Here is a 410,908-nt window from a genome sequence, read left to right as displayed (position 1 = left end):
GGGGAGAGTTTCAGCTGCAGAAACTGCTGCTTTACCGCTCTGCGCCACACGAGGTGTTCGCGTGTTCGCACCGTGTTCAAAGTGCCTCCCTTAAGGCTCAGTTTAGGCCATAAGAACATAAGAAGACCAAGGGTCCATCTAGTCCAGCACTCTGTTCACACAGTGGCCATTGATGGTGCTATATAAATAAATAAATAAATAAATAAATAAATAAATAAATAAATAATAATAATAACAACAAAGCAGGACATGGTGCAACAGCGCCCTCCCACCCATGTTCCCCTGCAACTAGTGCACACAGGCTTGCTACCTCGAATACTATCCTTGGTATTTCTCCCAGTCCCCTTTTGCCTTCGATCCCACCCACCGTTGGAATGTAGCCTTTGAAAGCTTCGAAATTGGACCAAGCAGTCGGATTGAAAGAGATTTAATGCCCCTCCGGCATATTCCAATATTTTATCGAAGTGGAGAGGCAGTTTACCATTACTCCTATCAGTGGCTTTTGGGTTGGTGCGGGCACGTCCTTATCAGGGGGAGTTGAGGAGAAGGTCAGTAACCGCAGGCAGGTTCTGAGTTCCAGTCTTCCCCTGCAATGGAAGACCACTTCTGATTTTCACCAGCTGCGTTGGAGTATTCTGGGACACATCTTCAGTTCAGGTGTGGCCAGGGTGAGGCCCAGCTGGGCTGGTTCATGTCCTAGAACAAGGGTGAATAGACTTCAGGCTTGCAAGTTCTGCTTAACTTTTTTTAGCAAAACCCCAAGGTGCACCAGCTGGAGACAGGTCTGAAATCTTGAGTTGGGGAGGCAGAACCAGTGGTGGATTGGGGGGGCAGGGTGAAGCCCATGATCTCCTGCACCCCGTGAGCTAACCCGCCTATACAAATACAGTTACACATCTGCGTTACTAGAGATCAGGAATGCTAACACAGAACTGGAGAAAGACATCTGCTTAAAGACAACTGATTAATAGGCACAATTTTACAGGCGAGGAATACTGAAGCTGGGATGTCAGCAATGAATACGAGGGACAACGTGGCACAATTATATAATATGCAGCAATTTAAGTATTGCAAAGTTGACAGCTGGGAAGGTCCCAAAACTTGTTGATTGATCTGTTGTCACCCTAAAATATGCTCCGTAATCCTCGGTTATTTGCTCCTGTTCTGAAACATGGGCCAGACATACGTGTACTTTACACCGCGTTGGCACGTTTATTCGTTTTATAATGTTGGTTTTATTGTAGCTTTGGTTGTATCTTTAGCATTACTGTAAGACACCTAGAAAAAATTATTTTGAGGCTTTTGAATTAAATAAATAAATAGCAGGCAACTTGTCCTGCGAAGGTAGAAATTTTTGAAAACTACTATCACTGGAAAACCGGGTGTAATGTACTGTACAGAAGTAGAGGCCATTTTTCAGACAATGAAGGGCAGTGGTCTCTTCTTCACACAATGCATCATGAACTTGCGGAATTCACTGCTACATGATGGCCGTAAGCTAACGTGGCTTTAAATGCAGATTGGACACATTTTTATGGCAGCTGCAATGGTGATATGGAGTGTCTAGGTTCAAAGGCAGAAATGCCACTGAATACCAGTTTTTAGGGAGGAATAGGGGAGGGCTATTGCCTTCCATGCCTGCAGGGTTGATAAAAATCAGTGATTTAAAAAAAATATAATTGTGGGGAGCAGGGTTGGTCTGGATTGATTAACGCAGAATGCCACGATGGGATATTTTTATTTCCTTTGTAAGATTACGTGACACAGGTTAGTTACCTGTTAATCTCTATTGTTTTGGTGGTGAGGACATTTCTTAGCTGAGCCAAATTAATATCATTTTAAGAATTCCCACACTTTTCAGCTGCTCGGGGAATGAGCGGTGGCAGTACTTTCGCAGTCCAATTTGGACGAGGGAAGGGGATATTGTTACGTTCGGCTGGGACTGAGTTCTTAAGCAGCCCTTAGGGATATGGGAGTCTATGTAGGAGGAGAATTAGACCATTTCATGCTCCTATGCATGGAGCCGGGGGTTGAACTCGACGGCCTTATAGGTCCCTTCCAACTCTACTATTCTATGATTCTATGAGCGTCATCAGACGGGGAGGGGGGGATTGTGATTCCCTACCGTCACTGCTCCACTCCTGTCCCATGATACTTCCTCTTTCTTCCGAGAGAAGAACGAGTAAGTAAACAAAGACCACGTGGCCCATTCAGGGGCCGTTTTTATTGCGCCACTTTTCCTGCACGCAGCAGGAAATGGCGGCACATTCAGGTTTTTTTTTTAAAAAAAAAAGTCAGATTGAAAGCGGTCCGTTTTGTGACGGAAAACAGACTAGAAGGAGCAGGATGTGGACGTCGTTTAAAGGACGCACGAACATCCGCAAGTGCGCAGTAGTGAGTATGCGATAAAAAGCTAGTCTGATGACGCTTTATAATAATTCACCCTTTCATACAAAGAGATGGCTGACCCCCAGATATGCGCAGCCTGAAGGTCTGCCTAGCCTTGATAGGTGTTTTAAGACAGGCAACATCCCAAATAATTCTGAGGATGCCTTTTATGGAATCAAAAGTGTGCTGGCCTGGTAGGCTAAGATATCCAGCTTTCATGTTGTGCAGAGTTTGTCCCTCAGAGGGGATTTTTCTGGCCCTTTCACTTTGCTTCTCAATTGATGTAGCGTTCCTAGTGTCAAAAGGACCAATTTCGAGTTATAAAACCGGCGGCACCCACTGCTGAGTTGGAATAGATTTGGCCAGCTGGTTATAGGAGGGAAGTCGTTTTCCAACAAATCCCGCCACATATTAAAGCCACTGAGGGTTTTCTTGGCTGAGAGAGCTTTTTGTGTCGGTGTAGATGTAGCCCAAGTGAAATCCAGAAAAGGACCCGGATAGGGGCAGTTCCCCAAAATAAAACACTCTTTTCAAGTCCCTGCGCCACTTCATCTTCCAGGTGCCTCTCGGGCAGATCTGATGGAGCGCCAAAATATATACGGTTGATGTGATGTTGTCTCTTTCTGATGTTATATATGGAAATCCAATATAAGCTGTAACGTGACTCCGTAACTTTCCCTCTTGTTGCTGCTGTGGGCAGGAAATGAATTGTTGCTCCCAACCTTGCTGTGGATGGATTGATTTGGCTACCAAGTTATTGATGTGTGTGTGTGTGTGTGTGTGTGAGAGAGAGAGAGAGAGAGAGAATTCTGTATAATGTGTGTGTGAGTGGTGTGTATATAAAAAAAACCCAGGGGCTGTCTACACGTGGCTGTGGATCTGCGCCCTGTTAGTTAGATGATGTGGCGCTTCGGCCATGTAATGTCTCTCCATGGGCAATCTGGGGCCAGCCCGGGGGCGGAGCCTGGTGGATGGCGAGCAGCGATTGGTCGCCTTCCACCAGGAAGAGGGCGGCACCCCGATGGCCATCCAGAAACCCCGCGCTCCCTCCTCGGCATAGGGATCACCCAACGCTGCCTCGGGAGAAGGAAAGCATAGGGTTGAGGAGGGAGGCGGCGTCCGGTGGCAAATTCCGTAATTTAAATATGTCCCGTGCGAAGAAGTCCTCCTTCAGAATAACGGACACAGAATAACGGGCTCAAGTTAAAGGAAGCCAGATTCCAGCTGGGCATCAGGAAAAACTTCCTGACTGTTAGAGCAGGACGACAATGGAACCAGTGACCTAGGGAGGTTGTGGGCTCTCTCACACTAGAGGCCTTCAAGAGGCAGCTGGGCAACCATCTGTCAGGGATGCTTTAGGGTGGATTCCTGCATTGAGCAGGGGGTTGGACTGGATGGCCTTGTAGGCCCCTTCCAACTCTGCTATTCTATGATTCTATGATTGTTCTATCTTTTCGGAGCCAGTCATGTTGTAGTGTCCGGTCTGCACTGATGTTAACGCTATTCCCGATTTATCTGCAAGCCAGAGTTTGCAACCAGGTTTAGAGGCTGGCGTGCAAACCCTGGCTAAAGCTCACCAGGGTTAGCGTTAACTTCTGTCTCGCTATAACGGAAGAGCGGAGGGGATTCTTTCACGGTGTGCGGTACGGGAGGAAACGTGTGAGCCAGTGGCATGATCCCCGCCTCCTAACCATGGTTGAGGAATGTTACGTCTGCACCAGGCCTTAGAGGTAGCGTATCATTGCCGACGGATTCATTTCAGCCGAAACCCCAGATTCATTTGAAAACCCTTTTTGACTTGTCACCTGCGGGGACCGACGGTTTTCACGCCTGGTGGTGTGAGGGTGTGTGTGCTCTTAATCCCGGGTTTGCAGCTGAGAGACGGGTCCAGCCACGGAGCGCCTGACGGCTGCGGAGATGTACGGGTTAAGCCGGCAAGGTGGCCGCGGCTCATAAATTAACCAGGGACCTGCCCCTTCCCCAGATACAAAAGTGAGCTATTGAACAGGGCTGGCAGGACGACTTGTTGAGCCGCGTGGATGCTGTGCTGTCTCCCGCAGTGGGAAACTAATTGGCGAGGGAGCAGCTGCGTCCCAGCTTTCGGGGTGGGGTGGGGGGGAGCAGAGCCCAACCAATTAAGAACTCAGGGGAGACTTTGCAGTGCAAATCAACCCCCCTCCCACCTTCCCATTTTCCAGTTGCTCGCTTTTTCCGGTCCCTGTGTGTGTGTGTGTGTGTGTGTGTCCTTAACTTTTCTCCACTCACGCTTTTCACTTCGAAGCCCTGTTCTTTATTTCCGTTCCCGTGTCTCCCTGTTTTCCACCCTTTTTTCTAAAAAACGTCTCTTCCTTTGTTCTGTCTTCGAGCCGGTTGAACCGGTGATATCCTATTTATTTATTTGACGTATTTCCAAGCTGCCTTTTCAGGGCAGGAGTCCTTCTAAGGCGGCTTGCAACGGGCTCGTATTGCGACGCTGCGTTGTGGGTGGAGGGTACAAAGGATTCTTCCTTCCAGGGCATGGGTAGGCATGATTGGGCACCAGCCGAGGGCCCGCACCTCAGCAGGGGCCCACTGGCAAGAGCGCCCTGGAGCTGCTCTTCCTCTTCACTATGGCAAACCTGTTTGTTCCAATGCTTCCCTGACCCAGTGGTGGTGACGGTGAGACGGACAAGCAGGAAATGCCACGGCCCTCTTGCGCAGTGGCTTTCTGCCTTCCAAGCAAGCGAGTGGGACCAGAGATGAGAAAGAGGGTGAGGAGCGATGGCGATGAAAAGGCAGGCTCACTGAGGGAGGGGATCTGGGCTAAGGGCCCTCCGAAACCTGGAGCCAGTGTTGTTTATGTCTTCATTCCCTGAGCCGTTCCATCCATCTGTGGCATCAGATTGCCACCATGTACGTTCTAGGTTGACATGGGCCAAGTTTAGACGACTTGGCCCAAGACACTCTGAACTGTGATGTCCTCACCACATCAGGCAACCGGCATGCTCCTTTGCACTGTGATCAGTATGGCTTTGCTTCCTTTCCTCTGGGTTGGGATTTCTAATTTCTTGCACAACTCCGTCCCTAAATCACCTCTCTTTCTCTCTCTCTCTCTCTCTTTCTATCTCTCTGCCAATTCACATGACAGTTTCTGAAATGAAAGGATCCCCCTGAAGTAACTTTTGGCCGTCTGCATTCAAATGTAATTAAACCAACATTGCTGGGGCTATGTCTTTTGAGGTTTCCTGTGGCCTAACATCAGGCCCTTCTCCCAAAATGTTGGTGATCGTTTTCTCTCTGAGGCCGTCCCTCGGCCATTGTCAAGATCAGGGCTGCGTTAACCATCCCACTACGTACTCTACCAAGTGGGACCCAATCCCCAAGGGCCTTTTCCCCCTGGCGTAACTTTCTAGAGTTTCCCAGCGTGGCACGTGGAAGTAAAAGGAAAAAATGTTGCATAGAACCAGGAAGGAACATTGGTTGTTTCATGAACGTAGCAAACTGCCGTATACTGGGTCAAGACCCTTTGTCCATCTACTTCAGTATTGTCTATTCAGCCTCCCAAGATCTCAGGCTAAGATCTTTCCCATCAAGTGATAAAAAAGCCTTGTTAATATATGCAGGCAGGTCTGGGTTAGGGTTAGGGCAGAGCCCACTATATGGACACCTGCCTGCCCACAGCTGTGCCACCCATCACAGCTCAGTTGTGCTGCGGTAGCTAACAATTCAGCCAGCGGCCGCCATTTTGTTTTCCCCACAACGCCCCAGATGTTGTCTCAGTCGAGGGCTGCGGTTTGCAACGTGGTGCCCATGGTGCGCTTCTCAGTGCCTGCCAGACTTCCTGCCCCAGCTGATTTTATTTTATTAAGAGATATGTTTACCTACTTTCTTACTGGGAGCCTGACGTGCTGCAAAGGTATCTCCTCTCTGTTTGGCTTCAAAATTGTGATTGTGTGTTTTGCAGCTCAGAGTCCACCTTTGCCTTGTAATTATGTTCTCGGGTGAGTTACTCTTCTTTTGCTCTCACTAGTTGGCCTTCTGAGAAATGAGTATTTTGTGACCAGGCAAGCAAACTCCATGGTAGCCATTTTGTGAGAGCTCTCATGGCAGCGACCATTCCCAATCCCCCCCAATGCCCTGGACCAATGCAGCATCCAAGTTATTGTGAGGGAAAACAGATTTTTGGATGCTGAGCCCTTAATCCTATCATGCTGTGAATTAAGCCCCTCCCCAGGAAACTGGGTCGGGGCACCAACATAGGAGAAAGAGGTCCATCGGAGAGGGCATTTTGCGAAGTTTCCTAGAACCCAGACCTGACTTTGCATCAAGTGATGCACGTTAAAATGTCCTGAAGAAGAAGAAGAAGAAGATGATGATGATATACTGGGACAGAACAATTCATATGTACAAAACAATGCCCTGCAACCAATCAGTCATAACAGTTACAGGCAAAAAAGCAAAACACACTTACCTCATTGACGTAGCAATACTTAATGACAAAAATGTTGTGGAAAAGAGAAAAATATACCCCACTGGCTGTGGAAGTTAAAGAACTATGGCAACAGGAAAAGTCACAATTATTCCGTCAGCCACATCAATCACTGGCATCACATCAAAAAAACTATACAGAAAACCTTCAGAAACTGGGCCTACCAAAATACATCCACACCAACATCCAGAAAGCAGTCCTACTTGAAACATGCTCAATTGTCAGGAAATTCCTGAATCAGTAAAAGGCAGCAGGACCTGGCAAAGCCCGTTGTGTCTGTCTGCAAGAACCGCGACGAGCGAGAAAAGAGATGGTGATTCTTGGAAAACAGCCCAGCGCTGAACCAGAGAAATGTACAGTAGTTGCCATGCTTAGCTGCTAATTCTTAAGATAACCAAAATCAAGTGGATGTTCTCCAGGGAACAGTGAGTACAGTAGATGCTTGCCTGCGTATGCGGCCGCCTGAGAAAATCGTGTATAAACACCTCCCTCCCTCCCTCGCGAGGTAGGCACATGCTTTGCAGCAATTCGCTCTTGTGCCTCCTTATTCCGCAGAATAAACGTTGTTCGACCCACGCAAGGAGGAGAGACCCACACTCTCCTCCTTGTGTGCTGAATCGGACTTGGTACACCAGGGAACGAGCTATTTTTGCAACATGATGTTGATGGCAAGATCCTTTTACCGCACGTACGGAGAGAGAATCTCACCTTGTAGTGACTCTTCCACCGCCGGCACGTAAATGTGTACTTTCCTTCTTGCACAGACCCTATTTCCGCCCATTTTTTCTCCACTTTCTCTTCCCCCCCCAACCATTATTTTGTGGGATGGGTGTGTCTGTGCCCCCCTCCCTTTGCTGCCCCTCGCTCTGTCTTTGAGCTCCTCGGGAAGAAGACAATTTGAAGACTTTCCGCCCGGCGCTCAGCCGAGAGGTTCTTTCCCCCTCAAGCCAATCAATGGCAGCCTTTTCGGCCCCGGCGGGGCTCAGCAAACACGAGATCAATAAGTTATTAGCACCATTCTGTCAGCTGTAATGTGGAGATTGATCGGGGCTGGGGCTCTTGCACGCCGCTTGGCACTTCCCCGGCCTGATAAAGATGACAGATTAAGGGAATAAGAAAAAGGAATTAAGGAGTCTGGCTGTCAAAGCCTGTCACGGGCCGGTGGGGGCTGAATGAGCGCGAGTCGGACGCTGGAGTGACGCGGAGGGCACGGCTCCTCCTGGCAGCTCCCTGGGAAACGGCTGTCTTTTAGCGGCCGCCTTCAGAAGCGGCGCGGAAAGGCCGAGGCCTTGACAAAACGAAATGGCGATGGTCGCCATGGCATTGTCAGGCCCGGTATCGGAGGATGCATCAGCTCGCCGGCGTAGGCCTCGCACGTCGCCATGGAGACCGAGTTGGTACAGGCCGGGTTTCCTGTCAGGCGGCCTTCTCCAAGCTCTTGCCCTCCAGCTGTGATGGGACTGCAACTCCCAGCATGCATGCTGGGAGTTGCAGTCCCAACACAGCTGGAGGGCAACCCTTGGAGAAGGCCGCTGTACAGCAAGGTTGAGAGCTACTGTTTCACTCTCTAGGTCACAAGAACATAAGAACCGCGCCCGTCAGACCCAGGGTCCATCTAGTCCCACATTGGCCTGGTTCAGACAACACGCTAAACCACGCTGCTTTAACCACAAAATGGATAATGGAATGCGTTAAGGTCAATGCATTCCGTTAACCATTTTGTGGTTAAACAGCGTGGTTTAGCGTGGTGGCTGAACCAGGCTGTTCTGTTCACACGGTGGCCAACCAGCTGCCCGCAGGAAACCCACAAGCTGGTCATGAGTGCATCAGCAACTTCCCACCCATGTTCCCCAGCAACTCAAAGGAAACCAAGGAATCGTGAGGAGATGGCAGAAGGGGTCATCGTCCCTGCTAATCAAAAAGTCCTGGGGCTTCATCCCTGCAAGTCCTGGGTCCACTACTACACTATGTACCAGTGATCGTGTGGATCTGTAAACATATGTGGGCTTACAAACTGTGATCACAAGGCTGATGTGGCACTTGAGGGGGGGTGCTACGGGGGACGCTCCATCCTTCCCTGGAAGGCACTCCGAAATTATGAGAGAAACAGAGATGAGCCCGTTCCAACTGCCTTGGATTAAACAAACTTATAAACATTTGAGACTCAGGAAGTTTTCAGTCATCATCTTTGAGTGAATGTTGAGATTCCAACTGCCTTGATTTATTTATAAACTCTTGACCCTGCAGAAATGAGTTAGTGTTGAAACGCGTCTGGCCAAACAGACGTGGTCTTCTCTCTCTGTTACTTTCATCTTAGTTTTTCTTGGCTTTATTGCAGAGAGTGGCAGCTTCTGGCCTTCCAGATGTTTTGGCTTGCAACTCCCATCTGCCCTACCCAGCGTAGCCAATGATGAGGGATGCTAAAACATCTGGAGGACCACACGTTCCCACCCCACACTTTATTGCTTCTTGGAACATACCGGGAGGAATTCAGGTGCCCCATGGGGTTGGGATGAAAGAGTAAGAATCCTTTATACCAAGAGTACCCACTGTTCTTGGGCCCTTGGGCACATTTGGGAGTTTGAGAAACTGTTGTGGGCACCACCACAAAATGGCTCCCATGGAGGTTGTGGCTAGTAACGTATCGGCAGCCGTTTGGGCCTGGCTAGTCCAAAGGCAGAGCAGGGGGTGGGAAGAGAAATAGCGAGGCTAGAGGATGGGATGGAGGAGGAAATAGCAAGGTTAGAGGGAAGGGAAAGAGAGAGGCTTGGAGGGAGGCGAATTAGCGAAAGACAGAGGTAGGAAGAGAAATCGCAATGCTAGAGGCTGGGAGTGGAGAGAAACAGGAAGATTAAAGGGATGAGTGCAAGAGGAAGGGCAAGGCTAGAAAGGGAGAGAAAGAAGGCTAGGAATAGGGAAAGGCAAGAGAGAGGGCAAGGCTAGAGGCTAGAAAGGGAGAGAAAGAAGGCTAGGGATAGGGAAAGGAGAGAGAGGGCAAGGCTAGAGGCTAGAAAGGGAGAAAAAGAAGGCTAGGGATAGGGAAAGGAGAGAGAGGGCAAGGCTAGAGGCTAGAAAGGGAGAAAAATAAGGCTAGGGATAGGGAAAGGAGAGAGAGGGCAAGGCTAGAGGCTAGAAAGGGAGAGAAAGAAGAAGGATACGGATAGGGAAAGGAGAGAGAGGGCAAGGCTAGAGGCTAGAAAGGGAGAGAAAGAAGGCTAGGTATAGGGAAAGGAGAGAGAGGGCAAGGCTAGAGGCTAGAAAGGGAGAGAAAGAAGGCTAGGGATAGGGAAAGGAGAGAGAGGGCAAGGCTAGAGGCTAGAAAGGGAGAGAAAGAAGAAGGCTAGGGAAAGGAGAAAGAGGGCAAGGCTAGGAGTGGAGAGAGAGAAAGGTCTGTGTGGACGGAAGAAGATTTAGTGGGAGCAGGAAGCAATTCTTTCCTGATCAGCAGCAGGTTCAGGACCAAGAAGGAGACCCTAGTGTCCTTACGTGTTTCAAGTTTTTTTAAAAAAAATAAGAATAAATTTTTGAAGGCGGCAGGGAGCAGAGAGCTTTGCAGTGGCCATCGGCGGGCCCAGTGGGTGCCCGGGACGCCTGCTTTTGCCGTTCGCCCGCCACGCCGAGTAACGAAACAGGTCCGTTGTAAGCCGCCTTGGGAAGGCTCCTGCCCTGAAACCCGGCCTTGTAATATTTAAAATAAAGGAATAATAAGATTTGACATCTGGGGCGGGGAGCCAAATTGTTGTCCTAACCAGCATTTGAAGCAAGTTTGCAAACCCCGGTTGAGGCGGGGGGGGGGGCCGGAAAGGTGTTCATCACAGCTTGCACGGCGTTGGCATCGGTGGTCTCTGTAACGTAGCCCACAGCTGCCCCATAAAACCAACTGGCATAGGAGAGAATCCCACTCTCACCCCTCCAGATGCACGTGCGCGCACAGCCTGCGCGTCAAGCCTGGGTTTCTCCCTTCATCGCACAGAGGAACGTCTCCCCTTGTTTTCCATACTATGAATTTTTACCACCTTTTTATGGTGTAGCACATGCCGTAAAAATGAATCTGACAGGGCACATCTTTGTGGCTCTCCTCGTAACAGCCTTATTACAGGCGAGCGTCGGGAAAGGCGGTGCAGTGACCCGTCCCCTGCCTCCGCCGGGTTCTTTCGAGGGACGTATCCTGACGCTGCTCATGCAATTAAACGAAGCCTTTGGAGTCTAATTGCTGGGGCTTCCTCCCTTGAGGTTGTCTTTGGCATCACAACAGGCCTTTCTCCTGAAATGTTGATGATCGTAGCCATCATTATCAAGATCAGGGCGGCACTAACCTTCCCGCTAAGTGCTCTACTGAATAGCTCCCAAGCCCAGTTGGGCATTTCCCCCTGGTTTAGCTATCTAGAGCGGCGGTGGGTGACCCCATGGCGCATGTGCCCACCCCTGTGCTGCAGAAATTCGTGTTGCGGATTCGTCACCGAAAATCGGCGCAGAAACTGCTATGGAATGCTAGAATGCACGTCCAGTTCTGGGCTCCACAATTCAAGAAGGACGCAGACAAGCTGGAGCGTGTTCAGAGGATGATCAGGGGTCTGGAAACAAAGCCCTATGAGGAGAGACTGAAAGAACTGGGCAGGTTTAGCCTGGAGAAGAGAAGATTGAGGGGAGACATGAGAGCACTCTTCAAATACTTAAAAGGTGGTCACACAGAGCAGGGCCAGGATCTCTTCTCGATCCTCCCTGAGTGCAGGACACGGAATAACGGGCTCAAGTTAAAGGAAGTCAGATTCCAGCTGGACATCAGGAAAAACTTCCTGATTGTTAGAGCAGTACGACAATGGAACCACTTACCTAGGGAGGTGGTGGGCTCTCCCACACTAGAGGCCTTCAAGAGGCAGCTGGACAGCAATGCTTTAGGGTGGATTCCTGCATTGAGCAGGGGGTTGGACTCGATGGCCTTATAGGCCCCTTCCAACTCTGCTATTCTATGATTGGCTAAATCTAGCTTGTTTTCAAGCTAAATTGGACCGTTCTAGCGATCTGTAGTGGTTCCCCCTGGAAATGTGGCAGTTTGAGGTGTACGAGTGCGCGTTGGCGCTGCAGTCCCAGCAAAAATAGCTCTCTTCACACATGGTATTGCATTTAAAAATCAAAAAGACAGGCAGCACAGCGAACTATACATTTAACGTAGTGTGACGGTAGCCCTGTACTCGCTGCAAAAATGGTACAGCCAGTAAAACCAGTGGAGTTAACCTCGGCAGGCAAGTTGGTATATCCAGAAAGAGGCTGTTTAAAAAAAAGGTGGGGGGGAATGAGTGCATATCTGTAAATCAACCCTGATGTGGAATTGTTACACTGGCATCCCTCCAGAAGTAGTGTCCACGTCAAACTTCAATGCGGGAACTTTAAAGAAAATCTGTGCCAAGAAAAATAATAATGAAGTTCTAGAGCAGCCTTTTGCAGTCTAGTGCCCTCTAAATGTTTTGGACTACCATTCCCATAACCCCTGACCATTGGCAAAGCTGGCTGGGGCTGAGGGGAGTTGTAGTCCGACGCATCTGGAAGACACCAGGCTGGGGAACAGCTGATCTACAGCAACCCTGAGCAAGCGTTCCCATCGCTAAAGAAGTCTTCTGTGTCACTGGAAAGTTTGCATGTTCCTGTACCGGCAGAGGTTGGTCAATAAAGATAACATTTCATCTGTTTAGTGATGTCTTTGGCAATCCCTGTGTATTCAGAGCTCCTCAGAGGCGTCTTTGGTGGGAACACAAGGCAGGACCTTCTCGGTGGTTGCTCCCAGGCTTTGGAACTCCCTGATGCAGGAAGCTAGATTGGCTTCCTCTCTCCTCCTTGCTCTGGGATGCAAACACATTTTTATTCAAACAGGCCTGGATGGTGTCTTTTAAATTGGCTAGTGCTGCTTAGCCTCATCGGGGAGATCATTCCATAATTGGGGGGCCACCACCGAAAAGGCCCTCTCCCTTGTTGCCATCCTCCGAGCTTCCCTCGGAGTAGGCACTCGGAGGAGGACCTTGGATGTTGAGCTCAGTATACGGGTAGGTTTGTTGTGATTTTAATTGTGCCTTTAATTAACTGTTTGAATATCGGTTTGATGATTGTTGAGCGCCATTTTTGGCTGGAAAGGCAGAATATAAATCATTTTTAAAAATAAGTTTTGGATCATGGCAATACCGCATGCTACGTACTCGCTGTCCCCTGCAAAAGAAGGAGGCTGGTGTGTGTTTTTAAAACATGTGTTGGTTCACAACCACTTGGAAAATACGCACAGAGCTGTGTGGACGTCACACTAAAATAAACGCATTCTGTGCCCAGGCAAGTGAAATCCCATACCAGGAAAAAAACTCAGTTCTGCATCCTGGATAAATGATCCCAATTGAGCAAATTTACATAAGTGAGCTCGCCTAAATTTTATTCCCTTAAAAAGAAAGATGATTACGTCTGATGTGTTTTTTGGCTTTGTTGGTCGCGGGGAAGAGCGAAGAGGTACGCAGGGCCACACAACTTCTACAAACTTTATTCAGCCACCTTTTTTTTTTGCATTCTGAGATTCCATTGGCCACGAGGACTAGAAACTTGGCTTTTATTTTAAATGAAATCTTCAGGAAACCGAATCCTGCACCCGGATCTGAGCTTTACTTTCCCGTGCCCTTGCACGGTTCTCAGTCTAGATCCAAATAGGGTACTTGTTCATTGTTGCTTTTCGTGGGCTGCGAGCGGGTTGCGGCCTCTTTTACAAGCCTTTTTCCTTCTTTTTTTGGATGGATGAGAATTTGATGCTTGCAAGATGACAAGCCGCCTCTTCTCTCCTGCCGCTATTCAACAACACCCACTTTTCCAGTCCCCTCCCCGGCGTTATTACGGGAGGATATTGATTTTTAAATCTGTACGGGAGGGGGGTGGGTGGCGGAAGATGCTGTAATTGTATATTAGATATTTTGCGTCGGCTTGCTAGGACGGCAGAAATAGAGGCAGAGTGCTTTCCGCACAGTCTAGAGAAGAGCGGATTGCCGGAGGTTTTGAGATCACCAAGAAGATGGGGGTGGAGTGGGGAGAGACCAGACTGCGAAGGAAGGAAGATTGAAGAGCCGCCTGCTTGTGTGTGTAGGGGGTGATCCCTCCCTCCCTCCCTCTTTCTCCCCCACTACCACCCGCCAAGATCCCAGCTGTTTTGCATCAGGGTATGAAAAAGCGAGGACACGCCCGGGGGAACGAAAGGCAGCCGATCAAATGATGCAGTTCAGTAAGGATATAAACTAGATTCCCCCACCCCCCAAAAAAAAATTACGGCTGGAAACGGTGGCCATTGATCAGCGCGGGGAAGGGGTCGCCGTGTCCCTTGGGGGGGGGGGGCTGCATGATTAGGAAAGAATATCGTGAGCGCTCAAGACGGGTTCGCCCTCCGCCTCCCGCGCAGCTGGGTTTTGTGCGCACGCAAAATGCCCCCAAACTCTCCGGATAAAAGGAGGGGGGAGGGGGGGAGAGAGAGAGAGAGAGAATCTGCCTTTTTATCTAATTCCCTTTTCGTCATTCCTTCTCCCCCCCCCCCTTCGTTTCTTCCAGATGAAGTTTTAGGTAAAAGAAGAGCGTGTTCGCCTAACAGCAACAGTGAGTGCCCCCTCGAAAGCAAGAAATCCCGAAGTGAGTCCCCTAAAGGTAGGAGCCTTTTTAAAAATAATAATAATAATTAAATCCCTTCCAGCTTCTGAAGTGTGGGATGGTTGACGTTTGTGGTGGGGAAAACTCAGGCGTTGGAGAGGGGGGGCGGGAGAGTCAGGGCGGGGGGGGGGGGTTGGGGAAGCAGGCAGGATGTTTGAGGCTCTCTGCCCAGTCGCCTTTTCAAAAGCCTTCCTTTCTCAGGCTATGCGCAGCGTCGTTTAATTACAATTACTCTTCATTTAGGCTGACCCTCGTCCGTTCCCCCCCCCCCCCCGGCTTCCCTCTGCCCCCACCTCCCCTGGCCCTGCTCTGTAAGATCTGGGAAAGTTTTCTGCTTTTGAATACCAGATGGGAGCTTCGTTCTATAATGTTTTGCATCTGCTCCTTTTCTTGCATAATAGTTAAGATTAGCCGCGTTTCCTTCCGGGGCATTGGTTTCCTTTCCCCTTCTCCTCCCACCCACAACCCAAGTTTGGCTTTTTAAAAGTAAAGCATTTTTCTACTCTGGTCGGAATACAAAGAACTGTTTTTAGTCAAGGGCAGGGTCTCGGACACGGTCCCTGGGCTTTGATCCCCTCGCGTTTCGCCTTTGATCCTCAGGTCCGTGCCGTATTGCCAGCCACGCTCGAACGCATGTGTGGTTCAAAAGCAGCTTGCCTGATGGTGTATGAATGGGGGTGGGGGAGTGTGGCACAGGCGGCCCCCCCGCAGGGCCAGCTCCTGCGCAGGAGGCCGAAAGACCAACCCAAACCGAGGCCCTCTTGGCCACGCAGAACGCGTCATGCGGCGATCCTGACGACCGGATGGTTTCGAACTCGGTGCTTTGTTTCTGCGCTCCCCTCCGCTCGAGTTGATAAACCAAACTCAACCCTTCCTTACGGCCGGCGTCGGAAAAGGAGGTTATGTGGGTTGCGTGGTATGGGGCTGGCGTGGAACGCAGGGGTGGAAGATGCTGGATTGTGCTGCGTTTAAAGGCTGAAGAAACCACTGGGGGTGAGAAAGGGCGGGGGGTCACAGCTGAAAAGGTCTTGTACCAGGTCAGATGGTCCGTTTAACCCAGCGTGGCCCGCTCTGAGGAAGAACAAGGAAGCGTCTTGTGGCACTTGGAAGACAAACACGTTTGATTCATGGCATGAGCGTTCGTGGACTAGAGCCCACTTTGTCAGATGGGAGGCCATGGTGCAGGGATCGAAGGCCCGCCTGGCGCTTTTTTACTCACAGGGTCGCTGACATCATCCGCTGCCCTCCTCAGACTTCTCTGCTTCCTCTGAGCTTAGCTGCAATCCTCACAGTAGGATGAATTTGGTCAGCCACTAGGTAGAGTTGTAAACCAAGCGTTTTTGGGGGGCTTTGCCTACAGTAGGCAATTGAGCGTGTTCAGAGGAGGGCAACCAGGATGATCAGGGGTCTGGAAACAAAGCCCTATGAGGAGAGACTGAAACAACTGGGCAGGTTTAGCCTGGAGAAGAGAAGACGGAGGGGAGACATGAGAGCACTCTTCAAATACTTGAAAGGTTGCCACACAGAGGAGGGCCAGGATCTCTTTTCGATCCTCCCAGAGTGCAGGATATGGAATAACGGGCTCAAGTTACAGGAAGTCAGATTCCGGCTGGACATCAGGAAAAACTTCCTGACTGTTAGAGCAGTATGACAATGGAACCAGTGACCTAGGGAGGTTGTGGGCTTTCCCACCCTAGAGGCAGCTGGACAAGCATCTGTCAGGGATGCTTTAGGGTGGATTCCTGCATTGAGCAAGGGGTTGGACTCGATGGCCTTATAGGCCCCTTCCGACTCTACTATTCTGTGATTCTACGAGTCCCATTAGCTTTCCGAAAGCCCTTTTCCAGCTGGTTTGTGGATATGGGTCACCTCCACTGCCTGCAATTTTGGACCCCCCTGGGGTGGGTATGGCTACTGGCACTGTCGTGATGAGCACTTGTACTTCAAAAGGGACCACCGTGCCACTGGATTGCACAAGGGATGCCATCCACGGAAACCCATGCCGTAATGAAAAAGTGTTAAACCTTGAAGGTGTTTCAAACCCTTCGCTGGTTTTGCCAGGGTGGTGTAGTGGCTAAAGTGATGGACTGGGAGACAGGAGATCTGGGTTCTAGTCCCCGCTCAGCCTTGAAACTCACTGGCTGACTTTGGGCCGGTCACAGCCTCTCATCCCAGCCTACCTCACAGGGTTGTTGTTGTGAGGATAAAATGGAGAGGAGGAGGATTATGTACACCGCCTTGGGTTCCTTGGAGGAAAAAAGGCAGGATAGAAATGCAATAATAAATAAAATACATCTCTCTGGAAGCCGGGAAGCCCTCTAGCAGAGCTTGGAGGTCGCTGGAGCTGTTTTTACTCTTCTTCTGTTGGGGACGTTCAGTTTCTTGTTATCCTGCATTGAGCAGGCAGTTGGATGTATGGAAAACAAGCCCTATATAGAAAGGTCGAAGGAACTGGGTATGTTTAGCCTGGAGAGTGGACATGACAGCCCTCTTTGGATACCAGAGGAGCTGTCACATAGAGGAAGGCAAAGTCTGCTTCTGTAGTGCTGCACAACAGGGCAGGAGTAGATCTAATGGCCTTAAGCTACAGGAGGGTAGATTTTGGCTGAACATTAGGAGGGACGTCTTGATGATAAGAGCATCTTGACCATGGAATTCGCCCCACCAAGAGGGCTGAAAACACGCTGGAGCTTTCCTAGCAGAAATCAGAGAGCCTTCTCTTGGGGCTGTGCTAGCTCTGGGTATCTTGCACCGAACAGTTGGTTGGACTAGATGTCCTCAAGGTTCCCCGCAAGCATAGGATCCTATAAAAAGCGATAATCCCGTATACACTGGCTCGAACTCCTTGGAAAAACAAAACCCGGTTTTGCTCCGATACGAAGCCGCTTTCAGTATTTCATCGAAAGGTTGGGGTATCCATGTAGGACATTAAATAACGAGATAGGTCAGCCTTCTGCCATGTGTCGGACTGCAACTCCCATTGGCCGCGCTGGCTGAGAAGGATGGGAGTTGCAGTCCAACATAGCTGGAGTGAGCCAGGCTGGGTAAAGCTGAAGAAGAAGATGGTTCTTTCAAAGTTCAAACTAGTCAGCAATCAATAATTGATTGCTTAACCGGCCTTTGGGTTGAGTGGGGCCCGTGCAGCCGAAAAAGTTTGCTTGAGCAGCTGCTGTGCAAATAGTAAACAACACCCCAAACCCTCTGATGCCGTCCTTCTTCTCTGCCCTGCCTGCGGGCCCCGGGATTCTCCTCTGAGCTAGGAAAGTCGCGTCCCCCTCCCTGCCTTCCGCCTCACTCGCCTTTGGCCTTTTTCATGTGCAAGGTCATCTCACGAAATCCTACCCATCTCATATACAGGTGCCTGTGCACAAAAGTGTTCTTGTTTTAGCCCTGTACTTCCTCATAGAATCATAGAATCATAGAATAGCAGAGTTGGAGAGGGCCTACAAGGCCATCGAGTCCAACCCCCTGCTCAATGCAGGAATCCACCCTAAAGCATCCCTGACAGATGCTTGTCCAGCTGCCTCTTGAAGGCCTCTAGTGTGGGAGAGCCCACAACCTCACCAGGCAACTGATTCCATTGTCGTACTGCTTTAACAGTCAGAAAGTTTTTCCTGATGTCCAGATGGAATCTGGCTTCCTTTAACTTGGGCCCGTTATTCCGTGTCCTGCACTCTGGGAGGATCGAGAAGAGATCCTGGCCCTCCTCTGTGACAACCTTTCAAGTCTTTGAAGAGTGCTCTCATGTCTCCCCTCCATCTTCTCTTCTCCAGGCTAAACCTGCCCAGTTCTTTCAGTCTCTCTTCATAGGGCTTTGTTTCCAGACCCCTTGACCAGCCTAGAGATGACTCCTGGTCATTTTGAAGAGGCAGAGGGACGTTTGTGGGGCGGGGAGTGGGGGTGAATCCAGAACACCCCCCCTCTCTATCCACTCTCCTTTCCCTTCTTCCTGCTCAGCCTTCTTGCAGCTTGGTAGATTTTACCCCATACTGCCCTCTTCACAATTATGAGGACTAGAAACTTTCTTTTTTTAAAAAAAAAAAGCAAAAGAACGAAAGATTCCAAACGGAGATTCTCAGAGTCCTCTGTTCTGCACCGCCGTTGCAGCTCCCGGTCCCCTAAATGCCCTGTGATAACATCCCGGAACGGTTTGGCTTGTCAGCCTGCATTCCTGTCCCCCCTGCCCCCCCCCCCCCGGCCTGAAGCCAATACCCTCAGCTTCCTCGTTTCCTGCCCAGTTCCCTCCTCCGTCGCTGCCTCCTTGGCGTTGCAATTAGACAGACGTCAATAGTCCGATAGAGATCCAGGTAAGATGCTGAAATGCATTTTGCTCCCGGAGACGCCGGCTTATCAGAGGGAGGCCAGCGTGGTCTTAACCTGTAAAATGCCGCCTTGCAACAGCACAAAAGTTCTCTTTAGTATGTTAGCTGTATCCGTCTGCAGGCCGTCGCTGACACCCACACCTTCTTCCCCCCCCTTTCTCCCCCCTCCCTCCCACCCCCCAACCACATCCTCTGAAAAATTAATCAAGGTGATAGCAGTTTAATCCATCTCCTGGAGAAGGGCAGCTAAGCTTTAATCAGGCCTTTCCGAGACTTGACTATCGCTTTGGAATCAATGCTGTTTATTCCAGCCCCCAAAGAAGGCCTCCGCCTTCTCCCTCTCCCCCATCTCTGCTGCTGCACAGATTGAAGTCACTGTCTCTCTCTCTCCCCCCCCCCTCTTTTATGCCCAGCCAACCTCTCAGCTAACCATTTAGGCCAAAGCAACAGATTATTCCATCTGACTTGAGATCGGTCGAAATGATCTTCAGACTCCCCGCTTATCTGCAGCGGTTTAAGTGAAATAGATTCTAGGAATTTTCTCCCAGGTGAGGCCGGATAGCGCATTCAGCCGCCGCGTTTGGCTTAGGTTGGCGGCTTGTCTCACCTTCGAGCAGCTGGCTGTGTGCTTACCTGCCTCGCCTTTGTCGAGCGCTGCACGAGGGGGCGACTCGGTGCTGCCTTAGTGTGAGGCACTACATCCAGGTGAGCCTTTTCAACTCCGTGGCAGGTGTTCGCTCTCTGTCTCTCTCTCTCTCTGGTTGCTGCCTTCCTGCTCCGCCGCTGTGAGGTCACACAACGGGTGGCCAATCATGGATCCGGAGGGAGAAATAAGTGTGTGACAGTTAATGCCGCGGCTGTGAGGGAAATGAAGGAGTCAGTTTAGCTGGGGGAAGAGGGGCGAGCGGTGGAACTCAAGGCTTTGGGACACTCGGATGTACTCCTTCAAGCGTTTTTGCTTTCCTACTTGCGTTCTGAAAAAGCAAGCAGCGCAGTACTCATAGAGGTGAGCCGTTGAAACTCGGGATCAAAGTAGGGAACAGGCTGGGAAAAGTTTGGAAAGGCCCTTGCTACATTTGGGAAGGGCCTTTCTCCGAGTCAGGCTTATAGGAAAACAACAAAGGAGAGGACCTTCTTTGTGGTAGCCCCCACCCACCCCCAAATTTGCAATTAGACAATATTCCAATAGGGGTCCAGATAGGATGTTGTCCCCAGTGAGGCTGGCCAGGCACCGACGTTCTCATCTTCATGGCGCCATGTTACGATTGTCCTCGGTTCTCAGGTATTTGAGGGCATACGATGGGTGGTTGAATGAATCAGCCGAATTATTTATGGTTGTTTGATGAAAGCAGTTGTATTTTAACGGATAATTGTTGGGGTTATTTTAAATTTGCATACATTCGTTCTGTTGTAAAGTTGCCTTGGGTCTTGTTTTGATAATGATGGATGATGACGATGATGATAATTCTGCTCAGCGGTGGGAATTTGCCTCCCAGAATCCCTCCCCAAAGAAACAGGCAGGCTGATCAGTACCTCAGCCAGTGTGGCGTAGTGGCTAGAGCGTCGGACTGGGAGCCGGGAGATCCAGGTTCTAGTCCCCACTCGGCCATGGAAGCTCACTGGGTGTCTTTGGCCCAGTCACAGCTTCTCAGCCCAACCTACCTCACAGGGTTGTTGTTGTGAGGATAGAAATGAAGAGAAGAAGGATTATGTATTGGGTTCCTTGGAGGAAAAAATGTGGGATAGAAATGTAATAAAATAAATAAAAATAAATACCTTCCCCACCTTCAGAATAGGAGAAGATTCCTGCTGGGTCAGGCCAAAGGCCCATATCTCGAGCCTCCTGTTTTGTAGAGGGACCAGGCAGGCACCTCTAGGAGGCCCAAAACCAGGTTCTGAAGACAAGAGTTATCTCCCATTGCTTGTCCTCAGCCGCTGCTGTTCAGAGATAAGACAACTTTTGGACAGGGATGGTCAGTATGCCCATTGCGATAGGAAGGTCTTGATTAACTTACCCTCTTCCATTAATTGATCTAATACCCTTTCAGAGCCATGTACGTTAATGGCAGCCACCATCTTTTGGCAAGCAAATTCCATAATAGTCTTACGCGCCATAGGAAGAAGCCTTTTCTTTGGTCTCCCCCTTCCATCGAGAGCAAATTGCCTCTGCCCACGTCAAGATTTATTTTACCCATGGTTGGGAAGAAGGGTGACACCTGCTGCTACTTCTGAACCAGGCCTTGAGCTGAACTTCCAATCTTGCTTCTCTGTTCCTGGACGAGGGATGTGTGTACAAGCAAAACTTGATTTCGGGAAACTTCTCCGAATTTTATTGCTAGGCCTTTTTGTTGTCCTCTCTGTATCAGATTGCAATCTTTGCTTTTCCTCTTGTTGCATGAAAATACGTGCCTATTTTCACGTAAACTTTTTCAAATGCACGCATTTGAAACATGGACATTCTTCTCCAAAGGATCAAAGCGTGTGCGCGTGAATTTTTGCGAATTGAAAGTACGAATGTTTACCTGCGCACGTGGCTTTGTTTTGGTCTGCACATCACAACGCAACCTTGGGAATGTGCATGTTCCGACCACAGATTGCCTTTTCGTCTGTGTTCAGCCCAGAAGATGCAAACTGGGTAAATCCTGATCAAAAATGGACTGAAACGCATTTCTCATCCATCCCTACCTGAATTGTCTCCTCGCCAGTAAACCAGTAAGGGATGTGGAAGGAATCCTTTCATCAGCTTTGGCCCCAGACTTTGGCTCGCTTCCTTGCGAGTCGGGCCAGCATCGAATCGGACCAGCTCGTGGATTTTCAGGAGGGCTTTTTCCCATTAATAGGAAGTTGCGCAAATTACAGCTGCAGCTTGTATGATTTGCGCAAATTCTGACCGTCATTTGCCGATGAAGCAAATTATTCATTTGCAAGCCATTTGCAAATGAAGGCTGGAATTTGTGCAGATTATGTAGATTGCGTAAACTTTCTATTTATATGTGTGTGTGGCGGGGGACCTGAAAAAAGTTCCTGGATTTCGGGAAAACTCTGCGGCTCACCTCACAAGTGCAAGCTGAGCTGGGCAGGCAGTGGGAATCCGGAGGGGCCTCAAAAGGGCTGGATTTGCAAACGACAGACGCCCCTAAAATCCCTCCTCGCCAAGCTTCTGCAGCCCCTTCCCTACCGTCCCGGCGTTATGAATTTTGCCCCTCGCCCATCCTGGCCTCCTCCTCCCCACATGCATTTTCAACGTGCAAGTAGAGAAACGAGGCTTTGAAAAGCAGCCCTGGGGAGAAGTGGTGATCCCGTTATAGCATATTCTGACTGCTTTATATACAGCACTCCGGAGTGTGTTCTGGGAAAGGAAGCCAAGGCAGCGGTGTGAATCGCAATCTCCTCTCTTTCTCTCTTAACCAGGGGCGGGGTGTGTGGGGAAGGCAGGGGAAAATACCTGCAGGGACTGCCAAAGCTTCCAGCAGTGAAGCAGGTAACCTTCCCCCACCTTCCTCCCTGCCATCCCCGGCAGGCGCTCCGGAGATCAAACGCCAGCCCTATCTCGGTGGAAGCGGGGGCTGCCGGAGCGCCCGCTGTCAAGCCGACCGCAACGTTCCTGCGTCTAATATGGAAATACGAGCATATCAGAGGCGCGGGACAAGGGGCTGTGCTGGCAGGTCACGGAGGAAGCGTTCTCCCCGGGAGAAGGTTCCGGCTCTCCGATCCTCCTGCCCTCCAGTAAAATCCTCCGCTCCCAGCGCTGCGGTGTAAAGATTGGCTCCCCCCTTCCTGATACCCTGGAGAAGAGAAATGCATTATTGAAAGGTTGTAGAGGGAGAGAGAGGAAGAAAAATTGTAATGGGGAGGTTTTCTCTCTCTCTCTCTCTCTCTCTGTCTGTGTGTGTCTCTCTCTCTCTGTCTCTCTGTCTGTCTGTCTGTCTCTCTCTCTCTCTCTCTGTCTCTCTCTCTCTGTCTCTCTCTCTCTCTGTGTGTCTCTCTCTCTGTCTCTCTCTCTCTGTCTCTCTCTCTCTCTGTCTGTCTGTCTGTCTCTCTCTCTCTCTCGCTTCCCACCCACCGCTCTCTGGTCTCTTATTTGTGCAGCTGCAAAAATGAATCTAAGAGAACTTTCATCGCTTTGGGGAAATTTTGAGCCAGGCTAATGTAAGCATCGGGAGAGGCAAAGTCAAAGGAGAGATTTTTCATTTCCTGCAAGATGCGATAGGCACCGCTGATTGCACTTTCCGCCCCAGGTGCTGTGTGAGGTGCTGTTTAGGTAGGCAAAGGGCAGGATGGGACGGCTCTGAGCCATTGTAGCTGAAGCCGTTTGCTGACCATGAGGACTAGGAGCGTGAAAGAATCCTGAGTTCTGCTCCAAAAGGAACCGCCGCAGGGAGCCTAGAAGGTCTTCTGTTTGCAAAAGACTGTTCTTTCTTTTCCAGTTGTGGAAACTTTGTTTTAGGAGGCAACGTGCCCAGGCCTGGAGTTGGTTTAACTCCCAAATGTATTTCTAGAGTCCAGGGCTCAGTTCGGGGGTCATGCAAAGTAATATAGAAAGCACCTTTGAGCATGCATTAGAGTATTGTTTGTATACCACTTTTGAGAAGTGAAATGGGTTCGATATCTCCCGTGCTTTGAGTGAAACAGCCTTCACTGAGAGACACTTTGGGCATGTTCCCGTATAAAAATAGGCCAGGAATCCTGGCTTTAATTAACCATGAAATAATGAAGTGCATGATTGTGCATGCAGTTCATTTGTTCCCGCTTTGTGCAAGTGAAAACAAACCAAGATTCCTGCATTGAGCCGGGGGTTGGACTCGGTGGCCTTATAGGCCTTCCAACTCTACTATTCTATGATTCCAAGGGGCGCATTTTCTCGTTACATCTGAACCTGGCCTAGCTAGGATTCATAAACCAACAACAAACCCTGGTTTATAGCTGGCTTACCATCCTGGCTTCTTTGGGAGCCCTTCACTGTGGTCCCGGGTTCAAATGTTGTGTGCAGCTATTCCCTGCCTGGTTTGCTCGCCTGCTTGCTTGAAGTGGTGGGGGGGGGCAACGGTCTGCCTCCTCATGTTCACAGCTCTCGTTCACATCATGGCTTATTAAGCCAGGAATCCTGGCTTATCGTTACACTGCCTCTGTGTTTTCGCTGCCCGTGCCTAGCCTTGAGGTTTTGAAACAGCCGCACAAGCTGACTTTGGGAGTTCACCAGCCATTAGGCAATGGCTTTCCTTGTTACCTGTCTTTGTGGGGGCAGAAATGCTGTAAATAGGGGGTGGGTGGTGATAGGGGAGGAGATGCTAAAGCAGAGGTCGTTAAGAGTCCTGTGAGACTCTCGCTTCAGTGGGAGAAGCACGCGCTTCGCATATAAAAGCTTCCGGTTCAATCCCTGGTAACGCAATGTAGAAAGATCAGGTAGCATGTAATAGGAGAGATCCTTTGCTTCCCCGATTCCATTTGGCCAGAATAAAGAATACTTGCCTAGTCATAGGGATGGCAGGACTACCAATTTTCAACTTCTCCTAAATTCTCCGGAAATCACTCCAAAGCTTGTTTCGGCTTGCTCCCGTTTTCGTTTCTCCCCCGTTCGTCGGCTCGTTCGAACGGGAACAGCGTGCGCATGGGTGCCTGTTTTTCTAAAGCGCCCTTCCCTCCGTCGTCTAAAGTGTGAGAATCCATCTCTCTCTCCTTTTAAGTGCATTTCAGTTCTTTTTTTTTTTTAACACGCCCACAAATTCGGGAATTCGCAAACCTTCCTCGAAAAGAAGCCCTTCCGCTCACGCTCGGGGTTGAAAACAGGACGCGGGACAGACCCCACTGACGGAGCTGAACTTGTGTGCAAAGCGGCAGCGCTGGACCCCTGGCCGGCCTCACGATGGATCAGGGCCCTCGGCAAGGGGCTGACGCTGCTTGTCCGCTGGGATGGGAGGTGAAACGCCGGATAAAGGCCCCGGCAGAGCTCCCCGCGTCGCCCCGCCTGAGCAAGGAAGACGGAACGGCAGGCGACCCGCCTCCCCGTAGCATCTGTGCGCTGAGCGGAGCAGCAGGCCGGGCAGCTGCGGCTGTCTGGCTCGCGCCCTCTGAGCGGCTTCACCGGAGCCCACGTCACACCTGGCGGCGGCTGGGGATTTGACAGGATCAAGCTCCCGCATTAACCCGCCAGCGCTAAAGACCAAAGCAGACAGCAAAGCCACGGCGGCCGAGCAGGAATTGTCAGGGGCTCAGTCGGGCAGATCGCCCCTGTTTTTTAAGTGCAGCAAATCCCCCCCCCTCCCCTCCCCACCCAGCCTTTCTCTGCACCTGAAATCTTCTCCGGGACAGATCAGGAGGCGTTTACAGTCATTAAAAGCGCCATGATCTCCCTATCAGCTGGCTTCCACCACCTCTTTCTCTGGCTTATTGGGGCGGGGGGGGGGGGGAGACGGGGATGGAAACGGAGACCCAGCGATTTTTCCCTTCCTAAATCCCGGCTCTCCTCCCCCCCCTCCCGCCCCCTGGCTCCCCCATCCCTGACAGCTTTGGCTAAGAGTGTCGAGAAAAGGGGGGCTGAGACAGTTGGTGCGTTTGTGATCCCTCTCCAGGGAGGCGGGTGGGCGGCAAGCGTGGGAGGCCCTTGTCAGTCAGCGGCACGGAGTGGCGGCGGTTGCGGGAATAGAAAGGGGGGGGGGAATTCCAAAGCCGTTGCTCCTTCCTTCCCCAGGGCGCGAGCCACCTGCTGCACCGGCTTCGCTTTGTGCGTGCTCTCTCCTTAATTATAACTCCCTCCTCGGAGTCATTGGGACTCAGGGCCTTGTGGGCCAGGAGGGAGCCGATTCCCCCTGCTCCTACCCCGCTGCGGCGAGGTGGGGACGCTTCGTGGCCCTGGCGCGCGGCAAGCACGTCCCTCAGGTCCTCGGGGCGGGATGGGGGAGCTCTCCACCGTTTCCCTGACCCCTTTTCAGAGTGCCCTGACCTGACGGGAGACGAGAGCGATCCTTCCCAGGGAGGCGACCGCCAACCAAGGCGAAGCGCCTCGGCTCATTAGCGCAGAGAGGGAGGCGGCGGAGAAAACCCCACACATCCGCGTCCCCTTTTGAGCCTTGAATCTCCCCTGCCTCAAAAGGGTTTGCGGGCAAGGGAGGGCGCTGGAAAAAGCGATGGTTTTCCAAAACGTCGCGTTTCAAAGAGTTTCGCTGGGGGAGCAGCAAGCCTGAGCGGCGTCCCTTTCTGTTCGTGCCCCACGCCCATAGGGCCGCCACCCCGGCGCTCCCTCGGCTGGTGCTCGCTGTAGGATCTCGGGAAGCAAGCAGCACCATGAGTGGTTCAGCCTTCACCTCGAACGAGCGAGTAAATCACACCAACGGGCATGGCCGGTATAGGGAAGAGGCTACAGTGCCAGACATTGGCCAGGGAGACCTGGGTTCCAATCCTGTCACTTGCCAGGCAAGAAGCTTGCTGGGTGAAGTTTGGCTTCTCTCTTTCTCTTTCTCTTTCTCTTTCTCTTTCTCTCTTTCTCTCTCTCTCTCTCTCTCTCTTTCTCTCTCTTTCTTTCTTTCTTTCTTTCTTTCTTTCTTTCTTTCTTTCTTTCTCAACCTAGCCTACCTGGCAGGGTTGTTGGATCCCGGAGGAGCTGTCACATAGAGGAAGGCAAAGTCTGCTTCTGTAGTGCTGCACAACAGGGCAGAAGTAGATCTAATGGCCTTAAGCTACAGGAAGGTAGATTTTGGCTGAACATTAGGAGGGACGTCTTGATGATAAGAGCAGCTTGACCATGGAATCCGTCCCCCCACCCCACCCCAGAGGGCTCAAAACACGCTGGAGCTTTCCTAGCAGAAATCAGAGAGCCTTCTCTTGGGGCTGTGCTAACTCTGGGTATCTTGCACCGAACAGTTGGTTGGACTAGATGTCCTCAAGGTTCCCCCCCAAGCGTAGGATCCCATAAAAAGCGATAATCCCACATGCACTGACTCGAACGCCTTGGAAAAACAAAACCCGGTTTTGCTCCAATATTAAGCCGCTTTCAGCGTTTCATAGAAAAGTTGAGGTATACTGTTTTATACTGTTTAGGTTTTGGATGGTTTTAAATTTAGTATACTTTTTAATGTTCTCTGTTTTAAACTTTTCTAAACCGCCCAGAGAGCTTCGGCTATGGGGCGGTATATAAATGTAAAAAATCAAATCAAATGAAATCCAAGTAGAAATAGATCAGACTTCCGCCATGTCTCGGACTGCAACTCCTATTGGCCGCGCTGGCCGAAAAGAATGGGAGTTGCAGTCCCACATATAGCTGGAGGGAGGCAAGCTGGGTAAAGCTGCAATAGATGGATAGATAAACCACGGCCCTCCCCGCTGCCAGGGGCTGCCTGACCCTTGCCAAGGGCTGCTGCCCCCCCCCCCCCGACAGCATAAAAGCCCCCTCTGCACGCTCACCGCCACCAAAACGCTTGCACCTGCTCAGCTTTTTGCAGGCAGGGCGAAGATGTGAAAAGCAAGCAAGATTTTTGCCACCCCTTCCCGGGCTTGTCCCTCGAGTGTCGGCCATCTTGATTCTGGACCAGCTCTCGGTGCAGCGGGGGTGGAGGGGGCACTCCTCGAAGCCAGCTGCCTCGGGGTCCAAACGGCCCAGCACGCGCTCGGAGCCGAGAGAGGACCCGAGGCGTATGCAAAGTAGTTTTCCCTAATAGATGGTTATCTAATTCAATTAACGCACCGGCTGTTCCGATGGAACCGTGGCACGGGGGGAGAGAGAGAGAGGGTGTCTGGGGGTCCCTCTCCCCAACTCACTCATTCTGTTTCCCCCCCCCAGCCCCCCCTCCTCGCAATGTTAGCACTGTTGTTGGGAGTTCCTCCGAGTAATGAAAAGCTCTGTCCTGCGGGGATGATCAGAGATAAAACGGCGTCGGAGGAGGCTCTGCCAAAGCCAGAGAACGGTAATTACCGCCAAGCCCTGCTTACAGTAAACAAACGTCGCCCGGCCTGGTTTTTATCTTCCGCCGTGCGCTGCGGCAGGGACCCCAGGGCACCTTCGCAGAGGCGGGGAACAGCCGTTCTCAGTGGTGGCAGAAGTGTTCGAGAGGCAGAAATTGACAGCTGGGGTTTACCACCATTTTTTTAAAAAAAATCCCCCTTCCCTTTCCTCCCAAGGCAGGGGTGCAGAACCTTCTTCTGTCCGAGGCCTGAAGCTCTCGGGGGCCGCATGGCGCTGTGGGCGGGGCCAGGGGCTAAAGTGGGTGTGGCCAAAAAAAAAAAAGCCAGCATGTGGTTGTTTAAAAGCTCTAACTAAGCCGAAGGAGACGCATTTCAACCTTATTAGAATGGGGAGAAACTGCACAAAATCTGGGGACCTCCGAAGGGCCAGATTCACCCCCCGCAACCCAGGCCTGAAGTTGCTCATCCCTGCTCTAAGGAATTCAGAGCAGCATTTACAGGGGGTGATGCCAGGTTTATCCTCGCAGTAACCCTGTGAGGTTAGGCGGAGAGAATTCATTCCCGCCCCCCTCCCAGCTGCTGTGAAGGCTGCAGCTAAAACCAGAGGAACACGAAATTCTTGTGTGATGCAGGGAGGGTGGGGAGTTGGCAGATGACGTGTTGATGTTGTGTCCCCACGAACCCCGGTTCCACTCCACCACTGCTTACGGTCCACATGGCTAGCGTTCCTTGCTATGCAATCCTGCGCATCGTTGCAAACGCATGTGCTCTTTTAGATGCACATCTATTTAAAAGAAAAACAGAGAACGAAAATTAACATCTGGAGTCGGCTGGCGATACGGTCTTGTGCGCCCAGGTTTTGTTTCCACGTCGAGACATTGGAACTTGTTTTCAGGGGTGGGTGTGCGAGTGCCGTGCGCCATGTTGCTGTGATGTTCCCTGCGCCCTGGGAGCATGGCGAGGAGATTCCCACCCCCTCCTCATATCCCTCCATCCCCCCTCATCTTGCTGTGGACGACCTCGATCCTCCCAGAGTGCAGGACGCGGAATAACGGGCTCAAGTTAAAGGAAGCCAGATTCCAGCTGGACATCAGGAAAAACTTCCTGACTGTTAGAGCAGTACGACAACGGAATCAGTTACCTAGGGAGGTTGTGGGCTCTCCCACACTAGAGGCAGCTGGACAAGCATCTGTCAGGGATGCTTTAGGGTGGATTCCTGCATTGAGCAGGGGGTTGGACTCAATGGCCTTGTAGGCGCCTTCCAACTCTGCTATTCTATGATTCAGGAAAAGCTTCCCGACTGTTAGAGCAGTATGACAATGGAACCAATGACGTAGAGAGGTGGTGGGCTCTCCCACACTAGAGGCCTTCAAGAGGCAGCTGGACAACCATCTGTCAGGGATGCTTTAGGGTGGATTCCTGCACTGAGCAGGCGGTTGGACATGATGGCCTTGTAGGACCCTTCCAACTCCGCTATTCTATGATTCTATGATTCTATGATAAGCCCACCTTCATTTTTCACCTTCTGCTCCCCAGAAAACTCGCACACGCCCCTGCTGGAGGGCGCCGTGACTCAGATGACCCCCGAGGAGCATTACAGGCGCATGATGTCGGCCCTCAATGAGCATGGCACCTTTGAGGAGCAGCAACAGCAGCAACAGCGCCTCTACCAGTTGGCCAACAGCATGGCGGTGCCCAGCCACAGCGGTGAGTTTCCTTTCGCCTTCGGACAGGCGATCCAACCTTTTTGGTACGGGGCAAAGCTGCACACGTGATGGGCGGCTGGGGAGAAGGGAAGGGGCGGGGACAGGGGAAGGGGCGGGGCCGTCTAGGGAGGACCTGGTTGGGGCCGCAGAAGTGCCACATTTGCCCCGAGGTTCTACACGCCTGAGCTAGAGGGTGGGAAACCAAGGTGGTGTTAAACTCCACCTCTGTGGGTTCTTCAAATGCTGGAGTTTATCTCCGCCTGCGGGCATCTCTCACAGGCCTTTCGGGTATTGGATGTGGTCTCTTGGAGCAACCTTGGGGGTGGGGGGGAAACCGGAGCCCACAAAAGATTTTTGCTCGCTGTCCTACCCAGACGCACCTACGTTAGATCATTTCGTCCTGTGTGACGAAAGCAGGAGGGAAATTCCCTCCGACTTCGATAAAGCTTTCCTGCTTGATCGCCTGGAAGCAGTTCTTGACTCGCCACAGGCGACCAGGCAAGTCGCGGCTTGGTAGCCTGGCTTTAGGGCAAGACTGGATGCCCAATGAGATCCACCCCACGTCCATCTCTAACCCCCTGGAATCGCAGAAGCTCCTTTGGGGGAGGGGGGGGGAAATGGGCTCGGTTGAGATCAGGGATAAATTCAGTTTCTGCTGGTACAAAGCACTGATTATCTGTGGGCACCAGCTAATGTTTAATAATTGAGGAACCTCTGTGTGCGTGCGCGCTCGTGTGTGTGTGTGTGTGTGCTTAATTGCTTGCCTCTCTCCTCCACCCCTCCGTTCTCTTGCACATGCCGCTCTCCGTCAACATTAATCCTGCATTCTCCGTTCTCCCCGCCTGGAACTGTCATCCCCAGAGCATCCGGGTGTCAATCACTCTTGATTTGCAAACCGTCAGAGAGCGCAGCATTGTAAATAACACATCCTCTGTATGTGTGCGGCCCGGGGGGGGGGGGTTGTTTGCTAGAAGACCGGGGATCGAGGGGGAAGGGTGGGGTGGGTTGTTGCGGTCATCCGAGATCAATACGGCTTCTGCAACTGGCATTGCATCAGGCTTTTAAATTGCACACACACACACCCGGCACAACCGGCCGTTTTCAGATAATTAATTTATAAACATGGAGACATTCAGTCACTGGCTGGAGAGAAACTCTGAGCTTTCAGTGTGTTTTCTGGAAGGGTTGGCTGTTTCTCTCTCTCTCTCTCTCTCTCTTTTGAAAAAAGCAAAACGTTCTCCTTTAAAAATTGCTGAGTAAATCTGTATGCACCTACGTCTTTGCAGAATTCATTCATTTATTTATTAGACTGCTATGCCTCCCAGGAGCCATATCTCTCTGGGTGGTTCACAACAATTAAACCCCCAAAATACCCAAGTAATTTTGCTGCCGGAGGCAAAGGACAAGATGGCAGCCTTCCCGTTTCACCTACAGAAGCCCAACGGTGCAGGCCGGTGAAACTCACTTGGCCAGTGGGGATGGAGCACCATCATCTACCACAGCTGAAAGCAGCAGGCTAGCTTAGAGGATGCAGGGCAGACTGCCTCTAACACTCAGCTCTATTCTCCGATAGACAGGGCTGCCCCCTCCATCTGCCCCTTGAGGCCACTCCCTCACTGTGCCTTATAGGAGGGCCGGCCCTGAAAATGCAACATAATGTAAAATGTTCAAAAGTTTAAAACAAAATAAAACTGTAAAATAGAAAAGTGTGTGTGTGTGTGTGTGTGTGTGTGTGTGTGTGTGTGTGTGTAGTAGGGCTGCAATGTTTAATTGATTAATCAATATTAAAAAAACCTTTTAATCTATGGGAAAATGTGCCACCTATTAATCAGGCAGCTGTGTCTTTAATTAATATTGAATCATTCTTATTAATGCAAGTGCTAATAAAAACAGCATGTCCGTTGTCATCTTAAAAGAGGCATTCTCCCTTCTTGCAGGCCCTGGAAGGGGCGGGGTGCCCCTTCTAAGTAGATGCCTCTTATCGCAGGTGTGCATTACCTGAAATGCAAGGAAGTTGTGCTTTCAAGCAAATGTAATTGAATACAGCTCCTCCGATGAATCCGTTAAATCACAGGATTTCATGAGTGGATCTTTGCCCTTGATGCGCAGACTGTAGGCTGAATGCAGACTTAAGCGTCTTCAGAGTAGACGCATTGAAATCACTGGAACGTAATGTAATAACCAAAGGCCTATCTGGTTAAGCATTCTGTTCTTAGACTTGCTGGGAATGATGTGAGTTGTAGTCTTAACACATCCGGAGCACGTTAGGTTAGGGAAAGCTGCAGTGGAAATTTGGGCTTGCACTTTTCTCCTAGATCTCTCTCTCTCTCTCTCTCTCTCTCTCTCTCTCTCTTTCTCTCTCTCTCTCTCTCTCTCTCTCTCCCCCTCCCTCCCTCCCTCTCAGACACACACACACATTGTTCCAGCAGAAGGATAGAGACATCAAATAGTGTAATAAATAAAGCATCTTCTGCTTCTTCCAAGTGTGGTACAAACAGCCACTAATTAGCACTCACTAATTACCTGGCCATGGAAGGATTAACGCTGCTCCTGGTTTACAGAAGAACGGAAGGGGGAAACAGCTAAGCTATCTCAGCTGGGTTGGATTGAAAACCTCAAATGGAGGGATAGGTACTTACTAATATAAGGTTCATAGCTTTCCTTACAAGAAGCACGGGGGCGGGGGGCGGTTATGACTAAGAGTGCCATTTTGCGGAGCAAGGAGGTAGCGGGATTCACAGAGTCTGGGTTCGCACAATACACTAACCCACACTCAGTGGCTGAATATGGATTGTTTGTTGCATCGTGGGTTCGCGTGTTGCCTGAACCCTGGACATTTTCCGCAGGGTGGCTTGTTAACCATGCAGTATGGGTTACTTTTATCGAACACGCCACCACGACGTCCCACGGTTTGTTATTGGGTTGTTCAGAGTGGTGAAGAAGCCACACTGCATGGTTAACATGCGGGGGAAAGTCCTGGGTTCAGACAACACACTAACCCAGGATTCAACAAACAACCCATGGTTAAGAACATCAGAAGTGCCCTGATGCTGGATCAGACCGAGGGTCCATCTAGTCCAGCACTCTGTTCACGCAGTGGCCAACCAGCCATCGGCCAGGGATGAACCAGCAGGGCATGGTGCAACAGCACCCTCCCACCCATGTTCCCCAGCAACCGGGGCACACAGGCTTACTGCCTCAAATTCTGGAGATAGCACACAACCATCAGGGCTAGTAGCCATTCAACAACAAGACACACTCAACCACTGAGTTTGGGTTAGCGTGTTGTGTGAACATCTCCAGTGTGATTTGTAGGCCTGCTATTGAAGCAATTTCCATACGAAGAGGTACTCTACCTTTCCAAGCTAGTTTTAACAGGGGAGAGCAAATCTTAAATGGACCTTTGACCTGATCCGGTAGGTCTCTCCTTACATTCAAGTTTAATTTTTTAAAAAGCGACGACAATAGAATTAACCCAGTTTGGTGTGGGAAAACTGGTGGCAGAGGGCACAACCGCTTTCCCCATGTTTCCCAGGGATGACCGCTTTGTTTCCGTTTTTACAGACCGGGAAACTGAGGCTGGGCGTGAGCCCACGGCTTGACCGAAGCCGCTCAATGAGTCCCTGTCTTGAGTCGAGTGCAACTTTCAAAAATAAAAAAAACACGCGGTTTTATCTGGTGTCAGTGCTATCTAGAGTAAAGCCGTTGAAATGAATGAACCTCAACGTAGTCGCGACTAACTTAAGCCTCATTCATTTCAATGGGCCTACTCTACGTAGGGTTTAACACTGGACGCTGCTTATAGGCCCGTAAGCTTTGCATTTGCGCAAGTAGGCGATTTCAGGCCACGGATGTCGTGGTCTTACAGGGGTGGGTGCGTTTCGATCGCATTGTGGCTTTTGAGTCCTGTTACAAAACACACAGCTGATATTTCTCTCCGCCCCCCCCCCTGCCCCGCCGTTTTCGCTCCTTTAAAACGCCGTCTGCCTTGAGAATAGAACGGAGCTTTGCTTCTGCACCTGCCGCTCTCTGGGTGGTCATTGGAGGGGGGGGCCCTTTACGTCGGCCCCGAAATCCAACCCTACTGAATCCCCGCACGATCAAACCCCCCTTTGTCTCAGCGAAACATCCACCTTCAGGGCTCCCCCTCCCTGCCTCGTCAAACCCCCCCCCCCCACTTCGCCTCAACTGTTTACCGGCCTCAGGTGCGTGATTCACCGCTTTCCGCTTGCTCGGAATTCCCCGCACATGCCCAGAGGCTAAGCCCCGAGAGCGCTCCCGGCAGTGGCGAGCGGACTGCCCACGCACTAACACCACCGGAGGCAGATGCTTCTCACACTGCCATTAGCAAATGCCAAACCACTGTTGCTCCCTCCTCCCTTTCCTCCCTCCCTCCCTCTCTCCCTCTCTCTCTCTCTCTCTCTCTCTCTTCCCCCCCCCCCAAAGCATCCTCTTCTTTGCAGCTCGAAACTAAAGCCCAGGGAAGGCGACAAGCGTTGGTCAAGACAGACTTAACGTGGCAAGAGCGATATATAAATGGCCCCAGATGAGATATAAATCAATCCCAGGCAGCCAGAGCAAGCCAAGGCGAGTGGAGCGAGGGCTGGGGAAGGGGGGGGGGCGAGGGGTGAGAAAGAGAAACCCCAGCCGGTGCGTGAATTATTGCCAGCCGCTGCCTCTGCATCCTTCTCGCAGCGGGCAGGCGGGGAGGGAGCGGCAGAGAAGAACTTGCGAGAAAGATGGTAGTGGGAGAACGGAAGGATTTGGGTACAGGGCCATAGGCAGGCTATTAAGCAAGCAAGCTGGGGTTAAGGCATGCCGAGGACATTAAAAAAATACCATTAAAAAATAAACCGGGAAAGTGTGTTACATTATAATAGGGAGGTAGTGAAAGGGTACAGCCCAGTGTTAGGAGGTGATTGTAGCTCAGTGTTCCATAGGCTTCTCTGAAGGTAGGTATAAAGGCACTAATAAAGTAAGTTTATTTGAACTTCTTTTGAATCAGCTCTAGTTTGCATTTATTACCACCAATGCTAAAGGCTGCATTGCCACGCTTCCTCTGTATAAGACAACTCTGCTGTAAGTCACCCCGGACTTTCCTACGTATTTAAGCCACAGCGACTCCATCTTCGTTCTCTTACATCTTTGGTATCTCCGGCATAGTTAGAGGCCCTTCATAATACGAGGCCCTATGCCATGGCTTACTTGGCTTGTTCCTAAATCCAGCACTGCGCAGGAGGCACGAATCTCCGGGCAAGCAAGGAGGCAGGTGCCACTAAGGCCATCAAGTCCAACCCCCTGCTCAGTGCAGCAATCCACCCTAAAGCATCCCTGACAGAGGGTTGTCCAGCTGCCTCTTGAAGGTCTCTAGTGTGGGAGAGCCCACAACCTCCCTGGGTAACTGGTTCCATTGTCATACTGCTCTAACAGTCAGGAAGCTTTTCCTGAATCGTAGAATCATAGAATAGTAGAGTTGGAAGGGGCCTACAAGGCCATCGAGTCCAACCCCCTGCTCAATGCAGGAATCCACCCTAAAGCATCCCTGACAGATGGTTGCCCAGCTGCCTCTTGAAGGCCTTTGTTGGTCCCTGGTCAACAGCTGGTTGGCCACTGTGTGAACAGAGTGCTGGACTAGATGGACCCTCGGTCTGGTCCAGCAGGGCTCTTTTGATGCTCTTCTGAGAAAAACAGATGCGCCCCCAGACAGCGGGATTGGCGGCCGCACGTAGATCCATTTTGCCTTTCAAATCCGCTGTCGTCTCCCGTTTCGTGCTCCTCTTCACAGCCACGAGGACCTCCAGAGCTCTTTTCAAAACCGCGATAACGGAAACTGAGAATCCTTTCCGCTGCCGGACGTACGGGGACACATGTGGCCTGCGTGGAAGCTCGACGTGGCTGGGTGGGACGGGGACGCAAACGGAGGGATATCAAATGAGCCGGTTCATTCGGCCAGGGACAGCTGAACGCTTCGCCCACCCCCCCTTCCCGTTTCTCATGATATAGGTCTACAGCTGTTAACTGTGCCCTTTGCTTGAGCCAAATAGCTATTTCTGTACAATCTGCTCCTGCGTTCTCCCACCCTGCTGCTTCTGCCGCTTCTTCTTTTCCTCTTGGGTTGGTTGCACAATTCCCTCTGACTTGCCAAAGCCAAAATCTGGGTGTGGGTGTGCGAAGCCAGGGGAAAGGACGGGACAGGCAAGAGCTAACTGGCTCAACTCAAGCATACGTTCTTTTGCTGCTTAACGGCGTCTAGGAACTCTTTTTAAAGGCCCGGTTTAGGCAGGAAACTTTTGACTGCTCATATGGGAGCCAATAGACACAGCAGCGGGTAGATTACTTGGGCTGCAATCCCACCCCTCTCTCTCTCTCTCTCTCTCTTTCTCTCTCATCCTCAACACCCCACACCTGAGTGTTGACAGGAGGAATCTCCTCTCCGTTGCCCTGTCATTCTCTTAGCTAATCCCGTTTAACGCTCCGAAGGAGCCTGATTTTCATTAGAGCTCAGAGAGAGAGACAGAGAGCAGCTTCCCTTCATAGGCAAAGTTTCTTGGGGAGAGACAGAGAGAGAAAGAAGGGCGTAGGAGACAGAAGGAGAACCAGCCAAGCCTTGGAGTAAGAAGGAGGGGACCCTGTGCCTCTGTAAGGATAGAAATGGACATAGAATCATAGAATAGTAGAGTTGGAAGGGGCCTATAAGGCCATCGAGTCCAACCCCCTGCTCAAGGCAGGAAGCGAGAAAGAGGGGGGCCTCTGAAGACATGAAAGGGGTCGGTCGTGGCTTCCCCACTGAGCTCCCCCCAACCCTCCAGTGTCTCTGATCCAAGGTTGATGGGGCTCTGTTTCTGTTTCTTTTTTAAAATCGGCTGCCATCACCTTCAGATTGGTCTGCACGCCTGCAGAAGGGAGAAAGGCCCCCACGCTTTTTCTGTCACGCCAGGAAGGGGGGAGGAGGAGGAGAGACTAGTAGAGGGTTGGCCCAAGCGCATCCGGCTGTGTGGTCTTTGTGCGGACGCACGCAGGCGAACGGCAGCTTCTTTGCGGCTTCCCTGGCCAGTCCGTTCTGTAGAAGACCGGATGTAACCTGGCTTTTGTTTTTCCTGTGCTAGTCGCTTCCTCGGTTCTGCAAGCCTTTGCCCCTGCTGGCAGCCGTGTGGGGCCTGACTGCAGCTAACGAGCGGCAGAGGAAAGGCACTTTGCACATGCTCAGAGGCCCGCTCGTCCCACGCTAGCCGGCCGTTTCTGGGCCTCAACCCCAGTGGCGATAAACTCCCGGAGGGGTTCCCAGCTCGCCCGCCAGTTGACCCGGGTTTTCCTCCTTCCTTCGCAGATCTCCTCCGAGCGCGACAAGAGGTGGCGGCGGCGGCGGCCCGCAACCCCGGCACCATGGAGGCCCACCTCCCTTCAGCCAGCAACTCGTCCAGTCAGCGCAGAAAGCAGGGGCTCCCCCAGCACCGGGATTCGCACTTCACCGAGAGGTACCTTTTTGGCCTACGGGGTTCCAGGAGGTGTCCCCCGTATGTGGCATTGGGTTTCCACCCACTGATCGACATACCTTTTGCAAAGGGGTGGGAGCGTATCTGACGCCATCCCGACAAGGCCAGGGGTCATCGGCAGCCTGGTTCAGCTCCTCCTGGAATGCGGGCGGGCAGGTTCGCTTGCCCTTTGGCTTGTGTGTCAGTCGCAGGCTGTAGATGGCCGAGCGCATGGCGGGGAACCAGAGTCGGGCTTGAGGGCTGCTGCAGGTGGAACGGGGCTCCGCGCGTGAAGCCGGGGCACAGCACAGGAAGGGGAAACCGCAGGACGATTCTGATCCGCCAGACCAGAGCGGCAATGTGCAGGGATGCAGGCAGATGGACAAAGACGCCCGAAGGCCAGTGGAGCGGAAGGTGGGCGGGCCCAGGAGCACTTCGCGTAACCTTCCCCATCCTGGTGGCCTCCAGATGCATTTGACTGCAATTCCCAGCATGCTTAGGGGATGCTGGGAATAGGAGTCCACACACCCGGAGGCCCCTAGGTTGGGGAAGGGTTCCTTTTTTTATTATTTGGTACCCCCACCCTCCAGAGGGGCTTCCACGGCTTAATAATAAGGCAGTCCCCGCTCTTACGTTTACAAGCTGCAACACAGCACACAAGGAAAGGGGATTGGGAAGGAGGAGGAAAGGAGCAATGCTTAGGCACCGGTACTTTGCTTCAAAGTTCTGGCAGGTGTTCTTTTTGGCAGGGAAGGTCTCCGGCTGATGGACGGGGCCAGCTTGGTCTCCCCTTGGTTAATCCTGGGAGGCGGGCAAATACAGCCTCCCGGTGGCCCTTGGTTCTCTGGCTTGGAGCTAGACTGTGCCAGACTAGCCACCGTCAGGGGTGGGGGGAGCCTTGCTCTGTTGTTGGCACCAAGCACGGAGTTTACCCATCGCCAGAAATTGCTCGTTGCTCTGTAGGGAACTCAGTCTCGGGGGATCCTGGTCATCGAGGGCAGAGGCCCTTCTGATGATCGCAGAATACTTGCTAGCACTATCCGTCTGCTTGGGCCGCCGTCTGTCCGGATTTAGTTCCGTGGGTCATACGGTTCCCCGGTGCCCTGCCGTCGAATTCCAGGTATTTGGGCGACGTGGTTGTTCAAGGGACAAGAAGACACTCTGCAGGTGGTGAGAGGCCTTACTCCTTTTTAATAAGGCCACTTGTCCCAGGAGCAAGTCCTGTTAAGACTTAGGAAGAGAGAGAGAAAGACGTGTTGTTTTGAGGTCCGTCTTCTTCCAATTCTCTTTCCGGTGGTTTGGCTGCGCAGATGGGCCTGAGGCATGCCTGGCATGACTGCCGGGAAAGAGGAGCATGTGTGCGTGTGTGTCTGTAAGGGGGGGGGAATGTACTTCAGTTGACCTGCCCCATAACACACACACACACACACACACAGTGAAGCAAGCGAAGCGTGCTGGAGACAGATCTGTCAGGAATGCGGACATAGGCGGGTTTCATCTCTGACAGTCGGCAAAGCAACCTCGCAGGCTCTGTGTGGCCTGGAAGGCAGCCAGGAGACTGGCGGAAAAATCACTGTGGCGGAGCGGGGCTGGAGGTGGGGCGGCGTGGGGAGGGGTGTGAGGCAAGGGAGCAGGAATGCAGGGAGCAAATGAAACGGCCCTGCCTGCTGCGGGCCGTTGTCAGTCACTGACAAAACTGGTAGGCCGTTCCGTTAAGAGACGATTCTGGTCAGTCGCTTGGCTACCACCATTGGACTGGGTTTGTTTGAGGGTTTGGGGTGGGGGGTTGTACACGCTGTAATGCTTAGGGAAGGACTGCAGTTACCGTAGAATAATAAAGGCACAGAATTATAGAGTTAAGAGAGATCCTTGAAGGACATCTAGTCTGACCCACCAAGGAATTGTAGTGTCACGGTAAATGTGAAAACGTAGGCTCTCCTCAAGACAGTCCCCATAGGCCTCACCACACCAAAGTTGCTGGCAGCTGTGTTGATCCATGCCAACACACCAATTCTAGCAGTTTTCAACTCCACGAGCAGCAGGTCTTTTGTGAAAACACACCTTTTCCAACAGGAGTTCCCAAATACTTGTTTTGTCTCAAGTCTAACATAAGCGATTCATAAATACTGTTCAGTAAATATCTGCTCTCTGCGTTGTGTAGCTTTTCCAAGTGCCCTATGGGTGGATGAGCAGAATTTAAATTACTTACTTTTATGCACTTTCAAAACCTTCTTGAATATATTTTCGTCATGAAGAAACAACCATCAATGTAACTTTATCTTATTTTGGAAGAAAGAAGGGTGGGAGGAGGACACTGGAGCTGGCCAGTCTGTGCTGTGCATAAGTCCCTACAGGTGAAAATGGGTTTCTCCTAAGCTTCATCTGAGGAGGGGGTGGGGTTTGAGGTTGTATGTGTACACATTTTGGGGTCATTGTTGATATGATGGACATCTCTACACATCCTGACATAAGGTGTGTTTCGAGGGGGGGGAGTGAGGCTGGTGGGATCCTTCCCTCAAGCCTATGTGCACCAGTTGCTGGGGAACATGGGTGGGAAGGTGCTGTTGCACCATGTCCTGCTTATGGGTCCCTGGTCGACAACCGGTTGGCCACTATGTGAACAGAGTGCTGGACTAGATGGATCCTTGGTCTGATCCAGCAGGGCTCTTTCTTACGTTCTTAAGTTCCTATGAAATTCCAACATTAAGGGAGACAGCAGACGAGAAGAAGGTAAAGCGTTGCATGGGCAGAAATGTAGTCACACTGCCTCCCTTTCAGGGGTTTATCCAAAGGCAGGCCTTGCAGCGGGATTTGAAAGAGGAGAGAGCGGGGGGGGGGGTCGCATGTAACCATCCTGGGACCATCACTTAAGGGAGCAGAAGAGCTTTGACGATTCCCTCCGCTGCTTTTCCGCGACGGTTCAGTCTGAGGGAAAAGGCACCTTGGAGAGCCACCGAATCGAGACGTTCGCAGCGGTCTGCCTCTCCTTTCCCCCAGGCCTTTCGCGTTCGTATCTGGCTCCTGTAGCCCTTTTTTTAAAATAAATAAATCGGTCAGCAAGGTCAGTCCGAGCTGCTTTTGTGTACGCCTAGATGCTCCGGAGGCCGCGGAGGTTCGAAGAGGCAGGTAGGCTGTGAATGTCCAGGGTTGGCTGGAGCATGTGTGTGTGTGTGTGTGGACAGGGGAGAGATTGCGTGGCATAGCGAGGCTAGGGACGGGAGGGGGGACACGGGTTCTGGCTTGAACAGAGCAAACTGCAGGTAGATTTATGGCGTCTGCCTTTCCCGGGAGTCAGGCAATAATGCATGACGCGGGGGTTGCAGGCAAGGGAGGCAGCTTGGCATGGTGCTAAAATTCCATTTCAGCTTCCTGTCGGGAGCTCCGCGGGGATTAGGTCAGTTCGCGGAGGCAGCGGCAAGAATAATTAGCCACTGAAGAATTCAGCCATTAGCTGGAGGCAGAGAGGCGGGGAAGGGAGGGGAGGGGAGGGGAGGGGAGGAGAGGGCGGCCAGCGACTCGGGGCTTATTTACGGAGGTGGCGCTGCGGAGAGCGGGAGCGACGGAGACCTTTTCCGTCTCGCTCGGGGTGGAGGCAGCCGAGCGCAGCTGCAAAGGCGGCCGGGCGGCGGTCATTCGGAGTGGGTTAGGTTCCCCGGGAGTAAGAAGCAGCGGAGAGGAGGACGCAGCTCGGGCTGGTAGAGCGGGAGGGGTCAGTCCTCGGCCTTGCATTCGGGCGAAAGGATTTTGGGAACGGCCTCTCCTTGCCGAGACTTTTGCAGTGGGTGCAGCGACCCAAGCGCCAGCACGGCTGCTCTGCTTCTCACTGGGGCCGTCTGAAAACGGCGCGATGCTGAAGGGAGGCAGAATTCTGCTTCCGCTTTTTAATTAAAACAAAACAAAACAATGCAAGCTTCCAGACCTTGCAGATACAAGATACATTTGAGACGTTTCGACTCAACATTCGGAAGATCGTCGTCACGTTACACGATCGACAGTGGAACACTCTGCCTCGGATGTTGTGTGTGTGTGGGGGTCTCCTTTCTTAGAGGTTTTCAAGCGGAGGCAGGGTGGCCTCCGCTCAGGGATGCTGTCGCAACAGCGCCCGTTTTCCTGCATTGGCCGGGGGTGGGGTGGACTAGATGTCCTTTGAGGAACCTTCCAGTTCTAGGCCTTGAGGAAAGCCCCTGCTGGATACAGCCAATGATCCATCCCTAGTAGTCCCTCTTCCTGTGCTGCCCAGATATCTCTGGGAATCCCATAAGCATGGCGTGGAGGCAGATACCTTTCCAGAGCTACACGGCCTCTATACACGGAGGTTCCTTCGAACTTAAACAGAGCCCTGTGCTGGATCGGACCAGGGGCCCATCCGGCTGCTTCTGGCATGCAGGACGTGACGGACGCAGGGCCCTTTTAATGGCAGAAATGGGAGAGGAGGAGGGACACTTTCCCAGCCTTCTGCTTCTCGCCCTGCTGTTTTGCTCCCAGCTGATGTAAGCAAGGACTTGGGAACCAAACCGTCTGGAGGACAGGGGTGCAGGGATGGCATGGGGGGCGAGGGGAAGGTTTGACACCTCTTCCCCCCCACCCCACTGTTCCCCCCACCCCAAGTGGGCGGGGCCAAAATCCCCAAAACATGTTTAGACAAAAAACCAGTCCTATAACTCCTATGCATGTCCAGACAGAAAACCAGTCCTATAACTCCTAAACATGTCCAGACAGAAAAACAGTCCTATAACTCTTAAGCAAGTTCAGACAGAAAAACAGTCCTATACTCCTAAGTATGTTCAGACAGAAAAACAGTCCTATAACTCCTAAACATGTCCAGACAGAAAAACAGTCCTATAACTCTTAAGCAAGTTCAGACAGAAAAACAGTCCTATACTCCTAAGTATGTTCAGACAGAAAAACAGTCCTATAACTCCTAAGTATGTTCAGACAGAAAAACAGTCATATAATGCCTAAGCATGTCCAAACAGAAAAACAGTCCTAAAATGCCTAAGCATGTCCAGACAGAAAAACAGTCCTATAACTCCTAAACATGTCCAGACAGAAAAACAGTCCTATAACTCTTAAGCATGTCCAGAGAGAAAAACACTCCTATAACTCCTAAGTATGTTCAGACAGAAAAACAGTCCTATAACTCCTAAGTATGTTCAGACAGAAAAACAGTCATATAATGCCTAAGCATGTCCAAACAGAAAAACAGTCCTATAAGCCCTAAGCACGTCCAGACAGAAAAACAGTCCTAAAATGCCTAAGCATGTCCAGACAGAAAAACAGTCCTATAACTCCTAAACATGTCCAGACAGAAAAACAGTCCTATAACTCGTAAGCGTGTCCAAACAGAAAAACAGTCCTATAACTCGTAAGCATGTCCAAACAGAAAAACAGTCCTATAACTCCTAAGTATATCTAAACAGAAAAACAGTCCTATAACTCCTAAGTATATCTAAACAGAAAAACAGTCCTATAAGCCCTAAGCACGTCCAGACAGAAAAACAGTTCTAAAACGCCTGAGCATGTCCAGACAGAAAAACAGTCCTATAACTCGTAAGTATGTCCAGACAGAAAAACAGTCCTATAACTCCTAAACATGTCCAGACAGAAAAACAGCCCTATAACTCCTAAACATGTCCAGACAGAAAAACAGTCCTAAAACGCCTGAGCACGTCCAGACAGAAAAACGGTCCTAAAACGCCTGAGCATGTCCAGACAGAAAAACAGTCCTATAACTCCCCAGCCAGCAACACATTTCAACCTCTTAAAAGTTTATGCAAAAGCTAGGAAACTATCAAATGTTTGGTGGTTGGAGAAACCGCATTTGGCCCGTGGGACTGAGGTTCAACATCGTATTCAACACTCAACTTCTCCCTCTTCCCCCCCCCCCCCGGCCAGCTGCCCATCAGCCTCCTCCTCTGCCCCCCCGCCCCCCCCCCTTTATAAGAGGCAGCTTGTACGTTAGCGATCGACGCTGGGCTTAAAAATGCACCACATGGTTTTAACCGTATAATGTGTAACCCCGTAATGACTTAAAGTATTGATTATTTGAAGGCCATTAGCGCTTATTGTTAAAGAAAAGTCAATACTTTTAAAGCCTCGTGAACCATTTGTCTCCTCTTAAAGGACGTATCAAATTTAGCAACATGCAGTTAACCCCCCCTAATATCCTTGCGCACAAACCCCTGGGTGGGGTGTGTGTGTGCGTGTGTGTTGCTTGTGTGTGCACACAACACCACATCCATATACACCCGAGCATCTTCTTCCAAATGCCAGTCTGTTTCCTCCGTGCTAATTTGTTAATTTCCTCCGGTGTGCACACAAAAGCCTCCTAGTTTACTCTGGATTAATGAATGGATTCCCTGACGCCCCCAGAGAACAGGACTCAGACCAGTGGGTAGAAATTGCAAGGGAGCAAATTAAGGCAAAGATTTATTTATTTATTTATTTATTTATTCATTACATTTTTATACCGCCCAATAGCCGAAGCTCTCTGGGCGGTTCACAAAAATTAAAACCACAATAAAACAACCAACAGGTTAGAAGCACAAATACAAAATACAGTATATAAAAAGCACAACCAGGATAAAAACCACGCAGCAAAATTAATATAAGAGTAAAATACAGAGCTAAAACAGTAAAATTTAAATTTAAGTTAAAATTAAGTGTTAAAATACTGAGTGAATAAAAAGGTCTTCAGCTGGCGACGAAAGGAGTACAGTGTAGGCGCCAGGCGGACCTCTCTGGGGAGCTCCTTCCACAACCGGGGTGCCACAGCGGAGATGGCAAACCTCCAGCTTGGGGACCCAATCCCGCCATCCTGGGGTCCCACTCTGGTCCTTCCAGTCTTCCCCTAAAGGCTCCGCCTCCTTCTGGCCCCACCCACTTCCTCCCAACCACCAATCGATAGTTTTTGTGCAGCTTCCTCCCATTCTAAAGGTCAAAATGCCCCTCCTAAGGCAATAAGAGCTTTAAGATGCAACAGGCCAATATGTATTTGTAGTTTTGAAAGGCGTTCCTTCCCCCCCCCCCGCACGAGAGGAAACATCCTAGCACCAAGAGGTGTTCGACTGTGGAACGGACCACCTTTGGAGGAGGTGGGCTCTCCTTCACTGTCAGAGTTGGTAGAAGCTGTTTGGGGGTAGATTCGGGACAGATAACAGGAAGGTGCATAGTTGAACTATGGAACTCACTACCACAAGATGTAGTGACGGCCACCCATTTGGATGGCTTTAAAAGGGGGGGGTTGGATAAGGGGGGTTAAAAGGGGGGGTTGGATGGCTTTAAAAGGGGGGTTTGACAGCCTTCTCCTGGAGGAGAAGGCTGTCAAGGGCTACTAGCCCTGATGGCTGTGCGCTACCTCTAGGATCAGAGGCAGCCCGCCTGTGTTGCTGGGGAACATGGGTGGGAGGGTGCTGTTGCAGTCATGCCCTGCTTGTGGGCCCTTAGTTGACAGTTGGTTGGCCATTGTGTGAACAGAGTGCTGGACTAGATGGACCCTTGGTCTGATCCAGCATCAGGAAGCCCGATTCCGGCTGGACATCAGGAAAAACGTCCTGACTGTTAGAGCAGTACGACAATGGAACCAATGACCTAGGGAGGTTGTGGCCTCTCCCACACTGGAGGCCTTCAAGAGGCAGCTGGACAACCCTCTGTCAGGGATGCTTTAGGGTGGATTCCTGCATTGAGCAGGGGGTTGGACTGGATGGCCTTGTAGGCCCCTTCCAACTCTGCTATTCTATGATACTTACGTTCATGCAGCTCCTGCGCTGAGGAGGGGATTGGGTCTAGGCAAGGTCTGTTTCAAACTCCACGATTCTACGAATCGTCGCCCCTTGGTTTTGCCATCATAAAACCACTCTGCCAGGGAAGAAGCCGTCATTCCAATCCCGAACTCTGGCTCCCTAGCTTGGTCTGCTTTAAACCACCCCCACCCACCCCAAAAAAGACCACAGAGAGAGAGAGAGAGAGAGAGAGAATATTTAAATTCTGCACCAAGAAAAGGCTGCGTTCTGCATCCCTGCATAAATTATGCAGATGGTGCAAATTTGCATAATTGCTCTTCCTTTGCATGATTTATTCCGCAACGCCGGCTGCTTTGCATAATTTATACCGGTTTGGGCAATTAACAGGGAGGGTTAAAGGAGTCTGACAAGCTCCCAACGCCTTCCCTCCGGCAGCTGGAGACGCTGTTCGGCCAACCCCTTCATCTGGTGCTATTTCAGCAGGTGTTGACCCGGTCCTCTGTCTTCTATCTTCTCCGCCATCAGGGCTAGAAACTTGTTCGGGATTTTTAAAACCTTTTCACGTTTCCCAAAAACGATCTTTTTTTTTTTAAAAAAAAAAGACTGTCGAATCACCTCTCTCTCTCAAAAAAAAGACCGCAACAGAACCTTTTCTAGCCCTGTGGCTACGACGCCGGCCTTCCCTGCCTCTTACCTTGCTTGCAAACCCGTCGGGGCCTCGAGATCGATGCATCCTCAAAGGCTCTGTTCTACACGGTGTCCGGAGCCAAAAAGTTCACGCAGGAGAAAAGATTGACGTTCGGCCGCAAGAGGAGCCAAGCATTGGATGCCACGCCGACCCCAGCTCCCCCTCGGGGAAGGACATTCACGGCGGTAACTAGCTGGCCCTTGATTTCCGTCCCGTTGTTGGGGAGTGCCGTGTTCATCCGCCAACCCCACTTACAACCTTGGCTCTCCAACCCACCCCCTCCCTGAGTTGCAAAGGGGTTTGTAAACATCCAGATTCAAGGGACATTGTCTTCATCATGGAAACCCAGCACGCGGTGGAGGGTGCGCGCCGCTTGTCCTTTCAGGGCGTGGGCCAGGCTTCTTGCCTCCGGCGAAAGAGGAGCAGGCCTCGGAACGCACGCCGCGCCTCCCCTCCGGATGTGTGATGCAGGGAGGATTGGGAACGGCAGGGAAGCGGCCTTTTGAACTCCGTGAACAGCCCCTTGATAAGATGCCGGGGGACCCCAGGGGTCTCCGGAACACAGGTTGAAAACACTTGGGCAGGGGTGGGGCGCATATGGCACCCGTCACCGCCTGATCTCAGCCCTGAATTCGGGGGCAAAAAGTATATTTTTAAAGGGGAAAAAATGGCACTATAGAGCACTCTAGGGATCATATTTAGCTTGTCTAGGCACCGTGCAGGATGTAGGTAGTCCCCCTGCCTGTGCAGGCAGCTGACACCAGGTGGACAACGCCCGGGTGCGGCGGGGTAGCGTGGAACAAGGGGCGGCGCGCCGACCATTGGTAACGTAGGGTGAATGGAAGTGAATTGGGCTCTAGAAGGAGGTGGCCAAAAAGAGAGGAGAAGCTGGTTCCAGACTGAAGGCATGCTTGGCAAGGAGGCACGGGGACAGGAGCGGGAGATAGTCGGGATCAGGAAGAGTCGGGGTGAATACAGGGCCGGAGCCAAGGGTAGGGATGGTCGGGCACCTGCTGAGAGCCCGCAGCCCAGGAGGGGCCCACTGGCAAGAAGCTGTGGTATTCGCTCCTTGTCTTCAGCATGGCAACGTGCTTGTTCGCCTGCCTCTCACTCCGCTCAGACAACAGCATTGGTGAGAAGGGGAGCAGGAGACGCCCCAGCCTCCTCGCTCCCTGGCTCTCCAGCAAGCAAGTGGGAGCCATGATGAGACAGAGGAGGAGGAGAAAGAGAAGCCGGCGACCACGGCGGCGAGACAGTCGATTCACCGAGGGAGGGGGGGCATTGAAGGGGGCCTTGCCCAAAGGACCCCGAAAATTTGCAGCCAGCACGGGATGAGCAGCAGGGCCGCCCCAGATGGCCGTGTCTCCGCGAATGCACGCATTTCCCCCTCTCGCTGTTCCTCTCCCGCCCCTTCCGCCCCTCGTGTTTATGGGAGGTCGGCGCTGGGGCACCGTTGCCCGCTTGGCCACAAAACGGTTAAACGCCACTTGATTTTCCCTTAAATTGCTCCTCCTGAAACGCGCGGCGCGTCTGCCAGGCCCCGTCTCCCCATGATTACGGCTAATTACGATCGAGCGGACACCTCCCGGCCCCCGCCACGCCGCTTTAATTGTCCGTTATTCATCCGCCCGGCTGTCCGGAGTGGCAGCGCACTTGGCAGCCCGGGCGACCGGGGCCTCGGCTAATTGTGAGGCCTCGGGGATTAGGGCAGGTGATTACACACTTCACGGTGTAATTACATAAGCATCGCTTGGCTGCCGCCCCGGCGCTGGGCCCCGAAGGTCATGGCGCTGCGTTACCTGAGATTAATTGGCGCTGCCACTGAAGTGAGAGGCGCTGGTGGAGCGGTTATACGATTAGCATTAACATTTCAACAGCGACGGATCGATCCGTGGCTCTCCTCCAGACACCGGGAGCTGTGCAATTAGTTTAGAGGAGAGAGCCGGGGAGAGGAGGAGAGAGAAAAGCTGAAAGCTTGGGGAAGGCGGGCCGGGGTGGGGAGGGGAGGGGAGAGGAGGCGGGCAAGAAAAGGGGGGCCGAGGGACGGACAGAAGGGGAGCAGGCCGGGGGCGGGGGGAGGGAGACGGTAAGTTGGGCAGAAGGACAGATGGGAAGAGGACGAGGGGACGGAGAGCTGGGTCGTCCGAGGGGGGGGGATTTTTAATCCGCTCCATTATTATTTCCACTAACCCCCCCTCCCCAGTCTCGTTCTACACACACGTAGCGATTGTAGGGTCTCATTAGAGAGACAATTCTGTCCCTCTGGTTTTTCTATGGCTGTGTGTTGGCTACGGAGAGAGGTTTTCACGGCGATTTTTTGGTCTGTCCGGTGTCCCCAAGAAGATGTCGTTTCGGGAGGGTGGGAGGCAGGGAGGTTCGTATTCCTAGCCGGTTTTGTACCTCTGAGGAAACGGTGGAACGTCACTTCTTCTCCCGTTGTGCCAACTCAACGTAGGTTAGGGCAGCCGCCTCCAACCCCACGTCTTCCAGGTGTTTTGGACTACAACTCCCGACATTCTCAGCCATTGGGCATGCTAGCTAGGGTTGATGGGAGTTGAATTCTAAAACATCTAGATGGCTTGGACTACAACTCCCAGCATTCTCAACCATTGGGCATCCCAGCTGGAGTTGATGGACGTTGGGTTCCAAAAGACCCAGAGGGTACCGACCGGCGGAGGTCTGGGTTAGGAGGTGACAGGGCATTATTATTATTATTTAATACGTTTATATACCGCCCCATAGCCAAAGCTCTCTGGGCGGTTTACAAAAATAAAGAAAAGGACTTCTCTGAGCTGGAAATCTTCAGTTAGTAGGAATAGAATTCCATGTCCTGCACTCTGGGAGGATCAAGAAGAGATCCTGGCCCTCCTCTGCGTGACAGCCTTTCAAGTATTTGAAGAGTGCTCTCATGTCCCCGCTCAGCCGTCGCTTCTCCAGGCATGTTTAGCCTGGAGAAGAGAAGACTGCAAGTCCTTGAAAGGCTGTCACACAGACAAGGGCCAGGAACTCTTCTCGATCATCGCAGAGTGCAGGACACGGAGGAATGGGCTCAAGTGACAGGGAGCCAGATTCCGGCTGGCCATCAGGAAAAACGTCCGAACGGTTAAAGCAGTACATCAATGGGACCAGTGTCTTAGGGGCGGGGGGTGGGGTTGAGGCCTTCAAGAGGCAGCTGGACGCTGTCAGGGATTCCCTAAGGTGGATTCCTGCATTGAGCAGGGGGTTGGACTTGATGGCCTTAGTGGCCCCTTCCAACTCTACTATTCTAAGATTCTATGAATTTTAAAAAGACTCAAGAGGGGTGGGCAGAACGTGCTGGCAAGAGAACAAGGAACCGGCAAGCATGAAAATACATTTCCTTTCCCCAGGAGGCGAGCACAGATCCGCAGCGTTCCCCACATCAGCTCGTTACACACAAGTAACGCAGGCTTTTCTTTTCCATCGTTAGGGGCTCACGGACCTTTTCCCAAGGCCAAATAAAGAGAGTTTTGAGCGGGGAAAAGGCGCTAAGGAAGACTTGCACGGTTGGCCGGCAGTCAGACCCCCAAACGTCAAGGACGCGGAACCCCAGCTCCGGGTGCTCAATCCGGGCCCTCCTGGAGGTCTGAATTTGACCTGTCCGGGTTCTCCCGACGGTCACCACCAATCGCGTGATGCTTTCCTGGCCCTTTGCGCCATTCTTTCCCCTTTCTAAAAGGCTGGAATTCCTCTCCTGAGTCTTAGTGAAGAAGCAATAAGAGCGTCCAGCTACAACGTGCCGGTCGTCTCTGGCCTGAGATGCAGCCCCCTAAGAGCTTTTCCAAAATGAAATTCAGCCCGTGGGCTGGAAGAGATTTTACACCTCTGCTCTACGGGCCTAAACTGGGAAGCAGACCCCTTGAACTCGGGGGGGGGGGGGGGGGCTTACTTCCGCGTGGCCCTCCGCCGGGTCATGCTGTAAGCTTCTTTTCCGAAATCCTGACTTTAGAAGCAGCCGGCCTCTTCAACGGCTTATTAGCCGAGGGATACATTTCGCCCTGGGTGTTTCGCCCGGCGGGAGTTGAAATGAGCTTAGCTAGTTAGTCACATGGCTCCCTGGGGTGCTCTGAACGCCTGTGCTGCAAACTGTCTAGATGGGGGACACCCACAAGCCCCTTGTGAAGCTACCACGAGTTCTTCCATTGAACAGCAAGGTGGAAGGGAGATAAATAGAACGAACCCCTGGCAGTTGAGAGAAGTGTTACTACCCAGAGAGCCAGTGTGGTGTAGTGGTTAGAGCATTGGACTGGGAGTCGGGAGATCTGGGTTCTAGTCCCCACTCGGCCGTGGAAGCCCACTGGGTGACTTTGGGCCAGTTCACAGCTTCTCAGCCCAACCTACCTCACAGGGTTGTTGTTGTGAGGATAAAAATGTGGAGGAGGAGGATTATGTACGCTGGCTTGGGTTCCTTGGAGGAGAAAAGGCGGGATAGAAATGTAATAAAGTAGAAAAAAAATACCCTGGCTCAGAGGATGTGAGTGTGTGTTCCCTTACTGGCTGGCCCGAAAAGAGAGTATTTCCGAATCAAAGCTGAAACCGAGACAACGACGCTGCGTTTGCAGGTGTTTTATACAAAATTCAACTCCGATCTTCATTGTTTTCTGCTGGTGCGTTTGTCCCTGTCGTCCTTTGTGCCCTGGTTCTCCTGGCTCAGCCTATGATATTCTTACTTAGGGAATTGCTGAGTTTGGCACGGCACATCAGGAATAACTCAAAAGTCACGCGTTTGAGCTAGGGACCGGAAACCTTTCTTGTTCCTCTGCTCCTGAGTAGCTTCCTCGGACTTTGGCCAACGCCTTCTTTTCTCCCACGTCCCCAAGCAGAACGTTTAACCTCCTCTTTCTTTTTTTCTCCCCCCTTTTAGGGAGATGTCCCATCCACCCCCTCTTCTGTCGCCTCAAAACGCTCCTCACATTGCATTAGGACCCCACTTGAGACCCCCGTTTTTAGGGGTGCCTTCGGCTTTGTGCCAGACGCCAGGTAAGTGTGCCCAGCTTTGCGGGGGATGAGTCCCGTATGGCTACACCCAGGGCGTTCCATCAATTGAAGGGGCTTTGGATAGGGGTGTCCTTCCTTAGCAGGGCATTCGTATGATTTTAGACTTTTGTATTATTGCGGTGGGTGGGGAGGTCTTCAGATGTTAATGTGTGTTATGCTACTGGCTTCCAAATGTGACACGCTACCCTGCTGTGTTTGTGGGGGACTCTCCTCATTCTGTTGAGTGGGGGGGGGTCTGGACATCTGCCCTGGAGTCTCGCCTTAACGGCACCGTGGTTACTACTTCACAGTCAAAAGGCAGAGCACAGTGGTACCGCACATACATCAAACTGGAGAGGGTCTTTTTTTTGGGGGGGGGGGAAGCGATAGATCTCTTCTGGCAAAAGTGGTTGGGAGTTGGGTGTCAGCATTGGGTGGGACTAAAGCCAAAGAGAACACCCCTTCTCTCTCTCTCTCTCTCTCTCTCTCTCTTTCTGTCTCCCTCTTTAACATTCACACACCATTCTCTCTCCCTGTGACACACTTTTCTGTCTCTTTGACCCCCCCCCCCCCCCGGTCTCTCTAGCCATTTCTACACCTGCCTTTTTTCCAGGGATCATCCCGGGATCATCCCTGTGCACGCAAATGACACACAGAGGATCCCAGGAGCAGGCAGGGACGAACCCTCTATTTTCCTGGGATAACCCTTAGGTGTAGAAAGGGCCGCTGTCTCTCTCTCTCTCTCTCTCTACTACACCATTTTCTCTCTTTGACCCACCCTCTCTCTCTCTCTCTCTCTCTCTCTCTCACACACACACACACACACACACACACCATTCTTTCTCTCTACTACACTGTTTTTTCTCTTTGACCCACCCTCTCTCTCTTTCCATTTCTCTCTCTCTCTCTCTCTCACATACACACACACACCATTCTTTCTCTCTACTACACCGTTTTCTCTTTTTGACCCACCTATCTCTGCCTTTTTCTCTCTTCCCTGTTGTCCTTCATACACAGACACTATTCTCTCTCTCTCTCACTCTCTCTCTCTCTCTCTCACCCCCCATTCTTTCTCTCTACTACACTTTCTCTCTTTGACCCACCCTCTCTCTCTTTCCATTTCTCTCTCTCTCTCTCTCTTTCTCTCACTCACACACACACCATTCTTTCTCTCTACTACACCGTTTTCTCTCTTTGACCCACCCTCTCTCTCTTTCCATCTCTCTCTCTCTCTCTCTCTCTTATTTCTCTCTCTCTCTCATACACCCCCATCTATCCACATACGCACACCCCATCCATTCACACACACACACCCCTCACTCCCCTGCCTCGCTCAGGCATTTACACTGATCACCTAAGTAGCGTGGCATGGGGTAGGGGCCAATGCTAGAGAGGGGAGGTTTAAACCTTGTGATTCTCGTCGCCACCACTGTGCTGCTCAGCTGATCGTCAGGAAACAATACAGCATGGGGGGGGGAAGGGGCTACAGGGCCGCTGCTCAGCAGTGGGGCTCTTGAACCAACTCCCCTCTTTTTTCCTGCTGATCAAAGGGGTGGGAGAGATTTCAGGGAGGAGAGGTTTAACTCTTACCTCGCATCTCTGCTGATCAGCTGATTGGTGTTAAACAGCTGAGCAGCAGAGAAAATGGGGGGGCAAGAAATGGGTGAGGACAGAGGGTTGGGCCTGGGATAGGTGGCCCGTGGGTTGGACGGGGAGGCCACGCAGGCCACCTCTGGCCCCCTTGCTCTCAACTCAGAAGATTCCACGTCTCCAGTAAACGGGAACTTCGACCAAAGAGCTGGGAGAGGTACAGTCCTGGCCTAGAGGCGCCAAATGCCCGACTTCCTTTCTTCTGAGTAGCCTCGTGCAGTTCTGGGTTCACTAACGCCCAGCTCCCTTGCTTTCCCTCCCCAGGTTACGGGTTCCTACAGCCGGCCCAGGCAGAGATATTCGCGCGGCAGCAGGAGATGCTGAGAAAACAGAACCTTGCCAGGTTAGAAGCAGGAGACGGTTGCAAAAGGAGTGTGTGTGCGTGTGTGTTCCCCTCCCTCCCTCCCTCCCCCCCAGTGCCTCTAGCTAGAGCTGCCCGCGCGGCTTGGCCCCGACTCCATCCCTGCGCTCCCTCACATCTCTGTGGAGGAGGAGAGATTAACTGGCCTGCTTCATTGAGCCACAGAGACGAAGGCCGTGCCAGGCACATCATTATCAGTCCGCTCCAACGGCGCTCTCCCGGACAGCTTCTCTCCCTTAAGGGGGAGATGGGAGATTGGGAGGTGGGCGTTTGGACGGGTGTTGCGATTGGACTGCCACGGCCCTCTCTCTCCCTCCCCCGCCATCCCTGGCGGGAAGAGAAGGAGAATGGGCCTTGCAAGGTGCGGCCTGCATTGAGAAAGGGAGCGGATGCAATTCTGGATCAGACCCACTGCCTTCAACAAAGAAACATAATATATCTGGATTCTTTGCTGCGTTCCTGCTAGTCATTTTGTGTAGGCATTACATGCACCCACACCCGCACACAGCCAGTGTGGTGTAAGATGGGGCGACCCTATGGAAAGGAGGACAGGGCTCCTGTATCTTTAACGGTTGTACAGAGAAGGGGATTTTGGCAGGTGCCATTGGTATGCATGCAGCACCGGGTGAGATTTCCTCTTCATCACAACAGTTAAAGCTGCCGGAGCTATACTAGAGTGACCAGATACAAAAGAAGGCAGCTTTAACTGTTGGGATGAAGAGGGGATTTCACCAGGTGCTGCAGGCATACAAAGGACACCTGCTGAAATTCCATTTTCAATACAACTGTTAAAGATACAGGAGCCCTGTCCTCCTTTTCATAGGGTCACTTGATGTAAGAGCCCATGTGGCGTGGCGGTTAGAGGGTTGGACTGAGACTCAGGAGACCCGGGTTCTAGTCCCTACTTGACCATGAAGCTCACTAGGTGACTTTGGGCCAGTCACGGACTCTCCGCGTAATCCATTGGCCAAGGGTGCCGTGTGGATAAAATGGAGAGGAGGAGGAGGACTACGTTAGCCACCTTGGTTTCTTTAAAAGAGGAAAAGAGGGTGGATGTACATGCAATAATCAAAAATAAATCAGGCTTATTTATTTTATTTTATTATTGCATTTATATCCCGCCTTTTTTCCTGCAAGGAACCCAAGGCAGCGTACATAATCCTCCTCCTTCTCTCCATTTTATCCTCACAACAACAACCCTGTGAGGTGGGTTGGGCTGAGAGTCTGTGACTGGCCCAACGTCACCCAGTGGGTTTCCACGGCCGAATGGGGACTAGAACCCGGATCTCCCGACTCCCCGTCCGACACTTTAGCCACTACGCCACACTGGCTGTTTCCGTTGTTGTTGTGGTTTTATCCCATGAGGCAGGCCGCTTCACAGACGCGCCACTAAAACCAGGAGAGAAAGTGACCTGCCGAAAGCCATACAGCAGGTCTGCGGCAGGGATGGACTTGAACTCGGGTCCCCACCCCGTTTCCTCCCCGACCCAACCTTGCTTCCCTTTTCTTCCACTTAGGCTCGAGATGTCGGCCGAGATCATCCGCCAGAAGGAAATGGAGAACCTCCATCGCCAGAGGCTACTGGCCGGCGACCCCATCAACTTGCACCCGGGCCTGCCGCCGGACCACCCGGCCCTGCGCAACGTCCACGACCTCCCCGAGGGACACCCGCTGCGGGACGAGCTCTCACGGAGGAACGCCATGCTGGTGTTGCGGCACAACAACACCCCGCTCCTGTCGCTCAACCCCCACGGGGTCCCCAGCGCCTCCACCACCCCGCCCAAGGAGCCGGGCAGCCGGCGGGGCAGCCGGAAGTCGGCGCACCACCGGGCCGAGGCGCCGGGCCAGAGCGAATCCAAAGAGCTGTCCGAAAGCCGGCCCCCCGACGGCAACGACGAGGAGATGAAGGACTCCGAGAGCGACGCCGACGTGAGCGACGAGAAGCCGGACGGCCTGAAGGTGGAGAGCGGCGGAGGCGGAGGCGGCGAGCCGAAGGAATGCAAGGAGGCGGCGAAAGCCTGCGATGGCACCAAAGAACTGAGTGAACTGTCTGCCGGCCAGAACGCCCCCTGCAGCTCTGCCATTGCCGAGTCGCCCAGCCCTCTCCTTGGCCCGGTCATCAGCAAGCCCGAAGCGAAATACCTCCCACCCGCCTCCCTCCCGCCTCCTCAGCCGCTGCCGTTTGGTTTTCCGTACACCATGAGCCCCTATTTCCATGCAGGTAGGTGAGAGAGCGGCGTGCGAGGGGGGAGCCCAGAGTACGGAAGGGGGTCCCTTTGGGGCATGTTACCAATATGCGGCATTCCGGGTGGACCGTGGCCTCGTCGGTGCAAGGTTTGGCTTCCAGATGGGGAACGAAACACGTAGGGAGGTACGAACGTTTCGTTTTTGCTCGTAAGATGGGCCAGCGGGCCCTGTCCGGCGCTCCGAACGCCGGCACGTGTCCGCCCCCCAAAACTCCGCAAATTGTCGACCACGCGCTCGCGTTCGTCGCGTTTCGGATCCCCGGTTTGATTTGCGCAAATTTCGGCGGTAGGCTGAATCCGCCCCACTTTAGGCTACGGGGGAAATTTGCACAAATCGGGGGAGATTTGCGCAAATCTCCCGTTGGGTCACTGCTCGATTTGCGCGGCTTTCCCGTTCACGCAAAGTGAGCAGCGATCGCGAGCAGGAATTGGGCAGCAGACGAACAGCCTTGAACATCGCTTGTTCAGCCGTCCGAGAAATGCCCCATTTTTCATCCTTTAAATACGACAGCAAACCCGTTCCTTTAGTTTAAGAATCTCTCCGCGCACTTTGGCTCTGGTTCTGTTCTCACAAAAGAAGACATGTATAGTTGCAGAAGAAGCTTTAAAGAGTTATACGTCTCTCTGCTCCTGAACTTGTTCATTCGTGAGAACTTCTCCAGGCTGACTTCTGCCGAAGGCCGGCCCTGCCATAAGGTAGAGTCCTGAGGTGGCCGCCTCAAGCCACCTATTTTAGGCACCATTAAAGGGTGTTGAATATTGTCAGTTATTTAATTATTGATTTTTTTTTTACTGGCGTGAGGTGGGGAGAGCAATTGCCTCTTCTGCCTTGAGTGACCTGACCCCTTGGACTTGCTTTAGGATGCTAACTGTTCCTTCAGATATATTTTAGAAACTTAAGATGGGGAGTGTATAGCCTTCCAGATGTTGTTGGACTGCAAGAGCCAGTCTGGGAGTCGGGAGATCCGGGTTCGAGTCCCCACTCAGCCATGGAAAGCCACTGGGTGACTTTGGGCCAGTCACAGACTCTCAGCCCAGCCTACCTCACAGGGTTGTTGTTGTTGTGAGGATAACATGGAGAGGAGGAGGAGGATTATGTACACTGCCTTGGGTTCCTTGGAGGAGAAAAAGCGAGATAGAAACGCAGCAATAATAATAATAATAATAATAATAATAATAATAATAATAATAAGAAGAAGAAGAAGAAGAAGAAGAAGAAGAAGAAGAAGTTGTTCTCTCAGCTCTAGCCAGCCTGGGTTAGGGAAGATGGGGTCTCCTGCTCAACATCTGGAGGTCCACAAGTTGCCCACCCCTGGGATAGACATTTCATCTCATCCAGCAAGGTAGTTCTTCTGTCCTTCCACCTTAGTGCTCATGCGCTATGCTCACTCACACATGCGCACCGATTGTATGAATGGAGTGTGATGGGATCTTACCACCTATCAATTAAGCTGGGGTGGCCCTCCAAAATGTTGTTGTACTGCAACGCCCATCACACATTTGAGTCAGTGAGCGGTGATGGGAGTCGCAGTCCAACAACTTCTGTAAAGTACATTTCACAGAATCATAGAATAGTAGAGTTGGAAGGGGCCTATAAAGCCATCAAGTCCAACCCCCTGCTCAATGCAGGAATCCACCCTAAAGCATCCCTGACAGATGGTTGCCCAGCTGCCTCTTGAAGGCCTCTAGTGTGGGAGAGCCCACCACCTCCCTAGGTCACTGGTTCCATTGTCGTACTGCTCTAACAGTCAGGAAGTTTTTCCTGATGTCCAGCCGGAATCTGGCTTCCTGTCACTTGAGCCCGTGATTCCGTGTCCTGCACTCTGGGAGGATCGAGAAGAGATCCTGGCCCTCCTCTGTGTGACAACCTTTGAAGTATTTGAAGAGTGCTCTCATGTCCCCATTTCCCCATCTCTGACCCTCCCTTACCCCGAGTTTTGCCCTCCCCTGCCCCGGCCTGATGTTCCCCACCCTCTGATTGACATTTGATGGGGTGGGAGGGTCATGGTGGAATCTGTTGCCCGCCTCACCCTACTGTGTCTGAAGCGAAATCGCCCTGGCCTTGCTTGGAAAGGCTTCCTCAGAGACAGACACTGATAAATTGGAGGGGCGCCGGCGAAGACCAGTAAAGATGATAAAGGGTTTTTTGGACCTTGGCCTCGGGGAGCAAAAGGGAAAAGGCGTCACGTGTGTATCGGCAGGCCAGAAGACGGAGCGGGGGTTAAACAGCAGCTGGGTGGGAAAGTGGTGCGTGTGGGTCAGTATTCCTAGTGGTCTTACGTCTGTCTCGCTCAGATTGCCTTCCACCATCTTCCTTCTTTACCCCTAAGTGTAAGCGCACCCCTTTCTCCCCAGAATGCGGACCCAGGCCCCTTTTTTAGGTTCTAGGAACATAGGGAGCCGCCTCATACATCTAGCATAGTATTGTCGACACTGACTGGCAGCAACGGCTCTCCAGGGTTCCAGGCGGAAATTTCCCCAGCGCTACCTGGAGAGGCCGGGTATCGAACCTGCCACCTTCTGCATGCCCTGGACGCCTGTCCCAGCCGTTACTCTCTCTCTCGGCTGGGTGGCGATCAAGCGGGAAGGACGGGCCCCAATTCTCACCGGTGTCCGTGCCGGTGCAGGAAGAAGCCGCCGGAAAACCGCCTTAATTGCTGGAAGTTTGCCCCGTTCATTTACTCCTTCAATCTGTCTATCTGCATCCCTCCCTCTTCAGCGGGGTCGGATAGCAGCAGTTTTATGGAAAACGGAGGAGCCTGTGCAGTCTAAATACACTTACCCAAAGAGAAAGAGAGAAATGATGGTGGAGCTGGGTGAGAGAGGCGGGTGGGCAGCCGGGACGTAGAAATCATCTCAAGAAGCACAAAAAAGGGGGGGGGGGGCAGGCGAACAGACGGGCTAGGAAAAACATCCCCAGATGCCTAGGAATTATTATTTATTCTTATTATTGTTATTATTATTTATTACACTTCTAGACCGCCCCATAGCTGAAGCTCTCTGGGCGGTTTGCAGAAAAAACGATATACAAAATTTAAAGCCATAAAAAGATACAACAGACAATATATATCAAAAAAACATTCAGCCAAACATTTTAAAAAAACAAAAAACAGATCAGGAATCGATTAAAATCTCATCACATGGGAAATACCTGGGGAAAGAGGGAAGACTTGACCCGGCACTGAAAAGCTGGGGAGATCTTCTTGGGGAGATCATTCCATAATTAGGGGGCCATCGCTGAGAAGGCCCTGTCCCTTGCTGCCGTCTTCTGAGCCTCCCTCGGACTAAGCAACTGGAGGAGGAATTTGAAATAAGTACTCAGACCAGTGCGCATGTCCAGTATGTGGGAATTTAATGGGAATTTAAAATGCTTTCCAGTCCTGTGTAATGGGAGCGATTAATGCTATATGCACCAGTGAGTTACAGTCGTGAGTCGAGCCCTCTGCTTTGCATGCAAAAAGGCTTCAGTTCAAACTGCAGCACCTCCAAGTAGGGCTGGGAAATCTTTCTTAAAATCCCTAGAGAGCCGTTGCTGCCAGTCAGTGTCGACAATACTGGGCCAGATGTACCAAGGGTCTTAGGATCGCTCTAAGACAGCTTCTTGTGTTTAGTTGGGGGAGGAGGAGAGATCATGAGCTGAAATGTGGAGGGGGGGGCGTTCCTTCGTGGGGGAGCCAAGACGGAAGGTAAACACGCCACTTGGGTGATGAAACACACACACCCTCTTTTGAAAAGGAGCGGGTCGGGTCAAGGCGAACGCCGGCGCCGCTAACCGCCGGGGCCTGCCATTCAGTGTGAAGGAAAGGAGCAATTTCTCTCTGACAGACAGATGGTCGGCCGTGATGGATGTCCTCAGCCGCCTCGACAGATGAGACTGCTTGGCAAGAACTATTCCCGTTTAAAAGGGAAATGCGGGGTTTAAAGAGCCCACGGAGGGGTGGGATTCCTCCCAGGTGGTGAGGCGCACGCTGCTCCAAGCCCTTGCTAAGCATCAGCGCAGCTTTTCGTAGGAGTGTCGCTTCACAACCGAATCTTGCAACACTTCGCTCTTGCTGCAATTCGTTGACGCCTTTTCGCGGCTCCCGCCATCGGCCCTTTTTAAGCACAGCTGCCCGGGTGGCTCCGAATGCAGGTTATATCATTTGGGCTTTCCTGTATTGCCTTTGAGCACGTGCTGAGCTTCTAGCAGCTGGGCTGCAGACTGTAGGGAAGGAAAAACCACTGCTGCTAGAATTGCAGTTAAGCCTGCTGTCTGTTTTTCCCCGTTCTCTTTTAAATCAACAAGGAAATCTTTACTTTGGTAGGTTTTGGGGTTACACATGGGGTTTATTCACACACAACGGGGTTTCTTAATGTCTGTACCAAATCCAACGAAGAAAAGACGTGTGATTGCGGGGACAGGAGGCAGTATGTCCATTCTGCTAACAGTGAGCTCCATCACACCAGTGATTTATCGCATTCTCGCCATGTCCGGTATGTGTTTTTGCAGCGCTGTACTCACATGACGTTGTCCCCATCCTGCACTGAGCTCTGCTCTTCCCCTTCCTTTTCCGTCTTATTGTGGAGCGGGGAAAGTCCGTTTTCCCCCCTCTGTGCACAATAAAGCCACTCTTTCGTCCCGTGTATTGCTGTCCTTGCGCTATATTTCGGTCCATCCTGTTTTTTGTTGGGAGCGTCGAAGGGTGGTCTTGCTGACAAAAGAGGAGAGCGGGGCAGTTCTCCACTCAACCGTAAAGGGGGAGGGAGAGAGGGTGCCCCAACATCCCGCGGAGAAGGCGAGCAAGGCTCCCGCCACCCATGCTCGACTCTGTCCCATTCAGCTCTGTGGTTCTTGCTCCTGAGTAGGCATGTCTAGGTTTCCTGATCAGAACAATGCCAACTTTGACCGCAAACTTCTCCCAAAACTAATTTTAATACTTTCTCTTCACTTCTGTTGTTTAATGTGATCTTCGGGGAAAGCAGTGCGTGTTGTTTTACCGTAATGGCGCAGTTTCAGGCTGCTGTACTATCGGATTTGCCCGGAAATAAATAACTGGTGGGGAAAGGAGAACGCCGGGGGCGGAGCGGGCGATTTCGCAGGCACGGTAGCAGCGCTCCAGGTGAAAAGATACATGAGCTGAAAAAGCGCAACAACGCACAGACGTCAAAGTGCGCAGCGCTTGACTTGCTTAGGCAACGGAGGGGGGAACCGCAAAGCGGTGGGGGAAAATGAGGGGTGATGGAGCTCAGGGGCTTGGTCTCCTCTGGATGTGGCCGTTACCGTGCGCGGGTCTGTACGTGTCTCTGTGTTTATGGCCTCGCCACAGCGCTGGGTGGAACATAAATAAATAAGGCAGGAAGATCGAGATAGCAGCTGACTGGAAGACGGAGGGTAGAAAGGGGAAAGGGGAAGATATAATATCCGCGGATGATCCGGCGCACCCGGGGAGAGGCTGGCTGCATTCCAGGGAGGGAAAAAGGCAGGGATGGTGGTGGTGGAGGACACTGGCTCCTCCGGCACTTTGGAGGCAGAGGGCCATTTTCTATCCCCAGTGACAGAAAATTATCGACGCAGCAGCCCGCTGCTGGGTCGATTCCCCGAGCTGCCTTATGAAAACCCGTCCGCTGCCAAATGACCTCATCTCGTCAGGGTTTCGGCTGTGTTCCCTCTCTCCCCCCCCCCCACCGCCCCCGTCCTCTGGAAAAGGTGAAGGATGGAACCTTCCTTCCTTTAGCGAGAGGCTAAAATCTTCGTATCGATCCACAGTCTGGAGAGCAATTAACGGCTGCCTTCCAGGGCCCCTCCGTGACCCCCAGCCCTCCGCGGGGCAGAGAAAGAGAGAGAGAGGGAGCGAAATAACAAGATGGATTAAATCCCCCCCCCCCCCGATGTGGATCAGCAGAGAGGCCCACGTCGGGTTCTTCCTTTTCGCCTCTTGACCCAAAATGGCCAGAGCAAGAAGAGGGGGAAACGTTTGGAACTCGTTGGCAGTGTGAGAAGAAGCCAAGGATAGTGCGATAGTGCACCCAGGGCATGGTGTGTAACGGACGATGCATGCCAATGGAGCGAACTTCCCAGAATCCTCTACATGGGCGACTCACGCAAGCAAGCCCGTCTCCATGCAAAACACAGCGCTTTCTTGGAGGCGTAGGCCAAATCCGTTTCTTTCGAGCAGAGGGCGAAGTCGTAGCGAAGATGAAAAAAGGAGCATCGCGTGGAACTTGAAGGTCCGATCTCTCTTCTCCTCTCGGAGCGCCCCTCCACACGGCTGCCGCCCCCCCCCCCCGGGGCAGACCATGCGCCTGGCCAAGGACGTGAGCTGAGAAGTCTCCGTATGGAGATCCCTCGGTCTCCTCAGACGATGCTTCATGGGCAGCGGGGTGCGAGGCAGCGGTGGAGAGGAACTATTAAATCAGTTTGCGGTGCGGAACTGCCCTGATGTCAACATCCAGGATTCACCTTCACAGCTTCTCTCTCTCTCATCGTGTCCTGGAGGTGAATAGTTGGTAGTTGGTAGCTACTCGTGGAGCTTTCTCAGCCCCGCCTCCATGGCTCAGATCTGGAATCTGCCTTCTGCGCCTTCCGTGGGAACGCGGGGTCCATTTGCGGAAGGCCCCTTTGTCTGATTTTGGGGGATTCCCTCTACACCCCCCCCCACAATTCACTTCTTTCCACAGTCTCTGTATTCTCTCTCTCTCTCTCCCTCTCTGTAGCCTTTTCATGGGGTTGCCGTGCCAAGGAATGACAGAATAGTAGAGCTGGAAGGGGCCTATAAGGCCATCAAGTCCAACCCCCTGCAGCGGGGAAGTCTCCTCTTCTGTCAGCACAGTTGATCCAGAATGAATCTAAATCCAAACCCACTTCCGCCCCCTCGTAGGCCAGGTCCATCCAGTAGCGAGCAGCTCGTCGATGGAAAGCGGGCCCTGGGCATCACTCGAACGCGGGCCCTGACCGCTTCCCTGGAACTGAATTCATCCCTCGGGCTGAAAGGGGTTCCAGACCTAGCAAGGCTATAAATCACAGGCGGGGAGTTTGAGGCATCCAAACCGTGGTGAGAGAGGAGCTGTGAAGAGGCAAGGCAGTGCAGAGTAGTGGTCTTGGCAAGGCGGGAGAGGCCCACTCGAGGCCTCTTAAAGGTCCGCCTCCCTTCACACACACACACACACACACACAAAACCAGGAGCCAACACTGTGTGGGACATTGCTTCGGAATAAACTTCTAGCCCCTTGGGCTTTTAAGGTAGTCGCCCGGCCAGTCTCAAGAGTCCTCTGCGTGAGTAAGGCCCAGCTGTTTCCAATTAATGGGAGCCTGGCGGGGGGAGTGGAGGGGGGGAGGGGATGGAATGCACTCCCCCACAACTCTCTTGGGGCAGGAAGAGTTGATCTGGAGTCAAACCTGTTTCCTCTGGGTGCTGCCTGCTGCGCTCGGTTGTCCTCATGGAAGTTCAGCCAGCGCTGTTTAGTTTGGCAAAATTCGGCGTCTGGCATCTCTCTCTCTCTCTCTTTCTCCCTCCACCCTACCCCACCCACCCCCGCAACTGGCAATAAATCATCCCCAGCCCCCTGCCATCCTTCAGGCCAGAAACATCTACGGCATCGAGACATTCTCTCTGTGTGTGTGTGTTTTCCCGGTGACAGAGAAAGGATGGCAGGTTGCGCTTTCTGGAGATAAAATACTATGGCAAGGGCTGCGTTTGTGTGGCCGTGTGGAAAATACTTGCGGCTTCTTCCAGGCAAGCTCAGATCTCGCGTACCAAAAAAATAAAAATGTGTTTTGGATGTGGGTGTGTTCTAAAAAAAATTTAAGCCCTCTGCTTCACGCTAAATCAATGGAGGAGAATTTGGACTGCTTTCCCAGCCGTCCAAGGATGATCCTGCATCCTTGCCAGTCAGCTCCGGTTTGGAACCTAGGATGCTGTTTTTGTCACTTGAGCCCCTGATTCCGTGTCCTGCACTCTGGGAGGATCGAGAAGAGATCCTGGCCCTCCTCTGTGTGACAACCTTTCAAGAGTTTGAAGAGTGCTCTCATGTCTCCCCTCAACCTTCTCTTCTCCAGGGTAAACAGGCCCAGTTCTTTCAGTCTCTCCTCATAGGGCTTTGTTTCCAGACCCCTGAACAGAGGAGATTGAGGGGAGACATGATAGCACTCTTCAAATACTTAAAAGGTTGTCACACAGAGGAGGGCCAGGATCTCTTCTCGATCCTCCCAAAGTGCAGGACACAGAATCACAGGCTCAAGTCATAGGAAGCCAGATTCCGGTTGGACATCAGGAAAACCTTCCTGACTGTTAGAGCAGTATGACAATGGAACCAGTTACCTAGGGAGGTTGTGGGCTTTCCCACACTGGAGGCCTTCAAGAGGCAGCTGGACAACCTTCTGTCAGGGATGCTTTAGGGTGGATTCCTGCATTGAGCAGGGGTTGGACTCGATGGCCTTATCCAACTCTACTATTCTATGATTCTAAGATTTGGGTGGTGCATGATGGACAGCCCTGGGTGCTTGGCTGGCCCAATGCCCCTGTTGCGCCTCCCCCAAGGTGTAACGGAACATGATCTCGCTCTTTTTCCAAAGCGTTAAGATTCCCCGGATGAGTTAAGTTACCCAAAGAACCCGCAAGCGATGCACTTTTTAATGGGAGCGTCTGAAACAGCGAAAAGATGCTCTTTTGGAAAACGGAAGCGGAGCCGTTGCAGGGAGAAGGCCTGGACGACGGGCAACATGGTGCCCGTCCCCGCATATGTGGCGGAGAACCCTAGGTGGGAGAGCGTGGAGTGAAGGGGTGGGTGTGAGTGAAAGAGAGAGAGTGAAGGGGAAGGATCTTTTCTCCTGTTTGGGGGGCGGTTGTGAGGAATCCCTCTTGTCTTTTTAAGATTTGCTGGCGGGGAGGGACCAGGCCTGAAAATGCGAAGCGATCCAGAGAAGGTGACTCCAAAACACTTTGATCGTTTTGGGTGGGGGAGGCAGGAATCTCAGTGAATCTGGGGTGCGGTGATATCTTTTCGGACACTGGGCGTAAGGGGTCTTCCTCTTTGGATGGTGACGTGTATTATTTCATTGGCTTCTGAATGTGGTAAGCCAGTGTTTGGAGAGAGGGGGACCCGGCACATTTTTCTGAGTAGGGCTGCCAGCTGAGTAGTCCTGCCCCAGCAGCACCTCTGCAGTGAATCGTGGCAAAAAAGGGACTTGTTTTGGGGTGTCGTCTCTTGCGGCGTTCCCTTTGGGAGTTGGGGCTCTGAAATCCCCCCTCCCCAAATGTCACTGGATCTCGGAGACCTAACATGGAACAGAGAGGCTGTCCTTGTTCCGTGAGAAACCAGCTAAAAGAAATTAAAAGTCTCCTAAAAAAACTACAGAGGAGGCTACCCTGTTGCGTCTCTGCGTGAGTTTCCTGCTCTGTGCTTGGCTCTTTTCAGTCAGCTTCCACCCGGGACGGATAATTGTGCCACATCTCTGGGGGACATGGATTCCTTCCTTCCTTTTTACATTCATTCCCTCCGGATGCAAAGAGACCGCACAATTACCAGCGAGGCTGCCTGTTGTGTATCTGAGCGCGTTGCCGTTCTGAGTGTGGCTCCTTCCCTGGAGATGGCTAATTCTTCTTCTTTGGCGCTCAAAGGGGCCGGCGGCAGGAGCCTGCTGCGATGTGAACAGGCTGGGAGTAGCGTGTGTGTGTGTGTGTGTGTGAGAGAGAGAGAGAGAGATCCAAAGGCCAGTAATCAGATTAAGCAGCTGCGTTAAGACGCAGGTAGAGAAACAGCTCACGGAAGGCCTCTCCACCCTGGAAAGTCCCTGGAGATCATCTGGCCCCACGAAACACGGGGATTTTTTAACGCTGCCCTGCTCCCCGGGTCCGGAGTGTGCTCATACCGCTCCGGAGCCAAATACCCAAGGCTCGAGTTGGCCGGCTGAGCAATGGAGGCTCTGTTCCCAGTGGCTCTGCTATCCTTGGCCTGCCTCGGGAAGGAGGAGAAAGTGCATAATTTGAAATCAGTTGGCTGTTACTGCCAGATCCCCTCGGAGGAGACGCTCATGCCGGCTGCAGAGGGAGGCGCCTCGCTGGAGCCTCGGCTTGTGCCTGGAATAATTGAGCTCAACACCGCTTCCTCTGTTTACCGAGTCGCCGCTTCGCTGCCAAGCGGGCTGGTGGAAGCGAGGCGCCTCCCCAGCGCTTGGCATCAACAGCTTCGGGGCCTGGTTATTGAAGCTTGGCAGCCAAATACCTGGCAAGACCCTAAGGCGGGAACAGCGCCGTCGTCTCTCGGGCTAGGTTTACGGGTGCGCCAGCTCTGGGTGTTTGCGTGTCGCCGACCGAGAGTTCTGTGCAGGCGGGAGGTGTGCACACTTGGGTAACCTCAGGGGGGTTCGGTAGTTCCCCATTTGCCATCTGTGGAACCGACAGGATACAGCCGTTTGCGTACTCCGCACGTCGGTCCTTCTGCCATTGCGCAAAATAGTTGTGATGCGCAAGTCCCATGCGCCGAAAGTTTTCTGACCCACCCAGACATCCTTCTGGCCACGGCCAACTCATAGAATCGTAGAGTTGGAAGGGGCCTATAAGGCCATTGAGTCCAACCCCCTGCTCAATGCAGGAATCCACCCTAAAGCATCCCTGACACCCTAAAGCAAACTCCTCTGTTATTTTCCGGATACCCCTAAATCCACCCCTCTGCCTCCATGTCTCCCTCTGCCCTGATACGTACATCTCAGACCACTTCCCATTTTTCTTTCACGTCGTCTCTGGACTGAGGCAGGGAGAAATAAAATCGGTGGGAGGCCGACACAGGGTTCCCAGCGCATACGTTGCGCAGTGTGCCTGGCCAGAGACCACAAAGGCCTCCCTCTCATCTCTAGTGAAGTGGCAGGAGTCCTGTCTCTCTATCCAAAATCATCACCTCCTGGCGAGCATCCTAGAAGCAAGACCATGGTGGTGGGTGGTGGAGGTTAATCACCGTTCCTTGTCCTCCTTGGTAGCCGTTCGCCGTGTCATTCGGGGCAACCGTGTATCAGCAGATAGTAGGCTTAGTTTGAACAAATCCTTGGGCCAGAATTTCCCAGACTCTGTGCTCTGAGAGAACGGCTGGATCAGTGCAGGAAAGCAATGAATGAAAACATTTAAGAGACCCCGTGAGGCTGAAAGGACGTAGTTCTATACAGGAAACGCCTGATACTTTGGACCAATAACCGCCACGCTGTCCACATCAGGAGTGGGCATCTTGTGACCCTCCAAATGCTTGGTCTACAACTCCCATCAGCCAGTGGTGAAGGACCATGGGAGTTACAGGCCCAAATGTCTCGCGGGTCACGAGTTTGCTAACTCCCTGCCCAACGTTGACTAGCAGCGTCTCCCGAGGATTTCAGACCGCATCTTTCCAGTCCTTTCTAGAGATCCCGTGTCACCGTCCTGAGCAGCGTGCCTCCTTCCAGACCACCTCCAGTGGATGGTGGGGTGGAGACCTCATTCCGTTTGCAGAATTGAGTTGTGGAATTCCGAGAGGTGGCGGAATTACCTGCCCACAGAGGAGGTTGCATGTGGCATCTCTGCGTGAGTCACCACTCTGGGATGTTCCTCTTTCCAGCTGGGACGCAAGCCCAGGAAAAGGCGACTTTTAGCGAGGGATGGGTGGGCCCCGGGTGCAGTTAGGCTGTCATAGAATCATAGAATAGTAGTGTTGGAAGGGGCTTCTGAGGCCATTGAGTCCAACCCCCTGCTCAATGCAGGAATCCACCCTAAAGCATCCCTGACAAATGGTTGTCCAGCTGCCTCTTGAAGGCCTCTAGTGTGGGAGAGCCCACAACCTCTCTAGGTAACTGGTTCCTTTGTCGTACCGCTCTAACAGTCAGGACGTTTTTCCTGCTGTCCAACCGGAATCTGGCTTCCTATCACTTGAGCCCGTGATTCCGTGTCCTGCACTCTGGGAGGATCAAGAAGAGATCCTGGCCCTCCTCTGTGTGGCAACCTTTCAAGTGTTTGAAGGGTGCTCTCATGTCTCCCCTCCATCTTCTCTTCTTCTGTCGCTGACCGCAGGAAAGAGAAAGGGCACAGAGGCAGCCAATCAGGGAGGGGCTGTACCACATACAAATTTCAGAGAGGGGAGAACCACATTTGCATTATTCGTGTGCCCCCCTCTGTGGTGAAGGGACTGTTGATGATAATAATCCCAGCAACATTTATATCCTGCCTTTTTTCCCTCTTGCAAAGGATCCCAAGGTGGCTTACACGTCTCTCCTCTTGCCCATTTTATCCTCACAACACCCCTGTGAGGTTGAGCGTCGGTGACTGGCCCAAAGCTACCAGTGAACTAGAACCCGGGTCTCCCAGGTCCCAGTCCAACACTCTAACCACTAACCGCACTGCCTTTCTCTCGCTTTTGTGTGTGCGCGATTGAGAGAAAGGCAAGGGATCTGTCGATGTGCAATTGCTTGCTTGTCTCTTAAGGAACAGAGCAATTAGGGACGCCAGAAAAAGCAAAACTGGAGCTTGCCAGGCCCTGGGTTTCTATTCTGAGCACGTTGCCGGAGGTGAACGGGGGACCCTCGCTGAGTAACTACAGTTCGTTGTGGTTGCTTTGCTTTGGGGGTTTGTAGGCCTTGACGAATGCTCTCCCCACCTCTGCAGCATTAAACACACTGAAGACATTAGTTGAAAAGGGGGACCCTCCCCCCCGACTGTCATTCTTTCAGACCCCGCGCCCCCTCCCCGCCAAAGGCTAGGAACCTCCGGGAGGCTGTGGCCTGCAAATTGACCCTGCCTGGTGTTTTAATTGACAGTTCATTAAAGATGAATGTGTGGCTGGAGGAAAACGCTAGAAGAGGCCGGCGGTGAGGGAGTTTCGTGATTTATGTTCCCTCTCTCACCCCGAATTTCCCAACTCTAAAACCTCTCCTTCCCCCTCTCAATCCATCCCCTTCTTCCAACCCAATCCAGGCACCATGGGAGGCCTCTTTTTGGACGGCGAAGAGAGCCCGGCGCTGGAAGACATCAGCAAGTGGACCGTGGAGGATGTTTGCAGCTTCGTGGCCAACTTGGCTGGCTGTGCAGAGTATGTGCAGGTAAATTCCGGGCCGCTCCCAAATTGGAGGGGGGGGGGGGAAACCTGGACTCCGGTTTCCACAAATCAACGAAGACCCAGGAGTTGATTTTTGTCGTCGTTGTTCAAAAAAGAGAGAGGTGCTGACAATCCCCAGAGGGTCGCCTCCAGAGCTGGTGTGCGCCCAAAGCGAAATAAATAAATCCATTCGTTAAAATTCTGCATCCAGGCATGCTGGATTCTGCAAGCTGAATAGAAATTATGCACAATACATTTCTGCTTCTCCCAGTCACTGGAAGTTTTGGTCAGCGACCCTTTTGGCTTCTGAGATTTTGCCTGGGCTTAACTGTGCAGTTTTAATCATAGGGGCTAGAAACTTGGGCTCTTTTAAAGTTATAGAAATCCGAGTTTCTCGTGAAGATGAATGCCGCGTTCAACACCATACGCTTTGCACGTTTTCTGTCTTTGTACAATTCTGTTGTGAAAATGCTCACAGGCCGGGCTATTCCTATTGTGGTAGAAATTCATGCTCCCTAAATTCCTTCACCGTTCAGTAAACATGGCGTGCCACTACTAAATCCCTGATGTGGAGTGGTTACTGACTGATGAGAAAAGGCCACTCTGCACGTGCTCAGAGCTAACACATTTTCTCTGCACTCATGTCAGCTCCAAAGCCCGTCACTTGAAACAGGACCCAGAAACGTTTTAAACCCCGAACGCTTGCCACCAGAGTTGTTATCTTTCAGGCTTCCCTGTTTGACTCTGAAACTTCCTTTCTAATCGTGTCGATTCTATAGGTAGGATATTTTGTGATCGGAAAATCACTTAGCGTTGTTAACGAGGAGAGATGCATTATATCACTGACGCTCATAAAAATCAAGGGTAGGATGTTGACAGTTTCAGGCAAAACGAAGAAAACCAAGGGAAAATCATCGTATTATAGAGACCGGGGGTGGGTGGGTGACCAGCTTGAAGGCGAAGGAGATCAGGGGAAAATGACTTCCAGTTAAATTTTATCTTTTACAAAATACATTTACAGTGCAACCCTATCTACTCAGAAATAAGCCCCGTTGAGTTCAGTACGACTTACTCCCGGGTACGTGCGTGCATGGGATTGCAGTGTCAATTTATTCCCAGTTCAGTTTCATATTTTAAAATACTAAATAAATCCAGGCAGACCTTCAGCCTGCAGAAGAAGGCTGTCATGCCCACTCCCCCACCACCACCATGGTTAGATTCCGGTCGCCCACCCTGTTATAAAGTTGTAATGTTTAGCATCCCGGCTTTTGGCAAGTTTGTCCAGTAATTGTGAGAAAGCCGCTCAAAGGTCCGCGCTGCGGAACGTAGATCTTGATTAGCTCCGGGGGATTGGGGCGGGGAGGGGTGGTAGTGAGCAGGGAAAACCCCGTAAGCCCAAAAAATGCTCTTGGTGCAAAAGCAACCCATCCATCACTGCTAGGTGGGACCCATGATGTGGCATAGGGTGAGGCCGCAGGTCAGGAGACAAAACCTGCATCTGTTCACTTTAGCTCTTATAAACACCCTATTGAGAGAGAGACAGAGAAAGAGAGAGAGGAGGAACGGATTCCGGAGGCATCTGGGGCAGGGACGAAGAGAGGGTGGCCATGTCCTACGGACGGAGGCAGGGGACGTGATAAAACAGGGAGGGAAGAAGCGGGTGAGAAAGAGACCCAAAGTGCCAGGAAGAGAGGCTAGGAACAATCAATGGCATGCAGGTTTCGTTCCATTCTTTAAAATGGAACGAAATGGAACAAAGCCCTATGAAGAGAGACTGAAAGAACTGGGCAGGTTTAGCCTGGAGAAGAGAAGATTGAGGGGAGACATGAGAGCACTCTTCAAATACTTCAAAGGTTGTCACTCAGAGGAGGGCCAGGATCTCTTCTCGATCCTCCCAGAGTGCAGGACACGGAATAACGGGCTCAAGTTAAAGGAAGCCAGATTCCGGCTGGACATCAGGAAAAACTTCCTGACGGTTAGAGCAGTGCGACAATGGAACCAGTGACCTAGGGAGGTCGTGGGCTCTCCCACACTCGAGACCTTCAAGAGGCAGCTGGACAAGCATCGGTCAGGGATGCTTTAGGGTGGATTCCTGCATTGAGCAGAGGGTTTGACTTGATGGCCTTGTAGGCCCCTTCCAACTCTGCTATTCTATGATTCTATGGTTATTTTTGACCGAGATGGAGACTCATACATCGGCTGCTCTTACCAACAACCATCTTATTATAGCACTGTCAATGTTTTATGGGTGCTTTACTACAGACATGGCCCTGTGCGTATTTACGCAGCACCAAAAAAAGTCCTACAACTCGCAGCATTCTGGGAGGTGTAGGACATTTTTGCGGTCTACACACGCACAGGGTTGCGCCCTAAGTGTCATAAGACACCTCCCTCTCCTCCCTGCAAGGCAGGTCTCTGTCCTCAAGGAGCTTCCAGTCTACGTTTCAGCAGCAGGGGGAAAGGTCTCGTGGGCTGAATAACAGCCAGTGGCCCGGGGTTAGGGATACCTGGCGTCCAGCGATTCTGGAAGGGCGTCCGTGTGCCCCGTCGGACAAGGCCTTGCGCCACGGATGATGCCCGTTTCCTCCCCAACACCCGGCGTGACGCTTCTCGGCTTCGGCCGAGGTCTCCCCGCATCCCAAAGGGAACGGAGACCAACTGTCTCTTTTGGAGCGTGATCCAGAAAAGAAGGTGCACGCAGACACACTTGTCAACGCCTTGGACTGAGCCAGCAAAAGGAGGAGACTCTGGGGGAGGCGGGATGGAGCGACACGGGGCTGGCACGGAGCGAGTTAAAAGGATAGCGCTTCTTTCATTTTTTAAAAAAGTCCACAGCAGGCTCTGACTTTAACAGGTTTTTACGGTGTGAGAAAGCCAGGCCGCCGGGGAGACCCGGAGCTGTCTTGCCTGCTCTCTCTCCTGCAAAAAAAACACACACCCGCAGCTGCCGGGGAGGTCTGGCGGAGAGCTGGGCCAGATCTATACCGACACTTTGAAAACTGTCTATCGAGCGTGTCCTGGGCCCCAACAGTTGTCAATGCTGTTATAAACCGTTTTAAGGCAGTAGTGTAAATCCTGGAAGTTTTCATCGTCACAAGGAGCAGGTCTTGCGTAAAGCAAATGTGCCTTAATTGCCCCCTCAATAAATTGTTGCTGGGAAAATGCATCCCTCCTCCCCAGGTACAATGAAGATGGCAGCTAAGCTCAGTAACAGGGAATCTCAAGGGCAGGAGGCAGATCATAGAATAGTAGAGTTGGAAGGGGCCAGAAGGCCATCAAGTCCAACCCCCTGCTCAATGCTGGAATCCACCCTAAAGCATCCCTGACAGAGGGTTGTCCAGCTGCCTCTTGAAGGCCTCTAGTGTGGGAGAGCCCACCACCTCCCTAGGTAACTGGTTCCATTGTCATACTGCTCTAACAGTCAGGAAGTTTTTCCTGATGTCCAGCTGGAATCTGGCTTCCTTTAACTTGAGTCCGTTATTCCGTGTCCTGCACTCTGGGAGGATCGAGAAGAGATCCTGGCCCTCCTCTGTGTGACAGCCTTTCAAGACTTTGAAGAGTGCTATCATGTCTCCCCTCAATCTTCTCTTCTCCAGGCTAAACATGCCCAGTTCTTTTACTCTGTTTCCAAACCCCTGATCATCCTGGTTGCTCTCCAGGAGATTGGTGTCCCTGCCAATAAAAAAGTCCTGGTGCTTCCATCCCCACGACCCCTGGGTCTGCTACACCACGGCTTGTGAGGCGGGCCCAGAGGGAACTTCAAACTCTGACATTAACAGGTTTTGTACGTGGACGGCAATTCTCCCACTTCCGCCCTGAAAAAGCACACGGGAGAATTCCTGCCCATCCCCACACCCTGTTTTTTGCTCCCCTCTCGTCAGGTCTTCCGGGAACAGGCCATCGATGGCGAGACGTTGCCGCTCTTGACAGAAGAGCACTTACTGAATAACATGGGGCTGAAGTTGGGACCGGCGTTGAAGATAAGGTCACAGGTAAGAGCACTTTTAACGAACACCACAAAACAGAAGATTCCCAAAGACTAGATTCCCTGCTGGTGGTCGTCTTAATAGGGGCAAGGCAGAGGCCGCATCCTGCTCAGACAGCAGGTCCATTAGCGTAGGACCGTCGGCACGGGTGGCGAAGCCACTGCACAGAGAAAAGCAGAGTCAGAGGGTGCTAGAAATGCCACCCCAAACGCCATCTTTGAACTTAAGTTCTTGGGCAAGTGACTTTTCTTTTTATCTCCCCGGTTTCCCTTCTGGGAGATGCATGTTTTCTGACGGGCCATGCGCATCGTGACAGCCGTTTTATGACTGGGCCAGCCTCGCCCACCATTTTGTGAGAGTTCCCACAACACTACCCCGACGTTCCAAACGCGCCCACTGACTCAGGCAGGTTGAGCCTCCCCCCACACACACACCTTAGAGGGACTCCTATGATCCCTTCTTCAGGAAAAAATAAATAAAAAGCAAAACTCCCCGGAAGCAGAAAAGCAGCAGACAAGTGATGAGACTAAGGAAAAACTTCCCTCTGTGATGGGCTAGTTTTCTTTTTAAACAGGGGGACCGAAAACATGCACACACACACACACACACACACACCCGCACGCCCGCATCTCCTGCCTGCAGCCTCGGGTCTTATCCGGCGTGCGCATAATCATTCTCTTGCGTGTGAAGAATTGACCCACGTTGCTGTTTTGCCTCGTGGCTGGCGGTGGTGTCAGGAAGCACACCAGGGTTAGAGTCTTACAATCAGGCAGCTTCTCAGTGGGGGCCCCTTTTCTCCTCAAATTCCTCTCGGCCCAACACTGCGGGAGCAAGGCCTTGAGCCCCCCCTCCCTCCCCCCCCCAGAAAACATGCCCTTGCTTTTTCTATCAAACGTCATTTGTGCCACCGGCAATTTAACTTCAGCCCCCCCCCCCCGGTTCCTCTCCACAGCTGCCTGCCTGCCCCCCCTGTATTCATCGCCTTCTCTCCTGTGCCCCCCCCCCCCCAAATCACCCGTCTTGCTCTCACACCACCACAGCTGGTTTCTGTTAAAGCTTCAATAAAAACAGGGGCTCATATTTAACCCCAAACAACCGGGGTATTATTCGGTTAGCAAACCTTGTGTGTGTGATGGCTTTTGTTATAGAGTCTTTTTTTAATGGCTACCGCCACAGTCTTCCCTCCCGGCCTGCTTTCGGCGCTTGCCGTCCCTCTGCACAACCCAGCAAAAGTCAAAACTTCGCCCCCCCCCCCCCCACGGTGCTCCTGGATTTTGGCTCCTTTCCCTCGCGCCCCCCCCCCCTTTTTATTTTCCTTGAATCAGTTTTATTTCCTGCCGAATTGATCCACAGGGAACAATTGCCCAGAGAACCTTTTTATTAGTCCCCTCGTAAACAGCAAGGGCTGCAGGGAAAGTAATAAAGTCGCCCTTATTGTTTTAACATAATATAACAAATGTATAGGGGCTGGCGGGTGGCGAGGGAGGCCGGCGCATGCCTTGGCAAGGCGGGTTTGTTGCGCTGTGGGGCGCGTCCCAGAGATGGGGGACTAGCACCATAGACACAGAGAGGCTGAGATGAATGGGGTGTGTGTGTGTGTGTGGGATTACCTAAAGCAGGGAGTGCAAACCCGGCGGCGTGAGGAGACGGGTTGCCCAGACCCAGGGGTGACGTAAGGGACGACCCTCCCTGTCATCTGCAGATTTCACATGCCACACTTTTAATTTCCACCGTCCAAGCTGTAGAATACGGGAGGTGCGTGCGGCTTTTCCCTCTGGGAATAACTGGCAGAGATTCACTTCGCACAGAGCGCCTCTGGATGAGATCGCATCCAGGGTTCAGCCGCATCAACTGTGGTGGCAGGAGGGCACTTCCCTGGGCCCTGAAACGTTACACAGGGGACCCTCGAGCTGTGGGGTGGTGTCAAGGGGAGGGGGGGATCCCCCAAAACCAGGCAGAGGGACTTTTCACAAGGGGAGCTCTTTCCCCCGGCGGAAAGCGGATCCTGGACACCCCATCCACGGTGTCTGATGTAAGGAAGCCCCAAACTGCCGTGTGTGTCTGCACGTTCCTTCCCCGGCTTGCTTTCTGATCGCAACGGTGTGTGACAGGCAGCTTGGAGATCTCTCGCTCGTATGGCATAAGTCGCACCCCCATTACAGGGCGAGTGTGTGCATATACGCATTCTGCAATATTCTGTACACGTGTGCAATTTGGGAAGGAGGCACAACTCCACAACATGAAAATCTCCGCTCTTTTCCTTTTTATTTTTAACATCAAGCTTCTCGCCTTCTAGGATGGGAAGGAAGTCATGGGCAGGAACAACCCCAAACCCACCCCAGAAAAGGGCTCTACAGCAAACTTGAGAGCAGCTGTTATTGGTTTCAAGTCTTCCGGAAGTGAACAACTTTTGCAAATATCTGCCCCATTTTCCATAGTTTTCTATACTGGCTACGTTGATGCCGAATTTCCACTTTGCCCAGTGCAGCCGGGGTCATTAGACCTGTACAAATCCTGTTAGTTGGTCAGGCCTAAAATTCGGACGCCCACTCCCCCTTGCCCTCCTGAAAGCAACCCTCTGGCTGCGGCAAGGGCACTGGTGACCCACACAAAAGCTGCCTCGCCCACCGGTTAACCCCACCTCTGCTTGCCCTTTCCATCCGCAGGTAGCCAAGAGAGTTGGCCGCGTCCTGTACGTGGCCGGCTTCCCCATGGCCTTCCCGCTGCAACCCCCGGGCCTGCGACCCCCAGACCGCGACCTGCCTCCCGCCGAGCTCCGCCCGTCCTCCACCGGGAGCGTGGCCTCCTCGCCGTACAACAGCACGCTCATCCCCGCCAGCCGCATCTCGCCAAAGCAGGAAAATGGAAACCCCTTACTGGCTGGGCTCAACGACGCTGCAAAGCCGCCGTCTTAACTGGCGGCTCCGGCCCGGCCCGGCCTCTTGTCTTCGGTCCTCGGGCTCCCGGAACTGAAACCTTCAGTCTGAAGCACGGAGCGCCACGGAAGGGCGCTCCAACGTTTAGGATTTTACAGTGATGGTTGTGGGACGAGGAGGGAAGAGGTGGCGGCGGGGGTGGGTGGGGAAACCAACCCAAAGATTTCTTGGAAGCAATTCGAAAGGGACCCGTGATTTTCGGAGAACAGGGACGTTTGCTCCCCCCCCCCCCTTCGCCTTTACGGAAATGCAACTCTGGAGGCCGTCCGAGGGGGGACCTCTCCCCGCCCCACGACTCTTTCGAAAGGCGTCCCTCGCTGGAACCAGTACACAATTCCTCTTTCAGGGTGTCTATGCATCGCTAACAACTTTCGAAACAATACCAAAGACAGACGAAGTGACCCAGCGCCCACGTTCCGGTCCATGTTTACTTCAGTTTGGATGGTACGGCACAGCTAGCTCTGTGGGGTACAGTGTGTGTTCGTTTTTTAGCGCTCTTCTTTTCTCTCGTTCCGATCGTTTTAAAATTGCCTTTTCAGGGGTTTTGCTGCTTCGACATTGCAGATTGACTGTCAGAGATGCCCGCCTCGCCAGGCCCTGCACGGACTTGTTTTGTGGAAGGAAATAATAATAATAATAATTCTAATTATAATAATATAGCGTTGGGAAAAGGGGAGATCAGGAGCATAGAGCAGGCAGAAGGGGGAAAGAGCGCGGCTGTGACTCTCCCCTTCTTGAAATGCGCGTGTACAGAAGATGTGTGTTCCATTTTTATTTTGTTTTGTGTGCGTGCGTGTGTGTGGATATTTTGTGGGGTGGGGGGGGAGAGCTTCGTTGCAGAAGATACGGAGTTGCACATTGTACCTGGCTGCCATGACCAGGTTAATAGGTACTGGAGAAAAACCCAACAGGGCAGGGGGCTCGCGCCAGCTGTCCCCCCGTCCCCCCACCTCGCGATTTGTACAGTGGTGGAGAAACAATCACGTGAGTGACGCCTGTCCGTCTTTCCCGATTTGCTCTTTCTGTTTTTAAAAACACCTGCACGTTCTTCCTTCCGTTTCTCGTTTGCATTTTCGGAAAAAGGGAAACAAAAGCAAAATGGATGATCAGCTCGCCGGTACCTTCGCTTCTTTTATGATTATATTGTAAATGGTCATGATCCATCGTCGCCTCAAGGCCAAATTGCTTTCCAGCAAATCAATTTAAATAATAATAATAATAATAATAAAAAAAGAAATCACTTAATTTATAAAATGCTTGCTCTTCGGGCTCCCGACTGTGTACTTGGAAACAGCGACCTCTTCCCCTCACCCCCACCAAAGAAAAGAGACTCGCAAAATTGAAAAAAAAACGCTGGAGAAGAGGTGAGCTTTTGCTGGGCGTTCGTGTGACTACATACCGGGGAAAGCAAAATTCCTGACAAAACCCACATTGGCCTGGTTCAGACAACACGCTAAACACAAAACGGTTAAGGGGACCGTTTTGTGGTTCAGCAGCATGGTTTAGCGCGTTGTCTGAACCAGGCCAGTGTTGGTGCACACAGGCTGTGGGACTCGTCCTTTTGGCTAAACAGGACACCTTAAACAGCTCCACACTACACACTAAGTGGCAACTCTGGCTAGTGGCTTCCAAACAAGCCAGGATCAGGAGCCAGCTTTAAAGCGGAGTTTGATCTTGGCTTGTCCGGGAGCACTTAACCATAGGTTCACATCCCTGGTTCACATCCCTGGCAGGAAGCTATGACTTAAATACCGGATCTGGCTTGTTTGTGTCTACGTGAGGCTGCACGCTGCTGGTGCACCGGTTTCAGCAAGGGAACTGGGGGGGGGGGGGATGACAGACGCACACAACTAAACTTCGCACATGGACAGAGGGCAGTCCTCTCCCCCATCCCGGCTATGGAGATCGACCCCTAAACAGTCCTACCTCGTCACCATGAGAGTGACGTCTAGTTACCAAAAGCCCCCCTTCCGGTGCAGGACGCGCTCTGCAGTCCAAAGGCTTCTGTTGCGGCCTTCTGGCGATCCGCAAAACTTTTCTGTAAAGTGGGGGCTGGCACGTGGGGCGGGAGAGAGGGTCATCAGTCAAGTTTGCAAACGACTTGGGGTTTAGGTTAGCTTCCTTGCAGGGGGGGGAAACTTGCCTGCTGCTGTAACGGCAGCCGTCTATGGCGCAAGAAATTCAGGGTCTCCCCGTGTGGGCCCACCACACCATAGAAGTCTCCAGCCCCCCCCCCCCCATGTGGGGCTCGGGATTTGGTGAAGGCGCTACGCGCTGAAGGCTGCTGTCCCCAAGCCACCGACCCCGTGATTCTGAAAACCACAACGCACCACTGCTGCTATGCAGGGCGCTGTTCCCGGCCTGTGCTGGCGGTAGCTGCCCATGTATGGACGTCCCGTTTGTCTCCCGCGTTTGCAACGCACAAACGCAGACGTCTCCGGGGTTGCGCACAAGCCTAAAGATGTGTGTTTGTTTTTTTGCTCCTGACAAGGTAGTTGGCCTCTTTGCTACAAACAAGAGCGCTTCTACGGACAGGAATAAAACGCTGGCTGGCTGTCCGGTAAGGAAGAGAGTATTCCAGCCAAACTCCTCCGATACAATCTGATGTGCTAATAAAAATAAAACGTGGCAGAGGCCGCAAGCCAGGGGTGGGGAGAATGATTTCTACGCACACACAAAAATAGACAAGCGCAGAGCTCTTGACTCTTCATTTGGCAGCAGCATTGCAGCCAAACAAGGACGCCTGGACCCCCCCTGCTCTACGCCAGGGCGGAACGTTTACGGGGCGAAGGAGCTCCCCGGAAAACCCAAGTGGGAAAGTGGTCTCCGTGCCCGTTAAAAACTCACAAGCAGCACTGCAGCCGGCCAGGGGTTGCCAACTGCTGTGAACCGCTTTGTCTTCCGCCCTCAGAGGGGCTTGGGTGCGAGGGAGAAGACGGCGGACCAACTGCTTTGCAGCCCACGGCGCGGAAGGGGAGCTTGGGAAGGTGGCTTTCTAAAGAAAAATACAAAACAGGAACTTGGAGGCGACGGCAGCTCCAACGTTATTTAAAGTGGCAGGTTTTAACGAGGCCCTTTTATTGCTTCGACTGAGCCCGCTTTACTGCCCCCGGCGTAACCACAAATTTTACGGCGCGCCTCCCTAACGCATAAAACTCCGCCGGAGAAGATTTTCACATTCCAAGTGGCGCCCGGGGGCAGCCTCAATGAAGCAACCCCCCCACACACACACTTTGAAAGGACGCACGGTGTGTGGGTGGGGGGAGGCGAACCCTCGCCCAGCCCTGACCCACGCAAACTGCCCGTCCTAACTGTTCGCAAGCGCTGCCGTCAGTCGCTGTCGGAGAAGTCCAGTTCTTCCACGGCATCCTCCGGTCCCTCTGCTAGCCGCTGCAGCTCTGCGCGAGACAGCTGTTTGCTGACCTCCCTGGGCCCGGCTCCTTTGCCTCCCCCTGCGGAAGGAAGAGAGGAGGAGAGAGGTGTAAATCCTGCCTTATCAGGAAGAGGGGAGAGAGAGAGAGAAGACAGGCAGGCAGAAGCGGCTCATTGCTAATTAATCACAAGCGCTAATTAATTTATCGGTGCCGCTGCATCTCCCAGATAGTAGGCAGGGAGGGTGGAGGCGCACCTGTGCCCTTGCAACACAGTTTGTAGGCGAAGAACATTATTAGGTGAGGGGTGGGCAGAGAGAAAAGGGTGCCCTGCCAATCCCATTACTTCCCCACTGTTCTTTTTAGAGTGAGCTCAACACCTGGGAGAAGGTGTGTAGCTCAGGGAGGGACCAGATAATTTGCATGCAGACAGTAAGGAACGTTCACAGTGCGCACCGAATGCAAACCCGTCCCGTTTTGCCGTTTCGAACCACGCTGAGAACTACAACGCAAAGTTCACGCAGCTCCGGCGTTCGCAACGGCATTCTCCCATCAAAAAATAATAATGCATGCCCTCAGCTGTATAGGAGGGGAAACGGCGTTGAAAACGTGCACGGTTATTATGAAAACCGCTCACATAAAATTGTGCGTATTACAGGAGAATTCATAGCATGTATTAGGACAGCCTTCCTCAACCTGGGGCGCTCCAGATGTGTTGGACTGCATCTCCCAGAATGCCCCAGCCAGCTGGCTGGGGCATTCTGAGAGTTGTAGTCCAACACATCTGGAGCGCCCCAGGTTGAGGAAGGCTGTATTAGGAGAAAGGAGCACAAAAACGATTACAAGACTCATTCCCAAAGTTCAGAGTGAACCAAATTTAAGGCTGGAGAAATTCTCTCAAGATTGAGACAAACCAAAGATTGGGAGAATAAGAAACTCCAAGAAACCAGAACTGAGATTCAACCAGCTCTAGCAGAAAGTCTGAGGTTCAGTCCCGGTCAACTCCAGGTAGAATTAAGAAAAAGTCCTGCCTGAAATCTCGGAGACCTGCCGCTGCTGCCGGTCAGTGTTGACAATACTGGCCAGTGGTTAGACTCCACATAAGGCCGCATCCAATGTTCCTATGGGAGTATCTGAATAAGAGTCTTTATCCCTAAGATCTAAGCCAAAGGTCCATCGACCTTTGGGCACATCTGTCAATTCGAGCAAGTGCTGTGGGCACCGCCACAAAGCTGTGGCTATAAACACATTGGCTGCCATGAGGGCTGGCTAGTCACAAGACAAGCAATTCACTCAAGGAATTGATTTCTGGCAGAGGAAGGCGGCAGCCATTTCACATATTCGACTTCACGGAAGCACAACGTTTATGGCTGCAAGGCTATCATACTTACAGGGAGCTGAATGAGGATTACCTCTCTGTAGGAGCCTCTGCAGGGTTGGGCACTCGCCTTTCGCCAGCCCCAAAACAAAGGAAAATGCCCGTAGCCCCAAAAGGAAAGGAGAGTTTTTCTCTACCTTGACCTCAGCCAGCACGGCACTCCTAACCTCGTCTGCCTTTGTAGGTGGTGTGTGTGAGAGAAGGGGGGGGACGACATTGGGGAAAACAGGTACAGGCTGGGATGGGGATGAAATAAGAGAGAGGGAGGACAGGGAGGGGGAGAGAGCAAGACTAGGAGGGAAGAGGCAGTAGTGAGAGAAGGAGCAAGGCCAAAAGGAGGAAGAACCGCAAGGTAGAGGGATGGGGGAAGAGAGTGAGGTTGGAAACGGAAAAAGAGGCCAAAGGGGGAAAGGTCTCCGTGGGAGAAAGCTTGGGAGGAGCCCGGACGCAGCACTTCTATTCCTGTCTGTTTAGCTGGAAGGGGCCTTGAAGGCCATGGAGTCCAACCCCCTGCTCAAGGCAGGGATCCACCTTAAAACATCCCTGACAGGTGGCTGTCCAGCTGCCTCTAGGGCAGGGCTCCTGCAGCTTTAACTGTTGTGATGAAGAGGGGATTTCACCAGGTGCTGCGTGCCTACAAATGACACCTGCTGAAATTCCCTTTTCTATGCAACTGTTAAAGATACAGGAGCCCTGTCCTCCTTTTCAATAAGGTCGCCTTGCTCTAAGGCCATCGAGTCCAACCCCCTGCTCAATGCAGGAATCCACCCTACAGCATCCCTGACAGATGGCTGTCCGGCTGCCTCTTGAAGGCCTCTAGTGTGGGAGAGCCCACAACCTCCCTAGGTAACTGGTTCAGGAACGAGGAAGAGAAACAGGCACCCTAACGCTCTTCAAAGTTTTTATTTAAACTAAATTTCTGAAGGGAGCAGGCAACGGAGAGCTTTGTGGGCGCCAGGGACCCGAGATCTAATCCCGCAACGTTCCTCATCAGCTACTAAATCAAGGGTGACACTGTCTGGCACTTCGTCTACTGGTGCCGAAGCCGATGGTCACTCGGGTTCTATTTACCAGCCCTCCAAACGGGCAGAGTTTGACCCTTGAGGTTTCCAACCACCCCACCCAACCCGCAATGGCTTGTCGTAGGGGATGGTTTGGACGCCACACACACACACACCCATTGCTCACCTCACTGGGTTCGGATGACAAGGCCACCCACACCACAGCGAGGTTCATTAGGGAAATGGTGGGTGTGCAAGCAGCGGGCGCAGGGTGGGGAAAAGAAGCCACGGTGGCTTCTTCGCCTCCACTCATGGTCTGAACGCAGCCACTGGGTCCACCGGTCAACGGTGCAGCTAGGCCCTGGCGTTCACCTATACACTGAGCCTGTGCGTTTTTGCATTTCGCACTCGTGTCATAGAGTCCCACCACGACCCTAGGAATGAAACGGCGTCCGGTTTCCGCTGCCTTGTCTCCCTCATCGCCAGACGCTTTCCGGGCGGTTACTAGTTTTTATTAAAACTCCAGCTGTCTGCTACCCCACAGGCGGGATAAATGCCGATGTTGAACCTGCGACCGGCTGCGCGGAACGCCAGGGTTTTACCACTGAGCTATGGCTGGGTGTGTTGCCCACCCAGAAAACGCCACGGTTCCTGCCCTAAAATGCCTTCCATTGCCAAGCAAGCTTGAAAAGAAACGGAAGAAAACCAACCGCCCCGCTGAACAGCGCGCTGACGCAGCGCCCCCGCCGAGGGATGGAGGGCTCTTTTACCTTCCCGCCTCGCCAAGGCCCAGCGGCCCCAGGGCGAAAGCGTTCCAAGGCCTGGCGAGGAAACGCCGCCAAGCGCTCACAGCCGTTGCCGGCGCTCCGTCTCCGCCGCTCGTCTATTCTGGGCGACGGCAGCGGGGTTCGTTCGTGTGCCAAGGCTCTGCCATCTGCCACAGGGAATCAGTCAGAGCGGGCCGGGCACCTTGCTGGCTGGCGTTTCCGCTTCGCAGCGAGAGAGAAATCGCGTCGGGAGAAGAGAGCCCCTGCGGGCGAGGGGGGCGGGCAGGTGTCTCCCGCTCCCAAATGAGGATTATTCCCTTAAATCTCGGCTTTCGCAAAGAGGGAGAAACAACAGCGAAGACTGGGAACAACGCAGCCAACTCCAGGCCAGGGTGGGGGTGTTTTCGCACAGACAATCAGCCCCGACAGAACCAGGGCTGCAGCCTTTGCCACCTTTGCTCTAGGCTTCGTGCCCCGGCCGGGCCCTCGGCTGACCCGGCTCCTGCCAGGGATGGCACAGCTAGCCCCTCTGGATTTATTCCTGGCCCAGAGGCGGTGGGAACGGGTGACCCCCTCAAAGCAGGGAGGCGGCTCTCGCTCGTACCCTCTTTCCCCGAGTGCCAGCCTCTCCGCTCGGAGGGATTGCCGGGGAGGAGAGGGGGTTGCGCGTGGCAGGAGTCCATGGGCTTGGCAGGACGCCAGCTCGATTTACCAATCGCAATAGAAGAAAGCAGGCAGTGGCTGCCAGTGGTGAGAGCTAACCGCTATGATCTCACAGGGTTATTGTGAGGATAAAATGAAGAGGAGGACCATGTAAGCCACCTTGGATTACTTGCAAAAGGAAAAAGGCAGGGTATAAATGTAATAATATAAATAAATAAATAAATAAATAAATACACAAAGCTGTTCTCTCCAAGGTAGCGCAAAAGGCGCTTCGCTCTTACCCTCTGAGTCACTGGAATCCTCCTCCTTTTCCTCCTCCTCCTCCTCCACTTCGTACTCTCCTTCATCCTCGTCGGCGGCGTCATCTTCACTGTCATCCGAGCTGCCCTTCCTGGACTTCGATTTCTCTATATCAAGGAAAAGAAAACAAACGTGGAATTAGATTGACGGACCTCACTCCGCACTGTTAAGGTGTGTCTGAAACACAGAGAAATCCAAAATACTTTATGCCCGAGACACCGAACACAAAAAGGCAACTGTACAAGTTGCTATGCTTCCCAGCTGGTTTCAAAGAACTCTTCATCAAAGGGAGAGAGAGGGAGAATGAGAAATCTATATTCTTTAATATAAACAGCTTGCAATAAAATTTGTGCTGTGGCATACCGAGACAGACAGAAGATCTAAGGACGCCCTTACCATAGGAGCTCCCCAATAGAGTACAAGACACAAATGTGGCCAGAAGTAGGGGGGTGTAATGAGTCCTCCCCACACTTATGTTAAACCTGTTCCCACCTTTTGTATTTTAAATAAGTGTCAGACTGGAAAAGGGAGGAGAAGCAGCATAAGAATGTAAGAAGAACGCTGATGGATCAGACCAAGGGTCCATCTAGTCCGGCACGCTCTTCACACAGCTGCTGGCCAGGGACCCACAAGTAGGACACAGTGCTACAGTGCAATACCAGCGACTGGTGTATATAGGCTTATGACCTGTGCTACTGGAGGTTGCATTTAGCCATCAGGGCTAGTAGCCATGGATAGCCGCCTCCTCCTCCAGGAATTTATCCAACTCCCCTTCAAAGCCATCCAAATGGGTGGCCCATCACCACGTCTTGTGGTGGTGAGTTCCATAGCTTAATTCTGCGCTGTGTGGAAAAAGTCCTTCCTTTCATCTGTCCCGAATCTCTCATCAACCAGCTCCATGAGATAATGACCCCGCTGGGTTCTAGTATTTTGAGAGAGGGAGAAAAATGTCTCCCTGTCCACCTTCTCCACACCGGGCGTCATTTTGTCCACCTCTTATCATGTCTCCCCTCTGCCTCCTATTTCCAAACTGAACAATCCCAGCTGTTGTAACCTTCCCTCCTAGGCGAGATGCGCCAGATCATTTGAGTGGCCCTTTTCCGCCCCCTTTTCCAGCAGCAGCAGCAGGCAGGAACATGTATATGCTTGGCAGAATGAAAGCTGGACTTGCAAATAATAATAATACAGAGTTCCCCCACCCCACAACAGCTCCTGAATATCCCTCAAAAGGCTACACAGAGTGAAGTGACCCTTCTGAATGGGGCAATCTGTGGTGTAGGGGAAAGGGAAGGAAACCCCCCAAACGGGGGAGAAACCCCCCCAAATGAGGAGGACCTTCCACAAGCACAGTCCTTTCCCTTGTGGGAAGCAGATCCGGGATCCCACCCTTAAGAAACAGCACCCTTTAGTAAGCGTCCCATCATTAGATCGCAAGCTGAATATGAGCCAACAGTGCGATGTGGCTGCAAGAAAGGCCAATGCTATTTGGGGCTGCATTAATAGAAGTAGAGCTTCCAAATCACGTGAGGTCCTGGTTCCTCTCTATTCGGCCCTGGTTAGGCCTCATCTAGAGTATTGCGTCCAGTTCTGGGCTCCACAATTCAAGAAGGATGCAGACAAGCTGGAGGGGGTTCAAAGGAGGGCAACGAGGATGATCAGGGGTCTGGAAACAAAGCCCTATGAAGAGAGACTGAAAGAACTGGGCATGTTTAGCCTGGAGAAGAGAAGGTTGAGGGAAGACATGAGAGCACTCTTCAGATACTTAAAAGGTTGTCCCACAGAGGAGAGCCAGGATCTCTTCTCGATCCTCCCAGAGTGCAGGACACGGAATAACGGGCTCAAGTGACAGGAAGCCAGATTCCAGCTGGACATCAGGAAAAACTTCCTGACTGTTAGAGCAGTGCGATGGTGGAATCAGTTACCTAGGGAGGTGGTGGGCTCTCCCACACTAGAGGCCTTCAAGAGGCAGCTGGACAACCCTCTGTCAGGGATGCTTTAGGGTGGATTCCTGCATTGAGCAGGGGGTTGGACTCGATGGCCTTGTAGGCCCCTTCCAACTCTGCTATTCTATGATTCTATGATTATTACAAATACAAATTAATATCCCAATATGGCAGATCGAAAGAACAGCTTGTCTAAGGCCACCCAGTGAAAAGGTACAGCTAACATTTGCACGTGTGTGTGTGTGTTCCTAACGACACCTCGCCGGCCGCGGGACACACAGGTTAGTGGGGCATTTTTCTTTATCCGCAGTTTATTTATGACATCTCTACGTGGAGGCACACTCCCTCTTTGGCCGGCCCTGGGGTGCTTGCGGGCGGACAGATGTTTCACAGCTGCAGCCTCTATGACAGGCAGCTGGGCTGAGCGCCGTTGATTGCTCCTTGCAGAAGGCAAGCGCTCGCTGCATTTGTATCGACTTTGATACAAGGAACACAGCCAAGAACACGAACGAACTAACACACACACACACCGGATGCCATCTTCTCTGTATCCGACTTATTTCCCAACCCTTCTGTTCTTTCCTGCTTCAGCACAGACCTCTACCAACCACGCAGGGATTGCAAACCCTTCGCCACTTCTGCATATAGCTGCCTTTCCTTTCTTTTTTAAAAAAAATGTTTTAATTGTTGTGAACCGTCCAAGACAGCTTCAGCTATGGGGCAGTTTAGAAATGTAATAAATAAAAACGATGCAAGCACAAAGACCGGAGGAGCTAAAGGAGCCGTCGCGATGAACACAGTAATACCGTAAGTGGCAGATGGCTCTGTACTCCTGAGAACCTGCCACTTTAAAAGTGGTTTTTTTTTTTAAAGTTTCTAGTCCTTACCACAGCAAAGAGATGCTGCCAGAAATCTTAGGAGGGCGGCGGAGGGTTGAAGGTGAGGCCTTCGGACGTCTATGGTTGCTTTTCCCCACCCCAAGGCTACATGTTGGCAGAATAAATTATGCAAAGTCCCCCCCACCCTACGTGCATAATTTAGACGTTATCGATTTTGGCTTCGGTTAGCACAGAATCTGGATCAATTGGGTGCAGCGTTTGCACTTTATTAATTTCTAAGTGCAGGATACGTGCGCACAGGCCGGCAATATCTGTTCTAGAACGGCAGAGGCCATCACAGGTAGGCATGCATTTTTCTTTTTTAAAAAAGTGCTTTTGAATTTAGACTTTTTGAGAGAGGGTCAAGCTCCTTGCCACACAAACTGTCACACTCAGAAGCAGAGAGGGAGGTGTGTGTGTGAGAGAGAGAGAAAGAGAAAGAGAGGAACAGAGAACAGAATTTTGTTCTGTTCACGTGAGGTACTGGTTCCTCTCTATTCGGCCCTGGTTAGGCCTCATCTAGAGTACGGCGTCCAGTTCTGGGCTCCACAATTCAAGAAGGACGCAGACAAGCTGGTGCGTGTTCAGAGGAGGGCAACCAGGATGATCAGGGGTCTGGAAACAAAGCCCTATGAGGAGAGACTGAAAGAACTGGGCAGGTTTAGCCTGGAGAAGAGAAGATGGAGGGGAGACATGAGAGCACTCTTCAAAGACTTGAAAGGTTGTCGCACAGAGGAGGGCCAGGATCTCTTCTCGATCCTCCCAGAGTGCAGGACACGGAATAACGGGCTCAAGTTAAAGGAAGCCAGATTCCAGCTGGACATCAGGAAAAACTTCCTGACTGTTAGAGCAGTACGACAATGGAATCAGTTACCTAGGGAGGTTGTGGGCTGTCCCACACTCGAGGCCTTCAAGAGGCAGCTGGACAAGCATCTGTCAGGGATGCTTTAGGGTGGATTCCTGCATTGAGCAGGGGGTTGGACTCGATGGCCTTGTAGGCCCCTTCCAACTCTGCTATTCTGTGATTCTATGATTTTTTGCCAATTAAAGCCTTTGCATTTAACTCTCTTGCCTCCCAATTCACGTTGGCCCTGACTGGGACGCTGCCTCTGCCCGACTGCTGGCAGTTCCGTTCCATCCCTGCTTCTCCCCAGGGTCGCCCAGACACAAGACGGATGGCAGCGCGGCCTCCCACGGCTGATAAGGCTGACAGCCACCTGAGCAGGCCTATCTCCGCCGGCACAGGAGAAGAGGAAACAAAACGCGTGGCCAGGGCCCCCATTTATCATGCCCGGCTGGCGGGAAGACCGTTATCAGCTCCAGCCACTGCCTTGCGAGAGACGCCCTCTCCAGCGGGGGCCCGGGCGGAGCGCAGCTGCGGCCGGCAATTGCTCAGCCAAGCCCTTGATGAATTCCCATTAGCGCGGAGACCATGGGTGGCAGATGGGCGCCTGGAGAGGCGCTTCTGCTCAAAGCTCTGGGTCCCTGTGTGTGAGATTTTGATTTGATTTATTACGTGCATGTACCACCCTGTAGCCGAAGCTCTCTGGGCGGTTTACAAAAGTAAAAAACAGTGAACAATAACAATAATAATAATAAAAAAATTATTTCTTACCCGCCTCTCCCTTTGGAACATTAAAAAGTATACAAAATTTAAAACCACCAAAAACGTAAACAGTATAAAAACAACGGTGTCCATTTAAACCAGAACACTTCTGGGGTCCGTTAAAAAAGAAAGAAACCTAGCATATGTTGTTAAATGCTGTTAAATGCCTGGGAGAAAAGTCTTGACCTGGTGCCTGAAAGATAACAATGTGGGCGCCAGGCGAGCCTCATCGGGGAGATCATTCCACAATTGAGGGGCCACCACCGAAAAGGCCCTCTGCCTTGTTGCCATCCTCCGAGCTTCCCTCGGAGTAGGCACTCGGAGGAGGACCTTAGATGTTGAGCGCAGTGTAGGGGTAGGTTCATGTCGGGAGAGGCGTTCCGTCAGGTATTGTGGTCCCAAGTCAGTGTGTGTCTCTGTATGCTTTATCTCTGTGTGTGTGTATGTGTGCTTTCTCTCTGTGCATGTGTGCTTCTCTCTCTTCAAGCCTGTGTGTATTTGTGCATGTTTGGCCCCGTTCACGCAACACGCGAAACCACGCTGTTTAACCACAAAATGGTTAATGGAATGCGTTCAGGTCAATGTATTCCGTTAACCGTTTTGTGGTTAAGCAGCCTGGTTTCGCGTGTTGTGTGTGTGGGTGTCTCTCTCCATGTCTATTTCTCTCCATGTCTATTTCTCTCCATGTCTGTGTCTGCCTCTCTCCGAGTCTGTACGTCTGTCTATGTCCCGCTTTCTCTGCGTGTAAACATTAGAACCGCTTCTCTAGGAAAATATTCCCAACACAGCAGCCCCATAGAGTTGCGATGCTAATTTTTTCTCTAATCTTTACATCATCATCATCACGACTACGTTTAGATCCAAATCTTTTTCCCCTCTTGCGAGGAACTCCGAGGTGGCTCACATGGCCTCTCCGTTTTATCCTAACAACAACCCTGTGAGGTAGGTCAGGCTGGGAGTCCGCAACCGCCCCAAAGTGACCCAGTGAGCTTCCTGGCCGAGAGGGGACTAGAACCCGGATCTCCTAAGTCCCAGTCCAACACTCTAACCCCACCACCGCACTGATGATAATGATGATGATAATAATAATAATAAATATGACAGCATTACATTATAAGGGCATTAAAGGATGCTGCTTGTGTTCCCTTGGTGTCCCTTCCATGGGGAACGCTCTCCAGGACACTTCCTTGGCCTCTCTTCAAATCCCTACCCTCCTCTTCCAGGAAAGCCTTCGTTCTCGCTCCCCTCCGCTGAACAACCAAAGAGCCCTGGGGGCTCAGGCCAAAAGGTCCCCCTGGCGCAGTATCTGCTCTGCTGCAGCGCCCGACCAGACGCCTCTGGGAACGCCCGGAGAGGTCAAGTGTGGTGCGCCCACACTTAGAGTCCTGTGTACAGTTCTGGTCACGACACCTAAAAAAGGATATTGTAGAGCCGGAAAAAGTGCAGAGAAGGGCAACTAGAATGATGAAGGGGCTGGAGCATCTCCCCTACGAGGGAAGGTTACATCAACTGGGACTGTTTAGCTTGGAAAAAAGGAGGCTGAGGGGAGACAGGATAGAGGTGTACAAAATGATGCATAGTGTGGAGCATGTGGATAGGGATACATTTTTCTCCCTCTCTCAAACTACTAGAAGCCAGGGTCATCCCATGAAACTGATTGGTGGGAGATCCAGGACAAATAAAAGGAAGGACTTCTTCACACAGCGCAGAGTTGAACGATGGAACTCACTACCCCAGGATGTGGTGATGGCCACCAATCTGGATGGCTTTAAAATGGGGTTGGATAAGTTCCTGGAGGCGAAGGCTATCCATGGCTACTGGCCCTGATGGGTGTGTGCTCTCTCCGGTATTAGAGGCAATAAGCCTGTGTGCAGCAGTTGCTGGGGAACATGGGCGGGAGGGTGCTGTTGCACCATGTCCTGCTTGTTCATCCCTGGCCGACGGCTGGTTGGCCACTGTGCGAACAGAGCCCTGGACTAGATGGACCCTCGGGTCTGATCTAGCATCAGGGCTCTTCTGATGTTCTTTCGTTAACCACCCTCCCTGGTCCATCCCTAGCAGACGGTGTCGGAATACAAGGGATCTATTTAGTCCGCCACGGCTATCGCTCCTTGCCGCCTTCTCCGTCCTCCAAAATTCAGATTGTAAGTGCAGATCAGACAGAGACTTGCATGTGTGCTTTTGTGCGTGTTCGTCTTTCTCGCTCTCTCTGGCTCCTCCGCGTAAAGCCACACCAACGCTGATCCCGCACCATCCACCACGAGCTTTCCAAACACACAAAGTGCTTCATAAAACCCTTATCTCATCTCCATCAAGTTTAAGGCAACAGGCCGCGGGGGGGGTGGGGGTGGCTTGCTCATGGCCACCCAGAAAGCATCACGGCAGCAAAGGAATTTGACCCTTGGCCTTCAGGATTCAACACCCATCTCCTACATCACTCGTGGGAGGAGATGACGAAAGATCGGGGGCATCTACTTATCTTGCAAGGGGGGGGGGAATTGCCACCTACTGTGACGTTTATGCACTTCTCGCCCCTTCTTTCCATCAGCCTCGAGGGTCGCCCCCCCCCCCCCGCAGCCTAGGAAAGAACAGCGCCCCCTCGCACTCAGAGCCAAGAGCATCCTGTTCATACCGGCCACGTCCCACCATGCTTTCTCCCACCGGAATCCCTGCTGGCTACAGCCGGAGATATTAGCCTGACTTTTAATACAATTTGGCCGGGAAGCCAGCGCCCTGGAGGCTGCATTAATCACTTTAACGATGAAGCTATTACTGGAGGGGCAGCAGGAGGGGAGAGGCGAGGATGGGAAATTCTCCACGCCTCCCCCCCTCCCTTTAAACCTCCCCCAGGACTGTTTCCAGTCGCTGTAGGGAACGGGTTATTCCATGCAACGCACGGACCGTGGATGCTGACGGCGAGGGCAAAAGGAGATTGCGATATTTCGTCCCCGCCGATATAAAAATCAAGGCATGCTTGGTACCCCACTCACAGAGGTGTTGGAGAAATCCATTTCAGGGGGCGGGGGCGCTTCGACGAGCTTTCCCAGGCTCGTCCCCCTGGACTTTGGTTCGGTTCACATGGCAGCGGCCGACTCGGCCTTCAGCAAGCCGAGCTAGTTTGTCCATTTTCCAGGGATTTTGAGCATAGAGGGTAGGGGGAACGTTCTGCAATTTGCACACATTTCTGAGTGATTTGCCCAAGCCACGGCCGAGTCTGCACAAATGGCTCGGAAATTTGCGCCAAATGCGGAACCTTGCGCCAAATGCGGAACTTTGCCCCCCCCCAAAAAAAACCCTGCAAAAACATTCCAGAGTTTGGGGAAACGCCTGCAGCTCGGCTTGCAGACCCAAAGCCCGGGTAACTCCACTGAGACCAAAATTAACCGGCAGCAACGGACATCCTTACCCACCTACACCTCAAGAAATGGTTTCGGCAGCATGCCCTTACCTCCACCACCACCCCGGCACCGCAACTGCCCTGAGTAACTCAGCTTCGCATTGCCTTAAGAGTTCCAATCCCTTTTTGAACAATATGTAAATCCATCTCTGGAACTCCCCGCCACAAGATGCAACTGCTAACTTAGGATGGATTTTAAACGAAGACTTAGATGGAGAATATTAAAGTATCAGTGGTTGTTGGAACCACTGTATCTCTCAAGATCAGATAGTGGTGTGTGTGTGGGGGGAAACCGGTGAAGGGGGGGTCTGTTGCCTTTGTGACCTGCTTGTGGCCTTCCCAACAGCATGTCTGTCCACCGTTGGAAACAAGAGGCTGGGCTAAACAGATTTTTGGCCTTATCCAACCCACCACTGGAATGCACCCTCACACACACACACACCCCAGTTCTTCCGAAATGGAATCCGCCCCCCGGGCTGAAAGAGGTCCTGCACCCCTTCTCTTGAGAAACTCTTCGGCCTGTTGGGTTGCACTACAAGCCGAATGCGGTGCAATGACGAGATGGTTGAAGACCCAGGTTCAAAGCCCCCCTCAGCCGTAAAACTCGCAGGGCAAAATCAAATCAGCGTATTTCAGAGAGAGGGAGACGGAGCGGGTCTATTCCTCACAAACTTCAAGACAAGAGTGGGACAATACCTCCCCCCATCCTAGGCACGTCCACGCAGAAGTAAGCCCCACCAAGTCCAATGGGGCTTCTTCTGAGGTACGTAGCATTGTAGCCTAAAACAGACTAAATTGCTGCCCTTACCCTTCATTTTAGCTCTTTTTATAGGTAAGACCGTTGAAACCCTTTCTGTTGTTTTAACCATGTTATAATTTGCCTGGCCTTCATTGTTAAGAAGGTGGGGTTGATGATGGTGGTGATAACTAGTAGTGGGATGGAATTAATAATAATAATAATAATAATAATAATAATAATAATAATAATAATAATAATGGTTTTCTCATGAGCGTGAGCTGGCCCACGTATGCTCCCAGTGACAACGCCGACAAAGAAGAGAAGATGACGATGATGATGATGATAGACATAGAAGTGGTGGGATGGATAGATGAAGATAATAATATAAAAACAACAATTATAAATATCTAGGAATCTCCCATGTGTGTGAGCTGCCCCATCATGCTCCCAGGGATGACAATGAAGAGAAAATAGTAGTAGTAATTATAGTAATAGGAGGAGGAGAGAAAGAGGAGGAGGAGGAGGTGAAGAAGAAGAAGGAGGAGGAGGAGGTGAAGGAGGAGGTGGAGAAGGAGAAGAAACAACCTCATACTAGCAAGACTATGGCTGCATTTCAGACTCCCATAGTATTCACATCCACACCCTATTGAATTATATCTTTCATTTAGTCAAAATGTACAAAGCAAGAGATAAAAACGCACGTTATGAGCGGGAGAGAGAGGAGGCGGCAAAACTCCCCGGAGGGAAAATTTGAGATAATCATCTACGGTTATTACATAATCTATTCTCCCTTCCTCCTCCTCCTCCTCCTCCTCCTCCACCCCCTTCCTTCCCCACTGACATTTGGGGCGACCGGCTAATTATCCGATAAAAGGAACACGTCCCAGCCTCCACCCCACCCCACCCCCCCCCCCGCAAGAACACTGCTCATTATAGATCGGGGCTTGCTAATAACATATGCGCACTCATGCGCTGGGGAACGCGTTCCCGTAACGGACGGGGAAAGCAGCCTGGGCCGCCCCAGCCCGCCCCGCCCGCTCCCCACATTAAATTGGCGTAATATGATTACGCGCCGGATAAATGAAGGAACCCGCTAAAGTTCATTAGAGGTGTGCCGTCTCCTAATGCGGACAGATCACTCATTACGGGCCCAGCCAGGAGAGACGCCGCAGCCGGTGGAGCTGCTCCTCGCCAGCTTTAATTGCCTGATGACAAGGCAATCCACCACCTCTCCCCGAGCCATTAATAACCGCCCGCAGCAGCCGCCTTCCCCTCCCGGAGCTCCGTCAGCCGGTAAATGAGAGGAATGCGTCCGCTGCCGCCTCTCCCCGCTGCGACCGCAGACAGGCCATTGATCAAATCTGGCAGGCGAGGGGGGGGCCCCTCTTGCGCGACCCCGCGTGCTCGGAAACTCGACGCGGCGCTGGCCCGAGGCGTCCGGGCCCCTTGACCTCTCCCCCCCCTCTTGCACTCCGCACAACCACGGCGCCTCGCACCTTTCGCCTCGCTTCCCAACGGCCCTCTATTTCATCGCGATAAGACAGAGAGAGAGATAGAGAGATATAGATGAGAAGGAGATAGATAGATGATTGATAAATAGATAGAATGGATAGATGGATAGATAGATAGATAGAGAGGAGAAGGAGATATAGATAGATAGATGAAAATAGATAGGTAGTGCAGGATGTGGAATAACGGGCTCAAGTGACAGGAAGCCAGATTCCAGCTGGACATCAGGAAAAACTTCCTGACGGTTAGAGCAGTACGACAATGGAACCAGTGACCTAGGGAGGTGGTGGGCTCTCCCACACTAGAGGCCTTCAAGAGGCAGCTGGACAAGCCTCTGTCAGGGATGCTTTAGGGTGGATTCCTGCATTGAGCAGGGGGTTGGACTCGATGGCCTTAGAGGCCCCTTCCAACTCTACTATTCTATGATTCAGGAAAAGCTTCCCGACTGTTAGAGCAGTGCGACAATGGAACCAGTTATGTAGGGAGGTGGTGGGCTCTCCCACACTAGAGGCCTTCAAGAGGCAGCTGGACAACCATCTGTCAGGGATGCTTTAGGGTGAATTCCCGCACTGTTGAACTCAACTCTACTAGTGTATGATTCTATGAAGGAGATGGATGGATGGATAGAGAAGAGGAGATAGACAGATAGATGTTTCATTTATATCCCGCCTTTTTTCCCTCCAAGGAACCCAAGGTGGTGAACATAACCCTCTTCTCCATTTTATGTGTTTCCACGGCCGAGTGGGGACTAGAACCCAGATCTCCCGACGCCCCATCCAACACTTTATTTTATTTATTTATTATTGCATTCATATCCCGCCTGTTTTCCTCCAAGGAACCCAAGGCGGTGAACATAATACTCTTCCTCCTCTCCATTTCTATCTTCACAACAACAACCCTGCGAGGTAGGTTGGGCTGAGAGTCTGTGACTGTGACTAGAACCCGGATCTCCCAACTCCCAGTCCAACACTTTAGCCACTAAACTAGATAGATAGAAAGACAGGCAGTCAAAGAGGAGAGAGAGAGAGAGACAGATAGAAGAGAGGGCAACAGACAGACAGAAATTTATTTATTTAAAGTATTTCTTGGCCGCTTTTCAGGGCTGAGGCCCTCAACAAGGCAGCTTACAACAATAAAATGCCTAAAAAATTAAAAGCAATAAAATATTAAAAGTCATCAAAACGTTCACAATAAAATAGCCATTAAAAGAATAAAACCAGCAGGGACAACAACAGCAGTACACATCATGGAAAGGCCGTAGGAAAATAAATATGATTTTAATGCCTTCTTGGAAGCCTCTCCGGTGTGGACACCCACCTAATTGCTCCCATGGGTGAGCAAATGAGAAGGGCCTCTTTTTCTGATCTTAAAGCACGGGCCGGCTGATATGGGTGAAGGTGGTCCTTCAAGTAACTTGGTCTCGTTTGAGCTTTAAAGGTCAAAACCTGCACTTTGAATTGGGCTCGGAAACACGCAGTGTAACCAGTGCAGCTGGCACAATCAAACCACCTTGCCCATTCCAGTACTGGGGTGGGCGGGCTGCGTACAGGAGAGGCAGACAGACAGACAGAGATAGAGGAGAAGGAGGGAGACAGACAGAGGAGAACGAGACAGAGAAAAGGAAGAGAGCCTGGGTTTAGGGAAACCAGAATTAAATTTCCCCAGCGTTCCTACTGATTCTCCACAAATCGCTCAGGAGGAGGCTTACACGATGGACGTAACGTGGTCCAATCACCACGGATGCTCGGATACTCCGCAAAACAAGAAACCCGAGAGTGATCGGTGTCCAGCCCAAGGGCCTCCGGGCGTTTCGATCCAGCCCGCCAGAGTTTGTCATAAGGCCCCGCCCCCTTCCCCTGGCCCGGCCCCCTTTCTCCCAACCACCAATCACGTGGTTAATCTTAGCCACAGTTTATGAAGCTAGTTTCAACCAAACGTAGTTAAGATTAACCACGGCGGAGGGCATGGGGATTGAAACTCAAACCCGTGGGGCAATTCAGCCTCACGGGGTTTCCCCAGATGGCCACGCCTTCTTCCCTTGGCTCCGCCCCCATTCTCCTAACTACCAATCCGTTTAGTGGTTTCCTGACATTTCGGTAGTTTCCCGCCCCCCCCCCCCCCCCAATTCTGGAAGGCTGAAATGCCTCTCCCAAGGCTTAGTGACTGGAAGTAAGAGCTTTAAGGCTAAAACGCGAAGGTATTTTGGGCCCGCCCCTTTGGCCCTGCCCACTCAGAGAATGTGGTCCTTGAGAAGGGCTAGGTTTTCCTTCGCTCACCCACAAATCCCACTCTCTTGTCTTTTTTCTAAGTACCACTGCCGTGGCTTCGTACTCACAGTCAACAATTGACAGGGGTCAGGCTTTGATGGACCTCCCTGAGGAATAATTCCTGCAATTGAGGGGCCACAGCGGAGAAGGCCCTGTTCTGCTTGAGCTGCGGTAAAGCGGAAGCCCTTCCCGGAAGTGGGAGGTGTATCTCACAATCATCTCTATGTTCCTCAACCACAGCAAGGGTGGGCGACTTGCCACCCTCCAGATGTTTTGGATTACAAATCCAACAGCTGGTTGTCCATTGTGTGAATGCAATGCTGGACTAGATAGACCCCTGGTTTGATCCAGCAGGGCTCTTATGTTCTTAACTCCCATAATCCCTGATCATTGGTCACGCTGCTGCCTGGAGCTCATGGGAGTTGTAGTCCAAAAACACCTAGAGGGCCTCAGAGAAATAATTAAAAAAAAAAACGTTGCTTCAGCAGGTAATCAAGGCAGGTAATCAAAGTCCTTCCTAACAGCGGGCAAGTGGGCGGCCTCAGAGACACACCTGAGCGCCGTCTGGAGGTTCTCATGGAAATCGTCATTTTCACTTTTAAAAACGAAATCAAGCATCTAGTCCTGTTTGCCAAGAGCTTGGAAAATGCAACAGCAAAGATATAAGGAACAGGAACAAAAACACTTCTAAAGTATTTTTTAACCGGAGAAACGTAAGGGCACAACCAGGCAATTCACAAGTTCCCCAGCGTCTTTACGATACCCTCCCTACTTTAAAACACTCCGGAATTCTCCAAGAGAATTTAAAGTCCCGAGTTCAGTTCTTCATACTTTATGTCATCAAAATGTCTAAGGGGGGGGGGGGGGAAACGCACCATAGAATAAAAATGCACCTTCTCTGAGGGGCGTTATTAAGGACAGAAGAAGAGTCGTGCTGAATTAGACCAAAGGTCTGTCTAGTCTAGGCTGTGGTTCCCACAGTGACCATCAGGAAGACTATAACTAGGACATGAGCACAACAGCACCGCCCTGCCCATGTTCCCCAGCAACTAGTGTAACATAGGCATACTGCCTCTGATAGTGGAGGTAGTAGAGAGCTGTGAGGACTGGTGGCCATTGATAACCTTGTCCTCCTGCACAAATTTGTTCAATCGTCTTATTCGGCTGTCCACGTGAGTGGCCATCACTACTTCTTGTAGAAGAGAGAAGTCTATTGTTTTAATTCTGCGCTCTGGGGCGAGAGGTCCTTCCTTTCGTCTGAATCTCCCACCTCTCAGCTTCATGGGACGACCCCGCCAGGTTCTCGTCTCACGAGAGGGGGAGAAAACTGTCTCCCTGCCTTCTTTCTCCACACCACGCATCATTTTCCCACGCCTGTTCCATGTTCCTCCGCACTCGCCTTCCTCCGACGCCAAAGAGCCCCCAAACGTCGCCACCTTCCCGCGGAGTTGCTCCATCCCCGTTGAGCCCGTCGGCTGCTCTTTTCTACTTAGCAGGGATCGGGCCCTCTCTGCTGTGAGCTTTGATTAAACCAGAGGTAACCAGTGGCCACGTTTCCAATGGCTCACGATCAAGAGGAGAGTCTGTTCTCCCAACAAACTTATTCCGACGAGATTACAGTCGCTATAAAACGCTAATGAGCGCTTAACTACTGCAATATTTAATTAAAAAAAAAAAGAGGAAGGAGGAGAGAGGCTGTGAGCTGCTGGTAATTAACAGAAAATTGGTAATTTCCTAGCTATTAACAGCTTATTTTCCACTCATCTGAACACAGGCAAGGAACCAAAGCCGTACTATAAATAGGAAACATGTTTCGTCAACGAGGAGAGATTTGCCTTGAGCGGTGTGGAGCTCTCTGGTTTATCGATGGAGCAGAGAGCCTGCATCCTTCTCCGTCCTATATTTGCTGGGGAGCGTGGGGTGGGGGTGGGGGAGATCTCCCCAGCTAAGCAGATATATTATTCCACTTCCCTGGCTGAGTGTTGAAAATGCAAGCCACCCCTGCCCTCATTTGGGGTGTCTAGGTGAAAGCATCACCCTATGAGGAGAGACTGAAAGAACTGGGCATGTTGAGCCTGGAGAAGAGAAGATTGAGGGGAGACATGAGAGCACTCTTCAAATACTTGAAAGGTGGTCACACAGAGGAGGGCCAGGATCTCGTCTTGATCGTCCCAGAGTGCAGGACATGGAATAACGGGCTCAAGTGACGGGAAGCCAGATTCCGGCTGGACATCAGGAAAAACTTCCTGACTGTTAGAGCGGTACGACAATGGAACCACTTACCTAGGGAGGTTGTGGGCTCTCTCACACTAGAGGCAGCTGGACAGCCACCTGTCAGGGATGCTTTAAGGTGGATTCCTTCCTTGAGCAGGGGGTTGGACTGGATGGCCTTAGAGGCCCCTTCCAACTCTACTATTCCATGATCCTATGCTGCTGCCCATCAGGGCAGAGGTGAGCTGGAAACACCACTGGTCTGACTTCTTACACTTCCAAAAGCAGCTTCCTACGTTCCTATGAAGGAGGCTGTCCCTCAGTGGAGAGACTTAAACTGACTGTGTCATAGCTCCATCGGCCACGGTTCCCCGTGTCCCACCCCCCGCCCCCAAAAATCAGGAACTTGGGGAACTTGCAAGGAGACTGGGTTTTTTAACACCGCTACAGTCAGAGCACAGGTGGCTCGAGAGAGTGAGCCAAACCACATACTACAAGAAAAAGGTTTTTCAAATATCACAGACCAGGATTGTTAGCAGATCTTCGGTTTCACAAATTCTAATGAGTGGAAATGCCTTTTTTTTTTTTTTTTAGTATAATCAAAAGAGAGGCCTCCCAGTGTTCTGTGAAACCTATATGTTCCGCTTAGAACCGTCTCAAGAGCTTCCCTTTTTTTCTTTTGAATTAAAGGAGCCAAGTTTCTAGGCCCTCTTGGACCTTCGAACAAATTTAACGTTTTCGGGGTTCCAAGGGATGAACAAGTAACTGCAGGACACACAAGCGCATACGCAGGCACCTTTTCTGAACGCCTGCCTCCCCATTATCCAAACACCGCACACAAACCCTTGAATGTTTTTCCCCCCCTCGGCTCCACAGATACCGCCGACTGAGACAAACTTGGCACAGAGAGAGAGAGAGACAGACAGACAGAGCAAGAGAGAAAGAAGGGCCGTTTCCAACTGCGACATCTCCTACTGTTCCGTCGGGGAAGGCTCCAAAACGTGTCATTTCATTCCACGTTGCCAGCCTGCCGCACGCCGACAGCAAATCCCTTGCCATTTTCCTCGCAGGGAGAACAGTGTCTCTGGGTTGGCAGCTACTTTAAAAAGCAGGCAGCGGCCCGGCGATGCACATCCTAATCGCCTCTCCGGGGTGCCCGAACACCGTTTCCCTGTTACGACCCGCTGCCCCCAACACACACACACAAACACAGAAAGAAAGCAGCGTTTCTGTCTCTTGGGTGTAGCCGCTGCTCTGCGCTCAACTCGGTCCGGAAAAACGGCTGACTACACGGGCAGCAAAAGCACCCACAGCAAAATCGAAGCAGAGCGATGCCTGGTTTATCCCTCCAACGGCTCTGAGGCAGGCTCTCCGAATCTCCCGCTCCGAAGTAAAAAGATTTTTTTTTAAAAAAAAAAAGGGGGCAGATTTGCACAAAAGGAAAACGCCGCGGCTGACACACAGCCTCTTTTCAAGGCTGTGCCCATCGCTGGTGCTTTTCCAACATACCCGTATTCAGGAGTCAAAATGACAGGGCCTTTTTTGCTATGGCACCCAGAATTTGGAAACTTCCTGACTGTTAGAGCAGAAGGACAATGGAACCAGTTACCTAGGGAGGTTGTGGGCTCTCCCACACTAGAAGCCTTCAAGAGGCAGCTGGACAAGCATCTGTCAGGGATGCTTTAGGATGGATTCCTGCATTGAGCAGGGGGTTGGACTCGATGGCCTTGTAGGCCCCTTCCAACTCTGCTATTCTATGATTCTATGAACAGAGTGTTGGACTAGGCAGACCCTCGATCTGATCCAACAGTGTTCTTCTTATATTCTTAGTGGGAGGGAAACTTCCCTTGTGTGTTCTGGCTGTTGAACACTTAACCCCGAAGCTTCCCCAGAAAGCAAGAGTTCGAATCACATTCTACAACTGACTGCAGACCCCTGGTGGCCAATGGGCAAATTGCACCATTCCCTGCAGCGGGTCCCAAAATTCCTTCCTCCCTTCAAGACCCGCACCCCCACCTGCATACCTTTGACAGACAAGCCCTCGTCGGAATCACTGTCCATCTCGAAAAGGTCCTTAAACTCCCTCGTGTCGTCTTCTTTCTGTTCGCCCGGCTTTTTCCGTTTGATTTCAGGAAGATTCAGATCTTCTAGCTGTAGATGGACAAAGAGAGGGCGGGGGGGAACGTAAATACAAGCCCTTGAAAAGTGGGTTCACCTTGATCTTTTCTGGTGGCAGCAGTGGGCTCCTTCCAATACGAGAGTGAATACTCGACAGCAAAGCATGCTTTTAAAAGGATTTTTAGTAGGCGTGAGAACGAGGAAGTTCACCATTGAGAGAGAGAGAGATGAGATTTTCAGACTTGGTAACAAATAGCAAGTGAGGATTGTTTGCACATGGCAAGTGAGGTTCAGTATAAGCAAGTGCAAATTGATACACACTAGGGGAAACTATCCTATCTTCATGTATAGTCCGATGAGGTCTGAACTGGTAGAGATTATCCAGGAAAGAGATCCTGAGATCACGGTGAAAATGAAAATGTCAAACTCCGCATCCAACAATAATGAAAAAGGCAAACTGAACAATAAATGTTCTGGCCCGCTTGCATTGCCTGCCTATATGTTTCCGAGCCCAACTCAAGGTGCTGGTTTTAACCTATAAAGCCCTACACGGCTTGGGACCGCAATACCTGATGGAACGCCTCTCCCGACATGAACCTACCCATACACTGCGCTCAACATCTAAGGTCCTCCTCCGAGTGCCTCCTCCGAGGGAAGCTCGGAGGATGGCAACAAGGGAAAGGGCCTTTTCAGTGGTGGCCCCCCGACTGTGGAATGATCTCCCCGATGAGGCTCGCCTGGTGCCAACATTGTTATCTTTTCGGCACCAGGTCAAGACTTTTCTCTTCTCCCAGGCATTTTAACAGCATTTAACAACGTTAAGTTTGTTTTTAATGGACCCCAGAATTGTTGTTTTTAAATGGATACTGTTGTTTTTATACTGTTTTTTATGTTTTTGATGGTTTTTAAATTTTGTATACTTTTAATGTTTACCATTTTTAATTGTTGTAAACCGCCCAGAGAGCTTCGGCTGTGGGGTGGTATATAAATGTAATTAAATAAATAAATAAATGAACATAAATCTGACATCGAAAGGGCCGCGTTTGGAAACCAGTGGGGATGCCAAGCTGTTCTCCAAGGACACCCACCTTCTCTGGAAGTTCGTAGAATCTTCCGGCCTGACCCCAGGATCCCCTGTGCATCATCTGGATACACAGGACGGAGACCGGGCCTCACACCGGGCTAAGACCTCGTCTAGCAATGGCCTTAGTTAAGTATGTAATGTTATGTAATGTCTTCCCCCCCCTCTCCTTTTCCCCTTTTGCTTTGCTTTCTGTAGAAAATAATAAAATTGTTAAAACCAATCAATCAATAAAAATAATTTTAAAGTAATAATAAAACCTGCTGCCCCCAATAGTCAGGAGAACATTTTGAAGCCCATGAAAATGTTTTTAAGCAAGTAGGTCTTGCTGATGGATGAACTCATTGACGCAGTCCAAATAATAACCGCCTGGCCCTTACCCGTTCTTTGCCGCTGATCTCCAGCTGTATCTCCTTCTCCCTCAACTTCTTCCAGTGCACGTAATACGTCATCAGCGGTGTCCCTTCTTCCCTAGCCGCCTTCTCCCATTGTTCCTGTCGAGAACGGAAGGCAAGAGAGATGACCTCAAGTGACCAGCTTCGTCATTCTCACAATCCCCTCACTTTCCCCCCTTGGGAGTAAATCACATCTGCATTTCTATGCCCATTTTACAGGTAGAGAAACTGAGGCAGCAAGAGCACGGCATGGCTCAAAGCAACTCCAAGGACGGATTTCTTCACATGACCAATTGGGGTTCTTTCCAGATATAAAGTTCTTGGGTAATATGGCCTGGGACCGGGCTGCCTGAAAAACTGCATTGTCCCATACTAACAGGCCCGGGTTTTAAGATTTCAGGGGAAGTCCTCCTCTCAGACCTGCCACTATCAAAGTTATATGGAATATGCGTGGTGTGGAGAATGCGGATAGGGAGACATTTTTCTCCCTCTCTCAAAATACTAGAACCCGGGGTCATCCCATAAAATTGATTGGAGGGAGATCCAGGACAAATAAAAGGAAGGACTTCTTCACACAGCGCAGAGTTAAACTATGGAACTCACTGCCAAAAGATGGAGTGATGGCCACCAATCTGGATGGCTTTGAAATGGGGTTGGATAAATTCTTGGAGGCGAAGGCTATGGTGTGGTTGTGTGCTATCTCCAGTATTCGGTGCAATAAGCCTGTGTGCCCCAGTTGCTGAGGAACATGGGTGGGAGGGTGCTGTTGCACCATGTCCTGCTTGTTCATCCCTGGCCGATGGCTGGTTGGCCACTGTGCGAACAGAGTGCTGGACTAGATGGACCCTTGGTCTGATCCAGCACGGCACTTGTTCTTATGACTAGAAACACAAGACAGGGCCTTCTCAGTGGCCGCACCCAAGCTCTGGAATTTCCCTCCCAAGAGAGGCAGACTGGCTCCTTCTCTATTGTCCATTTGTCAGCAGGAAAAGATGTTTCTGTTTGGTGTATGAGTTGATCGGTTGCTGATACTGGTTGGGTGCTGTACATTTCTTGTGTTCTTGTCTCTTTAATTTTTTTCCCTTTTATTGTCACACTTTAATTGCAATTTTGTTGTTAATCTCTATTTTATTGTTAGCTACCTTGAGCGTCGTTTTGTGTGTGTGTGTGTGTGTGTGTGTGTGTGTGATAGAAATTAAATAAATAAATGGTCACTCAATCAATCGAAGACACTGTTGACACTGCTTGATCTGCCAACTGTGATTAAAAGATCAAGAGCACCTCAACATTATTATTATTATTTACATTTCTATACTGCCCCATAGCCTAAGCTCTCTGGGGGGTTCGCAACAATTAAAACCATAAAATACAAGACAATAAAGTACAATATAAAGGTTTTAAACTGCAGCATAAAAATTATTATTTCTTGCATTTCTAGACCGCCCCATAGCCGAAGCTCTCTGAACGGTTTCCGTAAGATGAAAACACTTAAAAACAATAGACAAAAATTAAAACCCACAAAAACATGCAATATACACATGCATTTAAAACCACTATAAATAAAATCAGCAAGCACGGAGAACCGAGGAACAGCAGGAAGATTTAAAATAGAGTAACAGATTTAAAACAGAAACTGAAAGAATAAAATGCCTGGGGAAATAAAAAAGGTGTTCTCCTGGCACCAAAAAGAAAACAATGTAGGTGTCAGGCGAGCCTCTCTGTGAAGCCCATTCCACAACCGGGGTGCCACCACTGGTAAGGCCCTCTTCTTGGTAGCCACCCACCTCATTTCTTTTAGGAGGCACTCCCAGAGAAGGAAGATGAACAGGATGAAATTTAATAGGGATAAATGCCAAGTTCTACATTTAGGAAATAGAAACCAAAGGCACAGTTACGAGATGGGGGATACTTGGCTCAGCAATACTACAAACGAGAAGGATCTCGGAATTGTTGTAGATCGCAAGCTGAATAGGAGCCAACAGTGCGATATGGCTGCAAGAAAGGCAAATGCTATTTTGGGCTGCATTAATAGAAGTAGAGCTTCCAAATCACGTGAGGTACTGGTTCCTCTCTATTCGGCCCTGGTTAGGCCTCATCTAGAGTATTGCGTCCAGTTCTGGGCTCCACAATTCAAGAAGGACGCAGACAAGCTGGAGCGTGTTCGGAGGAGGGCAACCAGGATGATCAGGGGTCTGGAAACAAAGCCCTATGAAGAGAGGCTGAAAGAACTGGGCCTGTTTAGACTGGAGAAGAGAAGATGGAGGGGAGACATGATAGCACTCTTCAAATACTTGAAAGGTTGTCACACAGAGGAGGGCCAGGATCTCTTCTCGATCCTCCCAGAGTGCAGGACACGGAATAACAGGCTCAAGTTAAAGGAAGCCAGATTCCAGCTGGACATCAGGAAAAACTTCCTGACTGTTAGAGCAGTACGACAATGGAACCAGTTCCCTAGGGAGGTTTTTGTCTCTTCCACCCTAGAGGCCTTCAAGAGGCAGCTGGACAACCACCTGTCAGGGATGCTTTAGGGTGGATTCCTGCATTGAGCAGGGCGTTGGACTCGATGGCCTTGTAGGCCCCTTCCAACTCTGCTATTCTATGATTCTATGATTCTGTGATGATCTCAGGGTCCAGGCAGGCAGGAATGGGCGTCTTTTGGCCCTGCAACGCCCACCAGTCCTAGCCAGCATAGCCAGTGGTGAGAGATCATGGGAGTTCTGTCCCTCCAGCTGTTTCGGCCACCCCTGAGCCATGGGAATACAAGAAGCTGCCATATTTGTCCATCAAGAATTAACTCAGGCCCTTCCATGCATGGGGCGTTTGCTCAGCTCCAAGCCACAAGTTGTGGCTTGAGAACGCTAAAAACCAAAAAAACAAATGCACACCAGTGCAAACCGAAGGCTTTGCCCCAAAAAATTCAAGGAAGAGGGAGAACTGATAGGCCCACAGGTTGCTTTTGATCTCTTAATTATGTTTCGTTATGGTGATGATTGGTGGTGATGATTTTGTAAGAAATAAATAGTTGAGGCCTCAGTCCTCCATCTGTGAAATGGGAATAACAGAGACCGACGCCTTACAGAGCCGTGGATAACAACGGCCTCTAAAAAGCCCAGAGATCATGCACAATTTCCAAAGGGAATTTTAAAAAAAATTAGCTGGTGCAATGATAAAAGAACGTATGGGGGGTTGTGGGCTGAGCTCTTTTTCGTAAGACATGGCAGAGTTCAAGCGAAGGATAGTGCTGATATCCAACCCTCTGAATCGAACAACCTGAAATCCTCCAGAGCAATGGCTCCAGGGATTTGTTGTTTATTCGTTCAGTCGCTTCCGACTCTTTGTGACTTCATGGACCAGCCCACGCCGGAGCTTTCTGTCAGCCGTCGCCACCCCTAGCTCCCCCAAGGTCAAGTCTGTCACCTCCAGAATATCATCCATCCCTCTTGCCCTTGGTCGGCCCCTCTTCCTTTTGCCTTCCACTTTCCCTAGCATCAGCCTCTTCTCCAGGGTATCCTGTCTTCTCATGATGTGGCCAAAGTCCTTCAGTTTTGCCTTTAAAACCATTCCCTCAAGTGAGCAGTCCGGCTTTATTTCCTGGAGTATGGCCTGGTTTGATCTTCTTGCAGTCCAAGGCACTCTCAGCATTTTCCTCCAACACCACAGTTCAAAAGCGTCTATCTTCCTTCGCTCAGCCTTCCTTATGGTCCAGCTCTCGCATCCGTAGGTTACTACGGGGAATACCATTGCTTTAACTATGCGGTTCTTTGTTGTCAGTGTGGTGTCTCTGCTCTTAACTATTTTATCAAGATTTGTCATTGCTCTCCTCCCAAGAAGTACCGTATTTTCCGGCGTATAAGACGACTGGGCGTATAAGACGACCCCCAACTTTTGAGAAGATTTTCCTGGGTTAAAAAGTAGTCTTATACGCCAGAAAATACAGTAAACGTCTTCTGATTTCCTGGCTGCAGTCAGCGTCTGCAGTAATCTTTGCGCCCAGAAATACAAAGTCTGTCACTGCCTCCACGTTTTCTCCCTCTATTTGCCAGTTACCAATCAAGCTGGTTGCCATAATCTTGGTTTTTTTGAGGTTTAACTGCAACCCGGCGTTTGCACTTTCTTCTTTCACCTTCGTCATAAGGCTCCTCAGCTCCTCCTCGCTTTCAGCCATCAAAGTGGTGTCATCTGCATATCTGAGATTGTTAATGTTTCTTCCTGCGATTTTAACTCCAGCAGGGTTGTATACTCTCACCTTACCTATTCAACTTGTATGCAGAACACATCATGCGACGTGCTGGGCTTGACGAATCCAAGGCCTCCAGGTATACCGACCCACAAAGAGAGAGAGAGAGACAGAGAGAACATAAGAGACTCACCACTGCGTCCCGATTGGCAACGCCGAAGGTCGCTTTCTGACGTTTGGTGGTGATGTAGGCGGAGTTTTCCTGCAACTTCTCCAAGAGCTGACGAATCGTCTTGCAATAGTTGGCAACCTTGCACTCCTTCAGGAAAGATTTGAGCTGCAGGAGGAGGAGGAAGCAGGAGGAACAGGAAAGGAATGAGACGGGAGGAAAAATTCCATGAACTGCTCCCAATTTTATTTTATTTTAAAAAAAATCCTGACTCTATTCCACACAACTTTTTATGTAACGGTTTTCAGACCCAAGCCAGTAAAAGCACAGACACCGGGCCAGGAGGAGTTCAGCATCCTCAAGAACCTCAGCTGTAATTCCAAAAACAGGGCCTACGGAGCGTAACGGCTACGGTCCTCCTGGGCAGAAAAAGTTGGCTAGAGTAGCCTTTTCACAAAAAGAAAAAGAAACACCTTTATTCACAAGCATTGCTTGGGTCACTGTTGAAGGAACGAAAGCGTCAACGGAATCTTGGCAAACATTCCGGCAGTAACGGACGTGAAAGGTCCGTTTGGTTGAGATAAAGCCTAGTCATTATTTAATGGTCCTTAACCTCAGAGGCCTGTAATGCCCGTTTCCGGGGGACAAGACACCCCACTGCTATTCTAACCTGACCCCGACCGAATTGAGCTAAACAAATCGCTCAAAAGCATAATGGCTAGCTGGTTTGCACAACCTCATCCAAATACGTTATGAAGTTAATGTAAAACATTCTCTCTTAGTTCCCTCACTGCTTCTGCCACCTGGCTTTTCCTGCGTCAAGGAGAGCACAGCCAGATGTATTTCCTCTTGCCCCAGATTATCTGAGGCTGCAGTCGTGGATAGAAAAGTCAGAAAGGCTGAGGGGAAACTGAAAGAGCACGTTGGGCCGGGGAGTGTTCCCTTTTTTGCAAAGGAAACGCTCCCGCCTCCAGGCAGAAAACAAGACGTCCGTTTTATTAGCTTATCCCAAACGGATCAAGATGTGTTGTTTTCAGGTTGGAAGCCTCAACGCAGGTCTTTACATGAAGAAAGAAAGAAAGAAAGACAGACAGACAGACAGACAGACAGGGCCATTTTGCACGACACAGCGGCTTACTTTGGGTTAGGAAGGAAAGGAAAGGAACCTCTCGTGCAAGCACTGAGTCATTGCTGACTCTTGGAGGGACGCCAGCTTTCGCTGACGTTTTCTTGGCAGGCCTTATAGCGGGGTGGTTTGCCGTTGCCTTCCCTGGCCGTGATTACCTTTCCCCCAGCTAGCTGGGTACTCATTTTACCGACCTCGGGAGGATGGAAGGCTGAGTCGACCCGAGCCAGCTGCCTGAAACCAGCATCTGCTGGGATCGAACTCAGCGCATGCAACCGCCATTTTGATTGTGTGACCTCCGATCAGGGCGGTTGTGCAAACTTGGCAATCCGCACGTAACCCAACTACTAACCAAGGATTAAGTGTGGGATTAACCCATGATGGCCAGTTCATGCCGCGAACCCCGACTGGAGGTGATATCTTCAAAACAGCACCTGAGTGCACCTGCACTCCCCCAGAAACAGGCATTACAGGTCGCTGAGGTTAAGGATCGTTAATTAATAATTAGGCTTTATCTCAACCAAACAGACCTTTCACGTCCGTTACTGCCGGAATGTTTGCCAAGATTCCGTTGACGCTTTCATTCCTTCAACAGCGACCCAAGCAATGTTTGTGAATAAAGGTGTTCAGTCATTAACCCGCGACAATCCGCCCTGTTGGGTGAAGCGAGGCCAAAGCGAGAAAGAATCTGCCCCCTCCAATTTCAAGCAGACTCTCCCGACATTTGAAGCCCTGTGTTTGAGGCTTAAGCCATTTTTATCGGCCTCCTTCCCAGATGGCGCCACTGGCCATCCAAATCTCCTGTTCGGAATTCCACACTGCCTAAGTCGGCCTGGGCGACGACATGGACCGAGGCCTCGTCAACAGCGGCCTGGAAATTATGCAATCCCCTTCTAAGGGAGATTCGTTTGGCCTCGTCACTCCTTGGCTTTTAAGCAACATGCCTTCTTTTTTCTGCCATCCCATTTTTGTTTCTCTGTGTCTCTTTTTCCCCCTCTGACAAAAGGCCTGTTTGGGGTTCGGGCCAGAGAGGAAGAACTTCCGCCACGTCATTTTTAAAAAAAATCTGCCCCAATTTGCTTCCTGCTTTCCAAGCCAAAAAAACACACGAGAAGACTGTAAACATTAAACATTCGCCCTGGAGCCTGCTAAGCAGCGGTCCAGGAATAAGCCAGACTGAGCTGGGGAGCCAAGCCCCACAGCCATGGGGGTGGGTGGGTGGAATTCCAGGAAGGGCAGGGTCAAAATGGGAAGGAACACCGTAGCCCAGAGAGGCGTCTTTAAAAAAGCGGGGGAAAGGCGTTCCCCAACGGCATAAGCCACCCAGAGAGTGTAGCAAAATGGAACGCTTTGATAAAATTCTAAAATCTTCGACTGTTTCTGTTGGGTTTGAATGAGAAAAGACCTCCTCTGTGCCTCAAAACCGTGACTCTAAGCCAGTGGTTCCCAAAGGGGGTGGTGGGATTGCATAGGGGGGGCGCTCAAGGTGGTCTTTTCCGTACCAGGAGTTTTGGTTACAGAAGGAAATTTCTGGTCGCTCTCCTGCACTACGGAGAGTGGTTCAGAAGCTCCTGGTTGCATTTCCAACATCATATTGGGTGGAACGTGGTTTTAGTGTGGTCTGCCTACTTCTCTCCAAGAAAAGAAATCGACTCCAGATTACTAAACGGGGCGATTTAAGACTCACGTTAAGTGACTTTAAACCGGACATTGGGAAACTGGTCTCACTTCATCAAGCCCATCCATCACATTAAGAATTTACAGAATAGTGAAGTACTCTACCCTAGTTACTAAAGGTGATATCTAATATTCTTGCTAAATGCCTATCAGACTTTGAAAAGATGGTATCACTGGATCAAGTTCGTCAATTATGTTTAATTGAATCAACTAAAAAATGCATTTTGAATAAATATTCAATTAATTGTTACTGTTTTGAATTTTATTGTTATTATCTTCCTTAGTGGGTCGTTGAAAGCCACTATTCTGAGTAATGAATTTTATAGTGTAGGGTAGGGGGGCGCTGGGCATGAGTTTGTGGAACCAAGGGGGCGGTGACCTGAAAAAGTTTGGGAACCACTACTCTAAGCCATGGTTAGAGTCATAGTTTTGAAGTGGTGAAGAGGTGAGGTCTGCTTGTTTTCCCCCACGTCGGTGAGCGTGCGACGATTCTATGAGGGAGGGAAGCCAGGAAATGTCACCATGGGTGGCTCTCTCGGGAAACCAGATCCCATTTTTTTAAAAAAAATAATAAGAATAAAGCTAAACTTCTAGCCCTCGTGGCTGAAAAGCTGCTTGAAAGTGTGCAGGGGGAAGCCTTCAGGAATCTCGTGACGCCACAGAATTACTGAATTAAGATTCTTATAGAAGTAATAAGACATGATTGTTTATATCGTGACACTGGTTGGCATGGCTCTGTACAGTGTACGAAGGCAACGGACACCTGCCCCAAAGAGCTTACAATGTAGAACATTCTTCCCCAATATGGCACCCTCTAGATGTTTCGGACTACCAGGGCCTGGCCTGAAGGCAGGTGAAGCAGCCATCTTGCTGAAGGTAAGCAGGTCAGTACTTGGGAGGGGAGGCCACCCGGGAACTTTCTCCCACAGTGGAAAAAAGCTGGGATATAAATGTAATAAATAGAAATAGAATAGAATGCCCAATGCTGGCTGGAGAGGAGTTAGCCCACACTAATAGGTTGGGGAACCGAATTTCATAGAATCATAGAATCAGAATAGCAGAGTTGGAAGGGGCCTACAAGGACATTGAGTCCAACCCCCTGCTCAATGCAGGAATCCACCCTAAACCATCCCTGACAGATGGTTGCCCAGAATGCTTCTAGTGTGGGAGAGCCCACCACCTCCCTAGGTAACTGGTTCCATTGTCGTACTGCTCTAACAGTCAGGAAGTTTTTCCTGATGTCCATCTGGCTTCCTGTCACTTGAGCCCGTTATTCCGTGTCCTGCACTCTGGGAGGATCGAGAAGAGATCCTGGCCCTCCTCTGTGTGACAACCTTTTAAGTATTTGAAGAGTGCTATCATGTCTCCCCTCAATCTTCTCTTCTCCAGGCTAAACAGGCCCAGTTCTTTCAGTCTCTCTTCATAGGGCTTTGTTTCCAGACCCCTGATCATTCTGGTTGCCCTCCTCTGAACACGCCCATCCAATCTGAGACGCCCATCAGAAATATAGCACTACGAAAGAGGGCACAATGAAGAAATACCTTCGAACCCAAGGTTTTGAAAAGTTTAATGGACGCCCTGCCAAACTCCTTTACCTGAAGGATGGCCGGAAGCGCTAGCTCTGGAAAACCAATCGTGTAGGCGTGGCCGTGGAGGTACTCCAAAGTCAGGTCGTACAGCTGTTCAATAAGACCGTCCTAGCACACACACAAAAACGGAAAACGAATGAATACTTCCACACCTCCAGAAAAAGGGTTGCTGCTCAACGCGGAATTCAGGATTTGCATGCACAAGCTCCCAGGTTCAATCCTGATAGGGCTGGAAATATCCACTCTTGTAACCCCTGAACTGCTGTCAGCTAGCACTAACAGCAGAGGAGACACCAAAATCACGAAGGCGGCTCCCCCAGGGTGAATCTAATCCGATGCTCTGCACACGCAGCGAGCGCTAACTGCCGCAAGCCCTACTTGGCTGTCAAATGTAATCACATTGGCGAGGTGATGTTTGCCCTGTCCTGGACGAGGTTGCACTCTCCCTAAAGGATCGGGTCCATAGTTTGGGGGTGCTCTTGGATCCAGAACTGTCACTTGAGGCACAGGTGAACTCAGTGGCAAAGAGCACCTTTTCTCAGCTTAGGTTGATATACCAACTACGCCCTTATCTGGACAGAGATAGCCTAGCTACAGTTATCCATGCTCTGATAACCTCTCGTTTGGATTACTGCAATGCGTTAAACGTGGGGCTGCCTTTGAAAACGGTCCGGAAACTTCAACTGGTACAAAACAGGGCAGCACGGTTACTAACAGGGACTGGCCGGCGAGACCACATTACGCCAGTCCTTTTACAACTTCATTGGCTGCCAGTCCAGGTCCGGGCCCGATTCAAAGTGCTGGTATTAACATTTAAAGCCCTAAACGGCTTGGGGCCAGGTTATCTGAAGGAACGCCTCCTCCCATATGTACCTTCCTGGACCCTAAGGTCATCCTCAGGGGTCCTTCTCCGTGAGCCCCTGCCAAAGGAAGTGAGGCAGGTGGCTACCAGGAGGAGGGCCTTCTCTGCTGTGGCACCCCAGCTGTGGAATGAGCTCCCTAAGGAGGTTCGCTTGGCACCCACGTTATATGCTTTTAGACGCCAGGTGAAGACCTTTTTATTCTCCCAGCATTTTAACTTGGTGTTTTAAATTTGTAATTTTGCATTGCTGCTGTTTTTATCTGGTTGAGCTTTTATATTGTATTTTGTACTATGGTTTTATACTGTTGTTTTATACTTTGAATGTTTTTAATTTTTGTGAACCGCCCAGAGAGCTCCGGCTATTGGGCGGTATAGAAATGTAATAAATAAATAAATAAATGGAGTCCCCTTTTGGAACGGGCCGTAGCTCAGCAGCCCTGTATGCAAAATGCCCCAGGTTCTAATCCTACCATCTCTCAATAGGGTTGGAGAACACCTTGGAGAGCCACTTGCTAGATGGACTAACTGTCTGACTCAGGATCATAGAATCATAGAATGGTTGAGTTGGAAGGGGCCTACAAGGCCATCAAGTCCAACCCCCTGCTCAATGCAGGAATCCACCTTAAAGCACCCTGACAGATGGCTGTCCGGCTGCATTTTGAATGCCTCTCGTGTGGGAGAGCCCATAACCTCCCTAGGTAATTGGTTCCATTGTCATACCACTCTAACAGTCAGGACGTTTTTCCTGCTGTCCAGCCAGAATCTGGCTTCCTTTAACTTGAGCCCGTTATTCTATGTCCTGTACTCTAGGAGGATCGAGAAGAGATCCTGTCCCTCGTCTGTGTGACAGCCTTTCAAGTATTTGAAGAGGGCTCTCATGTCTCCCCTCAGCCTTCTCTTCTCCAGGCTAAACATGCCCCATTCTGTCACTCTCTCCTCATAGGGCATCTTATGTTCCTAAGATGTGGAGCTGCCTTCTACTCAAGCCGGACCCAGGGAATAGCAGGAGGAGCTGTGGCTCATGGGTACAGGCCCTGCTCTGCATGCAGAAATTCCCAGGTTTAAGCCCTGACATCTCCGGGTAAGGCTGGACAAACTCCAGCCTGGAAATCCAACGAGCCTTTGAAGACGGTTCGGAAGCTGCAGCTCGTACAAAATGCAGCGGCCAGATTGATTTCGGGAACCAGAAGGTTTGACCATGTAACACCTGCTCTGATCCGCTTGCACTGGCTGCCTGTATGTTTCCGAGCCCAATTCAAAGTGCTGGTTTTGACCTATAAAGCCTTACACGGCTTGAGACCACAATACCTGACGGAACGCCTCTCCCGACGTGAATATACCCAGTCACTACGTTCAACATCTAAGGTCCCCCTCCGGGTGCCTACTCCGAGAGAGGCTCGGAGTGCGGCAACGAGGGACAGGGCCTTTTCGGTGGTGGCCCCCAGACTGTGGAACGATCTCCCTGACGAGGCTCGCCCGGCACCAACGCTGCTATCTTTCCGGCGCCAGGTTAAGACTTTCCTCTTTGCCCAGGCATATGGCGGCACATCTTAATCACCCACGTGTTTAGTTTTTTTAACGGTTTTTAATGCTTTATGTGTGTATGTTCTGTGTTTTAGAGTTTTAAATTTTGTATACTCATTTTTATCTTAATTTTAGAACTTTTGTAAACCGCCCAGAGAGCCCCAGCTATGGGAGCGGTAGATAAGTGCAATAAATAAATAAACAAACAAACGGATCAAAAGCCTGACTCAGTTTCTATGTAATGTGTTTCCTAGGCTTCTATGTAATGTGTCAAAAGGGTGCTCAAGCAGGGAAAGGGGCTTCCTTGGTGATGGCAATGCTCTCCCAGGGCGCCTACCCATGTCACTGTAGCACCAAACACCTTTTGCCTTCTTCCAGGCGATTTATCTCCACTGATCGCTTTTGATCCTGGCTCTGCCAGCTGCTGTTTTAGATTTTATTCCATTTCCAACGTGCAGGCTGTGAGCGACGTTGCTCGTGAAGCCAAAACAACACCGCTCACACACAAGGCAAACGCACTGGCAGACTTTAAGGAAGCACACAAAAAATAAACCCGAAAAGAATCAACGAAGACGGGGGGATGGGGGGGGGGATCTCCACCACACACACACCCAACGATGCCCCACAAGATCTCCCAACGACCTGTGTTCCCCCCACCGCCCACCAACCCGGCCCCCTACCCGGAAGGCTTTCTCCTGCAGGTTGGCGTTGGAAAGCTTCAAGACCACGGCGAAGTTTAGGGGCTTGGCACTCATCCGTCCCGGTTTCTTGTTGAAATCGACCTGCTGGAAAATCTACAAGAGAGAAAGATGTGGTAGTTATTTATGCAGCTCCAGTGTATATGTGTGCGTGTGTGTGTGTATATTACTTTATACATCAACGGTGCAGAACCTTGGGCATAGGAGGGCCACGTCCGTCTGACCCGGAGAAGGGCCACGCCTAACCCGTCTGCATATTTATTTTATTTATTATTGCATTTATATCCCACCTTTTTTCCTCCAAAGAACCCAAGGCGGCGTACATAACCCTCCTCCTCTCTATTTCTATCCTCACAACAACAACCCTGTGAGGTAGGTTGGGCTGAGCGTCTGTGACTGGCTCAGTCACCCAGTGGATTTCCATGGCCAAGTGAGGACTAGAACTCGGATCTCCCGACTCCCAGTCCAACACTCTAGCCACTACACCACACTGCCTATCCCAAATGGCCATGCTCATTCCCCTAGGCCCTTTCCCCCCAAGTGCCAATCATGATCCCTCCGGCTTTCGTGCAGCTTTTTCCCCATTCTCAAAAGCTGAAACGCCTCTCCTAAAGCTTAGTTATGGCAGGAAGAGCTTTAAGCTAAAATAGGGTGGTATCTTTCTTTTTTGGGGGGTAGTTTTGGTTCCACCACCACCCCTTTGCCTTTGACCCACTCAAAAATTGAATTTGTCACTTGGTCCGAAAGAGGTTCAAGAAGAAAAGAAAAAGAGACAGCAAAAAAGAGAAAGCAGTCTACGCTCCCAAGGCGCTTACAATCTAAAACAAGCACTAGGAAGGCGGGGAAGGGAAGGAGAAAGCCAGAGAGCGCACACAGCGAGAAGCAGTTATGCCACCTTTGCGTCTCACAACATACTGAAACCGTAAAACTAATCAAAATTTAAAAACTAGACCCTCTACCCACCCCTATATGTGTTTATAGCAACAGCAAAAAATGTTGCCGGAGAAGCAGCTTTAAAACTGCAAACGCATTACATACATCGCATAAGTTAAAACAGCACTAGCTTAAACGCAAAGCAGTAAAACGTGAAATGTTGAGCCCAGTGTTCTTCTAGGAGAAGTTTTGGCTCCAATTATTAGGGGACAGCCCCCATCACCACAACCAAAAAAAGAAAGAAAGAAAACCCTTATGAAATTTTGGGAGCTAAGAAGGCCAGCAGCATCACTCTCCTCTCGCACTCCTTTCTGGAGGGTGTCATTTTCCTATTTCTACAAAATCCCCCCAAAAGTGACAATACGTGAGGATGTAGCGTCCCCCCTGATGGGTGCTTCAGGGGCAGAAGGGAACCTTATTCAATTATATCTGTGATTTTATGAACGTCAGAATGACCCACCCCCAATTTCGGCCTTAACATGGTGGAATGCTCTTTTCACTGATCGCCTAAAACTTCTGTTTCTTGCGTATTTGATACACACACACACCCCAAAATCTATTTAATAAGGGTTTGTCAAAGTCAGCTAACTGTTTAAGGTGTAACACAACTAATGCCTCTTTTAAGCCTATGTTGTAGCTGCCCTTTTTGGGGAGAAGGTTATTATATGGATAAACATTGTATTGGAACGCTATGTTATATTTACTGATGTACGTGCTCTTTTAAATTATCTACCTGCTTCCTGGAAGTTAAAACATCGCCAGCACAAACGGATTCTCCACACCTTTCTGATAGCTAAAAGACTGATATCACAACATTGGAAGGATAAACTTCCTATAATGCAAAGGACTGAAGGCCTTACAACACTTTCAACATTTGAACAGCTACTGTGTAATATCCAACTTGCGAATAGACACCAATTTGGATATTGGGTCTGTTTTTCTTGGAAACCTGTGTTTTCGGATAGATACAGATTCATTCAAACCTATTGGTAAAATTCAACATAAGCCCTACTTAAGAGTAGAACCACTGAAAACAATGGGACTTTAGCTATTCATGACCAACTTAGGTCCTATTCATTTCAATGGGTCTACTTTAAATACATTGGATGTTACCGTATGTAGCCACATTTTTTCTTTCTTTTTCCAAAATTTTATAATCAAAGTCTTTTTAAAAAAAACTTTAGGTAAATATGTTACCTTTGTATCGCTCTCCTATCTTTTTTAAAATATCTGTTTGGCGGTGGCTTGATTCTATTACTAATAAGCAAATCTGATCTGATCACCTATCATTGGGAAAGGAACTGTCTACTAAGCGGAGACTGGACCAAATCCCACGCTCTCGCTTGGCCTCACAAAACGAAATCGCACGGGTCTTTGTATGCTAACCTTCACCTGCTGCATGATGGTGGTAGAATAACATGTGATTGCTCCCCAATTCCTCAGTCTTTATCCCGTCTCTGCGTCCCAAATACCCTCCTGGGAGCCCTAACAATGCAAGCCTCACATATCAGTCAGCGACGAAGCTTCAGCTATTTAAAGTGTCAGCCGCGTGTGTGTTTCTAAGTGTCTCTCCGAGCCTATGAGGGTTAACCCTCTTCCCTTCCCGCAACGCCCTGGGGGGAAAAGGAGATGATTTTTAAATTGGCATGCCAGACTTGTCCCCCACGGGGGCAGGAGTTTGGGGCGGGGGGAAGAGGGGGTTTCCACGTTGTTTACCCACACTTGCCTTTCAGCACTGGAGTTGAACATTGCTACGGATGCGGAGACAAGCGCCTGTCAGCCGCCACCCCCGCTCCCCAAATTATAATAATCGAAACGCACTGTAAGTTGAGCAGAATCCCCCCCCCAAATAAAATGGAATTAAACCCCGCACACGCCGCTCCATTCCGTCACCGCCGCTGGCACTGTCCTCCAACTTGGTCCAGATTATGGGATGGCGCCCACCCACTCTTCTCTTGACACACATCTCCCCCCTCCAAATGAGAGGAGGAGGAGGAGGAGGAGGAGGAGAAAAAGCCACCAGGGGCAGGAGCCCTCCGCACCGGGGAAGCAGAAGCAGCTGTCAAGGCCCATCACGGATCGCGCTCTTATTTTCAGTGGCAGGGGCTTGGGGAATTCCAGCACCTGGAGGGGCCGTGCGAGACGCACGAGCTGTCATCGCGGCCGTGACAAGGGCAGAGAAAAGGGAACCGGGGAAGAGGCCGGGGGGGGGGGGGGGGGAGAGAGAAAGGAGCAGAGAAACGGGGCCGTTTCCTTGGGTTTGCTCAGGATGGGAGCGAGACGGCGGGGAGAGAAAGAGCATCTTACTGAGGACGCATCAATAAAAAAAATCTGTATTATGGAGGAAGGGCTGCAAAGACAAGGGAGCAGTGTTGATTTGCATTGTTTTAAGGGCACGATCCTAGGCGCGCGTCGACAGGAAAAAAAAATTCCTACAATCCCCAGGAATGGTAGGACTTTTCTTTCTGTCTAGGTTGGTGCATTTAGGAGAGTACCCAAAATGTTGACAGTAGGGTAATAACACGATTATTGTTGTTGTTTAGACAGCTTTTCTCGGAAAGGACTCAAGGCAAAAACTTAACTCCTCGCGAATGTAGAATTGTGATTGCCAGTATTGTTCAAGCACTGCCCCGGTGATAGGGGTCTGCAAATCGCAACGGGACGTCAAACGTGCTGTTTTGCCCACTGTTGGGGATAATGGGAGCTGTAGTCCAACACCACGGGAGAAGGGTGCTTTAGCCCAGGACCAAAAGGCAGGCATCAGTGTTGCTAGTTCTTAAGCATCTTCATTTGTTTACCGTTCAGCTTCAGAACACAATTCGAAGTTCTCAACTTTGGAGTTCTGCATGGCAGGGTCCTCGAAGGAAGGGCCACCTTTGCGTTCCTTCCTCCAAGCATCCCTGCCATCAGAAGTCATAGAATCATAGCATCATAGAATAGCAGAGTTGGAAGGGGCTTACAAGGCCATCGAGTCCAACCTCCTGCTCAATGCAGGAACCCACCCTAAAGCATCACTGACAGAGGGTTGTCCAGCTGCCTCTTGAAGGCCTCGAGTGTGGGAGAGCCCACCACCTCCCTAGGTAACTGATTCCATTGTCGTACTGCTCTAACAGTCAGGAAGTTTTTCCTGATGTCCAGGCGGAATCTGGCTTCCTTTATCTTGAGCCCGTTATTCCGTGTCCTGCACTCTGGGAGGATCGAGAAGAGATCCTGGCTCTCCTCTGTGTGACAACCTTTCAAGTATTTGAAGAGTGCTCTCATGTCTCCCCTCAATCTTCTCTTCTCCAGGCTAAACATGCCCAGTTGTTTCAGTCTCCCTTCATAGGGTTTTGTTTCCAGACTCCTGATCATCCTGGTTGCCCTCCTCTGGACACGCTCCAGCTTGTCTGCGTCCTTCTTGAATTGTGGAGCCCAGAACTGGATGCAATAATCTAGATGAGGCTTAACCAGAGAAAAGACCTGCTTCCGGTGGAAATGAAAACTTCTAGAAATGGTTTGTTGATGTGGATCAACACAGCGGCCCTGGATTTGTCAACTCTTCTTGGGGGGCCGTGAAGATGGAGACGGTCAGGATGAGTGACTCCACTTCAAAATTTACCACCACCCCATTGAACAGGTTACCACCCCTAAACCATTAACCTGAGTGTAAATCTCATTGATATGACTTCCATCTTACGTAAGATGATCCTATGAAAAGGAGGACAGGGCTCCTGTATCTTTAATAGTTGCGTAGAAAAGGAGATTTCGGCAGGTGTCACTGTTATGCATGCAGCACCTGGTGAAATTCCCTCTTCATCGTAACAGTTAAAGCCGCAGGAGCTACGCTAGAGTGACCAGATACAAAAGACGGCAGGGTTCCTGCAGCTTTAACTGTTGTGATGAAGAGGGAATCTCACCAGGTGCTGCATGCATACAAATGACACCTGCTGAAATCCCCTTCTCTACACAACTGTTAAAGATACAGGAGCCCTGTCCTCCTTTTCATAGGGTCACCCTATCTTACTTACTTTTGGGACTTACTCTTAAGGAGACATGCATGGGCTTGCATTTCAGAATTGTTTTAAAGCTGTGGGTTTTATCCCTTGTGCTTTGAGGAGTGCTTTGTTTAATTTTATTTAACAGGGTTGGTTTTCATCTTCTTACGTGCTGAAATGAGATGGTTCCATTGCCTCCTTTTTTTATATAAAAAAATCCACTATTTCTGCTTTTTAATTCTATTTACCAACCTTGCTGTGTGCTTGCTTCATTTATTTTTTTAAGACAGCGCGAGCTGCCTTTGAGAACCTTTATATTCTCGGCGGAACTTCTGAAACAAGCGAAGCCAACAACTCACAGCCCAACCTTCCTCGCACGCTTGTTGTGAGGAAGACGTGGGTGTTAAAGAGTCATGAAGCTTTTTGGAGGGAGGGTGGCGGATTAAGAAAACCCACCTCTTAATATATAAAAATAAGAAAGTGGAGATCTTTGAGGGCCTCCCATAGAGGAACAAGCCAGCTATTCATCCACTGAAGCCAAAAGATTTAAGAAGCGGGTGTGTTTTCCGCAGTTTATTCCATCACCACCCCAAAAGGACATAAACGAAGTATTTCAACAGCAACGCGGGTTACCAGTCCCTATCGTTCCCCCACGCCCCAGGTGGGCGAAGCACCGGCCACAGCAGCATCGGATGTGGTCGGTGGAGGAAGCCGGGCGGAAAAGCATGTACAAACCGCTGGAACGCCTGCGTTGATATATGTGGTTTGCCACGGGAAGAAAAACTGTTGTGTGTTTTTTTTGTGTTTTTATTCTACCGGAGGTTGAGAAGAGAAAAGGAAAAACACAGAGCAAAGGAAGGGGAGGTGGGGTGAAAGGTGTTCTGTCGCTCAACCCCAGCGGCAGAACCTCACAAGAGCGAGAACGGAGGGAGGAAACGAGAGACACACGAGAAGGAGGGAGGGAAGCAGCCCCCAAGCCGCAAGGGGCCCGGGAAAGACGGAGAGGCCTCACCGGCTGCTCCGCGGCGGAGAGGATGTGGTTTTACGAACGGACGTTCGCAACGACGTTTTTTAAAAAACCGCAGGAGCCTCTCTCTCTTTTTTTCTCTCACTTCCCTGCGATTAGCAACGGACCAAGGTGGCTTGGCCAATCCCCAAACAGCAGCTGCTCCTGGCTTCCTCCGGTCACACCATCTGCCATCTCTCGCTTCCGTTGGAACAGCACATGCACACAGACCCGGCGCACGGGCTTTGCAGGAAGAGCAAAGCGAGAGGAAGGCGTAGAGGCCAGCCCTTGGGTTGGGCCGGGATACAAGGCAAGGGGCACTCGAGCTGTTGCGCCCATGAGTTGACGGGGCGCCCTCGTTCCCCCACCCCATTCCATGTCACGGGATGGGGGGGTTGACGGAAACACCCTGGTAATGGTGGCCCAGTTGCAAACGAGAAACAAAATACTTCGCAATCCAAGAAGGAGGGAGTGCACGTATTCCCAGAGCTATCGGGGCAGGAGGGGAGTGGGGGTGTCATAGAATCATAGAATTGCAGAGTTGGAAGGGGCCTACAAGGCCATCGAGTCCAACCCCCTGCTCAATGCAGGAATCCACCCTAAAGCATCCCTGACAGATGGTTGTCCAGCTGCCTCTTGAAGGCCTCCAGTGTGGGAGAGCCCACAACCTCACCAGGCAACTGATTCCATTGTCGTACTGCTCTAACAGTGAGGAAGTTTTTCCTGCTGTCCAGCTGGAATCTGACTTCCTGTCACTTGAGCCCATTATTCCATGTCCTGCACTCTGGGAGGATCGAGAAGAGATCCTGGCCCTCCTCTGTGTGACAACCCTTCAAGTCTTTGAAGAGCGCTCTCCTGTCTCCCCTCAATCTTCTCTTCTCCAGGCTAAACCTGCCCAGTTCTTTCAGTCTCTTTTCATAGGGCTTTGTTTCCAGACCCCTGATCATCCTGTCAGCAACTAGAAGCCCCAGAAGTGAATCCGGCCCATCGAAACGCCCCAGAGGGGCTTCCTAAGTGTCAGACTAGCGGCAAAAGAAATGTCTTGAGCAGAACAGGGGAATCTTTTTCAGCCCCAAGGACGGATTCAATTCCGGAGCTTTCAGCACCTGCGTTACAACGGTGTGCAGGGCAAAAAAGCAAAATGGGTGGGACTAAAATACAAGTAAAAATTACCAGGCTACTTTAGCTTTAAAGCTCTTACTGTCGTTATTTAGTTTATTTATTTATCATTGCATTGATATCCCGCCTTTTTTCCTCCAAGGGACCCGAGGCAGCAGCATACATAATCCTCCTCCTCCTCTCCATGTTATCCTCACAACAACCCTGTGAGGTGGGTTGGGCTGAGAGTCTGTGACTGGCCCACAGTCACCCAGTGGGTTTCCATGGCCAATAGAACCTGGTTCTCCTAACTCCTAGTCTGACACTCTAGCCACTACACCACACTACACCATTAAAAAGCCAGGAAACTACCGAATGATCTGGGGATGGGGGGGGGGGAGGGGGCGTGGCCAAGTGGGGAACAGAGATTTGGCTCTGAATTCCCCCACACACCCCAAAATGATCTGGAGGGATGGGCCGGCAATACATCCTGAAAACCCTTGTGGGGCAGGAAGCTCCCTGCTTCACGCCTTCCTCAAAGTGTCCCCCCCACACCTTAAAAAAAAGCTCATGCCAGCCAGCCAGCATCATATGCCAGTTGCCCAGAATGCGATTTGGGAGCCGGCAATGGCTTATCAGAAAACAATTTGGCGGGAAGGTACGACCAGCAGAGATCTCAAGAGATTTACACCTCCGTCTCTCTGGGCCGCAGGGAATGAAAGCTGCAAGGAGCACAGGCTTCGCCCGCCGCTTGAAAATTCCGCCGCGTCGGCAGGATTCTCCCCCCAGCATGGAGGGTTGTCAGAGTGTAAGTGCCAGGATAGGCCTTGCATCTCGAACGGCGGAGTATTAAGTCTCCTAAGGAGTATAAGCGTGGGGCAGCCCCTCTGCCCCAAACAGAGCCTTGCCAAAGGATGACTCGTCAATGCCGTCTGACAACTCCAACGCTGTCCTCTGAGTTTTCAGTACTTTGGAGAGGCTGATACTAAGCAGGCGAGCCGATTCCATCCCCACCCCCAAAAATGCTGGTATCAAGGAAAAGCATTTGCTATAGCAGAGCGGCTTAACGACAATTTCTGGCCAAATCGTGCACATGGCGTGAAATTTGGTATGGCGGCATTTATGACCATGTAGTTTAAAAATGAGATGTAGGGGCATCTTGGGAAATCATCGTAGCGGCCGCCATCTTGGAAAATGGCGGCCAAAATCCAGTCTTCGCCCAATAACTCTATTATTTGTAACCTCACAGGGAAGATGTCGCAATACAAAATTAAAGAGCATAAAATTTGCTACAAAAAAGTCATTAACAATCTTTGCATAGGAGCAACCCTCGTCGAGATATAAAGGTTTTATTCCTACCCATTTGTCTGAGAAGTCAACAAGATGCACTATCTCACCCTCATTCCGATCTTGCACTTCGTGTTGCAAGCCTGAAACTTTCAGAGGTCACATTTTTCAACGTTATCAAAGTAAAGGAAAACCGATCCTCCACAGATGCAAACAGGTGGAATTTTGCAGGGAACAATGGCTTTAGGGGATTTTTTAAAAAAAATCAAGGGATGAACGGATCTGATTCAAGCTTGGCATACCCAAAGTCCTACTTAAAAGCTCTCAGGGTCCCAAGTTTCATCTGTTTATATTTAAAAACAAGGGAGCTGTGGGCAAGGAGGGGGGTAGGGTTGGAGCAGCAAAAGTATGTTAAACTGGCTCAGCCCCTTGGTTTGAAAAGCGTGGAGGAGGAGAACCAAGATGGCGGCCGTCACGATGATTTCCCAAGATGCCCCTATATCTCATTTTAATCTACATGGTCATAAATGCCGCCATACCAAATTTCACATTTGTAATCCCAATGTGCACGATTTTTTGGGTAAGCTGCTCTACTACTAAGGGCCCACAAGCCAGCAGGGCCCCACTGACAAGAGCCTCATGGAATTGGTCCTCCTCTTCCCCATGGCAACCTGCTTGCTCACCTGCCTCTCGCTCTGGCCCAGACAACAGTGATGGTGAGAAGGAGGAGTGAATAGATGCCGCGGCCTCCTCGCTCCCTGGCTCTCTGCCTGCCTAGCAAGCAAGTGGGGCCTGTTGGATCCTGGAATGGATCCTGGTTATGGCTTCCATTGCTTTGTTAATTGCTGAGGATCTGGAAGAACAGAAGACTCAGCAGAAACTTAAAGGTCAACTCTACACCTGGACATTGAGTGTCATAATTGAATAATTGTCTAAGTGATTGTCTTCAGTTAAGGGTTGTAAGGAGTTGCGTCATTGTACAGGTTGTCTATAAAAGTAAATGTGTTTTCATGTTCACCTTAACTTCCATGTCCCTTACCCAACTTGATGTGAGCTGTATTGACTGACCGTTTGTAAGTATTTGTATCTGTACTGCCATAATTAAATTATATATTTATTTGCCAGTAAAAGGTTTATTTTAACCTACATGAATCTCTGTCTTAATTCACGTCTTTGCTGACTTGGCTGAGAACCGCTGCAACCTCTGCTAGTCTCTGGAAGGCCCAGACAGAGACTTAACACAAAAGGTTATGTGCCAGAAACCCAGTCTGTGCCATAACTAATCAGCTTTTAAAGCCATAACTCAACAGAGCCATGATGAGGAAGAGGAAGAGGAACATGACAAGCTGGTCACCATGGCTGTAAGAAAGCAGACTCACGGATGGAGGGGCCCACAGAGAACATCTTGCTCAAAGGCCCTCCAAAACCGGGAGATGCTACCCCCACCCCCATTGTAACCAAGCCCAAGCCAGTGGGACTGAAACGGATGCCTACTCTTCCCTGTTCACCCCTGCCTCCCTTTCACCTGCTATCCCACAACGTGGATTTGTAAACCACAAGCCTCCCAGGGGAGAGACCCGACCTCCCGCCTCTGGTAAAGTGTCACGCACATCAACGGGGCAGAAGACTCACCTCCAAAACGAAGGGCAAGACGGGAATGAACGTCCGGGTGTTCTCCGACAGCAGGGTGAGAGCCCGGACGCAGTGCATGCGCAGGGGGTAGAAACGAGCCGTGGGCACCAGCCTTGCATGGAGAGAGAGAGAGAGGGAGAGATGATTATCACACATATTCCAGAATTCAAATTCTGCTCCTGCTTTAGAGTTTTCTTTCATTGGAATTCGTTCATCCCTTGATTTGTAGAATGACAAATCTGTTCATCCCTTGATTTGTAGAATTTGTAGAATGACTCCAACAAACGTAAGAACATAAGAGGACCCATGTTGGATCAAAACAAGGCTCCGTCTCGTCCAGTATTCTGTTCAGAGGCCAACCAGTGGGAAACCCACAAGGACATGGTGCAACAGCACCCCTCCTGCACATGTTCCCCAAACGGGCCTCGCCAGGGAGATCATTCCATAACTGGGGGGCTACCACTGAGGAAGCCCCCTCCCTTGACGCCAGGGATTGAGCCCGAGAAATTAAGAACGCAAGACGAGCCAAGCTAGATCAGACCAACGGATCATCTAGACCAGCATTCTATTCACACATGGACCAACCAGCTGTCAACCAGGGATCCACAAGGACATGGTGCAACAGCACCCTCCCACCCATGTTCCTCAGCAACCGGTGTATATATTTACTGCCTCTGATACTGGAGGTAGTACAGTCATCTGGATCAGAGTCTGCAAGCCTATATACATCAGTTGCTGGGGAAAATGGATGGGAAGGCACTGTTGCACTGCATTAGTTTCCGAGCAAAGTATAAAGTGTTGGTTATTACCGTTAAAGCCCTACATGGGTTGGGTCCAGGCTACCTGCGGGATGGCCTTCTCCCGTACAACCCGCCCCACACACTCAGGTCCTCTGGGAAGAATCTACTTCTGTTAGCAAAAACTAGATTAACAACTGTTACCCAGAGGACCTGCTCCCAGACTGTGGAATGGCTTGCCAGAGGAGACTCGTCAACTTAACAGTCTACGAGCATTCAAGAAAGCTATAAAGACTGATCTCTTCCGGCAGGCCTATCCAGTGGAATTTTAAGATGTTTTTAGGATGTTTTTAGGATGTTTCTTACAATGTATATTATGTTTTAATTGAGTATCATGTATTTTATCGTTTATCGTTGCTCCCCGCCTCAATCAAAATGGAGAGGCGGGTAAGAAATAATTTTTTATTAATTATTATTATTAGAAAGCAAGAGCTGAGCTCCCGGCGTCACCTGTGCTGGGGGAGATACAAAGCCCCAATATTACCAGTAACACAGGACTTACTGGGAATGTCTAGACAACACAATGGTGTCACTGTACCTCAGTGTGGTCCGAGACCGACAGCAGAAAAGAGTTGCCAGAGAAAAAAGCAGTGGAAAATGAGAGACGGATGCAAGCCAAAGCAGCAAGGTTTACGCCGGCTTCATTTCAGATGGGGAGGAAGACTAAGAGGGTTATGGGTGCGGTCGGACGGTACATGAGGCTGAAGCTAAGCAGGTTTGGGTCTGGTTAGTGCTTGGATGGGAAACCATGTCTGAACCACACCTAGGCCCATTTGAGATCTATTCTCGGGTTAGGTACACATGAAGCAGACGACGATCAAAAAGATCATAGAATCATAGAATAGCAGAGTTGGAAGGGGCCTACAAGGCCATCGAGTCCAACCCCCTGCTCAATGCAGGAATCCACCCTAAAGCATCCCTGACAGAGGGTTGTCCAGCTGCCTCTTGAAGGCCTCGAGTGTGGGAGAGCCCACAACCTCCCTAGGTAACTGGTTCCATTGTCATACTGCTCTAACAGTCAGGAGGTTTTTCCTGATGTCCAGCTGGAATCTGGCTTCCTTTAACTTGAGCCCGTTATTCCGTGTCCTACACTCTGGGAGGATGTTCAGTTTGCATTGGAAAATTTTCTGATGCCCAAGATATATTTAATTTAGCACGTGTATTTGACTTGCATTTAATAAATAACAAAGCTTTGAAAAGTACCCAGTATTAATTTTTGGCCCCAATACACCACTAGTATTTGATCTGAAAAGTGTGTGTGTGGGAAAATAAAGTACACTTAATGTGATTTAAATGTTATGTTATGTAGGCATTTTTATTGGAATAGCATGGCAATAGAGAGCCGGTGTAGTGGCTAAAGTGTTGGATTTGGAGCCAGGAGATCCGGGTTCTAGTCCCCGCTTGAGCATGGAAACCCACTGGGTGACTTTGGGCCAGTCACAGACTCTCAGCCCAACCCACCTCACAGGGTTGTTGTTGTGAGGATAAAATGGAGAGGAGGATTATGTACACCATCTTGGGTTCCTTGGAGGAAAAAAGGCGGGATATAAATGCAATAATAAATAAATATTGTGACATAAAGGTGGAATATATGGGTGTGGGTGTATAATAATGTAACATGGAAAAAAACACAGACAAAGGAGGATAAAACAAGGAAGCGAAGAATCTAAGGATAGCCAACGGTTCATCTCAGCCATGGATTCTCCAGACGGCGATGCCGCCTTCTCCTGGGCCCACTTTAAGCCACAACATGCAGGAATTTCGAGTATTTGGGGGCTCTCTTTGCACCACTGGAATGCAGCCCCCAAAAGCGTCTCTATAAATGGAAGCTGAAGCAAGATCAAGGGTTGCTACCCCAGAATAACTGCTCAGGTTATCCACACTTCAAGAAGGGCGCGGACAAGCCGGAGCGTGTTCAGAGGAGGGCAACCAGGATGATCAGGGGTCTGGAAACAAAGCCCTATGAAGAGAGGCTGAAAGAACTGGGCCTGTTTAGCCTGGAGAAGAGAAGATGGAGGGGAGACATGAGAGCACTCTTCAAAGACTTAAAAGGTTGTCACACAGAGGAGGGCCAGGATCTCTTCTCGATCCTCCCAGAGTGCAGGACACGGAATCATGGGCTCAAGTGACAGGAAGTCAGATTCCGGCTGGACAGCAGGAAAAACTTCCTGACTGTTAGAGCAGTACGACAATGGAACTAGTTACCTAGGGAGGTGGTGGGCTCTCCCACACTAGAGGCATTTAAGAGGCAGTTGGACAACCATCTGTCAGGGATGCTTTAGAGTGGGTTCCTGCATTGAGCAGGGGGTTGGACTCGACGGCCTTGTAGGCCCCTTCCAACTCTACTATTCTACGATTCTAGGTAAAACAGCCGCCGAGAGCTCAGGTAAAGCGCAGCCATTACCTTTCGTTTTTTTACCCCTTTCCCAAGACCCTCATCTTTTCTAACTCATTCCTTGATCACAACCCTGCTGCTGAGAAGCAAATCCCACCGGCGCTGGCCGCCCCCCGCCGAGACGACGGACGATTGCTGAGATCATAAAAACCGAAGAGGGCGAGAAACTGCATCAGCCGCACCGTATAAATCACACACTCCCCCCCCCTTCACCCTAACGCTCCCCCACCAAATAGTGAAATAATTATCACTGGATCCATTATGGAAATAAATCTACTTTCGCGCCCGGGACCTGGCAACCGGCAAAGGGATGACGAAAACCTTCTACAGGAATTAATTGATTGGGGGATAAACCTGTTAAAAGGTATAGATTTACTGTAAAGCATGGCCATTCATTTCAGCGAGCTCAGCCATGTGACAGCTGGGCTTAAAAACTTCCCTGTGGCGAGGGACAGTCCAGGAATGAAGGATGGGTCAGGCCCCCGTACCACCCGCCCGGGTGGACGACCAGCGGAGTCGTGAAACAGAAATAGGAAAGCGTTGGGCCGGTAGCAAGGTCGCTTTCTTGCGCGGGCTGTTCCGGTCGAGACCAGATTAAAAAGACCTGCGTGCTCTCATGTTCTTGAACTCACAACCCCGGAAAGGTACTACAATAAACCCATGCGTGCATCAAAACAAACACACCTGTGCACCGAAGCAAACCCACGCGTGAAGGTGGACAAAAGCGGCCTCTTTTGAAAGGTGCTGAGGTTCTTTTGAAAGGTGCTGAGGTATCAAAACTCTCGATACCTTAGCCTTAGCACCACCAGCATTGGGCAGGCTTAGCAGACGGGAGTCGTGTGTTTTGAGGGCTGCTCCTCTTCACCAAGGCAACCTGCTTGTTCGCCTGCCTCTCACGCTGCTCAGACAACAGCGGTGGTGAAAAGGGGAGCAGGGGACGCCACAGCCTCCTCGCTCCCTGGCTCTTTACCAGTCCAGCAAGCAAGTGGGAGCCATGATGAGAAAGAGGAGGAGGAGGAGCAAGAGAAGCTGGTGACCGTGGCAGTGAGAAGATAGACTCACTGAGGAAGGGGGGTTATTAAGGGTGTCTTGCCCAAAGGCCCCCCAAAACCTGGAGTCAGCACAGAACAGCAGCATTCAGTAAGCTGACCCTCGATGGCCAATCCTGGTTCACCGAGCCCTAGCTAATGGCTTCTCTCCACCTGAACAATGTTTCTCTACCACGAGGACAATTCCTAAGGTAGCCTTCGTCAACCACGCTTCCTCCAGCTGTGTTATATTAAAAGTCCCATCGCTCACAGCTGGATGATGGTGGCTGTGGTCTAACAATTCTGAAGACAACAGGCTGCAGGAAGGGTAGCTGAAGCTCTTCTCCATTATCCCGGATTCCTGTTCTGGACCTTGCAACCTGCCTGAATTGGACCACGTATCCGTTTCTGTTCCACTTCGGCTGACAAATAGTCCCTGCAGGGTCCCGGAACTCAGACCCCTGGACTTCCCAAACTAAGGCCAGAATATGGTTAGAAAAGGAAAGGAACCTCTCGTGCAAGCACTGAGTCATTACTGACTCTTGGAGGGATGCCAGCTTTCGCTGATGTTTTCTTGGCAGGCCTTATATAGTGGGGTGGTTTGCCGTTGCCTTCCCCGGCCGTTATTACCTTTCCCCCAGCTAACTGGGTACTCATTTTACCAACCTCGGAAGGATGGAAGGCTGAGTCGACCTGAGCCGGCTGCCTGAAACCAGCTTCCGCTGGGATCGAACTCAGGCCGTGGGGAGAGTTTCAGCTGCAGAAACTGCTGCTTTACCGCTCTGAAGAAATGGTGCCTTAGTAACTTAACAACGGTGACTTTTCCGAAGGTACTTTATTGCAATAACCCTTGCCACGGCCCTGCAATGTAGGCCAATGCTGTTTTCCCCACATTACAGGCTGAGAGAAGGGCATCTCGCTAGTGAATTCATCGCGAGAGACACGATTTGATGCCGGGACTTGCAAACGGAAAAGGCAGATGGGAAGAACTACCCCACTTTGCTAGGACTCAATTCCATGGAGTACGTAGCACAGTTCTGGGCGTTTCTGTAAACCGCCCAGAGAGCCCTGGCTATGGGAGCGGTATATAGGTTTAATAAATAAATAAATAAATAAAATAAGCTGAACCAGCCCAAACTTTGCTTTCATCCCTGTGCAAATAGATCTACCAGAGCAAAGAGTGGACAGCAGGGTGCCGTGTGGAGAGGAAGTCTCCAAAGCCTTTACAAGAAGTCTTTTAATGAAAGGATTATTTCTACTAGCTCCTCATCTCTCGCTGGCTTGGAAGACCGGACGCGGCCCTAGGTTTCAGCTATGACCGCACTGAAGCCGAACCATAGAGGAAACGGCTGGTAAAGAACTTTTTTTTTAACCCTCCGACTGTCCTCTACAGCGGAAGCACAGCACTCCACCCACATGGATCTCCGAAAGGAAAGAGCCAAAGAGTCAAGGAAAAGGTCACTAGACCTTCAGCACGTGGTGAAGTTGCTAGAGAAAGCAGCCGTAGTTCATCGGCAAAGTACTTGCTTTGCATGCAGAAGGTCTCAGGTTGAATCCCCGGCTCCTCCAGTTTTAAAACATAAAGGTTGGAAATGATGGGAAAACCCAGTTGTAGGTTCAATCCCCAGTATCTCCAGGAAAGATAGGAAAAGATGCTGCCAATCAGAGTAGAAAACACTAGGCCAGATAGGTCAAGCATCTGACCTAATATAAGGCATTTTCCTCAGTTCCTAGAGTGCCAGGAAATACTCAGGGACGAACGTTTTTATTGTTGGTTTCAAATGCACTTTTGTTACTGTAAATCGCTTTAGAAAAAGCAGTACATAACGTATTCTAATAAAATCCCTGTTCAGCCTCGAGCCTTATTCATAACCTTGAGCCAATAAATCACTCTCTCAGCCTAACCCACGTCAAGAGGGCTGAAGTGGGGATAAAACTGAGGGCGGGGCGAAGATCTCTTCCAAGTTCCTCTCTCCTTACATCTGTCCTACTACCATTAAACTGGAGAAATGACTCTCTTCAGCTTCAAGTTCTATTCTTCCCACTCATCCTAATTCCATTAGCCAGAAAATACAATTCTCTTCTTCCCTCGGTCCTAACTCCATCAACATGGAGAGATGACTCTCTTCAGCTTCAAGTTCTCTTCTTCCCTCAGTCCTAACTCCATTAATCTGGAGAGATGATTCTCCTCAGCTTCAACTCCTAATCTTCCCACCGTCCTAATTCCATTAACCTGAAAATACAGTTCTCTTCTTCCCACTGTCCTAACTCCAGTAACGTGGAGAGACAACTCTTTTCAGCTTCCACCTCTCTTCTTCCCTCAGTCCTAACTCCATTAACCTGGAGAGATAACTCTCCTCATCTTCTAGCTCTCTTCTTCCCTCAGTCTTAACTCCACTAACCTGGAAAGACCCACAGCTGTAAACTCTCTTCTTCCCTCAGTCCTAACTCCATTAAACTGGAAAGATGATTCTCCTCAGTTTCAACTCCTAATCTTCCCACCGTCCTAATTCCATTAACCTGAAAATACAATTCTCTTCTTCCCACTGTCGTAACTCCATTAACGTGGAGAGATGACTCTCTTCATCTGCCAACTCTCTTCTTCCCTCAGTCCTAACTCCATTAACTTGAAGAGATGACTCTCCTCATCTTCTAGCTCTCTTCTTCCCTCAGTCCTAACTCCATTAATCTGGATAGATGGTTCTTCTCAGCTTCAACTCCTAATCTTCCCACCGTCCTAATTCCATTAACCTGAAATTAAAATTCTCTTCTTCCCACTGTCCTAACTCCATTAAAGTGGAGAGAGGACTCTCTTCAGCTGCCACCTCTCTTCTTCCCTCAGTCCTAACTCCATTAAAGTGGAGAGAGGACTCTCTTCAGCTGCCACCTCTCTTCTTCCCTCAGTCCTAACTCCATTAACCTGGAGAGATGATTCGCCTCAGCTTCAACTTCTAATCTTCCCACCGTCCTACTTCCATTAACCTGAAAATACAGTTACTTTCTTCCCTCAGTCCTAACTCCATTAACATGGAGAAGTGACTCTCCTCACCTTCAAGTTCTCTTCTTCCCTCACTCCTAACTCCACTAATCTGGAGAAATGATTCTCCTCAGCTTCAACTTCTAATCTTCCCACTGTCCTAATTCCATTAACCTGAAAATACAATTCTCTTCTTCCCTCAGTCCTAACTCCATTAACGTGGAGAGATGACTCTCCTCACCTTCTAGCTCTCCTCTTCCCTCACGCCTAACTCCATTATCTAGAATGGAAGATTCCCCTCCACTACAAATGCTCTTCTTCCCTCAGTCCTAACTCTGCTTGTGCGTGGTGCGCTTGGTGAAGCAATTTAAAAAGAAAAAAAAAACCATTTTGGCAGCCAAACTGTTGTATACACTGTTGTATACTCAGACCAGCTTCTCCCCTCTCCCCAAATAATGGCCTCCACATCCAGCCCCCCTCCCTCCCTATGTACAGCGGAGAGCAGCGGGTGAAAGGAGCCAATTCCAGCTTTCGTCGGCAACCCCTGCGCTGCTAGTTATCTCGCTTAAGCACATTTTAAATTCTGCCCTGGTCTCCGCCTGAAGCAACAGAGCTCCAGCGGATGGAAATCTCCCCCCCCACCGCACCCCGCCCGGCTCCAAACCATCCCATCATTCCCCCCTCAGATCCTTGTTCGGTTCATGAGCCATTATTTTTCTCTCTAGGGCAAAGCGCCACCTTCTGGATGAAGGACATTAAAATAATAATAATTAAAACCCACACCGTGGGTTCCCCCCCCACTTTCAAAAAGACTTTTTTTAAAGAGCAAGCAGGAATCTTGTCTAAAATTAGTTATTTTCCAACCCCCTACCCCTTTTGCACAAATTTAAAGTCGATAACTTAGAATCATAGAATAGTAGAGTTGGAAGGGGCCTCTAAGGCCATCGAGTCAAACCCCCTGCTCAATGCAGGAATCCACCCTAAAGCATCCCTGACAGAGGGTTGTCCAGCTGCCTCTTGAAGACCTCCAGTGTGGGAGAGCCCACCACCTCCCTACATAACTGGTTCCATTGTCGCACTGCTCTAACAGTCGGGAAGCTTTTCCTGAATCATAGAATAGTAGAGTTGGAAGGGGCCTCTAAGGCCATCGAGTCCAACCCCCTGCTCAAGGCAGGAATCCACCCTAAAGCATCCCTGACAGATACTTGTCCAGCTGCCTCTTGAAGACCTCTAGTGTGGGAGAGCCCACGACCTCCCTAGGTAACTGATTCCATTGTCGTACTGCTCTAACAGTCAGGAAGTTTTTCCTGATGTCCAGCCGGAATCTGGCTTCCTGTAACTTCATACTAGACAACCAAGGAGGTTAAGGTGATAAATGAAATAAAATTAAAATAAATAAACATAACCAATAAATAAACAAATCAGAGAGACCCCTATGAATAGCGCTGCAGCTTTTTAATCTTCATACTAAAGATACCAGTTCAATTTTTTTTTAAAAAAAAAAAATGTAAGTTTGCACAAAAGTTATTAGTATGCAGGTGGATTCCTGCATTGAGCAGGGGGTTGGACTAGATGGCCTTATAGGACCCTCCAACTCTACTATTCTATGATTCTAGGTGCAGAATATAGATGGTATAAGAGGGATACAAGCACTCTCCATTCACAGTCTCCTGCACACATAAACGAGGGCCATCATGTATATCTCAGTTGCCAATAATATGTTGCTCCCAGCTCCTGTTCTCTCGGAGACCTGCTGAGCTCACCTTTGCGGGAGGCTTCCAAGGCGGCTGATTTATCTGCCTAGACAGGTGGAAAACTGCCTCATCTCGTCCGCGGGACAATTAAAAGCCCCGCTTAAGTGACGGAGAGGCGTCTCTGGGGGAAGGGGGAGACATTGAAGGAAGGGAAGGGAAGTCAGGGATGGGAATCATTTAAACCTGTTTATCTTCATCCGCACTCAGAGGAGCCTGGGTGGCGTCTTGGGGGGCGGGCGGTGAACCTTACAATCTGGACACGGCGCTAACAGGATTTCAGGAGATTGCTAGGGACTTAGAAAATTTACTGCACGCCCATTAGCCACCGACGGTGCCAAAGCGTGGAATCAGCCGTTGTACGTGCGTGTGTGGTTTTTTATTTTAAAAAAAATAGCAAGAATTTTAGAAGCCTTCATACGGAGGCCGTTCTGCCTGGATACGTGACGCCCTCAGCCAGTGTAACTGGCTGTCAGCAGCTTTTATGGCACAGTGTATAAAACAATGCCCATGCAAAGGCTAATAAGGATTTGGGGGAAGTGGGGCACGCCGGCCAGCACAAGCAGTAAGTCTTTATGGCTTTCTTAAATTCTGGAAGACTGTTAAGTTGACTGTTGGCGTTGAATTGTGGGTTGTTGTTGAAATGTGGATTTTTGTGTTGTCTGAATCCAACCAGGCTAACGAGTCATGGTTTATTAGCCACAAACAACCCACAGTTAACAACTCAATGATAAACCATGGATTCTCTTCATGGGTTGTTCGTGGTTTAACAAACCATGGTTTGTTAGCGCAGCTGGGTTCAAACCCACATTTTCAACAACCCACGATTCAACAACAGCCGCACTCAACCCATACTCAGCGGGTTATCGTGTTGTCTGAGCCCAGACAATATGATGCACACACCTTCGACTGAAAGCAGGGATAGAAGAACCCAGAAGATCACTTAGTCCAACCCCTGCCTGACGAACTATTCCACCCTCAGGTCCTCTTCCCATACACAGACAACATGTTCCCAGGAGTTAATAAAATTATATATATTTGGACTGCCATCAGTTGACAGGAATCTGAGTCAATATGAGCTTGAATCTATTAATTCAGGGGTGAGCAGCACACCATCTATGGGTCCGCTGTGGGCGCCCTGCTCAAGCATGCCTTACCACAGCAACGCCTCCTGCTGCGTTGTAGTTAAATAACAAACAAACTTATAATCAATCCATCGTCATTGTAATAAAAAAAAACAGAAGAGCCTGTATAAGGGTCAATGCAGCCTCAAATCCTCTTCCCAACAGTATCAGGGCAGAACATTCCCAGAAGCTCACACAAACAGGGCATAAAGCGATGGCCTTCCAATCTATGAACGCACACACACACAGAGCTTCAGAGGTACAAGTGAAACCTGCAACGAAATGTTGCAGCGTGAAGTGCTTCTGTTCTGGATTCCAGACACGCCATTCCATCACCTCTTCCTTTTCAACAACAGTCACCATTCAGTGCCCACTGGACATAACCCGTCCTCACTGAGGCTGTTTCTGGGTGTCCACCCCCCTCCGTAATACCCCCCCACCTAAATATTTTGTTCTGCAAACGCTGGGATTTTCCCCAAACCTCCTGATTCCTCCCTCTTGCGTGTGGGTGGAGTGGGGTGCCATTTTGGCTACGTAAGCAACAGCACTCATGCCATGCCTCAGAACTAGAGGGAACAATGAACCACCTCTGAACGCTAGGTCCCATTTGGCTACCCTGGCTAATGGCTGGGTTAAAACGCCTATCTTCCACGAATCTGTTCCTTTCCAAAAGCTGTTCCTCTAAGCTGCTGATTCTCCTATTTTATTTTCGCACTCTTAACTATCTTTTAAGACTCCATTTGATCAGGCGGAAGCCGTAAGTAGTGACAAGGTCTCGTGGCTGAGCTCAGCAGTGCCGAAATAAGCTAGAGATCTGTGATTTTTCTATGGATACAACCACCTGCGTGGGTATTGTCCTGAGATGTCTCTACCTCCAAGGCCAAAGCAAGACCCGCTTAATGGGATTGAATGATTCAGCAGCATTCCTCTGGGAATTTCTACCTCACCCCTTGCTGGGTTGGAAACTCTGCTCCAGCCAGCTTCTGACTGGCTAACAGAGATCTCCTTGGGAGTTGTCAGGGGCTTGAGTATAAAAACAGGGCTGAAGCCACCAAGAAGCCTTCATCTTTCATTTTTGGCTTGTGATTTTGAGCGTCACCTTTTGGGGCCCTGTCCTATTGACGAGCTGTGCCTACGTACGTAGAGACAGGTATAGGTAACTTTTGTTATTTTTTGCCTGAAGGACTGTTTCCAAATGTTACTCTGGTTTTTGTATGTTCCTTTACTCCTTTTTCCCCCTCTGTAAATAAACGTAACGCCAGCCAGGATCTCTTCTCGATCATCCCAGAGTGCAGCACACGGAATCATAGGCTCAAGTGACAGGAAGCCAGTTTCCGTCTGGACAGCAGGAAAAACATCCTGACTGTTAGAGTGGTACAACAATGGAACCAATGACCTAGGGAGGTCGTGGCCTCTCTCACACTAGAGACATTCAAGATGCAGCTGGACAGCCACCTCTCAGGGATGTTTTAAGGTGGATTCCTGCATTGAGCAGGGGGTTGGACTCAATGGCCTTATAGGCCCCTTCCAACTCTACGATTCTATGATTCTATGACCTCAAGAGTTAGCCTTGGTACTAAACCCAGAGCCTTCTGCTTGGTTAATTGCTACTGTTTAATATTTTAGGTTTGGGAACAGGGTGCAGAATTCTGAACCCCTATTCTCTAAGACTCAAATTTGTCCTGCAAAGGTCTTTGAGTCCCCTGGGCGTTAAGGAGTGTTGGTGTCGTGTTTCTCCAAACACTCCTGCTTTCAATGTGAGGCAAATGACTAGGCTTGCTAAGGAATCCACAAAGCTTTTATTACGCAACAACCGTTTCTTCTACCTGAGTAGAGTCTAACCTCTTGGAAAAGTCCCCCTAGGCAAAACTATGCAAACTAAGCAAGACAATTGTCTGTTGAAGAAGAATAGGAAGCCACTTCCCAAACACCGGTAACTTCAGAGCGCCTGGTACGGAGGCAGGTTCTGGCGTAATCAAACTGGCTTTCTCACACCTTCCTTCCACCCCGTGCGTTTGAGCTTCCAGCGGACCCTAGCTTGTCGGGACGCTCACCTCCGGAAGAAACCTCACTTCCCACTGAGTGTGTAGGATTTGACCTTGAGAAGATAAGCTCTGGAGAGGGCTGACTCCCAGCTGGGTCATCGCTCGTGAGAGCTTCTTCCCCCACTGGTACAGGCTGGCTGGTGTCTGGCGCTGCGTCTTCTAGTTCTGAATCTGATTGATTACCTGAAACATCTTCTCCCAAAACAGGGGCAGTAGGGTTAGCCATGACAGTTGGCAGCCTACGTACTAGATGGACCCTTGGTCTGGTCCAGCACAGCTCTTCTTATGCATTGATGAGAGCTAGGACAAAACCCTTCCTCATGAGCAACACAGAGGCCGAGCGCAAGAATTCCCCAGCTACTTACTTAATGCAGCCAATGATGACTTGGGTCAAAGGGTAGATCAACGGCTCCATGACATCACTAGGATAGATGGTGCTGAGGACCCGGCACCAAAAGTAGAGGCAGTGGACGTACTGCCAGTTGTACACTGACTGGTAGTTCTCCTACAAGGAAGGAGGGGCAGGGGAAAGCAAATGTGAAAAACATATCAAAACAGCCCCAAGTCCCCTTAATTAATTATTTCATTGCATTTATTTATTTACAATAAATGTTTAGATTTGAGATCTGTGGGAGGAGCCCTCCTCTGTGTCCCACCGACAGGAGACATACAGTATGGTGGGACATGGGAGAGGGCCTTCTCTGCTGTGGCACCCCGGTTGTGGAACGGCGCCCCCTTGGGGGACCGTCTGGTGCCAACGCTGGCTTCATTTCAGTGTCAAGTTAAAATATGGCTTCTTATCAAAGCCGTTGAGGGCTAATTTGCCTAAAGCTGCACATCGTTGTAATTGTTTAATTACTTTTAAATTTTCTACTGGTTTTAGCTTATTAATGTTTGATATGATTTCAGCTGTGTCCATTAGTTATTGTTTTATACCAGTGGTTCGCAATTAGCTAAGTACTGCAGACCCCTTGTTTTTCAAATGCCAAGCTATGGACCCCCTAATAATAATAATAATAATAATAATAATAATAATAATAATAATAAATTTATTTGTTACCCGCCTCTCCCTCTGGAGCGAGGTGGGGCACAACACAAATAAAAACACTACAACTAATTCAAACATTTAAAACCAGTGCATCATTAAAATCAGCACATCATTAAAAAAGGCATCTTAAAATTCAGCTGGGTAGGCCTGCCGGAAGAAATCAGTCTTTATGGCTTTCTTAAATTCTGGAAGACTGTTAAGTTGATGAATCTCTCCCGGCAAGCTGCCCATTGTGATATTTGTGATATTACCACGCAAAAATGACAATGATTTAGTTAGGAATATAAAGTCGAATTTAACTTTACTAATGTCTAGTTTACAATTGAACAAATTATGACATGTCTAGCAGCTACTAAACCTAAATGTGATGGGAGAAATCATGCCTCTTTTTGTCCCGAACAATCCCTTCCACATCCGGTTCAGTATTTCCTACTTTTAATCTCAAATCTGGATCAACACCGTGCCAATTTCTAGGCTTGTTCTTCACGTAACAACATGTCAAAAATGTTGGTTCACAAAGATATGTGGAACGAAAGGGAACTAGATGTTTCAAAGCTTTTTCACCTAACTTCTTATAATCAGGAAAAACCGTCACCCAGAATTGGTCCAGTCTGTATTCTTTGAAAAATGATTTCAATGAACCATCACAAGTCACGTCAACAAGTGCATCTCGCTCTTCCGCAGAGAGAGTTGTTAGTTGTACATCACCACATTCAAAAGGATTCCTTCTCCATGAGTTTTCAGGATTAGGTGCAAGGAAGTAATCTCTGAAGCTAGTCGCTAAATCACGCAGGTGCTCAGTGATATTATATTTTACTTCTGGTAGGAATTCGTCATCAGTGGACTCCAGAAATGAATGGTGAATATGTGAATGGTGCCACAGACCCCCTGGGTGGGTTACGTGGACCCACTGGGGTCCACGGACCACCAATTGGGAACCCCTGTTTTATACTGTTAGATTTTATCTCTACACTGCCGTGTGATCCAAATGAAAAAGCAGGATACAAATGTTTTTAATAAAACAAATACCATATTTACACAGCTCCACATCTAAAGAGATTTAATTGTAAAATTGCTACTAGCAATCCTACAAACGAACTAAATTCATGTCATTATTTTAGATTATAAGCACATTGGAGCAGGAATCTGTTATTTTTGCATTTCTTAAATAAACTTTAAAAAAGTCCAAAATGTTACCCAAAAAGGGAGGGACTATAGATTTTACTGCCACCTGGGGGCGCTGGTCCTTTTCGTAATAAAGTTCTTTTTTACTTTACCAAAATGAGGTAGAAATCCCTTAATCTCCTCATTCATAACATACCCATGTTGGTAAAGAGTTGCTTTGTCCCAACACCCATCCACAGTCCTACAAGGGGTCATCCCATGAAACTGATTGGTGTGAGATCCAAGACAAATAAAAGGAAGGACTTCTTCACACAGCGCAGAGTTAAATTATGGAACTCACTGCCACAAGATGTAGTGATGGACACCAATCTGGATGGCTTCAAAAGGGGGTTGGATAAATCCCTGGAGGTAAAGGCTATCCATGGCTACTAGCCCTGATGGCTTTGTGCTATCTCCAGTATTCGAGGCAGTAAGCCTGTGTGCCCCAGTTGCTGGGGAACATGGGTGGGAGGGTGCTGTTGCACCATGTCCTGCTTGTTCATTCCTGGCCGATGGCTGGTTGGCCACTGTGTGAACAGAGTGCTGGACTAGGTGGACCCTTGGTCTGATCCAGCATCAGGACACTTCTTATGTTCTTATCTTCATCCACCCATATCTATCCAACTCATAATATGTTCCTAGCCCGAAAAGCAGAAGTACATGTGATAATTTCAATCATATTCTGCCCCTGTTTACTCTTATGTCCAATTCCCCCGGCTCTTCAGCCACTGTCTCTCTTGGATTTATTTTTACACTGTAAACTCCTTGGGGCAGAGACCTGTCAAACCTGTTCTTTGTAAAGTGCCATATACATTGCGCTATGGAAATAACAACAAGAAACAATATTAAGGTCTGGAAAGGGGCTATCCTGAAATCTGGTTAAAGGTACAATCCTATGCATGTTTACACAGATAAAACTGGAGAAAATAAAGACAAACCAGCAATTAAATGGATTACTGAAGTTCTGGTGCACTAGGCTAGGTTACCAAATCAACCCAATGCTAACCTTGTTGAAATCAAAACTTATGTTTGTGTATGGAGGAGAATTATGAGTGTTGTAGGACTTTTTTTCTGCCTAAATGTGCATAGGATCGCACCTTAAGTTCTGTATTGAAATGTGTTACCATCTGGGGTGTCTTACGCCCCAACATTACAAGCTTTTAGGAAGTCCTCAAAGACATGCCTGTTTTCTGCTTTCCCCCAGAATGTTTTACAGGAATGCTCTTGGGCTTTTAGCTGCAATTGTGTTTCAGACTTTACTACCATCTGAGCTGGATGTATTAATGTTGTTGTTGTGTTAATTTCATTATTTTTTTTATGCTTTTATCAATCGATAGGATTTTATTGTAAGAACATAAAAAGTGCCACGCTGGATCAGACCAAGGGTCCATCTAGTCCAGGACTTTGTACACACAGTGGCCAACCAGGGATGAACAAGCAGGACATGGTGCAACAGCACCCTCCCACCCATGTTCCCCAGCAACTGGGGCACACAGGCTCACTGCCTCAAATACTGGAGATAGCACAAAGCCATCAGGGCTAGTAGCCATGGATAGCCTTTGCCTCCAGGAATTTATCCAGCCCCCTTTTAAAGCCATCCACATTAGTGGCCATCACTACATCTTGTGGCAGTGAGTTCCATAATTTAACTATGAACTGGGTGAAGAAGTCCTTCCTTTTATTTGTCCTGAATCTCCCACCAATCAGTTTTACGGGATGTTCCCTTTTGGTTCTAGTATTTTGAGAGAGGGAGAAAAATGTCTCCCTATCCATCCACACCGTGCATAATTTTGTACACCTCAATCGTGTCTCCCCTTAGCCTCCTTTTTTTCCAAGCTAAACAGTCCCGGCTGATGTAACCTTCCCTCGTAGGGGAGATGCCCCAGCCCCTTAATCATTCTAGTTGCCCTTCTCTGCACTTTTTCCAGCTCTACAATATCCGTAGAGGATTTTATCAGGAAGGACGTCTCCACACAGTGCATAGTGAAGCTACGGGATTTGCTGCTTTTATCTAGTACTTATTTAAAACAGTTGTATCCCGCCCTATATCACTAGGATTTCAGGGCAGCGTACAGATAAAATGATACAATATAAAACAATAAATATACACAGCTAAAAACAAATTAAGCCATTAATCAAGCTAAAACCAGGACAGAATTTAAAAGCATTAAAACCAATTAAAACAGTTTAAACAATGTGCAACCTTGGCGAATTTAGCCATCAAAGGCTTTGTTAAAAAAACATGTTTTACTTGGCGTCGGAATAAAGTCAGCGTTGGCGCCGGTCGGGCTTCCAAGGGGAGGGCATTCCACAGCCGGGGTGCTGCCACGGAGAAAGCCCTCTCTCATGTCCCACACCACAGCATATGTCTTGCTATCACAAGATGTGGTGATGGCCACCATTTTGGATGGCTTTAAAAGGGGGTTGGATAAATTCCTGGTGGAGAAGGCTATCCATGGCTACCAGCCCTGAGGGTTATGTGCTACCTCCCGTATCCCAGGCATTAAGCCTGTGTGCACCAGTTGCTGGGGAACATGGGCGGGAGGGTGCTGTTGCACCATGTCCTGCTTTGTTGGTCCCTGGCCGACGGCTGGTTGGCCACTGTGTGATCAGAGAGCTGAACTAGATCCTCCCAGAGTACGGGACACGAAATAACGGGCTCAAGTTAAAGGAAGCCAGATTTCAGCTGGACATCAGGAAAAACTTCCTGACTGTTAGAGCAGTACAACTATGGAATCAGTTACCTAGGGAGGTTGTGGGCTCTCCCACACTAGAGGCCTTCAAGAGACAGCTAGACAAGCATCTGTCGGGGATGCTTTAGGGTGGATTCCTGCACTGAGCAGGGGGTTGGACTCGATGGCCTTGTAGGCCCCTTCCAACTCTGCTATTCTATGATTCTATGACCCTTGGTCTGATCCAGCAGGGCTCTTCTGATGTTCTTAGGTAAGCCGCCTTGTGAGAGCTTTCACACTTAAAAGGTGGTCTACATGATGGCTGGGGAATGCTGGGAGTTTTTTCCCGCTCTACACCTTTTCCTGTCAGTGCCACTTATTTCTCCTATTGCTACGTGTGTGCTTTTAATTGCATTTTTAATCGTTAAGTGTTTTTACGTGACGTTCTAAGGAAGACTGCATTTTCAGCCTGGATTTTATAGTTCGTCCCCCTTGAGCGCCCGTGTTTTGGGGCGGAAAGGTGGCGTATAAATTAAGTAAATGAATGTGTTTCTTTTTCACCTCCCTGTACCTCCCAACCCTGGCCTGGTTTTCATGTATTTATTAGATGAAATAATATATTCATCTATATATTATATTGTATTTTGTACTATGGTTTTATACTGTTGTTTTATACTTCGAATGTTTTTAATTTTTGTGAACCGCCCAGAGCTCCGGCTATTGGGCGGTATAGAAATTAATTAAATAAATAAATAAAACGAACGTATTTACTCTCAGGATGGGTGGATTTGCGTCAGTCGGGGCTGATAAAATCTAATCTGAGGCCACCTCGCTTTAAACCACCCTGTCCTACTGTGGAACTAACTGGATTTGGGTTCTGTCTGGATCAGGGCTGAGGGTATGACAAGCCAAGGTGATCCAATTAAGGGCCCAGACTTTGGCGGTCTCTCCTCAAGCTTATTCACAACGTCGGGACATCTTTGCGGTGGTGTTAGGGGACAGTTTAACAGAGCAACCAACCCCGGCAAGCGTCAGGGGTGTAACCAAACCACTAATCTGTGCAGGTTTTGTTTTCTTTGAACGCACGAAAAGGAGGGGATTAGCTATTTGTCTGGGATTAGTGCGCGTCAGACTGGATGAGACCCAATCTGGAGATTGTGGGGCCGGGGGGGGGGGGATTAATTTCCTGCCCCCCCCATCTCTCTTCTCCTCCAAAAAGAATGGTAACAAGGAATGGGCAGGGTGGAGAAAAACAGGGGCAAACAACAGGTTGAAGAGAAGGAGACAGGAGTGGGGGGGGGAAGTGGGGAGATGTCTAATCTTCTTTGCCAATTTTAGGAATACGATGAAATGCAGATTTCATGGCTGCAGAAGATGGGCTAAAGAAGGAGGCTGTTATCGTGGCGATGGAGATGCAGGGACAGACAAACGAAAAAAACAAATAAACAAAATGGCCGCCTCTCTCCCCTAGAAGGTGGCGGGACGTGGTTTCTCTCTTGCTCAACCACATCCTGAGGAAACAACGATTCTCGTATGTTTGTGTTACACGGGGTCCTTCAATTTATTCTAGGCCCCAGAGAAGAGCAGCCGTAAATGGCCCATTCCTGTTTTTTAAGACTGTTTTAACAGGCTTTCTTGACCAAACCAAAGGTTCATCTAATAGGGTGACCCTATGAAAAGGAGGACTGGGCTCTTGTATCTTTAACAGTTGCATAGAAAAGGGAATTTCAGCAGGTGTCATTTGTATATGTGGAGAACCTGGTGAAATTCCCTCTTTGTCACAACAGTTAAAGCTGCAGAAGCCCTGTCCTCCATTTCATATGGTCACCCTACTCGGTGCGGTTTGCTTCCATCTTAAAAGAGGAATATTGCCTAGGGTGACCATATGGAAAGGAGGACAGTGCTCCTGTATCTTTAACAGTTTTATTGAAAAGGGAATTTCAGCAAGTGTCATTTGTATATGTGGAGAACCTGGTGAAATTCCCTCTTCATCACAACAGTTAAAGCTGCAGGAGCTATACTACAGTGACCAGATTTAAAAGAGGGCAGGGCACCTGCAGCTTTAATTGGTGTGATGAAGAGGGAATTTCACCAGGTTCCCCATATATACAAATGACACCTGTTGAAATTTCCTTTTCAATACAACTGTTAAAGATACAGCAGCCCTGTCCTCCTTTTCATAGGGTCACCCTACATCTAGTCCAGAGTGGGTGACTGCAGGACGTCCGGGAGCCATTTTCGCGCCCCCACCCCACAGGCCACACTTGTTAAGGAGGAAATAAATAAATGAGAGCCAGTATGGTGTAATGGTCAGAGTGTTAGACTGGGAGACCCAGATTCAAGTCTACACTCAGGACGACTTTGGGGCAGTCACTGACTCTCAGCCTCATTTACCTCACAGGGTTGTCGTGAGGATAACATGAAGAAGAGGAGGGTTCTATAAATCACCTGGAGTTCCTTCCAAGAGGAAGGAAGGCAGGATATAAATGGAATCATGAAAGTAATTTAAAAATGAGCGACATTTTAAATAAATAAACGAAATTTTAAAAATGAACAGTAATTCAGCAGCAAACCACCCGGTAGCGCACAGCAGCACTAAAAGGGTGTAATTTAACTTGTTTACAAGCTAAATTTGAGCCTTTTAGTACTCCTTAGCAACCATAGAGCACCACGTTGTCTGTTTGTTTTTAATTAAAATTCGGGGCTTCATGGGTGTGTGTGGGGGAAGCCATGCGTGCAGGTGTGACTTACATGTTGGTTCTAACATCCAAAGCACTAAACAGCTTGGGGCCAGGTTATTTGAAGAAATGCCTCCTCCCATATGTACCTACCCGGACCTTAAGATCATCTACAGGGGCCCTTCTCCGTGAGCCCCTACCAAAGGAAGTGAGGCAGGTGGCTACTAGGAGCAGGGCCTTCTCTGCTGTGGCACCCTGGCTGTGGGACGAGCTCCCCAGAGAGGTCCGCCTGGCGACTACACTGTACTCCTTTCGTCGCCAGCTGAAGACCTTTTTATTCTCTCAGTATATGAACACCTATTATTATTATTATTATTATTATTATTATTAATTTATATAGCACCATCACTGTACATGGTGCTGTACAGAGTAAAACAGTAAATAGCAAGACTCTGCCGCATAGGCTTTAAATTTAACTTAAATTTAAACTTTGCTGCTTTAATTCCATATTTTAACTTATATTAACTTGTTTTATTATGGTTTTAATTTTTGTGAACCCACCCAGAGAGCTTCGGCTATTGGGCGGTATAAAAATGTAATAAATAAATAAATAAATATCCGTTTCTGCTGCGTGGTTTTATCCTGGTTGCGCTTTTAATATTGTATTTTGTATTTGGGTTTTTAGACTGTTGGTTGTTTTGTTGTGCTTTTCATGGTTTTAATTTTTGTGAACCCGCCCAGAGAGCTTCGGCTATTGGGCGGTATAAAAATGTAAAAAATAAGTAAGATGTTGCCCAACCCTGATCTAATCTTTCATCCTGCTCCCAAAAGCAGCCGGCCTCTGGAAAGCCCACAAGCACTGAATTAAAGTACTGCTCTTTCCTGTTCTTTGCTCCGTAACAAATACTATTTAGAGGTATACTACCTTGGGACATGGAGGCTCTACTGAACTACCATGGCTAACAGGAACCTTTGGGTACAGAGACCACGCACGTGCGTCGCTCTCCTAAACTCACCTTCTTCTTCATGGTCATGGCGCTGCGCAGGTGAATAGCCAACTGGCGGATGTAGATGAAGGCGTGCTGGTAGGAGACGCATGGGTCAAGAGCGTACATTTCCGTCAGAGTCCGCTGCATGAAGTTGATCATGGGAAGCGCGTTGGGGGAAGTGAATCTGGAGTTCTTCACGTAGGAAATATACATTTGCTGGAAGGGTAGAGGAAACAAAATGGAAGCAACAATATTTATTCAACGCCGCTGGGCTTCAACAACTCTCCCCTGCCACCATTAGACCCACAGAGACTGGGTTCGCACAACACGCTAACCCACACTCAAGTGATTGAGTGTGGGTTGTTGAACCGTGGGTTGTTTGAACCATGGGTTACTGCGTTGTCTGAAACCAGGACATTGTCCACGTTTATTTATTTATTATTTATTACATTTATATACCGCCCCATAGCCAAAGCTCTCTGGGCTGTTTACAAAAGTTAAAACATTCAAAACAAATATACAAAATTCAAACCATCAAAACAATATCCTTTCAAAACAACTATTCTGGGGTGAGTTAAAAAACAAACTCAGCACATGTTGTTAACTGCCTGGGAGAAAAGTCTTGACCTGGCGCCGAAAAGGTAACAATGTTGGCGCCAGGCGAGCCTCGTTGGGGAGATCATTCCACAATTGGGGGGCCACCACTGAAAAGGCCCTCTCCCTTCTTGCCATCCTCCAAGCTTCCCTCGGAGCAGGCACTCGGAGGAGGACCTTAGATGTTGAGCACAGTGTACGGGTAGGTTTATGTCGGGAGAGGCGATCCATCAGGTATTGTGGTCCCAAGCCGTGTAGGGCTTTATAGGTTAACTTCGAGGCTCGACTTCTGCAATGCCCTCTACATAGGGCTACCTTTGTGCCTAGTCCAGAAACTTCAACTAGTCCAAAATATGGCAGCCAGGTTGGTCACCGGTACACCTAGGGGTGACCACATTACACCAGTCTTAAAAACCCTTCACTGGCTGCCAATTAGTTTCCGGGCAAAGTAGAACGTGTTGGTTATCACCTTTAAAGCCCTACGTGGTTTGGGTCCAGGCTACCTGCGGGATCGCCTTCTCCCATACAATCCGGCCCGCACACTCAGGTCCTCTGGGAAGAATCTACTTCAGTCAGCCAAAATTAGGCTGATGGGTATTACCCAGAGGACCTTCTCTTCTGCTGCTCCCAGACTGTGGAATAGCCTGCCAGAGGAGAATAGTCAGCTTGACAGTCTTTTCGCGTTCAAGAAAGCTATCAAGACTGATCTCTTTCGTCAGGCCTATCCCGTGGAATTTTAGGATACTTTTAAGATGCTTTTAGGATGCTTTTAACAGTGTATACTATGTTTTTAATCAGTATTTTGTGTATTTTATGCTTGTTGTTTCCCGGCTTCGATCCAATCGGAGAGGCGGGTAAGAAATAAATTATTATTATTATTTTATTATTCTTATTAACCATGCAGTGGGGCTCATTTTTCTCCGACAAGCCACCTTCACAGCCCACGGCTTGCTCAGAATGGTAGAACATCGGCTTTGCCTGCAGAAGCTCCAAGGTTTGACCCCCGGCGTGTCCAGAGAAAAGGACCTTGGGAAGCGAAGCGGAGAATCGTTCTCGCACAAGGATTCGTGCACAGGAGCCTGTCAATCGTCAGAGACGATAGAGGGCTGTAATGGGCCGATGGCCCTTCAAGAGCGTGTAAAGCAACTGTACATACTTCATAAGGCTTCCTGGCACCACCTTACCTTGAGGATCGTGTTCAAGTAGATGTCTTTTTTGTGGCGGCAGATCTTATTAAGGACCAGGAAAGCCAGCACCCTTACGGTTTCCTCACCTGTGCTCCAGAGACGGGTGGCTTGCTAAAAGAAGGAGGAGAAAGAAGAGAAGAACAAGAAAGGAGGAGAAGAAAAAGAAGAACCGATAAGAAATGCACACATAGAGCAAACAGGCAGCCCAGCCCACCCAACAGATTCCATCCGACCCCTTTGTACTGCCGTAATAAATAATTTTGTGGCCATTGACCCAGCATCTGAGAATGATCAGGGGTCTGGAAACAAAGCCCTACGAAGAGGGACTGAAGGAACTGGGCAGGTTTAGCCTGAAGAAGAGAAGATTGAGGGGAGACATGAGAGCACTCTTCAAATACTTAAAAGGTTGTCACACAGAGAAGGGCCAGGATCTCTTCTCGATCCTCCCAGATTGCAGGACACGGAATCATGGGCTCAAGTGACAGGAAGCCACATTCTGGCTGGACATCAGGAAAAACGTCCTGACTGTTAGAGCAGTATGACAGTGGAATCAATTACCGAGGGAGGTTGTGGGCTCTCCCACACTAGAAGCCTTCAAGAGGCAGCTGGACAGCCCTCTGTCAGGGATGCTTTCAGGTGGATTCCTTCCAACTCTACAATTCTATGATTTGCTTCTGGGCCCAACTAGAGGAACTCTCATTTACCGTGGAAGGAGGGATGCAGAACCGCTTTCCGCTGAAAGAGGAATAGCTTTCGGCGGGCCACGTTCCAGTGGTGGGCGGGGCCAAGACCGAAGGGGTGTAGCCAAAGCCAAAAGAGGTGGGGCTAACATACAAGCACCCAGCATATTTTAGCTTAAATCTCTTACTGCCAGTAACTAAGCCTTAGAACTCACCTTCAGGAGCATCCGGCACTGCTTTGGGAAAGCCAAATAATAAGGCACAATGGAGTTGACGTGCTGGAGGACGGCAGCTCCCACGGAAGCTTCCGTTAAGCACGACAGGAGCTGAGAAAGAAGGCGGAACCAATATTAAAATCTTCACAGGGCCCAAAGGACTTGGCACCTTTTAAAATCTACCTTAAGAGCCCAATCCTATGCATGTTCAGACAGAAAAAAAGTCCTACAACTCCCAGCACGCCCCAGCCAGCATGCTGGGAATTGTAGGACGTTTTTTCTGTCTGAACATGTATACGACTGCATCCTAAGCTGGTTAGCTCACAGATTCCCGTCCTGCCACAAATACCGGAGTTCATAAAGGCCCCATTCAGAAGACACCTTAAACCATGGCTTTAACCACGGTGAATAAAGCAAAAAGTGGTTAAAGCCGTGGTTTAAGGTGTCTCCTGAACACGGCCCGGCTTTCTGGCTTAACCACCATGGTTATAGCCATAGTTTAAGGTGTCTTCTGAACACGGCCCGGCTTTCTGGCTTAACCACTGTGGTTAAAGCCGTGATTTAAGGTGTCTTCTGAACGGGGCCTTTGTCTGGTGAAGGTATCTCAGATGTTTGTACACATTTTTGGAGTGTCCTTTTGATTGACCTAATGAAGGTATTACGCTAATATGAATTTTGGATTTTTTCTGACAGCCAACACAGCTACCTTTGCTTTCAGTTCCACAAGGGCATCGAGCCAAATCAGACTTTGGGCTTAGCCATAACTGAGATCTCAAACCATGGTTTAAGCTTCCAAACCTACCACAGGCAAACCATGGTTTAGAGCAGAAGTTTTGGACTTCAACTCCCAGCATTCTTGACCATTGGCCATGCTGGCAGGGGCTTCTGGGAGTTGAAGTCCAAAATCAGAACCTACCTTCTGCCCACCCTTGGTTTAGACCTCGAGGTCTGCTTTTGCTTTCTTCCAGAAACCCTAACTATAGTTTATCAATTCAGATATCATGTTAAATTATCGTCAGCCCAAACCATGGTTTGCAAACCTGTTCCAAACCCTAGTTCTGATCCTATCATACCGACCTATCACAAACCACAGTTTGTCAATTCAAAAGACGTTGACCCTGTTCAGATGACACACTAAGCCACAGTGGTTAAGCTTTTTGAGCTAAACATGATGGGTTAGCGTGCCATGTGAACCATGACTTAGCATGTCGGGTGACCCATTCCTAACCATGGTGGCTACATAAGGAAAGGAAAGGAAAGGAAAGGAACCTCCCATGCAAGCACTGAGTCATTACTGACTCTTGGAGGGACGCCAGCTTTCGCTGACGTTTTCTTAGCAGGCCTTATAGCGGGGTGGTTTGCCGTTGCCTTCCCCGGCCATGATTACCTTTCCCCCAGCTAACTGGGTACTCATTTTACCGACCTCGGGAGGATGGAAGGTTGAGTCGACCCGAGCCGGCTGCCTGAAACCAGCTTCCGCTGGGATCGAACTCAGGCCGTGGGGAGAGTTTCAGCTGCAGAAACTGCTGCTTTACCGCTCTGCGCCACACGAGGCTCAGGTGGCTACATAACCACGGCTTAAATATGTTCACTAACCATTTGCTGCAGCCTTGGCCAAGTGTGAACAAGCCTGAACAGGCTCAGTAAGCTAAACTATAATTAAGCTTCCTCCACCATCGTCTCATACGATGCCTCCACTCAGCTACAGATACACAAGCCATAACTTAGGCTCCAAGTCCAAATTTATTAGATATTCCTCTGTTGAACTGGACCTTCTCCACCAGACAGCAGTCCTGAGCACAAATCCCTAGCCTGAACCACTCCAAAACACAGAAAGGCGCTCATGCACCTTGATCAACTTTCTAGCCCTCATGGCTGTGAAGATAAAGCTTCGAACCACGTGAGCGACTCCTTGCAAAATCCCACAATCCAGAAAAGCTGTCTCTGCAACACTATCATTGAGCTGCCTAGTTAATTATCTGGAATATTTATAAACCGCTTTTCAGCTTGGAATTAAAAATAAATAAACAAATAAGGAAAGGAGCAATAGAATTGAAAACAAAACACTAAAAAGCAAAATATGCATTCCATCAGAACTCGACCAGTGGTTTTCCGGTGGGCCATGAGTTACGGCAGGGCTATTACTTGCACCCTGCTCAATGTCTCCGCTAAAAGCGGAGTGTTTTTCCAGGGCAGCAAGGAAGTACTCCAGCTACAGAGCCCCAAAGAAAAACACAGCTACTTTGGGTAGTCCAAAACTTGCCTCCAGATGCAAATGGCACCAAGAGAGAGAGGCTAAGCGATACCCCAGGGGCAGAAACACCGGGAACCGAGTTGCTTACTGAAACAAAGTACACCTGCAATTTTTTTTTACCTGGATGGTGCAGCCAAGGTATGTTTTGATATGCAGCCGCATCTTGCCCCAAAGTGGACTGGAGGAAGGCAAAACCATCCTAAGGAACAAAGAAAGGAAACGCTCTTCAAATACTTGAAAGGCTGTCATACAGAGGAGGGCCAGGATCTCTTCTCGATCCTCCCAGAGTGCAGGACATGGAAGAATGGGCTCAAGTTACAGGAAGCCAGATTCTGCCTGGACATCAGGAAACACTTCCTGACTGTTAGAGCAGTACGACAATGGAATCAGTTACCTAGGGAGGTTGTGGGCTCTCCCACACTAGAGGCCTTCAAGAGGCAGCTGGACAACCCTCTGTCAGGGATGCTGTAGGGTGGATTCCTGCATTGAGCGGGGGGTTGGACTCGATGGCCTTGCAGGCCCCTTCCAACTCTACTATTCTATGTTTCTACATTGTGCATAGTACGGGACTTTATTCAGGCATGGTAGGAAATGTCACACCTGCTATTCCATTTATTTACGTACAGGGCTTGATCCGTAATTGACCTGGACTCTAGGCTTAGAATTAGGTGCCAGAAATCGGCATCTTGAGAATTCTAGCCTGACATTTCTATTCCCACCCACCCTTGATTATTTTTAAAGCAACCTTCTATTTATTTATTTATTTAAAACATTTCTATTCCACCCTATATATCAATAAGATCTCAGGGCGGCGTGCCGATAGAAGCATACAATATAAAACAGTAAATATACACAGCTAAAAGCAAATTAAACCATAAACCAAGTTAAAGCAGTATATATTTTAAAAGCAGTAAATACAATGAAAACGGTTAAAACAATGTGCCAACTTAGTGAATTCAACCATTAAAAGCTTTGTTAAAAAGTCACATTTTCACTTGGCGACGGAATAAAATCAGCGTTGGCACCAGTCGGGCCTCCAAGGGGAGGGCATTCCACAGTCGGGGTGCCACCACAGAGAAGGCCCTCTCCCACGTCCCAACATAGCAAATGTGTTGTGCTGGTGGGATGCGGAGAAGGGCTCCTCCAACAGGTCTCAAGTCTCAGGCAGGCATATTCATTGTATTTCTATCCCGCCTTTTTTTCCTCCAAGGAACCCAAGGCGGCATACATAATCCTCTTCCTCTCCATTTTATCCTCATAACAACCACCCTGCGAGGTAGGTTGGGCTGAGAGTCTGTCACTGGCCCAAAGTCAACCAGTGGGCTTCCATGGCCAAGGGGGGACTAGTACTCATTACTGCTACAAAGGTTAAGTCAGTTCACATACTTATTATAAAATATTTACAGGCAACGTTCCAGTTTAAAAAACACCTGAAAAGGTTTTCAACAAATTATAAATCATAAGACATTAAGCACATCTACATTTAGGCAAAGGAAACCCAGGATAAAGAAGTAAGTTTTTAATAATTGTCGAAAGCACAGGATCATCCATTTCAGACATATGGCAGAGTTAACTCAATAGTATGCAGACAACGCCCAGTGAAATTTTTAGAAGCAAAATTGGGCGTTATCGGGACCTGCCAGTGGGATAGAGTTCTGCATGTTTCCTTACCCTGATCTAAGCAAGTTATTAAAAATAAAATCTGCTAATACATTGAGCAATACATCCATATCCCAAGAGCTTGGGTTTACTTGTTGGTTGGTTGGTTTCATTCATTTCCTGTCTTTCTTCCAAGAATCCCAGGGCCACTAACGTGAGCGTCCCCCTCTCTGTTTTATCTCACAACAACCCTGCGAGGTAGGCTAGGCCAAGAGTCAGTGACTGGCCCAAAGTCACCCAGTGAGCATCATGGACAAACGGGGACAAAACCCAGTATCTCCCAACTCCCAGTCCAACACTTTAACCACTACACCACACTGCCTTCTCCTGGCATGAATTTTAAGGCAATTCTAAAGTACACACTATGCACAACCTTGTCGTAGTGTGCTTCCACGGTTATCTCCTTTGACTTCACGACAGCCCTTGGAGGTGGGGCTGCCTTTGTTCCCATTTTACAGACCAGGACAAGGGGGCTCTGGGACTTGTTAAACGCATAGCCGAACTGAAATTTAAGGTGGTCACACAGAGGAGGGCCAGGATCTCTTCTCGATCATCCCAGAGTGCAGGACACAGAATAACGGGCTCAAGTTACAGGAAGCCAGATTCCGGCTGGACATCAGGAAAAACTTCCTGACTGTTAGAGCAGTACGTCAATGGAACCAGTTACCTAGGGAGGTGGTGGGCTCTCCCACACTAGAGGCCTTCAAGAGGCAGCTGGACAACCATTTGTCAGGTATGCTTTAGGATGGATTCCTGCATTGAGCAGGGGATTGGACTTGATGGCCTTATAGGCCCCTTCCAACTCTACTATTCTATGATTCTATGAAATTTGAACCCTGCTCCTTTTCGGTCCAAGCTGAATTTAGCCGGGTGCTCAGCTCGACCGGCCGGCCGGTGGTTGCTTGCCAAGTATATGCGGGAGTCACGATCATGTGCAGAGCTGTACATGCCAAGAAGACCCACCCCACCCCACCGCTGCCCACGAACCCGGCCATCTCAGATGGCAGCATCAAAGAATGCATCATAGCTGATGCCAGAAACAAGAGATTAATTGTACCCTCTCGCGCTCAGCTGTTCGCCTTGGCTCTGTGTTTGAACCTCAATGTTGACCGGGTCAACCTTGAATAACTCTCATTCTTGGAACATCAGGAGCTAACGCTCCGTGCTTTGGTGGCATTAGGATTCCCGGGTAGGCGTCACACAGGAGAACACCAGGGAACGGTCGTAGCTCAGTGCAGAAGGTCCCGGCATCTCCAAGTAGAGAACGGAAATAATCCTGCCGGAAGAACCGCTGCTGCCAGTCAGTGTTGGCAGTACTGGGCTGGATGAACCAAGGGCAGGTTCTGGTGTTCTTAAAGGTACCACTTAGGCTTTGGTAACCATCAGTTGACCCCCACATACACGCACAGGTCAATCCCTGCACAGCCGGGAAATATAAAATCCGACCTTCGGAGCGGGCCCATAAACCTGAGCAATTCATCGCTATGCCCTTGCCTGTTTGGACCACCCATCCTTAGCTCAGCATCCAGCAACCGGGAGAAGACCTCACGTGAAACCCCAGCCAGATTCAAAACACGGTTCTCCCGCCCGGTAACTTTTGCCCCTGCAAAAGTTAAACGTTTTCGGTCGCTCGCGCTAGAATTTCTGCTCCTTCCTCAACTCCAGAGAACAGGAGTGAGAGTGGAAGAAGATAATTTCTGCTCCTGCTTCTATTCCAAAGAAAAGAATGTAATTTCTGCTCCTGCTTCTATTCTAAAGAAAAACGAAGATAATTTCTGCTCCTGCTTCTATTCCAAAGAAAAGAATGTAATTTCTGCTCATGCTTCTATTCTAAAGAAAAACAAAGATAATTTCTGCTCCTGCTTCTATTCCAAAGAAAAGAATGTAATTTCTGCTCCTGCTTCTAGAAAAACGAAGATAATTTCTGCTTGCTTCTACTCGAAAGAAGAAGATAATTTCTGCTCCTTGTACTCCAAAGAAAAGATGATAATTTCTGCTCCTTCTTCAAAGCAAAGAGGTTAATTTTTGCTCCTGCTTCTATTCAGAAGAAGAAGAAGAAGAAGAAGAAGAAGAAGAAGAAGAAGAAGAAGAAGACAATAATTTCTGCTCCTTCTTCCACTCCAAAGAGTAGTAGAGGAGGAGAAAGACAAGGAAGAATGAGAAATCAATGATGACAATGATTGTAATAATAATGGCATAGAAGCTGCACAGAATCATGGCACTTTGGGAAGAATAAATAAGCATGGACATCAGCAAAAGATTATTCAACGATTGTACATCTCATATACAATCACTGAATAAACTTGTATTTATTAAAAGATGAGACCTACACAATAGATCTGCTATACCCAGCTTTTAATGTGATTTGTACCAGACCCTAATTTTAAAAAATATTTCCCAAATAACAACCTATCAATATTACAATGCTATTATTATTCTCACCATTTTGTTATTATATTTGAATTCTCATTATTTTATTAATTGAGAGATCCTTGGTGGGGTTACAAGTTATCTGTGGTAGGGCTAGGCCTCCTGGTGCCCTCCAGATGTTTTGAACTACGATTCCCATCATCTTTGACCATTGGCTGGGGCTGCTGGGACTTCTCATCCAAAACCAGGCTGCCTAACTCTGCTACAGGATTGGAGAAATACCCTTCTTTACACGATGACAGTTCATGAGCGGAACATCCAGAGATCTGAAAAGGGTGTTGTTGTGTGTTTTTTCAAAGGAGAGAAAATAAATCAATACAACTTACTTGGATTTGTTTTTCGCAGCTTTCACTTGAAGCAATTTCTGCAGCGTGCCGAAGAGATCGCGGACGCAGAAGGACACAAGGGCGTTGAACACTGTACCGGAGAGAAAACAGTGGAGAGGAATTTCATAACCAGACATAGAATCATAGAATAGCAGAGTTGGAAGGGGCCTACAAGGCCATCGAGTCCAACCCCCTGCTCAATGCAGGAATCCACCCTAAAGCATCCCTGACAGGTGGTTGTCCAGCTGCCTCTTGAAGGCCTCTAGTGGGGGAGAGCCCACAACCGCCCCAGGTAACTGATTCCATTGTTGGACTGCTCTGTCAGGAAGTTTTTCCTGATGTCCAAGTTACAGGAAGCCAGGTTCCAGCTGGACATCAGGAAAAACTTCCTGACTGTTAGAGCAGTACGACAATGGAATCAGTTACCTAGGGAGGTTGTGGGCTCTCCCACACCAGAGGCCTTCAAGAGGCAGCTGGACAACCATCTGTCGGGGATGCTTTAGGGTGGATTCCTGCATTGAGCAGGGGGTTGGACTCGATGGCCTTGTAGGCCCCTTCCAACTCTGCTATTCTATGATTCTATGATTCTATTAAATAGAATGAACTCAGGCTCCACAGCAAAAAGGAAATCTCTTACTCAGCTTGCTCTTAAGATTCCAAAACAGGAAGCAAATTCGACATTCACATAAAATATTGGGATATTTCATCTCAACACCTACCTGGATCCCCACCACAAAAAATTAATACCATCATTCAAAACCTCTAATAGTCCAAATGATAGCACAGCGTCCCCTGAGCCGACACAAGCCACATAGGACTGCCGTTCTTGCTCCCTTGAACTTTGCCATAACTGATTGTGCAGGACACTTTGCAAAGCCATTTGGCTTGATTCAATTGCAATGCAACATCTTACATCTGGGATTCCAAGCAGTAACAAATGCTGCTTGGGTACCCCTGCTGGAATAGTTTCTATATAGCCTGGGGGGAAACCCTACACCTCTGTTCCTCATGTCCTCCTCAAAAAGCAGCACACGGAAAGTAAAGATAAAAATCAGAATGAAGGAATGAAGCATTTCCAGAGAACTTTGCAATCCAATAGCTCCCTAATGAGGATATAGAGAGCACCGCTGGTAGCATATGTAATTGAGAATAGAATAAACTTGAGATAGCCAACTAGGGACCCAGAACAAAAGACCAACCAGGGAACCCAGAAGAAAGGACCAACCAGGGAACCCAGAACCATTGTAATTCCCCTGTATCAATTTTACTTGGCTCCTGGTGGCCCTGCAAAAATCACAGCAAGGAACAGATAATCCACAAGTAGGACCTTGCAGTATATCCTCTTCCATTAACAGGAATGCTCCTAGTCAGAGTTCCAGCCAGCCACACTTTCCTCCAAATTACAAGTCTTTTGTTATTAACAAGGAAGGCATTCAACTATGCAATCATCCTCATGGGATGAATGGTAGTATGAATGGTACAATCCAAGGAAAAACATGAGTGAACGGTAAAGTCTAAATGGTACAGTCCAACGGGGGGGACGGGGACATTCACCACATATTCACATGATTCTGCTGCATGCAGAGACATCATCCCAACTTGTGGGCAAAAGGACGGTGACGAAGCCAGTTCTCGCAGGCTTACCTGCGCTGTCAGTGACTTTGAACTTTCCAGGATCCGGCCCTACTGCTTCTCCCTTGGCTGTCACCACGCAGGCTTTGAAAGCCTGAGTGATCTCGTGGAAAAGCTTGGGCGAGAGCTGTTTCTGAAGAACGAAGGAAGACAGAACGTTTCAGGAAAAAAACGGAAGAAAAATGGCAGGCCACGCCACGCCAGATGCCAACACCAAGTGTAGCGTGCCGCATATTTTCTTAGGATACTCGTTACATGACAGGCGCACGGTGAGCTGGTTAGCACTGGGCAAACCCACCCCAATTTAATCAACCTTACCGACTAATAGTTTCGATTATTTTATTTTTTTAAAGGAACAAACTCCATCACTTGCCTCTGCAGCTGCTTTCCACTGCTCCACCATCTTCAACGTTACGGTGATGAAGTCAAATTTTTCCCGTTTGGAAGTTCCTCGTTTTTCTTCTTCGTCGTCGTCGTCATCATCGTCACTGGCTTCCTACAAAAGTTGGTTTTTTAAAGGTTTCAAGAGAGAAGTCGTAGGGGTGTAAAACAGCCTTTCCAAACCTGCTGCCCTCTAGATACGTTGGACTACAACTCCCATCATCCTGAGACAGCATGGTCATACTTGAAGGCAGTTTGAAAAGAGGGATCATAGAAGCACAATGTTGGAAGGGACCTTCCATGCTATCTAATAGAACCTCTACTTGGTGTTCTATACAATATTGGGTTAGCCAGCCTTCCTCAACCTGGAGCGCTCCAGATGAGTTGGACTGCATCTCCCAGAATGCCCCAGCCAGCTGCTGGCTGGGTCATTCTGGGAGATGCAGTCCAACACATCTGGAGCGCCTCAAGTTGAGGAAGGCTGGGTTAGACGGACCACAGTTCTGATTCTGCCCAGGCTTTATGACCTGCTTCTGAGACCCTGCTCTCTGGACCATCTACAAAAGGTATTAGACTGACAGGTAACCGAAACAGGGCCTTTTCAGCAATGACCCCTTTTGGGGGCTTGATTTATTCAGGTCTCAGTCAAATTAGATTTGAGGATTGCTAAAACGAAACAGAAACACAGATATAACAAATTGGCAGATCACTGATTATAATACAGGTGGTCAATGGCTGTAGAAAGAAATGCAAAGGCAGCTGGTATGTCCTTTCGTCTGATCAAAGCAGATTTTTGTACAGCTGATGGTGCGCTTGGGTCTTTATAGCATTCAGATCAACAAAGTTTTCTAGGTGCATTTTCCCCCTGGAGTGAGACCAAATTGGTCTGCTCCTTGTACATCTCTTATGTTCTAGATAGAAGATGTCTGAAAAATCACAGGCTGGGAGATAAATCACCTTTCTCTGGGAGAGCAGAAACCCAACTACCCAGCAAAGGGGGGGAGAGGAGTTTCTCAGCTTTTCAGTGAGACAAGACAACAATATCTTCATCTTACAGAGATGAAGTAAACTTGGCAGAAGCTAACCGGCTGCAAATTACTGCCTGCTGTACTATGCAACCTTCTATGCAACATAAGCCATGGCTACAACAGCTAGCCGCTAAACTCTTTGCCCTTCCTCTAGGTATCAATCTCACTTGTGGAAACTTTTTAAGAAACAACTGAAAACACATCTGATTTCAATCTACTTCCTATTCATGTCTGCTGTTCTGTTAAAATGCTCTAATTGCTACTGCTCAATTTCAAGGATGGTAATGTGGTTTCAATTAGATTTTATTTTATTATGTTTATTATACTTGTGCACCTCCTTGATGGGACAATGCGGCCTAATAGGTGGTAAAATCAATCAATCAATAAACAAAATAAATCTGTTCCTATTTTAAATCTCCCCTTTATGGTACCCCTTCCCCAGAATTCCTTTCCTTGCTTCCGAGAGTTACACCTGGTGCCTTCCGTATCCTCTTTTCAGTGTGAAATAAAAACTTCTCAATTTGCCTTAAAACCTTTTAAATGCCTGGAGTTTTATGCTGCCCTTTTACTTTTACTGGCAATCAGGATGATCAGGGGTCTAGAAACAAAGCCCTATGAAGAGAGACTGAAAGAACTGGGCATGTTTAGCCTGGAGAAGGGAAGATTGAGGGGAGACATGAGAGCACTTTTCAAATACTTGAAAGGTTGTCCCACAGAGGAGGGCCAGGATCTCTTCTCGATCCTCCCAGAGTGCAGGACACGGAATAACGGGCTCAAGTTAAAGGAAGCCAGATTCCGGCTGGACATTAGGAAAAACTTCCTGACTGTTAGAGCAGTGCGACGGTGGAATCAGTTACGTAGGGAGGTTGTGGGCTCTCCCACACTAGAGGCCTTCAAGAGGCAGCTGGACAAGCATCTGTCAGGGATGCTTTAGGGTGGATTCCTGCATTGAGCAGGGGGTTGGACTAGATGGCCTTGTAGGCCCCTTCCAACTCTGCTATTCTATGATTCTACTTACCTGCTCTGCCAAATCTTGGTTTATTGTGATTTCTTTTTTTAAAGGATTCGTCGTTCTTAAATTGTAATCTTTCTTATTTCATTCTAAGCCACTCTGACAGCATCGCTGAAGAGTTGGCTATGCATATTTTAAACAAACAACATACCTCCAATTTTTCAGGCAAGACGTGAAGGCCTTCGTCTTCAGAGCTGTCAGAGTCATCAAAATTAAGCAGCGTGCGGTCGTTTTCTTCTAAGAATTTGTAAAATTCCGGATCTCTGTCCTTCAGCCGGGAAAGCTGGTCTTTATGTTGTGAGGCCTTTCCCTTCATCACCTTCCTGGTCAAAGGAGAATTTGTGGTGTTGATGGTTTTTAAAAAAGGAAGTTTACTTTGAAAGACACGGGGACACACACTTAAATCTATCTATAACTTGGTGGCTCAGTTCAGATCACACGTTAGTCAAGGCAGTGTGAAAACTCTACTCAACGGTTGAGTTTAGGAGGTACCCCCCCATACAACACGTTCGAACTCCACCGTTGTGTGACTGTGGGCAACCATGGAGTTGAATAAAATCCATTGTGATGTTTGATTGACAGTTCCTCTGCCCTCTCTCCTCCCCTGGTCCTCCCAAAAGTATCCCATCAGTCATTGTTGCATAAAACCCAATCCCGGCCGCTCTCCTAGAGCGGCACTCGCTCCTTTCGCCGCTCTTGCCAGGGAACTCTGTAGCCAGTGGGAAAAGTCAACTCAACACAATGGAAAACTCCACAAGAGCCCTCCACACCACACAACGGTTGTGCAGGAACTGTCCTCTGCACAGCGTGGATATTCTGCATGGACTATTTGCCAAAAAACCCACCGTTGCGTGGAGTTTTCCCGCCAGACAACACATTTCTCAACGGTGGTGTAAAAACTCCACCGTGGAGTTCTAAAACCACTGTTGAGAAACGTCTTGTCCGAACTGAGCCTTTGCACTGTTGTTGTTTTAAATAAGGAAGTTTATTTTGAAAGACGTGGGAACAGGCACGTATTTTCTTACTTTTCTGCTGGGTTCGATTTGAGCACGGCCTTCCTCCTGCCGCCAGCTGGTCCGTTCCGGCATGGCTTTCTACTTGTCTCGTCTTCCCCAGAATCCAGGGCGTCCGCTTCGGAGTCACCCTCCACGTCCGAATCAAATGTGGAGGTCAGGAACTCATCGACGCTCAACTCAGCAAGTTTTCTGATGGCAGAGAGGCAAAAGAGAGAGGGAGAGAGAGAGATTTAAAACAAGATTTTATTGATTTAAGCTGCCTTGGGAGAGCTCCCATCCTGAAAGGCGGCCTAGAAATATTGTTTTTAATAAATAAAAATGCATAAGACATGCAAAATGATCAGAAACAAAAGATATGGGTTGAAAAAATATCAGAATTCTAATTAATAATAATAATAATAGCATGTCCAAGCATTCAAAGCAGCTCACATTATCTTATTTTATCTCTTTACAACAGGGAAAATTTTGCCTCCGATTTTCGGCTCTGGCCTTACCCACCACTGGCTACAGCCTCACCCACTGCTGTCATCTGGCCCCCAACAGATGACCCTCAACATTAAAAAAATTGCCCAGCTCTGCTTAGCAACAACCCTGTAAAGTAGGCCAGGAGAACTCCAGCTTGCCAAAGGCTACCTAGTGAATGGCTCCATCCAGACATAATATTACTGAGCAGTGTTGGAGTAGAACCATAGAATCATAGAGTTGGAAAGGGCCTGCAAGGCCATCAAGTCCAACCCCCTACTCAATGCAGGAAACCACCTTAAAGCATCCCTGACAGATGGCTGTCTAGCTGCCTTTAGTGTGGGAGAGCCCAGAACCTCCCTAAGCCATTGGTTCTATTGTCGTACTGCTCTAACAGTCTGGATGTTTTTCCTGATGTCCAGCCGGAATTTGACTTCCTTTAACTTGAGCCCATTATTCCATGTCCTGCACTCTGGGAGGATCGAGAAGAGATCCTGGCCCTCCTCTGTGTGACAACCTTTCAAGTATTTGAAGAGGGCTCTCATGTCTCTCCTCAGCCTTCTCTTCTCCGGGCTAAACATGCCCGGTTCATTCAGTCTCTCCTCATAGGGCTTTGTTTACTTCCGTTGTCAGGACCACTGGCTGGAGCTAAGGGGAGTTGCAGCCCAACATCTGGAAGGACCACAGGTTCCCACCTGTTTTAGCATCACAACTAAAAGAAGCCAGGATGTGACTGGTAAATCTCCCAGTTAAAAATGTACAGGGTCTTAGCCTTAGGCTGCAATCATTTGCATGTTTAGACAGAAAATGTGGTGCCCAAGCCAGCAATGCAATCATACAGAAAAGCACATAAAGTATGGAATTCAGTACCACACGACATAGTGATGGCCACGAATTTGGATGGCTTTAAAAGGAGGTTGGAGAAATTCCTGGAGGAGAAGGCTATCCATGGCTACTAGGCCTGATGGCGAAGTACAACCTCCAGTATCAGGGGCAGTAAGGCTTTGTACACCAGTTGCTGGGGAACATGGGTGGGAGGGTGGTGTTGCACCATGTCCTGCTTTGTGGGTCCCTGGCCACTGTGTGAACAGAGTGCTGGACTAGATGGACCCTTGGTCTGATCCTGCAGGGCACTTATGTTCTTAGGCTCTTAAAAGCAAAACACTCCCCAATGAACTAAAGGCGTCTCTGCATATTGGTACTTCAGCCAATGCTAAACATTTTTGCCACAATATAACCTGCTATATTAGACTGACCCTATGGAAAGGAGGACCGGGCTCCTGTATCTTTAACAATTGTATTGAAAAGGGAATTTCAGCAGGGGTCATTTGTATATATGGAGAACCTGGTGAAATTCCCTCTTCATCACAACAGTTAAAGATATAGGAGCCCTGTCCTCCTTTTCATATGGTCACCCGACTCAGTGCGGTTTGCTTCCATCTTAAAAGAGGAATATTGCCTAGGGTGACCCTATGGAAAGGAGGACAGGGCTCCTGTATCTTTGACAGTTTTATTGAAAAGGGAATTTCAGCAGGTGTCATTTGTATATATGGAGAACCTGGTGAAATTCCCTCTTCATCACAACAGTTAAAGCTGCCCTCTTTTAAATCTGGTCACTGTAGTATAGCTCCTGCAGCTTTAACTGCTGTGATGAAGAGGGAATTTCACCAGGTTCTCCACATATACAAAGGACACCTGCTGAAATTGCCTTTTCTATGCAACTATTAAAGATACAAGAGTAGGGTGACCCTATGAAAAGGAGGACAGGGCTCTTGTATCTTCAACAGTTTTATTGAAAAGGGAATTTCAGCAGGGGTCAATTGTATATATGGAGAAACTGGTGAAATTCCCTCTTCATCACACCAGTTAAAGCTGCCCTCTTTTAAATCTGGTCACTGTAGTATAGCTCCTGCAGCCTTAACCGTGGTGATGAAGAGGAAATTTCACCAGGTTCTCCATATATCCGAATGACACCTGCTGAGATTCCCTTTTCTATGCAACTGTTAAAGACACAGGAGCCCTGTCCTCCTTTTCATAGGGTCACCCTAAATAAATAAATAAATAAGACGCCCCATTCATATCAACGGGTCTACTCTAAGTAGGGCTTGGGTTTGCTTTTACGCAAGGACTGCAGTTTTTAGATGATATGCAAAGCTAAAACGCCCAGGTTGGCCAGTGGAGACCCCCAGCCCACCCCAAATATGGGGAAATGTAGCTTTTCCCTCGAGCCCAGGTTTCTGCAAGCCTCCCAGGCGGTTTTGCGGCTCAGGGCCCCGCCGGCTGCCCCCAGTTTTGCAAACACGCCGCCTTACCTCTTGCTTGGAGCCGCCATGCTTCTGCTCTGCCTCTCCCAGCTGGAGCAACGTGGTCTCTGAGTACTTCCTCTCCCACAATGCAACAGAAGCAAGCGGGAGGGGGGGTGGAGGAGGGAGGGAGGGAGGGAGGATGACCCAAAGAACCCGGTCAGGTTGATCTTTCGTTTCACGGGCCGGGCAGAAACACCGTCAAGGAGCCCAAGCGGGAGGGCGCGTTTGAGCGAGCGTTTCTAGAAGGGCTCGTCGGGAGCAACGAAGAGTCTTGTGTGGCTCCGTTCAAAGCGAACAAAATTCGTGGCAGGATTAAAAGCGCAGTCATGTTTGGACGGGGCAGTGCTACAAGTTCCAGTTTTAGGACAACAACTCCCCCCCCCCCCCCACTGTCTAAACATGGGTTTTGCTAAGTAATAGTGTCGCCCCAGTAGTCTCTTGGGGACTCGCCAAAGGCTGAGCTTGATCATAGAATCATAGAATAGTAGAGTTGGAAGGGGCCTAGAAGGCCATCGAGTCCAACCCCCTGCTCAAGGCAGGAATCCACCCTAAAGCATCCCCGACAGATGCTTGTCCAGCTGCCTCTTGAAGGCCTCTAGTGTGGGAGAGCCCACCATCTCCCTAGGTAACTGGTTCCATTGTCGTACTGCTCTAACAGTCAGGAAGTTTTTCCTGATGTCCAGCTGGAATCTGGCTTCCTCTTTTAAAAAAATAAAATAAAAAATAGGGTGACCATATGAAAAGGAGGACAGGGCTCATGTATCTTTTAACGGTTGTATTGAAAAGGGAATTTCACCAGGTGTCATTTGTATATATGGAGAACCTGGTGAAATTCCCTCTTCGTCGCAACAGTTAAAGCTGCCTTCTTTTAAATCTGGTCACTCTAAAATAGCTCCTGCAGCTTTAACTGTTGCAATGAAGCGATATACAATTGACACCTGCTGAAATTCCCTTTCTATGCAACTGTTAAAGATACAGGAGACCTGTCCTCCTTTTCATATGGTCACCCTATATAATATATATACACCCTGCTTGGAGCAGTTCATAGGAGTGAGGGAAACTGGAGCAGGTAAAGTAGCCTGTTCCATTTTGACTAAACCCACCAAAAATGAGAGGGAAAACACAGCCACTCCACATTTTGTTAAACATTTTTTCCTCTTCCCTCCCCGCCCCTTTTTCCTTGCTTGTCCTACCTTTTTAGATTGCAAGCCTTCGAGCAGGGTCTGTCTTCTTCTCTCTTTCTCTCTCTTCTGATTGATTGTAAGCCACTCTGGGAGGTTTTTTTTGGGGGGGGCCTGAAGAGTGGCATAAACACTGTAAATAAATAAATAAAAGAATAGCAGACTCGTTCTCTGAGTCTGGATTCTTAAGGAGCCCAAAATGGAATCATCCACGTGCAAGAGGGAGGTAGCGGAGGATTTTGGGGGAACCCCAAGTTTTGCAAAAGTATAACAAATGTACAGGAGGGAACCCAAAAGCAGCTCAATGCGGGGTGGCCATGCTCAGTGGGCATGGAAGTTGACTGCTGCAGGGAAATGGAGTTTTCTTGAAAAGGGCATGGCTTGCAGGCTGGCTGGAACCCTGAACAGGAGCACTCCATAATGCAACATTTTGTTACAGCTCCTGGTTGGAATATTATTATTATTATTATTATTATTATTATTATTATTATTATTTTACAATATTTATATATTATTTACAATATATGTACAGTGACCTCAAGTCTCCAAGTGGTGGTCCTTGTACAGTCAAAAACAGGCCCACCCACCCTCAAGGGGGGTGTCGGCATACTCCAAGGTTCACAACACAGAAAAAGGGTGCCCTGAATTCCCCACCCCACTGATTTCTTCATCACCTGTACTCTTGACTGCCTCCCCCAGATATCCTCCTACAGGTAGGAAGGAGGTAGCAGCAAAGAAGGAGCAACATGTATCAAGATCTCTTGGATGTGTACATACTTTTGTGCATACATATATGTGTGTGTGTTCATCTTTGTGTAGGTGCATGTATGCATGTGCAGCCCCAAACCCCTGGGCCAGCATCACATGTAGCCCTCGGAGTTGAAAAGGTTGTGCACCCCTGTTATGTAATAATGATGTTTACTCTTCCTCTTCTGTTTTCAGGGGTTCAAAGTGGTTCATGTATGTTATCTTCCTGCAGCAGCACTTAACAACAACTCTGTAAGGTAGATCAGTATTATTATCTGCAGTGTTGCAACTATGCAGGAATGGAAGCTAAATGTCAGCGGTTTGCCTAAAGTCACAGTGGCCTAGTTCAGACAACACACTAAACCATGCTGCTTAACCACAAAATGGTTAAGGGAATTCCCTTAACCATTTTGTGGTTAAGCAGCATGGTTTAGCGTGTTGTCTGAACCAGGCTATTTATAGCAAAGGCAAGATTCAAACTCAAAGTAAGATTCAAAAGCTAGTGTGGTGTAGTGGCTAAGGTATCAGACTGGGACTTGGGAGATCCGGGTTCTAGTCCCCACTCGGCCATGGAAACCCACTGGGTGACGTTGGGCCAGTCACAGACTCTCAGCCCAACCTACCTCACAGGGTTGTTGTTGTGAGGATAAAATGGAGAGGAGTATTATGTACGCCACCTTGGGTTCCTTGGAGGAAAAAAGGTGGGATATCAACGTAATAAATAAGATTCAAAACACCTCTTGATTTGCAGCTTACACACCAGTCCTATGTATGATTATTCAGAATTATTTCCTCCAAGGTAAATCCCACAGTGTTCAATGGGTCTTGACACCCTAATCTATGTGCATTGAAGGGCTACCGTAATCGGCTTTATATATGACTTGCAGAGAACAGTATACAAAAGTCCACAGAGGAAAAGACTTATTTTTTTCCTGTGGTTTTTTTTTAATCTGATGGCCAAATACCGTTATAATATATTTGCATGTGTTTGAGTTGGTCTGATTTCATGTAAGTTTGGGGGTGTGACAGCTTTTGGCTAAAAGTAATAAAGTTTGTAACAAGACACAATAGGAGCTTCGGCTATTGGGCGGTATAAAAATGTAATAAATAAATAAATAAAATGAAGATCTAGTTGTAATTGGAGTAGAAGCAATGGGTACTAAGTTAGTCACAACTAATTAAAGTAGGGTGACCCTATGGAAAGGAGGACAGGGCTCCTGTATCTTTAACAGTTGCATAGAAAAGGGAATTTCCGCAGGTGCTATTTGTATATATGGAGAACCTGGTGAAATTCCCTCTTCATCACAACAGTTAAAGATACAGGCGCCCTGTCCTCCTTTTCATATGGTCACCCTAAATTTTAAGTCCTTTAGATTTCAGTGGGACTGCTCTAACTATGACCAAATCGGGATCGAATCCATTATCCAGGGAGCTAACGTTGTATATTGACACATTTTTGCCTGTTGTGTTGCAACCCTGCAGCTATCTAGAATTTTGTTTATTTTGTTGCAGTCTTCCAAGTGAACCGAGAGGAAAGGTTCTAGTCCCGTTGGGAACAAGAGCCAAAGTTGCGAACTGCGGCGCGGGCGGCGACTATACACACACGCGCGCGCGCAATTCTAGCAAACCTTCCTTTTTATTATTGCTGTGTTGATCCTGGGGAAGAGAAGAAGGGGGAGAAAAGTGCTTGTGTTTTTTCCACGGTGGGGACAGCAGAGAAAGCCTCGCTTAGCTTAGCTCCCTGATCTGATATGTGCAAATAGGGCAGAGATTAAGGAAAGGGGGGGAAATCAGTGTGGTGCAGGGACTTCCTGCCGCAAAACCCATCAGCTGGGAAAAGGAGATTTATTTATTTTCTGCAGGGGCTAACTTTTCAGAAAATCCATCAATCTGGAGAGCAAAGTGCCTGACCACGGAAAGCATCTTTGCTTTCTAGCCCTGGAGGGGTCAGCCGGGTGAGTGTGATTTAATAATAATAATAATAATAATAATAATAATAATAATAATAATAATAATAATAATAATAATAATAATTCTCTGCCTTTTAAACACAAACTACTCCCTTGCAGATATTTAGGGTTAGGGGATCTGTTCTGAACAAAGCAGGAAAAGATGCATTTGCACAGTCTCTGCATGTCTACTCAGAAGTAAGCCTCACGGGGGTTCAGTGGGAATTACTCCAGGGGTGCACAAGATTGCAGCCCCAAAGTCGCTTCATTGCAGGAGTGGTATTTCCCCCCCCCATTTTGTAAATTAATTAATGTGTGTGTTTTATTATTATTATTTTAATTCCCTAGCCAAAATCGCTTCACCTTGTGCCGCAGTTATGATACAGGACGGGGCAAGCTGGGAGGTGAATCACGAGCGCACCCTCTCCGACGCTTGCAGGCATGTTTACTCGGAAGGAAGGCGCGCTCTGCTCAATGGGACTTACTCCCAGGAAAGTGCGCGTGAGACTGCAGTCTCGGATCCCTTCAACCATGCTCAATCTTTGAGATGCCCTGCGCCCTCCCCAAAACAAACATCATTTTATGGAACAGGATTGTGATTCAAAGGGCTTGAAATTGCGCTAGGCGCTGTACAATATATATATATATATATATATATATATATATATATATATATATATTTAAAAAAACAGCCATGCACGCTTTGGAATATGTAGCAGGGTCCCAGCAGGAAAGGAGATGCTTTGGGGAGAAATATATATATATTTGCAAGAAATCCCCCCCCCCAAAAAAACCCCCACTGCAGTGTGGAGATCCGACACTGTTATGCTTTTTGCGTGGCGGTTGGGGGCGTTCACAGGCGCTGGTGTCCTGGCTAGAGGGTTATCTGAGGTGACTGCTGTATTCACACAACTGCAGTCTCTCTGCCTTTCCCATGTAACGGTTTTGTGTGTGCTTGAGTTGCAAAGAGCTGGATCTGTGGTTTTTATATAGGGGAAGGGGGGGTGTTTGCAAAACCAGGCTGCAAAACCCTTTCAAGGAAGCAGAGGGGGGCAAAATCAGATACAGGTTATGTGTCCGCCGCCCCCCCACTTCTGTTCCAAAAAACCTCCAGTTGCAGTATTAGACAAACCCTGCATTGCTGTTCCTCAGAAGAGATCAGATGTTTTATTTATTTTTTTAATTTAAGGAGGCCCTTTGAGTTTGCATCGCCTGGAAACCGCTTTGATTTGGTTTGGCCTCTTCCGCCACCCCCCCCCCGGCCTCTTGTTCTCTCTATAAAATATCCAAGGCAAAATAAATCCCCCCCCCCCATATTTCCTACTTTTGAAAGAGAGGCGAATAGGACTTCTCAAAAGCCCACACGATCAAAAGATTGCTGAATTGCTGCCGGAGAGCAATGAGAATGGAGATCCTCCTTATATTTTTTTTATTGTGGGTGCTGTCTGCCTTCTGACTGGTCCGCTTTCATTTGCGTCAATTTCAGTCCTATAGAGCAGGGAGTGTGGGGACAGAGGGTGGGGTGGGGGGCAGAAATTGGACACAAAGGAAACTTCTTGGTTTAACCTGGTTTTTTCCCCCCCTTCTTCGATTGCAAACCCGGCCGCCTCTCTAGGCTGGCAATGAGAGACATCAACGGATTGAAGTCCAGTCTGGGGGGGAAAAAAGTCTTAGCAGGAGAAAGTCTGCATAAAATTCAGAGAAATGAGCAGTGGTTTCGGCCTGGTTCCTTTGCAGCTCTATTTGGGAGTATGGCGGACAAAAGGCAGACAGACAGAGGAGAGGAGAGTTGTTGTGTTCATTACACAGCAGCAAACTCAGGTTGGCCGTTGGACGCACAACCAATTCTGCCTCTCGGATCAACATGTGTCCGCTGCATTCACACATGACATCTTGAGTCAGACGCTGGAAGCATTTTTGTTATAGCTGAAAGGGAAGGGAGGGTTGTGTGGGTCTGACGATTCCCCCCCCCCCCGAGAAGGAGGGTAAAATTGCAACGCAAAATTCCCCTCATTTCTCTCTCTCTCTCTCTCTCTCTGTCTCTCTGTGTTCCAAGTTATTTAACGCATTTTGCAGGTTCTTCTGTTTTTTGAAGATAAAGATGTATCTGTCTTTCCTTCCATCCCGTTGCTAAATTTAAGGCAGCTTAACTCTTGATCTTTGGAAGAAGTGTTTTTTTTTAATGGAGGGAGGGGCAATAAAGCGGTCATTTCTCGGATTTCTGGACTACAACCCTCATGCTGATTAGGGGAGTTGTATTCCAATACAGCTGGAGCAGGGTAGAATAAATAAAGGCTCCTGCGATCCCAAAACGCTCCCTCGCTCAGTGGATTGCCTGCTGAATCTCTGCATGAGTAACTGTTCTGTGTTTCCTTCCTCAGTCAGCCCCCAATTTTATTTATTTAGCGCCCCACCTTTCTACCAAAAAAATGGCACTCAAGGCGGCTCTCAGACTGTGATTGAAGCCTTCAACAACCCACAATGCAGAAAGAGCAGAATTACCTGCCTTCAGATAAGGGTTCCTGTTGTGTTTCTGTGTGAGTCCCTGCTCTGAGCTTGTGTTCCTCCAATTACCTTTCTGTTCCACATCTCTACATCAGGTGTGAGTGGATCCTTCACTCTCTCTTGATAGAGATTCATGAAAATCACCCACTCTGGGGAGGCTCCCTGTCAAGTACCTCCATGAGTCCTTGTTCTGCTTTCCAATCCACCTCCTCTGAGGGGTGGATAATCCAGTCGCATCTCTGAATCAAGTGCAGTTGGGTCATTCAGTTATGCCCAAGGCAGAGAGGCTAAGTAGAATTGCCTGCTATCTGGAAAGGTTGCCTGTCGTGTCTCTCTGGGCAAGTCAGGCATGCCCAGAACAGTGACTCACTCAGAAACATACAGAAGCGAATCAGTGATTTTTTTCACTGATTCTTCCACACTCCAAAAGCCAACCTTTTTTGGATGTAGAAGCCAAGTTTGCTGGCTATTTTAATTCACATTTGGAAAAAATGTTTCCAAGAGTACAAATTTTCCAAGTGGAATCAAACAGCAGGAATATCTTTCCCCGTCTTGGTGTGGCATAGGCGAAAATCCCGGTGATGTTCCTTCAAAACCTCAGGATGATCACCCAAGTATAATTAGCTGGTATTTTCTGTGCATTAATCCTGGCATAATGTAGAATCATAGAAATGCAGAGGCACGAATTCTGGGACTTGTAATCCGAAATATCTGAGGCGGGTGGGAGGCTGATGTAGTCCAATTCAATGCCAACTCTGCTGGATAGAGGAATGGACTTCCTTCCACTTGAGGTTGGTCGGGAGGGTGATCTCCAGAGAACTTCCAGGGCTGAAGCCATTTAGGATGTTTTCCTACCAACATGGCTGTTTCTCCTTTGAATTTCCCCCAGCCTGACGTAAAGCAACTGCAAAATCCATGCTATTTATTGACGCTATTATTACGTGGTGTGTTCCAGAGTACAGCAAGAGAGGAAGAAAGAAAATCTGCTCTCTGCCTCCAAGGCGCTTACAGTTCAAATGACTAGGTAGGGTTTCTTTCAAGAATTGAGCATGGGCAATTCATCTCGAGGCTTTTACCATGGGACGTGGAGTCTAAGATGGTTGCTTCTGTAAGCCCGGAAATGGGGTGTCCTTTGCATGCCTGAAAGATGTTGCACCGGGTCTTCCACCTGAGGAGATGTGCATAGAATTGTACGTGCTGGGTGAAAAAATTCTGTCTGGGTACAAATTACACTTGCCCCCCCTTCCTTGGTCCTTTGCCCTGCCTCCTGTACTCTTAGCACCACCCGCTGCTAGAATGAGGCCACTGAGACCCTTCCGAAATTGGAATTCAGATTCCAGGAATTTGGATTGACCAGCCCTAGCTCTATAAATAGTGAGCCAACAGTGTGATGTGGCTGCAAACCCCCCCCCCCCCCAAATGCTATTTTGGGCTGCGTTAATAGAAGTATAGCTTCCAAATCGCATGAGGTACTGGTTCCCCTCTATTCGGCCCTGGTTAGGCCTCATCTAGAGTATTGCGCCCAGTTCTGGGCTTCACACTTCAGGAAGGAGGCAGATAAGCTGGAGCGTGTTCAGAGGAGGGCGACCAGGATGATCAGGGGTCTGGAAACAAAGACGTTTGAGGAGAGACTGAAAGAACTGGGCGTGTTTAGCCTGGAGAAGACTGAGGGGAGACATGATAGCACTCTTCAAATACTTGAAAGGTTGTCAAGGAGGGCCAGGATCTCTTCTTGATCATCCTAGTCCATGCAGGACCCAGACTAATGGGCATAAGTGACAGGAAGCCAGATTCCATCTGGACATCAGGAAAAGCTTCCTGACTGTTAGAGCGGTACGACAATGGAACCCATGACCTAGGGAGGTGGTGGGCTCTCCCACACGAGAGGCAGTCAAGAGGCAGCTGGACAACCCTTTTTCAGGTAGGCTTTCACGTGGATTCCTGCATTGAGCAGGGGGTTGGACTAGATGGCCTTATAGTCACCTTCCAACTCTACTATTCTATGATTCTATGATAAACTCCCTTCCCAATCCGGTGAGAGCCAAACTGTATGAGAGTGAAAGGAAGGTTTTACAATACATTTTCTGCTTGCTTTATTAGAATGTTTATATTCCACTTCTCAAGGGAGCTCCATGACATCAAATTAAAAACCTTGGGAGAGCAAGTCCCTAGCACAAATTAAAACAAGGATCATCCTGCCAGCAACGGACAAAATTAAAACAAAACAGTAGCACAGCAGAAAGAACAATGTCCACCCAGAGGTTTCCTTTAAAGCTGTTCGGGGTATTCAAAATACGAGCGGTGAGTTGTACAAGTAAGCTTTTCCGGGCATGGTGTTCCACAAAATATCGGGAAGAGAGAGCATGTCGCTTTAGCTGTCCTGTTCACTCCTCCCTCTACGTCCCCTCCCTGTGCTGAGTCCAAAATTGTGGGAGCTGCAGTCCAACCCACCTGGCCAGGGCAACAGATGGCTGTTTTAGATTGGAAGCTCCATGGGGCAGAGTACTATCCTTTCGTATTTGGTGAAGCACGGCCAATGTGGGCTGGGCATTACGAGAGCCGCTGCGCAACCCAGCTGGAGGGCGCCAGATTGTAAGCCCCTTGGGGCAGGGAGCTGTCCTCTTGCACTTGGTAAAGCATCATGGCCCTACGTCAGCAACGCCAGTAGGTTTTTTGGCTTGCTGGGATCTGGAGCGTTTCTGCTGTACAGCCTCGGTACATCTTGTTCATTCCTGTGTTCTGCTTCGTGGGCCGCGTCACAGTCGCCGGGTTGCGTGGGCTGATGGCAAGGCTGGTTTTGCAGGCCTTCGACTGGAGCCCTTCCGCCCCGTGAAATGTCACGCCGAACCTTTACTGCTGGTGTCGGGAGCTTGCCTACGTTAGTAACGGTGGGTGATTAATTCTGTGGCTTGCGTCATGTCCTTTATAACAACTCGGGCTATTTTTAGGACGAGGGTTGGAAAAAAAGAGACACGGAGAGTGAAGATTTGCTTCCATAACAAAACTGGATTCTAACTTCAGCTTGGGATTAGAACCTGGCAGTTGGACAGAAACTAAAGAAGGAACTCAATGCAAGCTTCTGTGCATGTTGGGCGCCTGGGGGATAATATCAGGACTTTGAGACGAAACCTTGCGGAATAGTAATAAAATATTTAAGTGAGCATATGCAGAATGTATTTCCCGCGCCATCTCCTGTGTTGTCACAAGGGCAAGCTTGTAGTGTGGTTTATCTTTTATTTTTTTTATTTTTACATTTATATCCTGCTTTTTTCCCTCTTGCAAGGAATGCAAGGCAGCTTACATGGGCCTTCTCTCTTCCGTTTCATCCTCACAACAACCCTGTGAGGTAGGTTGGGCTGAGAGTCTGTGACCGGCCCGCTGAGCTTCATGGCCGAGTCAGGACTAGAACCAGGACCTCCCAAGTTCCAGTTCAACACTCTAACCACTGCACCATACTGCCCGTTTAGATGTACACACTCCTCTTCCTTTTCTGGAGTGCTCCTGAAGAGTTCAGAAATGCTTCCATTTTAGCTGAATCGCAGATTGTCGTTGTGACGTCTGAACCCGGACGAACTGTGATTAATTTGGATAGTGTATGTGGATGGTCCTGTTTTTGGCTACATGAGCAACGACACTCCCCAATGGACGTTAAAAATAGAGGGAATAGTGGTATAGTAATTCCGTGTATGTTCGAGGGACTGGAAACTTTTTTCTTCTTCCGGCAACTCTGCGCAACTTTGAAAACCTGTAGTAGCGGTAACCCACGGTAAAAACAACACATTGAAAAAGCGCAGCTCCACAGGAAATAGCACGATGTGGCTGCAAGTTAGCTGCTGCGTGGTATAAAAAAACGGGGCACAACTGCGCAGCCATGATGGGGCATATTGAGCGTACAGACAAGTCCTCAGTTTTGTCTGCAAGGGAAGTTCCACTTCCCATGGTGATGGGAAAAGGCTTCTCTTTGCTTAAGACCCTGGTTTAAAGGTTCAGACCAACGCTTGGGATTGAGCACAGAGATTTAATTGGTTCTGTTCTTCAGAAAGAATGCAATCTCAGGGTTCATAGAATCATAGAATAGTAGAGTTGGAAGGGGCCTATAAGGCCATCAAGTCCAACCACCTGCTCAATGCAGGAATCCACCCTAAAGCATCCCTGACAGAGGGTTGTCCAGCTGCCTCTTGAAGGCCTCTAGTGTGGGAGAGCCCACAACCTCCCTAGGTAGCTGGTTCCATTGTCGTACTGCTCTAGCAGTCAGGAAGTTTTTCCTGCTGTCCAGCCAGAATCTAGCTTCCTGTAACTTCAGCCCCTTATTCCGTGTCCTGCACTCTGGGAGGATCGAGAAGAGATCCTGGCCCTCCTCTGTGTGACAACCTTTTAAGTATTTGAGGAGTGCTGTCATGTCTCCCCTCAATCTTCTCTTCTCCAGGCTAAACATGCCCAGTTTTTTCAGTCTCTCTTCATAGGGCTTTGCTTCCAAACTTGCTGAACACAAGTTAATTGTGCCTTTATGGTGAAGAGAGAGACCAACTATATGCTCTCTTTGATTTATAAATTTAACCGACAGACTGTAGGGAGTCCAGTAATAAGAAAAATAAGACCATGGAAGAGCCAGGGTTCAAGGATCAAACCAATTACCTAGGTTCTCCCTGGCTAGAAGTCTTCAGGCAAAGACTGGACAGCCAGAAGTTGGGGATGCTATGGATTTCTTGCACTGAGCAGGGAAGTTGGGCTACATCAACACTCCCCAATATGGCACCCTCCAGATGTTTTAGACTACATTTCCCAACATGCCTGAACATTGGCCATGTTGGCAGAGGCCGGTGGGAGTTGTAGCCCAAAACATCTGGATTATTTATTTATTTATATAGCACCATCAGTGTACATGGTGCTGTACAGAGTAAAACAATAAAATAGCAACACCCTGCCGCGTAGGCTTACATTCTAGTAAAATCACAATAAACAATAAGAAGGGGAAGAGAATGCACCAAACAGGCACAGGGGAGAGTAAAACTAACAGTTTAAAAGTCAGATCAAAATCAAGTTTTAAAAGCTTTAGAAAAAAAGAAAATTTTTTAGCTGAGCTTTAAAAACTGCGATTGAACTTGTAGTTCGCAAATGTTCTGGAAGAGCGTTCCAGGCGTAAGGGGCAGCGGAAGAAAATGGACGAAGCCGAGCAAGGGAAGTAGAGGCCCTTGGGCAGGTGAGAAACATGGCATCAGAGGAGCGAAGAGCACGAGCGGGGCAATAGTGTGAGATGAGAGAGGAGAGATAGGAAGGAGCTAGACCGTGAAAAGCTTTGAAGGTTAACAGGAGAAGTTTATATTGGATTCTGAAGTGAATTGGAAGCCAATGAAGAGATTTCAGAAGTGGAGTAACATGGTCAGAGCGGCGAGCCAAGAAGATGATCTTAGCAGCAGAGTGGTGGACAGAAACCCACGAACTGATGTGAGAAGGAGGAAGGCCAGCGAGAAGAAGGTTGCAGTAGTCCAACTGAGAAATAACCAATGCATGAACAAGAGTCTTGGCAGAAGAGACAGACAAAAATGATCGAATCCTGGCAATATTATACAGGAAAAAACGACAGGATTTATCTACTGCCTCAATATGAGAAATAAAGGAGAGCGAGGAATCAAATATAAAGCCAAGACTACGAGCTTCCTTGACCGGAGTAAGTGTAACCTGGATGGCACCAGGTTAGGGAAGGCCAGACTAAATTACTACTCCCCTTCCAACTCTAGGATTTCAGGACCAAGGAGAGCTCACAGAGATGAGAGGAGTTACTCCCAATGAAATTGTGAAGCCAGCGCAATCCTTCTCTCCAAAGCATAGCCTATCGACTACCAGCTCCCTGAACCCTCAGTTGATGCTACACTCTGGCATTGCACCACATGGCTGCGGTGTTTTTGAACGGCCCCAAAGGGCCCCATCTTCTCCGGTAGATCCTTTAGAAGAGGCAACGCCTTTGTCGGGGGAAGCCAGTCAGCTTGGGGCCCTTGTTCGGAAAGCCTGCACTGCCCTCTGCGTGACCGAAGTGTGGAAACTCCTCAGAGAAGTCTGCAAGATGTCCAGTGGAATTGGGAGCGCAAAGCTAGCCAGATCGCTCTGAGTCAATGGTGTTCTTGTGTGTGCTAGCTCCAGTATTCGAGGCAATAAGCCTGTGTGCACTAGTCGCTGGGGAACATGGGCGGGAGGGTGCTGTTGCACCATGTCCTGCTTGAAGATCCCTGGTTGACAGCTGTTGGCCACTGTGTGGACAGAGTGCTGGACAAGATGGACCCTTGGTCTGATCCAGCAGGGCTCTTCTGATGTTCTTATATTGTAGAGGTGACTGTCGGAAACCCTAGAGGGAAACAGTCCTTCTGCTAAGACAGGAGCATTGAACCTCTTTCAGCCGAGGGAGAGGCTCTTGGGGGCCACATTCCATTGGTGGGTGTGGCCAAAGGGGCGGGCCCAAAATAAAGTACTAGTACCTTGTAGCTTAAACAGAATGAAATTTAATAGGGATAAATGCCAAGTTCTACATTTAGGAAATAGAAATCAAAGGCACAGTTACAAGATGGGGGATACTTGGCTCAGCAATACTACAAACGAGAAGGATCTTGGAGTTGTTGTAGATCGCAAGCTGAATAGGAGCCAACAGTGCGATATGGCTGCAAGAAAGGCAAATGCTATTTTGGGCTGCATTAATAGAAGTATAGCTTCCAAATCACGTGAGGTTCTGGTTCCTCTCTATTCGGCCCTGGTTAGGCCTCATCTAGAGTATTGCGTCCAGTTCTGGGCTCCACACTTCAAGAAGGATGCAGACAAGCTGGAGCGTGTTCGGAGGAGGGCAACCAGGATGATCAGGGGTCTGGAAACAAAGCCCTATGGAGAGAGACTGAAAGAACTGGGCATGTTTAGCCTGGAGAAGAGAAGATTGAGGAGAGACATGATAACATTCTTCAAATATTGAAAAGGTTGTCACACAGAGGAGGGCCAGGATCTCTTCTCGATCCTCCCAGAGTGCAGGACACAGAATAACGGGCTCAAGTTAAAGGAAGCCAGATTCCAGCTGGACATCAGGAAAAACTTCCTGACTGTTAGAGCAGTGCGACAATGGAACCAGTTACCTAGGGAGGTTGTGGGCTCTCCCACACTAGAGGCCTTCAAGAGGCAGATAGACAACCATGTGTCAGGGATGCTTTAGGGTGGATTCCTGCTTTGAGCAGGGGGTTGGACTCGATGGCCTTATAGTCCCCTTCCAACTCTACTATTCTAGGATTCTATGATCAATGCAATAATAATAGTAATAATAAGAATAAGAATCGACCTCTTTTCTTCTTCTTCTTCTATTAATTTTTTTGTTTGTTTGTTTTCCTGCAGAGAGGCCGAACGGGCAGTGCCGCGAGCCAGGAACGACCCTCCTGCAGCCATGGAGAGCGGGATGCAGCTCTTGAACCGGGACGGTCACAGCATCTCCCACAATTCCAAGCGGCACTACCACGACGCCTTCGTCTGCATGAACCGCATGCGCCAGCGGGGCCTGCTCTGCGACATCGTGCTGCACGTGGCCACCAAGGAGATCAAGGCCCACAAAGTGGTCTTGGCCTCCTGCAGCCCGTACTTCCACGCCATGTTCACAAGCAAGTATTTCTCTCTCCCCTGACGGCTCCCGACGGCTCCCTGCCCCTCCGCGTTTTTATTTTTATTTTTTAAGATATTAATCTCACACACACACACACACACACACACACACACACACACACACAAATGTTTTAGCTGGCAAAATTGTTTTATTTGGGCTTGAATGAGTGGTCATGGGTTTCGGATTCCACCTTGTACTTTCGTTCTTGGGCAGGCGACGTTTGTTCAGATCGCACCCCTCGGCCTTCTGGGAAATGAACGTTCTGTGATCGGCCGTGCCCAGCATGGCAGCCGTTTTATGAACGGGCAAGCCCGCCCCCCGGTGGAAGCCATTTTGTGATAGTGCCCACAACCCTCTTCCACAATCTCGAATGTGCCCACCGGCCCTCAAAGGTTTATTATTTATTTATTTGTTTATTTATTACATTTATATACTGCCCCATAGCTGAAGCTCTCTGGGCGGTTTACAAAAGTTAAAAAACAGTAAACGTTAAAAAAAGTATACAAAACTTAAAACCATCAAAAACATAAAGACAACGGTATAAAAACAACAGTATCCGTTTAAAAACAAAAGTTCTGGGGTCTGTTAAAAAACAAACTTAGTGTTGTTAAATGCCTGGGAGAAGACAAAAGTCTTGACCTGGCGCTTGAAAAATAAGTGTTGGCAGCAGGTGAGCCTCATCAGAGAGATCATTCCATAATTTGGGGGCCACCACTGAAAAGGCCCTCTCCCTTGTTGCCATCCTCCGAGCTTCCCTCGGAGTAGGACCTTAGATGTTGAGTGCAGTGTACAGGTAGGTTCACGTCGGGAGAGGCGTTCCATCGGGTATTGCGGTCCCAATCCATGTAGGTTGGGGATTCCTGCTCATGGGCCCTTTCCCCAGGGCACTGTGTGTGAATCCATCACGAAATTCGCTTGAAGTCCTGCACACGGGCGACTCACGGTTCTGTGCCGATTAAATTCTGCAATCCTGTTTCGATTATGCCAATCGAGTGTGCTTAATTTGCATAGTTCCTCTTGAAAGGCATAATTATTTACGCACTGTTTTCTCCTTTGAGGCATTCCCTTTCAGATGAGTTTAGGATCTAAGGATAATACTCTTTGACGAGAGGGGCGTACAATGCTCTGTTCCTCTGTTCAGGACGCTCAGTTCTAAAGTCTGCCTGGATTTCTGCAAACCTTAAGCCTGTCTCCTCCTGTGCATGGATGTGGCAGTTTGAGCCATGTAAGGAACGGCACTCACCTCTGAACATCACAAATAGAGGGAATGAATTCATTCATTCATTCAAAAAATCGAAGGAATGATAGATGAACTTTGTATAATTTATTATGGTTTTACTACTCATGGGGAGAGACAAAGAGCCATGCGGGACTCCCAGCCACTGGAAACCCACAAGCACATCCCTGAAGGGAGTGAAGTTTGTCCCCCTCTCCAAGCTCCAATGGCTTTCCAATTCAAACACAACCATTTCCAACTATTCGCTTCCATTGAGGAACGTCAACAAACCACGTTGGGCTAATAACCAGCAGTCCTACTTGCTTTACTAGCTCTGGGTCGAATCTTTCTCTCAAAAATCACCCAGTGAGTTTCCATGACCGAGTGGGGACTAATTCCTGACTCCCAGCCCAACACTCTAACCACTACACCACCCTGCCTTCCCCAACCGTACCGACTGATCCTTTTAGCTGGCGATGAAGTTGGGTCTTTCTGCATGGATCCCACACTAGAGGCCTTCAAGAGGCAGCTGGACAACCCTCTGTCAGGGATGCTTTAGGGTGGATTCCTGCATTGAGCAGAGGGTTGGACTTGATGGCCTTATAGGCCCCTTCCAACTCTACTATTCTATAATTCTGTGTTTGACCACTGAGTTCCTCCTTTTGGGCCTTGATGGTGGTGTGCATCACAAAAAAAGGAGCGTGCTTGTTTTGCTTAGGACTCATAGCTGCTATGTATGTATCTGTTATTGCATTTATATCACGCCTTTTTTCTTGCTCCTCTCCATTTTATCCTCACAACAACAACCCTGTGAGGTGGTTTGGGCTGAGAGTCTGTGACTGGCCCAAAGTCGCACAGTGAGCTTCCATGGCCGAGTGGAGACTAGAACTCGGATCTCCTGACTCCCAGTCCAACACCTTAGCCACTACACCCCACTGGCTCTCGACACAGCCCTCCTGGAAATCCCATGTGTGTCTCTGTCCCCGCAGATGAGATGAGCGAAAGCCGGCAGACTCACGTAACGTTGCACGACATTGACCCCCAAGCTTTGGAGCAACTGGTCCAATACGCCTACACTGCTGAGATTGTGGTGGGAGAAGGGAACGTGCAGGTAAGAATCTGTACCACTACCAGCGTCCTCCTATGATTTTCTTAGATCTGTATTATAGATACAGCTATATTATTAGAGACCAGGAGACCCTGCACCCAACAGAGTGGATTCCTGCATTGAGCAGGGGGTTGGACTCGATGGCCTTTTAGGCCCCTTCCAACTCTACGATTCTATGATTCTGAGATTCAGAGAAGGTAATAACTTCTTGTTACCATGTCACCCCTCAATCTTCTCTTCTCCAGGCTAAACAGGCTGAATTCTTTCAGTCTCTCCTCATAGGGCTTTGTTTCCAGACCCTTGATCACCCTGAACCCCCTCCAGCTTGTCTGCGTCCTTCTTGAATTGTGGAGCCCAGAACTGGACGCAATACTCTAGATGAGGCCTAACCAGGGCCGAATAGAAGGGAACCAGCACCTTGCGCGATTTGGAAGCTATACTTCTATTAATGCAGCCCAAAATAGCATTGGCTTTTTTTGCATCCGCATCACACTGTTGGCTCATATTCCGCTTGTGATCGACCGCAATCCCAAGATTATCCTCGCTTGTAGTATTGCTGAGCCAAGTATCCCCCATCTTGTAACTGTGCATTGGGTTATTTTCCCTCTAGGTGTAGAACTTGGCCTTTATCCCTATTAAATTTCATTCTCTTCTTTTCAGCTCAGCGCTCCAGCCTATCAAGATCGCTTTGAACTTTGTTTCTGCCTTCCAGGGTATTAGCTAGGGTGACCATATGAAAAGGAGGACAGGGCTCCTGTACCTTTAACAGTTGTATAAAGCAGGGAATTTCAGCAGGTGTCATTTGTATGCGTGCCACACCTGGTGAAATCCCCTCTTCATCACAGCAGTTAAAGCTGCAGGAGCCCTGCCCTTTTTTGTATCTGGTCAAGAGGACAGGGCTCCTGCAGCTTTAACTGCTGTGATGAAGAGGGAATTTCAGCAGGCTCTCCATATATACAACTGACACCTGCTGAAATTTCCTTTTCTATGCAACTGTTAAAGATGCAGGAACCCTGTCCTCCTTTTCATAGGGTCACCCTAGTATTCGCTCTCCCGCCCACTTTTGTGTCGTCTGCCAATCTGATAAGCATTTGATCAGCTTTCATCACAGGACCCGGCCTACTCTCTTCCTTTTGCCCTTGTAGACGCTGCTTCCTGCTGCCAGCCTCTTGCAGCTGAACGGGGTGCGAGACGCTTGTTGCAAGTTCCTCTTGAGTCAGCTGGATCCGTCCAACTGCCTGGGCATCCGGGGTTTCGCAGATACGCACTCCTGCAGCGACCTGTTGAAGTCGGCCCACAAATACGTCCTGCAACACTTTGTGGATGTGTCCAAGACGGAAGAGTTCATGCTTCTGCCTCTCAAGCAGGTAAGGGAGATGCTCAACCCTCTTCCCACTCTCTCTCTCTCTCTTTATTTATTTACAATATTTATATACCCCCTCCCCACTGAAAATTTCGGAGCGGTGTACAAGATAAAATGAAAATAAAAACAATAAAACACTCAAAACAGATTTTAAAAGAAGCAAATACAGTGACTCCTGGCAGGACGTTAAGGAAAGTCTTCCTGGAATAAGGATGTTTTCAGGATGCGCCGAAAGGAGTACAATGACCTCCAGAGGCAGGGAGTTCCATAGGAGGGGGGCCACCACGCTGAAGGCTCTTCCCCTGGTGGACTCCGATCGGAGGATGGATCTGTGTGGGACCACCAGGAGCAGACCCTCGGATGACCTCAGTGACCAGGCAGGTTGGTAAGGGAGAAGGCTCCCTCTCAGGAATCCTGGTCCCAAGTTGTTTAGGGCTTTGTACACAAGTACAAGAACCTTAAACCTGGCCCGGTAGCGAATAGGCAGCCAGTGCAGTTCCCTTAACAGAGAAGTTACATGCTGGAAAGAGGCAGCTCCAGACAACAGCCGAGCTGCAGCATTCTGCACTAGCTCCAGCTTCCGGAGCCAAAAAGGCTCTCAAGGCGGCTTACAAAAATATTTCTTAAGACAGTCCCCACCCACAGGCTTACGTTCTAAAAAAAATGACACAAAAGGAAAGGGCGTTGGGGAGGGAGGAGGAATCCATTGGTGATCTTAATCCTCTGATCCTTGATTAGAAATGCAAACAATCTTGCAATGAAAGTTTTACCATCTAAACTGCTGGCATGAAGTAGGAACACCATCAAAGAAAAGGAAAGAAGTAGCCAGCCTCTGCTTGATTATTTTCTTCGTTCTCTGACTTCATCTATGCCAGAGGTGAGGAACCTCAGGCCCAGGGGCCAAATCCTCCCTGTCTGGGGTCACAATATGGCCCTCCAAGGTTCCATATTGCAACCCCAGGCCAAACCCCATTCGCCAAATTGCTGGTTGTTTTGTGGATTCCCAGCTTTTGTGGAATATTTTTCCCTTTCTAAAAGGTAAAATAAGACCGTCCCTGCCTGCAGGTTTATAATCTAAAGAGACACGACTCATAAAGAAAAGTGGATGGGGAGGGAAGAGGAAAAAAATGAAGTAGTCTTCCAGCAGGGCTTCCTTTCTGATCTCCTTCTGTACAGCCTGCTGGAATGGCTGCCAACTATTTGTGCACAGGACAGCGACCTAAATTGCATAAAACAAATATATGCAATTTTTGCTTCCAGTGGTATAGAGCCATGAGTGTGGGACATCGATACGTCATGCTTAGAATCACCTTCGTTCAACCCCTTTTCCTCCTCAGTGTCAGAACCAACCTGGATTTCCTGTTTTTCCACCTCTGCAGGTGCTGGATTTGATCTCCAGTGACAGCCTCAATGTGCCCTCAGAGGAGGAGGTCTACCGAGCTGTCCTGAGTTGGGTTAAGCATGACGTGGACAGCAGAAGGCAGCATATCCCCCGAGTATGTGGCTTCGTGCAGGGGTGTTATGAAGCTTGGGCCCATAAGGCTGTGGCTCAGAATCTATTTCCCAGAGCCCCATTTCTGTTTTCCCAGGGCCCCGTTTCTATATTCCCAGGGCCCCGTTTCTATATTCCCAGGGCCCCGTTTCTATTTTCCCAGGGCCTCGTTTCTGTTTTCCCAGGGCCCCTTTTCTATTTTCCCAAGGCCCTGTTTCTATTTTTCCAGGGCTCCATTTCTATTTTCCCAAGGCCCTGCTTCTATTTTACCAGGGCCCCGTTTCTATTTTCTCAGGGCCTCGTTTCTATTTTCCCAGGGCCCCGTTTCTATTTTCCCAAGGCCCTGCTTCTATTTTCCCAGGGCCTCGTTTCTATTTTCCCAGGGCCTCGTTTCTATTTTCCCAAGGCCCCGTTTCTATTTTCCCAAGGCTTCCTTTAACTTGAGCCCATTATTCCGTGTCCTGCACTCTAGGATGATCGAGAAGAGATCCTGGCCCTCCTCTGTGTGACAACCTTTTAAGTATTTGAAGAGTGCTATCATGTCTCCCCTCTGTCTTCTCTTCTCCAGACTAAACAGGCCCAGTTCTTTCAGTCCTCATTGGATCATGCTCAGTGTGCTCAGTCCTCATTGGATTGTCAGTCCCCCCCCCCAGGCCTGTTCCCCTCCCCACAAATATTTCTTATACTTCTGCAAAACCTGGGCTTCCCCCACATCTGCCTACCTGGTCCCTTCCTCTTCTGCATGGGTGGTGCTGTTTTGGCTACTTCGCCCCTCAAAAGTCTGGAATTAGTGTACAGAGAGGGGCCATAACTCAGTGTGATACAGCCCTAGCTTTGCATGCAGAAGGTCCTAGGTTCGATTCCCGGCTTCTCCGGGTGGGGCTAAGGAGGAATCCTGCCTGAAACCCCGGAGAGACATTGCTGCCTGTCAGTGTCGACAGCACTGGGCTAGATGGGCCAAGAGCCTGACTCAGTATAAGGCAGCTTCTGAAGTTTCTATATGTGAAATGCGACAACCCTTGAAAAGTGCTGTCCTGCCTCCCCTCAGTCTTTTATTCTCAGAAGAGAAGAGCTCTCCTGATTTTAGTTATTGAGTTCTTCTCTCCCTCCACTTCGCTTTCCCCTTTCTCCTTCCTCAGCTCATGAAGTGTGTCCGTCTCCCCCTCCTAAGCCGCGACTTCTTGATGAGCAATGTTGACACGGAGCTGCTCGTCCGGCACCATTCGGAGTGCAAAGACCTCCTCATCGAGGCGCTCAAGTACCACCTCATGCCAGAGCAGAGGGGGGTCCTGAGCAACAGCCGAACCCGCCCCCGGCGTTGTGAGGGGGCCAGCATGGTGCTCTTCGCCGTCGGTGAGTATGTCCAAGATCAGGGAACGTTTGGGAGGGGGACGGACGAAAGAAGACGCAGACAGGGTGCAAAGAGGGAGCTGTATTCAGGCCTGTTACGGAAGGAGTTTCTGCTTAGTGCCCTATCTGCCAGGCAGGTCGTTCCTGGCTCTGGAGGCTTCTCTCTTTCATTTATATTCTGCCTTTCTACCAAAAAGTGCCGCTCGAGGCAGCTGACCGAACGATTTCAAACAGATTAAAAGAATAAAATGCATTAAAACGTAGCAGTGACAGAATAGAAACAGCACCCGACCCACAGAACTCCTCACAGGCCAAAGACCTTCTTGAATAAAGCGGTCTTTGCCTGCGGAGAGGGAGCGAACCTAGCCTCCATTGGGAGGGAGTTCCACAGCCTGGGAGCGGCCACCAAAAAGGCCCTGTCTTGCGTCGCCACTACATGAAACCCAGAAGGCGGTGATCTCGAAAGAATGGCCTCTCCAGGAGATCTTAAGAACCGGACAAGCTCTTATGGGAGAAGGCATCTTTCCGGTAGCCTGGTCCCAAGACATACAGGGGTTTATAGATCATAGCCAGCACTTTGAATTCTGCCCGTGAGGCAGGTATAACAAGGGAGTCGCGTGCTCCCTGTAACTGGCCCAGGTCAACAGTCTGGCCGCAGCATTCTGGACTAGTTGAAGTTTCTGAACACTTGTCAAAGGTAGCCCCACATTACAGTAGCCCAAACAGGATGTAACTAAAGCATGTAGATCCTAGCCCTGGAAATCAAAACACAACGATTCTGTCCTTTCCTCCTTAATTGCCTTTTCACTCCTATGAACCTACCCAGACACTACGATTAAGATCTGAGGCCCTCCTCCATCTGCCACCTCTGAGGCAGGCTCGGAGGACGGCAGCATGGGACGGGGCCTTCTCGGTGGCGCCCCCCCGATTGTGGAACACTCTCCCCACCAAGGTCTGTCTGGCACCAACATTGTTGTCTTCTCAGTGCCAGGTTAAGACTGGCCTCTTTCCGGACATTTAAAGTTCTGTATGTTGAAGATTTTATATTGGGCTTTATCCAGTGGTGTCATAGTATCATAGAATAGTAGAGTTGGAAAGGGCCTATAAGTGGGGAGTCCAACCCCCCACTCAGAGCAGGAATCCACACCCTGACAGATGGTTGTCCAGCTGCCTCTTGAATGCTTCTAGTGTGGGAGAGCCCACCACCTCCCTAGGTCATGGGTTCCATTATCGTACTGCTCTAACAGTCAGGAAGTTTTTCCTGATGTCCAGCCGGAATCTGGCTTCCTGTAACTTGAGCCCGGTATTCTGTGTCCTGCACTCTGGGAGGATGGAGAAGAGATCCTGGCCCTCCTCTGTGTGGCAACCTTTCAAGCATTTGAAACCTTTCAAGTATTCTGCAAGGTTAACAAAGCAGAAGAGGAGCGCCACCAAATTCCGTTGCGCATTTACACTTTCACAACCGATTGCACAAGCGTTAACGTGCGACCAGGTTGTGTATACAAAGCGAAGACGTGCGTTCTTTCCCCCTGTCGTTCTGTCGGCGTCCAGCCCGCCCCTCTCTTCCTGTTGTGTCTCCTGCAGGAGGAGGCAGCCTGTTTGCTATCCATGGAGACTGTGAGGCCTACGACACCAGGACGGACCGCTGGCACATGGTCGCCTCCATGTCCACCCGCCGGGCCAGGGTCGGCGTCGCTGCCATCGGCAACAAGCTGTACGCTGTGGGCGGGTAAGGAGGAATGGTCCGCCAAGGAGAAACCGCTTCTCCTTCTCCCACCTCCCTGCCCCGGGCTGGCCCAACACCTCTCGCCGCCTGAAGCAAAGAACAAAATGGCAGCTTTCTCCCACTCCGTGCACAAAAGCCAACTGGACTGTCAATTCTGTCTTTCTTCGACTCCGCAGTGTCCTCCACTGCCTTTGAAAGCATCAGGCCAGTTTATAGAATCTTAGACTCATAGAATAGTAGAGTTGGAAGGGGTCTATAAGGCCATCTACTCCAACCCTCTACTAAATGCAGGAATCCACCTTAAAGCATCCCTGACAGATGGCTGTCCCGCTGCCTTTAGCGTGGGAGAGCCCACGACCTCCCTAAGCAATTGGTTCCATTGTTGTACTGCTCTAACAGTCAGGACGTTTTTCCTGATGTCCAGCTGGAATCTGGCTTCCTGTAACTTGAGCCCGTTATTCCGTGTCCTGCAGTCTGGGATGATCGAGAAGAGATCCTGGCCCTCCTCTGTGCAACAACCTTTCAAGGATTTGAAGAGTGCTCTCATGTCTCCCCTCAATCTTCTCTTCTCCAGGCTAAACAGGCCCAGTTCTTTCAGTCTCTCCTCCTAGGGCTTTGTTTCCAGACCCCTGATCATCCTGGTTGCCCTCCTCTGAACATGTTCAGGGAGCAGGTGAAAAGAAGGGAGAAGCAGGTTCTCAGGATGTCAAGGATTTATTGATCCAAAGCCCAACGGGTTTCGGCCTGTGTCTTTTGAAAGGCCTTCTACAGGGGTGTCATGGTCCTTCCTGACGAATCGTCATTTGAAGAGGAAGCAGACTTACCAGAGGCTGTAGACTCTCCTTCCTCTGAGGACTTTCCAGAGGCAGCGTTGCAGGGAGAAAAGGGTGTGTGCAGCCGAGGAGGATGCTGGCCCCTCAGAAAAGCTCCATGAAGGCCCTACTCCTTCACCTCCTGTCTCCAACGAAGCAGATTCTGAGCCAGAAGCGAGTCGTCCACTCAGCCTCTGGGAAAAGAGATTGAGGCGTGCAGTGCAAGTCCGGCCAGTGAGAAGAAGTCTCCGGCTGCAGAAATGTCGCTTGGTGAACGCTGACCTTAAATAGCTGGCTGGGATGGAAGGTTCAGTAATGAGCCACAGCTGGAGATGGGTAGGTCCAGGCTGGAGCCCAGCATAAAAAGGAACATCAGAAGTTTTCCAGACGCTGGCAACAACCCTCGTGAAGTTGCTAGTTTTGCTGCTTGCTCCGTGACTCGTGCCTTTGGAATCTTTGTGACTTTGACCCCGGACTGGACTTTGGGACCTCCTCTGTATCTCTCTGCCTCTGGACTGTGACGACTTGGCGTTTTGGATTTCTGTGAGTTAACTTCTCAGTGCTTAGCCACCAGGAGCATCTCAGCTGGCTGCATTCCCGGAAAAGACTGATAAGCTGGCCGGTTTCCCAGGAAGGACAAGATAACTAGGCTAAACACGACAAGGGGATCTTCAGAAGAAGTCTGCAGATTTTCCTCTAACGCTAGGCTGCGTGGTCTGAGTCTCCAACGAGTATCACAGGACGCAGCCTAGCGTTAGAGGAAAATCTGCAGACTTCTTCTGACAACCCCCTGAAGAAGGACATTTGAAAAGACACAGGCCGAAACACGTTGGGCTTTGCATCGATAAATCCTTTGCATCCTGAGAACCTGCTTCTCCCTTCTTTTCACCTGACTTGGATGCTTTCTTCCTTTGGATTTCAGTTTAGGAGCAGAAAGCAAGCCACATTAGGGTGACCCCATGAAAAGGAGGACAGGGCTCCTGTATCTTTAACAGTTGTACTGAAAAGGGAATTTCAGCAGGTGTCATTTGTATGTATGGAGAACCTGGTGAAATTCCCTCTTCATCACAACAGTTAAAGCTGCCCTCTTTTAAATCTGGTCACTCTAGTATAGCTGCTGCAGCTTTAACTGTTGTGATGAAGAGGGAATTTCACCAGGTTCTCCATACATACAAATGACCCCTGCTGAAAATCCCTTTTCTATGCAACTGTTAAAGATACAGGAGCCCTGTCCTCCTTTTCATAGGGTCACCCTAAGCCACATGGCACACAGGTCCCCTCCAACATCCTAGCATCTACCACCTAAGGCAGCTGCCTCACTCTGCCTCATGGTAGGGCCGGCCCTTCCACCGCTCCCCTTAACGCTATAACATGTTTTCCAGGCACCCGTAGACGTAGGGGAGAGAGAATCATGTATATATCCTGCCTGTAGGGACTGTGCTAAAATGGGGACATGACAAGGGACTTCAAATCACACTACAGCCTGGCATTTCTTATATTCTTATAAAGGCACTCCAAGCCCCTGATGATTCGAGTTACCGCTTTTCGATTACCTTCCAAAGTTTGTTTTTTTAAAGCTCTGTTTCGCCGTAGCTACGATGGAACCTCCGACTTGGCCACGGTAGAATCGTATGACCCCGTCACCAATTCTTGGCAGACGGAAGTGTCCATGGGAACCAGACGGAGTTGTTTAGGGGTGGCGGCCTTGCACGGGCTCCTCTATGCCGCCGGAGGATATGACGGGGCTTCATGCCTTAACAGGTAAGGGGATTCCTTTGGTATTCATTTACTTCGGTACGGGTGAATGTATTTATTATTATATGTTCGTATAGCCCAAACTATATAAGTCTCACCTGTTCTTATGTTCACATTTGCTGTTAACGAAAATACAAAAAGGAATTCCAGAATAATACACAGAATGTTTCTTGTTGACCTTCAAAGCTTTTCACGGTCTAGCTCCTTCCTATCTCTCCTCTCTCATCTCACACTATTGCCCCGCTCGTGCTCTTCGCTCCTCTGATGCCATGCTTCTCGCCTGCCCAAGGGTCTCTACTTCCCTTGCTCGGCTTCGTCCATTTTCCTCTGCTGCCCCTCATGCCTGGAATGCTCTTCCAGAACACCTGAGAACTACCAACTCAATCACAGCTTTTAAAACACAGCTAAAAACTTTTCTTTTCCCTATAGCCTTTAAACTTTGAGTTTGTTCTGACTCTATACTGTTAGCTTCACCCTTCCCGGTGCCTGTTTACCCTACCCTGTGCCTGTTTGCATTCTCTTCCCCTCCTTATTGTTTACTACAACTTTATTAGATTGTAAGCCTATGCGGCAGGGTCTTGCTATTTACTGTGTTATCTGTACAGCACCATGTACATCGATGGTGCTATATAAATAAATAAATAAATAAATAAATATTAATAATAATAATAATAATAATAATAATAATAATAATAGATTCAAGAAATGTATTTGCCCATTTTAAAGTGTGCAAACAAAAACAACACCTGACTTTGGGATAGAAATATTTTGGCAATGACAAACTGTAATATCCACTCTATGGTACTGACAAGGCAAAATGGCTAGAAATATTCTGTGTATTATTCTGGAATTCCTTTTTGCATTTTCGTTAACAGCAAATGTGAATATAAGAACAGGTGAGTCTTATACAGCTTTGCCTAAAGGAATGTAATTTAATTTTTGAGTGTTGTTCCTGTTTCTATTATAACTTGATGTTGTGCAGACTTCTACTGTTACTTTCTACTGTTAGTTTTTCCCTACCCTGTGCCTGCTTACCCTACCCTGTACCTGTTTGCATTCTCTTCCCCTCCTTATTGTTTTACTATGATTTTATTAGATTGTAAGCCTATGCGGCAGGGTCTTGCTATTTACTGTTTTACTCTGTACAGCACCATGTACATTGATGGTGCTATATAAATAAATAATAATAATAATAATACATTTAAAAATTATGATAGCTCCTGACGAAGTACAAGCAGTCCGAAACACTTGAGCAGAGCACGTTTGGATATAAACCAATAAAACGAACTTTTATATGATTTCTGAAGCACCAGAGTTTGCCTCTTTTCAGCGCTTTCGTTACATGGTGCAATTCTCCTCCCTGCACAGTCACACCCAATGAGAATTCAGTCGTTTCAGATTATATAAAGTTTTTCCTAAAAGGACAAATTTCTGAATTAAGAAAATACATCGGGTGGGAAAGACATCAAGCGCCTTAAAAGGTGGTATCGCGTTAATGAATGAATCAGATCCGGTTCTCCGGAAAGTGTCTGCTACCGTCTTGTGCTTTTGATTTTTTTAGGAAAGAAAGGAAAGGAACCTCTCAGTGCAAGCACTGAGTCATTACTGACTCTTGGAGGGACGCCAGCTTAAGCTGTTGTTTTCTTGGCAGGCCTTAGAGCGGGGTGGTTTGCCATTGCCTTCCCCGGCCGTGATTACCTTTCCCCCAGCTAACTGGGTACTCATTTTACGGACCTCGGAAGGATGGAAGGCTGAGTCGACCCGAGCCGTCTGCCTGAAACCAGCTTCCGCTGGGATCTAACTCAGGCCGTGGGGAGAGTTTCAGCTGCAGAAACTGCTGCTTTACCACTCTGCGCCACACGAGGCTCTGTGTGATTTTTTTAATGCGATGTCAATTTGGTCCAAAGAGCGCCTGACCATATGCTGTTGTTTCTCACTCCTGACCTCCCTCAGCGCTGAGAGGTACGATCCGCTGACCGGCACCTGGACCTCGATTGCCGCCATGAGTACCAGGAGGAGATACGTCCGGGTGGCCACACTGGGTAAGAGGAACTCCTACGTTAAAAAGCGAGAAGGTCTCGCTCTCGTTTATAATATTAGACGCCAACGGGGTCATTCCCATGAAGCTGATTGGTGGGAGATTCAGGGCAGAGATAAAAGGAAGGACTTCTTCACACAGCACAGAGTTAAACTGTGGAACTCACTGCCACAAGAAGTGGTGATGGCCACCCATTTGGATGGCTTCAAAAGGGGGTTGGAGAAATTCCTGGAGGAGAAGGCACTCAACGGCTACTAGCTCTGATGGCGATGTGCTACCTCCAATATCAGAAGCAGTATGGCGATGTACACCAGTTGCTGGGGAACATGGGTGGGAGGGTGCTGTTGCTTGTAGGTCCCTGGTCGACAGCTGGTTGGCCACTGTGGGAACAGAGGACTGAACTAGATGGACCCTTGGTCTGATCCAGCAGGGCTTTCCTTATGTCCTTAACATTAAACCATTGACCAGTCTCCAATTTTCAGGAAACATCTTTCTGGTTCTTTGGGGATTTGGCGGGGAGGAATGGGATGGAACAGCCTGGAATGGAGCACTAAAAAACATGCCAACATTTTATGCAGGCCCCCGCTTGTATTTTATATATTCTGTTCAGTTCAAGCTATGTAGAGGAGAGGCGAATAGTTAAGTAGCCTCCCTCCCTCCCTACAACACCATCTAGCTACGGTATTCACCAGCACCACTTCCCTGTATCCCAACCTCCTGAACCTTCACAAGCCACTGCCCTCATGCTTTCAATCCTCTCTCGCCACCTTAAGGACTACAAACTTGATCCGTCTTTTAAAAAATGAAAACCGAGATTTCTGCATTCAGTGCCGTTTTACTGTACTTGCCCAGGGCCAAGCCATTGCCTGGATGCTTTCAATCCTCTCTCGCCAACCTTAAGGACTACAAACTTGATCCGTCTTTTTAAAAAATGAAAACCGAGATTCTGCGTTGAGTACCATTTGCTGTACTTGGGGCAATGGCAAGTTAAGCGCAGGCCTGCCTTTAAAGGACTCTCTATTTATACTGTTAGTTTTACCCTACCCAGTGCCTGTTTACCCTACCCTGTGCCTGTTTGCATTCTCTTCCCCTCCTTATTGTTTTATTATGATTTTATTAGAATGTAAGCCTATGCGGCAGGGTCTTGCTATTTACTGTTTTACTCTGTACAGCACCATGTACATTGATGGTGCTATATAAATAATAATAATAATAATAATAATAATAATAATAATAATAATAATAATTCGGCCCTGGTTAGGCCTCATCTAGAGTATTGCGTCCAGTTCTGGGCTCCACAATTCAAGAAGGATGCAGACAAGCTGGAGCGGGTTCAGAGGAGGGCAACCAGGATGATTAGGGGTCTGGAAACAAAGCCCTATGAAGAGAGACTGAAAGAACTGGGCAGGTTTAGCCTGGAGAAGAGAAGATTGAAGGGAGACATGAGAGCACTCTTCAAATACTTCAAAGGTTGTCACACAGAGGAGGGCCAGGATCTCTTCTCGATCCTCCCAGAGTGCAGGACACGGAATAACGGGCTCGAGTTAAAGGAAGCCAGATTCCGGCTGGACATCAGGAAAAACTTCCTGACTGTTAGAGCAGTGCGACAATGGAATCAGTTACCTAGGGAGATTGTGGGCTCTCCCACACTAGAGGCCTTCAAGAGGCAGCTGGACAAGCATCTGTCGGGGATGCTTTAAGGTGGATTCCTGCATTGAGCTGGGGGTTGGACTCGACGGCCTTGTAGGCCCCTTCCAACTCTGCTATTCTATGATTCTATGATTCTATGACTAGCAGCATGATACATTCTGTTGCTGGCAGAGATTCCTTTTCGGAGCATGCTTTGCACGTGAATGCGTTGGACGGTTTCTTTGCTAGTCGGTCGTGTGTGTGCCTTCTGCTCCAGTTTGCCCATCTCCACACCCCCGGGGGCTTCTTCCTTATTCCCCTCTGACTCATGCTCGCAGTGCACTGCCGTCATGACCCCACATGAGGCGCATCACCTGTCACAAAACAAGCCAACCATAACAGCAGGGGAGCACCGCCTTGGCTACAACGACAAGGCCGGGGCATTTCCCCGCAGGCGGTCTCACTGGGCCGGCTGTCTCGCTCGCACAGAGCAGTTCAGAAATCGCCTTGTGAATATTTCATGTGCCCCTACGCCAGACAACGCCTCCGCGAAGTTTCAGGAAGGGACACGGTCTTCACGCTCCGCGAGGTAATCTTCCCCAAAGGGGCCTGCCTCAGAACAGGACCGCAGGCATTGGTGGCTCACCCCTTGTGGCCTCCTGTTCTTCTGTACAATGTCTTTCTTGGGCCTGGCTTGAATGTGTGCTTTCGGGTGGGACTCCTGCATCACAGCATGCTTCCTTACGCGTTGTGTATGTGTGTCTTTTCCCCCTCTCCCTGCAGACGGCAACCTCTATGCTGTTGGAGGATACGATAGCTCATCGCACTTGGCAACCGTGGAGAAGTACGAGCCGCAGGTAAATCTGAAGAAGGGGCAAAGCCTGGGGCTGATTGGGGGAAAGTTAAGTTGCGGGCATCTCTCTGCTATAGAAGTGGTGCCATAGTGGGAGAGGATACTTAAATATTTGAAAGGTTGTCACGCAGAGGAGGCCCAGGATCTCTTCTCGATCCTCCCAGAGTGCAAGACACAGAATAACGGGCTCAAATTAAAGGAAGCCAGATTCCGGCTGGACAGCAGGAAAAACTTCCTGACGGTTAGAGCGGTATGACAATGGAACCAGTTACCTAGGGAGGTGGTGGGCTCTCCCACACTAGAGGCCTTCAAGAGGCAGCTGGACACTGTCAGAGATGCTTTAAGGTGGATTCCTGCATTGAGCAGGGGGTTGGACTCGATGGCCTTATAGACCCCTTCCAACTCTACTATTCTAGGATGGAAGGCGGATCTTGGAAAACCAAGGGCTGTCTAAATGTGTCTTTGCCCCACGGAGGTTGCAAATCGGCGCTGCGTTGATTGTGTGACGCAGCTGCCGATTGCAGGCCCCGCGGGGCAAATAGACGAAGTTGCGCTTTGAAAAAGCCAGGGACTTACCCCAACTTTTCGCGCCGAAGCGAGATCGCCGTGGCTCTTCTGCCATCTGACCTCGCTCCAGCGTCGAGCCAGGGGCATTCCCGGGCAGAAGGCCCAGCGAGCCGAATGACCGCCGGAAAGCCTGTGCTGCCTCTTTCGTCAGGATTACCTGCCGCCACCCCGCAGCAGCAAAAGTGCGGCACCAACGCGCCGCTATAAAGGCAGGCTTGTGGAGATGAATGGTGTGAAAACATATGAGCAACACAAGCTCTACAGGAAGTGTTAAGTGTTTCCAGAGAGTGGCTGTGTTGGCAGTGGTGTAGTGGTAAAGTTTGAAATGCAGGCGCTCATCATGACAGTCGTCATAGCCATGCCCCCAAGGAGATTCCAAAAATGCAGGTACCTGCGTTGATCCATATTTACAAACCAGTTGTAGCCGTTTTCATCAACCCCGGAAGAGGATATTTTGTAAAGGAAATGGGTCTTAAGTGTCCATGCAAGACCAAGCCGCCCCAAAATACTTTACGTTACAACAGGGTACAATAAATGTTTGCTGGGTCAATAGATTTTGCCCCCCAGCTGCCGGGAGTGTTGCAGCTAAGCTCAGAGGGAACAGGGGAATGGTGGGTGGCGGCGGCACATGAAATAAGCGACCATGTAAATAAAAAAGTGCCCCGTGAGCCCTGACTCCATGATATCACTGTGTGTCAGCCTCCCGCAGCAAAAATAACAAAGGATGTTGTGGCACCTTAAAGACTTAACAGATTTATTCTGGCTTAAGCTTTCATAGACTGAATTTGTTAGACTTGAAGGTATCATGAGACCCTCAGTTGTTTTTATAGGAACTGTGATTCACAGCCTGCCGATCTGAGATGGTTTGTCAAAGTAACAGTGATTTTAGTGAAGCTGCATGTGTATTTCCATTCAGACATAGCGGGGAAATGGTGGCTACGTGAACACACCATGGCAAATTTCATGCTTGCATTCCCCCCCTCCTCTTTTGCTACTCAAAGGATGAGTTTGAAAGCATCTGCTTTTGTTTTTAAATTAACCATAATTCCCTTTGACCTTCGAAAACAGAACTGTGATGTCTTTTCGACGATGGCTAGTAAGAACAAGCTAGGATCACACCATGATTCCAGATCCTGGCTTGTTCTCAAACTGAAGTTTTTCAAACAAGCCACAGTTTCCCGAGTTTGGACATCACAAACAACTGTGGTTCTGTGCATGAAAAGAAGAGGAGAGTTGGGGAATCAAACAAGCATCTTTAGGTGCAGTGGCCTCCAGATGCAGAACAACAGCTATAACTATGGTTTGTCAATTCAGATACCACAGCATACTACAGTTAGCACAAACCATGGTTTGCAAACCCTCCTCAAACCATGGTTTCTGATTCTGCATTGCCAGCCAGACTCAAACCATGGCTTCTCAGTTCAGATGTCACACCGAGCCATAGCTAAGCTTCTCTATCCATGGTTTGGAGCGATGTCTAGAAACTTCAAGAAAGGGGGAGAAGGATTCCTTTAACCTGAAGTGCTCAGTAACTTTTCTCTTTCTTTTCTCTTTCCTACCAGATCAATACGTGGACTCCGATTGCCAACATGCTCAGCCGCCGCAGCAGTGCTGGCGTGGCTGTTTTGGAAGGGATGTTGTACGTGGCAGGTGGCAACGATGGGACCAGCTGCCTTAATTCGGTGGAACGCTACAATCCAAAAACCAACACGTGGGAAAGCGTGGCACCCATGAACATCCGGAGGTAGGGGAGCAGCTCATCTCAAACAAGGTTGGGGCTAAGTAATAGTATTGATGCCACCACTCGTAAGTCCCTGCTCCTGGTAGACTCGCACTGAACCTCAGTCAGTGACGGCTTCTGGAGCAAGACCCCAGGCATTAAACAGAGAGCCTTAGAGCGGTTATATAGGAGGAGGTGGTCCTTGGATTGAACCCAAGCGATCTAGGGTTTTATAGAAAAGAGCAAGCATCCTTGAATTGAGCTTGGAAACAAATAGGCAACTGATGGCTCTAGTTATATTCTTAACCTGGGTGACCCTATGAAAAGGAGGACAGGGCTCCTGTATCTTTAACAGTGGCATAGAAAAGGGAATTTCAGCAGGTGTCATTTGTATATATGGAGAACCTGGTGAAATTCCCTCTTCATCACAACAGTTCAAGCTGCAGGAGCTCAACTAGAGTGACCAGATTTAAAAGAGGGCAGTTTTAACTGTCGTGATGAAGAGGGAATTCCACCAGGTTCCCCATATATACAAAGGACACCTGCTGAACTTCCCTTTTCAATACAACTGTTCAAGATACAGGAGCCCTGCCCTCCTGTCCATATGGCCACCCTATCTTAACCCCTTACTCCACCCAAAGGCAATCAATCTAGTGCCACCTAGTGACTAAACTCTATCATGACACTATCCACGCCGTTGGTCGCTTATGTTTTGGACTTCATCTTCTCAGGAGCACCCATGACCTGGTGGCCATGGACGGCTGGCTGTACGCGGTCGGAGGCAACGACGGGAGCTCCAGCCTGAATTCCATTGAGAAGTACAACCCACGCACGAACAAGTGGGTGGCCGCCTCGTGCATGTTCACCCGTCGCAGCAGCGTGGGCGTGGCTGTGCTGGAACTCCTCAACTTCCCGCCCCCTTCCTCGCCCACCCTGTCGGTGTCCTCGACGAGTCTTTGACAAAGAGTCCGGTCACACCTCGCCTCGAGGGGACTGCAGCATCTGTCGGAGCGCCAAGCCGGCCTGGCCTGACCCCTGCGGCAGCCACTCCCTGTGACGAGAGGGCGGTGAAGAGGTGGAGGTGCTGCGTCGAGACCTTTTTAGTAATAACTTTTTTTCCCTAGGGGGGCCGTTTCTGGCTCTTGTGGTGCAGCTCCGAGCGTGGATCTAGACCACAACTCCTTAAAAACAACAACAACAAAGAATCCAGAGCCCTCTTGGTTTTCACCACCTATTTCATCATCATTCGGCTGATTCTGCCTGGTCCTTCCAGACCCGTCTCGGCGATCTCCGACTTCCCCGATTGGACATGACCTCTGGCTCAACGTAGGGTGACCCTATGAAAAGGAGGACCGGGCTCCTGTATCTTTAACAGTTGTATTGAAAAGGGAATTTCTGCAGGTGTCATTTGTATATATGGAGAACCTGGTGAAATGCCCTCTTCATCACAACAGTTAAAGCTGCCCTCTTTTAAATCTGGTCACTCTAGTATAGCTCCTGCAGCTTTAACTGCTGTGATGAAGAGGGAATTTCACCAGGTTCTCCACATATACAAAGGACACCTGCTGAAATTGCCTTTTCTATGCAACTATTAAAGATACAGGAGTAGGGTGACCCTATGAAAAGGAGGACAGGGCTCCTGTATCTTCAACAGTTTTATTGAAAAGGGAATTTCAGCAGGTGTCGTTTGTATATATGGAGAACTTGGTGAAATTCCCTCTTCATCACAGCAGTTAAAGCTGCAGGAGCTATACTAGAGTGACCAGATTTAAAAGAGGGCAGCTTTAACTGTTGTGATGAAGAGGGCATTTCACCAGGTTCTCCATATATACAAATGACACCTGCTGAAATTCCCTTTTCAATAAAACTGTTAAGGATACAGGAGCCCTGTCCTCCTTTCCATATGGTCACCCTAGGCAACATTCCTCTTTTAAGATGGAAGCAAACCGCACTGAGTAGGGTGACCATATGAAAAGGAGGACAGGGCTCCTCTATCTTTAACTGTTGTGATGAAGAGGGAATTTCAGCAGGTGCCGCATGCATACAAATGACACCTGCTGAAATTCCCTTTTCTATGCAAGTGTTAAAGATACAGGAGCCCTGTCCTCCTTTTCATAGGGTCACCCTAGCCCAACGGAGCTTGAAAGCAACAACGAAAAAGGTCAGGGATACAGGAACAATTACAACAACAAGCCTGTCTAGGGTCATTTGTGTAGGCTGCACCAGCAGCTGGATGTGAGCTGTGAATGTCACACTTCGCCAAAACCTCTTACCAAACCCGAATAGCGCACTGTTAAAAGACTACGAGGCGATGCCTCTCTCGCTGGTGTCTATCGAAAGGGATGCCTTAAAACTAACAAAAACACAACAACGAAAAACAGGGCGGGAGGAGAGCAAACCGCATTGCAAGTCCTCTACCGTCCTCTGTGATCCCTCACTCTGTCCACCTGGTCTATGTGCCACAACGCCTGAAGTTCCCCCGCCCTCTTGGACGGCACAGTTTCGGGGGCGTTTCCGCTTCTCCCCCGCTTTTTCCATTGAGAAAAAAAATCATCTGAGATACTGACTCCTCTTTCCACAAGTCTGCGGTTGGAGAATGATGCCAATTAACAAGGTAGAGCAGAATCACGAGAAGCACGTTCCTGTTATCATAGTTGTTGTTGTTATTATTATTATTATTATTATTATTATTATTATTATTATTTATTACATTTGTATACAGCCTATAGCTGAGTCCCTCTGGGTGGTTTACGTAGGATTTGTTACCTTTTATTTTCATGCCTGTGTTTTAACATTCTTTTTAACGGATTTTTTTTAGTTTTCAAGCAAAATTGGCATTCTTCTACCTGCCCGCCCTTCCTTTATTTATTTATTTATTTTTAACTGGGAGAAGTGCAGAAAGGGAGAAAAAGTAGCATGTAAATATATCGATACACACACCTACAGGTGCAGCAAGTGTAGCAGACAGGAGGGAGGGAAAACATTTATAACAGTTCCATTAAAATGATTAGGGGTGGGTGGGCGATATTCAGCAATACAACCTTCTCATTGAAATGATGGAGAGATGTGCAATAACCCTCTTCGACATGTCCCATGCATTCAGAGTGGTGTTGCGCATGAATCCTGCTCAAGTCCCATTTCAGGGCGCTATTGAGCACCGCCCACTCATTTCAGAGTAGCGTGGAGTAATTCCTGTTCAAATCCTAGGGACCTTGTGGGCTCTCCCACACTAGAGGCTTTCAAGAGGCAGCTGGACAGCCCTTTGTCAGGGATGCTTTAGGGTAGATTCCTGCCTTCAGCAGGGGGTTGGACTTGATGGCCTTATAGGCCCCTTCCAACTCTACTATTCTATGATTCTATCAGGGTGCTAGAGTCCATTCATTTTACAGCTGCATTGCACAATTCTTACAGTATCCAATTCATTTCAAGGCACTATTGGGCAACGCCCATTCATTTCAGAGCCCTGTCGCACAATTCTCATCAAGTCCAGCTCATTCCAGGCCTCTGTCGTGCTACACCCATTCATTTCAGAGCGGTGTTGCGAACTTCCTGTTCAAACCCTGTTCTTTTCGTGGTGTTCACGGACTAGGCCAATTCATTGCGGAGTAGTGTGAACTACCCGTTCAAATCCTGCTCAATCGAGAGTACTATTGCACCGTTTCCAAGCATTTCAGTGGGAGGGCTTTGTGCTTCGGTTTGGTTTCGACGGCGCTAGCATAGGAAAACATTGTGCGCGGTTTGTGGATGGTGTAATTGGCCCGGGAGGAGTCTCCCTGAGAAAGCTTGCACCGACGCATGTGTGACAAAAAGTGGACGAGCGAGCAAGGAAGTGCTGTATGTGTCCAAGAAGAATTTGCACTGAAACAGCGGAAGTTGCCACAAAGACCTTACTGGACCCACAAGGAATGCTTTTGAGTTGAGTTTGTACTATAGAACTTAGCGGCTCCATGGCGTGAAGACCCACCTACACCATGAAAACCTCTCTTTCGGGGGGAAGGACATTGCTTAAAGACCTCTTTCACTGCATTCTACCCAATCCTCCGTGCGATTTGTGTGCAACTGAGAACTTAGGAGCTGGGTGCGATTGAGGCTTTGGAACGACACCCACCCACCCCCCCGAGTTCAGCCACACACCCCTGCAACGGATCAAGCTCTCGTACCTCAGTCGCCTCGGGACGCTCTTCTGCAATTGTGGCCTAATCGATCTAGCGAAAAACTAATTCTGATTTTGTAATAATTTATTCACCCTTATCTGATCTCTTGTGTAGTTCTCCCCCTCCCTTTTGGGGGTGGGGGCTCTTTCTCCCTCTCCTCCATCAGCTGAGTTCTACTGCGGCAATAACAGATTTGGTTTCCGTTTTCCCATTTTCGCAAAGACAGCTGGTGGGTTTGGGGGTGGCTCAGATAGGACAACCCTGCTTTTCTACTTGCACGATGCATTAGCCGGGGTAAATGTTCCGTCTCGGTGTCTTTGGTGACTGGACAAGACTTCGTAGCCCGCTGGATTTCAGTGTTGAGAGTAGGGGGTATTATTTTATTTATTTATTTTATTACATTTATATACCGCCCCACAGCCGAAGCTCTCTGGGCGGTTTACAACAAATGGGTACAAGGAATTGTATCGAGAGTTAGAATGGGTGCTTCTGTTTTCCTAGTGATGGTGATGGAAGGCAGGGTGATGGATGGCAGAGAGGGGAGTTTAGGAGATAACAGAGATCATCCACCTTGGTTTGATTGCTTGTGCCAATTCCTTAAATCCAGAGATTGGGCTTTGTCAGAGTTCTGCAGCTCGCTGGCAGCACCGTGCTGATTCTGATTGGCAATTTTAATTTCAGCACACAGTTTGACACGCTCAGCGCCGCCACACCTAACACATGGATTGGCGTGTTGGGGGTGCAATTTTTAAGAAAAAGGCACTTCTAAAAGTACCTTTTTAAAAATAAGAAAAATTAAAACCCTGAGCACGCAAAACAACCCGTCAAACTTGGCCAGGGCTTTGCCAGCTGCAATACGCTTCTGGAATATATACCCGGTTGATTTTTTATTTTATTTTTAACAGTGCCTTCAGTTCCTTTTGGTGGTTTCGTGGTTGTGTTCTGTGCCACGGTCACCGTGGTCTGTTTGGTAGTCTTCTGTCATTGTCTGCTTGTGGCCTGCACATATACTTCGTTTGCCTGCGATGGTGAAACGCTCGTGTCGGAAGATGTAGGCAAAATTGCTTCTCACGCTTCTGAAATGATTACAGGTTGTTCCTAGTGGACAGATGGTTCCATTCTAATGTCTGGGATTCTCTAGACAGTTTCCATTTTCAAAGGTCCTTGCAGTGCAAACTTCAGGAGTTCCACCACCAATCCGCACTGCTGATTTTATTTATTTATTTATTTTATTACATTTATATACCGCCCCACAGCCGAAGCTCTCTGGGCGGTTTACAACAATTAAATGGTTGGCCATGAAGTCAACAGCTTTTGCCCGTTGTTGGGCCTTGGGGTTTCCATCTTCCTTGCATTCCTGGTTGTATACCACAACATAAACCCAGAAGAGTGGGAAGCCACCATCTAGATCAGCTGTCCAGACGTTTTGGACTTCAACTCCCAGAAGCCCTTACCAGCATGGCCAATGGTCAGGAATACTGGTAGTTGAGGTGCCAAACATCTGGAAATCTACTTTCCGCCCATCCCTGAACTAGCTTTTAATGGGACTTGTCCCTCAGCCATGGGTATACACCAATCTTTTGCAGCCTGGTGTCCTGCAGGTATGTTGGACTGCAATTCCCATCATTTTCAGGCAGCATGGCCATGGGAATTGCACTCCGAACACATTTTTTATCATTTATTTTTATTTATTGTTGGATTTATATACCGCCTTTTTTCCTCCAAGGAACCCAAGTCAGTGTACATAATCCTCCTCCTCTCCAGTTCTATCCTCACAACAACAACCCTGTGAGGTAGGCTGGGCTGAGAGTATGTGACTGGCCCAAAGTCACCCAGTGGGTTTCCATGGCTGAGGGGACTAGAACCCAAATCTCCTGACTCCCAGTCCAACACTTAGCCACTACACCACACTGTGGAAGATACCACGTGGAAGACACCAGGCTGGAGAAGATTGGTGCACTGTATGAAATAAAACAACAATAATAACACCCGTAGAAAAATGCTTTGTCGCACTGGATCCTCCATGCAGTGTGGTTGTGGAAGATGTTCTCCGGGGGTGCGGATACGATCTGTGCCATTGTGCGATCACCTGCAAGCAGACTTGATGGATGGTCCATTTAAACAGAACATTACAGAGAAATTGCTCCATGAGTAAAGTTGGAGTAGAAAGAGGGGAAAAACCACCAAAACACTGGTACTGAAAAGAGAATACAACTCTGGTGTTCGATGAAGTAAATAAATGGTTTTAATTGTTTTCTTTCAAAAAATAATCCAACGATTAAAACAATCGTAAAAATCGTGTATTGGGAGCTCAAAGTTCCGGACCCGAAGTGGTCCTTCCTCAGGAACTAGAAGTCAATACATCGAAGTATTAGAAAGCTGCACGTATTCAATCTTTTCACAATACATTAAAAATATATCTCAACAATGTGCATAATGTTTAAAGTCCATTTCAGTATGAAAACTATGAGGGCAGGTCTAGATTGCTGTATAAATTATCAAACGGCAGGTGTTGTTCCAGTTTTGTCAAGATGTTTTCACCTGATAGCACTCTTCAAGTACTTAAAAGGTTGTCACACAGAGGAGGGCCAGGATCTCTTCTCGATCCTCCCAGAGCGCAGGACACGGAATAACGGGCTCAAGTTAAAGGAAGCCAGATTCCAGCTGGACCTCAGGAAAAACTTCCTGACTGTTAGAGCGGTACGACAATGGAACCAGTTACCTAGGGAGATTGTGGGCTCTCCCACACTCGAGACCTTCAAGAGGCAGCTGGACAACCATCTGTCAGGGATGCTTTAGGGTGGATTCCTGCATTGAGCAGGGGGTTGGACTCGATGGCCTTGTAGGCCCCTTCCAACTCTACTATTCTATGATTCTAAGATACATATTATTATTATTATTATTATTATTATTATTTATTTATATAGCACCATCAATGTACATGGTGCTGTACAGAGTAAAACAATAAAATAGCAAAACCCTGCCGCATAGGCTTACAAAGAACACAGATATAGATATACCAAATCCCGTCTCATAGATATATTTAATAATCGGATTCTATCTGATATATTAATGTATTGTGAAAATATTGAATATGTGCAGCTTTCTAATACTTGGATGTATTGACTTCTATCTCCTGAGGAAGGACCACTTTGGGTCCGGAACGCCGAGCTCCCAATACACAATTTTTACTATTGTTTTAATCGTTGAGTTATTTTTTGAAAGAAAACTATTAAAACCATCCATTTAATTCATCGAACACCAGAGTTTTACACTCTTTTCAGTATCCGTGAGTCACGTGCCATGTTTTTTTGTGAACCGCCCAGAGAGCTTCGGCTATTGGGCGGTATAGAAATGCAATAAATAAATAAATAAATGACAAAACGAAGTTCGACAACTTGGTCGGGCGGGTAGGCCAAAATCCCAACTCTTTTTGTGTTTTGTCCTTGAATTTCAAAGGAGGCCCTATGTAAGATCCGAAGATGGTGAGGGAGAAGGGGATTTTCAGCAATGGGCTTGAAAAGCAAACCTGTGAAGCAGTAGTAGCTATTGTGGCTAACCAGGAAAAAACCATGTCACCACGGGCTCTCTTGTGTGTGCGTTCATTTCCCCCCTTCCGACCCACAACTGACTAACCCAAATGACTAATCTTAACATGACTTTTGAAGTGTTTTCTCAAACAGAGTACGTTATTGTCTAGTGCAAGCCTTTTGGGGATGTTTCCTTATCCAGAGTTGAGCATGTATTGTCCAAAGACTGTAGCAAACAATTTTGGGGAACAGAGGAAAAGAGAAATCCGGCATTCACTCTCCTCAACATCCTTTCGGAAATACAAGCTCGGGGGCCCCAGTCGTGGTGCAAACTCCCCGCTCAATCACCCAATACTGAAGGAGCCTTTTTTGTTGCTGTTAATTTATACGTAAATGTGTGTGTCAACTTATTTATGCGCATTTTAACTTTACTTTTATGTTGTGTTTCTGAATTTTTGCACTATAATGGGGTGGGGATATGAGCAATACAAGCCAGTGTATAAAATTAAAACAACAACAGGTTTTTCTTGAATACCAAGATTACCCTCTCTGTTTTTGTCTGTGTCGTTCATCTTGATTTTTAAACCACTGGACGTTGTAACACAGGGGTGTTGAATGTCTTTCAGCCCACCAGGGCTGAATTCAGTTTTGGAGAAGCTCACGGAGGCCACATGCCAGTCGTGGGCAGGACAAAAATACCAGCTGAGTTTAGGTTGAAGCGCTTACTGCCTGCAACGAAGACTTAGGAGAAGCCAGGATCTCTTCTTGATCATCCCAGAGTGCAGGACATGGAATAACGGGCTCAAGTTACAGGAAGCCAGATTCCAGCTGGACATCAGGAAAAACTTCCTGAATGTTAGAGTGGTACGATAATGGAACCAGTTACCTAGGGAGGTTGTGGGCTCTCCCACACTAGAGGCCTTCAAGAGGCAGCTGGACACCCATCTGTCAGGGATGCTTTAGGGTGGATTCCTGCATTGAGCAGGGGGTTGGACTCAATGGCCTTATAGGCCCCTTCCAACTCTGCTATTCTATGATTCTATGATTTCATCCTTTTTAGAATGGGGAAAAATTCATGCAAAAGCCAGAAGCCATCAAATGATCGCCCCACCACCTTTCCCCAATTTGCCCATCTGGCAAGCTTTCAGCAGCTCTTTCACGAACTGGCCCTGTGGCAAATCAGGCTAACCAGCAGATTTTCAGTGGTTTTTAAAGAAAAATTGCACAAATTGCAACCCAAATTTGCGCAAATCTCTACGGCAGAGACAAAAAAACCCATAAAAAGTCCCTGGAATTTGGGGAAAACGTGCAGCTCAGCTTGCAAATGCAAGCTGAAGCAGGCACACTGGTGATATTTAAAAGCCCCGCAAAGGGCTAGATTTCCTGGCAACGGACAGTTCCTATTTGTAACTTCTTGGATCCATATGGTTTTGCCCCAAATGGGCCTAGTTCACACACACACACACACACACACACACACACCATCAACAACAAAGAAGGTGTTATTACCCCAACATTAAAATCACTCCACTGGCTGCCAATTAGTTTCCGGGCAAAGTACAAAGTGTTGGTCATTACCTTTAAAGCCCTAAATGGTTTGGGTCCAGGTTACCTGCGGGATCACCTTCTCCCATACAGTCCGCCCCACACACTCAGGTCCTCTGGGGTGAACTTACTTCAGTCCGCTAAAACTAGGCAGTTTCCCAGAGGACCTTTTCTTCTGTCGCCCCCAGATTGTGGAACGGCCTGCCGGAGGAGATTCGTAAAATTAACTCTCTGTGTGATTTTAGGAAAAAGGAAAGGAACCTCTCATGCAAGCACTGAGTCATTACTGACTCTTAGAGGGACGCCAGCTTTCGCTGTTGTTTTCTTGGCAGGCCTTATAGCGGGGTGGTTTGCCGTTGCCTTCCCCGGCCATGATTACCTTTCCCCCAGCTAGCTGGTACTCATTTTACCGACCTTGGAAGGATGGAAGGCTGAGTCGACCCGAGCCGGCTGCCTGAAACCAGCTTCCGCTGGGATCAAACTCAGGCCGTGGGGAGAGTTTCAGCTGCAGAAACTGCTGCTTTACCACTCTGCGCCACACGAGGCTCTGTGTGATTTTAAGGCAGCTTTAAAGACTAGCCTTTTCCAGTAGGCCTATCCAGATCAATGTAAAATCATGAATTTTTAAGATGTATTGATTCCTGTTCTAATGTTGTTCCCCGCCTTGATCCAAAGGGAGAGGCGGGTAAGAAAAAAATAAAATTATTATTATTATTATTATTATTATTATTATTATTATTATTACTACTACTACTACTACTACACAGAGATGGCAAGGAGAAAAGTTTTAGTTTACTCTGTGATATGCTACTTTTCTATGTGCAAAGGTATTCCTACCCACCTACCCCAAATTGGGGAAGCATTCAACAATCATAGAATAGTAGAGTTGGAAGGGGCCTCTAAGGCCATCGAGTCCAACCCCCTGCTCAAGGCAGGAATCCACCCTAAAGCATCCCTGACAGGTGGTTGTCCAGCTGCCACTTGAAGCCCTCTAGTGTGGGAGAGGCCACAACCTCCCTAGGTAACTGATTCCATTGTCGTACTGCTCTAACAGTCAGGAAGTTTTTCCTGATGTCCAGCTGGAATCTGACTTCCTGTAACTTCAGCCCGTTATTCCGTGTCCTGCACTCTGGGAGGATCGAGAAGAGATCCTGGCCCTCCTCTGTGTGACAACCTTTTAAGTATTTGAAGAGTGTTCTCATGTCTCCCCTGTTGTTACCCTCTTACCTGCCTTTGTCATCAAACCAGGCCCATGGTTTCTTAATCCTGTTCTAAGGCCTAAACATTTCTGCAGCAGGCTTTTCTGCTGGATCAGCCTTGTGCTTTGAAGCACTAACATGATGCAAACGTTTAAGTGTCCGGTGTCGCATGTGCCAGGAGAGGGCGCCCTCCTCCTCCTCATTTAATCTGCTGGGGGGGGCGGGGTCAAGGGAGTTCAGCAAAATCTCAGATGAGCTGCTTCCAAGTATCCTTACCTTGACTGAATTGTACATATTTGTGGCCGCTTGGGTGGCCACGTATTCTACTTTACAAAGCACAGTCCTCTGTTTGTGTCAGGGATGCTTTAAGGTGGATTCCTGCCTTGAACAGGGGGTTGGACTTGATGGCCTTATAGGCCCCTTCCAACTACTTTTCTATGCTTCTATAAGGTCTGTCCAATCCAGCCCCACGTTAAAGAGAAAGAAACTTCAGAAAGGAAAAAAGCAGAGGCCTGAATATTATCTGGACGGGAGACTGTGAAGGGACACAGGTCACCATCTACCACTATAAGGCAATGCATTGTCTGCTATGAGGAGAGACTGAAAGAACTGGGCCTGTTTAGCCTGGAGAAGAGAAGATTGAGGGGAGACATGATAGCGTTCTTCAAATACTTGAAAGGTTGCCACACAGAGGAGGGCCAGGATCTCTTCTCGATCCTCCCAGAGTGCAGGACATGGAATAACGGGCTCAAGTTACAGGAAGCCAGGTTCCGGCTGGACATCAGGAAAAACTTCCTGACGGTTAGAGCAGTACGACAATGGAACCAGTTACCTAGGGAGGTTGTGGGCTCTCCCACACTAGAGGCCTTCAAGAGGCAGCTGGACAACCCTCTGTCAGGGATGCTTTAGGGTGGATCCCTGCATTGAGCAGGGGGTTGGACTCGATGGCCTTATAGGCCCCTTCCAATTCTACTATTCTTTGATTCTATTGAAATTACTGTCATTATTTCTACATTTGCATCAATACATATCAATGAACATATGGAAATTGCAGTGGCCACATCTCTGCCTTCTTTGTGAGGCATTTCTTTCTTTCCCCCCTCTTTTCTGCTCGAATTCTACAAGCAGCCTTCCTTGCAGCAGCATAGTTTGGGGATTTGCTCCTGCAATGCGTCTCATTTCTTTATATACGTGCATTGGAGGTGTGAGCACAACTGTAGGATTGTCATGGGATGTGTTCTCTCCAGGGCTTACCCTATTGAGAAGCAGAGAGTGAGGCAGTGGCCTCAGGCGGCAAATGCTGTGATGTGGCAGCGAGGGGTTGGAGGAAAGACCTAGTCCGTGACCCACTAACCTAGCCTGCTATTCTATCATGAGATCACTGGAGACAGATTCGGTTGGCTTTTATACGTGGAATTATTCCTTCAGACAGCAAAATGTCTTGGGCCAGTTCTAATTGTGTGCTGTTTTTTGGCACTTCGCACAAAAGCTCAGCTGCAAGCAGTGTGAGAAAGAATCGGGTGATGCTTTGAATCCAGCCGGCATCCCTCCCTGGGAAACGAGACGGCATCCCAGAGGCCTCTTTTCCCAAGAGAAAGGTGCCTGCAGAGTAGACACTGATTTGCAAGCCAAAGGCCATTCATCAAACCCGTACAACGCTGCAAAATATAGAACGGAAACCCAACGACAGAGTAAATTCAACAGTTAAAGAGAGTTTAGCGAATCTAGACTAAAATACACCTAAGCCATTACTCCCAAAGAATCATATTTACAGTTCGCTACGACGGCAGTTAGGAATTTAATGTGAATTTTCAAAGATGGTTGTGGATGATAGGAATTGTAGTCCAAAACAGTAGGAGGTTTATTTATTTATTTATTTATTTATTACATTTTTATACCGCCGAATAGCCGATTGGTTGATCCATATCAACCAATCGGTTCTAACCGTTTCCACCTCTACCAGGTCTTTTGTAAAACTATTGGGTCTTAATTGCACATGCAAGGCCAAAACGTTGTGCATTGCAACAGGGTGAAAAATACACCGTTGCCGGGAAAATGAATTGCCCCCATCCCCTGTTGGTGTAGATTGCTCCTCAGCTCAGATGAAATGGGGCTGCACCCCTGCATTCTATATAAAGCAATAAAATCATAGAATCATAGAATCATAGAATAGCAGAGTTGGAAGGGGCCTACAAGGCCATCGAGTCCAACCCCCTGCTCAATGCAGGAATCCACCCTAAAGCATCCCCGACAGATGCTTGTCCAGCTGCCTCTTGAAGGCCTCTAGTGTGGGAGAGCCCACAACCTCCCTAGGTCACTGATTCCATTGTCGCACTGCTCTAACAGTAGGAAGTTTTTCCTAATGTCCAGCCGGAATCTGGCTTCCTTTAACTTGAGCCCGTTATTCCGTGTCCTGGACTCTGGGAAGATTGAGAAGAGATCCTGGCCCTCCTCTGTGTGACAACCTTTCAAGTATTTGAAGAGTGCTCTCATGTCTCCCCTCAATCTTCTCTTCCCCAGGCTAAACATGCCCAGTTCTTTCAGTCTCTCTTCATAGGGCTTTGTTTCCAGACCCCTGATCATCCTAGTTGCCCTCTTCTGAACACGTGGAGCAAACTCCCAGCAATAACCAGCGGGCCTGTTTTACTTTTTGTTTTTAAAACACGCACCCTCGGTCCTCTCTATTTTGCTCTAACAACCCAGCTCTGGAACTCGGGGGGGTTTCTGTTTTGGGCTGACAAGCTTTTTGCCTGGGGTGGAAATAAAAATGCATTTGAGACATTCCCTCCTTTCGCTCCCGAGGCTGCAGGACAGAGCCCCACCCTCAGGCAGGAGCTGTCCTGTAGCTTCTGTTTGACAGCGATGAAAAACTGTCCTAGCTCAGATCTGCTGGACTTTCAGGAGCTGTTGTCAGTCAAGCGTGCTCCTTTCCATAGAAAGCTAGAGTGTATTCATTCCACAGGATGACAGGGGAGGGCGGAGGGTGGGGGTAGCAGTTGGTTCGAGACAGCTCGGGCAAGGGACCAACTTACCCTTATCAGTTTGCAAGGAGATTTTTTTTTCTGGCTGTAAACCTTTTAAAGGGTCTGTGAAACTCCGAGATCACGGATGAGTTTTATGAACGTACTACATATAAATGTCCAGGTCACACAAAAACGTTTCCTTTGGGCTGCTATGTTCCGATGTTGTTTTTAACCGCCAGAGCCGAAGACATCTACGGGACTTGTGTAGCTAGGGTGACCCTATGAAAAGGAGGACAGGGCTCCTGTATCTTTAACAGTTGCATAGAGAAGGGAATTTCAGCAGGTGTCCTTTGTATATATGGAGAACCTGGTGAAAATTTGTCTTCATCACCACAGTGAAAGTGCAGGAGCTATACTAGAGTGACCAGATTTAAAAGAGGGCAGCTTTAACTGTTGTGATGAAGAGGGAATTTCATCAGGTTCTCCATGCTAGGAGTTGTAGGACATTTTTCTGTCTAACCATGCATAGGATTGCACCTTAAGTGAACAAGCTGAGAAGAAAATCTCAGGTCAGATTTTAGCTTCGGCCACAAACTCAGTAAGGAGCTTGCCCAGTAGGGCCACCATTTCTCAGCCTTGGCCACCTCCAGTTGCAATATGGCATTAAAAAACCCTAACCTACCTTAATATTGAGAATGATTAACTTCTGTCCTGTTTTGCTATTGTTTGCTTGCTTAACCTAATTAAGATTGCCGTGAGCTCATTATGAAGGGTTACTGACGAATACATTCAAAGCACTTTTTGAACACCTTTGAAGCACTATATATAGGGTGACCATATGAAAAGGAGGACCGGGCTCCCGTATCTTTAACAGTTGTATTGAAAAGGGAATTTCAGCAGGTGTCATTCGTATATATGGAGAACCTGGTGAAATTCCCTCTTCATCACACCAGTTAAAGCTGCCCTCTTTTAAATCAAGTCACTCTAGTAGAGCTCCTGCACCTTTAACTGGTGTGATGAAGAGGGGATTTCACCAGGTTCTCCATATATACAAATGACAGCTGCTGAACTTCTATGCAACTGTTAAAGATACAGGAGCCCTGTCCTCCTTTTCATAGGGTCACCTTACTTTGTAAATACTGTTACTTTGATGCGTGTGCATGCATGTGTGTGCATATATACATGGTTTATTCAGTTCAAGATTTCTGGTGTGTTTCAGCATCATAGAATTAAGAACATCAGAAGAGCCCTGCTGGATCAGACCAAGGGTCCTTCTAGTCCAGCACTCTGTTCCCACAGTGGCCAACCAGCTGTCAGTCAGGGACCCACAAGCAGGATACAATGCAACAGCACCCTCCCACCCATGTTCCCCAGCAGCTGGTGTATATAGGCTTACTGTCTCTGATACTGGAGGTAGCACATAGCCGTCAGGACTAGTAGCCATTGATAGAATTGGAAGAGACGTCAAAGATCATGTAGTCCAACTTTTTGCCAATTCCAGAAATTGACTGCGTCCCCCAGAGGCGACCAGGCAGTCTCTACTTGCAAACCTCTAACGAAGGAAGAGTCCTTCAGGGAAAACCTACTGGGTATGTGGAAGGTTTTTCAGCATATTACTTTTGTTCCTAAAATGTTTGCTCTGCGAAACATAGGAAGCCACCATATACGAATTTGCCCGGCTAGCTCAGCACTGTCTATATCAGTGGCAACAAAACCAGCATTCCTACTGTCTCATTCCGCCCCTCCAGGGTTCCCCGGAAGGCCACACCCCTTCCTATAGCTCCGCCCCTTCCCCTAGACCACTGATTGGTGCTTGTCTGGTTTTTCTGCATTTTCTCCCCCCCTTTTAAAGGTCGAAATGCTCTCCTAAGGCTTCGTTACCGGCAGGAGGAGATTTAAGCGACAACATGGTGGTTGGCTGGTTTCTGTATACCTTTGGCCCCTCCCACTTTGCCTTAGCTCCGCCCACCACTGGAACGCAGCCCTTTCCATTAAGGGCATTTGCCATTTGCAACTGGAGATACCCTGGACTGAATCGGAGGCCTTGTGCGTACAAAGGGGGTGCTCCGTCCCTGAGCTGCGCCCCTCCCCATTTCACTTAGATGGCCTTTGCAAGATGGGGGGCAGAAAAAGGACTGTGGGAAGGGACTGGGGAGGGGGGAAGTCTATAGATCAGTGGTTCCCAAAGTGGGCAGTACTGCCCCCTTGGGGGTGGTGGGATTGCATGGGGGGGCGTTAAGAGGCAATGGGGTGGCAGGGGGGCGCTAAGAGGCAAAGGGGCGGCAGGGGGGGCGCTTGAGGTGGTCTTTTCTGAGAAGTGCCTCTCCAGAAGGTCTTAAGACCCAGGGACATTTTTATGGGAGAAGGTAGTTTGGTCCCAAGCCATATAGAGGAAGAATCCACACATGTATTAATACCATTTAAGAAGAGTCCTTTTAACGGTGAATTGAAATGTTTCAAAAGCACCAAAACGCTAATGAAGAGACATACCCTGCTTGGTGTGCCCCGCCATGCCGGCTGCAAAACAGAAGCATTCGCTCTCTTTTCCCTCCCTCCCTCCCTCGGCAAGTCTGTGGCGGGTGCTTCCCATTTAAAGGGGCCATGCCCAGGGGGCACTGGGCATGAGTTTGTGGAACCAAGGGGGCGGTTAACTGAAAAAGTTTGGGAACCACTGCTATAGATGTTAGCTTGCCTGATTAAAAACAGCACAGCAATATCAATATTATTTCTCCCTCCCCTAATCCACCACCTTAAAACACACACACACACACACACACACAAATCTAAAACCAAGGAACAGTTCTGTGTAGCTGAAAAACTTGCATCACAATTCCTGCTAGAAGAATCGCGTGGACAAGGATGAGGTTTATGTAAGGAATATTGGAGCATGTGTGCACGTGGGATGGGTTCAGTGGAGTATTCTTTCTCCCCACACAGCCTCCCACCTGCTCTGCATTGCTGTCCAGCCCCCTTCTTCCAGACTCAGATTTCTATAAATAACCAGCAGTTGCATAAAGTTTTTCCAAGCATGGAGCCTGTCTGCTAACCAACCCTGTTTAAACCAAACCAAACAAAAATGCACACACACCCAAACCCAATAACAAATACCTTGTTACTAGAAACAGGATTCTACCTTGTGGTCAAATTGTTGTTTTTCAGTGCTGTTCTTAGTAGCTGAAGCTGAGTTTAGTTTGTGTCCAAACTTCCAGCCGAAAGGCTAAAAGCTGAATATTAGACAACAGATGCAGAATTGACACTGGTGTCAAACCCGAAGGCGGGGAGGAGGTATTATAGGGGAGAAGGGACGGGCAAGGGTGTTTAGCCTTTCTCTTTGTAACCACGTGACATCGGAACCCAGAGAAAATAGGTAAATTGTAGGTTAAATAACCCACAGTTAACCTAGCTAGTAATCGCATGTTACCTGCGGGTTGTTTAACTCACAATGAACCTATAGATACAACATCCCCAATGGGTAAATTAACCCACAGTGGGCTGCCGTGACGTGTGAACATGCTGATAGCATCCAGGTTCAGAGGTCACACAGCAACCCCCGATTGAGGGTTGAACTTTCAAAATGACCACGGAATGCAACCAGCCCATGCCGTGGCAAATCAAGGGTTAAATAATTAATCCACGTTTTGCCACTGTTACATGCGAACCGTGTCATCCTTGAACAAAGAAAGTTCTGAGACATGAGGCCAACATGAAAATTGCTGAAGTGCAGGGCATCATAAGATTCAACTATATTTCCTGTGATTTAACTAAAGCCAATGTTTTTATTTTTTAATCACACCACATAATTTATCCAACTCACTATTGCAGTGAAATCTGTGTTTTCACCCAACAATGTTTTGTGAATGGCAACTGTTAAGTTAATTAAGAGTGTGTGCATTTTTTGCATTTCAGTTCTTTCTGACCACATAGTCTCTCTCCCTCTCTCTCTCTCCCTCCCTCCCTCTCTCTCTCTCTCTCTCTCACTCACACACACACACACACACACAGAGCGCATGTGTATATAAATCTGCCAATTTGTTAACACTTCACACATTTGATGGACAGTGTCCATGAAAGCTTATGCCAGAATAAACATAGTCTTTATGGTGACACAAGAATAATTGTTGTTGGGATCATAGAATAGAGTTGGAAGGGGCCTATAGGGCCATTGAGTCCAACCCACTGCTCAATTTTGTAAACTTTGTGGCTGAGTTAGAATTCGAACCTGGGTCTCCCCACTCTAAGGACAGAGAAGGCCCTCTCCCACGTCCCATCATAGCGAATGTATTGTGCTGGTGGGATACGGAGAAGGGCTCCTCCAAGAGATCTGAAGTCTCGGGCAGGCATATATAAGGACAGGGCGCTCCCTCCTTTATATGCATGCAGCACCTGGTGAAATTCCCTCTTCATCACAACAGTTAAAACTGCAAGAGCCCTGCCCCTCTTGACCAGATACAAAAATAGGGCAGGGCTCCTGTAGCTTTAACTGTTGTGATGAAGAGGGAATTTCACCAAGTGCTACATGCACATAAATGACACTTGTTGAAATCCCCTTTTCAATACAACTGTTAAAGATACAGGAGCCCGGTCCTCCTTTCCACATGGTCACCCTAATCTCATTAGTGAACCACAGCTCGCTTCTGCTACAGAGAACTTAGCACGCCTGTTCATCCATCCTCAACATAATAAAGCCTACGACGACTGACATGGCTAGAAATGTTTTGACGAATCATATCAATATTCCAGACAAGTGCTAGATATGGTGGAAAGGTGAGCAATTACCTTTTCACAGGTTCTTTCAGATCCCACACCATTGTGGCTAATCTGCAGCAGCAAGGCATGATGGGAGAGCTCTTTGTTTCAAAGCTGAATTCGACTGCTGCATAACTCAGTGATTTAAAATTCTCTTTTGAAGGGAACTCCAGGAAAGCGACCTTGGCCATAGCTAGACCTAAGGTTTATCCCTGGATCGTCCAGGGGTCAAACCTGTTCATCTAGGTGACACACGGGGGATCCAGTGCTCAGGCAGGGGCGAACCCTGGATGATCCCAGGATAAACCTTAGGTCTAGCTGTGGCCCTTGTTAGCCTGGAAGAACAAGGAGATTATTCTGTTTTGGCACTTTGGAGGATAGATCACCAGCTTGTAACATGGAATATTTTGAAGGCCAAAAGCCTCGTATGTGGTGGATGGAGAAAGGCCATTTAGCCATTTGGCCAATTTATTTATTTATTTATTTATTTACAGTATTTATATACCGCTCCATATCGAACGTAGATTCTGGAGCGGTAGACATAGGGCTAAAACAGTAAAAAGAAAGGAGATTAAAAACAGCAAATTAAAATTGTTCAATTTAAAACAAAGGACCAATAAAAATGGCGGCTGGTCAGTTGAGGAAGGCTTCCTGGAATAGAGTTTCCAGGAGGTGCTGGAAGCAGCCTAGCGTTGGTGCCTGCCTGACCTCCAGGGGCAGGGAGTTCCAAAGGGAAGGGGCCACCACACTAAAGGCTCTTCTCCTGGTGGACTCCAATTGGGTCATAGTTCTACATGGAGTATGCCCTCCAATTGACTCTGTGTCATGAACTTAGGTGCCATGGTCCCCAGGTTGGTAAGGGAGGTTGGTGAGGGAGAAGGCGCTCTCTCAGGTATCTTGGAGATGCCACAGAACAATGACTGGTGCAGAAACACATGGGGCAGGTCATGGGCTTTTCTGAAAGGGGGTGGTTCAAATTTACTCAGGAATGACTGCTGTAGCCATGTACATCTTAGGCTCAAGGTATATCTTACAGTATCATCGTGGGTTCTTACGGTTTGTGGCAACTTTTATTTATTTATTTATTACATTTATATACCGCCCCATAGCCGAAGCTCTCTGGGCGGTTTACAAAAGTTAAAAACAGCGAACATTAAAAACATACAAAATTTAAAACCATCAAAACAATAAAAACAACAGTATCCATTTAAAAACAAAAGTTCTGGGGCCCGTTAAAAAACAAACTTAGCGTTGTTAAATGCTGTTAAATGCCTGGGAGAAGAGGAAAGTCTTGACCTGGTGCCTCAAAGGTAACAGTGTTGGTGCTAGGCGAGCCTCATCGGGGAGATCATTCCACAGTCGGAGGGGCCACCACTGAAAAAGCCCTATCTTTTGTGTCCCTGCTGCAGGGAAAAGAGCACACATTGAGCGGTGTCTGTGCTAAATGGGCGCTCACATACCTGGAGGAAGCTGCCTGCTGTGTCTCTGCTTGATTGACCGCTCTGGGCTTTGCCTCCTCCAATCAGCCTTCACTGGAGGACAGGTAACTGTATCACATCTGTTCAGCAGGTATGATTAGAACATTTAATAACTCTGGAACAGAGAGGCAGCCGGCAGAATTACCCACCTTCTGAGGAAGCTGCTCGTTGCCTCTCTGTGTGAGTCACTGCTATAGGTTCACTCCCTTGCGGTCAGGAGGCAAATCCAGAACTGGGACTTAGGCAGAAACACAGAGGGTGGGCTCCATTTCAAGCCAGTGTTTCTTTAAAACAAACAAACTTTGACGTGCTCTAAAAGTGAATCCTTAAGATCATTAAGAGGAATCTTGCTTTATCAGACCAGAGGTCCATTTCATTAAGCATCCTGTTCCCAAACTGTGAAGCAGGGCACATATTTATTTCTTTTATATAAAAGATTTTTTAACCTGTCTTTCAGGGGTCACTGGCGGCTTGCAACGTTCCAAAAACATGAACATGCCAGTTAAATACATCCATGCACACACAGGAAGCAACAGCTAATGATTTTGAAACACCGGATGAAGACTAGAATAAATATATCTTCAGGTGTGTGGTGTTTTTTTTAAAAGCCAGCAGTGCTGAAGCCAAACATATCTCTCCTGGGAGGGGTGGGCGGAGTTCCAAAAGTTTGGGGCCACCACTGAGAAAGCCCTATCTCAATTACCTGCCATCTTAATGGTGTTTGGGCAGGCTCATACATGTACAGGTAGTCTTTCAGAGAATGTGGTCCCAAACCACATAGAGCTTTAAAGGCCAAAACAGTGCCTTGGCTTGGGCTTTTTTCTGTCGTCGTTCCTCAGCAACTGGTATTGCATGGTATACAACCTCAGTATCTGGAGGTTCCACAGAGCCATGAACATGACTAAAAGCCATCAATACCTTCATCTCTTTGTGTTTTCAAGCACGCCTTGGATATATGCCAGTGTGGTGTAGTGGCTAAAGTGTTGGACTGGGAGTTGGGAGATCCGGGTTCTAGTCCCCCACTGGGTGACTTTGGGCCAGTCACAGACTCTCAGCCCAACCCACCTCACAGGGTTGTTGTTGTGAGGATAAAATGGAGAGGAGGAGGTTTATGTATGCCGCCTTGGGTTCCTCGCAGGAAAAAAGGTAGGATATAAATGCAATAATAATAATAATAATAATAATAATAATAATATATATATATATATATATATATATATATATATATATATATATATATTCAAGCAAGCTTTTTACAACGATTTTAGTGTATTTGTACTCTGACTTGCTTATTTTGTTTTAGGCTGTGCTTTGTGTGTGTGTGTGTGTGTATGAGTGTGTGTTTCCTATTTTGGTGGTAATATTTGTATACTGCAATGTGAGAAATTAATTTCTAAAAGGCAGGGTGCAAGTAAGTACATAAGTAAGTAAATACAAGTAAATAGATCAACTCCTACAAATTTGTTTGATGCCCATGTTAAAGCCATTTAAAGTGCAATCCTACAACTGCCTGTGCATGTTTAGACAGAAAAAGTCCTACAATCCTATGCCTGTTTAGACAGGAAAGCATCCTACAATCCTATGCATGTTTAGACAGGAAAACGTCCTACAATCTTATGCATGTTTAGACAGGAAAGCATCCTACAATCCTATGCATGTTTAGACAGGAAAACGTCCTACAATCCTATGCATGTTTAGACAGGAAAACGTCCTACAATCCTATGCATGTTTAGACAGGAAAATGTCCTACAATCCTATGCATGTTTAGACAGGAAAATGTCCTACAATCCTATGCATGTTTAGACAGGAAAACGTCCTACAATCCTATGCATGTTTAGACAGGAAAAAAACCCTCCTACAGTTCTGTAGCCAACATGGTTGGCTTGGACATGCTGGGAGTTGTAGGACTTTTTTTTTCTGTGTAAACATGCGTAAGATTGCGCCCTTGATTGTTTTATCTGGTCTTGGCATTTTTTTTGTTTTTGTTTTCAGCCGTTTTAAATTGTTTAAATTCTTTGGGTATGTTTTAATCCCTGTTGTAAGAGCCTGTATTTGAGAAGGCTTCTAATCAATCGGCCGATCCATCGTTGCGGCATAAGCTTTCACGGGCCGCAGCCCACTTCACCAACCTTTGTGTGGTGTTTCGGTCCTTGTTTTTTTAAGGGCCTGGTGGGTGGAAGAGATTCTTGCAGTAGCCTCTTAAGAGAACTTAAGTGTTCTCTTGGAAAGGACATGAAACAGCAGCCAGTAAGCGTGGCCGCCTGGCCTTCTAACTCATCTGTGTGTGCATATGCTCTCAATGCGCTCTCAGATCCCCTAGGCGGGGAAGTGAGAATCCAGCAAGCAAAAAGCAGTGTATTCCCAGCTCACACACCCATAAGAGTCACCCTTGCAGACGGAAGTGGGGAATGAATGCATGACACACTCAGAGAGAGCGCACACCTCCCTGGCTTCACACGCTCGGTCTGTGTGGTGCTCCGGCCGAGCTCTCTCTCTCGCTTCTGTTTCCCCCCAGCTGTTCCTGGATTATAACAGCCGCTCTGAACATGGGGAACATGGCTTGTGTTCCCCAGGCACCTGGGAGGTTCCGATACTCTTTCTCTAGGAAACCCTCGCTCAGGAAAGAGTGAGTATAATGTGTTCTAATCCCTTTGCTTTATGGCTCTTTGGTGTTCTTCCTCTGTGTGTGATTTCTTCTTGTTTTCTTCAAAAGAAAGCCTCGCTTTGGGAAAAGTATTCTCTTACAGCGTCCTCGCAAAGAAGTGTTTTGTCTGGCTGCTTCCAGGCAGAGGCGCATGTCATTTTCTGGAGATTTGCAAGGGCCAAATGTTTCAAGAACTTGACACTTCTCAGAGGAAGGATTTTGCGGTGCGGTTCTTAAAAACCAAGGGCAGGGTGGACTCAACTACTTTTTTTTAATCTATATATTCCTTTGTGTGGCTTTTGTCCCCCTTCGCCTTGGGGGTTACACCTCTGACTGCATGAAATTAATTTAATTTAAATTCTTTTGAAAATATAACCTGCCTTAGGTTTGTTTTTGTTATTTAAAAAAAAAAATAGCTTGCAAAACTAGTAAATATTTTAATAAGTAGTGCAGTCTGACTATGGAAGTTTACTCAGAAATCAATCCCACTGTGTTGGTTTGGGCTTACTCCCTAGTAAGTGTGTTTAGGACTGCATCCTAAACGGTTTAATAACCAATAACAATTTAATTGTTTTTTTTTAAATGCAGTGCCTACAAAGACTTTTAGCATGAGCTTCTTAAATGCAACGTTTCATGCTGTAGGCAGTGCTACGAAGAAGGCCACTTTCTCATGGTTTTCGTGATATTTATAATCCTAAATTTCTGTGGCATATTCCAAGGTTCAAAAGGGCTTGATACAAAGGGGGAGTAGAAACCAGGGGAAGGATTTTTTCACTTTATATGAAAACAAAAAACAAAAAAAACTCACCATGGGGAGAAGTTCTAGTGATCTGAATAATGGTGTAAAGTCTTTTGGGTTTTTTTGCATTTCTTTCTTAATTTATGCTTCCCTGGGAAATGTGATCTGCTTCAGAAATGTAGTAGTAAGCAGAGTAACCCTATGCATGTCTACTATGAAGTAAGCCCCACTGAGTTCAGTGGGGCTTACTCCCAGGTAAGTGTGTATAGGATTGCAGCCATAGTAAACTTTTTTTTCCCCATTTCTTTTCCTAGGTTTTACAATGTATGTTTTAAACTTTGTAAGACCGCCTTGAGGCCCAGTATTGGGCAAAAGAAAGGATACAAATAAATATAATAATAATAATAATAATAATAATAATAATAATAATAATAACTTATTTCATTATGTGTTCCCTACACATACTGTATTTCTTCGATTCTAAGATGCCATCGATTGTAAAAAAAAGCTTTGATTCTAAGAAATAATAAACGCACCCGCGATTCTAAGACGCACCCCGTTTTTAGAGATGTTTATATGGGGGGAAAAGTGCGTCTTAGAATCGAAGAAATACAGTATCAAGGAGGAAAGCTTTTCGACTCCATGTAAATGGTTGCCCCCAACTCAATTCTCTGTATGTGTGTGCAATAAAACTAGAGTCTTGCAGGGCAGGGGGATCTACACTATTGCTTTTAAAGCTCTTTGAAAACGTTTTGAAAACTGTATATGCAGTGTGTCCTGGGCTCCAACAGTTGTCAAAACTGTTATATAGCGCTTTAAAGCAGTAGTGTAGATCCCCCCTTGTGCCACTTTTAATGGCTAACAAATTTATTGCAGAATAAAGGTTGATAGACTAAAGCCATCAGTGGGCATGAAACCATATGCCCCCCATTTTTGTAAACCGCCTAGAGAGCTTCGGCTATGGGGTGGTATATGAATACAATAAATAAATAAATATGCCACAATAAATCTCTTTAAGGTGGTCAAGATGTGTTCTCTCTCTCTCGTGCCTTCCATAACAAACTTAGCATGACTTCCCCTCTATAGAATTTCTCCCAGTCAAATTAACAACATGTATGATGCATGATAACATGTGAGTCCCACATACAAGTATCCTGTTATTTCCTACACAGAATAGCTTTTTCTGTAAGAATGTCATCATGTTTTGAAGTGCGGGCTTTGCTTAGAAGTATATTCTTTCCCCATGCTGCCATTATACACACTAATTTTAAAAAATCAAGCCTTTGGTCATTTAGGAACTTCATGACAATGTTCTTACTTTAAAAGGGCTGTTTTGTAACGACTGAAGAGCAAGCTCAGGTTTACAATGGAAAGGCTACACAAAAGGGGGGCGCCCTAGGGCTAGGGAAAGGGGGTGGACCCCCCACAAGAAGGTGTTTTTTGTTTTGTTTTGGTTATCTAGCTTTTGCCCTTTTTTGTCCTCTTCTAAAAGATTGAAAGGCCTCTCCTAAGTTACTAGCTGTAAGAGGTTTAGGATACAATATGCTTGTATTTTTGGACTTTTGCTGTTGGTTCCTCCCCTTTTGCTGTTGGTCCCACCCATTTTAGCTTCAGTCCCGCCCACCATCAGAATGTGGCCTCTGTGAATCATAGAATCATAGAGTTGGAAGGGGCCTACAAGGCCATCGAGTCCAGCCCCCTGCTCAATGCAGGAATCAATGTACATGGGGTTCTCAGGTAGTCACCCTTCCAGAAACTGACCAGGCCTAGACCTGCTTAGCTTCATCAAGGTTGCAGCCTCCCATGCCAAATTGAACTCGGCACCCAGAGATTTGACAGCCTGTTCTAAGAGTCCTCCCCAACCCCTGCTCCCATCCATGGTCATAATCTGGTCCTAGATAGATCCTGCATAGCCATACTAAATTGTTGCCTGAATATGGGGTGGATTGGAAAAGTAGTCTAGATGCTTAGGATGGCTGGAATTAAATCTGGGGGTTTAAATGCACCTGGGCATACTCCAGCTATATGTTTGGGTGTGTGGCGTGTAGGCAGGTACCCTCAAATGGAGTGTAAACACACAACTGCTTAAAGGATGTGTTGATCAACCCTTCACACGAGCATTGGTGCATGGCGGCGTGCATAATATCCAGTTTTGCATGTGGCACTGATTGCATGCAAAGAGAGACTCTTCAAGGACTTTGTGGGTGTTGCAAAAGCATATTGTGCGTTGAAAATGCTTTGCGGGCAAGACAGGGCCTCACCCCAAATACCATGCAGCTAGGCCAAGTTTAAGCATTGGCCCTTCACACCCAATGCTCCCTTGTGGGTCGTTACATTTTGCTGGCGCTGTAGTGAGCAGTTATAAAATAGTGGATTCCTCTGATGGAGGTAGCTTGAGAAACACCACACACTACCATCCCTTCTCCAGAAAAAATTTGAAACAACAACAAAGATCACTATGGATTTTCAAAGAAAGCATGATGAGATGCCTGTGCAGACAACACGCTAACCCACCATGGATCGCTCAAAAATGTGATCCATTTTGGGTTAGGGTGTTGTGGGATGGTGGGAGAATTCCTTCCCCCATGTTGGGCAGACTACCCATGCTCACTAACCATCTTCCGCAAGATGGTTAGTAGGCTTCCATCGTGGTCCCCATATTGTCTGACGGTAGGGTGACCATATGTACAGATCCCCCCGGACAAGTCTGGAAATGGGGGCCCAATCCAGAGTCCGGGGGAAATTCCTGAACTCCGTGGGTTTTCAGCTCGGTTTGGTGATAATAAAAAAAATGGCGGTTACCATAGAGTCCGCTGGCAAGAGTGGCCGCCACTTCTGCAATGCTCATGCTACTGCGGATGCTTTCTATGGTCCATGGCCATTTTCCAACGAAGTGGCTACCGCCTGCCCATTTTGGTGCACAGAGGATGGCGGGATGCGATGTTGAACCACGCGGTGGTAATTACTCCAACCATAGAGACGAAGCAGAAGGGATGAGGTGCGGCGTGGTTCTGCGATTGCGTGGCGGGCCTGTTGGTCATGGTTCTGTTACCTCTCCGCTCTCTGTGCTCCATGCGCATCTGAACGAGCCCTATGTATCACTGATGAGGGGTGTGGCATTGCACACCACCAGCATAAGAAAAAGCTCTCTGGCACACGAAAGGAAATCAATGTGACTGTAACACACAACACAGTGGAATGCATCAACCTGTGCTCAAGTGGTGTCGTATTTGTACCCCAGATTCTTTTGTACCATTGATTTGGACCGTGTCTGTGGCTGAGAGGAATTTGTCCCTTTTCTGGTTTGGCCACTGCGCTTTATTGTATTTCATTGTTTTTCACGTCTTGTTGATTTTATTGACCCGCCGGAAGATTACACGCAGAGCGGTATGAGGCTGAGTGCGCTGCAAAAATTCAAAGAGGAGCGACAGGTGATGGTTCTTTCTGTTTTGTTCAGGGTTGCGAGTCATTCCACTGAAGTCAGCTGATTTATGGCACCAGACAACATGGGAAAGCAAGGGCTGGCCGTGTGTCCCCTTTTACAGGGGGCTGTCCTCTTTATGAAGGGCTGCCCTGTCCAATTCGGGCTCAAAGATAAAAAGATCCATAAGAACTGTGGCCCATCTACAGTTCCAGGAGAGCAGAACGAACAGCCAGGAACACAGGCCACTTGGGCCTCATCTACTCCAAGCAGGATATTGCACTATGAACGCGGTATATAAAAGGCAGGAGCCACACTACTGCTTTATAGCGGTATTGAAGTGCACTGACAACTGTTGGGGCACATTGACACATACCATATACCGCTTTCATACTGCTATATCCTGCTTGGTGAGGCTCCTGCCTTTTATATACCGCTTTCATAGTGCAATATCCTCTTTGGTGTAGATTAGGCCTTAGTCACAGTTGTCAGTAGGATTGTGCACTGCTTCGGTTCCAGATCTGAATCCTGAACTGATTCACTGCCAACCGCCAGTCCTGTATGAGAGCAACATTCTTAAGGAAGATGGCGGCTGTCTGTTGTCGTAGATATACTGGCTGTCCTCTGGCGGAAACAGAATGTTGGGCTTGACTAATGGGTTTTCAAACGTTCTATCTTCATGGTACTCTTTCTGTCAGCGGCGCAGTTAGCGGTTGGCTTTGGGCCCTGCAGCTCAGCCAGGGGTGGCCGGCCAGCCTGGTTACCAATGCTCATTTTATCATTTATACTTCAAAATAGAGTCTTCTTTTCAATAATAAAATAGCACTTGTTCCCAGTGGGATGTGTTTAACCGAAGCAAGCTCCCATTATATTCATGGATTCAGGACGGTGCTATGATTTAAGTAGGGTGACCATATGAAAAGGAGGACAGGGCTCCTGTATCCTGTATTGAAAAGGGAAATTCAGCAGGTGTCATTTGTATATATGGAGAACCTGGAGAAATTCCCTCTTCATCACAACAGTTAAAGGTGCAGGAGCTATACTAGAGTGACCAGATTTAAAAGAGGGCAGGGCACCTGCAGCTTTAACTGTTGTGATGAAGAGGGAATTTCACCAAGTTCCCCATATATACAAATGACACCTGCTGAAATTTCCTTTTCAATACAACTATTAAAGATACAGGAGCCCTGTCCTCCTTTTCATAGGGTCACCCTAATTTAAGCGAATTGAAAATGCAGAACTGCACATGTTCAGAGTATGTCTTTTGTTTTGTTTTTAAATCAGGGTTGGCAAACAGGTTTTTGTGTTTTGCTCTAACCTATCAGGTACATAGAAGCAGTTGTAAGACGTGGAATGGCAGTGAAGGGAACAGAGCATAAAGAAATGTTGTGAGCTTCACAACTCAAACAATACATAACGGCCATTTAACGCCCTACCCAATCCATCCCAGTAAGCCCAGTAAGCCCAGGGTCTAAAATTACCTAGCTTTCTGTGATGCCTTCTATGTGCAGGAAACCGTCACATTTGCCACGGAGAAAACCCCTTCCTGACAGTGGTACATTGCAGTGGGACTCTTTGGTGGCATGTTTTCGATGCACCTTTGCTTCATGCAGGCCTGCTGGACCGCACAGTGCATCTTGATCTAACAATGTGTCCGCTATACCCAGTATCATGCCGTGGCTGCATGTGGAAAGGGGAGAATTGGCAGTGGGCGAAGAAGCTTTCCTTCAGCGAACCTCGCTTGCTAATTTTCCTCAAACGAGGCAGTCCTGATAAACCTCACAGGCTAAATCGCTGGGAGATATGAAACCCTTTGCTCTGATCCAGTGAGGTTTTTCTTCTTCTGCTGGATTGCATGGTATTTCCCACACTAGCACAGACTTGCAAATGAGGCTACAAACCCTGCAAGTGTTCTTCAAGTAGTGTTTTAAGAGGCTATTAGCCTGGATTTCCAGGCTAGCTATGAAATGGAACCTCCTGCTCCTGGGGCCAGCATGGAAACAGGTCACTAGCCTCCTAGCGGGCTAGTTTAAAAAAAAGAAAAAAGGAGCCTTCTACCAAGCAGGTCGATGGAGGAGGGTCAGGGCACTCTGTTTGCTCTCTGCCTGCCTGCTGCTTCCCTGCTGGTTGTAGAGGAAACGGTATCCTTTTGTCTGCAGTGAGCATGGAAGCCAAACAGACTGGTGGAGGGAGGAATGGAGATTTGAACAGAATACTCTGTCCGTAACGTTAGGCTAGGGTCTCTCCTCCTGTTACCAAAGAATGGGAGGTGTTTTGAAAGGGGCCTGTGGGGTGTGGACACTCACCCCACTTTTGTCTCTGGCCAAACAGGGTTAACATAGGGTGACCATATTTGGGAAACCAAAAAAGAGGACACCTAGTGTGTGTGTGGGGAAGCAGCTTTCTGAGTCCTGCAGAAAGTACTTTATTCCCTCGCCACCTTAAAGACCCGATTGGAGTGGAGGAGGGGAAAGGATTTCATTCTGCACCACCACCATCCACTCCAATTGGGGCCTTTTCTATAATGTCCACGAATGACCCACTTTCCCCTTTAAGACCTCAATTGGAGCTCGGGGTGGGGGGAATGATGTGCCTCAAGAAAGCATGTCATTCCCTCCTGCCATGCTAATGGCAGCCTTAAAGGGGAAGGTGTGTCATTCCAGGACATTATTGAAAATGATAGAAAATCCCCCCTGACGCCATGGAAAGAACAAAAACCAGGACAAATCCGGGGAAATCCTGACAGTTGGTCACCCTAGTTAACAGGATTCCGCATGGATTCGAAAATGGGCCAGCCTACTCCTTCGCCTGTATGGAATTCCTGGTCGCCTGTGGTGACCAGGCGAGTTGTTAAATGCAAGGCTGCACTAGCATGCTTTCTCTGTTGGGGCGTTGTCCCATTTTAGACCGCCTGGGAATCAATCTCGGGGCCGTTGAGTTCCATCATGGAAGTAAGGTTTGAGATAAATGCAATAAATACATTTGTGACATTCAACGAAAGGTACCATTAGTGCAAGCTTGCTTCCTGACAACGTAGTCCCTCCTGAAAAAAATAATACTGCAGTGGGGCATTGCAGCATAGTATGTTAACATTGCAGGAGGTGTCATCAGAGTGACATGCATTTTTATTTTGAACGAATCCTACAACTCTTGCCCTGAGATGCACGTTTTAGCACAACCCAGCTTCAGGAAACGTTTCGGAATGGTATCTTACGCTATGTATGCAAGGTGAGCCTGCTATCCTGAGGGTAGGATCCAAAGCTCTGCTTGCATTCTCATCCTAAGCCTGTTTATGTGAATATAGGTATTGCTGTGCTTACTCCGAAGTAAGTGTGCCCAGGATTGTGATCATAGGCTTTTGCAATGGGCATGCACTAGCCTGGTGGAATTAATTTATATGGACAGCTGACTATGCTACACCATATACATCTTTAAAAACCCAGTTTCAAATAGCTGTGTGCCATATTGCATGGGAGATTGCTGATTGGTGAAAAATTGCTTTAAAGTCTCATGAGGTTTTATGGATTTTTAGAACTTGGCCTGTTTTTATTCTCGGCTATTATCTTCTTTTTGAATACGCTGTCTGTAACATTAAGCTGGAGACTGTCTCCTCTGCCCCTGTTGCCAAAGAATGGAAAGCGGTTTGAAAGAAGTTATCTCTGCCTCTGGTGTGTACACTCATCTCACTTTTGTCTGTGGCCAAATAGGTTTCTCAGGATTCTCTTGTGGATTCAAAAACCTGCCAAGCCTGTTTGACCCCCCCCCCAAAAAAGGCAAGAGTGGGACAAAATAAATGTATGTGTACGCCATGAGAAATGGCGTCTCTCCCAAACTACTTTCAGCTCTGTCAAAATGTATTGGCTGGGTTCACACAACACGACAAGCCAGAGTATGGGTTGAGCATGGGCTGTCATTGGACTGTGGGTTGTTTTCGAATCATGCGTCATTATGTTGTGTGAACTCAGCTGCGCTAAGGAACCATGCTTTGATATCTGCAGACATCCAATGAAGAAAACCCTCAGTTTGTTGTCGGGTTGTAAACTTAGGGTTGTCCGTGTTAACACAAACAACCCTCAATTTACACAAATCTCTCATCTCTTCCTAGAGGAAAAAAAAAAGTTATGATTTACTTTCAAGAGCTGAAACTACCGCCGCTGATAGGCATTCTGGGGGTGGGGAAACTCTTGATGACATCAGCTGACCACCGGAGCAAACAATGGCTTTTTTAATGCCTAAGAAAAATCTTCTGTCTGAATCACAGCCGGCTCTGCCGTTTAGGATGGTGAAGTGACCTCACCCTGGTGTCCCCACGAAGGGGGAATAATCGATAGAAGCAGGAACTGGTATTCAAAGGGTGCAGCAAGTCCTTTTAAAATGTTGTCCCTGGTAGGGTGACCATATGAAAAGGAGGACCGGGCTCCTGTATCTTTAACAGTTGTATTGAAAAGGAAATTTCAGCAGGTGTCATTTGCATATATGGGGAACCTGGTGAAATTTCCTCTTCATCTCAACAGTTAAAGCTGCAGGTGCCCTGCCCTTTTTTAAAATCTGGTCACTAGTATAGCTCCTGCACCTTTAACTGTTGTGATGAAGAGGGAATTTCACCAGGTTTTCCATATATAGGGTTCTTTTAGATCCATCATTGTCACTTGAGGCTCAGGTGACCTCGGTGGCACGGAGTGCCTTTTACAAACTCCAGTTGGTGGCCCAGCTACGCCCCTATCTGGACAGGGATAACCTGGCTTCAGTTGTCCATGCTCTGGTAACCTCCAAGTTAGATGACTGCAATGCGCTCTACGTAGGGCTGCCTTTGAAGACGGTTCGGAAGCTGTAGCTCGTGCAAAATGCAGTGGCCAGATTGATTTCAGGAACCAGAAGGTTCGACCATGTAACACCTGCTCTGGTCCACTTGCACTGGCTGCCGGTATGTTTCCGAGCCCAATTCAAGGTGCTGGTTTTGACCTATAAAGCCTTACACGGCTTGGGACCACAATACCTGACGGAACGCCTCTCCCGCCGTGAATATACCCGGTTACTACGTTCAACATCTAAGGTCCTCCTCCGGGTGCCTACTCTGAGAGAGGCTCAGAGTGTGGCAATGAGGGACAGGGCCTTTTCAGTGGTGGCCCCCAGACTATGGAACCATCTCCCTGATGAGGCTCGCCTGGCGCCAACGCTGCTATCTTTCCGGGGCCAGGTTAAGAGTTTCCTCTTTGCCCAGGCGTATGGTGGCACATCTTAATAACCCACATGTTTAGTTTTTTAATGGTTTTTAATGCTTTATGTGTGTATGTTCTGTGTTTCAGAATTTTAAATTTTGTATATACTCGTTTTTATCTTAATTTTAGAATTTCTGTAAACCGCCCAGAGAGCCCTGGCTATGGGGGCGGTATATAAACGTAATAAATAAATAAAATATGCTTTGCTTGCAAGGGGTACCAGGTTCTATCTCTAGGCTGCCGGCTATTATCAAGCAAAAAATAAACGAGATGGAGGAATGGTTTTGATTCGGTACGAGGCTGCTTCGTATTTTACCTACAACGAAGCTGGGGCATCCTTAAACTCACGTGTTTTGAGAGAGCGAGAGAATGACTGCATATCTTGTCTTCCTTTCGGTGATGTGCTTCCAGAACTGTAAAAAGACCACACGGGGAAAAAAGAACATAAAATTAGATTTGAGAATTGGTGCTCTTCACCTTAACTCTGCCCCTCGGCAAAGAGAACCCTTCTAAACCGCTAGATTATCCATGGCAGGGATGTGCTAAGCGTTCCTTTGTGGAAGGACAAATACGGGAAAAAAAGCCCATTCCGCTAAGCCTCTTAACATTCTTGACGGCCAGCTGTTCATGAGGTCCGGACACTTAAGAGCTTTGTGATAAAAGTTGCTAATTCCATCTTGATGCTCTCTTAATTTCTTTTGTTTGTTTGCCTTGATCTTACCTGATTATGTTCCTTATTTTTTTATTGCTTTTCAGACAAGAGAGCAAGAAGAAGATTGCTGGCCTCTTTGGTTTTGAACCAGGGCAGGAGAGGGACGTTACCTCAGACAAGATACTCCAGTATATCCCTGGAAAGGCAAGTATTATGAGGTGGTTTTTTGGGGGGTGGGTGGCTATCTTATTTCTAAGCATATATATTGCACTTTTGTCATGCAATTTCTGGTTTGACCTCACGTCCTCCTTTATCTTGGTCATCACCAGGTGAGATAGGTTACTATTGCCTTCCTTTAACAGATGAGAAACTGAGTCTGAGGTAAAAGATTTGACCAAGGCTATTTACATAGTTTGTGGCTGAGGAGATGTAATATGAGTGCAGGAAATCTCATCCCAGATCTAAAGCCACTTTTACACTAGAAAGCAATTGAGTTTCAATGGAGTGTCCAATTATCATGCCATGCCCCAAGGAATTCTGGGAAATAAGAGGGCCGACACATCTCTTTTAGAGATCACTGACTTGTGAAAATGCATTTCACAGAGGTCTTGAGGGAAGCCACAAAAGTTTTCACCTGAAAAGAACACATTTTTCTAAACAACATTATCCTCTAAAATGACTTTTAAGCCATTTTTAACATGTTTGCAAATATTGTGCATCCAATATTTCCCTCTGATGGACAGGTGGAGCCTGGGGCAGTCCTCAGAATAGTTTCGCAGTGAAAGTGCAGCAGGTCCGACACACAACCGGTGCGGGCTGAACCCTACTTGTGTCACCATGAAACGCAAGGGTTGTTAATCACCTCTGACTATAATGACGCAAATTAGCCAGCCCACAGTCAAGGTCTCCCGCCCAGGAACGTCTTTCATATGAATTGGGAACGAATTTCCTCTCCATTGAGGAACATTTCTCACGCTGCGTTTCCATGGGTGGAGTTGGTGACAGAGCCCTGTCACCAACCTGTAGATCTGGAGTGCTGAGTAGAAAGGATTGCACTGAGTGCTCCGTTCTTTTCGTCGAAAGGGCGGAAAACCAGATTATGCATTAGTCTGAGTTATTCCTTCCTGGGGTGCAGAGGTTTCACCCAGTCCCCCCCTTTTAGTATGTGGAAAACTTGACACTTGTTAATTCTGTAGCAACACTCACACACACGTGCAAAAATAATTCCTAGATATGTTTGACAGCTTCTTCTAGGCCAACCTTCCTCAACTGGGTGCTCTTTAGACGTTTTGGACCAGCATGGCCAATATTCAGAAATGCTGGGAGTTGCAGTCCAAAACATCTGGAGGGCAGCATGTTGGGTTAGGCTGTCCTAGGCCCTAAGAGTTGCTGTTATCTATGTTGGGTTAAGAGGCCTTCTGGACAAGCTGGAGCCAAGCAAGATCACCAAATTCGAGAGTGCTTTCCTTGCTCATGTTCTTAATCAACACCAGTCTCTCCTCTCCACAATCAGGACTGATGGCAAGATCTCTGAGCAAACAGAAGACAAGCCGAAGGAAATAGTCACACATTTCTTGGCTACATTTGAAGCATAAACTCTTTACAGTTCTATATACCAGGCTATTTTTGTCACTGACACGCTGGTACTCCTCTGGTTCCATTGTTCCAGAGGCTGTAAAGATATGTGTGAGTTGACTGTATGGATGCCACTGAGAATTAAAGGTTCCATATAAAGAAGTCTTGTGGAAGTAGTCCTCACTGTGAGGGAGACCTATTGACAACAGGCCTTGATGTGTACATAACAACATGGCAAATAAAATCTTGTGAAACCATATCAACTCCGTACCGCTTAACAACTCAATGCAATTCTGTGAACCGCCCAGAGAGCTTCGGCAATAAATGCAATAAATAAATAAATAAGAGGACTCTTTAAGGTGTCTCTTTAAGGAGTCCTCTTTTAGGACTCTTTTTGTTCTGTACAGCACCATGAAAATTGATGGCGCTATATAAATAAATATTAATAATAATTGCGTAGAAGGGAGAATTCCAGGAGCAAATGTGCCCCTGACAGCCATTTTGAAAGAACTCCACGGCCATTTTGAGTAGTTCAGAAGCAAGGCAGGGTCAAACGAGTCTCCGGGAAATGGGGAAAACGAAACTAAAGAAAGGTTTCCATCCCCACCTTTTCCCCACAGGTTACCTCAGGTTTGAGGCAGGATGCCCTCCCTTCACATTGTGAGGGCTTAATCACAAACGCTGCCCTCACAAAAACAGATTAAACCACCACCAATGTTTGTTTTATTTAGGGGCCAGTGTGTGCTAGGCCCTGTAGGGGAACATAGAAGAAACAGGTCAGATGCCTGCCAAGAACACTCTTCTGCCCATTAGAGAGGCATTTCGCTTCCGGTCGGAATTCAAAGTGTTGGTAATGGCTTGGGACCTCTATACTTGAGGGAGCGCCTCTCTTTATATAAGCCTGCCCAAGACTTGAGACCTGTTGGAGGAGCCCTTCTCCGCATCCCACCAGCACAACACATTCGCTATGATGGGACGTGGGAGAGGGCCTTCTCTGTGGTGGCACCCCGACTGTGGAATGCCCTCCCCTTGGAGGCCCGACTGGCGCCAACGCTGATTTTATTCCGGCGCCAAGTGAAAACGTGGCTTTTGAACAAAGCTTTTAATGGCTGAATTCACTAAGTTGGCACATTGTTTTAACTGTTTTAATAGTTTTACTGCTTTTAAATTATATATGGTTTTAACTTGGCTCATGGTTTAATTTGTTTTTAACTGTGTATATTTATTGTTTTATACTGTATGCTTTTATCTGTACGCTGCCGTGAGATCTTATTGATATAGGGCGGGATAGAAATGTTTTAAATAAATAAATAAATAAATTTCCACCAGCTACCACACATTCACTAAATCTTTCTCTTTTGGAGACCAGCCCGAGCTGAAGAATCTTCCAGAATCATTGTGTTTGGCCAGAGTTTAATACAAGCCCCCTCTCCCCATATGCTTGTATTTTAACATGGCTGGTTTTTTAATCTTTTGGGTCCTCCTTGGGACCGCTGAAATAGACGCGTTCTATTTGAAAATGGCAAACCACTTGGTGAGCTCCTTATTTGCAAATGCTGCCCTCCTTTCATATACTCCGTGGCGGGTGCGTCGTCACCCTGCCCTGCCACGTTGACGTGCCTTTTTAGTGGCGCCGGCATCGCGTAAAGCTGCAATTTTTAATTCCAATGTTTTATAAGCCAGAGAGCAGATGTGATGCTTTTGATCCTGAATGTTGCAAGACCCGCCCCAAGCTAAGAGATGGGTGAGCTAAAAGCTCACCAATTTTCTGCGTGTGGGTGTGCTTGACTGTTTGGGCAGCAGCATTTATATGGAAGAATATTAGCATTTATATAGTGCTTTAGATGCTTGGCATACATTACTCAGGAATCCTACAACTGTCGAACAGAGGTCTATATATTGTGCCTAAATTTCGGGTGCGGGGTGTTAAGGTGGAAGGCATGGTAGAATCATAGAATAGCAGAGTTGGAAGGGGCCTACAAGGCCATCGAGTCCAACCCCCTGCTCAATGAAGGAATCCACCCTAAAGCATCCCTGACAGAGGGTTGTCCAGCTGCCTCTTGAAGGCCTCTAGTGTGGGAGAGCTCACAACCTCCCTAGGTAACTGGTTCCATTGTCGTACTGCTCTCACAGTCAGGAAGTTTTTCCTGATGTCCAGCTGGAATCTGGCTTCCTTTAACTTGAGCCTGTTATTCCGTGTCCTGCACTCTGGGAGGATCGAGAAGAGATCCTGGCCCTCCTCTGTGTGACAACCTTTTAAGGATTTGAAGAGTGCTCTCATGTCTCCCCTCAATCTTCTCTTCTCCAGGCTAAACAGGCCCAGTTCTTTCAGTCTCTCCTCATAGGGCTTTGTTTCCGGACCCCTGATCATCCTGGTTGCCCTCCTCTGAACCCCCTCCAGCTTGTCTGCATCCTTCTTGAATTGTGGAGCCCAGAACTGGACGCAATACTCTAGATGAGGCCTAACCAGGGCCGAATAGAGAGGAACCAATACCTCATGTGATTTGGAAGCTCTACTTCTATTAATGCAGCCCAAAATAGCATTGGCCCTTCTTGCAGCCATATCACACTGTTTGACCTTGAGCTGATGTTTTGGACGTCAACACCTGGCAGCCCTAGCCAGCATGGCCAGTGTTCAGGAGTTGAAATCCAAAACATCTGGAGAACACCAGCTACTTTCTGAGTTACTCGCAGAGGTACGCTTCACAGTGCAATCCTATGCATGTTTACTCAGCTATGAGCTCCACTTGCGTTGAACAGGACTTACGGCAGGACTGCAAAATCTCTCTTGGTCCGAGGACTGAATTCCATTTCGGAGAAATTCTCAGGCACCGCTAGAGTTGCCATATTTTGAATCCAGAAAACCGGGGCAATTTTTTGCTGGGGGGGGAGGGGGAGGGTAGAATTTTTTTAAAAAAAATACTGAGCAATATGTAAAGGTCTAGGGAAAGCAAGCAAGCTATCTAAGCGTTAGTTATCTAACCCTGCAATCCTATGTGTGTCTACTCAGAAACAAATCCTATTAAGTTAAATAGGGCATATTCCCAGGATTGCAGCCTAAAAATAAATAAATAATAGGCAAAGAACAGTTTAAGCAAACAAACAGAAATAAATAATAGGCAAAGAACAGTTTAAGCAAACAGAAAAAAATGACACTAAATTACGTTTCTCCATTAGTTCTCAAAAGCTAGAGGAGACTTCAATATGGAGACTTGAGGCACGATTTCGGAGGTTGGAATTTCTCCGGCCGGCTGGAACAGGAATTCAGGATTCTTGACTGACTGGCCGGGACATTTTGGAAAGTCTTGGAAACCGTGACGTTCCCGGTGTTCCGGGACGTATGGCAACCCTAGGCACCACCTTCCAGTGGTGGATGAAGCCAAAACCTGAAAACGCCAGGGTATTTTAACTTACAGCTTTTACTGCCTTGGGAGAGGCATTTAAATCTTTTAGAATTGGATAATAATAATAATAATAATAATAATAATAATAATAATAATAATAATACACCTACACAAAAGCTGGAAAACCAATAAATGAATTGTAGTTGGAGGGAAAAGAGTAGAGCCAGGAGAAGGGGCGTGGGCATCTGGGCATCCTTTCGGGGGCGGATTTGGCTCCCAGGCCTAAGGCTTGAGAACCCCTGCTCAGCCTGCATCTCTTAAATAGTACTACGAAGCTCCATTTCTCAAGCGATTCGACTCTTTCTGCCTTGCATCCTCTAACCTTAATTAGTTCCTGTTGTGTTTGATTGCCGGCCTCTTCTACTGGCCCCACACCCATGCTGAAATGGGGTGATAGTTATTCCAGAACATGGAATACCATTATGGGCAATTGGGGCGCGCACGGATTGCCGTCCTGTCTGTGATTTAATTTATTTATCCGTGACGTTTGTATCACCTTAAAAGTGATCTTGGGCGGCTTGCAATAAACGAAGGGACCAACATCAAAACAAAAGCAACGTGAAATTCGACGGCAAAGTGAAACTCACAGCACAGCAAAATGAAACACAGAGATTTCAAAACAAGAGAGACCCAGACGACATGAATTGTTTAAACGGCCTGGGTGAACAGAAAGGTCTTTCAAGCAGGTGCCCGAAAGACCGTAGATGCTGCCAAAGCAATCATTTCTGTTACAGCTGGGGTGCCGCTACTAAAAAGCCACTGGTAGCAACCCACACACTTCGCTTCATCCAGCAGGGACACTTGGAGTTAGGCATTTGAGGATGATCTTAAGTAAACATTTACCATTGAATATATTGGGACTTATTTCTGGAAAACATGCATAGGTCTGTGCTGTATTGCGTTAATGTTTAATGCTATCTAGTGCTCCACAATAGCTAGAACTGCATAGTGGAATCCATTCAAAGACCATTGTGCATGTGAGGGTTGCATTAGGGTGACCATATGAAAAGGAGGACAGGGTTCCTGTGTCTTTAACAGTTGAATAATAAAGTGAATTTCAGCAGGTGTCATTTGAATGCATGCTGCACCTGGTGAGATTCCCTCTCCGTCACAACAGTTAAAGCTGCAGGAGCCCTGCCCTCTTGCCCAGATACAAAAGAGGGCACTGCTCCTGTATCTTTAACTGTTGTGATGAAGAGAGAATTTCACCAGGTGCAGCATGCATACAAATGACACTTGCTGAAATTCGCGTTATTATTCAACTGTTAAAGATACAGGAACCTTGTCCAACTTTTCATATGGTCACCCTAGTTGTATATATGTGTCATTCTGGCCTTGTTGTGAAAGGAAAACAGGATTCTTAACTAAGATGACCCTATGAAAAGGAGGACAGGGCTCCTGTATCTTTAACAGTTGTATTGAAAAGGGAATTACAGCAGATGTCATTTGTATATATGGTGAAATTCCCTCTTCATCACAACAGTTAAAGCTGCCCTCTTTTAAATCTGGTCACTCTAGTGTAGCTCCTGCAGCTTTAACTGTTGTGATGAAGAGGGAATTTCACCAGGTTCTCCATATATACAAATGAAACCTGCTGAAATTCCCTTTTCTGTACAACTGTTAAAGATACAGGAGCCCTGTCCTCCTTTCCATAGGGTCACCCTACCTTAACCCCACTTGGTATTGTGTACGCCTGAGGCAACAAAAGGTTGAGTGAATTGCCTTTGGCAGAGGTGGAAATTTCAACTCATGCACCAGTTCGGGCCTTGACCGTTGTCCAATACTTCCTGTCTTGCCATATTTCCCAAGTCCCTCATGACCTGGAGCAAAAACATCTTTGGCTCCATGAGGAATGAAGAGTAGTGTAGATAACAAATATTATTACCTCTCTCACCACCTCCAATTTTTTTGTATCAGGGAGAGGCATAATTCAGAGCTTCCTTGTGACGCAACCTCCTGTCCAAAGTTGACATCCCTCCTCGCATGGCGGCCACCCCCGATGACTAAACTCTAAGTCACTCCATTCCGTTCTCACACAGGTCTGAGGGAGTTTAATTTTTAACCTGCCTCACCTATTGGCTGAGGCGGAGAGCGAAGCGAGACATGTCTGGGCGAATCTTGCTCAGTCACCCCCCTGAGCAAGGAACCGGCTTTCAAAATCCTGTCTCTCTCGTGAGGTGCCGTAAGCGCTGAGAGCGACAAAAAGAGATCAAACCCTCCGCTCGGATTAATCGAGAGAGGGGCATGAGTCTGTGTCTGTGAGAAATATAAACAGCCCCAGAGGTGGGGAAACACTACTGAGTGATGAAGGGGATGACAAAACACGAAACTCTGGTTCCTTCCTGCTTTGGCCTCGAGCCAAATGTTTTGAGTGGATTCTGCCTGAAGAAACATGGGAATTCTTTCTTTCTTTACATGTGGGGTTGGTTGGAGCGTTGCTTGTACATTTTGGGTACAATAAAGTGTTCTGTTTTTTCAAATCTGTAGCTATCTACCCTGCGATAACCTTTAGCATGTTATTGTCAGGCTTGGAGGCGAAATCCAGACCTCCTGGGGTTCGAAAACGACCCCCCTGGGGTACACCAGAAATTGACCAGATGCAAAAGAGGACAGGGCTTCTGTAGCTTTAACTGTTGTGATGAAGAGGGAATCTCACCAGGTGCTGCATGCATACAAATGACACCTGCTGAAATTCCCTTTTCTGTACAACTGTTAAAGATTCAGGAGCCCTGTCCTCCTTTCCATATGGTCACCCTAGTTGAGGATAAACCTTAAAGGTTTATTCACATGCTATGATGAATAAATATGTCTATGAATAATATAGTCCTAAACTCAACTTTTATTATGCAAGCGTAGATGAATTCTCCAGGCCGATACTGGAAATCCCGTCTTTTACCCAACCCAACATTTATTTACTCATTTATGAAGTAAACTGTTATGAAGCATTAACTAGCGAGACAAGATGAAATCTCGTCATCATGTGAAAATTCCAGTAACACTTTTGAGGTACACTTCACATCTGAAGCTTTTAAACTCTTTTACTGTTTTATGTTGCTGTTTCATCTTTTTAATTGTAGTTTTATATATTGTAAGCAGCCTTGAGAACTTTTTGGTAGGTAAGGTAGAGATATTTTTTAAATTAATAAGGGCACAGTTGTATACATTGGGATTGGAGCCTAAATGTCCTATTGCCATTTCACCCATTATAATCAGAGTTTCTTGGCTGTTTGCTGGATACTCTAATATATAAGTCATATTCATACAGAAAGTAGAAATCTATGGTTTCTGTCTGTAGAATTGTCTGTTACAAACAAACGACCCGTTAAGAAGGTAAAGAATTTGGCCTGTGAAACTAGACATGAAATAATCTGCAGAACTAGTTGACGAAGCATGAGATTTCTGGATGGATGGGGTGATTATTCATGATTATCTCGTCATCACATGTGAACACATGTGGTATCTGTGCAGTTTGCCCAGTGTAATTATCAGGAGTTCTTGAACACAGTCAACCCTAAAGGAGAAAGTCAGCCCAATAGGGTTATAATACCAACACCAGCACCATTTTGCCCCATTCTGCCACCCCTATACTTTAATTTATACCAGGGGTGGGCAACTTACGGCCCTCTGGGTGTTCCTGGCCCACCCATGATCTATAGCCTTGTATTGGCCTGCTTAATCAAAATATGGGATGGAATTTCTAGCGTGAACCTTCAATCACATCATCCACCAATCTTTAGACTTCAGTTTACAACTCTTGTGAAGGATCTACACTACTGCTTTATAATGGTTTATAACAGTAATGACAACTGTTTGGACCCAGGACACGCTCCATATTCAGTTTTCAAACCGTTTTCAAAGTGTTATATCCTGCTTGGTGTAGATCCGGCATGTGGTTCTTCTCCGAAGCCCCTTCAAAAGGAAGTGTGGTGTCTAGCTACTTAAGAACAGGGCCTTTTCCATTGTGGCTCCCCGGTTGTTGAATGAGCTTCCCAGAGAGGTCATTCTGGCACCATCTTATTTTCCCAGGCAGTTTCTGTTTTAAATCTGTTACTGTATTTTAAATCTTTGTATTGCTGCTAGGTTTTATTTTGGCTTTTACTTCTATTTTATACTGTATCTGACGCTGTATTTTATGTTTTTAAATGGCTGTGAGTCTCCCAGAGAGCTTCAGCTGTTGGGTGGTATAGAATTGAAATAAATAAATAAATAGTTTCCCATTCATATCAACAATCCTTAATCAGTCCATAATCCGTAGCTGTAATCCAGGCAGACCAAGTTTCTTGAGTTAGTAGGATGTTGCCGGTTGTTTACGGAAAGCAGGTGTGTGCTGAACTCCTATTGGTTTGAAAAGCCTGGGAACATTACAAAGGTGAAAATCTAGTTGCCACTTAATGATCTGAAGGGTGTCTAATTAAGTTTGGGTGTGTGGCTGGCTGTGGCAACGCACAAAATCTAGGCGGCGTGTTGGAGTGTGTGGGAGCAGATGGGAAAAAAGCCATTCAAAAAACTCTTCCTGCCATTTCCTTAATCTTTCCGCCTGTGGTATCTAGGATCTAACATTCCTATACCGCCCCATAGCCAAGGGGCGGCATAGGAATGTAATAAAATAAAAACCATTAAAATACAGTATGCAAAGCTTTTAAACCATTTACATCAAAACGCACAAGCAGACAAAACAGCTCTGAGCAGTCTCCCCTAACCGTAAGACAAATCCAGGAGTGATTAAAACTTATCATATATAGAATCATAGAATAGTAGAGTTGGAAGGGGCCTATAAGGCCATCGAGTCCAACCCCCTGCTCAAGGCAAGAATCCACCCTAAAGCATCCCTGACAGAGGGTTGTCCAGCTGCCTCTTGAATGCCTCTAGTGTGGGAGAGCCCACAACCTCCCTAGGTAACTGGCTCCATTGTCGTACTGCTCGAACAGTCAGGAAGTTTTTCCTGCTGTCAAGCCGGAATCTGGCTTCCTGTCACTTGAGCCCATGATTCCGTGTCCTGCACTCTGGGAGGATCGAGAAGAGATCCTGGCCCTCCTCTGTGTGACAACCTTTCAAGGACTTGAAGAGTGCTATCATGTCTTCCCTCAATCTTCTCTGTCAAATGCCTGAGAAAAGAGTTATTGGTTGTATTCATTTATTGGTATTATTAAACATTTTAATGTTCTACGCTATATGCAGGGGTGGGCAGAAGGTAGAGTTCCAGCTGTTTTGGGCTTCTACTCCCAGAAGCCACTGGCAGCATGGCCAATGGCCAGGAATTCTGGGAGTTGAAGTCCAAAACATCTGCCGATCTATCTTCAGCCCACCCTTACTGTACAGAAGATATAGACACAGCTGTTGGAAGTTTAAGTACCATGTCTCAAAGTATCTTTGCAGAAGCCCACCTGAGATATGCCTGCCAGTTGCCCCATCCCGAAAAATGTTAATTTTCTAATGTACCAGGATATGTGGGCAGGGAATCAAAGAATTAATTTCTATTTTATCAGGCTACTTTAGTAATTCACAAACTCCATGCATGAGAGCATTGCTAACGTAGCATGGTGCCTAAATTAACTAAGGCAGCAATCCTGATCCCTCCTTACCTGGGAGTAAGTCCCATTGAACTTGATGGGATGTACTTCGGAGTAGATATGCACAGAACTGGGCTGTGAATATCGAAAGGTTTCTGTGAGCCCAAAGGAATTACCCATAGAAGAAGTTGCCCGCTGTGTCTCTGTGTGATTTGCTACAGGATTACCTGCTCTTTGAGGAGGCTTCCTCCAGCAGAAGCTTGTGGCCCTCCAGATGTTTTGGCCTAGAACTTCTATCAGCCCTAGTCAGTCAACCAATCGCGAGGGATCATGGGAGTTGCAAGGCAAAATGTTTGGAAGGCTACAAATTGTCCACCCCGGCACTACAGAATTACTCACTCTGGGAGGCTATCTGCCGCCTCTCTGCATGATTTACTGCTGTGGTCTTTCCTCCTTCCTGTTGGCCTTCACTGCGGATGTGTAAAAACCGCCACCCGGCTCTGTTTTGGGTGTGCTACGCACTCTTTTCAGGTATAAAGATGTGCGTCTCTGAATTTAATTCAGTGAAGATGTGCGTCTCTGCATTTAATTGTGAATTTAAAGGCTCCTGCACAGTTCTCCAACCACATGTATCGAAGGCTCAAAAGTGTATGTTGTGTTATAATTATGGGTACCGACGCTTTGGGGCAGCTTTGTGCTTCCACGGCAGGGAAAGTAGAACACATCGGCCAGTGACTATCCTAATGAAAGGTTATCCTTTATAATTAAATACCGGGGAAACAAAACGTGAGCTTAAATGTTTCTTCTGTCTGCGGCTTGCATGTGGAATAAATTCTTTTCTTTGTGCTGCCTTTGCTCTCTCCTGATCTCCGGGCCCACAAAGGATCTAAAAAAAACCGGAGAACCATCTTATCATTTTAAGCGCCAACGTTGGGCATGGTTGGGACGTTGCCGAGGGCCCACACTTCAGGCCCACTGACAAGAGCCTCTTGGAGGTGCAACTCCTCTTCACCGCTACAACCTGCTTTTTCACCTGCCTCTTGCTCTAGCCCTGACTACGGTGGCGGTGATGAGGAGGACCAGGGGGGATTCCACATGTCGTACTGAGGGCGCTTCCATGCGCCCCCAGTGTGCCCCCAAAGCGATCGTGTAGCTTGCCTGGAGAAGAGACGAGGAAGAGGCGTCCTTGCCGCCGCCACCCACCTACCTCCTCGCCGGCCGGGTCTCCCTCAGTACAACGTGTAGAATCCCCCTATGAGACACCACGGATCCCTTGCTCCCTGGCTCTCTGCCTGTCAGGCTAGCAGCACAGGAGACAATTATTTTGCGAGAAGGCAAAAGGCCTTATTCACCGTGGTTAAAGCCGTGGTTTAAGGTGTCTTCTGAACAGGGCCGCTATCTCCTAACAACCCCCCGAGGAAGGCCTTTGAATAAAGTACAGGCCGAACCGCATCGGGCTTTATAAAAATAAATAATTTTAATCCTGAGAACCCATTTCTTTTTTTTTTTTCCTGACCTGTTTTGGACAATCTCCTTTCGTTTTTGGTTTTTTTTTTGTACCTCCTAATGCCACAGCTGTTCACACATGTCAGGCAGCAGCGTTGATTTTATGCTTTTAAGCAGAAAAGGCACAAATGTTGTGGTTTGGGAAAGTCCGGAAACTTATAGCCATAGATCAAGCAGTCTGTGTGATGTAAGGGTTAAGGGTTCGACTGGGACCTAGGACGTTTGGGTTCAAGTCTTCACTTGGCCCTGAAGCTCACTGGGTGACTTTGGGCCAGTCACTGATTCTCAGCCTACCTCACAGGGTTGTTGTGAGGATTAAATAGAGAGGAGGAGGATGGGATCCTTGGAGGGAAGGTAGAATATAAATGGAATGAATGAATGAATGAACGAATCTCCACATTAGAGCAGGCTGGAGGAACATCATTATTATTATTATTATTCTTATTCTTCTTATTATTATTTTATTATTATTATTATTATTATTATTATTATTATTATTATTATTATTATTATTAGCATTTGTATACCGCCCCATAGCCAATGCTCTCTGATCGGTTCACATAAGATAAAAACAATATACAATGATTAAAAACCACAAAAACAAGTAAAATACACATACATTTAAAACCACTATAACAACTTTAAAAACGATGAGCCAAAAAAAAAACCCAGACCCACGGTCATTACATATTGCTAAATGCCTGGGAGAAGAGAAAAATCTTGACCTGGCGCCGAAAAGATGACAATGTCAGCGCCAGGCGGGCCTCGTTAGGGAGATCGTTCTACAGTTGGGGGGCCACCACAGAGAAGGCCCTCTCTCTTGTCGCCACCCTCTGAGACTCCCTCGGAGTAGGCACCCAGAGGAGGGCCTTAGATGTTGAGCTCAGTGTATGGGTAGGTTCATGTCGGGAAAGGCGTTCCGTCAGGTATTGTGGTCCCAAGCTGTGTAAGGCTTTATAGGTTAAAACCAGCGCCTTGAATTGGGCTAGGAAATGTATAAGCAGCCATTGCAAGCGGGCCAGAGTGGGTCTTATATGCTCCAACCTTCTAGTCCCAGTTATCAATCTGGCCGCTGCATTTTGTACAAGCTACAGCTTCCGAACTGTCTTCAAAGGCAGCCCCACGTAGACTGCATTGCAGCAATCTATCTTTGGTGTGCGGTGTGGAAAGAATTATGATTAAGCATCACATACTGTCCTTAACGTGAAGTCAAGGTACTAATTGTACCTTTAAAGCTAGGGACAGTGAGTCACCAGACAGCCACAGTCCCAGTGGCACTTCTGGAGCCACGGACGTTGTGGAACTGAACAAATTGGACGTGCAGGTACCGTGTGTTTTGTCCCTGTGCTGAAGCAACTGCGGTGGAAACGCTGAAATGAAAATTACAGCCTCTGTAATGGGAGGATGAAGATTAGGGAGGCTACTTTAAAAAAAGAAGAGGTCACACATCTGCATCGAATTTACACGTGCTCATTTATAGGTTGAAGTGCGACTTCGGGAATACTATAATTTAAAGAGAAATGCAGGCGATCTCACCATAGTGCGGACGATTGTAACCAGGTGACCTACGTCCCTGCCAGGTCTCCAGATGTTAGGTGTTGATGGACAACAGTTCGTATGGCTCTTTATTTATAAGCAAATTGGACGGGACAGACAGAAGCCCCTTGATAGCCCTTCAAATAGAGGAGTGTCCTCTGCAAACGAGGACACGGGCTCCCCTCGATTGTTGTGATGAGTGAGATGTGTGTTTGGAAAGAGAGCTTTTAAACTGAGATGGTAGAGAAATTCAAGTGAGATTGGGTATGTAAGGAACCGACCTATGGGATCTGCTGCAAACCGGCCTCCGCGGACTTCTGGAGTTATTTATTTACCGAAATTTGTGCAAATTCATTCAGGAAAATACGCAAGTTTCTCCTGAGACACACGCCATGCTGGAAAATATACGCGTGGAGAAGTCGAATGGAACAGGGAAATGATACACTAAATGTTACATACTAATATAGATTATGTAAATTGTTGTGAAATTTCTTACAGAATTATTTGCGTATTTTTCCGCATAAGGGGGGAATTTAAGGTGTCTGTGAATGGATGCTGGAACGAATGAGACTACACCATCCGCGAAACATACATGGGACAGCTTCCATAATATCCAGACACCCCTGGAGGGTGCAATATGTCTTTGTGAAGAGGGAAATTGCAGGGGATGTCAGCTCAGGAGAGTCACTGAATTCTCGTGTTTTACCCTGGATAATTAAGACTAATAATTGATAATGTAAGCAAGTGTGAAGTGATACTTACTGGGATGAAAACAACAACACCCAACTTCTTGAATCCGCTGTTGGGGTCTGAGCTAGTGGTGACAGACAGAGAAAGAGATCATGCGATGGACAGCTTGATTAAAATGTAGACCCAGCGTGCAGCGGCTGTGAAAAAGGGAAACTCTGTGTTATGCATAATTAGGAAAGGAATCGAAAATAAAACTGCCAGTTTATACAAATCTACGGAGCAGTATCTGGGTACCGTTCTGGTCACCGCGTCTAAAAAAGGATATTATAGAGTTGGGGGGGAAAACCAGAAAAGGGCAGCGGAGAGCGCAAACTTATGTATGTTTAGACAGAAAAAAATATCCTACAACTTTTATAGTTATAGGACTTTTTTCTAGTTATTATAGTTTTCTAGTTTTTATAGTTATAGGACTTTTTTCCTAGTTTTTTATAGTTTTTTCTATTTTTTTATAGTTATAGGACTTTTTTCTGTCTAAACATGCATAGGATGGAACCCTAAAATGACCAAGGGGCTGGAGCTTTTTGAGGAAACATTACGAAAGCTGGGACTGTCAGCTTTGAGAAAATCGGTGACATGGTTAGAAATGTACGATATGATGGACAGGGTGAAGAAAATGGATAGGAGACATTTTTCTCCCTCTCTCGTAATGCTAGAACCCCAAGCTCCGATAAAGCGGATCGGTGATAGGTTCAGGACAGGTAAAAGGAAGGACTTCTTCACACTGCGCAGAGTTGAACTGTGGAGTTCACTCCCACAAGATGGAGTCATGGCCACCCATTTGGATGGCTTTAAAAGATGAATTCACGGAGGGTAAGGCAATGAACGGCCATTAGTCCTGATGGCTATATACTACTTCCAGCACCAGTGGCAGTATGCCTCTGTATACCAGTTGCTGGGGAACATGGGCAGGAGGGTGCTGTTGTACTCATGTCCTACTTGAGAGTTTCACATGGGCAGCTGGTTGGCTACTCTGTGAACAGAATGATGTATTAGATTGGTGTGATCCACCACAGCTCTCCTCATGTTCTTAAGACAGCAATAATGTGTATCCTTTCCTAGGAGTAAGCTCTATTGGACACACTGGTCAGGCCTGCCCCGGACCCACTTTTAAATCCACCCTTTCTCTGGGACTCGGTGCTACACAGCTTCCATTTTAATTTCCCCACAAAGCTCCTGACATAGTTTTGCTCCAGGGCTTTAAATGGCGGCTTCTTGACTCTGCTCAAAGGAGCCACCACCAGAAAGCTCTTGCCCATGTGTGTCCGTTCAAATCTTCAGCCAGATCTGAGACTGGGGCTTGTTAACTTGCATAGGATTGCAGTACTGGGTGGGGTTTTTTTGCCCTTCACCTAGATCTGAGGTGACATACCATACAAATCACAGAACCTGACCTTAGGAGAGATGCATACATTTCTGCCTTGCGTATTAGGTTACTTGAGCGAGTAATACGGAAGTCACATAGGGTGCTTAATTTAGTTTTCCCCAACCTGTTTGGCCAGAATCAGCCATGAGACAGGATCTGTCCCTGGAGCACTGAGTGGTGATAATAAAAGTGTCCCTCTGAACATGTGCAGATCCCCACGCCACTGAGAAAAACACAAGAAGCCCACCCCTGTCCCAGCACCCCCACACAGCTTGAGTTATGGGAGAGGGCTTGAGGCTAAGAGAAATTACCGCCACTCATTTATTAATAGACGAAGTGACCCTTAGATGGCAACAAGGCAGAGGGCCTTTTCAGTGGTGGCCCCCCAATTATGGAATGATCTCCCCGATGAGGCTCGCCTGGCGCCAACATTGTTATCTTTTCGGCACCAGGTCAAGACTTTTCTCTTTTCCCAGGCATTTAACAACGCTAAGTTTGCTTGTTTTTTAATGGACCCCAGAACAGTTGTTTTGAAACGGATACCGTTGTTTTTATACTGTTTATGTTATTGATGGTTTTAAATTTTGTATACTTTTTTAATGTTCACTGTTTTTAACTTTTGTAAACCGCCCAGAGAGCTTCGGCTATGGGGCAGTATATAAATGTAACAAATCAAATCAAAGTGTAATAATAAATTAAGACGGAATGAGTTGAGGAGCTCTATGGTGCTCAAAAGCCCACGCCCTCTGTCTCTATCAGAAACTGACACAGTGAAAACCGAAACCAAAACTGATGTATGTTGTATTCTGACTTCATCACCTGTACCTTGGGACGTGAACTAGAACCTCCGGTCATGGGGCAAACCCAGCGCCCCTCTGGGGAATCTATGCCCTCTTTCCATGACCTCATGACCTTTCCTCCAACCTCTGATTATTGGGTGGCTTGTGCGTTTTCTCCTGGTTGTAAAAGGTGGGAATGACTCTCCCAAGCCTGAGGGCCGCGTCCTCCGAAAACTGCTCCAGATTGAAATCCGGCCCTCGGTCTATTTAGAGGTTCTGCACCCCTGTTTAAGGATGATATTTCTGTCTTTCCCAGACTTGAAGGGGGCGGGGAGGAGGTGTCTAGCTATTGCCTTTGCAATGTCTTGATCCAATTAGGCCCAGCTAAAGCCGGAGAAAGCCAAGATTAAAAAAAAGGGCTTGCGGATAATTAACACCTTGTCACCAGTGAACCGGTTCCTCTCTCTAGCTGTCGACGGGCTGCTGAAGTAGCTGTTGCAATGAGGTGTAGCCCATTCCAAGGAACTGAGGTAACCGAGGCACCCCAGGACGCGTTGGCCTGGTTAATAACTGCTGAGCCTCTGTCTATCATGAAGGCTCTTACAGCTGTCTTGCTAGCACCGCCGTTTATTAGAAAGCGGGCGCAGTCTCCCTTCATCCCTATGAAGAGAGACTGAAAGAACTGGGCATGTTTAACCTGGAGAAGAGAAGATTGAGGGGAGACATGAGAGCACTCTTCAAATACTTGAAAGGTTGTCACACAGAGGAGGGCCAGGATCTCTTCTCGATCCTCCCAGAGTGCAGGACACGGAATAATGGACTCAAGTTAAAGAAAGCCAGATTCCAGCTGGACATCAGGAAAAACTTCCTGACTGTTAGAGCAGTGCGACAATGGAATCAGTTACCTAGGGAGGTGGTGGCCTCTCCCACACTAGAGGCCTTCAAGAGGCAGCTGGACAACCATCTGTCGGGGATGCTTTGAGGTGGATTCCTGCATTGAGCAGGGGGTTGGACTCGATGGCCTTGTAGTCCCCTTCCAACTCTGCTATTCTATGATTCTATGATTCTAAGACCGGCCAACTCCGCGGACTCTGCCTTCCCATGCTCTTGTTTGGGCCATAGAATACCATTTCTCCCCTGTTTTGACACGAATGCATTCCCTGGCACGTATACTCTGCCTTACTGCGAAGGCCTTCCAGTGTCCGACAGAGGAGAAGTTACAACAGTTGCTTTCGGGCGGTTGAAGAGCGATAACAGCTGAAAGGGGGTATGAAAGCAGGCATCCTTGCCCAGGCTGTGCTGCTCAGTCCCGGGATCAGTCTGTGGTTGAACAGGTTTTGCAGGTTTTTAACGTAAGCGTGTGGGTGTCATCTAAGGTTTCAGAAACCTCCCCAACCTGTTTGACCAGACTCAGCAATGAGGCAGAAAGAAATGAGTGTATACGTCACAAGGAACTATGACCCTTTTATACCACCTTCAGTTCTTTCTTTCTTTTTTTAAAAAAGAACAACTGTTAATTGAGTTTGCATTCACACAAACAATGGTAAACAATGTTAGGTGTCATTACAAGGGAAGTCACTCTGAGCTGTTCACTTTCGGCGTCAGCGCACACAGGGAAAATCGTGTTTGCTTTCCGGCGCTTCTCCGCCCGTGCGTTTCATAGAATCATAGAAGAGTAGAGCTGGAAGGGGCCTACAAGGCCATTGAGTCCAACCCCCTGCCCATTGCAGGAATCCACCTTAAAGCATACCTGACAGATGGTTGTCCAGCAGCCTCTTGAAGGCCTCTACTGTGGGAGAAGCCACAGCCTCCCTAGGTAACTGGTTCCATTGTCGTACTGCTCTAACAGTCAGGAAATTTTTCCTGCTGTCCAGCCAGCATCTGGCTTCCTTTAACTTGAGCCCATTATTCAGTGCCTTGCACTCTGGGATGATTGAGAAGAGATCCTGGCCCTCCTCTGTGTGACAACCTTTTAAGTATTTGAAGAGGGCTCCCATGTCTCCCCTCAATCTTCTCTTCTCCAGGCTAAACATGCCCAGTTCTTTCAATCTCTCCTCATAGGGCTTTGTTTCCAGACCCCTGATCATCCTGGTTGCCCTCCTCTGAACACGCTCCAGCTTGTCCGCATCGTTCTTCAATTGAGGAGCCCAAAACTGGACGCAATATGTTTGTCCCTCATTACTTCCTCTTTTGAAAGAGGAAGTAAACAATATCATGGGAGGGACCTGAGCAAACTCTGTGAGTGCCCAGTAATGAGCGTGCAATAAAACGCTCGTCGGATGGAGCTTACACTCAGCCATGAAGATCACTGGCCCTTCCTACCCTCTCTGCCTAACCAACCTCGCAAGATAAAAAGGAGAAGGGAAACCCATTCACACACACACACTAACACACACTGAGCCCCTTGGAGGAGAGAAAATTGGCTTCGGAAGGACTAGACAGGTGTCTGTGAATGTGTTTATCCACATGGATCCAAACCCCAGTGTCTGATGATTTAGGACACCGAGTTGCTCCAGGTGTTAAGTTGTGGGCTTGTGTTGACGTAGGAGAAGGGAAAAAAAACCATGCTGGATCAGACATGTCCCTGCAGAGGCACCAAGGCGAATCGAGAATGAGGCATGCCTAGAGGCTAGCAGACATGTAAAGATACTGTATGCATGGAAACAAATTCCTAGTGTCCAGCAGGGAGGAGAGAGCTATAAACAGCTGAGCTCCGAAAATCAGTAGGGGGGTGTTTCTGCTTGAAAGTCAGCTGTTGGGATTGACTTTTGTCCAGATCTGGCAACCTCTAGCTTTGGGTTTCGAATTAAGTTTGGCACCTTTTTCAAGCCGCTCGGATGGATTAATGGCAACGCTGGACACAGAGAAGATTAGTGTGAGTTTGTTTTTAAACCCTCCTGTTAACTTCTCTCCAGGAGCAAAGAGACCACATTGCAGTAAATAAAATCTTAATCCTTGGCCTGCAAGAAAGCCCCCAAATAATCCCACCCACCCCCTTTAGCACTTGTCTTGTTGGGAAGTCATCTCTGCTGAATTTTGGGGTTTTGAAAATGCTACCTTTTGGGGTTTTGTTAAATATCCTCCGGCTGATTTTCGTAGAGTTTCGTTCCTTCGCCTGTTCACTGACAGAATCAGATGTTTTGCATGAGAGTTTCGTTCATTTGCAGATGCGCACCTGCGCTAACGATCATTAGCGCAGCTGCGCATTTGCAAATGAACAAAATTGCGCAAATCCTCGCAAAATCTGCTTGACTCAGAAAAAGTCTGTCCGCTGTGGAATCCGCAAGTCGGATTCATAGAAATCCGAACTCATTCAAAGCTGTTGTGAATTTCTCTGTCAACTCTACTTTTGCTTGATCAGGGTTATGAACCCTCCAATCTCTCTTAGGACTTTATGGGTTGTGGTGAACTTTTTTTTTTTTTTTACCCTTTTAAAAATAACAGCAACATGGTTTGTTTTTCTTTGTTACAGAGCCTCACAAACCAGGAAAATGAGAAGGAGAACTTGGACCAGCGGTTCCCAGGCTTGTTCAAGAAAGGGAGGCGGAAGACGGTGGTCAGGAACATGGGGCAAATTATCCATTACTCCAAGGTCAAATTTAAATTTCAGCACAGTCCGGTGAGTTCTGCAGAGGAGGAAGAGCCAACTCCGCATTTGTCTTTTTATGTGTGCGGGGAGAAGGAAGAGTGATGTCTTTCTCAAAAGGGTGGGAGAAATGAGAGCAAAGCTTGCTTTTATTATGGAGCTACAATGAGGATGCTGCAACAAGATGTTGCAGTGTACCCCAGCCCCGAAGAGGAGCTCCAGCCAGTTTGGAATAAGAACCTTGCAGCCAGGGTTTTTTAAAAGCAAATTTTCCAACTTGCACAAGTGCCGTGTCTCACACACACACACACACACATGCCGCCCCCGCCCAAGCCAAACACATGATTTCTCTTTCACGACTAGACAGATTATGACCAACACTAGTAGCACCTTAAACATAAAGACAGATTGACAGGGTCATACGGATACCCAGGAAGGCCGACAGACCAAGAGAAATCCACCACTGGTTGTCACCTACAGCCCCCAGTTGAAACCAGTGCAACGGCTCATCAGTGAACTCCAACCCATCATCAGTACAGACACTTCTCTCTCACAAGCCTTGGGAGGCAGGCCAGTCCTGGCCTACAGACCACCTCCCAACCTGAAGCAGATGCTAACCAGCAATAGTAGAATCATAGAATCATAGAATAGTAGAGTTGGAAGGGGTCTATAAGGCCATCAAGTCCAACCCCCTGCTCAAGGCAGGAATCCACCCTAAAGCATCCCTGACAGATGGTTGTCCAGCTGCCTCTTGAAGGCCTCTAGTGTGGGAGAGCCCACAACCTCCCTAGATAACTGTTTCTATTGTCGTACTGCTCTAACAGTCAGGAAGTTTTTTCTGATGTCCAGCCAAAATCTGGCTTCCTTTAACTTGAGCCCGTTATTCCGTGTCCTGCACTCTGGGAGGATCGAGAAGAGATCCTGGCCCTCCTCTGTGTGACAACCTTTTAAGTATTTGAAGAGTGCTATCATGTCTTAGATGAACAGGTTTGACCCCAGGACAATCCTGGGATAAACCTTAGGTCTAGCTATGGCCTTAATTTCTTAATTTCTAGATGCACATAGCCTCAGTTCAGACAACACGTTTCACAACGGTGACTTTAGAACTCCACCGTGGAGTTTTTATACCCCCGTTGAGAAATGGGTTGTCCGGCGGGAAAACTCCACCCCACAGTGGAGTTGTGATTTTTTTAGAAAACACTCCACATGGTATATCCACGCTGTGCAGAGGAGAGTTCCTGCACAACTGTTGTGTTGTGTGGAGGGCTTCGTGGAGTTTTCCGTTGCTGCTGTGATTTTTTTTTTTTTTGTAGCACTGGCTGATGGGATACCATCGGGAGGGCCGGGGGAGGAGAGAGGGTGGAGGAACTGTCAATCAAACATCACGATGGATTTAACTCAACTCCACGGAAGCCCACAGTCACACAACAGTGGAGTTCGAACATGTGTGGGGAGTATCTCCTAAAAACTCAACCGTTGAGTGGAGTTTTCACACTGAGTTGATTAATAGGTTGTCCGAACTGAGCCAGGATCTAACTGATTTCAGGTGCCATTATTCCTATTCGTATTCTTAATTAATTTAATTTCTTTGCCACCCAATAGCCAAAGCTCCTCCTTAATCGTGCTTGAAATAAAATGAAAATGCTCAAAATAACATTTCTGAACGTGTCCTTTCTGTTGTAGGAAGTGAACGACTGTTACCTGGAACTGTTTCAAGCCTACCTCTATTTTCAATCCCTGGGGTCGAATGGACTCACCTACCAGGTAAAGGAGGCAAGATGCCATGTTGGTTAAAAAGGTCCCAAGTTCAGTCCTCTGCATCTCCAGGTAGGGCTGAGAAGGACCCTTTGCCACTGCCAGGCTCTAGATGTTTTTTATTTATTTTTATTTATTACATTTATATCCCACCTTTTTTTCCACCTTAAGGAACCCAAGGCGGTGTACATAATCCTCCTCCTCCTTTCCATGTTATCCTCACAACAACAACCCTGTGAGGTGGGTTGGGCTGAGAGTCTGTGACTGGCCCAAAGTCACCTCGTGGGTTTCCATGGCCGAGTGGGGACTAGAACCCAGATCTCCCGACTCCCAGTCCAACATCTTAGCTACTACGCCACACTGGTTTTGAACTGCACGTCCCTGGATTCTTGACCACTGGCCAGTGCTGGCAGAGGCTGATGGGAGTTGAAGTCCAAAACATCCGAAAAGTATCAAGTCCAGGAAGTGTGTGCTTTGGTCTTTCTTCAAAGCAAATACATTTGCTTACATTGTATGAATAACTTTGTCTTCCATGAATTTATCTAGTCCTTTCCTTTTTGTCTTAAACTTGCCTTGTCCAACCTGGTGCATTCCCCAGAAGTTTTGAACAGTAACTCTCAAGTTTCCTGACTGCTGGCCATGCTGACAGGGGACGATGGGAGTTGAAGTGCGAACATCTGGAGGGTGCCAGGTTGGGGAAGGCTCGAATGGACACTACTGAGTTAGACGGACCAAAGGTCTGACTTAGTATTAGGCAGCGTCCTACGCTTTATATTATCCAATATCTTTCAAATTCTCCCTCTGCAGGTCCTGTGTTGGTCATCTTTCTGTCCCACCCTCCAAGAAGCTCAAGGTGGCACATGTTTTATTCTCACAACAACCCTGCGAGGGAGGTTGAGGTGATAGGCTTGAAGCCGCCCTGATCTTCCTGGCTGAGCAGGAATATTTATTTATTTATTTATTTATTTATTTATTTATTTATTTATTTATTTATTTTATTCAATACATTTCTATACCGCTTTTCTGCTAAGTCACTCAAAGCGGTTTGCTTTTTTTAAAACAATAATAATAATAATGCTGAAGCCAACCGACAAACAGATGTTAACCACCTACCCCAAACCCAAGCAAACACGAGAATATAATTCTCTCAGGCCAAGTGAAGGTGTTCCCCTGCCCCACCATGAGCTGGGCTTCTCTTCTGCCTTTCCCTCAAGAGCCCCAGGGAAGGGGCCGCCCCATCAGCCTTCTCAGGCTGTTGATGGTTCTTTCAGGAGCTTTCTGGCCTGGGCTTGTTTTCGAACCCAGCCCACTGCCCTGTCTGCTTCACCACATGGGAAGCAAAAAGGAAAAAAAAGGTTGCTAACCGTAGCTGAGGGCTTTGTTTAGGGTCCACATCCTTGACGTGATCTGTGCTGCTCAGTTTATTTCTCCTCCTTTTCCATCATACCTGTGTCTGAGCTCATATTTGCTCCTAAACTTGCTGGATTTAGAGTCATAGAACCATAGAATAGTAGAGTAGGAAGGGTCCTATCAGGCCATCAAGTCCAACCCCCTGCTCAGTGCAGGAATCCACCCTAAAGCAGATGGCTGTCCAGCTGCCTCTTGAAGGCCACTAGTGTGGGAGAGCCCACCACCTCCCTAGGTCATGGGTTCCATTGTCGTACTGCTCTAACAGTCGGGAAGCTTTTCCTGAATCATAGAATAGTAGAGTTGGAAGGGGCCTCTAAGGCCATCGAGTCCAACCCCCTGCTCAATGCAGGAATCCTCCATAAAGCATTCCTAGCAGAGGGCTGACCAGTTGCCTCTTGAAGGCCTCAAGTATGGGAGAGTCCACGACCTCCCTAAGTCATTGGTTCCATTGTTGTACTGCTCTAACAGTCAGGAAGCTTTTCCTGTATCACAGAATAGTAGAGTTGGAAGGGGCCTCTAAGGCCATCGAGTCCAACCCCCTGCTCAATGCAGGAATCCACCCTAAAGCATCCCTGACAGATGGCTGTCCAGCTGCCTCTTGAAGGCCACTAGTGTGGGAGAGCCCACCACCTCCCTAGGTCATGGGTTCCATTGTCGTACTGCTCTAACAGTGAGTCGGGGCCGCATCAGGAATGAAGACCTGGGAGCCCAGCGACCGACTGTGGCTTATTTAAGCCACATGGGAGCCGGTGATTGTGCAATTCATGTCCCAGGCTTACACTCCCAGCTCGATGATGGAGCAGGCTGCCGGAAAACCAAGAAGGGAGCCCCCCACCTCCCAGGGGAAAACAATGGAGTTACTTCCTAAACTCATAGAATCATAGAATAGTAGAGTTGAAGGGGCCTATAAGGCCATCGAGTCCAACCCCTTGCTCAGTGCAGGACTTTCTTTGCTGTCTGATCAAACTCAATGCCCCCCTGATCCAAACAAGCCACTTGTGAGTTCCTCCTGAGAGGCGTGGAAAAAATGATGTATTTTCCCCTGAGGTCGTTCAAGGCAATTGCGTTGTCGTCTCGTGCTTGTGAATCACCCGGTGGCCCAAGCCAAGTGAAGGAACGTTTTTGCGTCTCAAAGCCTCTGCCCCCTTTTTAGGGGGCTTTCAAGGGTTAAGTTTTTACCTTGCACCACCCTTGACTCAGCACTGCCTGAGTCATGGTCCTCCAAAGCATCGTAGAAAAAAAAGACTCTCCCCTACCAGGCCTGGCTTCATTTCGGGCTGGTAGTCCGTTATTTATTTATTTATTTTATTACATTTATATACCGAAGCTCTCTGGGTGGTTTACAAAAGTTAAAAACAGTGAACATTAAAAACAGACGTTCAGACATTTAAAACCATCAAAAGCATAAAAACAGCAATATCCATTTAAAACAATTCTGGGGTCAGTTAAAAAACAACTCCGCATATGTTGTTAACTGCCTGGGAGAAGAGAAAAGTCTTAACCTGGTGCTGAAAAGATAACAATGTTGGCGCCCGGTGGGCCTCGTTGGGGAGATCATTCCATAATTGGGGGGCCACCACTGAGAAGGCCCTCTGCCTTGTTGCCATTCTCGCTTGTCCTTTTGAGAAATGCTTCCTTCGTGGTCCCAAGGAGGAGTGCATCGTCGGGAGAGTCTTCCAGATTTAAAAAGCGAGGCCGGTCAAAGGAAATGAGCTTGACCGTCACATTCTGCTTCCACAGGGTTTGCTCCCGTTGAGAGAACTCCAGCTGAATGAACTCGAAAGCCCTAAGGAAGCCCAACAGGAGGTTCATGCCTTCCAAATTACAGGTGAGGGTGATTTCTGTGTTCCTTTACTCATCTGGGCTGGATCAGACAATACCTCACGGCCCAGATGCTTGGGTTAAAATGGCCTGCTTCCCCCAGCCACCGACATTCTGGTTCTGACATCTTCAAGAGGTTGTAACGTAAGGATGTGGCCTGCATGTGTAAAACCCAGTGCATATAGGTTGATTTCAGATTATTTCCCTCCATGGAATCCAGTAATCCAGCACAGTTTAGGCCTATGTGTGGTAACAGGGCCGGCGCCACGGGTAGGCATGGTGGGGCGCCTGCCGAGGGTCCACATCTCAGCAGGGGCCGGTTGACAAGAGCGGCCCTCCTCTTCACCATGGCAACCTGCTTGTTCACCTGCCTCTCGCTCCGGTCTCAGGGCCCCTGCTGTTCCTTCATTTCATTTCATTTCAATACCACCCCAAAGCCAAACCTCCCTGGATGGTTCACAAAAATTAAAATCCATAGAATCATAGAATAGTAGAGTTGGAAGGGGCCTATAAGGCCATCGAGTCCAACCCCCTGCTCAGTGCAGGAATCCATCTTAAAGCATCCCTGAAAGATGTCTGTACAGATGCCTCTTGAATTCTTCTAGTATGGGAGAGCCCACAACTCCCCTAGGTAACTGGTTCCATTGTCGTACTGCTCTAACAGGAAGTTTTTCCTGATGTCCAGCCGGAATCTGGCTTCCTTTAACTTGAGCCCGTTATTCCGTGTCCTGCACTCTGGGAGGATCAAGAAGAGATCCTGGCCTTCCTCTGTGTGACCACCTTTGAAGTACTTGAAGAGTGCTATCATGTCTCCCCTCAATCTTCTCTTCTCCAGGCTAAACATGCCCAGTTCTTTCAGTCTCTCTTCATAGGGCTTTGTTTCCAGACCCCTGATCATCCTGGTTGCCCTCCTCTGAACACGCTCCAGCTTGACTGCATCCTTCTTGAAGTGTGATGCCCAGAACTGGATGCAATACTCAAGGGCCGAATAGAGAGGAACCAGTACCTCGCGTTATTTGGAAGCTCTACTTCTATTAATGCAGCCCAAAAGAGCATTTGCGTGTTTTGCAGCCACAACATAATACAAAATGTATAACGTAATTTTTTGGGGGAAACAATTTGAAACCGCTGAAAACAACGAACAGTAAAATAACAGGATACCCGATAAAACACCATCATATGCCACAAAGTGCCTGGGAGTAGAGGAAAGTCTTAATCTGGTTCTGAAAAGATGATAATGTTGGCACCAGGCAGAGCTCATTGGGGACAGCTTTCACAAGTGGGATGGGGGACACCACCGGGAAGGCCCACTCCCTTGCTGCCATCCTCTAAGCCTGAAGTTTCTTAATCTTTAACTTGGACTTGGACTGGACAGCCCTTCGAATAGAAGGCACTTTCAAACAGAAGACTGTCCTCTGACAGTTCTTCCAATAGAGGATTGCCCTCAGTAAAGTAGGTAACCTGGCTAGTCTCTGTAGGATTGAAGCACGTAGGCAGACAGCGTAAGCCAGCTCATTTGCTGGGGTTTGTCTGAGTCCACAATCTTTATCAGCTTGCTCTTTCTGACTACCTCATGCCTTCTAAAAGTTCGTCCTCGGTGGCTGAGGAGCAATTGCTATAAATCTGGAATGACTAAGCCCTCGGAGCCTCGGAGCAGACAGATTGCTCTCACAGGAAGGGCTTCTGCAAAGCATCATGACTCAGAACAAAGGGGAGGGGGGAGAGAGAGAGAGACAGAGAGAGAGAGACAGACAGACAGACAGACAGAGAGAGAAGGAAGGTGTGGAATGGAGTTTGATTGATTGATCATCCCAGAGTGCAGGACCCGGAATAGTGGGCTCAAGTTGCAGGAAGCCAGATTCCAGATGGACATCAGGAAAAACTTCCTGACTGTTAGAGCAGTACGACAATGGAATCAGTTACCTAGGGAGGTTGTGGGCTCTCCCACGCTTAGAGGCCTTCAAGAGGCAGCTGGACAACCATCTGTCAGGGATGCTTTAGGGTGGATTCCTGCATTGAGCGGGGGGTTGGACTCAATGGCCTTGTAGGCCCCTTCCAACTCTGCTATTCTATGATTCTATGTTGTTGGACTGCAAACACCCAGCATTCATCACTATTGGCTGTGTTGCCTAGGGCTCATGGGAGTTGCAGTCCAATAACATTTGTAGAACCGCACGTTTCCCACGCGTGGTGTAGTGCGTGGTTCTCACTTTGGGAGGGATGCAGAGGTGGCCCTGCCCAGAGGCTAGTTGAGGAACACCATCCTCCGCTGAGCCGTACTGCAATGAACAGGAGCTGTGCAAGAGCAAAATAGACCCTCCCGTCATTTCATAGATGAAAACACGGACACTCTTGTGTAGTATTCCCACCCTTACTTGCCTGTCAAGGCATTAGGATAGCAATGGCAAGGGATCATACCAAAACATAAATAGTTACAATGGCAAGAGTCGTTCTGGGTGCATATTTAATTAACAGCTCTGGAAGTATCAGGAAACCTTGGGTATAAACACAAAGGGAAGGGAATGTTGCCTAGCAAATAGGTGAAGTAAATAAGTTTCCTTTATAGCCTCCTCTCTGTGTGTGTTTGTGCATGTGTGTGTATAAAAAGACTAGCATGTTCAGTATGTTTTGTTCTTGTAGTAGTAGTGGTTTCGATCTGTTAGAAGCCTGGCCTGATTCACTCTGCTGTCTTAGGCCCCGGGCTAAGCAGCCCAAAGTATATTTGTTTATGATACTTAGTACAGCTTGTCAAGCCCTTCACTTCCGGGATTCAGTCTTATTCAGCCACTTCTGCTAACACAAGGATTCCTGGTTTATCCCCACATCTTCCACTGTTATGAACGGGAGATGGAGATAAATGTGATTGCCTGATTATTGCTACAAGTCACACCGTTGTTAAAGTCACAGTTATGGGAGCCAGTTGGAAAAGCTGGCAATTCTGGAAGTGGGGGCCATCTGGTTGGTGGGTTCGGAGCTCTTTTGAAAATGTGCTACTCTATTGGTTAGGGTTCAGGGGTGGAGTCTGGGAGCTGGTGGGCGGTGCTTGACAGCTCGGGGGCGGAGCTTGGTATGCTACGGGCATGGCCTAGTGGTACAAATTTGGATAGGACAGTGTTTAATAGACTTCGGGGAGCCAAGACGAAAATTTCCTTGATTCTGGCTCTTCGCCTTGAGATTTTGCTCCTTCTCTTGGAAACTCCGAGAAGAGGGTTAAAACAGCAACGTCGCCCCACCCTGAAAGGTTGCGTCATGCCTTGATATCTGGCCATTCTACTACTGGTCTCCCAACCTGCCTGGAGGCGAGTGAAAAATGAAATGTTTCTCTCTCTCTAAAAAAAACCAACCCCGTTCTTTTCAAATGGAATTGCCCTGAAGGGGAAGAGGTTGCCTTGCGATTTTTTAGATTGCAGAGGGGAAAAGTTCATGCCCTCTTCACGAGCCCAAGAACTGCTTATTATAACAGCGTCTGCAAAAACCTCAGACTGTACAGAGTTTGCAAACCGGGACGTTTCAGAATCTGGTGAAGCGGCTGACTGGGGGGGATCTACACTACTGCTTTTAAAGCGCTTTGAAAACGTTTTGAAACCTGTATATGCAGTTTGTCCTGGGCCCCAACAGTTGTCAAAACTGTTATAAAGCGCTTTAAAGCAGTAGTGTAGATCCCCCCTAGTGACTTAGAAGTCCCTCGGTTAACATGGCACATTCTCTCTCTGCTCCCAGCTCCTGCCAAAGCCCTGACAAGGACTCAGTGTCCAGGAGTAGATTCTCTCCATGATTGTTTTTAATTTGGGTGCGGGACGAGACGAGGTTCTCCCATGGGTGAGAGAGAAGTGAAAGCCTTTCGTGCCCAGGGACAGATTTGGTGATGGGGTGAGCTCAGGTAGGGTGACCCTGTGAAAAGGAGGACAAGGCTCCTGTACCTTTAACAGTTGCATAGAAAAAGGAATTTCAGCAGGTGTCATTTGTATGCATGTTGCACCTGGTGAAATGACTGCTTCATCACCACAGTTAAAGCTGCAGGAGCTACACTGCAGCTATACTGTGACCAGATTTAAAAGAGGGCAGCTTTAACTGTTGGGATGAAGAGGGAATTTCACCAGGTTCTCCATATATACAAATGACCCCTGCTGAAATTCCCTTTTCAATGCAACTGTTAAAGATACAGGAGCCCTGTCCTCCTTTTCATAGGGTCAGCCTAGCTCAGGTCCACAGTTTCGGCAGGAGGTTTAGAGCGGGTGTCAAGGGGCAGCATGAACAGGCACCCGCCGAGGGCCCACACCTCAGGAGGGGCCCACCAACAACACTTGCTGGAGTTTCTCCTCCCTTAAACCATTGCAAGCTGCTTGTTCACCTGCCTCTCGCTCTGGCCCAGACAACAGTGATGGTGAGAAGGAGGAGTAAATAGATGCCAGGTCCTCCTCGCTCACTGCCTCTCTGCCTCTCAAGCAAGCAAGGAAGAGCAGCCAGTGACCATGGTGGCGAGAAAGTCGACTCCATGAAGGAGGGCCCTCAAAAACCTAGAGCCAGCAAGTTGCGTGCCATCGTAGAGCCAGTGTGGCGTAGTGGCTAAAGTGTCGGGTTCTGGGTTCTATCTATTTATTTATTTATTTATTTATTACACTTATATACCGCCCCCATAGCCAGGGCTCTCTGGGCGGTTTACAGAAATTCTAAAATTGAGATAAAAACGAGTATACAAAATTTTAAACTCTAAAACACAGAACATACACACATAAAGCATTAAGAACCGTTAAAAAACTAAACATGTGGGTGATTAAGATGTGCCGCCATATGCCTGGGCAAAGAGGAAAGTCTTAACCTGACGCCGGAAAGATAGCAGCGTTGGTGCCAGGCGAGCCTCGTCAGGGAGATCGTTCCATAGTCTGGGGGCCACCACTGAAAAGGCCCTGTCCCTCATTGCCACACTCCGAGCCTTTCTCGGAGTAGGCACCCGGAGGAGGATCTTAGATGTTGAACGTAGTGACCGGGTATATTCATGGCGAGGGAGGCGTTCCGTCAGGCATTGTGGTCCCAAGCCGTGTGAGGCTTTATAGGTCAAAACCAGCACCTTGAATTGGGCTCGGAAACATACAGGCAGCCAGTGCAAGCGGACCAGAGCAGGTGTTATATGGTCGAACCTTCTGGTTCCCGAAATCAATCTGGCCGCTGCATTTTGCACAAGCTGCAGCTTCCGAACCCTCTTCAAAGGCAGCCCTACGTAGAGCGCATTGCAGTAATCTAACTTGGAGGTTACCAGAGCATGGACAACTGAAGCCAGGTTATCCCTGCCCAGATAGGGGCGTAGCTGGGCCACCAACCGGAGTTTGTAGAAGGCACTCCGTGCCACTGAGGTCACCTGAGCCTCAAGTGACAATGATGGGTCTAAAAGAACCCCCAAGCTACGAACCTGCTCCTTCAAGGTGAGTGCAATCCCATCTAGTCCCCATTCGGCCATGGAAACCCACGGGGTGACTTTGGGCCAGCCACGGACCCTCAGCCCGACCCACCTCACAGGGTTGTTGTTGTGAGGATAAACTGGAGAGGAGGAGGATTACGCATGCCGCCATGGGTTCCTTGCAGGAAAAAAGGCGGGATATAAATGCAATAATAAATAAATAAACAATAAATAGAATTGTAAGGTGCCCTCCAGATATCTGGCTTGATGATGGAATGATAGTCCAACACACCTGGAGGGCAAGTTGGGCTTGAAAGCTTCAACAGAAACTGAAGCTGTCGAGGGAGGGAGGTGTGTTGAATTCCTAAAGAAAAGAGGTGCCGGGGCTAATGCTTGCCACTTTGCTTGGAGGGAAGATCTCCTTAACACTAGCATGGGTCACGCTAACCGTGATAGTGGGGGCGCTGTGTTTGTTAATGATCAGGGTGGCCTTGTATCCCTATAAATAGATTTGTTTACATGTTTTAGATGGAATGAGAAAATAAAAGTCGGCTTGTCTATGTGCACTGAGAAAGGCAGGGAAATGTTAAGCAGAAGTACTCAGAGCTATTATTATTTAGGTTTTTAGGAAGCCTCTCTCTCTCTCTATCTCCCTCTCCCTCTCCTCTCCCTCTCCCTCTCCCTCTCTCTCTCTTTCACACACACACTTTTGTCATCACAGCAGCCCTGTGAAATTGGAGAGAGAAAGAGAGAGAGAGAGAGAGAGAGAGGTTGACCTGAGATCATACAGAGGGGACCTCTCTTAAAATACTAGAACCCGGGGTCATCCATGAAACTGATTGTTGGGAGATCCAGGACAAATAAAAGGAAGGACTTCTTCACACAGCGCATGATTAAATTATGGAATTCACTGCCGCAGGTTGTGGTGATGGCCACCAATTTGGATGGCTTCAAAAGGGGATTAGATAAATCCCTGGGGGCGAAGGCTATCCATGGCTTCTAGCCCTGATGGTTGTGTGCTATCTCCAGTATTCGAGGCAATAAGCCTGTGTGCCCCAGTTGCTGGGGAACATGGGTGGGAGGGTGCTGTTGCACCATGTCCTGCTTGTTCATCCATGGCCAACGGCTGGTTGGCCACTGTGTGAACAGAGTGCTGGACTAGATGGACCCCTGGTCTGATCCAGCAGGGCTCCTCTGATGTTCTTATGTTCTTATGACCTGAACCTGGTTCCTGCCAGAAGGAGAGTTGTATGTGCACAAAAAATAATAATATATTATATAGAGCCAGTATGGCACAGTGTTGGATTTGGACTGAGAAAACCTGGGTTCTGGTCCCATGAAGCTCACTGGGGGATTTGGGCCAGTCAGTGACTCTGCCTAGCCTACCTCACAGGGCTGTTGTGAGGATAAGAGGGAGAGGGAGAGGATTAGGTAAGCCGCCTTGGGTCGGTTGCAAGAAGGGAAAAGTCGGGATAGAACAACAACGACGTACTAATAGCAAATTCAGGTGCTGAGTTATGGCAGCTATGTAGCCAAAACAGGGACTATTGAGAAACGAAAGGGAGGTATAGGCTTACTTGGAGGAATCCCATAGTTTGTAAAATATGTGTGGGGGGAAATATGAGGGCAACCCCCCCCCCCACAAAAGCTCAATGAGGACTGAGAATGTTCAGTAGCTACAGAATGCTGATTTATTGTTCTCTCTTTGTGTGTGTGTGTGTCTGTGTGGATGGGATGAATGGAATGGAATATCATGTAAAAGGGCATGAGTGACTGGCTGGCTGGAACCTGGAACAGGACCATGCCACACTGCAACACTTCGTTGCACATACTGCCACTTCTGTATCTTTCTAATGGGGAGTTTATATTGCCTTGCAAAGGGAGGCATTGGGAGAACGCAGCCTTGTTCTGCCTCAGTTCCCCGGTGGGCACAATGTGAAATAAATTGTATTTCTCCCCCCTCCTGCCCCCGATTCTTGGCAACGTTGCAAAGCCGCATTAATCAGTGTTTGTGTTCAGCGGGATACATCCCAGGAGGCCAAAGTACTCGCTCTGCTGATAATGATTTGTTATGACGGTTCTCTTATCTTAGTGCTCCAACAGCCACCGTTGAGGCCGTTCTCAAAGCGTGTCTGATATTTGTTTTAATAAAGGGTGGGGCAATGAATGATTGATTGTTTAGCATAGGTCAGATCCCATTGACTGGAAGTGGGTGGCTGATAGCTCTCTAGTGTTTATCGTACTGACTGGGCAAGGGTGTGTGAGAGGCCGGGGTAAGCTGAGACGGCTGGAAAGACAGGAGCCGACAGGCGGATGGAGCTGGTTTTGCCCTTCGGAGAGAGAGCGTGCTGAAAGGGGCATGGAACCATAGAGCAGAAGGGGATGGAAGGTCAAGAGGAGGACTTTGCATGCAGGAATTCCCAGGCTCATTGCAAAGAGCTGAGCGCGACCAGTGTGCTGCGGGTGTTGGACTGGGTCTTGGGAGATCCACTCAGCCATGAAGCCCACTGAGTAACTTGAGGCCAGCCTCTCTCTCTCAGCCTGACCCGCCTCACAGGATTGTTGTTGTGAGGATAAAAATGAAGACAAGGAGGACCGGGAAAGCTCCCCTTCGGTTCCTTCCAAAAGGAAAAAAAAAAGACAGGATATAAACATAATAATATATATTTTTTTTAAAAAATGAATACAAAATAAAATTTAATCAAGGTACTCCAGACCTAACGGAAAGGCATCACGGGGGTTTGATTCGCAACTAGGGGACAGGGGTGGGGGAGTGAGAAATTCGGCCGGTTCACACGTACCGGTTTCCCTCGAATTATCCCCTACAGCGTTTATTATTATTATTATTATTATTATTATTATTATTTGTATCCCGCCTTTTGCCCAATGCTGGGCCTCAAGGCGGCCTTACAAAGTTTAAAATATACATGGGGGGAGGGAAACATAACCATAAACAATTTAAAAAATACACAACAAAATTATAAGACATTAACATAGATGGAGGGCCGGATTATTCTCCAAAGGCCTGCTGGAACAAAAAAGTTTTAGCCTGCTTCCGAAAGCCCATCAAGGAGGGAGCCAGCCTAGCTTCCCCGGGAAGAGAGTTCCAGAGCACCGGAGCAGCCACCGAGAAGGCCCTCTCCCATGTTCCCACCAAGCGTGCCTGTGAAGAAGGTGGGACTGAAAGAAGGGCTTCTCCAGAAGATCTCAAAGCACGGGCAGGCTCATAAGGGAGAATACGGTCTTTCAAATAACCTGGACCCGAACCATATAGAGCTGTCGTTGTCCTTATTGCTAGCTATATCACACCCCGGGCGGCAGTGCTCCTAAGCTCCCTTGCATACCAGGAATGGGTTTAAGGGGGGAAATGTAAAAAAAAATCATTAAAAAATCAACGGATGTCCCAATCCGATTCAAATTTGGTATGCTTAAAGCTCTCCTTCATATATATTACTGTGCCAATTTTGATGTCTTTAAAACTTATGCAGATGTAAGCATTTGTTTAATTTTTAGCTTAAAAGTATCAAATCCTGCTCCTGCGCCCCCCAGTGGCCGCTTGGAAAACGACAAATGATTCACTCCAAAACTACTAGCAAAATACCTCGATTCTTTTCCCTTTATAGCACAATTAAAACAGGATGCCTGGGAGTGCTTCACAGTCAATGCAGATTATAAGATGGAAAACTTCAGAGTCCTTTGCATGCAATTTGTAGTGAGTGCACAGTATAACCCTGGTGTGATACAGCTCTGAACGAAATGTGTGCTTCCTGAACCGGAATGGAGATGTTTGCACTTTCCCAGATTTGCGACGCAATTTGCAAGTCGAAAAACATGCGCAATTATTGCCTATGATGGGAGAAAGTGTGCACAAAACTGCGTTCTATTAGGAGACATCGCTTGCAAAAGTGCACATACTTAGGAAAGTGTATAAATAGGTTCACCTGGAACCCTGAACAAGAGCATTTTACACCTTAACATTTTGTTGCAGGTCCCACTTGCAAATAATGTTTGTGTTTGGGAAGGAACACCCTCCTTAACCCCCACCCCCAAATTACGCAGTCACCCTGTTGATGCTTCGACTTTTTGTGCTGCATGTGTCTTAGCTTGCTTGCTAAAGGCAACCTCCTCCACTGTATGCCACAGATTACAGAGCAGATAAGTTTTAGTTGTCTCTAGCAAGTAAGCCAAGCTACAAGCGACAGAGAATGTAAATAAAAACACAGGTTGTTTGGACAACCTGCCCAGGAGGAAGCTCTTTACCAGCCCACAAAGAATATTCTTGGTTTTGTATAGCACCATCGACAACAATAAAACAATGTCTTCCTGCCCTGAGAAACTTACAGTCTTAAATACGGTGATCGGGGGGGAATCCGCATGTCGTACCGAGACCGCTTCTAAGTGACCCCAGTGCGACGTGAAAGCGATCGTGTAACTTGCCTTTGGAAGAGCCGAGGAAGAGGCGTCCTTGCCGCCGCCGCCGCCACCCACAGACCTCCTCGCCGGCTGGGATGGAGAGCTCGGGGGAAGAAGGCGGGGTGGAGAGCTTCTTCCGCTCTCCACCCCGCCTTCTTCTGTTGAGCTCTCCGAGCCAGCCGGCGAGGAGGGAGTTGGGTGGCAGCGCTGCTGCCGCCGCCGGCAAAGACGCTTCTTCCTCGTCTCTTTTACAGGCAAGTTACACGATCGTTTTCGGGGTGCACTGGGGGCGGATGGAAGCGCCCTGAGAACGACGTGCGGATTCCCCCCCGGTTCAGGCTGGCCCACCCCTGCTGCAAAATCACACCGTTGAGGCCTTCCTGAACTGTATCACCACAGGCAGGCTGGATTTTTGAATGCACCCCTTCCTTTAAAAATACCCCCCCACCACCTTACATATACAAAATGAACACATTGTGGAGGAAGGTCGTAGTCTCCCCTGGTGTGCTGGTTTTCTACGTGCAGGGAGCACTGAATCATATAATTCCGCCAACTATAGAGCTGCAGGCCAGGACAGACTTCAGTTACAGGAAGCCAGATTCCAGCTGGACATCAGGAAAAACTTCCTGACTGTTAGAGCAGTGCGACAACGGAACCAGTTACCTAGGGAGGTTGTGGGCTCTCCCACACTAGAGGCCTTCAAGAGGCAGCTGGACAACCCTCTCACAGGGATGCTTTAGGGTGGAGTCCTGCCTTGAGCAGGGGGTTGGACTTGATGGCCTTATAGGCCCCTTCCAACTCTATTTATGATTCTATGATTCTATGTAATTCATGAGTGTAGTAGCTCAGCTTTGAGGCACTGAGCGTCACACCTAGCCTGCGCCCCCCAAAAAACAGTTCTGTTAGAGCAAATATCCATTCTGCCAGCAATGTTATTCAGTCTTTGAAAACTGTCAAAATGTCCCTCTACCTTTCGCCTTTCCAGGTCCCTTGCTGAACCCTCTGGTAGTCTACTGCCCTGACAGGTCGGAGTTGAAACGCTGGCTCTACCACTTAGAGAAGCAAATCCGTTTAAATGGAGGGAGCCTCGATTTCCCCTTCTTGACTCAGGTGAGCGTCTGCTTTGGAGGTCTCCTTGATATCGGCAGAGGGTGAATTGGTGCAATAGAAATGCATGTTTATATTACGATTCCTTTCCCGCTGCCCATCAGCGTTCCCCAGCACTGTGCTCACCCAGTGGTCAACCAGCTACCCACAAGCAGGATATGCGTGCAACAGCACTTTCCGGTTCGTGTTCCCCAGTGTACTGCCTCTGATGCTGGAGGTACCATATCACCATCAGGGCTAGTAGCCATTGATAGCCATCACCTCCATTAATTTGTCCACACACCCCTTTTAAAGCCATCCAAATTGGTGGACATCACCACGTCTTGTGGAAGTGAATCCCATAACTGTGGGAGGACGGACTTCTTTTTGTCTACCTTGAATCGCATTTCACATGGGCTGTAGAACAGCCATCTTGAACATGGGGCCTTCCGGATTTATTTATTTATTTATTGCATTTTTATGCCGCCCAATAGCTGAAGCTCCCTGGGCGGTTGACAAAAATTAAAACCATTCGAAGTATAAAACAAACAGTATAAAAACGTGATATAAAAGCACAACCAGGATGAAAAAAAAAATGTTTTGGACTACGACTTCACCATTGGTCTTGCTGGGTGTGGCTGATGGGAGTTGTAGTCTAGAGGGGGGCTGTTATAGAATCTTGATTTTTTTTCCCCCCAATTAAAAAAAACTTTTTAAAATGCAAGATTAATTTGTTGAGATGCTGAATTGTGTGCCAAGCACAAAGTCGGTGCTTGGGTGAAATTGTAGAATAAAAGCAGCCAAAGGCTAAAGTTACAAAATGCTAAAATGTCTGTCTTGAGCACTGGCGGCAAACTGGCTTATTCTGCACCCGTTTGATCTCCCGGCTCCCTGCTTTTCCAGGAATGCTCCTGTGCTGGTGGGGTGTCAAAGAGAGGTGCGAGGTTTTTTTTATTATTATCTTTTCCTAAAACAAAAAGGCGTTCGTTTGCGTGGGAAACGCAGAGCCAGCAGGTGTGAAACTGGATGCCGTCCCAGTATCTGCACCTGCGAGATGCGGGTTTTGCCCTTTCGTCAGCAAGGCCCGGGAATTCCTGAGCTGAAAGGCTCTCTCGCACTGCAAAACCGGCCTTGGCATGAGTAATTCTGCCCGGGACAAGGAAGCAAGAGATATTTGCCAGAGAAGGGAGAGAGAGAGCGAGTTGACGGGGGTTTCTCACACATCACACTTTCCAGTCTGGCTCCTGACAGCTCAGCTTCGGCGGCTGCTTTTGACTTATAAAGAGAAAGGCATTCTGTCCTTGACGAAAATTCGGTGTATGGCAGGCAAAAGACAAACAAGCATAACCCGTTTGGAGGCTGTGCTGTGTTGTCTAATAACTTCTACAAGCAGCGATTCCATTCAGCATTGTAAATGGCCCGTAAGCCGCCAGGGCATTTGGGCATGCAGTGGTATAGTTAAAGTTGGAGTTCAGCGCCAAAGTCTAGTGTCCCGTAGCCCAGTTGGACACGGAACCACCACCCAGAGAAGAGCAGCGGTCAATGAGGGCATCAGGGTAGTGGAAGCATAGACCATTTTATTCCTGATGGTGGTGTGATGTAAGTGATTAAAATGCACAACTGCACATTTTCAGAGTATGTATCTATATACATACTCTGAAAATGTATATAGATATAGGAGGAGCTGAGGAGCCTTATGACGAAGGTGAAAGAAGAAAGTGCAAAAGCTGGGTTGCAGTTAAACTTCAAAAAAACCAAGATTATGGCAACCAGCTTGATTGGTAACTGGCAAATAGAGGGAGAAAACGTGGAGGCAGTGACAGACTTTGTATTTCTGGGCGCAAAGATTACTGCAGACGCTGACTGCAGCCAGGAAATCAGAAGACGTTTACTTCTTGGGAGGAGAGCAATGACAAATCTCGATAAAATAGTTAAGAGCAGAGACACCACACTGACAACAAAGGTCCGCATAGTTAAAGCCATGGTACTCCCCGTAGTAACCTATGGCTGCAAGAGCTGGACCATAAGGAAGGCTGAGCGAAGGAAGAGAGATGCTTTTGAACTGTGGTGTTGGAGGAAAATGCTGAGAGTGCCTTGGACTGCAAGAAGATCAAACCAGTCCATACTCCAGGAAATAAAGCCAGACTGCTCACTTGAGGGAATGGTATTAAAGGCAAAACTGAAGTACTTTGGCCACATAATGAGAAGACAGGATACCCTGGAGAAGAGGCTGATGCTAGGGAAAGTGGAAGGCAAAAGGAAGAGGGGCCGACCAAGGGCAAGATGGATGGAGGATATTCTGGAGGTGACAGACTTGACCTTGGGGGAGCGAGGGGTGGCAACGGCCGACAGAAAGCTCTGGCGTGGGCTGGTCCATGAAGTCACGAAGAGTCGGAAGCGACTGAACGAATAAACAACACAACATATGGGGGTGGGGGGAAAGTTCGTCTTAGAATCGAAGAGATACGGTAATCAGGGATGTAGAAGCAGTTGTAAAGCATTGAATGGCAGTTGTGGGGCAGGACGAGGGGGTGCTGAGAAATGTTAGTTGCGTGCTTCACATGGCTGTTTTAAAAAGGGTGTGTGTGTTAAGTGCAGGGTCTGAATTGACCTGAGTGCATCATGGTGGGCTTCCAGACGTCTGTGCCTGTGTTAACGTTAAGTTTGCATTTCCCTTTTTAGCACGACCAGAAGCAGAACTCCGTGGGGAGGGAACAGCTGAGATGGTCGGTGCAGAATGCCCCCGTGCAGGAGTGGAGGGGCACCCAGCGGGAATCTCTGGGGGACATCCTTTGCGTCTCCAAAGTGAAGCTGCAACACCTGCCTTTCCAGGTAGGACCAGGAAAGCACACATCCCGCTGGGAATCTACACGTCGTTGTGAGGGCGCTTACATGCTCCCCCAGTGGGCCCCCACAACAACTGTGTAGACCGAGCAAGAAGAGACGGAGGAAGAGGCGGCGGCGGCGGCGGCTGGGGAACCGGCCCGCATCCTTGCCGTCCGCCGCCGCCTCCCCGCCGGCCTCCTGCTGCCGGGCTAAGAGCCACCCGGGTCGGAGAGCTCGGCTTCCGCTTCCGCCGAGCTCTACGACCTGGGTGGCTCTTAGCCCGGCAGCAGGAGGCCGGCGGGGAGGCGGCGGCGGCAGCCTCCTCCGCCTCTTCCTCCGTCTCTTCTTGCTCAGTCTACACAGTCGTTGTGGGGGCGCACTGGGGGCGCATGTAAGCGCCCTCACAACGACGTGTAGATTCTTTGCCACAGTCTCTTATTTCGGATATTATTTCTCTTTATTTAACATTCGCTCCTATTGATTTGGTGTGGGTGTGTGGGTGTGTGGGCGGTCTGTTAGGTAAGAAGATTTTGCTCAAAATCTCTTTGCTTCATTTGGATAAGAGAAGATTGAGGGGAGACATGAGAGCACTCTTCAAATACTTGAAAGGTTGCCACACAGAGGAGGGCCAGGATCTCTTCTCCATCATCCCAGAGTGCAGGACACGGAATAACGGTCTCAAGTGACAGGAAGCCCAATTCCGACTGGATGTCAGGAAAAACGGCCTGATTGTTAGAGCAGTATGACAATGGAACCCATAACTTAGGGAGGCCGTGGGCTCATCCACATTAGAGGCCTTCAAGAGGCATCTGGACAGCCACCTGTCAGGGCTGCTTTAAGGTGGATTCCTGCCTTGAGTAGGGGGTTGGACTTGATGGCCTTATAGGCCCCTTCCAACTCTACTATTCTATGATTCTATGAATTTACAGTCATTGTTCTGCGTGAAGCTCAGTTGTCCTTGGTCTTCAACAGGAACAGCATGACCGACTCCTGATCCTCTATCCTTCCACCCTGGTAATAGTATCTGAAGAACGCAACAGCCTCTACTTTAAGGTATGAGCTTTCCTCCAGAACTCTTCTTGCACCCGTAACCTGGTTGTTTCATTTATTTCATTTATGTATTTGATTTACAATATTTATATACTGTTCCACATCCAAAGATTTCACAGCAGTGAACGACAGATAGGATAAGAGATTAAAAACAACGTATTAAGAATGACTGTGGTGTTTTTTTTTTAAAGAAACAGTTCTGATAAAACGGAGTTCTGTAAAACTCTAGCGGGAAGCTTCCTGAAACAACAGCGTTTTCAGAAGGCGCCTTGTCCTCTCCACTCACGTGGCTTAAATAAAAGCAGTCTTCAATATTTTTATTAATGACTCAAGAAAGCTATCAAGATTGATCTCTTCCGGCTGGCCTATCCTATGCTTTTAGGATGCTTTTAGGATGTTGTTAACAGTGTATACTATGTTTTTAATCAGTATTTTATGATTGCTGTTGTTCCTCGCCTCGTTCCAATCAGAGAGGCGGGTAAGAAATATATTATTATTATTATTATTATTATTATTATTATTATTATTAATCTGACTTCACATGGGTTGGAATAGCAGCTTTGTTTGCGAAAGGGAAGCCCTCCAACAAAGTTAGACAGCCGTCTAACGCTGTGTTTGCCCCCTCTGATTAAAGCGAAGCTTGCTGATTCCCCTATTCCGTTCCCTTTAAGGGGGCTGCCCCACAGCTCTGTGCCTCAACCTACTAGTCTTCCTTGGCTTCAGACTGCAAAGCTGTGCGCTAGTTGGAGAAGTCTACCCCTAGGAGCTGAACATGTCACTGCTGCCTTTAAACCACATGGGCATGTTAAAATTCATTAAAATTAATTAATGTGTTTAAAAAACAAAATAACCCCGATGTGCACACACCTAGGCTCCCCTAGTATGCATGGCAGTTTTCAGGTGCCTAGGTTTCACAGGGCGTTTTCAAAAGACCCCTTAAACCCTGCAGCAGGGTTTAAGGGGTCTCGTGCGATGCGTTTTGCTAAACCCGGCTCACTAACCACAGTCGGACCGTCTGCAGCAGGGTTAGCAGCTGTAACCGTGGCTTAAAGTGTTGTGTGCGACAGCACGGCTTGTGGTTAGTGCAAACCCCAGAGAACCAGTTTCGCTAACCGCAGAGCCTGAAGTGTTGTCTGAACAAGCCCACAGTCTTTGAGTTGTGGTGCTGACGGACGGACACGCATCCTTTTTATTATTATAGAACCTTCTCCAGCATCCTTCTTGAAGTGTGGTGGCCGCATAGTGTAGCTTAAAGCTCTTACTGCCAGTATCTAATCCTTAGGAGAAGCATTTCAGCTTTTCAGGATGGGGGAAAAAACTGCACAAAAGCCAGACAATGACCAGTGGGCGGAGGCAAGGGGGTTGGAATTGGGGGAAAGCAATGTGTCCATCTGTGGACCCCCACCCTAGAGCAGGATTTGGCCCCCTGTCCTGAGGTTCCCCACCCTGACTATAAGATGTTAGTAGCCCCAGAGTCTGAGAGGAATGAGATGAAATAAAGGGCTAAGAGAGCCATCTACAGAGCCATCTTGGGAATTCTTTAGAAAGGTGAAATTTGAATCCTGGACTTCTCGATTCTTGCCTCTTTCTCAGCCGGCTATGCTTCACCATTTCTCTTCCACTTGTTCTGTCTTGGCCCTGTTGTTCTTGTGTACTGAGCAGCCTGGCTCGACCTGCATTGTGTTCTTGGAAGGTTGCGAGCACAGAACAATATATATATATATATATATATATATATATATATATATATATATATATATTTTGGAAGGTCGGCCACCATGTTGGAGGTATTTTCATCCCCTTGGGAGGCTGTGGCTTCTGAATGTTTGTGGTTAACCTTTCTCAGAATGAGCAGGGCGGCGGCTACATTAGCATTCTTGTGAAGCTGATCCCTATGATATCATACGAAGCTCGGAGGCCATGCCCCTCTGGGGCCTGCGAATTGCCTGGGAACCATCTTGTAGATTTCCAGGCAATTTGCAGGACATAAGAACCTCCATGCTGGATCAGACCAAGGGTCCATCTAGTCTAGGGTGACCCTAGGAAAGGAGGACCGGGCTCCTGTATCTTTAACAGTTGCATTGAAAAGGAAAATTTCAGCAGGTGTCATTTGTATATATGGGGAACCTGGTGAAATTCCCTCTTCATCACAACAGTTAAATAGGGTGACCCTATGAAAAGGAGGACCGGGATCCTGTATTGCATAGCCCAGAGGCAAAGTTAAGTAGGGTGACCATACGAAAAGGAGGACAGGGCTCCTGTATTTTTGTTGCACAGAAAAGGGAATTTCAGCAGGTGTCATTTGTATATATAGAGAACCTGGTGAAATTCCCTCTTCATCACAACAGTTAAAGCTGCCCTCTTTTAAATCTGCTCACTCTAGTATAGCTCCTGTACCTTTAACTGTTGTGATGAAGAGGGAATTTCACCAGGTTCTCCATATATACAAATGACACCTGCTGAAATTCCCTTTTCTATGCCACTGTTAGAGATACAGGAGCCCTGACCTCCTTTTCATAGGGTCACCCTACATAACCATCAGGGCTAGTAGCCCTTGATTGGCTTCTCCTCCAGGAATTTATCCAATTCCCTTTTAAAGCCATCCAAATTGGTGGCCATCACCACCTCTTGTGGCAGTGAAGGTCAGCAAGGATTTCCGACTCTTGATTGTTTAACGATAGGAATAACATCCTCCCTGCCCCCATCCTCCTTGCCTGGTCTAAATTATTATTATTATTATTATTATTATTATTATTATTATTATTATTTCTATTTCTTACCCGCCTCTCCTTTTGGATCGAGTCACGGAACAACAAGTATAAAATACATAAAACTGAATTAAAAACATAGTATACATTATTAAAACATCCTAAAAAGATCCTAAAATATTGCTGAAATGAAGAGCGCTGTGAAAGGACTGTGAGCTCCATTCAGTTCTGGTTCTCAAAGCAAATTCCTGGGCTCAGAATTCTATTAAGTGCATGTCTTTTGCATCAGTTTATGGATTTAGGGCAAACCCGGCTCTACCATTAGGCAAAGGGGATTGTTTGCCTCAGGCGGCAAATGATGAGATACGGCAGCAAGGTGTTGGAGGGGAGAATTGTGTGCTACATGTTCTTCTTGGTGCCCCCTAAATTAGCCTGCTGCCTTCAGGTGTCCCATTATCGGTGTTGAAGAAAGATGTTCAGTCTTGAAGGAAAGCTTTTGTGCATGGAATCTTGGTCTTTGTCTCAGACAGCAAAATGTCTTTGGCCAGCCCTGATTTCGGTTTTCTAGTAAAAAAATAAATAAATTAGATCCGACAAGCTAGAAGTCTGCCTACCCTTAATGGAATGCGCAACCCTAAAGCATGAGCAAATGCGCTAGGAGGCCAGCAGTCATGTTAACCCTCGGTACAGCAGGCCTTTGTGTTTGTAATGCAGCTTTATGTAGCGACGCATCTGTGCAAACGGGCAGGTGATTCATCGCCCTGTGATGCCAACTGACTTTTCCGTCGGCACGCCTGGGCTTGGAATCGCCTTCTGTGTATGAAGTTCACCATTCCTGCCTGACTAGCTGATATCCGGACAGATTTGTGTATTGCAGATTGAAAAGAAGAAACAGAACTAGCTCTGTTTGATGCGAGCTATTGGGCATGCTATAGTAAATGCAGCCTGACCAGAGTCATTGGAGATCTATGGGGCGGCCTTAATAGAAGTATAGCTTCCAAATCGCACGAGGTACTGGTTCCCCTCTATTCGGCCCTGGTTCTGGGCACCACACTTCAAGAAGGATGCAGACAAGCTGGAGGGGGTTCAGAGGAGGGCAACCAGGATGATCAGGGGTCTGGAAACAAAGCCCTATGAAGAGAGACTGAAAGAACTGGGCATGTTTAGCCTGGAGAAGAGAAGATGGAGGGGAGACATGAGAGCACTCCTCAAATACTTAAAAGGTTGTCACACAGAGGAGGGCCAGGATCTCTTCTCGATCCTCCCAGAGTGCAGGACACGGAATAACGGGCTCAAGTGACAGGAAGCCAGATTCTAGCTGGACATCAGGAAAAACGTCCGGACTGTTAGAGCAGTACGACAACGGAACATGTTACCTAGGGAGGTTGTGGGCTCTCCCACACTAGAGGCCTTCAAGAGGCAGCTGGGCAACCATCTGTCAGGGATGTTTTAAGGTGGATTTCTGCATTGAGCAGGGGGTTGGACTTGATGGCTTTAGAGGCCCCTTCCACACTCTGAGATTCCCTCACATGACTCGAGTATGCCCTCCCGCGCATACATTTCGCATGACCGAACCTGCCCTTTCCATTCCTTGGTGTGCACTGTGGTTGACACAGCAATGCGCTTGACCTACAGTTGCATCGGAGGAGAACGCACGGTGAGAATCCCGTCGGCTCCCTCTTCTCCACAGAATCCTCCTAAGCTGACGTTTTGCCTGGGGCTTCTTCAGCAATGCCAGGCATCCTCTGAGGTTTGCCAGTCTTGCCCTCCCACCTGCCCTGGGGCTGGAACCGAGTTCGAAGGGAGCCAATTTCCCTTGCATACCGTGGTGGAGAAGAATGCCTCTCGCTCAGCGACTCTGTGCCGACCGCAAACTCTTCTTGAGGGGACAGTTAGTAACTGCAGTGGGCGTGTGGGTGTTCCTGTCTGAGCAGGCCACGTGGAAACGATCCTTTAATGACGCTTTGGAGGCTTTAATTGAAGCAGTGTGCGTGCCTCGGTGAGGAATGGTTGGGGAGAGAAGTAGCAAGCTGGATCTGTTACGAGGTTAAGTGAGCTGGCACCAGAGAGACGGGCGCAGTTGTAGGGCTGAAGCATGGGCCCACCCCTTCTTCCCAATGCTTTCCCATGCTTGAGCATCGGAAGCACAACCCACAGACTGCCCTCCCAATGTCCGTTCCCAATTATGTAGATGAGTAGGGTAGAAAAGCACTGGAAACAATGTGCGGTAATAATGCACGCTGGGGGACAGCAGCCAGCATCCCTAAAGACAATATCTGGCCTGAGCGAGGACCTCAGCTTGGCCCATCAGCCACTGGAAAACTGCTTCTCCTATCCAGTGTGGTGTAGTGGCTAAGGTGTTGGACTGGGAGTCAGGAGATCTGGGTTCTAGTCCCCACTCGGCCATGAAAACCCACTGGGTGACTTATTTATAATCCAGCTTATCTGGTGTGATGGCATGGGAGGCTGCAACCTTGATGAAGCTAAGCGGGTCTAGGCCTGGTCAATTTCTGGAAGGGTGACTACCAGGGAACCCCATGTACACTGATTCCTGCATTGGGCAAGGGGTTGGACTCGATGCCTTGTAGGCCCCTTCCAACTCTATGATTCTAACTCCTCCTCCTTGACCTGATAGCTCCATGCTAGGTGGTGGTGGTGGAGGAGGAAAGGACACTGGGGGAATCAACATCCTCTCTAACTTTCTCCCCATTCTTGAATCATAGAATCATAGAATAGTAGAGTTAGAAGGGACCTCTAAGGCCATCGAGTCCAACTCCCTGCTCAATGCAGGAATCCACCCTAAAGCATCCCTGACAGATGGTTCTCCAGCTGCCTCTTGAATGCCTCTAGTGTGGGAGAGCCCACAACCTCCCTAGGTAACTGGTTCCATTGTCGTACTGCTGTAACAGTCAGGAAGTTTTTCCTGCTGTCCAGCCGGAATCTGGCTTCCTGTCACTTGAGCCCATTAGTCAGTGTCCTGCACTCTGGGATGTTCAAGAAGAGATCCTGGCCCTCCTCTGTGTGACAACCTTTCAAGGACTTGAAGAGTGCTATCCTGTCTCCCCTCAGCCTTCTCTTCTCAAGGCTAAACACACCCAGTACTTTCAGTCTCTCTTCATAGGGCTTTGTTTCCAGACCCCTGATCCTCCTCGTTGCCCTCTTCTGAACCCTCTCCAGTTTGTCTGCATCCTTCTTGAAGTGTGGTGCCCAGAACCGACACAATACCTCAAGATGAGAACAGGCTTTGAGTCATCAAAATAACATAAGATCAGACCAAGGGTCCCTCTAGTCCCCAAAGTGGCCAACTGCCTGCCTGTGGAAAGCACACAAGTAGGTCATCAATGCAATAGCCCCCCTCATAGCCGTCTTCTAGCTTTCTTCTAGTACATTCTTCTGGCTGCAAGACTGCAGGCAATGTCTCTGTGTCAGGTACAGAGGCAGCAAAGTTTATGCGCCATCATGTACATGGCCCAATGCTCAGTTCTGGCATGAGTGTTTTAGTAACGGAGTCACCTCTGAACATGTTTTGGGGTGTCCCTCTCCCATTCAATCATTTCTTAAGAAGTGGTTCTTGCGTTATCTTTCTCTGCATTCGCCCTTTCCATCCTACGTTCACCCCCTTGTGGGCACACACACTTCTGTTTGGTTTTTGTGCAGAAAAGACCTTTGTTCCTTACAAGATCCTTGCCTTCCCAAAAATCACTTGGGGGAAAAAAAATCCAACTCAGACTGCAGCCATATCCTGAGCAAATTGTTTGAGAGAGTAAACAGTATTAGGGAACCTTCCAGGGATGAGATGTTTACAAAGGCATCTCAGGGGACAAAGTCCTTAGGTCATGGAATGGTCTGACTTTTTGCAGCATCAACTTCAGACCCTTGTCACAGATCCTGTGAGCCAAGGATGGTCTTCTAGGTTGTGAATAAAACACTCGTCTGATGTTGCTCATGGTATAAATCAAATAAATAATTAAGAAATAAACGTTGTCTGGAACGTTTTTGTGAATGAGACATGGCAACTGCACAGTAAAAACCCCATCTGGGGCTGCAATCCTATACCAGACAGTAAATCCAAAGAACCCAATAGGACTTATTTCTGAGAACCTGGTGAAATTCCCTCTTCATCACAACAGTTAAAGCTGCCCTCTTTTAAATCTGGTCACTCTAGTAGAGCTCCTGCAGCTTTAACTGTTGTGATGAAGAGGGAATTTCACCAGGTTCTCCATATAGACCAATGACACCTTCTGAAATTTCCTTTTCTATGCAACTGTTAAAGTTAAAGGAGCCGTGTCCTCCTTTTCATATGTTCACCCTATGTATGTATCATTTGTGGCTTAAATAAAAAAAGAGTCAACATTTATAAAGCTTGCTTGCTTAATTGCCTCAGTGCAATTTTTAACTCGCCATAGGCTTTTAGGATGTTTTTTTTAGGATGTTTTAACAATGTATACTATGTTCTTAATCAGTATTTTATACTTACTGTTCTTCCCTGCCTCGATCAAAATGGAGAGGCGAGTAAGAAATAAAATTATTATTATTATTAGGCAAGTGATTGTTCTGAAGCCTGGCTAAACTGTGTTTATTTATTTCAAATATTTATAAGTGTTTTAATTTGGACATGGGACAACTGGCTATGAGTTTAATTTTTCAAGTTTCCTCATTCTGACTTTTTTTTTTACAAACAGGGAGAATTGCCCCTCAACGCGATCCAAGTGCAATTTGAAGAAAACCAGAAAAGCTCTTTTCTAATAGAAGGTATGCAAAAGATTACAAGTGTGGCCATTTCATCCAGTGTTCTAGCAGGAGAGGTTGTCTCTTGGGTGGCTAGTTGAAGACACGGAAGAGGTTAAGTCTCAAAATAGTCTCAAAATAGGCACTGCTTTACAAAGCTGAGCTAGGAATCATAGAATCATAGTAATAATAATAATAATAATAATAATAATAATAATAATAATAATAATACTTATATACCGCCCCCATAGCCAGGGCTCTCTGGGCGGTTTACAGAAATTCTAAAATTAAGATAAAAACGAGTATACAAAATATAAAATTCTAAAACACAGAACATACACACATAAAGCATTAAAAACCGTTAATGAATATTTAGCACAGATCTCGAAAAAGCAGAGGTCAACTCAAAATTACGTATCAGTATCCCAAAGAAAAGGTCTCTAAGCTCTGGAAATGTTCTTGGATTTTTGCTTTATGTATATTTTCTATAGAGTTGGAAGAAGAGTTGGAAGGGGCCTCTAAGGCCATTGAGTCCAACTCCCTGCTCAATGCAGGAATCCACCTTAAAGCATCCCTCACAGATGCTTGTCCAGCTGCCTCTTGAAGGCCTCTAGTGTGGGAGAGCCCACAACCTCCCTAGGTAACTGGTTCCATTGACATACTGCTCTAACAGTCAGGAAGTTTTTCCTGATGTCCAGCCGGAATCTGGCTTCCTGTCACTTGAGCCCGTTATTCTGTGTCCTGCACTCTGGGAGGATCGAGAAGAGATCCTGTCCCTGGAAACAGGGGTTCCAAAGGCGACAAATAAACCGTAACGTTTGAATCGTAACCCAGAACTGGAAACCGTCAGAGGATCTGTAGCTTACTGGTAGAGCTTCTGCTACGTATGCTGAAGGTCCCAGATTCAATCCCCACCATCAGTTATTAATTATTATTATTATTATTATTATTATTATTATTATTATTTATATAGCACCATCAATGTACATGGTGCTGTACAGAGTAAAACAGTAAATAGCAAGACCAAGCAAACTCAACACAAGAAGCAAAATGGCTTTAAGAGAACTTGGTGATGATGCAAAATAAGGATGGCGCTACCATAAAATATTTTTTTACTAAAATTTTAAACAATCCTAGTAAGTATAAAAAGGGAGATTCAGGACAGATAAAAGGAAGGAGTTCCATACACAATGCAGAGTTAAACTAGGGAATTCGCTACCAAAAGATGTAGTGATGGCCACCAATTCGGACAGCTTTAGAAGGAAGTTGGATAAATTCCTGGAGGAGAAGGCTATCCATGGCTACTAGCCCTGATGGCTATGTGCTACCTCCAGTATCAGAGGCAGTAAGCCTATGTGCACCAGTTGCTGGGGAACATGGGTGGGAGGGTGCTCTTGCACCATGTCCTGCTTGTGGGTTTCCCATGGGCAGCTGGTGGGCCGACGTGTGAACAGAGTGCTGAACTAAATGGACCGTTGGCTTGATCCACCAGGGCTCTTCTTGTGCTCTTAGTTATAGAAATATTTGATTATATATAAAAACATATGAAATTATACCCAAACAAAAAACGTAACAGTCCATAAGTTGCTGGTTTCTATAATATAAGAGGCTATACTAGTACATGTAAACTTGTTTCTGACACGTTTCAACCAATAGCCCCTTCATCAGTAGGAAAAAGAATTTTTATTATAACTACAGTGCCGACACCCCCACCTCAAAAAACAACTCCTCAGTTTTATTAGGTTAGTTATCAAAATTCAATCCCCAGGATCTCCAGTTAAAAAAATTGCATAGGAGCAGTACGACAATGGAACCAGTTACCTAGGGAGGTTGTGGGCTCTCCCACACTAGAGGCCTTCAACAGGCAGCCGGACAGACAACCATCTGTCGGGGATGCTTTAGGGTGGATTCCTGCCTTGAGCAGGGGGTTGGACTCGATGGCCTTGTAGGCCCCTTCCAACTCTACTATTCTATGATTCTATGAATCTAATGGGAAAGGCCTTTGAGTCTGAAGACGACTACAAGATAGCTTTGAGCTAGATGAGCAAGTCATGGAACTTCCTAACCATGGTTTAAAGTGGGCTTGCAAACCAGGGTTTGATCCAACACCCTAATAGACCAATCATCATGCAGTTGCGATTTATATTCCTTGCAGGCCGATTAATCAACTCCATTCGGGTGATTTGTCCCAGCTATGAAGATTACCAAGAGTGGCTGTACTGCCTTAAAACAGCCCAATTCCGCAATGCCGACTCATCTCTTTCTGGTTCGGAGAGCTTTTCTGGGCCAAAACCACCACACCTGGCACAGGTAAGATCCTGCACAAGCCTGACGTCTCTTGATTGGGTCATATGTTCATTGTTCGCACCGAACAGTCCTTCGCTTCTCAGATTCAAGGAACGGATGTACTGAATTACCTTGGCTTGCAAGGATGGATTCCCCCACGTTATGGAATTGCAACTCACACCAAATGGTTCGGTGTGAGTTGCAATTTGGGAGACGTATTTGTGGCATGAAAAAAAATCCACCCAGACAGTCAGCTTCTGCATACTCACCCTGCAAAGGAGGTACTTCTTCACACAGTGCAAAAAAAGCAATTGCTATTTTGGGCTGCATTAATAGGAGGATTCCCCTCTATTCTGCACTGGTTAGGCCTCATCTTGAGTATTGTGTCCAGTTCTGGGCTCCACAATTCAAGAAGGACGCAGACAAACTGGAGGGGGTTCAAAGGAGGGCAACGAGGATGATCAGGAGTCTAGAAACAAAGCCCTATGAAGAGAGACTGAAAGAACTGGGGCTGTTTAGCCTGGAGAAGAGAAGGCTGAGGGGAGACATGATAGCACTCTTCAAATACTTGAAAGGTTGTCACACAGAGGAGGGCCAGGATCTCTTCTCGATCCTCCCAGAGTGCAGAACACGGGATAATGGGCTCAAGTTACAGGAAGCCAGATTTCAGTTGGACATCAGGAAAAACTTCCTGACTGTTAGAGCGGTACAGCAACGGAACCAGTTACCTAGGGAGGTTGTGGGCTCTCCCACACTGGAGGGATTCAAGAGGCAGCTGGACAACCACCCGTCAGGTATGCTTTTGGGTGGATTCGTGCGTTGAGCAGGGGGGTTGGACTCGATGGCCTTATAGGCCCCTTCCAACTCTACTATTCTATGATTCTATGATTCTAGTTGAATTGTGGAATTCACTACCACATGATACAGTGTTGGCCACCAACCCTGGGACATTTATTTATTTATTTATTTAAACGTTTGTGTCCTGCCTGATATCACTGGGATCCCAGGGTGGCCTACAGATAAAATCAGAACAATGTAAACAGCTAAAAAAGTATTAAATCGTTAACAAATCAAAACCAGTAGAATTTTTTCAAAAACAACTAAGAGCAATTAAAGACATTGATGGTGCTATATAAATAAATAATAATAATAATAATAAAACTATGCATGACCATGGAGAATTTAGCCCTCAAAGGTGTTGATAAAGAGCCATGTCTTAACTTGGCACTGAAATGAAGCCAGTGCCGGTGCCAATCGGGCTTCCAAGGGAAGGGTGTTCCCCAGCCGGGGTGCCACAGCAGAGAAGGCCCTCTCCCATGTCCCACCATAACGACTTGGGTTACTGGAGGCCTCTATATGGCTCGGGTCCAGGTTATTTGAAAGACCGTATTCTCCCTTATGAGCCTGCCCATGCTTTGAGATCTTCTGGAGAAGCCTTTCTTTCAGTCCCACCATCTTCACAGGCGTGCTTGGTGGGAACATGGGACAGGGCCTTCTCGGTGGCTGCTCCGGTGCTCTGGAACTCTCTTCCCGGGGAAGCTAGGCTGGCTCCCTCCTTGATGGGCTTTCGGAAGCAGGCAAAAACTTGTTTGTTCCAGCAGGCCTTTGGAGAATAATCTGGCCCTCCATCTATGTTAATGTCTTATAATTTTGTTGTGTATTTTAAACGTTTATGGTTTAAGACATACCCCAGTGTATGTTTTAAACTTTGTAAGGCCGCCTTGAGGCCCAGCATTGGGCAAAAGGTGGGATACTACTACTACTACTACTACTACTACTACTACTACTAAGGTTTCTTTGTAGCTGGCCAGGATTTGAACCTGGATCTCCATTACCTGTAGCCCACAGACTCTGTCCTCTGTCCTCTGAACCACACTGGCCCAAAGCTCTAACTTTGCAACATATCATAACCCGAAGTCCTTTCTCTTCCCCACCTACATTTTCTTTGTTAGTTCTCAGGAAGCGGGAGAGGCTCTCTTACCTCTGATGGCCGAACAAATTCCTGGGCCTCTGCAGGCAAGGGACAGGCCTCCACACACCACTCCCAGAACAGCACCGGCTCCCGTTCCGAGAAGCAGTCGTTTGGAGTGATGCCGGAGAACCGGCTGATGGATGACCCTCTGCCTCAACCAGTCCGTGTGAGTAAGGATTTGGGGAAGAGGATGCTTGGGGAGTCGTTTTTACCCTTGATCTTCATGCCCACTCTTTGAGAGGCTTCTTCAAGCCAAAATTACAAATCCCTGATGATGCAAAGGGCCTCTGCAAGGCTCCACTCCCTGCCTCTCAGGAAGAGTAACGCAGCAAGGGAGAGATCAGCCTCTCCCCAAATATCAGCCAGAGAAGGAATGGCTGCAAGGAGCTTGTTTTTTGCCCTTCCCTGCCATAAAGAATATCTATAAGAACTTTGAAACTAGGAACTTGTGCCAGAGCATTGCTTTTTTCCTCCTCCCTCCCCATCCCTTTTCCTTTTGTGCTGTGTCTGTCTTAATATTAATCTTTTTAAGCTGCTCTGGGAGCCTTTTTCTGCTGAAGCGCAGAGTAAAAAAAGTGCTGTAAAGAATGAATGAATGAATGAATGAATGAACTATTTCTCCTGTTATTGCAGTGTCCGGGAAAAACAGTTACCACAAGTATCGGGATACCGAAACCCGAACTGAAAAGAAAAGGAAGCTCTCGGAAGTCCAAAGGGAAATCTGGTCCCCCAGCTCAGCAGCCGCAACCCATCATCCAGGACTCTGAAAGGAGTCATTTCCAACTCATCCCAGGGCATCCAAAAGGAGAAGTGACATCTCCAGTGTATAATGAGCCATACACAGCCCTAGTGAAACCACAACAACACCCTACTATTCCTCCGTTGCATCTGGACATGAACAACGTAAGACAGGGGATGTAACTCAGGGGGAGGACTCCTGGTTTGCATGCAGAAGCCCCCAGGTTCATGTAGTCCTGAATTGTTACAGAGAACATATATTAGAGGCATACAGTTGTTATTTTAGAACTTCAAAGGTGGGTTGAAAGAGAGATTGCTGCTCCTGGTTTACAATCCTTCTGCTTTTTGCCTCTGGTCAAATAGATCTGGCAGGTTTTCAGTATTGTTTCAAAACCTGACTCGCCTATTTGACCAGAGAGGACAGCAGGGTAAAAGGAGGGATGTTATCTGTCTACAGCCGGAGTCCAGTATTGCATGCACTGAGCCCGATCCAGCTAAGGTTAAGACCTTTAAGTCTCATTCATCTCACTGGGAGAGCTAACCAAATTTTGTTGTCTTTCTTGTTGAAACCAAAGGGACTTAAAAATGTGTAACGTTTGGCTGGATTGTTCAATGGAAGTATTTTCCCCAGGTTGCAGTAGCTACGTTGACCTCTTGAGGCCTGCTCTTTCAAAATAACAGCTTAAACTTTTTCACTTAGGATGGGATAATGATTCAGTCCATGGGGGAAATTCGCGCAAATCACAAAAATCGTGAATATTTTGGAAATTTGCACAAATTATGAGATTTTGGAAATTTGCGCAAATTTCGTAATTTGTCCCCATCGAATCTCAAGCTTTCATACATCCCTAGTCTGACTCTGTATTAAGACTTCTTTCAACACTTGTGCAGTGTTTCCAGGATGGAGCTGCACGTGTCCTAACCCTTCCCTGGAACCCATTTCTTTGCAAGAAGCAAGGTTTTGCATTAATGCCTCTCTTATTCCCTCCGCAGTTGAAACAATGGAACTTGCCAAGAAGCCAGAACTGCACAGCGCCCCCAAATGTGGAGCCCTCGCCTCTGTCTTCCTCCCCAATGTATGCCGACCCCTATACACCTAATTCCCCCTCTTCGCACGGGCCAGGGGAATCGAACTTCCTGGAAGAGGTATTTATGTGCATTAAGTTTATGGTAGAACCTCAGAAGTGAGTAACACAGGCGTGCCCAAGCTGCGTACCGTGAGACAGCCGCTAGTGTGAAATGAAAGCCCCCTGCCTCTCCTGGTGGTGGTGCTGCTGGATTTGTCCTCGTTTTCCTTGAACACAAGGCCCAGAGTCCTTGTTTCCAAGGCGTATCGCATTCCCAGAAGCCTCCCGGGGCTGTGATTCAAACTGTAAACAAAGCCCGTACTCCTCTCATGCCTTGTTTTCAAGGAAAATGGCGGGGCGGAGGGTTGTGTGTGTTGCTGCTACCACTGGGGCACCCATTTCAGCAGTAGTGGCAAGGATGGGGTGCAGTTCCTGGGGCATACTGGGAAGGATATGGGCCCCAGACCCCCAGAGGTTCCCCACTTCCAGAAGTGGGGTCAGAGAAAGCTTGTGTTTTTTCTCTTGGATAGGATAGGAAAGGAAAGGAACCTCTTGTGCAAGCACTGAGTCATTACTAACTCTTGGAGGGACGCCAGCTTTCGCTGACGTTTTCTTGGCAGGCCTTATAGCGGGGTGGTTTGCCGTTGCCTTCCCCGGCCGTGATTACCTTTACCCGTACTTATTTTACGGACCTCGGGAGGATGGAAGGCTGAGTTGACCCGAGCCGGCTGCCTGAAACCAGCTTCCGCTGGGATCGAACTCAGGCCGTGGGGAGAGTTTCAGCTGCAGAAACTGCTGCTTTACCACTCTGCGCCACACGAGGCTCATTCTCTTGGATAACTCCAGCAATATTCTGTTTTCTTGAAAGTTGATGAGACGGCACGGGCAGACCGCCTTGGAACCGCACAACGGCTGCCCAGTCATGCCAGTGTCTGTCCCCATCTCCCATCATCCACTGGTGCAGAGCAAGAAGCCCCAGCCCCTACCCAGCAACCACTGGCGAGAGCCAACGGCTGCTCAGAGACGTGGCAACCCCGGCCCTCCCTTCAATTTTTCAATGATGCCTCCTTCAAACACCGATTATTTGACCACGGTGAGTGCAAGACAAGGGCTGTTCAGTGGGCTTGAGTTTTTCCAGCTCTTGGGTTCAAAATAGGATGTCATTTGGGAGAGTGAGAGCCAGCGTGGTGTAGTGGCGAGAGTGCTGGACTGGGATCCGGGAGATCCGGGTTCGAGTCCCCACTCGGCCACGGAATCCCACTGGGTGACTCTGGGCCAGTCACAGACTCTCAGCCCAACCTACCTCACAGGGTTGTTGCTGTGAGGATAAAAATGGGGAGGAGGAGGAGGAGGACCATGTAGGCCGCCTTGGGTTCCTCAGAGTGAAAAAGGCGCGATACAAATGTAATAAAATAAAATGTTTAGTTTGGAGAAGATAAGTTTGAGGGGAAACATGATAGCACTCTTCAAATACTTAAAAGGTTGTCACCCAGAGGAGGGCCAGGATCTCTTCTCGATCCTCCCAGAGTGCAGGACACGGAATAACGGGCTCAAGTTACAGGAAGCCAGATTCCGGCTGGACACCAGGAAAAACTAACTGACTGTTAGAGCAGTACAACAATAGAACCAATGACCTGGAGAAGTCGTGGGCTCCCCCACACTAGAGGCCTTCAAGAGACAGCTGGACAACCATCTGTCAGGGATGCTTTAGGGTGGATTCCTGCCTTGAGCAGGGGTTTGGACTCGATGGCCTTGTGGGCCCCTTCCAACTCTACGATTCTATGATTCTATGAAATAGTTTGCCGTGCTTCTGTAACTGAACAGAACTAATCCATTTCGGGATGGGCAACAAAGGGTAGGGATAATTGGGCTCCTGCCAAGGACCCACACCCTAGCAGGGGCATCCTGAAAAAAGCCCATCTCTTCGCCATTGCAACCTCCTTGTATGCAAGGAGGAGAAGGTGCCAGGGCCGTGGAAGCAATGATGAGAAAGGGGAGGAGGAAAACTGGCAGATGGTGACCGGGGCACTGAGAAGGTGGACTCACTGGGGAAGGGGCATCATGGATGGTGTCTTGCCCAAAGGCCCTCAGAACCTTGACTGATGGGTCTGTGGAGGGCTTTCGGACTGTGGAGGGCGCATTCCCTTGGAGATCATCTGTCGGGGCCCACATGGTGGTGAGTGGTGCTGAAAAGAAAGTGGGGTCAGAGTCTAGAGTGGGTAAGGCCATCCTTCTCCTTCTCCCTCTCTGCCCAGCCTGTTGCTGCAGGAGGGACATAGAATCATAGAGTAGTAGAGTTGGAAGGGGCCTATAAGACCATGAAGTCCACCTTAAAGCATCCCTGATGGATGGCTGTCCAGCTGCATCTTGAATGCCTCTTGTGTGGGACCGCCCTAGGTCATGGGTTCCAGTGTCATACCACTCTAACACTCAGGAAGGTTTCTGGTTTCCTGTCACTTGAGCCCGTTATTCCATGTATCATGACTAGGGCATATCCTCCATGAATTTGGCTAATCCCCCTTTAAAGCCATCCACATGGCTTCAAAGCCATCCAAATGAAGAGGTTCTGGTAGATCACAGTTCTTTGCATGCAGGAGGTCCCAGTTTCGATTCCCGGCCTCTCCAGACAGAGCTCAGAAAGAATCCTGTTCAAAACCTTGGGGAGTTGCTGAAAATCAGTGTTGACAATACTGGGCTAGATAGACGAAGAGTCATTTGTACGATCTGGGTCACACAATCCTCATTGTGTCACCCACGGTCTCCAGGTTGCCAGTTCAAGCCCTGGCTGCCTGGCTTCTGGTTTCGTCCAAGCCCTGTTTCGTGGCTTTTGTAACGTCCGTCTTTGTCTTTCTCTTCTCTCTCCATCCCATCTTCCTCACCCCAAACAGAGCACCTTACCAAGAGATGAATTTTTGATGCCGAATTCAGGTGAGCCCCTCATCTTAGAGATTAGTTTTGTTTGTTTTTTAGATTTCATAGCTGTTTTTATATATCTTTATTTTTTATTTATTTGAAGTTTCATCCTGTTGTTTTCAACCCAGCACTCCAGCCTATCAAGATCACTTTGAAGTTTGTTTCTGTCTTCCAGGGTATTAGCTACCCCACCCAATTTTGTGTCAAATTTGCAGATGACACAGAATTGGGTGGGATAGCTAATACCCTGGAAGAGAGAAACAAACTTCAAAGTGATCTTGATAGGCTGGAGTGCTGGGCTGAAAACAACAGGATGAAATTTAATAGGGATAAATGCCAAGTTCTACATTTAGGGAATAGAAACCAAATGCACAGTTACAAGATGGAGGACACTTGGCTCAGCAATACTACAAACGAGAAGCATCTTGGAATTGTTGTAGATCGAAAGCTGAATATGAGCCAACAGTGCGATATGGCTGCAAGAAAGGCAAGTGCTATTTTGGGCTGCATTAATAGAAGTATAGCTTCCAAATCACGTGAGGTACTGGTTCCTCTCTATTCGGCCCTGGTTAGGCCTCATCTAGAGTATTGCGTCCAGTTCTGGGCTCCACAATTCAAGAAGGACTCAGACAAGCTGGAGCGTGTTCAGAGGAGGGCAACCAGGATGATCAGGGGTCTGGAAACAAAGCCCTATGAAGAGAGACTGAAAGAACTGGGCATGTTTAGCCTGGAGAAGAGAAGATTGAGGGGAGACATGAGAGCACTCTTCAAAGACTTAAAAGGTTGTCACACAGAGGAGGGCTAGGATCTCTTCTCGATCCTCCCAGAGTGCAGGACACGGAATAATGGGCTCAAGTTAAAGGAAGCCAGATTCCAGCTGGACATCAGGAAAAACTTCTTGACTGTTAGAGCAGTGCAACAATGGAGTCAGTTACCTAGGGAGGTTGTGGGCTCTCCCACACTAGAGGCCTTCAAGAGGCAGCTGGACAAGCATCTGTCGGTGATGCTTTAGGGTGGATTCCTGCATTGAGCAGGGGGTTGGACTCGATGGCCTTGTAGGCCCCTTCCAACTCTGCTATTCTATGATTCTATGTACTGTTTTTAATGTGGGATTGTTTAAACTATTTGTATTGTATTTTGTTCTTTTATCTGTTTGTAATTTGCTCAGAGAACATCCGTTATTGGGTGGCTTAAATATATAATAAATAAATAAATCTAATGACTTTTAAAACTTCCCCAGAAGGGAAGAGAGGGGCTTTGATAGATCTCCCTCGAGAGAGAATTCCACAACTGTGGTACCACCACCAAAAAGGCTCTATTCCTGGTGTCTTTGCTAGTAAAAGGCGAGTGAGCAAGGGCTCTGGTAGGTTCATATGGGTGCAAGCATTCTTTAAGCGGCAGCTTCATGTGTTTTTATGGGTACTAAGGGGTAGGGCTTTCTTAGTGGTGGTCCCACACCTTTGGAAGATATATATGGTTTCATCATTGCTGAATTTTTAAAAGAAAAACAACCATGGAGACTCATTTTTTTCCACTCTGCATTTGGGGCTAAAAACCATTAGCTGCCACTGCTTCTGGTACACGTATCTTTGTGTCTGTGTTTAGGGATGTCAGAGAAATCTATTTGGGGGGACTGAGGTCAACGAGATTTCCTTGATTCAACCCTGTTCCCCGATTTCATTCTATTTCGCACTGCAGAGCCCAATTTGGTCTGCAGCGAGTTGCAGATTTTCTATGGTTTTAAATTTGTGCGAATTAGGGGTAAAATTCGCACGAATTCGCGCACATCGCAGAGATTTCGGCCGCAATTGATGCAAATCACACAAATGCGTGTAAATTTCAGCCGCAATGTGCGGAAATCTCTGTTTGTGCAAATTATAGCTTAGCACACCAACACTCACAAAAATACACAAATCGTTCCCAGAGTTAAGGGAAAAAACTGTGGTTCAGCCCAAAACCGCAAACCGACTTGGACATGCCGCAGAACTCCCTAGAGCCAAAATAAAATTGGTTTTCCCAATGATGGACATCTCTGTGTTTAATTTTCTAGTATTGTAACCTCCCATGAGAGGGCAGTGGGCCCTGAAAGGTGGATTAAAAAATTACTTAAATAAATAATAACAAATACAAAAATGCTAATATTTATATAAATATTAATAATACTATTAATACGTGAAATAATATTAATATTTCGATCCCCCGGCACTTATAGACGAAAGCATTGGAACGTACGACCTGCCGGAAAGCGGACGGGAACGGCTAGGCTCTGCGTATCATGATTATGCTGAGCTCCAAAGTTTCCAGAGTGACTTCAGTTACGACAACATTTGGGATACGGAGGCGAAGCAGCCGGCAAGTGTCCCTGACAATGAGATCTACGACTGCTAAGGGAGGTTGACTTGAACCACTGAGGAGGGGAATGGAGCATGCTGGGAAAAGACACGCCTCCCCAGTGCTCTGCTTCTGAGCTAGATGATGTACAGATTGGACAATGAGCGCCTGGCTACCCACGTGTTTCCCCTAGTTTGCTCTGGAAGGCTTCTCTTTTCGCAGGGAAGACTATGGCTTCCCCAACGATTTCTGGAGACCCTTTCGCCCCCTGTTACTTCAGTTTCTGGTGTGGTGCTATTCCAAATTGGTGCGAAAAAGGAGTCTGAAATTCCAGGGAGAATCCACACACCCCCAATGCCGTCCCGTGCCCCCCACTCCATTCATTGTACCTACATTTACGGATGTGTAACTGCGACCCGGGACTCTTATGAAGAATCACCTGCGTCTGTCCTGCCTGCGTTTGGCGGTAGGGTGAGGCCCAGTTTTTGCATCTGATCGATGGATCTTGCTCTTCTCGTACGCAAGAAGGAAAACCATTCCCCTAGCCAAGACGCTCAAGAGACTGTGTTTTGAAGTCTGTAACTCAAGTCTGTAACTCAATTCAAAGGCTTCAATACCAGGCACTGAGAAGTATTGAAGGGTAAGAAGAGGAACGAATCTTGTGTGGCTGAATTCGCTGGCCCTGCAGTATTAGGAATTTGGGAATGCGAGAAAGCAGGGTTTTGTTTGTTCAAAAACGAAACACGGGGAAATCTCTGGTAGCCAAGGGCACTGGATTCTGTGACGATGGGCCCAAATGGACAACATTGCAAGCAATTCCGACTCGATATCAAATGAGGATGTGTCAATGGGGGCGTAATTTGAAAACGATACATTAAATTCCTCCGCTCAAAGGGGGCGCGCGTGCATGCGCAGCGGGAAATGGGGCCTCTTGGCCGATAACCAGTTTGGGGGTGTTTGGGGGAGTGTGTGCAGAAAGTGTTTCGGTCCCCATGGATGGAGAGGCTCCGGAGGTGTTTTTTTTGGGGGGTGGGGGGCGGTTGGGGGATAGTCCTTGCCTGCCTGGACCCTTCTGGAAGTGGGTCCCACTGACACATGCGCTGACACCCATGTGGATATGTCTTATTCATCCCTTCAATAAAAGGTGGGATTAGACCCTACTCCAGATTTCTTGGACTACAACTCCCAGGATCCCCTAGCCAGCATAGTTGTAGTCCAGGTTTGTTGGACTACAACTCACAGGATCCCCTTGCCGGCATAGGATCCTGGGAGTTGTAGTCCAACACGTCTGGAGGACTCCAGGTTGAGAGAATGCTGGATTAGGCGATCCCAAAACCAGTGCTCAATTGAATAGGTCTCGGGCTGAAGGAGTCACTGGTCTACAGTCAGCTGGAGCGTTTTATGGCTGACGGGAGACTTGATTCTGTAGTTCCCAAGTCCCAAACATCCAGGAGCCTGTCCTCTCTCCCCGGCCCATGCCCAGTTTTAAAGGGAAATCACCATTCCCACCCCAACCTGCTCTTGCGCCATCAAACTTTGGTGGCAAAGCTGACAGAGCTGTGGAGGCCACAAAACCATCTGGGTGTGTACATGTGGTTCAGGTTCCACATCAGGACAGTGCCTGGTGTGTCTTCGTTACTTGAAATATATCATTTTAAACATCCAGCATCCGGCAAAGTTTACATGTAGCTTTTTTCGTTTTGTTTGATATTCTATTTAATATGTAAATGTGGGTGTCTTCGGGCAGCGGGGGAGAGAGAGGAGTAAAATAAATAAATAAATCCTATTTAATTTTGTAACTGCGGAGTGTTCCAGGAACCGCTGCTGTTTTCCAGCAGGTCCGGCGTGAAACTGACCTAGAGAGGGCTGTTGCTGTACGACGCTTTAATTCTGGATCTCCTTTTTTATGGGGAGGTTTGGATCTAGTGACAGAGCAGGAGAGGTTTACATAGCAAAAACTTGGGTGGGTGTTGGAAGGTACATGACTGAGGCTGTGGCGGTATTCGAACCGGGTTCAGTTGTATTTTGGGGAGAGTGTGTGTGTGTGTATGTGTGTGTGTTTCTAAGGGAAGTGGTTGTAGCAAGGTTGCAAATGTATAGAATTTACATAGTGTACAGTATCTCTTGACAATTGCTTTGAAGACCAGACTCCTAATAAAGTTAATATATCTAAAGAGTTCCAGTGTTTTTCTCCTTGCTTTCACTCGGGGTGTGTTTGTATGAAATTTTGATTATGCTCCAGGAACTATGACCGTCTGAAAACACTTTTGAGGTACCGTCATGCCTTCCCTTCCTATTGTTCGTATGGAATCACAGGGCCATTTAGTCCAAACCCCTATGAGTTGTCAAAACGGAGAGCATGCTATGCTGAAAAAGAGTATACTGATTTGATTAAAATATGCATATGCATAGTTAAACTGTGGAACTCACTACCACAAGATGTAGCGATGGCCACCCATTTGGATGGCTTTAAAGGGGGGTTGGATAAATTCCTGGAGGAGAAGGCTATCAAGGGCTACTAGCCCTGATGGCTAAGTGCAGCAGTAAGCCTGTGTGCACCAGTTGCTGGGGAACATGGGTAGGAGGGTGCTGTTGCACTCATGTCCTGCTTGTGGGTCCCTGGTCAACATATGGTTGGCCACTGTGTGAACCGAGTGCTGGATGGGATGGACCTCAATTCAAGAAGGACGCAGACAAGCTGGAGCATGTTCAGAGGAGGGCAACCAGGATGATCAGAGGTCTGGAAACAAAGCCCTATGAAGAGAGACTGAAAGAACTGGGCAGGCTTAGCCTGGAGAAGAGAAGATTGAGGGGAGACATGAGAGCACTATTCAAATACTTGAAAGGTTGTCACACAGAGGAGGGCCAGGATCTCTTCTCGATCATCCCAGAGTGCAGGACATGGAATCACGGGCTCAAGTGACAGGAAGCCAGATTCCGGCTGGACATCAGGAAAAACTTCCTGACTGCTAGAGCAGTACGACAATGGAATCAGTTGCCTGGTGAGGTTGTGAGCTCTCCCACACTAGAGGCCTTCAAGAGGCAGCTGGACAACCATCTGTCAGGGATGCTTTAGGGTGGATTCCTGCACTGAGCAGGGGGTTGGACTCGATGGCCTTATAGGCCCCTTCCAACTCTGCTGTTCTATGATTCTATGATTCTATGACCTTTGGTCTGATCCAGCAGGGCTCTTCTCTTAGGTTCTTAACTGCTCTTTTCATTTGGTTTTGTTTATTTATTTATTAAGTACAATATTTATATACTGCATCCCCAGAAGCCTCCCGGGGCTGTGATTTATAGATTTTTAAAGGCAAAATAAAAGGCGAACTGTGAACCGTAGCTGGCCATTAAGGAAAGGGTTCCTTGAACCACGACGTTTTGCCTTGGTGCATAAAATGCATCCCTTGCCTGCATCGAAAAATCCATTCTTTATGAAGCGTTGCACATTTCTAACAGATGGAGATCTCTGGGGATCTTCCTGCTGGGCTTGAATCGAGTCCTGCCACGAACGCGCGGACTTTTCAGTGGAAGGGAGAGTTTCTGCACCATATCGTGCCGGCTGAATTCAGGCACATTTTAGTCAGCCGGTCTTCGTTCAGTCACATACAAACCACTTATCTCGAAGCAAACTTTCTAAGGCACTTATCCAAGGATGGGATGTGTGGCAAGCTAGGCTTTTCAGGTTGTTTTCTTACTAAATCCCCTGTGCTTTGTCACTATCTGCCAGAAGATCCAAATATTTCAACCTTTTTTCCTTACAAGGATCTTTCCTGTAGCCTGACGGGAAACAGCCAGATCCAAATAACGCAAGAAGTCAAAGTTATCTCTGCAATCATATCCTTGGCTGCTGTTTTTACATTTGCTGCTTGGTTTCCCGCTCTCATCATATTCATTAAGGGCTACTACTACTACTACTAATAATAATAATAATAATAATAATAATAATGCCAAACAGGATCAAGTTATAGCAACCAAGAACTACCAAAACTATATCATAACAGATAACAGTGTCACAACAGATTTATGTAGGAAACATCATCAATTCCAAGATACAACAGACCATGTAACAGGAGGATGTAAAATTCTGGCAGGAATGGACTGTTTGGACAAACACAATACAGCTGCAAAAATAATTTGACAACTGGCCATCAAATTCAACGCCATCAAACCACCTGCACCATACTATACATCCTAACCTGAAACAACCTTGGAAAATGCAGATCATAAAATATACTGGGCAGAGTAATTCATACGGGCAAAACAATACCTTGCAACCGACCAGACATAAGTTATAGACAACAGAGAAAAACACACTTACCTCATCAACATAGCAATATCTAATGACAAAATGTTGTAGAAAAGGAAGAGGAAAAGAGAGAAAAATATACACCACTGGCTATGGAATTTAAAGAACTACGGCAACAAGAAAAAGGCACATCAGTCGAAAATCTTTAAAAACTGGGCCTACCAAAATACATCCATACCAACATCCAGAAAGCAGTCCTAACTTAAAACATGTTTGATAGGAAATTTCTGAATCAGTAAAATCCCCCATTCCCAGAGGTTAGGGGGGGGGGAAATCCACATTTTGATATTACTTCCCTTGGTTTGGGATGTATTGTGTCCATGTATGTATATGTATGGGTGTCATGCTGTGCCTGAATGGCCGTACTCCACAGCTATGAAAACTTTACTGCTAAATGGTACCAATTTCATGATGGAGGTGGTCGCTCCTGGCTCTAGGGCTGCTCTGATGCAGTGCCGGCTCCAGGTTTTAAGCAAGATATTCTCAGTGGGGGCCCTCTTCAACGCCTCCTCCCATATGTACCTGCCCGGACCCTAAGGTCATCCTCAGGGGTCCTTCTCCCCAAAGGAAGTGAGGCAGGTGGCTACCAGGAGCAGGGCCTTCTCTGCTGTGGCACCCCGGCTGTGGAATGAGCTCCCTAAGGAGGTTCGCTTGGCACCTACGTTATATGCTTTTAGACACCAGGTGAAGACCTTTTTATTCTCCCAGCATTTTAACAGTCTATAAATAAATTTTAACTTGGTGTTTTAAATTTGTAATTTTGCATTGCTGCTGTTTTTATCTGGTTGAGCTTTTATATTGTATTTTATATTATGGTTTTATACTGTTGTTTTATACTTTGAATGTTTTTAATTTTTGTGAACTGCCCAGAGAGCTCCGGCTATTGGGCGGTATAGAAATGTAATAAATAAATAAATAAATCAGGGCTGCGATTTTGAGGAGGGCTTCTCTGAGTCCCCTTGGTAGAGGCAAAGAGGGACCCTTCGGTAAAGATTTGTTACAAAGTAGCTCTCCTCTTCAACATAATCAACTTTGTTATCGATGGTCTTTCACGTTGCTTTTCTGCCATCGGGGACATTTGTGGACTTTTTAAATTTTTGTGGCACTTTAAGCAGTTAGATGAGAATGAGTTGTCACAAAAAGCTAATCAGTTTCAGCTGCGATACCCAAGTCATAGTTCAACTGACATTCAGAGTGAAGTACTTCTCATTAAAAAAATTTTTTGATGTGAATTTCAAACTCGATGCTGTTTCACCGAAGGAAATTTATGGTCAAACATTGAACTTGAGATTGGACAATATTTTCCCAAATGTCCCTATTGCGTTGTGCATTTTTGTCATTGCAAGCAACAGTGGCCTCTAATGAGAGGAGTTTCAGAGCCCTTAAACAAATCAAGTCATACTTTTGGCCTGCAATGGTGTAAGAACATTTGAATGGATTAGCAGTTTTGAACATTAACATTGACAAGGCAAAGTTGCTTGGTTTTTCTGTTGTTGTTGATGATGAATTTGCCCAAAGAAAAGCACGTAAAGTAGGGTGACCATATGAAAAGGAGGACAGGGCTCCTGTATCTTTAACTGTTGCATAGAAAAGGGAATTTCAGCAGGTGCCATTTGTATATATGGAGAACCTGGTGAAATTCCCTCTTCATCACAACAGTTAAAGCTGCAGGAGCTCTACTAGAGTGACCAGATTTAAAAGAGGGCAGGGCTCCTGAAGCTTTTACTGGTGTGACGAAGAGGAAATTTCCCCAGGTTCTCCATATATACAAATGACACCTGCAGAAATTCCCTTTTCAATACAAGTGTTAAAGATACAGGAGCCCCGTCCTCTTTTTCATAGGGTCACCCTCCGTAAAGCATTTCTGAACGTGAAGAAGTGATGTCTTATATACATCTTGAATAAAAGTGCTTGCCATTACCTTTTTTAAAAATAAATCGTTCTAGTTCATATGTATTTAGAACTGATTAAAAAATACTTAATGAGCAGTTTGAAATGGGGCCTACGTTTCCCATCCGTCCCAGGTCTATTAGCAGCTTTGCTGGCCCCTGACCGCCATGGTCACCAGCTGCTTTTTCTCATCATGGCTACCACTTGCTACCCTAATAAGCAGAGGAGCAAGGAGCAAAGAGGCCATGGCATCTCCTGTTCCTCTTCTCACCACCACCGTTGTCTGGGCCAGAGCGAGAGGCAGGTGGAACAAGCAGACTGCAATGATGAAAATAGGGAGAAAGTCCAGGAGGCCCTTGCAAGTGGGCCCCTGCTGGGATGCGGGACCTTGGCAAAGGCCCAACCATGCCTACTCTTGACACCAGGCATTGGCTCTTGCTAAACTCGGGCGTTTCAAATTGCTATTGAATATCAAAGTGCTTCACAGCTCCAACTCACGCCTACAGTGGAGGCCTAAATTTGTGGCATGACATGGCTGGCTGGAACTCCTCCCTGTCCTAATAAGTACAGGGGAGGCAACAGATTCCCACGCGGAGGCAGAGGAGAAATTCAAAGGTGCACAGACTTGCTGGGGGAAACCTAACACCATGGGGCTGTGTTTGCAGGTCACCTAGCTATGTCTCCCTAGTATATCTCCTACAATCTGGCTTTTGGGTGGGAGGAGGTAGGTTTTAGAAGCAGGGCTTCATGCAGATGGAAGTAGGTTCAAACGTTAGTGCCCTTAGCATGGCATCACCCTTGCTTAAATAAGCTCCTATGTAACTTTACATACAATCAACCTTGCATTTAAGCACTCACCTGGTACCCATAGGAGAGAAGGCATGGGGTGCAGGTGAATGAGCGAGATGGCAGAAGTGCTTCATATAGAAAAGCAAGTCAGGGGTCTGGAAAGCAAAAAGCAAAATCAGGGGTCTGGAAAGAAAGCCCTATGAGGAGAGACTGAGAGAACTGGGCATGTTTAGCCTTGAGGAGAGAAGGCTGAGGGGAGACATGAGAGCCCTCTTCGAGTCCTTGAAAGGTGGTCACACAGAGGAGAGCCAGGATCTCTCCTCGATCATCCCAGAGTGCAGGACACAGAATCATGGGTTCAAGTGACAGGAAGCCAGATTCTGGATGGACAGCAGGAAAAACTTCCTGGCTGTTAGAGCAGTACGACAATGGAACCAGTTACCTAGGGAGGTTGTGGGCTCTCCCACCCTAGAGGCAGTCAAGAGGCAGCTGGACAACCCTCTGTCAGGGATGCTTTAAGGTGGATTCCTGCATTGAGCAGGGGGTTGGACTCGATGGCCTTGTAGGCCCCTTCCAACTCTACTGTTCTATGATTCTATGATACTGTAACACACTCTACGTGGGGCTGCCTTTATAGAGTGCTTTAAAGTGGATTCCTGCCTTGAGCAGGGTGTTGGACTCCATGGCCCTAGAGGCCCCTTCCAACTCTACGATTCTATGATTCAAGAATGAGGAGAAATTTAGAGGGGACATTGGTGCAGAGCTCCTGCACTTCAAAATTTACCACTACACAACTGCACACACACACACACACACACACACACACACACACACACACACAGAGAGAGGCGTACAATCTATTGAGGTTGCTCAGTCATCACCAACCTTCAGCGTTTAATTTCCGGAGCACTTTGGAGAGAAGCTGTTGGCACGGACTGTGAACTGAAACTTTGGGACAATGATGGCCCAAAGAGCACCTGCCTGACTTTTTCATTCACTTGGCAGTAAAGTTGCTGTCAGATGCTGGATGAGGGCAATGCTCAGTGCCCCCTTGGCCCCTCTAAATGCCAGCCAACGGCGTTCGCCTTGGCTGGATTCACACAAAAATGATTGGAGATAAACCCATCAAGGTCACGGCTGGTATAGCACGGAGAAGTTCTGTTGACAGGGGTTAAGAATACCAACGAAAAGGCATGCATCTTGCAGGGAAACTCTGTCTCTCTTCACTCCAGATAGTTGCGGCTGGGAGAGAAAGAGTTCAACTCCGTCCGGCTGCCCTGCATAGTCAGAGGCTGTTCAGGCTTCCTCTCTACTGTCAGCTACATAACAAAAAAGGGAACAGACCATTTCTGTTGACAGAGCAACACATATTGGGATCTTCTTCACTAGAGGCCTTTGAGCAGAGACCGGGCAGCCATCTGACTCAGATGCTGTAGTTGCATTGTACATTGTACAGCCTGCATTGAGCAGGGGGTTGGATTAGATGACCTTTGAGGACCCTTCCAATACTATGACTCCATGGGAAAAATAATGCACATTAATTGCATTCACGTCTAGCTGGATTAACATTTTAAGCCTTGCCCGAGAAGCCCAGAGGCAGAGAGTGGGTTCCCACAACCCACTAACCCACACTCAGTGATTGAATGTGGGTTGTGAACCATGGGTTAGTGTGTTGTCTGAACTCAGGACATTTTCTCTTGGGTGGCTTGTTAACCATACAATGGGGCTTATTTTTCTTCAAACAAGCCCCCTTGAGAACCCATGGTTTGTTGTTGGGCTGTTCAGGGTGGTTAACGAACCACCTTGCGGAAAATTATTATTATTTCTCTTTTCTCTCTCGTGGCGGTTTTTCTAGATGAACATGACGGGCTTTGCCAAGTCATGCTCTCCTTTACTGAGTCAGGAATTTCCTGACTATTGAACATGTTTTAAGTCGGACTGCTTTCGGGATGTTGGTGTGGATGTATTTTGGGAGGCCCAGTTTCTGAAGGTTTGTCTATAAATTTTTTTGATGTGATGCCGGTGTCTGATGTGACCAACAGAATAATTGTAAACTTTTCCAGTTGCCGTCATTCTTTAACTTCCATAATCAATGGTGTATAGTCTTCTCTGTTTACCTCTTCCTTTTCTACAATACTTTTGTCATTAGGTATTGCTATGTCAATGAAGTAAGTGTTTTTTTTCTTTTTTGATTATTATTATTATTATTATTATTATTATTATTATTATTATTATTATTATTAGGGTCTGGCGCGTTCGGGGAGACGATAAGGCGGCGTGCTGGCTTCGAAAGTTTGCAGAAGGGCGCTTCCGCCTAGCAACGCTTCATGCCTGAGAAAATGAGTCGGGCCGGCTAGAAGACTCTGACCCGGGCGGGGTGTCCCGGCCAAGCGGGAAGGTTCAGCCATGCAGGAAAGCACCCGTTTTGCTTCGTCAGGAGATGATGATGTTAAAATATGGGATTCTTCATCCATAACTGTGGTGGACCAGTTCAGGCCCCACACTTCCTCGCATCCAGTTAGCTCTGTATGCTGGGGTAGCAACAATAATTTTCTGGTCACTGCATCTGCTCTTGGTGATGAAATAGTTATTTCAAACTGGAAAGGTAATCCAGTTCCGCTCTTTGAACTAGCTGAAGGGGCAAACATGTATAAGTTTGAGTTCAAATTCAATGTATATTGCAAGTGGAGGCACTGATAGTACTGTTAATATCTGGGATTTAAAACATAGAAAACTTCACCGAACTCTTAAGGATCACAAAGATGAAATAACTTGTGTGTCATTTAAAATATTATTATTATTATTATTATTATTGTTGTTGTTGTTGTTGTTGCATTTATATCCCACTTTTTTTCATCTAAGGAACCCAAGGTGGCATACATAATCCTCCTCCTTTCCCTTTTATCCTCACAAAACAACCCTGCGAGGTAGGTTTGGCTGAGATTCTGTGGGTTTCCATAGCCAAGTGAGGACTAGTGCCCAGATCTCCTGACTCCAAGTCCAACACTTTAGCCACTGTACCACACTGGCTCTCACTACACCACACTGGAAAATGTCCTGGGTTCAGACAACACGCCAACCCATGGTTCAACAAACTTCCATGGTTCAACAGCAACCCACACTCAACCACGGAGTGTGGCTTAGTGGTTTGTGTGAAAGTAAACCCCTCAAATTTCAGGTCAACTTGGAGAGCCGTCAGCCCTTCTTTGAAAGGTCAAGGGAATAAAGTTTATTCAATAAATAAATAAAAGGGCTTCTAGACAAGCTGGGACTGGTCTTTCCCTGTTGGTTCTTTGCTGCTTCAACAAGCCCAGCAGAAACTCCTGGGATTTATCTCCTTTTGCTGGCTGCGTTTCCCGATACTCCGCTCACTCGTTCTCTGGCAGGGTTCAAGATTTCATCTGGATCTGGTCACGAGGTGGGCGGTTGCCATCTCAGCCCTCATGGAACTATATTTTGCCTGCCTTGATTATTTTCCTGGTTCAGACCGAAGCAGCAATCACGCAAAGTAAGTGTCACTCTGATAAGATCTCCATAAAAGTATCTCTGGCTTTCTGTTTCCCGTGAAACAGGGAGGACTGGAGTCCTTTCCCTCCCGCCCCCAGGACCTGGTTGCAAAAAGAAATTGAAGTAATTCCAACTGTTCCGATTAGTTCCAAGGTAGGGTGGCCGGCTGTTTTTTCTGTTAGGGCTCCTGTGCTTTTAACAGCTGCATGCCAGTAGAAATTAAGTGGAGAAAGCACAGTCCCGCGTAAGGATGCAGCAACAGGGATGAGTTACTTGGCTCCTGGAGTGATACGGTTATTTTCTTATTTATTACATTTATTCCTCGCTTTTCCTCCAAAGATCTCAAGGTGGCATGCATGCCCCCTCCGATTTCACCCTCACAACAAACCTGTGAGGTAGGTTAGACTGAAAGAGAATGACTGACCCACCCACCCAGGGAGTTTCATGGCTGGCTGGGGATTTGAACCCAGATCTCCCCATATCAAGCCTGATACTCTTAACCACTAGACCACACTGGTTAATCTTTTCAAAAAATGGCTATGAATAGATTGGGAATTCACCAACAGAGGCTAAAATAAAAATACAGTTCTGTTCAGATGTTAGCACTAACCACGCAATCACAGGCTTATTGTACATGGACTGGGTGCTTCTCACTGTTCATTTACCTATCATAATATCACCTTCAGAGGCTGTCATCCAGGTGTCCTCGACAAATGAGTTGAAGTGGCTGGCCACGAGAAAGAGGGCCTTTTCAGTGGTGGCACCCTATTTGTGGAATGTTCTCCCCAGAGAGGCCCTCCTGGTGCCTACGTTATGCTTTTCCTCGCCAAGCAAATACCTTTTTATTCCCCCAGGCATTTTAAGATGTGCATTTAGTATCCCTGCTGCTGGTTTTATGAAGTTGTCATGGTCTGATCCTTTGCTGTTGATTTTATCTTGGTTTCATTTATCCTGTTGGGCAGTTTAAAAGTACAGTAAATAAATGAGATAAAACCCCATTGTATGCAAATGTGTATTGTTTACTTGCTTGTGCAGTTCAACCAGTTATGCACAACCAGTTATGCTTGGATCCTAGTTGATATCACAGAAGAATTGGTTTGTCTGATTGATTAGTAATACTTAGATACCATTTAATATAATAAAATCTCTTAAAGTGGGGAAATAGGCATGCAAGCAGTGTTAAAGATCAACATTGAATGGCAGTACTTTACATTGCTATCGCTATGGTTTGGAAGACAACTTTGTACACAGAAGTGCATCGCTAATAATGGTGTAGGAGTCAATTTGGAACTGCGGGCGCTTCCTATAGCCAAACTCTCAAGGAAAGTCTGAAAATCCAGGCCGCTGTGTTGATCCATATCAAAAAACCAGTTCTAGAAGTTTTAATCTCCACCTGCCGGCAGGTCTTTTCAAAAGCTACTGGGTCTTACGTGAAACGCTTTGAATATTCAAAAGAGGAATATTAATGCACGCTACGTATTGTTTCTTTAGTTTATAGTGGAATATTTGTAACAAGCGTGTTCCAAGTTCATGTTAGAATCCCAAAGGCAAGTAGAGTTGAGTCAACCTTTCTTCTGAACCATAGAAGGCTGGGGGCTGGAAAATCATAAAATAAAAACAACTGAAGTGGTACCTTTTATTGACCCAACCTCCTTTAGGGTGGGAATGTGCAAACTCTCCAAGTTACACAGAGTTCTTCACCAGACAGCTTTGTCACATTAGCAACTTTTCACCCACCCAGCAAACAAGGTCATTTCCTGATGCACGCATCTTAGCTAGAGATTTGTGGCCTTTGATTGTTAGAGCTCTTCAAAACATATATCAAAGAATCATACGTTGCTGTAATGTTCAAAAAATCCATCAGTTCTGTTCCATCTATATTGTCTTTCGTAACAAACAAGTCTACCTTTTCTGTCCATTTTCCCTTCACCTACGCTGTGGTGAAAGAACAGGAATCTTAACGTCTTTATGCAAATAAAACATAAAACGTCAATTTTCTCACTCTTACGTAAGAGGATCTTTTATTTAGGACATTGCCTGTCTCGATCCTAACTGTATTTCCCTTCTCTTTATACGTGTTGCTTCTATCCTCAGTGAATAAAGTGAACCATCTTTCTCTTCAGTCTTCTTTTTAAACATTCATTTAACTATATGGAAGACGTCCATATTTTCAAGTTCTCCATCCTCCTAACCCACATCTTCCCTCAATTGAAGGCATCCTGTTTGATCAGTCCTTCTAGTGACTTGCCTTCTAGAATTTTAGTGTGTGTTTTTAAACTGTCCATGAAACCCACCTCTAAATCCTTTCAACTTCCTTCTCAAAAAAAGGAAACACTTCCCAGTTTTCCCTTGTCTGTTGCATGCAGCTGACTAGCTAGCTACCAACCAGATGGTTGCTGGGTTATTTATTTACAGACTACCTTCTTCCAAGGGTTCATGATATATTTCTGACTGAGACAGGAACGGAGGTTCTGGACTTCTTGGTTGTACAGTTGGAGCCAAAATCTAATTTCCGTGGAGGCCTGTATCGTTCCATTCTTTTTGCCTCCTTCACTAAGAAGGGGGTTATAGCACTGAGTTCAACAGTCCAGGAAGCCTACACGTTAAAATGCTGGTCCCTTGCCTCCAAAGAAACCATGGTACTCTTTCCAAATCGTCCTTGATGACCCATTGGGTGGGATGGGGTTGATTCCTCTTAAGTTCTGTGCTGTCCTTCCGTGATGATCTGCCGCCTGAAGTAGCGGATGGCTGAAAAGGTGCCAAAATTTGCCAGCAGCACTGAGGGGGAAAAAAGAGAGAGAGAGAGAGATGCCCCACGCAATGTAGGCAGAGATATCAAAGAAAGGCAAATTGTTATGTTGTCTACAAGAAATTAAGCAGCCTAGTCTTTCTCTCTGAGAAGGGCAATGGGCCAAGAATTTGCAAATTCTGCACAAATCTTTCTTTCTTTTCTTTCAAGCGCTCCAAATGCTGCATCCTACATAAGGTCTAACATCTGCACAAGCTCTCTTCTTTTGTATAGTTCATGCCGCAATTGCTCCTTATTTTTTTTTATTATTATTATGTATTCTGCTGTTTCAAGGCATGGGGAGGGGACAAAGAGTGGAAGATTCCCCCACTGAAAATCTTGAGATTTCCCAGACATCACCCACACTCTCAAGCATATCTTTGCAATCATGAGGACTAACAACTTGGCTTTTTTAAAAACAACAACCAAAAACTGGGGGTTCTCAGGAAGATGAATTCTTCACCCAGTACTCATATTCAAATGGTAAGCTGACTTCAGTCTTGTGTGGTCTGGTTTATCTTGTTCTCTGGTTTATCTTTACTTTATACAATCTCTCATGGTCCTCTGATGTGTGCTAAACACCTACCGTATTTCTTTGATTGTAAGACGCCATCGATTGTAAGCCGCACACGAATTTCAGTACCACCAACAGAAAAAAACAACCTAAGACACACCCGCGATTCTAAGACCCACTCCGTTTTTAGAGATGTTTATATGGGGGGGAAAGTGTGTCTTAGAATTGAAGAAATACGGTAGTTGATGTCTTACTAATTTGAGGCATGGCTCTTCTGTGTTAAGCGATCCTGAGTCTACACTTTTGCTTAAGAACCTGAGAAGTACACCTTGCTGGATTAGATCAAGGTCCACCTAGTTCTGCATCCTTTGCAAGAATCTCAGGACTCAGCAAGCACTAGGCTGCCCATTGGAAATTCGTCAGCAGTACGACTGTTTGTTTCTATTCATTTCAATTATTCGTTCATCGCTCTTCAGCCATGGCTCTTTTTATTGCATGAGAAATTCCAACAAAATTGAACTGTAGGCCAAGTTATATATCTAGCTTACCTCTGGAACATGTGAATTGCATGGACCTGCAAAGGTTTACATTTTCAAAAGAAGGCCTCCTGCTATCTCTGAAGTTTCAACTAATGAACTCATGGTGAACGTCAACCACAAGCATCAGGGAAGATACTATAAAGTTTACAGCCAACGAGACCACATCACCCCTGACCTCTTCCAGCTTCATTGGCCGTCAGTCCAGGTCCGGGCCCGATTCAAAGTGCTGGTGTTAACATTCAAAGCCCTAAATGGCTTGGGGCCAGGCTATCTGAAGGAACGCCTCCTCCCATATGTACCTGCCCAGACCCTAAGGTCATCCTCAGGGGTCCTTCTCCGTGAGCCCCTGTCAAAGGAAGTGAGGCAGGTGGCTCCCAGGAGGAGGGCCTTCTCTGCTGTGGCACCCCGGCTGTGGAATGAGCTCCCTAAGGAGGTTCGCTTGGCACCTACATTATATTCTTTGAGACGCCAGTTGAAGACCTTTTTATTCTCCCAGCATTTTAACAGTCTATAAATAAATTTTAACTTGGTGTTTTAAATTTGTATTTTAAATCAGTGTGGATTTCTGCATTGCTGCTGGGTTTGTTTTTTTATCCTGGCTGTGTTTTTATCTTGTATTTTATTATATTATGCTTTTATGCTGTTTGTTTTATATTTTGAATGGTTTCTATGGTTTTAATTTTTGCAAACTGCCCGGAGAGCTTTGGATATTGGGCGGTATAAAAATGCAATAAGTAAATAAATAAAAGTTTACATTAATTTCTGATCATACTTCTAAATGGCCCTAACAGTAAACAGCAGCAACAACAGTAAACAACATGAAATTCCCTTCTCTGTACAACCATTAAAGATACAGGAGTCCTGTCCTCCTTTTCATACAGTCACCTTAAGTCAAGGAAATTCTGCTGTGACTCCTGCTACGGGTACTTTGGAATAGTTTAGTCACTCCCAACGCACAGGGACTCAATGGAATTGTGCCCTATTTATTTATTTATTTATTTAATTTATATACTGCCCCATAGCTGAAGCTCTCTGGGCGGTTTACAAAAGTTAAAAACAGTGAACATTAAAAAGTATACAAAATTTAAAACCATCAAAAAAATATAAAAACAACAGTATAAAACAGTATCCATTTAAACAACAACAGTTGTGGGTCCATTAAAAAACAAACCAAGTTAGCATATGTTGTTAAATGCTGTTAAATGCCTGGGAGAAGAGAAAGGCCTTGACCTGGTGCCGAAAAGATAACAATGTGGGCGCCAGGCGAGCCTCATCGGGGAGATCATTCCATAATTGGGGGGCCACCACTGAAAAGGCCCTCTTCCTTGTTGCCATCCTCAGAGCTTTCCTCGGAGTTGGCACTCGGAGGAGGACCTTAGATGTTGAGTGCAGTGTACGGGTAGGTTCATGTCGGGAGAGGCGTTCCGTCAGGTATTGTGGTCCTAAGCCGTGTAGGGCTTTATAGGTTAAAACTAGCACCTTGAATTGGGCTCGGAAATGTATAGGCAGCCAATGCAAGCGGGCGAATCAGTGTTATATGTTCGAACCTTCTGGTTCCAGTTATCAATCTGGCTGCTGCATTTTGCACAAGCTGCAGCTTCCGAGCCGTCTTCAAAGGCTGCCCCACGTAGAGGGCATTGCAGTAATCTAATTTGGAGGTTACCAGAGCATGGACGACTGAAGCTAGGTTACCCCAGTCCAGATAGGGGCGTAGCTGGGCCACCAGTCATTGCATGACTGTATGAGTTACTTGATTCTTTCCAGACAGAATGCTCATTTAGGGCAGTAAAACTGCGGAAACAAAACGGACCCAAGGGCAGGTAATTCCTATTCTTACATATGCTAAAAGGAAACGTCATTTTAAGTATAGGAATGTAGTTTGCATTTCTTTTTGATACAAAGAGCCAATTGTTTGGAAGGAAAGGGAGGCTGTTGGAAGAGGAGGAAGAAGAAAAGGAGAAATAACAGTGGAAGACAGATGAGAAAGAGAGAGAGAGAGAGAGAGAGAGAGAGGGAGGAATGGGTAAAGAAAAAAAGAAACTGTTCTTGGCATTCTTTCTGCTTTGTTCCAGAATGTAACCAGTATGTTAACATTCCTGGGCTATCTCTCAGACTTAGATCTGCCCCCCTTCCCCAAATCCACCAGAAGCAATGCACCGCCCACGCCGAGGCCTTGCGATACATTACCAATCTTCCAAGCATCTGGAGCCTGCAGGTCGGAGGTCTTCACGGCCCACGAAGCAAATGCCATGAAGCCCAGGCACATATCCCTCTGCGTGAAAACCGGCTGGAGCGGCTTTTCTGGGAAGGAGAAGAACCAAGATGTTGGAAAAGCAGGAAGGCTGCCTCCAAGAAAACAGTAAAGCAGTACTAGGGTGACCCTATGGAAAGGAGGACAGGGCTCCTGTATCTTTAACAGTTGCATAGAAAAGGGAATTTCAACAGACGTTATTTGTATGCATGCAGCACCTGGTGAAATTCCCTCTTCATCACAACAATTAAAGCTGTGGGAGTTATATGAGAGTGACCAGATACAAAAGAGGGCAGGGCTCTTACAGCTTTAACTGTTATGATGAAGAGGGAATTTCACCAGGTGCTGCATGCATACAAATGACACCTGCTGAAATTCCCTTTTCTATGCTACTGTTAAAGATACAGGAGCCCTGTCCTCCTTTCCATAGGGTCACCCTATGCAGCAGTACCTCTCTCCATCATGTCACCCTCATGAAAACCTCAGCTCTCAAAAGATGAATACTTCCGGCTTTTGCCTTTTGGAACTCATCATTTTATTTTATTTTCCCCTGACATCGGGATATCTATCTATCTATCTATCTATCTATCTATCTATCTATCTATCTATCTATCCATCCATCCATCCATCCATCTATCTATTTATTACATTTTTATACTGCCCAATAGCCGAAGCTCTCTGGGCGGTTCACAAAAATTAAAACCATAATTAAACAACCAACAGGTTAAAAGCACAAATACAAAATACAGTATAAAAAGCACAACCAGGATAAAACCACGCAGCAAAAATTGATATAAGATTAAAATGCAGAGTTAGAACAGTAAAATTTAAATTTAAGTTAAAATTAAGTGTTAAAATACTGAGAGAATAAAAAGTTCTTCAGCTGGCGACGAAAGGAGTACAGTGTAGGCGCCAGGCGGACCTCTCTGAGGAGCTCATATCTATCTATCTATCTATCTATCTATCTATCTATCTATCTATCTATCATCATAAAACTTGGACCAGCTTTCCTCCGCCTGAGGATTCCATCACAAGGGTTTTCAAAGGGTGCTTTTAGGTGTCACATTAGAACTGCACAATCGGATTGCAGGTTGTAATAATCCGGAAATCCACATATTACTTTTAAATTCTGAGACACAGTCAAGAGTCCAATAAGTTCTGACTTTTCTTGACTTGTCCTTCTTCTCGTTCTCACATCCACCCACGCCCCAGTCTGCCCCAGTTTGCCCCACGGTATATTTTCTATCGTGGTAGCTGTGTTGGCCATTGTGAGTGGCCATGTATGGGTGGAAATTTGGTTATCCTCGCTACTCCACACGAAAGTAGTTGCATTCGTTGTTATTTATTACGGTCTCAGACCAGCAAAATCAACACCAAAACATGCAAAGGGTAGATAAAAAGTGACATAAAAACAAAATACGGCTTAGTGAGTTGCTTCTCTCAGGAGGATTGCAATGTTATTTTTCTAATTTGCATTGAGGCCATGAGAAACTTAGAGACCCTTTTTCAGTAATATGGGAGGACACATCCCTTAAACAGATTAATACCGACGTTGTGGAGTTACATCCAGAAAAGGCTGTTAATAAAGGAAAGATTAGCTTCTTTCTGCATTCCTCATACATGTTAAAATGCAAAATGTTATGTTCGACAGATTCTATTGCTCCAGAACCACAGGGACAGCTCTGTTCATTAACTGGGATTTTACTAAATCGTCCTTCTAGTAATGCTGATGGCAACACATTAAAGCGAGCAAAGGTAAATGCTCTCCTTTACTTGGAAATGGTTAAAGCATACAGATATGAAGATGCAGTGAGTCCATAGTTATTACCTGCGGGATCGCCTTCTCCCGTACAATCCGCCTCGCACACTCAGATCCTCTGGGAAGAATCTACTTCAGTCAGCAAAGACTAGGCTGACAACCATTACCCAGAGAATCTTTTCTTCTGCTGCTCCCAGACTGGAATGGCCTGCCGGAGGAGACTCGTCAGCTTGACAGCCTTTTAGCATTCAAGAAAGCTATCAAGACTGATCTCTTCCGGCAGGCCTATCCAGTAGAATTTTAGGATATTTTAGTATGTTTTTAGGATGCTTTTAGGATGTTTTTAAACAGTGCATACCATGTTTTTAATCAGTATTTTATGCTTGCTGTTGTTCCATGCCTCGATCCAATCGGAGAGGCAGGTAAGAAATAAATTATTATTATTATCATTATTAAAATTATTATAGAGCAGTGGAGAGCAAGATTTGTTAGCAGCAGTTCTTAAATGCTGTAGATCTGGGTCTATTAATCTTTGAACAACAAGAGATTGGGCCTTCTGGAGTCCATCCTTGCCCACAGCTTCCACAGAGAAGCCCAGCCTAAGTAGCTTCTTCCTCATCTCTCTCATCCAACGAGTGACATAGGGATCTGAGAGCAATAAAAAGAGATAGCTACCAGTAGGGTGACCCTATGAAAAGGAGGACAGGGCTCCTGTATCTTTAACAGTTGTATTGAAAAGGGAATTTCAGCAGGTGTCATTTGTATATATGGGGAACCTAGTGGAATTTCCTCTTCATCACACCAGTTAAAGCTGCCCTCTTTTAAATCTGGTCACTCTAGTATAGCTCCTGCAGCTTTAACTGTTGGGATGAAGAGGGAATTTCACCAGGTTCTCCATATATACAAATGACACCTCCTGAAATTCCCTTTATAAAACAACTGTTAAAGATACAAGAGCCCAGTCCTCCTTTTCATAGGGTCACCCTAGCTACCAAGAGCTGCCAGGAAGTGTAGCCGTAGCCATTTAAAGGCCTCGATCCATGCCTTGCATTCAACTGATCTAATACCCACTTCCAGATAAATGGCTAGGGAAAGTAGTTGCAGAATTTCCAAAGGAGCCATGAGTTAGCTGCCATTATTATTATTATTATTATTATTATTATTTATTTATTTATTTATTTATTTATATAGCACCATCAATATGCAGTTAATGAGCCCAAACAACAAAGGGGGGAAATGTACAAATGGGCCAAAACCAGGCGAAAGGAGTCGTAGAAGGAGAAGAAGATGAGGCATCCTGTGTGTAAAGACGTACACAACAGACAGGCAAATTTTGTTTGAGAGACACATTGAGCCTATGAAAAAACACACACACATCAGTCTCTATGATGAACCAGCTATCTCTTGTTTAAGGCTAAGCTGGAAAATATTTAGCTTTCTCAAAGAACTGAGAGAGATTAAACGATCTCTGAGAGACCGTATCTTTAGTATCTTATCACAGCCATTTATGTGTCTCGTTTTCCCAGCGTTAAATGTTCTGTTTTCAAATATCTGTAGGTCGATTTAGGGTGGAAAAAAAGTATCTGCGTCTTGAGCCTGCCCTGGATACTTTATCGGTAAAATCTACTAGTAGGTCTGGATACTGCCGTACCTCTTCACTTAGGGTCATAGAATCATAGAATAGCAGAGTTGGAAGGGGCCTACAAGGGCACCTTGCTAATGAGGTCACAACGGTGGCTGTGATGACTCTGTGATAGGGCATTTGGCACATGTTCAAAATCACTCTCACATCTACTCTTCAAGTTGTGCCATCTCCAGTATCAGAGGCAGTAAGCCTGTGTGCCCCAGTTGCTGGGGAACATGGGTGGGAGGGTGCTGTTGCACCATGTCCTGCTTGTTCATCCCTGGCCGACAGCTGGTTGGCCACTGTGTCCATAGCTAGACTGGGCGAAATCCCGGGGTGATCCCTCAGATCGTCCCTGTGCGTCCACATGATGCACAGGGGATCCCGGGATCAGGGAGGGATCATCCCTCCCTTGCCCCGGGATCTCGCCTTCCCCTTTAGGCCCAATTTTTCTGTGGTCTCAGTCTGAGCCCGAGACCGCAGAACGTGTGGCCGGGTGCCGTGGTTTGTCCCGGCTCCTCGTGATTCCTCGCGAAGAGCTGGGACCCGCGCACGGGGCACAGCACTCCTCAGGAGCACTGCACCCATCGGGGTGGGGTGGGGTGAGCGAGGAAAGTTTTTTTTAAAAAAAATACCTTACCTTTTGCACACGAGTGTTCGTGCGCTGCTGCTTCTTTAAGAAAATTTAAAAATGGCAGGCGCGACGCCTCTCCGTCTGAGGTCATTGCACGCTGCGTGTAAACAGAGGAGGGATCTCGCGATAAAACCATCGCGAGATCTTCACCCCCTGCATCACGGACTAAACAGGTAGGTCTAGCTAAGGCCTGTGTGAACAGAGTGCTGGACTAGATGGACCCTTGGTCTGAACCAGCAGGGGCACTTTTTATGTTCTTATATGTTCTGATGTTCTAAGTAAATGAGCCTCGTGTGGCGCAGAGCGGTAAAGCAGCAGTTTCTGCAGCTGAAACTCTCCCCGCGGCCTGAGTTCGATCCCAGCGGAAGCTGGTTTCAGGCAGCCGGCTCGGGTCTTCCATTAGCCTTCCATCCTCCCAAGGTCGGTAAAATGAGTACCCAGCTAGCTGGGGGAAAGGGAATAACATCCGGGGAAGGCAACGGCAAACCACCCCGCTATAAGGCCTGCCAAGAAAACATCAGCGAAAGCAGGCGTCCCTCCAAGAGTCAGTAATGACGCAGTGCTTGCACGAGAGATTCCTTTCCTTTCCTTCTAAGCAAATAGATTGCTTTCTTGGTGCCCTTCTCAGAGACATAGGGATATAGGGAGCTGCCTTATACTGAGTCAAACCCTTGACCCATCTAGTCCAGTATTGTCGACACTGACTGGCAGGCAGGGTCCTTTCCCATGCTGTACTTGGAGAACCCGGGGATTGGACCGTTTGCCTGCAAACCAGTTCCTCTCCCTCTGAGCTACCGCCTTCTAATTTCACTCCAGCACATAGATGTTGTGCGCACTCCTTATGCCTGCTTTCCACCCAACAGCAAGGACCAAAACAAATGCTTGCATTGCCTTGAGGTTCAGGGCCATGAATGGCTTTTAAACCGCCAAAGGCCAGTTTTTTGTTTTAACTCAGTGAGCTGTGTTTGCTCATGTCCTTTGAGACCCTCTGGAACGCACAGTATTCCTTTGGTAACTTCCATGCTGCAATCCAAGGTTGCAAGTCCAATCTCATGCACACTTAAGGTGGGAGTAACCCAAAAGATTTGCAAAGGTCTTAACCTTCAGGGCACGTTGTGAAACTTAAACAATGGGGTCGTATAGCACTTTAAAGACGAGTAAATGTATTGTGCCATCAATACATTTACTCGTCTTTAAAGTTCAGCGTTCATGGACTTCAGTCCTTGAACGCTTATGCTGTCATATATATTTTTTAAAAAAGCATTTTAAGGTTCTATGAGTCTCCTTGTGGTTTTGGATGAAAAACAGACTAACCGGGCTACCTCTTTGGAAGTGGTAAAACGTCAAGCTTTTCGTTTTCTGTGTGGGTTTCCTGCGTCGATCTGTTCTAGCACATCAATTAAGGCTGGCTGATTAATTAGTCACCACCAAGGCAAGAGGACTTTGTTATGCAAATAATGAGGTCACCCGTTTAGTTCAGCTTAGAAATGAAGCACCGGGCAAGAGATTTGGAAATGATCAGACTAGGGGTGGGTGGGAATCGCGTTTCATAGAATCATAGAATCATAGACTAGTAGAGTTGGAAGGGGCCTATAAGGCCATCGAGTCCAACCCCCTGCTCAATGCAGGAATCTACCCTAAAGCATCCCTGACAGAGGGTTGTCCAACTGCCTCTTGAATGCCTCTAGGGTGGGAGAGCCCACAACCTCCCTAGGTAACTGGTTCCATTGTCGTACTGCTCTAACAGTCAGGAAGTTTTTCCTGATGTCCAGCCGGAACCGGACTTCCTTTAACTTGAGCCCGTTATTCCGTGTCCTGCACTCTGGGAGGATCGAGAAGAGATCCTGGCCCTCCTCTGTGTAACAACCTTTGTTACACAGAGGAGGGTGGGAATCGCATTTCATAGAATCATAGAATCATAGAATAGCAGAGTTGGAACGGGCCTCAAAGGCCATCGAGTCCAACCCCCTGCTCATTGCAGGTATCTACCTTGAAGTATACCTGACAGGTGGCTGTCCAGCTGCCTCTTGAAGGCCTCCCTGCCGTCGCTTGGTCTCCTGTTCCTGACCCACATTAGGGAGAAGCAGCTTCCTCTTTCTTCACACGGGGGAAGAAAGAGGAAGCAAGCAACGGCCACGGGGCCCATTCAGTGGGCGGTTTTTACCGCGCTGCTTCTCCTGCACACAGCAGGAAATGGCGGCAAGTTTCATCACAGCCAAAAGAATCGCCTTTTCCCCGTCCTTTTTGTGTGTGTGTGTGTGATGGAAAAACGAGCTGAAGGAGCGGGAGGCGTGCAGCGTTGTGAAAACGATCCGTGAAAATCTGTGAGTAATGAGCGTGCGATAAATCGCTCGTCTGATGACGCTCTAACAAGTAGTTAGAGCCAGAAGCCCACCTACATAACGGGGGGGGGGGGGGAAGTGGTACCTGGTTCCATAACAGCCATTCTTAGCTCTTCCGGTCTTGGTTGGCTTTTGTCCAGGAGATTTGGAGCCAGGAGCACCAACCTCCCTTGGGATCCCCTTCGTAGCATTGCCCCATGGACCGTGGGCTTGGGTTGGAAATGGCGTGCTGGTCTGCATAGGAGGGATTTTAACGCTCTGACGGCCTTCTTTGCCTCTGAGGCTGGCACGCTCAGGAAAACCGCCCTCCAGTTTCTTTTGTCCTTTGCACTGCTGGCAAAGAAGTGTTCGTACACCTCCGGGACAGAGATGTGCATGGCGTCATCCGTCGCAGTGGAGTCTAGGTCCTCCGTGCCACCAGGTGGAGCCAAACGACAGTCAGAGCTGAAGGTCTCCAATGCTGTATCTTTGTCCCCACGACCCCCTTTCCCCCGGACCTCAACGACTTCATTAAAAAAATATTCGTACATTTCAGGCCCGTACATTTCGGGCAGCTCCTGGTCCGCGACTGAGACCCCTCTCCCCTCCCCCGTCTTTCCTCCCTCTTCCAGGGGGTCATCACAGAAAAAATAGTCATACATCTCTGGCGATGTCATGGCGGTGAAATCGCTTTCTGGAGAGTCCTCTAGTGTCAAACAAGGGGGAATGGACTCCCCAAAGAAATCGGATCTCTGCCCTCCTTGAACTATAGTATGAGGCTCCTCTTCAAATGGTACAGCCATGCCAGGATGGCGGAGTGGTTCCTCGCTATCCTTCCTTGCTGCCCTTCCTGCTGATGCAGAAGGTTCTCTGTGAGTATCCAAGGTTCTGGAATCAGTTGCGTGTGTTGGTCTTGGACATCTGCTTCCCTCCGGTTCGGGAAATCGTTGCACCACATTGTCACAGGGAGAGCTGCCCAACTGGGCTAGGACGCCACTGCTTACGTCCTTACAACGGCTGGCTCCCGACTCATCTTTGAGGTTGACGGCATTCTCTCCTCTCTTGCTCTCCTTCCCCACCGCGCTTTCTCCGTGCCTCTCCGACAGCGGGTCAGGAGGTGCCACGTCCCTCACAACCGGAGCCGAATATCCGTGAAACAGGAGAGGCTTTTCCTGGAACGGTGGGGCCTGTGTCACCAGGACGATCTGAAGAGGCTTAGCACCCTTCTCCAGGCGCTCTGCTCCTCCGGGCTCTGCGGAAACGGGAGAAGCAAAATGCACAGAACTCGGATATGCCGCCGGATCTCTTAACACGTCTGAGTTCTCAGAAACGGCAGCGCTTCCTGTTGGAAAGCGGGTGTCCGTAGAGGCAGTCTGGGAGATATCACCTTTGGGGTGTTGTGACTCCGAACAGAGGGCAGCGCTTTCATTTTCTCCGACCGGCCCATCCATCCCCTTTACGGTATCGAGGTTCATAAGCAAAGCACACGCAGGTCTTTCTGCTGCCTCCTGCCCTGGGCTGTGCTTTGGAAGGTCCCTCTTTCTGACACCAGTAGCTGCCACTGCTGGTTGGCGACAGTTAGGATTCATGGGCCTGTCTCCTCTCCCTGATTCTTCTTCCTTGGCAGCAAACTCAACTTCACGTTCTGTGGCAGGTCCTGGCAGCCCGGGCCGACTTCCCAACGGCTTCGAAGTCACGCAGGGCAGCTGACCTTCCCCGGTCCGGGAAGGCTGAACGAAAGCTGTACTGCCTCGCTTGTTGTTGTTGCATACAAATCTGCTGACCGAGCCCGGATTGGATTCGTCCTCGCCGCCAGACAAAACCTCTTCTGCGAGCGGGTGTCCACGTGGGAGGCAGCTGGCTGGGTCCTGGGCCAGGACGGGGCCCACCCTCACTGGGATCAACCTGTTCTCTTCGGTTTCCCCTTCTTCAAGGTCGCTAAGGAGCTGTTCATCTGCGGTGGCCAGGGCTGGCTGGTTCAAGCTGCATTCCTCGGAGGCCAAGTAGAATTCAGTCCAATCCCGGTTGTTCAACTGGATGCTGTACTCGAAATTTTCCATCTGGGAAGGGACAGGTTTGTGGAGCTGCAGGGACAGGAAAAAAAAGGCAAGTTTCAGCGAGATCAGAAAAAGAGCTTCATCCGACGTACCTGTTTCCCTCGAATTATCCCCTACAGCAGTGTTTCCCAATTAGCTAAGTACTGCGGACCCCTTGTTTTTCAAATGCCAAGCCATGGACCCCCTACTTTTGAAAAAATTGTTATCTCTATGGTAGTTACCTGTGCGAAGCAATTTTTTGGAGAAAAGAAGGGGTAGCCCCTCAAACGCAAAGTATTTTAGGTATACTAAAAAACAGACCATACAATCTGTGATATTACCATGCAAAAATGACAATGGTTTAGTTAGGAATATAAAGACGAATTTAATTCTACTAACGTCTAGTTTACAATTGAACAAATTATGACATGCCTAGCAGCTACTAAACCTAAATGCGATGGGAGAAATCCTGCCTCTTTTTGTCCCGAACAATCCCTTCCACATCCAGTTCAATATTTCCTACTTTTAATCTCAAATCTGGATCAACATCGAGCCGATTTCTATTCTTGTTCTTCACATAACAAAATGTCGAAAATGTTGGTTCACAAAGATATGTGGAACAAAAGGGAAATAGATGTTTCAAAGCTTTTTCACCTAACTTCTTATAATCAGGAAAAACCGTCACCCAGAATTGGTCCAGTCTGTATTCTTTGAAAAATGATTTCAGTGAACCATCACAAGTCACGTCAGCAAGTGCATCTCGCTCTTCCGCAGAGAGAGTTGTTAGTTGTACATCACTACATTCAAAAGGATTCCTTCTCCATGAGTTTTCAGGATTAGGTGCAGGGAAGCAATCTCTGAAGCTAGTCGCTAAATCACACAGGTGCTCAGTGGTGTTTTATTTTACTTCTGGTAGGAATTCGTCATCAGTGGACTCCAGAAATGAATGGTGAATATGTGAATGGTGCCATGGACCCCCTGGGTGGGTTACACGGACCCCCTGGGGTCCGGGGACCACCAATTGGGAACCACTGATCTACAGTGCTAAGCTGTCGCCGTTGCTGTTGTTTCTACCAGGCGGCTAGATCCTTTGCATACCAGGAAATGGGTTTAAGGGGGGAAATGTAAAAAATCATAAAAAATCAACAGATGACCCAATCTGATTCAAATTTGGTGTACTTAAAGCTCTCCTTAATATCTATTACTGTGACAATTTTGATGTATTTATCTTTAAAGCTTACGCAGATGTAAGCATTTGTTTAATTTCTCTTCAAATCCTGCTCCTGCGCCCCAGGGGCCACTCGGAAAACGACAAATGATACGCTCGAAAACTAGTAGCAAAATATTGCGCTTCTTTTGGTTAAGAAGCGCAATTAAAGCAGGATGCGTGAGAGTACTTCACAATAAAAGCAGATTATAAGATGGAAAACTTCAGAGTCCTTTGCACGCAATTCACAGTGATTGCATAGTATAACGCCGGTGTGATAAAGCTGAAAGGAAGACTTTGCGCCTTGCAAGCGAAAAGCAGTGACCAAAGAGCTCTACGTACATTACCTTGGTAATCTTACAACTGTCTTGCAAAGCAGGCTGGTGGCGTGATCCTTAAATCACTACAGGTGGCGGAGCAGAGGCCAAGCTTGTGGCCTGCCAAAATCTGCCTGTGGAATTCCTGGCACAGATAAGTTTTAGATTTCTGCAGTCACAGCTACCCCTCTACAGCCACTCAGTGCTAACCGATGATTCATCCCTGCTCCTGCCAAAGCAGGCAATGGATGCACAGAGAAGTTTGCAATAGTCAGTGTTGGGTTCTGCCAACAAACTACCAAGATTTCCCATAATTCATCCCCTGTGTTCATCGATATGGCCTCCCCCCCACTGTTGAAATTTAGGCTGTAAACTCCTCAAGGCAGGGATCTGTCCGTATGGGTCAGGGTGTTCTATAAAGCACGATGTGTTTGTGTGTGTAAAGTATCTCACGCGATTTGGAAGCTATACTGCATTAATAGAAGTATAGCTTCCGAATTGCGTGAGGTACTGGTTCCTCTCTATTCGGTCCTGGTTAGGCCTCATCTAGAGTATTGCGTCCAGTTCTGGGCTCCACAATTCAAGAAGGACGCAGACAAGCTGGAGCGTGTTCAGAGGAGGGCAACCAGGATGATCAGGGGTCTGGAAACAAAGCCCTATGAAGAGAGACTGAAAGAACTGGGCATGTTTAGCCTGGAGAAGAGAAGATTGAGGGGAGACATGAGAGCACTCTTCAAATACTTGAAAGGTTGTCACACAGAGGAGTGCCAGGATCTCTTCTCGATCCTCCCAGAGTGCAGAACACGGAATAACGGGCTCAAGTTAAAGGAAGCCAGATTCCAGCTGGACATCAGGAAAAACTTCCTGACTGTTAGAGCAGTACGACAATGGAATCAGTTACCTAGGGAGGTTGTGGGCTCTCCCACACTAGAGGCCTTCAAGAGGCAGTTGGACAACCCTCTGTCAGGGATGCTTTAGGGTGGATTCTTGCATTGAGCAAGGGGTTGGACTCGATGGCCTTATAAGCCCCTTCCAACTCTATTATTCTATGATTCTATATTCAGGGTACCACTTTTCTTCCTTCCCCAAAACCCCTCCTCAGCACGCGTGTGGCCTTGCCATATCCTCAGATCCAAGGGTCATAACCAGCCTGCCTGCCACCCCAATCTCCCCCAATGCATTGCAATAATCCAAAGTGACCGATGCTTGAAACACTGCAGCCAAGCCATCTCGTCTAAGAACAGCCACCGTTCATGTCCCAGTCAAAGCTGGCAAAAGTCACTCTGAGTCACTAAGGTTATTTGGCCCTCTAATGACAAAGTTGTCTCTAAAGGTGCAATACACCCCCGTGCTCAACGGCCGAGAAAGGGACATGGCAAACGCCAGGGTCCTCTGATTAGAAAGTCTTCCCACCGCAAACGCAACCCAGTACCTATCTCACAACAGGCACTTCGTTGGTGGATAGCAGTCATCAGCAGGTGTGACCTTCAAGGCCTCGTCCTTCTGCTTACTGAGTTCTTTAGATCACCCGGTCTGGCAGGAATACTAGCTGTGTTAACAAATATACCCTCTCCTGTAGTTTCTCTCTGCTTCAGAAAAGCAGTTTACTTGTATCCTAAGCTCAGTTGCGTCTGCCTAAAAAGAGAGTTGGAACTTTTGGGTTATCCGAGGAGTTGGAGAACCTTTTGAGGGCAAAAGCGCAGCCTAGAAACAGAGTGAAAAGTCAGAGAGGCAGCGGCTGTCCCCGAGGGCAGCAGAAACAAACGCGATAAAGGGGGAGGGATGCCGCGGATCCTACCTTGCAGGCCGTCTATGCCGGGGACGCAGCCATGCTGAGTACAGCGCAGCAGAGTTTTCCCAGTGTGGCATGGTGCTGTGCCCGGGACCCTTGGCATGGGGAGGGTGGGCAGTGCAGCTTTGGAGAGGCTACTTTCACAGGCCAAAAATAGCCCCCTCCATCCCGAACCGGTCACATGAAATTCTATCAACGCAAAGGGCCACTCCAGAAATAGAAGACAAGACGCACGGAACACAATCTCTCTAATAGTGCCTGTTTATCAGGGATAGGCCCTCTTTTCTGGTAGACCACGGTTCCTATTTTGGTGCTGGGTAGAGATCTGGAGGATGCCTTTAGGAAATGTTAATCTGCTTGGCTCTGGAATTCCCTGCCAAGTAGACCCCTTCCTCCTCCTCCTCCTCCTCCTCCTCCTCCTCCTCCTCCTCCTCCACACACACACACACACACACACACACACACACACACACACACAGGGTTCATCTACAGCAGTGGTTCCCAAACTTTTTCAGGTCACCGCCCCCTTGGCTCCACAAACTCATGCCCAGTGCCCCCTACCCTACAGTATAAAAATCATTATTCGGACTAGCGGTTTTCAACGACCCACTAAGGAAGGTAAGAACAATAAAATTCAAAACAGTAACAATTAATTGAATATTTATTCAAAATCCAAAGCACCCGCTGCAGGCTTGCCAAGGGGGGAGGGAAAAGAGAGTGGACGCCTCTGTTTTGCAGCCGGCGTGGCAGGGCACACCAAGCAGGATATGTTCCTTCGTTAGCGTTTTGGTGCTTTTGAAACATTTCAATTCACCGTTAAAAGGACTCTTCTTAAACGGTATTAATACATGTGTGGATTCTTCCCCTACATGGCTTGGGACCAAACTACCTTCTCCCATAAAAATGTCCCTGGGTTTTAAGACCTTCTGGAGAGGCGCTTCTCGGAAAAGACCACCTCAAGCGCCCCCCTGCCACCCTTTTGCCTCTTAGCGCCCCCTGCCACCCCATTGCCTCTTAATGCCTCCCTATGCAATCCCACCGCCCCCAAGGGGGCCCACTTTGGGAACCACTGATCTACACCTAGCAGGATATTCCACTATGAAAGCGGCATGAAAGCGGTATATAAAACGCAGGAGCCACACTACTGCTTTAGAGTGGTATTGAAGTGTTCTGACAACTGTTGGGGCCCACTGACTTTCATACCACTTTCATAGTGTTATATCCTGCTTGGTGTAGATGTGTCATGGTCCCCAACAATTATCAGAGTAGCTCAGTAGCACTATAAAGCAGTAGTGTAGCTCCTGCCTTTTATATACCGCTTTCATACTGCTTTCATAGTGGAATATCTTGCTTGGTGTAGATGAGCCCAAAGTCTTCCTGCTGGCAGGCAAACACTTTTTTTTAGGCAGGCCTTTGGCATATAAACTAGTGGCTGGGTTCTTGCTCTCTCCCCAACCCAAGTTATGGTAAACTTCGGTAAAATTAAATTATGGAACTCACTACCACAGGATGTAGTGAGGGCCACCAATTTGGGTGGCTTTCAAAGGGGTTTGGATAAATTCCTGGAGGAGAAGGCTATCCATGGCTACTAGCCCTGATGGTTGTGTGCTATCTCCAGTATTTGAGGCAGTGAGCCTGTGTGCACCAGTTGCTGGGGAACATGGGTGGGAGGGTGCTGTTGCACCATGTCCTGCTTGTTCATCCCTGGCCGATGGCTGGTTGGCCACTGTGTGTCCAGAGGTCTGGACTAGATGGACCCATGGTCTGATCCAGCATCAGGGCTCTTCTTATGTTCTTTTAGCTAAAAGGGCTGAGTCAGAGAAACTTGCCATCCACCACACCAGACACTAAAAACACAAGTCTTGCAGCCAGCCGGATTCAAAAGTCAAAAGCGGGAAGTGCTATTTATAGCGTTACAGTAAAACCCACAATGCCACGTAAGATTTCAACACATGCCATCCATGGTCCATAAAGATTCCAGAAACACAGTCTGGGGACAGATGTATTTCGTTTCCACCTTTCAGCTTCCGGAGTTATAGCCTGGTATACTGTATGTCGTGGTGACCCTATGAAAAGGAGGACAGGGCTCCTGCATCTTTAACAGTTGCATTGAAAGGGGAATTTCGACAGGTGTTGAAATTCACCTGGTGAAATTCCCTCTTCATCAAAACCGTTAAAGCTGCAGGAGCTATAGTAGAGTGACCATATACAAAAGAGGGCAGGGCTTCTGCAGCTTTAACTGTTGTGAGGAAGAGGGAAATTCTCCTTTCAATTCAACTGTTAAAGACACAGGAGCCCTGTCCTCCTTTTCATATGGTCACTCTACTGTATGTGTCACAATACCCCTGCACAAGCCTCTTAAAAGCCAAAGTTTGAAATGCAAACAAAAGTTTCAGGGCTGAACCCAGTAAGCGTTGGCATTTAGAGACATGGCTGCTTCCTTTCCCTCCTGCGCTTTAGTTTGCTGAGGGGTTTGCTTTTTCAAAGAAGGAAGGGCAACGGCTCTACCATTAGGCAAAATGAGAGGGCTGCTTCAGGCAGTAGATACTGGGGTGGCGGTGATGAGGGCATTTGAACGAATGAATGAAATCTTTATTGCTAAAAGCGATAAGCCATCACAATTTGATATAATTAGAAAGATAAAATACAAGTTTTTGTTGTTTATTTGTTTCCGACTCTTCGTAACTTCATGGACCAGCCCACGCCAGAGCTTTCTGTCGGCCGTTGCCACCCCTCGCTCCCCCAAGGTCAAGTCTGTCACCTCCAGAATATCCTCCATCCATCTTGCCCTCGGTCGGCCCCTCTTCCTTTTGCCTTCCACTTTCCCTAGCATCAGCCTCTTCTCCAGGGTATCCTGTCTTCTCATTATGTGGCCAAAGTACTTCAGTTTCGCCTTTAATACCATTCCCTCAAGTGAGCAGTCTGGCTTTATTTCCTGGAGTATGGACTGGTTTGATCTTCTTGCAGTCCAAGGCACTCTCAGAATTTTCCTCCAACACCACAGTTCAAAAGCATCTCTCTTCCTTCGCTCAGCCTTCCTTATGGTCCAGCTCTCGCAGCCATAGGTTACGACGGGGAATACCATGGCTTTAACTATGCGGACCTTTGTTGTCAGTGTGGTGTCTCTGCTCTTAACTATTTTATCAAGATTTGTCATTGCTCTCCTCCCAAGAAGTAAACGTCTTCTGATTTCCTGGCTGCAGTCAGCGTCTGCAGTAATCTTTGCGCCCAGAAATACAAAGTCTGTCACTGCCTCCACGTTTTCTTTCTCTATTTTCCAGTTATCAATCAAGCTGGTTGCCATAATCCTGGTTTTTTTGAGGTTTAACTGCAACCCAGCTTTTGCACTTTCTTCTTTCACCTTTGTCATAAGGCTCCTCAGCTCGTCCTCGCTTTCAGCCATCAATGTGAGTTTAAAATAGAATATATATATATATCAAAATTATATCAAATTTTGATATATATCAAAATTACGAGAATATAAAGATGCAAAATCACATTACCATAAATCAAGAGCTCCCCTAAGGGGTACCAGACCAACACACATCTTCAGCTCATTACGATACTTTTAAATGGTTTTGATGCCTAGCTCTTAACTTACTTATAGCCAAGGCAAGTTTTGCAACCAGAGCAGTAATAAATACAGTATTGCCAGCCAGCAAGCTATAGACTTGCTCAAGGGGAGGTCAGTTAAAGGGAATGAAGAATGTAATTGAGAATTTCTGTCTAGGGGCCCTGTGGACTTTGAATGGGTTCTAATCTCCCATGAAGCTCACTGGGTGAATTTCGTCCAGCCATTGATTCTCAGCGTAGTCTACTTTGGGCTCCTTGGAGGAAAAGGTGGGATATAAATGTAAAAATAAATGTAATAGATAAATAAATAAATAATATATTCCATCTCTTGAGGCAGTTTGTTCCACTTTTGAAGAGTTCTTACCATTAGGAAATTTCTCCTTATGTTTAGCTGAAATTTGCTTTCCTGCAATTTTCAGTCTACTGAAAATCTGGGTGCTTTTAAAAAGTTTTGGTTTCCACCCAAACTTTTATTATATAGGATTTAACAACAGGATGCAGGATGTTATAATGTTCTAATCTCAAGAGTTCAGTTGGAACACGATCCATCTTGAAGCTGAATCTTCTCTTCAAGACAATCTATTTAGTTGAGAAGGTGTGATTTTTTTAAAATTAAAACTCTCTCTCTCTCTCTCAAAAATATTCTCAGAATCATGATCCTGGCTCATCCAGACTGAAAAGTAAAAAGGGAGACACACTTTTGGCTGAAGGTTGCCATCTGTTGGCTAAGCTGCAGAAAAGCAGTATTCCTTGAAAGAGACCCTATATTGATCTCTATTGATACTTTGGGGGTATGAAACAATTTTGTTCAACATAGAATCATAGAAAAGTATAGTTGGAAGGGTCCTAAAAGGCCATCAAGTCCAACCCCCTGCTCAATGCAGGAATCCACCCTAAACCATACCTGACAGACGGTTGTCCAGCTGCCTCTCGAAGGCCTCCAGTGTGGGAGAGCCCACTACCTCCCTAGGTCATTGGTTCCATTGTCGTACTGCTCTAACAGTCAGGAGGTTTTTCCTGATGTCCAGCCGGAATCTGGCTTCCTGTAACTTGAGCACCTTATTCCGTGTCCTGCACTCTGGGAGGATCGAGAAGAGATCCTGGCCCTCCTCTGTGTGACAACCTTTTAAGTATTTGAAGAGTGCTCTCATGTCTCCCTTCAATCTTCTCTTCTCCAGGCTAAACATGCCCAGTTCTTTCAGTCTCTCTTCATAGGGCTTTGTTTCCAGACCCCTGATCATCCTCGTTGCCCATTTAAAGAGCTACCCAGTGATAGGCTCAAGCTATTTGGTGTCCCCCTCCTATGGAACTCCCTGCCTCTGGAGCTCAGGCCAGCACCAACTTTGTATTCCTTCCAGCACCTCCTGAAAATGTTGTGGTGCAGAGTGGTAAAGCAGCAGTTTCTGCAGCTGAAACTCTCCCCACGGCCTGAGTTCGAACCCAGCGGAAGCTGGTTCTCAGGCAGCCGGCTCGGGTCGACTCAACCTTCCATCCTCCCGAGGTCGATAAAATGAGTGCCCAGTTAGCTGGGGGAAAGGTAATAATGGCCGGGGAAGGCAACGGCAAACCACCCCGTTATAAGGCCTGCCGAGAAAATGTCAGTGAAAGCTGGTGTCCCTCCAAGAGTCAGTAATGACTCAGTGCTTGCACGAGAGGTTCCTTTCCTTTCCCTTCCTTCTTTTAAAATGTACTTTTAATGTGTTTTTAATTCTGTTTTTATTGTATTTTATTTTGTCGACCGCTCCAAAATTCTGAATGAGGAGCAGTATATAAATATCGTAAATAATAATAATAATAATAATAATAATAATAATAATAATAAGAATTTGCTTGGCCACTGTGTGAACAGAGTGCTGGACTTATGTTCTTATGCTGTCCTAAGTAAGCCTTGCCAGGGACCCTGCTGAATGGTGTAGGGAATGGGAGAGAAATCCCCCCCTCCAAATTGGGCAGACCCATCTTCTTCGGTTCACAAAAGGAAGCTCTTGCATCCAACCCACTTGGGCCTAATCTACACCAAGCAGGATATTCCACTATGAAAGTGGTACATAAAAGGCAGGAGCCACACCAAGCAGGATATAGCACTATGAAAGCAGTATATGTTGTGTGTCAATGGGCCCCGACAGTTGTCAGTCCACTTCAATACTGCTGTAAAGCAGTCGTGTGGCTCCTGCCTTTTATATACCACTGTCGTACTGCTTTCATAGTGCAATATCCTGCTTGGAGTAGATTAGGCTTTGGTGGTTTTAACCCTTGTGCTTGCTACTTTGGCCACTAGATGTCACCCAAGGACAGAGAGATGGATGACTCCCTATATATAGACAATTTTGGTGAGGTTGCAGGATAAAGCACCTTGATTCTCCAGAAACCACCAGTCCAGGGGTTGGAACTACTTGACCCCTTCCACATAGCCAGATTCTAGTGGTGGAAGCTGTCGCAGTTATGGGCCATATAAGCTCTGGAATGGATAATGTCAAATATGCTTTAGGGTGGATTCCTGCATTGAGCAGGGGGTTGGACTAGATGGCCTGATAGGACCCTTCCAACTCTACTATTCTATGATTCTATAATGTGGAATTAATTCCCGGCTGTGGAATGAGCTCCCTAAGGAGGTCCGCCTGGCACCTGCACTATATTCTTTCAGACGCCAGGTGAAGACCTTGTTATTCTCTCTGCGTTTTAACAGCCTACAAATTCAGTTTCAACGTGGCTGTTTTAAATCGGTCTCTTGAATGCGTATTTCTGCACTGCGGCTGATTTTACCCCGGTTGTGCTTTTTATATTGTATTTTACACCCTGCTTTTAGACGGTTTGTTTTATACTTTGAATGGTTTGAATTCTTGTGAAGCGCCCAGAGAGCTTCGGCTATTGGGCGGTATTAAAAAAAAAATGCAATAAATAAATAAATAAATAAATAACGCTGCCTTGCACTAAACTAGTCTCGCTAGCCCACTGTGGCGTACTATGACCAGCAGCTTACCATGGTCCCAGACAGTGCCAACGTCACGTTTTTGAGGGCCGTTGAGATAGACACCCTCAATGCCTCCCTTCTCCCGGTGAGTCTACCTTCTCACTGCCACTGTCACCAGCTGTTCTTCCTCCTCCTCCTCTTCCTCATCATCATGGCTCCCCCTTGCTTGCTGGACAGGCAGAGAGCCAGGGAGCGAGGAGGCCGTGGCGTCTCCTGCTTCTTCTCACCACCACTGTTGACTGGGCTATGAGTGAGATGCAGGTGAAGAAGCAGGTTGCGGTGATGAAAAGGGGGAGCAAGTCCAGAGGGCTCTTGCCAGTGGATCCCTGGTGGGGGGTGGGCCCTCAACGTGGGTCCAACCACGCCTACCCTTGACACCACCCTGCCTCGAAATGCTGGCTGTGGGTTATATCCTAGAGCAGTGGTTCCCAAAGTAGGCGTTACTGCCCCCTTGTGGGCGGTGGGATTGCATAGGGGGGCATTAAGAGGCAAGGGGGCGGCAGGGGGGCACTCGAGGTGGTCTTTTCCCAGAAGCGCCTCTCCAGAAGGTCTTAAAGCCCAGGGACATTTTTATGGGAGAAGGTAGCTTGGTCCCAAGACATATAGGGGAAGAATCCACACATGTATTAATACCGGTTAAAAAGAGTCCTTTTAATGGTGAATTGAAATGTTTCAAAAGCACCAAAACGCTAATGAAGAGACATGCCCTGCTTGGTGTGCCCTGCCACGCTGGCTGCAAAACAGAGGCGTTCGCTCTCTTTTCCCTCCCTCCCTCGGCAAGTCTGTGGCAGGTGCTTTGGATTTTGAATAAATATTCAATTAATTGTTACTGTTTTGAATTTTATTGTTATTATCTTCCTTAGTGGGTCGTTGAAAACTGCTATTCTGAATAATGGTTTTTATAGGGTAGGGTAGGGGGCACTGGGCATGAGTTTGTGGAACCAAGGGGGCAGTGACCTGAAAAAGTTTGGGAACCACTATCCTAGAGCAAACAAAGGGATGACCAGGCAGAGTCCTTATCTTCCATTTCTTGTGCAGCTGATTATTTTCTCTCTAGGCAGAAACCTTCCTCTCCCTGGCTGTACCCCCTACCTGAGTGAGAATCTGTTCCACATCTGCAAGATTCAATTAGTCCTCTCACAATGCTCCCTCCTCTTCCCACCCCCCGCCTCTCTGCTCTTCGCCAGGGCCTACCAAGCAGAACTACATTCTGAGCGGAACAGGGGGGTTGGGTGGTGGTGGAGAGAACGTGAAAACTGGTGCTCGTGGCATCTCCCCTGCCCAGGGCCCACCGGCTTCAAAGTGCAACCCAGGGGGAGTGGAGAGAGTCAAGTTGCAATCACTACGGCACACACCCAGCAGCCCTCTAGCCAACCACCTCAGCCCCAACTCCCCCGCAAGAGCAAACATGAAGATTTCCTGGGGAGGCAGCAGCTGCTACCTTCCGAAATTCAATCTGGCTTGAATTAAAGAAGAGAGAGAGAGGGAGAGGGAGGGAGGGAGATTTAACCCTGGAAATGCCAACGAAGGGAACTTCCAACCTCCAAAGAGCAAAGAAGGTAATATTAACAAGTGAGACCTGCGGCAAAAATGTTGCGGTGTGGAATGTTCCTGTTCAGGGTTCCAGTTAGCCAGCCATGCCCTCCTCCACGGTACTCCATTTCATCCCCCCTTCCCACCCGGTTTCCATTTCCTCCCAATAGTCAAACAGCATTCTGTGCTCAGCCCTCATTCAGCTCTGTGTGTATGTGTGTGTGTGTGTGTGGATTACACCCCTTAGGTGTGTTTTTTTCTTAACAATTTTTATACTTCTCCAAACCTTGGGGTTCCCCAAACCTGCTGATACCTCCCTCTTGCGTGTGGGTGGTGCTGTTTTGGCTAACTAGGCACTGGCCTGTATGTTGGGAATGGAAGGGATGGCAAAGAACATTAGAGAGCAATCCTACAGTCCCTGGGTAAGCATCCAGGGACCATAGGACAGCTTGGAAAATGCCTCCAAGGTGGGCGGCAACACTCTGAGCTCGGAAGAGGAAATCGGAGATCAACCCCGTCCAAGTTTGGAAAAGTGACCTCAATGGAGGATGAAAGGGGGCATTCCGGCAGGTGGGGAAGGGAGAGCAGCGAGGCCAGGAAATGGGTTATCTTGAGCCTCTTCCAGCCTCCTTATTATTATTATTATTTATTTATATAGCACCATCAATGTACATATAAATAAATAATAATAATAATAAGGAGGCTGGAAGAGGCTCAAGATAACCCATTTCCACCCTTGCTAGATGGGCTGAAAAAGCCCATCTAGCCAAAAAGAAAGAAAGACCAGAGGACAGGAAGGTGAAGATCACCTACGTTGCTCCTCCTGCCTTCAGCCCAGCAGGGCACAAGGAACTCGTAAGCCTCTGAGTTTGATAGGCTTGCGACCTTAGTGCGGTACTTCTGAGTGTTCAAAAAAGCACACATTGTCTTTTACTAACCCTTAACAACAAGCTTGTAAGGTAGGGACTGTTGTTGTTATCAATTCCCATATTACAAGATCAAGAGGTGTGGAGAATGTGGACAGGGAGACATTTTTCTCCCTCTCTCAAAATACTAGAACCCGGTGGGGGTCATTATCCCACGAAGCTGATTGGTGGGAGATTCAGGATGAATAAAAGGAAGGACTTCTTCACACAGCGCAGAGTTAAATTATGGAACTCACTACCACAAGATGTAGTGATGGCTGCCAATTTGAATGGTTTTAAAAGGGGATTAGACAAATTCATGGAGGATAATTCCATGTTTAAACTATGGAACTCACTACCACAAGATGGGGGTGATGGCCACCAATTTGGATGGCTTTAAAAAGGGGTGTGTGTGGATAAATTCCTGGAGGAGAAGCCTATCAACGGCTACTAGTCCTGATGGCCATGTGCTACCTCCAGTATCTGAGGCAATAAGCCTATATACGCCAGTTGCTGGGGAACATGGGTGGGAGGGTGCTGTTGCTTGTGGGTCCCTGATCGAGTTCTGGTTGGCCACTGTGTGAACAGAGTGCTGGACCTTTGGTCTGATCCAGAAGGGCTCTTCTCATGTTCTTATAAAACTGTCAATGGCTACTGGCCATGATAGTTACATATTGCCTCCCATATCAGAGGCAGTACGCTGGGGAACATGAGCGGGAGGGTGCTATTGCATTCCTTCCGTTTTGTGGGTTATCTGGTAGGCCATGCTGGATGCATCACAGCTTTTCTTGGGTTCCCATGTTCCCCCAGTGCCTCTGCTTCCAATCTTTAAAATAAAACAATGATGAAAAAATGTCAGAATATCAGATTGCAGACCTCCACCATCAATCGTGGCAGGGAGAGATTCAGTCTCTGATAGTTAAACTGCATTTCTGTGCTTGTAGTGTGGTCATATCCCCAGTAGTGGTGACTAGGGGAAAGTTAAGATGACACTGAGGTTAGACAGGAGGCCATTAATTCTATATACAACCCACCTACATCAGCAGTTGCTTGTCCAAAGTTGCCTGAGGTTTTCTCAAAATGCAGCCTCCCGCGTCCTCTTTCTCTAACGCGACGTCTTTAATGAGACCCAAAGAGCGCTGCTCCTTCAGCTTTTGCGATAAATAAATGGAGAAGGTCTTCTCCTCACTGGCTTATCCCAACACCCGCCATTCACTGCTTTTATCCAAAGGAGCAGGCCGGTGGCTTCGCTTCCCCCCATAGAGTTCAATGGGGATTCATTCAGAGCTGGCGGATGGCCTTACTAATCAACGCAGCAGTGGGGCAGCTTGAGGTAATTCCTCAGCCGGCTGCTTGTGGCGAAAGGTCGGGCGACGGGTTACAGTGGAGTCCACGGGGATAGGGCTCGCTGGCGATTCCTTTTTATCCTTTTGCTTTAGAGCTTGGTTTGCTCTGGGTCACGTTGGCATCTTAACAAGGCCTGGTGCTGAACTGGCTTTTTTTTAAAAAAGATTTTTAAAAAATAGAAAAAGGAATCACATTAAAGAGGGTGAAAAAGACCGCCACGATAATTAAAGGTCGTCCAGGCCATTCCGGAGACTTCCCAATTACTGTAGCAAGAGTGTCACTAATGTGAGATAATGATGTCACGTGACCGCTAATGAGATGGGTTAGCCAAATCCTGCTCCCCCCAAAACCTTCGCTCTCTTCCCCTCACCCCTATTTGCCTCACGCTCCCCGCCTCACACGCACAAAAGAATGTGGCTTTTTTTCCTGGTGAGAGCGAGAGGCAAAATGGCCACCGCCCTCCCTTACTACCCTTCTCTTAATGATGTTCCTCGTGGAAAAGGTCGCCTCACAAAGAAAGCGGGCAGGGGGTGCGATGTGGACGATGGAGACAGAAGAGGAGTTCAGAGTCCTCTTTGATGGCAGAGGGCTGGGGGTATTTCAGCAAGCCCTCATTCACTTCCCACTTCATGAATTGCTCCTTCAAATGATGTCAACAAGACATTGTTCTGGCGTGACCCTGGTTTCGTTCCCCCCCTTCACGCCCATGTTCCAGCCCCCATTAGTGCTTCTTAATTGAACATAATCTGCTGCTTTTTGAGGTGTGTATGTGTCTCTCTCTGTGTGTGTGTGTGTTCTCAAACCCCAAATCTCTGCCCCCCTACACACACACTCCAGTTCTATCGAGGCAAACTGGTCTGAAGCGAAATGTAATCATTGTTCATCTCGTGTTGCCCTGATTAATGGCCACGTTGTAGGCTCTAGGTTTTCAGTCTCTATAATGCCATCTGAGGAAGTGAGGCTCCATTTCTGCCCCACTTATTGCTAGGGTGACCATATGAAAAGGAGGACTGGGCTCCTGTATCTTTAACAATTGCATAGAAAAGGGAATTTCAGCAGGTGTCATTTGTATGTGTGCAGCACCTGGTGAAATTCCCTCTTCATCATGACAGTTAAAAGCTGCAGAAGCCCTGTCCTCCTTTTCATATGGTCACCCTACTTAGTGCGGTTTGCTTCCATATTAAAAGAGGAATATTGCCTAGGGTGACCATATGAAAAGGAGGACAGGGCTCCTGTATCTTAAACAGAAGTATTGAAAAGGGAATTTCAGCAGGTGTCATTGGGGAACCTGGTGAAATTCCCTCTTCATCACAACAGTTAAAGCTGCCCTCTTTTAAATCTGGTCACTCTAGTATAGCTCCTGCAGCTTTAACTGTTGTGATGAAGAGGGAATTTCACCAGGTTCTCCATATATACAAATGACACCTGCTGAAATTCCCTTTTCTATGCAACCCTTTTCAGTGGTGGCCCCCCGACTGTGGAACGATCTCCCCGACAAGGCTCGCCTGGCGCCAACATTGTTATCTTTTCGGCGCCAGGTCAAGACTTTTCTCTTCTCCCAGGCATTTTAACAGCATTTAACAACGTTAAGTTTGTTTTTAATGGCCTCCAGAACTGTTGTTTTTAAATGGATACTGTTGTTTTTATACTTTTTTAAATGTTTTTGATGGTTTTTAAATTTTGTATACTTTTAATGTTTACCATTTTTAATTGTTGTAAACCGCCCAGAGAGCTGCGGCTGTGGGGCGGTATATAAATGTAATAAAATAAATAAATAAATAAATAAATAAATAAATAAATTGTTAAAGATACAGGAGCCCTGTCCTCCTTTTCATAGGGTCACCCTAATATTGCCTTCACCTCCCCATCAGACATAATCCTTTCGCAGGGTAGGAGAGTGGGGATTGTTTCTGTGAAAACTTTTTGACTGGTGTGCCCAAATTTCAGACTAAAAGCAACTGTGCGGGGGGCTGAAGTCAATATTGAGGGGTGTGTGTGCGTGGAGACAGATTGAGGGGAAATGTCAAAACGTTCAATTCTATGCACTCTCTGCTGAGCTGTTTGTTTCGGCCTTCATTGGCCGGGGAATCTATTTGTGTAAACGCCTTTGTCTTATTGCTCAGGGAAATGGCAGGAGGTAAGGAGCCTAAAATGCTGTAACTGAGATTAAAGTAAGCCCACAAATGGGGGGAAAAGCCATGGGGTCCTTTAAGAACTTTGAAATGGGGTGGGTTGAAGGAGAAACAAAGAGGTGGAGCTGGTCAGAGCAGGGAGAACGAAAAGATTACAAAGTTATGTTTGAATTTAAAACCTGAAGAAAAAAGGAATTACCGTCAAGAGAGCTTCAGCTATCGGGCAGTATAGAAATGAAATAAATGAAATAAAAATGAAAGAAATGAAATTATTAACTGCCCCCCTTCCACACGCTGTAGCTATATAGATTGAGGGCATATAGCATAGCTTGCAATGTTAGTCCTATATAGAGTAGACCCATTGAAATGAATGAGTCGTGGTTAACTTAAATCCCATTCATTTCGAAGGGACTACGTTGGATACTGCCCGTAGATCATTTTAAGGGGGCTCAGTTCAGTACATAGTCATATGCTTTTCCAACCCAATAATTCCAATGAGACGTGAAAATCAACGTAACGGTGCACTGGATTGTGGCCAATGGCTTGAATAGCTCAGCGTTGTATAAATAAACCTGTTCATTTATTGCAAGGGTGGCAAAATATGTGGACTGCACTGTCCATTCTTGCAGTCCCCTGTGGCAAAAAAGTAGCAACTTTTCAAGAAATCTGGACGAGCGGGGAATGTGTACCTTGTTTGTGTACAGAATCGTGGTCTTGGGAGCTTTCTGGGAGTGAGTTTCTGCTTGTAGACAATTGTGGCAGCAATCTGGGTGAGTCAAGGGGGGTTCCAGGGGGTCAATGTTGCCCACCCTGATGTACTCTCTATTTGGCCCTGGTAACTCTTTATTCGGCCCTGGTTAGGCCTCATCTAGAGTATTGCATCCAGTTCTGGGCTCCACAATTCAAGGATGCAGACAAGCTGGAGCGTGTTCAGAGGAGGGCAACCAGGATGATCAGGGGTCTGGAAACAAAGCCCTATGAAGAGAGACTGAAAGAACTGGGCATGTTTAGCCTGGAGAAGAGAAGATTGAGGGGAGACATGGGAGCACTCTTCAAAGACTTAAAAGGTTGTCACACAGAGGAGGGCCAGGATCTCTTCTCGATCCTCCCAGAGTGCAGGACACGGAATAACGGGCTCAAGTGACAGGAAGCCAGATTCCAGCTGGACATCAGGAAAAACGTCCTGACTGTTAGAGCAGTACGACAATGGAACCAGTTACCTAGGGAGGTGGTGTGCTCTCCCACACTAGAGGCATTCAAGAGGCAGCTGGACAACCCTCTGTCAGGGATGCTTTAGGGTGGATTCCTTCATTGAGCAGGGGGTTAGACTTGATGGCCTTATAGGCCTCTTCCAACTCATTCTATGATTCTATAGATGTAGGCTTTAGGAGAAAGGCCCTGGATGAATATGAATCAAAGAATGCCCACTCTCCTTTTTAATAACCATGACTGAGCCCCGAGGACATATGGCATAGTAATAATTTTTTAAAAGAGGAGTTTTTAAAAAGACATGGCCTGCCCATCAAGGAACTTTAGAGCTGTAGTTTCAACTACTATAGCATTCAAAAAACAGGAGGTTCTTCTGTTCTGCCTCTGGTGCAATGAAGGCTTAGTGTTGCTCAGGTGCTTGGGAGCTCTGAGTTTCTATCATTAGGGTCAGGTTTCAGGAATGGTCAGTAAGGTCAGGTTTTATGAGCAGGAATACATCAGCACCACGGAAAGCTCCAAGTGATACTGAGGCTGGTCCTTCTGCATGCCAAAGGAAGTGAGGCAGGTGGCTACCAGGAGGAAGGCCTTCTCTGTTTTGGCACCCTGGCTGTGGAATGAGCAAAAGTCCAACAACATCTGGAAGGCCAGAGGTTCCTCGCCCTTCCTCTATTCTCCGCAATACCAGGGATGCTGTTAGGAGGAAACACTGGCAGATAGATCCTTCCGTCCAGAATCCTACTGGTCCTGAGAGAATCAGGTGATTCCAGACAGCCAATCTTTTGCCATGGATTGCTTTAAAGATCCAAGATCTGTTCCTGAGTTTGGGCAACTTGTTGTTGTTACTAGGCCTGTGCTTCAGGTCCGTGTTGTTCCTCTAGCTGTGGTTCTAGACCAGGGATAGTGAATCTGGTCCACGGAGGCTTTGGCTCCCCCTATGGGCCGCACCCCATCCCCTCCACAACCCAAGCTTAACCCCTGGAGGCTACTGGGGGATTAAGGAGTAGGTGGGGGGGGGATAATCCTCCTGTTAGGAGAACAAGTGAGTTTGCAATACTTAGCATGCTGCTCGTCTTCCCTAAAGGCATGTAGTATGGCTTATTTTTTTTTGAACAAGCCCCCTTGAGAACCCATGGTTTGTTGTTGAGCTGCTCAGGGTGGTTAACAAGCCACACTGCATGGTTAACAACCCACACTGCAGAAAAAGTCCTGAGTTCAGACAACATGCTAACCCAGGGTTCAACAAACAACCCACAGTTCAACAACAACCCACAGCATGGGTTAGCATGTCGTGCGAACACAGCCATTGCACGAGCGAGACAAACGCGTGTTTGGAAGCCAGTATTTCATACAGGTACGCTCCCCTGTACGCTTCCTGTTTACTTCTTGGGAGGAGAGCAATGACAAATCTTGATAAAATAGTTAAGAGCAGAGACACCACACTGACAGCAAAGGTCCGCATAGTTAAAGCAATGGTATTCCCCGTAGTAACCTATGGCTGCGAGAGCTGGACCATAAGGAAAGCTGAGCGAAGGAAGATAGATGCTTTTGAACTGTGGTGTTGGAGGAAAATTCTGAGAGTGCCTTGGACTGCAAGAAGATCAAACCAGTCCATACTCCAGGAAATGAAGCCAGACTGCTCACTTGAGGGAATGGTATTAAAGGCAAAACTGAAGTACTTTGGCCACATAATGAGAAGACAGGATACCCTGGAGAAGAGGCTGATGCTAGGGAAAGTGGAAGGCAAAAGGAAGAGGGGCCGACCAAGGGCAAGATGGATGGATGATATTCTGGAGGTGACAGACTTGACCTTGGGGGAGCTAGGGGTGGCGACGGCCGACAGAAAGCTCTGGCGTGGGCTGGTCCATGAAGTCACGAAGAGTCGGAAGCGACTGAACGAATAAACAACAACGCTCCCCTGAGAGACTCAGAATGGTTGAGTGTACCATGGTTGGCAGGAAATGCCAGCTGGCTAGTGAGTCATGTGTGGAATGGCCCGTATCTACCCCTGTCAGCGGTGACTTGGCCTATTGCATCTGAACGACCCTCCCGTGCTCCTGGTTCGTGGAGCTGCGGCAAAGCTCAGCCATAAATCCTGTGCTGTGCTGTTTTACCCCATTTCAGTAACCTGTACAAATAAACAGCGAATCTGTCACCCTTCTGAGTTATGCTGAGTTAGAGGCCGCAAGTGTGGAAAAGTTAATTGCTTAGCACTTCAGTTAATCATCCCGAGGAGAGCTGCTGGCACCAAATGAGGGAGCCGCCTCATTAATTTCAAGGCTACTGTTTGCCCGTTGATTCTCACCGAGTTTACGAAGACCCCACCACCAATCACACCCAGGACTCTTTTGAAGGGACTGTTTCTGGCAGTGCAGCTAATTGTTAATTTACCTTAAGGCAACAACTCCCTCTTGCCCCCCACAAATGGCGAATCAATATCTCTATCGGTGAGATTTTCTTCCTGGCGTTTTTTCTCCCGACCCACCCGTTCTCTAAAAGGCTCAGGGTGGTGTGTACATATGATCTATAACATTTTATCTTTCACAGTAACACAGTGAAAGCAGTTTATGCTGAGAGATTAGGAGTGGCCAACGGCTGCCCGGTGAACTTCATGGTCAAACAGTGATTTGAACTCGGCTCTCCTCCTCCAGCAGTTTAAGTCCAACGTTCTATCCACTACGTCAGTGATGGACAACCTGGGGGACAGCACAAGAGCTGTATTTGGCCTTCGCCATAACTTGGAAAGCCCTCTGCAAGTAGTCGTTTCAGACCTTTGGAGGGAGAGAGAGAGAGAGAGAGAGAGAGGGAGACAGAAAGAAGAGAGAGATAGGGAGAAAGAAAGAAAGAAAGAAAGAAAGAAAGAAAGAAAGAAAGAAAGAAAGAAAGAGAGTTGCCTAGTTTTGAGATCGTTCTGTGCAGCAGAATGTTATGAAGTAATTCTGAAGTCATAGAATCATAGAATAGCAGAGTTGGAAGTGGCCTATAAGGCCATCGAGTCCAACCCCCTGCTCAATGCAGGAATCCACCCTAAAGCATCCCTGACAGATGGTTGTCTGTCCGGCTGCCTCTTGAATGCCTTTAGTGTGGGAGAGCCCACAAGCTCCCTAGGTCATTGGTTCCATTGTTGTACTGCTCTAACAGTCAGGAAGTTTTTCCTGATGTCCAGCCGGAAGAACAAGCAAACTACCTTTTAGGTTCTCTCTTTCTCTCTCTCTCTCTCTCTGGCCTTAGCTAGACGAGATGAAATCCCTGGGCGATCCCTGGGACTGTCTCTGTGTGTCCACATGACACACATGGGATCCTGGGATCAGGGAGGGATGATCCCTTCCTTGCCCTGGGATCTCGCCCTTGACTTTGAGCCTGGGTTTTCCGCGGTCTCGGGATGGTCCCGAGACTGCGGAACGTGTGGGCGGGCATCACGGGTTGTCCCGGTTCCTCATGGTTCCTCGCTAGGAGACGGGACCCACGCATGGGGCGCAGAGCTCCTCAGGAGCCCTGCGCCCATTGGGGGTGGGGTGGGGTGAGGGGAGGGGGGAAATTAAGTTTAAATTTAAAAAAACCCTACCTTTCTGTGCATGAGTGTTTGTGCGCTCTTCTTCATTTAGATTTTTTTTTAAATGGTGGCTGCGTCTTAGAATCGAAGAAATAGGGTATATAAAAGGCAGGAGCCACACGACTGCTTTATAGCAGTACTGAAATGCACTGCAGGATCTACACGACTGCTTTATAGTGGTACTGCAGTGCACTGACAACTGTTGGGGCCTAGGACACATCTACACCAAGCAGGATATAACATTGTGAAAGTGGTATGAAAGCAGTATATGGTGTGTGTCAATGGGTCCCAACAGTTGTCAGTGCACTTCAATACCGCTATAAAGCAGTAGTGTGGCTCCTTTCATAGTGGAATATCCTGCTTGGTGTAGATGAGCCCTCTGTCTCTCTCTCTACATACACACACCCACACCCACACACTCCACACCACACGATTGTTGTGGGGATAAAAGATGGGGGAGGTCGGAGAGAAGATATGACAAAATACAGAAATAATTGCTGACAAAGAAATAATGAAAGCAGCCAGGAGAGGGCAGCAATCTTCTTGGGAGAGGCTTGTCTCAGTAAGATGATGATGAAGATGACGCACATGCAGGAAGATGGTGGAAGAAGTCCAGAAAGCAGGTTGTTTGGAAATGTACTCCCTGGAAGATGCGTCGGGGGATTGGGAGTTGATGAGCTCCTTGGTATGATCGCTCAGAAAAATACCGCCTCTACCCAACCCCAGCCAAATTTGGAGCTGCCAGTTACACAACCCAGCTGCAGAAACCGGACGTGGCAACCCTCACAATGAGAAAACGTGAAACTATTTTGGTAGTTTGTTGCTACTGCTAGAGAATCCTGGTCTCTTTCTTCCATAGCAGTGGGAACAGAGCCCTTTTGATGCCAAGGTGTTAGTTAACATATATTTAAACCAGGCTTAAACCTTGGACTAAAGACAATAGCCGTTTCCTTTTCCTTCCTGCTATTGTTTGCCAGAGAACCAAGCATTGGGAAAGAAACCTTCTGGACTTTGCAAAACATTTTTTTTACAGGGGGCTGCTTTTGGTGCAGCGCAATCCTCCGTGTGTTTACTCAGAGGTAAATCCCATTGTACCAAATGGGGCTTATTCCTTGGTAAATGTAGAAAGGATTGCAGAGTTAAGAAAGTATCCTATATATAATGCCAGTCTTTCGCGGTCAAAACCGCAAAATCCGTACACAAGAGGATCAGGAGGCTCTGGGTTTGCAGAAGTACAAAAAATATTTAGGGGGGAAACTCCAAAGTGATGGAGGTGGGGGGAACCTCCCCAAAACAGCCCAATGAACATCCTCAATGGCCATGGGAGATGTGGGGAGACTGGAGAACTTGGGGCTAGGGGGAATGGAATGGAATATCATGGGAAAAGCCATGGCTGGCTAGCTGGAGCCCTGAAGAGAAGCACTCCTGTTAAGGGCTCAAGAAATACTACAACATTTCTTGCAGTTAGCCCAGGATGATAATGCAAGAAAATGTAGTCAAACGTTGCAATGTTTCCAGGGATGCTCCTGTTTGGGGTTCAAGCCAGCTCACATGAAAGCTTCAAGCCAGCTCATATGGTTCACATGTGCCAGGCGGCTCTTGAACATTCAATACGGTAACCCTATGACAAGGAGGACAGGGCTCCTGTATCTTTAACAGTTGTATTGAAAAGGGAATTTCAGCAGGTGTCATTTGTATATATGGGGAACCTGGTGAAATATCCTCTTTATCACAACAGTTAAAGCTGCCCTCTTTTAAATCTGGTCACTCTAGTATAGCTAATGCAGCTTTAACTGTGGTGATTAAGAGGGAATTTCACCAGGTTCTCTATATATACAAATGACACCTGCTGAAATTCCTTTTTCTATGCAACTGTTAAAGATACAGGAGCCCTGTCCTCCTTTTCATATGGTCACCCTAAAATAACCCTCACATAACCCTAAAAGAAACCACGGGGCATGCAAGGGTTGTTTACCCACCGGGTTCGAACGACGCAACAAGCTGTGGTAGTGCCTTGAATATTCAAAATGGCCGCCCACCCAAGCCATGGTGGGTTGTTTGATTGTGCAAACTGTCTCTCTCTCTCTCTCTCTCTCTCTCTCTCTCTCTCTCTCTCTCTCTCTCTGTGTAAATATTCCAAGGGCAAGGGGAGGAATGCTCCTAGGACCTTCCCCATTGTATCAGACAGTGCCACAGTAGGGTGACCATATGAAAAGGAGGACAGGGCTCCTGTATCTTTAAAAGTTGTATTGAAAAGGGAATTTAAGTAGTTGTCATTTGTATATATGGAGAACCTGGTGAAATTTCCTCTTCATCACACCAGTTAAAGCTGCCCTCTTTTAAATCTGGTCACTCTAGTATAGCTGCTGCAGCTTTAACTGTTGTGATGAAGAGGGAATTTCACCAGGTTCCCCATATATACAAATGACGGCTGCTGAAATTCCCTTCTCTATGCAATTGTTAAAGATACAGGAGCCCTCTCCTCCTTTTCATAGCTAAAGGGATCAATTGTGAGACCAGCGGCCTGCAACATGCAGGGTATGTTCCGGAGAGCGGGAAGGGAAAATGAAGCCTTCCCCCTTTCCATACCCATGAAATCTTCCCATTTAACACGGGGAGAAGCGGTTGTTTCAATAATGCTATTTCCATTTTTCTCTCCAACAAACACCCTCGATGTAGTGGGGCTGAATTGCCCTTAACATTCTGTAGTTCCTGAAAGCTACTGAGCACAGATGTCTTTGTAAAAAAAATTGTATTTTAATATACAAACTGATATACTTCTAACATTGCCGGGGTGTGTGTGTGTCTTCCAATTAAAGAAAAAAAATTCTGTTTTTCCTTAAGGAATTAAGGGAAAAATACTTATTTTTGGGTGGCCCCATTTCACTTCTAATCTGTTAGACATAGGACCACCCAAGTTCAGAAGCTATTATTATTAATAGTAATTCGCATCTCATTCTGCATTCAGAGTTAAGATAATAAGGAGAGCCCTGTTGGATCAGACCAGAGGTCCATCTAGTCTAACATCCTGTTTTACACAGTGGCCAACCGGATGCCTCCAGGAAGCCCTAAAAATAACAGGACATGAAAGCAAGAGCCCTCTCCCACTGTTCTTTTGGAGATGATTTAAGGGTAGCATCACACATGGCACGAAACAAGGTCTTCCACAGATTCATAAATGCAAAAAAAAAAAAAAGAGAGAGAGGAAGTTTCCCTCATTGAGCTTAGAGTGACCAACTGTCAGGATTTCCCCGGATTTGTCCTGGTTTTTGTTCTTTCCATGGTGTCGGGGGATTTTCTATAATTTTCAATAATGTCCTGGAATGACACACCTTCCCCTTTAAGGCTGCCATTAGCATGGCAGGAAGGAATGAGATGCTTTCTGGAGGCACATCATTCCCCCACCCCGAGCTCCAATTGAGGTCTTAAAGGGGAAAGTGGGTCATTCGTGGACATTAAAGAAAAGGCCCCAATTGGAGTGGATGGTGGTGGTGCAGAATGAAATCCTTTCCCCTCCTCCACTCCAATCGGGTTCTTTAAGGTGGCGGGGGAATGACGTACTTTCTGCAGGACTCAGAAAGCTGCTTCCCCCCACACACACTAGGTGTCCTCTTTTTCGGTTTCCCAAATATGGTCACCCTAATTGAGCTCATGATGCATATTTCCACAATGAAAGCAACAGATGGAAAGACAAGACAGACGAGGCTAGCAAGGGATGAGTGTGAGCAAATACAATTACAAGTAGGCTTGGCTACAGCTAACGACAAGAATTAAGATAGCCAAAGGAGACTACAGGGAGTGTAATGAGTGCAGTCCTCCAGAGCAGAAAGCGTCGGGCTAGAGTGGCTTCTTCAAGGTCAGCATCCTCTCTACACCCTTGCTCATTTCAAAGTAATCCTCACTGCTGCTGCAATTGCCGCTGCTGTAACTGCTATGGAGAAGCGTGACAATTTTGCAAGGGAAATAGGCGCACAAGGAGTGCTTGCCTTATTTACAAGCAGAATAGCACTCTCAGGAGAGGAGCGTTTTATACTGCACGTTCATTACTGCCCACTCACGTTTTTGTGTGTGTCCTTTTCATAGAATCATAGAATAGCAGAGTTGGAAGGGGCCTACAAGGCCATCGAGTCCAACCCCCTGCTCAAGGCAGGAACCCACCCTAAAGCATCCCCGACAGATGCTTGTCCAGCTGCCTCTTGAAGGCCTCTAGTGTGGGAGAGCCCACAACCTCCCTAGGTAACTGATTCCATTGTCGCACTGCTCTAACAGTCTGGAAGTTTTCCTGATGTCCAGCTGGAATCTGGCTTCCTTTAACTTGAGCCTGTTATTCCATGTCCTGCACTCTGGGAGGATCGAGAAGAGATCCTGGCCCTCCTCTGTGTGACAACCTTTTTTTGACAACGACGTCCGCCTCCCCCGCCCCTTCTGGTCTACTTTCCGTGACAAAATAGACCCCAGTAAATCCGTCTTATTTTTTCACAGCGAAACGTGCCGCCATTTCCTGCTGTGCACAGGAAAAGCCGTGCGATAAAACGCCCATGTGGTCATTGTTGCTTCCTCTTTCTTTCCACTTGTAAATAAATCATCGCTATTGTGGGACAGCAGCAGGAGGCCATAGTGACAGTACGGAAACGCGATTTCTCCGCCCCATGTCTGATGATGCTCTGTGTATTGCCCACCTGTAATATGGGATAATGACACCTTTTGCTCCTTAGGACAGAGCTCAAAGATGGACAGCCAGAATTTTCTCCCCAGTTCAGAAAAGCAAAGCCATCTTCTCCGCAGATGGCAAATCCCCTTGTTTGAAAAGGAAGGTGTGAATGAATTACTCAGTCATTTATCCACCTTGGTTGTACGTTACTGGGAGCTGCAAGACAGCTGTGGTAATTGAGGATTATGAAGTAAGGCCTCACAGCCCATGGCAGGAATGGCACCAGGACCTGGGACAACGCCTCACCTTGCCTGCAGCTATTGGCCTGTCCCCATGGCACACCAATTAATAATACAATTAGCTATGCCTTCATGTGATGAGGACCCAGGCAGAGTGCCTACTTCTTGGGTGGAAACTTTATGATAGAGACACTGCCACGCACCGCAACTGATCCGCCCTCCTGAACTGTCTTGGAAATGCACGGCTGGTTGTGGCTGATGACTGATCGTGCCTGGAAAGACTGCACCCATTGAACTTCTGTCTGCCACTCAGCTGTTAAAGGCACAGCAGCCCTACTAAAAGTGTGTGTGGGGGGAAAGCAACTTTCAAGCTGCTACCACCCACACTCCATTTATTCCAAGAAGAAATTAGGTTTGCCAACTTCTTCCTTTTTTAACCGTCCTGTGCCAGGCAGAAATTAACAAAGTGACTTTTGGGAATCTCCTTCACTGAGGTGTGACAACTGGCCCTGACATAGATAGAATTAAAAATGTGCCGGACAAATTCATGGAGTAGAGGTCCTTCATGTCCAGAAGCAATATGCCATATTCTAAGGGCAGGTCACCACCTTCACGAACTGCTTGTTTCACAGAGGGATTTCTCTCCCTGGCTGATGTAGGAAAGTGAATGCCGGACTAGATGCACCTTTTGGCCTGATCCAGCCAAGCCATTTTTATGTACTTGATAAAGTCATGATAAAAACATAACTTCCATTTATTTTTTTAAAAAGTTTATGCATTGCTTACTAAGCACAGCATTGGATGTCACGGGCATTTGATTTGGAGCTACTCCAGAAGGTCTTTTAATCTGAGTTCACACAACACGCTAACCCACACTCAGTGGTCGAGTGTGGGTTGTTTTGAACCATGGGTTCTTTGCTGAACCATGGGTTAGCATGTTGTCTGAAGGCAGCATATTCCCCACAACGTGGGTTAGCATGTTGTCTGAAGGCAGTGCGGTTTCCATAGGGTGGCTTCTTAACCATTCCGAACAACCTAACCATAAATCATGGTTTCTCAAGGTGGCTTGTTCGGGGAAAAAAATAAGCCACAATGCATGGTTCACAAGCCACCGTGCAGAAAATGTCCTGGGTTTAGGCAACATGCTATTATTATTATTATTATTATTATTATTATTATTATTATTTATTTATTTATTTATTTATATAGCACCATCAATGTACATGGTGCTGTACAGAGTAAAACAGTAAATAGCAAGACCCTGCCGCATAGGTTTACAATATAATAATAATAATAATAATAATAATAATAATAATAATACTCCAGTCAAGGAAGCTCGTAGTCTTGGCTTTATATTTGATTCCTCGCTCTCCTTTATTCTTCATATTGAGACAGTAGCTAAATCCTGTATAATATTTTTCCTGCTAACCCACGGTTTAACAAGCAACCTACAGTTCAAAATAACCCAGGCTCCATGGCTGAGTGTGGGTTAGCGTGTTGCTGTGAGAAGCCCCTCCGTCTTGAAAAGCAGCATTTAAAAAACCACCACTCTTAACTAAATAAATACATTTTCAGTAACGCCGACACTGCTGTTTGGGAACCTTGGAAGGGATTGCTGAATCAGAGCAGGCGCTAAAGAGTTAAATGCTCTCGCCGCCGACTCCTTGAAAGTTTTTTCCCACACTTCTGAGTACCAGGTTGAGCAAGACCTCGTCAGGCGGGTGGCTGATAAACCGCATACCATAAAATTTGTCAAAGGCCTCCGCATACTTGACTTCTGAAGCTAAGCCTCACCCTGCCCTTGTGCTGCTGTGGGTTGGGTGTGTGTGTGTGCCTGCCTGCCGGTCTCCGTCTCCTACATGCACACACACTTCTGTGTAATTTATTAACCAGAGTGCTTGAGCTGTGCCCCAGGAAACACATAACTTATGGCTTTGAGTCAAGGAGGGTGGAGAATTCCCACACTGTGCCTCATCTCTCCCCACAGGTGAGGTAGTCCTGCTGGACACCTTGCATTCCACCTCAGTATATAGCAGGTTACTGAAGTAGCCAGGGGGAAGGGGGGGATGCATACAGGCGTAGCCCACAGAAATTCCTCCTATCACCCAACGTCTCCCATTGTTTAAGCTGGGAGACCTCTCCCTTTTCTTGTCTTGCCACTTACTCTGCCCGGCTGTAAAGTGGAGGGTGGGTGGGTTGTTCCCTGCGGTTAAAGGCGCAATTTAGTTCTCTTTTAAAAGAAGAAGAAGAAGAAGAAGAAAAAGAACTCCCCAAGAACCATACTTGGGGCTATGTTCCCAAGACAGAACAGGTTCTGTGACTCTGAAGGGTTGTGAATGGATCCATTCATTCAGGAATCAGGGGTTGCAAACGGACGTGGTGGTTTTCCTCGTCCCCTTGTTCACGCTCCACTGACTATGATGCAGGTTTTGGAGTAGCCGGGAGTTTGGCAAGTCCGGTTTTTCCGCAAGGGGTGGCCATCAACGTCCTTTCTTCTAGGCAATCTTCTTCTGACTTTACAGTGCCATCCTTCGCATGTCTGCTCAGACATATGTGTACAGGATTGCAGTCTTAGACAAGGCCGGTGCCAGACTATTTTGCGCCCTAGGCAAGGTGAGCTACTTTCACCCCACCCACCCACCCGCTCCCCCAAAAATGCCAACTTTGATCTTTAAGAACATATGTTTCCTGGAAAAAATAAGAAGCACAAAACTTGAAACTGCTAAATTTATTTTAAAGTGCAAGAAATACGTCATGCCAATTATAGCAAAGAAATTGGAAAGGAACGTCTATGGGTCTAAAATGGATTATTTAATAGGAATGTCACCTCCAAATCATCCCCCCCAACTCACATGTGCGCGCACACACACTCAGCATCACTCACTCCAAACAAACACACGCATGAACACATGCATTCACTCAAAGACCCCATGCACCCCATTCACCCATACATTCTCTCTCTCTGTCTCTCTTCCGGGCGCATTCCAGAAGCCTGAACGTGGAGCTGCCCCACCCCAGTGTCCCTGGCTTCGCTTCAGCTGGGTGGGCGCGGGGCGCCATCTCGCCTGCCCAGGCCCAGCTGAATCCTCGGGCTGGCCCGGCTCACAGCCAACGCGCGTGAGTGCTGTGCCCGGCGCCCCTTTTAGATTGGCGCTCTAGGCGGCCGCCTGAGTGGCCTCTATGGTAGCACCGGCCCTGGTCTTAGAGACCCAGAATCCAGACCCACCCAGGGCCAAATGTAATGGTTTTTTTTTTTTTTTTTTTGGCTTCTGGTGTTCAGGGAAAAAATGCCTCCTCCAAACATGAACATCAGGTTTCTCTAATCCACTTTGAAATCCATCTAAGCCCCTGGTCATGACATCTTCTGGTGGTGGCTTCCATAAATGATGGGGGCTCATTACGTTGGCCTTCATCTTTGACCCACGTGAACAGTGAACAACCCCAACATTTCCCTGTGGCCTTATTTTTATTTATTTATTTATTTATTTAAAATATTCCTTGGCCGCCTTTCAGGGCAGAAGAAAAGTTAACACGTTTCAAGGAAAGATCAGACGTCGGCAGCAAGATGACCATGACAGAACCTTGCCCACCATGACGGAATTTCTCATCGAAGGAGCTTTTATAACAGGGGTGGGGACGCTCTGGTTCTCCAGAAGACACGGCTGGCCGAAGACATTTTGCTGTCTGAAGCCAAAAGGAAGATGGCGCCCTCTCCCACTCCATGTAAAAAAGCCTTTCTTCAAGAGTGGAGAAAGGGTGGATTCCTGCACTGAGCAGGGGGTTGGACTCGACGGCCTTGTAAGCCCCTTCTAACTCTGCTATTCTATGATTCTATGATTCTACAAGACTGAACCTTGTTCAACGTGGAGGATGAGACACCACACCTGAAGGTACCAGAGTAGTTTAGGGGGCATAGAGAAGACCACATGGCACACGCTTCTCTCCTGCTGCCGCCCCTCAGCATTTGCCGCCTGAGGCAACTGCCTCACTTTGACTAATGGTAGGGCTGGCCTTTTCCCCAGCTTTTGTGCAGTTTTTTCTCCATCCTAACAGGCCGGAATGCTACTCCTAAGGCTTAGTTATTGGCAGTAAGAACTTTAAACTACAATATGGTAGTTGTTTTTGTGTGTGTTTTGTACCCCACCTTCTGGGGTCCAAATGAGTATGCGAGTCCTTCTGAAATTGCATTCCCCGCCATTGCTTTCTAAGCAACCTCCCCCAAATTTGACACCCCCCAGTTGTGTCAGACTACAACCCCCCCATAACCCTAAGCAGTGTCCACCCAGCCTGGGGATGATGGGAGTTGTAGTTCAACACTTCTATAGGGCCTGTGTTGTAGGAAAGTCTGATTCCTAACCTCCTGAGGAACCACTGAATGCGGTTTGGAAACTACGTACAGTTCTACACAACTATCAGTGCTGCGTGATGCTGTGTGCTTTGGGGAGGGTGGGAGAAGGACTGTAGCTCAGAGTGGGAGCTCCAGCTTCGCATGCAGAGGGTCCCAGGTTCCATCCCCCACATGCCCAGTTAAAAAAAAAAAAAGGATCAGGTAGCAGGTGATGGAAAAAAGCCAGAGAGATTCCCACTTCTCTTGCTGTTAGTGTGCATGAACATCAGGAAAAACTTCCTGACTGTTAGAGCGGTACGACAATGGAACCAGTTACCTAGGGAGGTTGTGAGCTCTCCCACACTAAAGGCCTTCAAGAGGCAGCTGGACAGCCATCTGTTTTAGGGTAGATTCCTGAACTGAGCAGGGGGTTGGACTTGATGGCCTTATAGGCCCCTTCCAACTCTACTATTCTATGATTCTATGATTTATTCATTCATTTATTTATTTATTTATTTATTTATTTATTTATTTATTTATTACCTTTCTATACCACCCAATAGCCGGAGCTCTGTGGGCGGTTCACAAAAATTAAAAACATTCAAAGTATAAAACAACAGTATAAAACCGTAATATAAAACACAATATAAAAGCTCAACCAGATAAAAACAGCAGCAATGCTAAATTACAAATTTAAAACACCAAGTTAAAATGTATTTATAGACTGTTAAAATGCTGGGAGAATAAAAAGGTCTTCACCTGGCGTCTAAAAGCATATAATGTAGGTGCCAAGCGAACCTCCTTAAGGAGCTCATTCCACAGCCGGGGTGCCACAGCAGAGAAGACCCTCCTCCTGGTAGCCACCTGCCTCACTTCCTTTGGCAGGAGCTCACGGAGAAGGACCCCTGAGGATGACCTTAGGGTCCGGGCAGGTACATATGAGATTATCCTTTAGATAAAGAGTATAACATAGGCGAACCTCTCTAGAGAGCTCATTCCACAGCCGGGGTGCCACAGCAGAGAAGGCCCTGCTCCTGGTAGCCACCTGCCTCACTTCCTTTGGCAGGGGCTCACGGAGAAGGACCCCTGAGGATGACCTTAGGGTCCGGGCAGGTACATATGGGAGGAGGCGTTCCTTCAGATAACCTGGCCCCAAGTCGTTTAGGGCTTTAAATGTTAATACCAGCACTTTGAATCAGGCCCGGATCTGGACTGGCAGCCAATGAAGCTGGAAAAGGACTGGCGTAATGTGGTCTCGTGGCGTAATGTGAGTGCTGCCATTGCTTGCGCATACACTCTAAGGCGGCAAATGCAGACGCTGCTACTTTTCTGCTGTGATTCACCTGCTACGTTATGGTTTGGGTGGGGGGGTTCCAGCTGACAGTGGTAGAGTACCTGCTTATCATGCCGATGGTCCCCAGCAGTTAAAAGGAACAAGTCAGAGGTGATGTGCCTGTGACTGTATGGGAGTCAGCAACCTTTCTGGGCCCGTGGGCGCATCCGACATTGTGAAACAGTGTCCAGAGCATCACCATAAACTGCTGTGTCGGGGAGTGTAAAACGTTTGGTGCACCCCATCTCTGAATTCTCACTTTTTTTGCCCTCCAGCTTAGTCATCTTTTGCCAGGGGATATTTGTCCCCCACCTCTATTAAAGTCAATGGAGCAATATCACTCCACTGACTTTAATAGAAATGGGAGAAAGCGTCCCCTGCCGTAGCCAGAGGGAGGCGGAAGTAGGGATGTACAGGTGTTTGTCTCATGGATTGCCAGGTGCCTTTCATCCCATCATCTGCTCATTGGCAGAATTAGATCCCCCCCCCCATTTTCCAAATTTGCGCAAATTCGCATTGGCAAAAATGCGCAAATCCAACCCAAAACGCGCAAATTCCCCCCCAAATCCTCCTCTCATACTGCACGGTTCCATGCTTTGGCCTATGGGGGAAATGCACATTTTCGACCTCTATTTTGTTATTTTACGTATTTTCTATGACCTATGAAAAATTCCAGAAACTGGTGCACAAGTCTGCGGAATCCATGTGACTTGGGAAAAGCTGGTCTACTGTGGAATCCGTGAGTTGGATTCATCGAAATCCAGATTCATTTGATTCCATTGTGGAGCTTTTTTGACATCCCTAGTCAAGGACACTGTTGCTCCAGGAATCCTTGGTCATAGTGGGGCGCTTCCCCAAAATCCATTTTTCAGTAAGGTCCTCTTTCCCCACCTCTGATGAAATCAATGAAGTGGTACCACTTTATTAGCTTCAACAGGGAAAAGGAAAAGTGTGTAGATGAAGAAGCAGATCGGGAGATGTCAAAGAGGTCACAGGCCTACCATTGTACCTAGTTTGGAAACTTCAACTAGTTCAAAATATGGCAGCCAGGTTGGTCACCAGTACATCTAGGGGTGAGCATATTACTCCAACATTAAAATATCTCCACTGGCTGCCAATTAGTTTCCAGGCAAAGTACAAAGTGTTGGTCATTACCTTTAAAGCCCTAAATGGTTTGGGTCCAGGTTACCTGCGGGGTTATCGCCTTCTCCCATACAGTCTGCCCCGCACACTCAGGTCCTCTGGGGAGAACTTACTTTAGTCAGCTAAAACTAGGCTGACATCAATTTCCCAGAGGACCTTTTCTTCTGTCGCCCCCAGATTGTGGAACGGCCTGCCGGAGGAGATTTGTAAAATTAACTCTCTGTGTGATTTTAAGGCAGCTTTAAAGACTAGCCTTTTCCGGCAGGCCTACCCAGATTAATGTAAAATCAAGAATTTTAAAGATGTGTTGATTCCTGTACTAACGTTGCTCCCCGCCTCGATCCAAAGGGAGAGGTGGGTAAGAAATAAATAAAATTATTATTATTATTATTATTATTATTATTATTATTATTATTATCATCATCATCATCATCATCATAGGTGAGTGGAAGGCCACAGGTAATAATGCCCTCCTGGGATCTGCATTGCCGACCGCTGAAGTAGACAGCTTTAGATGGGATGGAAAATATAGCCTTTGGCATAAGCCAGCTTCTTAGGTCTGCCCATTTTTAGGCCTGGCGAGAACAGTGGTTGTATTTAGCATCAGAAACCTTCTGTGGTTTTTGGCAGCTGACGGGATTCTCAGCGCCCCAGGAGCAGCGCGTGTGAGCACCATCCAGGCCACACAATAGCAAACACACCCAGCCGCTTTGAGTTTGCAAGCTGCTTACTGTAAATAAAACTATCGGTTTTCCAGTCTGAAGTGGAGTGCTTAAACTTTAAGCGTGGGACAAAAAATGTTTGTCCGGCCCGGTGCGTTTACACAACACAAAGCAAACAGAATCATAGAATCATAGAATAGAAGAGTTGGAAGGGGCCTACAAGGCCATCAAGTCCAACCCCCCGCTCAGTGGAGGAATCCACCCTAAAGCATCCCTGACAGATGGTTGTCCAGCTGCCTCTTGAAAGCCTCTAGTGTCGGAGAGCCCACCACCTCCCTAGGTCACTGGTTTCATTGTCGTCCTGCTCTAACAGTCAGGAAGTTTTTCCTGATGTCCAGCTGGAATCTGGCTTCCTGTCACTTGAGCCTGTTATTCCCTGTCCTGCACTCTGGGAGGATCGAGAAGAGATCCTGGCCCTCCTCTGTGGGACAACCTTTTAAGTATTTGAAGAGTGCTCTCATGTCTCCCCTCAGTCTTCTCTTCTCCAGGCTAAACCTGCCCAGTTCTTTCAGTCTCTCTCCATAGGGCTTTGTTTCCAAACCCCTGATCATCCTGGTTGCCCTCCTCTGAACACGCTCCAGCTTGTCTGCATCCTTCTTGAATTGTGGAGCCCAGAACTGGACACAATACTCTAGATGAGGCCTAACCAGGGCCGAATAGAGGGGAACCAGTACCTCACATGATTTGGAAGCTATACTTCTGTTAATGCAGCCCAAAATATATATCTATATATCTATATCTATATAGATATAGATACATGTACATGTATATACAACCACGAGGCGTGGCAGAAAGAGAGAGAAAGATAAACTAGCTTCCCTCTATGGGAAAAGTCTTCAAAAATGGCAAAGTCTATCCATGGCTAGCCCTGATGGTTGTGTGCTACCTCCAGTATTCAAGGTAATAAGCCTGTGTGCACCAGTTGCTGGGGAACATGGGTGGGAGGGTGCTGTTGCACCATGTCCTGCTTTTTCATCCCTGGCCGGTGGCTGGTTGGCCACTGTGTGAACAGATTGCTGGACTAGATGGACCCTTGGTCTGATCCAGTAGGGCACTTCGAAGAAGAAGAAGAAGAAGAAGAAGAAGAAGAAGAAGAAGAAGAAGAAGAAGAAGAAGAAGAAGAAGAAGAAGAAGACCTGCTTGTTCATCCCTGGCCGATAGCTGGTTGCCCACTGTGTGAACAGATTGCTGGACTAGATGGACCCTTGGTCTGATCCAGTAGGGCACTTAGAAGAAGAAGAAGAAGAAGAAGAAGAAGAAGAAGAAGAAGAAGAAGAAGAAGAAGAAGAAGAAGAAGAAGACCTGCTTGTTCATCCCTGGCCGGTGGCTGGTTGCCCACTGTGTGAACAGATTGCTGGACTAGATGGACCCTTGGTCTGATCCAGTAGGGCACTTCGAAGAAGAAGGCGAAGACGAAGACGAAGACGAAGACGAAGAAGAAGAAGAAGAAGAAGAAGAAGAAGAAGAAGAAGAAGAAGAAGAAGAAGACCTGCTTGTTCATCCCTGGCCGATGGCTGGTTGGCCACTGTGTGAACAGAGTGCTGGACTAGATGGACCCTTGGTCTGATCCAGCATCAGGCCTCTTCTTATGTTCTTATGATATGCCTTCTCAGACTGTAAATCAGTAAAAGAACTCATTTTGACAAAGCCATTTGAAGGGTCCTTTCTCGACCAAAGGGAACTTGCCTGTTTACAGTTTTCATGAAAAAGGGAGCAAAGGCATGGATTGGCTAACGATTTCCCTGATTCTCCTTAGAAGGCCTCAACTTTGGCTGGCTCATTTTGCATGTAATAATGAGAAGCCACCTTAGGTGAATTTTCCTGTGCGGCTTTCCATGGTGGTGGCAGCTGCCATTTTGAAGATTTGGGGGCACACTCTAGCTTCTCATTATGGGAGAACCTGGCAAGGGCTTGTTGTGAGAGTGGTTGACAAGCCACCGGCAACCCTAAAACAGCCCATGGGTTCTGTCAATCACCCAAGCAACCCACCATGGCTGTGTTTGCACATTACAAGAGCAAGCCTTGTTTTTTCTCTGCCATTCACCCCTTCATCTTGAGAGCCAGTGTGGTGTAGTGGTTAGAGTGTCGGACTAGGAGTCTGGAGATCCGGGTTCTAGTCCCCACTCGGCCATGGAAACCCACTGGGTGACTTTGGGCCAGTCACAGACTCTCAGCCCAACCCACCTCACAGGGTTGTTGTTGTGAGGCTAAAGTGACGAGGAAGATTATGTACACTGCCTTGGGTTCCTTGCAGGAAAAAAGGCGGCATATAAATGCAATGATAAATAAATATAAATAAATAAATCTTGCCATTTCTCTCCACTCCCAGCTCCTAGCCTTGCTATTTCTCCCCACACACCTCCTTACCTTGCTGTCCCCCCCTTTCTACCCCTTTGCCTTGCTTTCCCTTCCTGCCTGTTGAATAACAGGAGCTCTAACGTTTTTCAATTTTTTATTAAGCTTTTTTTTTTTGAAGGGGGCAGGGAGTGAAGAACATTACAGGTACCAAGGAGGTGCCTGCAGGCACCACGGCATTAGGGGCACATGCTTTGATGGGTATTGGCCATGCTCAGGCATTCTGGTTGCTCTTTTTCATCTTAGACTTGTTCACCATGGGCATTTTGTTCAACAAGGATCAGGAAGAAGAAATGTAGAAATTATGTTAGAATGCTTATGCATTCTAGAAACGTAGAGATGCTGTCAGCAAAAGCGTTTCACAGAGGTGACCATCTGTGCCCTACAAGGCTCATAGCCCTCTATCATATTCTAATTGCCAGAGCTGGTTTGCACATAGTACCAGCAAACATGGGTTAATTAAGTATGAAAATTGAATGTATTCTAAATATATTATAAATTCATTTAAACTACATCCTTTGTTTTGGGTTATAGTGCTTGCTTCATGTGCAGAATTCAAAAAATAAAGGAAATTGGGTTCCCTTTGCCCCGTTTTTATCTTTTTAAGTTTTTTGGGGGGGAGAAGTTGTGAGGAGAGATGTGTACAGAGTGGTACGACAATGGAACCAGTTACCTAGGGAGGTTGTCAGCTCTTCCACACTAGAGGCATTCAAGAGACAGCTGGACAACCATCTGTCAGGGTTGCTTTAAGGTGGATTCCTGCATTGAGCAGGGGGTTGGACTCGATGGCCTTGTAGGCCCCTTCCAACCCTAAGATTCTATGATTTTCCTTGGCAGTAAAATAAGTCCTTGAAAGGTTGTCACATAGAGGAGGGCCAGGATCTCTTCTTGATCATCCCAGAGTGCAGGACACGGAATGATGGGCTCAAGTTACAGAAAGCCAGATTCCGGCTGGACATCAGGAAAAACTTCCTGACTGTTAGAGCAGTACGACAATGGAAACAGTTACATAGGGAGGTTCTGGGTTCTCCCACACTAGAGGCCTTCAAGAGGCAGCTGGACAACCACCTGTCAGGGATGCTTTAGGGTGGATTCCTGCATTGAGCAGGGGGTTGGACTCGATGGCCTTCGAGGCCCCTTCCATCTCTACTATTCTACGATTCTATGAGCCCCAACACAACAAACAATTGCTTTGAACCCACAGCTTCCAGCACCAAGAGAAACCCATTTCACAGCAATCCCCAGCTGCCAATAAGAAAATGTGTTCATTAAAAGAAAAAAGTGGGAGAGGTAAGGCACTTTGGTGGGCACCGAGAAATGTGTGGGTGGGAGGGTGTATTGGTGTCTGTGGCACCTATCACAGATCTGCTGTTCATGCGACTTGTGCATAGTGAGGTCACTCCCACCCCATTGATATAGGCCTTTATTCTTATGTTCTGACATGATACACAGTTAACTTATGGGCTTCAGTGTCATCCTAGTTGGCAAGAGCTATTAGATCAGCTGACTTGAAAATGGATTAGGCTCAGAGGGTTGGTGTGTATCAGAAGTCACGATACCTAAGGGGAACCTCTGTGTAGACAACCAGTATAACTCTGAGAACTGAATGTTAGGGACAAAGGACAGAGGGTGACCAAAAACTCCACGCTTTGCTTTTGAGATCGTGGCAAGCCAAATTCTGGGTTAAATGGAACTTCCTCTGTCCTCCAACTGGGTGATTCTAACTTTTATTTTCTTTAGGAAGTTCTGCCAAGAGCACGCACATGGTAGTCAGGTCACCAAGTCCCTGGAAGGTCCAGTCGAAGGCAGCTGTGTTTGCTAAAAGATTACATATCGCATCCTGATTTGGTTGGAGGTCATGTCTTCTCACTGGGCATCCCCTCCGCCCCCACAATTCTGCATGTTATAAACAATGTTACCTTCCTGTCTTTAACCAAGAGAGGCCAGACTCACGAATTTAACTGGTGATGCAGAAGCACTCCGCATGCACTCAGGGTCTCTTCATTGTAGTTTCATTTAATTCCAAGGTTTAATACTAATGTGGCGAATACAGATTTTGAGGCTGGGCTTTGGAGCAGATGGGTACAAATTAAACTTTGGAGCAACCTAGAGTAAGCCTTAGCTTTTCAGATCTGGAGGCATAGCAGGGGAGCAGGGCCTTCCAAAACGGAGGATGAAATTGTCCTCTGAAACTGAAAATTAGGCCTGTTACAAGTCCCCGAAGGCCTTCCTCCCTGTCACTACACACTACCAAATTCTCCAAGTTTGTGCACAAGAATTCGTTTCCTTTGCAAGAGCCTGCCATGCACCAGCACGTGGTGTGTTAATAAACAGACCATATCGCTTCCCTTCTGTTTTTTTCTTTCTTTCTTGTAAATGTAAGAATGCTGAATAGAATGTTGAATTAATGTCATGTATCTGGTGGAGCTTACGAACATTCTTAACGTTTTAAGTAAATAAATATAAATATAATCGAATAATTCGCCATTCAAACGTATTCCAAAACCTTTCCTTTCTGGAAAGGTTCAGATGGGCTGGGGGTAGAAGGGAAGTGATTTCTTCTCGATCCTCCCAGAGTGCAGGACATGGAATCATGGGCTCAAGTTACGGAAGCCAGTTTCCGGCTGGACGTCAGGAAAAACGTCCTGACGGTTAGAGCAGTATGACAATGGAACCAATGACCTAGGGAGGTTGTGGGCTCTCCCACACTAGAGGCCTTCAAGAGGCAGCTGGACAGCCATCTTTCAGGGATGCTTTAAGGTGGATTCCTGCATTGCGCAGGGGGTTGGATTTGATGGCCTTATAGGCCCCTTCCAACTCTACTATTCTATGATTCTATGATGCACCATCGCTGTGCTTCAACGTGCTTGTATTTACATGCACACACACACTAATGTCAAGACCAGTAATGCTCCCCGCTGCACCATCTCAAGGATTTAACTTCCGGAAACCAAGCGGATGGGGCTGAAGCCTGAAAAATTGCAGAGGAGATGTATCTCAGTGACGGAGCCTCTGGTATGCATGCACAACGTCTCATGTTCAATGCCTGGCAACTTCGTAAGCTGTTAGGGATTTTTGTGAACCGCCCAGAGAGCTTTGGCTATTGGGTGGTATAAAAATGCAATAAATAAATAAATATAGATAAATAATAAAATAAAAGCAGAGTAAAAATTATGCAAATAAATTCATAAATAAATCTCCTACCTCACAGGGTTGTTTTGGAGAAGCTTTGGGATGGTTAGCTGCCTTGAGATCACTTGTACTGGAGGGTGCTAGGGTGACCATATGACAAATTTCTGATGACAAATCCGGGAGGGGGAGGGGAAATCCAGATTTTCTCCAAAGAGCAGCTCTAATGGGAATTAACAAAAATGCTTATAACTCCATCATTTTTTAAGATAAAGACATGAAGCTTGGCATGCTGGTAGCTCTTAGGAAGGGCTTTAGTCATACCAAATTTGAAACAGATCCGTTCATCCGTTGATTTTTTAGGGATTTTTTTAAAAATTGAGGTTTTAAAATTATTATTTTTAAAATTGTCATTTTTAAAGATAAAGAGATGAAAGTTGGCACCATGATAGCTTTTGGGTAGAGGTTTAGCCATACCAAATTTGAAACAGATCCGTTCATCCATTGATCTTTAGGAATTTTTTTAAATGTGAGGATTTAAAAAAACTTTTTTTAAAATTTTATTTTTAAAGATAAAGAGATGAAACTTGGCACCATGATTGCTCTTAACAAGGACTTTAGCTATGCCAAGTTTGAAACAGATCTGTCCATCCACTGAGTTTTAGGATTTTTTAAAAAAGTTTGAGGTTTTAATTTTTTTAAAAAAATAATAATTTTAACATGTCGACCATGTTGTCCTCCTTTTTGGTTTCCAAAATATGGTCACCCTAGTGGGATCTAAACATTACTTAAATAAGCATGAAGCCTGCTTAATAACAGCAGCCAGCTTCCCCTCTCCCCAGCACAGATCATCGAAACGTAAAGAAGGGCTGTGGAAATCCCCTCGCCCCTCGCCTGCATTCTTTAACAGTCCTGAGTGGGAGAGGAATTTATTCCCTCCTACAGAATGTCTATTCCCTACACACACACACTCACTCACACACACACACACACCCTTCCACACACACCCCGGGCCATTCAGTTAACTGAATTTGTATTGCTCGTAGAAATATAACATGCTTATTTACTGTAAATAACTATAGTTACAGACGCTGCTGCGGAATCACAGAAACGCAATGCAACACTCGAGGCACAATTTACTATAATTCCACCGTCCCTGGCAAATATTTATCTAACCTTTGGTTGTTCTGTATACTGACTGACTGGGAGATCATTGTGTGAGTTGACTCCTGTGTGGGGAGGGGCAGGAAGCAGTACCATACCTATTCCTCTTGGTTAGGGACACTGTCTGTTGACTTGTAGGTGTCCCTGGTAAAACACTGTCCCTATTTTTGAATCTGAGAAGAGCCCTGCTGGACCAGACCAGGGGCCCTGGATTCCTGCATTGAGCAGGGGGTTGGACTCTATGGCCTCGACGCCTCTCCCGACATGAACCTACCCATACACTGCGCTCAACATCTAAGGTCCTCCTCCGAGTGCCTACTCCGAGGGAAGCTCGGAGGATGGCAACAAGGCAGAGGGCCTTCTCAGTGGTGGCCCCCCGACTGTGGAATGATCTTCCCGATGAGGCTCGCCTGGCGCCAACGTTGTTATCTTTTCGGCGCCAGGTCAAGACTTTTCTCTTCTCCCAGGCATCTTAACAACATTTAACAACGTTACGTTTGTTTTTAATGGACCCCTGAATGGTTGTTTTTAAATGGATACTGTTGTTTTTATACTGTTTTTATGTTTTTTAAATTTTTGTATACTTTTAATGTTTACTATTTTTAATTGTTGTAAACCGCCCATTGAGCTTCGGCTGTGGGGCGGTATATAAATGTAATAAAATAAATAAATAATAAATTGTAGGCCCCTTCCAACTCTGCTATTCTATGATTCTATGATAATCAACTCCAGCATTCTGTTCCTGTAGTGACCAAACAGATGCCTCTGGGAAACTCACAAGCAGGCAATTGTGTTTGCCAACAGTTGTCCCCCAGTGACATCTATTCAAAGGAATGCTGCCTCTGATTCTGGAGGTAGTATATAGCCCAGGGATGTCAGAAAGATCCGTTTGGGGAGTGAGGGAACTTGACAACATTCCCTTGGTTCAGCCCCCCCCCCCCGACTGTGGTCTGCTTTCCACTGCAAAGCCTGAATTGATCTGCATCAAGTCAAGCCAGTTAGCAGATTTTTCATGGTTTTTTAAAAAAATTGTGCAAATTACGGCTGCATTTTGTGCAAATTTCAGTTGCAATTCGCGCAAATGACTCAAATTGCGACCACAAATTACGCAGATCTCGATTTGCGCAAATTGTGGCATTCACTAACACCCCCCTGCCCAAATGCAAGATGTTCCCGGAGTTTGGGGAAAAACCTGCAGCTTGGCCCTCAAATGCAAGCCTTGGGCATGCCGTGGAACTCTGTTGAATTGAAAGATGGACGGATTTCCTAGCGAAGGACATCTCTCATATAAGTTGACACGACTAGTAGCCACTGGCTTTTGGAGAGATATGGGGGACACCATCCAAAATGTTTATTATTTTCCACAGGTTTTGGCTTTCTGCCCATGCTCTTTAGCTGTTGAATGATCTAGGTGTTGAATGAAGGGGCCTATAACTCCATCGAGTCCAACCCCCTGCTCAATGCAGGAATCTACCCTAAAGCATCCCTGACAGATGGTTGTCTAGCTGCCTCTTGAAGGCCTCTAGTGTGGGAGAGCCCACAACCTCCCTAGGTAACTGGTTCCATTGTCGTACTGCTCTAACAGTCAGGAAGTTTTTCCTAATGTCCAGCTGGAATCTGGCTTCCTTTAACTTGAGCCCGTTATTCCGTGTCCTGCACTCTGGGAGGATTGAGAAGAGATCCTGGCCCTCCTCTGTGTGACAACCTTTCAAGTATTTGAAGAGTGCTCTCATGTCTCCCCTCAATCTTCTCTTCTCCAGGCTAAACATGCCCAGTTCTTTCTGATAGACACATTGTTCCACTTACAACAGATTTACTGCAAACTTGTTTTAAATGAGGAACAGCTTCTGGGACAGCCCAATAAGTCTTCTGCTGCTTTGGTCTTGCCTCCTTCAGTCAGCCGCCACGAGGAAGCATCGGTGGCGAGTGATTCCGCCTTGCTTTTAAAATTGGGTGTGGTAGCTTCATTTGTCTACTCCCAATGCAGCAACACGATGCCTGTTGCATTTCTGTATGAGTCACCGTTCTGGGCTGTCCTCCTTCAGTCAGTCTGTACTAAGAAGCAGGCAGGTCACTCTGTCATGAAATTGGGTGTGATTAGATAATAGTCCCTCTGCACGTAGCAGAGTTAGTGGTCTTCAGAGGAGGATGCCTGTTGTGCTTCTGCATGAGTCACCATCCTGAGCTGGCTTCCTCTGATCAGATTCTTCTGTGGAGGTGGTGGGTATGCCTGCCATAAGGCTGGGTATGATTATTTTTATTTATTCGTTTATTTATTACATTTTTATACCGCCCAATAGCCGAAGCTCTCTGGGCGGTTCACAAAAATTAAATTTAAATTAGATCATTCAGTCGTTCCCAGTGCAGCAGGATTAGCTACTCTCAGAAGAGGATGCCCAGTGTGTTTCTGCACAAGTCTCGGCTCTGTATTGGCCTCCTTCCAAGCCCAGAACAGTGACTCGTGCAGATACACAGGGATGGGTGGGTTCCAGAGGGTGCATCACTGGGCATGTCTAGACCTACCGGGTGTAGAGGGACGGAGGGGAAGGATCTCGTAATATGGTGATCACGAGACCTCACTGGGCACGCGCCTGCCATTTTGTTTGGGTTTTTTTCCATCAGAGAAGACCGTACGAGCACTCCTGCGCAAAAGGTAGGACTTTTTTTTTAAGAAAAAAAATATTTTCTCGCTCCCCCCACCCTACCCCCGATGGACATGGAGCTCCACGCCCCGTTCCCAGCTCCTCGTGGTTACTCACGAGGAGACAGGACAAACCACGACACCCGGCCACACATCCCGCGGTCTCGGAATCATCCCGAGACTGCGGGAAAAGCAGGGCGGAAAGGGAATGGTGATATCCCGGGGCAAGGGAGGAATCGTCCCTCCCACCTCCCGGGATCCCCTGTGCGTCATGTGAACGCACAGGGATGATCCCGGGGCGATCCCCGGGACATCGCCCCGTCTAGCCATAGCCATTGTAAAAGCAAACCTTTCTTTTGTTGGTGTGAGCATGAAATACGTCTCTCGGTCATAAGACAACCACTTAGTCCCTTTTTACACCTAAGGGTTATCCCAGGCACATGGAGGGGTCGTCCCTGCTTGCTTCCGGGATCCCCTGTGTGTCATTTGCATGCACGGGGGTGATCCCGGGATGATCCCTGGAGGAAAAAAAGGCAGGTGTAGAAACGGCCAGTGTGTGACGGCGGTCAGAGAAACAGCGGCCTGTTGCAGGAGGCCAGGCCAGAAGTGTGGCAACTCTACCCTGCTCCTGATGGCTTTCATCCTAGAGATTAACCACCGAAACCAGCTAAAGACAGCAGGCCTCTTTCTCCGTTTTCTCACCTTCCTCTGACACCAGATCCTTCCTGGCTCAGAAGTACACTTTCTTGTCTTTCTTTCTCCTGTGATCTGGATTCTCTCCTCTTCCACACCACCCCGCCTCCCCCTTAGCCTCTCTCCTCTGTCTGCTTGCTGCTGACTGAAGCTGTCATTATCGGCTCAATAAATCTCTTGGCACTGGGTTCTTCTTTTTTTTTAATTGAACCGCTTGCTTGCCTGAGGGATGGGGGGGGGAGGAGGAGGAGGAGGGAGGAACGCGGCTTGCAAAAGGTTGAGGAGAGCAGCACTTTCCCACGCCTAGGACACACCGCCTTGCGCATTCCCTGGCTGCCAGAGCTTTTGCAAATGTTTGGATAGCCTTGAACAAACAGCACACCTTCTTTTTTAAAAGCGAGGCCAGCAGGAAATTTCGCTCTCCCCTCCTCCCCCCCACCCCCGCTCAGCCGCTGCACCACCACCACCACCCTGCTCGGAACAAGTCACCAATTGTGTATGTGCATGTGTGTGTGTTTATTCTACACTTGTCCTGCTTTTGGGTTTTAAGGGTTTTGAGCAAATCGGATGGATACTGATGCACAAAGAAGACCCACAAAACAAATCTAGTAGAAAGGGGATTGCTACCTTCTCTCTCTCTCTCTCTCTCTCTCTCTCTCTCTCTCTCTCCTCCTCCTCCTCCTCCTCCTCCTCCTCCTCCTCCTCCCCCAAACAAGGGCTCCTGTACATTTGACATCTGCCTGCTAGGCTGAAATATAACCGGTGAAGCTTCTCTCTCTCTCTCTCTCCCCTCCCCCAAACAAGGGCTCCTGTACATTTGACATCTGCCTGCTAGGCTGAAATATAACCGGTGAAGCTTTCTCTCTCTCTCTCTCCCTTCCCCCAAACAAGGGCTCCTGTACATTTGACATCTGCCTGCTAGGCTGAAATATAACTGGTGAAGCTTCTCTCTCTCTCTCTCCCCTCCTCCAAACAAGGGCTCCTATACATTTGACATCTGCCTGCTAGGCTGAAATATAACCAGTGAAACTTCTCTCTCTCTCTCTCCCCTCCTCCTCCTCCAAACAAGGGCTCCTGTACATTTGACATCTGCCTGCTAGGCTGAAATATAACTGGTGAAGCTTTCCCCATTATCCCCTCTCTGTGCTGGGAAAACATAACCGCGTGCATTTCTGTCTTCTGTGTTTTTAGCCGTTGCTGGAAAAAAGAGGCCAATAAATTTACTAGAAGTGATTGCCTGTTCTTGTTCAAATGACTTCCCATGTTTAAGGAGACTTCTGTGTAGAATCGCCAGCTTGACAATGTAATTCTCTACCTGCCCAGACCGGGTTCTTGTGCCACTAATAGCTACACATCAGGCAGAAATTATCTGCAGCAGGTGAATCTTTTCCCTGCCTGATGGGTATTTGTAGGGGAAATTGAGCTGGGTTAAGCACGCTTTTCCTCCAACCTGCTCCTTCTCCCCTAAACAAATGCTACCCCACGACAACAATTTTACAAGACAAATGCAGGTTTTGGAATCTGTGAGCTGGCTAGGCATAAAGAAATTATTTGGAACTCCGGGTTGTGTGGGGGGGAGCATTCCCCTGCCTTCCTTCTCTCCCTAAATAGTCCCCCCCCACGCCTCTGATTGACTACGTGCCAGGCCTTCAGAAATCCCACATGACTTAATGGGTTCCTTTGACGCACGAGGTCTCCGGTACTGCCAAGCCAGCCTGGAGCAAGAAGGGAGGATTCTGTTCGCTTTCCAAGTCTACACAGCAGTGTCTGGCCCACAGATGCAGTAAACGGGCCAAGTGGGGAGAGAAATTATTATGCATGTAACAGCGGAGTCCAGCTGGGAAGTGTTCAGCGTTGGTCTTGCTGGATCAGAATTGGGGAGGAAGGATGCCAGCGACAGGGGGGCTGGCGCTGTGTTCCAACCGCTGTGGCAAACGCCAGACCGCCTACACGTTAAATCCAGCTAGAAGCGATTGCCTGGGCTTGTTTGGAGTCTCTGGTGGGCTAGGGAAAAAGCGGTTTGGTCCCAGCAGCTGGGCGTAACCTTCACAATACTTTTAAGAGCGTAGCGGCCAACATCTTGAGCATTGAGAAAACTGGCAGGGAGATTCAGTGGAGAACTTTGGAAGGGACAGAAGTGCTGGAGCACCCCCCTGGGCTGGGTCTTGGGACCTCAAATGGATTTATTTATCTCGATCATCCCAGAGTGCGGGACATGGAATAACGGGCTGAAGTTACAGGAAGCCAGATTCCGGCTGGACATCAGGAAAAACTTCCTGACTGTTAGAGCGGTACGACAATGGAACCAACGACCTAGGGAGGTGGTGGGCTCTCCCACCCTAGAGGCACTCAAGAGGCAGCTGGGCAGCCATCTGTCAGGGATGCTTTAGGGTGATTCCTGCATTGATCAGGGGGTTGGACTCGATGGCCTTAGAGGCCCCTTCCAACTCTACTATTCTATGATTCTAAGAGGTAGCTGGGCAATCATCTGTCAGGAATGCTTTAGGGTGGATTCCTGCATTGATCAGGGGGTTGGACTCGATGGCCTTATAGGCCCCTTCCAACTCTACTATTCTATGATTCTAAGAGGTAGCTGGGCAATCATCTGTCAGGAATGCTTTAGGGTGGATTCCTGCATTGATCAGGGGGTTGGACTCGATGGCCTTATAGGCCCCTTCCAACTCTACTATTCTATGATTCTAAGAGGTAGCTGGGCAATCATCTGTCAGGAATGTTTTAGGGTGGATTCCTGCATTGATCAGGGGGTTGGACTCGATGGCCTTATAGGCCCCTTCCAACTCTATTATTCTATGATTCTATACCGGCCACCCCATAGCCAAAGCTCTCTGGGCGGTTTACAAAGATTAAAAAGATTAGATTAAAAAGACTGAACATTAAAAACCAATACCCAGAATGTAAAAACAAAAATGTAAAAAAACAGCTAACATTTTTACCAATTTAAAACGGAGCGCATCTGCGACTCCGGTGGGAACCGTGGAGGAAAATGAACAACAAAGCATCCCTGACACTTTATTATATCAAGTTCCAGATCTGAATGGCGGCGCAGAAAATGGGCTTTGGTGAATCTCTGTAGATGTGAAGTCCTTTCCCTCTCTCACTTTTAAAGATCCAGGTCTACTTATAATTAGACTAATCCTCTGGAATTTATAATCTGGGTTTAATTTCAGGTAGGGCTCACAGGAGCTTTGTTGTCGTTCGCGTCAAGGGCTTAATCAGCTCATATGAAGTAATAAAGATGAGAGTACCTCTGAACATGTGCAAAGTTAATAATAATAATAATAATAATAACTTAACCACTGCATGTTTACAGTTCAAAAATCTTTCTTCCCAGGCCAGGGTGAACGAAAGCGTATACATTGCTAGCTTGATTATTTTCTCACCCCAATGGATAGCTTTTGCTAGCATCGTTCGTTGTATTGAAATAAACTCAAGGTTTTTAAAGACGCAACCTGTGACTTCCTTGAGCTGAGAATGCTGAGAATCCGTGGCAAAAGGAGCCGCTCTGTGCAGATTTCGTAAGAAGAACACATGCCTCAGAGCCAGGACGGAACTTGGAAGGGATTAATAGAGCAGAAAGCTACAGGCCTGCTGAGTTCTGGGAACGTAAACCTTTGGAGGCCCCCTGACAGCTTTCCCTCCCACTTCTCCAACCAGCTTCCTGTGGCCTGTTTTCCCTGTGATGAGAATGTTTGACCTCCAGTGAGTAAAAACTGGAGAGAGTCCAGCATTAAATTTCTGTTAACTGGGCTGTTGCAGCCAACGGATTATTAAGTAGAAGTGAAAAAGAGGGCTTTCGTTTCCTAATATTGCTAATCGTATATCCTTTCCCAGTGGACTGGATGATGGCAGATGGACTGGGTAGCCTAATTGTGCAGAGATAGGTGTGCTTGTCTTTTGCGACGCTTGAAAAATTAAAAGCTGAAGAAGAAAAGCCAGAGATGGGGACTTCATTGCTGGAGACGGTGGGGTGGGGGAGCCCACAGCTGTCAAAATACACAAAAATGCCCCCTCCCCACAAAAAAAAGGAGGGAGGGAAGCTGCATAAAGACAGTATGGTGTAGTGTTGGATGGCAGTCGGGAGATCCGGGTTCTAGTCCCCACTCAGTCATGGAAGCTCACTGGGTGACTCTGGGCCAGTCACAGACTCTCAGCCCAACCTATCTCACTATATACATATGTACCATGTTTATGTACCCTAACCCTAACCCTATCTGAAGGAAAACTCTATGTACCAAAGGAAGTGAGGCAGGTGGCTACTAGGAGCAGGGCCTTCTCTGCTGTGGCACCCCAGCTGTGGAATGAGCTCCCCAGAGAGGTTCACCTGGCGCCTACACTGTATTCCTTCCATCGTCAGCTGAAGACCTTTTTATTTTCCCAGTATTTTAACACCTAATTTAACTTAAATTTAAACTATGCTGCTTTAATTCCGTATTTTAATCTATATCAATTTCTGCTGTTTTTTTTTTTATCCTGGTTGTGCTTTTTATATTCTCTTCTCCAGGCTAAACATATCCAGTTCTTTCAGTCTCTCTTCATAGGGCTTTGTTTCCAGACCCCTGATCATCCTGGTTGCCCTCCTCTGAACACGCTCCAGCTTGTCTTCATCCTTCTTGAATTGTGGAGCCCGGAACTGGACACAATACTCTAGATGAGGCCTAACCAGGACTGAATAGAGAGGAACCAGGACCTTGCGCGATTTGGAAGCTATACTTCTATTAATGCAGCCTAAAATAGCATTTGCCTTTCTTGCAGCCATATCACACTGTTGGCTCCTATTCAGCTTGCGATCTACAACAATTCCAAGATCTACAACAATTCCAAGATATGAACATACAATGCTGCTATGCTGAGTCTCACCATTGGCACATCTAATTCAGTGCTGTCAGGACCCAGGTTCAAGCCCTCCATCTCTAGATATGGCTGGGATTGACCACCTGGAAGTTGGGGGACCAACGCCAGGCAGTGTTGACAACACTGAACATCAGAAGAGCCCTGCTGGATCAGAACAAGGGTCCATGTACTCCAGCAGTCTTTCACACAGTAGCCATCCAGCTGTTGACCAGGGACCCACAAGCAGGACACGAGTGCAACAGCACCCTCCCGCCCATGTTCCCCAGCAGCTAGTGTACAAAGGCACATTGCCTCCGACACTGGAAGTAGCACATAGCCATCAGGGCTAGTAGCCACTGATAGCCTTCTCCTCCAGGAGTTTATCCAACCCCCTTTTAAAGCCATCCAAATTGGTGGCCATTCCTAGAATCATAGAATATTAGAGTTGGAAGGGGTCTATAAGGCCATCGAGTCCAACCCACCCCCTGCTCAATGCAGGAATCCACCCTAAAGCGTCCCTGACAGATGGCTGTCCTTTTGAAGGCCTCTAGTGTGGGAGAGCTCACGACCTCCCTAGGTAACTGATTCCATTGTCGTACTGCTCTAACCATCAGGACGTTTTTGCTGATGTCCAGCCGGAATCTGACTTCCAGTCACTTGAGCCCATGATCCCGTGTCTTGAACTCTGGGAGGATCGAGAAGAGATCCTGGTCCTCCTCAGTGTGACAACCTTTCAAGTATTTGAAGAGTGCTCTCATGTCTCCCCTCAATCTTATCTTCTCCAGGCTAAACATGCCCAGTTCTTTCAGTCTCTTTTCATAGGGCTTTGTCTTGTAGTAGGGAAACACATAGTTGGACTCTGTGGTGTGTGAAGAAGTCCTTCCTTTAATCTGTCCCAAATCTCCTGCCAATCAGCTTCATGAGATGACCTCCTGGGTTATAGTATTATGACTGAAAGAGGGGATTCCCCCCCCCCAATCCATTTTCTCTACACTATACATAACTTTGTTCACCTCTATCATGTCTCTCCTCAGCCTCCTCTTCTCCAAGCAAAACAATCCCAGCTGTTGTAACCTTCCCTCATAGGGGAGATGCTCCAGACTCTTGATCATTTTAGTTGCCGTTTTCTGCACTTTTCCCAACTTTCCCAAGCTAGGAAGTAACCAGCTTCCTGTGTCCCCTAAGAGCATTCTGAACATGCTCAGGGGCACTGTACTTCAACTCAGGCGTTATTTTGCTTGGCACGAATTCGGATTGGTTTGCATGTGATTCATGCTTTCAGGAAGCGGTGTGCTCAGTTCAGTAGCAGAGCACCGGTTTTGCATGCAGGAATTCCCAGGTTCCTCTCCGAATATGGCTGGGAATGACTCCTGTTTGAAATCCGGGAGAGCCGCGGGCAGTCAATTGAGAAAACATTTGCTTAATCAGTACATGCTTAAGTGAGCTTTCTTTTTCGCCACTGCTTCACAGGTCCTGAGCCTTGGCATTGAAAAGCGGCAGTGGTACTGTCCTCGTCTCATCAGCGGTGAGGAAAGAGCAGTCTTCACATGCACAGAAGCACCTGTGGTTTTATTATTGGTGTTATTGTTGGTATTCAAACTATGGGCCTGTTCAGATGACACTTCAGGCTCTGTGGTTAGTAGAACCGTGGTTCTCTGGGGTTAGCACTCACCACAAGCCATGCTGTCGCACACAGCACTTTAATCATAGAATCATAGAATAGTAGAGTTGTAGGGGACTATAAGGCTATCGAGTCCAACCCCCTGCTCAGAGCAGGAATCCACCCTCAAGCATCCCTGACAGATGGTTGTCCAGCTGCCTCTTGAAGGCCTCTAGTGTGGGAGAGCCCACAACCTCCCTAGGTAACTGGTTCCATTGTCATACTGCTCTAACAGTCAGGAAGTTTCTCCTGGTGTCCATCCGGAATCTGGCTTCCTGTCGCTTGAGCCCTTTATTCCATGTCCTGCACTCTGGGAGAATCGAGAAGAGATCCTGGCCCTCCTCTGTGTGACAAACTTTTAAGCATTTGAAGAGTGCTCTCATGTCTCCCCTCAATCTTCTCTTCTCCAGGCTAAACCTGCCCAGTTCCTTCAGTCTCTCTTCCTAGGGCTTTGTTTCCAGACCCCTGATCATCCTGGTTGCCCTCCTCTGAACACGCTCCAGCTTGTCTGCGTCCTTCTTGAATTGTGGTGCTCAGAACTGGACGCAATACTCTAGATGAGGCCTAACCAGGGCCGAATAGAGAGGAACCAGTACCTCATGCGATTTGGAAGCTCTACTTCCATTAATGCAGCCCAAAATAGCATTTGCCTTTATTGCAGCCATATCACACTGTTGGCTCATATTCAGCTTGTGATCTATGCTGTAACAGAGCTATATCCTCCACCCCACCTTCGCCCTGCTTCTCTCAAAACAGCAAGCCTGAGAAGAACCCCCAGTGGGATTCCGGGGGGGGGGGGGGGCGGCGTTACTGTCCTCATCTCATCAGTGGTGAGGAAAGGGCACATGCACAGAAGCACCTGTGGTTTTATTATTGGTATTATTGTTGGTATTCAAACTATGGGCCTGTTCAGACAACACTTCAGGCTCTGTGGTTAGTAGAACCGTGGTTCTCTGGGGTTAGCACTGAGCACAAGCCGTACTATTGCACACAACACTTTAAGCCATGGTTAGAGCTGCTCACCCTGCTGCAGACTGTGGCTAGTGAGTGAACAGGGTTTAGCATAATGCATCACACAAGACACTTTCAACCCAAGCCCATTGGAAGCAATTATTGCCTAAGGGATACAGCACTCGACACTTATCCCCTTTTTGCATTGTTACTGGCCAGCTTGTATTGAAAATAGGCACTAAGAGGCACTCTGTGCATGCTTAAAGACCCACTTCGCTCCTTTTCTTAACCAATGCCTTAGCATAAAAAACACGAGAACAGCATACCCTATTTCTTCGATTCTAAGACACACTTTTTTCCCCATATAAGCATCTCTAAAAATGGGGTGCGTCTTAGAATCGCGGGTTGTGTCTTAGTTTTTTTTTTCCTGTTGGTGGTACTGAAATTAGGGTGCGTCTTACAATCGAAGAAATATGGTAGTTTGTTTTACTAAGATTGTGGATGCTTTTCCAGATTTTGTTTTTGAAAATGTTTATGTTTTCAGTTAAAACAAACCAACACTTGATTATGATTAATCGGTATTGAGGACAACCACAGGCAGCATGAAATAATGAGCAGGCGGATATATGCCCTAGACAAATAATCTCCTCACTACTACTGCTGGTTGGTACTCGAAGATAAGGAACTTTCCAACTTTTGCCCTCCCCAATTTCCCTTTCCTGCTGCCACTACTATGCACAACTTAACATGCCCTTCTGTGATGATTTTGCACAGAAATAGGTTGTGAACTAAGTGCCACACTCTGTGTATGCTCAGAAACACCCCCTATCTCTCTGTTGTAATTGATAGTCTGCTATGGAATGCAAGAGACTGTGGTTACTTCGTGTGTGGAGGCGGGGAAGAAAACGCTCTACACATGCTCAGTTGCTTCTTTAAAAAATGACCTATGTATTTTAGTGGTGCAATTTGGTGGTTTTAGACATTGGACTTAATGGTCTTGCGAGGGGTGGTGGTGAGAAGGCCCATGTGCATTGTTTCACTTGTGACATTTCTCTTTGACTTCCGATCGCAATGCCACGCTTCAGAACAGCAACTCTGTTCCTGATCGGTTAGAAAAATAACAAAACTGTTTGCCAACTCTGATTTAAAAAGCAAACAAAAAGCAAATTCTCTGAGCACGTGCAGGTTAGCCAAGCCCTAAACCCTTTAAAGCACAATCCTATGCATGTCAGGACTGAAAAAAAAAAAATCTTATAACTCCCGGCATTCCCAAGCCAGCCATACTGAGATGCTGAGAGTTGTAGGACTTTCTTTCTGTCTAAACATGCGTAGAGTTTTTGTACAACTTTTCTTTCTCTGTTTAAATGTGCATAGGAATGCACCCTTGGTTTATTTTATTTTTTTGGCTTTCCCTTGCTCCTCTGCCTTTTAAAAGTGAATTAATCCACATTAGCACCACATTCGGGTGACCGCGTGTCCTCTTTTACATGGGTCAGTCCTCTATTTGGAGGGGTGCTGGAGAGCCATCCTCTATTAGAAATTGAAGGGCCACCCATGTCTGGTTTAAAAGAACCCAAAGAGCCGTGCTATCAATCAATCAATCAAGTTTATTACGGCAAACACCCAGCATGAGAACCATTCTAAGGGGTCCTGGCTGCCCCTACTGTGTAGGTATGTTTGGCCTGGTTCAGAAAACACGCTAAACCATGCTGCTTAACCACAAAATGGTTAAGGGAATGCAGTAAGGTTAACGCATTCCCTTAGCTAGGGTGACCATATGAAAAGGAGGACAGGGCTCCTGTATCTTTAACAGTTGCATAGAAAAGGGAATTTCAGCAGGTGTCATTTGTATACATGGAGAACCTGGTGAAATTCCCTCTTCATCACAACAGTTAAAGCTGCAGGTGCCCTGCTGTCTGTTAAATCTGTTCACTCTAGTATAGCGCCTGCACCTTTAACTGTTGTGAGGAAGAGGGAATTTCACCAGGTTCCCCTTTGGCTGCAGCCTTTTCTTCTTTTTTACTTTCCTTACAGTTTTCCTTACAGTCTTTTGAGCCAGGTGAATATGCACCATGGACCACCACTACTTCACAAGATATTTTTTAAAATTTACTTAATATATTTCTTAGCTGCCTCTCAAGAACATGGTCATCTCAAGGCAGCTTTTATAAGGATACTGTTGTTTTTATGTTTTTTATGTTTTAAAACTTTGTATTTATTTATTGCATTTCTATATTGCCCAATAGCTGAAGCTTCCTGTATATTTGTACACAGAGAGCTTCTTTGTATATTTGTTTTTACGGTTTACTGTTTTTAACTTTTGTAAACTGCCCAGAGAGCTTCGGCTATGGGGTGGTATAGAAATGCAACAAATAAAAAAAATATATACAAATGGAACCTGTTGAAATTCCCTTTTCTATGCAACTGTTAAAAGACACAGGAGCCCTGTCCTCCTTCTCATAGGGTCACCCTGCCTGTTGAAATTCCCTTTTCTATGCAACTGTTAAAAGACACAGGAGCCCTGTCCTCCTTCTCATAGGGTCACCCTGCCTGTTGAAATTCCCTTTTCTATGCAACTGTTAAAAGACACAGGAGCCCTGTCCTCCTTCTCATAGGGTCACCCTGCCTGTTGAAATTCCCTTTTCTATGCAACTGTTAAAAGACACAGGAGCCCTGTCCTCCTTCTCATAGGGTCACCCTGCCTGTTGAAATTCCCTTTTCTATGCATCTGTTAAAAGACACAGGAGCCCTGTCCTCCTTCTCATAGGGTCACCCTGCCTGTTGAAATTCCCTTTTCTATGCAACTGTTAAAAGACACAGGAGCCCTGTCCTCCTTTTCACAGGGTCACCCTAGCTTAGCCGTTTTGTGGTTAAGCAGCAGGGTGTGTTGTGTTGTCTGAACCAGGCCGACAAGCCCGGGCGCCCCCACACCGGCTGTCCTGATCAGCTGCGTGGGGCGCAAGAGGAAGGCAGAGGCGGGCGGGCGAGCGGGCGCGCCACGCGACTGGTGAGCCCGGAGGAAAACGCCCGAGCGGGGGCGCGGTGCGCGCAAGGCACCGGGTGGGAGGGTGCCCAGGCGCAGGAGGCGTGCCGCGTGCCGCCCCGTCTCGGGTGCCTTCCCACCGCCCCAGCCCGGCGCCAGGAGGCGGCCTCGGCTCCTAAAGAGGGCGCGCGAGGCAGGCGCGACGCTCGACCCGCCGCGGCTGCTGCTGCTGCTGCTGTAGCTGCTGCCGCCCGGGATGGAAAGCGAGGCGCACGCGCGCACCAGGCAAGCCAACAGCGGGCCCGCGCGTCCCTGCTTGCGCGCACGGGGGAAACGCGAGCCCGTTCTCTCTTCTAGCTCTGGCGCGTATCCTGGGCTGCCTTCGAGCACGGGAAAAGTGTGCTTCTCGCTTTATTTATTGATCATTCATATCATTGCATTTGTTATTATTTATATAATAATAATAATAATAATAATAATTTATTTAAAACATTTGTATTCCTCCCTACATGGGGCAGCCTTTGAAGGCGGTTTGGACGCTGCAGCTTGTGCAAAATGCAGCGGCCGGATTGATAACTGGAACCAGAAGGTTCAAACATATAACACCGATTCTGGCCCGCTTGCATTGGCCACCTATGGGTTTCCAAGCCCAATTCAAGGTGCTGGTTTTAACCTATAAAGCCCTACATGGCTTGGGACCGCAATACCTGATGGAACGCCTCTCCCGACCAGGGCTGGTGCCAGACTATTTTGCACCCTAGGCAAGGTGAGCTACTTTCACACACACACACACACACACACACACACACACACCCAAACATGCCAACTTTGATCTTTAAGAACATATGTTTCCTGGAAAAAATAAGCACAAAACTTGAAACTGCTAAATTTATTTTAAAGTGCAAGAAATACGTCATGCCAATTATAGCAAACAAATTGGAAAGGAACGTCTATGGGTCTAAAATGGATTATTTAATAGGAATGTCACCTCCAAATCATCCCCCCCCCCAATTCACACACACGCACATAAACACACTCAGCATCACTCACTCCAAACAAACACACGCATGAACACATGTATTCACTCAAAGACCCCATGCACCCCATTCACCCATACATTCTCTCTCTCTCTCTCTCTTTTCTGGGTGTGTTCTGGAAGTCCAAACATGGAGCCGCCTCACTCCCACCCCAGCATACCTGGCTTCGCTTTGGCTGGGCAGGCACGGGGTGCCACCTCGCCCGCCCAGGCCCAGCTGAATTCTCGGGCCGGGCCGGCTCACAGCCATCGCACGTGAGTGCTGCACTGTGCCCGGCGTCCCTCTTAGCTTGGCGCTCTAGGCGGCCGCCTGAGTGGCCTCTATGGTAGCACTGGCCCTGCTTCTGACATGAGCCTACCCGTACACTGCGCTCAACATCTAAGGTCCTCCTCCGAGTGCCAACTCCAAGGGAAGCTCAGAGGACGGCAAGAAGGGAGAGGGCCTTTTCGGTGGTGGCCCCCCAATTCTGGAATGATCTCCCCGATGAGGCTCGCCTGACGCCAACATTGTTATCTTTTCGGCGCCAAGTCAAGACTTTTCTCTTCTCCCAGGCATTTTAACAGCATTTAACAATGTTAAGTTTGTTTTTAATGGACCCCAGAATTGTTGTTTTTAAATGGATACTGTTGTTTTTATGTTTCCGATGTTTTTTAAAATTCTTTATACTTTTTAAATGTTTACCATTTTTAACTGTTGTAAACTGCCCAGAGAGCTTCGGCTATGGGGCGGTATATAAATGTTATAAATAAATAAATAAATATCATTAGGATATCATTGCGGCGTACAACACTAGGATCGAGGCGGGGAACAACACTAAATTAGGGTGACCCTATGAAAAGGAGGACCGGGCTCCTGTATCTTTAACAGTTGCATAGAAAAGGGAATTTCAGCAGGTGCCATTTGTATATATGGGGAATCTGGGGAAATTTCCTCTTCATCACAGCAGTTAAATCTGGTCACTCTTGTATAGCTCCTCTTGTGATGAAGAGGGAATTTCAGGTTCGCCATATATACAAATGACACCTGCTGAAATTCCCTTTTCTATGCAACTGTTAAAGATACAGGAGCCCTGTCTTCCTTTTCATAGGGTCACCCTACACTAAATAAAATATAATACATAATATATGTTGTTTATACGTTATTATGTATGATTACATTTATATCCCCCCCTTTCTCCACTCTTGCGAGGAACCCAAGGTGGCTTACGCTGTCCTCCTCCTGTCCATTTTGCCTTCACAACAACCCTGCGAGGTAGGTGCGGCTGAGAACCAGTGCCCGGCTGAAAGTCACCCAGGCCTACATTCTCAGCACTACACCACACAGGCTTTTGCCTGAGTAACCTGAATTACCAGTTTGGGGTGTGGATCTGCACCTCCTCGTCCTCCACCACCGTTCCAGTACAGGAGGCTTTTGATTTGGTGGGCACAACCTTTTGGGCATCTCAACACGCACGCACAGATTGTGGAATTGAACGAGATTTGATCATGTGAACAACGTTGGCAGGTAAATTGGGCAAGTCATTCACGTCGTTCCTAAGTGACGAACTTCTAACATTTATTTATTAGTTACATTTATATCCTGCCTTTCCTCCGGGGAGTTCAAGGTGGCATACGTAATCTTCCTCACCCTCTCCATTTTATCCCCACAACAACCCTGTGAGGGAGGTTAGGTTGACATTCAGTGACTAGCCCAAAGTTACTCAGGGAGCTTCATGGCTGAGTGGGGACTAGAACTCCGAACTCCGAACTCCCAGTCCAACACTCTAGCCACTACACCACACTGGCTGCCTTTTCTCTTCTTCAGTATAAGAACCAATATAAGAACCAAACCAAATGAAGGGGCGCCTCTAATTTACCCAGACTGTCTCTGAATCACAACAACTTACTTTAGAAGTGAAATATGAAAATAATAATAATAAAACAATAATAACGACAAAGGTGTGCTTTCACTGAGGACAGAATACTCCCTTGACAAAACTGGTGAACCTAGAGTGACCCTATAGAAAGGAGGTCCAGTCTCCTGTATCTTTAACAGTTGTAGAGAAAAGAGAATTTCAGCAGGTGCCATTTGTACGCATACAGCACCTGGAGAGATTCCTTCTTCATCACAACAGTTAAAGCTAGAGTGACTAGATACAAAAGAGGGCAGCTTTAACTTACGTTGAAGAGGGAATTTTACCAGGTGCTGCAGGCGTACAAAGGGCACCTGCTGAAATTCCCTTTTCAGTACAACTGTTAAAGATACAGGAGCCCGGTCCTCCTTTCCGTAGGGTCACCTACGTAGAGCAAGTTTGAGACTTCCTTTATGACGAGGAGTCTTTCTGTCTTCACATGCCAACACCGTCCCCTTCTCTCCACCCACCCCTTCCTCTCTCTTCCATTTCGTTGACGCAGCCTGAGTCTGTTCTCCTTGGGCTCAGAAGTGCTGCCAAGCGCACTTAGTGGGTTGGAACACACACACACACACACTCACACTCAAACGAGAAGCCAGCTTGGTTCATGTGAGGTCTCTGTCTGGGACACGGGGCAGCACAGCTTGCCCCAAAATGCACAGGAACAGCTGGTTCCTCTGTTTACCGTTCGGCCTTCTGCTGAGTGCTGGCATGAATTTAGCCCACTGAAAAAACAAACTCGAGTATGGCCACGTTTCCAGCGGTGAGTTTCTGAATAGGAGAGATCCCTGTGAGCTACATTCTCTGGCCTCAAAGGTCCTCACTAAGCTTTGAAATGATATATCCTAACATTTCTGTCTTGCTTCCCTCTCCAAGGGAGGTGCTCAAAGTGGCTGACAAAGTGCATCACTGAAAGTTAAAAAAGCTAATAGACTAATCATTAAAATAAAATAATAAACAACTTCTTTATTTATTTGGCTATTAACATTTATATTCCACTTTACCTGCTGAAAAGCCATCAAGGCACCGTACAACAATTTAACACAATAGTAGATTTGGAAGGAGCCTTTCAGGTCAGATTGATAACTGGAACCAGAAGGTTCGAACATATAACACCGATTCTGGCCCACTTGCATTGGCTGCCCATACGTTTCCGAGCCCAATTCAAGGTGCTGGTTTTGACCTATAAAGCCCTACATGGCTTGGGACCACAATACCTGATGGAACGTCTCTCCCGACATGAACCTACCCATACACTGCGCTCAACATCTAAGGTCCTCCTCCGAGTGCCTAATCGGAGGGACGCTCGGAGGATGGCAACAAGGGAGAGGGCCTTTTCGGTGGTGGCCCCCGAATTATGGAGTCCCGATGAGGCTCGCCTGGTGCCAACATTGTTATCTTTTCGGCACCAGGTCAAGACCTTTCTCTTCTCCCAGGCATTTAACAGCATTAGATTGTAAGCCTATGCGGCAGGGCCTTGCTATTTACTGTTTTACTCTGTACAGCACCATGTACATTGATGGTGCTATATAAATAAATAATAATAATAATAATTTAACAACATATGCTAAGTTTGTTTGTTTTTTAATGGACCCCAGAACTGTTGTTGTTTAAATGGATACTGTTTTATACTGTTGTTTTTATATTTTAATGTTTTTAAATTTTGTATACTTTTAATGTTTACTGTTTTTAACTTTTGTAAACTGCCCAGAGAGCTTTGGCTATGGGTCGGTATATAAATTTAACAAATGACTAATAAATAAATAAATAAATAAGGCCATCGAGTCCAACCCCCTGCTTGATGCAGGAATCCACCTTAAAGCATCCCTGACAGATGGTTGTCCAGCTGCCTCTTGAAGGCCTCTAGTGTGGGAGAGCCCACCCTAGGTTGTGGGTTCTATTGTTGTACTGCTCTAACAGTCAGGAAGTTTTTCCTGATATCCGGCTTCCTGTAACTTGCGCCCATTATTCCGTATCCTAATACCTGGGCAGGTTAATAACTGTTTGATTGCCAACGGAGGCAGAACAAATACAACTACGGCCCTTAAAAAATACCTTAAAGGTTTTAAATTGATAATTGCTTCAAAGAGGAATTAATTTTGCTGTACAGCTCCTGACGAAGGATCTCTAGATCCGAAACGTTGAGAGTTTGTACAAGTTTAGTTGAAAGTTTTTGGATTTTTTTTCCATTTTGGATAAGGAAAATAAAGAAAACCTCCTTTCATATCTTTTAGCACCAGAGCCGGCCTCTTCTTTTCCTCACAGGTTAATAGCGAGACAGTCAGTCCTCAGCTGCTTAGGATGCAATCCTACTCATGTTTAGACAGAAAAAAGGCTTATAACTCCCAGCATTTCCCTTTCTGGCTGGGCAATGCTGGGAGTTGTTGGAATTTTTTTCTGTCTAAACATGCATAGAACTATAACCTTGTCATCTGATAATTTTCGTGAACCGCCCAGAGAGCTTCAGCTATTGGCCGGTATAAAAATCTAATAAATAAATAAATAAATAAATAAATAAATAAATAAATAAATAAATAAATAAATAAATAAACACGTACCCTGTACAGTTCTGTGAAAGAGGCAGGGCAAATGCAAAATAAAAGTCTACGGTAGAAACTCCCCTCTGTTTAATGCCCTTCTGGGAATCAGAGCCTGGGGCCCCTGATCCCCCCCACACACGCCTTTAACGCCCTTCTGGGAATCAGGAGCTGATCCATGCAACCCAGCTGCAATGTGGGGCCCAGAGAGCAACGTGGGTAAAGGTGCCATGTTGGGGTGATGGAAGGGGGACGGAGAAGGAGTTGGTTTTCTGGAAGCATTGGTGGGGGAAAGAGGGAAGAAACACCCACACCCACACCCACACTTTTAATGCTCTTCTGGGAATCAGGGGCTGATCCATGCAACCCAGCTGCAATGTGGGGCCCAGAGAACCACATGGGTAAAGGTGCCATGTTGGGGTGATGGAAGGGGGACGGGCAAGGAGTTGGTTTTCTGGAAGCATTGGTGGGGGAAAGAGGGAAGAACATCCACACACCCCTTTAACGCCCTTCTGGGAATCAGGGGCTGATCCATGCAACCCAGCTGCAATGTGGGGCCTAGAGAGCTACATGGGTAAAGGTGCCATGTTGGGGTGATGGAAGGGGACGGGCAAGGAGTTGGTTTTCTGGAAGCATTGGTGGGGGAAAGAGGGAAGAACACCCCCACACCCCTTTAACACCCTTGTGGGAATCAGGGGCTGATCCATGCAACCCAGCTGCAAAGTGGGGCCCAGAGAGCTACGTGGGTTTCTATTGCATGCTCTTCTCCGAAGCATCCCACGCGCGCCCCGGAGATCAACCCAGTCCAGGTGGGATTGGGGTTAAGGATGAGGACAGCCTTGGTGCACAGCCTGCAGCCTTGCTCAGCGGGTGGAGTGGCAGAGATTGTCTGTTTTTTGTTTGTATTTTATGCTTTTACATTTTTGTATATTCGTTTTTAACGGTCACTGTTTTTAACTTTTGTAAACCGCCCACAGAGCTTCAGCTATGGGGCGGTATAATAATAATGATGATGATGATGATGATGATGATAATAATAATAATAATATCAGCCTAAAAGCTTTGGCTGATATACCAACTTCACCCTTATCTGGACAGAGATAGCCTAGCTACAGTGATCCATGCTCTGATAACCTCTCGCTTGGATTACTGCAATGCGTTATACGTGGGGCTGCCTTTGAAAACAGTCCGGAAACTTCAACTGGTACAAAACAGGGCAGCCCGTTTACTAACAGGGACTGGCCGATGAGACCACATCATGCAAGTCCTTTTCCAGCTTCATTGGCTGCCAGTCCAGGTCCGCGCCCGATTCAAAGTGCTGGTATTAACATTTAAAGCCCTAAACGGTTTGGGGCCAGGTTATCTGAAGGAACACCTCCTCCCATATGTGCCTGCCCGGACCTTAAGAACATCCACAGGGGTCCTTCTCTGTGAGCCCCTGCCAAAGGAAGTGAGGCAGGTGGCTACCAGGAGGAGGGCCTTCTTTGCTGTGGCACCCCGGCTGTGGAATGAGCTCTCTAAGGAGGTTCACTTGGCACCTACATTATATGCCTTTAGACACCAGGTGAAGACCTTTTTATTCTCCCAGCATTTTAACAGTCTATAAATACATTTTAACTTGGTGTTTTAAATTTGTAATTTAGCATTGCTGCTGTTTTTATCTGGTTGAGCTTTTATATTGTATTTTATATTATGGTTTTATACTGTTGTTTTATACTTTGAATGTTTTTCATTTTTGTGAACCGCCCAGAGAGCTTTGGCTATTGGGCGGTATAGAAATGTAATAAATAAATAAATAAATAAACAAAAGCTTCCAAACACTGTGGCCCTTTCTATACCTAAGGATATAGAAGTCTTCCCTTAGGCCTTAGCTAGACCTAAGGATTACCCCAGGCACATGGAGGGGTCCTCCCTGCCTGCTCCCGGGATCCCCTGTCATTTGGATGCACAGGGATGATCCTGGGATGATCTCGGAGGGTGGGGGGAGGCAGGTGTAGAAACGGCCCCTGAAACCCCAGAGAGCAGTGCGACGGTGGAATCAGTTACCTAGGGAGGTTGTGGGCTCTCCCACACTAGAGGCCTTCAAGAGGCAGCTGGACAACCATCTGTCAGGGATGCTTTAGGGTGGATTCCTGCCTTGAGCAGGGGGTTGGACTCGATGGCCTTGTAGGCCCCTTCCAACTCTGCTATTCTATGATTCTATGAGAGCTACTGCCAGTCAGAGCAGGCAACCTTAGTCAGTTCAACAAACATGGTACAAGGCCTCCAAATTGCTCCCGGTGCTAAAGCAACACAGCCCATCACTCTGCCTAACAGAAGCAGCCAGCCAGCCAGCCTACATTGCAGCTATGACCCCCATCTGCCTCCTCCATCCGGTATAAACAGTTTCAATAATGCGGCACTGTCATCTACGACTTGGGAGACCATAAATATTATCAAAGAACGCCCATTATACTTGGCTGTAGTTGGGAGAGGAGAATAAAATCCTTGTGTCTTTCCCCCCTTCCTCCTCCTTCTTTTAATAAGGCAAACTCGTGCTGTCATAAAAATGAGTCAGGTTTCCGGGATACTGGTTAATGCATTCATTCTGAGGGCTTAACTTCAGAGAATAAAAGGAACGGAACTTTAAAGAGAGAGAGAGAGAGAGAGAGAGAGAGAGAGAGAGAGAGAGAGAGGGAAGAAAAAGCTCTCTCTTCTCTCCTTGGGATGAAATCTGAACGAGGCCGGCAAATCCCTTGTTTGCAAAAGTTCTTTGCCTTCATTTAGCCTTCAGTTTAGCGTCTACCAGGGGCAAGGTTTAGGATTGTAGCAAGAATCACTGTAGCAAGAATTGCCTTTCTTGCCTACTTTCTCTGCCCCTCCTCTGTGTGTGTATGCACACCTGCGTATGTCCCCCAGGACTTCCCAACTGACACCAGATGCGGCCCTTCAGGGCTGAAAAGTTTGTACACTCCTAGGAGTTCATCGGATGAGCAGTTTATCACACGCTCGCTGCTGCCTTTTCACAGTTTTTCATGTGACAACGCTGCCCACCTCCCGTGCACCTCCTGCTCCTTCTTACCCTTTTCCCATCACAAAATGGTCCCCTTTTAATCCGACTTTTTTATTTTTTGGAAATGGAATGTGCCGCCATTTCCTGCTGTGTGCAGGAAAAGCGGCGCGATAGAAACTGCCCCTGAATGGGCCATGTGGTGGTGGTGGCGGTGATGGTGGTGGTGGTCTCCTTCTCCTCCGCCTCCTCCTCCTCCTCCTCCTCCTCTTGAGGAGCCCCACAATACCTGACATTGAACCCCAGGCTTGTTCCAGATGTTTCTGAGAAAGGGAGATTCTTCTGTGGAGTATCCAATCTGTGCCCAATAAATGGCCAATGGTCTTTATTCCTCCAGCTCTACTATTCTCAACCGTCTGAATGTCTTCTTCTCCCTCAAAATGCTCCTCCCTTTCTCTCTTGCTGCCCGGAAAACCTGTGTCATGCCACCTTCCTTACCTCGATCAAACTCATCCTCCAAGCCCACCTTTACATGGAATGCCTTTGGCACTACCTCATACTTCCCATGCACTGCTGTAGCTCAGGTGGGGCGGGTGGGGCTCTGTTTTGCATCAAGGGGAGACGAAGAGGCAACCTTGAGTCAAGCCGCGGGGAAGCGAGAGCCCCGGGTCTCTTTCCATCCAGGTGGGCACTTTACTGAAGTTGGATTCTCTAGGGTGACCCTATGAAAAGGAGGACAGGCCTCCTGTATCTTTAACACTTGTATTGAAAAGGAATTTTAAGCAGGTGCTATTTGTATATATGGGTAACCTGGTGAAATTCCCTCTTCATCACACCAGTTAAAGCTGCAGGAGACCTGCCCTCTTTTAAATCTGGTCACTCTAGTATAGTTCTTTCACTTTAACTGTTGTGACGAAGAGGGAATTTCACCAGGTTCCCTGCTGAAATTTCCTTTTCAATACAACTGTTAAAGATACAAGAGCCCTGTCCTCCTTTTCATATGGTCACCCTAGATTCTCTCTCTCTCTCTCTCTCTCTCTCTCTCTCTCTCTCTCTCTCTCTCTCTCTCTCTCCACACACACACACACACACCTCTTGTCTGTCTGTCTGTCTGTCTGTCTGTCTACCAGCCTGATCCCAGGCAGTGTTCAGTGCTCCTAACCGGGACTTATTTCCGAGTAAAGATGTGTACGAGGGTGCGTAATGACTTACAGGGAATATCCACGACACTACTTAAGAGAAAGAAGTTTTCATTTTTCCCAAATCTGTTCAGCAACAAGAGAAGCTACTGCCAAGGAAAAAACAGACCAACACGCTAGAAGCCCCATGTTCATCACAGTCAAGGAGTTGTCCAACCACCAACAACCAATAAAGTGTAGGGGAAGGTACGAAGGAGATCCGCGGATGCGATAGCTGATTCGCAGGTGCGCAGGGGAGGAGAGGTGTAAAGATGCATGAACCCTAAAAGCCCACAGGTGTAAGTGATCAGGGCTTCACACGCTATGGAAACAAAGGGGGATAATACAAGGGCAAAAGTGTAGGTGTGACGGAGCTTAAAGTTTGAACACGTGCCGCTGAAATAACCGCACACGGCAAGGGCTGAAAGAGATGCAAACTTCCCTGTCTACCCCTGCCTTGTAGGCCGAAACATCTGGAGGGTCACACATTGCCCATCCCTGATTTATAGAAGGTTTACATCGTAGCTTACAGAAGGTTGGAATGATATGTGTATAAACAAACTCACACGACTCTTCGCTGGTGAGCCTCAGATTCAACTTGAAGCCCTGAAAACCTGGTTGTCGGGGGACCAAGTCACACTACGGGTTGGTGGTCAACCTGGCTTTCCATTCCAGGGAACCTTGTCTGCTAACCCTGTTCAGAACCATTGAGGAACCCCTAATAAACCTTCCTATGAATCCCAGGGTTCAGCGAAGAATGTGATTTTGAGTACCACGGATGTAACGGAGGCATCATCTTTCGTGCCAAGAATGTCTGCTTCCAAATCACGTGAGGTACTGGTTCCTCTCTATTTGGCCCTGGTTAGGCCTCATCTAGAGTATTGCGTCCAGTTCTGGGCTCCACAATTCAAGAAGGACACAGACAAGCTGGAGCGTGTCCAGAGGAGGGCAACCAGGATGATCAGGGGTCTGGAAACAAAGCCCTATGAAGAGAGACTGATAGAACTGGGCAGGTTTAGCCTGGGGAAGAGGAGATTGAGGGGAGACATGAGAGCACTCTTCAAATACTTAAAAGTTGTCACACAGAGGAGGGCCAGGATCTCGTCTCGATCCTCCCAGAGTGCAGGACACGGAATAATGGACTCAAGTTAAAGGAAGCCAGATTCCAGCTGGACATCAGGAAAAACTTCCTGACTGTTAGAGCAGTGCGACAATGGAATTAGTTCCCTAGGGAGGTTGTGGGCTCTCCCACACTCGAGGCCTTCAAGAGGCAGCTGGACAACCATCTGTCAGGGATGCTTTAGGGTGGATTCCTGCATTGAGCAGGGGGTTGGACTCGATGACCTTGTAGGCCCCTTCCAACTCTGCTGTTCTATGATTCTATGATTCTTATTTGTGGGAAGGGCAAACCAGAATAGAGAAGCTGAGTGCAGAGAGTTGAGCAAAGGGGGAGGAGGAAAGAGTGTGTGTGTGTGTGTGTGTGAGAGAGAGAGAGAGAGGGGGGGGGTGAGGGAGTATGTACTTTATTGACACACGACTGTGGTTCAGAGTCCCAGGCTGTGTGGGTGGTTTCAAGAGGATGCGTGCCGGGCTCCTCTTTTCCCAGACACGAAGCAGACGGCTTGTCACACAAAGAAAGTGGTCATTATGGGTTGCTCTCCCCCACACACACTCACTCACCCCCCCTCTCACACTGTCTCTCACTTGCCTCCCTCATCTCTTCTCTCTGCCAGAGCTGCAAAGAGTCCAAATTCATTTTCAAAGGAACGCTGGGGGCCACGTTAATTCATGACCTGCCAGGGCATTTGGAAAAGGGTCCAGGGAGGGGTGTGGACGGCCTGGAAGGGTGCAACCGGGCAAAGGACTGGAAAGAAATGAGAGGGCTGATGGTGGAGGTTGCCGACGTGTTTCTGCTTTAGCCTGGATTGCTTCCAGATTATTGGGGCACCCGCTTGAGCTACGTGGGTTGGCATGGCCATGTGCTCCAGCAATGATAATTATTAGGGACAGACCCACCTTTTGATATCTGTTAAATCACTTGCACTCCACTTCCCTGAGCGGTGAGGAGTTACTTGGGTTTGGGTGCGTGTGTTTTTTTGCAAGGCATTTCGTAATATCTGCATTGATATAGAAATATACAGATGGAGAATATGCCCCAAACCCACAGCTTCCAGATCAGGTTTCCAAGGAGACAGCCATCGCCCCCAAATGGTGTTAGCTTACAGAATCCAAAACTCATCTTTTCTGAGTCCGTGCACCTGTCTACCAGCTCTCCCAAATTCAAGCCTGTGCTTTACACACAGATGCTGGGATTGCCACACCCTGTTGTGGGAGAGGTGGCAGTGGGAACTCATGCGCGCTTTTCTTCCGTGATTCTTCCCACTCAGAGCATTCCTCAAAGAAGGCACTGTTTAGACTCCCCCCAGGGCCTGCCAGTTTGCCTCCCCTTCCCACGAAGTATACACCGCTATTATGCCTTTGGGGGCAAGTTCTGGAAATGTCATGTTTCAGTGTTGCTCTTCTACAGATCACGTAGCAGGTGTGATGGGAAAGGCCTCTGCCTGAGACCCTGGGAAGCAGCTGCCAGACAGAGGATCATAGAATAGCAGAGTTGGAAGGGGCCTACAAGGCCATCGAGTCCAACCCCCCGCTCAATGCAGGAATCCACCCTAAAGCATCCCTGACAGAGGGTTGTCCAGCTGCCTCTTGAAGGCCTCGAGTGTGGGAGAGCCCACAACCTCTCTAGGTAACTGGTTCCATTGTCGTACTGCTCTAACAGTCAGGAAGTTCTTCCTGATGGCCATCTGGCTTCCTGTCACTTGAGCCCGTTATTCCGTGTCCTGCACTCTGGGAGGATCGAGACAATCTTGGGCTATTCAATTCATTGCCAAATCATGTCTTTCCCCCTTTACAGCGGGGCTGCAGAACCTCAATTCCGGGGCCCAAATCTGGCCCAACCGGAGTCCCAATTTGGCCCTCTGGGGTCTCCCGTATGGCCCTGCCGCCTTCCCCTGGCCTCACACCCTTTCTCCCTCACCACCAATCGGTTGGTACTTTCCCAGTTTTTGTCCAGTCCTCCCACAATGCTAAAACGTTTAAATACCTCTGGCAGTAAGAGCTGTAAGATAAAATACGCTAGTATTTCTTATAATTTGGGCCTATTCCTTGGTTCCACCTCTTTTGCTTTCAGCCCCGTCCATCACTGCAATGCGGCCACCCCGAGAGCTTCTTCGGCCCTTGGACTGAAAGCGTTTCCACACGCGTGCTGTACAGCATTGCAAAAACACGGCCTTCCCTCTCGGTGCCCTCCGCAAAGACTTTTGTCCATGCCCTGGTCATAGGGTGACCCTATGCAAAGGAGGACAGGGCTCCTGTATCTTTAACAGTAATGTAGGAAAGGGAATTTCAGCAGGTGTCAATTGAAGTGGGTGAAATTCCCTCTTCATCACAACAGTTAAAGCTACACTAGCTATAGTAGAGTGGCCAGATACAAAAGAGCGAAGGGCTTCTGCAATAAAAAACCAAAATAACCCTGCATTGCATGCCCCTTAGAATGCCTGCTGAGTTTCAGGCGTCTAGCTTTCATGGTCTTGGTGCTAGGGTGCCAATAGCCAGGCATTCTCTTTTATTATTATAAAAAGAGGATGCAAAATGTCAAAACTTTGCAAGTTAGTATGTTATTGCTTTTGGACTGCCTTTGTTTGTTAAATTGCCTTTGTTTGCGTAACAAAAAGCATTTTAAAACAGAACCTCAACTATAGCCAAACTTCAAAACTCCAGAAGCTGGAGCTAGTGCAGAAGGCAGCAACTTGGCTGTCGTCTGGAGCTGCCCCTTTTCAACATGTAACTCCTCTGCTGAGGGAACTGCACTGGCTGCCTATTCGCTACCGGACCAGGTTTAAGGTTCTTGTACTTGTGTACAAAGCCCTAAACAACTTGGGACCAGGATACCTGAGAGAGCGCCTTCTCCCCTACCAACCTGCCTGGTCACTGAGGACATCCGAGGGCCTGCTCCTGGTGGTTCCACATAGACCCATCCTCTGATTGGAGACCACCAGGAGAAGAGCCTTCAGTGTGGTGGCCCCCTCCTATGGAACTCCCTGCCTCTAGAGGTCAGGCAGGCACCAACTTTGTATTCCTTCCGGTGCCTCCTGAAAACATTGTCGTTCCACGAAGCCTTCCCTTAGGCCTTAGCTAGACCTAAGGATTATCCCAGGCAAATGGAGGGGTCGTCCCTGCCTGCTCCCAGGATCCTCCGTGTGCCATTGGGACGATCCCGGGATATAGGCCTGGTCTAGCTATGGCCTTAATGACCAACTGTGGTTTATTTCGCATGTTGTTTCTTTTAAAAATTTACTTCTAATGTGTTTTTATTCTGTTTTCATTCTTATTTTATTTGTCCACCGCTCTGAAATTCTGGATGAGGAGCAGTATATATTGTAAATAAATTAAATACATAAATAAACTCAAACTTCTAAAGTCTATCTCAGAATCAGGCTTTTGAAAAATTCAACGAATCCCCCAACATAGGTGCTTTGCTTGGTTCGGAATGTCCTTCTTTGGCGTAGTTTTACCATTTTGCTCTGTTGTGAATTGCTTCAGTAGAAGGGAGTTGGAAACAGCAGGAGTTAGAAAGCAGCAATGAAGTCTTGCTCATTTTACGAAGGTAGTTAATAATAATAATAATAATAATAATAATAATAATAATAATAATCCTCTTCCTCCTCCTCCTCCTCCTCCTCCTCCTCTTCTTCTTCTTCTTCTTCTTCTTCTTCTTCTTCTTCTTCCTCCTCTTCCTCCTCCTCCTCCTCCTCTTCTTCTTCTTCTTCTTCTTCTTCGTCTTCTTCTTCTTCCTCCTCCTCCTCCTCCTCCTCCTCCTCCTCCTCCTCCTCTTCTTCTTCTTCTTCTTCTTCTTCTTCTTCTTCTTCTTCTTCTTCTTCTTCTTCTTCCTCCTCTTCCTCCTCCTCCTCCTCCTCCTCCTCTTCTTCTTCTTCTTCTTCTTCGTCTTCTTCTTCTTCCTCCTCCTCCTCCTCCTCCTCCTCCTCCTCCTCCTCTTCTTCTTCTTCTTCTTCTTCTTCTTCTTCTTCTTTTTCCGGCTCTGCCACACTCAGTGATAGGGAGACATTTTTCTCCCTCTCTCAAAATACTAGAACCCAAAGGGGTCATCCCATGAAGCTCATTGGTGGGAGATTCAGGACAAATAAAAGGAAGGACTTCTTCACACAGCACAGAGTTAAATTATGGAATTCACAACCACAAGTTGTAGCAATGGCCACCCATTTGCATGGCTTGAAAAAGGGGGTTGGATAAATTCCTGGAGGAGAAGGCTATCAAGGCTTACTAGTCCTGATGGTTATGTGCTACCTCTGTTATTCATAGACTCATAGAATAGTAGAGTTGAACGGTGTCTGTAAGGCCATCGAGTCCAACCCCCTGCTCAATGCAGGAATCCACCCTAAAGCATCCCTGACAGATGGTTGTCCAACTGCCTCTTGAATGGCATTAAGCCTGTGTACACCAGTTGCTGGGGAACATAGGTGGGAGGGTGCTGTTGCACCATGTCCTACTTTGTTGGTCCCTGTCCGACAGCTGGTTGGCCACTGTGTGAACAGAGTGCTGGAGCGGATCTACACAGAGTCTTCGGGGCGCCCTGAAGGTGCTTGCGTGCACCTCCAGGGCGCCCCAAGGACTCTGTGTAGATCCGCTCCTGGACTAGATGGATCCTTGGTCTGACCCAGCACGGCGCTTTTTATGTTCTTAACTTTGCTTTATGGTCCCTGTGTTGCTTTCCCTCCCCTTCCTTTCCCTCCCCCTCCCCTCACCCCCATTTCCCTCCTCACCACACCCTGCTTCAGCCTAGTCAAGAAATCCCACACTTCGTAGCCTCAAATAACTTACATTGCACATTTTGCAGGAGGGGGTCAATGTGCCTGTGTCTTCATGGCGGAAAAGCCTCAGGCCACATATTTTTCTAATTAGGGTGTTTTTTTCTTCTTCTTCTTCTTCTTCTTCTGTTCAGCAGAGTTCTCCCCCCCTTTCCCCCTCCCGTTTTTTTGCAGCTGCGATGACACTCGCCCGTTGCCCCCTGCTTTCTCACGCTCTCCCTTGCCAAGTCGTGTAACCGGCTGGGCGGCCGCCAAGCGCCGAGGTCGGCATGTCAGCCCCCGCTCCTTGTGTACATATTGAAATGAAGGTGCTTTTCTTTAACCGTGCTCCCCGCAGGCCTCCTCCCCTCCCTCCCCTTTTGGCTCGTGGAAGTCGGTTGCTTGTCAAGGTCACTGCTCACAGCTTAGCTTGGGTGACCCAACTTGACAGCAGGAAAATGCATTAGGGAGACCAAACTTAGAGGGGGCCTTGACGGTGGTTGTCATAGACCCTTTTCTCTCTGGCGTTTGGCTATAATTTCGTTCTTTCTTTCTTTTTCTTGGTAGGGAAGTAGGTTTCCTCTTCCTTTAACCACCCACACTTCCATGGCTTTATCTGGACAGGAATAACCTAGCTTCAGTCGTCCACGCTCTTGTAACCTCCAATTTAGATTACTGCAAGGCCCTCTACGTGGGGCAGCCTTTGAAGACGGTTCGGAAGCTCCAGCTTGTGCAAAATGCAGCGGCCAGTTTGATAACTGGAACCAGAAGGTTCGAACATATAACACCAATTCTGGCCCGCTTGCATTGGTTGCCTATACGTTTCCGAGCCCAATTCAGGGTGCTGGTTTTAACCTATAAAGCCTTACACGGCTTGGGACCACAATACCTGATGGAACGCCTCTCCCGACATGAACCTACCCATACACTGCGTTCAACATCTAAGATCCTCCTCCGAGTGCCTACTCCGAGGGAAGCTCGGAGGATGGCAACAAGGAAGAGGGCCTTTTCAGTGGTGGCCCCCCAATTATGGAACAATCTCCCCGATGCGGCTCGCCTGGCGCCCACATTGTTATCTTTTCGGCGCCAGGTCAAGACGTTTCTCTTTTCCCAGGCATTTAACAGCATTTAACAACACATGCTAAGTTTGTTTGTTTTTTAATGGACTCCAGAACTGTTGTTGTTTAAAAATGGATACTGTTTTATACTGTTGTTTTTATATTTTTGATGGTTTTAAATTTTGTATTCTTTTTTTAATGTTCACTGTTTTTAACTTTTGTAAACCGCCCAGAGAGCTTCAGCTATGGGGCAGTATGTAATTATTTTAAAAAGTGTTTTTTTATAAGCCCGTGAGGGTGTTTGTGTATATGTGTGTGTGTGCGCATGTGCGCACACACACCCTCCTATCACTACTTCTGCCATCACCACCCCACGAGGGCTTGGGGCCTTTTCTGGAGTGAGTTTGGAAGGCGGCCCATTTCTGAGGTGGCATCAGGTTTGCTTCCTCTCCTCCTCCTCCTCCTTCTCCGAAGAAAACAAAGTCACAAGTTGGACGGCACGACAGTGCAGTTTGTCGTCCCCCGCGCCACACACACAGACACACACACCAGCCCCAATCTTCCCTACGGCACCACTATGCCTGCTCTCTCCCCCTCTCTCTCTCCTGCGCCTGATGCTTTCACTCCCTCCTCAGCTGCAAAGCCCAGAAATCGCCCTCCAGCTACGGCTTATTAAAGTCAGATTGTCCCGTGGGGACAGAAGGAGAGCCAGGGTCATTAATAACAACTAACGACGATGCAGCAATGCGTGCCAGCCCTCCTGTGTGTCACAAGGCAGAAACCGCTGCTGCTGAAGCAAGCCACATTCTAGAGCACTGCTTTGTTGTTCCACCACCCCTCCCTCTCTCCCTTTTCTTCCTTAAAAAAGAAAAAGAAAAGACTACCGTCATATCCACCCACTTAAATGAAGAAAGAACAGGCCTCTTGAGAAGGATGAAATCTCAGTAGCCTGTTCCAGTTCCCCGTTGGGGAGCCTGAGGAAGCCCTGTGAAAAAGAGTGGGCTTTATGCCCCACTTTGGAACGCAACAGAGATGTAAACAAGGGAGGATGAACTGAAGCCGTTGCACACGTCTTTTGGGAAACTTTTGGAATGGCTTTCCCACCCAGGGCCAGCTCCAGATGTCTGGGCGAAATCTGGACAAGGTGGTGTTGGGGTGGGCCTCCTCTCCAGGCACATCTGCCTCCTTGCCACTGTCATGACTGCCCATTCACTTTCCCTCTGCCTTGGGGTCTAGCCTAACCTACACCCCTGCCCAAAAGGAAGAGACGGGTTGTGGGCTCTCCCACACTCGAGGCCTTCAAGAGGCAGCTGGACAACCCTCTGTCAGGGATGCTTTAGGGTGGATTCCTGCATTGAGCAGGGGGTTGGACTCGATGGCCTTGTAAGCCCCTTCCAACTCTGCTATTCTATGATTCTACGATTCTATGGACATGAGCATTTCATCCCGGTTCTCTCGTTTCACAGGACACGCAATGCACACCCTGGCCATGGCTAGACCAGGTCTATACCCCGGGATTGTCCCGGGATCATCCCTGTGCATCCAGGTGACACACATGGGATCCCGGGAGCAGGCAGGGACGACCCCTCCATTTGCCTGGGATAATCCTTAGGTCTAGCTAGGGCAGAGTGACCATATGAAAAGGAAGACAGGGCTCCTGTATCTTTAACAGTAATGTAGAAAAGGGAATTTCAGCAGGTGTCAATTGAAGAGGGTGAAATCCCCTCTTCATCACAACAGTTAAAGCTGCAGAAGCCCTGCCCTCTTTTGTATCTGGCCACTCTACTATAGCTAGTGTAGCTTTAACTGTTGTGATGAAGAGGGAATTTCACCCACTTCAATTGACACCTGCTGAAATTCCCTTTTCAATACAACTGTTAAAGATACAGGAGCCCTGTCCTCCTTTTCATAGGGTCACCCTAGCTAAGGCCTCTGATCCGTTGTGCTGTTTTGCCCTCAACACTCCTCTGTTTTCCAAATTGCTTTAAGGGCATTTTTAATGACATGACTGTGCACGTACGGAGCATCCAAGCTGTGAATTACCACGCAACTTATTTTTAAACATCCATTGCTGCGCACCATTGAAGGTGTGCATGCAGTCAGCACACACGAGAGAGAGAGAGAGAGAGAGAGAGAGAGAGAGAGAGAGAGAGAGAGAGAGGGAGGAAACTGTAAACATGGCATAATTTCCCATTTCCCCCAAAATGTTCAGGGTGTTAAAGAGTCGGCTTTGACATGGAGGAGAAGGCTATCAATGGCTACTAGTCCTGATGCCTACCTCCAGCATCAGAGGCAGTAAGCCTGTGTGCACCAGTTGCTGGGGAACATGGGTGGGAGGGTGCTGTTGCACTCATGTCCTACTTGTCGGTTTTCTGCGGGCAGCTGGTGGGCCACTGTGTGAACAGAGTGCTGGACTAGATGGACCCTTGGTCTGATCCAGCATGGTTCTTATGTTGGAGAGGGTCCATTTCGCAGTGTACTAGAGCACATGCTTGCCATGCAGAAGGTCCCAAGTTCAATCCCTGGCAAGGAACGTATCCTGCCTGAACCCTGGAGAGACGCTGCCCATCAGGGCTAGATGGACCAATGGTCTGATCCAGTATAAGAGCTTTATCACACCAGCGTTATACTGTACAATCACTGCGAACTGCATGCAAAGGACTCAGAAGTTTTCCGCCTTATAATCTGCTTTGATTGTGAATAGGAGCCAACAGTGCGATATGGCTGCAAGAAAGGCAAATGCTATTTTGGGCTGCATTAATAGAAGTATAGCTTCCAAATCACGTGAGGTCCTGGTTCCTCTCTATTCGGCCCTGGTTAGGCCTCATCTTGAGTATTGCACCCAGTTTTGGGCTCCACAACTCAAGAAGGACGCAGACAAGCTGGAGCGTGTTCAGAGGAGGGCAACCAGGATGATCAGGGGTCTGGAAACAAAGCCATATGAAGAGAGACTGAAAGAACTGGGCATGTTTAGCCTGGAGAAGAGAAGATTGAGGGGAGACATGATAGCACTCTTCAAATGCTTAAAAGGTTGTCACACAGAGGAGGGCCAGGATGTCTTCTCGATCCTCCCAGAGTGCAGGACATGGAATAACGGGCTCAAGTTACAGGAAGCCAGATTCAAGCTGGACTTCAGGAAAAACTTCCTGACTGTTAGAGCAGTACGACAATGGAATCAGTTACCTAGGGATGTTGTGGGCTCTCCCACACTCAAGGCCTTCAAGAGGCAGCTGGACAAGCATCTGTCAGGGAAGCTTTAGGGTGGATTCCTGCATTGAGCAGGGGATTGGACTCGATAGCCTTTTAGGCCCCTTCCAACTCTACTATTCTATGATTCTATGATTCTATGATTCTACTCCCAAGCATCCTGCCTTAATTGTGCAATAAAGCCAAAAGATTCGCTGTATTTAGCCCCTACTTTTTGAGTGTATCTTCCGAGCCGCCGCTGGGGCATAGGAGCAGGGTTGTGTTTTTAGATTGTTGGTTGTTTTATTATGTTCTTCATGGTTTTAATTTTTGTGAACCGCCCAGAGAGCTTCGGCTATTGGGCAGTATAAAAATGTAATAAATAAATAAATAAACAAATAAAATTTAAAGAAATGCTTACATCTGCGTAAGCTTTAAAGATAAAGACACCAAAATTGGCACAGTAATAGATAATAGGGAGAGCTTTAAGCATACCAAATTTGAATTGAATTGGGTTGTCCGTTGATTTTTTTTAATGATTTTTTTACATTTCCCCCCTTAAACTCACTTCCTGGTATGCAAAGGATTGCTGTCGCCCGGTGGTAAAAAGAACAACAACCGCGAAAGCGTAGCGCTACGGGGATAATCCGAAGGAAGCAGGTACGTGGGATGAAGCTTTATGGCAGCTTCCTACGTTCCTATCATTGTGAGCAAGCCGAATAAACACCTTCATTCTCATCGCCCACCTGCTTAAAATAATAGTAAAGATCCAGGTTTCAGCCCTTTGGAGACTTCGGGTGCATTGGGAAGTAAACAAGTAGATAAAAATCGAAAACTCTGTACCTCCTTCCCAAAGGACATCTCCCAAAAGGTTCGAGTCTTCTGCATTCCACGCAAAGGCCCTTCACGTGCACTTGAGCTCCTGTTTTGTAAGAAAAGCAGGAAATAAAATAGAATGAAATAATAAAAACGAAGCACGGTATAAGTGTAATACCCAGACAAATAAAATAAAACGAACATACTCTTCATGATGTGCTTTAAAGGTAGTTGAAATGGTTGCTTTTCCAACTTTTTAATGGGCGCCTACGAAGTCATGGAGGTTATAAACCACTAGGGGTTGGCATCATTGGGCTTTTGCAAGGGCCCAGAATTCAGCACAGGGTCCACTGCTGACCTCCAAAGCCTGCTTCTCCTCTTCCTTGCTTTTATTACCTGCCTTCTCTAAGCATGTGGACAATAACAAGAGCAAGGGAGAATTGCAGCTTCAATAATAATAATAATAATAATAATAATAATAATAATAATAATTTTATTTATTTGTTACCTCTGGATCGAGGCAGGGTACAACAAAAATGGAAACACCATAAAATACATTCAACTAATTCAAACGTTTAAAACTAATACATTATTAAAAGCAGCACATTGTTTTTTTAAAAAAGGTATCTTAAAATTCAACTGGGTAGGCCCGCTGGAAGAGATCAGTCTTTATGGCTTTCTTAAATTCCGGAAAACTGTTAAGTTGACAAATCTCTCCCGGCAAGCCATTCCACAAACTGGGAGTGGCAGAAGAAAAGGTCCTCTGGGTAATAGTTGTCAATCTAGTTTTTGTTGGCTGGAGTAAATTCTTCCCAGAGGACCTGAGTGTGCAGGGCGGATTGTACGGGAGAAGGCGATCCCGCAGGTAGCCTGTACCCAAACCATGTAGAGCTTTAAAGGTGATAAACAACACTTTATACGTCGCTCGGAAACTAATTGGCAGCCGGTGAAGAGATTTTAAAACTGGTGTAGTGTGGTCACCCCTAGGTGTACCGGTGACCAGCCTGGCTGCCATATTTTGACTAGCTGACGTTTCCGGACTAGGCACAAAGGTAGCCCTATGTAGAGTGCATTGCAGAAGTCGAGCCTCGAAGTTACCAGCACGTACACGACCGTCTTTAGGTCTTCCGACTCTAGGAAGGGGCACAGCTGGCGTGTCAGCCGAAGCTGATAGTAGCCAGTACTTGCCTTACCCTCTTTTACGGGGCTGTAGTATGGCTTGGCCTAGAAGGTGAAGGCAAATACGTGGATAGTTTTGATAGTGGTAAGAAGGTGGGCCGACTGAGAGCTCCTTCAGACGAGCGTTTTATAGAGATGGCCTTTTCTGTGGTGGCCCCCCCAATTCCGGAACAATCTCCCCGATGAGGCTCCCCTGGCGCCAACATTGTTATCTTGACGGTTGTGGAGCCCAATAAACCCGAAACAAAACTTTTTGCTGACTGAGACATAGCCTAGGATCCATAGATCTGTGTGCAGGAGAAGCAGCGTGATCAAAACGGCCCATGTGCACGTTGTTTACTTCCTCTTTCCAAAGAGGAAGTAATGAGGGACAAACGCACAGGCAGAGAAGCGACGGTAAGCAAATGCAATCCCTCCCCCCCCCTTGTGATGATGCTCTGAGTCCTTTGAAGGGAAGGCCTAGCCCCAATGCTTTCAGTGAACAGCATGCTCACTGCAAACCACATCTGTGTTTTTGAGAACCGAGGCATGATACTAATTGTGGATTCTTTAAGGGGGGAGTCCAAGGATGGGATCTTGTTTTATGTGGTGTGTGTTTGTATGTGGCTACAATAATTCGTAATTCTTCTGCTGCTCCGTTTCAGGGAAAATCTGCCCTTTCACAGTTGCTTAAGCGAAATGTCAGCCAGTGCTAAACGGCCTCAGCTACATACGCTCCCTCCAAGAGAGTGACTATAAATCAGGCAGCAGTTAGTGGGAAAAAAGCAGGTTCCAAGAAGGCAAGCAATGGGGGATTTCTTTAAGAGAGGGAAGGAAAAAAGCCGGGGTTTCGCCTGTGTTTGAGTTTATTATGTGGCTCAGCAGTGATGGAATTCATCATTTATTGTCACCCGTTTCCCCCCCTGCTCTTGTGCACTCTCTCTCTCTCTCTCTCCCCTTTTCGTTGACAAAGCAGAAAAGCCTAGGAGCAATTGCAATCAAGTTTGTGTAAATTTGGCCCCTCCGTGTCATCTTCACAAAGCTGGACAAAGGCTTCCAGGCTGGTGTCTCAGCTGGGAATCAAGATACCACAGCTGTAGCCAATGCCAACTCCGTTCCCATCAATATGGAGGGACCCTGGCAACCTGCTTGCAACCTCATCTTCCATCTTTCTCACAAAAGAAGGGAGAAAACAATGCCTCCTTGAGGCTCTCTTGCCCACCAAAATCTTAAATATTTCATTAGATTATTCTCTCCCCCACCACCCTTTCTTTTCTCAACTCAGGCAGGACACAGAAAAAGAAAAGAAGCCAGACCTCAAAGCTAGAGAAAGACAATAGTTTTCAAGCAAGTAGAAAGTAGTTGGAAAGAACTTTTGCCTCCCACGGTGTACGTCACACATTCATTTTTGTCTCGCAGGGGGCTCAAACAGGTTGCATCGTCGGGTTTTGGAACCAAGACAAAACCCTCTGTAACCTGTTTACTGGAGGTGAAAATGGAAGGCGCATTCACACACCCTCCCGCAAAAGCGGACAGGTAACTTTTTTTCCTGGGAAGGTTGTTCCACAGCAGAGATGTCTTAACTGAAAAGGGCAATCAATATTATCAAGAGGGTGGAGCAATTCTCCTATGAGGAAACAACATTTGGGACTGTTTTAGCTTAGAGAAAAGGCAAGCAAGGATGATGCATGGTGTGGAGAAAGTGAGAGAGATTTTTCTCCCGCTGCTAGAACCCAAAGGAGTCATCCCATGAAGCTGAATGGTAGGACATTCAGGACAGATAAAAGGAAGGGATTCTTCATACAGAGCAGAGTTAAACTGTGGAATTTGTTGCAATAAAATGGAGTGATGACCACCAGTTTGGACGGCTTTAAAAGGAATTACACAAATTCCTGGAGAAGAAGGCTATCAATGGCTACTGGCATCATTACATAGCCTCTGATACTGGAAGTAATACATAGCTTAGCTTATGCAGAGAAACAGTTACACATAGTAAATACATAGTTGTTTGTTGTTTATTCGTTCAGTCGCTTCCGACTCTTCGTGACTTCATGGACCAGCCCACGCCAGAGCTTTCTAATAGAAGCTCTTCTAATTTGCCCACCTGAGAGAACAATTAGGTGGGTAACCACATGTGACAGGGCCTCCTCTGTAGTAGCTCCGCACCTTTGGAACAAGCTCGCCTTGGAGGTCTGCCATGCAGTGTCCTTGCAAGCTTTTAAAAAGGCCTTGAAAACATATTATTTTACTGTGGCCTTCTCGTGTTATGAGTACTGGTGTTGCTGCTATTGTCACTGTTGTTCCTGGTTTTATTGTTGGCTTTTATTTTATTTTTTAATACTATTTTTTGTGTTTATGTTTTTAATCTTTTTAATCTTTTAAATGTTTTTTAACGTGTTTTATTGTTGTAAGCCGCCTTGCAAGGGCTTCTGCCCTGAAGGGCGGCCAAGAAATGTTTTAATAAATAAATGTTGTTGTAAACTGCCCAGCTAATTGGGCAGTATACACTTCAAGAAGGACGCAGAGAAGCTGGAGTGTGTTCAGAGGAGGGCAACCAGGATGATCAGGGGTCTGAAAACAAAGCCCTATGAAGAGAGACTGAAAGAACTGGGCATGTTTAGCCTGGAGAAGAGAAGATGGAGGGGAGACATGAGAGCACTCTTCAAATACTTGAAAGGTTGTCCCACAGAGGAGGGCCAGGATCTCTTCTTGATCCTCCCAGAGTGCAGGACACGGAATAACGGGCTCAAGTTACAGGAAGCCAGATTCCGGCTGGACACCAGGAAAAACTTCCTGACTGTTAGAGCAGTACGACAATGGAACCAGTTACCTAGGGAGGTTGTGGGCTCTCCCACACTAGAGGCCTTCAAGAGGCAGCTGGACAACCCTCTGTCAGGGATGCTTTAGACTGGATTCCTGCATTGAGCAGCAGGGTTGGACTCGATGGCCTTTAGGCCCCTTCCAACTCTACTATTCTATGATTCTATGAAATGTAATTAATATAATATAAATGTAGGGGGATGTTAAAGCTGTTCTCCAGACACAAGCAGGTTTACTATGAGCTTAAATGTTCTCAAGTTTTGTTTTATAAAAACAGGAAATGGTTTTAGAAGCCACTGCAGGACAGATTGTTGCAGAGTTAATACATTTTATGTACACTACAAAAGAAAAGGCAGCGGCTATGGTAGTGATGCTTGGCATACGAATAAGTATTACAAATACAGGTGTCATCTTTCCCACCTGTGAAATGTCGTAGGACAGGGTTGGGGAACCTCCAGCCCTGTGAGCCTAATCTGGCCCGCAGAGTTCGCCACTCTTAGGGTGACCAGCTGTACGGATTTCCCCGGATTTGTCTGGGGTTTTGTTCTATTCTGGGTGTTAGGGGGGATTTTCTGTAGTTTCCTATAATGTCCAGGAATGACACCACGCTAAGGCCACCATTAGCGTGGTGATGGTGGTGGGGGAATGATGTGGTTTCCAGCTCCAACCATGGCCTTAATGGGGAAAGCATGTCAGTCCTGGACATTATAGAAAAGGCCGCAATTGAAGTGAAGGAGGGCAAAGCGCACTTTTTGGGGCCTCCGGAAAGTGCGTCATTCCCCCCCTGCCATGCTAATGTGGCCCGCCATTAGCGTGGTAGGAGGAATGATGCACTTTGCTTTCCTGACCCCCCCTACTGTTCCAATCAGGGACTTAAAGGCCCTGATTGGAGCAGTGTGTGTGTGTGTGTGTGTGTGTGTGTGTAGGAACAGGAATGAGACACTTTCCTTTCCTCTGGAAAGTGTGTCATTTCCCCTACCACACTAATGGCGGTCACCATTAGCATGGTGGGGGCGGAATGACATGCTTTCCGGAGGCCCCCAAAAGCTAGCTTTCCCGCCCTTCCCGGGTGTCCTCTTTTTTGGTTTCCCACATGTGATCACCCTACAGCCACTGTAGCTCACAGAGAGCTGGGCATCCTCCATGGCCTCTCCCCCTTCCCAAGAGGGAAAGGAATCTCCATGTTATCTCTCATCAGTGTTCCCCCTGCGTGTTGCTTGTCCTCCCCATGGAAGGGTGAGTAGCATGCAGGGGAATCCCTTTGTTATCTTTGATTGCAGATGGGGAGATAACATCTGTAAAAGGGATTCCCTCCTTGACACATTCCAATTAGGATACGAGCGGTGCGTGAAAGAAGTGAGGGGCTTGGCAAGGTATGGGGAGGTGGTATTAGTGTTGGACTGTGAGTCGGGAGATCCGGGTTCTAGTCCCCACTCAGCCATGGAAACCCACTGGGTGACTTTGGGCCGGTCACACACTCTCAGCCCAACCCACCTCACAGGGCTGATGTTGTGAGGATAAAATGGAGAGGAGGAGGAGGAGGAGGAGGAGGAGGAGGATTATGTACGCTGCCTTGGGTTCCATTGAGGAAAAAACACGGGATATAAATGCAATAATAAATAAATAAATAAATAATCTCTGTCAAACATGTGAATAGTTGTTTTCTTCTTTTTAAAAATACAATTTCTCAAGAAGCTTCAGGACAATGTATAGATGCTTATCCCATATTATCCTTGCACTAATCCTGCGAGGTAGGCTGGACTCAGAGGGAGTATGTTACCAAAGGCCTGCCCAATGAGGGTCATATTTGGGCAAAATTTTGAACTCCGCTCTCCAAGCCTAAAGTGGCGGATATGAAGCAAATCGTACTTCTGGGGTTTCAGATGGATAGGATATGCTCAGTTGGTGACCTTTCAGATGGGCCGAGGTTAACTAAAAGATCTAGTTACAACTCTTAAACATTTCTTAATAACACTGCTGCCACTCCACATTGCTAAAAAAATAAAAAAATAAAACCACCCCAAAAGGCTGTTCCCCTGCCCTTAGCTGTCTCCACCTCCCACCCCAAGGTCTTTTGCCTTGGGTTTAAGTTGGCCTCAAGTGATAGCACAATAGCAACTTAGAGTCTTTGTTTCATTCTTGATTTATCCACCCTCTTTAAGGACTCTAATGAATAATTCAGAACGATGTGAGATTATGGAAAGGGTCTCTCGTCCCTCCCTCACCCCCCTTCCTCTCCAACCTTTAAGCCTTTCCTCTCACCCACACACCCAGCGACCAAGAAGATTGTCACTCGAACCCTCTTTGCTGTCAGTTTGATAAATATAATCTATCGCCAATTAAAAGCTCGTTCGCTGTCTCCCCGCGTGCAAGGGAGCACCTCGTTAACATCTTCTTAGTAGGGCAGCTCCCAGGAACTCTAGCAATTATTGATTGTGAATAATAGAAGTCCTGTATGTTTTTTTTAATTATTATTTATTCCCATCTTGGGTGAGTTCAGCACTGCACATTGGCATGTAAATAACTTATTCACCCGATATCACTTTTTGATAGAAAAATGACCCCGGAATGCTTTGATTTTGGACCCTCTCTTGTCTTTTGTTCACAATGAAATCTATAGTTTAATGGAGGAAAGGAGTGCAGAGGTTTCCCTCCCCCTAGCTTGGTGTATTGTCTTCTACCCTCATCCTCTGTGCTCCCCAATAACTTATTCTTATTTTTCAGCATTTGCATAAAAATCACCCCATTGTTCCTGCAATCTTTCTGATGAGCTGAATAATTTGTTTCCCAAAGAGAGGTAACTAATACACCCTATGTTGTATTTCAATGTTGTATGATGGTTTATATCTGAAACTGAAGATCCCCTTGATGCTAAGGGCTGAAACTGCTCAAAGTGCAAGACCCCAAAGAGGAAGTTTGACAATCTGAATTTGAAGGATATGGCTCCAGTGGTTTTTAAAAAATAATAATTTAAAAACCTCAAACTTTTTAAAAAAAACCTAAAAATCAACGGATGAACAGATCTGCTTCAAACTTGGCATGGCTAAAGCTCTACCTAAGAGCTATCATGGCAGGAGGGTGAAAGGCATTCTGTGCATTCTCAGATTCACCCAGCTACTAGGCATGGAAACACAACACCTGACAGAACACCTCTCCCGGTATGAATCTAGCCCTCCTCAGGGAGACGGCCTTTCCGGTGGTGGCCCCACAACTGTGGAATCTCCCTGGTGAGGTCTGATAGGTGCCGACATTGTTATTTTTCGGGCACCAGGTTAAGGCTTTCCTTTACTTTCAGGCACTTGACAGCATATGATGAAGCTTCTTAACTTAGTTGTTGTATCTTGCCCAAGAGTCCTGAAAAGCCTGGATCCAGGCCTTCTTCCTAGGACTGCAAGCGGCTGTCTATATGCGGGAAAAGCCCTGTGGTGGCTGCGGATCTGTGCTTGCGTCAGTTATACGACACAACTGCAGCTTTGCAGCCACTGCGGGGCTTTCCCGCGAAGCTACGGATTGAAAAAGTCAGGGATTTACCCTGACTTTTTCAATCGGAGTGACGTCAGTAGGGCAATTCCACCATCTGATGTCACTCCGGGGCCAATCCAGGGGCGGTCCCTGGTGGAAGGCGACTGGCAATTGGTCTCCTTCCACCAGGAAGAGGGCAGGGGATGGCTCTGGTGGTACATGGATGGCCACAGGGAATCCCACACTCTTCCTTGGTGTCAGGATTACCCGACGCCACCCAGAGAGAGGGAACCTGCAGGGTTTTGGAGGGAGATGGTGCCAACCCGGCATCATGAAAGCCCCCCAAAAAGGGACCAGGGAGTTAAGTCCCTGATATGCCCTGTTATGTGGCTGGTTGGTTGCACTTGTCTTGGTTGGCCACAACATTTTGCAGACCAGGAGTGAGGCCTAACCTAAGACATCTTCTGGTTGGCCAACTCAGGAAGGCATTCATGCTTTCCTTCTCTTAGCAACTGCCTGTGCCTCTTTAAAAGGAGGCCTGCCTTCTACTTCACCCACATATACAGTGGGGAAAAAATAAAATAAGCATAGATGTTTAATAAGGTCTGGGGCAAAGGCGGGAGGGGTTTTGGGGAAACCCACGGTTGCTAGAGAGCAGAACCCTTTTGGTAACCATGGAGGTGACTTTTGCCTCCTCTCTTTTCTGGTACTGTTTACCTCACGCTTGATTTGAAGCCCCCGAAAGCAGGGATGAAGCCCCGGGGTCTCCTGTCCCCTCCAAACAGTTATTCTTTAACTTTTGGAGGCTCTTTCCTTCTCTTGTTTGTCTGACTGGCGTGCCCAAAGAAGACAGCAAACGGTGCGGCTGTTTATCTGCCGTCAGTCAATAACACAGCATCCCGTGCCCCCAAAGGTCACTGAGGGGGACTGGCACCTTTAACCCACAGGCTTCAACTCCCTCTCCACTCTCCTTAGAGATTCACCCGGCTGTCAGTAATTCAGCCAACTGGTTTATTCAGCTGAGATCTCCAGATTTCAAAAGATAATCTGGGAATAATTGGGACTTAAGGAACTGGTGGGAATCTTTTTCTCTGCGGCCTTGCCATTCGCCACACAGATGGACATCTTATTCCATTCTAATTTGATGAACCAAAAGGTTGTGCCATGGTACCTTAATAACCTCGGCAGTCATAGGACAGGATCAAGAGCTGTGAAGCTAGTTCAAGGAGCTCCAAAGGGTTACTGAGGCGGGTGGGCGGCAGTCCGTAGACTTCTTTTCTCAGTTAAGCGGCCCTTACGTCCCAGGCCTCATAGAATCACAGCATAGTAGAGTTGCAAGGGGCCTATAAGGCCATCAAGTCCAACCCTCTGCTCAATGCAGGAATCCACCTTAAATAGGGCGACCCTATAAAAAGGAGGACAGGGCTCCACCTTAAATAGGGTGACCCTATGAAAAGGAGGACAGGGCTCCACCTTAAATAGGGTGACCCTATGAAAAGGAGGACAGGGCTCCACCTTAAATAGGGTGACCCTATGAAAAGGAGGACAGGACTCCTGTATCTTTAACAGTTGCATAGAAAAGGGAATTTCAGCAGTTGTCATTTGTATATATGGAGAACCTGGTGAAATTCCCTCTGCATCACAACAGTTAAAGCTGCAGGAGCTATACTAGAGTGACTAGATTTAAAAGAGGGCAGGGCTCCTTCAGCTTTAACTGTTGTGATGAAGAGGAAATTTCAACAGGTTCTCCATATATACAAATTACACCTGCCGAAATTCCCTTTTCAATACAACTGTTAAAGATATTGGAGCCCTGTCCTCCTTTTCATTGCTAACTACCTTAAAGCATCCCTGACAGATGGCGAATTTCAAAAGCAGCTTATGACATGGATTCCCTTTACCTTAAATAGACACCGTTTTAGGTCAAAAATGGGGTGGGAAGAATGGTTTAGGGTTGCTCCCTTTCTACCTGACTCTTTTAACAGCTCATATAAGAGTCAGAAATCCAACAGGTGCTGGAACTTCAACTAAAGCAAAAAGTATTTTTTTTTATTTTCTAAATTAATAATTTAAAAAACCCAGGGGGTTCTGTGCCTATGCTGTTTGCTACTGCCAGTTTTCCTTCTAAATTGAACTTCTAAAAGAAATTTGGATTTTCCTACCTCGGGCAAAAATGTTTGAGGAATTTTGAGGGAGTTTCAGTGCAACTAGAAAAAATCCCTAGGAGAAGGGATTTGCTTGTGGCCAATTGTGGGGTCTAATTCGGATTCCCCCCCCCCCGCTTTCAGGCATCAAAATGCCTTGGGCTGATCCTGCGTTCAGACACAAAATGGGGTCATGGGTGGACTTGTGTCTCCTTTGCCTGCCCTCTCTCCACACTCTTTGATAAACTTGTCACTCGTCTGTGTGAATCTTAAAATGTTCATTACTTTGGCAAAGTAAAGGATTTTTTTTTTAAAAAAAACCCCAATAACTTAACCAAATATGGCCATGTGGGCAAAAGTTCTTCTCACTCATACATTTTGTGTTTTAAAGTTCTTTTGTGCTCTCTGTCTCTCTGCCTCGTGAGCAGCTTTGGGCATGTTACCAGCACACCATCTCCAAACAGAGCGAAGTTTAATGTGAATCCAGACAGACATGTTTTCTTCATGCCTCACACTTTGCGCACTGTGGCCTTGACACGCCTAAAGAGAGGCACATGCTTCTCTCTCTCTCTGTCTTTTGCAAAACTCTCCCAGCCAAAAGGCGTCTCCGAAATTACAAGTCTTTCCATCAGCAAGTTCCAAAGTAAAAAAAAAATCTCCTCCCCGGATTTGATTGATTCCATTCTCTTCCCTCCTCCTGCTTTGGCCACCAAGTGATGCTCAAGGATTTGAAGAAATCCATCTTAATAGAGTACTGCCAATTCTAAGTCAGTGGGGCGATAGTTTTAAACAAAGGGAGTCGCTGAACAGGACAAATTAAATAACACCTGAATTGATGAACAAACTGGTTATTGTACACAGACCCATTCTCTAGGTCCACCCCATTTTAAAGCTCCTCTTCTTTTTCCCTCCTCCTTTTCTACTCCCTTACCTCCTGAGAGCCAGCCCTAATGAATAAGGTGCAATTGGAGTTTAATGGGCCACATCGAGACCTACCATCCGATTGCCGTGGCAACGGAGCCTTTCTCAAGATTTTAAACAGTCTGAAATGCGCTTTTATTGTCTGCTTAAAATGTGTCATGCGAGCCCAATGGGGGTGCGCACTTGTATGTATCAATTTGTTTCTGTCTTCAAGGCAGGCCTTCGTGTCGGCTATGAATATATGTGGGGGGGAAATTGCCCCAGCGTGGAGACAATGCGCTCAGCTGATTTGGGTTCCAAGGATACCGCGCACCACTATGCTTTGGAATGGTGACATATGGTCCCCATCTGACCTAAGCCGTAGACTTTCAATAGCTAAACTCGTACCTCTGCACAAGGGCTGGGCATTGTCCTTTTATTTTTATTGCCATCTATTCATCCCGCGGCCAAGTAAACTTTTCCATGCCTTCGCTTCTTCTTCTTTTTTTAAAAGAAGAGGGGAAAACTCAACGTCAATTGTTGATCAGTGAAAGAGGACGGTGGAGTGGCAATGTTGAAAGAAAGAAAGAATAACAAAACATAGCAGCTATTTGTGTTTGCTTTCTACTTGGTTGGAGACTTAGCAGAAAGGGTAGGGTGACCCTATGGAAAGGAGGACCGGGCTCCTGTGTCTTTAACAGTTGCATAGAAAAGGGAATTTCAGCAGGTGTCATTTGTTTGCATGCAGCACCTGGGGGAATTCCCTCTTCATCACCACAGTTAAAGTTGCAGGAGCCGTGCCTTCTTGATCAGATACAAAAGAGGGCAGGCCTCCTGCAGCTTTAACTGTGGTGATGAAGAGGGAAATTCCCCAGGTGCTGCATGCAAACAAATGACACCTGCTGAAATATTAGATTGTAAGCCTATGCGGCAGGGCCTTGCTATTTACTGTTTTACTCTGTACAGCACCATGTACATTGATGGTGCTATATAAATAAATAAATAATAATAATAGTAATAAATCCCCCTTTCTATTCAACTGTTAAAGATACAGGAGCCCTGTCCTCCTTTCCATATGGTCACCCTAAGAAAGGGTAAATAGTAAAATGCTAGAAGGAGAAGTCTGTTGCGCGAATTGGATATTGCTGCATATTCCCCATCTCACGTGTGATAAAGCACTCAGTAGTCTGACCTAGGCTTATAAAGAAATTATAGCTGCATTCTGTACATCATGTCAACATGCCCTAGCTCAAGCCGCATCTGACTCCTCAGGGTTCCCCAAATAGCCGTGCCTTCTTCTACCGGCTCAACAGGTATAAAATTCGAAGTTTTATACTTCGAATGTTTTTAATTTTTGTGAACCGCCCAGAGAGCTCCGGCTATTGGGCGGTATAGAAATGTAATAAATAAATAAATAAATAAATAAATAAACCCCCTTTCTTCCAACTACCTATCATTTGATGGTTACCTGGCATTTGTGTTGTTGTTTTAACCCCATTCTAAAAGGCTTAGCGATGCCTCTCTTAAGGCTTAGTTACTGGCCGTAAGAGTTTTAAGCTAAAATATTAAGGTATTTTAGCTCCCCCCATTTTGCCTTAACCATTTAACAGACCACGGGTTATGCGAGAGTTGTTTAACTGTCACATAACCCACGCTTGTCAGGTTCGCATGACACAATAACCCCTGAGTTGGGATTGGATACGCAAAGTGGTGCCTGTAACCCACAATGAGCTGTGGTGTGCCATATGAACCACGTCGGTGGCTACTAGTCAGGATGGCTATATAAATTACCTCCAGTATCAGAGGCAGTTTGCCTCTGAATGCCAGTTTTTGGGGAACACAGGTGGAGGTGCTGTTGCCCTTGTATTCTGCTTGTGGGCTTCCCAGAAGCATTGGTTGGCAAATGTGGCAACAGAATGTTGGACTAAATCAGCTTTAGGCCTGATCCGGCACACCAAAGCATTGTTTAGCGTTACAAGCATGAGCCTGGAAAGACTTCAATCTTTTTGGAAATGCAATACCTGGATAAATAAATACATTTTAATGAGCTTCTGCCCTACTGTTTAACTTACGTAATCACCTCCATTTCCTTCTGTATATATTTGCCTCAGGAATGTTTTCCTCTGCGTTCATTTAAACTTTGCATCCTGTTGAGAAAGTCAATGCAAATTTGTTAAAACAAAAACAAAAACTGACGCTACGTTGAAGTTCCTTCTACTGTCTAAACTTTCGCAAAGCCCCTGATACGACGATGCTGCAATCGCGCACCCACCCCGGGGCTTTCCACCGAAGCTGCGGAGAAAAAAAGTCGGGGACTTACCCCAGCTTTTTTTCCCAGACCAAGGCGAGGATGTGAAGACTCACTCCAGAGTCACATGGCTGGGCAGTGCCTGGTAGAAGGCGACCTGTGATTGGTCGCCTTCCACCAGGAAGAGGGTGGACCATCTCTGGTCCCTAGATGGCCACCCAGAAACCTCCTTGGTGTTCGGATTACCCAATGCTACCCCGGGGGAAGGAAATATCAAGGATGTGGTGCTATGAAGACACCCCCACATAGCTCTTAACCACCCCTCATCTGTTTGTCACATACACAGCACAAGCAAGGGATAACCATAGCATGGGGTCAGTCCCATAACCTCAGCCGTGAAACATTCAAAGTGTTTCTCTGAGTGATCAGTAGTACTGCTAAATCCCAAGGCCCCCATGACAACCCAAAGAACAACAGACCATGGAGGCAACTGGGCCGCTATGGACATACTGGCACCCATTGGCACTGATGAGCTTGCCTCAGTATCCTTATTTTTGAAGACATTTTATAGTCAGGACAGCCAAGCAGGCACATAACATGTCCAGATGCTCATTTTATTATTATTTTACTTTTAAAATATATTACACGTTTCTGCTATCAAATATTGCAAAGTGTTTAGCATCAAGTCGGCAGAAACAAAAGTGTCATTTGTATATATGGAGAACCTGGTGAAAATCCCTCTTCATCACAACAGTTAAAGGTGCAAGAGCTATACTACAGTGACCAGATTTAAAAGAGGGCAGGGGACCTGCAGCTTTAACTGTTGTGATGAAGAGGAAATTTCACCAAGTTCCCCATATATACAAATGACACCTGCTGAAATTTCCTTTTCAATACAACTGTTAAAGATACAGGAGCCCTGTCCTCCTTTTCATATGGTCACCCTGTGGTCTCAAATTACATAGCTGCACCACCGGTGAGCATGTACAAAAATCTCTATCTGTAACTGAAGGGCTAGGCACTCTGCACATGGTTATAGGCACTGAGTTCATCTGGGAACTCTAAATGCAGATGTATTCTTAGTTTTCACATCCCCCCTCCACACACATACCATTTGTGCGATTTGCATACCTAGCTTTTGTTCACTTGTTCCCAAGCTTTCTTTTTGTTTGTTTTTAACTTTCCCACGAGTAGACTAGGTAGGTGTCTATAATCAGATTTCCATGGGCCTGAATTTCGCATTTTGCGCCTGCCAGGTTTTTTAAATTTTTATTGCAGCTACTTGCATCTGAAAGCAATTGCTGTAAACCGGCTGGACTGGGGGAAATGATAGGATACAGGCAGGTGGAAATAGATGTTCCTCAGGGATGTCAGCGATATTTTATGCCCAGCTACCATGTGCCAGATGGATTATGCTTTTATAGAATAGGGTAGTTGTATAACAGCGGCATATCACAACGCCTCTGCAGAATGAATTAGCAACAGGCCAAGGAAGAAAAAGAAATGTTGGTAGGCTGAATTCGAAGTGACGCCAATATACCGTCAACATCCTGATGTTTATCATGCTTGGGTGCTTTAAAGTTACTGCTCACTGTCTTTCTCTCATTAGATAATTACTAGGGCTGTTTTCCCAACTTCCCTTCTCAGCAATCAAACCAGTACTGTACAACAGCCTATAAACTAGGAAGGGAAATGGCCTTTGGGATTTGAGACTCAGGGCCTGCCTTCCTGCGTAATCAGTTTATTGCACAATAAATGCGCATTTGCTTCTCATTAGTGTGTAGTCCACATGTCTGACTTCAAGGCTGTGCTCCTTTTGTGAAGTTATCTGCAGTTACCTGGACGCCACAAAACAAAAATGCAATGGTTTTGGCCTCGGACAATGCTATTCTCCTTACTTCTACCACCACTGTTGATCGCACATGATTGCAGTGTAAATGTGGTTGCAAAAGTAACAGAGTCACAGTGATGGCTAATTTCTGTGACATCATTTGTGCCAAGAGCTCTACCACCGTGAACTTTCTTTGTTAATTCAATAGAGACAGTGGCCCCGTTCAGACAACACGCTAAACCACGCTGCTTAACCACAAAATGGTTAACAGAATGCATTGACCATAATGCATTCCATTAACCATTTTGTGGTTAAGCAGCGTGGTTTAGCATGTTGTCTGAACCACGCCAGTGTGCACTCCTGCTGTGCAGTTTTAAACCAGTACACCCCTAGCTTTTTCAAACCACTGATGATAATACTTCTCAAATTCCTGTCTCTCTGGCTTACTCCTTTTTTCTTCCTTTCTTATAATACTAGGTTGCAGGGATTATCCAGCCAACCAGATTGGCGAGAGATCCTGTACAGACAAAAGGAACTCCCCCTCTTCAAACAACGCACAATTAACTTAGGGAATTTGCTGACTTGACATGTGGTGATGACTATACCAGCTTGGCCAGCTTTAAAAGGGGATTTTAAAAATTCGTGGAGGAGAAAAGTCTATCAAGAGCTAGCATAGTTAAATGGATCCTCCGTGTTCAGAGACAACCCAACAACAAATCATGGCTTCTCTTCCTGGGCTGTTTGTGGATAACAATCCATAGTTAAACCATGATACAGGATTTGCAAGTAGCAACAACTGACAATTCAACAACATGTAACAGTTAAAGCCACGGGAGCCCTGCCCTCTTTTGTATCTGGTCAAGTGGGCAGGGCTCCTGCAGCTTTAACTGTTGTGATGAAGAGGGGAATTTTGCCAGGTGCTGCAAATGACACCTGCTGAAATTCCCTTTTCTATTCAACTGTTAAAGATACAGGAGCCTGGTCCTTTCCATATGGCCACAGTAGAACCAACCTCACAGAGTTGTTGTGAGGATAAACTGGAGAGGAGGAAGACCATATTAGCCACCTTGGGTTCCTTGGAGGAAAAGCTGGGATATAAATGTAACACATAAATTAGGGTGACCATATGAAAAGGATACAGGGCTCCTGTATCTTTAACAGTTGCATAGAAAAGGGAATTTCAGCAGGTGTCATTTGTATGCATACAGCATCTGGTGAAATTCCCTCTTCATCACAACAGTTAAAGCTGCAGGAGCTATACTAGAATGACCAGATTTAAAAGAGGGCAGCTTTAATTGTTGTGATAAAGAGGGAATTTCACCAGGTTCTCCATATATACGAACGACACCTGCTGAAATCCCTTTTTCAATACAACTGTTAAAGATACAGGAACCCTATCCTCCTTTTCATATGGTCACCCTAAAATAAATTAGGCTCCAGGACCAAATACAAAACTATATAGCTCCTGCAGCTTTAACTGTTGTGATGAAGAGGGGAATTTTGCCAGGTGCTGCAAATGACTCCTGCTGAAATCCCCTTTTCTAAGCAACTGTTAAAAACACAGGAGACCTTGTCCTCTTTTTCTTCTGGTCACCCTAAAATACATGCATTTCTCAACAGCCCTCTCAACCTCAATTGATCCATTTATTTTGTCATTTCTCCTGAAGTTTTTCCAACTGCGTAGGCCTAAAATGCCGATAACTGCTTTCCTGCTCTTTCTCCCTTCCACTAAAACACACACGCACATATATTATGTCTCTCAAAACTGCTGCTCCTCCACACCAGGTCACAGACCTTCTGAAAACCATTTAACCAAGCCGCTCCATCGTGGCTTCCACGCTTTAACCGTGTCAGCGGAGTTCAAACGCTGCGGACCAGACGTGAGGCACCGTAGGACGAGAGAGGACGTTTTAGACCAGGCTTGGCCAACCCAAGGCCTGACAGAATGTGATGGTGCCGAAGAAGAAAACGCAGATGCGTTTTCAGCCCTCATTTGTCTGAAAGTCGCTCAATATCTCAAGACCCTGCCTTGGCGTGCCCGAGGCCAATTCTGGCAACGTTAACACAGAAACTAGAGGAGAAAGTCCCTACAGAAAGAGATGACAGTCCCGTTGCTGTGCGTTTTGCTTCCTCTCACAGTGACCTCTCTCGTCAGTTCGGTTCAGTTTTAATGTACGTTGGTGTGTGGGATTAAAATACGCCTTTTGCTTGCTTTAGTGTCTGAATGTCACTGAATTGGACACTTTTTCCCCCCATCAGCAAACACTGGCATATAAATGGGAAAGCAGATGCTCCCTTGCCTTTGTGAGAGACAATCTGAGCTGCGGCTTGAGGAAAAAGCACCTGGTTTACATTTTACCTCAGTCGCAAACTCCGTAGGCGGCTTTAGGTAAACCGCTATCTCTCCTCTCTCAGCCAAGGTAACAGAGAGGAAACGCATCCCTGAAAAAGGGGCACCGAAAGAAGACTCAGGTGTGCATACATTTTGCACATAACGCAGGTGTATAGGTGCAAATTTGGAAAGAACGACTAAAGTTTAAAGATAAATACAACAGACCTCAGCAAAGGTGACCTGTCAGCAATTAAGGTGCTAACTGTCGACAGGCAATTTCAAATCTCTTTTAAATCTTTTAACTAGACTTGGACGGGGCAGCATTTCAAACAAAGGGCTGTCTTCTGACAGACGACCCTTCAAACAGAGGAATGTCCTCTGTCAAATAGGGCACACGGCCGCCTTGTTTTATTTGTCGGCAATACGATGAGAATAATAGCAGTGACATAACTTACAGGGTTGTTTGAGGCAATTTAATCTCAATACCTCAGTGTAAGTGAGCCTGCCTATGTGTACAGTGTAGTATCCTCTTTTGGTCCTGAGGTATTTTTGGGCTGAGAAAATTGAGAGGATGGTGTTAATGGAGGCTTTCTTCTTCCCCTTTTTGGGGGAGTTTGGGATGGAAATGGTGGGAAAAGGAGAGTTTTAATCCTCCTCTCCCAGTAAGTAACTGGTCCCAGTCTGAAACAGGGCCATGCAGTAATTCTAGAGTAAAAGAAAAACGAGAGAATCCTCAGCTGTGCACTACATAATTAACTTCATGCTTAGTTTGACCCTGAGAGAGTAAGTTCTGAAGAGATTCTGAGGAGAACTGGAGACGAGACTGAGGCTATGGAAAAGAAGAAGGAGGGAGAAGAGGACAAAAAGGAACCATCCGGAAAAGACAGTGAAGGAGGCATTAGCTGCCACCTTCTTTCCTCACATGGTGGACTTTATTTAGCAGCCGCCCCACCGCCAGAGCGTGTGATGGAGCCTGAGGCCTACACCTGTATTCCAGGACTGTGTAGCCCAGGTAGGGAGGCTGCTTGGAAAAACATGCAATGCACCCCCAGAAAAGGAGGCAGACCTCTGCCCAAATCCTTGCGAAGGCTGATTTCTGTGTAGAGAGGCAACTTTGGAAATATTTTCGATAATTTAAATAGAAATGCAGTACATCTCTCCATCGTGAGGGAAGATGATCTAATCTCCAGGTGCTAAATGTTGACTGGCAAGTTCAAGGCACTTTCTAGTCCGTCCCTGCTTTTTCTTTAAACTTAGGGTGGCCATATGGAAAGGAGGACAGGGCTCCTGTATCTTTAACAGTTGTATTATTATTATTATTATTATTATTATTATTATTATTATTATTATTATTATTATTATTTAGGGTGACCATATGAAAAGGAGGACAGGGCTCTTGTATCTTTAACAGTTGTATGTTGTTGTTGTTGTTGTTGTTGTTGTTGTTGTTGTTATTATTATTATTATTTAGGGTGACCATATGGAAAGGAGGACAGGGCTCCTGTATCTTTAACAGTTGTATATTATTATTATTATTATTATTATTATTATTATTATTATTTAGGGTGACCATATGAAAAGGAGGACAGGGCTCTTGTATCTTTAACAGTTGTATGTTGTTGTTGTTGTTGTTGTTGTTGTTGTTATTATTATTATTATTTAGGGTGACCATATGAAAAGGAGGACAGGGCTCTTGTATCTTTAACAGTTGTATGTTGTTGTTGTTATTATTATTATTATTATTTAGGGTGACCATATGGAAAGGAGGACAGGGCTCCTGTATCTTTAGCAGTTGTATATTATTATTATTATTATTATTATTATTATTATTATTATTATTATTATTTAGGGTGACCATATGAAAAGGAGGACAGGGCTCCTGTATCTTTAACAGTTGTATATTATTATTATTATTATTATTATTATTATTATTATTATTATTATTATTTAGGGTGACCATATGAAAAGGAGGACAGGGCTCCTGTATCTTTAACAGTTGTATATTATTATTATTATTATTATTATTATTATTATTATTATTATTATTATTATTATTATTTAGGGTGACCATATGGAAAGGAGGACAGGGCTCCTGTATCTTTAACAGTTGTATAGAAAAGGGAATTTCAGAAGGTGTCATTTGTATGTATGGGGAACCTGGTGAAATCCCCTCTTCATCATCACAGTTAAAGGTGCAGGAGCTATACTACAGTGACCAGATTTAAAAGAGGGCAGGGCAACTGCAGCTTTCACTGGTGTGATGAAGAGGGAATTTCACCAGGTTCTCCATATATACAAATGACACCTGCTGAAATTTCCTTTTCAATACAACTGTTAAAGATACAGGAGTCCTGTCCTCCTTTTCATATGGTCACCCTATTATTATTATATTATTATTTGCATTTTTATACCGCCCAATAGCTGAAGCTCTCTGGGCGGTTTACAAAAACCGTATAGAATTCAGCAGGTTGTTATTTTTATGCCTGCAGCACCTGGTGAAATTCCCTCTTCATCACAACAGCTAAACCTGCAGGAGCCCTGCCCTCTTGACCAGACACAATAGATACCTTTCTCTTGTATATTTTATTTGCTCTGTCATTAAGGCTACCACATGTTCTTCTGGCAGATTTCCCCGCCCCGTGCTTGCAAACTGCTGCATGGCAGGCAGATGTTCAACAGGTGAAACACTCCCAGTACTTGGGGACTGTATCTGTTGAATTTTCAGACTGCTACACAGAACTTTTGAAGATGCGGAAGCTATGCCACAAAACAAAAACACCCAAATATATCAATCCTTTCTGAGGTGGAATTGTAGTGGGAGAAAAGCAGAAGACAGAGAATCAGTTCAGAGAATTTAATTAATCATCAATTATATCCCCCACCCCAACGTATTTTAAGCTCTAAATATTGAGTTTTCAAGTTTTAAGCTCTAAATATTGGAAACACTCCCCCCACCCTTCCTATCCTCCAGGGGTATCTGTTAGTGAGTTTAACAGTTGCAAGATTTGGCAGATTAAAATAAGGAAATCCCAAAATGATATTTGATACAAACAGGCTTTTGTTTCAGATGTTAAAAGAAAGGAGCCCTCCCACTTTCTGACATGGGAAAGGGCTCTTACTGACATATCCCTGGAAGTCATAGCTCTTCTTGTTTGACAGGAATTGAATGACCTAGGGAAATTCAAGCAGGAAACGTTGAAGAAATATTTGAAGCTTCTTAAAGGCACCCCATCTTATGCAGAGTTCTATATTTCTAAGCCCATTGAGTTCAATTGATTTAGGAGTATTTAACTCCCCCCCCCACAGGATTGAGGGGCATTTAACTTGTTAAGAATAAAGTCACAGAAGGAATCAGAAGGTTTGGCATCAAATCTAGGGTGACCATATGGAAAAGAGGATAGAGCTTTAACAGTTGTATAGAAAAGTATTTTCATTTTATCTTGTACACCGCTCCAAAATTTACAATGGGGAGCGGTATATAAATATACTGCCTGTTTATACTGTTTATATTATACTGCCTGTTTGGTGCATTCTCTTCCCCTCCTTATTGTTTTATTATGATTTTATTAGAATGTAAGCCTATGCGGCAGGGTCTTGTTATTTATTGTTTTACTCTGTACAGCACCATGTACATTGATGGTGCTATATAAATAAATAAATAAATAAATAATAATTTAAAAAAAGCTGCAGGGGCTATATTAGAGTGACCACATACAAAAGAGGGCAGCTTTAACAGTTGTGATGAAGAGGGAATTTCACCAGGGGCGGCATGCATACAAATGACACCTGCTGAAATTCCCTTTTCAATACAGCTGTTAAAGATACAGGAGCCCTGTCCTCCTTTTCATATGGTCACCCTAGTTTTAATATGCCAGAATTCCTTGCTTAAAGTGACGTGTGAACACCGCCACTTTAACACTGCCGGTGTTTTCCCAGAGACAAGTACCAGAAAACAGGGGCTGATAAATAGAGGCAGGTGGAGGATCTATATTAAATGAGAAATAAACTCCCCTCACCTTACATATTTATGTGGTTGTTGTTCCAACAGAGTTTTTCTGAACTGCAGCAAAGCAAAAGCAGCAAAACACATGGCAATACTTATTGTTCCTAATCGGTGAACTCGCTGCCATTGCAAAGAGGAAAGATTTGGGTGCGGTTTTCCCCCACCCCCCAACACACACCTTTCGCTTCACCTCTTCACCCCAAGTGGTGCAACGTGGCATGAGGCACACCGGGAAGACAAGGTAAGCAGGTATTCTGAGAGGCTGGGTCATGTAAGACACAAGAAGGTGTCTTGGGTTCACCACAGATAAGGTTTCTCTGTGGCAAAGGGAGGTGATTTTTTTATTCGTCTTGATTTTCTTTTTTAAATTTACAATCTCATGGTTTTACTTCCAAGCTCGTAATTTTTGTATGCAAGCCTGACCTGTGTGATAGTAGCCTGCCTGGTGGCATTGTTAGAGTGTTGGACTGGGAATGCTGGACTAGAACCAGGTGCAAATGACCAGGTGTCAGCTGTGCAGCTCACAGGGTAACTTGGGCCATTCGCAGTCTTTTAGCCTAAACTACCTCACAGGGTTGTTATGAAGATAAAATGGGGGAGAGGGAAGAATCACAACCGCTTCTAGCATAACACCTTGTTTTGGCCTCCTCTTCCTTTACCTGTCCAACTCCCCTTCCTTTCTGTGTCTTGTCTTTTTAGTTTGTAAGCCTGATGGCAGTCATAAAGCAGGGTGACCATATGAAAAGGAGGACAGGGCTCCTGTATCTTTAACAGTTACACAGAAAAGGGAATTTCAGCAGGTGTCATTGGAATTCCCTCTTCATCACAATAGTTAAAGCTGCAGGAGTTATACTAGGCTGACCAGATTTAAAAGAGGGCAGGGCACCTGCAGCTTTAACTGTTGTGATGAAGAGGAAATTTCACCAGGTTCCCCATATAAACAAATTACACCTTCTGAAATTCCCTTTTCAATACAACTGTTAAAGATACAGGAGCCCTGTCCTCCTTTTCATAGGGTCACCCTACATAAGGTCTCCCTCCCTCTCCCCTCTCTCTCTCTCTCTCTCTCTCTCTCTCTCATATATGTGAGCTGCTTTGGGAGACCATAATTCCTGAAAAGTGGAATAACAATGCAGTAAATAACAGATAATCAAACAAATAATCTACCCTATATCAATAGCAATGAATACATATGAAATGCATACAGCTTTCTAGCAATTCTACATAAGTTTCAACAAAAGCGGACTAAATATTCAGATAAATATCCATTTGATGGTGGTGTTTATATGCCACCCATTCAAATACTGAAAGTGTCGTAAAGTCTTCAATTCATTTCATTATAGGAGGCGAGTGTTTATCCTTCCAGTGTTGTAATGTCAGTCTTTTAGCTGGCAAAAGCAAACGGAAAATCCGTTTACACTGGCCATTGTTAATTTCCACCAAGGAGGTAAATAATTTAAAGCAGTGTGTCCATCAGTTAATATTAAAGACTGTTCCAGTACAAAATTTATCTGTGTCATAACCTCCTCCCAGAGGCGCTCTCTCTCTCTCTCTCCACACACACTCTCTCTCTCTCCACACAGTGCTGAGTTCTGGCATTTAAAAGCAGATCTGGAGTAGGTAAATGATTTCCCATTTGGGAAGGACTGTTCCTAGATGGGAGAGAGCAGATACTTTGCAAACAGAAGGGCCGGGAAAGACTCCTGCATGAAACCTCAGAGAAACCCTTTGCCATGCTGTGTAGATCAGCCTTCCTTAACCTGGGGCCCTCCAAATGTTTTGGTCATGCTGGCTGGGGGAATTCTGGGAGCTGTAGGCCGGTGTAAACGAAACCGAGCTAAATGGGTGATCTGAAGTTGGTATAAGGCAACTTTCTACATTTTAATGGTTCTCGGAGAGCTGCTACGGTGATGTCCCTGGGACCATCAGCTGTCTGGCAATCCCTCAGAGAGAACTGTACACCTTGGCTGTGTCTTGAAGGAGGTGTGCTGCCATCATGGTGAACCCCAAAATCCCCCGCATTTGCGCTCCTTCCTGTTATCTGCACAGCAAGGAGCACAAGGAAATAGCTGCTGCCGCACATCATTGCACAGGCGCCGGGGTGCTTTTAGCACCCCGTCCCTCCACCCCACCCTCCTCCCCCGGTTGAAAACAAAGGAGGGAGGTCAGCACTCCATCTCCCCCTGGGGTTTTGTATTAATGTGCAGAGGTGCGTAGGGACCCCTGTGGCTATTCAGCTTGCTGGACCACCTCCTACCACCTCTCATGGTGTGCTGTGCTAGGATCCAGTTTTTTTAAAAAATACGCTACTCCACGGACACGTGGAGGCGGCCCAGCGCCCAGTCAGCTTGCTTGGCTGTCCCTCCCACCTGTCCGGGTGTGGCTGCGCTTAGCTGGAGTTCCTTTTCATTAAGTAACTTATTTATCTACACGAGGCTCCGCGAGGTCTGTGGAAGCAGTCCAGTGGCCATTCAGTCTCCTGCCCCCGTCTATATGACAACGGGATTGCTCCTCATTAAATATAAACCCGAATTTTCGTTGATTCGAATCTAGGGAAAGAGCGTCACGCTGCAGCAGCAATAGCGATTTACCTCCTGAATTGTTTTTATAGTGCAGTTATAAATGCGCACATGCGATGCTACGGAGGAGAGATGGTGGAAGCTATACATTTTATATGCGGAGCTCCGCAGATTCGTACACAGACAAACCGGGAGTGGGGTGGGGGGGGAGGAACAAGGCGGCAGAATCAAAGCATTCACACTAAAAACGGCACGCGAACGAACGAGGAAGCCGATAGGTGGGAAATCGGCCAATCATGTTGTCCTACCCTCAAAGCGCCACCCACATGTCAAATTGTGATTTAACTCCTCCAAAGACACGTAACCATAATGCGGTGCAAACTCGGACGTGATCTAAAAGTCGCGGTAAATCGCAAATGTGAATATGCGCATTATCGCGTTGAAAACCCGGCGCTACGGCGAATGGACGGCTGTGCCATGTGTTCTAAAACGCGAATATACGCCATCATTGCTTCGCTCCAAGAGAAAAAAGACACGTTAAGTGCCCGACTTCTTTAAATCGGAGCTTTGGGGGTTTGCCCCAGATGATTATTATTATTATTATTATTATTATTATTATTATTATTATTATTATTATTATTTATATAGCACCATCAATGTACATGGTGCTGTACAGAGTAAAACAGTAAATAGCAAGACCCTGCTGCATAGGCTTACATTCTAATAAAATCATAATAAAACAATAAGGAGGGGAAGAGAATGCAAACAGGCACAGGGTAGGGTAAAACTAGCAGTATAAAGTCAGAACAAAATCAAGTTTTAAAAGCTTTAGGAAAAAGAAAAGTTTTTAGCTGAGCTTTAAAAGCTGCGGTTGAACTTGTAGTTCTCAAATGTTCTGGGAGAGCGTTCCAGGCGTAAGGGGCAGCCGAAGAAAATGGACGAAGCCGAGCAAGGGAAGTAGAGACCCTTGGGCAGGCGAGAAACATGGCATTAGAGGAGCGAAGAGCACGAGCGGGATAGCTTCATGATGGTGGTTGCATCATATAGACGACCTGCCGTCGCTGTGGATCCACCCTGGGGCAAACGCCTTGGGCATACTGCAAGACGCATACAGGATGAAGACGATGTAGGATCTCCCTTTCAGGCAATTTACAGTTGTTCACAACAATCTACCCCTGAGCAGAGCGAGTGTTGCATAGGGGCAGGTACGTGAACAGATTTCACTGCTTGGGATGCCTTCCCCCTAAGGCTGCCTATGCTTAGGTCAGCAGTTTTCAAAAAATTCTACCTCCAGGGAGTCCTTTTCACTTCAGTGTCTCTGCAGAGGAACCTTGGAGCAGCCTGCATCTGCTACAGAACACGTGTGGGCCACAGGGGATGCTGGGATGCGCTCTAAGGCACACACTCAGTTCATGCTTGGCCTCGTCGTTGCTCCGCATCAACTGAGGGTGAACCCTTAAACACACGTAACTCCCTCTGGATTGCGGATTGTAAATGGTTGCAGGGCAAAGTCTGATTTGCAGAGGGGAAAGCGTGAGTGGGTAGCCAACCTGCTTTTCAAGGGAAGCTTGCCAGCCGTTCCTGACGTTCCCCTTGAGAAATCCTCGATCAATTTCAAAGGAACCCCAGAATTGCTTTGGAATGCAAGATTGAAAACACAGGGAGCTGCCTTAACTTAAAACAAATTGGACTCTTTGAGGTTCATCAGACAAGCATTGCTGCTGTTTTTATCTTGGTTGTGCTTTTATATTGTATTTTATATTATGGTTTTATACTGCTGTTTTGTTTTGAATTGTCTTAATTTTGTAAACCGCCCAGAGAGCTTCGGCTATTGGGCGGTATAGAAATGCAATAAAATAAATAAATAAATAAATAAGCATTTTATCGCATGCTCACTACTGCCCCCTGAAGGAAGTGTGCGCGTCCTTTAGACTGCAACGTCCACCTCCTGCTCATTTTTCCATTGCAAAATAGACCCGTTTTAATCCGACTTCTCAAAAAACAAGCAAACAAACGGAATGTGCTGTTATTTCCTGCTGTATGCAGGAAAAACGGCGTGATAAAAACGCCCCCTGAATGGGCCAGGTGGTCTTTGTTTACTTCCTCTTTCCCCTCCAGCAAAAAAGAGTAAGTAACGAGGGACAAAAGCAGGGGCGGAGAAGCGACGGTAGGGAAACGTGATTCCCCTCTGTGTGATGATGCTCCTGGTCTGTCTAGCCCAGTATTGCTTGCTCTGGTTTTGACAGAAGCTCTCCAAGGTCTCAGGAAGAGAAGGGTCTTTTCCATCACCTGCTACCTCATCCTTTCGACTGAATCGGAGACTTTTCTGCATGCAAAGCATGTGTTCTGCCGTTGAGATAAGGCTGAGGATGCTTACTGCTACGGGCAAGGGTACGCTGCGTTTCCCCTGCCATTGAAAAGCACGGCAACGCCTGATCTTTCTGGCATCTCTGATGTATTACTTTTCTTCTTTAATGGTGCTGGAAATGATGCCGTTACGTTGCTCCCTCCCTATTCCTCCCTGCTTCCGACTCCGCCACTGGCAAGCACCAGTCAACTCGAGAAGCAGTAACCGAACGCGCCCTCCGTTTGGATCTGCTGAAAAATGACGACTGCATTAAACTTGGCATCCTTTCACGGATATGGCTTTCCGTTCCTTGGCTTCTGTCGCCCTCGCAACGGACGCCCCAAAGCGGCTTTCGACATTCTGTCCAAATGGCTGATAATACTAAGTGGGGAGGAGAAGAAAGGAAATGGAGTGTGATGTGTGGTGGTGGTGGTGGTGGGCGGAGGAGGAGGAGGAGGAGGAGGAGGAGGAGGAGGAGGAGGAGGAGGAATAGACAAAAACCATCATTGCTTGGAAGGCGACTCAAGGGCAGCTAGCGACGGGCAAGAGAAGCCCTGTCGGAACTATTATTCTCATGGAAGAGTGAACAGAAGCTGGCATCACATTATCGTCCTTAATATATTCAGATTAAGCAGATCTTTGACAGATATTTAAGCAGATCTTTGACAGATATGTTTCTAACGCGTATGAGCAGGAATACTGAGTGTGGTTGCTAGTGCAGAGACAGATCTAATGTCACAGCCTGCAGTTTAAGAACCTAAAAACATTAAAGTCTTAATGTCTAGCCCAGTGTTCTGTTCCCATAGTGGCCAACCAGCAGCTTCTGGGAAGCTCGGAAGCAAGGCGATAGTAACCGCTCGTTCATGTCACACAGAGGAAGGCCAGGATCTCTTCTCGATCATCCCAGAGTGCAGGACATGGAATAATGGGCTCAAGTTACAGGAAGCCAGATTCTGGCTGGACATCAGGAAAAACGTCCTGACTATTAGAGCAGTATGACAATGGAACCAGTTACCTAGGGAGGTCATGGACTCTCCCACACTAGAGGCCTTCAAGAGGCAGCTGGGCAGCCCTCTGTCAGGGATGCTTTAAGGTGGATTCATGCAATGGGCAGGGGGTTGGACTCGATGGCTTTATAGGCCCCTTCCAACTCTACTAGTCTATGATTCTATGTTCCCCAGTGTGTTGTCTCTGATATTGGAGGTAATATTCCCATTATGACTGGCAGCCATCAATAGCCTTATCCTCCATGAATTTGTCTAATTGCCTCTTGAAGTTATCCAAGTTGGTGGCCAGGGCAGGTGTCAAGGGTAGGCATGATTGGGCATCCATTGAAGGCTCAAACGCCAGTAGGAGCCCGCTGAGAAGGCCTCCCTGGACTTTCTCCTCCTCTTCGCCATTGCAGCCTGCTTGTTCCACCTGCCTCTCGCTCTGGCCCAGACAATGCTGGTGGTGAGAAGGAGGAGCAGGAGATGCCATGCCCACATGCTCCCTGGCTTTCACTTGTCAAGGAAGCAAGGGGTAGGAATGTTGAGAAAGGCAGTGAGTTGGAAGAGCAGCTGGTAGGCCCACTGAGGAAGGGGTGCCATTATGGGGGTCATGCCCAAGGGACCTCAAAAACCAGAAGCCTGAACTATTGGTTGCCATCACTATATCCGCAGGTAGCGAATGAAGAAGTCCTTCCTTTTTCGTGTGCTGTATCTCCCGCCATTCGGCTTCATTGAATGACTCCCGGGTTCTAGTATTACAAGACAGAGAGAAAAACCTTACATGGCTTGGGACCACAATACCTGATGGAATGCCTCTCCCGACGTGAACCTACCCGTACACTATGCTCAACATCTAAGGTCCTCCTCTGGGTGCCTACTCCGAGGGAAGCTCGGAGGATGGCAACAAGGGAGAGGGCCTTTTCAGTGGTGGCCCCCCAATTATGGAATGATGTCCCTGATAAGGCTCGCTTGGCGCCAACATTGTTATCTTTTCGGCGCCAGGTCAAGACTTTTCTCTTCTCCCAGGCATTTAACAACATATGCTAAGTTTGTTTCTTTTTTTAAATGGACCCCAGAACTGTTGTGGTTTAAATGGATACTGTTGTTTTTATATTTTTGATGGTTTTAAATTTTGTATACTTTTTAACGTTCACTGTTTTTAACTTTTGTAAACCGCCCAGAGAGCTTCGGCAATGGGGCAGTATATAAATTTAATAAATAAATACCCAAATGAAATCTAAAGAGAACATGCAAGCCAACAGCCCAGAGGCTAAGGGCTAAATATTTTCCATGCTAAGGATGTCCTTTCTGCTTCGACGTTCTCTTTAAAATTCCAGTTGCATTTTTTGTTTTACTCATTACAATCCAATCCCTGCAGCCTTTAGCTTGAGGATTTCAGATATGGGGGCTAAGGTGTTTTTAAGGAGCTTCAGATGCACAGTACAGGTTTGAGAAGATGATTCTAAGAGATCTCTATTTCCAGCTTTACCTGAATGGGTGAACTTTGACCTAGGTGTAACCAGGTATAGACAAAAACCCACATTCTGTGCATTACTGATGTTTTTATACTGTTGTTTTTTATGTCTCTGATGGTTTTTAAATTTTGTATACTTTTTAATGTTTACTGTTTTAACTTTTGTGGGGTAGTATATAAATGTAATAAATAAATAAATTTATTATTACTATTATTTTTAATGCTCAGAATTGGAGCTGGCCCTGCATTAAACCAAGCCAGTTTACAAAAAGTCAGAGAATAATAACAAACAAATACAAACATAATAAAACATCCAAAACAACCTTAAAAGCTATAGCAATTTAAAAAGCTCAATTGAAAAGATTTGTCGTGACTCTTTCCCTAAAGGCAGAGTGTGTGGGGACCAGTCATTTCCTACGCAATCCTATATTTGCTACTTTAAGGGCTAGAAACTTGATTTTTGTTTTTCTTTACAGAAGCTGAACTGTTCAGCTTGTTGGGTTTACAACCAAGGACTTGATCCCACCTGTAGGTGGTATATGGACAGAATACATGCAGCTTGGTTTAGAGGCAAAATATAAATCCAGAATCTCAACTTCCTGCAGGAAAAGGCTGTCAGTGGCCAAATCTACACAGCGTACTGAAGGCGCACGCAAGCGCGTGTGTAGATCCTGCCCTGGAAGAGGCGGAGGAAGAGGCGGAGGAGGAGGAGGCCTTGCCGCCGCCCATCTCCCCGCCGGCCTCCTGATCAGCCCGGAGGACGTGCTGGGGCTGGGGCTGGCCTGGGCAGGGAAGGAGGAGCCTGGTCCGCGGCGGGAGGGGGTCTCGCCCCCCACTCCCGTGGCTGGGACGAGGCCGGCAGGGAGGTGGGTGGCGGTGGTGGCAAGGACGCGGCCGGATTCCCCAGCCGCCTCCTCCTCCTCCTCTTCCTCCGCCTCTTCCAGCAGGATCTACACACGCGCTTTCAGGTTGCACTGAAGGCGCTTGGGTGCGCCTTCAGTACGCTGTGTAGATCCCCTCCTAGTCTGCTAGTCCTGATGGCTCTATGCTACCTCAAGTATCAGAGGCAGTAAGCCTATATACACCAGTTGCTGGGGCACATGGGCTGTTGCCCTCATCTCCTGTTTGCAGGTTTTCCATAGGTTGGCCACTGTGTGAACAGAATGCTAGACTTGATGGAACCTTAGCTTGATCCAGCCTGTCTCTTCTTACGTTTTAATGATCAGCTGTAAAGGATGTCATGTCCGATACCGGTTTGATGAGAGATGGAGGGGAAATGTCTCCCTATCCACTTTCTAATACTAGAAGCTGGGGTCACTCCATGAAGCTGATTGGTGTGAAATTCAGGAAAGATAAAAGGGAGGACTTCTTCACACAGCGCAGAGTTAAGCTATGGAATTCAGTCCCACAAATGGCCACCAATTTGGATGGCTTTAAAGGGGGGGTTAGACAAATTCCTGGAGGAGGTTATCAATAGCTACTAGTCCTGATGGCTATATGCTACCTCCAGTGTCGGAGGTGGTAATGCCTAATGGTGGGGAACATGGGTGGGAGGGTGCTATTGCACTCAAGTTCTGCTTGTGGGCTCC

At 47.6% G+C, this 410,908-nt stretch overlaps 5 protein-coding genes across 12 annotated transcripts in view; 3 read left to right on the top strand and 2 right to left on the bottom strand.

The window, feature by feature from the left end:
• Positions 1 to 75,589, top strand: part of SAMD11 (sterile alpha motif domain containing 11) — a 273,793-nt gene extending 198,204 nt beyond the window's left edge. For all 8 annotated transcript variants that reach the window (XM_063145111.1, XM_063145108.1, XM_063145107.1 and 5 more), the window contains 9 exons: positions 14,420 to 14,512; positions 29,269 to 29,439; positions 36,766 to 36,913; positions 50,223 to 50,338; positions 52,250 to 52,328; positions 53,864 to 54,567; positions 67,499 to 67,623; positions 71,501 to 71,611; positions 74,272 to 75,589. In XM_063145111.1, the coding sequence (XP_063001181.1) occupies positions 14,420 to 14,512; positions 29,269 to 29,439; positions 36,766 to 36,913; positions 50,223 to 50,338; positions 52,250 to 52,328; positions 53,864 to 54,567; positions 67,499 to 67,623; positions 71,501 to 71,611; positions 74,272 to 74,520 (1,796 nt within the window). In that variant the 3' untranslated portion in view covers positions 74,521 to 75,589. The remainder of the gene's footprint in view (positions 1 to 14,419; positions 14,513 to 29,268; positions 29,440 to 36,765; positions 36,914 to 50,222; positions 50,339 to 52,249; positions 52,329 to 53,863; positions 54,568 to 67,498; positions 67,624 to 71,500; positions 71,612 to 74,271) is intronic.
• Positions 75,590 to 76,406: 817 nt separating this feature from the next.
• NOC2L (NOC2 like nucleolar associated transcriptional repressor) lies at positions 76,407 to 159,831 on the bottom strand. Its single transcript, XM_063145058.1, has 19 exons — positions 159,774 to 159,831; positions 157,009 to 157,188; positions 156,135 to 156,306; positions 153,936 to 154,058; positions 153,575 to 153,695; positions 151,931 to 152,021; positions 147,636 to 147,714; positions 145,262 to 145,372; positions 144,364 to 144,477; positions 142,613 to 142,801; positions 134,400 to 134,539; positions 121,918 to 122,029; positions 111,970 to 112,083; positions 108,910 to 109,011; positions 104,536 to 104,679; positions 100,151 to 100,264; positions 98,596 to 98,722; positions 82,003 to 82,128; positions 76,407 to 77,993 (listed from the first exon to the last, which is right to left on the bottom strand). The coding sequence occupies exons 1-19, from the start codon at positions 159,791 to 159,793 to the stop codon at positions 77,872 to 77,874; spliced, it is 2,301 nt and encodes a 766-aa protein (XP_063001128.1). The 5' UTR covers positions 159,794 to 159,831; the 3' UTR covers positions 76,407 to 77,871.
• Positions 159,832 to 163,553: 3,722 nt separating this feature from the next.
• KLHL17 (kelch like family member 17) lies at positions 163,554 to 192,710 on the top strand. Its single transcript, XM_063145077.1, has 13 exons — positions 163,554 to 163,650; positions 167,105 to 167,173; positions 173,512 to 173,771; positions 175,979 to 176,100; positions 177,243 to 177,464; positions 178,840 to 178,956; positions 180,092 to 180,305; positions 181,887 to 182,031; positions 184,434 to 184,601; positions 186,549 to 186,637; positions 189,046 to 189,119; positions 191,245 to 191,426; positions 192,134 to 192,710. Exons 2-13 carry the CDS (start codon positions 167,166 to 167,168, stop codon positions 192,360 to 192,362), a joined length of 1,830 nt encoding a protein of 609 aa, XP_063001147.1. The 5' UTR covers positions 163,554 to 163,650; positions 167,105 to 167,165; the 3' UTR covers positions 192,363 to 192,710.
• Positions 192,711 to 213,535: 20,825 nt separating this feature from the next.
• On the top strand, positions 213,536 to 282,546 carry PLEKHN1 (pleckstrin homology domain containing N1). The gene is made up of 16 exons (XM_063145455.1): positions 213,536 to 213,643; positions 223,797 to 223,896; positions 243,588 to 243,734; positions 245,385 to 245,465; positions 248,607 to 248,694; positions 259,481 to 259,605; positions 262,264 to 262,413; positions 263,380 to 263,460; positions 270,848 to 270,917; positions 273,049 to 273,203; positions 275,132 to 275,317; positions 275,785 to 276,054; positions 276,883 to 277,035; positions 277,825 to 278,049; positions 279,845 to 279,884; positions 282,082 to 282,546. Exons 1-16 carry the CDS (start codon positions 213,564 to 213,566, stop codon positions 282,255 to 282,257), a joined length of 2,127 nt encoding a protein of 708 aa, XP_063001525.1. The 5' UTR covers positions 213,536 to 213,563; the 3' UTR covers positions 282,258 to 282,546.
• Positions 282,547 to 295,319: 12,773 nt separating this feature from the next.
• On the bottom strand, positions 295,320 to 310,621 carry PERM1 (PPARGC1 and ESRR induced regulator, muscle 1). Its single transcript, XM_063145088.1, has 4 exons — positions 310,481 to 310,621; positions 305,229 to 307,182; positions 298,721 to 298,834; positions 295,320 to 295,470 (listed from the first exon to the last, which is right to left on the bottom strand). The coding sequence occupies exons 2-4, from the start codon at positions 307,180 to 307,182 to the stop codon at positions 295,388 to 295,390; spliced, it is 2,151 nt and encodes a 716-aa protein (XP_063001158.1). The 5' UTR covers positions 310,481 to 310,621; the 3' UTR covers positions 295,320 to 295,387.
• Positions 310,622 to 410,908: the final 100,287 nt, after the last annotated feature.

Source organism: Elgaria multicarinata, chromosome 20 (assembly GCF_023053635.1).
Source record: "Elgaria multicarinata webbii isolate HBS135686 ecotype San Diego chromosome 20, rElgMul1.1.pri, whole genome shotgun sequence".
In the NCBI taxonomy this organism is placed as follows: domain Eukaryota; kingdom Metazoa; phylum Chordata; class Lepidosauria; order Squamata; family Anguidae; genus Elgaria; species Elgaria multicarinata.
This window is presented reverse-complemented; position numbering and strand designations above follow the sequence as displayed.

Excerpts from the sequence above, each read along its gene's own strand:
- NOC2L (XM_063145058.1), bottom strand. The coding sequence starts at position 159,793 with ATGGCGGCTCCAAGCAAGAG. Across the intron at positions 153,696-153,935 it reads AGTGGAAAGCAGCTGCAGAG|AAACAGCTCTCGCCCAAGCT; the intron begins GCAAGTGATGGA and ends TTCGTTCTTCAG. Across the intron at positions 152,022-153,574 it reads CAAAGTCACTGACAGCGCAG|TGTTCAACGCCCTTGTGTCC; the intron begins GTAAGCCTGCGA and ends TCTCCGGTACAG.
- KLHL17 (XM_063145077.1), top strand. Across the intron at positions 177,465-178,839 it reads TGCTTCTGCCTCTCAAGCAG|GTGCTGGATTTGATCTCCAG; the intron begins GTAAGGGAGATG and ends CCACCTCTGCAG. Across the intron at positions 180,306-181,886 it reads CATGGTGCTCTTCGCCGTCG|GAGGAGGCAGCCTGTTTGCT; the intron begins GTGAGTATGTCC and ends TGTCTCCTGCAG.
- PLEKHN1 (XM_063145455.1), top strand. The coding sequence starts at position 213,564 with ATGGGGAACATGGCTTGTGTTCCCCAGGCACCTGGGAGGTTCCGATAC. Across the intron at positions 243,735-245,384 it reads TTAAATTTCAGCACAGTCCG|GAAGTGAACGACTGTTACCT; the intron begins GTGAGTTCTGCA and ends TTTCTGTTGTAG. Across the intron at positions 273,204-275,131 it reads AACCACCACACCTGGCACAG|TTCTCAGGAAGCGGGAGAGG; the intron begins GTAAGATCCTGC and ends TTTCTTTGTTAG.
- PERM1 (XM_063145088.1), bottom strand. The coding sequence starts at position 307,182 with ATGGAAAATTTCGAGTACAGCATCCAGTTGAACAACCGGGATTGGACT. Across the intron at positions 298,835-305,228 it reads AATGGCTGTTATGGAACCAG|AAAAGCCGCTCCAGCCGGTT; the intron begins GTACCACTTCCC and ends TCTCCTTCCCAG. Across the intron at positions 295,471-298,720 it reads TCCAGATGCTTGGAAGATTG|TGCTGCTGGCAAATTTTGGC; the intron begins GTAATGTATCGC and ends TTTCCCCCTCAG.